We start from the raw sequence: 497,500 nt of genomic DNA on the forward strand, positions 1-497,500 counted from the left end.
CCCCAAAAAATAAAATAAATAAAATAACAACACTGGCATAGCACACCTGTTTTCACTTAAGAAATAAAAATGTAGTACATAATTGCCATTTCCAGTAAAACTTAAATGGAGAATGAGAATTCACTAGAAGGGGCCATTAGCAGATTGGCTACAGTTACTGAGTCCAAACATTTAACGGCCCTTTAATGGTTTTACTGGAGAAATTCATCTTGTTTTTATGGGAAAAGGACCTCCGGTTGGCTTTGAGAGCAGCTGGAAGACAAAAGGAGACGCAAACAGCATCCGGCTCATGGTGCTTTGCTGTTTGCCATCTGATAATGTGTTTATAATCTTGAAGGTTTGAAATGGCAAAAAAATTAAATTCTCTCATTTACTGTTTTTTAGTGCAGTGTCAAAGAATAAAGTACGTTTGTTTAAAAGATTACAAAAATAAACTTTACTGCAGAGATACTGTGATTTATTAAGTAATAACCGAAGGAATTTTAACAGTAGCAGCTTTGAACACAAGCTGCTATTCAGCCATGTCACTAGTTTCTAAGGGAAGGGAAAAAGATTGCACATCCACAGAATATTTACCCATTCTCTATATCCTCTCATCGTGTCACTAGAATATTAACTGTTTTTTGTGGGTTTAAACTCAACTTTGACAAATTAGAGATGTCAAGGTGAAAGCCGAGCTGGGACTTTAACATGAACAGAAAACAGAGCACCGTGCAGCTGTAACAGCGTGTTTCAGAGAGCAATCTGGAAGCTGTCACGATGAAGTGCCTCTCATATATACAGGAAGATGTACAGACCCATACACAGACTCGCGAACGCACACATGGGGGGAGAATCTCGTCGCATTACGGCCCGACAGGTTATACAACACGCTCGCATAAATGTGCAAAAATAACTTATATAACAGATAAACTGTTCAATACTCTCTGCCGAGGGCCCGAGGAAGCAAAAGCCTCTCCTGAATCATGCTTTGCTAACGTACACTTGCGTCTTGAGTGCTGTGCTCATAACTCTGTGAGGACGAGTTTGGAAGCACTCCAATCAAAATAGCCGGCGAAGATAAATGTCATCGGCTGCAGGAAGTCAGACACAAACATATTACATAATGCAATATGGATCGCAATTGCATCAAATGGCCTTTGCTTTGTGCCTCATCACCTGATTCCCTCCAGTATCAGCAACTCCTGCCAAACTGCTCACAGATTCAATTTCTCAGGTCTATTCTCCATTATGTCTAAAAACCAATAACCTGTCAGTTACAAGGAAGCAGGAAATCCAGTTTGAGTAGCATATTACCATTTGGTGGCTTATTATTTCCATGCTACTTTCCACTTCAGCACACTAAAGATTTTATTTATGATTTCTGATGAAATGAACATAAATAAATCTCAACACTAAAGATTAGTGTTGCCATGAGTAGGAGAAAGGCCAATTGGTATTAAATAAAACAACTTGATATCTAAATAGTGGATGATATTCTAGATGTACAGTTTATTTCGCAACCTAATGATTTCAATTGAAGACAGAGGTTTACATGGCATGTGCTGTGATTGTAAAAAGTGGGGTTTGAAGGGTTTAGATGGGCAAACTAGGAGATCGCACCATGTCAAACAAACCCTTTTCTGCATTATTTTGGGAAGATTTAAAATCGGCACATATTGGAGAACACATATAGTCATACCAGCATATCTATACACTAGGGGTGCAACGATATTCGTATCGATATTGAACCGTTCGATACAGTGCTTTCGGTTCGGTACGCATATGTATCGAACAATACAATTTTTTTCAATTTTTTTTTTTTTTTTTTTTTTGTGTCCCGTTTGGATCTATAGCCATCAGAATTGTTGTCTTGAGGCCAAGAAAGATGCCAAGAGGATTTATTTTAAGTGGATCATCATATTGGTCCATTTGATTGACCTTTATTATAATTATGAATTTATTTTATTTTCAGTTGCAAACGGGACAGACATGACTGTGGGATAGGACAGGGGGAAAGAATGAAAGAAAGAGGGGGAGAGAAAGAAAGAAAACCAAAGGGGAGAAAAAAAAAGAACAATACAAAATTTGTAATTTATTTTATCAACTTTCCTTCTGACGATGCTGTCTGTGTTGAGCGCTCAGTGAATCTGCATTTGACTACTCCGCCTAGGCTTGAGAGTGCAGCCTAGGCGGAGTAGTCGAACGCAGATTCACTGAGCACTCAACACAGACAGCATGGTCAGAAGGAAGAGCGCAGGGCAAGCTAGCAAGACAGAAGTGGACCTCCCCACCCTCATTCAGATCTGGCGTTTGGAATTATTTTGGTTTTCATGTGACGTATGACCCTGAAGGTAAGCGAGTCATGGACTAAAGTAAAACAGTATGTTGGATGTGCCATGCAATGCTCAATTACATGGGTGGGAGCTAGTGTGTTAGCGCAGTTAGCTCGTTAACGTGTTGGCCGTCTAGCCCCTCTGTATAGGGTAGCTCGTTAACGGAGATTTGCCGTGTTGTGGCGTTAAGGTTATTTCAACGAGATTAACCTGAAAGCACTAGTGGGAACACAACGAATATGACTGCACATTTACACCGACATCATCCTAGTGCAAAGACAAAAACAACAAGCATGCTACTAACTTTAGCCGAGTCATTTAGACAGCTGTTAGCACATGATTCTCCTTATGCTGCTGAGAATATAGCCCAGAAGAAGCGGATAGTATAGCTTTTATTTTGGAAAGAGACATTTCTCTGTAATAAACTCTCTTTTCCAAAGATGAGTGATTCCTCAATCAGATACAGGGCTCGCAATATCGCTAGCCCGACGTCCCGGGGCTATCTCTGCCCTGCCTGTCGGGCTATTGTAGGAAGGAAAAATATATGTCAATGCTTTTGCATTCTTTCAGAAATGTAGCTGGGTAATTATGTCATTGGGTGAGCCACTGTCAATATGTGACATATTGAAATCGTGTTTGAATTTGCGCTTGTTTTTTTGCTTTCACTTTGCAATCGCGCGAACTGTGTATAGAGAGCGACAGCACTGATCTGTGAGTGATGATAATTTGTGCACCAATTCCTCTGACATCGTCTTATTAATTGTTAGCTTACTATGCAAACATGACAAGTGAAATCTCCCGCAGCTTAAACATGTGAGAGGTTGATCGCGCAGAGAATCGCTGAGCTTATGTGAGTGCGGCAGGATTTATATTTGACTACGATGACCTGGATGACTGAGAACCTTCACAGACAGATATATATTTTAGTTCTGCTGAGCCAAATAAGACAGGTCAGGGTGAAGAAGTGACAGCCAAAGAAAAGCTTACCACAAAACGGAGAAGTTATGACAAATCAGACTATAAGGCAAAAAGAAAGTGCAGCTTTATGGTTTCATGGACAAAAGAATTTCTGTGGCTGCAATATGACGAGCTAAAAAACAACACGCACAAGGGTTAGGGTTAAATTTAAAAACTGTACTTTTGTGTTAAAATATATATTTATAATTTTAATAAATGACAAATTAAAAAGGCATGAACATTTTTTTTTGTATCGAAAAAATATCGAACCGTGACACCAAAGTATCGAACCGAACCGAACCGTGAATTTTGTGTATCGTTGCACCCCTACTATACACATAGCAGACCAAATATGCTCACTCAAAAGAGCATAAACATGTGGTTATAGCTGTAAGAGTTTTGGAGGTCCATGAGATGTGGTAGACTTGCATATCTAACGCAATAACGACAGAGTTTGTCACACACTGAGAGCGTAACCCCAAGCGTCACACCAGCTTTTATTATCAGTATGTTTTAATTAAATGATTGCTTGGTTCATGAGAATCTGAAAACTCTTTCAGTTCAGAACATGAGTTATAGCAACCCCCCCACACACACACTTCAAATGCAGTAACTACACAGTTTCAGTTCTGATCTAAATTCAGCGTCCAAGACCCGCCCACCTAATTAAAAAAAAAACCCTCCCTTGTGCAGAAGGCCAGCTGAGGCGTTATCTCAAGGTGAGAATCAGAGTTGGAGAGCTGACTGTTGCTAGGTGACTGATTTAAACCATCAGTTTGCTGCGAAGCCACGAGGAGCAGAAAACAACTGTGACAATATGTGGGTAAAATTAGTCAAAGCAAAGTGTGAAACGTAGTGAAAGCTCAACCTCCGTCACGACAGAGCTGGGAAAGAAAGTAATTCAGTGTCTTGATGAAATGCTGACTCACCGGGACCAGCGAGCGTCACAGAGTGAGCAGCACCCACAGCACATTTTCTAAGCCATTAATTCGCTTAGTTGGACACTCCCTGTGGGCTCGAGACCCAGCGCTCCTCACAAAAGACAACACAACATGTTCTTGAGAGATACGAGCCTCGACAGAATGCAAGGCCACCGGCAACAGATTCATGGTTGGTGTGACACGTATGAGTGTCTGAGTGGGGTTGCAGAGAAGAAACATCTTCTGCTTACCAAGTTTATGTAACCACATCAATGCATGTAAGTGTTTATATAACTCTTCGCACTATGCTGCCGAACATACAAACATAAGTGTGCCAAAGAACTCTGTGTGTGTGTGTGTGTGTTTATGTGAAGTAAGTGGCAACTCCTAATGTGTCAATTTCTTAAAGTGAGGAGGCAGAAGAACAGGAAAGGTTAAAACTACAGGGTTAAAAAGAGTAACCAAAGAGAATTACCTACAAATATGTACTAACAGCAGTATAACGCATCAGTCCCCTTATAAAGTCTTGTTTTCTCTAGAGTCATTAGTGGTACAGGCTGTTTTCTTGGCTCTGAAAAAACTGACAAGTTAGCGATGCCAAGGTTTTGCCCATAAGTGAGAAAAACAGATGGCAGACTGCAGATTCTTCTGTAATCTGTCTTTGCTTCTCAAAAAAAAACTTCTCTGGCAAAAAAAAAGATGGATAGAAATCTGGACCTTGAACTAAAACTGGGAGTAAAGATTGGTACTCTCCGAAGTCGTCGAGTACCATTTTCCCGAGCTTCTCTATTAACAATGAACTGACGATGACCCCAATTTAGTTTGAGATCCGACACCTGCATGAGATTCAATTGCATCTATAAATCATGACCTGAGACATCTGAGGGCGAGCTTAGAGAGATGCACACAAACACAGCCTCACACAGGAAATATGAGGTTCTGACCTACATACCAACTTCCATCAAGTCAGACATTCAAGGAATGGTGAGACCTGAGGATGTTTTTAGGGTCTAATGTCCTTTGAAGATTAAAACATTAAAAAAAAGCTTTCAATCTTTTTCTTGCCTCGTAAAAAGAAAGAAAGAAAGAAAGGCTGAAGTGGACAATCTGTCTGTGTCGCGACCCGTCATTGGCCAGCTGCTGTCTGTGTAAGCAGATTACAGATGATGGCACATATTTACTACTACGCGGTGGAGAATCCTCTGCGTCACACGTTTTACGTGCACAGAGACACAAACACACAGAGAGGACAAACTGTATTATTATTCAACCGTGGTATTCCAGGAAGTACATAGAAAATAGAAGAATAGAATATTTATAGTAACAGAGTATCTAAATGATTCATCTAATCGTCTCATTTAACGCTGTCCCAAGAGGCTCAGCTGGACAAGTGCTGGTGGAAAAAAGAATCAATTTTAATCCCCTTTACCGAGAACCACAAATTCTCTTGCAGTTATTCAACATGTTTGGAAAAACTGCAATATAAATTGTGTAACATCACAGACTTTTAAAATGCCTGTAAAACAGGGCAACTTTGTGACGCAACAAGAATTAGAGGCAAGAAGCAAGTAGTAAGCCATGCTTAAATAAAAATGCTTTTTTGTAACTGGCAAGTTTTATTTATTTGAAAAGTGAAAAGCTATTTGAAATTAAGTGGTTTTAAATGCAATTCATGCATTGATATTTTTTAATTATTATGACTATTCCTGACTATTTTTTCATTACTTTTTAAAAAAATTAAACCTTTGTTAGAATGCGTACTAAACACCTGAGTCTACATTTGCTTTACTAGCTCATTATTCTGCAGGTGTGTATTATAAGTCTTTATTCACTTTCTCCACTCCAAATGCAGCTCTGCATGAAATCAGAGATGCACCATCTTCACACTTGTCCTTTCCTGCTTCTCATTTTCTCACCCCTCCCCTTCCCATCTAATCCTGCTTCCACCTCATCGCACTCACCTGTCACTTGTTCTCCTCCTCCTTCGCTGGATTTCTTTCCTCATCAATGAGTCTCACTTGTACACAATTGCCCCCATGCTGAGATCCATTTATAAAACAATTTCTGCTGTCATTAGAAGCTGTAATTCCATCGGTCTGACATGCAAGCTGATTACTGGCACGATGCTTCATATCAAACAATAATGTGCTGTACGTTTTCGCTGATGATGCTGATGAAGGTTTATCCTCTACTAAAGAAATCCTGATCAGGACAAGCATAAGTGGATGGATGCATGGAGGGTATTTAGGTTGTCAAATATAAGAAACTAAAAGCTCGGGTGATATTTTTTTTAATAAGCGCTTATGTGTAAATAGAGATGAATTTGTCAGGGTAGATCCAAATATAATCACAGAAAACTTATAAGGCTTCAGTCACACAGACCTATTGACTGATCCGCTACCCCCGTGGGAACCTCCAGTCTTGAGGGGAAAATGTGCATTCCCCAACTGGTTGCTGAGTGTTGGCGAGGCTGTTGCAGCAAAAACTTGCTGGTGATTGTTTTGGTCACCGGCAGCCTGCAGCAGTCACCTGTAATTTGCATGGAAAACTTGTCTGCAAACACCTGCTAACCCACTAGCAGAGTGGTAGTAAAGCTTGAAAAAGTGTAATACAAACAACATAATGCATAATGCGTTCACCTTCAAAGTAAATGTGTCGCCTTACCTCAGCAGCCAGCTCGTTTCAACTGGTGCCCCTTAAACTTCGAAGAAGAAATGGTCTCTATTCTGTTCTGGTTTCTTAGTTTCCACATTTTCACCAAAGCCCTCTGCTATCAACCAAAGAAATCACGAGGACGTCTTAGGTGCAGCACCATATACCTCTTTGTGGTCACAGTCGCATTCCAGTACCAGCAAAGACGTTGGGGAATACACATCTGCCAAGGGGCCCAATTGAAAGATGGTCAATTATTGATCTCGCATGTAACTGGGGGCTAAGGCAAGAGATAAAATGGTGAGAATTGGTACAAGTTTTTGTTTATTTTCACTTGTTTCTTGGCTGATGGCCTTTTTTGGCCTCCAATTTTCACTCAGGGCTAAGATTTTGCTTCACGCTAACTGAAAGCCGATGCAATTTGTAGAATTTCACTTGAAAATACAGGAGCACCGCAAGTGAAGTGAAGGAAATCTTTCACTGCACATTTTTAAATGACAAAATGCAGAAATCAATCTAAAAAAACCCCCTCTTATTTCCTATGCTAGAGGTTCATATTTTTTTCTTTTAGTAGTAACCTGCCAGAAATCCAAGACCCTCTGAACAAAAGAAATGAAACCATCCTCCTACTTGTTTAACTGCCATTATTCTTTTTCACTTCAAGTTAATCTGAGTTGGTATTGCAAACATAGCTTTAGAATTGAGATTAAAAATCGCAGTTTCAGAGAGGCTTGGAGATAAGATCTACCTTCATATAATGGCTGCTAAATTATACCATCAAGTGTGATTTAGGCTTGTCTTGTGGCCCAACTATTCAGAGATTCCTAGTAAACTAGAACATGATGGAAAATATGTGAAAAACCGACAAACTCAAAACAAAAAGTTTGATTGTTATCAGAAGTAAATAACAGCTTCCAGTTCAACATACTGTTTCGAGTGGAAACGTAAATGACGGATCCAAACTGGAGATGTGTCATTGATGAATATGTTGACAAGGTCAGTCTGCTGTGTAAAGAGTTAAAGTATAGAAAAGACAAAACTTCTATTTGTGTTCAGGTGGAGGTCCAATAAGACGACCTGCTTTATTAAGTGACTTCCTGGCTTTCTCATTTACGCAGTCCGAGTCTCACAAAGGGAAAAAGTTGCTCCCCAACAGACAGCCAGGCCACCGCCGCTAAGGCTGGTCCGACGAGAAGGGACGCTTATGTAACTGCTGCCTCTGGCTGTTACACAACCAGCATGTTCACAAGAATCTCACGTCCTCCACACACACACATTAAAAGATGTAACGCATTGCAAGCACACAGAGCACACTCGCAAGAGCTGATGGTCTCACAGCGACGTTTAAAGAACATCTAGACTTTGAAACACACACACAGAGTGATGAGTGTGTCGGCATGATTTTCCACCTCGCTCCTGCTGTTCAGCAGCGTCCGTGCTGTTCTCTTAAGGCAAGGAGAGTGTCAGAGATTATTTAAGGTGGCTGGATGGAGCACAGACAGTGACGCTGGTGGACAGACTGCTTGGAAGAACATACCAACAGACAAACTATAAACTATAAAAAATGCAAAACTCTTAAACTTGGCCTGACAGTTACAGCTAGGGTATTATTTCTGCTTTTTCCATAGTTGATGACAGATGGAATAATGTCTTCTTCCATCTATTCATCCACCTTATCAGCATCTGCTTATCCAGGTAAGAGCGTACATTAACCAGGAATTCCCAGACCTTCCTCTTCCGATTAACCACCTGCCAGCCATCAAAAACACATCACCTAAGAGAAATCCAGGAGGCATCATGTCTGAACCACCTTAACTGGCTCCTATCAGTGCAGGGGAGGAGTAGCTGCACGCTGTATATGCTTTTGTAGTCGTTCACTCACTAGCAACAGATCATGGCCATGATATCAGGTAGATATATAGACTGTAAATGCTTTCTACTTCTGCAGTTCTAAACCTTTATAAGGTCATGTGACCAAATCAGAGATCTAGGCATCTGTAAATGATCATCAGTGCAAATACATCATGAACTTCCTGCCAAATTAGAGCAATTTATAAGCTCATAGTTCAAATAAAAATATTGTCTCACTCGCTGTCTCTGTAATTTTTTGTTGTGGTTTATTGACCCCACCCAACCAAATTACAGCCAAATGCAGGAAAGTTTCTCAAAGTTTTTAAGTTGTTCTCCCGAAAGACTGACCGAGATTTAACTGGGTTACGTGCTTGCCATGAGGACGAAAATAAAATCTCAATACTAATGCTGAGCAACACACACGCACGCGCACACCTCTCTTATGTAAGACACTGCCCTGAATGAGTTATTAAGGCTGCTTTATTAGAGCGATGCAGGTGAGTTATGAAATGTTCCTGTTGGCAGCGATTCCGACGAGTGTGTCAGAGAAACGATGAGGCGGTGAGACGAGAAGACAGAGAGGAAAAAAAGGAGGTGGAGAGACAACGGCCATGTGATAAAGACGGCACAGCAGAGGGGGTGAGACGAGGTAGAACAGGCTGTTAGTAGGCCAGTGTGTCACTGCTGCTGGGGAGGGAGGCAGAGGAGGGAGGAGGAGCCAGAGGAGAAGGAGAGAACGTCGGGATGGTTCGTGCTGGTCACACTATAGCCTGTTACATAAAACCCTTATTGGCAACAGTTTGCACACAGTGTGTACTTTCAGCCTCTGAACACCCTGTGAGATATCTTCTGAGAAACCCAAAATCTTAACACTTTGGCACACAATGAGAAACATTTCAGCTAATGGACTACCGGTCACAGCTCCTCCGGAGGTGGAAAGAGAGCAAAACTCACGTAACCATTTCCCATTACTCCTCTTTCAGTACCAAGAAACATTTCATATTGTGAAACGCTTCGAGCTACACCGCAAAAGCACTGTTTTCTCTTCAACCCATAACGACTATTTAATTACACATCAATACAAGTAAAATTTATGATTGTGAAGTCGTTATAAAGAGACTGAAACAAATCACATTTTATAATCCATCCGTTATTCTTCCACTAATTCAATCCCACCTATTACGGGACGACAGGCTGGGTACACACTGGAAACATCGCCAATCTATCATAGGGCTGTTTTATAATTATTTGTTTATCATTTCAGGGACTTGTGTCTCTTTACATTTACCAATCAGGTTGTCAAAAAGAAGCTGAATAAATGATCACTGCAGACTGAAAAAGCATCTTTAGATTTCTAAGCTCGTTGTAATCTAGCCAATATTTAGTAGCAATGTGAAATAATGTAACCGGTATTGGCTTAGTGCAGGCACCACACCCATGACGTTCGCTATCTGATCAAAAGACTTTTGTACTGTAACATTATACAGCACTGCGGCCATTTAATGAGACAGAGAGAATAACTGGGGATTAGATGAGGTAAAACAGGACTTGGAAGTGCAGCAGAGGATACACACAAAGTTAAAGAAGATCTCAAGTTTATGGGGTATAAATTTCTTAAAAGGAAATCTGCTACCTGCTTTAATCTGTGGTCAAATTCTTTAAGACTTGAGAGAGAGGAGGAGTGAGGCACTCGGAAAAGTGTGGATGGGAGAAAGATGAAAAAGAGAGGTCACTCGAACCTGGAAGGGGAAATTTTACAATAAAGACAAAGAAATCTGCTGTACCAGGAAGATGAAAGAACATTTAATAAAAACTGCTTTTTGACAAAGAGAGCATTAGCCGTGTGTCCATCCTCAGCACCGGGGCGTTATGAAAGCAATCAGACTGCACGTGCTCCTGGTGCTTGGCCCGGACTCCAGTGCTGGCCTGAACAGGACGGGTTGTTCCTCCCCGGCATGCTGAGGCCAATTACAGCTGAACAGAGCAAGCAGTGCAGAACGATGGAAGAACAATCAGTACAAGCCTGTTCCTGTTTTATTGTACGACAGACTTTTTGCTGCTATTAAAATGTCAAATTTGTTTTCTTTTCACGGAAACCCTCTCTCCACTGACGGACGCACTGTTCTCAAATACACGCACGCACAACAGATTTAGGGAAAAACAGTGTGTCCTATTCTTTTTACCCTTCGTCGCTATTTGACACAGCACAATCAGAGACATGACGAGGTATCTAGTGTCTCTTTTCATAGTGAGCCAAACGCCCAGAGTGATCCCATGAATTACGAGCATGCAGACAGTTATTTCTCCATAAAGGATTTTCTGTGAACGTTTTTCAAAAGGGAACAAGAGGAGAGTCAGTGGGCCGTGGTGCTCGCTAAGCAAAATTAAAGCACTGTTTTTAAAGTCTAAAAAAAACGCTCACGTGATCAGGCAGATCCTGAATTATGAGCTGGTGACCTTTTCTGGAGACCTTAACAGTACCTGTTTTAATCTCAACAACTGCTGTTAAAACGTGTAAAAATCCCTGCAGCTGCACTGTTTTGTCTTTTTACTGCAGAACATTGGGCATAAAATGAAACAATGACTGACGTGACGCATAACTTTACCTTGAATAGTTACATTCCTATTGGGCACACTGCGGGAAGCCATTGTTTGCCTAAAGTGCCCCTGGAGGGCAGTGTCTAATTTATCGGAAGTTTTGGCATACGTGCAAAGACGTCCGGACCAAGATTTCCGTTCACTGTTTGCAAATGTAAATGGATCTTAAAAAACTAATAAAAAGCAGAACAAGGACAATCTGAATATGGTTTTAGGGCCACTCTGGATCCTACTTCATCCACACGATCACATGTTTTTAATATCTGTGAGTCAACTTTAAACTGAGCGCATGTGCAACAAGACTCACAAATCATTGCACTGTACATCTAAATTCAGTGAAGACAGCTTCAAATTAAGACAAATTTAAGACTTAAAATCCTGATCTGACTGAAAACAAACTATTAAAGTTGATCTAACACAAGATTTGAAGTTTCTGATTATCTTGTGTTTGCTGGATAAACAGATGAAGAAATGTGAACGAACTCAGAGCCTTCATTTTCATTCATTCCAGCTACAGCCGTTTACCCCCCTAACCCACTGGTCTGCTGAACCATATGTTTTCCTGCCTCCACATGCTCACACTTCCAGCATGGCCCGATCCTACCCCCGTCCGCCAATCACAGCACTGGCATTGGTTTAGGTAACCGTAGAGACAGCCAATCGGAGGCAGGAACTGAGATGACAACAGAGAGAGAGGCAGTGGACACGAGTGGGAGAAAGACCGGCTGAAAGATGGAAGGAAGATAAGAAAAATGGGACGAATCGAGCAGAGAGAGAGCAGCGATTGTAGACGGTGACTGAGAAGAGAAAAATAGATGAAACCAGAAAGGTAAATAGAAAGCGTGCTCAGATAGACTGCACACGCCTAAGGAGGTATAGATCCAGTGTTACACAACAATATTAAGTAACTTAACGACCCTCAATCAACAACTGCTGCACATTCTAGTCAATTCTTAGCTGGTTTTATAACATCAAAGTTCCCCATTTCTCATCATCTTGCAGCTTCTAACTCATTTCCCCCCTCCGTGCACCTCTTCTCTGGCTTCTCTTCATGCTGCCTCTCCTGAAACAGGATGCAGAAAGGAAGCGCCTCTGCAGCCAAGTAACACTGTTCGTTATCTCATCAGTTAAACTTCAGCGTACGCGTGAAGCTCTCTGTGTGGCGTTTTCTTCCTGTTCTTAAAGCATTCATAGCGCATACAACATTTACGCACCTCCATATTTTCCCCTCATTTCTTTCTAACTTTCTCCCCAAAGATGAATCGCTTCCACAACCTCAACACGGTTCAGGCGAATTATGTCACCCACCTGCAAATGATTCCGATTCATCCAGAAGCAGCATGGTTATCAGAAACAGAGGAAAAGCTGGTGTCCTCTGCCTCCCTGTCACACTCTCAAAATTGCTTCCCCTTTCAAGGAAAAAAAACTTTTAAAAAGAAGTAAGGAGGAGGTGGATCTTCCCTCCTCTTAGCCTGGCTTTACACTTAGGTGGGCTTTAAATTGACTACCTCAGTGACTGACTGACTCTCTGACTACTGGTCCACCACTGTGTGCTCCTTTCTGGTCAATAACAATGTGAATGTGAGGCAGAGGCAGCTAGGAAGGCTGGCAGCTGAAAACTTACATAACCCTTCATGCTGGAGCTGGGGCCCTGCTGAGGGGGGACTCCTACCACCCTTCAATCTCCTCCCCTCGCTCAACTAAAGCTAAAAAAAAACAAAAAAACTGTCATATTAAACCACTCCCCCATAAACAGAGTCAGGAATACAAAGCATGCACAGAAGCAGGAACCATTTAAGTGTTCGTTGATGATTAAAGGCGTTACAACATCTCAGCAAGGCTTGTAAAAGTTGTTGCCTCAAAGATCAAATTATACATGTACACACAACCACACGTCAGAGGATTAACACGCATTACAACAAAGTGACTTTCACAGACTCTCAAACTTTAAACACCTAGTGAGTGATAATGGCCATTATAACTTTTACCGCACTTCAAGGCCCAAGGTGCACTCACATAAAGGAGACGTTCTGATGCATCATTTGGCTTTCCTGCACTAAACAGATCCCTCGAGATCAGTCTAATTTTACTGATCTCTAATTCTATATCAGTTTACTTTGTGGGTCACAAACTCATAGCTTAGTTTGATCCTAAGTGGGGCAGACTGGTGAAAAACCAGTTTCTGTCAGTGAAAAGAAGTTTACACATTTAATCCCCTGAAATATCATAATATAAGAAATAATGCAATTTCAACAATGCGTCTCAGTTTTTCCACACGACAAAAAAAAGCTGTTGTAGTAAATAACAGAAATCTGTCAGCATGACTCTTTGGGCTTAAATTGTAAGAAATAAATGTTTAAATTTACAGAACAATATCCTGTATCCTGGTCACTCACGTGATCCTGTAGTTAGAAAACAGAAAGTTTCCGTTAATTCATAGAAAATGTCAATTTTTTTTGACTCCTTGTTAAAAATAAATAAATTCTAAAGTCAATATAGAAAGCACAGCAACTAACTAACTATTTAATTGTTTATCTATTACTTAATTACTTTTTGTATAGTATGAACAGTCAGTGGGGAGGTCTTTATCCCCCATAAGGTGCAAAACTTATTAAAATACACTAAAAAGTAAAAATATGCCCTCCTTCATTTTCCAAAAGAATCCAATGGGCTGGATTGGATTCTGGCATCCAAGCCTTATGATTGACATCCCCGATCTTGAGGAATACATCATGGAGAGATATGATTGGACATAAAAAATATCGAGGCAATGCACAATAAAGGTGTTTCAAAATAAGGTGAGAGAGCAATGCTGAAGTAAACTGCTGCAAATTTATAAGAGAATATGTTTATTTTCATTGCGCTCTATTTTTAATGTGTACCATCAAAATACACCTATTTATATACTAAGCGCTGACTGATGCTGTAGTACAGCGGTCCCCAACCTTTTTTGCACCACGGACCGGTTTATGCCCAACAATATTTTCACGGACCGGCCTTTAAGGTGTCGCGGATAAATACAATAAAATAAAACTAGTACCGGTACCGAAAAAAAGAAGATTTATTCATAACACACGTGCAAAGACCCAGGAAAACCAAGTAAACGATAAAAACGATAACAAAATAACGCTGAAAACCGATAAAAACCCTGAAAACTATACATTTCAACTCTCGCGGCCCGGTACCAAACGACTCACGGACCGGTACCGGTCCGAGGCCCGGGGGTTGGGGACCGCTGCTGTAGTATATTGAAGGAAACATGGAAATTAGTGAAATTAACTTCACTGACTGAATATTCTAATAGTATTCAGTCAATAAATTCAAATAATCAACAGTTCTTTTTAAATCTGTGCTAAAGTTTTGGAAATCCCACCTGTTTATAACAGATCTGAAGCCACTGAAGACTAAATAAATACTTTAGTGAACCATTAACTTCACACAGTTCCACACAAAAACAACACCCGTTCAAAGGCATCTCCCCGCTCCCACATGAGATTGTTTTAAGTGCTGGACAAGTGACAGAGTCGGGATTCCGTGGTGACCCCACTGTGTGTGTGTGTGACAGAATAGAGAGCGTAGAGGAATGCCTCTGCATGAGTGAGCATCTCTGAAACGCCTTCAAAATAAGATCAAAGCTCACATCATCCATCAGAACCCTTACATGTGTTATAAGATCGTCATTATTACTTTATATGCGGTTTCTGCTAAGAAACTCAAAACTGTTACACATTATATCACACGTATTTTATAAAGACAGTCCAATACTTAAAACCGATTGTTTACTGTTATACTAAGAGTGACCTCAGTAATAGAACGCCTTCGAAATGTGTCGTTTTACCTTCCACACATTTTTAAACGCACACTGAAACATATGAGAAGTTTATTTGTGGATCTGAAACACTGTTGAAATCACTGAGTGGCAAACTCATATCTATTCATATGGAGTAGAGTAAACAAGCAAATGTTTACTCTACTAACCCCTAACCCTAACCCCTAACACCCTAACCCTAACCCTTTCTACAGCTAATGAATCCAATTTGTTACATTTTTTTAACAGACCTGAGGGAACACTGTTATAAAAACTTACAGGAAGCCCTTCATCCTGGATTAGATGGCTTATTACTAGAGCAGGGCGATATGACCAAAAATATTTATCACGATATACATTTGAAAATTTGTGATAACGATATAACTGACGATATAACTGACACTGGACAAAATACTTTACAACTCCACAACTTTATTAGTGCAAAAAAACAAAACAAAACATCAATGTATTTTCACTTAAACAAGCAGCTGTTTTATGTGAATTAAAGTTATATAAAAATTTAACAGTGCAAATGCAAATTCCTTGCTGACAATTGTTGAGACAACGCCGGTCTCTGCGATTCTTTTGGTCCTGGTAGAGATCACGCTGAGATGTTTCCATGTTTTACACAATCCTTTTATTACCCATTATTCTTACAGATGCATCTGGAGATCAGCACACTGCAGTCCTATTCTAAAGGCTGATCTCTAGAACTCCACACAACAGTTACAGTTATAACCTCTGGTCTCCTCCCCCCTACAGTAAACACCCCCACAATGGAAATACACTAGTACAGTGGCCAAGGGTGCTTGACAAAGGATTGATTTTAAGTGTGCCGTATTTTCCAAAAAACACGGTAATAATGACGGCCCGCTAGCATGCTCTACCAAAAATAGTGCTTTGTTGTGTATCTGACGGACGAAAGCTAAACCAGTTCCACACCACTGAAGTTGCGTTTCATTCAACGATTTGCTTTCGCCGCCATGCTTTTTCCGACATGTGCGTATGAAAACAAAGGCGCTGCCATGCGCGTTTTACCCATATTCTATCGCGATATTTCATTTTTCTATCGTTGCCCAAAATTATACCGGTATTACCGTGAACCGTATGATATGGCCCAGCCCTACTTACATATCTATATTATTGCTAATATATATTGTAATATATCTATATCACTAAAGCACTTCTGGATGGATGCAAACTGCATTTCGTTGCCCTGCACCTGTGCATGTGCAATGACAATAAAGTTGAATTCTATTCTATTACCCCAAAGACTGGAAGCTACTTATACTTTACAAAAACTGATTTGGGACGAGACACTTTTACATCAACCTCAAGAAAAAAAAAAGTGAATCAGAAACAAGAAGAAAGTCTTACATAAATAAAATGACACAGAAGTCCTTGAAACTTGAGGCAAAGATACTTTTTTGGGGGGCAGGAACAGGAACAAGGACAACCCCTGTGTCTATTTCATAACATGCCTTATGAAACCTCTGAGCTCTGCTCTGCCTCAACAGCCCAGCTAAAGACTTGGCACGGCACCACATATAGGTCAGTATGATAGAATGTGTCTGCATTCGTACTGATAAAAAGACAGAGCAGGAGATATTACTGGGCTGACTGAGAGATTACAGAACAAAACACACGTGTGGGGACGAGACCAGAGAGAGAAAGCGGTAGAAGGAATCTCACACTGAACCAGTCAGTCAAAAGGTTTCAGCTACTCACCCATGTCATGTGGCTGCAACTTTCTGTATCCTAGTCTGGTGAGAGATTCATGCCTCCTCCTTATCACTCTCAGAAACTTATTCCAATCTGTGTGTGTGCTCCTTCTTCATACAGTTTACACACTTCCTCTGTTCTGTCTGAACCGAGCGTGTCAAAGTGTGTGTAGGTGTCTGTCTATGTGTGCGCGCGCGTGTGTGTGTGAGTCACCCAACACCTAGCCTCGTCGCGCAGCTTTACCGGCGCTCCACTGAGGACAGAAGACCATCGGGACAATTACAAAACAATGAGTCGTTGAAAACTGCCCCTGACCGCCGTACGTAGAAACACCCCCGCAACGCCACTGCACAGCTTTTCCGGTCTACCTCCTCCCGCCTCTCTCTGCTTCTCCCCTCCCCCAGCCAACCGACACAGGAGCCAGTGTGTGATGTCAGCAGGACACACCCACTCAAGGAAAGCTGCCTTAGGTAACAAGGGTAATGGGGTTCAACCAGGAAGAGATGGACAGAGAGGAGAAGATGAGAGGAAAAGAAGAGGATGAGAGATCGGGAAAGGGGGAAGAGGAGGAGTGAACGATCTGATAGTTTATGGCAGTTTTTATTGTGCTGATTCTGTTTTGCCCCAATGAAAATGAAATCCTTCAAAACTGATGTCAGAAACATTAGATTGGAGGATCTCTCTCGGTGTCCAAAAAGCACACATTTTACACGATCGAATATGAATTTGTTTATTGGTTGGGATAGACTGGCGCCTAGTTTAGTAGTAATAAATGTGTAAATACAGATCTGACAAGCTAAAACGGTAACATATAATCACAAATCCACTTCAGCCTGATTTATGATTGTGGACAGAGAGGGGAGGCGATCAATATGAACCGATAGAGAGGGTGATGCTGGAGTCAAACTATGGCTGCAAGATGCAAAGCTGAAACAAGGAGATGAATAAAGTCATGTGGTACAACTTTCTGTTTGGAAAATTCTTTTTTTTTGGCTCCTCGGGGCAGCATCGCACATCATTAACACTAATAAACACATCGTAAACACCGCAACTGCAACAAATGGTAAATTTCAGTGACACATAAATGCAAACACTGTCAGTGCAGATGAGACGAACTGTGGAGAGAAGTAAGAACCATGGAGGTGGGGGAAGAAAAACACAAGCCTGACAGGGTGGAGGACAAGAAAGAAGGGATGGAATAGAAAATGGCTAGATGTGTAATTAAAGGACAAGAAAAGTGGAAGAGCGTGATGAAAAGAAAGGGAAGAGGTCGTGTGGGATTACCCTTCACAGATCACACACACATAAGGTGAAAGGTCATAGCCCAGTCACATGGTTACACATACTAACCCACATTGTAAGGAAGTCTGGGGGGGAGGGGCAGCAGAATTGGAAATAGCGAGGTGGGGGAGGAGAGAAAGAGCAGGTAGTGACAGCTGGAACGTGAAGCCAGGACTGCCTGGGAACAAACGAGTACGCTCGCGCTCGCACACGGTCACCTTTGCCACACTACCACAGTTACGGTATCTACCCGAGCTTGCACTTCCCTGTTTACATAATCCAGATTGACCAACAGAGGGAGGAGAGAGAGAGGCATTTGTGCCTCGCTGTTTTCCATCTTCATATTCTGTTTGGCCAGGAGCTAGATGAAAAACTGAGATCCTTTGTGTGTTTGGAAAATCGAATGATATACGTTGGATTGATGTCATGAACCATTTAAGGCGTTGTATTTATGTCGATCATGAAAGCAGATTGGCAGATAATCTTTTTTTTTTTTTATTCCCGAGTAGTTTGATCAGCAGGAAATTAGACTGGAGGATATATTCTAAACGCTTTTAACAATAAATAAATAAATAAATATATCAACCACCTTGTTATGCCATAATGTTACACTGCATGACCCATTTTACATAACAGAAGAAGAAAAGCAGCCTTTTTAAATCCACCCAATATTATAGTCTCACACTAAATGCATGTGTGTTCAGTGCAAAGTCTGGAGACAGCGTTGTTGCACAGTAAACAGCACCAAGTTTAAGAAAGATTGAGAGAAATCACAAGCTTCTGCTAACAGGGGAAGATTATAGCTGTTAAAAGATTAGAGTCTCAGAGTCAACAAAGAAGATAACTGCATGCATTTGACGTCTATATCCACACCGATTTTTTTTTTTTTTGCATAAACACTGCTCTATCACCATTTTTATACACATGCTGAAAGTCAAAACTCTTGTGTGCGTCAACCAACCGAGGTGGATTCAAGAAAGAAAATGCCCGTTGAAGTCTAATCAGACGTTAGCTAGTCTTTCTTCTTCTTCTGTCGGCTTCATTAGGACATTTGATAGAGACAAATTTTTCAAAAGCTCAGAATGGGTCTTAAAATAATCACAGCATTTTTTAAAGGTAGATCACATAAGCGAGATGATTTTTTACTTCATTTATTTTGCGAGTACACAATATGTTCTGGAGTAGCTATTTTCAAAACTCTATTTTATTTTATTTTATTTTGGTTAATTTAAATGTTTCTTTACCCTAGTTTTAGTTTAGTTTCAGTTGACCTAGTAGCAAATCTGTGTGATGTCATCTGAGAATGGTGCAACAAATAATTTCCTCCATTTACTGCTCGCATATGTGCATCATGTGTAGTTCCTGCATGCTCTATTCTGAAAACTCACCTTTTCTAAGCCACATGGAGTATTTCCAGTAGTGGGAGTGTGCCTGAAGTGAACCGTTTCCTACTCTGAGTTATATTACAGAAAGGAAAATGTGTGAAAAAATGTCCAGCCCTGAGACTGCCAAAAGGTCTTGTGTGAAAATGGCTTATGAGGCAGGTGCATATGCAGGCTCATATGCATATGATTGCTAGCCATGTAGAGATATCCACTTATCTGCTTTACTGATGTAATCAGCACAGCCTGCAGTACCTAAACTTTCAATGTAATCAGTGTCTCCCATTTACCTGTTATTCAGAGTTGGAGCAAAGTCAGTTCTATTTTGGTTCCTTTTAAGAACCAGTCAACATATCTGAGAAGCAGACATCATGTTGCAACAAAAGCTAATTAGGATGAGACGAAGATCACAGCAGACAGAATCTTCTTCAGAAGCCACAGGCCCACCAGAGGTTGCAACAGTGACTTCTTAACAAATCTGACCACAGTCTGCTAGACTGGGGACCCATCACTTCCCTACTCTGAGATATAGCACAGGTGCTCCTCAGGGATGCACCCTAGGCCCACTTCTCTAATCGCAGCCAACCAACCGACAAAATCAACTTAGTCATTGTGTTTTCAGTTGACACCACAAGATTAATACACAAAGGAAATGAGTCTGCCTACAGGGATAAAGACTGTAAACTGTCATAAAGGTGCTCCAACAGGAACCTGGCACTCCACACCTTCACATTACAGAAAAGCTTCTATCACAATGACATCAAAGTACTGAACTCTAGATCTGCACTCTCACCACTCAGGACATTGTAAAATATTGCTAAAGACTATGACATTATTTTTGTTTGTCCACACGTACGTTGACAAAATAAAGGCTTTTTATTCTATTCTAAATGGTGTGGTGTGGTGTCATGCTGCTGCAAAATGGTTGGCTACATTGGTCGTAAAGTAGCCCTGACGTTAACAACCTAGCAAACCGTAAAGGTTTCTGTGACTTGATTGGCAGATTAATATAAACATTTATTTGAACAACAAACTTGGTTTGGGCCATTTCAGAGACCTGATGATGCTATTGGTAGACTATGGTCAACTAACAACAAATAGATTCAAGTCGGAAATGGCTTTTTATTATTGAGCCAAACACTGATAAACTGGCTAAACCTTTCCTTTGTACAAAGTTGCCACAGATACATGACATGAAAAGATATTGCAATGCATATCCTTTCATTATCATCACCCATAAGTGGATGAGATGATCTAAAAAAAAAAAAAGCTAAAATTTGACACAAGAACTGTGCTGTTAGACATGTCACAAAGAATTTAGTTAAAAAAATATGTTGAAACACATGATGTGCCCAAAAGCCTTTGCATATATTTGAAACATCATAGTGCAAAAAAACCCAAAACATAAAAAAGAAAAACTAAACTAAAGATCTCAAGTTTGGCTCAAGAATAACCACACTTCAAATCAGAATCCTGGGGTGAAATCAGAGCAGTTAGACATAGCCATGAAGAGGCTGTGATTGCACTTCTTTTAATTGCGGCAATTTACACTTTTGCCTTTAGACACGGTTATGCAGCATGTCTATGAACTTTAATTTTTGAGCGTAGTGGACTCTTTAAGGTTGGAGAGAGGGACCTGTGACTAGAGGGATCAATCCTGCTGAGGAATATAAAAGAACGATTAATTCGCCATCATTTCTCTCGGGATGAATAAAGTATTCTGATTCTGATTCTGATTACCTCCTCCAAGGGGCTGTTTAGGCTATGTTACACTCAAGGATTAGATCTGGTTTGGTTCAGACTTTAAAATTAAAATATGAAATTTGTTAATTCATTAAAATGATACTTGGTAAAACAAGAATAGTTCAGTAGCCACACGGAAACTACTCAATTTATCTAACGATGAATGAATTCACATCAGCTTAAAAAGATTGGAGGAACTTTGAACAGGGACCAAAGGGACCTGGTGCTTAGACTGTTTTGTCAGCTGTTGTTTCGAAAGGACAAGAAAAAAAACTCTTATCACCATCATCTCCCACCAAACAAGGGAGACATGTAGAATCAATGCAAAAACACACTGGAGTGGTTCTGAAAACACGTGCCGGCCTAAAAAGTTACAAAGACATTTCATTTTGGTCTTTCTTTTAATTTAACCAAGACTTCCTAAATTCCTAAATTGCCCTCTTATGGCACTCTGGTCATTTATAATGTAAAAACACCAGGAAATCCTCATCTTTGATGAAGCCATGACAGCTTATTTCCAATTTTGTAAATAAGTGAGACATTACATGGTTTAGATATGTGTGAAAATTATTAAATCCAAAGATATATCAGGCAAAAAAAAAAGTCACACCTGGATGTAACTAAATTAGGTAAAAGCCTTACACTGAATATGTGATTATTTAAAGTTTCAGCTGGCACCTTGTTATTTAACCCTTACTGATGAAGTTGATACGGAAGACGTTTCCTGTGGTTGCACACGACATGTTACTCTGTTTTAGAAATAATCGGTCTAGATTAAGCAAAGTAAACAACGATTGAGATTACTGTAACTTCGAAAATTGGGACTGTCCAATATATTATTAAAACCTGGAAGGATAGCAGTGAACAACCATCTTTCAGATCATTCGATCTGAATGATCATGATCGGAGATATATAATCGTAAATAATATATCAATACTAATAAGATATAAAATAAATTGTAAATAATCAGCAGTAGAATTTATGCCTATGTTTAATAGTGAAAGTAGAAGCATTTCCACACACAATGTGAAGAGATTGGTACCAAACAGCTGTGTAGCCTTCAGAAAACCGCTTATCAGGGAGGCTAATCCGAAAAACAGCTTCACTTTGATAAGGAGCATAAAGATAGGAGTCAGTGGCAAAGGGAAAACTTAATGTGGCCTGAGGCACCCATCATTCCTACTGCCCAGCCTACAAGCCTGCGAGAGCAGTGTTTTGTTTCTGGGTTAGCTTCAGTTGGTGAGGTCAAGCTTTTGTAATGTTATGTGCCCAAAAAATGAGGTCAGCTGACATCTTGAATATACTGAATGAGCAGGTTTTTCCATCAATGGATTTTTGCTTCCCTGCTTTTTCATTCAGGAAAAAGCTGGTCATTCAATACACCCAGGTTTTTTCCATCAGTGGAAATTTTGGAGGGCTGCTGATCTTCCACATCGAAAAAAGAAAGCTGAGGTGGTTTGGGCATCTGATTAGGATGCCTCCTGGGAGAGGTGTCCGGGGCATGTCATACCAGACATCATGTCCATCAACACATTTAGAATTTAGAGACCTTCTGGAGAAGACTTTACACAGCTGACAAACTCTTCCATCATCAGTACAAGATCTTGATGGAAATCTGATTCCCCTCTTTCTCGCTGTCCAATGCCTTCTCATCTCATTCTTTGATATGCCAGCTCTACTAACGCTGGATGTCGAGCAATAGCTGCAATTACACAACAAAGTCCACATTTTTATTATGTGCTGTAAATGCTATCAAGTCAAATCAGTCTTCTTACTAATGCAAAGACTAACTTTGGCACAGATGGATTTATTCAACATCCTTATAATTTATTAGTCAGACTTGAACCACGACCAGAAAGCCCAATTACAGAAGAGATTTCCAGCATGTGTTTACTGCCTGAAAGCTGTGACCTGCCTGCCATCTCTCCTTGAATAGCCTGAGTTTAAAAAGGTTAGTTTAGTTGAAACCCACATCTCAGCACAACAAAGCTTTGACTTCACAGAGAAACCATTTTGAAATTTAGGGCAAAATTAAGATTTTAGAGCAGCAAAAAGCCATGATGGTTTTTTTTTCTTAAATGTCTAATTTCAGGACCTTGAACATAAATTGTCAGAAATATATGGTTTGTTATTTCTTTGTCACTTTTTCCTTTTTCCTATTTATTTATTACGAGCAGTGTTGGTCAAGTTACTTGAAAGAAGTAATGATAATAATGGATTGGATTTATATAACGCTTTTCAAGGCACCCAAAGCGCTTTACAATGCCACTATTCATTCACTCTCACACACTGGTGGAGGCAGCTACAGTTGTAGCCACAGCTGCCCTGGGGCAGACTGACAGAGGCGAGGCTGCCATATCGCGCCATCGGCCCCTCTGGCCATCACCAGTAGGGTAAAGTGTCTTGCCCAAGGACACAACAACCAGGACAGAGAGCCCAGGGATCGAACCGGCGACCTTCCGGTTACAGATACGCTTCCCAACCCCCTGAGCCACGGTCGCCCCTTAACTAAGTAACTAATTACTGATTACTTCCCCCAAAAAGTAATCCCGTTACTTTACTAATTACTTATTTTCAAAAGTAATTAATTACTTAGTTACTTAGTTACTTTTTAAAAACACGATTTACAACCTGAATAGGTGATAAAGCGATAGATCTTTCAGCCCAATTCTACTTTTTCTACGTAATCCATCATACAAAATGTAATCAAATGGAAAAGTCTCTTTTTAAAACTTGTTTTATTAGTTTTAATCTTTTAACTTTATGCATCAAGCAAAAATTTAATTATATGCAACATTCTCTGACTGGAAGAAATTTGTTTAATATTTAAACCCATTTTCTGCACATTCCAGCACATAAAATAATTGTTTTTTTGTGTGTTTACACTCACTCTTTCAAATAGATGCAAGTAAAACACAGCAGAAAATAAATAAAGTCAAAGACTCAGCGCTCAGACCCTTTTGCTCTATTTTCACCTGTAAAGCAGGAGCAGGGTAGGCGGAGGTTAACCCTGGTGCAGGTGTGCCGCGGCGGTCAGTGGAAGAATTTCTCTGTGAGTTTCCCATTACGTGGTAGCGCACTCGGTGCTTGCTTGGAAGTTTAGGGGGTTTTTTCGCTGGAAAAAGAAGTTTTCTTCCCACGCACAATGGACGCTAATGTTTTTGTCACTTTTTATGGAATCAAACTTAAAGTAAGGTCAGTACTTCCACGCTTTAAACGCTGCACGCTCATACTCTCTCCTGCACTCGATATATTATCCACTGTTGATCTGCAGACAGCTGTTGTCACGAACGTCGCACTCGCTTACGTCACTGTCATGAGACATTCTCGCAAAAAAAATCACGGTTTTAGTAACGCAGTAACGCAGCGTTCCTACGTGAAAGTCACCATAATCTAATTACCGTTTTTGCAATAGTAATCCCTTACTTTACTCGTTACTTGAAAAAAGTAATCGGATTACAGTAACGCGTTACTGCCCATCTCTGATTAGAAGATACATGAACCCCTGATATCAGTCTCCAATCTTTGGATTCTGCACTCTTGACTAAAAAGGGATGAGTTTTTCTGAACATGCGTTCAGATTATAGCAGCTCGGGGACCACAGCTAGCACGTAATTCAAAACAAACATGCAGGTGGTTTTGCTAATGAGCTATTGTAACTTATAATCAGTTTGACATCAAGCCAGTCTGTTATCTGATCTCAAGTCTGCTCACGCACAAAGTCTGTTTCTCTCTTTGACACACACACACACACACACACACACACACACACACACACACACACACACACACACACACACACGGATCTGGCAGTCTGGTGTGTCAGTATGTAGACCAGCTGGTGTTACTGTATCACCTCCTACACTTCATTCTGTACTGTCCTTAATCAGGTCTCACACACACACACACACACACACACACTTGATGTTATGAAATGTAATTTCATCCCCCCCCCCCCCCCCCCCCCCCTCCTGCAGATATTGTGCTCATTCTCTCGCTGACAAATGTTTGTTTCAACTACTTACTTTTAATCCTACAACATAATTTAATCATGGTTTAGTTTCAACAAAATCCAAGCCCTGTATTACAGTTTACTCAACTACAGAGGGAAATGCATGTATTTATATACAAGCAACTTTATGTAACCAGTGATTTATTGTTATTGCTTTGCTAATGCTGCAAAATGAACATCTAACATCTTTAAAAGGGGATGATCCACCAGTTTGAAAGAATAATTGTACTGTAATAGTGTAATGGTGAGTAGCCTCAACACCACTGTATAGGATGCTACCTGAATGTGACAATTAAAAAAATAACTGCAGTTACAAAGAACCAGACATGTTAGTAATGATCTTTTTTGCATGTATCATCAGCTTTGTGACAGCTAGTTTCATTTAAATAGGTGTATAACCTTGAATAGAGTCAACAGATGTGACATATGATAACATCATGCTGACCAGGCAAGCTAGCAAGCTGATATTGGTTTAATAACATAAAATAAAATGAGGCTAAAAATCTTAATTTGAGCTTTGTGATGATTCTCTGATTTCCAGTATAGCATGTTAGACTCATGATTTAGCCAAAGCTGCCCGTATTGTAAGCTGTTTTTTCCCCTCTGTACCATTGTTTTTCTCTCCGGACGTTGGAAATGAAAACCTACAGTCACAGTCCATCTTACAAAAAAAGCTACCTGATGCGTAACTTATCTAGCGTGGGCAAAAAAAAACAGGCAATGTGTTGCATCAGGTAGCCGATTAAACCACCAGGTGTCTGCAACAATCGCCGCAAAGAAACACGTTTACCTCTTTTTCTTCAGTTTGAACTACAGCGACGGGGAGCGTGCTCTGCTTAGCAACGCCTACACACATGCAGGGGAGCAACAGGCTAATTAACAGACTATTACTCCCCTGCTCTCTGGTGTGTGTGTGCAAGTCTTATGAAAGATGTGACTAAACCTCATGACAGCTTCATCAGAACTGCCAACAGAGCTAACAACATGCAGCGCACACACCGCAATCTGTTCACACACAGACTCAAAAAACACATGAGCGGACGTGCGTGCGCGCGCGCACACACACACACACCCTGACCCAGAACAGGTATCCCTGCAGCGCCATGCTGCTGAAGATGGTGATTTTATTTTAGAATAGTGGTCCCACCTCCCCAGGTCCATTTCTCAATGTCACTTTTTGAAGAATGGCCTCTGTAGATACTTTTTTTTAACCTTCTTCTCTTCTCTTTCTTGGGTTTTCATGTGCATATATTCCTAGTTTTCTAGGTCAGCATGCTTCCTTTTTCTTCATTAAGCCCTGTTTTTAACAGCCTAAGCATTTTACCCAAAAGGTAGTAATGAAAGAATTGCACTGATTAAAAGTGCTTTTCAAAACTATATTTATGGATTTTACATAAAAGATTTTATGCTGGTGCTATACAAATCGTGCTTACGCCTATAAACAGGGTTTTATAAGAATATAGATAGATTGATATGATAGTGACATCTTTTGTCACTTCATTTTTTTAAATCATAAAATCCATATCATAGGATCTCTGTGACCAAACTTTTCAGTCTTCCCTTCTTTGTGTGACTACACTGTGAGCTGCGGCTATAGAAATATAGAAATTGGTAGGGCTCAAGTAAATGAGACGAACCTTCGAGTAGGGCTGCTCAATTAATCAAATTTTAATCTAGATTATGATCTGGGCTTTCAACGATCATTAAAAATGACTGAGCCGATTATTAGCACCTCCCTCATGCTTTACTCTCGCGCTGCTCCGTGTGGCAAATCGAGCGCACCTCTCTGCATTTTGAACACGTGTCACAACAATTAAGAGGACCCAAGGGAAGCTCGGAAAGCTAAGCAGAAGTTATTTGGAGAGGAGAGTGACTACCGTTGGTTGAAAAGAGAGGTAAAAAAAACTTCAGTGGTGTGGAAACATTATGGGTTCGCGGAGTCAGACGTGGAACAAGTAGACATAGTGTGTAAACTTTGCTACAGTGTCGTAGCTGCACCACAGAGCAACACTGCAAAGTTCACTAAACATAGATGTTTACATTTTTCATTTATTTTTTATATTGCAACATTTGCACTGTTATCAGTATTTGCACACTATTTTATATTATTTTTTGACAATCTTTAAAGTCATTATTCAACACATTGTTATTGTTAAATAAATATCGTCAAATAATCGAGATCTCAATTTCAGTGAAAATAATCGTGATTATCATTTTTGCCATAATCGAGCAGCCCTACCTTCGAGTGACCTGAAAATGTAACTAGTGAAACTATCACAGTGGCCAGAAGAAAAGGTCTAATTATCACAAATCCAGCACGTAAAAACCTGCAAATACAATACTGCTTTAAACCAGTCTTGTTCATTCATTTGTGTTAATATCCAATCTTGACCCAGAGGCTGTTCTGAAGCTTTAAAAAAGAAAATCTGAAGAGACTTTTGCTTGTTGTCTCTACCAAACATGTTTCCACCGAAACAAATACTGAAATGTCGTTATATACCTGCCTATTAACAACAGCCTCTCTCCCCATCTGCCTCTCTTTGGTATGCTATGAAAACTGACTTTCCATCTCTCTCAAGCAATATTTATTTTTTACAATAAATTACCGTAATTCCCGGACTACAGAGCGCACCTGATTAAAAGCCGCATGCTCTAATTTTAGAAAGAAAATCAATTTTGTACTTGTACAGGCCGCACTGGATTTTAAGCCGTATGCGTTTCACTCGTAATATGAGATATTTACACAGAAATATTACACGTGAGGATTTTTAATGTTTAATTTAATCCGTAAGGTAACATAAACATGGCGACATAAACGTTATGGTAACATACAAAAATACATACTGCAAATGCTTCTTTTCCTCGAACAGTGTAGTATGTATGTATGTATCAGTAACACACAAATTACGTTGCTTATGGTTTTTTTACGGAACAGTGCACAAACAACATTACAACGTCTCTTAACAACTGGTAAAAAATATATACCGTATATATACTACTTACCAATTTTATTGGTCTGCTGTTACCAGGCAAAATGTTTTTGGCCGCATGAAAAAAAAAATGCATTAGCCGCACGTCAGTATAAGCCGCAGTGTTCAGTGTGGGAAAAAAGTAGCGGCTTATGACCCGAAAACTACGGTATATATTTAAATTATTATGTGTGTACTTTTGATTGAGTACTTTTATGTAAAATGATAATCTGTGTTGTTGTTGTTGACCAAAATAAATTTCACTTCACTTTTACATAGGGGAAGCATACTAATAAAAACTGCTAAATTAAAGCACAAATAGTTATTTTCATGGGCATTTAAACTCATGTAATGACTCCAAATGACACTTTTTTAAAAATACCACGCTGAAAGTGTAATATCCCAACTGTATGTGTGTTTTATGTGGTACCAGTGATGTGATCACCATAACAACCCAAACTTCTCCAGAAAGAAGACACATTATTCATCAGTTCATGCAGTCAAAAAAGCAAATTAAAAGTTAAAAAAAAAATTCATGTACATCAGAGATTTTTCACTAAGTTGCACAGAGTAGCTCAACAGTGAATTTCACCTAAAAATATATCAAGAATGAATCATTTCTGTGATCAATAACAACAACGACAAGTTTTGCCGATTAATTCTACACTCCATCTGTACATCGGTATTGACATATTTTCTGTTTAATAGTCCTGTGACGTGTTTATTAAACTCACACCCACTCTGTCATCCCTTTCTTTGTTCAGTGTTTGCTCAGTGTGTGCTGAACCAGTCACATGAATGGAGAAACTTTATAGCAGCTGGTTGAAAGTAGATTTTCTTTTACATGCTTTAGAACTAGTAATTAAATTATTAGTGTATGCAAGGATTAAAAACATAAAGCTATAAGGAGGACAAAGTTACACTAATTAGTTGAAGAGAAGAGACAAAAGCATAAAGATAAGAGTGTGAATAGGAGAAAACAGGGGAGGAAGAAGAAGAACAGGAGGAAAAAAGGGGATGTCAAACCTGGAGGAGTAAACTGTCACAACTATGAGGGGGCCGGCGTCCTGGTGACAGTTGTTATGGTAACTATGGGACAGACGCAGGAAGCAGCAGGGGGGGTGACGATGTCACAGGAGCAAAATAGACTTGCAAAGTGGGGAAGATAAACATGGAAATGTGTCTTCTCCATCAGACAGTTCTCCTGTGGGTCGATAGCCCGAACCAAGAAAGAACTGGATTACATCAGCTGCAAACACGCCACACATCCATTAGAGTCGGGATTGGACCGATCTGAGGTGCCGATCCGATATCGCACGACTAAAAGAAGACACTTTTTTAGGCAGGAGATAGATAATACACTAAAAGGTAACAAAAGATTTTCAGCTACATGAACATTGTCCATCCTAACCTACAACATACATGTACATACAACTCCAACTCGAAAACAAGTCACCTATGTTAAGGAGAGTCATGGTGACCTGTTGAGCACATGCTTTCAAGAGTATAAAAAGAAAGTCTTGTACATTCAGCTACAGCTTACAAACTCCAAACAAACTTGTTTTCACCCATCAGGACCTCCTAAGGTAACCTCACAAAGCCAGTTCTGTCGCCTTCGGCGTCTGCTAATTTTGCTGGTATGCTGGGTCAGTTATACAAAGTGTTGCACAACTGTTGTGGTAAAATGTTTTATAAACCTGACCAAGCAGGGACGCGCAAAGACCTGAACCTCCTTTGGTGGATGATTAAGTGTCCATCATCATTGCCCTCTGCCTCACAAACACAGACACTCTTTCAGAGTCCATATTACTGCGTGTGTGTGTGTGTGTGTGTGTGTGTGTGTGTGTGTGTGTGTGTGTGTGTGTGTGTGTGTGTGTGTGTGTGTGTGTGTGTGTGTGTGTGTGTTTTAGTTCTCTGCTGCTGCTCAGGCCCAAACATAACAAGCAATCTGTCACATTACAGGGTTATCCAACACTGACTCACAGTGATGAGAAGCCCAAAAAGGTCTCCACAGGCTGCAAACTTCGAGCACGATGCGCTTCTACCCACTCCCAGATCTCTGATTCCACAAGACAGATATGGCCATTCAAGGAATTATTAAAAGAGCTGAAGACCTGCAGAGATACAGTACTCACCACTACACGCCAAAAAGGAATTTCCCCACTGACCACCGGAATAAACGTTACATTTGTAAACAGAGCCAACTACATATAACATCTTCCTTACTTACTCACACTTACTTACTCACTCATTTAGACTGAGCAGAGCTGCGGCTGAGACTTAAGTGTAGTTTAACTGACCCAAGCTTGCTGTTGTTAAGCAACAGCAAGAATCTTGTTGAATGGTGCTTCAGGCTTTTGGAGGAAAAGAACAAAAAAAGGAAAAATTAATAGGCTCATTTACTTTCTGCTTGAGTGTAAGATGTGAATACTGATACACTGCTATAAACTGTGTAACTGGTAGCTTCATTTTCACTTAGCATATAAATACACAACAACAAAGCACAACAAATATTTAAATGGCTGTTTTTTAAAAACAAAATTCACAAAATTGGTTGGCGAGAGAAATTGCTTTTTAGTTAACAGCAACAACTAGGTGTAATGTACTAAGCTAAACTAAACTAACCACCTGAATTAACCAGTATGTGGATATGAAGCTCCCATAAAGCTTCTTACACTAAGGAAAAGGGCGATCGTGACTCAAAGAGTTGGGTGTTCGTCTTGTAACCGGAAGGTTGCCGGTTTGAGCCCCTGCTTGGACAGTCTCCGTCGTTGTGTCCGTGGGCAAGACACTTCACCTACCGCCTACTGGTGATGGCCAGAGGGGCCGATGGCGCGATATGGCAGCTTCGCTTCTGTCAGTCTGTCCCAGGGCAGCTGTGGCTACAACTGTAGCTTGCCTCCACCAGTGTGTGAATGTGAGAGTGAATGAATAGTGGAAATGTAAAGTGCTTTGAGGGCCCCGAAAAGCGCTATATAAATGCAATTGATTATTATTATTATTTTTTTTTTTTTTTTTTTTTTTTTTGAACGAATAATTTTAAACACCTATTTTAAGGCATTCCGTGTGCTCACAGCCAACGTAATATCAATCCAAACAGTCTCATGTTAGCAAAGTGGGTGTTCAAGAAAGTCCAGTTTTGTAGGATACAGATATGACAGAGGTCTAATTCTCACTCTGCTTAAATCAAGAAAGATCATTTCTAAACTTTTAAAGATGACAAAAAAGGCATAAAAAATATGACATGATCACTTTGGGGGTTTTTTTGTTTTTGTTTTTTTAAACAGATGCTAGCTTTTGTTCTAAATTGACAAAATGTAAGAATTCAACAAATGTTACGGAAGATTTTGCACAGTACGAGTGAGTCTTGAGACGCCCCTTCATTAATTTATATTTTGCTTCCAAGGAACTCGACTTTGTTATTTTTGAAGTGGTCTTGAGCCACACTTCTCCAGGCTTTCAATGTTTTTCTTTCAACTAGAGATGGCACGATACCACTTTTTTATGTCCGATACCGATACCGATATCATAACTTTGGATATCTGCCGATACCGATATGAATCCGATATAGTGTTTTTTAATCAACAAAACTGTTTTTTAAATATCTTGCTGCATTTTGTATAAGTTCATACTCAAGTTTAAAACAACAACTACACTAAAGCTATTCTGTTATACCTGTATGCAAAAAAAATATTTCATAGTTCAGCAATACTGATCAATCTAATAAACTTAGACCTACACCATCCTCCCTATTCTGGTATTTTAAAGAGTACTTAGCATAAATATTAAGCAACCTAACTAATAGGGTTCCAACTCCCAGCAACAACAAAAATAAATAAATAAAAAATAGGGAACCACCCCTCACACTCCACCTCATGATGCTTAATCGACGTAATCAACCTTAATTTGATGCAGTGTGAAAAAAAATGCACAGAAATCAATTATTTTTCAAGAAATATTAAATAGATTCAACATCTTTCTTCAACAAAATTGCAGACTGCACAGATGGTACCTTCCCAAAGGAAAAAGTACTATAGCTTACTAGGGTATATATATTAGACTTAATAGTTACTATATACAGTAATGGACTTCTATTCATTTTACATCAAATTAAAACTTTGGGTGTCAGATAATTATTTATTAAAAGCTATACATTTTAAATGAGAATAAGAAAGAAAAGTATGTCTTTGTGCCCCCTTTTCCCTGTTAATGCCCTATCGGCCCCCCTGGCTAAACTTTGCTAGATCCGCCCCTGCACAGTTACCAGCATCAGCTACGTAGAAAAAGATCCTGGAGTAGAAAGTAATATTAAATACATTCTAACAATAGCTGATCAAGCTTAAACGTGCTGCTGTTGTTCAGCCGCTGGTTTCCTCTTTCTGGTGCAAAGTGGGCCAAAAACAAACTAGAGACACGGACTCGCGACAGAAAAGCCGATCAGCTGATCGTTAAGCAGTTTCATGATTGAAGTAGCAGCAGGAGAGGCAGTCGCTTGTTAAGCTTAACGCAGGAATGCTTTACAAACATTCAGAGATGGACTTACACACTTGCTTTACTTCTCTCGGGATAACTTTGTCGGAGATGAAATGCCGGGTTGCTAGCGAAGCTCCACATGCTATCCAGACCACCGACAGGTCCGGCATGCCACAGCCGCTCTATCACGTGATGCATACTGCTCCGACGTGCTAACGTTCTGAGGTGAGTTACGGCGTGTTGCAAGTTTTGTGAGGTGCTTTCGTGATATTTAATGGATCGGATTACATTTTTTATTTTTCTCCGATATCCGATCCAGTAATTTAGGTCAGTATCGGACCGATACCGATACGTAATATCGGATCGGTCCATCTCTACTTTCAACACTGGCTGCTTTTTCACTCATTTTAGGTCCAGTCCTTGTACATGACCATTTTCAGAGGAATCTTATTTTTTGTTTGTTTTTTTTAAAGCCACTTAAGACTGACCTATGAATCATTCAAGCATAAAAAAGTCACTGAACTCATCAGATAAACCGGTGTTGTGTCTACACAACAAAAAAATTTGAAAACCAGTTTTAACCTGTACCCCTTAGGGACTTGTTGCTAGCAGCCTGTTACAAAAGTGTACTTTAGTTGAATATAGGTAAAAGGCCAGTATGACAGGCACAAAATAGCATTTTTTAACCAACAAGGTTATTTCTAAAGAGCCAAAAACATGGTATATGATGAAGAGATGAACAGTAACTGACAGCCCTGTCCTTAAAAACAGGTCTAATGGAATGATGAATCCAAATGTGAAAATTTGGATTGGCTCCCCGGAGCCCAGGACTAAACACTACTGAAACAGTGTGTGACAGAGAACAGAACAAAAGGCAGAAACATTCAAAGAAGAGCTTTGAATGTCCTTCAAGAAACCTGGAGACCTATTCCTGAAAGAAATGACAAGAAAGCTGCCTAAGAGAGTTCAGGCTGTGCTGCAGTTAGTCATACAAATATTGATCTTCAAGCTCATTAGAATTGTACAAACTTTGCTTTTGCCGTATATACTGTATTTACATGACACTTGCACGTTTCAAAAAATCGCTGCATCTATTTCACATTCAGTTCTCTTCTGCTTATTCTTGTCAGGGTCGCGGAGGCTATCCCAGCTGTCTTAGTCTACGTCCACACTAGCCCGGATAAATTTGAAAACGGCGTTTTCATCTGAAAACGCTCTGAGTCCACACTATTGTTTTCAGTTGTTTTCACAGAGTTGTGCGTCCACATTGAAATGGCTGAAAATGCTCACGTTCCAGTACTGCACATGCGTAAAATGCAAGAAGATTCGGCCTGCCTCATTTCTGTCAGCCGTTTATTTACTTTCCGACAAAATGTTGAGGAAAAGCACCGAGTTTTTTAAATGGACTAACACTGAGGTGGAGTTGTTGCTCCAAGTAACACAAAAGTACAAAGTTGGATTTGAAGAAAAGCTATCTGGAGCATGTACAGACTGATATTAATCTTTAATAGGGCTGTCAAAATTGAGAGCAAACAAAACAAGTGCTGTATAATGCCCTCCGCTATCTTAGTTTAATTGGTCACATGACTGCATCACATATCTAAAATGTGTCATCGTTTCGAAAAGGCTCCGGGTTCGCTGCAAAAAACAAAACAAAAAAACCTGCCGTCTTTGGTCAGAAACCAAAGAAGGCAAAAAAAAAAACAAAGAGCAAAGGCACTCACAAGACAAGGAAGGAGACCTGTAGTGTAGTGTTTGTGTACACACACAGTGGGTACTTGGTTAGCTTTGAGTATGCTCAACTATACAGTCATTATGGTTGGATGGTAAATAAAAATGAAACTGAGACAAAAGGAGTCAACCACACACATTTACATGATCCCTTCCCTAATCTCATCCTTAACCTAAACCCAAGTCCTAACCATAAACTCAAAGGTAAGTCCCCACAAAAATCAAAGTCAAGCCCAGGCGCATCCTCTAATGACACACACACACACACACACACACACACACACACACACACACACACACACACACACACACACACACACACACACACACACACACACACACACACACAAGCACATTAGAGAAAAAAGGAAAACGAAGAATTAAAATTCAAGGACACTGTGATTCCTTCAGTTAATCTCCCATTCTTTGTCTTTGCTTTTACAACAACAAATTAAGACGTCACATCAGTGAACAATGAGTTTTTAGATTTCGGTAGAAATCCTAAAACATGTAAATACTGCAGGGAAAAAACATTACAGTTTTTTACAGACGCTAGGACACATTTCTCAATACTTAGGTCACTTTTGCAAAACTCTTCACACAATCCTCCTAACTGACCGTCAGCTTGGCAAAGCAGTTCATTTCACATTCAAAATGCACTACAACTACCAAAACACTTCATTCAGGTCTCAAATAAACTCATTCTTCCAGAACACTAGCAAAGGTTGACAGCCGACAAACACACTTTGTCACCCACAAAACAATGACCTGAAAAACACTAACAACATGTAGCATTACACAGTGTTTTCTTGTGTAAAACAAGGACACATCTCTGTTTATAATTTCAATATATGTTACTGGAATGAATCAGACATCATGCAGAATTCGTTAATATTTGTTTATGTATTTTTATTTTTTTGCACTAAGTAATCCCAAAATACAAGAATTTGTATACACACCATCCACTGATACACATACAATAGTAATGCTAATCTACTCGGTCTTCTCCATTTGGCCACAGGTTCTCATCCACATCACATCTTATGTCATCTAGGGCAATACACCTAGGAAAGAATCTGCTGGCATGCCAGAATTGAAGGAGTTGAAAAATTGAAGGAGTAACACCTGTGTAGATGTTCATCTACAATGAGAATAAGCTGTGGCTGGTTAAACTGCATTTTTAGATTTAAAATATGTTTCAATAAAATATTGCTGTTGAATTTTGCTGTCTTTTCAAGTTTTGCATTGTGTTATTGTTTTGGCCATAAGTTTAACAGTTTTGAAAACAGTATGTAAGCACATGCAAAATGTCCTGTACGTACAAAGATTTTTGGCAGTTGTTGTGTCTGAGTGAGAAGATAATTCATGAAATTTGAGAGATGTAGTCATTGAATGCATTTTGTGCCAAAACAATGATAACTGGTCCTCAGTTTAGCCCACATAGACTTCTGTTGTGCTCACTGTGTGAGGAGTTTTGCAAACGTGACCTAAGTATTGAGAAATGTGTCCTAGCGTCTGTAAAAAACTGTAACTTTGCCCTTTGTGATGTCACTGAAGTTATCCAATCAAAGTTTAAATCATGCCTCCTACACACAAAACACACACACACACACCTCTGCATTTAATAGAGCTAATAGATGATTCACCAGGTTATGTAACACATACTGGCAAAAGAAGAAATAAGAGAAGAGGTGGAGATGAGAGTTTGGTTTGTTTCCTGAGGGAGGACAGAACAGCAGAGGCTGCTGAGGAGAGCCGGTCTGGTCACATACAGAGAATAAAGCTGCTGGGTCACTTCAGTTATTTGGTGGCTTCTGCGAAAATGTGTCTGTTTACATGTGAGTTAGATGACAAAGCAGAGAAAGTAGCTGCTGTCATTTGTGTCAGATGTAGACTTGAATAACAAAAGAGAGAATTAAACTTTTCTCTGCCCACCCACAAACTCTGTTTGAGGCGGCATCGTCGTTAGATTCTGTTAAAAACTGCAAGTCATTATATTTATAGGTGACTTTCACAATCATGTAGATTCAGACGGCTCTGAAAGATGAGGCCACTTGAGCCTGGCTCCAAAAGTGAGTCAATCCCACTAGACTCCTCTGTTACAATGCTCCTATGTTACATAATAAATCATGTTTATAGCTACAGATTACTCTTTAAAGCTACTTTAGGGCTTCATAATAACTGCCCTGGGGCTTGTTTTTTGTTGCTTTTTTTGGGTAACTCAACTTTTTAAACTTAAAGGACCTACAATTACAGGCGTGGCCATTCAGACTGAAAACTGTAAAAACTTGAGGTTTATTGCTTTGACAAACAGTCTTTTAGTTTTATTAAATATAAACTGAATTATTTTACCCAGAAAAAAAAAATCTGTGAAATTTACTGAAGAATCTGCAGTCGTTTGTAATGTGCTCTTAATTCTTGATCAGTAAGGAATAAAAGCAAAATGCTTTCTTTTATCAAAGTTCCTCAGTCCACACACATTTCTTTTTTTTCACTTTACTCTTTTTTGGTAAAACGGCTTTTTGTACTTGTCATTTATAAATTCAGAGGATAATTTTGGTTTATTCAAATTGAAATAACCCATTGATCCTGAGCCCGACTCACTTGCATCTTTGTATAAGATGCAACAAAACACAGGCAGGTGAGATGGTCTTCATTCACTAACGTGACTCACCCAGCTGACCCTCATCTTCATCGTCTCGATAATTGTCTTCGTCCGCATCACTGATGTAGCAGATCTCTCTCTCCTTCCCATTGAACCACTCGATTTCATCATCAGACATCCTGACCTAAAAGGCCGCTGCTACCTCAGCATGGCCAGCAAATCTACACCTGAAATATAGAAAACACACAATAAACAACTATAAACACACACACACACAAACTGACAGAACACAGTTTTTAAGGAACAGAAAGTGATGGCTCTTTGCTCCTTGTGCCTCTCAGCACAGTTTGAAAAGGAAGATGTAAGGGATGATTGTTTTTAATCATCGACCTTCCTCGCTGCGTCACAACACAGGTCATTTTATGTTTTCTGAAATGTTCAAATCTACCTACAGCATTTTGTGCCCTAGTGACACACAACGTCATCAATCCTTTATATGTACAGACACACACACATTACACAGTACTAATAAACCATTAGATAAGAGATTATTTAGCTCTGTAATCAGCAGGTAGTTAAATCCTTTAAATGCCCTACCTGACTTTGTATCAGTCCAGTTTTCATCTGGTGCTTAAAAACACATATAAAGGGTAAAATCTGTCACACAATCTCAGAGTTTTCCAAAATATGGGATGTAACTTGGTCATTTTTATTCTCTGGTCAGGCAAAAAACAGCTCCTGGCTACTGATCAGAAGATTTCGAGATATCTTCCATTCTTCTAGAATAATCATGTTGTAATAAATAAAAATGTCTGCAGAAAATACAGCTTATTTCATGTCAGCCCAATAAATAAATAAATATAAAAAACTAGTGCCCCACTGTTTAAACCCTTTTAGCTACGTCCAGGAAAGGCAGGTAAGGGGCTCAAATACTAAAAAAAATGCTGAACGATAAGAGAGTAAGGCTGCTCAATTCATCAAATTTTAATTTATGATCGAGCGATACTGAAAATGCATGCTTCGTTGATAGGATGCAAAACAGACGCAAATCAAGCGCTCCCTAAATCCTCGACTACGTGCCAATCACAGCCGTTACATCCAAGTTTGCAGTCTGGATGAACACTAAGTTAAAAGAAAGACAGACAAAAAAAATGTAAATGTCTGAAACAACTAAATAATCGTGATAATCATTTTGGCCATAATCATGTAGCCTTGAAAGAGAAGGTGTGGAAAAATACAATGTTATCTTAAAATCAGGCAATGAGAACATGGATTTAAATTTTCTAAGAAGACAGGATGTGAGCTTTTTAAGAGAGACATTATAAGGATCTTGACCTGCAAATGAAAGAAAGAACTACAGTGCAGACAGACAAAGCCAGTGAGAAAAAGCCACAAAGAGAGACATAAAGAGCTCTCTTTATCTCTCTGTAGGAGCGGGAGAAAAATTACACCAACGCTGCTCACAGGATCACAGAGCAGATGTGCCTTTCATTACCCGGCGTGGATCAGTAAAAGCAAAGTTTTGCTCTCTTTTTTCCCCTTTTTTTGTTTTACCGGTATATCAATATAATTCTGCTACAAACAAGAATATTTAACCCCTATGTAAAGTTTCACTGCCACAGATATGATCCTTACTGCAGAAATCTTGAGCAATATTATGAAAAAAAAAAAAAAAGGCTTCACAAAAGTGTTTGACCAGCAAAAATAGATCCTAAACCTGCATTTAGCTGCACAAGCTAAAACCATGACCTTTTTTCTCTATTGGATGAAGATGAAGGCTTTAAATAATGCGCGCGCCCACTTAGACGAGTCCAGACGCAGCATTATCACAGCAAGGCTCACTCTTGATCATCTGCCAGCTCACCTTGCATAACTTTACTCAGCACATTGCACAACAGGTAGCTCCAGCCAAGCCGACTTATTGGTCCCACAGGTCGATTTACCAGCTTCATAAAGCAAAGCTAAACATCATGGATTGGTTTGCTGGGCCTAAAAACCAGCAAGCAAAGAATTTGCTGATTTTTTCCCCCTAAATCTCTGATGGGAAAGACTGAAATTGCAGTGCAGTTGATTTGACAGCAGCACGGTGGAAACCACAGTGATCATCATCCTCTCATTGCATCTCATTCACTCGTGATCAGTCAAGAAATAAATGAAATCTACAGCTCATCTTCCCATGAAAGCTCCTCAAATCAGCTCAAGGACTCACACCGGCAGTCACAGCTGCACCACTGATGAAGACAGAAAATGCACTTTCCTGCTGAAACTTACAGACACACTTTATGGTTAACAGAAACCAGCATTAACAGTTGGTAGAGGATAGGATTTGACCTGAGGCCAAACATCCCACACGACCCCCCTCTCACTCGGACTTTCTAGTGACAATGCAACCAATATTCAATCTCTCACTCACACAGACACCATATACTCTTTCTACTTAATATTTCCCCTAAATAAAGGGCGTAAAGGGCATAATGCCTTTTTGTAATTAGCACAGCAAGTGACAATGTACCCATCTTCAATAGAGCAAGAGTTTATTTTCAGGTAATTTCAAAATTTGCTTCCTTTGCATAATTTTCTGTATAGAAGTATGTATGCATCAGAGACGACGACACAGTTGTTCCAAACTAACCACTGCTGGAAGATCACACTGCTGTTAAAATGAGAACAAGCATGCGGTACTTGGAGCAGAACACACCGTTTGTGCATCTACTCTATCAAAAAAAGACAGGATTCTGACGTGGAAAAGCCTGTGTCATGAGACTGCTAAAAGCATTACTTTTACGAAAGCCTCAGTCTGACAGCAATTTTAAGTGATTACGAACACTGAAGATGTTGTCTTCAGTACAGAAAAAAAGATTCTTTGAGTGTTAAAAGGTAAAATCATTAAAAGCAGAGTGTGAAGACCAGAAACAGAAAAAACGAATCACAAGAATCCAGAGCTGGAAAGAACATATAATTCTAATCTCAATCACAATTTTGGCTTCCCGTAATTAAAAGAGCATGATCGTGCAATATAAAAAATAAATTAAAAAAAGCATACTCTGCCAATAGAACAAGTAAAACGCTCCCTGAATAAGCGCCTGCATATGCCAATCACAGCTGTTCCCTGTACCATGCAGCCTGAGGTTTCCAGGAGTAGTCAGAGTGAGTAACTCTAGATTAAGACAGATATACAATTAAATTTAAATGCCTGGCACAGCAGAAGTCAAAGAGCTTGTCACTCCAAGCAGATCACCCTCTGTTGTTTGGAAATACTTTGGATTTAGTGCAACTGATGTTAACCAGGAAGAAATCATATGCAGAGAGTGCTGTGGAGGTGTGTCTGCAAGGCAAAGCAACACAAATAACTTATTCAACCATGTGAAAAAAAAAACACACACACCACAAACTGCGGTATAATTAATGCATGAAGGCCAAGAACACAGGGCAATGCTTGCTAATGTGATTTTATCCAACATCTACTCAGATCTCCATAAAAGTGAGCCTCTGCAGCATGTCAGGGTATACATCCACAGAGACACGGTGAGTAACGAAGGCTTCGGGTAAGTGTTCAACATACTGGGCGAAAGATGTGTCACCACCTCCGGTTTTTCTAAACTGGTAAACAGTCTGTGAGCCTTTTTTTCCAGCTAGTGCTGCCTTGGATTTAGTAGCATTCTGCAATGGCATATTTATTTTTTAGTTATCCTATATTCTGAGCACAATTGTATTCATTTTAAATTCAAAAGATCTATTCACATCAATCCATGCAGGTACAATGAATTGAGTAAGACTTTATACTTTGCTTCTAAGCGATGCCCTAAAGGTCGAGTGAATAAATGCTTCATTTGTTGGCAAAGATGTTTTAATTTACTGTAGCAGAGCGTAAAAGTGAAAGCACTGCCCTGTTGATTTCATTTAGAGTCAAATTTAGCTTTTTTCCCACCATCCCATCTTTCTTCTAAGAGCTGCATTGAATCTGGGTGAACAACGAGGACCAGAATTACTTTGCTCATAGACTCGTAGGTGTTCTGTTCATGTGACAGTGCAATATACCACATTTTTGGCACTAAAACCAATGAGTAGCTGTGATAATAATCCATCTAGCCATCCACTGATCTTCTCCCACATCCACTCCAGGTTTGCAGTGGGACTGGAGCCTATCAGAGCCGTCATAGGGCAAGATGCAGGGTACGCCCTGGGTGCGTTGTCAGTCTGTTGCAGAGCTTACACAGAGAGTCAGACAACCATTCACACCTACACCAAATTCATAATCACAAATTACACTAACATGCATGTCTTCGAAGGTCGAAGTAGCCGTACAGAAACCATACAAACACGGGGACATAGAAATGCCACAAAAATTGGTCCCAGCCGGGCTGTAGATTCAAATTCAGATAAGTTAAAGTACTTTACTTATATTTAAAAGTAGGTCACATGAACTCCAGCAGAAATACTGTACAGCTTGTTTCATTACTCAGAAGTCGAATCCAGCTCCTCCCCCCCCTAAAAAGGGGACACTTGATTCAATGCCATCAAGCTTTATGTAACGTTATATACCAGTGGAAAGGAGGCCAAACTATTCTGTTTATGTCAGGCCTTCAGGCTATAAAATAACTGTTACATAACACACATGCAGTATATGTCTGCTACTCTAAGCAGCCCCAGCTGTACTGGGCAAGAAACTTTCTTACCTAAGATGACCCGTTTTAACATTCTGAAGGTGGACAAGACGGCACCTGTTCAAATATAATGCAATCCTATGCAACAGGCCTGTACTAACGTTGTGAAACTCACATTCAGCCATTTTTTCCTAACCCTGAATATTGATTCAGGACTGTGAAGGATACTTACAAAATTACAGGCTCACATTAAAATGAGATCATTTCCCACAAATTATAGCCTCAAGCCTAGCTGAGGTGAGCACAAAGGGAGGATTCTTTCTTTTTTGCAGCACTCTTGCACTAGATTTTGTTCAGGTGTCCGTGCTGCTGTTTATAACTGTTTGTCAAAGCTAACTTGCATGTCTTACAAAGCTTGGCAGTGATCTGACCCCAACACACCACAGATGAAACACCAATGTGTGAGTCAACTTCCAGCTGTCAGAGAGGGCAATTCACTGCCTTTAGTCTTCTGTTTCTTTTAGCTGCTAAAGGAATGCCTGCTGCCCCCAGTGGATAATGCACGCCAGACTGTGGTCAATTTTGCCCATTCATATGACTCACAATGGACTACACTAATGTTGGAGAAGCAAAATTTTATACAAATCTTATGAAACTGTGCAGCTGGAGCAACACTGCTGCAGACCACAATGTCTAAGTGTCTAACGTGCAACTCAAACATGTGCGTGCATCGTCATTTAAAGCCTGGTGTACCACCTGAAAGAAGAGATGAATGCACAAAAAGATGATAGAACACTCGCAGTTTAAGCAGAGCTTTTTTCTTTGCAAAACTTTCAGTGTTGTTTTTTCCCTTTATGTTTTTTTCTTTTCACCTCCTCGTCAGTATTGCAAAGCAAGAGAAGAATGCAAAAGTCTTTCAAATTCAGTATCTGTGGAAAGAGTTCTTCCTTTGCACCAAAGCTGCTGCTGTGAACCTTTAAAAGCACAGAGACGGTTGAAATTCTCTTGAAAGTACTTGCATACGCAGGGTTGAAAATTTAAAAGAAAAGCCATTTGTTTTCCTCTTTCTGTACAATTCTACCTTACGTAACCTCAAACAGCAGGCCAAGGAGGGATTCCAAGGACGTATGATTCAGCCGATAAGGCTTTGTGGAGGACAGCATTACTTTTGGCCAAACAGAGCGAGCGGTAATCTAAATTCTGTGAATATGGGAAGAGGACGCTCTTAATGGGAAAATATGAAAAGCACAGAAAAAACAAATAAAAGATACAGAGCGACGGTGTAGATGAACAAAGACGGGGTCCTGGCTGGAGAGGCAGGGGGAGGGGAGCAGTCTGTGTAATGTCCTACAAACACCACCCCCATGACCACAGGGGAGGGGATGAAGTAGCCTAAATTTCTCTTGCTAAAAAACAAAACAACCCCCCCGAACAACACTATGGTCTGGACTGACATGAGATTACAAAAAAGACGTGGAACCAATGCAGTTGTTATTAAAAGATATTATCATCTTACACTTTTTTGGGGGGGTGAAGTTATTTTCATACTTATTGTTAAAAGCCTTACAACGCATTTGTTGTTTTAAAACATTTTGATATTTTGGACATTTAGCATAACTTATCTTGAAGGTTGCAAAAATAACAAGAAGCACTCCAACAAAGGAGCTCACTCTCTAGGCCGTGTTTCATTTAAAAAAAAAATTTGTATTATATTTTGCATGTATTCATTTTTTTTTCTTCGTTCTTGTGATAAAGTGCCCACGCACATAGCATTGTAGGTTGACTGCTTTTATTACAGACTGTCTTTGCAACAGCTTTCCAGCTGTCCTCCTGTTTCACGCCACGCACAGTTCTGTCATCTGGTCCCAGTGACATATTCAAATGGGGAGACATGATCAGATCATGGGGGTCAGCTGTATGAGTCAGCCTCCCCTGACAACACACCCTGAACCCACTGCTCCACTCCTCCCCTGCAGCTGAGCCACAAACCACACTCTACCACATACCCCCATCGCCTGACGTAGACCAGGGAGCCATCTGGCCTAGCCTACCCTGCCGGGAGAGAAAATCCACTACAGCCACCTGCACCCCTTGCCTATGGACCACATAGAAATTAAAAGGCTGGAGAGTCTGATATCACCAGGTGATCCGGATGTTGGGATCCTTTGTGCGATGGAGCCACAGCAGCAGGGCATGATCCGAACAGAGGGAGAAAGGGCCGACCAGGAGGTAATAAGGAAGAGTGTCGACCGCCCACCGGATGGCCAGGCGCTCTTTCTCTACTGTGCTGTACCTGGCCTCCTGCTCAAAGAGTTTCCTACTGATATAAATAATTGAACCCCGTCCCCCTTTTCTGGTGGGACAAAACGGACCTCAGCCCTCTGTTCAAGGCGTCAGTCTGCAGAATAAAAGGGAGAGAAAAGTTAGTCGTGTCTTAACCTGGACGAACACCATCTGGCATTGCTCCATCCACTGGACCAAATTGTCAGGGTCCCTGTGCCTACCTGGTCGGCTCAGTATGGCTACATATGTTTGTATTTTCATTTTTGTTCCTGCTCTCTCCCTTCCTCTCTCTCCTTCCTCCCTCTGCCTGGGCGGAGCTCACTTGTGGGCTCCTGCCCTTGGCCCACGCACCTGGTCGCAATCACGCACCTGTGGCTCATCACCTGAGAGTGTTCCAGCTCCTTTTTAAGATGGCAGCTCTGTGTTTCTCGTCGCTGGACCGTTGCCGACCCTCGTCAGTGTAACCCCAGCTCAGTTCACTCTAGAGTGTTTCTCAGCGATCTTCCTTTGTAATCCCTTCGTGTCTCTGCGTACAGATTCCCTGGACCAACCCTTGTGTTTCCCGAGCGATCGAGTGTACGTGGAGTGTGAAGAGGAGCGTGAGGCGTGGATGGAGTGTGTGTGGACTTTCTGCATCTTTCCCATTTGTGTGTGGACCCCCAGAGCCTGGCTTTCCCCTCACCTTTGTAAATAGATCACCTGGTGTTGCTATAATAAAGACTCTTGTGTTTTCAAAACTTAGAGCCTGCGCGTGAGTCCGTGCAGTCCCGTTGTGACACAAATTGGGGCAGCCTTTCAGGTGAGATCAGTCAAGGGGCCAGTCAGATCTGTAAAGCCGGGCACGGACTGGCAGTAATAACTAGCCAGCCCCAAGAACCGCCTCACCTCTGTTTTGGTCTTGGAATGTGGCCAGGATGGGATGGCTTCTGTTTTATCCACCTGTAGACACACCTGTCCACTTCCCAAGTGGTACCCCAGATACTGTACCTCCCTCTGTACAACCGCATAATTCTTCAGGTTTGCCATGAGCCACCGCTGCGTCAGGGACTCCGGGACCATGGCCACCTGCTGCACATGCTTCAGCCAAGTGTTAAGGTGGATGATGATGTGATTCAAGTAGGCGGCAGCATAAGCAGCCTGTAAGATGCAGCACTTGGTCATCGGGTGCTGGAAGGTGGCACGGGCTCTGAGTAAGCCAAATGGAAGTATGACAAATTGGTAAAAACCGTACTCAGTGGAGAAACCCGTTTTTTCCTTAGACTCTGCAGACAAGGGAATCTGCCAGTAGTCCTTGGTTAAATCCAGTGTCGTGAAAAAGTGAGCTGTGTCTAACTGTGCCAGGAGCTCATTGAGCCGGGGTATGGGGAAAGCATCAAACTGCCATACCTCACGCAAATTTTCCCGTCATAACCTCCCAAATGTGTGCAGATTTGCTGTTAGGTCCAAAACATATTGAATTTCATTTTTAGCCGGGCTTGGACCTTTCTCCCAGTTTTCTTTAATCAAGTCCAACACCCCCGGCGGCTTTCTGCCAAATTCAAATCCCAGAGAAATCCCATGGAGGTCTGAGGCACCTCCCACACTGCAAACAGCTGAGGGTCTTACCAGCGACATATTTAATGCCCAGTAATTCATATAGCTCTTTTAGTGTGCGAGATATGAACTTATGTGCCCTGATCAGCCAGTATCTCTTTTGGCTCAGGAGATGACCTGAAACACCACCTGTGCCACACTCTTTGGGGAAATGGTGCGCAGTGGCACTGGTTCAGGATATTGTGTTGCATAAACAGTTAAAACGAATACAAAGCGATATCCCCGTGCACTCCAGTGAAATGGCCTGATGAGGTCCATGCCAATGTGCTCAAATGGGACCTCCATTAATGATAGTGGGCCTAAAGGCACTTTTGGAATGGTCGACTGGTTCACCAGCTGTACACTTGGGGCAGGATGCGCACCATTGGTGCATGTCCGCCTGAGTGCCCTGAAAAAAACAGGAGAACCTGTAGACCTTCACTCAGCGTGTCCTTTTCTACATTAAGTGCTGTGTAGAGAATGTGACAGTGACCAAAACCATCAGGGTTTTTCATAACTGAAAAAAACTGGATGATAAGTGAGGTACAGGCTCTGATCAGGACTCGTAACTCAGCCTTCATATTGAGGGACAGCTCTCTGTACAGCACTGCTACAGTCAACCTGAGGAGGGGCTTTGAACAGGCCAAGGAGGGCTACAGGAGGAGCACAGAGAGCTTCCTCACAGTCAACAACCCCCACCAGCTGTGGAGAGGCATCAAAGCCCTCACCAACTACAAACGCAAGAGCTCCCCAACCCCCAACAGCAGTCTGAAAATTGCAGAGGAGCTCAACCTGGACTAATATGAACTAGAAGCTGCCGCTGGTCTTGGTCCGCAGGGTCCACAACTGAGAACAGGAAGGCTGGTCAAAGGGTAATTAACACTGCCCCCCCCCAAAAAAAATCACTTGCTGCCCTCTGCCACCCCTGGAGGCAATCGCCAGAGCCTCCTGTCTCAGCACCCCGTTCACCACCTGTTTGACCTGCTGCCCTCTGGTTGGCGCCTCAGATCAATCCGGTCCTACACCTTCAGACTCACAAACAGCTTCTTCCCCTGGGCCATGCAGACTGTCCCCTCCCCCCCCACACTCAACCCCTGCCCACTCACCTCACCAATTTGAGCCATGGTCTGAGTAACCTCCGCCACTCAGGCCTCTTGCATACAGACTATTCAGACGAAGTCTTCTGCTTTGCACTACTTCCAAACACATACAGTGGGGCAAAAAAGTATTTAGTCAGCCACCGATTGTGCAAGTTCCCCCACCTAAAATGATGACAGAGGTCAGTAATTTGCACCAGAGGTACACTTCAACTGTGAGAGACAGAATGTGGAAAAAAAAATCCATGAATTCACATGGTAGGATTTGTAAAGAATTTATTCGTAAATCAGGGTGGAAAATAAGTATTTGGTCAATAACAAAAATACAACTCAATACTTTGTAACATAACCTTTGTTGGCAATAACAGAGGTCAAACGTTTACTATAGGTCTTTACCAGGTTTGCACACACAGTAGTTGGTATTTTGGCCCATTCCTCCATGCAGATCTTCTCGAGAGCAGTGATGTTTTGGGGCTGTCGCCGAGCAACACGGACTTTCAACTCCCGCCACAGATTTTCTATGGGGTTGAGGTCTGGAGACTGGCTAGGCCACTCCAGGACTTTCAAATGCTTCTTACGGAGCCACTCCTTTGTTGCCCGGGCGGTGTGTTTTGGATCATTGTCATGTTGGAAGACCCAGCCTCGTTTCATCTTCAAAGTTCTCACTGATGGAAGGAGGTTTTGGCTCAAAATCTCACGATACATGGCCCCATTCAGACGGGCCTTAACACGGATCAGTCGTCCTGTCCCCTTGGCAGAAAAACAGCCCCATAGCATGATGTTTCCACCCCCATGCGTCACAGTAGGTATGGTGTTCTTGGGATGCAACTCAGTATTCTTCTTCCTCCAAACACGACAAGTTGAGTTTATACCAAAAAGTTCTACTTTGGTTTCATCTGACCACATGACATTCTCCCAATCCTCTGCTGTATCATCCATGTGCTCTCTGGCAAACTTCAGACGGGCCTGGACATGCACTGGCTTCAGCAGCGGAACACGTCTGGCACTGCGGGATTTGATTCCCTGCCGTTGTAGTGTGTTACTGATGGTGACCTTTGTTACTTTGGTCCCAGCTCTCTGCAGGTCATTCACCAGGTCCCCCCGTGTGGTTCTGGGATCTTTGCTCACCGTTCTCATGATCATTTTGACCCCACGGGATGAGATCTTGCGTGGAGCCCCAGATCGAGGGAGATTATCAGTGGTCTTGTATGTCTTCCATTTTCTGATGATTGCTCCCACAGTTGATTTTTTCACACCAAGCTGCTTGCCTATTGTAGATTCACTCTTCCCAGTCTGGTGCAGGTCTACAATACTTTTCCTGGTGTCCTTCGAAAGCTCTTTGGTCTTGGCCATGGCGGAGTTTGGAGTCTGACTGTTTGAGGCTGTGGACAGGTGTCTTTTATACAGATGATGAGTTCAAACAGGTGCCGTTCATACAGGTAACGAGTGGGGGAACAGAAAAGCTTCTTGCAGAAGACGTTACAGGTCTGTGAGAGCCGGAGATTTTCCTTGTTTGAGGTGACCAAATACTTATTTTCCACCCTAATTTACGAATAAATTCTTTACAAATCCTACCATGTGAATTCATGGATTTTTTTTTCACATTCTGTCTCTCACAGTTGAAGTGTACCTCTGGTGCAAATTACTGACCTCTGTCATCATTTTAAGTGGGGGAACTTGCACAATCGGTGGCTGACTAAATACTTTTTTGCCCCACTGTACTATACCATTATTATCACTTTGACCTTCAGATCAATCTATTGACCTTCAACGAGAGGTCAGAGGTCAAATCTGACATGATATTTTGAATCTTTATATGGTACTTTTTGAAACATAATAAATGTGTGAATGATGGGCATTTTGAATTCCCCAGTATTATGCAGTTGTGGGTGTGAAAAAAAAAAATCACATGGAAACTCTGTACTTAAATATCTCTAAGTCATGTTCTATCTTCATGTAACAGATATTAGCAAAACTAATTAAAAACACAAGCAAATAAATAAGTACATACATTTTTAAAATATTTGTAGCATGTAGAACTGTGCAAAAATGTTAACGACCGAGTCATTTCTTTATATTTTGCTCCCAAGAAGCCAAAATATTTTGAAGTGGTTTTGATCGGCAGTTCTGAAGAACTTTTAGAGTTTTTCTTTGGACATTGGCTGCTTTTTCACTGATTTACAGTCCAGTCATTGTATCTCATCATTTTCAGAGGAATGGTTTTTTTTGTTTGTTTTTTTTGCGAGAACATGCAAACTCCACACAGAAAGACCCCGGCCTTCTTGCTGTGCGGCAACAGCGCTAACCACCGTGCCACACGGTGCTGGTATGAAGGTGCTCCGGCTTCCTCCCACCGTCCAAAGACATGCAGTTTGTGGGGATAGGTTCATTGATTAATCTAAATTGCCCATAGGTGTGAATGCGGGAGTGAATGTGAGTTCAAATGGTTGTCTGTCTCTGTGTGTTAGCGCTACAACAGACGGGCGACCTGTCCAGGGTGTACCCTGCCTCTCGCCCTATGACAACTGGGATAGGTTCCAGCACCCCCGCGACCCTGGAAAGGATAAGCGGAAGCGAGTGGATGGATGGATGTTTTTTTTTTTTTTTAAGCCAATTGACACTGAGCTATGAATCATTCAAGCATGAAAACCTTCATAATTTTCTATAATTCTTTCCCATTTCTTTGGTTGAATCTGACAAAACCCAAAGATAACATAACTTGACGTCGTGCATTTTTACACCAACAAGGCAATTTCCAAACAGCTTAAAACAAAACATCCTGGTATAGTGTCAAGTATTTATTAAAAAGAAAAGTAAAGACTTTGAATAGACAGAGGACAAAAGAGAACAGTATAGGTATTCAAAATGACTCAAGAACTGGACTGGAACAAAAAAACCTGTAAAGTACAGAATGCTTTCCTACATACCCAGAGACACCGTGTAATTAGCTGTTGAAATCCCCTGAGAGTGTGCGCATGCAAGAGTAAAGTTAAAATGATAAAGGAGGGGGGCAGTGAGAAGACAGCTGCTTGCATAAGCTGGCTTACATAAGATCTGGCTAATAATGCCACTGTTCAGCTTAGAAGAAAAAATAAAGTTATACAAGATGTATGCCAAGATGCAAGACATTGTACACACACACAAACTAATTTCTCCATCCCTTTCTTTCACAGAACTCGTACGCATGAAAAATCACATTTTCTTATTAAACTTTACACACAAACTCTCTCTCTCTCAGACACACACACACTTTTGTACTCTATACCAAGGCCCTTCACTGACACATTTATTTTCCAGAGTAATCGTAGCCCAAATCTAATATTAACCCTCAAAAATGTGCTCTAAATGTGATGAGGACTCTCACACTCAAACTGGTTTCACATGCAAAAAAAGGATGTAACAAGAGCTCACACATACTAACGCAGTGATCTTGCACCCTGGTTTCAGACGTCAGCAGTGCTGAACAGTGTGTACCAGGCGCTCATTATAAACCCTGCAGGAGGCTCGATGCAGATTTTAAAGAGGGAAGGAGGGGGGAATGGTAACATGAACTACATAGAGTCAAGCTTTCCCATAAAAAAAACTTGTATATAAGCTCTTCATTTAAACTTAAATTAGAAAGGGCTGACACTGGCTTTTGTATTTTTGAAAGCTGTTCACTTGTACCTCTCCATCACATGTGTTTCACAGAAAAGGGATACAAAAGACTGAAGCGTTTCTAACAACAGATCAGTTTCCTCCTTTGAAAAACTCAAAACCCGACACACTGATGACGCACTGCCCTGATGTCAGCTGACCGTGCACCGCACATTCCCCAAATGCAGGTCATTTGCAAGAATAATCAGACCACCAACGCTTCGGTTCACGGCTCTGAAAATGGATATTGTATAACACCTTCCTTTTATATTGAAGTGGCTTACAGACTTAGAAGATCTGCATCACAACCCCTTGCTTGTGTAACAGAATTACACAATACTGAAACCTGGTGGTGGTGGTGGGGAGGGAGGCAGGGGGTTTACCAATCTAGTCAAGTTGCTTTCATCCAAAACAAGATGACACATAGTTCAAACACACACACACACACACACACACACACACACACACACACACACACACACACACACACACACACACACACACACACACAAAGTTCTTTCTACCCAATGTATGTCAGTGCAGATGCTTTTATAAATAGAATATGTTATTCTGTAAAGTGATCATTATGGATGCTCTGTTTAGAGGATGTACTTGGGTGTACTTCACAGTTAGGCTGTGATTTACGTCTTCCTTTGGAAATCTGTTTGGTGACCCTTTGACTTTGTACACTAGCGTCATCATCACCAGACACAGCTATGCATTATATGGCTGTGTTGCCAAAACACATGCTAATTACAGGACTGTGCAAAAGTTTTGAGCCATCCCTCATTTAGTGATATTTTGCTTCTAAAGAGCCAGATTTTCTTGGATTGTTTCTGTGGTCTTGGGGAACAGTTCTCCCCGCTTTCTGAAGGACTTTCAAAGTTTTCCAAGCTACTTCAAGCATAAAAAATCCCTCAAGTCAAGGGATGAAACAGTTCTGTGTCTACACATAACAGTCAACCTAACAAAGAACCAAATTTAAATTGTATCTTAAGGGCTTTGTTACTAGCAGCATTTGATAAAAATCAAAGAAAAAACATAATTTGTTGCCATTTCGTTTTGTTCAGTCTGCAAAAAATGCCAAAGATAAAACAGTTTGACTGACATAAAAATAGTACCAACACGATAATACCCAAAGAGCTAATTGCTGAAAATGTGGCATAGTATGCAGTGTGTCCTTAAAGAACCTGTTGAAACTAAACAAATGGAAGACAAAAGAACAAGTGGCAGGCCTGACAGCAGATGAAGAATATGTCATGCCCTCAAAAGCAATGGAGAAAAATTCAGCAGACATTGCACAGGACCCAAGAGATGCGTCTGGATCTTCAATGTTCACTGAAGCCTCATCAGAAATGTTCTCAGTGTACAGTTGGGCATCAAGAAGCCATTCCTAATTAAGAGAAACTGGGAGAAAATGCTGAGGTATGCCAAATTACACAAGAACTGGACTGAAAAAAAAAATCAGTGATCACAGGTTTTATGGAGAGATGAATCCAAACATAAAGAAGCTGGTTAAGAGAAGGGTGCAAGAAAGTGTGTCTACAACCATCAGCTGAGGCTCTGTCATGGTTTGGGGCTGCATTGACCTCAGTGACAAGAAATCTTGCCAAAACTGACTAAATTATGAACACGGGAAAGTACCATCAGATTTTGATCCACCATGCAATACCATCTGGAACGTAAGAGCAGTAAAAGCATATCTCGATAGAAAAACTCACAGTAGAAAACCATCGGTCATGGATTGACCTCCACAGAATCCAGACCTCAGCATTGTTGAAGCAGTGTGGGATCATCTTGCCAGAGAACAGGACTAAAGGAAGTCAACATCCAAAGAAGAGCTTTGAATGTCTTTCAAGAAGCCTGAAAAATTATTCCTGGACATACTTAAATAAAATACAAGAAAGCTTAAGAGTGTTCAGACTATGTTGAAGAACAAAGGTGGTCATATCAAATATCAATTCCAGGCTCATTAAACCTGTAAAAACTCTGCTTTTGCCCTTTGTTTGGACATGGTTCAATTAATCACTTCACCTATTTCTTATTTGCACAATACTGCAAAATTCAATGCAGTACACACTAAATTTCAAATTATAGTGTTAATGCAGGTACTATTAATAAAAGGAAACGTTTTCAGTCAGTAAGAATGAACAGTATTTTTTCATTAACAAGTGGACCCTGCTTGGTTTAATCTGAACCTGCACACACAGCAACCATTTTTCTAATTCTGTCTTTGAGCCTATAAATACCCACAACATGTACAAGTTTGTCCAGGATTAGCCTCATTTTAATTCTTTAGCTTCGAGGTCACACTCACAACTTAGTGACCTGGATCAATGGAACAATGCTGATCCGCACAGGCTTGCTTCACTGACTATTTTTAAACCTTTGGGCCAATCCCAAATGTTACTTACATCTAATGCCTGCCCACCTGATCTCCTCTTGCATTACAGCAAAGAAAACAAGAAAAAAAAACAGCCTACACCCACATATGATCACATTTCATTAAAGAGCTTTTAGAATTGAAACAATGAGCATGGAAAACCTTTTCTTTTATGCTGGAGAGTATTTAAGTACAAATATTGTATTTATTTGCATACTATTGTCACCAGCAAATAATATAAAGATTTTCAAGCTTAATCAATATTCTCATGACCAAGGTCCAGGCACTTAAAATGGTAAAGGGTTGAGGAGCAGCATGGGAGGTATCACATATCAGCAGGCCACAATGGCATCCAATTGGATATAGCTGGCTGTGCTTCAGCCAATAAGGAAGGATTTAGTAGGTTCACCGGGTTTGTTTAAGGTTCATGTGCGGACACTAGCAGGGACGGGTCTCTTCTGTTTAGGTTATCTGTACTACCTATAAGGCACTCAGCACAAGGCAACTAAAAAACTGCTGGAAAAGCCATGATAGCTTCAGCATGAAAAAAACAAGACAAAACTGGAGACCAAAGTCCAGAAAAGGGAAAAGGTGACAACAGGAAGAAGAAAATCACTTTTTTCTTCACTGTGAAAAAAACATCTATGATTGGAAAAGTTTCTGCAATGATATTTAGCTAGGATTCTATCGATGTGTGTGAAACACATTTAAATGTGTTTGTAGCAATCAAGATGTTAAGATGACTCAGAACCTTAACAGCAATCAATTTAAATTTTATCACAAGCAAAATGAAACTCTTTTAAAATAATTCTTCTAGACACTATAAAACATGTACACAGTCTCTGCGTCAAAAAACCAATCCAATGTGGAAGGGCCTGAAGACCTGTATTATATCTAATTCAATTTTATTTATATAGCCCCAAATCACAACAACAGTTGCCACAAGACACGTTATATTGTAAAGTAAAGACCCTACAGCAATACTGAGAAAACCCAGATAAACAAACAGCAAGCACTCTGAGCAAGCACTCTACGACAGTAGAAAGGAAAAACTCCCTTTTAACAGGAAGAAACCTCTTGCTGTTAAAAGGAAGAACTAGGCTGCTAGGTAGAGTCAACCATTTACCACAACATGCTGCGGGGTGAGGGTGGTCACCTATCACTTGCTGGGGGTTGATATCCTGTAGAACTTTACTACAGGAACATCGTCAACCCAGGAGTGACATCACTCCAACGCCAACATCCAAAATTCAAAATGGTGGATTATCTCTGGTAGAAACTGCACACTCATTGGTTAACCACTTGTAATTGACAACAGGGCTGGGCTATATCATACCATTCATGGTAATACCGGTGTAATTTTGGGCAACGATAGGAAAATGACATATCGCGATAGAATATGGGTAAAACGCGCATGCGCAGTGCCTTTGTTTACATACGCACATGGCGGCGATGCAGAATGAGAAGAGCGAAAGTGGATCGTTAAATGAAACAGATGAACCAGAATTGGTTTGTAAAAATGCTGCAGCTTCAGTGGTGTGGAACTGGTTTAGCTTTCGTCCGTCAGATACACAACAAAGCACTATTTTTGGTAGAGCATGCTAGCGGGACGTCGTTATTACCGTGTTGTTTGGAAAATACGGCACACTTAAAATCAATCCTTTGAATTTTCTGAAAATCGACAGTGCCCCTTATAATCCCGTGTGCCTTATGTATGAATTCTGGTTGTGTTTACTGACCTCGAAATGATTTTATGTGGTACAAACTGTCAGCAAGGAATTTGCACTGTCACATTTTTATATAACTTTAATGCACATAAAAAACAGCTGCTTGTTTACATTAATGGGGTTTTTTTGCACTAATAAAGTTGAGGAGTTGTAAAGTATTTTGTCTAGTGTCAATTATATCGTCAGTTATATCGTTATCGCAAATTTTCAAATGTATATCGTGATAAATATTTGTGGTTATATCGCCCTGCTCTAATTGACAACTCTTTAGTCAATGAGTCTACGGTTTCATACCTAAATCCACCCTTCCTTGTCACATGCATTTTTATTTTGCAACCAAGATGACAACAGTGGCAACGCTCAGCAAGACGTTTGAAAATAGGTCTTCAGAAACCAACAGGTTATGCCACAGTCGCTACATCCATCTTTTATATGGTCTGTGACTTTAAGGCGTAATCTTTTAAAGCCATTCTGGCAAGCCAACAAATGTTTATTAAAAGAAATCCAATCATATTTTCTCATCCACCTCTGCCAAGATCCATTTCCTCTCATGTTTATCAGACATGAAACTTGAATGCGATTCTAAAGGGAAACAAACTGCTTATCAGAACAGTATATTTTTTTTTAAAAACTACTTGAATTAAAAAGAGCAAACATTTTTATTATTTGTTTTAATGTAAAATGTGGTTTTATTAAAAGGCATCTAATATTCCCCTTCTTCTTCTACTCATTGGTCAAACAGAGCTGAAAAGCACTCAACACTGAAGTCGTGGAAACTTTCCTCACCTGTGAGAAAAATCAACTTCGGAACAAAACAAAGTCTAAAGAGTTTAAAAAGTAAGAATTAACACTTATCTGAGCTTTTTTAAGTGAAAAAAGCAAAATCCCTGCAATAAGCAGACTCTATTAAAGTCTCTTATGTTATTCAAACAACACACAACCAATGGGGAAAAAAAACAATTAGCAAAGAAAGTGCTAAATCATGAAGCAGACAATAGTTACTATTACTTTCTTTTGTCTTTTATAAGAACTGCTGGTACTAAATTATCAGTCCATTAGTTAATTAAATTTTGGTATAGAGCAAAATTTTATATAATCACAACCCTTGCTAGTACTGGGTTGCACCTCCTTTTGCCTTCAGAACTGCGTTCATGCTTCATGGCTCGTATTCAAGACCCTGGAAACATTTCTCAGAGATGCATGCCAGTCCATGATAGCATCACACAGTTCATTTGTCACTATACATCCATGATGAAACTCTCCACTACATCTCAAAGGTGCTCTATTGGATTGAGATCTTGTCATATGGACACACTTATTCAGTTGCTTCTATTAACAAGCAGCTGAATAAGTGTAAATAATAAAAGGCATGTCAGTGGATGTATGTGTATTCCTTTTGTTCTAGTAGGCCAGTTTCCTAATCTTGGCTACAAAAAGCAACCCTCAAATCACATGTTGACCTACAATCATGTTCAAACAGGAATCCAAGCATCTAGCTATGCACACACACAGTGCTGTAATTTAGATAGAACAAAGAGAAGAAAGTAAACAAGATGATAGACATGCAGCAGGTGTAGCTATGGATACTGGACAACAAATGACTAATGTCAACAATAAATAGGTGCATTTACACAAGCAGGTATCATAACCACTGCACACGCAGAGACATGCGCAAAGAAAAAAACTGAGAGGAGAGAAGAGAGAGCTTGCTTATCAGAGGTCACAGATCAAACATAAAAACAATGCTAACAAACACTGTTCCCTGGACTGCCACACACCCACACACCCAAGAAGTATCGGGTCTCTTGGAATCTTCAACATCCTGCAAACGAATTCAACCTTTACCACTGGGTTAAGTGGAAGATGCACAAGTATAGCTGTACTAATAAACACACTGAAGAGGGTTGGCTGTCATAGACACTGCAATACTGCGGATCCTAAACTGAACCACATCTGACCAAAACTTTTGAAATTCTCATATCTTAAGATTGTTTGCTTTAGTAAGCTGTGTAGTTTATATTTGCATATGTACAAGAATTCATGGATTCGAGAGAGAAGGAGAGACTTAACAGAGCAATGAGTACATTTTTAACCCCTGTGGGTCACCGTAGCATCATAGACCACAGTCACACAGACCGCAGTAACACAGACCCATAGGGACCACTTGTGAGCATCTGGTCATGAGAAATAAAGTGTACAGACTAGTCGGATACTACCACACAAACTACGGGTGACTGCTAGCAAACAAAGCAATTGCAAGGAGGTTTTGGGTCCAGCACCTGTACAGTTTAAGAAATTTGACATTTGAGCAACTGTTGCAGAACAATTTCCTTTCAGGGATTATTACAATAATTTGTAATCTGAAAATGTCACCAAATATTTGTCACGAAATAAATGAATGAACTCTAATAACTGTGACAGAAATCCTGCAGTGGATAGCTTCACCATTATTTAAATGCAGTTTACAAACACTGAGATTCAAACTGAGACCACTTCCAATGAGTTCACAGTGTGTTACTGAAAAGAAAGGAAAAAGTGGCCGATGAAAACTCAGAGATGTGAACAGACTCTATCCTCTCAGATATCTAGCACTGAAAATCTGATACATCACAGCAGCATTCATCAATACAATCCTTGACTCTGGGAGTAAAACTTACAACTGAGCAGGTGCTCAGAAAGAAGATGTTAAATCATTAAAAGTTTAGTAGGATGAGGCCCTGAAGGGATCATCTCAGGGGTGTGTAGGATTTTTCCACAAGACAGGCTCGGTAGTAACTTTCCATTAAAGGAAAAAGCAGTCAGGAGACAACCCCTATGCTCAACTGTTTACCTTGCTACAGCTAACAGCCCAGATGCAGCTGCTACCCCCACCCCATCCCCCTGTTTTAATTATACTGTTAGACAAGACACAGTGTAATAAATCAAAACATGACATCGAATTTTGAAAATGAGAAATATCAGACTCTTAAGGAACATGAAGGCAGGACTTCAAATTAATTCCCCACTGAATGTGTAAAGGCCTGAAGGGTAGGAAAGTCAACACGGCCAGGCTTTCTCTGCATTAGCTGACTCAAGAAAACCCAAAACTCCAGCTGGAAATAACGGGTATCACGATGGTGGTTATCAGCTTTCTCTATTAGGTTGGACTTTCCGCTTCAGGCTCTGTGCGGCCCACATGAAAGCGCCCTTTCAAGCATCATATGACTCTTCTCCTGCACAAAATGATCCCTATGAGTGCCACCGGCTCCAATCGGAGAGATTATCAGCTGATCATAGTAAAACAGTGACACAAATATATAAAGAACATAAAAATTTTAACAGTCAAGGCCAACACCGTTGCAAATACAAGAGATTAATGTTGAGGAAAATCCTTAATCTGGTGATCGACTGCACAGTGCAGTAAAATTGACATTTTAATTTGAGTGAATATATTTATTTTATCACAGTGCCCTCTCAGAGCTATTTATTTCTAATGTGACTGCTGCACATTAGTCTGAAACTTTAAAGTAGAGACATTTAAACATTAAATGTTCCTGTCCCACAGCCTAATAGAAGAGACTTTGAAATTGCTTTAGTTCGTTGGAAGATCAAAGTGAACTTGATTAAACAGGTATTCTTACTGTGTTTTGTGCAGTAGTAGCTGCAATTCCAGCAGTGTCAAACAGGCTTATGAGCAGTAACTAGGCAGTAGTAAGCTACAGCTTAACATGCACCTAAAAACATGTTCTCCCAGCAGAGAATCTCTATCACACTTACAACATGCTGTAAGTAAAATAATTAGTGAAATCGTGGTGCTTCTGGTCATTTTAAACCCAGTAAAAAGAGAATGACGTTTGTGACACTGAAAACTCTGACTACATGTTCGACATAGCTCGATAACCTACTAATCCCTCTTCATAGCATACCCCTATGGCCACACCAAGGTTTGCTGAGTACTGCAGAATTCGGCTACGTTGGATTTTTTTGTGGATTGGCTAGAGATATTTTACATTTATAAATAAAAAACATTTTAAAATTGCTTAACTTATTTAAACCAATCCGATCATAACAACATACATATACAAATACAGACACTCATAACGTGCCCCAATCATCTCCACCACTTTGGTCCTGCCTTCTCACACCAACTCTGGGCGTACTGGCTGGTTTTGACTGGCTGTTAACTGCTATTTCCTGCACATACTGGAGATAATGTTTCAGCAGCCTGAGTTACACAAATAAAGATGGTATAACAAAGTCTCTCAAAGTTTTAAGTGCTTTGGTTTTATGACAAGTCTGGTTTAAGCTTGTCATGGTCACTCTGACGAATGGTGACATCACAACTGCTGCCACTCGCCACGCTTTTGCATCGATATGCTTGTCACACCACAGAGCCCTCAAAACCATTACAACTGGTGTGAAGAACTGAGTATAAAGGAGTACTTAGTACTACTCTTACACTCCACTGATGCTGAGGGTTTTTTATTCTGATGGGCGACATCATTCGGGAGAAGCCACTCTGCTGCTGCCATTAGTTACATCCCTGTCTCCAGATTTCTTTTCACTGGCTGAGGTTTTTACGCTCATACATAAAGAGAACAGTCACAGACTTCAAACCACTCTTCCGCATGCAGTTTTAGACAGAAGTAACACTCAGCATGTTCACTGCTGTAAGCTAGACAGCAGTCGCTCTCTGCATCTGCCCCTCTGTTCTTTACACTCAATTAGCCACAAGAAGAAAAATGAGCCTTTTGCAAAATTTCACACTTCCTCCATCAATCCTGATGTGTCACAGTAAAAAAGAGAAATTGCTGACAATTCCTCTATTAAAGATTTTAAAATGACATTTAGTTAGGTTAACTATTACAGTAGGTCAGAGACACAGTGGCTCATCCACCCCACTCGTGTTGGTATTACGAATTTCCTAAAACATGAGAAGCACCGGAGCTCAGTCCCTCAGCTCCGTCGTTCTTTCACTCGTTCTCTTTCCATTTCTGCTCCACTGATTTACATTTTCTGGCCACAAGGAGAGATAAAGTAAAACCAAATCTCTAGTTAATCCGAACTCCCTGCTGTGATGTTTCACTCAACTCTGAAAATTAGCATCTGACCCAGGTCAGAGCGCCCTGCCCGGCATCCATCACTTTCTATCTCATTGTGGTTTTTGTCCCCCGTCTTTACAAGAAGCGTAGGTCAAAGAGACACTTACAACACTCACCCGCTGTTTAGGACTCAGTATGGGAAGCAGTGAGCATGACACACATGCCCTCTTCTATAACTCAAAGACAGATATTCTTTCCCGATTCCCTTGTTGGCACATTCATCTGCAGAAAGTACATTTAGTAGACAAATATCCTCCATCCTTTATTGTTTATTTTTTAACTACATGAACACATCTCACCCTAACTGCTTTGAAACATTTGATAAGTGAGAACTAAAAGTGCATTTTCGACTTCGCCACCAGCGCTATCATGCTAGTGCGGGCAGTTCTTCCCCTTATATCGTCAAGCAGATGAAATCTCATCTGGTGCTCAACCCCCATCACCATACATAAATGTCAAGCAGGCCAGCGGTAGCCACCTTGCTCCCATCACTCCGGTGCTGTTTCTAGGGATGTGTTCCTGTACTGAGCTGCCTGCTGAGCTCATTAGCAGGAACAGACCGAGTGATGTAAGGGTGACTGGAGGGATGAAAAGAGCACTACAGGAGCGTCCCCAGATCATCCTTTCAAAATTATACTGAGAATCTGGATCTAAACAGAACCCCCGCAAAAATGTAATTAACCAATCTTGACCTGTGTTTGAAGTATGCAAGCCTGCAAACAGTATTTTGTTCAAGAGAGCGCGAGAGAGGAAACAAAGGCCAAAACTGGACAAACACATACACGGCCAGATTTGACAAGTCTGGGAGTTTGCCAACCTGATCATATCAAAGCTTGAGTTTGAATCATTCCAGACAGTCTTAAGTAAGAAAAGACGCAATGTAACCTTCAAAACGGTACTTCAAATTCATCTCTACCAGCAGCACAATAAGTTTCACTAAAAAACCCCAAAAAACCCCCCACAAAAGACCCCCAAAAAAACACAACACTTGACGGCCAGTTAGTGAAGCGTTTAAGATTTATACAGGAGCTTGATAGAATTTTTTTAAAAGTAAAGAGGCTTCCATAAGCTCAGGTTGCAAAACCAGAGTTTGTGCACTTCTAATGAGCTTTAAAGTAGAAATGTGGTATGCTTCAACTCTCTTTCTTCTCGCAGCTTTCTTGTCATTTCTTTAAGTAGTCTGCAGGAATAGTTCTCCAGGCTTCTTGAAGGACATTCAAAGCTCTTTTTAAGTAAACAACCTTTATTTGTCTCATACACAATTATACAGGGTACAACATGTAGTGAAATTCTTGAGCTGCAGACATAGCCACGCCATTCCAGGGCTTTGTTTTAAGAATGGGGGGTCTAGCCAGGACCGTTACTGGATACCGGGTAGGAATCGAACTTGTGACTCCCGCTCCGAATGGGGCGTAGTCTTACCACTACACTATCCAGAGCCAGCATATTTTGGATGTTGTCTCCCTTTTTTTCGGTTCTCTGTCAACTATGTTTCCACACTGCTTCAATAACGTTCAGGTCCAGGCTCTGGGGAGGCCAGTCTATGACTGATTCGTGTTCTCTGGTGTTTTTTTCTGTCCCAATATGCTTTTACTACATTGGCACCATATTTGGGATAATGGTCATGCTGAAAAAATTAAGCTGTGGCACAATCAGGCAATTTTCATATGGTGTTTCACGGTAGATCAAAATCTGATGGTATTTTTCTGTGTTCATAATTCTAACAAGATCTCCAACACCACCGGCTGAAATTCAGTCCTAAACCATGACAGAGCCCTTGAGGATGTTATTTTCTAGTTCAGTTCTTGAGTAATCTGGCATTCCTCAGCCCTTTCTCCCAGTTTCCTTTAAGAATGGCTTCTTGACAGCCAACGTTTCACTGAGACCATTTCTGATGAGGCTTCAGTGAACAGTCGCTGGATGGACAGAGGACCAGATGCATGTCTAAGGTCATGAGCCAGGTCTTGCATTTTTTAAGTGTTTTTCATGACTTGCAGGCACTGTTCATCTGCTGTAAATAGTTTTTTTAGGCCACTTCTTCTTTTGTCCTCCACTTGTGTAGTTTCCACAGATTCTTTAGAGACACTGTACCTCATAGGTGTCAAACTCTGGCCCGCGGGCCAAATTTGGCCCGCAAAGCCATACCAAATTACTATTAGAGCTGGCCTACTGGTATTATACAGCTAATATATATATTGTTTAGTATTAAGCTTTGCTTGTTCCATATTCAGTTTTTCAGCAAAACGTGTTTGAGTCCATAAGAAAAGATTCATTCTTATATCTGGAGGAATAAATATATTTCAATAAATATTAACGTTAGCCCGCGACTTTGTTCCAGTTTTGAATTTTGGCCCACTGTGTATTTGAGTTTGACACCCCTGCTGTACCTCATGCTATGTTACTTTCTTTTTGGGGATAACCTTGTTGCAAAAAAATACTATGTTTATGTCTGTCAAACCATGTTGTTGGCATTTTCCACAGATTGAATCAAAGAAATTGAAGGAACTAGTTTTTGTAGCAGGCTGCTGGTAACCAAGTACCTTAAAATATAAAATAAATTGCTAAGTTGTCCGTTAAGTATAAACACAACACAAGTTCTTCTAGTGATCTAGGTATCCTTTGTTGTGCTTTAATCCTTCATAGCCCGGTGTTAAATGGCAACCCTCTGGTCCGGTACAAGGACCGGACTGAAAATTGAGTGAAAACTTTGAGAGACCTTCAGAAAGCCTGGAGAACTATTTCCTCAAGGAATAATTAGAAAGTGTGGCTCCTTGAAAACAAAAAATATAAAATCCTCTGTACTTTTGCACAGTGGTGTGTGTGGGTACAGTTAAATAAACTGCCATACTTCTGCGCAGATGCACTTTCCTCTGCACTTTTAACTTCCGTGTTAAGACAACTGGTATATTCCAGTGCTTACAGATGCTCACTGCTGTATATTTGTGGAAGCCTTTTGTGTCTCTAGATGGAGCTGTGCAAAGTCCTACAAACTGTCTCGAGTGATGTCATTTGGTTGAAGCTGTGCACAAGTGTGACAAACGAACTGAAAAGCAAGTGGAGAAGTTAAAAAGTGGCTGTGAAAGATCCCGGGAATACTAACGCTTAAGCTGCTGATGGTGCTAATCGGCATCCTAATAAACAGAAAGCCTCAGTTTACATAAGTCTTTACATAAGTCACTTTCCTTATGCTTTCCCTTCATAGCCTAACTGTTAAGTAACACCTATCCGCTTCTTATTTAATGTGTCCCCCTGACTGCATCTCTGTGTCGGCTACTTCTTCCGAAGTCCTGCTATAGAAAAATTAACACGAAAATGAAAGCAGCGTGCTTGCTTGTTTCATAACACAGAAGAGGGGGGGCTGCAACAGCAATGCAGACAGGAGGAGGAAGCGAAGAAGGGGTGGGGGGTGCAAGTGCAGCATGCTCCTCTATTGTCTGGAGCCTAATTGACGCTCCAAAATAGCCCAACAGGAGAGGGGAAAATGCTTTTAGCAGGAAGAAAACATTCGAAAGCGGACATTAAAGCCGGCGTGTGTCTCTCACCTTCCGTCCCCGTCTCTGCGATGAGTCCCTTCAAGTAAAAAAAAAAGGGGAAAAAAAGCTTTTATTTAGGAAGTGGTAATGAGAGGCAGGGCAGGCTTGGCCGCTTTCACCCATTCATCGGTTTCTTACTGAAAGAGGAGGGTCGGTCCTGTTGGTCCCTGCACGCGCTCTGTACAGGGGAAAAAAAGCCATTACGAAAGTTCCGGAAGTGCCCGAGCATCCAAAGTGTTGTGGGCTCCAGTGCTGGTTAGCAGAGGAAAGGACTGCATGAAAGTTAAACTGTCAAATGTTATTTGATGCGTAATACGCGGTTCATTTTGTTCGCCTTTGTTGCATCATCCAAAAATATAATTTAGTAGTTGTTTAAAAAAACAACAACAACATACTTTGTGCAAAAACAAAGAAGAAGAAAGCCTGATATATAGCGAAAAAACAAACAAAAAACCCCCAAAATATAATTTTGAAAATTTAATAATCTATCGGCAAAACGTCTGGATGTGTAAAACCTGCTTATAGCTTACCTAAGATGGCCAAGATCAAGAAATTAATTTAATAAACTGGTATTAACATAATGCAATTTCCTGTTCAGATGTCCGATGATTTCCGAATAAGCGCCCATGCATGCAAGTGTTTCCAATCAGTCTGGCTGGCCTCTGAAGTTCTAAGTGTCTCATATATATATATATATATATATATATATATATATATATATATATATATATATATATATATATATATATATATATATATATATATATATATATATATATATATATAGATATAAACCGAAATTGTATTTGTCTGCTATATTTTTAATGCTCATTTTGAATTGGATACCAGCGAAAATGCTTCTAGCTGGGACAGTGACAACAAAAAGTCTGTAAAAGTTGGCCAATCATATAAAATACTGTTTGATGCTACTACTTAAAGGTGCCTGTATAGCTTAAAGAATGTGCAGCTCTTTGCATTGTGTTTTGTTTTGTTTTTTGTTTTTGTTTTTTGATTTTTTAGATCTGGACAGAATGTACTCTCATGATAGTATCACAACTGTGTAGTGTGATTACTGAATAAAGGTATTCCATATACAACACATGAAACCTGAATATTGGACCAATATTTTAACTTCTAAACATTAATTTTAATGCCCTAAATATTGTTTTTGAGAATGTTTTTAATAGAAAGGATATGCCACAGTAGGTGCATCAGTGCACCAAGCCTAATGTTGCCAAGCTCACGCAGCCATGCCAGCACAAGTCTGGCCCACTTACGTGGAGTTATGTCCTAAATAAACTCTCCAGCTGAATAACTGCATATCTAACAGAGTTTGAATTTTGCGGTATGCACAAAGCCGCTGGTCTCTTTCCCATTGTGCTACTTAACTGTTTTCAGCATTTTAAAAATAAAAAAATTGCATGCACCATAAACAGGAAAAGGTTCTTTCATAATATTTTGCATTCTGGTTTCACCTTATTTACTGACTGCTAAACCAGTTATAACAAGCTATAACAAGTTAACAGCATGTGGATTTTTTCTGTTGTTTTGTTTTTTAGTTCGGTTAAATCAGGAGGATTTTTAGAAAGAACGACATTTCCATTCTAAAACCCAAAGGTCAGCCTTGGTTTGGCTGCTTCATAAGAAGAGCTCATGATTAAAGTGGAGCAGATGATTTCAAGCCAGCACATCAGTATCATCTAGTAAGTCGGGACTCTTCTCTGAAGCAGACCTGTACCCTGACATCTTTCTCCAGCTGTTGACCAGAATACAGATTTCAAAAAAAGAGCAAGTTTTTTTTTTTGCTTTACAGTATCTATTTCTGTAGATTTTAAGTTTTTGTATGTGTGTTTTTAATATTTAACAATTTAAATACAATATGTAAGCTGGCTGAGCATAGATCAGTGACTTCACGATCAGATGATTTTGTTTATTTTGGACTAAAAGACTCTGATTCGTGTTGACAATATGTATCATCATCTCTGCAAAACCAAAACTGAAACTCAAAAATGTGTCAGGTGTCTCATTTGAAAGAGAACAGCTGACTGTAATGTCAACTCGACCATGCATGTGAACAGTCTGCCTCTCCAGCTTCTCCCTAATCCTTCTAAACATGTTATACATTAAACGGGGTTAATATTCTCCGTTATGAAACTGATCAGCAGGTGGTCTGCTTCACACATTCCTGGACTGATGGAAAAACATGGCTCTTTTTCATATTGATATGGCTCCCTCTTTTGGTAGATGGTCCGCATAACACCAGATTATGGAATTTAAGCAAAGGTCTGACACACAAGGGTGTGATGATCTGTAAAGAAATGGTTAGATACTGCACACCAAAAACAAATAAAATAAATAAATTATATTTAATACACATATCATATTTAAAAATTCTCAACATTAAAAACACCAGCCCATCAACACCTTTTTAATTTAAAATGTGTTTAAATTGACTAACAGCTGTATCCTGTCCTAAAAACCAGAGGCAAGAAATCCTAATATTAACTATAGCTATAAAGGACTTTCTGGAACTCTAAACTAAAAATGTTATTAATAATATACATTTATTATTACTAAAGTTATGAAGACTGTGTTTTACCATATATAAATAACAAATTTCATAAGATCAAAGAAGTACAAAAATACGCTAAGAGACCCTCCTTACAAACTGTCCTATTGTTATTATAGACAGTGATATATTTTGAAGCTTTATAATACAGAAATTATTTTCTATTTCCTTAATATACGGTGAAAAGTCTGGTTTCACTTTGTTGAAGCCTTGTTTACTCTTCTAAAAATTTTACAGTTAGGCCCATAAGTCTTTGGACAATGGCACAAGTTTTGCAACGTTCACCACCAGAGTGAATTTGAAATCAAACAGTCAACATGTGATTGAAGTTCAGACTTTCAGCTTAAATTAAAGTGGTTTAATGAAGTATATGAAGTATTGGGTTATCTGTTTGGCGGTTTGATTGTTAGTTGAGACCTGCACTCTATCAATATTCCATGGCAAATCAAGCAGATAAAAGAGTTGATTCCAAAATGTTGAATTTTCATTTGGCAGCTTTTCGCTGAAACTCCCAATATGAGCCCCAAAGAGATGAACATGAAGAAGACTGTCATTAGACTGAAATATACAAAATGAACCCATCTGAGAGATAGCAAACATCAGGAGTGGCCAAATCTACAATCTGCTGCAATCTTAAACTCAGTAACGCCAAAAGGCCGGAAAGGCCACAGCAAACAACTAAAGTGGATGATTGGAAATTATTTCCGTGGTTAAGAAAAGAAACTTCAAGACATTAACCAAATCAAGAAGGAGGCAGGTGTATCATTGTCAAGCTTGACAATCTGGACGCCTTCATGAGTGGAATTAAAGAAGCTTTACAACAAAGCAACATCTAAACATCTAAAAGAGCCTTCAGAGTTCTGGAAAATGTTTTCTTTGGACATATCAAAACAAGATTAACGTGTACAAGACTGAAGGGAAGAGAAAAGTATGGAGTAGAGAAGCAGCGCGTGATCTGAAGCATACCACATCATCTGTCAAACTAGTGGAGCCAATGTTGTGGCAGGGGCATGTATGCCTGCCAGTTAGTGGGTCACTGGTGTTTACTGATGATGTGACTGCTGATAAAAGTTACAGGGTAAATTGTGGAGTGTACAGGGCTATAGTTTCTGCTCAGATTCAGCCAAATGCTGCTGAACTGATCGGACAGTAAACGGACCGTGACCCATAGCTTACTGTGAAAGCAACCCAAGACTTTCTCAATGCAAAGACATGGGATGTCTGTCACCTGATCTCAACCCAACAGAGCATGGTTTTTAATAACTGAAGGCAAAACTAAGTGCAAAGAGACCCACAATCAAGCAGCAACTGATGGTGGCCTAGACCTAGCTGTGTTATCAGTAGTTATAGTTATTAGTCTCTACATGTTACCTCTGCAATAGACAGGAAACCTGTCCAGGGTGTACTGCACTTTTTGCCTATGACAAATGGGACGGGCTCCAATGTTTCAGGTATCCAGTGGCTGTACTGACCCAAATGACTGTAGCCATACAAGTTAAAGGACGTATACAAGCATACAGGCGATCCATTGCTCCATATTTTGTGAAAAGGCATCTCCTCTAGATCTTAGTAGAGAAAAAATTGCAAACAATTTACTACACTGTGTCCATCCATTTTCTAAGACTTGGGGGGTCAGGTTTATACGAGTCTTTCTTTCTTTCTTTCTTTCTTTCTTTCTTTCTTTCTTTCTTTCTTCAGCTGAACCTGTAGGCTTTGACTATTTCATATTGAATCACATTTGAAATTCAAAGGTAGCTATTTGCACCAATTTCCTACATTATGTTCACTTTTTCTTTTCTTAATTTATTTGAAAGAACATTGATATTTTTTCTGTTCAACTGAGTGAAATGAGAATTTTATTTTATTTTGTACAAGCAATATATTTAGTGCAGATTGCTCATGAAGTGTAAAGACGGGAAGAGATTGTATTTTGTGGTTCAGTTCAGTTCGGTTTTACTTATATAGCAAAATCACAGCAGCAGTTGCCTCAAGGCACTTTATATTGCAAGGTAAGGACCCTACAAAAAACAGAGAAAAGCCCTACAATTAAACAACTCCCTTTGAGCAAGTACCTGGTGACGTTAACGGGAAGAAACCTCCGGCAGAACGAGGCTCAGAGAGGGACAGCGAACAGTGATGCTTAGAGGGTATTTGTTTGGTGAGGAGACCACACACATTCAGATAGCCCAAACTGTTTGAAAACCACGGAGAGGGAGAATGTTATGTGAATCAATCAGGCAGTGTGAGGTAGGGGAGATTTTCTGCATGTTTCATTTCTCACTGGAGCACTCATAGAAATGAACCCGTACTATAAATTTTAATGGTGATTCCTTCACCGTGACAAGTCAAAATAGAGTCTGTAGAAAACATCTATAAATCGGAGAAAGACGGAAAGTTCAGGCACAGACGTTTGGAATTTTAACCTTGTGTTTCCCTCATTAACACGCTAGATGGAGCCACTCACCAGGTATTAATACTCAGCCTCTAAACACTATATGTAGTGTGTTCACACTAGAAACATGACAAGCAGGCTCATACTTGGAGCGCAAGGAAAATCTTCCCGATTATACAGTGTTCTGACAATTGACATCACGGCTCCAAAATGCAACTCATGAGAAACAAATACTGCCTAAAGTGCAATGGTCCAGAGATCTTTTTTTTCCCTCTTAGAAAGCTCCTACAGTTCACTACTTTGAAACTATTTTTATGTACATTGCAAGAATAAAGAACCATGAAACACAAACCAGCATATTTTTAATATCATAACAAATTGCATGTTTGATTCTTTGTGAGTAAATCTATATGTCAAACATACTGGGCCCTGAACTCAGAGACTAACCACCACAGGTCGGTGAGGTGAGAAGTAGTCGTGGGCCACTCACTGAATAATGCTGTATATTTTAGTTTTACTTCCTTACCCCAATTTAAAGAAAAGTATAACTCATGTCCAATGTTTGCTTCAAGAATGTATTACAGTCATATTTCAGTTTTGAAGTCAGCTGTAAGGTAATTGCATGGCTGCACAGTAGGACATTACAAACAAAGGCTGCATGCCGTGCAGGTGTTCGGTTTCACGGTCCTGGTTCTGTGCGTGCTGGCTCAGCCCGATGGCCCACTGGGGCACTCATTAACGTTTGCGGGTGCAGCTGTGCTTGTTCTACCATAATAACTCAGAGCGTCTGAGGCAAACAAAATGAAAAGTGAATTGTGTGTGTTGTGTATATGTTATATCAACATGTATGATGTATGCCTGCGCCTCCCTTTCTTCTCTCCTGTTTGTGTTCTGCAGGGTGTGTGTGTGTTGGGGTGGGGCATCACGTGTAACTGTGGCTGCTCATTTATCAGCCCTGCCATATGCTGCTTTATGTAAAAACAGAGTCTTGTTGAGAGGCCTTATGGTGAATCCAATACAAGTCCCGTAACAGCCATTTTTCATTTACTGCAGGCTTAAGTTTATCACAGTGCGTGTACATAAAATGAGAAGCTGTTCCATCTGTTGTCTGTAAAGCATCCTGTCCTTATATAATCTGTACAGAGAGCAACAAGGCAGGTAGGCCCTTCTGCTTTGGATTTTGCTTAGATACATTGAGGTACCTTAAAACATTATGATAGACTTGATAACCCATATAAAGCAATGGCACTTCTGATTTGCGGGTGGGTTTATGCCAAAAATGATTGCAGGAATTCAAACAGTTATAACAGACTAGTTGGCCTATAATCTGTCAGAAGTATGTCAAACATATCTCCCATGAAGGATCTCAAGTCATTTAGAGCCAGAAACAACAATCCTGTCACAAGTTAGAAGCTGGAATTGGTTTTTGGCAAAGTAAAAAAAGGAAAAGTCTAGAGATAGTAGACATGGTAAGTGATCACTTTTTGGAAAAACACCAGTGGTTAACTGTGTTTACATTGCACTGGTTAGTTTGGTGTTTTCAAAAACTCTGGAATAGGATCTCCCAGGATGGCTCAGCAGGCATGCATCCTGGGAGGTCCTATTCCAGAGTTCCTGCTCTTCAACTAGCTCACCTGCCATCTATCAGCTCGTCACTCTCTGCTTAAAAGGACCAATCCTGCTCCCGTTTTCTGCCAAATAGTCAGCCTCCTAAATGTACTAAGCAGGCTCTTTTGTGAAAGAGACCGGCCTATGACACATACATTAGTTCCTAACCAATTATTAATTTTCTGGTTAAAATAAAAGCACAATTTCTAAATCAGCCTCTGAAGAGGATTTGCCTTCCCAATACATGGTGCTAAACCAGGGGTGGGCAATCTCAGTCCACGAGGGCCGGTGTCCTGCAGGTTTTAGATCTCACCTTGGGTCAACACACCTGAATCACATGATTAGTTCATTACCAGGCCTCTGGAGAACTTCAGGACATGTTGAGGAGCTAATTTAGCCATTTAAATCACCTGTGTTGGTTCAGGGACACATCTAAAACCTGCAGGGAAACTGGCCCTCGAGGCCTGGAGTTGCCCACCCCTGTGCTAAACCGAAGTCATATAACTCTAATACTAAGTACCCAAAGACAGTACAATCACAAAACTTGAATAGTCCATGCCACCAACACGGTAACGTTTCAGCCTTGTGATCGCAGTCAGAGCATGAAACAAAATGATAGATAAAAATGCCTCATTTGTAATCACACTACACTACTCTTTTTTAAGATTTGTAATTGTAACATGTTATCTGAGATTACAAAGTGTATTATTATCTGTCTTTTAAACCAATCATCTGACAGATTACTGCATTTTCTTTCATGCTCTAAAGGCTGAAATATTAGCGCGTTTGTTGGCATGCGCTAGTAAATGGACGTAATTAAGATTCGTCAGCTATTCAAGTTTTTGTGCTTGTGCTCCGCGTTCCCTTTGGTTACTCGCACTTGCTCTAACCTTTGTGTCTCTGCTATCAGCACAGAGTTAGCTCTTTCTGCTGTCCTGCAGGATGTGCTGGGACACCACCCAAACAGATTGCTGACGAGGACTGAATCTTTCCCGTCACGCACATTACGGTAATTAACTCTGTGTTCAGAGGATGAAAAAGGTAGTTCAGCCTTTTTGTGAGATTGCTGAGAAATATAAAGGCAAGAGCTGATGATTGGTAAGGCTATAAATTCTAAAGGGATCAGAAGTATAAGCTAAATTCTTTAGCTCTAAGTTAATAATTAATTTCATGTTCAACTTTACACTCAGATAAGTTGAAAGGACTGCTTCATTCCTTCTATCATGACTTCCGCAGGGCAAAAAAAGGGAGAAGAAAGAGAATTACTAATGAAAGGGAAACGAGACGCAAGAACAACGTCTCCATATCATTCCTGTCGTGTGTTATAATAATATATATAATATAGTAGTAAATTACCATCTCATGAAAAATCACATGTGACTTTGAAGAGTTTAAATGGTTGTGAAATAATAGTCATAAAAAAAAGCTTTAATCAAATTGTCTTTTCATGGGGGAAAGAGTAAAGAAAAACAACCAGAAGCGTTTTCTGTTGTTTCCTTGAACTCATTGCGTATTGCTGCAAGGCATTCTGAGGTACAAACAAACCAAAGCCCGGCGTTTCCCTTTTATAGTTTCATTTTGAAACACGGGATGTGTTATGGGAAAGGTAAACTACCACAGAATGCTGGTGAAAATCTCATTTTATCAATTCTCCGAATACCAAATGGAAAGAAATGTGGGGGATGTAATCCCATAAAGGGTGCCTCCAATTTATGAATGCGATATTTAATCATGACTTTATTTTTTACAACTTTCTAGGAGTAGAATAAATTTCTTCTTATAAACCCCACTTCTACAGAATGTATGGAAAGTTTTACACTGCCACACAAAGCTTTGTATAACTTAGGACTTGTGTTATTTTTGAAAGAAATGCAATGTGCACTCACTGGCAACTTTTTTAGGTACCCCTGTTCAACTGCTTGTTATTGCAAATAGCTAATCAGCCAATCGGATGGCAGCAACTCAATCTACTGAGGCCCAACCATCTCTGATGTTTAAAGGGTCCAAAAAAAGAGAAGATAAAATAAAAATGTAAAATAAAGCTGATGCATGGCTGTTGTTTTTAGACTCCGCGTACTTGTGGCTTGCGCTGTTGCCCTCGAATGTTACACCCCTCAGTGAAGTCCATTCATCCAGTCCACAGTATTTAAAACACACTTGCAGCAGCATTATTAAAGTGATATTTTACCCAAAAAAGCTAAATTGATTCTTATGAGTCATTTCCTCAGAAAACCTTTGGCCAGAAAAGGTGGTATAGTCCTTTAATAAGTACAGCAGAAGAATAAATGGTGCTTTTTGTTTTAAGGGTAAAGGTACAGTCAGAGGAAGGGCAGACTCCCAGGAAAGAGATAAATGATATGAGAAGCCTCCTGGGTTGTGTCCTCTGGACTTGGGCTCTGAAAGTGCTGATTGGGGTCTTCTCTTCCCATCAGTCATTCAATCAACTGTTCACATTTGACCAATAGGGGTTCCCTTTCTCGGTCTGTTGCGCAGAGTGGAGTGAAGTGCTGGCACATTGCTCATTTTAATCTCCTTAAGTATTTACTTCAACAGTAGCGTCAATGCGTCAGTCTGTCAAAGGGATCGATTTCAGCGCTGCAGATTGCCTCAGAAGCAATGGTGCTCTGCTGGAGCCGGAAACGCTGGCTGAGAAAGTGCATTTTGGATTCAACAATTCATCAGAAGGTTCATGATGGCAGATTAAAAAGAGACTGCTTGGACTTCTGCCATTACACTATTGTAGAGCTGTAGAAATGACAAATGTTTAAATCCTCCCAGCCTGTTTTTATGTTGCCTGTGGTCAGCCTCCTTTCAGCAGACGTTTGCCTGTTTTAAAGCCTGTGGACCAAAAAGCTGTTGGAGGTTATTAGTCAGTGGCCACTCGCAGACAACCAAGACACCAAATACAGTGTTTCACTAACAGACATGTAATTAGAGCACTATGGTCTTCATTTCCTTCATTATAGACATCGCAGGTCTGATAGACGTCTTTATCCAGCACACATTCTGACACGCCAAAGGAAAGCTCTCTTTAACTGTGTCAATTCATTTCTTTTGTTAGTTACACCTTTTCAGTGCTAGCTTACACCCCCCTTTAAACTTCAGAACTGCCCTTAATTCTTCCTGGCGCAACAAGCCCAACAACGTGCTGGAAACATTCCTCAAAGGTTTTTGTCAATATTAAAATGACAGAATCACACAGTTGCTGCAGATTTGTTGGCTGACACGTCCATGATGTGACTTTCTCACTTTCTCACATCCCAAAGGTGCTCTACTGGAGTGAGATCTGGTGACTGTGGAGGCCACTTGAGTTCACTAAACTCTCTGTCATGTTCAATAAAGACGTTTGAGATGATTTGAGCTTTGTGACACAGTGTTTTATCCTGGGAGAAGCAGCCGTCAGAAGATTGGTTCACTGTGGTGATAAAGAGATGAAAACGGTCAGCAACAATACTGCTGATATAAGGATGGATGGATCCATGTTTTCATTTCATTTACTACATATTCTCACCCAACCATCTGCATGTTGCAGCACAAATTAACACTTTCCAATCTTCTATTGTCCTATTTTCTGGAACCTACAGTGAATTGTAGCCTCAGTTTCCCGTCCTTAGCTGACAGGAATGTCACCCAGTGTGGTCTCCTGCTGCTGTAGTCCGTCTACTGAAAATATTCAAATAACTTAAGGAAAGTCAAATAACCGTGGGGTTTTTGACTTCCTATCTGCTCAAAGCCATGAACAAAGCATATAAATCAGTTCCTAATGGTTCAATAGTCTTGACTCATAATTAAAAGCAATACTAACTTAAACACAATATAGATTTGATCTCTTTTCATTATCATTTCTCATTTGTTCAAAATCTATAAAATCGAGAGTATGGATGTTTTTCTGCACTCACCTTGCTTGTTCCCATAGATTAAATAAAAACAGGTCCAGCGATGTGTGACACGTCTCCTGGTTTTCTCAGGAGCTGATTTAAAGCTTGGTGTTTCAGCCAGTGGGTCAAACTTGTTTTGCCATTTTGAGCCAAAGACGCTTCCTGCTGTAGTAGCACAGGGTGTTTTTGTTCACGCACTTTAAACAAATTCTTCTACCGCACTGAAGTGAGCATTAGCAATTTTAAGGGTAGCACATACCAGTCCACATAGGGTAATGTTAGCACCAAAGTATCCTAAAAAAGCAGTAGCTTAATGAGGTACAAATATTCAAACTTAATAAAATGCTGACTCTGTGTTAGATTAACTCCTCATCCACAAACACAGTAAAACTGCATGACAGAAAAAACCTAAATTTAAACTGAGACTAGTCAACAAGTCAAAGACAGATCAAGTTTACAGTCAATCACAGATCTCGTTCTACTTTCTTTTAAATCATTGCACTCGAGTATCAAACTTTACAGGAAGAATCCTGTAACTGCAACAAATCCATGAAATAAAAAGTAATATTAAAGGTTAGTTCATGTGTTGGGTGCCTGCAGCCATGCAGAAGATTTTTGTTCTTTGCTACAGGACCATTAATGCTTTGCACAGCAAGTCTTGGATGTCCTTGTTGTTTCTTTGTTGTTCTGCTGATTTCAGTGACATGCTTTAATCTTTGGTCTAATATTCAAGTAAAAAGAAACTCTTAGATCACAGTAAGTTTAAAGGTTTCTGCCAGTTAGTCCGGGATGGGCAACTGTTTTTTTGTTTTGTGAGAGCAAATGAAAATGCAAATAGTTTATTCAGGTTGTACTTGCAGACCATGACATTCAAGGCTAGGAAGGTTAAAGTTCACGTCACTGTCTCTGTATTCAAGCGGAAGACTGCTTTGAGTGAAATAACAATGACTAATGTGTTACTGATTGTTCATTCAAGAGTAAAGTTTTGAGAAAAGGGTCTTCTGGGATTGCCTGAGCTTAAGAGCCTTTACCTATCAGCTTGCACTTTCCTGTTTTTTAATGCCTTGACACAAAGATGTCTTACTTCTCCCGATGGAGCTCTGTGAACCATTATAAATCTTTCTATTAAAATAACATCACATGACTGAAATGCAACAAAGCTTTCTTTGCCATGTGAATCGGTTTGACAAAACAAGAAAGTGTGAAGCAGAGAAAAATATCAATAGGCAATAGCATTAATGGTGGAATGTGAATGCTAAAATAAGCTCAGAGGATAATTGTTTTTTCTTTATCTTTTCAGCACCAGCACTACTTTGTCTCTTTCCTTTGTGCTGGAAGATATACTGTGCAGTGTGTAGCGCTGAAGTTTGCTGGCAGGGTTTATTCATCTCTATAAAGTCTGGCCTCAGAGGGAGATACTTGGCACTAGAACAGAAAGTGGTCCTTTTCCCAGTAGCTTTGGGTGTGAGACGCTCTTATCTTAAAGGCTTTGTTGTTATTGTTTTATGGATTTAGTACCTCTTTTTTCCCCCTCAGTCTCTTAAATATGTTTTTGTTTGTTATGCTATGTCCTTGTTTTTTGGACACTAAGTGAGTGACATCACTTAGTGACATTTGAATTTGGAGAATTTGAGATGGATAAAAAAAATCACCTGTAAAGAAACAATCAAGTCCAGACACTCAGCTTTAATTAGAGAGGCTGAACAACGATATTGCTTTGAACATTAAGGAATTACGGCCATTTATTTTTTTCAGGGACTCAAATGTGCATGGACAAATAACCCAAAAGCTGTTTTGTAGAGTATTGTGGGCTGTGTGTTTGCTATTCCCTCGACAGTAGAGTGTGTAGAGGTCTGCAGTTAATTTCCATTTAGAAAACCTTTGACCCAAAATGCAGAAAAAACTGAAGAAATCTATCAAAGTGATGGCGTGATCATTAGAGCAACAGCTTGGTACATTCTGATGAGCTTGCCAACATAAAAATACATCCAGAGGAGGCAACAATCATAGATAAACTCAGGATTATTTCTTCTTCAAAGGGTTTGATTATTTTTTTAAAAAAAGAGGGGCTAATATTCACCTGGATTAAACACCACAAGCGGCAATAAATCATGTGCAACATTGTGCAAAAGTCTTGAGTCACCCCTAATTTCTATTTATTTTTATCCTAAGAAGCCACAGTTTTTTTTGAACATGGGTTGCTTTTTAACTAATTTTTAGTCCAGTCAATGTACTTGATCATTTTCAGAGGTTTTTGGTTTTTGTTTGTTAATTCACTAAACACTGACCTATGAATTATTCAGCACCTACCTGAAGTGATGAACCAGTTTTGTGTCTACACATAACAGATCAATTTTATGTTTGATATTTAATGCTTGATAAAATTGATATTTTATGAAATATTAATTTTAAAATGTATAAAATAGTAGTTTTATGTATGTATATATGTTACTGAAGGGAAACAGGGAAAAGAGGCATGCCAAGGTAGCTAAATTACTCAAGACTGAAAATCAGCAGCGACAGGGTTGATGGAGTGATGAATCCAAATAAGTACGTAGCAAGGACTTAAGGAGAGAGTGTCAGTAAACAGGGAGCATCTAAAGCCATGTGTCATGGCTGTCATGGTTTAATGATGCATTTTAGTCAGTGGTGTTGGAGATCGTCTCAAAATTGCTTGTATTAAAAACACAGAAAAGTACCATCAGAGTTTGATCCACCATGAAATGCCTTCTGGAAAGTGTCTGATTGGCTGCAGTTTCATTTTTCAGCTCAACAATGATCCCAAACATACTGCCAATGCAGTAAAAGAATACCTGAAAAACACACAAGAGCACACTGTCAGTCATGGATCGGCCTCCCCAGAGCCTGGACCTGCACATTATTGAAGCAGTGTGGGATTATACTGATAGAGAACAGAACAAAAGGCAGCCAACATCCAAATGAGAGCTTTCAATGTCCTTCAAGAAGCCTGGAGAACTATTCCTGAAGATACTTAAAGAAATTACAAGAAAGCTGCCTAAGAGAGTTCAAGCTGTGTTGAGGAATAGAAGAGGACATGAAAGCTAAACATTTAAAGCCTGTCCTTTTTAAAGTCATTACAACTGAACAAACTCTGTTGTTGCCTCATATACTGTATTTTAATGTACGTTTGCACATTTTCCTAGCAAATAAAAAGAGGTGAGGCTGTGGCTCAAGACATTTGCCCAGTACTGTAAATCTCTGGTTTAGGCTACTGTTACCAGTTACAGCTAACAAGAGCTTCTACTAGCCTGTTCTAATGTAGCCAAAGTCCAACAAGCCAACGTCATAACGGGCAAATTTTCCAGCGCATTAACCTCATGCCCAGAATTGTTTGGGTGTCAATAAACAGCGCGTGCCCGGCAGGTGTGCAACACTCTGGAGTATTTTTTTTCCTTTTCGGACACGTGATACTCCAGTGCAGTGGCTCCTGGTGCCTCTGCGCGTTCGCGTACCTCCTCGTGCCCTTCTCAGAGTGGGAAAAAGTGTCACGTGAGCGCGCGCTCCCATGTCTTACTGCACTCTCCACTGCCCCTCCCCTCAGCATCAGCATCAGCGTCCACAGCGAGAAAGTGCGACCTCGCGTTTGTGTCTTCGCACCTCACGTGACATAATAAATTCTACGTAATAAACCAGGCATTTTACGTAGTTTTTGGTCACACACAGAGGTAACCAGGCTCCTCTTGCATAGCGTATCTATACATGGCAGAGTGATCCTCATTTCCACATTTAAGTCGCTGTTATTTGCATGCTTGCACGACACTGCAGTGTAAATATTCACATTTGTTAATAAATGTGATGGATTAGGGTATTTTTCTGTCTACAGGCTGATTAAGTCCACAGGTTAGGGGAGATTAACTTTAAACTACACGATGTTACCATCTTTTTCTTTAATTAATGTGAAAAATTCTGCATTACAATTAATAAAGCTCATTCAAGTGGTGTTTATTTAGACCTAGATGAGCTTGGAAAATGTAATTGAAATCTCTTCATATCTGTGCTTGTTTTTCTTATGCTCACCAACAGGAGGTGAAAAGGTACTCCCCTTTTAATTCCTCTCCCCGGTGCTCCTTGTTTCCTAATCTCGCCCGTGCGTCCCTGTTTCCTCCCCACGGGACTCATTTAACTTTGATCTAATCAAATCTAATCTAATCTCGCTTTCTCTCGCCGCTCGCGCTTTCATTTTCTCTCTCTCACAGCCGCCGTGGCCGTGCGGCACGCTCCCGTCATCACGTCAGGAGGAGGCAGCCTGCTGGTGCTGAAACTGACGAGGATGAGGACGATGATGGCGGTGACGGAGGAACAGCGCTGAGTTCGCTCCGCTCAGTTTTCTCTCACTTCTTCTCCCTCCTTCTTAGTTCTTTTTGTTTTGACTGCATAAGTAAAACACAAAACGTAGCGATACAAAAAAGCGACACCGCCGATTTGACCTAATACCTTTCTCCACACCCCTCCCGTCTCCTGAGTCGAGACCGAGATGGGGAACGAAGCGAGCATGGAGGGCGGCGGGCAGCCCGGGGAGCCGGGATCCGCTGGGATGATGGGGTCGATGATGCCTGGAGGACCCTCGCAGGGACCAGGACAGCACATGAAGCCGGTCAACGGAGCAGCTGCCGGTGGAGGAATGGGAATGGGAGGCCCCGGGATGGGAATGACAAGGTAGGAGCAGCAGGAGCAGCAGCACTGGGTGAAGTGCTCAGGGTAGCAGCGCATCTCCGAATTTGCGCCGTAACACGGAAACAGCTGATGGACAGCAGCAGAGCAGATGCCGTCTTGATTGCGATTGTTTTTTGTTTTTTTTTACAGGGATGGGATTACGTGGGTGTTAAAAAGTGTTTCACCACTCTTGTGGATTTGGGATTTTAAAGAGGAAATGCTCAGAGTGTAAGGGGTGAAATAAAATAATAAAATAAATAAAAGAATCACTGAGCTGTCCGCGGTGCTGAACACTACGAGCTGCACTGAATGGCTCTTTTTGTAAGGTAGACTGATTTCCACAAATAGGTTTGACATTGCGTGTTATACCACCTTACGACGGCCGTGCCCCTCTGGTCTGTGTGACCGCTTGTCACCAAGAATGAGATAATTTTATTCCGCGGTGTCATGTGCTGCCCTAATAGTATTTCCTCGTTCTTGGCTCGGGTTGTGCTTTGGCGTAGTGTATTGCACGAGGCATGTTTATTCGCTCTTCCCTCCTAATTATTGTGTAATTCAGAGGCTGCGTGGTTTCATTTACGAGGCGTGCCAGTGTCACGTCTTGGTGTTTTACGTTGGAGACGGGATGCAGCTGGGTGCTCGAAGCGTCTTCATTGCCTCGCTTGTTTCCGCATGGGCGAAGGGAGTATGCCGAATGTGTGTGAGTGTGTGCGGGGCTCGTGCATGTGTGCGTGTACGTTAAGGGGCTTGCCTTTCTATGTAGGCGTGTGTTTGATGATGCGTAGTATAGCCTACTGGTACTATGAGCAGCCCCACCGTTTCTCACAGAGTCGGTGCTTCTTATCTTACCCAACCAAATCAAATCATAAGCACGTCCAGATCATGTCCTGGGCAGATGTGCAGTATTGACTTCACTAGATTTTCTACTCAGGGCTTCAGCTGGTTAATGTAAGGATATTGTGTGTGTGACAAGTTTTTGAAATGCCATGTCTGTGGACAGTGGGAGGAAGCAAAAGGTCCCAGATGACCAGCGGGTTCAAAAGCCAGAACCTTCTTGCTGTTAGGTGATAGCATTAATCACTGCATCACAGTGCATGCCTGAATGAGATATATATCTGAGTGCAGCGGATATATTTAGATTACATTCGACAGAGAGCCTAAGCAAAGTTAAATCTAGCCTCTTGGATGAAAACACATAATCTTGTGTCCTAGTTCAGCATACTGTAGATCTTCTACATAATAATGACGCCATAAAACATCTATAGCATGCGATAGCAGTGCTCAAACACACCCCATATGTTACCTAATCTGTCTGTGCTTTACTTACTACCAGATGAAAAATGATGGACCAGTAATATCTGATTCTGTGACACATTGTTCTCACATAACACGATGCGATTGGCTGAGCAAAAACAGATTTTTTACATTCCTTTGTTTTTGCCACCATCCAGGAATCCCAACTTACTGTATCACCTCATCCATAAAAACCCTTCTGCAGACAAGCGAGTGCACAGAGACCTAATCAGGTTGACACTCTGTGGATATAGTCCCCGACTATAGGGCTGCAGCTGGTCTACACACACACACACGCATACACACACTGGGATCTTTGTGTGCAGGTTCTATTTAGGACACATCCTGGGTTTGATTCATGTCTCTATAGGAGAGGAAAGCAGAGAAGTGCAGGCCTAACTATCCTTATATAACGCAGGGACTCAGAGAGCAGATGACAGCTTCAGCTCGTTTCCGACAAATGACAACAGAGCTGAACGTGCTCTGATGTGTTACTGGTGCATTACACTACTTTAGGGAGTTTGCTGTGATGTCGTGCATCCTCTGCCTCTTTTATGCATTTTCTGCTGATTTTGGATTTCAGGCCTCCTGCCCACATTTTCAAAATCACTCTATATAAAAGGCCTTTTTTCCTTTCCTTTTTTGCATGCTGCGCCTCACATTAAGTATTTATAACAGCGTAATACAAGGCCATGTGAACAGATTGAATCACGTGCAGAGCGTGTTTGCTCACCCCCGCCCTCTCACTCACACACACTCTCTCTCACACTTCCCTCCCTCTCCTGCGCTGCTTTGCCTCACTGCCTGCTCCCATAACTCTCTCTCTCTATCTCTTTCTCTCTCGCTCCATCTCCTCTGCACACTTGCATGCTTTGATCCCTTTCCCCCCTTTTCTCCTCCTCTCCCTCTTTCTTTATATTTGTTGTGCTCTCCACCGTTTGCATACTTGCATCTTTTAAATAGAAAAAAGGGTGCTGTCCTCTCTTATCATCCTTCCTTCTCCTACTGCTTCTGCCCCTCTGTTGCATATGTCTATATTTTTCATTCCGTCTCTGTAATTTCACATGATTACAGATTATTTCTCACTTCCCCTCACTTTTCAAACTGGTATACTCCTCAGTTCTCTTATTTATTTATTTTTTTGTAAAGCAGAAAGGCAAAGGAATATATCTTAATTCTCTTTCCTGCCATGTCTGGCCACTGTAAGATTTAGCAAAAGTTAAGCAAACAGGAGAAAAAAGTACCTTTTTAAAGCTATTTTCAGCTATCTTTTAGTCTATTTAAGGTAGCAGGACTGTGTAAGTAGGACAGACTAAAAATAAACTACATGTGGCTATGTAATTGTGCTGGTCTTTGGATGTTTGGTTGGGTTTTTGTTGTTGTTGTTGTTTGTTTTTGCTAGTTTTGGGACAGAAATTAAGCTTTTTTAAGTCTTGGTCTTTTCACAAAATGCATTACCCTTTCACTTATCATACTCCATCATAAAATAGGAACAAGAGTGTTTTTTTTAATCTTTCAGTGCATTTTTGTTGTTGTGCACACATGCTGCCCTTTTCCTCTTCTGACTAAACACCTTCCCCTCTATCCTCTCTTTTACTTCTCCCTTTTTAAACCACCAGCCTATAAATGACTCTGTCCCTTCTTTCCCGGTCCAGCCAGATAAGGAGAGAAAGATACTGAGACTAAGTGGACAGAACACACACACACACACACACACACACACACACACACACACACACACACACACACACACACACACACACACACACACACACACACACACACACACTATCTATCTATCTATCTATCTATAGATAGATATACAGAGGCTAAAGGAAGCAAAAGACTGTGATAAATTCAAAATGTAATGTCCTCCAATCAGCAATATAAACACAACGTATAATAACATGTTAAGCAGTCGACCATTTGATTAGGAGTAAAACCTGTAAATTACTACTTCAATAGGCTTCACTTCACTTGCTTTAAAATGACAGATTCACATTAGAATAAGTGGGAGGCTAGACTAATTTCTTTATTGATTTCAGATGTCTGGACCTGACTATGAATAACTGGTACATTAGTTGCACTTTTCAATGGCAGTGAGGTTAAAGAACAAAAATCACTTCATAAAGACAAAGAAAGACTTGTGCTCCGCTCTCCAATGCTGCACAATGTTTTTGTCCATTATCATGGTCTCCATGTCAGATTGTAGAGTCATAAAATGTTGCCTTTTTCTTTCTCCCCAATCAATGTTATTTGCTGACTTTTATGGCATGTGTGATGCCACTGGTTAGGAGGTTTAAAATTCCCTGCGTTCATCCCTGAGTAATAGGATACATCCTGCGATCACCAAAATTTACTTACTTTTTCACATTAATAATCACTATTGCCATTGGAGGACTTTGACAGATGGATGTCACTTAAGATAACTTGCTGAAATAAGAGATGGCATCACATGTCTAGAGAGGACACTCTCAAACAGATTTGTGCACACCGTTTTCATGAGAATATAACATATCAGTCACGAAGCCAGTATAAGGAAGGCTTAAATACAAAATTAAAATGATAGTACATAAAAAAAAAATGCAAATCTGTATCCCCGGATAGCTGATAATTCTGCAGTGTTGCATTTTAAATAAAGTAAATTAGAATAGAGTGAAAAAAGGAATGTGTCAAAGATATGAAATGAAAAAGTGGCACAGAGTGAGACAAAAAGGGGGATGGGTTTTGCTGTCCAGATGGCAAAAGGAAGAGGAGTGCGAGAACTCAGTAAAGACACTGAAGAAGAGAGAGAACGTGAGATCTAAAGCACATATGGAACAGACCATTCCCTTGCTGTGGGATCACGTGTTCATATTGCATCTGACTCAACTCACACTCATGTTTTGGCTGCGATGTGTATGCATTTATTTTAAGTGTGTGCTGTGCATGACTACATCAGTGTTTTGTGTATATATGCAGTAACTGTTAAGAGCACTGGCAGTCATCAAAATTGATTCTCTTTCAACACTTATTAAGACCTGTGAAAGTGAGGAAAAAGTGGGAGCAAGACTGTGTGTGTACTTGTTGTGTGTGCGTTTGTGTGTACACTGGAGGGAGAAAGAGTCTGTGAACACTGTTGTATTTTTACTTTCTCTGGAACATGCACACTTGAGGATAATTGTCATTTTTAAGAGAGTCACAAATGTAAGATGTGTTTGCATGTGTATGTGTCTTTTTTTCACCAGAAAAGCAACATTGGCATGTTAAGTGTGAATGTAAAGCATATTTAACTTTAATATTAAAGTTTTTTGCTGCTCAGAGTAACATGATTATATTCACACATAAGCACAGGAACAAGTGCTGATATGATTTTGTTTCTGATCAGTAGACTGATTAAAGACTGACTTTAAGTCTTTTGTTGGTGAGGGTAAAATCGATGTTTGATGATGATTAGAGCCTGGCTATTAGCCTATATATCTGTATCAGTATTTTTTAATTGCCAATAAATGAAAATTAAAAAAATTAATGATGAAATGGGAGAAACACCCTTTGATTATGTTATGGGGTTTGAGGTTGCAGAGTTTGCCCTTCGGAAGTCATTTCGCAGCTTCTCCAAAGGCAACATTTGTTTGTCACAAAACAACAACCAGCTGTTCAGAGCAGTTAGGCACACCATACATGAGTAGTCTATGACCTGCCTACCTCCAAGCCATCATATAGATCCTCTTTCTTTTATGGGCATGTCTGTGTTCCATGAACTAAACCTGATGTTTATCAAGCAGAGAGGCTAGTAGCTTGTTTTTGGTTTGGTTTTGTTTGGTTGTTTGCACATGCGCATTATGGGCAATTCTATCATGTTTTTGGAAGACTGATAGGAAACTAGTGCGCTTAACAAGCTGCTCCTGTTCTGTGATTAGTTTGGCTCTGGCTACTATTATAAACATATGCAGATGCATGTGAACACCGAGACAGCATTAGCAAATAAATGAGGAAATTCTTTCATGATTTATTATCTTAAAATGTGAGTTTTGTCTTCCTAACCTGCTACTAAAACACTGATTTATATAGGGAAAAACATTAGGAAATAAATAAAGGGAAATCATACAGAAATATTGGAAAGACTCATCATTACAAACGATCAGGAACCCCACAAAAACAGCTCTACGACATCTACATAGAATATCACATGACTAAACATGAAACAAAAGACAAAAAATTAATTTTTATTGTTAACACCTAGGGATGGGTATCGTTTAGGTTTTATCCGATACCGGTGCCAAATCGGTACTTTTGAAATGGTGCCGGTGCTCAAACGGTGCTTAAAGAATGGAGAACACAAAATTGGTCCAAAAACCTCTCATGTTCAGCTGGTTTTTGTAAAAAGATAACAATGTTAGCCTTTTCTGCAGCTATGGGGCATATATGGTATCACTCTTGGCTGGAAGCAGTGCTTAAAAACTTTATCCAAAAACCTCTCATGTTTAGCCGTTTCCCTCTTTTTCTTTGGTCATTTTAGCCTTTTTGGCCAGGGTGAAGGGAGTATCTGCCATCAAACAAGAAGACAGCCGCATGTAGCTATGATGATGTTTGCTAGTTCACCTTACATGCATTAATGTAATAACGTGGTTAGCCTACTCAACGTAAATTACACACGAACAACATTAAGCTACTCACGCAGAGAAGAACAGCTGCTGCTGCCATCATCATCCGTCATCATTTCTGCTACACTGGCAGGGCTAGGGGCCAGGACTCTATTCTTCGGGTTTTTGGGGATGTTGCTAACTCCGGGTCTGATAACAGGCAACCCACGCGCAGTAGATGCGCTCGGTGTGAGGTCTCGCAGAAAGCTATCAAATACACCGCATTTCTTGGCTTTTAAAAAAAAACGCTATGCGTCGCCAGGTGTTTCATCGGATTTGAGGTGTTACCTCCTTTGACAGTATCACAGTATCAGCTTAAAGCACTTGTTGCAGGCTGCTGAGTTTGCATATTTTACTGTGAAGTACAGCCAGACTTTTGACCGCTTCGCCTTGGGCATTTTTAATCTGTAGCTCTGCTCTAAAAGAACGTACGTACCTGGACCCGCCTACTATCCTCGGAAACGTAAAATGATTGGCTAGAAGTGTATCACAGCTCAGGAAAAAAAAGCACCGAAATAAAGCACCGAAATGTGCGCTGCTTTTCGGTCTGGTTACTACCGTTTATGTCAGAACCGGTGCCATCATGGCACCGGACACCGGTACCCATCCCTATTAACACCACAAGAAAACTTAAATTGAGGTATGAGTGTAATTTAATATGGATGTCTGAACCTCCTGCTTGCTTTCCAGCAGCTTAGGAAAAAATGGAATATTCTGTCCTCCTCTTGCTGATCTGTGACTTTCAGCCAACACTTAGATTCCACAGCTTCTTATTCACCCTGTAGTTCTCACTTTACCTTCATGGGGTGCTGGCTATGAAAATAATTTTTAACGGTTACGTAAAAAATCTTTTGCCTTGAAACGCACATCATAGAAATCAATTCAGAATTATTGTTTAGTAAAACTTGTGAGGCAAGATCTTTTTTATAAAAAAGACCCCATAATGGCCCATTCAATGGTACCCAAACATGCAGCATTTGACTTTTTTGTCATTATGAATATTTTTGATTACATTTAATCATTCGTTGCTCTGAAGAATTTTTAAAACTAAACTTGAACTCTCAGAAATACTTTTACAATTTATTAGGCATGGATTGCTGGTATTGAGTTAGAACCACTTTTATTCTCAGAGCTGCCTTAATTCTTTGTGGCATAGATTCAACAGGTGCTGGAAACATTCCTCAGAGATTTTGCTCCATGTTGACATAATAGCATCAGAGAATTGCCGCACATTTATGATGCAAATTTCCCATTCTGCCACATCCCAAAGGTGCTATTTGATTGAAATGTGGTGACTGTGGAGGCCACTTGAATGTAGTCACCTCATTATCATCTTCAAGACACGAGTTTCAGATGATCTGAGCCTTGTGACATGGAATAGAAGCAGCCATCAGAAGATATGTTGCATGTTTTTTTTGGTGGTTTTTTTCCAAATCTGCAATCTGCCGTCTAGCTTCACCTTATTTCCCCTGTAATGACCTCCAAATGTTAACGCAAATGTGTCAGTGGCCAAGTGGGAATAAAAATAGAGTTGTGTTTTTGAGTTTTTATGTGTAGGTGTATGATTGTGTGAACTTGAAAAATGATATTTTTACAAACTGTATATGTGTGAATGTGTGAGAGGGTGGATAAGGGACAGACAGATGCTCTCTATATTTACACGACCTGTTATCAGGAGACCACGTTTGCAGGAGCCTCCAAATACTAAATGTGTTTGGGTGGCGGCATCTGGAGATAAGATGGCAATAAGCACAATATCAGAGCCCAAGACAGTATTAGTTTTCAGCAAATAGATGGTGTCTCTGGAGCTTATGAATGAAACCCAGAAATAGATTGAACAGAAATGATACACGTATCTGCAGGACGAGGGGTGAAGGCTTTGAAAGACACTGGTGGATAATGGATTAGCTCTTGGATTTTTTTAACCCTAGAACACTATCGCTGGGTGATTTACACCCGAGCAAATACATTCACATGATTTCTCTCTCCTGCAGCTGTTTGCGTGTCGAGGAGCCTGTGCCTTCACCAGGGAAGTCTCAAATGTCCCAGGAATGGGTGGACCAAAGACCAGCTTTCCAGAGTCCTTATTTTGTTTTAGGAGGGTTTTTTTTTTTTCATTTTGTTAGACATGGCAGTGTTGAAAGTAAAAGAAGACCACTCTAATTTGTCATGTGTTGTCATATTTTGATTTATATTTGATTACTTTTTATTGGCTATATTATATCGGGTAAAAATCACCCGGCATTAGTGATTGTGTTACTACACAGCAAAATCTCCAGTGTTAAATTAACACTGGAGAGTGTCTATATGGGTCCACACCTCTGAGTGTTAAATACAACAGTGTTGAGTGTTAAATTAACACTTTTGACAGTGTTATATGTTTAAAAGTAACCTAGTCAGTTTTGAAGATTAACAATGGCTAACACTGAGCAGTGCTGATTTTCTAACACTGGAATATTTCTAACATTTTGAGTTATTTTCCAGTGTTAGAAAATCAGCACTGCTGATTAGGAAAAAAGTTTGACATCATGCCCTTTAGCCATTCAGATTTGTACAAAACCACTGACAACAGAAACATGAACTGCAAGTATTAGCTGTTACTTTGTTGTTGTTGTTTTTAAATTCTTTGATTAATTTAATTGCATTTTAAGAAAACTGCTGTAGAAAAAAAGTGTCATATTTTTGGGTTTGACCATAAACTGGTACTTAAACTCTACTGTATACACAAGATTGAATTAGGCAACTATGGAGACATCACCAGTTGGTTTGTGGAAGGCATTTTGGTCATGCTAGTTTTTCTTTTAAATCCTGACGTGGCCACCTGGATGAGTGAGAAAACTAAATGCACTTACAGAGAAACTCCAGAGCCAGAGTTAGACTTTCTTTTGGTACAACCAATGGATGAACAGCATAAAATAACATTCAAGTGGTACCTAAAGCATCCATGCCTTATGCTTATATTCAGACTTATTAATGTTTGCTACTTAACTATATGTATCTTTAACATATAACTCTATAAAGTGGGTATTTTCCACTTTTATGCAGCTGTCAGGAAGTTGGAAAATTAGCTGTTTTACGAAAACAAAGTTGGGAATGTTATTATGTGGATTTATGGGTATTGATTCCATTTTAAAGCCAACATCAAGTGAAAATTTGGGAAAAAAACAGTTTTTGGAAACTTGGTGATTGCTGCTTAGTAGATACAGAGTTCACATTGCTTAATCAAACCCAAAGCTACAAAATGTTTTTGGCTCATGCAAGAGATTGTCAGTTTTAATTCTGGTGCCTGAGTACCATTTTTGCTATCTACTGAAAAACAGAGAAATAAGGTGATTGGCTGATTGGAATGCCATGTGAGTCAGATTAAATGAATATATATACATTTTTAAATTAGTGTTTACTTAAAAAGTGAAAATGTTAAAGTGAAACACCTAATGAGGAATGCACTGAATGTACAAACTTAAGAGTACTGAATATTCACCACATAGACACAACTAGAAATGCCTTTTGTTAGTTTTTATACTGTACATGTACCACACAACAACAGTTCTATTCCACAAAGACAAATTCTAAAATATGTGGTAGCTTTAATTTGGTGTAGGATATTTCTATGTAAGAAGGTAAAATCTATTTATAAACCACATCTTTCACTATCCAAAGGGCTGTAAGGAGTATGTACTGTATACCTATATGAACACACACAGTAAAAAGTGAACTTTAGGGTAAAGTTTTACATGTTTTTCGGAACCTAAAGTGTTAGAAAATTTTAAACAGTAAAAAAATGTTTGTTTGTTGGGATAAATCTAATCTATGTAATGTATTATGCTTATGTTTACTTTATGTATAACTACAACTCAACTCTAGTGAAGAAATTTTAGTGACATAGCAAATTTGCACTTAGACTATCTTTAACATAAACATTTAATACAATTTTTGTTTGCAGCCTATGTCTGTTGGAATTTATCACACCCTTTCAGCTTCTGTGAACGGATGATCAAAAGTCCAGATTATAGAGATTTCCTGGTTTTGGCTGTGAGTCCTAGAGTACTGCATCCCCTTCTAGGGCTCAGCAGGGATTTGTAAGAGACACCAGCACGGTTTGCCCTGACCTCATGTAGTGAGCAGAGTGCAGCTTTGGCTCAACCACCTCAGCCAGCACTCCAAGTTTGTACAACAATGTCAGGTTGGGGTATTTAGATCTAAAACAGTGTTCAACTCTACCACAGCAAAGGCTTGCAATGGCTAAGATATCAATTTGATGGATGCTAAAAGAACAAACAGAAATGACAAATCACAGTTTTCCTGAAAAGAAATTACTTACCTGAATTTCTTACTGAAATGTCTTTTTAGTGCAGATAGATGGATTTTAAAAAAATCTGCTAAAGTTACCCCGCACTCATATTCCTTTATAGTTCTTTAAAGTATAAGTCAGAGTGTTTCTAACTATCACAAATAATTTCTTTGCAGCACTATTTCCTAAAACACAATAAAGGAAGCTGTACTTAATGTATTTAAAATATTTACAGTTGGACATGCAATATGATCAGCTCTGATCGTCTATTTCAGTCCATATAAATAAACAAAATAAAACATTATACAGATGATTAAATTCATGCATCAAAACACATTATCTGGATATTTTAGCAGTATGAAGATGGCCCTAACCGTAGGCTAAATTAAAGCCAATACACTGCTCAAGATCGTGATCACATCTTTCTAACTCGTTAACTCAGTGACAAAACTTGGCCTTTGTTCACAGCTGACATCTAAATGTCTTTTGACATACAAGTGACCAAATCATTCCTCAAACAAGGGAACCGTGCGAATAATTCTGATGCTCAAAAATGTCTTTGTTGCAGACTTTGTGAACTGCTCCCGTCATTTCTGGTTAGTTCAGACAGGAAATCATCTGAGGAAATGGATTTCAGCTCAGCTCTCAGCATTTAGAGGAGGCTACAATGAATGAAACAGAACAAGATATTTGAGCGATATCAAAGATCTTTTGCATTGTATATTAATTTGCGTCTGAAGGGAATACATAAAAGAATGCCCAATTTAATATATATTGGCAGGGAGTTACTATAAATACTTGAGTTGACAAAGGCGATGAAACCAAACTCTGCTGAGCCATGTAACAGAAACACAGAGTACATACACTCACTGGACACTTTATTAGCCACACTGTTCTATTAACAGGTTGGAACCTTAACTTATCATGGCATAGATTCAACAAGGTGCTGGAAATATTCCTAAGAGATTTTGAATCATATTAACACGACTGACATGATTTGTCAACTGCACATCCATGATGTGAATCTCCCATTCCAGGTTCTCTATTGGATTCAGATCTGGTGACTGTGGAGGACACTTGAGCACAGTCATGTTCAACAAACCATTTTGAGATGGGCTGATCTTTGTGACATTGTATATTATCCTGCTGGAAACAACCACCAGAAGTTTGGTACATGGTGGTCATGAAGGGATGGACGTGGTCACTAACAATAGCTGGTGGTACAGGGCCCAAAGTGTGCCAAAAAATATCCCCCATACCATTTCATCACCATCACCAGACTGAAGTGTTAATACAAGGGATGTTGGTTCTATGTTGTTTATCCTAAATTCTCCCATGCTGTCACTTAAATCGTCTTTCTTCCCCATTGTGTTTCCCAGTTTGAGCTTCAGCTCATGTCTTGATTATGTCCACATGTCTAAATGCGTTGTCACCATGTGACTGATTGAGCAGATAACTAGATGCTTCTGTTAACAAGTGTTGAACAAGTGTTTGGTGATAGTATGTATTGCCTGCCAGTGTGATAAAGTCTTAAATATAAGCATGATTCTTTTTAAGGGTTTCAAAACGATTAAGTTTAAGTTTTGATTTTTTTTTTTCTCTTATGGAGGAATATTACAGCTACTGGTTTCACAGAGAGGTGGTCAGTGTGATGGGATCTGAGCACAGGTTAGAAGGTCTTGTTAACCTGCCAAGATATCCTTTCTCTTTAATGATCTGATGTTAGCAAAATGATTGGCTCTGAGGTGAACTGTGTTCAGGTACACTGCAAACATCTGCAGGGTCAACGACTGAACTGCACAGCTAATGTGTCTCTGCCAGAAACTGAAACATCAGGAAACAATTAATGAGCCAGCTAATACTGACATCCAGCACCCTGCTCTCATGTTTAAGTGGAAACAGATGGGTTATTGTAACATTTGTCTAATAAAACATTACATATTTGCACCAAACAGAAACAGAATAATCCACACCAGCCTGGCAACAATTAACAGATAACTGTAATAACTGATCAAAGCACTGACTCTCTCCAATGGCCAGAAATAAACTGTACATCTGAAGTTCAGTTACTCTTCAGCTTTTCTTTACTTTTGAGTTTGCATCAATTGAGAATAGACTAGAAGCCTGATTTTAAATAAACGCAGTCAAGGTCCTTTAACTTTTGAATAATTTTGTTCACTAAGATAAAAATCATAGTATTGACTAGTGTGTCAATGATGATGATTAATAATAACAATAACAATAACAACAACAACAACAACAACAATAATAATAATAATAATAATAATAATAATAACAATAATAATAATAATAATAATAATAATAATAATAATAATTATTATTATTATTATTATAATAATAATAATAATAATAATAATAATAATAATAATAATACCCGCTAGCAATTACTAGAATATCCGAATAGCTTCTAGAAACTACTGGACTACTGACCCCCTTACAAAACCAGCACGAGTCCCTTTTAACTGGGACACTGCATCCACTCAGCTGACTGCTTGCTGGAGCGCTAGCTGGAGAAAATGGCCCAAAAATTGTGTTGCGCTGGCGCCTGTGCTTTGCCTGTATGTCATTTGCCTGTAGCTTGATGGGTTTTGCCTGTAGCTTGAAGCTGCTTAAGCATTTGTTACAACCACATAGCTACAGCCTGTCACATAGTAGCAAGATCTGGAAAAAGGAATGTATACAATGAATACAATACAATACAATATAATAAAAAAAGACTCCTAAAATAGTCTTAGTTATGAATGAAGATTAATAATTCTGAAACTGAATTTCTGTCAGTAAAACATGGCCAATATATGCTGTTAATTAAGTTTGAACCCCAAATCACTAATTTCTCCTTGTCAAAATGAGTTGTTTTACATACCTTATGTTGATCCTACGAGGAAGACGAGCAGAGCGACAGCTTCATCTGAATGGCTCAGTTTAATTTTCAGTACGATTCTGCTTCCTGCAGTCATTTGGACTCAGTAGGGGGGGTTGGCAATGCGAACGGCACTCAAAGGGGATGTTATTGTTATCAGCATGAAATTAAGAAAAAATGGGATTTTTGAATTTAGGTCACTTTGGATGATGTGTTCAAAGGTTTGTGAGCAGTTTTCAGCAGCTTCAAAGGAAGCTATAGTCTCTGTTCCTATTGTCATGCTGACTTGTCGGATTTTGTACATGAATCCAGTAATCAGCCAATCCAGTTCCGGTGTTGGGTAAACAAAAACGTCTATACTCTGTTTGATTTTGGAAACACTTTAAGTGTGTCCCTGACAAATATAGCAAACAGTGGTCAGCTGTGGGTTTTGACCATTTAAAATGTGTTTAGCAGTATTGATTTTTAAACACAGCAAAGCATCTAAAAACCCCAAAACAGAGTGTGTATAGAAAGAGCAGAAACAGCACAGGAAAACTGATAAAATGGATTGCAGCACTCTGTCAGACAGACAGACTGTATCAGTCAAGCTGATCTAAAGAGTGTAGTTCATGAAGAGATAAAAAGGTTTCAGTTCAAGAGCAACACAAGTTCATATTTCTCATCCTGAAACCAGCTCGCACCAGTAACAAATATTTTACAACTTCCAGAAGGTGTGAAGTAACTCATGTAATGCTTTTTTGTAAATCTCAGATTTACAGCCACTTCCACTAAAATGTCTTCAAACGTTCCACAGGTGCTGTGTTAAAATCTGTATCAAACTATACTTTAAAACATATTGCTAAATGAAAAAGAAGAAGCAGTACCTGAGAAGTTCTTTGCCATTAATAGCAGAACATTTCTGAAACGACACACCGTAAAAAAAAAAATCCTAAAAAAACAGTGATATTCTGGCAGCTGGGGCACCAAAATAATACCATAAAATAACAGGAAATAACTTTCCCATGAAAATACGGTTATTTTCAGTAATGACAATACAGTTTGTTGCCCTAATTTTACATGGGATTTTGCCTTTTTCAAGTACTTTTAAACATTAAATTAGGAATATTTTAATGTGATTAAACAATGAAATTACCTATAAACAAGGTCAATGAATGTGGCAATATGAATAATAATACTTAAATGTACAGAAATATACAGTTAACAGTTGGTTTAAATGATAATGGATTGCATTCATATAGTGCTTTATGAGACCCTCAAAGCGCTTTATAGTTCCACGTCATAATTCCCCTCTGGCCATCAACAGCAGGTGGTAGGTGAAGTGTCTTGCCCAAGGACACAACAACCAAAAGTGTCCGAGCCGGGGCTTGAACCGGCAACCTTCTGATTACAAGGTGAACTGCCAGCTCTTGAGCCACGATCGCCCTAAATAACATTAATAATAATTATTTGATGTAAAAAAAAGCTTATAAGAATCATTTTATATATTTTTCCATAGCATTACATTTGAATTTAACAGTTCAATCTTTCAAATAACGGACAAATATTTGTGAAATTATGATACATTTGTGAATGTATTTTAACAATATAAATATGCATATGTACAGACAGATACATTTAAAAAACAAGAAAATTATGTTTTATTACATTTACATTGATTTTACATTAATTTACATTTGAAATGTAAAATCACAGTCTATTCATGTAAATTTAATGATATTCTAGAAGAACAGTACAAAACGGTAAAATACACAGTAAAATACTTTTATATTACAATTTTCTTTTACAGTGCACTACAGTATAGAAGTAAAGTCATGCTCATTTCCTGTAGAGACGCTGTTCAGTGACTAACAGTGGTGGGTATACTTACAACACTTGGAAGACATAAAAGTCTCCTGAGTGAGTCATCAGTAGAGGAGATCACAAACTGTGTGAAAAACATCTGTGTTTTTAACAGACAGTCAACATTAGAAGCCATAAAAGACTAAGGGGAACTCCACGGTGCTAACTGTGAGCCACAGAGCGTCTATTATATCTGTTATGTGCGCCTCTAAAAGTGATAAGTTGCTTGCCCTCCCGGTGATTAACCTTCTGTAGGTTTATTTAGTTCACCTAAGGGTTATGGTTCAATAAACCTAGTGACAGTGTTACAGTGTTTTGCTTCCAGTAGCAAAGATAGCATTCACTTTAGCTCTGATTCTGGCAGTCACTATTGCAAGAGTTGTTGTAAAACATTTAGAGGCTTTCTTCTTTACAAACAGTTAAAATGTAAAAGAAAAAAACAACAACAACTGGGCGACTCTATATAACAAGTTATTTAACCAGCAGCGGTCAGCCACATTATTTCTACTATAAAATCTGAGAAAATTTTTTTTTCCTAATTTTCCTGGATTTTGAGCTTTAATCATATACATAACTGTATATACAGTTAAATTATATATTTCATTATATATACAATAAAAAAATGTGATGTTGAATTTAATGATGCCCGACTTGTAACAAAAGAGCAAACTTAACAGTAACTCAGGGATTCCTCTCAGCTCTATTTTCCTTCTTTCTGATAATTGCTCTTCTTCGCTGGTTTACACTTACCGCTCTCATTTGAATTTTTTTGAAGCAAAGCAGGTAATTTAGGAGCCTTTAGCATCTACAGATGCGTGAGCCGAAACAGAACTAAAACAAAGTTTAAATGCTGTAATGCTGGTGCTCTGTTGCTTTATATCCGTAGGAGGTTTCATCTTTTTGGTAAGGAATTTAAGCTTCAAAGGTGTTAACAGGTCTGTTCTGTATTTAAATAATATATTTAGTTAATATCTTTTCCAAATAAATAAATACATGAATAAATACTGGAGTGCAAACTGGTTGCCCCAGTAACCATTTTAAAAAAAAGTATCTAAAGGCAAAGGCATGAGGCAAAGGAATAATTACAAGTGACAAATGCAACGAACGTTGGGGCTGTGAAGTGAGCAGCTGCCTTTGAGCCCTTCAGCTCTACTTCACTTTTGGTACAACACCTCCATGTTTCTGAAGGCCTCTCTGAGCAGTCTCCCTGCTTGTCCCTGATTTTGTTTGACAGTCCTGCATGACAGATAATGAGCAAAATAAAGGGAAGAGTGAGAGGGAGGCAAATCCAGCAGGACATATTGTGGCTCAGCAGTTCTGTTGTGCTGTGGCTCTGCCAAGGACAGGCTGCATATCCTCGCCATCACACAGCAACCTCATAACTCCAGTCTCACCTTTATAGATTTTATGCTGCTTGTATTGAAAGGTGACAGAGCCCTCTGAGTACTCACTGATTTCCCTGCCCTTCAGACCACTTGCAAGACAATTAAAACCCAAGATCTTATTTCAGAACCACTCACCTAAATCTAAAACAGGCTGATTAAATGCAGCACACACTCATAATGTTACACCAAAGCCTTTAGCTAACGCGTGTATTGGTAAGAAGAATTAGCCTATTGCTAATTTGTCCTTGCCCCTGCGAGGCAGTTGGCTAATAATGTGATGAAATCAAGTCAGGTGTACTACTTCAACAATTTGTCTATCTATGTTTAAACATTAAGCAACTTTTTTGAGGGTTGTTTTTTAAATCTACCAGCCTGCTACAACTGTGAGAGGGCAGCAAATCAGGGCAACTAACTCCAGAAGAACAGTCACATAATCATAAAAAATAATAATAGTAAAAATGTAAATATTTGATGCCCAAAAGCCTGAAAAAAACATCAAATTAGCAACAGCATAACTGTGCTTTGCAGTGTGGAGATGCAACAACAACACTTTTGAAGGTTAGAGTATGAAAATAATTGCACAATTCAAGATAACGAAGAGGAAAAGAGTAACTGGCAATGCTGGCAAATTTTAAATGCAAAGTTAACAGATATGCCGGAAACTGAAAGAATGACGGTAAACAGTAAAAGATTAAGGGCCAAATCGTGGCGAAGATGCACAATTAGGAAGGCTACGGTACCGTCAGGTTGATGAGGTTGATGATGGTTTAAAAAAGGTATTTTACCTCTTTTGCAGCAACCTGTGTCAGGCAATACAGATCGCTAGAGTGAGGTACTCTCTATTTATATCACTCTGCCCCATTTACTGGCCCTTCTGAGTCTGAGCAGCACAAATTAATCCGTTTATTACACACACAGCATGAAATAACCTGCTGCTGCTGTGGCATGGTTCACAGAGACGGCTGGTTGGTGCAAATTACGATTGATAGTGAGAAGTGGTCTTTAAAGGAAGTGCACTGATGATCACGTGTAGAAAAAAAACAAAACACAAAGTGTATATGACACCATCAAGAAGCGTTGCCAAAGACACAGTTTTAATCTGAGAACTCTGTTATGTGTGATCGAGGGCCAGGTTGCCATGGAAACAGACAACTTTTTTTTGGCATCACATCACCAACGACTTCCAAATTTAAGTTAAAGTTAAATTATGCTTGTAATTGTTGCTTGCTGATTACAACATGACTGCATTTCTTTTTTTAAATTCTCAAATGAGCCTTGATTGCTTTTTTTTTTTTTTAAAAAGAAGCAAAAACCCCACGATAAGTAATTTTTAATTTGACCATAAAACCTTGCAGGCAAAGTCAGACTGAAATGATTAGACTTCAAATTTTTCACTTTTAGCAATCAAGCTCTTGAAACCATTCAAATAATTTTCCTCCCCATTAATCCATTTTTACTTGGGTTTGGGTTTTCTTCTGGTCTCACTTTCCTTAAAAAAAAAAATTATGTAGCTGTAAAACGTTCAAAGGGAATTTTTATAAATATTTATTTGGCACAATAAAGTTTTATAGCTGCCAGAGATCAGTAATATCTTCCCCACTCGCTGTCTGAGGAGGGTGCACAGTATCCTGCGGGACCAACATCACCCTGCGCGCCACCTTTTCCATCTGCTGCCCTCAGGGAGAAGGTACAGGTCTATACAGGCCAGAACATCCAGACTGGCCAACAGCCTGTATCCACAGGCTGTGAGGCTCCTGAACTCTCTGCCCCCCTCTCACGGACAATAACCATATCCAACTTCTTAATAGCAATGAACTGGTCTGCATTGGTGCATCATATCTTTATTCTCTTCCCCCTCCTGCCCCCCCCTCTTTCTTAAATAGATAACTATCATATCTGATATCATATCTCACAGTACAATAATATTGAATGGGTTGCATTGTTGTATTTTGTCATGTTTCTCAGGTCTTTGTCTGAATTTCTACGAACATTATTGCTAAGGATTGTCTTATTGCATTGGAGTCACACTGGGTTAAATATGTACACTTGGGTTTTAAGGGGTATTTATTATTTTCTTCTTTTTTTTTGGGTTGTATGGAAGCCCCAAACGCAATTTCATTGTTCTTGACAATGACAATAAATAAATAAATACTAAATACTAAATACTTTATCTAGCCGTATCTATTTTTTTCCCACCAAACGTTAAATATTTGTAAACTATCTGCTTCGAACGGTGGATGTAACCTTACCTTTAACCAGCAACACATTGCTGCCTTTGTTTTTGTTAATCCCCTTTTGGGCCTGTTGGTTTGTTTAATGGGGGTAATTATGAAATGAGTCGTATTAAAACGAAATAAGCCTCTTTGTAAATAAAGATCATACGGCGAGAGAGAGACGGGGAGAGTAAGGACAAACACTGTAAAGAGAAGAAGAAAGAGAGGTGTGGCTGCATTTTGTTTTACCATAATGTGATGATGTGGGTGAGGAAGATGTAGGTGGAGCCCCACCATCCTCTTCATACCTTGCATCATCTCTTCTATTCATTTTGGTAACAGTTGAATATTTCTTTGTCATGGGTCCACAAACTTTCTCCATCTTCTTTCTTTTCTTCTTGGTTTTTGGGTGTCTTCTTTTTATGCACTCCTTCACTGCTTCTCCTTAAGGCAACGCACTGCCGACAAGAATTCCAATTACAGTGGAGAGGAAATGGGTAAGGATGTTTTAGAAGTTCACTCTGCCGTGAGTGGGAAAGTACTTTAAACCCCCGCTGGTGCTGTGGAATTTTCTTATTCCAAAATGTAAGAAAAAAAAGGTAGCTTGTGAAAAAAAACCTATAGTTTTTCATTCCTTTTCCATGATTTTTTTTAATAAAAAAAACTGCTTGTGGTCATTTCAGATTACAGATCAATATAGAGTTGAGATTTGAGATTATTCATCCTTCTTTAAAATATTTTAGTCACATTTTAGACTTATTCAGACCCTTGGCAAAATTATAATACTGATGAGATTTGCAATGTTCATACTAAATAAATGTTTTGGTCCCTGATTTCATGGCACAGGTGATATAAATATGTGTCTTTGTTGATACGTTACGTTCTGAGGGAGCATAGAGGGGGAAAGTGAGGCGGGGATACAAGAGGTTTCCAAGTGTGCAGCAGCATGCTAAGTTGATAATTGTTCTCTTTCCCCTCGTCTGTCCCGTGTCTCAGTCCCTTTGATCACTTTAAAACCAGCTTCTGTTTGTCAGAATATGGCTGCTTTCATGTCGGTGCCTAAGCCAACTAAAGCAGAGCTAGTCAGCCGAGCAGGTACGTTGGTAGCCACTCATTCACGCAGACAGGCAGCTTGTCATTAGTGGAGAAATCACATCACAGCTGTACTGTGAATCATCAGTGAGAGACTTGGCGAGTCAAATAGTATCCTACATCATCTAGTCAGAGACTTGAAACAATCAGTTCAATTTAGTGATAGCTCGCTAACAGTTAGCAGAACATTTTGTTGATAATATAACTGAAAAGCTGGAATGTCAGGTAAAGAAGCAGTCAAGCATTTGTTAGTTGTCTTCCTAATACAGTTAATATCTGAGCCTGCATGAAAATACACAATTCAAAATCACTTGTTGCACTTGAAAAGTGCAAAACAACGATAACATAAACTTCCCTGCTGTCTACTTTGAGAGCAGTAGACAACGTGTGTTAGAAATTCAGCAGACTTGAAAAGATGTTACGATTAATGCATTTGATCTTGAAAACGTTGTTTTAGTTTAAGGTAATTTGTAGGCAACATAGCTGAATACTTTCCCTGTGTAGATGTGTGATATATATAAGATTATTATTTTGGGTCTTAATGTGGCAATATTGCCTATATTTGATGGCAGATGGTAAGAGGAGTAGTAAGAAGGCCACAGTGCGACTGTTAATATTACTTCACCTATCACCTGTCTTTGGGATAGTTTACTGGCTTTACAAGGCAGTGTGTCCACAGGAAATCCAGGTTGAAATGCATTCAGTCAAGTTTATCCTGTCATTTAGTCAGTTAATCTTAAGTAAGCTGGTGGGTCATCTTGTCAGTCAAAAAGCTAGCATGCTAATCCTTCACTCATCAGTCATTCTGCTGCCCAATCAATCACTCACTACGCTAAGAGAGCATATAGCAAGGATCCTGCTATATGCTAAGCTTGTTAAACAGCAGGTTGGTAGGTCACATGGCCAGCCAGCTTTTCAAATAGACAGTAAGCTAAATATATAAGATACATATATTATCATTTTGTCCTTTTTAGAAATCAGTTTATTTAACTTTTCTTTCTTTACAACAGTACAGTGTGTGGCTGTGTGTGACAGAGCTATACATTTATGTATATACTCACTGGCCATTTTATTAGGAACCCCTTGTACCTAACAATGACCAGATTTATGATGATAATCTCCCATTCCACCACACCCCAACGATGCTTTACCCAATGTTAGGCTGTGGAATCTGAACAGTGCTTATCTGGAACTAAGGGCTCAAACTGTGCCAAGAAAATATCCCCCATAAGAGCCTAAACCATTATTACAAGGTAGGAAGGATCTGTGCTGTCGTGTTGTTTATGCCAAATTAATCAGACCAGGCAACATGTTTCCACTCCTTCACCAGAGAAGTACCACTCACTGGATATTTTTTTTTTTTTTTTGGACCATTTTCGGGCTGTGCAGGAAAATCATGCTGTCATTTGATTGCTTGGTTAGATATTTGCCTACAATAGAGGCCACAATAAATAAATACAAATGGCCAATGCTGTTGTCAGAAAGTGTTGATGGTGACTTGTAGTTACATTTCTAGGGAGGAGCACATCAGGTTATGGCACAAGCTACAACAGAGGGTTTCAGAAAGGTTTGTGGCTACCTGTGGCGTAGGTACACAGAGGTACAAATCCCCTATGCCTACTGGATTCTTCCTTACTCCAAGCCCTTAGCTTAGATGAAGCCTGCTGTGTCTTTCTGTTTGTGTTTGTAGGGTTATAATGAACAGTCTATTATGCATTGTTATGCTGATGGCATCTCCAACAGCTGAAAATGGTTTGTGTGAGTTTTTTCTCACGCAGAGAGATAAATTCAGACAGGTGTGCAGGGGGTTACTATCATTTTGTCACACTGTTCAGGTGGAGGATTGCTCGAGTAAGATGCAGATTTCGCACGAACATGCGTTCATGATAATAGCTAAGATACACATACAGCAGTGTGAAGAAGTGTTTGCCCCCTCCCTCGTTTCCTGTTTTTTTTTATGTTTGTCACACTTAAATGTTTCAGATCATCAAAGAAATTTAAATATTAGACAAAGATGAATGTATTATTATAAAGGGGGGAAGAACATTTTAAACCTACATGGCTCTGTGTGAAAAATTGATTTCCCCCCAAACCTAATAAATGGTTGGACCACCCTTAGCAGCAGCAACTGCAATCAAGCAATCTTGGTCTATTGTATGCTACATCTGTGTATAAATGCATGAAAACACAGACTAATCCCATCTGTCTTCTTTTGGTTTGGTTCTTTTCATAGACATGTTTAAGTGATGCAGCAGTGGTTATCATTTATAGCATCTTCATTCATGTGTCCGGGGTTAATGCTATCAGATTTGAATGGATGGAGAAATACTGGTTGATGAGAACCACTACAGTAGCTGTGTGTGTGTACATGCATAGACAGGCACCTGGGTATCATAGAATCCATTTAGTGCCCTAAGTGCTGGTCTCGAGCCTTTCCTGCTGTAAATCACAGCAACTATCAGGTTCCTAGTGTGAGATGCCTGCACGGCATCACAGTGAATGTGCTTTAAATGAGAATTTTTATTGTACCTGTGGTGTTCCTGAAGACTTTTTCTTGGCTTGCGTAACGATTATTCTTTTATAACGTGGTGTTTTATATTTAAATACAAAAACTGCAGGAGTAGTTGCTATTGACAATACCTGAAACTGAAAGTAGGTTGGTCAACCCTCCTCATATATGAGTAATTAATTGCACTGCTGCTCTAAAATGGCAACACATCATAATTATACAATAGACTGTAGCCATCCTGACATCGCCTATTGATTGGTGGAGTGGTCTATAGAATCCTAGAGTCTGATCTTTTTTACCGCCACCTTCTTATTTATGTACTTTTTTCTAAAATATTTTTGTTTTAAAATGTTCTTTTTGTGACCAAATTTGGATAAGTTAAAGCTAGACTGTCTGGATTTCTCACACTTACTCAGATATTTGCGACTTAATATTTAATATACAAATTCAAACATCCAAAAAATAAGAGCACATCTTTGTATCAAACATATTGGACATTTATCAGATGATTTAAAAAGAGTTTCAAAATGCTTCAAAGGCACCAACACCACAAACCAGAGGTCCAATTCAAGGACTTGAATAAGCTGAAATGATCCTATGCGCGGCAGGTTTTTTGTACAAGGCTGCAAACTTGTTTCTGCTGTCCTTCAGGTCTGTTTCAGGATAAAACAGTAATATTTCCATAACCATCTACAACTTTCTTTAGCTGAAGCCAGAGTAGGTGTCAGTTTTTTGGGGGAGGAGGCCTTGATATCACTTTATTTAGCCTTGTAGGATGTTTAAATCCAGGCTGCTTTGGCCTTTTCTCAGCACTGTGTGGGATCATTACAACCACATTTGCAGCAAAGCCTCTTACTGTGTACTACCTCAGAGTGACTCCGATTGGTAAAAATGATCTTCGTCTGCTACTGTGTGTTTACTGTAATGTTTTTATGCTTGTAAATTTGCATAAATATGCATCCTGTACATGGTGCACTTGAATATATGCCTCCAAATGTGCATATGTGAAAGTGCCCCACACCCACAGAGAATGGCACAGCTGTTTAAAGTGTTGCCATTCCCTCATTAAGTCAAAGCTTTGTCTTTATCAAGTGAGTACATGCTAAGAGATTAAACTACCCTGTCTGCAGAATTTGAAGCAGTATACATGGTAAACCCTTAAGCTGTCACAGATGCAAAAGTTGGAGAACGTTTTGTTTTATTGGTATGAATAAACAAACCCAAATCAACACCAATCTCAAAGGATATTTTCATGAGATGGGATTAATTTAAAACATGAAACATGAATACTTTTCTTACTTCCTTTTTAAAATTTAAATCGTAAATTCCAACCACAGGACAGCATTTTCACCATGAAAGACAAGATTATCGCCTTGAGACTTAATACGCACAGGTTATAGCATACTGTTAGGTTAAGCAACTGACATATCTTAGATAGTATTATCACTGACTGCAAGATGTATTATTGTATCCGAGGTCTGTGTTGAAAAACGTTCTATTTCGTATAGATTTTGATGTGCTGAATTTAAATATCACAAAAAGCTAACTGGTTAGCGGTGCCAAATATCCTTGGGCAAGATAATAACCCCAAGTTGCTCTCTGATACTTTGTATGAACGCGTGTTAGATAGAAAGCACTTAGAAAGAGCATAGAAAAAAGTGCTTGTGCAAATGGGTGTGAATGGGTGAATGAGGTAAGTAAATCACTTTGATAGCTCAGATAGATTGGAAAAGCACTATATAAGAACCAGTCCATTTACCATTTGCTTTTATACAGCTGCGTACATTGTTTAGATGTGTTTTAATCATAAAGTGGAAGCCAAAGTATTCTCATCTGTTTATGGTGACTTTCCATGATAGCATTGCACACCTTCCCTGCAAACATGGGTCAAAATGTTAAATACTGGTCACGGTAGGACTGCAAAACCTGAGCTCTAGATGAACAGATGTTAATGTTTGCATGTACAATGAAGGAACTGACTGTCTTTTTTTGAACAACTAGTTTGTTGAGTACATTGCTGTGAACAGATGGCCACAAAATATAATCTCCACGTACAAAGACTGGTATTAGCACAACCTGTTTTCTTAAGAAAATAAACTACACTTTCAAGCTATTTACATCTATGTACATCTAGAAACTGTCTCATTAGTTGCACTGTGAATTTACCACACCAGCCTTTTACAAATCTCACTTTCTGGCACAGATGTGAGCATCAAAAATCCAAATCACATGAAGCCCAATCTTATCAAAACTGCATGAATAGTTTAGGCCAGCTGATCATAAGAACCGATTAACTGAACCAATCAGCAATTAAAGGCAAATTTTTAGTTTCAGTGACCTGTTTGTCCTGTGCATCTGCTATAGGTTTCTTCCTCTTAAAAGGAAGTTTTTCCTCCCCACTTTTGCCAAATGCTTTCTTAAAGGCGGTCGTCTGATTGTTGATTATTACAGGGTTTTCTCTGTGTTACTGTAGGGTCTTTACCTTACAATATAAAGCACCTTGAGCCATCTGTTGTTGTAATTTAATGCTATATTATCTATCTGTCTGTCTGTCTGTAAAATTGAATTTAGATGACCTAAAAACAACTTTTTGAGGTTTAATTCAGACTTACTCTGTCTTGTCACACAGATAATAGCGTGCGAAGCTGCCCACTCACTCTTAAAAACAATGATAGGCTCTAATATAAATGTTTGTGCGTGGGTAGTTGTGTGGATATTTGCCAAGTTCTTGTTGTTCACTTCCTACAAAAAGTGCTTTGGTGTGCCAAGGTGTCGTTCTCCCACATGAGAATCAATAGATGCTTGTTTTTCATTCAGTTTATTTTTAAAATATCAGGTAATGTCCAGCATGTGAACCGCCACACTAAAAAAATAACCTGTTGGATTAACATATGATTAAGTTATGTTTTGTCAACCTTAGTTTTTTTTTATGTTGCTGTTATTCTGACATAGTCAGTTTTCCCTGGCAGAACACAGCCTAACATAACTATTGTCTGTAATGTAACTGATTTTAAAAGACTGAACATCCTCGTCGTTTTATTTTCTGGGCTTACAGACAGGAAACACAATATTTAGATAACTGTTTCACTGTATCTTGGGTCTGTGTCGAGTCTCCTAGCTGCTGACTGCAGAAGCATGTTTACAGCGGACATATTTTGAGAAGCCAGTCGTATCCGTCTCCTACATTAGCCTGTTTAATGGTTAAGACACTGCAGGTACCATCACTTACTGCAGACACTGATGGAAGTTTGTAATAGTCTGTTAATTTATCATAATTTATCACCCATCAGCTTCTCATCAAAGACCAGTTTATCCACAATGTGCACAGAATGCACTTAGTAAACAATTATAGAACTTTTGCCAAACTAATATTCATATCTACTGAGAGTTTTTCCAAAGAAGAGAACATAAATGTGAAACAACAAAAGGAAAAAGGAGGAGCAAAGGAAGGTTGTCATATTTGTAAACTACAGTGGGTGGAACTGGACAGACACAGTTTTGAAGTGGCTTCTGTGGGAAACAGCTTTACTCTAAATGGGATAAAACAGAGCCGGAGTCTTCGTGAACGTGGATGAGAACATGTTTGGGGAGATGCAGACAATACAGGTGTCACAGATTATTAGGCAGAGGACTCACTCGCAGGACTCTGAAGTTTTAGAGAGAAGGTGAGGGATTTATTTACAATGTGGCACCAAGTGAGGATATATACATATATACAGTGAGGCTCCAGGGGGTGGAGGGAGGTCCGAATGGGAGGGAAGGTCCAAGGCAGGTGCACACACGCTCCTCTTCAACTCAGTCCACAACTCACATACAACAATAGTATGCTAGCTAAAGTTAGCATTACTCTGTAGAGTTAAGCTCAGCACCTTTACAGCAGCTTTTTGTCTCATGCAGTTTCAGTTTCAGACCTCACTGTCTTTGTGCAGACTGCCTCATTACCTATATAGTGAGATAATCTGGTCTGAGCATCCACACTGACTTAGGTTCTGGATCCAGTTCCCCCTATAAATATCAGAGGGTGTGAATTTGGGATCGAGCAGCCCAAAACTCCTGTAGTCTGAGCCATGCGTCAGGAACTGAGAGGAAATGCTGAAAGGTGAGAAGGGGATGAGAAAGAGGGAACAGAAGAGAAGAGGAAAGAACAAAAAAAAAATAATGGGAGAGAAGAGGATGCAGATGGAAATAAATGGGCCGTACAAAAGCAATTCTCCCATAGCCCTGAGTGGGAAGAAATGGAGGCAGGAGAGGAATGAAGGAGAAGGAGGAAATAGATGTTTAATTTGGGTCCACCAACAATCCAAATAGAGTTGTTTTGCTTCGAGTACTGAGATGGCAAAAGGAATGGATCAATCTAAGGAGAATAAGATCAGGTAAATCCCACCTGAAGCTCTATTTGCTTTGCATATAAAGTGGCAGAGAAGGATGCTAGAACTAAGATCAATAGCAAGTGAAAGCATCTCCTCTGGGGTTTTCTAGGATTGCAAATGAAGTCTGAATTATGAATTGATGTCATCAGTCATATTTTCAATAGTGGTTTAGCTGATAATTCAGTGAACAATGTAAAAGTACAATTTCAAAATGTAATCACTTAGATGACAAGTTGAAGTGTAGTGGAAGCAAAAATCCAATTTTTATGAATAAAACAGTAAATCTACATAAACTACCACTGAACACATAAAGTACTGCTAAAAAAAAACAACAGGTACTCATTTAATAGGTTTAACACCTAAAATGTGGAATTAGCCAGTCTAAAACAGCTGTAGATGTTTGTCTTTAAAAGATTTGATTTTTTTAAAGCCTCAGCTAAGCAGCTGTAGGTCAAAAATAGCAATAAAAAATGACTCAAAATTAATTTAGAATAATGCCTGTCAGCATTTAGTCCAGACTAGTCAAAGTTGATTCTGACAATATAGAGCTGATCTGATTACTAATCAGTCTGAAAAGTGACCACAATAATGATGCATCCTTTAGGCATACTCCAGCTTATGAAGAAGTACCACTCAGATTAACATTTGCTTACTGTGACATTTTCATCTCATTTCTCTGTTTGTGTCTTCCCCTCTGAATTCATCTGTCTCTGTCAATGTCACTTATGTATGATTGGCAGACAAGCTTTAGCCCTCTCATCCACAATCAGAGTAAATTAAGGGTTATAATGGGAGTGGGTGAAATCACTTTGACTGAACAAGCATTTGTACTGGGTCATTAAAGGCTGGCTGCGACAGTGATGAATGTCTCCAGTGTGATGCAAAGCCAAACTGTGTAAACACACAGAGAGAAAGGCTGTTCCTATTATTTGGACTGTCACCTATGTCGACCACACTCACAGCAATTCATGATGCTGTCTTCTTGAAAACAACATTTTCCTTAACCTTTACATTTTTGGGTTTTTTACTATTAGTTCTGAAGTATGCATGAAAAACTGTTTTCAAATAGTGATTTTTAAGGATACGAAAACAATTCATTTTTTTTCTTTTAAAAATGTATTTAAATTAATTGCTCTGCTTATAGAATAGAATAGAATAGAATAGAATGCCTTTATTGTCACTATACAGTTGTACAATGAGATACAGAGCATCTCCTACTCAGTGTAAACATGCTGGGGGGGGTACAGTTCTGCAGCACTATGTACACATGGACAGTATTAACATAGGGAAAAACATATATATATATATAAAATGTACAATATACAAGACGTAAGTAATATGTAATAAATAGTGTTATGTATATACAGTTGAGTTATTGCACATAGAATTGGTATTGCACAGTGGTGGTCCATTTATGGAAGATAAAGTGTGAAAAGGCAGAAAAATATTAAGCATCAAAGATATACAGTCACATGGAAAAGGAAAACTAAGTACACCCTTATTGCTTTCACTGGAATTATCAGCAAAGTGATGCTAATCCAGTGCATCTGACTTAATCATCAGCAAGTGTGATCACCTGTATAAAAGCAGAAGTTTTGATAGGTATTCTGGTGTGTGCTGGCGTTTTGTCACAGTTTACCCAGGATTGGAAATTCATCCCAAGATTAGAACATATAATGCTCAGAGAAAGTGCAAAAACACCTGAAACTTACATCTCTACATGTATCAGTTAGCATGACAAATGTTCATGACTGGGTGATATTTTGGTGTCAAATATGAGGCCATCTAAGCAAAAGCTTGGTTGTAACTGGATTATGCTTCAGGACAATGATCCCAGGCGTAGCAGCGAATCTACAACAGAGTGGCTGAGAAAGAAAAGAATCAAAGAGTTGCTTTGACCCAGTCAAAGACCTCAGTCTGATTGAAATGCAGTGGTGGAACCTCAAGAGAGCTGTGCATCAACAGATAACTGCAAATCTCAATTAACTGAAGCAAGGGCCAAAATCCCTCCACAGACTGATAAAGTTATACAGGAAACAGTTAGTGCTGCTAAAGGTGGTTCTACAAGCTACTCAATCATGGGGTGTACTTAGTTTTTCACAGGAGGACTGTAAATACACTAGAGCAGTCCAGCTTACTGGTGCTAATAGCTAGCTAGAAGAAAAGAGTACAGGAAGATGTGGAAAATGACTACTTTAATGACTTCTCTCGTTTTTTTTTATCCTTTTGGAGCATTACTGATAGCTGCCATGCCACTCAGTGCTAAGTCTCATGTCCCTGAAATGTTTTTTTTTTTATTATGGAAGAAATTTTGAAACAGCTTGTACTGTATACACCATACTATTATTAAATTATGGATTTTTTAGGGGCCAGTGTTGTGGGTATATACCAGGCAATAAATATACTGGCTTTAAGGGACTAGAGAGTGGTTTAAAAAACAGACCATGTAGTGATAGCTCAATACAATCAGAATCAACCCTATGTTTGCTGTCCTATAATCCATTTCTCTGTCAGCTTTAAGTCTTGTGCTGTTCAGTCTCTGCTTGGTGAATGAACTTGTAGGTTTTTGTTGAGTCACCCTTTTCTCTATAAAACACACACACAAATACACACTGACACTCAGTGTCTCTGTTTTTCTGGTAAATATGTTTGTTTTTTCATCTCCACTTCAGAATAGAAAAGGTTGTTTCTTTGACCGACAGACTTTGTGTAGGAAAGACAAACAGGGTCGCTTAAGGGCCACTTCCCTTTCAAGAGCGGAAATGAAAATGTCGCGAGAGAAAAAAGAAGAGAATCGACAAAAGACAAAAAAAGAGAGCGGAAAAACAAAACAACAGAGGAGCGAGGATATGGGTAGAGACAGACAGGCAACAAAATGTTAGACAGTCAGCAAAAAGAGCAGGAGCAAGAGAATTTTTTTTACAAATTGCAAAGGTCAATGATAGAAAATAAGCACAGATAGAAAACTGGAGAAAAAATAGAGGCAGACAGATATTTCTTCACAGACGGAGTATCCACAAGAAGAAAACTTTTCGATGAGAGGAGAAATAGACGGAAACATTTGTCAGTCTCCATTGTGACGCTGAAGCTCAGAGTAAATCAACATTTTTCATTTGAACAAAACCCGTTCAGTTAATAACAGCACATGTAATAAAAAAAGAATAAACAGAATAAAACATAATTCTTTGCACATGCATTGTGTTCGTTGTGGGGTGCGTTGTGTGAACGCTTCATACTGTACACTAGTGTACACACTGGAGGCTAGTTAGAGCAGCAACTCTTTGGGGTTTTGAATTAAGACATGAACACAAAGTTAGTGTTTTAGCAATCCATTACGTGTTGATTCACTTGTCTTAATTTGTTAATGTGCTTAAAATTAGCTGAATTAAAGAAAAAGTATTTATATCTGGAATGGTTAACTCTGTCACCTCATACCAAGAAGGCCCTGGGTTAAAATCCCCTTACCTGTGCACCTTCTCTCCAAGTACTCTGACTTCATCCTACAGTCTGATGCATGTTAGGGTGGTTGGTCATTCAAAATTACCCACAGGTTTTACTGTGAACGTGAACGATTGTTTGAATCTCTGTTGTCTCTGAGATAGACTGGCGACCTGTTTAAGGCGTACTGCGTATTACCTCGGATAGGCTATAGATAGCTGCCTCCGACCCCTCCCACCCCCAAAACCTCGAGAAGATGGATGGATAGATGGATTGAGACTCACATGCAAAAATGTTTTAATGCTTCACCACTAAATATCCAAAAGTCAGAAATATTTTTTTCTTTGAATGCTTAATGCTGTACATGTCAGTAAGACTCACTTCAAATATTCACTACAGAATCATGATGTGTGTGTGTGTGTGTGTGTGTGTGTGTGTGTGTGTGTGTGTGTGTGTGTGTGTGTGTGTGTGTGTGTGTGTGTGTGTGTGTGTTGGCTAGCTACAGCCAGCTCTGTTCTGTTAATTTGTTTATGCCTGTGGATGTTCAGAGTCCAGTGAATGAATATATAATTCTTTTGCTGGTTTTTAAAGTTGCTGCTGCCATTGTTTCTCTGGCAGTGAAGAGATAATTGATTCTGGTAGAATCAGTAAAAATTTATAGGCTTAATTCTCCACTCATCCACTCATTTAATAGTACTTTAAATAAAAAAACAAAACAAAGCTGTGTTTGGTATCCCAGCGCTGCTCATTTCATTTTCTTTTCCACAGCTGCAGAAAATATATTTGAATGAACCATGAGGCTTAAAGTTGTGGTCAGAAATTAACATGTACTCATTGTGGGGAACGTCATACTATCTATATATCTATATATATATATATATATATATATATATATATATATATATATATATATATATATATATATATATATATATATATATATCTATATCTATCTATCTATATATATATATATATATATATATATATATATATATATATATATATATATATTAGGGGTGCAACGATACACAAAATTCACAGTTCGGTTCGGTTCGATACTTTGGTGTCACGGTTCGATATTTTTTCGATACAAAAAAAATGTTCATGCCTTTTTAATTTGTCATTCATTAAAATTATAAATATATATTTTAACTCAAAAGTACAGTTTTTAAATTTAATGTTGCTGAAACAAAAGTAATTAAAAAAATAAATATATCTCAGGGCTCTCAAAATTTCAAAATCCCTGGTAGCCCTTTGGGCAGGGACTCTTCAGTTTTTGGTAGCCCAAAATAAATTTAAGTAGCCTGAATAAAAAAGAGAGCAATTTTTTGATTGATGTTTTGTTTCCTTTACAATATTATACATTAAAGTATAATATTGTAAAGGAAACAAAACATTAATCAAAAAATTGTTGAAAAACAAATTACAACATTGTATAAAAATTACAATCATCAACTCAAATACTTGGTTCTAATTGAACAGAAATTTCTATGAACTTGTAAGAACTGTGTAGGACATGAATCAGTCTGTGTCAGATCCTGAATTTGAAATTTCCACTGAAGTCACGGGTAAGAGACAAGTGGAACCAAGATCTAGGCCATTTGCTTTTTGAAGTTTGCAAAGACTGCTAAATTTTGCCAGTGGTAGTTCACTCTTTGCAACATAGTACGCTGTTCTAAACAGATTTTTCAGGTTTATTTTGAGTATGTTATTTGCAATTGGTGTTTGTTCTGGGAAAGATATTGCAGACTGAGCAATAATGCATTTCTTGGATTTCTCATGGGTTCTAATGGGGGCCTTTCTTAAAATGACTGGTCCCAGTAACAAAGGCGCTTGTCGACTCAGAAATCGAGAGAAAACCAACAACACACCTGGCAGAACATTATGTTATTTACACGGGTGCACATAAGTGGTCCGCATGTGCGCATTCGCTGTCAAAATAAAAGACGCGCACCAGATAAGAAGTTGCAAAGCACTGTTTTTGTCCGCTAGAGTGGGATTTTCACGGCACATTCCGCACCACATCTCTGTGCGTTCATCATTTGTTTGAAGCCAGCTCACCTCCTGCAACCACTTTTCCGAGAATACGTGCTTCTTTTGTGGTTCGGACTCCTGACATCCTGCTGCTTTTACACACACACACCCACACATAACGGTCAGCGATTCTCTGCGCGATCAACCTCTCATATGTTTAAGCTTGCTGCGGGAGATTTCACTTGTCATGTTTGCATAGTAAGCTAACAATTGATAAGACGATGTCAGAGGAATTGGTGCGCAAATTATCATCACTCACCAATTAGTGCTGTCGCTCTCTATACACAGTTCACGCGATTGCAAAGTGAAAGCAAAAAAACAAGCGCAAATTCAAATGCGATTTCAATATGTCACATATTGACAGTGGCTCATCGATGCCAATGACATAATTACCCAGCTACATTTCCGAAAGAATGCAAAAGCATTGACATATATATATATATACATACATACATATATACATATATGTGTATATATATATATATATATATATATATATATATATATATATATATATATATATATATATATATATATATATATATATATATATATATATGTATATATATATATATATATATTTTTTTTATTGTTTACACTATTTAATTTGTAAAATATGTGTACACATAAAATATGTGTACACACACACACACACACACACACACACACACACACACACACACACACACACACACACACACACGTAGAAAAATATTCAGTATACACATCCAGAAATGCATATACTATTATATATTGTACATATATTTATTAGTTTCAGATGTAGCCATTCTTGTATTTTGCTTGTTTACATTATTGTATTTTGCACAACTCTGTTGCTTGTGAAGCTCGCACACAAGAATTTCACTCACATGTGCTGTACAAATGTACCTGCACATGTGATGTGACAATAAAAGTGATTTGATTTGATTTGAGTCCATGATGATGTAAAACTCACTGTGGACAGTCGCGCTGGTGTTACAGCAGATTCTAAATCACGGCAGGCTTGAGGAGTAGTTGTTCCCAGGTTGTTCCTGAACATCCTAACCAATTTCCTCTCATCTGAGGGTGTCAACTGTGATCACTAATGAGAAGTTAATTGGCCTTGGCCTTTCCAAGTTAAAAATAGAGTCTTTAGCCTGACTAATTAAAAGCTTTAAGTGAATGCATCTTTATATTTAAGCCTGCATGTTTACTTTTAACCCTGTTTAGACAAGAGAAAATCAAAGTAAACTCAGACCAAAGCAATAATCATTATTTTTTCTTACTTATTACAACAATACATACAGTGTTGCCTTTGTAGACAAAAAGTTTTTAGTCTTTGTCTGACCTATATGCAAGAAATAGAAACAAATAAATGGCAATGTTTTGGTGTTTCAGTACAGAGTGATTTAGTCCCAGCAATAATCAGCCATGAACTTATTATCCTATATACAGATAATACAAGCATCCTGGAAGGACTGCCATACAGTAGATGTGTTAACTGGGCATATTTTAATGTAATCTCGACTGTTACCCACAAATAAATGTAATTCTGCTTAAGAACCTAGATTAATGTAGACAATGTAAGCTACTTATGAAAACATTTGCAACAATGTTTACTGCTGGAACACTGCCTTCCAGAGAAGCCCACTGTTTATTTGTTTATGACACTTGTGCCTTAGTATAATTTTGGTTATGGTGAGTGTAAGAAACAATATCCTGATCCAAATTCCTTAAATATCAGTTAACCTGCAGTGCCAGTGTGCTGTCACTTTTTGGGAAGGTTGAATGAATTTCTGTTTTAGAGATTTTAACAGAAACGTCTGATTTTGACTTTTTTTCCTTTGCTTTGTCTCTTCTAGGGGTCCAATGGGTTCAGTGGGTAGTCCCAAGCCTGGCATGCAACAAGGAGGCCATGGAGGAGGAGGAATGGGAGGAGGAGGGATGGGTGGAATGGGAGGAGGTGGGATGGGAGGAATGGGAGGAATGGGAGGAGGAGGAATGGGTGGAATGGGAGGAGGTGGGATGGGAGGAATGGGAGGAGGCGGGATGGGGGGAATGGGAGGAGTTATGGGAGGAATAGGTGGAGGCGGGATGGGGGGAATGGGAGGAGGGATGGGAGGAATGGGAGGATTAGGTGGAGGAGGGATGGGGGGAATGGGAGGAGGAATGGGGGGAATAGCAGGAGGAATGGGGGGAATGGGAGGAGGAATGGGCAGTGGAGGAATAGGGCCAAGAGCTGGTGAGCCTTACCGCCTGGCCACTCACGAAGCTCCTACCTCTCCTAGACATATGCAGTCCAGCCAGGCCTCTGGAATGGGGCAGGGCCCAGGGTCTGGTCAAGGGATGGGTCACGGTCCAGCTGGGTCTAGCATGGGGGGTCATGGAGGTCAAAGTCCTGGTCAACATGCCTCTCGCCGAAACCTCCAAGTTGACTTCAGTGGTTCCGGCGGCTCCAGGACAGGTCGGTCTCCTTCTTTGTCTCCTGACCGTGGTGTGACACCCACCTCACCATACTCAGTGCCACAGATAGCACCCATGCCGAGCAGCAAGCTGTGCCCAGTGTGCACCACCACAGAGCTGTCTAACCCACCGGCTGTACCCAACTACAACACCTGCACCCAGTGCAAGGCCACTGTCTGCAACCAGTGTGGATTCAACCCCAACCCCCACCTCACTGAGGTAGGTCAGATTTAACAGTCAAGAGGTGCTTGCATGACCATTTGTTTGCTTTAAGATATCACTATATATGCATCAATAGAATAAATAATATGATCAGGCTCATTACTAATTGTTTAGGTAATTATCAAATTAATACTATTGGTGGACAGAAGGCAATCCTTCAGTTTTAAATGTTTAGAAATAACAGAAAAAAAGGGGGCCACGCAGTTAAACTCTGAATGTTGAAGAATGGATCGAACAGAGAGATGGTTTCAGATGTTTTTTCTGGCCTGTTGAGTCAGTGAATGAAAAGAAGTACAGATATGGAGAGGGAGTGAGAGAAGTTTTTGCTTGAAGAGGCACTTCTTTTTTGACCAATAAAACACATTTGAATTGGATCAGATTGAACTGATGTGAGTGACCGAAAGAAGGGAGTAAATGCAGTGATCAAAGAAATGGGAGAAATGGCTTAAGGTGAGGGCAGTGTTGGGCCCGGAAGTGTGAAAGAATAAAGTTATATTTTCTCAGAAATACATGTCATTTATATAAAAACAGTGAGCAGTTTGAGTAAGCAGTACAAAGGCTGCATGAAGAACTTTATTTGTGATAGACTGTGCATATGTAGATTCATCAAGTGACAGCACTTCCTTGGTGCCAGAATCTCCATTAGTGTGCTAAGACATGACACATGGGTCACAAATGAGACTCAACTTAGGTGTGATGTGAAGACAGAAGGCCAAGGATTCTTGTATTTTGCAGTCAAAAGACAAGTTGAAAGGATGGATTAGTGCGATGTTCAGAGGTGTATGTAGGGATGAGGAAGAGGAAAAAGGTTAAGAGTCTCGTTTTGATTGAGAGGTCGATGCTCGCCTTTGGTGATGGGGTCAAACTATCAGCCTCTTGTCAGCATCTGATGACTAATATCAAATATCAACATCTCTGAGCAGAAAGACTTTAGACAGAGAGCACAACCTCACTAGATTCAAAAGCATAAGGCTCTCTCTGATATATTAGCCATGCCGACACTCATTGATTCCCACTGTTGTCAGATACAGGCGCTTCTCATTCACAGACACCACAACAAACACTCCGCTGAATTAAACAAACAACTGTGTTTGTGTTGTTGTGACTCATTTTTCATTTGCTTTGGCACACTGAAACCAGAAGTATGTACCTAGTACATCATTCACCCCCATTGCTCCATGCTAACAAATTAGCATAGTAAATGGCTAATTATATTCAGGGTTAGAACACTCACAGATTGTGCTGGCAAGTAAAAGTCTTCTTTCTGTTTTTAAAAAAAAGGAAACTAATACAGCTTAGTAAATGTGGAATCCTGTTCATTATCACTAACACTTGCTGTGTCGTCATACTTTTACGTCACAAAACACATCCTTTAAAATGTGTTAGCCTGGAGCTGGTGGTTGCATAATACATAGTCAGAACAAAGATGATTTTAGAGCTTATATGCAGGGTGTCAGCTTCCTGTGAAGGATACAGTGTTAATGTTAAGTAATTATCAGCATAGCCTGTCAAGGTTTTACCGCTGTTGTGTGTTTTTTGAGCTCTCCTACTCTATTTGTAGGATAGCAACTTCTGTCAGGCTCGTATGTGATAATTTTTTGTACGAAACTTAGATCAGATTTGCAGATCCTCTACTTGCGGTCCAGTGTGTGTATGTGAAGGAAAGAGAGAGTGGTCAAAGGAGCTTGCAAAGAAAAGCGTCTGGACTTCTTTAAGTTGCTTGAAGACGTTTCACCTCTCATCCGAGAAGCTTCTTCAGTTCTAAGGTCAATTGGTGGAAAGAGAGAGTGAGTAGTACATGTTGATAACAGTGGATTGTGCTAATGAAGCTAATGAAGTGGGGAAAGGCAGAGATTGATAAGCCACAGACTTGTTATATATTAAAAAAACACAAAATACACATGTATACACTCACATAGCTTCACACATACAACAACACTACATAGACAGACTGTCACACGCATACTGTCTGTGGACACTCACTGATGTTGGCACTCACCCTAACTTTAACCTCAAACAGCCCTTTATGGAAAACGCACACACACGTGCGCGCGCACACGCACACACGCACACACACGCGCACACACACACACACACACACACACACACACACACACACACACACACACACACACGTACATCCTTCATGCATTAAACCTGTGCAATAAATTGTGATGTTAATCAGTTGAAGGAACCAACAGAGATTTGCTGTAGAGAAAATATAACTCAACAGCATAAAACTCAATATACTTAGGTGAAGAAGCCCTTTATTATCTTCTATATATCTGTAGAATGGTAGAGATGGAGGGAAAACATGTTGCATCTGTTTGCTGCATTTGAGTCACAAACCCTCCATCTTGTACCGATTAATTCTCTGGTCCTGCTGTTGTTTGGGTTTGTATGAATTATGGATCAGCTCTCTTCTCCTGTTAACATTCTCACTGTTTTCAATGTCCCTGCAAGTCAATGGTCCCACAGTTCTGTCCTGCAAACCTTATTAATGCAAAGCAAATTACAATATTAATATGACTTATTTACTAACAACAGCATGAGATTAGTAAGCATAAGCATAAAAAAATAAAACATTTAAATGCCATAATTAAACAAATATGCTCCATAACATCCAATAATGCACAAAGCGAACACTGACGACTGTCTGTCACTCCTTAAATATTTTTCGGGTTTATTATATTGAAATCCACACATTTCTTTCCCACCCTTTTAGGAAAAAAAAATACACACTGAAGGTTTTCTGCTTCCACTGAGATATCTAGACTCATACAAAAAAAAAACAACTCTTCCTTTACTTCTGTGTGTGAAGGGATCCAGCCATGTTATGTCTGCAGATATAGATTAATACCTAATCTAAACATTATCCACTAATATCACTTCTAATCAGTGTACCATGTACCCTAGTAATCCGACAAGCAGGGCTATGCTCCATATCTGCTGTGCTATGTTCTGATTTGATTTGCATAATTTAACATTAAACAGATGCAGCCAGGCAAGGAAAGAGATTATTTTAGCTATATTAGGAATCAGCTATGTTTTATTATGGGTATTTACGAACAGAAAATACCACATGAAAGCTAGAATACAATTAATAAAGGCGTGTTTTTTATATTTTATGATTAATTATATTTTAATAGGAAAAGGAGAAGACAGGAAAAATAAATGGCACAAAAAGGCACAAGACATTTTCTCGCTCAAAGTTTTAATTCTTTACACCTGTATGTTGAGGCTTAACCAAATTGTTTTATTCAAAAAAATGCAGAAAAGTACTTTAACTGAGCGAGTCGTCTTATAGAGAACTCCAAGTTGCATATCTGATCTCACACTGAGAACACCAAACCAGGAGAGAGACATCAATTATCCAGCCAAAGAGCAGGATGAGCGAGAGATTATGATCGATGTATCTAATTCAAGAAGGTGGCATTTATGAAACTTGGCTTTCATGCCATTAATTGGCATTTGTGCACAATGATGAGTCATTTGGAATCATGCACTGAATATACAAACTGTGGATTATATTGTCATGTCAGCGGGCTGTATTTCTTTTGCAAATGGTATAGCACTTTTGCATTAGTGTAATAATTACCTACCCATCTGCACACTAGGAAAGCGACTAAATTCTTACTCAACTAAATGAGGGGAAAAAAGTAGACTAATTGACTAGTCTAAAACTAAGAAACACTAAAATATTTAGTTAAATGTCAAAACCGTTTAATGGAAAATGTCAAAAACTGATAAGAAAGGCGTTTTAAGCCATTTATGACATTCTTCGATAACGAATCATGTTGATTAACTGTGCGTCACCTTGCATTGTGCATTATCAACATTACATGTTATGATCCAGACAGCGAAGAAGAAAAATACTTATATATATGATATGAAAAAATATAAATGTAATATATGTTCATGTATTTCTAAAATATGAGAACATCTGGAAGATGAATAAATCGTGACTTGCTGTGCATTATTAATGATGCAGATTGTTGAAAATTCATGACAACCACTTGAACAAGGTAAAATCTAACATAACACATTAGTGTGTGAATGTGTGTGTGAATGGGTGGATGACTGGTTGTGTAAAGCGCTTTGGGGTCCTTAGGGACTAGTAAAGCGCTATACAAATACAGGCCATTTTACCATAACAAATCAAGAAAACATCGAGCTATTTTCTTCCGCTTATCTGTCAGTCAGGTCGTGGTGGCAGCAGGGAAACCCAAACTTTCCTCTTGCCACTTCCCCCAGCTTATCCGGGGAAATGTCGAGTGTTTCCCAGGACAGCTGACAGATGTAATCGCTCCAGCATACCCGGGTCTATGTTGTGGCCTCTGGCTGATAAAACATGCCTGGTCTGAAGACTTTACCCAGGAGATGATGGAGTTAGCCGTATCCTTTCGATGTGGAAGAGTAGCGGCTCTACGCTGAACCCCTCCCAAATGAATAATCTCATCACCCTATCGCTAAGGAACAGCCCATCCACCTTTCAGAGAAAACTCATTTCCGCTGCTTGTATCCGTGACCTTGTACTAATAGTGGTAACAAAAGGATAGGCCAAGATTCACAGATTTATGGGGTTTCTCAACAGTGATTCACCATCTAGTTGCAGATACTGTAGCTGCATGACATTTAGGACACGATAGTTTACCGGCATTGGGCATCAGTTAAAATTAGCTAGATTAAATGACCAGTAAGTCTACATACATATATGTCTTAATTTCTTAATTCGATTAACCTTTCATGTTAATCAAAGTTTCTTTTAGTTGTTCTAACTCTCTTATCAATAGGAGTCCATTCAGTTCTGATAGCTTGATTTAATTTGGTCGGATTCAGTTTACCCAATGCTTTCACTCACTGTACGTGCAAAGTGGCTGATTATGAATACTCAATAACACTTCAATGAGTTACCAAAAAAACTCCAACAGAAAAAATTTGAATGGTGAAAATTAAACTGACTGTTTACTGATTTACAAGAAAATAATTTGAATTCATAATCCAGTGTGTAATCAATTCACGGCTTAAGTCCTCTGCACGCTTCAGTAACAGAAAATATTGTCAAGGCGTGCTGTGTGGTAGGTGGAGAGCATACCCAAAATGTAGGAACCCTCAGACTAAAGTAAACTCAAAGTGCAGCTTTATTAGCTAGCACCAGCAAGTTTAACGAAAACACAAGGTGAGTACACAACATCGAGGAGTACAACAATGACATGATGAAGACCAGAGGGAAACTGAGGACTTTAATACGCACACGAGGTAACTAGGAAGATGCAAAACAGCTGGGCAAAAGAAGGCACAAGTGAACTTAGTCAGACAGGGGAAGCAAAACTGAATACAAGCGGGACAAGAAACTATCAAAATAAAACAGGATGCTACCATTAAGGCTGAGACATACAGACTTGACAAACACAAAGGGAGAATAAACAGAGACATGACTGGGGAAACAGACAAAGAATACACAGAAAAAAGACAATCAAAACTATAAGACTTTAACCACAAACCCTTAAAAATAAACAAAAAAGAAAATACAAAACTAAGAATACTCATCAAATCAAATCACTTTTATTGTCACATCGCATTACTGGTACACTGGTACAGCACATGTGAGGGAAGTTCTTGTGTGCAAGCTTCACAAGCAATAGTGGTGTACAAAATATAAGATATATATATATATATATATATATGTATATATATATATATGTATATATATAAATATGGAATGATAAATAGGGGAATGACCCGCCAATTTCCGGGGGCGAGGTCACTGAGGCAGTTAAACTATTCCTTGGTGGCAGAGCCCCTGGTGTTGATGAGGTCCGTCCCGAGTTCCTGAAGGCTCTGGACGTTGTAGGGCTGTCCTGGTTGACACGCCTCAGCAATGTTGCGTGGAGATCAGGGGCAGTACCTGTGGACTAACAGACCGGGGTGTTGGTCCCCATCTTTAAGAAAGGGGGCCGGAGGGTGTGTTCCAACTACAGGGGGATCACACTCCTCAGCCTCCCTGGGAAAGTCTATGCCAGGGTGCTGGAAAGGAGAGTTCGTCCGCTAGTCGAACCTCGGATACAGGAGGAACAATGCGTTTTTCGTCCTGGTCGCGGAACACTGGACCAGCTCTTTATCCTCTCGAGGATACTTGAGGGTGCATGGGAGTTTGCCCAACCAGTCTACATGTGTTTTGTGGACTTGGAGAAGGCATTCGACCGTGTCCCTCGGGGTGTCCTGTGGGAGGTGTTGCGGGAGTATGGGGTGTCTGGCCCATTGCTTCTAGGCGCAGCCAAGTGGCAGAGGGCTTTCGCTTTGGTGGCCTCAGAATCTCATCTCTGATTTTTGCGGATGATGTGGTTCTGTTGGCTTCATCGGGTGAGGGCCTCCAGCTCGCACTGGAACGGTTCGCAGCCGAGTGTGAAGCAGCGGGAATGAGAATCAGCACCTCCAAATCTGAGGCCATGGTTCTCAGCCGGAAAAGGGTGGAGTGCCCACTCCGGGTCGGGGATGTGTTCCTGCCCCAAGTGGAGGAGTTCAAGTATCTCGGGGTCTTGTTCGCGAGTGATGGGAGAAGGGAGCCGGAGATCGACAGATGGATTGGGGCTGCAGCTGCAGTAATGCGGATGCTGCACCGGTCCGTCGTGGTGAAGAGGAAGCTGAGTGTAAAAGCGAAGCTCTCAATTTACCGGTCGATCTACGTCCCTACCCTCACCTATGGCCACGAGCTGTGGGTAGTGACCGAAAGAACGAGATCGCGGATACAAGCGGCAGAAATGAGCTTCCTCCGAAGGGTGGCTGGCCTCTCCCTTAGAGATAGGGTGAGAAGTTCGGCCATCCGGGAGGGGCTCAGAGTAGAGCAGCTGCTGCTCCACATTGAAAGAAGCCAGCTGAGGTGGTTCGGGCATCTGACAAGGATGCCTCCTGGGCGCCTCCTGGGTGAGGTGTTCCAGGCATGTCCCACCGGGAGGAGGCCCCGGGGCAGACCCAGGACACGCTGGAGAGATTATATCTCTCGGCTGGCCTAGGAACGCCTTGGTGTTCCCCCGGATAAGCTGTAGGAGGTGGCTGGGGAGAGGGAGGTCTGGGCCTCTTTGCTTATTAAGCTGCGGGGCAGCAGCCTAAGATAAAGCGGATGAAGATGGATGGATGGATGGATGGAATGATAAATATGCAAGGAATGGTATGAATACATGTACAATAAAAAGAATGTATGCAGATTACTAAATATGCATACCAGATATATATGTGTATATATAAAAAAAATCAAAAAAACACCCAGCACGCCCCTGCGGGCGGTTTATCCTTCAAGCTCGGGTCCTCTACCAGAGGCCTGGGAGCTTGAGGGTCCTGCGCAGTATCTTAGCTGATCCCGGGACTGCGCTCTTCTGGACAGAGATCTCCAATGTTGTTCCCGGGATCTGCTGGAGCCACTCGCCTAGCTTGGGAGTCACCGCACCTAGTGCTCCGATTACCACGGGGACCACCGTTACCTTCACCCTCCACATCCTCTCGAGCTCTACTCTGAGCCCTTGGTATTTCTCCAGTTTCTCGTGTTCCTTCTTTCTGATGTTGCTGTCATTCGGAACTGCTACATCGATCACTACGGCCGTCTTCTTCTGTTTGTCTACCACCACTATGTCCGGTTGGTTAGCCACCACCATTTTTTTCACCACCAGCTCGGTCATTCTCCACCACCCTTGGGGGCGTATCCCATTTTGACTTCGGAACTTTCAGGCCATATTCGGCACAGATGTTTCTGTATACTATGCCGGCCACTTGGTTATGGCGTTCCATGTATGCCCTGCCTGCTAGCATCTTGCACCCTGCTGTTTTGTGCTGGATTGTCTCAGGGGCATCTTTACACAGCCTGCACCTGGGGTCTTGCCTGGTGTGATAGACCCCAGCCTCTATGGATCTTGTACTCAGAGCTTGTTCTTGTGCTGCCATGATTAGTGCCTCTGTGCTGTCTTTCAGTCCAGCTTTGACCAGCCACTGGTAGGATTTCTGGATATCAGCCACCTCCTCTATCTGCCGGTGGTACATATCGTGCAGGGGCCTGTCCTTCCATGATGTTTCCTCGTCTCCCTCCTCTTTCTTGGGTTTCTGCTGCCTGAGGTATTCACTGAGCACTCGGTCAGTTGGGGCCATCTTCCCAATGTATTCTTGGATGTTCATTGTCTCATCAATGTTGCCTTCTGGTAGCTCGATCCCCTCAGTTCTGACTACCTTCCCTCTCTTTGTTATCATCCGACTACACTTCTCCAATAACATCCCAATGTCATTGCTGTATATCCTGGTAGTGTGGATCAGTGAATCAATGTCTCGTTCACTCTTGGCATACAGCTTGATGTCATCCATGTACAGGAGGTGGCTGACAACTGCTCCGTTCCGTAGTCGGTATCCGTAGCCAGTCTTGTTAATGATCTCACTGAGGGGGTTCAGGCCTATGCAGAACAGCAGTGGGGACAGAGCATCTCCTTGGTAGATCCCGCACTTGATGGTGACTTGTGCTATGGGCTTGGAGTTGGCCTGTAGTGTTTTATGCCACATCCCCATTGAGTTCCTGATGATGGCTCTTAGGGTCCTGTTGGTCTTGTACAATTCTAGGCATTCCAGTATCCAGCTGTGGGGCACTGAGTCATAGGCCTTCTTGTAATCAATCCAGGTAGCGCACAGGTTGGTCAGCCTGGTCTTGCAGTCTCGGCTGACTGTTCTGTCTACCAGTAGCTGGTGTTTTGCGCCTCTGGTATTCTTGCCAATCCCTTTCTGTGCCCCGCTCATGTATTGACCCATGTGCCTGTTTATCTTAGCCGATATGATGCCTGACAGGAGCTTCCATGTAGTACTGAGGCAGGTTATTGTTGGATGGGACCGGTCCCTTCTTGGGGTACTTGGGGATCAGGACCGTCCGACCTTCGGTTAGCCATTCCGGGTGTCTCTCGTCAACTAGCAGCTGGTTCATTTGTGCTGCCAGACGTTCGTGGAGTGCAGTCAGCTTCTTCAGCTGTAGGCGTGAACCATGTCGGGGCCTGGTACTGTCCAACTCTTCATACTAGAGACCCTTGCTTGGATGTCCGCCACCGTGATGGTTACTGGACCCTGTTTGGGGAGGTTGCTATGGTCTGCCCTCAGATCCACTAGCCACTGAGCATTGCCGTTATGGGTTGCGTCCTTCTCCCATATGCTCTTCCAATATTGCTCCATCTCCAGCCTTGGTGGTGCTGTTCTCTTATTGTTCCCTTGCCACTGAGAGTACACCTTTGCTGGTTCTGTGGAGAACAGCTGGTTTATTCTCCTGCCTTCTATCTCTCTGGTGTACCTCCTCAAGCAGCTGGCCAAGGCTGTGAGTCTTTGCTTGGCAGTTTCCAAGGCCTCAGGTATGGACAGCTTGCTGTATTTCTTATGCACCTTCTTTGTTGCACCTTTCTGCAACTCCGTTAGTTGGCTAACCTCCTTCCGTGCTACTTTGATCTTGCCCTCTAGCCTCCTTCTCCATGGAGGGTACTGCTCCTTGTGGCTGTTCAACTTGTAGCCAAGCATCTCACTGATCACTGCTGCCGTATTGTAGATCAGCTTGTTAGTGTCGGTAATCATGGCTGTAGGTATCATTCATAGTGCTGCATTAACATCATCGAGCAGACCTTCTGAGGGTACTTCACGTAATCTTGGTAACCGGCTACGGGGGATCCAGGTTTCAAGCTTGGCCATGATCCTATCTTTCAGGTCAGTTCCTCTCGCACTCAACGATCCTTCTCCTATCGTACTTGGGGCTTTGTACCCAATTTCGGGTGCAAATTCTCCCCCCTGACCTGGCGTCCTGGCTGCCCCTTGCCGTAGCATTTATGTTGTACCTCGTCAATCTCTAGCTGTGAGAGCAGTCCCTTCTTTCGAATGTTGGAACACTGAGCTACTAGTTGTTTCGCCGTCATTGTGGATGTTGGGTATCGAAGAATCCATAGGTCCCTCATCCTATTCATGTAACCCCTTTTGTTTCATATGTTAGGCTATGCCCTCTCTATTTTTGGTAATTCCACACCGGTGGAATCACAAACAAAACACGCAATAAGAGGCTCTAATGCGTGTTTTTCAATCTCGCGGCCCATGTCACCCCTACTTGCGGCCCACATAATGTCGTGAAGTAATACTTTTAAAAATTATTATTCAAAAAATTATTTAACATAAAGGCAATAGGCAGAGTGTTACGGGCATCACCCTAAAGAATGTAGCTTCATGGGCAGTGTAGTCCATGCTGCAGGGAGAATGGACTGCCATACCCGTTATGTGTCTGTGAGCACGAGGGAGAGAGAAAAAGGACAGTCAAAAAGTACAAGCAGAAACGGGAGATGGAAGCATGTAAATATAATAATAACCACTGCAGCTAAAAAGAGTGCCTGACGAGCCCAGTTACTCATTTTATATTAAGATTTAAAAATCTAGTTGGTATTGGTATGGCGAGTAACCCTCAGTAATAGTAATAAATCACACAGCAATAGTACATTCATGTAGATGTAAAAGGCATGATAATATATTAAGTAATCCAAAGTATTCAGAATACGTTACTCTCATTGAGTTTGGGGCATGTATTCTGTAATCTGTAGTGGAATACATTTTAAAAGTAACCTTCCCAACACTAGAAGTGTCTATGAAGTGTAGTCAGTTTTCAGCAGTCTGGTGGCCTGATGGAAAAAGCTGTCCCTCAGTCTGCTGGTTCGGGACTGGATACTGCAGTACCTCCTGCCTGACAGAAGTAGTCTGAACAGTCTCGGGTGACTGGAGTCTTTGATGATCCTCCCCGCTTTCCTCAGGCAAAACTTGCAGTTCTTTCTCTGTGTATGCTTGCTGCTCACTTTCCTTCATTGAAAATGTCTTGAATTGGTTTTTGGTCATTGAAAACTGTGACCTGTTTACCAAAGATGTAATGATGAAACTTGGTGCAAACGTGGACGATATACAGCATTTCCTTTTCTATTTGTGCATAGCTCGTTTCTGCATCTGTTAGAAACCTAGACCAGTTGTGGGGAACTCCAGGCCTCAAGGGCCAGAATCCTGCAGGTTTTGATGTGTGATGTGTTATCTTGACCCAACACAGCTTATTTAAATGGTTAAATTATCTCCTCAACTTATCAGAGTCTTTCTGATGATTTGGCTGCCAAGCAAACTCCATGTTGCTTTTCAGTAAATGTCACAGGGATGCATCTTCCTCACTCCCTTAACCTTGGTGAAATATGTGACAAACCCCAGAAAACACCTTAGACCTTTTTTATCAGAGGGTGAAGCCATGCAAATAATGCCTCAACTTTAGCTGGGTCTGGCTTAAGACCATCTGCAATGAGTCCAACATATGGCACTTGAGTCTTGCGAATGAAACAGCAGTCTGAGCCATCGGTACCTGTCAACAGGAGTGTTGAAGGTTGTGAGGAATGAAGACTCTTCATCCAGTTCTAGCTACAGAAATCCAGAGTTTGCATCCAGGACTGAGAATATTTGTGCACCTGGCACGACAGATACAACCTCCTCAATAGCGTGCATGGGGTAATGCTCTCTTTTGAGGACTTTACTCAGAATACTAGGATCAAAACAAATCCTTACTTTGCCTCCTCAGGTGACTGCTACCATGGAGCTGACCCATTTCATGGATTGTTCAACTTTAGCAATGTGGCGATTTCTTTCCATCTCATGTAGTTTCTGCACAATTTTCTCTTTCAGTGCTGCAGGCTGTCTGATACAGGATGTACAACTCCTTTTGCACTGGCATTTGTCTCTGAGACAATTCATATAGGAAGTGTCAGATCCTCACCTCTATCAAGTAGTCTTTGTTACACTCTTTTTCCACTAAGTCCCACAATTTTGGCGTTGACTACCCTGTCATCTGAGTCAGTATACTCACAGTCCGCTAAAAGCAACCCTAATCCTATTCAAAGTGGTCAAAACTTTCACTTGGCCTTGCCTGTTGAAGCAATGACAAGCAATTAGCTTAGTTTTCCTTGGTTTTATGTAGCTGGCAAACCTATTCAGTATCTTAGTGAGGTCCTCTTTCTTCCTGTCCGCCCAGTTCAGACTCTTGTAGATTTCTCTGCCTTCCTCATCAATCCACATACTTAGCCAACCTGCTCTCTGCTTAGCAGATAGCTGTGACTGCGGCACGTGAAAGACGAATATGGCTGTTGAACTGCACTTGCTAAATCTGTTCTTGAGAGACATCTGTCACCATGTATGGTATCGTAACTGCCAGAAAAAACAAATGGGAGCTCAAGAAATAATGGCTTTTTAAATTTCAAATCACTCCACAATTACAACACATGTCTGCCCTCTGGTGGCAGGAGGAGTACTCAGAACAAGCTGGAAATTAACAGCACTCCCAGCACACCCAATATATTACAGTCATCACCATCTGTGTTTCCGATATGCCTGCAGCAAAATTACAGGTGGCATTTTTTGTTTTAAAATGGATAAATAGCATCTAGGAATGAACCAGATGAACTCCTGCTCATTTGATGTTTTGTGTGTGCTGTGCGGTGTGTACTGGAGTTGTCAGTTTAGCACATTAAAAGGATAAACCCCGAGTGTTGCAGCTCTTATGAATATAGATGGGGGATAGTGAAACACCCACACAACATGTATTTGCAGCTCATTTATGTGAGTTAGTCATTCCTTGAAAAAAAGTACACCTGGGGAAATATGCTAAAAAGCCTTGCTGTGTTGGTTCACATCTGAATCCATAAAGATTATTTGCTAATGTGTTGCGGGTTGTTACCTTTCCAGATGTTCTGACGATTAGACTGAAAAAACAGTCAAATTTGGCTTTTAATGTTGCAGTAAGCAGAAGTCTTAAAAGAAAAGGGATAAAAACAAACACAAAAAATTGACAGCCTTCCTTCAGCAGCTCAGCCCTGTTGGTTTGTCTGTAAACCAACCACTGCAGATGGTCTTAATATGTGGACATCATATTTTGGGTTGTATAGACCAAATATCGTAGAACTTTGTCTGTAATTCTTGATCTATTGCAGTTTAAGTAAACAAAAATCGGAAACCTGCTCTGGAATAAGAAAGAATTCCATTGGTTGATGTACGTTATATAGTCTCTTGTTAAACAGCCGTTTGAAACCTTGGAAAGAAATAGGTTACTTAGGTAACACGGGTAATATTTCCATAGCTTTACTTTAAAAACTGAACATTAGAATTCATGCAATTAGTCTATCTTCTTCCGCACACTGCATCATACAGTTTAACTTAGTTATACTAAATATTATATTATTATTAACTTTACATGGCTCAGGGGGTTGGGAAGCACATCTGTAACCGGAAGGTCGCCAGTTCGATTCTCCTGGTTGTTGTGTCCTTGGGCAAGATACTTTACCATACTGCCTGCTGGTGTTGGCCAGAGGGGCCGATGGCGCGATATGGCAGCCTCGCTTCTGTCAGTCTGCCCCAGGGCAGCTGTGGCTACAACCGTAGCTTGCCTCCACCAGTGTGTGAATGAATAGTGGCATTGTAAAGCGCTTTGGGTGCCTTGAAAAGCGCTATATAAATCCAATTCATTATTATTATTATTATAAAGTGTAGCTCTTTGATTACACCTTCTGAGGTGGTATGGCAGGCTAGTTCCAATAAAGTACTTGAGGCAAAACCTGCAAAGTGTAAACTTTTTTTTCAGAAGACGACAAATATTATACTTTTTAACATGAAAACAAGTTGCCAACTATACCTTTGTTAGTCAGTACAATTATAAAGCTTTTTCAGTCTGCCTAACTACATGATAGCTTTGTCACTTGCCTAACACAGAAAATCTTGCTAGGTATAGTAAACTGAGGGAAGACACACACAAACAACAACTGAAAATTTGCTAATAGGGCAATATCCTAGAACTTCAATACACAGCATCATTAATCTCCTAGGACCTGGTGTCCACATATGTGGACATTACATTTTGGGTTATATAGACCAAAATACTAAATTTTGCTCTACAAGGGCCTGATATCCACTTACGAGGACAATATACTGCCACTGTTCTATCGAAATTTAAAATTTAAAACAAATGTCCTCATATATGGATCTCATTTTTTTCAGAAACAAAAATCAGGTAATTCTTTGTTTTTACATTCATCAGGTCCCAATCAGCCCAAATAGCAAAGAGAAACTAAAAAGGCACGCATGAAAGAGTTCAGGTCTTAGGAGGTTAAACCTCGTCCACCCGTGCATCTATTCTGGGTCTTTGATGGTGGCATGTTTATTGAAGAAACCAGCTGCTAGTATTCTCACGAACATGGTTAGACTCTGACACACTGTTTTATGATTGTTGTTTACTGTCTTATTTAAAATTTCATTATGTAGATGTAATGTTGTTAATATTTGATGAGACTTTTTGATGGACATTTCCAAATCATGTTATGGACTATAACAAGGAAAAGGAGACTTCAAAATTATTCCAAGTGTTTCTCATTCATGGAGCCCAAAGCTGTTAATTTTTTACTTTACCACTTTGTAGATGTTATTGACAGATTTCTTTCTCTTTTTTTCTTTGTTTTTTTCTTTATTTTATTGAAAAATCTGTGGGAAAAGTGAAATGACCAATTTCCTGAAATCTTATAAAATATTTTCACTTTTAATGATCCTTATCTTTTGTATCGTTCTCAGCTAAATTGCATTATTTTATTCCAAATGACATTCATCTGCTGGAAAATACACTGTGCCAGATGTAGTCATGCAAACTGATGCGCTGACTCCATTTTATTATTCTATGTGATATATGACAAGACTCAGAGAATTCCATTATTCAAAATAGAATTAAAAGCATTGAGGCCTTTATCTGAGTGCCTTGAGAAGAAGGAATAGAAAATCTTTTTCATTTTTTTATAATTAGGTGGAGTATTACAGTAATGTGTTTTACATCTTTCTTAAATTGTGTTCACTTGTTACATCTTTCATTGAAAAATACAAACAAAAAATGCTTTGACAGCAAAAACTGTCATTAATTCATTTGTGATACTATGAAATTGTTGTACATTTACAGTATTCATGCAGCTGTTTCATTACAGGAAGTTACCTTTAGGGCTAAAATACTTTGCCAAGATAGCAGTAAACAGAGATTTGCAGCTAATGCCAAAAAAAGCAAAATAACAACAGAAAAAGGTGAAACAAACTATCATGCATTTTTAAACCTTTTCTGCATGAACATTAACATATCAGTAAAAAAAGCATCCGAATTTGATCCATAACAAGAGTTCACACCAGTCTATTTTGTTTAAATGTGCAAATATTATAATTCTTCTTCTTATTTATCAGTATTACATAATGAGTATAACTAAAACATGTGTTAAAGTTTTATGTCTTATAAGCACTGTTGTTAATACTGACTAAGTCTTGTCTACCTGCACCTGTCCCTGTCTTTTCTTTCGGCTAAACCTTTTGGCAGCATGTCTTCCTCCCTGTAGCCTGTTTGTTGTTCAACAGATTGAGTGCTAATTTTAGACTCAGCGTGCATGTAGGGCTGCTAATAGAAATGTGTGTGTGTGTGTGTGTGTGTGTGTGTGTGTGTGTGTGTGTGTGTGTGTGTGTGTTTTGGATTAATTCGCTTCTTTTGGTGAAATCTGTAGACTGTGCTTCTCTCTCCTGTCCTCTCAAATCAAAGCACCTGCCCTTCACACGTTTTTCTATGTGTGTGCTTGTGCCTCCATTGTATTTGGTAATCCATAACATATAATAAAAATGCCAAAAGTATTGACTTGCACATCCAAATCATTGAATTCAGTTGACTCTATCACTTGCATGGTCACAGGTGTATACAATCAAGCACCTAGGCATGCAGACTGCTTCTACGAACATTTGTGAAAGAATGGTTCGCTCTCAGGAGCTCAGTGAATTCCAGTGCAGTACCGTGATAGGATATCACCTGTGCAACAAGTCCAGCTGTGAAATTTCCTCAATGAAATATATTGGGAACCAAAGCAACAAAGAGAAGAGCAGAGCAGAGCAGATGTTGAGGCGCATGGTGCACAGAGGTCACCAACTTTCTGCAGTTTTGATAAAACTTTGACAAACAGAGTACTTCAGTTGAATTTTTGTATCATGTTTTTGGTTAAAACAGACCATTTTGAACATTTACCACGTATTAAAAGTCATTGAAAGGCCTGAAAGAAAACATTTCCTCGACCAAATTATTCCAGTCTCAAGTTCGAGCCCTGGCACCACAGCAGTGTTATGAGTCAGTTTCAGGGGTAATCAGGGGAAATAAGACTAGATATGATTAATTACGGCACTCCATTACATGGGTACCATCCTGTATGCAATAACAAAACATTCCTCGTACAGTATGAGGTAGAGATGGCACGATACCACTTTTTTATGTCCGATACCGATACCGATATCATTAATTTGGATATCTGCCGATACCGATATGAATCCGATATAGTGTTTTTTAATCAACAAAACTGTTTTTTAAAATATCTTGCTGCATTTTGCAAGTCTGCAAGTTCATACTCAAGTTTAAAACAACAACTACACTAAAGCTATTCTGTTATACCTGTATACAAAAAAAATATTTCATAGTTCAGCAATACTGATCAATCTAATAAACTTAGACCTACACCATCCTCCCTATTCTGGTATTTTAAAGAGTACTTAGCGTAAATATTAAGCAACCTAACTAATAGGGTTCCAACTCCCAGCAACAACAAAAATAAATAAATAAAAAATAAGGAACCACCCCTCACGCGCCACCTCATGATGCTTAATCGACGTAATCAACCTTAATTTGATGCAGTGTGAAAAAAAATGCACAGAAATCAATTATTTTTCAAGAAATATTAAATAGATTCAACATCTTTCTTCAACAAAATTGCAGACTGCACAGATGGTACCTTCCCAAAGTAAAAAGTACTATAGCTTACTAGGGTATATATTAGACTTAATAGTCACTATATACAGTAATTGACTTCTATTCATTTTACATCAAATTAAAACTTTGGGTGTCAGATAATTATTTATTAAAAGCTCGACATTTTAAATGAGAATAAGAAAGAAAAGTATGTCTTTGTGCCCCCTTTTCCCTGTTCATGCCCTATCGGCCCCCCTGGCTAAACTTTGCTAGATCCGCCCCTGCACAGTTACCAGCGTCAGCTACGTAGAAAAAGATCCTGGTGTAGAAAGAAATATTAAATAAATTCTAACAACAGCTTATCAAGCTTAAACGTTCTGCTGTTGTTCAGCCGCTGGTTTCCTCTTTCTGGTGCAAAGTGGGCCAAAAACAAACAAGAGAGACGGACTCGCGACAGAAAAGCCGATCAGCTGATCATTTAAGCAGTTTCACGATTGAAGTAGCAGCCGGAGAGCGAGAGGCAGTCGCTTGTTAAGCTTAACGTGGGAATGCTTTACAAACATTCAGAGATGGACTTACACACTTGCTTTACTTCTCTCGGGGATAACTTTGTCGGAGATGAAATGCCGGGTTGCTAGCGAAGCTCCACATGCTATCCAGACCACCGACAGGTCCGGCATGCCACAGCCGCTCTATCACGTGATGCATACTGCTCCGACTGCTAACGTTCTGAGGTGAGTTACGGCGTGTTGCAAGTTTTGCGAGGTGCTTTCGTGATATTTAATGGATCGGATTACATTTTTTATTTTTCTCTGATATCCGATCCAGTAATTTAGGTCAGTATCGGGCCGATACCGATACGTAACAGGGCTCTAGAGTGCGACCAATTTGGTCGCAAATGCGACCAAATTTTTCAGTGGTGCGACTAAAAATAAATATTTGTTCCGGTAACAAAAAAAAAATCTCTAACTCTCCGTGTGGTCAACAACAGACACACATTATGCCCCTATCGTGGACTAAACCAATCAGAGATAGTCAGGGGCGGGACCTCTCTGATTGGCCGTGGTCCAGTTGAAAGTACAGGTGGAAGAGAGAGGTGAGTAGCTTGAATAAAGCGATATCAATTCATTAACGGATTCCACACAAAGACCTAAACACAGAGCGGACCCGACACATCAGAATCAGCTTCGTCTTTCTCGGCTTTCTCACCCGACGGCCTGAACACGGACACGCTGTCGGAGCTTAGCGATTCTTCGGGTCCGCGCTGTGTTTACGTCTTTTTGCGCTGATTCTGAGCTGCAGGTTTTGCCTCTCTCCAACCAAAATTCACCGAGCCTGCAGCAAAAGAAGCAGCAAACTGCGCTTCACATTTGATCAATGTCGTCATGAATTCCCTCTGACTTTTGCTGTTTTGCTTCCACCATGATAAAAATCACACTTCCTGCACAGCTCTCTCTCTCTCTGTACTTCAGGAACAGTTTCCCGTCTCAAATCTGTTTTCTGCATTATTCATTCGCTTATTACCCACCAGTCTAGCGTTGTTTACAGCGCTTTTTCTTTTTTCACTTAAATGACCTCGGACAAGAAAGCCTAATTTCTGCTGTTCAATACTGAAGAAATTTAAATTTCTTAAAATTATGCAAAATTGCAGAATATTTTTAAGGTTATCTGTTATAAAAAGCCAGACCAGGAAAATCTCCTTCATGTTTTCCTGTGTTTTATTCTCAGTTACTTTCACACAAAGGCATCTGCTGTGATTTTCACAATTCTGATGAAGTCTCATGTGTATCAGTACTGATAAATGATCAGAATTATAATATTTCTGACTGTCTGAGGCTAAATTGAATCAAATCAGGACTTTGAGAACCGGAATTGAATGGATTATAGAAATCAGTGATGATACTCAGCCCTAGTGAGCAGCCTAGGCCTGAGAGAAGTGGATGTACTGTAGCTGTGGGTAATAAGAAAAGATGAAAAGAACTATTGATAACTTTTTTGTTAAGTTAAGGCCTGATCTGTCTGAAATTCATAGCCAGTGCTCTGACACGGTGCCATCAATATTTGAATGCTGAAAAAGCACAGTGTATCCAGAAAACACATTATATGCTGCAATAAATGCACTGCCCAAGTGTCCCCTCTCCCCACGGCCTTTCAGCAGCAGACAGCAGCAAACAGGTTGTCAGAGGAGGCCAAGATGATGATTAAGTTTTTAACATTTTCTACAATATTGACAAAGCACTTTAAGCACAAGTTTGTTAGTTAATAATTTAGAAATTAATATTGTCTGTATGGACTTCCCCCCCCAAAGAAAGTGCACATGTAAAACTGCGGTGTTAAGCGATGCGGTTGAAAAATTTGAGTGCGCCTAACTTTTGTGCCGGTACGCCTAAATTTTTAAAGTTAGGCGTACCGGTGCGCCCATGTCAAAAAGTTAGTCTAGAGCCCTGCCGTAATATCGGATCGGTCCATCTCTAGTATGAGGCATATAAAACACTAATTCTACCTTGCTTTAATAAAGCAGTCATGCAAGCTGCTGCTGCCATTTGTCTCAAGAAGTAAATATCTCTGTTTGCACTGCTGCAGATGTAAATTTATATATTTTCAAACTTGCTTGGGGGAGTGAGAAATCATCACTGTTATTATGGTAACATTTAAGCCCATTTCACTGTGAGCTAACTAACTGACAGCAGGGTTGAGATGATACTAGAATTTTAAACATAATACCCGAAAAATACTCGATACCATTTTTGATTCGACAGGGGAAAAAATGACAAAAATTCTAAGGCATTATTTTATATATATATATATATATATATATATATATATATATATATATATATATATATATATATATATATATATAAGATTTTCAGGTTGCCTCAGGTAGTCCTGCACCTATGGTGACTTGGCACCCTAAGTTCATTGCTGACCAAATAGAGTTGGTAAGGCAGCCTGCTCCAATCTGGGACTGTGAGAAGCAGGGTACACCCTGGACAGGTCGCAGTCACAGGGCTAACACAGACAACCATTCACATCTACGGGCACTTTAGAGTTTCCAGTTGACCTGTCCCCACTAACCTCATGTCTTTGGACTGTGGGAGGAAGCTGGATTACCCGGAGAGAACCCACGCAAACACGGGAAGAACATGCAAACTCCATACAGAAAGACCCTGCCCTGATGGTGGAATTCAGGAACTTAGGACCTTCTTGCTGTGAGGCAACAGTGCTAACCACTATTCCACCATGCTGTCCAAATAACTGTGTTTGTATTTAATAACTGTGCTATTTATAACATAGAGCTAATGCTGCTTTTGGGTAATTAGTAGTAGTAGAACTGAGTAACATTATGTGTCAGGTTAAAGAGGCACAGTGCCACTGGTATTGATACTGCTGTAAATGCGTATCTAATCTGATAGTAATTATTAGTAATTTAAAGCCTGAGTCACCCACTCCACATAGGAGCACTTTAAAGTTTAATTTTTGATAAATGGGAAAAACTGCATAAATAGAGGCAAAATTGTGACCGCATATCTTGGAAATTCCTGGCGTCATATAATAAGATCAGTGGCAATGTTTTTCACTGACAGATTCAAAGGCTGTGAGAGGTAATTGGAAGCTCTTAAGATGGTAGTTGGTTGGTAAACCGTGCTGTAAAGGTAATAATATCTTTCTTAAGTTCACGTCACTACAGTAGGTGCATTAGGAAAAGTTTTAGACCTAGAGAATTTCTTCTTTTATTTCTTTGGAACAAGGCTTTCTAATAATGTTTTAGAGTTTGAGTAATTTTCTGCAAGTAAACCAAAATGTAATGTCTAAATCTTATTCAATAGTAGAGTATAAATAGATAAAATGCCAGCCAGGCCGCATGACAAACTCAAACCCACAGTGTGATGAGTACTTGCACCCATCTCAGTAATGTGCATATCTACACTGGTGGCTATTCTAATCCTGGTAACCATCCTGATGATGACATTACTAACACGCAAAAAAAAGGAAAGCTAATGACACAGGTTACAGGAATGACACTTTGGTAATTACCTCTCACATTTTTCGGTAATAACAGAATGCATTTATCACACTAATGGCACTTTCCCCCCAGAGGAATGGAAGGAGTTATTCATAACCACCAAAAAAGGGGGAAAAAGAGGTTGTTTTCCCCGTAATGATGGACACGACCTGAATGACCTAAATGAGAGGATATATTCTCATCAGCACAGAAGGCTGATAATGGCAATAATTTAGACAACATTGAATTAATGTAAATATGATGGCTGGTGCCAGCTGATCACTACACGGTTGGGTCTTTTCTTTCAATGTTTGAAGACTACTTTCCCTATGTAAGTATGCATCTTTATATGTCTATATGTTCGTTGTATTAATATTAGATACCAAAGAAAAAGAGATGTTGTGTTAAAGAGTTAAAGTCTGATTTGGCAGGTCTTTAACCTGTGGATTTATTCAACAGCGTTACCTTTACAGTAACCATAACACAAACAGCCATAAATCGTTCCGTGTCAATGTTTTCCAAAATATTTACAAGTGTGCTGCAACAGAAATGAAAGCTTTATATTGAGTTTATTTTGAGAGTGTTTTCCACACGATGCTGTTGATCATATTACAAGTTGCTAACTAAATTGCTATTAAAAAAATCCACACAATAGCTCCGTTATAGCTCGTCCAGTTTATTGCTGTTGTAAAGGAGCTTGTTGTTTAAGGAAATCATTATCGGCAAGCTCCTTTCCCCAGTTTAAGCTGTCTGAAAGCTTCCTTTCAATAGCAGCAGTCTTAAATGAGCTGCAGACACTGGCTTAAGTGCAATCATATGGTAGAGTGAAAAAGAAGTCACAAATAATTATCACTGCCAGGAAGGATTTTTAAAAATGATTTTATGAATTCAGACATGCAATTAAGTTTCATTTTAAGCACTGAAAGTAATCACCTCTTTTAAAGTCACCTTTCCAAGCACCTGAAATGTGGGTAAAGCATTTTTCAGTAAGTGTTGAAAATATAATTTACGCTCTTTTCTGACTAATCACGTAGCAGATTTTTTTCTTTCTGTCCATCACTTGGCATTGTCCTCCTCCTGCATTCTTGGTGGCTTCGGCCCCCATTTCTTGCTTTCTAATATGCCTTCCACATTTTATCTACTCCTCTAGCTCACTGTCTGGCCTCTCACTGTCTCACGCCACACATCTTTGGTATCCCTCCTCTGTTTGCCGCTCTCCTCCTTTCTCTCTTAAGGAAACAGTCTGTCATGCATGGCTGTCCGTGAGTGAGCACTGAATCAAAAGCCCCAGTGTCTGCATAAACCTCCGCCAAGCAGCAAAAATCCAATTTGAATGCCTCCAGTAACACTGACAGCTCAGTGGAAATGTGCACGCGCATACACACACACACACACACACACACACACATGGAAGTACATAGAGTACACAGCATGCCTACAAACAAATTTACTTGAGTAGAGAAATGTATATGCAATATATCCCTCCAACTTCCCCAAGAAGTTGCTCTGTGACATTTAAATCTAAATTAAAATCGAATGTGGTCATTTAAAGACAGCACAAGCACAACACAAAATATGTGTTAAAGTGTTTTTTGAAAAATATAAACTAATTTTGAATTTGATCCCAGTACCACGTTTCAAAAACTTGGGATAGGGCATGCTTGCGTCACCTCTTTAAACACCACCCATGTGAGAGATCAGTTGTTGTCTTGAAGTGTTTTCCTCTATTGCTTACTTGGAAAGAATTCAAGCTCCTCAACAGTTCGGTCTCCGTTAGTATATTTTTCATGTCACAATATACCAGATTTTTAAAAAAATGTCTGATAAGACTCTTTCATGTCATACCAATGCATGCACAACATTTTTGCAGGACAGCACCAAACAAACAAACATAAGACGAAAAATGTTGTGTGCATGTCAACAAATATTGCTTCATTAATGCTTTCAAAGATGTGACAAGTTGCCCGTGCCACGTGGCATCAATGCCATTATGAATGTTGGCTTTTGAATGGTGAACTGACACAAACCAGATGGGTTCTGGTCTCTTTAGCCTGGAGCACGTTGGTCATGATCTACAAAGAAATATAAAAAACTTCCAACACTTTCTTTTCCTTTACAAATAGAACCAAGTGCTTGTGGGCACTGCCTTTGTTTCCCATTTTGATTGGCAATGATAACTGTCATATCCAAATATACATATACGAGCTCTCAAGCATTTTTTGGAAGTAAGTAGAGGTTACATTACAAACAGACTTGGCAGGTGGGGGAACCCAGAGTGGCAGGCAGTGTTGATGAAAAAAAATTACTCAGAAATAACTGGCATAACCATGAGCTGGAAGCAACTCCAGGCTACGTGTCCTCACTCAACAGTATTCATATTAATCTACCTGTCAAATGTAATTATCTAGTAATTGAAGGTGTTGTTGTCCACTTTAACCCCTGGAAGTAGGAGAGTGGACAGCAAAAACACTGCAGCATGATGCTATTTTGGGACATGATTTCTACTGCTGTCCCTGTTAAACGGTGTATGTGAGGGAAATATGCTAAAATGTCAATTGAAGTGGAAATGGTTTTGGTTTCTAAAGATGCTAAAGGAATGAAATATCTTGTAAAGACTTTTACATACAGAGTACAAAAGACTCTTCTTCTCAACTAAAAAAAGCTTTTTTGGTCTACCTCCAAAATTTGAAACTTTGACTTTGGCAATCTTTAATAGAAGCTTCCACCACTGTAACACCATACGCATGATTATGTGCATAATATTTATAAAATTTAATATGATTTTTCCCTTTTCTTTCTCTTTCTTGAACTCTTTTTGACTATTTGTAACACAGTCCCTCACAGAGTGCCACGCCTCACTTTGTTTATACTGCTAATAATTTCTATTATTCGAAAATTATTCATTAATTTTATTTTCCATTTAGTTTCCACATTTGAGAAGTTACCTCTGCACTATTTTAAATTAAATATGCACTCACTGGCCACTTCATTGGTTACACCTGATCTGTTGGTCGTTAACTCAAACATCTAATCATCCAATCACATGGCATCAACTCAGTGCATTTAGACCAATAGAAATGTTCGGCCTGCTCTTATATAATCATAAGAATTGCCAGAAATCTTTTCCTAAACATAAAAGACATTACTCTGTATCTACCAGAGGGCTCATCTATAAAGTTCACAATTAGACTATTAAAGTACCAGTTATAAATACATGATTTCATGTCCTGCTATTAAGTTTATTTAATATGTTTCAGTATGACAGAATCACAATGGCCTCCTTGAGAGGATGATCTGAGTTCACATATTCTTCACATATTTTGTAGGACATGTTTTATCTTCATCAGGCTCTTTCTGACTGTGAGTGTCCCCAGAGGGGATACCACCTCTAACCCGGCACTGGTTACTGTGCTGCTCTTTCCAATTAGTCAAACAGAAGCACACTGTCCTGCTTTGAATAAAAACCTGCACTTCTTTTTGTAATTTTTCCGTGTATCTTTAATCTTCCTCAGCTGTACTCTGAGGTCTCAGGGTTTTTTTCACACTTTGGCAGGCAACCATGGAAACCAGGTTACCCACAGCAAAGGTCATTGTATCCATGATGCATGTTTGAGGATGTGTATGCTTTGATAGCAGGCAGTGCTTTGTGTTTCCACGTGTGAAGCTCCTTGAACATGTTGAGACACTGAGGCGAAGGAACCTGCTGGGAATGAGTGTGATGGCAACAGCATGAACAGGCACACCAGGGAACGCATGCTGAAACATAAACATACAACTAAGTACAATAACACAAATCCAGACAAACACGATTTATACACATAGGAAAAAAAGCATTTTCAGCAGCTTATTTTTAATGTACTTGATATCTGAATGATCTTTGTTTATGTAGTACAGTCAAAGATGGCACTTGTTTGTTTAGCCACTGAATCTTTTGTGCCAAGCCAGGGTCCTAATGCAAAAATTAAAACAAAACATCAGCAGACACAGCTCTGTTTTTCTTAATCTTATTTAAAGTAAATGTGTATTTTGTATAATTTACATATTTTTTTAATGTTGTATTTTCACTTAAATAATAATAGTCCTCCGTGCATAAATAACAGAGTTTAATTAATGTTAAGAATGTAAATCAATACAGTATCTTCATTCAGGTATTTCTTCAGTTTGAACTTCAAGCAGTGAAAATACTAAACAAACAACTATTTTTTTTTTACAATACACTGACTAATGAACATTATCACATAAATAACCTAAGTGTGAAAACAATCTGAGGAATAGACTAAGAGGTAGCATGACAACAACCCCTTTATTTTTGGTTCACTTGTGATAAAACTCTCAATCAACACATGAAGCTGTAAATGCACTGGGATCTCAGCACCTCTGTCTGAAGATAGAAAGTCGCTATTTCAGCTTCTGATGTCAGCGCTTTTAATAACTTCAGATGATGTTATGGCAACTAATGTTGAAGCTTTTCAGCGTATTGCTAATTTCCTGTGTGTTTTTTTTTTTTTAACCAGAAAAGCTTTGGGCAGGTGTTGACACTGACTCAAAAGCTTACCAGATTTCTGTCCACTGCAAGGCCAATTGCAACCCCCCATAATGGAACAATTAGAAACTCAATAGCAAAGCCAACTCCTGCAGCTGTATCTGGATCAGTGCATTCATAGATTTGGTCGTCTACTGTCAGATTTCAGCCAAAACCCACACAGCACTGGATGTATTCGCTTTTTTATGTCTGGGTGATAGAAAGTAGGACTGCATATCAACTAGTGGTGCAACGGATCAAAAAAATCTCACAGTTCGGATTGGATCACGGTTTTAAGTCATGGATCGGATCAATTTTCGGATCAGCAAAAAAAGAAAAAATTTTAACATTTACTTATTAACTTATTTAAGTATTTTTTGCCTATTAAAAACATTCAACCCAAGACTCATTCCACAGAATTATATAAAAACAAATTAAGGTGCAGTATAGGGCAGTACAGGGGTTTTTATCTACCACTCTGCTGTTTTATAATGAGCGGTCACGGTCACGTAGCTTTCCGTTGACCTCGAGGTCCACCCATTTGTAGTTGGGCAACAGAAGATGCCTGGGACAGTTCAGCCATAACTTTAAACTTTTCCTGCTCATACATGCCTGGATACGATCTTGTCACTGAAGTGGACGCGCAACGGGATATCATAGCGTGGCTCAAGCACATTCATCATAAACCCCTTGTTTTGCACAAGGGAATACGCCCTCCCGTCTGCAGCTAAACACCCCAGTAGCTTTTGTAATAGCTTTAGCCCGGTCGGATTGGGGAACAAAGGGCTGCTTAAATGCTGCAAACTCCTCTGCTCCTCCACCTGGACTGCTAGCGCTGGCCATAACTATCGCTTGACAGACTGACCACGCGCACCATACACATACTTCGAATCTTCGGATCACGTGCGTCCCGAACTGTAGAGTGGGATCGGTTCGGATTACGGATCAACCGTGATCCGTTGCACCACTAATATCAACTATTTATTTTGAGTGACATGTTTAGTACGACTGCATGATTATGGACAAAATGTATATTATAATTATTTGCAACAATATTGAGATCTGAGTGAGACATGCTTTTATTGCACTTTCATGTAAACTAACTTTTCAAAATAAAGTCCGCAATCCTCATTCGCCTCAATTCAGTGCTACACTTAGAAAAAAACCCAAATAAATAAATAATAAATGTGACCAAAGTTAACAAAAAATTAAATCAACAGGGAACTTCTTTCACATTCACACTGTGCTGCATTCCTGTTAATTAAAACATCTTTGCTGACAAATAAGGTGTTTCCTCACCTGATCTGAGTGCATCTCCTAGAAGCAAAAGGCAAAGTCTTTGATTCCATTCATTGTGCCTGCTCGATGGATGTGAATGAAACTTGAAGAGACTCGACAGCTGTGAGATCCCTCTCTATTTGCCCTGCATTAACATATCTTTTGTCAAGTATGTTGACCATTTCCCTGAGTTCTTACGTATTCAACGTGTTTATTGGATTTTGGCCAAACTGAAGGCGACTGATTGGTGATTTCAATGCATCTTTGTGAGCTGGAAGAATACGCTCATGAGTTGTGGCTCTTTGAGTTGATGTTGGATAATTCCTGTTTACAACCGCTGCATTGTTTTTCTTGACCTTCATGCATTAATTATACTGCAGTTTACGCTGTGTTTTCAAACATTTGAATAAGTTAGTCAAGTTGCTTTGTGGTGCAGACCTACAGCACTCTTTGCATATGGTTTCTTGGTTAATGTCAGTTGCACTAAAGCAGAGGTGTTTCCAAACAATGGATGGTGATTCATTTCAAAGGACAGGTTCTTCTTCTCTGCCAGACAATTTAAATTTTCTTGTGTATCTGTCTTTTAAAGTTTTACTCATCCAGACTTGTCCAAGAAACCTAAAACTGCATGGTGCAACATGATTGGCCCATCTGGAGGGAGTCATTTAGGGAGTGCTGGATTTGCTTTTACTTTGAATTGTGTTGGCACAATTAACATTTTCATTATCGCTCTATCATGTTCATTTAATTGTGAGAAGCCAAAAACGTGATCAAGATTAAAATCTGATTAATTGTGCAGCCCCATTGCTTAGTGTATGTAGTGCCAAATGGCATGTTTTTATGTTTGTGGGTGTTTGGTTCCAGTGAGGGGAAATCATTACAGTAAACACCAATCTACCTGCAGCCCTCTTTGATGTAGCTGAATAAATTTCCCTCTAAATAGCAGATAGTAGTTACAGGAAATGGTTTGTGTGTGTGTGTTTGTGTGTGTGTGTGTGTCACTCTTAGGACAGTTCAGATTTATCTCCTATTATAGCCCAGCGGAAGTCTCACAGTGATAGCTTCCCTATGTTTGTGTGTCTGTGTCTGTTGTGCCACTTTAACTTGGCACTGGTTGAAGCCAAGCCTGCTTGGCAGTGGAAACTACCGGAGAAAGAAAAACAGGAAACGAAACCTGGATCATAAAGATGGCTGTTAGTTCAGTATCATTCTTTATTACAGAGATATTGTGCTGGCTGGAGCCTATCCCAACTATCATCAGGCAGTAGGTAGGATACGCCCCAGATAGGTCGCCAGTCTGTGCAGAGCTAACACATAGAGAGGGATCATGGCTTTCTCCGAGGCTATTTTTAAGAATAAATGATAGTCGCAGCACTGCAATAGACTGGCAACCTGTCCAGGGTGTACCCTGCCTCTCGTCCTGTGACAGCTGGGATATGTTCCAGACCACAGATGGATGGGTGGATGATTATTAAATTGCTGTTAAACAATGAGCAAACAATGACAGCATGCTCTAAAAATTAAATGACAGAATATGCTGAAAAGATCTTTAGACTGTCACCCCTCAGTTCGCTCTCTTGCTGTGGCTCTGATTGAAAAGTAGAAGCCATTCATGTAGGGGCATGATCCTTCCCTGGCTTGCCACCACTGTTTATTGTAACACTTAGCACCAACAGAGTCGAACCATGTGTCCCCTGCAGTGTTCTCTCCATTGTTAACTGGTTGCTTCCTGAGACTCGGTACGTGCAGTTTCAGTGTTGCTCATTGCAGTTATTTGATATCCTGTTTTGCCATTATGCACAGTTCCACATGGATAGAAGAAGGGATGAGGGAATCTAAAAGCATTCATGTCTCTGCTCTTGAGACTTATTTTACTCTTTCTTCCCACCTTACCTTTTCATATGTCTCCCTTTCCTCCCTATCTCCCCAGCCTTTTCTCTTTCAGCTTATCGCTCACTCCTTCTCTCTGACTCTGTGCTTTTGTAATTTCTTCTTTGCTGTGTGTGGAATGGGAAAGGAATGGGAGTTATCTTCCTTCATGTATGGTGAGGATCAGTTCTATTCTGGGGAAGTAAAGAGAAGAGGAGAAGCTAGAGGGACAAGAGTTCTCTCTCCACATGCATTAACCATGAGAGCAGAGCAGCAGAGAGGCTCCAGCCAGTCGAGAACTGAAAGAGAGAGAGAGAGGGGCCCTGGGCTAGCATCACACACCTGGACACACTTACACACTTGGTGTACAAAAATGCGTTAGTGCACACATGTGCACGCTTAGGAAAGCAAACATGCAAGCATCAAAAACATGCAAACTTTAGTCTGCTTGCCATAAACACTCAGCTTAACAATAACACACACACACAGGTCTGAGTACAGCTGCAAGGAATTTGTAACGACGTGCTTTAAATGAAAAAAGATGAGAAATGTGGCATTTTTTTTATCATCTCATTTGAGAAATTTTGATGTATTACAAATTTTCCTTTTTTAAAAACAAATTTATATTTTAAATTTTACTCATTGCAGTTGTGATGGTTTTCCTAAAATCATAGTCTATCTACTTTTTCTTTCTGGAGCAAAATACATTTTTCACTGTTATTTTCTGTTGAAGTTGCAGTTGACTGAAATTGCTCTGCATTAGTAATTCAAATTGTTGCTGCTGAAGTGAATGAAAACTGCAAATCAGCCTTTTTGCAGTCTTAAGGAAATGTTGCTGTTTATGTTAAATTTGCTAACTTGTTAAGGTCATAGGACAATGAAGATGGGGGTTAAAGAGACCAACATTGACCTTATGTGTTATACTGTAACTTTGTGATCGTCTTGTGGAGTATTTTTTTTATTTATTTTGTTTCTATATGTTGTTTGATTTGCCAGGACATACTTGTCAGATTAGCCAGTCGGCTATGTAAAAGCAGGACACACTATACAGCACTTGGTGGTCCATTCTATACTAGTGATCTTTTACACACACGTTTGTGTATGTCTGCACACTTTTAATTATCCTCAGAGTCCAAAACAAACTCAAAAATATACAGACGCTACTGATGTCCACTTCTATCACACCTCCACACACCAGAAGGCAGGATGTCGATAAAAGGATGAGAGAGAAGGAGAGAAAGCAGCGGCTGATGGAGAGGGAAAGACTGGCCGTAGGTGGTTTTTAAAAGGACGGCTGGGTGCTGTCACTGCATGATAAGACTGTTTGAGGGGAAGGTGATACAACTCGTTCACACTGTCATACCTCTGCAAACAGGTCTGCACCATCTGGCTGTCTGACTAGCTTCCTGGTTGGAGAGATGTCTTATCGGTCTCTGTGTCTTGAAGACTGCAGACACCCTTTGGCGCGATGTCCTCAATAATTTGTCTCATGAGGCTTTTTAAATCATCAAAGAAATTTAATCAAAGCAGAAACATTAACACGTTAAATCAATTAAAGAAACTTTATTGGCTAGTCATTCTTCCCTTCTAGGAAAAGTATGAAAAATCAGCACTTTCAACACTATATAGCATTTATAATATTCAAGCGATGTCGTCTTTATTATTCTGTAATGTTGCTATAGATAAAGCATTGCTAAAGCTATGTAAAAAGCTTTTATGCCAAACTCATTTTTTGGTGCAACATGATGTAAATTTAGTTTCAAATACAGTTTTTTGTGTGCAGAACATCAGAGGACATGGGTGTGACAGAGAGGTAAACAGATTGTGTTATCATTCATGTTTGTGTAATTCATTTCTAGCAAACAAACAAGAAACACCACTTTCTTTATCATTTGATTAAAAATGCATTGGAAATCCCATCATCCACCCTGTTCCTCTATTCTGTGTTTTTATCTCTTGCGCTCCTATCTCGCCTGATTTTTCTTTCATGCACGCGTTGTTTTTCTTTCCTTTTCCTGTCATTGTCTTTTCATTCTAATCCTCCTGCTCTTATTCAGCTTCTTCCTCTGCTCAGTCTGACCATTTGCATTTTTATTTTCCAAACATTTCCAAATGCTTTATGAGTTCTTTTTTCCCACCCAGCTGTCCATTGAAGAACCCGCGGTATTGTTCTTCAGTCTGACTCAAATCTATTATTGATTTAACAGCAGAGTTTCAACTGCAGGTTTTAATCACAAGTTGTGCATTTATACACACACCGACCCACACAGTACACAGTACTGATGCTCTCTAGCCCCTTATACTGTAGTAACCTTGTCCCTTGTGACTAACATCATAACCCAAACCGTCACACACTCAACCTCACACAACGTTCACATTGAGGTTGTGACCATATTAGATTGGGCCCGAAGTGCTGAGCCAGATTTTAATTAAGAAACATGCATTATATTGTAGTGTGGTAGTGGTCAATACTATCGACCAGTTGGAGTTATTCAGTGAGGAGAGGCTGTGGATGAATCGTCCTCGAGATGTGTGTGTGTGTGTGTGTGTTGGTGTGCAACCTAAGAAGTGAAACGTGTTTTATGACTTTCTCTTGGCCAGAAGCTTTCTGATGGTAATTGTGCTGGTGTGTGTGTGTGTGTGTGTGTGTGTGTGTGTGTGTGTGTGTGTGTGTGTGTGTGTGTGTGTGTGTGTGTGTGTGTGTGTGTGTATAGGACATTCATCTGGACAAAGCAGGGAATGAACTGTCAGCTGTGGTGTTATTAGATCTTGAATGAAGGGGTAGTCTTTCTCTCTGTATTCAAATGGTACAATTTAAGGTTTGTGTCACCGTGTCCAAAGTCTATAAAGACTTTACGATTACAATGACCTCAACAAACAGGAGGACACAATCTACTGACACTAGGTTTTATAGCTAACAAACTATTACAGATTACATTTATTGTATTTATTATTATTATGATTATTAACTTAAGAAATGACAGTTTGACAAAATGAACGAATTATACGTAGTGCGTTGTTGACCTAGGATTATTATTAGTCTGTAATGAAATATGTACTCCCCATGTACCCCAGAGAAGCAAGTGGACAAAGTTGGGACAGAAGCTGGGAGAAGATTTGGTTCAACAAATATTAACGTGACCCACAAAAACTGTGCTGACCTGGCCTCCAAATACTCCAGGTTCTATATAGTCAGCATCTGGGGGCAAACGGAGGCCTGAAATGATAATGCATGTCCACAGCAACTGAGGCTATTAGGGTGAGACCACAAAATACCCCAAGGGAATGCATGCCCATAGCCCAGGGGTGGGCAATTCCAGGCCTCGAGGGCCTGGCAGGTTTTAGATCTCACCGTGGGTCAACACACCTGAATCACATGCTTAGTTCGTTACCAGGCCTCTGGAGAACTTCAGGACATGTTGAGGAGCTAATTTAGCCATTTAAATCAACTGTGTCGGTTCAAGGACACATCTAAAACCTGCAGGGACACCGGCCCTCGATGCCTGGAGTTGCCCACCCCTGCCATAGCCCAACAGCTCTGAGCTTTGTTGAGGGGGCTATGCAATAAATAAATGTTTTAACTACATTTTAGGGTAGAGCATGATGATTGATTCATGATAACAAGAGCTTGGTTTGCACCACACCTACATATAAACTGAATGGTAAAATTTGATGATACACAGAGATTTCAAAATCCACTGTATTAGGTACACAAGGTATTAGTTTTCATTAAGGTACATAAATCAGTATAGTTAAAATTCTAGTATCTAATCTGTCAAAGTGTCCCATTTCTGTCAGAAAAACACGTGACCCGCTCCTTAAACTCCTTAGCTTATTTTAATGTTGATGCCATCAATCTTTTAGTCAGTGCTGTGATGTGTGCTTAATGCTAGAATAAATCTTTGTCATTGATATATAATGTTACTACAAGATGACAAAAGTGTAGTTTTTAAAAAAAAAAAAACAATTGTTGATACAAGGATGAGATTTTTAAAGCATGGTGATCATCTCACTTTAAAAATAACCTCAGGTGTGCAGGTGTACTAAATCATGGATATCAATGTTTCCACTCTAATTAAGTGCAATATAGGCCATGACAGTGAAAGTTTTGGGTCTTTGAAAGTAAAGCAGCTAAATGCTAAAAAGCAAATTCAAACATTAATTCCTATATTACTATTACTTGGTGAGGGAAAAGGTGCAATGTTTTTAGCATTTATTTTTTACATTTTGTTTTAGTTTAAACTTATTAGCAGTAAAAAAAATAGTAATTATTCGCTAAGCCTTGTGTGTTTTAACATGTGATGTGAGAGTTCACCTTGTTATTCTGTTGTTTCTGACATCTAATAAGTCTGTGTAAAATTTTCGGAGGGCTTTTAAGAGTTAAGTATAAACCAGGCAGGTGGTTGTGTTGGTGAAGGTTATTGACAAGGGGTAGGAATTGTAATGTATCAGTGAAATGTGTCATTGTGTTGTACTGGTGTGTTTCCATAATTAGCTGTGGAATCTGTGTGATTCACCACAGGAATACTTGCAGGATTGTCCGCTATCTGCGTGGAATATTGATCGAAACATTAGCCTGTTGCCATGACCGTGAGCAGCCAGACAAAGTGTTCGCTCACTGAAGTCATTGTGCAAAAGAGCCTCCACTCTATGATTAACTGGAGATAAACATGGAACATACAGTGGCAGCATGCCTCTGTGTTTCATTTAATATATTCCCATACCATGTAGTCATTCTTTTAGATGAAGTAGCTACATTAATGTGTTGAGTGTTCTTATTTTCAGGCATCTCTCTTAATCTCCATATGTTGAGAGCAAATGTATCTTAGAAGGTTCTCAGTAAATTCCGTGTATTTATCTACTGTATAAGAAACTGCACCACATGCTGTATATTACAGCATGTGGTGCTGTAATATACAGCACCACATGCTGCTTGCTTTGCACCACACCTACATATAAACTGAATGGTAAAATTTGATGATACACAGAGATTTCAAAATCCACTGTATTAGTTACATAAGGTATTAGTTTTCATTAAGGTACATAAATCAGTATAGTTAAAATTCTAGTATCTAATCTGTCAGTTTATTTATTTAATATAAATTCTTTTATTAAATTCTTACTATTGAAAGGAAAATTGTTTTTTTCATAAGATGAACACTGACAAATTTTCTCTGTAGCTTTTAAGCTATTTACCTGAAGCAATGAGAAACTGACACAGGAGCTTAACTAATATAACATTATGTATTATAAAATAGCCAATTCATGATAACAAAAATTCCAATTAGCAAACACAAACATGTTTTTGAATTTTGGTTTTGAATTATAGGAAATATTACTGTGAAATAAAGTAGAAACATGGTAGTTTTGCATTTTGTAACCCTGCTTGCAGCGTAATAGAAAAACTTAATGTGCCTTATAATCCAGTGTCCCTTATAGTATGAGAAATACAGTACTGTTTGTTGCCTATTATTACCCAAAGATGAACATGTCAACACAATGTTATACAGCAATTAACACGGTTGATACAAGACAATTACTTAGTAACTAAGTGGTAATAACTTGTTATTCCCCTTCTTGTTTCCTCCTTATTAGCCCATTCTTACCACATTGTTACCAAACTATAATTTAAAGGGCTACCACAGTTTTGCACCAGGATGTAAAGTTGATTCAAATATGAATGAAAGTATTAAACATAGATTAAAATATAAATGGAAACATTTGAAAATGTATTTTTTAGATTTTCAAACTCACAATATTAGGTAAAATTGCTCTTAAGTGTTTCCCTGGATTTCCACAAACACTTCTACTATGATAAGCTTACATTGAGAGTATTTTCACTCCGTCTCTGTCTACTTCCCTCCTATTCTTCAGCCTGTAAAGCTCCACACTGTGCAGATTGACAGATCTATTAAAAGCGTTGTATGTAACCCTCAGTAGAGGTGCAAATGAATCCTGCACATGCATGTTAGGCTGTATTTTAATGGACTTTGTGTGTGAATATAGATAGAGGTGCACAATATATACATAAGCTCAAGCTCAACAACCACAAAAAACCAAACAGCTTCAAACAGTGGACATAGCCTTCATTTACTTTACCTCAAATGTGACATTTGTCACCACTCTAGACAATTACAGCTCATCTCAGATTCATTTAGGCAAAACATAACCATGCCATACGTTTAATCCTAAATAGACCCTTGCACTGTTTCTTTGCACAATGAAATATTTTAGCTACTATAATTCTAAAGCGCAGCTATAACAGTTTACTTCTGCTCCTGCTGTGCTCTTTCATCCCCCGCTGTTTACTGGGGATGGTACAGTTTCACAGATACTCCCACAAAGACAACAGCTTCAACTTAGAAGTCAGGTTTAATTCATGTGACGACTCATACCTCAGTGCTGCGGACGAGAACCGTGGCATCAAAGCAAATTGAGCAAATTTTGTGGGATGTTTGAGAAAAAGTGTCATGCCACTGTACTTGAAAAACCATCAGTCTGAAAAACCATCATGTGGGTGAGTAAATCCTCAATGTGAGCTTATCTAAGGCAACATTATGACAAGTACCATGATGAAATAAAATCGACTGAGACTACCAGTGGATTCTGTCCTCTAGGTTTCTCAAATACTGTCGTTTTGCCAAAGATTGTTATAGGAGCACTGAGACACAGGTGTTTCATTTCAGCCCTGCTTCACAGTCCAGCCCTGTATATGTCACAGAGTATACCATACACGTGCAAGTTTCTCTTAAAGTGCTAAAATGCATGCACGTAATCCTCGATTCCTTTAGCATCTCCAAGGTGGTCAAATGAAAGAACACTGTAGGACCTATTACAAGGTGGTGGGGCTTCTGCTCTTGTCAGTCTGCATTAATTCTGGTAAGATGCCCTTGAACAAGGCACTTGTCATCCAAACACTTAAGCTGCTGCCACTAGCATAGGCCTGTGACTGCTGGCACTGGACAGCTTCCAGGTTATGTACTCAGGATTGAGTGTGGTTCAAGACAGTCACGGAGTACTGCATGGGTGTTCACCTAAACTATCTCTTGGATTAAAATACATTTTCATAACAAATACAGATCGATGAGGTACTTTTACTGTGCTGAAAAGAGAAATGTCGAGAAATGTTTGGCAGTGTTGCGGCAGATGATGTGGTGAATCACACGTGGAGTTTTCTCTGTGAAACGGCGGTAACACCTGGTCAGTAGTGTTTGGAGATAGGTAGCATGAATATTTTATGCTGACAGCTGGTCAGTGTGCATGAGAGTGTGTCCCCTATGTGTGCGCGTTTTTCAGTGTGACTAAGTTCATATTCAGTTGCCAGTTTCATGCTTTCACTGAGGTACTCTCGACTGAGTACAGAACATAGGCTCATTTTTAAAGGTTAGTATATGTATGCATGTGTGTATACATATATATTATTTATATTACTATTGCTGTGTTCTACATGTGAAGTACTCTGTGTAATTCAGGCAGTTTGAACCTTGCAAATCAACAGGATAACAACATTAAATGTATTAATGAATTTATTCAGCCTCATCTGTCTAGTTCCTATTAACTGTTTTCATTAATTAGGAGATAGCGGGAGAAAAACAAACAGAGATGTGCGATAGTGAGAAAGGCAGAGCCATGAAGACCTCACAGACTTCCTCCTCTATGCTGTTTTAGCTCACTGATTAGATCTTGACCCTCCCACCTCCTCTTGTCTTCTCTGTCTGTGTCTCCAGGCTAGTTAGTTACAAATTAGAGTCACAGTGAACTTCCACTTGACTCCTGTACTCAAAAGTAGAGCTTCATTGTATGTTCTTCGTGCATCTGTCCCAGCCACATTTTGATGGATTTTGCACTGGCATGCCATTCTAATGACTTCATTGTTTAACCCTCTATGCTCCCTCCCCAGCTGTGAATCTTCTTATTTAGATCTTTAATCTAAATTAATTTTTTAGCCCTGGCTCCTATTCTTTTTATTCCTTTAGGACTAACAGATGCCTCTGCGTTCACCGTGCTGACTTGTAAATGATTAAAGATATTGATTGATGGTTCACCAGAAAGTATGGGGGGGTTACATATTCACCAATTCATTCTCTTAATTGCCAAAATGGTTTTCTTGCTCATATTTAACTGTCTGCTATAGTTTGGTTATTTGAGTAAACACAGTTTATCTATTTCTTACCACCTGCAACATCTGTATTCATTTGGGCAACATCAAATGAGTCTCCCTATCTGCATTACAGCATCTGTTCAGCTGTTTGACACCTCTGGCCCTGTTAAAGATGAATCCAATTGTTTTCACTGCGATCATATTGTGTCGTAGAGACACAATACTGACAGAGATCAGCCTCTTAAATAGACAGACCTGACCTTCAGGCTAATGACTGTTGCAAGAGGAGCTGAGACCTCCATGTGTGTGGGTGGAGGTGTGAAGTGTCTACAGAGAAATAAGAGTGGTAGCAACAGAAAGAGAAAGTGAAATGTGATTGAGGAAATCAGAATCCTTGAGGAGAGCTGTGCTTCTCAAAGTGGAGATAAGAGGTTACAGTTATAGTCTGCAGTGTGCTTGTTTTTCTCGGAAAACATCATTCACAGTCTTGTAAATAAGTCTGTGGCATTTACAGTACTTTTATATGTTTTTAATTCACCAGACCTTAACAACAGGTCACTAGGTTATGTTATTCTTCTTAATAAACATATTATGATTCATTTTTTGCACTGGTAAACAACATATTCTGTTATTAGGCAAAATGTTCTGTATATAAATGTGTGTATTTGTAATATAACGAAGGGCACAGGCCGAAACGTGTTGTTCCAGTAATAAAGCTGTTCTTTATACTATTCTTTAAGTTTTATTGGCGCTTCAGCCTCAGAAGAAACAGTTCTTGCAGACATATTTGCACCAAGAGCTAACAAAGATTAGACTGAAAGCAATTCTTCTATCATATGAAGGTCAAATGTGCTGTGCTATTGAAAATGCTTGAGAACAGGAAAGCTCTCTTGCAATTTATATCATGTAATAAGTATGCTCTTCCATTTAAATCTTGATTCATGTTTCTGTGATGTATGCATAAGAAGCTACAATGCAGAGAAGCCCCCCGCCCCCCTCCCATTTTTCCTCCTGTGTGAGTGTGCAGAGTCAGCATTGTTGGAGATTGTCAGGGCTCATTTTCCTCCTTTCAAAAAAAAAAATACATTTTCAGCTATTTATTCTTTTGATAACTTCTGTGGGTCTGGGAAATGGTCTGAGCTAAGCAGCACACCACATGCAAGCTGACTGGTAGAAATTTGTGAACACAGACATGAGTCTGTTTTTCAAGTCTGCGGGCCTTCACGCCTACAGTAACCTTATAGTTAGTGTATTAATTAAGAAATACAGTAATTACAAGGTTGAATTCCTGCTGTTGATTGGATTTTAGCATTGTAGCATTTACTATATGAAGCACCTTGACACCAGTGTTGTTGTGGTTTGGCGCTATATAAAATGGATAATATCGAGTGCACATCTTTGGATTGTAAGACATTTCCTCCTGTTGCACTTCAAGAGGTTACCTTACTAAAAACCTCTGATAGATCTACGTCTACAACTGTTCATGCTTTACTATGTGAAACTAAAGCTCATGCACAAGTGCTCATGCACTCATGCACAAGGAAAAGCCTAGTTAGGTCGAGTACAAGGAGTAACAAGATGATGTGACACCTGCGAAGAGCTACATAAGAGTCAAATTTGATTACTGTTGACAGATGGAGGACAAAACTAGAGGTTAAAAAACAAACATAAGAAGTAGAATTAAATGAAATAAATATTCATAATAAAACAGGAAATGACTAAACAGAACCTGAAACCAGCGTAGCTCCAAGGTCTCTTAATGAAATGGGGACTTGAAATACAGCAGCATCATTACGATGCCCTTGATTTTCTCTCACTTAAGGATAGTTGGTTTGGAGCGGCACAAATGCAGTGTTAGTGTCCAGGGAGGAAGAGGTAGAGTCTGAATTAGAATGGGGCCAATATCATGCCAACCAACTTGCAGGCGACAAAGTTGTGAGCTCCTTTTGTAAGCCGAGCTTTTTTGTTGTGATTCTCTGTCACTGGTAGAGTTCTGTCTGAATGATTAGATGTGATTGGTTCAGAGCATGCTGATCACACCCTTTGTAATTTTGCATGTACAAAAACCAATGTACCCAGTGAGGTTTGTTTTGTACACCCCAGACTTAGTATCCATTGTAGTTTCCACTTGGTTTTTCTCTTCTGTGTTTAAAAAAAGGGCAGAGTTATCATCACTTTTGTGTAAATTGTTGAACAAAACCTGTAACTCCTGCACAATTAGCAAAGACATTGTTCCTCATCTGTTACGGCACAGATGCACGTGCAAAGGATTCACTGGTTTTAACCACATCGTGGAAGCTCAGATTCTGCTTTGCTGTGCTGTTGATTAAGCTTGACATGATGAGAGCTGAAGAGCTGCTGGGATTAAAAAAACTGCTGACTTCTTTCTCTCCACTGTTTGCTTTTTCCATCTCCTCCCTGTTCTTTCCATCCCTCCATTCTTCACTGCATCCCTCGTTCCTTCCAATGTCTCTTGTGATGTAGTGTTTAAAGCAGAGGGGTAGACAGGGAGACAGGATTAAAATCAGTCCCCCCTTCTCTTCCTCCTTATCCACTTCTCTTCTTCTTTCTCCCCCTCTGCATCTTCATCAGATGTAATTATGACAACACAACATAGGAGGACCGTGCACAGCAAAATTAGACTTTTAAATTTCTTTCCACTTTAGCTATTTGAGGAACGAGACCTACATTTTCAAACTGATCAGAAAGAGAACAGAAAAATGGGATAAAGATGAAAACAAGAGGAGGAAAGAAGAGAGAATTAAAGAAGAAAAACAGAGACAGAAGAAGCAGATGCTAGGTAGGAAAGCTAAAGAGAGAATATGTTAAGGAGGAACAGACGATGTCGGGGTGTAGCGATGTAGCTGTAACGGAACATGGGATCAGTAATGCTGTCAAGCTAGAAAATGCCAGACAGCAAAGCAGCACAGTGGGAGAAATTGCTTAGTTAGGGTATGTGAGTGATGCAGGCTTTTTTCTCTCTCCTGTCCCAATGTTTGCACATCCTACCCTTTAAATTCAAGGAGCCAACTTCCACTGTACCCCTTTGCAAAAAAATTAGAAAAGGGATGGGTGGGTAGGGGGGTGTTATTGAACAGCGGGTGGGGTAACACAGTACATCTGCGCATTGCATTGTGGGAAGAAAAGGGGATGGGAGAAATGCATGAAACGTGCAGAGATTTACTAGCTTTGCTCTGACTGCAGGGGAGCTAAAATAGCACTATTTATGGCAGCAAGGTAGCAGTGGTGAATGCAAAGCTACAGTTGGAAAGACAGGACAAGAGGAGACTGGCACAGCTGAGAGAGGAGCTGGGTTGTTTTCGCAGTCGGGAGAAATTAGAGAAGCAAGCAAGGTCCGGACACAAGGGAGTATCAGCTCTCATCTGGAGGAGGAAGAAAAGGAAGGAGGAGGACAGAAGAAGAGGAGGAGGAGGAGCAGGGTGATGCTTTATTTTTATTTTTAGATGGTGAGGAGTGTTGCATATTTGTTTCATTTGACTGTATCTCTTTGTACATCTGTTTGTATCTCCTTTGTGCTCATGCTGTATCTGTATGGTAGCATGTGCGCATACCTGTGTGTCTGTGTGGATTATGTTTTTTGGCACATGTGAGGGATGCAATTCTTTTCACTTCGGTTGCAGTTTCTACCGTGCTGTCATTAAGCATTGCAGTCAGTTTGTGGTTGATTTCTCTCCCTCTGGTTCTAATTGATAACTGCTATATTGTCTTTACATAAGACATCTATGGAAAGACTAATGAATCATATTTCATGTGCAAGTCGGGTGAATGAACACAGATTATGTGGTTTGGGTGGAAACTAGGAACTAGGAAACTAGGAAACACTAGTGTGTCATGTCTGAGTCATCAATAATATTCAGAGGAATCAATAGTAATCACCTTTGAAAGAAAATATGAATTAATTATAGTGATAGCTCAATGGTAACACTACATCATTAACGTTCTTGAGCCTTACTGACCCTTCCAGTGTTACACAAAGAATTGTTCAAACTGACAGATACCTGATTTACGTTTCAGTGGTAATGCCAAAGATGTGGTCAAGGAAATTACATTGAACCTATTTCCATTTAGTTGACTGACGTATTCACAATACAGTCACCATGCGAATATTTCACTCAGAACTAACTCTATAGTGCCAATGAAAGACTTCGACCAAACTGTTGCCAAAAACTATGTATGCATTATTGTTACAGAGACAAAGTAAAATGGTTTTTCAAATTGAAAAAGTGGATTTTAAGCATACTCATTAGTTTTTTTGTATTTTTTTTTTTTTTTTTTGCCTGCAGGTCCAGGAATGGCTGTGTCTGAACTGTCAGATGCAGAGAGCTCTCGGCATTGATATGACCACGCCTCGTTCTAAGAGCCAACAGCAGATTCACTCTCCGTCCCACCAAGCCAAGCCGATTGTCCAGCCTCAGCAGCCTGCGCCTCAGCCAACACAGCCGACAGCAGCAGCGCAGCCAAAATCTTTGGCACAGAGTCAGCCCACCCAGCGGCAGCAGCAGCAGCAGCAGCAGCAACAGCAACCTCAGTCTCAGCCCTACAGCCAGACTCAGCCCTACTCCCAGTCGCAGCAGTATCCACAGTCTCAGCAGCAGTCATATGCTTCATCACAGCTAGGGTCCCAGACTCAGTCTTATACATCCCCTGGCTTACAGAGACATCCAGGCCCTGGTGGCTCCCAGTCTCATACAGGGCCTTCTCAGCAGGGCATGAGATCTGATCCATACTCCCAGACCGGTCCTGGAGCTCCAGGAACTATTAGAGGTCCCACAGGAGGCTTTAGCCAACCAGGGGGTCCTCGGATTCCTCACCCTGGTGCAGTACCCCTCCCTGGTTTGACCAAGGCACCTTCCCAACCAGATTTGGGTCGTGGTTCCCCAATGCACCAATCTATGGCACGCCACGACCAGACCAGAAGTGCTGGATCCTCCCCAGCCCACAGACCTCAGAGTCAGGCCCCTCCTGCCCAGGATGGCCTGACCAAACTGTTTGGCTTTGGGGCATCACTGCTTAATCAGGCTAGTACCTTGATCAATGTTGACCCGCTACCTACCGCCTCCACCCAGCCAAGCCCTGCACGAGGCAAGGTGGTGTTCAGTAATGCAACACCTGACAACAGGCAGCAACAACAAGGGACCACCAGTACTAAACCATTCACTATGGGGGGTCCTCATGCTCCAAGCCAAATGGGTGGTCCTAATGTTCAAAGTCAAATGGGAGGTCCTTATGCTCCAAGCCAAATGGGGGGTCCTCATGCACCGAGCCAAATGGGAGGTCTTCATGCACCAGGCCAAATGGGTGGTCCTATGGGTGGACCCCATATGCCAACCCAGAAGCAACAGCAGCAGACCGTGCCCCAACAACAAGAAATGCAGAAGCAGTCACCTGCTCATCAACAGAAAGGACAGCAAGGACAAAAAACACAACCACAAGGACAGCAACAGCAGAAAACACCTACTCATCAGCAGAAAGTGCAGCAGAAGCAGGAGCCTGTGGCAGCAGCACCTGTGGTTGCTCCAGAGCCTGTGAAACCCAAAGTGAACTGTCCTCTTTGTAAAACAGAGCTGAACATCAGTAGCTCCGACCCACCTAACTACAATACCTGCACGCAGTGTCACAGCCAAGTGTGTAACTTGTGCGGCTTCAACCCAACACCACATCTGGTGGAGGTAAGAGGAACGGAACACCTACAGACATCACACTGAACACATGTTATTGCAGACATACAAGAACAAAAACTCTACTAGTACAAACGCCGTCAAATTTACTTTTCACCAAACAATCAATAACATTCAACAAGCAGATAATGTTCTTCATTCCACTGTTGAACCTAATCCTCTTCACTGTGTGGATGCCGTTAGATGTGCAGCTCGTGTTTCAGTTTCTCTAAAAAATATATATTTTTCTTAAGCCTTATCCTTTATCATGATCTGTTTTTTCACTCAGGTTTTCATTTTACATTTTCGTTTTCTTTTTATGATATAACAAAGATGTTGTTTTGTTTTATTCCCGTTTCTTCATTTCCATCTTACTACACCTGCTACATTTGTATAAATTTAGATGTCCCTCCTGAATTCATTAATTGTTTTTATTTATGAGTTTTTCGTTACTTCTACTAGAGTTTTCCATATCTCGTTTTAATCCCTAACTTCCCCCTTTCCATTTTTATTTTTTGGATGTTCTGAATGTTTACACATACAGTTACATCCATAAGTATTTGGAGATGGGACTAAAGTGCAAATGCAATGGGTTTAACTACTTAGCAATGATACTGATTTTTATACATAGTCGTCTATTTTCTGACCATCACTAAGCAACATATCAACAACAATGCATTCATGCAAATGAACTGCATGCTCTGTGGTCAAATGTTTGTGCATGCTGGAGGTATTTCCCCTTTTTGTTGTGATCAGTGTTGGGGTTGTAACTCAGAAAAAGTAATGTATTACATATATTGCAAAGAACATTTTCTTAAAAGTAATGTAATAGATTACTTAATTACTCCCAGGAGAACGTTTTCTTTGTAAAATGACCTGAAGCACACTGTCTCATAATTACCATTTAACAATATAAACCAGAGTCTACAGCCCCACACACCAACACAAATCTCTAATGAGGACACATGTGTGATCTTTCTCTCAGTATTTACAGATAAACACAAAGCTGACAGCATAGAGCAAATATGAAAACCAGCACAAAGAGACTTTACAGTAGAATCGTCACAGTGATTCTACTGTAGAAACATGAAGAGGTAGAAACAGAGGCTACAGCCTGACTTCTTATCAGTTTGTTACCTGTTAAGTTCAGGGCTGGGGTCGGCATTTGCGCAGCTTTAACATCACTCTGGGTTCTTGGCTAGGTTAGCATTAGCATGCTGTCTGTGCAGATGTTTGCAAAGAGCTGAAGTTGTGTTAGCAGCACAATGCAGCTGTTTCTGTCCTGGGCACAGTTTAAAATGGCCAAAGGTAGAACATGAGGTCAGGAGTGTGGCCTGGCAACACGATAAAGAAAATTCGATCATGTTAAAACTTGCTGCTTACAAATAAATAAAATCTAACTCGGGTATACTGACCAAAGAAAACCATAAACTGTGTGTGCACAGCTTGTACTGACAGTATGTGCTCCTTTCACCTTTGTATTTGATCTAATTGAACGTGGTTTTGTTTCAGTTCATAAATTTACATTAAACAAAAATTTCGAAAATTATTCAGAAGTTCATTCTTTAGTTAATGTGTTATCTCGTTATCTAAATTAAGTACCACTTCTTTGCCTCTCTCCGCTGTCCCGCTGGGCTACAGTAGCCTGTATTTAACCCACTTTTCTCAATAAAGATTAGTAATCATACTAATTGTAACACAGAAACATCTACATGTACAGTAGTGAGATTCATAACAATATTCTGGAGTTTTTATGTATCATAATCCACTGTGACATCAGCACCCCTTGATCTCTCTTTCTTTTCTTCATGTCACCTTAGATGGACTGCCGTGCACATGTCGATGAATTAAAATGAATGAATGATGAAATAAAATAATATGTAGCAATCCAGTGAGCTACGCGTTGAAGACAAAACACAAGAGGAGAGAAAAGACTGTTCCTAGGAGACCCATAATCACAAAACATAGACATCCTTTTCTGTTTCGCTGTCTTTGTGTCTCCCAAAGTACCTCTGCTCATGGTATAAAGAAACAAGCGTAAAGGCCAACCGCCCTCTCACCTTCCCTTTTATCGATCCAGTGCAGGCTTAGAGTTGAAAAGAGGAGAGAAAGCAAGAGAAAAGAAAAGATGGCAAGTATTTCAGGAAGTTAGAAATAGAGGAAGAAGGAAAAGATAAGGAACAAATGTCGCAGAAGAATAATGTAAGAAATGGAAGGAGAAGGGGGGAGTGTAAGAGTTGAGAAGGTAAGTAATAAAGCAGAGAAGGAAGTCAGACTGAAAGGAAGGAAGGGACTGATGAAGGAAATGCATGAAAGAAAATAAGCAAGGATGCATGGAAGTCAGTGAGTCTGGCAGATTTACAGAGACTCATGGCATATTTACTTTGAGGCAGTTTAATGCCTCCAAGGTCTTTAGTACTTAACAGTACTGTGAAGTGCTTGCCTCATAATAGACCTAGATATAATACACAGGGCTATATATAAGTGCCTTTACTATAGTATGCAGGACGGTGATAAATACACACTAACACAATAACAAGAAGGAATGGGCCATATCATTGAAGATACCACGCTTATTCATAAGTGGACTTACTTGGACTTACTACCTGTAGATAGCAAGTAGATGTGTGTTTCTTTGCAATGTGGGTTAAGGCCTGCAGGTCCTAAAAAGTGCATAAAATGAGAAAAGAGAAGGTGGACACAGAGAGAAGGAGTAGAAAAGTGATATAACAACCATATAAAATCATTTCTTTAAGCCAATTAGAGTCAAAGATGATGGTGACAGCATATTCTACTAACTTCTCTCTACAAAAAGGCAAATTATGAGGAGAAAAGATGGGCATCATCATGAACATTAGTCATTATAAGCATACAGAAAAAAAGTAGAAATAGAAATGGACAAAAAGGTACATTATTAATGGAGAGAAATTCTTAGAAAATGTTTAAAAGGAACTCAAGGTGGAACTGAGATGGATGAAGAGACATTCATAGAAACAAAGGAGGAATAAAAAGGAAAATGAATAAAGTGGGACAAAGAACAGAGCAATGGTGCAAACAGTTAGAAAGAGAGCTTGACAGCAGCTGAGAGGAAACCAGACATGTAGACCTGAATCATGTACAGCTTTTAGTCCAGAGGGAAGACAGGCACTAGTGCACACGCACGCACACACACATGCAAAAACCAGTAATTAGAACAGTAGGACAAAGAAGAAGGTAATAAATCAAGCAAGTGAAGCAAAGAGGGATGAGGAGAGAAGCCAGCAAAGAAGTGATGATATCACAGATGAACTGCATGTACAGTCATTTCTATACCTGATAACGATTCCCATCAGCTCACTCCGGGCTGACTTTGCAGGTTTTTACAGTTTATCTTAACTCTTTGTGATTTACTGGATACATGTCTCTGACAAACAAGTCCTATATGTGTAAAACTTCTAGATTATATTGGAACAGCAAATGGAAATTTTGGGCTGTAACATAATTTTATTACATCACAGGTCATAAAAGTGTTACCACAGTTTAAAGCGATAAATCCGTGCTATAACAGCTTCAACTCTTCTGGAAAGGTTTTCCAAGGTTTAGGAGTATTTATGGGAACTTTTGACCATTCAGAAGCACATTTGTGAGGTCAGACACTGATGTTGGACGAGAGGGCTTGGCTCACAGTCTCCACTCTAGTTCATCCCAAAGGTGTTACGTTGGGTTGAGGTCAGGATCCTGTGCAGACCAGTCAAGTTCTTCCACACCAAACTCGCTCACCATGTCTTTATGAACCTCGCTTTGTGCAGCAGTGTGCAGTCATATTGGAACAGGAAGGGGCCATCCCCAAAGTGTTCACAGAAACTTGGGAGGATGACACTGTCCAAAACATCTTGGTATGCTGAAGCAGTAAGAGTTCCTTTCACTGGAAGTAAGGGGCCGAGCCCAGTTCTTGAAAAACAGTACTACACCATAATCCCCAATCCACCAAATCTGTATTGCGTTTGGTGATATAAGCCTTGGATGGACCTGCTCTGCCACTGAAACCCATTCCATGAAGATCTCTACACACTGTTCTTGAGCTACATGAATGCTACATGACGTTTGGAGGTCTGTAGTGATTGATTCTGCAGAAATTTGGTGACCTTTGTGCACTATGCACCTCAGCATCCACTGATGCCACTCTGTGATTTTACATGGTCTACCACTTCGTGCCTGAGCTGCTGTCGTTCCCAATCACTTCCACTTTCTTATAATACCACTAGAAGCTGACTGTGAAATATTTAGTAGTGAGGAAACCTTCACAACTGGACTTGTTGCACAGGTGGCATCCTATCACGTCACCACACTGGAATTCACTGAGCGCCGCAAAGCGACCCATTCTTTCACAAATGTTTGTTGAAGCAGTCTCCATGACTAGGTGCTTAATTTTATACACCTGTGGCCATGGAAGCAATTGGAACAACTGAATTCAATAATTTGCATTGGTGACAGAATATATATGACAGAATATATATTTTTATATATTTTATTTATTGTTTACTCTATTTAATTTGTAAAATATGTGTACACACACACACACACGTAGAAAATATTTAGTATACACATCCAGAAATGCATATACTATTATATATTGTACATATATTTATTAGTTTCAGATGTAGCCATTCTTGTATTTTGCACAACTCTGTTGCTTGTGAAGCTCGCACACAAGAATTTCACTCACATGTGCTGTACCAATGTACCTGCACATGTGATGTGACAATAAAAGTGATTTGATTTGATTTGATTTGAATACATTTGGCAATATAGTTTATTGGATCACAATGTGGAATGAGATCATAAAAACCTAAACAATGTTACAACCTCTTCAGATCAAAGTCCATAATCTGGAGATGAATGTAAAATGTCCTTTTGTCAAACAATAAATGTGTCTGCTTGAGTCATTTTTTGAACAAGCCACTAACAAAATAAAACTTTTTGCCTTTACTAAAAAAAATGAAAACTACTGACGTCACACTTCAGATGAGTTCAAGAAAGACAGGAACACTGTGGGATAGAGAAACATGGAGGTCGCGCTCGTTTGGCTTATTAATTATTCAAATAGGGTTTTTTTACATATATAAATAGCAAAAGAGATGAAAAATGTAAGGTGGAGGCAGTGTCTACTGAAAAAGAAAAGTAAGAAGTTACACGGCTTTTTCTTTCCTCCTTCTTTTCCTTGCATTTCTGCAAACTTCCTTCCTTCCAGCCCCCTTTTCCAAGATTCTCCGTTCCAAATCACTTGCTTCATCATGAAAAATACTAATCAGTAGCTTTGTCTCTAGTGGTGCAAACATTCTCCTCGTGGTGATACCTACTCACACACCCACACATGCACACACAAACGCACACACTGCTTATAGACCAGGTGTTAGTGAATGAGTGAATGAGGTTATTTCACTGTCCAGTCTGTCATTCAGACTTTTTCGGCTGTCACGACTGCCGTCGGAACAATTACTAGGATAACAACACCCCATCCACCTGACCGTGTGTCTGAATGTGTGTGTATGAGGTCACATTTGTGTTTGTGGGCATCTGCACATCTGAAGAGAACTGATTAGGGATTGTGACATTTAATCTGCTGCGTTGTGTTTGTGCACATGTGTTGTGCACGCAGTAACGCGTTACTGCCCATGTAATCTGATTACTTTTTTCAAGTAACGAGTAATGTAAGGGATTACTATTGCAAAACAGGTAATTAGATTACTGTTACTTTCCCGTAAGCACGCTGCATTACTAAAACCGTGATTTTTTTGCGAGAGTGTCTCATGACAATGACGTAAGCGTTCATGGCAACAGCTGTCTGCAGATCAACAAAGGATAATATATCGAGTGCAGGAGAGAGTATGAGCGTGCAGCGTTTAAAGCGTGGAAGTACTGACCTTACTTTAAGTTTGATTCCGTAAAAAGTGACAAAAACATTAGCGTCCGCTGTTCACTGCGTGGGAAGAAAACTTCTTTTTACAGTGAAAAAAACCCTTAACTTCCGAGCAAGCATCGAGTGCGCTACCACGTAATGGGAAATTCACAGACAAACTCGCAGATTCTTCCACTGACCGCTGCGGCACACCTGCACCAGAGCAAGCCTCCGCCTACCCCACTCCTGCTTTACAGGTGAAAATAGAGCAACAGGACCACTAGTCTTTGATTTTATTTATTTTCTGCTGTGTTTCACTTGCATTTATTTGAAAGACTGAGCGTAAACACAGAAAAAATATTTTATTTTATGTGCTGGAATGTGCAGAAAATAGGTTTAAATGTTAAACAAATTTCTTCCAGTCAGAGAATGTTGCATATAATAAAATTTTTGCTTGATGCATAAAGTTAAAAGATTAAAACTAATAAAACAAGTTTTAAAAAGGGACTTTTCCATTTGATTACATTTTGTATGATGGATTATGCAGAAAAAGTAGAATTGGGCTGAAAGATCTATCGCTTTATTACCTATTCAGGTTGTAAATCGTGTTTTTAAAAAGTAACTAAGTAATTACATTTGAAAATAAATAAGCAGTAAAGTAACAGGATTACTTTTTGGGGGAAGTAATCAGTAATTAGTTACTGATTACTTTTTTCAAGTAACTTGACCAACACTGATTGTGAGTGCAGAGAAAGTATTCAAAATCACACACTTCGTCTGCCTGTGCGTGTCTGTCTGCGGTGACAGACACAGTGTATTGTGTGTTTGTTTGTGTGTACACTGTCATCATCAGAGTGCTTAATCTTGCAGATACTATGGCGATGTACGTTGTAAGCTTAGATGCTTAAGCTTGAGTCTCATGATAAAGTCAGACTGATTACTTCCACACAAAAGCCAACAAGAAAGAAGATGGTACTTTCTTATTCTCAAGTGGTCGCCACAGTGGATGGACAAACATGTTTTCATTTGGCATAGATTTGAACCAGATGCCTCACACAATGCACCTATTAATGCATATTAACAGATAAAAATTTGGTTAATTCTAAAAAAAAGATGTCTTTTTTTCTTTGAATTATGTCCGCATTACTGTTCATGAAAATATGCATGGACCACTGTTAATCATTATGTTTTGGATGCATTGTCATGTATTTAGCAGTTATTAAACCTGTTTTAAACAACACATAAGCCACACATCCTTGTCTTAATGAGAAGAACATATACAATGTCTCTTTTTTAATTTTTAAGCTTATGAGAACCAAGCCGGCCCGAGGAGCACTACAGAATTTGATTGGGCATAAATAAAACTTGAAGCCTCATCTCTGTTGTTTTTACCTCTTGAAATATGAACTTCTCTAACAACCGATGAAGGCAAAATAAGACTCAAACGCACAACTCAGACAAAAAAATCACATTACAGTGTTTACTTAGATGCAGTGAGAGAGTGAACATGAGGATGACTCCAGGAGTGTATGAGACAAATTCACAGACGTAAATGCAGGCAGACTAAATACACTAGGAAAACTTGCTAGGAACCGAGAGATAACAAGACAAGATGATACTAAACAGGACACAATAGACGGTCACAGTAGGTGAAAGCACACAAGTGCAGGAAGCAAACACTCAAAAAATAAAATAAAAACATGAGTATACAAGCAAAAACATGATGTAGAGAGCAGGATGAGTTGTAATGACTTTTGTTGCTTTTTCTTGGTCAGCATACACTTACTTTGAGCACCGGTCTGGGTCTCCTGCTACTATCTTCATAGAACATGTTGCATTTACAGGTGCGTGGAGAAATCAGAGCTCATAGATGTGCCCAGAGAGGCAGTTTGTACTTTACTGTCAGATTTTTTCTATCGGTAAGCGGTCTGTATAGTGCTTTTCTACTCTACTTGAGTATTCAAAGCACTTTATGCAACATGTCTTATTCACCCATTCATACAAGCACATTAGTACTTTCTATTTAACATTCACACTCCAACAGAGAGCAACTTGGTGTAACAATATTTGGCATGCAACCAGGGATTGAACTACCAACCTTCCAATAAGGTGACTACCCACTGAGCAACAGCCACCCCAAACATCTTCACAAACTTGTCATATAATTACAGCACCCAACACTGATCTTGATTCTTGTTGCTGAGCAGAGTTACCACGAGCTTCCAAATAGCAAGTGACCGTCAATGATGACGTGAATAGCAGCCAGACTGAAAAAAATTAGAATTAAACATGAAAAGCAACTGACGTGTGCTTGTTACTTTACTATTGTGTGGAAAATAGGTCGCTTGCACAACATGCAACTAGACACTGACAGCTTAAAGTATGAAGTTGAAAAGCTGATTATTCTCTTGCTATTCTCATTAGGATCACACACTTAGTTTCTATTGAGGACTCATAGACTGCTGCTGCCGTGTAATCCATAATGTGTCGATGGTGTCTTTCTCAGGTTCTCACAGCTGGACAAATCACTGTGCTTAATGCACGCACCTCAATGACCAAAAGGTTAACGTGGATCATTTCTTAGTTGCTCATCTGTAGTTATGTGCATGCCCATGTGTGAGGAGTCCCCCACAGAGCTAAACCGGGCCATTGTTAAGGTTGCTGTCTGTACGGTTGCTCGGGTCATTAAGGTTACCGGAGTAGGATTATTTTTATTTTACATAACAGTGTTTCATTATGCTCATCTTTCTTCTTCTTCTTCTTCTTCTTAGTCTCCCTACCTTTTTTCTTTCCTCAAGCTGCTCCCTGTTATCTCCACTTATTGCCACCCCCACCCCTTCCTCTCTGGTCCACTGGTTAAAATAAATGGAGAATAACAATCTGTAAAATGATGAGCAGAGAGTAGACACCCAGGGAGGGGTGAGGTAATGGAGCGAGGGAACAGCACGACAAAAATTTAACAAAAGACAGAAGCTGCATAATGTCCCATTAATTGTTTGACATTTAGTCAACTCCAAACAAATAAATGCCATAAAGTAATGTGTTCTGCTGCAAGATGATGGCCACGTCCAATTTAGATTTGCACGCTCGGAAAAGGAAACTCGCAGACACAACAACACACAACAGCGCTAAATTGATTCTTGTGATCCTCGTCATCTACATAATCCACTGTGGCTCTGTGGTCAGTCCGTCAACCTGTGTTTGTTTGTGTGTGTGTGTTTTGTGCATTCACACAGACATGCGTGTGTGTTTAATTACAAGTGACAAACATAGTTAAAAAAGCAGTAATGTGTATGGGAGAGCATAAGGTATGTAATCCATTTGGCGTGTGTGTTTGTGTGTTGTCGTGCATGTGTGTTTGGATGTGTCACACCAACTTTTATGGTCTGTTAAGCTGAATTATTGATCAGCATATGAAAATAGCCCAGACAGGAAGAAGCACTGCGCCAGACAACCCACGCCCACACCCGTAGCGCAAGACACACACTTGCCCACACATGTGTGTCTGTCATGTCTGTGAGTTAGTGTATTATTTAAATTGTACTTCACCTGTAAGTAGTATCTTGAGTAAATATCTTAAGGATCAACAGAAACCTTTGCTGTTGGAAATCTAGTCAGGAGATAAAACATCAGTGATAATAAGTACGGGAGTGAGAGGGTGATTACAATCCATGAACAGTTTTAGCCTTCACCCCAAAGGCCACACCGTGCAAGGCTGTAAATGTCTGGACCAGAAACAGCGCCCACAGTTAAAAGTGCTAGTCTTGGATACAATGTGTAGGAAAACACTAACATGTCCTCTGCTGCTGTAGCGAAACACCTCTGTTCTCAGTGTTCTTTTTGGACAGCAGAGACAGGGCACACATGCACTTTGACACCAACAGCTGCAAAAACTGTATAAAAATAAGATAAAAAAAAATCTTTTATTTGCCATATGCATACATACACAAGGTCTGGGCACATAGCAAATCCTGTGCAGAGCTTAGAGTCAGAGTCAAACAAATACAAATATACAGGATGTATCATCAAAAAGGAATCATCGGATTTAAAAGTGCTTTAATTTGGCAGCCAATCAATGATAACGTTCACGTTCACAGCAGTGGATGTTGTAACTCCAGACATACTCGCAAAAGTATGGGACGGGTTTGACTTTCATATGGATGAAAGTGTGCCGTGCATCCAGAAGACACATTGAGCACTTGTGAAGTTTTGTGTATATGTTATATTATATTCAGCCACATGTTTTAACATTTACCACGAGCATCTATGTCAGTTACTTTAAACATATAAGCTTTTGAAATACAATGATTCTTTTTGATACACTCCATACAAATATGAATCAAGTAAGTTGTTTTCTTAGCAGATAAAATGCAACAATTTGTTAAATAATTTCTGGTATAAAACAACAGTTTGGAAAAATATTGAATATGTTTATAATACATAGCTGAAGATCATGTGGTGACGTGTTAAGGTTGAGAGACCTCTGAGGTGTCTCGGGTAGAATTTCCTGGAACTACCAAAAAACTACCAAAAAATATTATTATTATTATTTTTTTTAAATGATTGATGTTTGAGATAATTCTACTGTTCATTTGTTTTGTATAATTTTACTCACATGGTTGAAAAGAGGAAAGATGTCATGCCAGTTATGTTTAGTAGCTGTTGTTTAAATCTGACTCTTTCAAGGATACCTGATTACACCACAGTTGTTATTTTTGCATTTCATCCAAGAATTCAGCTAGAAAAGTGTCAAAATTGGTCTCTGACAATTCATGTCAGTCAGAGGCTCTCCCATGCACTAAAGGATGCAGACATGTAGTTTAAGGCTTGGAATAGAAGAATCAGTGGAAGGAAATAAAGATAGAGTGAGTCATGTTTCTTTATTTAGAATGAAGTCAGAATACAGGATAAGAGCAGCAGCAGGAATGACTGAGCTACAAATGGACAGACGATTCGCTCCTGCACTTCAAGACATCTCCCTTTAATTAATAATACAAGGCTCACCATCCTGTGCTTTCTTCCTTCTTCCCTCTTCTTCCTTTCCCAGCCTCTGTCCAGCCTCCTCCTCTCCATCTGTTCCTTTCATCTCATCCTCCCTGACTTCTTTTTTCATCCTCTTTCGCTCACCCAGATTTTCCCAGGTGGGACTCAAACTGGCAACTTCCTGATCATTGTTCTGCTTTATGTGTAAATTCAGCGTTCACTTGCTCAAACTGTTTTCCTTTTTTTTTTCTTTTTTTTTCTTTCTTTTTTTGTGTCCCGTTTGGATCTTTAGCCATCAGAATTGTTGTCTTAAGACCAAGAAAGATGCCAAGCGGATTTATTTTACCAAGTGGATCATCATGGCCTTGCCATATTGGTCCATTTGATTGACCTTTATTATAATTATGAATTTATTTTATTTTCAGTTGCTACAAACGGGACAGACATGACTGGGGGATAGGACAGGGAGAAAGAATGAAAGAAAGAGAGGGAGAGAAAGAAAACCAAAGGGGAGAAGAGACGGTGAGAAGGGGGGGAAGAAAGAAAAACAAAAAAACAAAAAAAACACCTGGGTCACCTGTATGGAGAAAAAAAACAGAAGAGAAAGCAAACAACAAAGAGCAACATAATAAAATAAAAAAAACCCAGCACCATCACAATAAACTAGCTAGCAGTAGATATCAGTAGATACTAAATAATAAACAATATTGTGCAGCACGCAAGATAGACAGCGCACAATGTGCTTTGAGGCAGCAGCCAAGAAAGCTGTAGTCCGCGTCTGTGAATACCCGTGTGTACACCTGTGTGCATACCTGTGTGGATCAGCATGCTTGTATTCCAAAGGTTTCTCCATGTAACGATCTGCTAGGGAGTGTGGGGAGCCACAGCCCCGTCCTCCAGGGTATGAAGCAGGTATGGAGGAGATCAAAACTCCAGACATCCAGAGGCCCCCAGAACACAAGAGACCAAGGAAGACCAACAGGGGGGCAGCCGCGCCACTGTCCCAGAAAGAGCTGAGGAGAGTCCCAGATGAGGGCTCACTCAGCAGCCACCGAGCAGAAGCCACGGGGAGTTGCAGTGACGCGCCCGTGAGCTCCGCCGGCAGCCAGCTGTGCCTGAGTGACCGAGCCCCAGGCCGAGAGGCCGAGGGCACCCCACCTCCGAAGTGGCCCGAGCGAGCCCCAGGCTCCAGGCCCCGATAGGCGGCCGCCAAGGAGTGAGCCGGTGTGTACCCGGACGCCCATCCCCGGACACAAAGAACCACCAACGCACCGAGACTGCATTTTATTTTGGTTATTTTTCATGGCTACAGATACAAAATAAAAGATTTATTAGATTTACCTTAAAACTGCTTGATTGCCTCATGAGAGCCTCTGCAGCAGCATTGTTCTCGGCAAATCTTTGGAAAATGTTTTCACAACATACCACATAATTACCAGGTGAATCTAAAAAGTGATGATTCAGTTCACTTTTATTCTCCCCCTCATTTTCCTGCTAGATCTACTGCTAACTTAGTCAGAGCTTGCAACTTATTTAGTCCACTCATCATCTTAAAGAAGTCATACAACATGAAATTAGAGAATTGCAAGGCGAGTAACTTTTACTTTTGCTTGTGTTGTTGACTTCTTTTAATTTCTCGGGAAATTAAAGGCTAAATTAGTCACTTAAATCAGGACACAAGCCACCTGCTTCTCTAAACTCTTTCAAATATAAAATCATGTGCAAAATAAAGAAACTACACCCTTACTGCTTCCATAGGAAATAAGAGGGTAAGTAGCAGCCAGGTGATTATAATAAAATGTACTTGATTTATCAGCATATCAACACAAACCCCTCATACCAAGCTCTGTGCTGGATGGGTGATGATTTGGGCTTGTTTTGCAGCCACAGGACCAGGGCACCGTATAGCCATTGAGTCCACCATGAACTCATCTGTATACCAAAGTGATTGTAGAGTCAAATATGAGGCCATCTGTCCAACAGCTGAAGCCTGGTCAAAATTTGGTCATACAACAGGACAATGATTCCAAGCACAGCAGCAAATCTACAACAGAATGACTGAAAAAGAAAAGAAACAAGATGCTGCAAGGGCCCAATAAAGCCCAGACCTTTTCCCGATGCTGGATCTTAAGAGAGCTGTCCATAAACAAAACCTGCAAACCTCAATGAAGAGCAGGAAGAATTCCTCTGCAATAATGTGAGACAATGAAAAAGTGACAGACAAAACTTTAAGCTGTTACTGCCAAAGGTGGTTCTACAAGCTACTGAATCATGAGGTGTACATAGATTTCCCCAGGACTACGTGGAGCTCTGTAAGAACTGACTGTACGCAATTAAATGCAGCGCAGTGGATTATAGTCACTGAATATTTTTGTCAAGGAATTGTTTTGTGTCTTAGCTGTTCTCTCGGTTGGTTATTATTCTGGTTATTGTACGACTGCTGAACACTATTAGAAAAAAGCCCCCATTCAAAAATGCTGTTCTGAATAAAAGAAAATGAAGGCTGATGCAAACTGTAACACAAATAATCACAAATGCAGTAGTATTGAGTAGTTACAGGTATTTGTAACAAACTCAACCAAAGTCTCCCTTTTTGTCGTCATTTCTAACATAAAACTGGGATTAAAAAGCAAATTTTACCACATTGTTTTAATGCCTTAATAAAATAGATGATATGAGGATAAACCTGATTCATAATGAATATGCTGACGATGATGATGATGAGGAATTTGAGATGCCTTTAACATTTGAATATATATTAAAGTTTTCGGTCGACTACTTCATGTTAGTTTAATGACTTAAAACTTCTCTGCTTACGTAGTTCTGTCCTGAATCTGTCAAATCCTGTTAAAATCACAAACTGTTTCAACTGAACTTGACCTGACTCTCAAACCGTGAGCATGTACTTTTTAATGCTATCCAAAATGCATTTTGTTTACCTACAGTATGCATTCAATTCAGATCTCAAGCTTAAAGCTTAGCTTTGTGTATCAGTTTGCGTCTAGAGGCACGTCTGTGGCATTGCGTGCTAACTTGGCTTGTCACAGTTGGTTCTTTAAATACCTGCAGATGACGTAAATTGAAGCCAAGTGCTTGGTTTGCCTCACAAGCTTCAGTGAGGTAGGAGGTAGGAGGGGCAAGTGCCATTTTAAGATCCTTCTGTTAGCGCAATGAGACTGAAGGCTGATAAACCCGTGCTTGGTTTCCAACAGTGGTTTTCATTCCTAAAATACAGCAAGTGTGGAAATGACTTCACAGACTGCAAGTCGAGCACTCGCACTCTGATATCACTTGGGTCTTTTTGTATGTATGCACCTCACTCCATTTCAAACACACACATCACACGCACATCTCCTTTTTCACCCTCTTCATTTGTTTGCTCTCTCTTGAATTAATTGCTACTTCTCTCCACCATTCCTCTCCGGCCAGTTCCTGTGCAGTTTTATGTTGCCTTTACCCTCTCCTCTACTTACTCCATCTCTTCCTCAAATGCTCAACCATCCAAACTATGCACTTTTCTTTTCCTACCCTTGTGCATCCCCTTTTCATCCTTCCATCCACTCTTCTCCCCTTCCTTCTATTTGTTTTACTTTTCCTCAGTACGAACTTTTTGCTTCCAGCAGCTCTTGTTTGTGGGTGAATTACAGCTCCATCTATGCGTTTTTACATCTTTCACATTCCCCCTTTCTCACACATTCATCTCTCTTAGTCTCTCTGGCTGTAACCATTTGGGTGAATATACAGCTCCCTGCTGGAAACAAAGGCCTTGCTGTAAAGCGTACAGCAATGTACAAAAACTCAAAAAGCAACATATACAGTTTTGCCCCATAAACACAGGAGACCTTAAAACATAAGCACTGCTGTGCACCTGTGTAACCAGGATGCCAACACTCAAAATCTCAGACTCATTTATCAAATAATATGTTTGAATTTTGCTATTTCACCTTCAACACTGACCTGGTCTTTAAGGAATTGCTGTATAATTTAGGCATCATAAAGAAAATGTGCTTTTTTAAAAAATTGTAACAAAGGGTAACATTAAAATTATAAAAATAGCTTGAGGTCTCTCTGCTATTAGATTTCTTTAAATTAGAGTAAATATACAGATTAAACACATTAATCTTTACCAATATGTGGGACTGAACTTATTGCACAGTACTAAATTTTTAAGAAGCACCAAAGGGGATGAAAAAGTTCAGCTAATATTCAGTGATACAGATGCATACAGCTGTGTTCAACGCATGTGGTTGCCAAGTAAAAGGTTGCTAGTTGGATTCCAGGCAGAGATACAAATCCCCTTTGGGGCTGTGTTAGGAGGGACAAATCAAACACACACATCTACCTGCTGTGGAGATCAATTGTCACAAGAGAGTAGCTTGTTTTTCTTCTAAGTGTTATAGCAAGATATGTAGATTTATGAGTGGCAAAGGTGCAACAGAGAACTTCAGAAAGACTGTTGTGTAAGGAGAAGAGTCTGAGGAGGGCAGTGAGTTTGCTCCCTCCTTATAAGCACACAGGAGTGGCTGGGGATTTTTGCAAGGAAACACACTGTTCCAAAAGGTGTGTTGCTGAATTTTTCAGGAGTGTGTGAAGACATTCTCTATAAATTGTTCCTGATAGGTATCTGAAAAAGTAGTCCTTCATCAGGAGCAGTAATTTTAATGTCTTTTTTTATTTCCCCCACTGGGACTATAGCAGTTAAAACATGTTTTGTGTGGCCTGAGAGAGAATTTATATCACTCTAATCTAGAAGATTTTCTCTTTATCTTAACAAACGTATTGCCCAGTATGCACGTGCTTATAAAGGACAGAAATTCTATGAAAGTATTTTCTTAACTCATGTCAGTGTATTCCTGCACGATGGAGTTTTATACAGATGGCGCTGCCTGGGTGTAGGCTTTTGTCAAAGTGGAGGCACACCAGCCCTCCTGGGAGCTGTCAAGCGGCGAGTCCCTCAGGGAACCACAGAGAGGGATGTAGAAAGTTATTTTTCTTTACAACAAAAGGGAACTTGATCTCTTGACAGCAGTGCTCTTATATGAAACTATGTTTGCACTTAAGGCACAAAGGCACAGTGAGAAAAATCAATGTGCTCATCTTTGGCACAAGCGGCAGATCAGAAAGAGTTGAGGAGATAAGTGTGCGGTGTCCGTATGTTTGCCTGCATGCAGCATACTTGAAAGTTTTTCCTGTCCTACTTTCACTTCTCCGTCGGCCATGTTGCTTTTAAATGGGTCAGTGAGGAGAGCGGTTCATTCCCCTGGGCTACACAGCTGATCAAGTGAACCCCTCACATACACCAAAAGAGACTCCCAGCACAGAGGCACAATGCGATTCTCCAGTAAAACCCAGAGGTACAGGGACAGTTGAAGAGAGGATGGGTATTCCCTCACTGGGGTGGAAAGAGTGACCGAAAGCTGATTTCTTTTTTAAAAAAAAATCTAGAACCATATTGAGATTTTTTTTGTCAAACAGATTCCACAAAGTGAAAAATACACTGAAATAAAACCTCGGCTTCTGTACATTCAAAATGCAGGCTTCAGTATACTAAAGTCTATCAGGGTCACACCAGCATAAACAGACAAAACAGTCTTCAACTACTATTATTACATTTAAAAATATATAACAAAATATATATACTTAAGGTTTATTTTACACAACTCCTCCCATTTTCTATAGTATAAGTCCTGAACTGTGTACACATCTGTTAGCAGTAACAGTACATCTTGAACTTTCCATCACTGAATTAAGTTTCCAACAAAAGTTATTACTTCAGTTTTGTACATTATAAAACAATATGTTATTTAAATGATTAGGGATCCTTTTAGCTGAATTTTGAATGTACTTTTAGGAACTTTCACTGAATATCAGGTTTATATTTTTCTGCCTTTATTAAACTAGATTAATATTTAGTATGCTGACATGCTGACAATGGGGCCGTAAATAAACTGGGAACTGACTGAGGGAATGGGGAGAAATCACAAAGGAGGAAGTAAAACTGACAAGGCATGAAAGAAAACCAGCCTTCAAAGTAAAACAGTTAATAACTATGAGACAAATGCACGAACAGATCGAGTCGCTAGTGCAGATTCCAGATTAATTAAAGGGAACACAGAATGTATTGGGGCCACATTAAGAAACTATAGTTAAAATTTCGAGATTAAAGTTGTCGTTTCAAATCAAACAACTGGGCTGTCCGCTATACCCTCTACAAAATTCCTAGTGTAGATGAGTTAGTCAATCATCCTTAAGAATCAGTTTTAGTTACAAGGAAATTATTTATCTTTTATCGCACAAAAACAATGTGGTGACGGGTATCGCAACATTGAAAAGATGATGCAAGAAAGCTGCATCTGGTCAGAAGGAAAAACCACACAAACTTGGAAGACTTGGCCGGATTTGAGGAAACTGAAATTGCTGACAAAGGATACCGATGGTTACACACTCGCGCAATAAAGAGAATGTATGATGTATCACAGGACACAAGACAGCTGATCAAGTTGTTTCACTGACTCATCTACACAGGGCATTTTATAGAGGGTATAGCAGCTGTGGCAATTGACGTAAAACACATTTTTAATCTCCACATTTCACTTTATTTCTCAAAATGAACAATAATATTTTTTCCTTAATGCGGCCCTAATATTCTGTCATGCAAGAGGGCAAAGGCACTGACACATAAACACAACACATACAGCAGGAAACAGAAACACTGAGGTAACAAAACACATAATAAATAATAAACTGAAACTAGGAACTGAAGCTTAATTTTAAAAAGGACAACAACAAAAAAAACTTCACTCTGTATTTCAAAAACTTAGCAAAATTTAGGCTGGAGCCTAAATATCACAATGAGAACTAAAGATCAAAATTAACATAATGAATCAAAAACTCAGCCTAACCATAATAATTAACAAAACACAAAGAAAACACTGCGAGCACTAACTGCAGTGAAACCCACATACAAGTCAAAGCTAAATAATGAAAATTCTAATCCCAAAGTCAAAACACTAGAAAAACCATAGAACCATGAGATTCGGGGCGTGCCATTACCACTGACTAGACAAACAAAAGGCCCATGAGGCAAAATGAGGATTGCCATACATAAAAACCATTGAAAGAGAAGCATAATAAAGCACCAAAGTGTTGTTAAGATTCATAACCTCAGTAACAGCTTTGCCAATTGCCAATGATGGAAAAGTAGCTGAGCCCTGTTTTACCAAGTTGAAGCTTAAGGGCACAATGAGACAATGTAAAAAAAAAATGCCATTACTGTAACTGGGTCTGGTGCTAAGCTTTAATGAAGAATTCTCTTTGAGACATTTGCAGAGTTGAGACTTCTTGACTCATTACAGCCGAGTGGAGTGAAAATGTCTTAAAGTGACACGGAGCTTGTTATCCTCAGGTTTGCACACCGTTTGCATAACACAGGATTTTGGTTCAGAAATGTACAGACTTTACAATGAGTCTGCAGTTGCTTTGCAGGTTGATGGCACTGAAAGACAGAAATGAATGCGTGACGGGAGGTCTTTAGACCCTAAACCTTCTTGGTAGCTTCATCAGCATTTTGTTTGTCATGCGCATGGTGCTGAATTCAACACTGTGCGCTCTTACACGTGTGTGGTTTAATCCTCTGGAGTTAGCTGGATTGCTAGAAGTATTAAATATGTATATTACATAAGATTTTCTTTTTTGGGGTGGGCGTTATAGGGAAAAGCCACTATGAAGATCATGCACAGGGATTAAATAGATTAGCTCATGTAGTACTGATCAAAACACAGCATTTGCCATTTCTTGAGCACTTTATTAGCACGATTGTGGGCTTGGCATGTGTTTCCTAAGCAGAGGACTGAGAAAAGTCCTTGCTTAGATACAAAGGGGACTCAAATGACAGCACGTGTGTTACACCAGGGAATTTAGCATTGCTTGGTGCAATTGAATTCAGTTCAGTTCAATTCATCTGCTGTTACTGGTTGGAGTGAGAGAAGGAAGACAGGATGAAAGACATGCTGTGCAAGAGAGCCAGAGAGTAATAATAAGTATGGATTACATTTATATAGCGTTTTTCTAGGCACCCAAAGCGCTTTACAATTCCACTATTCATTCACTTACTGGTGGAGGCAAGCTAGAGTTGTAGCCACAGCTGCCCTGGGGCAGACTGACAGATCGCACCATCGACCCCTCTGGCCAACACCAGTAGGCAGTAGGGTAAAGTGTCTTGCCCAAGGACACAATGACCAGGACAGAGAGAGCAGGGGGATCGAACCAGCAACCTTCCAGTTACAGATGAGCTTCCCAACCCCCTGAGCCACGGTCGCCCGATTAATAATAAGTATGATTCAGTGCAGAGAGGCCTGTTAATATGACTGAAGAAGAAATAGTCAGTGCATCATGGGAATCCCACAGCAGCCTATACCTATCACATCATAACTAAGGGAGGATTCAGGGTCCAGCCCTAACTATATGCTTTAGCAAAAAGGAAAGTTTTAAGCCTAATCTTAATCTTAGAGATAGTGTCTGCCTCCCGAATGCAAACTGGATGCTGGTTCCACAGAAGAGGGGCCTGAATCCTGTTTTATCCTCAAAACTACCATGTTTTAGTGAAGAAACGAATAAGCTCTGAAAGCAGGAAACTTGGCAGCCACTGTAAACTGAAAACACCATACTGTGCCGATACTTAGAGAGATGTAAAAAGCAACATCTCCTCTTACAGTTTTTACAGCTGTTTCTGTTTCTCTCTGATGTGTTCATATCAAAGACAAACATGTTGATCAGCCTTTCTTTTGCATGTTATCTTGCTCTCACACATTTTACGGTCTGCAAAAGAAAATGACTCATGTCTTTAAAAAAAAAGACATACACATACAATAACGCAATCTGATCTTAAAAGAAAACCCAGGAACACAGTACAAAGAGACGCACGCACACACAAACACACAGTCATGACTCACATTAATTATTAAGTGAACAGGGTGAATGACTCATCTGTCTTTTTTTGTATTACTCTCTCTCTTTATGGTACGACCACCCTTATTTGTTCAATTTGTCTTCCTTTTATACTCCTACAGTTAGTGTGTGTGTGTGTGTGTGTGTGTGTGTGTGTGTGTGTGTGTGTGTGTGTGTGTGTGTGTGTGGTGCTAGTATATTTTGGGGTTGTGATAGACAAGGAGAACATTGACTCACACCCTTTTTCATTCTCTTGCTGTATGTCTCTATCTCAGTGCTCCAATGTGCTTCACACACCTGTCTGTGCTGCACCAGAGGGGGTTCACAATATTATGTGTCACTGCTGGATGAAGAACACAGATTTTCTTTATTTAAGGGAACAGCAGCCGATTGATTTGACACAATCCTGAACATGTCAAATCTTATATTAAACCCTTATATTATTTAATGCTTATATTAAATTTTAACGCGAGCATTAAAGTGATAATAATGATGCAAACGTGCAACCAACCACTAAGACCAATAAGCTGAACCTACCCTAATTGTTGATGTTTCAGCTGGTTAAAGTTTCTCTGTTGTAATGACTTAGAAACCAAAAAAGTAACAGTAGAGAAAAATATTAATAAATACATAATCTTTACGCCGCCAACATTTCTGCTTTGCTCTATTCAAATCAGAAGTCAGTTTTCCCTCCTTCCCTTTATTTTTCCTTTCTTCATCAACTGTTTACTGTACAGAACAGTTTTATGTCTGACGGAGAACAGGTATTATCAAACACCATTCATCACTGAACGGGTTAAGATCCAAAAAGCTGGAGGTGCTCAATAGGTCACTGGAAGGAAAACAATTCACCATATGGCTACATATTGCTATATATCCGAGAACAAATTTGTCATAGAGCATGGGGTCACTCGCTTGTAGGGTTTCATTGCTTTTCTCAAGGAGACTGCTGAAAGACAGATGCTTGGCGGCACAGGCTCTCGTGTTTTCAGAAACTACAGCGCTGCATAAAGCTAAGTTAAGTTTCACTTTCAATGAAAAGAAAAAGAAAAACGTACACTTCATGGATTTCTGCAGTTGATACCATATTTTTCAAGATAGTGACACACATTTGACTCAACACCTCTTTGCCTGTCTTTTTTTTAAAATTTAAACTATAAAATAAGCCCCATCCTTGTGATTATTTGACGCTGAGTAACAAAGTCATATTTTTATTAATGATTTATAAGCCAGTCAGTTGTAGGCAACTATGAGCTAAAAAACTAGTTCTAAACCTTAATAACTTCAGTAGTCTGTGTAAACTCCACCTGACAGCATGACAGTGTCCTCTGTGGTTGCCATGACAAATGTTGGTGGCCCATCTGCCAATCAGCTGTCAAATCCTGTATGTGTGGCTGCCCGTTGCTGACACTGACAGCTATAAAGATGTGACACACGCTGACACACAAACACAGATAAAGATATGTGTGGATGCAAATATAAACAGTCCATCACTCAGTCATACTCACGTGCACCCAGAAAGAGATGACTGTTCACACAGCCGACTGCTGAAGCCTGTGTACATGCGCAGGCGCAGTTCGGTACGGAGGCTCCTAGATTTACATCCAGGATGCATGGAGAAAGAAACATGTTCAGATAGACCCTGTACTGGGATCACATTTAGACATGCACAGCTGAAACATGGATCAAACGTTATTTAACTTAAATGACTTCCTGAAAGTGACGGACATGCACGAAGCAAGACAATGTGGAAAAAAAAGAAAATGACAAAAGTGAGAAAGAAGCAATGAGTCACAGGAGGAGATAAAAAGGAGCAAATGAAAGTGAAGGAGAGAAAGACAGGGAATGACTTACACGCTGAGTCAACTTTGAATGAGAAAGAACTAAAATAGAGGGGACGCCCAGCAGGATCAATCTACTTCTTCTCAATCCCCCCTGTGTTTTTTGCTCAGTGGATGAGTCCCAGCCAGACTGTGCCACTATGTTGGTGTTTATAGGGGTGTTTTTTTCTGCTGGCAGTCCTGCCCTGAGACTGAAGCTTTATGCATTTCTGCTCCATTACCTCCTCCGTTTTCCCTCCTTCCTCCCTTGCAGCTGTTCTCTTCTACCCACTCAGACTTTCTCTCCTTCTCTGTCCTCTTTTCCTCCATCTGCCTCTGTGCGCTGTTGGCATTAGAATTCATGGGGTTATAAGTGTTGACACTTTTGGGCTGATAAATTAGACTGTGTCAAGCAAACAGAGAGCACAAAACTGTTAAGTTTAAGTTGCTAGATGTGATAGATTAGAGAATTATAAATCTTTCAACTATCAGGTTACCATAATTAATTATAAAGCCCCATAAATCAGATGACCCCCATGACCAAGCACATTGTGATGGTGGGAAGGAAAAACTCCCCTTAAACAGCAAGAAACAACTGACCAAACCAGGCTCAGGGAGGGCAGCCAGGGCAGAGTGAAAGGAAAAGGAAAATTTAATTTCAGGAAAAAAAAAGTTAATCGGTGGGTTTGAATGAATGCAGTTTTGTGCAGCATGGCTTATTCAGCTGGGCTGTATGCTGGCTAGACTTGAGTTTCCTCTAGCTCTGCAGAACAACATTATGTCACATGAGGGACAGGAGCAAGGTGACTCCAGTTTCCTGAGTCAGTGTGATTCTAAAATCTGCCCTTATTGACTGAAGCCTTACTGACATCCATGACTTGTGGTATGTTTTTATTATAAGAACTTAAAACTGTTACCCCCTTTGGTTTTCTCTGCCAAGAATGAAAGGGAATGAAACTATGCTTATCTCCTGCAACAGCATACATTTGAAATACATTTGAAATACTCCACTGTTTGGCTTCTTGGAAAAAACAAAACAAAACCCTAGCACCATGGTTGGGACTAGCCATGGTACAGTACCCTGAATATATTTTAAACTGCCAGCGGTAGCTTGTTTCAGCACCACTGGGACATTTGTTGGTCTTTAGTGATTGGTTAGTAAAAGCTGAATCTCCTATTCACCAGTGAAAATCAGCTGGTTTGACAGTTTGTAGACTTTGTTCCCATGTCACTGTTTACAAGCTATTACCTTGTGCCTTTTGATATCCTGCCTTTTATTTGCTAGTTGTGGACTTTGCTTTTTAAGACAACCTTTTCTGCAACTAAAGGCATTTGCAACATTTCCCTGCTGTTTCATGGGCCGTATGCCAATGGGTGCTCCGAAATGTTCAAATAATTGAATTTCTGGCCAAGAAGGAAAAAAGCAAGTGTATAATCTGCCAATAAGTCCAGTTGCTTCTGTTTTGCAGTTTGTTTGTTTTTAATCCAATGTGATACTACTGCCAGTAAAACTCAATACTATGTGCATTTGTGGCAGACACTACCAGGAGAAGCAGTCTTTTTAGCCATAGGAAACATTTAAATCTGAACCATCTTTGCTGGAAGTTTATTAGCAGTAAAAAAAAAAAAAAACGCTTTGAAAATAAGAACGCAGAGTCAATGAGTGAATGAAAATCATTTGATAGAAGAGATATTCAGTTTATGAATGAAAAGCAAAGCTTCTAAAATCATTAAATAGTTTGAGGTTAAGAGGTTTGCTCTAAAGCAGTGTGAACCTGAGTTGACTAAAAGCTGCAGTAAACATCGCAAAGGTTAGTCTGGTCATCCATTTGATCCTCACCTGTTTCATGTCTGTGCCAAACCAGTCGGAAGTGAACACAGTCACATTATAAACACAGCTGCTTTTCTTCTAGTTACTAAGTATCAGATCCACTCTAATGCATTCAGATATAACACGAAAGAGTGAACTCAGTACTACTATTAAACTCTTCCATGACATTTACATTTAAGTGCATATAACACTCACTCCCATATGCACATGTACTAGACGCAGTCTGTGATTCACATGTGGGCTGTTGGATTTGATCTGTTAAAAGCATGTTGTTCATCTGCTCAGCTCAGTAGGAGACATGATGATTAAAGACCTGTATGTGTGTGTGTGTCTGTGTGTTTGTGTATGCAGTGTCTCATGATGGCTCATAGCCCCCAGTCAACAGACAAGCTCACACACACCGCCTCTATTTCATTATGACAAATCTCACCAATAATGGTTCCAACAAAAACAGAGCAAGCAGACACAGAAGTCAGTTAGCATACATGCAAAGCACATACACACCCTGACGTGCCTGCGTGCACAAACACACACGTGCTAATGGGTTGTTGCATTTATGGTGACAAATCTAAGCAATATCGGTTTTCACAAACACCACGAGAGAGAGTTAGGTTGAGGGAAATGAGGGACAGAAAGTGATGGATGGCTGAAGGAAAGAGAGCAAAAAGATTCCACTCGGACTGTACCGTGATAAAGAGGGGAGTGAGAAATCAACAGAAAGGGAAGTAAAAGTGGGAGAAAAAGAGGCTTAGAGAGTACAAAGGACAGAGCTGAAGTGCATGTGTGTGTGGGTGTGTGTGTTAGTAAAATCCACTGTGGCCAATATTAAAATGGAGATTTTCACTCATTCGAAGTCTCGTCTTCATTTATATATTTTCAGAATGTCAGATTTCTCTTTTGTGCAATCTGACAAAGTCATTTAAACCCAAGCTCTAGTTACAGGGTTAGCGTCAGTCTTCAGGATATTGATGTAAGTTAGTGTAATGTCCTCTGAGCTGATGGAAAAATGACAGGGTGTGCGAGTGTGTGGAACTAGAAAAATCCAGCTGCAACCAGCAGCTCAGTGGTTTGTATTCTGCTGCTGCTGCGCTCTCCCTCTCCACAGTATCTTTCTCTCTCTGTGTCTCTTCTTATTCCTCCCTCTTCTATTAAAACCCATCACATTTCTCTCTCTCCCATCCCATCCTCTCTCTCCCTCTGGATTATGGTTTGTATCATTTTTAAATGTTGATGTGCACCTTCATTCCCTCTATGGCAGACTAAGTAGCAGCACGTAGCAATGAGCAGTTCCATAATTCCACAGTACAGTAAATCCCACATACATACTTATATGAGCAGCAGCTGTGTGCCTCCCTGCTGGTGAGTTGTGGGAATTGCGCTTAGGATGTTGCCCCTGTCCATGGTGCTGATCTCAGCCAATTTTGTGCTGCTGCCTGGATGAATATCTGGCATCGTGTCCTTAATAGATCAAATTTAATGAGATGCCTTAAAGCATATTACCTAACTAATTTTTATGATGACAGAATGTTAATTTATAACAAGCGAATTGAGCTATCTTGCGGCCGCTTCTCTGCACTGTTGTTTAAATTTACAACTATTACCACAGAAATTCCATATCAAGGCTGACATTATTAACAGATGTATAGCTTTCACACAGTGTGAGGAGCAAGGTGAGAGGATGATACATCTTTAAAATGATCATTTCATGATTCATGTCACTTTTCAGTGTAATTCTGGTCTGCTTGTGCATGTAAGTGCATGCAATATCAGTGATGTTTGTAAAGGAAGCTGGGATTTTGTCGTTAGATGCATCATTGCAGACAAATGATGGAATATATTTCCCTGGCCTTGCTATTTCTTGAGTTTCTTGTGTTCCTTCTTCCTGTTGCTTTCTGTAGCTATGACTTGGTATAGCTACAGCTATCACTACAGCCTTCTTCCTCTGCTTGTCGTGCTTTGCTTTTCACTCTTCGGTATACTTAAACTCTGCAGTGTGCAATTTCATAGAAACTTACTTAAAAATAACCATAAAGATGTTTTTAAAATTCCCAATAGATACATTTAACCCAAGTATAAAACAAACTAAATGACATGACAGAGAATTTTATAGCAAACGACAGTGAGAGAGAAACAGCTTCACTATCTCTGTGACCCACAAGGGACAGGAGGGCAAATTGATTTTGCCTCCCCAGTAAACACACACACAGAACAATTCACACTCTTGTACACACCAGCATAAACCAATTAGAAAACACCCCCTGGAGCACTTTGGCAAATCACATTACAATCCAGGCTTCTCTTGGTCCAATGGGAATGGATTCTGCCCCATAACTGACCAATCAGTTCTCACAGGTAGTAATCCACATAGTTTTTTCCACGTGTGTGTGTGTGTGTGTGTGCGCGCGTGCGCGCATGTGTGTGTGTGCGCGCATGTGTGTGTGTGTTTGCTGGAGTGTGTGTTGATAGGAAGTAAATTTCCCATAGGGCTGAAAGTACCTTTCACATCAAGCTTTCCCAGGGGATACAGAGAAATAACAGTGTAGTGGAATGTGATGTATGTGTGGCTGCATGTCACCGTATGATGTCAATTCTAGTAAATTCTAAGTTTGGTTTGGGGTCTGCAAAAAACTGCTGTCTACTTATTTTTATTTTATCTGCACTATTCCTATGTGTGGACTATGATAACCAGCTAGATGTGAAATAAACCTGCAGGCTGGGGGGAAAAACCCTCTCCCCCCCCTCCCTCACAGATATCCACCTAGCTTTGTTTACTTTCTGTGACCTTTGACTTCTCATCATGTTTTACAGCTGTGCTGTCCCTCTTGAGTTATAATGTCTTTGATGAAAACAGATCGCAGGGACTTCAGGGTGACTTCTCTGTGTACTTGCTGCCTCAGCTAAAACTCCTGACTGGCTATGTTTTAGATATTTAATGATGGCTATCCAATTCTGTATAATTTGACATTAAGCTCTTCAGTTGTTTATCTAAGTCGTAGACCTCTAATCCATTTAAAACAATGAAAAAGAAAAGGTTAGCTCATGCACTGCACATTTTACAGAGATAACTGGCTTCCAGTGTTTGTAATAAGGTTGTTAAATGCATCGTATACCAATTTCTTTGCTGAAGTTAAAGCTAGCAGAGAATGAAAGACTGCAAATTTCAATGTGGTATTTTGCATCTAGCACTGCAAATAGAAAATCGTCATATATGTAACTGGCATTTGTCAGTAAAAGTTATCTTCCTGCACTCTCCAATATAACACTTTCCTTTGGCTTACTGGCTAATAAGCTGCAAGCAGCCACTTCACTGCAGTTCTTTAGATCAAAGGAAAACACAAATATAAGAGACAACCTTTGGACAGTCATAGGAACCAATACAGTAATGGTGTAAGCGTTTTTTGCTGGGTGTAAATAATCTAATCTGATGACTTGTTTACTGTCTATTTGTCTCATCTTCTGTTTGTTTCACCCTGTAAAGCTTCTTACGGCGATATCAGAACATTAGACTGACTGGGTGATCCAGGAAGAATTTCCCTATAAGGTGTATTCAAATTCTTCTCCTTGCCTTTCTGTCTTCCATTCTTTCTCCACACTTGGCTGCCCTCGCAACAGTGGGACACCAGTTTCTAGTTAGGCCTTTCTGCCGGTGTAAAATGAACAAATGGCGGGGGCAGAGAATTGACACTGACACCTAATCGATGCCCATCAGAGCTGCAGCGACAGACAGACCATGTGTCATCACTGCTCAGAGATGACAAATAATCACCATGTAGTGATTTGTGTTTCCCTGCAGCTACAGCAGAGCTTCCAACACTCAGGCAGTGAGTACACATTCACACACAGACCTACAACTGAAAGCACAGTAGTTTTCTCTTTGTGTATTTACTCAAAAAAGGGAAAGCCGCATTATGTGCATGACTTACTGAACACTGAAACACTGGAAGGGAAGAGTTGAGATTTGAGAGAGATCGAAATCTGAACAAATAAATTAGGCTAGTCTGAATATAGAAGGTTTTAAAAAACAAAAAATAAAAAAAACAAAGATGTATAAATAGACAAACAGCAGCTGTAGCATGATTCATCTTAAGTCCCTGCCTCTAAGAGTATACTCTGCACACTGTGAGCACACTCCTACAGAGAGATCTTACAGGATTGGAGGGTAAATTGTGTGACTGTACATATAGGTAGTAAATTTGTTATTGTTATGTATGTGTTGTTTTAACAGGCATGTGTTAGCATGTGCTGCTAATAGGATAGCTTTTGTGTGTTGTGTTATTGGTAATGTTGGTGGAGATAAAATCAGCAATTCCCAACTTTAGCCAGCAGCTACAGTGCGTAAGCTGCATGACAGAGGTGTTATCATCAGACACATATGATATTTTACTAGGATTCCCATGATTGTGACTGAGCCATTACACAAAGACCCTGAAAGCCAAGTTTTAGTTGCACTTGTTGTCTTAGTGACAGTGACACTAAGTGACAGTGATGTGGTATGTAGCAATGGACCCGCAGGGTTGTTACAATTACATGGAACAATACCCAATCTGAAGCATCATAATGGCATCATCGTTACCTGCTAAATCCTTTTTATATGACTGATAAATTTTGAAGGCAGTGAACAAGTTCTGTGTTTTTCCAGGTCTTAACTACTGTCCCCTACATTGCATAGCCTTAACTCAGTTAGAATAAGTCCTGACAATGTGAATAATGCTTTTCCTGTTGAGTTCCCATTGAGCAGGATGCCACATTGTACAAATGACAGGGTGCAGACTGACCCAGATATTGTTTGGGTGCACAGTATGCAAGGAGACCGCGTGCAGTTTTAGAGGCTGACTAAGCACGCTGTAAGTCAGGGTCAAAACAAACACGCACACACATGCAGAAGAGTCAGACGCTGGGGATGGAGGAGGTGAGTCAGCAGTGAAGCAGGGACAACACTGACCTTTACACACTGTTCTTGTCTATTTGTGAGTGAGTGTGTGTTCATGCTGTTTGACTGCTGGGAACCAGGTGGACTTTAAATACAGAGGTATCACTGTTTGGTCATGTGGGGATGCTGTTAACTCAGTAAACACATTCTTTCAGTCGTTATTCTCATTTTAATAATGAGTGAGCAATCAGTGTTTATATGATGAGTTTATATGATCTATTAATACTGCTAAAGCTGAGAATTAAATGTTAAAAATACACGTAATATAAGCAATGCTCTTTTATGTATATTCTTTTAACTCTGACTGTAATCAGTTTTATGTTAGTTTGCGTAAGAGTTCCTGTGTGAACTGGGTAACTTTGGCAACAAATAATACACGACAGTCAAATTCTTTGAACCTTCACATTCCTTATAAGTCTGAAACTGCAAATGCGTTTGAAAAGCCCTCTCAGCAATTTTGGAAGTGGCAAGCTTTTTGAGCGTTAGTTTCAATTGCCCAGATGTCAGGTACTATTGCATCAGAGCACCAATAAGTTATTTTCCCTACTTCTTATAGCAGTGATGGCTCAGTGAATGGAGTACTGACTCACTGCTGATAGGGATTCCTTTTTTTTAAATTTGGTCTTATATTTCAATCCATCACTTGGAGTTAAGCTCCTGAATCATAGTTCAGCCTAATTAGACCAAGTTTCTGATCTAGGCCAGTAATGAGGCTCTGCTCTCACTAAAAAGCTCATTCTGAGCAGGATGTTGTTGGGTACTTGGAGATGAAATGAGGTGTTGTGACGTGAGAGGTACAGTTTATGGGTTTTTTTTTCTTTGTGTTTTGTACTCAGCAGCAGTAGGAGTCATGTCTGACCCTGTCAGCTCTCCGCGAGCTTCACTCTCAGAGATGCTCTTTTAAAAGACGGAGCTTGTGTTTTTGTCTAAATGTCAGCATCACATCAGTTCTGTTCTGGGGGAGTCAGTGATGCTCTTTACACACAAACACAAACAGAAAAGGAGTACACATTCTTTTATCCAAACACACACATGCACACACACACATACAGTATAAATAGACATGCTCACACTTGTATATGCAAACGAAAAAAAGAGGAGAAAAAACACACACAAGCCCATTAACACACTCACACGCACCCTCACAGAAATCCTGGCCCCAAAGCATTTCTAAGCCAGAACTGCCAGTTTGATGAGGCAGAACTAATTCACTGTAGTCTGCCTCTCTTTTCTCTTCTCTTCTCTTCCCCTCTCTTCTTCTAACCCCTCATCCTCCTCTCATCTCTCTTTCTAATTCACTAATATCCTTATCCCCTCCTGCTGCTTCCATCTTTCAGTCTGACATTTTGCCTGCATCTCTGCTCACTCTCTGGTTTCTTTTTTCCATTTCTTTCACTCTTTGTGTCCCTCCTCCTCTCCTTTTTTTTGCGCATTACTCCCTCTGCCCTCCTTGTGCCTCTGTGATTTCCCTTTTTCTTCCTGCAAGAATTTGATGGGCAGTGATGAGCTTGAAGTATTCTTCAAAAGCAGCAAAACTGGCTCAAAACTTTTATTTGAAGAAAAGTACACAGTAAACAAATTACTTTACTAAATTTCAACTACTAAACTATTCAGACAATGGGTCGTTTGTGATTTTTTTTCACATGTTTTTCACAGCTCTTACAAGGATTATAACGGCATATGTGAGAAAAGATGTCTAAAGCCTTTTGTGGCACCCACCAGAGACATCTGTGGAAAGTCCAAAAATGCTTCACGTGATGTCTTCTAGCTTGTGTTGATTCATGCAGAAGACTACTAGGACTAAAAATGAAAAATAAAATAAATACATAAATAAAGTTATTTCCTTTAGGGACAGACATTAGCTTATCAGATCCCTGCAGCCTGGTCCTTCTCCTCTCGTTGAATTACTATGATTCAAACCACATTAGCTACTCCTAAACAGCAAAGCTGGAAAAAAAATAGCCACTATGGAAGTAAAACTGCAGTTTCTTGAACCTACACGTGAGTAACTCCCAGTTAGCTCCCATGATACAAACTTTCCAGGAAATGGTTTACAGCTTTATTTAAAAGACAAGAAAAGGGATTTCTAATAATTTAACCATTTTAATTTTGTTTAGACCTAAAGTTCCAACTTGGGTCATTTTGACTGACAGCTGATTGCCAACAGGCAATTACAGTCCCTGCTAGGTTCACGTACGGTATTTTGAGTAACTGCATTAAACTTCTCAATGGTGTTAGTGGTGTTGTTGGATTGTGGAGCATTTTAAAGGCAGTCATCTCAAAAATAATGTGGCCTACTATGTGCTTAAACGAGCTACATGTAACAACCCATACAGGAAGTCTATATGTTCCCATTTTGGTGCCTGAAAATTTCAATTTGTGTGATCTCTGTGTCTGTGTGATGCAAGTGTGCAGTATATAGATGCACATTACTAAATAAGCTGTTAACAAATGCTGGGTTTATTCCTCAAGCAGTATGAGTATGATGTTAAGTTACAATAAGGCTTTGATCTTATGCTAAAACACCCTGAGTCCTGAATCAGCTGTCTCAAATGAAAATTTGATATTTAAGCGGAAAATTACACATGGCTGTAAATGTTGTGTTTATTGTGTAGTGATTTTATATGCGTTCAAATTAAATTACAATTCCCTCTCTGCACTACAAAATAGTGAAGAGATATCTCACTTTGTTTTATTACCAGCGACATTCAGTTTCATGTTACTGCTGCGTTTGTATTTCCCATCTAGTGAGTCACGGAGCAAACAGGAGGAAACCAGAGCTGAGCGAGGTTCTTATTTTCCTGCCCCTTTCTTTACTCTGAGCACACTCACATTTACTTCTTTTCGATCATTCTCTCTCTCTATTGTCTGCGTGTGTTTTTTTCTTCCTGCAACACTCCATCTCCTCTCATGTCCGCCCCCACCTCCACTTACTTTCCATTTCTAACCCTCCTCCTCCCTCCCCCTCTGCCTCACTCACTGCTTTCACAGTGGAAGACTTTCCTTCTCCTCTCCTCGCTCTAAGCCCTCAGCTAAATTTTCCTCAAGATTTTTTTCCCTCCACCTCCCTTTCTAGCAACTGTCTGATTGTGTCTTTTTCTTTGCCCTGCGGGATGAGCCAGCAATCTCCCCTACCCATAATACTCCTGTCCAAGTGAGGACTGCCTTCTGCACTTCAAAGTACACAATTCAGTACTTCAAAGTCTGCAGTCTTTTTAACACTAAAACCAAGGCTAGATCAATTCCATCCTAATAATACCCAGCAGCCCCCAACACCGATGACAAGGTTCAAATCTCTGTACAAACAGCAAGGCAAAAAACTTTGAAATAGTTCACTTTGTTTTCCCAAGAGGTAATTTGGGTTGTAGTTGTAATGATGAAAACAAGAAAAAATAGGACTTACAGCTTCTAGGTCTCTGTAGTCATGTATGTAATCAGAGTTAATCAGACTCAGCATACTTTATTAATCCCTAGGGAAATTATGTAGGTTACAGTTGCTCCAGTACAGTAACAGTAACAAAAACAGACTAGATTATTTAACAATACAATATGTTAAGATTTAAGAAATAGCACAACATATACAAGCCACTCAATAATAAATATCAAGGACAGACAGATTAGCCACGAGAACTCAGGTCCACAGAAAGCACGTTGCAAAATTTAGCTTCAATGCAATATCAAAAATGTTACTCCAGATAAAAACGACTTCTTGCAAGCAGTCTACCTGTAAGATAATATGTGCATGTCAGTGATCAGATTTTGCGTTGATCGGTTAGCTTTTGCTAAAATTAACAGACTGAAACAGGCTCTTCTCCACACTGTCCTCATTTCTAAAGTGCTATACAAGCCCCAAAATCACAGCTAACAGGTGATACCACAGAGGTATCAGTTCTGTCACTAGTTAGCAAACTCAGAGATGTCACATTCAGTACTGGCTCCAGATGGAACTACACATGCGCTAATAACCTTATCTTTAAACACTTATTTCTCAAATCCAGCTTCATAGACAGCAATAAATCTATGACAGTGTTGTAATGGAAGGCTCCATGGTGTAAATTAGCCTTAATGCATGCAGTGTTTCACGCCCAGTTTAACATTCATTTTTCTTTCTTCTGAATTCATTTTTCTTTTAACTCTATTTTTATTTTCTTTAATTTAAAAGAAATGTATCTTCCAGCCTGTGAAACATAGCTGCCAAAAAATGCCTTAAAACTAAAAAAAATAAACTAAAAAGGCTAAAAACATCTGTGATAGTTTGGTGTAATGGTGATAATCTATTTCATAATGTAGTGATATATCTAATGTTATTTTTTGAAGACAATTTTAAATTGAACTTTTATTCGTTTGGGGAAATACAATATTTATTATATGTTAAAAAAAGTTTTATGGTGGCTTATTTGTTCCCAGAACACAAACTGTTATTGGAGCTAGTTGTCCGTCTTGATTTTCTGTGTTGACCCAGAGCTGAGATAGCCAGAACCAATGTAGCTCTGTGCTGCTCTGCTCCTGGCTACCTGCCAACCTATTACTGCAGGAGTCAAAATCCTCTAGTGCCTCTAGGCTCTATATATGTGCACACGAACACAATCACGCACGCACGCACGCACGCACACACACACACACACACACACACACGCATACAGTGCACAAACTTGTGCAGGGAAACATGCTTACGCTGCACAGACTGTACAGAGTTCCCTTTTGCATTTGGTGTTTATTTGTGTGCCTATCTCTGTGTGTCAGCCGGTCCCAATGAGACAGTGAGTCTGTTTAAAATAGCTCTTGTGACAGATTTGTGGGTTAGACTGTAAACACATCATGTCCATCTGCCAGCCATAAAGTCTTCCACTTCTAAGCTGTTAGTCACAGTCAGGTTACTAGTTCAAATCACCGGCTTGTCTGAGTGAATCTAGACAGGAACTTCACAACCACAAGGTGAAACTGGTGTTGAAAATGGTAAATTGGATAAATGGTACTTAACCTTTATCCAATGTACTGGAGCTGCACAGTGGTTGGGGGCCTAGTGGCCCAAATGGTAAATGGCCTGCATTTGTATAGCGCTTTACTCAGTCCCTAAGAACCCCAAAGCGCTTTACACTACATTCAGTCATTCACCCATTCACACACACATTCACACACTGGCTACATTGTAGCCACAGCTGCCCTGGGGCGCACTGACAGAGGCGAGGCTGCCGGACACTGGCGCCACCGGGCCGGTGGCGCCAGTGTCCGGCAGTATCGGGGTTAGTATCTTGCCCAAGGATATTTGGCATGCAGCCAGGAGGCAGCCTGGGATCGAACCACTGACCTTCTGGTTAGTGGCTGACCTGCTCTGCCACCTGAGCTACAGCCACCCTGCAGGCCCAAGGATGAGTAGTCCTGTTCATTTCTATGGGCGGTAATATTCTTTGCTGTAAAGTCACAAAGCTCTGTAAAAGGAAAGAACTACGAACTATGAGGAGATGCAATATGACCAGAAAGAACTCAGAGGATGGTCAACAGTCATTATGAACCAATTCTCCTCAAACTCAATGCAAAAGTGTGTAAATGGCCATGATTTTATATCAGCAGTAGATCTCATTCACTTCTGAGGCTTGCCTCAGCTGTCTGGTTTGGAGAGATTTTGCCTGCACAGGTAAGACAGAATCTTGGTGTGGTATGATAAAATCCCAAATTTTCCACAAATGCAATGTTTTGCCTGTATTTCAGTCTGAAATCTCCACTTAATAATACATGACTCCTTCAAGGGAACAAAACATTGTATAATACTGGAAAATACTGGATATGGGTTTCGCCTGTAGAAAATAGAAAATGAATGCTCAAGGGAGCATATTTGGGCATAAAGTTTAGCTCAGAGGAAGAAAGCTGACAAATTTACAGTTTATAAGCCTGATACAGTATATGTTTAGCTTCTAGAACTCTTTATAATAGCTGCTTCTCTGTGGAAAGGCTAATTCAGGTAGCCTATATAATAGAAATTTCTCAAAAAAATCCTCACAAATCTGAAAACAGCCAGATGCTGATGAAAACTGCCAATTTGTCTAAAGGCTCTGTATTCTGTTTACAGTGGTTACAGTCCTAGCTTTAGGTAACTTCACAATCATCATCATGGCAGCTATAAATTGGCAACATATGAAAAATGTAGCAGCAGCAGAGGAACGAGGTGGGCACATCAACCTCGTCTCAAGTTTTATTGGCTCTGTTAAGAATAGCTGGCCAGAGACAGAAAACAGGTAGGAGGAGAAAGACAGACGGCGACACAATATGCATGCGCATGGACACAAACACACTCATACACAGCCTTATGCACTCGCTCCGTCACCTCTCAGAATAAGGTTACATAATTAAAGAGGCTCCATTGTGATGATAAAATGAGAAAATGTTTTAAAATGTGTGTGAAGTGAAAGTGAGACCTGCTTCGGTTACATAACCACAAAAGCACCTATAATTCATCCTCCACCTGTTTGTCCTCCCTGTGAGCCTTTCCTCCACCCCCTCCATACCCCCTTCCCTTCTCTAATTTATTTTTGTTTCCTTCTCCTCCTCCTCCTTTTCATCCCCAACCGTTAATTCATTTCCTTCTTTCCCTCCTCCTCAAGCTTAATTTCTCATATTTTATGTTTTTCTATACTTTGTTCTACTTATCCTTCTCCCTCCTCTCCACCTTTTATTGCTTCTACGTCTCCTAATAGGGGTGGGTTTTTATAATCGATTCATCGATTAAAATCGATTCTGGCTTGGATAACGTAAAATCGATTCATTAAAATCCTGAATCGATTTTTTAATATAAATTTATTTTGTCCGAAATGCCAGAATCTCTGGTGACATCTCACAAAATTTCAAGAACCACCAAACAGTAAATGAGAGCAGGTACAGGGATTCTGCACATAGACTTAAACACACAGCGCGACCCGCGGATCAGAATCAGTTAGATGTCGCCTTTCTCACAGTCGGGGCTGAAAGCCGACAGCTCGCTGATCCGGGTCGGCGCTTTGTGTTCACGCCCTTTATGCGCTGATTCTAAAGCTGTTAGTTTGATCTCTCTCCAAACAATATTGACCGAACCAGCAGCAAAAGAAGATCCAAACGCTTCACATAAACATCGTCATGAATTCACTCTTTTACTGTTTTGCTTCCATTGCGATGCGCAGCTCTCTCTCTCTCTCTCTCCCCCTCTCTCCCTCCCCCTCTCTCCCTCCCACCCTCTCTCTCTCTCTCGAACAGTTTCGCTTTCTTCATTATTCGCTTGCTTGTTATGCACAAGTCTACTGTTGCTTACAGCGCTGTCGGCCGCTGTTTTTTTTCCCTTTTACATTCTTCCGAAAAGAAAACCTCATTTCTGCTGTTCAATACTGAACAAATTTAAACTTTTTAATATTATTCAAAATGCAAAATGCTTAGCCGTGTGTCTAATAAAACCGCTGTAACGTCAGAGGTAATGTTCATTAATTAATGGTTTTCTTTCGTTTTTGATGTACTGCAGAATATTTTTATAAAATCCCAGGCCAGGAAAATCACCTTCATGTTTTTCTGTGTTTTATCTTCAGCTACTTTGACACAAAGGCATCTGCTGTGATGCTCACACCTTGGATAAAGTCTTGCGAGTGTCAGCTTCCTTTTTATAGATACAAAAATATGTAAATGTTCTGATCTGAATTATACTTCTGACTGTCAAAATTTCCCAGATTTAAATCGAATCGAATCGAATTAAATCGAATCGTGGATCGAATCGATTTGGGACCTTGTGAATCGGATTTGAATCGATTCTAGAAATCAGTGACGATACCCAGCCCTATCTCCTAATCCAATCCAACACTAACAAAAGATCTACATTTGACTGATTTGTCATACATGTTTCACTTCACAGGAGGCTCCAATGTTTAGTGTACATGTTGTATGAAGCGACCAAAAGGGGATGTAAAAAAATAAAAATAAACACACTGACATTTTTCTTTAATCAAGGATTTTCTTTACTATTAATATTATTTTTAGATTAGTCTCAGCCAAACAATTTTATGATGCAATGCGTCATACTCATTTCATCCTATTTTCTCTTCTGAGCTCGCTTCACTTTAATTCACTTCACTTTGTTGGCTTGACAACAGGAAATCTAAATGAAACCAGAGTCTCTGGGACTTGTAGAATTATCCAAAATAACTTATGTGAGAGTCTTACGAAATCTGAAATTTAACAAGAGGACACAAAAAGAAAAAAGAGGCACCTTCTAAAAAGTACTGACGTAATGGAAAGTTTAAGTTTAATATGTGCACAGTGTTTGTCATTTCCACAAGTGCATGTGTGATCATAATGTTTGCTATCACATAGTTTTTCACTTTCTGGCTATTTGTTTATTTCTCAGTTATTTGCTCGCAGTCATATTCCCCGTGTGTGTGTGTGTGTGTGTGTGTGTGTGTGTGTGTGTGTGTGTGTGTGTGTGTGTGTGTGTGTGTGTGTGTGTGCGCAGTTGTTCACATGAAATATTAACGCTGGACAGCAGACAGGAGAGAAGGATGAGGTGCAGAAAACAGCAAGAAATTCAGAGACGAAGTAGAAACTGAAGAGGAGATGGAGCTCCAGAGGGAGGAATTAGAATGGAGATGGAGGACAATCGAAAGCTATTCTGAAAATTGCAGGAGGAAAAATGTTTATGTGGGAGGGCTCCTGTGAAATCAGCTTTTTGTTGCCATATAAAAGTCAGGCTGCTCAGGCTCAATGAGAGAGGTGATGCAACCTGTTCACCAAGCAGTGAAACCTGCCCAAAAATCATTACAGAGTGTCTTTGGGGTTCAAGACTTGGTGTTAGGACTGGGCGATATGACCCAAAATTCATATTTCGATGTTCTAGCATCTCGATATTTTTTTAAAGCCATAAAGTGAGGACAAAAAGAGAGTTCTTAGTCAAAGCTGTGTCCCAGGTCTCACACAGGCACTTTTATTAACATACAGCGTAGATGCACATGAAAAAGTTACTCCGAAATAAATTATCAGCATTTATTAAATAATAATGCTCCATAAATAAAATAAAACAATGTTGTTTTTGTGCATAACTGAAAGCTCACAATTGTGCAGTCAAAATGTAAACTAAAAGACGCTGAGCATAATAACAAAGACAGACAGATTTCGCAGCTGCCTGGAGTTTGAAATCCTCTTTGTAACCATGTCTCTGAACAGGTGCCATTTGTGGTCCTTATACACACACAATCCAGTAATATTACGTTGAAGCACAGTACGTATTACTCCGCGAGGCTCCTGACTAAGGCCGTAATCCTGAAAATGCTCCGACAACCATCAAGCGGTGCGGTTTCGTAGCTTATCAACGTCGTACTAAAACATTTTTTGACAGATTGCTGCCCGCCGTGGTCAGGTCATGGTCAGTAAGCACAACCAGGATTCAAACATAAGGCGCACTGTCGATTTTTGAGAAAATGAAAGGATTTTAGGCCGTTGTGTCAACGCGTTTACGCTGTCGAGCCCCACGCACGGGGCGATACGCGGTAACTCATTAACAGAGATTTGCCGTATTAATGCAGTTATGGTGTTAATGTCATTTTAACAAGATTACCTCCACCAGCAGTTGAATAGTAATATCCAAATGTTTTCTTTTTACCGACCAGCTCCTCTTTGATAGCTGCCATGTCCATCTTGTCGTTGCCTGCAGGTGAAGCGATGGGGGAGGGGGAGGTGTGTTCAGTGAAGGAGAGAGGCGAGGCAGAGTAACGCAGCGTAGAGACAAAAGTGGACGAAAGAAAGGCAAACTAGCAGCTCCATAAGTATAATTATAACGTAACATAGACTATATCGATATAAACGATATTGTCACGTCTCATATCTCGTATAAAAATATATCGATATATTTAAAAACGCAATATATCGCCCAGTCTTACTTGGTGTGTACAAAAATTAGGTCCAAAAAACAGGTGGGGGGTAGAATTTAAGACGTTTTTATTCTCAAAGAAAATAGAGCGTTGATAGCTGAGTTATGTTGTGTTTGATTTGTAAGGATAAAGTGAGCAAGGAAGTACTTCCATAGCTCAGCAGGTTCTGACGCTACTTTGCAAGTCAACTGAAAGGTCCAGTCAGCTGTCAATCATAACCTGTCTCTGCTGCTCATCGGAGAGTCCGACCTGAGGTTAAGCTGTGTTGCTTCAGCATACTCCCTTATTGAACAGTGAGTACTTCAAGATGATGTTCATGAAGAAGAGGTGGATACATCATGTGGCTCATGTATTTGGATGAAGTACTATGCTCTTCCTATGTCATGATGAGTATGGAATATATAGCATCACTGGTCAGCTGACTGTCCACAAATATGAGACCAAGCCAGACATAGCAGTGGCATCTATGGTGTGATGGGAGTGATCCAACTTTGCAAAAAAGCTCTTTTTAATCTTGTTCTTATTCCAAAATTGGACTTTCATTTCGACCATCTTCATGTAATTGTGATTTTTTTTATTTATTTGATCTCTTTAATCTTTTTATCTCTTTATTTTTGGGGGTGATGAGGGATTTGATGGGGCGGAAACACCCAAACACATTGTTGTACTCCTCTGCCACAAACTGAAGCCAGTTGCATCAGACTCAGCAGGGAACCACATGACTAAAGGCTGAGCTGAATTACAGTATATGTGCACACGTTGTGTCACTCTCCCGTTTTCCTCACCCCTCCAGCCCTATGAGCTTCTCTGCTTCCCTTCTTTTCCTTTTCTTCCTCCTTCTGCTTGTCATCCCTCTCTCTTTCTGGTAAGCCTTCAGCTACAGAGGCCTCCTCCATTTTGCATTGATGTGAGCTGCGTGTCTACATGCGTGCATTTGTGCTTCTGTGAGGATATGAGTGTATGTGTGCCGCAGTAGAGTGCTGCCTAAAGCGGAAGCCTGTGCTAAGGAAGTGTGCGCTCGAGCAGAACAATGGCATTCTGGGTAAAAATAGCCCTTGCTCTGTTGGAGGGAGAGAAGCAGAGACAGAGGGTGACAGGCAGAGAGGAGAGAGGAAGGAGAAGATACAAGTTTAATGACTGTGTGGTGAAAAGAAAAAAATAGAAACTTCAGGTGCAAATGTGGGAGAAGTAAAACAGGAAAAAGAAAATCATGAAACTGACTAAGAAACTGACAGAAGTGCTTCTGAAGGTTGGGATGTCTTTGTAACAATAAACTAATCGCACTCGGTAGATATAGAGATATTTGACATCGATGTCTTCTGTACAAACTGAATTTCGGGACCAGTAAGAGTGTTGCTAGTGTAACCAGTGTATTATATTAAATCACAGCTCATAACAGAATTCATCAAATGCCTTTAGTCATATTTTGTAGCTGTGGAATAAAAGATGTGGCAATTTTTCGTAACTCATCATTTTACAATATATGCAAAGTTTGGTTATGAATAGCAAGACTAGCCTTGAACCAGCCATGTAAATGTAATAGTCCACACAGACATATAGTAGCAGTACTATGTAGTGGAGAAAGGAGCGACAGAAAATCATGCCGATAGATGATGCAGCTTTGGCCAGAGTCAGAGATAAATACAGTCCTGTGCAAAAATCTTGACCCACATCTCATTTTTTAAATTTTTTTCTTCCAAGGAAACAGACATTCTTGTCATTTTTAAAGTGCCTTTGGATAATATTTCTCCAGCTTTTCTTGAATGTCTTTCAAAGTTTTTCTTTGGACATAGGCTGCTCTTTTACTCATTTTCAGTCCAGTCCTTGTACCTGTCCTTTTTTTTCCAATTTTCAAATCAATTTTATATATACAGAGCCAAGTTACAATAGCAGTCACTTTAAGGATTATAAGTTGAAGCCTGTAAAAGATTACAGAGAAAATTCCTGCAGTCGAATTACTCTCTTTGAGCAAGACAGTAGGAAGGAAAAACTCCCTTTTAACAGGAAGAAACCTTCGGAAGAACAAGGATCAGGGAGGGGCGGCCATCTGCCGTGATCGCCTGGGGGTGAGGGGAGGAAGAAAGGACAAAGACACACTGTGGAAGAGAGCCAGAAGAATGGTGCTTTGTTTGTGAAGCCGCTTAACACTGACCTATGACTTGTTCAAGCATAAAAACTAGCACCAAACCCAACAGACTGAATGGAAGGATGGCTGTCAAGATGACATTTTTATAGAAGGGAAACAAGAACTGGACTGAAAATCAGTATCAACAGGTTTCATGGAGATCCAAATTTCAGTGTTATTAAAGCGGTGTGGGAGCATCTTGACAGCGAACAGAATAAAAGGCATCCGAAGAAGAGCTTTGAATGTCCTTCAAGAAGCCTGAGAACTGAAGACTACTTAAAGAAATGACAAAGAAGTTGCCTAAAAGAATTCAGGCTGTGTTGGAAGAATGAAGGCGATCATACCAAATATTGAGTTACAAGCTCGTTTGAATTACGCCAAGTCTTACTTTAAATGTATGTTTCAATAAATAGCTGCACCTATTTAGAAATGAGTGTAAGCCTGAGAGTTTTGGACAGTACTGTTACTCTCCATCATGAAGGTGCAATTGCTAGACCTCTATTTGGATAAGACAAAGTAAAAGCAATAGTAAGTTACTGCTACAGATTTTCTGCGAATAAAATCCAGTGGCAGGGAAATGCTGCTTGTGACAGGTGGGTATGAATAAAAGGCAAATCCATTTCTTTCCCTATTATTAAGTGCGAAATAGATGGAGTAACTGAAAATAGCAGGAAATGGACTGAAAAAGAGCAGAAAGGTAGACAAGAAAAAAAAAGACGAGAGCTGGAAGGTATAGGACAAAAACAAATCCAGCTATGCTCAACATGCTGTAAAAGGACAGACATTCTGAAAGAGAAGATTCAGAATGTGCTGCAGAATGACACATGAAAAGAAAACAGCAGTGCTCTGCGGCATGAATTAGCACTGATGGAGCATTTTAGTGAGTGTTATTGACAGGAGTAGAAAAGGCCAGATTGTTTGTGCTATATAGGCTAAGTGGGCACCACTGGGAAAACACACACACACAAACTTCCCTGTAATGTCATCTTGAATATACTCTCTCTGAGAAAAGGAGGGAATGAGTTCACTTTAGGGTTGAAAAATGATTCAACCATTTCAGAACCTACAGTACAATGTGGTGCTTCAGGGGATGTACACACACAGAGTTGTGTTTCCATCATGTCAGAGGGCATTACATCGGCTTACATTCATTTGGTGTACTGTACTGTATTCAGAATGTATTCTTCAGGAGTTTAAACCTGAACCCCAATTAAGCTTCATTTATGTTGAGCTTAAAGATTTGACAGTGATACATCTCCTGTATAATCACTGGGATATAAACTCATTTTCAGTTACAGTTAGCATCGAGGCAGCCAATCAGAAGATAACTTCCTCATCAGCTACTTTGTTCAGTTATAATTGCTGAAGGCATTTAAGATATGCCAGTGACAGCGTCTCAAAATATTTTCTTTCTGTAATGCTATGAGTCCCTAATGCGCAAAAAGATTTTCCATCTTCTGATAATCTGTTTCTTTTTTTTTATGCAGAAGCCATGTTGGTGGGAATAGGATATTCAAATGAATTTAAATTTTAGGTTTCATTGAGCGCACATACTTTTTTGATCTTTTTTCCCCCTCATTTTTAAATGACTGATCCAAATTTTTTTAATATTAAGATTTCACGTATCCTAAGCTGCATTATTCAGTCATTTCAAATTAAATGTTGAAATGTGAGTTTTTCTGTGAATTTTATATTGTAAAAGAAGTTTTGGTGACAAATGGCAAAAGATAAATGATTAAAAAGAAAAAAGAAAAACAAACACTTGGATGTAACCTGTTGTCTGTTCAGCTTCTAGTTCCTCTACCATTTAATTGTTTTTCTTACTGTAATTAGCTGGTCATGATAACTGGAGGCTAGCATTTTCAAAACTGTCGGATCAGCTTATATTACTATATTTATTAATGTTGTGAATCCTGTGCCAATTATAGTGCTCACTGCTCGGCCCAAAGCAGCACTGTCACTGTGAAATCTAAGGGAGATGGAGTCTTTTGTGTGACATCTAATCGCAGATAAACTCCCAAAAGGATTCAGAAAAAGACAGGGGATGGAGCAAATACAGGAGGCTTGAGAGCGGGAGAGAGCTATTAAAGGCAGAATGAGCCAGAGAATGGAGTTTCAGTAGAAAGAGATTTGGTGAGTTTGGTGTAGAGAAAGAGAAAGGACTCGATGGAGGTGAATAAGAATAGAGATGATAGATAAGTGTTGAAGAGGAACAACTGCTTCTGTCAATTATTCATTACATGAGTAATACAGCTGCTCTTCAGCCCCAAACTCCATTAGCTGTCATGGACAGAAACAGACACACTGGCACAGAATAAACAGAAGGTGCTGGTGGCGTTGGTGGGTGGTGAGCTAGATACTGGAGAGATCATCAAAAATACATAATGCATAAGTATTATATATTATGTTGAAATGCAACTGTAAATTTAAAACTAACCCTCTTCTCAGTTTTATGCCTTAGACCTCACTCCTGTAGTATTGCTGTGCTGCTAACTCTATTAGTCAGTGTTAGCATAGGACAAAACACTTTATAATGTGTTACACCTCATTTATGTGTTGTACAGGTAGATAATTTATTGTTTTTAGTCACTCTCATCATTTCTTGCCACTGATGACTGTTAATTTTATCTTGAACTCTAAGAAAAAACCCTCTGAATGCTCATGGGGTAGAATTCACCATTAGCAACTAGCTAATTGGAGCAGTTAGCAATAGGCCGCACGACACTACAACACCACTTAGTGCTACTTCTTTGTGTTGTATGTTGCATTCTATTGTGTTTCATATTGATCTGATGTTATACGTTTGTTTCTTCTGTTACACTATGAAGCACGCCGGTGTATTTATGGAACAGACACAATAGCAGACACGGGAGAAACAAACTAAGGTTTAAAAAAAAGCTAGTCGTTTATTTGACTGAAAAAACGTGAAGACAAAACAAGGCAAGGCGAATAGGGGCAAGATCTAAACTAAAAACTAAACTGGGAAAACGAAACTATGAAAAAAAAGACATAAGGCATGAACATGGAACTGAAGAGGAACATGCAAACATAAATGTGAAAAAAGTCTGAACATGAACATGAACCTGAACCTGAGTAGTAGCAAAAACTCTGTGGACTGACGAGACATGACATGAAGATAAACAGGCGACCCGACGAAGAACAGAAGGAGACTTAACTAGACTCTAACACTGGACTCTTCACAATAAAACAGGAAACATGGAGAGATGTAGACATGACACACGAGCTTGACAATGTGGACACAACACAGACATGAAACACGTGACACACTGGACAGGAAACATGACACATAAACAAGGAGACAAAGATGAAACAAAAACCAGAATAAAACTTAACTAAATCCTAACTATTAATAACACAAGAACCTATTATCACAAACTTAACATAAGAAAATCTAAAATACAAAATAGCCTCAAAACGTCACAGACCCAGCCCCTGACACTTTGTGATTCTTCTGTCTATAAAAAGTGCTACATGAGTACATTTTATTTATGTAGAAGCTAAAGAGGCAGATAAAATCCTTTGCAGTTGATAGACTCACACAGACACATAACGGGTATGGCAGTCTATTCTCCCTGCAGCACGGACTACACTGCCCATGAGGCTATATTCTTTAGGACTATTTCTGTAACATTCTGCCTATTGCCTTCATATTAAATAATTTAAAAAAAAATATTTCTTCACATCATTATGAGACGTGAGATTGAGACACAGGCATTTCAGCCTCTTAATGCGTGTTTTGTTTGGGTTTTCACCGGCACGGAATTACCAAAAATAGAGAGAGCATAGCCTGACATATGAAACAGGAAAAGACCGCCGTGCAATCCCTTTATTTCAGCAAAGTAACTGTATTCAGAATACCACCTTTTTAAACAGTAACTGTAATGGAATACGGTTACTCATATTTTGTATTTTAAATACGTAACGGTAGTACATGTATTCCGTTACTCCCCAACACTGCATTTAAACAACAGAAGTTGACCTAAAGTGCTTTAGACAGGTACATTTACATTTCGGGTCTCCAAAAACTCCAGTTTTAAAACACAGAATAAGATGAAAGGTGTTTTGTTTTATTAAATAATTAATGTGAAATTAAAAATCATAGTGATTTAGTGGTCATTAAAATGTGTTCAGCATTTACAAATTGTTGATAATTCATCTCATAAATCATGACACACTGCTCTCTCCTATTTAAGCTGCCTTTATAGTATCAGCATCTGTATTGGTATTGACAAAACAGTTTTTGTATTTACTTACAATACCAACATTTGCACTACTGTACTTCACTACTAAGAAGAAGGGAATAACAAACTAATATTCACCAGGTGGATAAATGAAAAACTGTTGCAGCAAGCAAATTTGTAAATACCTCTTTGTCATATTATCTTGAAAGGTGATGAGTTTCTAATAAAATGTTGCGTCTCTGGAGTAATGTTTATGATATTGTGAATTTTCGAAATATATTTGTATGCTACTAGTTTGGCTTTGTCAGAATGAAGAAGACCAAATTACGAGGTAGATTAAGTACACTGTTGTGCACCAAGTCTTTCATTTTTTGCCACTCAGGCTCACAGTGTGTGAAATCGAGTAGAGTTGATCTGATGAAACAGGGAGTAGCTGTTAGAGTGACTTGGCTTTTTAGAAACGTGCATCAGCTCAGTTTAGCCGCTACACCTCTGACAGCTCTGTCTGGAAATAAGATTTTCAGTGTACACAGTACGTGAGTGTATGTGTGTGTGAGGCTGTTGCTGTAGTTTGCTATTTAAGTGAATGCTGAGTTGAAAGTTAAGAATATTAACCAGGTTATGAATGTGAAACAATATTAGTTAATCCACATAAAGCGATCTTTGGTGCAGTAAGGCTAAGGTTGTATCACAATTACACACAAAACAAATTACATGTTTGTCTTTTTGTCTTCTCTCTGTTTCAGAAAAAAGAGTGGTTATGTCTCAACTGCCAGACGCAGCGGCTGATGTCTGGAGAAGGTCTTGATGAGCCTCCACTTCCTGTTCCTCATCCGTCTCCCAAGCACCAACCCACGGGCTCGCCTCGACACCAGACACCAATCAGTCAGCAAAGTCCCCTCCACAAACCTACCACCCAGCAAGGGACCAAGCCAGGCCAGCCCCAAACACAGAGCCAGAAGCCACAGGCGGGAAGTGTCGTTAGCAGCCCGTTTGCACCCGCAGCTGCCAAACAGCCAACTGAGACCAAGACTATAGCACCATCCACGACACCAGTAACAACCACTGAGATCGAGAAACAGCCAAAACCATCAGAGGAAAAGCTCAAGACTGAGCCCGAGAACCAAACTTCCAAAGAGACCAAGCCCTCCCAGAAGAAAGGAGAGCAGATCACACCGATCAAGGACATTAAGAAGTCCAGGCACTATGATGTAAGTCTGATTTTTGCATGTCACCAATTTATGTGTTAAACTAAGGAAAATGACCAAAAAGTGAACACAAATGATTTTTGAGTTTTTTAAATGTGTCCAATATCACATTCAAATGTGAACTATGCAAAAAGACACAAAGAAAATGCAAAAGTCATCGTGCAGTTGTACAGAAATATGTGGATACAGACTTAGAGCCAGGAGGGTTTTGAGGCATGTCTGTCTACACTGAAACTGATTTCCTCCAAAATTTCAGGATGTATCGCCATTAGAGAGACATGCCAGGATAGACTTAGCAAGACACTCAGGCCATGGAAGTGATGAATTTTGATTTGACTGTTCGGACTGAGGTTGCAGTGAATAAAAGCAGACCTGCATTTGAGTTATGACCATTTATTTATTTTACCCCAGGCAAAACTGAGAAATAGCAACTTCCACAGGGCATTAGGCTACTTTTGGCTCTGATTTGACACTATATTTATAAAATTGAACTCAGTTTACATGTAATCAAGAATGTAAAAAAACAGATCTGGGTCGCATATAAGTAAAAACTGACTTTTGAGGTATGGTCCAGCTTCACATTTATGTTTTGTTTTTTTTTTTTGGTTTTTTTAAATCAAACTCGCGCTCTGGTTCAGACCTGCAGAGCTTTAGCAGAGGATTTCTCCATGCTGCTCATTTTTGTGGCACTAAAGCTAGAGTTTAAAAAAGGCCAAAGTTCCTTTGACCTTGTCCTTCGCACAGAAAAACTGCTAGGTATAGTTATCTAAAGGTTTTTCACATTAACTAGAGACTATGTTGGTTTACTGTAGATGGCCTACAGCATCTTGTGCAGCTGTGTCACTCACATCCATGCTTTTATGCTTGTTGCATTGCTATTGTTCATGAATGCAGCTAAACAACTAATAACTTCTATAAGCTGATTCTCCATATTCACATAGTCATGGGAGAAGGGTCAGGGTTGGGATTACTTTTAGCCTTTCTGGATACAAACTCAGTGTGTGTGGGTGTGTGTGTTTGCGTTTTACACCACATGTATGCTTCAGACTGACTTGAGAAGTTTTTAATTGTCTGCCCTTCCAGCCTCCATGCAGCCACGTGATGCTTCTTTTCTTTATGTATTCAATACTTATTCCCTCCGTAATTCCACTTTATTACACATAACTTGATTTAAATACTTATTTGTTTTGATTTCGTTGTATGTGCGGATTACCTGGATTGCTGCCTACATCTGGTGAAAATTTCATGTCAATAGCCCCATTAGAAATGTTTTTCCTGAGAAAAACGTTGACACATTCAATACTTATTTTTTCCAATGTAAACATTATATAATGTTTTTTTCTGAGTTTCAGTTACTTACTTCAGATAAGTAAATCTGAACTTCTTATTTTACCACTATTAATTTGGATCCTTTGCTACATGTTTCTTGTTTTTAAATATTCAAAAGAAATCTTTTTTTTTAATTTGGTCTCTGATCCATAAATACAACTTATGGTTGTTTTGTTCTTTTTTTTTTTAAAGAGGAGTCAAAATGCTAAAGCTTTGTAATGAGCCTTCTGATTTATGATACATATTTTATTTGCAGTCATATTTGATCACTTCTAAAATGGGAATGTTCATTATTATTATTATTATTATTATTATTGTAGTGACAACTAAAATACATCAGTTTTGACTCTGCACTTATTTACAGAGGGATGAGATACTTGCCTTGTCTCATTTTCCCACACTCTATTAAGATGATATTGTCACTAAAAGTGACTAGTGCCCATGATGTGTCATATTTTTTGTACTGTATCTCTTGCTCGGTTAATATGGCTTTTGTGCTGCCCATGCAAAGCTTATTTAATGTTTTCAGTTCTTGTACAAAATGTCCCTATATATTTCTATTCAGACTGGTGCTTATACATATACATTTACTTGCAACACTGACATGATAATCACTTTGTTTGCAGATATGGGTACTTTACATGGCAAAATAACTGTTGCATAGATGTAATAATAGGTAATTCTAAGCTAAATCGGTTCCATTTTCCTCAAGTGTTGGACGTCCATATTGATTTGGAAAGTATGTCATTGATTCCCATTTCACAGTATGCTGAGGCTGCAAGTGGCAGCAAGGCATTGGATTACCTTGGGGAGAGACAGAGATTGAAGAACAAAGACAGCAGGAAGAACCTTTTCTTGCTGTTCCAATTCTTCTAAAAATTGGCATGTCATGAATCTGTAAAATCTCCAAGCCCTTAGTTCATGTAGCACTCTTGTGGTCATTTTTAAGGTAGCGCTGGACTTTATCATCTGAAGAGCTGCTAAGTAATTAAATTATACAGAGCTCAAAGTAAAGATGCATTATAACCACCTTAAGAGCTTTTCATGATTTTTACCAGTTTTCCATCCTTTTCTCCATCTCCCCAATCATTTACCAGGTTGGTTCCTTTGAGATTATAAATGACTGTTATTAAGAGCCATTGATGAATGAGTTTTCATTTGTTCAGATATTAAAGTCAGCTATACAATCTTACTTTGAGCTCATCATCAAAAGGAAAAAACATGAAAAACATAGTTTGACTAACCTCTTTCCATCAATGGCTCAACATACCTAACAATTATAAGTCACATTAAGATTATTGCATAATAATGTTATTTGTCTTGAGACAAATGAATAAATCAGATCAGATTCAAAGATGTAGAGTAAAATTCAAGTGTTTTGACTCAATTCTCAATTTTTATTACATATTTAGCTATTTAAATTAAGTTATATTTAAGTTGTTTTTATTTAGGATTTAGTGTTAGACATGTTAGCTACGTGTTAGCTAATGCTAGTGAACCTGATAGTAATATATTTTTGTTTGTTTGTTTTTTCTTTAGATTCAAAATGAGTATGCGCAAACCTATTTGTGTTATATGAATGTAAAGTTTCTAAATATGTAATGACTGATATTTATTTTACCATTGAGTCTCTTTTTATTTGTTTTTACTTGTTTTCAGTACATGTTCTCTTTTCTATTTATATTTCCAACCTGGGATGAAGAAAGTATTCTGATTCTGAATAATTCTAATAGGCATTGTGTCCCTTAAATTATAAGACATGAGTAGCATGTAATAATAAATAAATCTCTTTTAGACTGATTTAAACTAAAGCATTCCATTTCAGCCCACTGGCTTAAAACTAAGTTTAATGGAAAAACATAAAATGTCTTCATGGTGATTTAGTGATCTCGTGAATGAAATCCAGTTGATATGAAATCAGTTTCATTAATTTTTATTTTTATTTTTTATATTTTTTTCTTTTTTCTTTTATTTACAAGACAATGAAAGTTGAAAACTGCAGTTTTGGCGTACAGGTTCAAGCATCATAATGATATTTTTAATATAAACTGAAACCATACCATATTATGGCTATCATACAAATAGGACTATTATATATTACTGCAAATTTCTAAATAAGAAATACCATTTTTAAAACTCGTATTTATTTGTAATTTAAAAAAGTATGAATTTTGCATCTAAAATCAGAAAGTGATTTTAAGTGGGCTTAATTTTTATGCAGATTGGTATTATTGACCAGTTTCAACACATTGTAAAATTGATATAAATTATCATTAAAACTAAAAACCTTAGCTCCCCCAAGTCTAATCCATTTGTTTTTCTTTTTTCTTTTCTCTGTAGGATACAAAAAACAACAGCACCCACGACTTGTCACGCAGCCCTCAGAGTCTCAGTGACACTGGCTACTCATCTGATGGTATCTCCAGCTCCCACAGTGAAATCACAGGTCTAATCCAGGAAGAAGAGATGAAGCTGAGTGAAAGGGGAATCAGCAGCCGGGGCTCCCCACCAAGTCCCTCTGAAATCACCAAGCTGGAAAGCTCCATGAGGCCATTACTAGAGAAGAGCTTCTCTGAAGAGAAGGCAGACAGAAGGGGGAGGAAGCACAGAGACAGAGATTTGGATGACAGAGGGAAGCAACGCCCACGTTCTCTGTCAATCCCGCCAGATGCATATGACTCTGATGAGGAGCTGGAAGATATACTTGAGGAAGAAGAAGATGGGGGAGACTGGGAGGGTAAGCGAAAGGAAGGGAAAGAGGAGAAGAAGGAGAAGAAAAAGAAAGAAAAGGAAGCTGAGCCCACAGAGATGACCGATGAGGAGTTCATGAGGAGACAAATAATGGAGATGAGTGCTGATGAAGACAATGAGGAGGAGGAGGAAGAGATGGAGGAAGATGAAGATGAGGAAGACGAAGGATATGGCTACCAGAAACCCAAGAAAAGCCACCATAAGCACATAATCTCTGACTCAGGGAAAGAAAAGAGACGCCTTCAGCACCATTCCAGTAGTTTTGAGGAGGAGACTAAGAGCTCTACTGATGTCTATAAAGGCTCACTAGAAGAGGGTGAGGAAGATGTGATGGCATCGCAAGGAGGTCTGAGGCGCTTCAAAACAATTGAACTCAATAACACCAATAGCTACAGTCGAGACATCGAGCTGAGCAATGAAAACGACTTAAGCCTTGATCGGGAACCAGAGCTAGAGATGGAGAGTCTGACAGGATCTCCTGAGGAACGTTCTCGTGGTGACTACTCCTCGACTCTGCCACCCACTTCATCCTCATATGGCTCTGGACAATCTCCTACGTCCATCTCATCAATGGAGGAAGATAGTGACAGTAGCCCCAGTAGGAGGCAAAGACTGGAGGAGGCTAAGCAGCAGAGGAAAGCACGCCACCGCTCTCATGGCCCTCTCCTTCCTACCATTGAAGATTCTTCAGAAGAGGATGAACTCAGAGAGGAAGAGGAACTTCTGAGAGAACAGGAAAAGATGAGAGAAGTGGAACAGCAGAGAATTAGAAGTACAGCAAGAAAGACCAAGAGAGATAAAGAGGAGCTGAGGGCTCAGAGGCGCAGAGAAAGATCTAAGACCCCACCTAGCAATCTGTCACCTATTGAGGATGCGTCTCCAACAGAAGAGCTGAGACAAGCAGCAGAAATGGAAGAGCTTCATCGTTCCTCTGCTTCTGAATATTCGCCTCAAAGTCTTGACTCAGAGGCAGAGGGATATGAGTCCAAACTTTACAAGTCAGGAAGTGAGTATAATCTGCCAACCTTCATGTCACTCTATTCCCCGATAGAGAAAACAACTGCAACCACCACCACAGCACCATCTTCAACTTCCAAACCTCTGAAGAGTGCTGAGGAGGTCTATGAGGAGATGATGAGAAAGGCAGAAATGCTTCAAAAGCAGCAGAAACAACAACAGCAACAACAGCAACATGGAAGACATGGGCAGTACTATGAGGAGGACATTAATGGGCAAAGTTATGATGATGAGTATGAATATGAGCAAGATCAAACAGGATATGACAATGAGGCAGCAGAGACAGAAACTGATATTTATGAGGAGATTAGACAAACATCTCAGAACATTACCAAGATGCAACAGGCCACAGATGAGCAAGTAGAGATTGAAATTGAGAGCTCTTACCCAGATAAACAGCTCTTAGATACAGGCTCAGCCTTTGCTAAGCTACTAGAGCAAAGTAATGCTCTCCTTACACCAGGTACCAGTCCCACCCAGATCTCAGCTCCTGTGTCCTTTGCTGAGACTGCAGGGCGAATCCCTGATGTCAGAGTAACACAGCACTATTCTGCAAAGGATGGACACAAAGATAGACTCAAAACCCAAGCAGGAAAGAATGGAATAACTCCAACAGTGGCAGCAACCACTATTGCAGCATATGGTGTTTATGCTAGAGATGCAGTAACTATTTCTCAGACTGGTTCAAGCCATACTGTTACGTCCACTCAGTCTGAAATAGGTCGCAGGCATATGGGTAGTACATCCGCATCTTCAGCTACAGTCTCAAGCGTATGCAGCAAGATTGCAGAGATTACCCAAGCCTACAGTCAAAGAGAAGTCATTACCAGAAGGGTAGGGGAGACCAGGGGGATCCAAATGCGAGACAGCTCAACATCTTCTATTGAGAGAATTATTGAGCCCCGTTCTCCCAAGTATACTACTTATTACAGAAGCACCAGTCCTCCTCTTTCACCATCACCACCACCACCGCAGAGTCCCACTCGCTCTCCTTCAAGAAGAGCTACAGCTGAGTTCTCTACACAGACTTTCAGTTCAGCATTGAGAATGGAGTCAGCAGGCTCTGGTCCTACTTCACCAGTAATGGCTCAGGGAACCCAAACATCACATCGATCAGTTTCCCCTAGGCTCTATCGACAGCAATCCTCTCAGGATGCCCCATACTCCCCTCCTTCAAGCCCAGCTAGGCCAACGACAGTCAATACTGCAACTTCCCCGCTGTCTTCTCCTACCCGATTTAGCCGCCAATCAACATTTGATACTTACTCTCCATGTGGCAGCCCTCCAGACACACCGCCTTACCACCACTCTCCTACACGGAGCTTTTATCGTACACAAAGAGTGGAGAAAGTAAATGTCGGAACAAGCATGGTCACCACAGCCAGCATATACACCAGAGGGTCTGTTTCAATGGATAATATCTCCCTCTGTAGGATATCTACAGTCCCAGGGACTTCGAGGGTAGAGCAGGGCCATATGATTCATGGTGGAAGTGTTGTGGACCTTAGAACAGCTACTAAACCAGCTCCTATTATTATGACTGACCAAGGAATGGATCTCACCTCCTTAGCCACAGAAAGCAGAAAATACCATGGTGGACCAGAGGGTAGCAGACATTCAACGATTGTACAGCCACTGATTATGAACTTGAACACACAGGAAACCACCACACCAACCACTGTGAGTGTCACCGTAGCTGCTTCAATGTTCATGACCCAGCCAAAACAACCAACAGTTTATGGTGATCCACATCAAAACCGAGTGGATCTGGGACAAGGCATGGGTTCAGCAGTTTGTCTCTCTCAGAATAAACCAGTTTCACCTCCAACTGACCCATCAATACCAAAAATTGATGCCAAACTGGAAGACCTCAGTATACAACAGAGAGAGCTTCAAAAACAACAAGAGAAGCTGCAGAAACAACAAGAGCTCCTGGAACAACAGTTGCAACACCACCATCAGATGCAACAACAGCAGCAACAGGCATCTGTTTTAGCCAGGTACAACCTTACTGGCCCAATCTCACCTTTACTGAAAAAAGATTTGCTCGTCAGTCAGACAACCACTGCTTCAGCTGTGGTCAGTGCTGTATCACCAATCATTAACCCTGAACTGTATGGCGCTGGTCCAGTTGAACTCAAGGGAAAGCCCAGTCCTCCTGGTTTGATATCAGGGGGTAAATCGCCACATAGTATGGTTGTACAAATGGATGGGGGGCCAGACCCAGCCAGGGCTGTGACTCAGCTCGTCAAGGTAGAAGAAGGACAGGATGCTGTAGATCTGACAGGAGGCCAAATTAAGCCTGACAACCAACCAGCTTGCTGTGATATTGTTTATCGACTTCCATTTGGTGGAACCTGTGTTGGTGCTCCTGAGAAAGAAGGCATAAGGCCTCCATCTGCCCCACCTCTCACCTATGAGTCTGACCAAGAAAGACAACCTGGAAGGTACCATGAGTATCCAATGGATGGGCGTAAGGCCTACACGTTACCTTTTCCTGGTAGGCTCCAGCCTTCGATGTCTGATACAAACCTTGCTGAAGCTGGGTTACAGTCTTACCATTCTAAAGTGGAACCACATCTCCAAGCTTCAGGAGAACTTGCCATGGATCTAACTGCTATGAAACAGGGCTATGGAGGATATGTGGGGATGCAGTATGGTTCCTATACAGATTTACGGCATGGAGGAGACATTGCAGCACAAACACTGCCTATCAGAAGATACAATTCCTTGTCCAACATCAGTTCAGATTATGGCTATTCTGCGCGTGACATTGCTAACTTCCAAGAAGCTAACTTGGCTCAGTACAGTGCCACAACTGCAAGGGAGATTAGCCGAATGTGTGCAGCACTCAATTCCATGGATCGCTATGGAAGCAACCCAGACTTGATGCAGTTTGGCAGTTTGAGCAGAGGTACTGGGCCCATGGCCTCCAGACTTGCAGCTGGTCTTGGCATTAGGCAAAACCTTCTCTTTGGATTAGATGGGAAGCCAATCTCTCACAGTCAAGCATTAACTAATCTTATCAATGCCAGGCAGGCGAGTCTAAGAGCCATGTACCCCGCTGCTATTAGATCCTCAGATGGGATGATCTACTCAACTATTCAGACCCCCATTGCTTCTACACTTCCCATCACAACCCAGCCTGCCTCTGTTCTTCGACCACTAATAAGAGGAGTCTACAGGCCATACCTCTCTGCCAACATGACACCAGTGCCCCTATCTAGTCTTAGCAGGCTACCAATGAGCCCCAGAATGCCCTTATCTGGACAAGCTGCAGTCCGTTATCCAGCACCAGGCCTTCTCCAAACAACATCAGCCACTGACATAAGTGCTGCTGCCACAACAACCTCAGCAACTGCAGGGGCCCTAGTGGGTGTTCCCATGACAACTAGCTCAGTGGTCCAGGATGAACCAGTTTACCTTGGCAAAGGTGCGACAGTGTCCTCTTTATCAGCAGAGGTCACCTCAGTGCAAGGAACAGTTGTCATACCAGCTGATCAGCAGCAGCAGCCAATAAACCTGTCCCAGGCACACCTGAGTAGCCAACAACAGAAACAAGTAACAACTGTTCAGCAGCCACAACAGCCTGCCCCTGCTGCACATGCTTACCCACTTTCAGGTCCTGCACAAACACATGGTTACACCCAACCTCCAGCAGTCCTGTCTGCCCCTACTGCTGGCTTACCAATTCCAGGTGGTCTTCCTCCTTTCCCTCCACCAGGTGCCATACACAAAGAGGGTGAAACTGAGGCAGAGAGACTGCACCGCCAGCAGGAGCAGCTTCTGCAGATGGAGAGAGAGCGGGTGGAGCTGGAGAAACTCAGGCAATTGCGCCTGCAAGAAGAGCTGGAAAGGGAAAGGTTAGAGCTGAAGTTGCACAGAGAGAAGGAGCAGATGCTGGTGCAGAGAGAGTTACAGGAGCTGCAGAACATCAAGGAACAGGTAGAGGGAGAAGCAGGAGGTGGAATGCAGAGTTTGATCCTTAATGTCTTGTTTGATGTTGTGTGGTTATTGTGTTTGGATTGGATATTGGGGGTTTTTTGGTTTAGTTTTGTGGTGGTGTTATTTGTGGTGTATTTGGTTGAGTTATCTTTTTTTAATCCCATTTAAAATGCTTTTATTCAGTGTTTCAGTATTGTGCCTACTTAACAAGACACATTAAAAACAGCTAATTTTTTATACAGTATATTGTCTTTCAATGTCTGTCTCTTAGCAGTTCTTCTAAAAAGTATATTAAACAAGCATTTTCAGTTAATCAGATACATTAAGTCCATAAGATATTTCTTTAAAATGTAGTGCTAAAATTCTGTTCAAAAGTGATGACTTTTTTTCTGAATAAATATTTTTATGCAGCCTTGGTTATAAATGATGAGTTTGCATGCTGTGTTTGTTTGGGCTTTTTAAAATTTTGCACATGATGTTTGCGTGTCTGTTTGATGTCTGTTGTATGTGTGTTTCAAAAGGATACCTGTTTATAAAGTCTCATGTTTCATTTATTACTTTGATTTTTAGGCCAAAAAAGTGGTTTAAATGTTCCATTCAGCGGACTAATTTGCATAAAATCATAAAAATCAAGCAAAATAAACCAAAATATATTGCAAAACTATCGAAAATCAGTCACACATGTTGGTTATAATATATTGCTTTCTGAGCTCTTGGCCTTGCAATGATGTTTTCACAGTAAACCTGAGGGCTAATGTGACAATTTTCTTCTTTTTTAATAGAACAAGCAGTTGAAAATCTTTCAACTTAAGTCTGTTAAACAGGTGTGGAAGTCTTCCTTAATGAGAATAAACTAGAACTGGAATGTTTAAAATGCATCTCATAATTTACAGTGCAAGCAAAAACCCCTAACTGCTTATTTGCATCAGCCTGTCATTTTAGCAGTAAAAGAAATGCCTTAAATATTTTCTGCAGAGCATTGTATGACTGGTAAGAGCAATTACCAGTAAATGCTGCACTTCATTCATGTTGCGCCTCCATTCTTGGTTTTTGCAGTATATACAAGTTTGACTAACTTGGAACCATTGTCAAAACTAATCCATCAGCACAAGAATGACTTCATGTCACATTCACATGTGGGAATCTTGTGATTTAGGCTACATTTTAGAAATTTTATCATCCTGAATAAAACCAGATATCATGACTTTGGCTCTTTTTCGCTGTTTTCTCTGTTTTTAAATTTTTTCTTCATCTTGTTCTGGTACTATTCTTCACTTTGCTTATTTCATAATTTCTCCTTCATCAACCCATTCCATCTCTCCACCCTCTTATGCTCCACGCTCTGTTCTGTTATGTTATCTCGCTCTGTCTGTGTTTTTGCCCATATGTCCTTCTTTCTCTTCCCATCTCCACCGACACTTTTTGTTTAGGTTCTGCAGCAGCAACAGCATGAACGTGAGAAACAACTTGTTCTACAGCGGGAGCAGCTGGCTCAGCAGAAGTCCCAGCTAGATCAGATCCAGTCTTTACAGCAGCAGCTCCAGCAGCAGCTTGAAGAGCAGAAGAGACAGAAAACCGCTGCTGTCACCCAGATCATGCAGGTGGGGGTGGGGTGGGGTTAATGAAAAACATTGGTAGCTGGCTCTTAAGCTGTGTATGCATGTGACACTCTGCATTCAGACAGATATGTGTACCTTTTTATCTTGAAGAAATGTGTTTGTGAAGTGCAGCTACACAACCTTGTCGTTCTGATTTGAATCACTGCTTTATAGCAATATTAAAACCCCATGGTTTTTTTGTACAGCTGGATGGACAGCCGCTGCACCCCTACGCAGACTCTCATATGGGCTCCCGTTCTCTGCCCAACTCCTCGTCAGAGATGTGCCTGAGGAGCCAGGAGGAGCAAATGGAGGCCAGGACCAACATGAGAAAACACAGCTCCATGAGCAGACTGACTAGAGATAGCTTGGATGGAGATGGCGTGGTGTTCTACGGCTCCCCCCGCAGGATTGTGGATAGCTGTGTGCAGACTGACGATGAAGATGGAGAGGAGAGGTAAACAGTGTGTGAGTGTATGGAGTGACGGGGAAAGAGGAGGGGTGTAAGAGGTGAAACTGTGTGTATATAGGCAAAGGTTATTTTAATAGCCTTGCAATTTACTTCACGTGTCTGTAATTAAATTTAAGACCCAAGGAGAAACAGGTTTTATTAATATTTTATGAATAATACCATGTAGAATAAATCAATCACTTGAAGGAAAGGTTGGAACAATAGTATATACAGTAGTATACTAACATAAAAAAGTTCACACTCAAAAAGGATGAGGATAAATGTTTGTGTTAACAATTTATATTCATAGCACTTTATTGCATTGTAGTTATCACTTTTTCATACCCTATATTGCCAGTAGATTTACAAAATTACTTGACAGCAACCTAAATATAGTTCTTTATTTTTTGTTTTTCGTGTATTTTCTCCATCGCCAGGTACATGATGCGTCATCGCACCAGGAGGCGTGGTCGCAGCGTTGACTGCTCTGTCCAGACAGATGATGACGAGGACAAGGCTGAGACAGAGCATCCGGTCCGCCGAAGGCGCTCGCGTTTCTCAAGGCACTCTGAGTCCAGTGCAGCTGGCAGCAGCACTGCCACTACAGCCACCTTAGCTACTGATACCAAAACTGACAAAACTAAGATGGTTTCCTCCAATATTGGCGTTCAGACAATCAGGGAAATGTCTTGCCAGACAGAAGTGGAGCACCTAGGAAGAGTCTCCCCAGCAATCCATGTGACAGTACCAGACCCTAACAAAGTAGAGATTGTGCACTATATCTCTGGACCAGAGCGAACTCAAAAAGGACAATCTCTAGCTTGCCAGACTGATCCAGAAGCCCAGTCACAGGGAGTTGTAGCTCCACAGCTAAGTGTACCAACCACAGTCAGTCCATATTCGTCCTCTGCCGGTACTGGCACACAACAGTCAGGTTCTGACCTTCTCACCCAGCAACGCCAGCAGCAGATTGCCGCAAATGCTGCCAAATTTGAGCGCCGACGTCCTGACCCACTCGACATTAATTACCAGCCTCACAACCATCTCCACAATGAATCGATCTCCAGCATCATTCGCCAGCAGCAAACAGCCCCCAAATCTCCACAAGTCCTCTACTCTCCGGTCTCTCCGGTGTCCCCTCACCGCCTCATAGAGACTTCTCTGTCAAGCGAGCGACTGAACAAGGCCCATGTAACACCTCAGCAGAAGTCCTACACAGCCGAATCTCCCCAGCGACACCCCTCTGTGCCCCGACCCATCAAGAGCACTCAGAGGTCAATGTCAGATCCCAAGTCTCTAAGCCCCACCACAGATGAGCACACGAAGGCCAGGTTGTCCCTGTATCAACAACAAGCACTTCAGAACCAGGTAAAGCCATTCAAACCATGGTGATATACACTAAAAGCCATTGAAATTTATAGTTAATGATGTTATTCAGATGGATACAGTCTAGATAACCACTAATATCACTGGATATTGTTAAAAAGTACAAATTTTATAGGAAAAATGACAGCACTGGTTAACTTTCACACAAAATTATCTAAAATTTTGTTGAAAAGAAAGTGGGATGAACATTAAATCCTGTTATTTTAACTTTATAGCTGAAAATAAAGCAATGCACAGATGGTGATTCTGTATGCAAAGGTTACAGTAGTATCCAAAAGATGTAAAGTTTGTCTTACTATTTATTACTTTTCATATGTTACATCCTTCATGCTACATTCATATTTTAATTCAGAGTGAAAAGATTTATAAGCCGCATATAAAACAGTAAAATCAAATGATAGACTAAAACAGTGGAAAAATATTTTTAACAATTAATAAATAAATTGGTACATTTTAAACTCCTGCAGCGGGCCAGTTAGCACATTTAATAACGTTGCTCTCAACAACAGGCTCAGTTTTATATTGTTTATTTGAGTCAAAACCTAGCAAGGGCATTAATACTGAATGGCCTCTGTGTAACTTTGAAACCATTTCTTTCATTCGATGTTGCCCTTGTTTTCATTTTCTGAGTGCTATGAATGTTTCATGTGGATGCTATGATGAGTAATTCCCTTTGTTAGATTATTTTTCAGATTTTGTTATTGTTTTGTAGTTTTACGACCTCATCTTCTGTTTGAAACCAGTAACACCTCAGCAGTAGCTGGCATGCAAAGTCAAAATGTGCTCTATTATTGAGGTCTCTTGAGTTACTCTGGGCCTTGATTTTAAAAACTGATAAAGAGCCTAGCAGCTTGCCCACAAACTAACTAAATTTGATCAAACTACAAAACTTCAGTTTATCTCCGACTAAATTTATAAAGGTCTATGCTGTTTCAACAATTTACATATTATGGTAAATGGACTGGTTTTATATAGCGCTTCTCTACTCTACCTGAACACTGAAAGCACTTTATACAACATGCCTCATTCACCAATTCAGACCCATTCATACAAGCACATTTTTGTTCTATGCCCTAAGTGCTTTCTGCCTAACATTCACACACATTCACACTCCAGTCGATGCCTGACCTGCTCTACCTCCTGAGCTACAGCCACCCCTATTATTTACTGGGGTTTGAAGAGTAAAAAACAAAAACATTAAGCCATAATTGTGACCCATTCTGTGTATTTAAACTGTTTCAATGGTAACAGAAACTCCCTTGCTCGCATAGCAGGAGCAATAACTCTTTTAAATGGACATTACATACTTACCTATATTGTCTCAACAACCATACCTGAAAATCAATTAACAACAATAGCTTAGGGAATTAATTAATGCCACCACAAAACACTGTGCTACAATATGACAGTATAATGGTTGTCTGGAAAAAAAATAGAATTAAAAAAAGGACCAATAAAACATATGTGAACAGTCACATTTGATACAGATGCTACTAGAATGTTCGTGCACAGACTGTAGACTAGTAGATCTCAGGACTGTTTTGTGCTTAAGTGCAATTACTTAAGAATGCTTTAGTGTACATTATGTTCATTTGAAGTTTATGTTACGTTATTAATAGCAGCTCAGACTGAAACAGTATTTTAACTCTTCTGTTTCAGCCAAATTGTCCTAACAATGACAGCTGGTGTCAATGAGTGTAAAATCTACCCTAGTAAAGCCAAAGACACACACCCTAATACCCTAAGAACAACTCTTCACCTCTCAATTTTCAACCAACTTTCAACTCTGTTGAAATGTGGCAAAGATGTTACTTAACTTGTTTTGGGTAACAACAACTACCCATCCGGTTTTCCCTGGGTGAGAGTTATTGTTTTTGTTTTTTTTTTAATGCTGTGATGTATGGTTGAGGTCAGAAGTTTACATATGCTAGTCATGGATTTATGCAAATGTATAAGTTGGGGCTTTTATTGATTTTGTTGAATTCAGTAAAATGATTATACATCATACATCTTTCACGATTTTAGAGAACAAGAATTGGACTGAAAATTGAAAAGTATATATACACCCCCAGTAATATTTGGTTGAATCTTCCTCAGTTGGTTGCATCATGACTGCATGTTTTTTTAACCTTCAACAAGCTTCTGACATAATTCTGGCTGGATATCTGACCACTTTTCTCTTGCAGAATTAGAATAGTTTATTTAATTTGGTTGGTTTCTTGGCATGGACCCAGTTTCGAAGCATAGTCCAAAAATTTTCAGACATAGGACATACCAGAAGCTTAATGTTAATCAACCATTGAACCATTGGTGAAGTTGAAGAGTTTGGAGGTAGTCCTCCTTCTTCATTATTCCATCCACTTTATGCAATGTACCAGCACAACTGGCAGCAAAACAGCCCCAAAACATGATGCTACCACCACCATGCTTTGCAGTCGGCACTGTTTTCCTAGATCGGAACTCCTGAATTTTACTCGCCCAAACAAACCTGTAGCGATTGCGGCCAAACAGCTCAATCTTTGTCTCGACTGACCCTAAAGCTTTTCTCCAGAAAGGATTTGGAAGTTTCAGTCTTGTTTGAAGGCTAAGATTTTGAAGCAGGGATATTTTCTTTCGCAGTAAGCACTCTCTCAGTTCATAGCGATATTTCCTTTCATTTTCAGGGTGAAGTTTGGGTCTTTGTCTAGATCTTTTGTAGAAAGAGAAAATCCAAAATGACATTCATCCTCTAAAATGTCATTCTGACCCCAACTGTACCTATTTACATATATATATATATATATATATATATATATATATATATATATATATATATATATATATATATCATTGTATTCTTCTGACCCTTTGAAAAGTGTTTCATAGTGTATTTTTCACTGCCTCCATGTTAGGATTGTGAAAATAATAGGTCCCAGAGGGGATTTCTCTTTATGCTTCCGCCTACACACAGACTGAAATGAAAAATAACACACAACACACTATGATCTATTTACAATTTCAATATATGTTTGGTAGGAACAAATGGGATGATATATTATTTACACACAGTATAAAGACAAAGATAAACACAGATTATTTTGATGGTCACATCATTGACTGGTTTTGACAGGGAAGCCCACACAAATTCAGCATTTTATTAATTCAATATTAAGCAGTCAAAATTTACAGCTAAATCAAAAATCAATGATAATCCTAATTTTTGTTCTCTATTTTTAGTAGATTTTACAGTGGAAAATTGTAAAAGCCATGGTGGTTCATTTAGCCAGCCTTTAAATCCAGCTATATCTTCCAGTATATTCATTTGCTTCATTATACTGTACTTCATATGCCTATTATGTTGGGGTTTTTTGTTATTCCATGGTGCATTCTAAGTAAGAATATAGATTTTAGCATAACAAAACTACATGCTGTCTCCACAACCTTTAATTAAACTTAGGTTGTTTACTGGTCTCATCATTACTAATTATTTTATAAGAATTAACAAATTATTAAGAAAATATTAAGATAAAGGTATAAATCCCAAATTTCTGAAAATATCAACTCAAAACTGTAAAAACAAAAAAAGAAAAGAAAGAGAAATTCATTGCATTAGTAGCTATTAAATTAATGGAATACTCTATCACAGTTGCCACTCATTTCACTGTTTTTGTATGTCTGCTAACACAAACTCCACTCTTGTTTCCTGTTGTCTTTGTCCTTTTGTCTATGTGTGTTTCCTTTGTCTCCCTTATATGGCCCTGTCGTTGCGTCCTTTCCTTGTTTCTTCTGTTCTTTGACCCCTTTTTTTCTCTTTTTGAGTTTTTCTTCCTCCCTTCCTCCTCTTCTACTCATATTTTGTGCATGTCATCTCTCCCGCCAACTCTCTCCCTTTACCTATAACCCTGTACATTAATTTATTTTTCTTATTTTATTTTATTTTATTTTACCTTATTTGTTTCCTCAACCCTTTTTACATCTCACTCATCTGCTCTGCTTAATTGCTTCACCTGTTTTTTCATCTATCTTTGCTATTGATTTTCCCCATTATCCATACCTCGCCATGTTCATCTCAAATTCTCACTTACCCCCCCAACACACACGCACCTCCCATTTCTCCATCCCCCATTCCTATTCCATTGATCTTCCTAACCACTGTTATCACACTGATCTCCTCATTCCCCACATCTGATGTTTTACATCACCAATCCCCCCCCCCCCCCATATTCTTCTCCTCTTCTACTCCTTCCCCCGTCTCTCTTTCTTTCTTTCTCTCTCTTCTGTCTCTCTCTCTCCAGCTGGCAGCCCTACAGCAGAGCTCACTGCTCCGCAAGGTCAAGCGAACCCTGCCTAGCCCTCCTCCAGACGAGACTGTTACATCAGCTCACCTGCCCATGATGACACCAGCCCTCCAACAGGTCTACCTGCCCTCCGTGCCCAGCCTCAAGCCCAGCTCCAGGTCTGGCCTGGCTGCGAAAGCCAGCCTCCTCAAAGACCTCACCCATGAGCTCAAGGCCGTGGAGCAAGAGTCAACCAAGCTGAGAAAGCAGCAAGCTGAACTAGAGGAAGAAGAGAAAGAAATTGATGCTAAGCTGAGATACCTTGAGCTGGGGATCCACCAAAGGAAGGAGACACTGGTCAAGGAGAGGGAGAGAAGGGATATTGCCTACCTGAGGTGTATGGGGGACACCAGGGACTATATGTCTGATAGTGAGTTGAATAACTTACGTTTAGCAGCTGCAGCTGCGTCACATGAGAGTAATGGGCTACTAACAACCAGACCAAGCACCGCCCCTCTCAGCCAGTTCACCAGTGACCTCAACACCGCAGCCCAATACCCACCCACCTCGTCCTTCCTTTCTTGTCAGTACCCCCAAAGCCAACCAGCAGCTCCATCTCAGCAACCAAGTGTACCATACCAGTCTGCAACATTCAACCAGCCTCCCTACCCAACAGTGTCACAGTCACAGGCACTGCCACAACCCACTCCCCTTCAAACCCATGCTCCCCCTCCTGGACCTACCTATCAACCTCAAACCTCATATCCTTCTCACACCTACCCCCAAACTCAGCCCCCATACCCCCAGACAGACATGGGGTTACCAGCTGCACCTCAGCCTCAGCCTCAGCCAGGGCATACAGGTTTTGGGCCAGCACCACCCGGTCAGCCACCATACCCCACCCACAGCTCACCCTATCCCAGCGCTGTGTCCTCCTACCCCAGCCAGACCACACCATACCCTGGTCAGCCCCAAGTTGATATCCTCACAGTTCATCCAGGAAGACCGAGGCAGACTTCATTGGCCGATCTAGAGCACAAGATGCCCACCAACTATGAGACTATTAGCAACCCTACTGTTGTGGTTACCACTACTGCTCAGGATGCTACCTATTCCAGTGGAGCCCCATCCTATGCTCAGTACACTGCAGCAACAACAATGGCAAGCTCGTATGGGCCCTATGGGTCAGCACCGGTGTCCAGCAGCTACGGTGGGTACTCAACAATGCCCCCCAGTACATATGGCCAATATACTTCCACTACCACAAGTTCATATGGCCAGTATACCACAACTACTGCTAATACTTATGGCTACACCACCACCACAGCCAGCTCATATGGACAGTATACTTCCACTGTGTCCAATGCCTACGGGCACTCTGTAGACAGTCCTTCCACCTACAGCACAGCAGATGGGATGTATGGGGCTCCTGGTTTAGAGCAAAACATTCCGAGGAACTACATGATGATAGATGATGTTAGCGAGCTGACGGCAAAAGATGGGCTGGGCACGATGACAGGGGACATGATGCATCATGGCGGCAGTGGGCGTTACCCGGGCGACATCCACAGCCACAGCAGCACCACTGGCACGACGCGTGGGGGAACTGGCAGCTCCTCTTATGGCAGGGCACCCGAGGAGGAAGCAGCGATGCAGGAAGAGCTGTACGACCACCATGGCAGGGGTAAGAGCAGCTACAGGCACGGACCTCTAGGGGGCAGCAGCAGCGCTAGCATGGGTGGGGGATCCCCCTATTTCTATGACTTCGACTACAAACATGGCAGCATCCGCTCTGGGGTACAGAAACCTTCACCGTCCTCCAGAACCCTTCTGGCTCCTGCTGTCATGTCATCCAAGCGCAGCAAGCACAGGAAGCTGGGGAGTATGGAGCAAAAAATCTCCAAGTTTTCCCCGATTGAGGAGGCACGGGATGTGGAGGCAGACCTGGCCTCCTATTCCTCAGTGACAGGTGCGGCTTACCCCTCCTCTCACATTCGAGGACGCCAGCTGATCGAGGATTACGGTTTTAAGAGGAGTGCTTACGACAGTGGCAGTGGCACCACTCATGGTAGTCGATACTATAGTATGACGGTGGATGAGGACGATCGAATTTACTACACCTCCACTGGCCGTTCCCGCTCCACTGGCTACGGCATGGACAAGATCTCAGCCAGGGACTACTCCGGGTATCGCAGCCGATCCTATGAGAGGGACGACCGCTCCTATCGATCTGGCTACAGGGGGCGCCATCCAACCCGACAATACTCTGAAGAGGAGAGTCCCCTGAGTCCTTTGGGGAGGTTCATGGGTTCTGGGCGATCGTCAAGTTTAGGTCCCGACCCGTATGACAGTCACAGCGGTAGATGTAAATACTATTATGGCCATTATGGTTCCAGTCACTCGCTGCCAGATGTTCAAGACCACATAAGGGACCTTCCCCGGACACACGTCTACAAATCGGATGATACATACTTTATAGACGATTATCATTGCGCTGTGTCAGACAGCGAAGGTAATTGTGGGAGATGAAATCCCACACAGTCTCACTACCTTCTACTGCTCCCAACGTTTATCTAAACGTCCCCCACCCACCCAAAGGCTAGACTTAGCAAAGAAAAAGAAAGTAAAAAAGAGACATATATAGCTGTTGCATGCTAATGTTTTCGTCATCCTGAGAGTCACTCGGAGCTCTCGTATCAGTGGACTGCTATCTGTCTGTCTGCCTGCCTGTCCGTCCTTCCGCCTGTCCGTCCAGTCGTCTGTCTGTTCCAAACTCGCATGGTTCTTCGGCGTGGTCGTTTTCGTCATTCGCTACACTCTGATTCACTTGAAAGGTCTTTGCACGACACAAATGGATTGTTTTTTCTTTACAGGTTTTTATCTTTACTTATGTTTTTACATGTGTTTGGATCTACACTGCAAAACAGTCCCCCCCTATAGGTTTGATATTTATTCCGTCAAAGAGGTGTTATTGTCTCAAATCAGCAATTAAATAGAGGTTGACTGTTTTATATACCTGCTTTGTCTTGCCAGAGCAGTTATACAGTGTCTTAGTGCAGGATATCTGTCCTCCTCTGTCACTGGCTTTTAATTTGAAATGAACACAAAAACAGCAGCCAAAGCAGACAGTTTTGCAGTGTTTGTTTTATTCTGGTAATATTGTCTTGTATTGTGTGAAGTTTACATGTTTTAAGTGTTAAGTGCATGGATGTAAAACTTTTATTTTTATTTTTCTGCCCTTCTTTCTGTGTCTACCCCTACCCACTCTTTTCTTTTGCATGCGGTTGGTCTTCCTCCTGCCTTCTTCCTTCTTTCAGCCTGCATGCCGCTGTCTCCGAACGACATGGAGATTGACTGTGATCTGCTCTCGGTTTCCAAAGCCTACCATCTGGGCCAAGAAGAAACCGACTGGTTTGAGAAGCCACGCTCCAGTTCTCGTCACTACGGTAGCAGCCACTCTGGGAGGAGCCGGCACAGTGTCAAACACACCTACCATGATTATGATGAGCCTCCTGAGGAGGACCTGTGGCCCCAAGATGAGTATGGCCACACAGGGCGACACTCATCATCTCGCGACCACAGACACCATGGCAGTTCTAGCCGCCATTCTTCCTCCTCACGTCATTCAGATGAGCCTAGGTCCTCAAGATCCTCTAAGGGGCACCCCAAAGACCCATCTATGCGCCATGATCCCTCAGGAAGATCTTCATCTACAGGAAGACGTGTTGACTCAAGATCCGGTGGGTACCACTCTTCCGACTACTCCCGCGACTCATCTGGGCATCATCATGGCCAGCGTTCCTCCAGACAGGGCGACCCACACAGGTCTTCACGTAGCAAGTCCCAGGGTCCAGTGGACATGCAGGGGCAGCCACCAGGTACATACGAATGTTGAATCTCTTGTCAGACATGATTAGAGCGCAGTCTTTGTACTTTATACCTCAATGTATAGGTTAATTACAGTGTATTCGAAACCCGTTGACTTAAGTATATTGCAAAATATTGTACAGACTAGAAAGAGTTTATCTAAGTTATTGATTATGTGATTATTGGACTGACTGTTCAATTGATTTATATTTTCTAATTAACTGCACATTTATCTGAGAATTGAAAGCAATTATATATTATTGAATGTTATATTACACACTACGTTATAATGTCATTGTCTTTATAATGAAAGACAATGAAGAAGCAGTAAAAGATGCATCAACTAAAAGTCCTTTTCCTGAGAACAACAGCATTAGATCTCATTCGGATTCTGCTTATGTGGGCGATATAGATTAGACTGAAGTATGTTTCAGTTAGTTTAGTTTAAAATAAAAAAAACACTTATATTGCTTTTCGCCATAAATCTCAAAACTTTTTCATAATAGCACCTGCACTATTATATATCCCTAACTAATGAAGCTCGTTTCTTGTTTTTAGTGTCTGATCTAATAATGCTGATCCATGAGCTTAACCTTAATACTGAACACATGATTGTGTCACTTTTATAAATGTGTCTTAAAAAATGAAACTACAGCAGGCACTGGAGTTAATACCGTGTTCTTTTTTAAATCATTTAAGTCTTAGGTAGAAGTATTTAATAACCCCTGTTGTTCAGATTGTGTTTGATGCTTTTTTTACACTCATATATTCCCTCAGGGATCAACATTTTCTAATTAACTATATAATATCAGGCACATGTTTTCCAAGAAATGTGCTATCTGCAGGCAGCACCATGGCTGTTTTCTTAGCACTGCAGTCATTAAATCACTGCTTTCATCTATGCTCACAACATTGTTGTGTGTCATCATCTCATGCCTGTGTTTCCTGTCAGTTACTATTACACTGTAATAAAATCTGAAAGTACTTTATAAGAGAAAGCCAGAGTAAGCCGCTTCTTTTATCAGTACATTGTAGTTTTGGTTTTATAAAAGCATAACTTTCTCTGTGGAAGATGGTAGCGGAAATCATCTAACTTGCATAACCGACTTGGAAATGTGTGCACAAGACAAGAAACAGATGACGCAAAGGTCAAAGATGTGTTGACTGAATCCTTTCAGCTGCCAATCATTCCTTCAGTTTTGACAACAGTTACAGGCCTTCAGGCAGTAGCTGCAGAAAAAATCAGTGCTGAATTAATGTCCTGTTTTTTTATTGGCAAGAAGAGTCCATTTTCAAGCAATAGCCACAAACTGTTTATAAAAAACACCCTTTTTTTCCACTCAGGCTCCTCAAGGTCTGGCAGTGGCTCTGCTAGGGCTCAGGGATCTGCTGGTGGGCCTACGGGATCAGGACGGCAAGGTGGCCCGGGTTCCCAGACAGATGGGGCTCCGGGACAGAGGGCTCAACTCCAGCAGCAAGCCCAGACTTCAGCAACCAGACCAGGGCAGCCCGGTGCCACAACAACCAACAGCTCCCAGCAGCAGCCCCAAGCCCAAGGACAAGGCATGGGCATGGGAATGGGAATGGGAATGGGACAGGGCCAGGCCAAACCGGGGCAGATGGGACCAGCAGGTGGACCCATGGGCCAAGCCAGGCAGACAGGTCCAACAGGAACTACAACATCCACAATTGTGAGTCCAGAAAGAAAAGATGACTCTTCTAAGTAAGGATTTGAGGCTTGTTTTGTTTTCTATTCTGTATGAGGTAAAAATAAAAAATATGCATCTTTCGGTGCACTCAAATGGTTCAATTCACATTTGTATTTGACATTTTGAAGAAAATGTCATAAAAGGATGTTTTTGGTTTTATGAAGTAACATAAGAAGTATTTCATGACCATTACAAAAATATCTTTCAATATTCACATTACATATGCCATCCTACTGCACAGTAACAATTTATTTTGTTTTAGTCCTCCAGCCCTTTCACTTTCAGCTTGTCTCCACTTGTCTCCTTTGCACTCCTCCATCCTCCACTGTCCCTCCACAGTCCCCGAGATAAGAGCTGGTCCTCCTCCCAGTTCAGATAGTATATTGAAATTCTGCCTCGCCTCTGCTGGCAAGTTTTATCTTACACTGTGATTAACAGAGAGGCAGTTGATAACTCAGCGTAGCTGATTCACTGTCTGCTAGATGCTCAAGAAATTCTCACTCATAAAGTCTCTTTGCAAAAATCTATTCTCACCCTGCATTTCCTCCATAATCAGAAATCTATGTCAATCTATTTTTCTAGCTGAAGCAAAAAAATCTCACTCTGACATTTAACCCAAAACCTGAGGTAGTTCAGAGATTCTCTTCATTCAATCTTTAGTAAATATATGAATGACTTTCAAGCTCACAAAGCCACTATCACCGTGCCGGTTATTACTACCCCAGAATCATTCATAATGTGCTTTCAGAGCTGAAGGGTGTTCATGATTTTCATTTTGGTACATTAGTATAAAGTCAGCAGGAAAAATGAAAAGTGAAATTGTTCATAAAATCTGATGTAAAATTATGCAGGGATGGGTTTTGCAAATGCTTCTGACAGGAAACCATAAACAAAACAAAAAAAATTGCGGTATGATAATTATTCAGCGTGTGAACTCATTCACTTGCACTCTTATGTTGGGTCCATTATGTAATTAAAAAGCATTGATTAAGTGGCTGTAAATAATGAAATTCTGTATGCTGCATTGTGCACCATTATGCATCACCTATGTTCTGCAGCAGCAAAAAGAATGAAATGGAAATGATGCAGCATATTTTGGGATTAAAAATAACAGTTCACTGTCTTTGAAGTCAGGTTTATTTATGGATTGCTTTAAATAGAAGCTTTAAATAAATCGCACACACACAGTTTACAGAAAACAGAGGAGCCAGTCTATCATAAAAGATAAAAATGACAGGGATCCAAACACTGGTTCATATTTCCTGTGTTCAGATAATCCAAGCTGTTACTGTGATGGATATCAGAAATGGTCTGGTGTGTATCTTTCCTGAGGCCATTGTCCATTTAGTTCTCAGATGTTGAATGCAGAGCAGTGGGGTGTCGGGGTGGGGGTTTGAGAGAGAGGGACACAACAGCACAGAAACTTTCAAACTGATCACAATGACACAGCAGATTCAAATAAATCAACTGAACCTATCAGCTCCAGTACTGGCAACTTTGTGTCACATAGATGAGTGCCAAGGGAATAAATGGATTAAATATGGATTTGATTGACAGCAACATCAGAACTCAAGATAAAAAAAATGAAAAGAAAAGAAATGAAATGAAGCATTTTTATATAAAACTTTACTTTGGTAGTTAGTAGTAATTCTTTCCAGGGGTTTTAAAAGTATCAAACACACTGATCAGGCATACATTGTGACCACCTCTGTAATGTTGCGTTGGTTCCCCATTTGCTGCCTAAACAGCCCTGACCCTGTCGAGGGACTCCTGAAGGTGTGTTGCGTGTGTATCTGACACCAAGATGTTAGCAACAGATCCTTTAAGTGCAGTAAGTTGTGAGGTGGGGCCTCCATGGATCGAACTTGTTTTGTCTAGCGCATCCCACAGATGCTTGATTGGATTTAGATTTGGGGAATTTGGAGGTCAAGTCAACACCGCAAACTCGTTGTTGTGGTCTTCAAACTATCCCTGAACCATTTTTACTTTGAGGCACGGTGCAATATCGTGCTGAAAGAGGCCACGGCCATCAGGGAATAACATCCAGGTGAATGGCAGGACCCAGAGTTTCCTAGCAGAACATTGCACAAAGCTTTACACTTACTCCACCAGTTTGCCTTCTTCCCAAAGTCCATCCTGGTGCCACGTGTTCCCTTGCGAAGCGACGAACACGCACTCAGTCATCCATGTGATGTCAAAGAAAACATGATTCATCAGACTGAGCCAACAAACTTCTTCCATTGTTCTGTGGGCCAGTTGTGAGCTCACGTGTCCATTGATGGTTCTTTCAGTGGTGAACAGGGGTCAGTTGACTGGTCTGTGATTGTGCAGCAACATAGACAACAAACTGCGATGCACTGTGTATTCTGACGCCTTTCTATCAGAACCAGCATTAGATTTTTCAGCAATTTGAGCTGGAAAGCTCATCTGTTGGATCGGACCACACGGGCCAGCCTTTGCTCCCCACATTCATCTGTCAGCCTTGGCTGCCCTTGACCATGTCACTGGTTCTCCACTGTCCCTTCCTGTGACCACTTCTGATAGATACTGACCACTGCAGACCGGAACAACCCCACAAGAGCTGCAGCTGTGGAGATGCTTTGACTTGGTCGTCTAGCCATCACATTTTCTCTCTTGTTAAATTCATTCAAATCCTTACTCTTGCCGTTTTTTCCTGCTTCTAACGCGTCAACTTTGAAGACAAAATGCTCACCTGCACCCTAATATTAACAAGCCCCATGATGAAGCGATAGTTATTAGTTATTAGTATTTACCTGTCATTGGTCATAATGTTATGTCTGATCAGTGTGTAAGGGTGAGAAGTTAAAGAAAAAGCTCCAGTGTGTGGTTTTAGTCCATTTGTCCCCTTAAAAAGGGGACAGTTCAAATTAGTACAAAAGAGTGTTCTTTTCCCCCAGGAGGGCTCCAGGGACTTTAACAACCAATGTCAGGGTGCATTGACTCTGTAGATATGTTTTTTCACTTTTTTCTTCTTCTGGGTTTGTGAATCAACCCCACTTAACAGAAGAGATTCCATCTTTTTCAAGAGAAAACCCTCAGACTGACACTTGACAGTGTTGAAAGTCATCATTCAGTCAGTCATCATTCAGTGAGCTGTCACAATACAACACAATAAGGGAGCAGCTTTCTCTCCAGTCTTGCTTCTGTCTCTCCGTCTCTTATCTATCACTTCAGCTGTCTTCTTCTCTTTTTATCTCGTATTGTCTCACTCTTTCATTCAAGTTTTATTCGAGTAAACAGAACTAAATCCCACATTCCTCCAATTCCTGTCTGCCACCAGCGATGTGAATACATGACAGACATTTTTCCCTGACTGTCTTCTACTTCCAACCTTTTTGCAGTGAAAAGAAGGTAAACATGGGATGTCAGTATTTCTAAATGGATGAACTTTGACCCTTTTCTCTCCCCCTCTCTCCATCTCTTTCTGCCTCCAGCCCAAGATCGACACACCTCCAGCAACAGCTATTGGAGCAAAAGCAGCACCTGTCTTGGCCTCAAAGACTGCCCAGCCCCCGCTCACAGGCATAGGTACTGTACACTCATCACACACACAAAACACACAGAATCCCAAAATTCCACAACTTGCCAACTGCTTCCCACTATGTCTGAATTATGTAACCACTGCGCACTCTTTCATCTAATCTGAGATTAATCTGCAGCTAATCCAACAGTGGAAAAACACACAGGAGGGCTTTCACTTCATGGCAGTAATTCCTCATGAATATGCCAAGTCACGACATAATGTGTTAGTTAGGTAATAGTATAGTAGTATTTGTGTTAATCTTCATCTCGCAAAATAATATCTATGCTTTTTTACCCCTTTCTAACATTTTTAGTAACTTTCTATTAAAATGAATCATTAGTTTGAGGTCGCTGCCCTTAAAACTTGGTTACAGACAGTTGTTTTCCTTCTGTCTTTATACTGAAGAGAGGATGACCTTAAAGGGAGAGCAGCTAATCTAACTTGTTTCATACATGGATAAATCGAGGGACATGAAAGATTTTTTAAAAACATTCTTCATTTTTAATCATTAATTTTTAGTCCAATCATGTGAATCTAATTGCTCAACTTTAAATTCAGAAAATTCACATTTTTCTTTTTTAGAAATAACCTTACAAAACATTATAATGAAGTGGTGATGGACAGCTTAACAGATGAGCTGACACTGGAGTCATGTTTGCTGATGACACTGTGATTTGTAGTGAGAGTAGGGAGCAGGAAGAAGAGTGTGGAGAGGTGGAGGCGCACACTGTAGAGGAGACTGGAAGCCAGAAGAAGCAAGACACAATATAGGGTTGTGATGTGAAGATTCCAGGAGTAGAGGTAGTGAAGGTGAAAGAGTTTAAATACCTGGGGTCAACCAGCCAAAGCAATAGAAAGTGGGTGGAGCCACTATGACCTGCTATGATCTGTGGTTTGGAGACAGTAGCTTGGATACAAAGACAGGAGGCCGAGTTGGAGTGGCAGATCTGAATATGCTAAGATTTTCATTGGGACTAATCAGGAGGGACAAGTACATCAGAGGGACAGCTCAGGTTGAGCAAGATGGTTTGGACATGTGCAGAGGAGGGATAGTGGATATACGGGACGATCACGTAGAAGATTCATGGATGCAGGAAGGAAGGACATGTTGATGTGAAAGAACAGTATGATAAGGATAGGGTGAGATGGAGGATAGGCTGATAATCCGCTGTGGTGACCCGTAAAAGGGAAACCGAAAGAAGAAGAATTAAAAATAGCACCTGGATTGGTGCTGTTTTGGGACAGAACATCAAAGGCTAATTAATATTTTAGTGAAATTGCCATTTTGTTGGAAAATCAATTATTTAAACATCTCAACGAATGAGTAGATAGAAGATCCAGCTGAAAATGGGATGAAGCTAATTTTTCTTAAGGAAGGAAATCAGCAAACAGGAAGCCTATGTAGGTCTATCCGAGGGGACCTAATGACCAAAGAACGGCTGCAGGCAAGCAAATAAATCAAATAAATCAGCAAACTTAAAGGGCAGAAAAAACTCAACAGGGCAACTGATGAGCGATGCAGTTCTTCTACTGCCCTAATTTTTAAAGCTCGGTAAATAGACACACAACACCGGACACCAGATCCCATCATAAAATTCATATTTGCTAACAGGTGCCACCGAATATGAAATCTGGACAAATATAGATTCCTCCTCTACTCAGTCTTCTTCCGTATTTTCGTCTCTGGCCATGTTTCCTCTCCCACATCCCATCATCCTCTCCCTTTCTTCCACTCGCTGTATTTCTGTCCAGGCTCCAAAGCTGCTCCTAGACCTGGTGGTATTGGCAGTGCTGCAGCAGGTCAACCGGGCATGGAAGGAGAAGGCATGTTTTCTAAGATCCTGCCTGGAGGAGCCGCGGAGCAGGCTGGCAAACTGGGAGAAGGTAACGCCAATGAATCAGCAGAAAACAGAGAGAGCGCATTAAACATAAAATTGGTTGTAATCTAGTACTGAACTGATTACGATAAAAAGGATAATAAAGTATAAATAACTGTTAGAAAAAAGAAACTTTTACAACTCAATTTTACTTTATTGCTCAATAACCCACAGAGAAATCTGCAACATTCATCTAACTCTCCGTTTTTGTCCACTTTCCTCCAGCGATCTCTGGTTTTGGCAAGAAGTTCACCTCTTTCTTCTGAGGTGCTAAGATTAAGGTATTTTTTCCCTTTTTTTTGCTCCTATTCATTCCTACATGCTCTTTACAAAGACACGCATCCATAAGATACAGCAGATAATGTATAAAATATGTAAATAATAGAATTTCTCTTTCATTTATTGTCCTGTCGCTGCACAGTTTATTTTATAAAAAGCACAGACAGAAAAAAAGAATAACAAAAATAGCACGCTTTTCTTGATTGTCATAGTACAACACAATCAGACAGCAGTTGTATTTTTGGTCAGTGATTCATGTACAAAGACCTGGAAAGATTTCTCCTTGTCTTCAGTGGATGAGTGCATCTCAGACATTAGGTATAAAAATAACTCTGCGAGATGCTGCTAGTTCAAAGTCTGGTGGGATTTTGACAGCTAGCTGGAGCATGTTATGTGTTGACTCTTGCAGGCTGTGGGGAGTGGGCGGCTTAAAATGGTTTTACACAGAACAGCCAGTGTGTTCATGAATCAGTGTGTGAGCAGTGTGTCTGTGTCTCAGTGTCATTGTGTTAGTGCTAATTTATATTTGGTCCTCTTGCTGCTCTGTGAAAGCAGGGTGAGAATTTAACAGTGACAATGACAGCTAATTGCTACTATGACCCACAGTTTGCATCACACAGGCTGTTTGTGTACGCAGCAGGTTATCAGCTGAATGTACATATGCTGCGCTCACTACGACCACCGGAGCTGTAGACTTGAGACAACTGATTTGGAAGAGATAGTATTTGTTTTAAAATGATTTCTTGACTTGAGACATAAAAGCAAATTCAAGTCATTTTGAATTTGCAGAACCATGATAAATAAATAAGACAGTGATGAGCAGGTTTTGTAAATACCTTTAATTGTGCTTACTGGGCCTTTACACAAAAAGGATTTTTTTAAAGGATGAATGTACTGCAGACACCGGTGCATAATTTCTCCCCCTGAATGATTTGTAAGCTAATGTACTGCTTTTTGTAGCACTAGCAATTTGATATGCTGACTTTTCAAAGTGAATATTTGTGTGTTTGCAGGACTATTCAAACAGCCATGAGGCCTCATACCAGAAAAACCTGTTGCGTTCCCCCTGCTTTTATTTTACTAAAAGAGAGAGAGAAAGGAGAGAGAGAGAGCGGGGAATAGAGAGGAGAGCTGAGCAAACTGGTGAGTACTCAACACTCACAAAGCTTAAACTTTTTGCTGGTGTTTTCTGAAATTGCAGTGCATTTGACCTCTCTAACTCATGTTAACATTGTCTGATATTACAATTTATTTCATGATCTAAAACATGTAAGTGTGACAAATGTGCAAAGACTAAAAAAAATCCCTGTACATACAATATAATGTACTTTGTAAGATGCCTAAAATACTCCTGCTTCCTCTTGCAGCCAACAAGGACTGAAATCCTCTGGATGCTTCATGTTACCAGCTTGTGCACGCACTGGAAGAGAGAATACACCGCTCTCTCTGACACGCCAGACAGTGAGTTACTTTTTACTTTACCTAACTGATCCATCAAGATCTTTTCATCCGTGGAAAGCCTCCCTGTAAAATGTTTCTTTTCAGATTCTCAAGTTCCTCAAGTGTTTTGTGGTATGTCAGTCACTGTTGTGATAATAACGATAATTATCACACACACACAAAAAGCAAAAATGTGTACATCTGTAAATTGTCGCGTCCATAATACAGCCTTTGTCATGTGGAGATTATCTGCGCGTTGTCTGTTTCTCAAAAAGCTTAAAACCAGTTGGTTTATTTTGGATTGCACCTTGAAAGCTGCCAGTTCTAAAACTGTTGCACTGATTTATGAAATGGCAACAAAATATCAAACTCCAAATAGGATCCAAATACGGTTGGCAGCTCATTTTGTTGCTCAATGAACCAAAGAGAGCTAAAGCTCCGAAATTTAGCTAAACCGTTATCAGTGTTTGTCTTTGATCAACGCTCAGTGTGAGACAGTGAGACTAATAAAATGAGATGTTTGCCTAAATACTTGATCTTTTTCCTTTGTTTTGATGACATTGCACAATGACTGCATGTCAGAATCTAAAAAAGGCCAAGGTATATTTTGGGAGTTTTTTATATATACTTTGATGACAACATCACAAAAGTCAGAAGGTGCAACAACCTCACTACCTAAATATAAATCAATTATACCAATAGTTGTAAGTGAAAAAGTACTTAAAGTGTTTTAAACAGTAAGTATGTGTTGTGTATAAATTTCAGACATCTGTTTTTAGATCACATATTAATCACATTACTGAATAACTTTATACGACTGCACTATTCCAGCCAGAGTTACTGTCACAGTTCTGTTTGTTAGTCCACTGATGGAAACAATTTAGTTAAAAAAATATTAAAACTATATTAGAGGGATATTGTAGTTTTGGTTAAATAATGGCATCTGCTTTTTATGGCTTTTTTATATTGTAACCACACTTCTCTCTCTAACTTTAACCATGTATTTATATGCATAAACTTACATTACCAAATATAAAATCATAGGGTTAATTTAGGTAGACCACAAAGTCGAGTTACATGCTACAGTTGAAGTGTAAGTAGCTGATGGCTCGTCTGACCCGCTTTCACACATCCAGTGAGAGAATGTCACATAGAAATGCTTTATGAATTGATCTGCTCTGCTCAAAATTGCATGTCTACAAGCCACTTTGCAACCCACCTCCATCCCAGCTCCTCGTACCTTTCATAATCAAATAAGTACCGATCCAATTTTTTAAGTAAATATTTCTCACCAGATGTAGCAACTTGGGGTAATGGGCAGGCATTGATGTTGCTACTGTTGCTCAGGGTATGTGCAGTGTTGCATGTGTGCCATAAAAGATAATAAAATGAGCCTATAGATTGCATATACGTGTGAGACTTTTTGTGCATGCATGTGTTTCTAAGTGCTCTGCAGCCACACACCACATGACTAAATGCTGCAGAGGGAGTTCTATATGTCATTTTACTCCTGCTGTCAGACATTTTTTTGTCCCTTTTTTCTCTGTGCGTGCTCCCATTTTTGCTTTTCTTTTTACCAGATATTTTCTTTTCTCTCCATCAACTGTAGAAGTCTCCTATTTCTTGTTCTGTTACTGCTCTGTCTAATTTCCAACACCCATGGAGAAATAATAATAATTGATTTCTTGTTTTTCTTTTCTCCCAGTTGTTGCTATCTAATCCTTGCATTTTTTTTTCTTTGCTATATGTCAAATGTACTTCCATAGCTGCCATTGACTCAAAAACTACTTAAATCCTATGTTACGATCTCATGACAAAACCATGTGCATTCATGTCTTGGTTAAACAGCTTCCAGTCTTCTGGAAAGAGCCTGGTTGCAGGGGTTTGCTCCCATTGAGCCACAAGAACACTAAATAGGTTGGCCACACTGATACTTGCTTGAGTCCGTGATAATCTTTCATTTCAGCCTAAACGTTCTTGATGATATAAACTATTTGTTTCCTACGAGCATGGAAGCATTTCTTTGTGGCCCTCTGGTTTGCCACGTTGACACAAGAAAGGGCCTTCCACTCACTTTCTCTTAAATATGATTTCTTTTTAACCTGAGTCTTCAAATTTCCCGATCTGAAATAATAAGGACTGAAGCGATCATCAACCAGTCAACAGACCAAAATAGAAATATGTGTGTAGATACCTTTGGCCACATAGTGTCCCCTCATCCCACAATATTTCTCTGTCTCCTCCCTCTGTCCAGTTACTCAGTCAGTGTGTCTTTGTGTGCTCGTACTAATACATCTTTGTGTGAGTCACTGTCCTTGTTTGTGTGTTCAAGTTGTGTACCAGCCCTTTGGGTGCCTGTGCTCACTGGAACAGATTAAGTCTGGCGCTGGGAAACATATAAATATATGGCACGCTGGAGCAGTTAATCTGGGTCAGGCACAGTGGAAAAGAAAACTGGAAGGCAGTAATTGTGCAAATATGCATTTGATACCGTTTCTTTTTAGGGAAATACATTTTTATTGGTACTATCACTTACAAAAAGGAGCTCATGGATTGCATGAGTTCATTTTTTGCATTTTGCAAATAACACGAAACCTTTGTTGTTATGCTAATCTGATTTGCAGATGATGTAGATGCTCCAGTCATTATGTTTTGGTAACATTACTTAAAAACCTGCCATGCTTGACATATCTTCTACAGAGGAAGCTGAATTTGGGGATGAGTGGGATGAGGGCACTGAGATAGTTAAACAGCCTCTTTTGGCCATACCTGTCAGATGGATGACTTTCCACCTGAGTTCCTTAAGGTTCTGGATGTTGTTGATTGACATGCTTCTGGAACACTGAATTGAGGTCTGGGCTGTTGCCTCTCGTTTGGCAGACTGTGGTGGGAATCTAAATAGAGGGATCCCCTTTTCAAGAAGGGGATCCCTCTATTTAGAGAGGGCTCACACTCTTCTGCCTCCTTGGAAAAACCTTCAACAGGGTACTGAAGAGGAGAATCTGTCTGTTAGTCAGACTTGGATTCAGGAGAAAACAATGCAGTTTTCTTTGTGGTCACAGGACACTGGACCAGCTAGTCATCCCCTAAGGATATTTAAGGGTGTGTGGGAGTTCGTCCAACTACCCTGCATGTGTTTTGTAGACCTAGGGAAGGCAATCAATCACATCTCTCGGGGGTTCATGTGGTGAGTGCTTCAGGAGTATGTGGTATCTGGCCTCTTTGGCCAGTAATAAGTCAAACCCATTCCCTTTGGGTTTTGGACTCTACCAGAAGATTTGTCGATGTAACCGAGTGACCTCCAGCTTGTGTTGGAGTGCTTTGCAGCTGAGTGCGAGAGTGAGAATTAGCACCTCGGTGTGGTTCTCAGGCTGAAAAGAGTGTAGTGCCCACCCCAGGTTAGGGGGAGTTGTTGCCCACAGTAGAAGGATCTCAGTGAGAGTGATAGATGGATTGGTGTGGTGTCTGCAGTGATGCAGATCTGTTGTGGGGAAGAGAGAGCTGAATGTGAAAGTGAAGCCGGTCGATCTATGCTAATACCCTCATCTACGGACACGAGCTGTCGGTCACCACCGTGAATACAAAAAGCAGAGATGTGTTTCCGCTAATGGGTGGCTGTGGTCTTTCTTAGCCAAAGGGGGAGAAGGTTGGCCATTCAGTCAAGACTCAGAGTTGAGCCGCTAGTCCTCCACAGTGAAAAGAACCAGCTGAGGTGGCTTGAGCATCTGTGATGCTTATATCTTGTTTCCCTCTACTCCTCTCTCCTCTGAACATGCAAATGAGAAGGGATTGCCTGGAACATGCAGGAGTTTTGCATTTAATTGATTACATTGTGCTGCACATATAAACTGGAGTGTTTTGTTATTTGCTTTGACTTTTAAGGCTGAAGCAGGAAAGAGTTCTGAGTGAATGAAAACAGGATTTCTTGAGCAAGACTCAGCACTACTTCTTTTTTTTCTCAATGAAAGACCTCAATCTCACAGGTGTGACGTAAATTTAATTGCAAAAGTGAAATGCGTAGAAACTGTAAGCACAAATTGGTGAGAATGATGACTTTATTTAGCAAAATCACTGAGTATTAAATTATTGCTACAGTATTATTAGCTTTGTTCCGTGAGAATCCTCTGCTTCACTAATGTGCAGACATACAGTAAGGGAGCGTGCTTACTATCCACTGTTATTATGTGCTTGTGTGTTTGTGTGCATCTGTTCAACAAGCAAGACCGGCAGTCTATTCCTTAGACTAACACTCCCTCTAGTGGACATCAGTACAAATGTGTAGACTAATTCCTTTAATGTCTGTGTGTCTTTAACATTTAAAAATGTATATCCACAGGGAAACACTATTCTGCTTTATCCTTGTCTATAGTTCACACAAAAGATCTGGACTCAATCCATTGTCCCCTCTGTGCCTTCTATGTCAAAAGGACAGCAGCTGTGATGTTGTAAATAGTGGTTATTCTGTACATATGTGAAAGAAATAAGCTTTACAAGGTGAAGCAAAGTTACAGTGGGTTATATTGGTGCGGTAGCAAATGATGCACCACTGCTAATGCATCTAACAGTAGACTTTTATGAACATATACATACAGAGACACCAGACCAAACGGGGTGTGTTCTATATTTTGATAAAATTCCTTTTCTGTTTTTTGTTTTTTTTAGATAAAGTCCAAGCCAGGATCCATCTTCTGAAGGAGTCTCTTCATCCATCCGACAGTCCCAGCCAAAGAAGCAGATGTGAATATTGCAGAGTCCTTGAACCAACCAACCCACAGTTCTTCCAAATCCAAAAGAGCAACTGGGAGCTAAAATTGGTCTTTGCTTTTGGTTTTCCTTGGAGATCTCCACAGCTGAGGGAGACAGGTGGAACCAACTCAGGCCCTCCATGTAGATTTAACATCAGTGGACAGAAATATGGTTGGTGTATATGGGTGATGCAGTTCTGTTGTCATGGGCTGATGTTCATTCCCGCTAACAGCGTATAGGAAATGCTGGCTTTACCAAGCTGGTGGCATGCAGGAATCTTTGCATTCATAGTCCTTTGCTAAAACAAGGAAAAGTATCAACCAAACTCCCCTCTCTCCTCTTTTCCGTCTCTTTTCGAAGTAAAGAAAGCGTGGGGCAAACGGATTAAACCGTTGGAGAACTGCAGGTTTTTCTGGTACTAAAGACTTCTTGTTTGCTGACAAAATGAAGAAACAGAAACGTCTCTCTGAATGAATAAGACTATGACAATGACTTGGCCGACACAGAGGGAGCGTGTTGGCATGCATTTCTTTCCACGGTTTGCTCTGTTTTTATCTACATTCCAGATCGGAACAGTTCCCTCTTCCTCACCTCTCTGCATTTCTTGAATGCCGATTCTTCTTTCTTTCCAGTCCCCGTCAAACGATCCACGCCACGCCATGTCTTTAAAGAAGTGGATTTAAAAAAAAAAAAAGAAAAGAAGAAAGGAAAATGTAGAAATTTGGAATGCATGGAACTTTATATCCAAGACCTTACACTGTTCATCGTTACTTAACAGAGGCCATAAAGACACTGGAAACACATCGACATAAACAGTAACGAAAAAGAGAGATTACTGAAGCAACACACAGGAATCCGGCCACGGGAATAAGAGGAGCATTTACTTTTACTGAGTTTTTGTTGTTGTTTGTTATGTTCGTTATGTAGAATGAAGCTATAAATGGTTGGATTATTTATTTATTTATTTATTTTTTAACCAGCCATTGCAAAGCCATTAAGACAATATTAGCCTGCAGTGCTTGTGGCAATCTCTGCAAAATTTGTTTCTCGGATACTGCTCGTGTTGTCATAGGTGGTTGTCACTTTTGTTGATTTCTTTTGATTTATTTAGTTTTCTAATCTATTTTTTTTAATTTGCCTGGTTTTATGTTGCAGGTTACCAGTATCGCCTTAATCATTTTTACATGTTTTATTTTCAGGTAACAGTGGCATACTTTTTTATGATATCCTGTAAACACATCATCTGTCACATCCTTTGTTTTTTTTTTATGTAGTAACATCAGCTGGAACACTGGCCACAGAGAGATTAATTTCTATTTTTTTAAATTGACATTGTTTTGATAATTTTTTGTGATATTATTTTTCATTTCTATTTTTCATTTTCTATTGTTTTTTTTACCCCCTTCCATTTGATTTTTCCTGACTTTTTATTTATTGTGAATAATTATAAAAGCAATAGGGCAAGAGGCGATGAAGTAAAGAGCACAATCATGTGTCATTTCAAGAGTTGGTGGAATAGAAATGTGTTGCCTCCATCTGTCTAACTTACCACCGATGTCTGACTTAAAAGTACCGCAAAATTCACTCTTTACACTGCTGTGCCAGAGAGCAGGAGTTTGCCTGATCACCACAAGTCCGCCCAGATCTTTCCCTCCGACCGGCAGTAACCTGTTTTGGAGTGTTACACTGCTACATAAGCCAGCTGGAGTCTGATCGAAAAGCACTGCAGGGCAGCACAGAGGCACTCGAAAAGCAGACCAGTCCACACACTGAGGCAGAGCTGAACTTGACGTCATTTCCCGTCGGGAGTCAGGGGAAGGGGGAGTTGTTTGTGCCCGAGGACGATTCTTCCGGCCACTTCAACGCTCCTTTTAGGGAGGCTGGAAAAGGCTCATCCGAGCTCTTCGCACTCGAGTTTTTGTCAGCATGCGCCTTCACTCTGTCAAATGTGCACATGAAAGCACACTCTAAATGGTGTCAAAAAGGGAAAAGAATTGTGACTGAAGAACCAGAAATTAACACACTTGGTTGTGTCACACAAAGTCACTTGCCTCCCCCCCCACCACCTTTAACTTTCTATCGTTGGTGGCATCGACAACTCTACCCCCCTCCCCCCAAAAAAACCCTCTCTCTGAGACTGCCAGCTGTCAAGGAATCTTCTCAGGTCAGTGTTCTCCCTGCTGTTGCTCCTGCAGTGTATTGTGGGGTCTGTGGTAAGGTACTCAAAATGTACTCTGTCAGGCCAATCATCGCGAGGCCCTCAGCAAAACTAAATGGAACCAACCAACTTCTGCTGTATATTGTCTGTGTGAACACTCGCTGGGAACCTTCGCATGCGTCCCGGCGCAGAAAACCTCAGTCACCTCTATATCGTTCTATTCCTAATGTTTGTACGTGTGTGCGGGTTCTGTATGCGTGTATTTAACAACCATCATCTAATGTGGAGGGGAAAGGAACACAAAAAAAACCCCTGGAAAAAAACAAGACAACCACGAGTTTAATCACGACAAATATGGTGGGCAGAAGAGGCGACCTCTCATCTCCAGTCGTTCTATGCAATGAATCATATTTGGAAAATCACGAAGAGGAAAAGGCAAGTGAAACACACAGATTGGGGGGGAAAGTCACATGTGTTTTTTTGCATATCACATTTGTTTTGATATCTGTGGTAGATTAATATAAGAGGATTCTGTGAATTTGTGTATGAAACTGGTTAATTGTAAGGGAAATCTGAAGATGGATCTTTCTTTTTTTTCATGTTAACCTAAATGTTTGGGGTACCTTTCTGCAACCAAAGATGTATTCATGGCAGCTGGGAAATTACACCTATGATTTGAACAAAATATGCTGCTTGATGAGTTAGATGCATCAGGCTGTTCTCTATCAAATGTTAGGCAAAGCTGATGAAGTGTGCAATTTCATATTTTTATACAAAGTGACTTTTCTTTTTTCCAGCCAATCAGTAGCTCACATAGAGAAGAGTCAAAACCTGCTTACCAATGAACACAAACCAAAAAAAAAAAATTGCTGAAATGGAAGGAGCAGCAGGTGCAGATATTTGAAAACTATTTAGCAGGGACTCAAAAATCCCGGTTGTCATGAACGCATCCAAGCAATCCAGTTTCATAAAGGAAAAATAGAGAATCAACAGATTATAAGAGACAGATTATGATATACTTCAATATATTCCCTAAAATGGTAAGTGTCTGCTCAGGGGTAAAGAAGAAAAGGTCTCCCTTTTTTAATTTAATAACCAGACCCATAATTCTTATTAGCTAGCTACCTAATGTGCAATTGTAGTTTTGTTTTTTTCAGATAATGAAGCACCAAAAATTAAAGGATATAGACATAGCAATTTAAAGTTCAGATGTATAATTATTACAAAACCTATAGATTATATTTAACAAAAGAAACTGTTGTAGGCTATGAAGTTAAACACTATTCAAAGCAGAATTTAAGCAGTGAAACAGGGGAGTTTGCGTACGTGTGGGTGCGTGTGTGTGTGCGTGCGTGTGTGTGTGTGTATGTTTGGTTTGCACTGGTAGCAGCTTATTAGAGCAAGTTATGAAAGAATCTATTTATTGAAATCCAGATTTAAAGAGTTGGTTTATGCAGTATCAAAGTATCCCTTAACTATAAATACCTTTGAAGTCTTATTTGAGCAGGGCCTGACAAGAAGCTAGTATATGTATATATTGTTTTTATTTTCTGAAACATTTATCATTTATAGATGATTCGTCTATGTAAGAGTTTATTTTATCATACGGAGCGGGTATAGAAAGCGAGCTGGCATTAGGAAAAAGAGAGATTTAGGTTTAAAATTTATAGATATATCGATGAGAAACTGTGTTTGTACATAAGTCGCCTATATGCTTTTTCACCACGGTTCTTCAGCCTCATTCTAAGTTGCACATTAAGTGTGTGTAACCCAAACAGAGATCACGGATACGCTGCCGTCGGATTGGTGACTTCACCAACAAAAGATAAGGCTTCAACAAACAATATGAGAGAGAGTTTAACGTTACCCAAGTTAATACCAACTTCCACTATTGTACAGTATGTCGTATGTTTTTGGAAGTTTGTTTAAAAAAAAAAAAAAGAAAAGAAAGAAAAAAATCCAATAAAATGTTGAATAAAACAATCCTCAATCACTTTTGCCTCAGGAAAGCACACATTAAAGGCAGCATCGCAACGGAGATGTTCAGAAGACAACAGATAATAATGGGTGTGTTTGTGCAGGCGCAGTGAAAGCAGATCGCTTACGACACCGGTGAAATCGTGGCTGCTGCCAGTCAGAGAGAGTCTGTAATATTTGGAGCACATAAATCCCAGGAACTGTGAAAACGTGTTCGTGGCGGTTTCTTTTTTTCTTTTTCTTTTTCTTTTTTTGCTCCAGCCGCTGAAGGTGACTTAAATATGCATAGCAGCAAGGGCTTTTATACTAATATACTGGTCATTGAAGAAAGCCATCCTGTTACTGCCCTCTAGCCAGTCGTGGTCTCTGTCTATACTCTGCGTGGTGTGCGTCTATAACCAGGAATGCAATGGACTTCTGTTCAGACCACAGCAATCACCAGTGGGCAAAAATAACCAAGCCACAGCTGGGTTTTTCAATGGCGTTTGAAGCACAAATGTAAACAATATTAGAGATACATAGAACTCTGAGGGGTTGTGTTCCAAATCGTGAATGAAATCTGCTGTAGGGACTTCCTCCAAACAGAAAAATCTGGAGTTTTTCCTCAATGCCAGGAGCAGGAATATTATTTCAAATGACCGTTTGGAACAAAACTCTAGTAGTTGGATAGAGAACTCTGGCAGATTTACAGACGTGAAGCTAAACGAGAGGTTTCTTCCACCACATCTGCGACGTGTCTTTGAATCTGAAACGTCTCAGCAATAAAGCTGCATTTATGCACAGTCAGACAATCTGGACCTTTAACCCTTTGTGACATTGATCTGTATCTGAATTGGGCGTGAACGTGCCACAGAGTGCCACATAGAGTTATAAACACAGTGTCTCTGTTTGAGCTGTCTTTAAATGCAGCTTAAAATGCTTTTGGGAAATCCAGACTGTGTGTGTGTGTGCGTGCGTGCGTTCCCGCGGGTGTGTGCTCTCAACCAAAAAAAGGTAGCATGCAGTGCTTGTACAGAGCATAGTGTAGTAACAGTCACCACTGGTCTTGCTGTTGGTCATGAAGACAGTGAGCGTATAGTAGGACCCTAGATCGATTTTAAAACACAAATATATATATAAAATGTATAGTGTGTGTAAATGTCTCATGGGTGAGAGGCTGTAAAAGAAGCTAAATGCCGAAACAAATGAAACCACGAGAGAGTCCATCTTTCACTGTAAAACCATCAGGGATCATTTATTGTCACCTTTTACCTGTATGAATCATTAAAGTTAAAAAAAAAAAAAGGACAAGTGCATGACCTGGACACCCGCCCTAACCCAACCCTACTACTCCCCCCCACCCCCTTTTGACCACACAAACCCCTTCGACCTTTGACCTACCACTTCACGGGTTGCTATGTCGTGTTTTTTTTCCAGTGTAAATATCACACGAGAGCCGGCTAGAGTCCGCTTCGAAACAGACACCAACAACATGTAAATGCCATGTAAATCTCAAACATACACACACACGCGCGCACGAGAGGCACGAGAGAGGCGTTTGCACACCAAAAACGGCAACACAAGCTGGAGCGTATGCAAGCCGGAAACTCCCTGCCCAGACTCGTGCTACTCGTGTATAAAAACAACGAGAGAACATAACGAACAAGATCAGATGTTGATTTGATCAATAAAACGACAAAATGCATCGTTGTGCGTATGTGGCTGGCTCATGCGGACTGTTTAAAACTCATTTTAAAAAAAAGTTGTATTCGGATATGAGAAAAAATAAACATATTGGTCTGTGTAGAGTTTCTATACATGTCGTGTTTGTAAAATGAGAACATCAAAATCAAAAAAGGGAAAAATATCCTGGCTTCCATGTGACTTTTGGGGTGGGTGGGGGGGATTTTATGGAGATGGGGAGAGGGTGAAGCGGACATTGGAAATGTGTGTGTAAAAAAAACTAAAATAATTATAAAATAATGCAATTGAATGAAGTAAAAGGTTGAAAATAAAATACAGAAAAAGGTGGAGAGCCTAAAAATGAGTACAAAGTGTTCCATTCACTGTTGTAAGTGCAATGAGCTAAACTTCCTGTTTCCCCATTGTAAAACCTTGTGTATGTTTCCGTGTATTCCTCCTGTAAATGGGTGTAGTAGACCTGGTGCATCATGCCATGTAATGTGATGAATGACAAATTATGACCTTACATTTCAATCAGGAAATATAAATAAAAAAAACAAAAACAAATACATTAAAAATATGTTTACGCTTTGTGTTTTTTAAAGCTGTTGCTTTTCTGTGTCTTTACTGAGCTGATCCATCGTTCATAACTTGGCACGGCAGTTGATCTCTGCTTTGAAGCATCATCTTCAATATTTGGAATATTTGGAGTATTACCATTTGTTTTTGGAATATGAACATGTGCATCCATGCAACCATGTGGGCACCTGCAGAGATTTTTTTAAGCGCTGACAGCTACATCATTGAAGCAGGCTTCTAACGGCAGCTGTGGCATGCAGCTTGGACCTTGCAGATGCCGCTGATGTTCTCAAGATGCAAAATGATGCAATTCACTTCTGCAGGCCTGTTGATTTTCAGCTTAAACAGGAGACAAGTGAAGCCAGTCCCCAGGCCATTGTTTTCTAATAGCTTCGTAAGAAGCGCTGACTCTGTCTCCCTCTGTGGCATCGTCAGCCTCCCTAAACACGCCGCACACACAAAAACCCTTTAAACCCAGTTTTGTTTAGTTTTTTTTTTATCATTTACTAACAGTGTGTACACACATAATTGATTTATGCATATTCTTATACCTGAATTTGTTTGTATTAAATAAAGTTTAGAGGTATTCCTCACTATGTGCACAATATTAAATACAGCCCCCCCCCCATTTTTGCACATGTCGAGGAGCGTGTCAGGCTACATTTCACTGTGTGTTATACTTGTATAACTATGCATGTGACAAATAAAGAACCTTGAACCCTTGAACCTTGAAATGGAGGCCGTGCTCGGAAAAATTTAAATGCAAGTCATTAAAAAGAAAAATGGAATGCTTCAATTGTCATGTTTGCACATGAGAGAAAATGGGCCTTATTCACTTATATTTGCATATAAATGTTCTCACTCTGCGCACAAAACACATATGCAAAATTCCCACTGGATTCATAAAATCTGCACAGTAGCCTGTTTAGTGCTCAACCACCATCAAATCATTTTCATTTCCTCTGAGATGCTCACTGTGACTCAAATTTATTTAAAAATTTACTTGTGTGGACATCCAGTAATAACGGTCACTTGGATTTTTTTTTTTTTTTAAGCCTTTTAATTTTGTTTCGTTTTCTTTACAGTACGTGCACTTTTTTTCATGATTTGTTTAAATCGTGTATGCTGTCTTTCCCCATTGTAGCCTCTCAACATCTCCTGTGATTGGCTCCACGCACAGCTGAATCACAGTCTTACATGTGTAGGATGTCATGACTGCTGTTAGAAGCCCACTGGAGTTAACGCTGTACTTGTCAGCACTCAAAAAGTAGTGAAAATAATCCCCAGTTAAACACGCCCACTAGGAAGAGTCTTCTTGGTGCTGCGGGGAGCAAGGAAACATGCCTGCGCAAAAATGTCATTTATAAACCAACTTCTTTTTTGTAACCGTCTGACTTTTAAACAAATGTACTTGTTTGCAACCACGCAGGTTCTCCTCGCACAATCATCTTTACTTTTGAGAACGATGTTATATCCATCATTGATAGTAATACAGCTGGATCACACAGTCTTACATGAGTAGGTTGTCACAACTGAGTTAGAAGCCCACTGCAGTTAAATATGCACCCACTAGTAAGCATCATGTGTCCGGGGATGCTACAGGAGTGCAAAGTCAGTACTTACTCATGCATGTTTCCAAAAAAAAAAAAAAAAAAAAAAAAAAAAAAGAAGAAGAAGGGAAGGGTCCCAAAGCTGACATTAGGATTTTATTAGTAGACATTTTCCCCATTCATAGAATCTAACAAGCTGTCCACAGTATGGATACAACCCCTTACAGACCCCTCCCGACTTCAAAATAAAACTTCTGGTTGTCACCAAAAACTGTTTAAATACTATAAAAATAAAATCAATTGCACAAATATGCCATTTTGCTTGCGATTACTTCTGTGCAACACTTTTACACATCGACAACCACATGACACAATCGAAGAGAAACAAAATTCAACAGAAAACATTTTCCTTAACAGAAAGAGCCAACAATCAAAGCAACATAAAATCCTAGAATTAGTTAAATAACGTTTATTAGTTGTATAACTGGTAGAGCTTGATGAGCACTGATGAACGTGACGGTTACATGTGTTTAGTTTTCGCCAGTTAGTAGTTTACAGTAAAAAATTACCAAGATCATTGTGTCTGTTTGGATTCATGTACAGCTGCAGAATTTGGTGAGTGCTTGACTTTAGCCTTCTGTGATGGCGCACTGGGAGTAGTGTTTGTGCAATAAGCTTTTTAATAACACAAAACAAAAAAAAAGTTGTTTTTAGGTTGTTTTTAAATGAATGTAAAGTTCTGGATTGTACTGGTGAATTTAACCCAACATGTCCTGAATAGGTTACAGATACTGTACTGGCAAGTAAATCAGACAGATGTAACAGCCACAGTCAAAGGTTCAGTGTTCAGCTGGTGAATGTTTGCTTCAAGCCCCGATTAGGCGCTCTGCTCTTTCCTAAGCAAAACATTAAGAAACGATTTTGCTACAAGAGAGAGAAAAAAAAAAAACCTCATTCATAAAACACCATAAATAACACACAAGTTCGGGCACTAAGCATGACACGGTAATCCATTTTTGAAAAAAATAAAATAAAATAATACAAATAAAAGTCAAATTGAAGATGTGACAACACGGCTACCTGTAGTGACAAGTAGTACAAATAGGTTTCAAATTATCTGGAATGTATTAAACTAAGGCTGCAAAGTCAATATATAAAAAGGTACATCTCACTACTCAAAAGTGAAGGTGTGTGTGTGCGTGCGTTCAATGTGTCGCTGCGGGTGGAGGGGGGGAATGTTAAGCTGTGGTACAATAACAGACACGTGCAAAAGTTGCATAGGGTCGGTGCTGCAAGCTAAATATTCATGTGAAAATGTGATTTTTAATACAGAAACAAAACTAAATGTGATTAAAAATTAGATGCGTGCCATAACGTACTGAGCAGGGATCGACTTCAGCAGAACGCATCTGTCAAACAAAATTAGGCGCGTGTGTTACGATGTTAAGTTAGTACGCACATGTGAGAGCTGTAACCTGTTTGTTCTACATTTCTCACTCTATCAAAACCGCAGGGTGACTCGAGCTCTGCCTAAGTGCTTTAATCGAAAGCATTACAATGTTTAAAAACTTTAACCTTTTAATAAAACCTCAGCATAGCAACAAAAATTTAAATTAAAAAAAAAAAAAAGAAAAAAGAAAAAGATGGATTTCATCCCAGTATTCATTTACCAACATGTCTGTATCCTAGAATCTGAAGGGAAATGTGAGTCCTGCTCAGTGACGATGCATTAAAATAATAATGAATGGGTTAAATGTAGAGTCACACTGTTGTTGAGCTCAACACAAATCAAAGGGAAACTGCACAACAGTGGACCTCATCTCAAGTTACCAATTTCTGGGACCCTGTTGGGACACTACCAACAATCCAAAACGTCTACAGTCTTTTTTTGTGTGTGCCAACATTCATTAGAGAAGTTCCGGCTTTTTTTTTTTTTTTCCTCCTCCTCTCCTTCTTCACTTTAAGAAATAGTGTTTCTGCTTGGCACATAAGTGTAAGAAGCAGCCTGCACAGACACAAAAGACTACAATCATCACTGTATCGTTTCTGCTTGTTTTGTTGTCCTATTATACGAGTCGACGCCAAGTTAATCTGCGGTCCGTTAACTTTTCTGTAGTCGCCATTTTTCTCCAGTTTTTCCCGTTCATGTCTGCTTATGTCACTTTGTCCATGAATCCATCCACCCAATCCTGCCACAGAACACAGTTATCTAGAGCTGCATTTGATACTCTGATTACACCGACAAGTTTCTTCTATGACGATAGTGAGATTTATAACAATCCAGTTCCTTTAGGCTCATATTTTCTAATTCATATCCGCACAGAAAAAACACCCTCTCCTGTTAATATGGCTTTTAGGTGCTTGTACGCATTTATACACGGGTTCACACAATAGATGAGCATATACCATCACTGTAATATTTACTTCTAGTCTTTTTGGACTCCTCTTAAGTTCACTAGTTAAAAGAATGAAAAAAAACAAAACAAAAAAAAACGACTGAACAACAGTTTCATTCACAAGCAGCTGCAGATCAACACCCTTATCCTCTAAAGTCACATGTTAAACTGGGAAAATGCAACCAATATGTACTGCTAAGCCCTGTCTTGTAACCTGCCAGGGGTAAATGCAAACTTCAAATGTCAGCATCTTAAAAACTTAAAAGCAAGATGCAGAAATCAGACGATGGAATACTTGCACCTGTGTGAAACCAAATCACGCATCAGCCGGGTATTCAGCTATTTCCATGAATATCTAAACTATTTGTTGCTTTTGTTTTCCTGATTCCAATTCTGTTTTTGTTGTCAGGGAAATGTATGCTTTATAGTATTTATCTTTACTCATTTTAATATTTTTAATCAAACTTTACTAAATTATTGGAGACTATCAGCAGATATTAATCATTTTCAGGATAAGACATGGACAGTAATGAAGTCTTAACAGCATTTGATTTGTTTTGATCAACATAATGATCACTCATAACTTATTTGCTGCTCAAAGAGTAGTATATAACTAATGTATTCTGAGTGTTTAAATCTTTAAAATTTTGCAGAATATTAAAAAAAAGAAAAGAAAAGAAAAAGAGAGAAAAAAAAAAAAACAAAAAAAAAAAAACCATCCCCGAAGTCCATCTTCAATTCAAAGAGCATCGGTGTTCGTCTGCATCCATCGTTGTGATTGTAAGGTCCTGGTCATCGTTTTTACTTTACTCATTTGTGACATGTGAATGTTTTTAAAATGCTGCCATCAAGAGTCTTGGCGGGCAGATCCTCGGAGCACAGAGTTCAATAGCAAAGATGTTAAACATTCAGAACGGACCTGTGAGGTTTTTGAGTTGTTACCAACTCTCTGCCAGAGGGATTGACCTGGAATTAAATGGCCATTGTGCTCTAAAGTGTGCTTCAGCAGGGAAACAGGAGATGTTAGTCGATGATGGAGAGTAAGACTTGGAAATAATATAACAACTTCTCTTAAGTGTGTGTGTGTGTGTGTGTGTGTGTGCGCAAAAAACCCCCAAAACAATCACTTTTACTGAAGACTCGGCAGTCAACAACGTTCAGCTTCTTTGTATGCATTTCCAATCTGAGTTGGTGTGCCTTGATGATGATTTGTATCATTTTATCTCCAGTTAATGACCGGGGGTGGGGGGGGTGGGGGGGGGAGGGTGTAACGGGAGGTTATAGATATGGTGGAGGAGGAGGAGAAAGGCAAGTAGGTTTTCAGTAGATATCAGGCAAGTCTTGGTAGTTCCTGTTGAAGTATCCACCAGTGTAGATCCAATCCTGAGAACCTGTGTATGGATTGGTGCCCATCTGGAACCACCTAAAAAAAAAAAAAAATCAACACAGGTTACACTTCCGTAGGGATTTACTATGGCTTTGGTCTTAAGTGTGTTACCAGTTTCTAGATATAACTTTTACAATTAACCTCCAAGAAGTCTGTGTATTATTTTCCACCTGCATTTCCCTGTCAATCTGTAATCTTAACAGCTGTCCTTCCTTTCTGCGTCTTCAGCCTGCAGCTCTTTTAATCCATTATTCAGTTCAAAACTTTCTTCACAAACCTCAGTTTTCATACGGTATAAACAAATAAATCTCATCAATGATTAGTGAGCTTTAAATATACAGACTTCGCTTCACTGAATCCGTTTCCAGCCTTTGTAATAAAGTAAGCGGATGTTGGTAGCTTCAATTTTATTAAACAGAATGAGAGTGGAACACAAAATGTCCATTATGTAAATAATATTTTCTTAACACTTGCAGTAAAAGCTACATTCCATGTTGTGGCCATGGGTGAGGGTAGGAATGTAGATTAACCATTATGGTAACAGATTCTCCTTTAGGGCTCAGCTCTACTCTTAACAACTAACCAGAACAGTTTCTGCACCACTGCAATCCCCCTGCTATTCTCATGTACACTGGACATCTAACAGCATCATGAAAACTTCATTACTTTTGGTATATTTTGAAGCTGTTGTAAAGGTTACCACAGAAAAATTTATTAAAGTGAATGCATGTGTTAGTGTGCGTTTCTCACCTAGTAGACCACTCCTCATCTCTCTTGGCTCTCTCTTTTCTGGCAGCTCTCTGTTTCTCCTCCAGTCTTTCCTTTTCTTTACTGGCCTCATCTTCACAAGAATAAAGAGTTGAAAGGTTTCAGATTGTAATAAAACAAGAAAAAGTCTTGTGCTTATTTACCCCTTTAATTTCATTTGTTTCCATTTTTCTTTAGGCACCTGTGGAACTCACTCACTTTGGATTGCACAATACCATCAACATCCAGCAGGTGGAAGCACTGACTTATTGCCAATCCTTTGCTTTGAGCAGCAGAAGTAAAACATTTGTAGTTTCTTTTCTTTATTGGTTCTGTTTTGTTTTTTGTTGTTGTTGTGTTTTACTTTCACAGAGTGATCATTCTAAAAGTCGTCTTAAACATCCACATAGTCATAGCATACTGGTTTTCTTTTTAAACAACAGTTCTGTCAAACAAGTTATTGAATGTCAGCCAGCGACGCATTCAAATTTGATCAGATAAAAACTAATTACCCATGTTGCTGTTCTCCATTGCTCTGATGTCAGGCCTGAAGCGACAGTCTGTGTGGGGCAGGATGGCCTCCATGCCGGGCTCCAGCTCATTCAGACACATCGCAAAGTTTGTGAAGTTGTACATCTGGGAAACAGAGAAAGAATAAAAGATGTCAAGAATGAGTGTGTTTGCGTGTGTGCGTTCTGGGCCACCAATTTGGATGTGTAACTTTATTTTTGATACCAGAGAAGAGTGTGCTGGTCTAGAGTCTATCCTCCATAACAGAGTGCTTCCTGGTACAACAGACACAGTCTCTTGGACTTCGGGCATGTCATCTGCGTCATCGTTCTCAGCGCCCTCAAGTTCATCCTGTGAATGATACAACTCACTGTAACTACTGGACCAATTGATAGCATCAGCAGAGACTGAACGCTGCAGGCACAAACAGTTACCAGCGAGATCAAAGCTTCTGTCAGTATCTGTTTATTTCCAAACCTGCAGTTTGGAGCATTTGCACACAACTACAAATAAATAAGCAGACTAAAAGGGGAAGAGCTGAAAAACCTCTGCACTGATCTACACAAGCTTGTTAGTTTACCTAGATACGACCACACAGATTGCTGTGGACAATAACAGGGAATCAAGACAGAAGAAGAAAAGGAAATATGACTTAGATGAATTTATTTATTTTTTAAAAGAAAGAAAGAAAGCCCACAGACTGGCACTACACTGTTGTTTTTTTATGATTTCTTATTGCAGATGTAAAATATTAGTTGCACAGGTTCTTACATTTTTCTGCTTTTTGTTGTCTCCTTTCTTCTCAGACTTCTTGTGTACTTCATAGGCCTGAGGGTCGACACTCCACATGCATTCAGTCCATTTCCCATAGATGACAGCAAGCTTCTTTTTACTGGATAGAAACGGAAGATGAAAACGACAGTAAGAAGATGTGGCAGGAAAAGGAGCAAAAGGGCAAGACACAAAAAGTTGGAGATGCAAGTGGAGAGAAGAAATTGTTAGAAAAGACAAAAAAAAAAAAAAAAAAAAAAAAAAAAAAAAAAAGGAATGTAAAAAAGAAAATGGTCAATAATAGGAGAAGAAAAGTACAATGGAAAATGAGATTGAAAATAATGAAAATGCATTAGCATGTCTTTTTAAACGTTTGAAGACAGAAAGATTCACAATGTAGGTGACAAACCAGTTAGAGTAAACACAAACCTCTTGTCTTGGATGTATCCCTCCACTTTGTGTAGCTCTTTGCCAAACATCCCACAGGGCTTGAAATTCAACACACATTTGTCTCCAGTGCTGCAGGAAAAATGAGACAAGAGCCAATTAACATCTTTTCACTGGCAGAGCTCATTATAGTGAATTAAACAGACAAAGCAACATTATTTGACATTATAAAGTGGTGGATTTATCATGCAATTATACGTTCATATAAATCACTTTGCATGGCTATTTGTATAAAAGAGGTTCACGTTCAAACCCTGCTGTTTTGACAACAGTTAGTCAGTGCAAGTAAGGTCTGGCTGATTCACAGTTACTAGCATGAATCTGTGCAACTGTGTGAATAAGACACAGCACGCTTAGCAATAAGGACAATAAAAGCTTTGCACTGCTTTCCTAGAAAAATAAATGTTGAAGGAGACGTTGTTTGCCTGTGAAGCCACACAGACCATAAGCAGGCTGGTGTCTAGTATTAGACGAAACAAGGAAGGTGCACGGCAGGAATGGAGAACTGTGGGTAAACATTTGTTAGCCTTACAGTGTTTCATCTGAACTTGACTGCAGTCATTTCCTCACTCTAGTTATAGGGAAGCATTGTGATCAATACAGGTTAAACACTTCTTAGTATCTAGTTCGGTATTTTTTTTTTGGTATTTATTTATTTATTGTCATTGTCAAGAACAATGAAATTGCGTTTGGGGCTTCCATACAACCCCAAAAAAAAGAAGAAAATAATAAATTCTATCATGCAAGCATCATTTAAATACCTGTGGTTGACTATTTCTACTGTGCCATACTGTTCTATCCACAGTTTTCCCAGTATGACATTGTGTACACAGCAGTTAGGGTTGCTCCATGTGTATGCCTCCCTGTGCCTGGATGAAAATTGCAGGGGGGAGAAAAAAGGAAGAAAGGAAGAAAAAGGGGAAATAAGAATGAAGGAGGAAGTTTTAAGAGGGAAAGGTGAAAAAAAAGTCAACACAATGAGAAATCAGTTTTAGAATACAATTAATGAATAAATAATTTAAACGCAAAGATTTTAAGTGACCAACTTGAGTAGCTCTAGTGTGATAGTCCCTTTAGGCTCTGCCTCAACACTCTTGCCCCAGAATTTAAGTTTAGGGTAGATGGAGCCGTGGAACACGAAATCCCCAGCCAGGCTCTCTGCATGAAATGCACTCACTGGAGGATGATGGGATACCTGCTCAGACACTATTCGGAAATCCTGGTCCTCTCTGCAAGAAGCAGGGGTGAAAAGAGAGACTGAAAGCTAACTGGTAAAACAAAGTGACCTCACAAAAAACGAGAGAGAAAAAAGCAAGTGTACCTGATAAGTTCATAGGTCTCTCCCAGCAAAGGATTAAAGGGCTTTCCAGTTCTGTCCCACTGCGACGCAACTGCTGACACAGCAAAAGCAGCTACTGCCTAAACAGAAACAATTACAGACCAAGTTAGCATGCGCGTATGTGTCCAAGTCATCTCTTGAGTATGTCTGTTAGTGTTTTGTTTTTTCCTTCTCCCCATACTATGTCCAGATTATTTGCATTTCATTTATGATATTCGATTAGATAATTTTTTTGGTGGCTCTACTACAACCATTCAAAGCAATGGACAAGAGAGGTAAAGACAATGTCATTGTGGGGAGCTAGGGTGGAGTGGGTGGAGAAGAGTGTCAGGGGTGACAGCAGAGAAACATGGTAGATGACACAGGACGTGTGTGTCCACGTCTCTCCCTACCCGCATGCGCTCTATGGAGTCGGACATTGAGGAGGTTCTGTTGATGAGGTAAGTGTGTTCCATATATTCCGTGATTCTCTGCAGGAAGCTCAGCGGCTCGTTGAAGGCAATGGGCATCGTGATCTTGGACAGTTCCTGTTTAACATTAAGATAAAAGCTGAATATACTCTATTATATCACAAAAACTGTAATTGTGTCAGCAGCCAAAGCACTAAACACTAGTTAAACCACAGGTTAACTAGAATAACTCCTAAAATACAACATGACTAAACACAGTAGTGCATATAAAGGGGGAAAAAATGGAAAGAAATTACAGTAAATTATAATGGGGAAAAAAGCTACCTAACATATTACCCTTTATACTATTGAACTCTAAAACGTTTTTCAAATTGTGGTTTTAACAAGTAATTTTATGTAATACATTTTTCTTGTTTCAGTTTATCTGTGTGCAAATTAAAAACTGTAAATACTGCCCAATATGACTATGAAAACCTCTCTATGAAAGCCTTTCATGTACAGAAGAGAAGCTCTTAAATCTGATAACCAGCTTTCCCTTACCAGTCCAATACATTTTTTCAGGATACTCCACACACTGATATTGTTTCTGGAAAACATGGGTGCAGGGAGAGATGTCCTGAAATGGAGAAGAAAAGAAATATCCAAGGTTGCAGATAAGAGATAGTGCGTTCAGGTTTGTTATCAGGGCAGAAGATAAAGAAATTCTGCACGAAGATAAGAACAAGTGCAAAGCCAATTCATCTCACCTCTGTTCACAGGAACTAAACCCAGTCACCTAACTATCCTAAAATTCCTACTTGGTAATTTTCCACTGACATCTTAAAATTTATAAAAAGGAAATTAACTCAAGTAAACACACCACACCTTCACATATAGGTCACCCAAGTCAGCCCCCCACTGTGAACAACAACAAATCCCCCCCCCCCCTTCCCCCCCCCTCATTATTTTTAAGTTTAAAAATACGTCACCTTTAAACTGCTGCACCCATTGTGTGCCTTTCTGTGTATGCGTTTTGTATGAAACTGAGCCATTACAAATTGTGACCCTGCCCAAAAATGTTCCACTTAACTCAATTGTTTTTGACCAAGAGAGTACTTATCCACAAACAAGTACACACACAGCAGATGGAATGTGGGTGAGGAATGCAGGAGTACCTGTGTTTCTTGATGCCATTTTCTTGTGGGACTGATCCATTGTTCTTCTGGCTGCTGCTGTCAATCCCTTGTGCATCTTTGAAACTGGCCTCCGACAGCCCCTCGCACGACTCGTCCGATTCCAGGCCTGCGGAAGAAAAAGAAATGTGGCATTCAAAGAAAACCGACGTCATAGATATCCGCACCATGTCATCTTCTTTACACTTGTTGTAAACTAAGAAACCTGGGACAACAACAGTAAACTTGTTTATGAGGTAATAACAATCTACGTCTCAATTCAAACCTTTCACATAAGGAAGCCTGGCCACGACAATATAGGGCCACATTTAACACAAATACCTTTCGGCATCATTGCTCAACATGGAGGAGAGCATATTATAAGGAGTCATATTCGCCATCATAATCTCAAAAAAAGGACAGATTGTGAATATCTTGCATCTCGTCAGTGGATTTAACAAAAAGGCAGATGTTCATGGCGTGGGAATGAGAATGGGCTGGAATAATCTGCAACGTAGTACTGTAGGATGGAGTTGTGGGCAATTAAAGGTGGTGCATTAACAAAAGCTTAAAAACACTAATGACTATCATTACTCAGAAAACACGCCTAATCAGGTGTCAGGTACAAAGGTGCATTGTTCGTATCGTCACATAAGTCACAACAAAATATTTTCTTTTAGTACTGAGACACCCTGCGACAGACTGGCGACCTGTCCAGGGTGTACCCCGCCTCTCGCCCTATGACAGCTGGGATAGGCTCCAGCGCCCCCCGCGACCCTGAAAAGGATAAGTGGAAGCGAATGGATGGATGGATACTGAGACGTCGCAAGTTCCACTTCCTGAGAAACAAAATGTATTGCACAGTATGAAACTGACTCATTAAATGCAGGATGTGCAACACAAAATTATTTGTCACACATTAGTGTTGACCCATAGCCAGGGTTGTGGAACTTTAAATATTTGATAATCTCTTTTCATGTATTATATAAGCTGCACTTCAACAATGTCTTTCAAGCTTCTGTAGGTGTTATGAAGGTGTGCCCCGGGCAAATCATCAAGCACATTAGTAATATTTTTAAAATAAATAGTTACAACAAAATATTTGAGGGTAAATTAAGAAGAGAAAAAGATGCTAAAGCCAAGCCAGATGATACCTGATGCTACCACATAAATAATAGATCACCCCTGTTCTGCATCTGTCTCAAATTACTAAGATGATCATAACAATGGCACAAAGACAGGTGCAGGCACACACACAGCCCTTTTATTTATACCTGAATGGAAATGACTTGCTAAAGTGACGACAGCCATATAGCAATGGCTCTACGTCAACATGGGGTAATCAAACAACAAAACAGTGATTCTAATATTTATTAACAGAGAACACCACCCTGCCTGCCCTCTTATTATCCTTGCACAGAACGAGCTGTTAAATAAGTGGCTGCACTGCTAATTTATCTACAACAATAAAGTGTTTGCATGCCTTTATTTCTCAGAGTTAATATTATAATCATATTTCAGCATTCAATGCTGAACCTACACGCTGACTTCATTAATCCTGAGATTTTATATTGTTTTGATGTCTTCTAAACTTGAGGTAGATCTGCCTAGAGTAAACAGTTCAAAGTTCATCTCTCCTGAGTTTCCAGGTATCTGCTTCCAAGAATGCTTGCTCACAAACCCCAGGCGAGTCACCATGGCTGTACTTTGTAATTGTAAATGGGTACTGCTTGATATCAGACCTTCACCTGGACTGTAACATTAGGCTGCACGAAATCCTGAGAGTGCTGACTTCAAGGACTATTAACTGCTGCTCACCAAAAAAAGAAATGTGAAAATACTTTTAAAAAGAGTGAAGTCTAGCTGGCTTCCTCAAATATGCTGATTTGGGGTAGTCACTACTATCCCACTGACACAAACTTTGGCAGTTTCTACCAGATGAAATTTCTTTGTGAATATAATACAGGCACACAAGTATGAACCACACACCCTCCAGGTTGTTGTTGATATCACTAATCATAGTCGTAAGACAGCCAACCTCTGAATTATTCAACTAATCATCAGACGAAGGCAGGTTAAGTTCCACTGGACAGCATTGTGCTTCGACAACAAAAACAGACCATCTAATTAGGAGTGGCAGCCTCTTGCAGAAAAACCATGTAGCAATTTCCAGAGAAAGACTAAGCCCTAAGAAAAATAACGATTACATATATACACATCAGGTCTAATAAATACCAAAACGCTAAACAAAATATTTCTCTTCCTCTAAAAACCCTTTTTAAGTTTTTAAACTACCAAAGGAGAAGTGAGAACTACAAAATCACAATACAGTCCTGAAATACAGGAAGCATGCATGTTTCCCCTTTCTTAATAAAAGATAAACTAGAGGGAAACACATCAATAAGTATGTACATTAAGCACCCACCTGTGACGGCATCGAAGAACTCATCGTCATTGCTCATCTTCTAGAGTCAAAGCTGACCAGTTGTTTAGGACAGATGTTGAACTTCTAGCACATGTTCCTTTTGGTGGCTGCTCTGAAAAGTTACTCTGGAGGGAGACCTGTCAATCTAGGTCTCGCTTGAGTGTCACCACAACAACAGAGCAATGTTTGTCTGATATCGAGACAATGTCCCAAATACAGCTTCACACAGATTTTCAGCAGATGGTCTGTCCTCAGAGGAATGACACCAGCAGATGTCAATTTGAGCAAATCAGCTGCTTAGTTAGCAGACAAACAACGGATGCACTTCCAGTCTTCAATTTATGTGGCTCTTTTGACCAAGGCAAATGAATAATCTGTAGAAAGAAAAAAAAGAAGAAACAAATATATTACTAACAATCAATATTAAAAGGTTATAACTAGTGTTTACTTGCCATGTTTGTTCCCTCCACTTTTTTTAAGTCAAAAGTGGAAAAATAAAGTCAACACATTAAAGTTCAGACCTCCAAAAATGTGTTATTTTTTGTTTGTTTTTTCTTAAAATGGGTATAATCCTTTATTCTCATTTAATTAATTGTAAATGCCTTTATACAACAACCAACTTGCACAAAACCCCCCAAAACAAAGTCGAAAAATTTTTGAAACCAAATTACTTGCACAAATTTTATACAAATTTTATGTATAAAGGCCTTAAGGGTGTAAACATACTGCTGGGATCATAATGTTCTTAGGTTGCAATAATCCTGCAATTTAAGGTAATTTATAACTGAAATTGCCGTAGCCTCCACTCCCTCCAAGGGATTTCTACTTTCTTTGGAGTTGAAACAATTTGGGAGAATATAAACCATCATATGATTTTTCTTCAAACACATTCACACAAGCCCTAGAGCAACAATTCAATGGCAAATCAGAGACCTTTGTGAGCTACAGAAAGCTGCACACAATGTCATTGCATCCTTCATGCTCTGAGTACTAATGTACTAAGAATAATCAAACTTTTAACACATTTTCTTCCATTTCTGGAATGATAACCTTCAAAAATAAAAACAACATGCAGAGAAGATTGCATTAAGTGGACTATCTTGATGCTCTTTACAGTAGATCTAACCATCTGTTCCATCCGCTCAAAGTCTGCTTGTTCTGTCACAGTCACAATTTTGTCTATCATGGCTTGTTGCGTGAAAACAGAGATGTTTCTAGTTCAGTAGTTACACAATTGGGACACCACTGTCACAGGCATTCTGGGTCTTTGTTACCCTCTGCTTGGTACATTAGCTTCACCCAGTTTAAAAGCAAGACCCAGAATAACTTGTAACTCCCCAGGTCAAAATTACCAGCCCAGAGTTTTGAGAGTTTCAAAACACATTTTAACATGGACTTCAATTTTCAAGGAAGTAAAAGGAGTTGTTTAATTAGTAACTTAACCTTCAAGAAATACAATTCATAATAAACTGAAACTCCAGTTTATTCATCACACAGAACAAAAAAGTAATGCCAACGGGTCAATGAGTGTGTCAATTAGGGCTGCACGATTAATTGTTAGAAAATCGCGATCTCGATTCATACTTATGTGCGATCACATTTCCAAATGACAACGATTAAAAAAAAAAAAAAAAAAAAAAAAGACGACGACGATTGTACCGCATTTTGATCCGGGACGTAATCTGCATGAAAACAAGCGCTCACTCTTCCTGCTCAACAAATGACAAGGGCGGAGCCTTATACCACGTGATACAGAAGCTGTGCCGCGTGATGCTAAAATTAGCAGGGAAAAAAACAACGGCGAACACGTCAGGGATGACGACAAAGTGACAGGAGAAAATCCGTCCCAGTCAACCACCCAAACATCAATAACGGGAACCTTATACAGCCCTTCCCTATACCCGTCGAACTCCCGCAGGCACAAAGAAATTACGGAGGCTATCACTTATCACCTGACCAAAGATATGGCTCGCATCAACACTGTGCAAAACAAGGGATTTAGGAAAATGATCAACACCCTAGACAAACGCTACACAGTGCTGTCCCGCAACTATTTTTCTATTGTTGCACTACCTGCTCTATACACGCAGTGTCGAGCAACGGTGGAGACGGAATTTCAAGCAGTACAACATTTTGCGGCAACAACAAAACGTGAGACATTTGTTGTTTTTATGTTTATTTATTGTTTTTATGTTCAGTTTCAACTGTTAGAAGTTGATGTGCAGTTAATAAGTGCAATAAATATTTATACTGGAAAAGAAAATCGTGAGAGAATCCTGATCTCAATTCTAAGCCAAAAAAAAAAAAAAAAAAAAAAAAAAAAAAAAATCGTGATTCTCATTTTATGCAAAATCGTGCAGCCCTAGTGTCAATTAATTAGCAAAAACCCGAGCTGCACTTAAAAAGGAATTTGTTCACTGTGCCGACCATATTTAAAAACCATTTAACATGTAAAAACCTCACACAATATGTAAAAAGATTTTTGTTACCATTACACAGAATATTTTCATCTGGACACTTTTTTTTTTTTTTTTTTTTTTAAACAATCAGCTTAGTTTTACAACCACTACTACCATGTGCCTGTTCTTACCAGTAATATAAGATAGCATACATCATTTTATTATGACACACCCCACATGTCAAATGTTGAGACACACACACACACACACACACACACACACACACACACTAAGGAATAGGTAAACAAGGGCCCATTTATCCATTTTATCTTATCACCAATGGCTCTAAACATTAGAACTAGAATACCAGACAGATATATGAAAATTAAATTGGCCCCTTTGATTTATAAGGATGATAGAATATGTGAAACGCATGTGTGTTAACAACAATATGACAGATGTAATCTAGATGGCACCCTCCATTGGCAGGGTTACACATATATGCAATATTTACTTACAACTATTACTAAAATTATATGCAATCTTAATATTTACAAGGCAACGAAATGCTCATATAATATTAATATTATATGAGCAAGACACACATCCTGAGGGAAGGGGAACAGGCAAAGGTGAATTTGTGTAAGACATACACATCTCATTCCACTGTATTCTGTGCGTTTTTTGTTTTTATTTTTATTTAATCCATTTTCCAATAAATTACATTGACACTTTTATCTACTACTGCCACAGAAAAAGAACTTTTGTAGATGCCTATTGTAGGACAAACAGTCCCATGCTAGAAGAAATTTTTGACTAATGAAGGCATGGCCCCATCCATCTAATGCAGGGGTCCCCAACTCCAGGCCTCGAGGGCCGGTGTCCTGCAGGTTTTAGATGGGTCCTTGATCCAACACAGCTGATTCAAATGGCTAAATTACCTCCTCAACATATCTTGAAGTTCTCCAGAGGCTTGGTAATGAGCTAATCATTTGATTCAGGTGTGTAGATCTAAAACCTGCAGGACACCGGCCCTCGAGGCCTGGAGTTGGGGACCCCTGATCTAATGGAAAACTCATTCTTATGGTCATAACTCCACTGATCAAGTTTTTAATCAGTGTTCCACCGTTTAACAGCTTTTAAAATTAGCAAAGTTCCATTTGCATTTACAATTTTCTGATTTATTTTAACAGCAGTATTTCCATCAGGAGCCAAACCAAATTACCAAATGTTATCCACTGTGTTTACAGCAGCCTTTGTGAAGCATAATAATAAAATTGTTTCAGATGAACCTATTTTGGGATATGCAAAAAAAAAAGTTGATACCTACAGGTTACACTTAAGAAAAAAAAAAGCATCTCTAAACACAAAAATATGAATATTAATTACATTAATATAATTGTATATTAAACAGTAAACCTAAATTCCCTTCTACCCACTTGCTGCTTATTGGGATCCTCCTGCAAGTAATAGAGAGAGTAATAGCAAGTAATAGAGAGAGCACAGATTAATGTCTAAATAATACAGTAATGCAGTGTGACAGACCTCATCTCCAGAATGATAAAATCTTTACATACCTGAAGCATAAAGAAAATCCTAAAAGAAATATCCAGTCTCATACAGCTGACTGATTTAGAAGATAAAAATACCAAATTCAGTCTTGTTCCCACTCGCCTGGCCTTCTACACACTCGCCTGGCCTATTTCTACACAGTGGATGGGTTTTGCCCTTGCCAGAGAAAGGAAACGCCTTCAGCACACACATGAACTTTGGCCTCTGCGTCCACAATTGATAAGGTGGACAGAATGGATGATAAACTATTATTCAAATATTCTACCAGTTAACTCTGTGTCCAACTCAGCTTTTTTCTAACTTGTGAAAGGCTGGCTTAAATAAGATCTAGATTTTTTTTAAATTAATAAATAGAATCTCTCTCATTTTCCTACATTCAGTATTAGAAAGGATTTATACCAACATTTTTTAAAAGCAACAAACAAAGAAAAAAGAAATTCCACTATAAAAGGGAGTTGACTGTATCAGCTGATCATATCAGTCAGGAGATCTACAGGACAAACGTGATATTTCCTGTGGCCTCACAAATCACATAAACTAGGGAACTCCCAAACCTTTAAATGGTTCTGCAGGACATTTTGGAATCCCAACCGGAGGAAATCTGACTAATGCACTTGTCTACCAGGGTTTGTGTTGAAAATATGATTGAAGAAAACACCACCTTCTCTAACTCACTTCTTAAAGATTGAGTCGTGGTATGATAATCCTTATTCATATTTCAGTGCATTCATAGTCAGTGGTCTGTGGAAGCTATGTGAACATAATGTTACAGCAGATTCTGAACAAAGCTGTCAGTTAAAAGGCATGTCGCACATTGTCTTCACATCACCAAATGAATTCCCCCCAAATACCTGACCACTGAACCTTATATACAGCTATAGTATACAGCAACAGAATGACAGACAAAACACGTTTTCCCAACCTTAACATCCATGCACAAAGCAAATATGACTGAAAATAAAATTTGCGTATGACATTAAATGTTTTGTACAATAGACAGGCCACTTCACAGTTTGTAATTCAACAGTGCTACAATCTCTGTCACCAGAATCAATATCCTTCAGTGAAGCTTTCTAAAATAAGGCAATATCAGAAATGGATATCCATCACATTTTCCTAGCTCCACTAAGGCACACAGAGAAAACAGGAAGATGACGAGTGTGTGCTTTAGTGATGGAAACTATCATCAATAATAGAACTGCATTATTGACTTGATGAAATAAGCTGACCTAGTTCTCACTCAGAAAAGTCAAGACAACACTGACTCGAACTCTAAGCTCATTTCTCAAACTGCTCTTTGTTCACAACCCATTAAAAAGCAGACCCATTTTATAAGGTTGGTTAAACCTATTCAGATCATAAGAAAATTTCTTTTGATAGAGATGCAGCACTTGAGACAAAGTATGACTACTGCACTCAGGCTGTAGCTGGTCTTTGTAAGATGTCCAACTAACACTACTTCTTAAAGCTGTTCTGAAGCACAGTTTCAGAGGCACATGTGTTTAGGTTTGTGTATTTGAAAAGTAGTAAACTGAGTGCAATACTTGGAAATTAAAGACTGTCTAATCTATTAATTCTATGTGCTCTAATGTATTCCATTAACAACACTGTTAATTTAGTATTCTTTTATATTTTGTAGAACAAATATTTCCCCAGGATTCCTTCTCAGCATCAGCAACAATAGATGAAAGTGAAAATAAATTCTTCATAATCACTGACAAGCCACCGTTTTTATCTGCACACACTAAAACTTGAATTTCAGTTTAACCTTCCTGCCTTCTTGGGACCTTTTTGTGCCACTGCTATGTGTTAAATGGCTGCCATTTCCACTGTGTTCAGTGGAATATAACCAAACTTGCCACAGGATAGTTTTTACCTGTCAATGTTAATATTCCAGTGTGAATTCCTTAAATCAGCCTAAAATGGCTGAGCAGCAGAAATCCCCACACCCATCACCCTGGGGACCATTTTCTGCCCATTGACTTCCATTATAAACGCTATTTTTCAACCCCAAATTATCATCATATGATTTTATTTTTTCTTCTTTTCTTGGATGTCAATGAAGACTCAGGGCCTTGAAGTTTTAATTTTTAAATTGCAAAAAAAATGCAAAAAAAATAATGGCAGGTCAAAATGTATGTTGGTGCCAATCTTTGGTCCATCTAAAGGCCTACTTATAATGACAATCACATATTACTTCAACTGGTTTTTTGTGGAAATATTTAGTTTCGTTTTTTGGTTTTTGGGGCTTATAACACAGGGCGCTCATGTAATAACACTGGGATTTGAAGGGTTAAAACAACGAAAATATAATTAAAACTTTACATGAATATTTCAGGGAGAAGTAGTTTTACAAGGTTGGCTAATTTAAAGTGGAATAAAATATGGATATATGGTCTTTTTATGGCGTGGCTGAGAATGGTCCCTAGGGTGATGGGTGTGAGTTTTTTAAAGGATGGCAGGAGGGTTAAATCCATGTTTAGAAGTTTTGTTTTGCTTTTTGATAGTCTTGCATTTTTAAAAGAACTTACTTTTCATTCCAGAATTGTGCAGATAAATTAAACAGATTCTAACACACACCCACAGACAGCGAGAGAAAAAGAGAGGTATCCGATTGGCTGCAGCAAGCTCTCAGATCATATCACTCGCTGTCTCACACGCCTTGTGAGCCATTACGTAACCATGACAGACATGGCACCATATGAGCACCACAACCACTCTCCTCCGTACTTTGATAATAGCTCACCAAATGTAGCCACAAAAAAGGTCAGCAGATGAAAAAAAAAAATATACACAGAACAGAGAGATAAAGCTTTGGAACAGAGATAACTTTACCCCATTCCTCATTCATGTAACTCATTTCAAATACAGACCCACAGACTAAGCTTTCTGATTTAGTTCACTGTCGGTGTCCATTTTTCCAGAAATATCAGGAGAAAGTAAAATAAAACTGTTATGAAACTTTCTAAATCAATAATTAAATAAAGTTAGTTAATTACCTGCAAAATTAGATATAGCAGTACCCATATCAAAGCTTGAGCTAAACCTAAAATAAAACTTTATATCATGAACTAATCCATTTTTTTTGGATAAAATGATTTATAAATACATAGTGACAGGACCAATAATATCTTCTCTTTTGAAGACAAAGACAGACATTTTAAAATATTACACAGGGTACGTGCACAGTTTATCCCTAGATTTTCTAATTTTGATAAAACATGAGACACTACTTAAACTAAAGCAATTGTTACAAGACAAGTGATTGTGTCAAATCGCACTCCGAGTCCTTCATTAATTACAGATTGTAAAAATTGTCACCAAATGTTGTACAATCATTTGAAATGCAAACCTACTGATGCCAAAATTCCATTCATAAGCCAAGTAATGTCTGTCTCTGCTGTCCACCGCAGACAAAAACATCCAAAGCCAAAAGGCGCATAGAGAGAGAGTCAAGAGACTGGCAGAGGTAGAGCCAAGGTGAAAGAAAGTAAAGGACAAGGTTGCCATGCAACATACTGATACAGCATACACACACCTCTATATTTCTCTTTACACACACCTACCTCAACAGGGGACACACCTCTACAGACTGAAACACATACCACATACCAAGTCAGTTTCACATACAAACATGCCACTGATGGCAGAAACCAAAAAAGGCTAACGTTAGAGAAAGGTTGCACCTGAGGTAGTGCTGTACTTCTGGTGATATGGCACTAGAGCAGGGCGATATGGCCAAAAATATTTATCACGATATATATTTGAAAATTTGCGATAACGATATAACTGACGATATAATTGATGCGAGACAAAATACAACTCCACAACATTACTAGCGCAAAAAGACAACCTTCCATTTATTTTCACTTAAACAAGAAGCTGGTTTTTATGTACATTAAAGCTTTATAAAAATGTAACAGTGCAAATGCAAATTCCTTGCTGAAAGTTTAACCAAAAGGCATTTCCAGTAGAAATGGGCTGACATATCCTGAGCATAACCATGTATAATATCCACTGAAGTTAAAAAGAGGTGCTTTGCAACATTAAACTGCAGTGTGCAGTACGTATTTTTCGGACCATAAGGTGCACGGGATTATAAGGCACATTAAGCGAAACAAAGCAGTCAGATAAATCAAACTTTATTAAACTCATTCTTCTTGCTTCCTCCACTTCTGTACCATTGATTCATTAATGTTGAATTCTCTGGCAGCTGCTCTATTCCCATGTTGTTGCAGTATATTAATGACTGACCTCGTATTGTGGATGGATTATCTCAGTTGTTCTCCTGACTGAAGTTTGGTCCGTTTACAGCATCCTGCCATGCGATTGCATTTGTCTCTAACCATGAGGAACCTTCACGTTAACTTTTATAAGTGGAAAAGTGTTAGTGTTCGTCCTCCAGCTTCACTGTTTATGTTATGCTAACATAGCTGTGTCGCTAGCGATCACGTAGCACATCATAATATACCAGCTAGCCCAACTTCAGTAACCCTACAAACGTCACTGCTGTTTAGTTTCCTGTCTTCATTTATGTTGGAAGTGATAGCAGAGCTGTACGTTTGATTTTTTTCAGAAATCTCTCAGTCAGAACATGCAATATCATGCTTAGGTAACTAGCGAAACTAGCGAGCTAACTTCCGCTAGCTTCCTGCTAACTTCTAACTCCGTTAAATGTAATAACTTTTGTTTTCATGGATGCCTGGAAGTTAAACTTCATAGTTACACCTGGTAAAGCAGCAATGCTGATCGTTTTATTAAAGATGAAAGAATTTAGACAGTTTTCAACTCTCAGTGATGCTGCAGTGTTGTTTGACCTGAAGTCAAATATTCGGAGTTTAGGACCCAGATTACTCCCAGATTTAAGAGCATCTTAGTCCAACAAATACGACAATAACAACGGCCGCTTGCATGTTCTGCAAAAAAATGTGCTTTGTTGTGTATCTGACAGACAAACACCAAACCAGTTCCACATCACGGAAGTTGCACCATTTTTACAAACCAATTCTGGTTCCTCAACAATCGGCCATGTGCGTATGAAAACAAAGGCACTGCGCATGCGCATTTTACTCCCATTCTATCGCGATATTTCATTTTCCTATCGTTGCCTAACATTATACCGGTATTACCGTGAACGGTATAATATGGCCCAGCCCTATATGGCACAATACTTTCTTTGCTGATTAAATAGAATTGGTAAGGTAAGCTTCCACCATTTGTCTAGTTGCTGAATCTGGGACTTTAAGAAAAACGAACGGTTTTCAGATACAAATATCTATAAAGGTAGGCCTGAAAATATTTGTTGCCTAGCTCCCACATTAACGTTATCATTTTATTATTTGCAGATAGAGGTACTTTACACTGTTCCCTTACTTCCAAATGGGTTGCCACAGCACATGGAACCGCATGTTTGATTTGGTACAAATTGCCCTTCCTAAGGTTACTCTGCCATTTATCCAGACTTGGGACCAGCACTTTAAGTACAGTAACTTCTGTTTCCCTGGGACTAGATTTCTGTCCATCGGATATCTGCTAATAGTTATATGGTTAACATTCTCACTGGCCAGGTTAAAGTGTAGAATAACTGTTTAATACTTCAATGTGATGAAACAGGAGCCCCCACCCCTCACCCCAATTTTTCCTCATAGTGATTTATGGTGTTAGGATAGCCCACAAGGACAGCAAGTCCACACTGAAACTAAGAAAGCATCTGTGCTTTGGTTCTGTTTGTGCATATATAGAGACAGGACTGGCAACTGTTCTATAACCCAAATGTGGCCCACTGTTAAGAGACCTGTTCTACCACAGCCAGAAGGGCTATCTAATGCAGGACTGTGTGAACTAAATGTTAGCTATTGTTGTTAATATTAGTTCCTCACATATAAGAATGATCAGTCCTGGACTTTTTCTTGTTACTAGTCTCTGTGACACAGAGGCTTATTTCTATGAACCTGCGGTTCAGGACAAAATTATACTCTGTGCTGATGTCATTTCATGTCACTTTGATAGTTCCCGGAATGCATATTATAAGGCCACACAGATAACCACTGCAATTCACTGTCATTCATCTGATACACTTTATATAGACATCTAAATACTCAGATGCCACACTGCTATTTATGTCATGTGATTAAGTTTTCCTAGCAAAGGCTCAAGGTTAAGATGAAGGAAATGGGTCTCATCTACCATTCTGAGAGAAGTAGGAAGGATGTGAATGTGGCCTGAGAGACAACAGTGGGAACAAGAATCACAGACAGGCCACTGTGTTGGAGGGAGTTCAACAGAGAGCAGCATTTTGCTGTGTGTGCTGTCTGTGCACTAATGAGTGCAGAAAGGGAAGGGGGGGGAGGAAAAAAAAAAAAAAAAAAAAAAAAAGAAGGGGGGTGGACAGAATCGCTATGGAGATCTGAGTGTTAATAGGCATTTGTGCTCTGTAGATGTAGCTGCAAGTAAACTAAAGCCAAAGCAGCAACCCAAGGAACTGAACTCAGAAAGCACTCAGAAAGTAGTGCACTACTGAAAAACAGCAAGTTACTCAGGAGGAATGAACCTAGCTTGGTCTTGTTGAACGTGGTGACCCCAACCACTCTGCCTGCTCATTCTTAACTTTCTCTTCATGGTTTTGTGCTGGACGTAGGACACATCAAGTCCTATAGAAATCTACTGGAAAATGTTTCTTTTTTTTTGCATCTAAACATTTTGCCATTAAGCTTATAGTCTCAGTCACTCATTTTGGGTCATATTGAATTTATATTCTGCTAGAAAACGGGTACAATGATTTATTGAAACAGGCGCAAATACACATGAACATACAGTGTAAGGCAACAAAAAAAGTGTTTGCACTATTCTAACAAAATTTATCATTCAACACAGCCTAAACTCTCGCACTGAAGCCTTCTTGTAATTTCTGTCAGTAGTCTCCAGGAACAGTTCTTTAGGCTTCTTGAAAAACATTCAAAGATCTCATTTGGCAAACAATGGGTGGATCAACTCAAAGGCCAGATGCATTTCCCAGGTCCTGTATCAGGTCTCTGCACACCAAGCAGAGATATGCCAAGTTTTCAGCCAATAGCTCTTTGAGAATTAACTTGTAAAATTATATTTTTGCACCGACATCTGTCAAACTGTCATCTTTGAAATTTTTTGCACATTCAACTAAAGAAATGAGAGCAAATTATGTGTTTTTGCAACAAGCTGCTGGTAACAAAGCACTTAAAAGTTACAATTCATAACATATACATTGTGAAGTCTTCTGCTATGTGTAGACATAACACAGAACAGCGAAGTATTTGGTTAATGGTGAGTTTAAGATTTCATTTATCCAAACTCACCATTATGTGCGTGGTCGCTATTTTTTCTAAGGTCCATATTGGTTAACAATGAAAAGCCATCTCATCAGGGATTCAAACCTCTTACACCCCAAGTTTGAATCAGTAGTTTATAATGGTTCATGATGTTTTAGTTTCTTATCTTTTCAGAAACATGTCTGTATACAGGAAAGGCTGTTACGTGATTGTCTTAAGCCCAAGCATCTTACAAAACACAAATGTTTGTACTGTAGAGCAAAAGTTATTTGAGCAAGAGTCTAACTGGGTGAAATGACCAAAATTAGTTTATTTTGTGTTCCGTGCTTCCTGTTTTCATCACAATCAGAATCAGAATACTTTATTAATCCCGAAGGAAATTAGGGTTACAGCAGGCAGCACGCTAATGGCGCATGCTGTACTTACAAAGGAACCTTCTGACCAACTTTAAAAAATAAATAAATAAATAAAAATACATAACATGAGGTAAGAGGAGGAGGGGAAAAAAAAAATACATAACATGAGGTAAGAGGAGGAGGGGGAAAAATATACATAACATGAGGTAAGAGGAGGAGGGGGAAAAAAAATACATAACATGAGGTAAGAGGAGGAGGGGGAAAAAAATACATAACATGAGGTAAGAGGAGGAGGGGGGAAAAAAACAAAACTCTACTCAGACTGAGCTCCTAATGGGAGAACAGTTTGATAATAGAAAAAACACCTCAGCACAAAAAGCACATGACTGTCAATACACCATAGAAACACAAGACAAGCAACAGGGGCAGGTAAAGGGTAAGAGAGAGCCGGTGTAGACAGCGCATCCGGTCCTGCAGCATGTCTGCGCTGGTCCAGTTGACTGCCATCTTCCCCGGTAGGGCACAAGCATCGAAGGCGTTTGGAAAGGGAGGGGGGGAGTCAGTGTATGTGTGTGTCCAGAGTTCAGCTGAGACAGTGTCCTTCGCCCCGCCAGGCTAAGTAAACAGTCTTCCAGCCAACCCAGGTGGCCTTGCATGGAATGGGGGGAACAGTCTAAACACAGTCGTTATGAGGGTGTTTTGTTCAGCTCCAGCCTTGAGGCCGCAGCTGGCGTCGAAGGGGTCTCCGCATGAAGTGATGATAGTTTTTACTTTAGTGCGAACAACTCATAAATTTCAAAGCTGTTCTAACAGTCCAACACTGGTCTCTCAATCTCCCCTTGGAGAGCCGTGAGCTTTCTATGATGTTATCCAAACTTACGTTCCAAGCTCCAAAGAGCTGGCGAATGGAAGTAGAGCACAAGACCAACAGACGGTCTAACTGACAATCATTCACAAATTACTTTTTATTATAGTATACTGAAACTATGAAATCAAATTCAGTCTACTTCAATCACAAGACTAACCTTACGGAGTACATCCACTGACTGGAGCACTTTAGAAAAACTAAGTGCTAACATTAAAACCATTAATCCATTTAAAGAGAGGAAATTGCAATAAACCACACCCAAACAGCCTCAAACCATGAAATTAAAATTTCTGACGACATCCGTCTGATGCAATAATAACTCAAATGTGTGACGAAAAGTAAACTCTCCTATGAGAATCAAGTACAAATCTTTTTTCCATGTTGGTCAGATCTTTTTTGATCCTTTTGCATTTCTTCCTCTTTACTGTAATGTAAAACATGTTTACAGATTATTTAAATGATAGAGTGAAAAATCTTGCCGTATAATAACAAAAGCTCCCAGTGAGACTTCTGAAATACACTGAGGACTCATGTAACCTCTAGATTGCATAAGTCATTCAGCCTTAGAAGTGAGGAAGTAGGGGGTGAAAAAAATGTCTCAAACAAGTACACAAAAACTGTGGAGTACATTTGCAAATGTAAAGAAATTAGCATACATATAACAGAGATACAGAGATGTAATTTGATGCTCTATGTATATGAGTTTATGTGACAACGAATTTAATGTCATGTTACGCTGTTACTTGGAAGTAATGGAACAAATTACTTAATGACCCATCAGAGAAAGTAACACTGCATTATTTTTAAGAAAAGTAATGAATAATATGCAATTTATTATTTTATTTAATTTCTTGCCCCACTCTTTTTTTTTTTTTTTTTTGTAACACCCCTAACACTGATGAGGTAAGTTTCTAAAGACTAAAGGTAGCTCCAAACAAATGTTTCATTGAATTTGTTGCACTTGAGATCTAAGCTCAATCATATGTGTAATCATGTGCGCTAGTCTATCCTGTCTGTTTGTCTTTCAAATATAAGGGAGGAGCTTGTTCTCTTTATTCTACTCCTGCTTGAAGTCAAGTAAACCCCACTGGGCATAAGATACTGTCTCATTCTGGGCAGGATGCTTGAACGTATAGTTTCACACACTCTCTCACACACACACACACACACACACAACACTACTGAACAGTGTGAGTCAGCGCATACCAGTGATACCTGCTAGGAAGAAGAACCTGCTAGGAGGAGTTTTACCTTCACAGTGTATGCAGAAACAAAGCCTGCTCAGCATCTTGCCTGGAAACTCCCTTGAATTGTCCACCCATTAACACAAACAATGGCACTCCTGAGTTTAGATAAAACATGTGCACAAAAGCATGTTTTGTGATCAGCATTGTTTGCACTTGAGTTGTTATTTGACAGGTTCAGGTGACTGGGTTTAAACTTTCTCTGCGTTCTGGCATTTAGGTAAAAAGGTATGTGGAGCCACATTTCCAATGGATTTTAGAGACAACCAGTCAATTTCACATTACCAGAATATACTTTAATTGCATTTTATAGGGCACCTACAGTTATAAATTACCAAAGGAAAAATATACCAGTCTTTTTTTGCTTCAGAGAAACTTCTGAAAGATCTTTAATTTACTTTTGAGGAAATCGTGCAGTTTCGTGTACATGATGCAACTGTACGAACGACAGAATATCACAATATAATGTGATACACAAACAACATCATCTATTTTTAACAATTAATTAGAAATTTAAAGAAAGAGACACAAAGCTGCACTAAAGATTTCATGGGTCTTCACCCATGCTCCACTTAAATAAATTGATTCAAATTTAGCTTAGCAGAAGCAACCTAGTATTTGCTAACAGACAAATCACACTGAAAACATACCTACACCAAGACTCCTCCCTGCTTTCCAAATACAACTACTGATTTTGCATTTGCTGACCGTCCCATTGCTGCAACAGTTAGGTTTCAACACTGCTGAAACCCAACTTTTGGGACATGGCTTGCAACATCTTCTTCCTGTTCACTTAAATTTAGCCACAGAACTCAACTACAAGAGCATTAGGCAGGCTAATCTCCACCAGAGCCATTGCCCTATTTTGCTCATTTAAAAAGATCCACCAAAATTCAATGGGTCTTTCCTCTGCCCACGTACCACCGCTCCATCAAGCTTCATGAAGGTCAGGCTAATAATCGTTTGTGCAATCCTGCTGAAAGACAAATTGTACTCATACAAACTTTTTCTAATGTGAGGCAGAAAAAAAATACAAAAGCAAAACATAAACAAAACACAGATATTCCACAACTGAACGCTCATAAGCATTTATTCCATGAACACTTTAATTAGGCAATTGCTGTTTCAACAAGGACAACTGCTCATCTAGCTCTCAAGTGGAACTACATTACTCTAAGGTAACTACCTTACCTGTGCTAGTAAACTTACTTACTAGCACAGTGTAAAGCTCCCCTTTCAAATGGAATCTATCGCCATAGACACCATGGTGAGGGTAATTAAGGTACCTTAAGGAGGAAAACCCATAACTAAATGACAACAACTGCAATTCCAGAGAGGACAGACTAGTATGTCATGTAAAAATAAAAACAAAATGTGTCTACCTTCATACTCCTGTGGATAAAGCAACAATTTTTTTTAAAAAGGGAAGTTCACTTTAATCCTAACCATACAAAAGATGATTAGCAACAATAAAACAGCTACTACGTGAAGTACATAACACAGAGCATCCTTTCAGTGCAATGTTCTGCTGGGAAAGTTTCCATGCCAGCTTTTATACTTTGACAAATAAAACCCATAATTAAACTGACCCCCATGGAGCAGCACTCACTCTCCAGGCAGGACAATGCATGCTGTAACACCACAAAACCTGTCAAGGAATGGTTCAAGGTACATGAAAAATATTCTAAAGTGTTGGCTGGGCCTCCAAAGCCCCAAGATCAACACATAGCAACTATGGGAGTCCAAAAAGCATAATCCACAGGATCCAAAAGATCCACCCCCACTGTACCATCATGCAAAAAAACAAAACAAAAAAACACCATCACCACCAAAAACAAAACCTCTCATTTTTTTTAACAAACTCTTAAAAAGTTTAAGACATGACATGACATGCTGGTCAGTCACAGGAGCTCGTTCAGTGAGAGACTGAGATTACCGAAAAGCACCACTGAACGACACAGGAAATCTTTCCTGCCTGTGGCCATCTCCCTGTACAACGCATCCACTTAACACACTGTTTACTGCTACAACTACACATGTTTCTTTTCCAGCTATTTATTTATGAGTGATGTATGTATGTATGTATGTATATATTGTACTATTCTTAGTTAGCGTATTGTCTGTCTTGTCTTAATGTTGATTTATAATGGAGCACTGTAACAAAAAATAATTTCCCCCAGGGATCAATAAAGTATTCTGATTCTGAAAAAGGGGAACTTTTTGTTCATCATCTGCTTAGATGATGTTATTTTGGTTCAACGTTTTCAGTTCAACTTTATCAAATTGTGGTAGTCAAAACATTTGTGAATTGCCTCACAGTTATTACTGACATATCTACAAAAGATCGATATCAAAATGAACAAACAATGCTAAGCAGATTGACCGTCAGTAACACAGTATCACTTCCTTACATTAAGTTCCTTAGTGACAGTGGAAACATGCAGTAGTTCAAGTTCAACTTTATTGTCACTTCAACCATATACAGTTTAAAAATACACAGTGAGGCGAAACAACGTTCCTCCAGGAACCAAGGTGCTACAAGACAAGTTAGTGCAAAAAAATAATAATATATAATATATCTAGTAATAATATTGTGCAAAAGAGCATTTACAGGTTGGTGTGTGCGATGGTTTGGTGGTGTAGGTCCGTGTGTTTGCGCTTTGTGTTGGTTAGTCAGTCCAGTCTCAATGTTTTGAGGTATTTGAGTTAAGCTGAGTGATAATGTTAGTGTATGTGTGTGTGTGCGTGTTTATCAGTCAGTCCCTTCAGTACTACTATGAATGCCACTGAGCAATATGTCTGTCAGGGAGAGTAGACAAACAGATGACTGTGTCAGAGCAAACCTTGTGTCAATGACCTAAAGTACACCAGCTTTAAACGACAAACCTTTGTTTAATCTCTTGCGAGTCAGATGCGGATGTAATCGGGAAGAAGTCAGCCTGGCGGGGAGACATTACCAATGTTTGCTGAGGCAGTGAAACGTGATAGGAAATGACTTTAATCTGCACCTTTACATAAACTGCTGCAGGTGAAGAAAATGTGACGGTTTTAATCTGAATAGATGTTTTCCTCTGAAGGACTCCCTCACACTCAACCATCAAGAGCTTTTTACCAGCAGCTTTTTACCAGCACACGGAACTTAATCGTTCTGCTTGCACTGACAATACATTAAAAATACCCAAATAATAATTATATTCTAAATCAATTACCAATTAAACCTTCACTGACAACTTGAAAAACACCCAGCTCTGACAACCCATCTAATAAATGCTACTGTAAACTCTATGCTTGCTAACATAATAGCATACACTTTAACTTGCCAAATTTAACATGTGACGAACTATACAATATTCCTAAATGAGAACAATGTTTTTAAATCATTGTTCCCACACAACAAACTGACAGTGCCGAGGCTGGCCGGAGCTTTTTGACAGCTAGCGCTTTACCATTAGCGGGCGGGCTAAAGAAAAATAAGGTGGCTAACTAGCATGGTTAGCCACCTTTTTGAATAGAGAGGCCAAAGCAAAATTTAGGGCACTGAAAAGAAAACATAAGACCATAGAAAGACCAACGGAATATCTGTCATCGTACCTGAGTGGCGTGAGCAGGCTGAATGTATCTGCAAGTCCAGAAAGATGAACAAGAATTTACTGTGTAGCCTCAGCTTGACACAGCAGCGGAAGTAGCTGGCAAATGGGGGCGTCGTTAGATAGACGACAGACACAGTCTGCAGCCAATGAGATGTAATCCAGGAAACGTTTAACCAATGACAATGCGCACTAAAGAGCAGATTTTTAAAAAACATGCACCCTTTTCCTTTTTAAAAAAAAATAAAGCTGAGCATCTGCAGCTTATTCTCCATTATTATAAATTACAGAACATAAGTCTAAATCGAGAATATGTCTAAATCAACACACACACACAGACACACATATGTTCCGTTCCAAACAGTGTGTGTCTGTGTGTGTGCGTGCGTGTGTGTGTAAAAACCGCACCTCAGAAGTCTGAGATATAAGAAATATATCAGATATATATAAGAAATACTGTCTAACATCTCTAGTATCATTACCATGAATAACACATTGAGAATAGCTGGAATTAAAAGGCCCCTTCATGGTGGTTCGTGGATGTTTTGTGATAAGAGACAGTGTTGACGCTCAAAATGAGGACATATTCAACTTGCATTCTGATACCCTAATCAGCCAGCGATTTTTAATGTTTTGATTATAATTCTATTTCTGAAAACATCTGAGGTTTCTCTACCAAAGGTCAGGTTTGCACAGCTGCTTACTAACACTGTGTTCCACAGCTGCTTTAGCAGTACAGGGTTTTCAATATCTGATGTTCATTTCACGTCTATATGGCTTCAACTTAGTCAGAGATTGTATCAACTGTCATCAGTAATACAGCTTATCTATTTGATATAGCAGGCAGCCTGCTTAGAGGAGAACTGGGGCATGAGCAATAACGAGGCACATGATAAAACATTTACAATTTAGTACCCATGTTGGCTTGTATTTGAATGTCTGATAAAGCTTTTACAATATCCTCTCATAACATTTACTGAAGGCTCACAGGTCATAGGCCCACACTGTTTCACAGATGACACAAAACCAGGCCAGGCACTAATGATGCACTGTTGCATCAAGAGTATTTCTAAAAGAACTCTGTAGTGCCATTATATCTTAATGTTGGATGGAGAAAAGTTTAATTGTCAGTAGTAATTTGTTCTTTCAGAACAAACAATCAGTGTGTTTCTTTTCCCAGAGTTGCATAATGATGGTGTGATGAGAAGAAAAGAGGGGGGAGGGGGGCAGAGAATAGGATGAGAGACTGCAGGAGATGAGGAGGAGGGGAAGAGGCAGAGAGAACAGTGGACTAGAAGGAGAAAATGGTTTCTATTCAGGCACACAGCGGGACAAAGAGTTCAGCTTGTGCACAACCGCATGCAGATACAGCTGCTCACCCCTTTATGTTTAATTCACAAAAAAAAAACCCCATTATCAAAGCATTATGTTGAGCCTAAAGAAGCTACATGACTGTAATTTTAATACTTAAGATATCTGAAAAGAACAAACCAGAAAAAGAATGCTTTAATTTGCATCACACAGAAAAAGCAGCTGGTTTTAACATTTGACTTTATCTGCTTCACAGCATTAATGATTTGAATAGTTTGCTTCCTGTTTGCTGCGATGAATTGCCTCTAAATTCACCTGTGGTCAAGCAAACGCTTTGATCTTTATCATACAATTAGTCAAACAGTTTTGTTTTTCTTCCTGGTGTACTCGCCAAGTTTCCCTACTCACCACTAGATGGAGGTAAAAGATAAAGTTTTTCCCTGAGTTGTTCACTCGTCAGTAGCCAACAGAAACCAAACCTTTGAAACTAATTGTACAGAGTACTGTGAAAAGGTCTTAAGCCCTTACTACATATTTTGCTTTCAAGAAGCCAGACTTTAGATTATTTTTTCAAGTGGCCCTTAGCAGTCGTTCTCCAGGCTTTCTGAAAGTCCTTCAAAGATTTTCTTTGGACATTGGCTGCTTTTTCACACATTTTCAGTTCAGTCCTAGTGCCTGATCCTTTTCAGAGGATTTTTCTTTATTTTCACCCACTTAATACTGACCAATTCAGCAATAAAAAGCGCCTCCAAGGATGGATCAGACCAACAAAGACCTGAGACAAAATTTGTGAGGTGCCTCTGGCCTTTCAGCTGATTTATCTATTATTTACCAAACCCTCATCAGAAACTGTCTCAGTGCGAGAGTAGACATCAACATTGTTGAAGCACTGTGGGACTGACAGAGAATGAAACGACAGGCAGAACTTGGAACGCCCTTCAAGCCTGGAGAACTGTTCCTGAAGGCTGCTTCAGGAAATTATGAGAAAGCTTGTTCGGGAGAGAGAATTAAGGTGGTCATACCAAATATAGACTGGTTAGAAATGCACAAACTCCTTTTGTTCGCATGTATAGTGTTTTTCTGTGTATTGTTATACCTGTTTCAATCCTTTTCCCAATAGAAATAGAAAGAAATAGAAATAAAAAAGACATTTACTCAGTACTGTGTATGTTCTCCTTGTGCTGATTTGCAGAAAAATATCATTCATGAAATAACATCCCTTTATGATTATGGAAACTGAGTGTTTTGGACAAAGTGATTCCAGCAATAAGGGAATTTTGATCCTCTTCTAACTACAAGATAAATGGTCTTTGAATGAGGTCTGGAACCCAAACTATTGAATACTAATTCAAGAAGGAGGCCTTTGGCTGTTGCTCTTCGTATGGTTTTGAACAATGTACAGGACTATTTATGTGGCACACTTATGAGAAGCTCCAGGCAGATCCAACAGTGTCAACAGAAGGTCTGGAAGTTGATATCATCATATATAGGCCACCTACTGTACCCTGCAGGGAGGTAAGTTGAGCACAAACGTGTTATTCCAGCTAAAGCAGGTCACATGAGACTCATTTTACTTGCAGGAGACAAATTTCCACAACAATTCTCAAAGGGGGATTTACCACAATTGGTGAAGGCTGACAACGTCATTGCAGAAGCAGTAGCTTCTGTAAGGAAGGGAAAACCCAGGTTAGTTTGGTCCCCTACGGCAGCACTGTGATAAAGCAAGCGTAACTGATTACAAATACACAGTGATCACTACACAGAGAGTGCACCTACATTTAATGCATGAAATAAAAAAATTCATGATATAAGAAAATCATGGTTGAGAATATCTGTCCTGTACTAATGTCAGCAGGCAGAATGTAGCAGTGACATTGCTGATGCAGCTCTAGTTCACACACACTCACTGCTTTCCAATTACTGAACTGAAGATAACGTGCAAGGACAGCAATTTTCTGCCGATGCCTTTTTTTTTGTCTCAGCAAAGCAGACCGGCACTCAGACTGGACGTCACTGTGAGGCACATCAGGGTGTTTTTCACTCACAATTAGTAAAATATGCTCATTGTTAAGGAGCACTTGCTGGTTGGTCTGCGTGGGTTACCTCCTACCAGAATCACATAACGGATTGGATGGCAGAGGGGTGATGTGAAGTCTTGCGACACAACTGTCAAGCCATTCACCTCATTTATGCTCTCCTTTCTAATGGCTGAAAGCGAATAATGAAGCAAAACTTAGATATCATTCCTAAAAAAAGCACTTCTGGTGCCAACCTACATGCCATACATGAGAAAGAACTGAATATTAGCTCATCAACTAACACCAATGATGCTCTTGGATTCAGACATATTCATGTGACGTTTAATTCTTGGCAATATCCGTGCAAGATTGCAGGGTATTCTTTCATTGTTCCCTTAAAACATAGTAATATATTCCTTTATATTATTGCATTTTGATTTTATTATGCAAACTAAGCAGATTTGTAAAAGAATCTTGTACCCCACTGTGTTCTTCCTGAATGTAAATGTGTTTGGCTAATGATGTAACATAACTGTCACCAATAAAGTTCTGTGTTCCCATAAAATGCTGTGGCCCAAGTAGCCCAGGAGCACAGTGAGTTGCTTTGACCTTGAAACCACACTCCAGGAGCACTGAAGAGTAAAAACTGTCACAAAGCTTGAAAAATCTGCTAGAGAAAAATCGCAATACTTCAACAAACTAAAGGCAGAAAAGACTTTAAACGGTGCAGCTTCAATTATTTGTCTTTATGCTATGTAAAAGACATCTCTGCAACATTCAAAGTGCTAATCACAAAATATTTTACTGGTAAGCAAATGACAGAACAGCTTGTTGAAACTGCCGTATTGAACTGCTGTGAGTAAATGGTGCAGTAAAATGAGGTATCAAAAACATTTGGGAAATAATGTGTCAAGATGTTCTTATAACAAAGAGCCTGCTGAAAACAATAAAAGCCAATTGCATTATTACAGTGGGGTTTTAATACTGCAGAAATCTGCATTTCTCTTCATTATCTGGCTAAACACTGGTTATTAGAAGAACGGGCCGAGGAAGGGGGCGACTTGATGGGCTCTGTGAGGGCCAACATGGGTGCTGTTTGTGGTCTGCTTAATATTCAATGAACGTGGTATACCACCAACAATGGAGGGTCGGTTCATTAATGATTCAAAGAACCATTCAACTGCTCCAAATTGCAATTTTGATGTTAAACCGGATCCTTAATAAGGGTATATAATTGCAATGCACAGAAAATTGCCTGGTATGAAATGGACTTTAATATTACATGTCACATATTTTCATAATAAAATTCATGATGGCTAAATTTGGTTTAGCTGGCTCAGTTTAAGGGCTCTGGTAAAGAACCATTCATAGCAAACCTTCTCACATGCCTGATCTGGAAAAGGATAGGTCTGGTAGTGTGTGTGTGTGTGTGTGTGTGTGTGTGTGTGTGTGTGTGTGTGTGTGTGTGTGTGTGTGTGTGTGTGTGTGTGTAGACAGCAAACTAATTGACAGATGCATTGTGTCAGGCATACAGCGTTGTACTTGTATTGTATATGAGATCATTGTGACACTAAATGAAAGATCGTCATATGTTTGTTGTAAAAAAGAAAGGCATCTAATCGAGAGAATGTTTTAAATAGGTTTCATATTGTTGTTATCTTGTTTCTTTCCTTTCTTTCCTGTAATGCTCTTGACTCCTCTCTTATCTTTTCCGTCAGCTTGACTCAGCAGAACGCGCTGCTAACCATGTTCTTATTCTTGCCTTATTATTGCCAAAACAAACCGGAAATAAAACAACATTGTTTCCACTGTTTTCCAACTGATTATAGGCAAGATTTCTGCAATGAATGAGTGCTCTAAATGGATTAACTGGGAGTGTAAAATATTGTTTAATATTTCTATTTCTGTTCATTATTAGACCTTTAAAGCAGATATTTGGTGTTGTTGTGGTGTGAGAGAAGATAATAGAGTATACTAGGTTGTAATTCTGCGGCTGCCACTGCAGGATCATTAGCAATGAATGATTTAAAGACTGCATGATTTCAGATGCAGTCTGCTAGTGGCAGTATCTTCATACTGATTAAAGACCGCTGCCAGAGAAAGTGATAAACAAGCGAACATAGTAGAATGCTCAAGCAGGATTTAGGATAGAGGTAGTGGATTGATCAGCTGAACCAAAAGTGATTTTTCTAGCACCTTTTACGCTACCCATCATATGTAAATGACAGTGCTTTCATTTAATCGGTTATATTATTTCATTCAGAGAGGTTTGGTGTGGTCTCACTCACTGGATGCTCCTTTAAGGTGTGAGGTTTCATTGGAATGTGTTTCAAATATCCTCTCGGGGGTGCAAAAACAGTAAAAATGTTGCATGCATGTTTGTTTTGCACAGTGAGATTTTTAATTTCTCTGGCTGAATCCAAATGCGTCAAAAATACAAATGTGTGTAGATAACTATGTGATCGTTCACACATGACAGATCACATACAGAGTGAAACGTGGCAGCAGCTGCTTGTGATGGACTGAGAACGTAATTGCTCCATAATGTGTTTAAGTTTAGAAAGTCCTACAATAGTGCTATTTTTGTAGCCGCGTGTTTACATGAATTATACAGATGTAAACACAGTACAGCCCACTGCTTCAGCACATAGCAAATGGCCATTCACCAGCCCTGATCCCTGAGTGGGAAAATCTATTCTCATGGCTTCGATTCTGTGTTTGTTGTCCTCAAGTTTCTACTCATAAGACATTCACAGAGTTTGAGTCTGACAGCATGGACTGAATCAATATAGTTTGTATTGTCTCTGTGATAAGACTTTAGTCAGATGATGGTTACAAGCACCCGCAGGATGGGCAAAAAAGGAGCCTTGGAGAATAAATGTTATTAGAAATGCTGCTAAATGTCATAATGTGCTCTAACTGCTTGGAAGAGTGTTTACACACATTTGTTGAGCCCACTGAGATTGCACCATGCGATGGTTATTACTGGAAATCTCCGACTGTGTGCATACAGGGCAGGAGATCCAGCACTGCTTTGTAGCTTTATTGAAACAAAAATACAGTTTATGGCAGACGATGACACGGCCCTTCAGTCAGTTATCAAAAATAATGCACAAACACATTTTAAAAAATCAACTTTATGGTTCCTACTTATGCTGTATATGCTAATAAACATGCTGCACAAGCAAATACGGCTTATTAAAAAAATACATTTTGGTGTCCAGCTTTAGACCAAGATTTTGGTGGACTAATATCTAACACGTTACTTGAAAAACCTCCTATGGGTATCCAGTTTGGTTAAGATCTGATGATTGTGTGAGCTGTAGCACAGGCTCCACTCATTTCAAACTGTTCGGTGAGCCCCCTGATGACCTCTGAATGAGACCCTACCTATCAGGAAATGTTTCACTATGGGATAAATGTTATCACTTAATTTTCCGCCTATCTGTAAGTAGTTTATCTTGACTGGTGACGGGTCTCATGGGTTTTTCGGCCATGCCTTAAAACCCATACAATCTCTTTAACACAACAAAACAGAGAATTGCCTGACTCAGCGCTCTGTAAAATTTAACTGCACATGCTAATTACAGGATATCAATAGCCGCTTAAGGTTTAATGATTAGTTGTGATAGAATAATGGTGGGACTGTGAAAAGGGATCTCCAAAGGTTACAAATTTAAAGCTGTCGGAGGCAATAAATAATGGGGGAACAGTGGGACAGTATGCAGGATAATAACAGTCTACAGTCTGAGAAGTAAAAGATAAACAGGTGACAGAAAGGAGGGAAACAGAAGGGATACTATAAATTGCATGCTTTATTTAAAACAAAAGAAATATTGTTCTTTGACACTATTTTTCATGCGATGTTTGCGACAAACCTATCTACCTAAACTTTAAGAAGAATAAGAAAGATTTGCTTGAGTGTGATGTCAGAGGAATCTTTTGTTTGTTTGTTTGCTTAGAAGGAGACAGATAATCTGAGCCCTACAGTGTACTCTACATTAATGCACACATTTGGGGTCAGGTGATGCTCTCACCTCCCACAATGCAGCTGTATGCTGTTGTGACCTTTCTTTTATGATTTGCGCGCATGTTAAATATCTGTTACTTTGGAAGGAAAGGTTTCTGGTCTGGCTGCTACACACACACACACACACACACACACACACACACACACACACACACACACACACACACACACACACACACAGCTGTTTTACTGACCTGTATGAAAATATTTTAAGCTGACTTAAGTGTGCATAAATGGGCCCTGTCCTCCGAGCCCTGGAGTCTCTACACAATATTTTATTTATTTATTTATTTATTGCTGTGTCTTACTGTTTTTCTGATATCTTGCATTGGTGGCGGCAGAGAGCTGCAGAAACGAGACTATCTCTCTCCTCCAGAGCTACATCCCGTTATATGAGAGGAGAGAGAGAGAGGTGACCATAGGCACCGCACTGCCGTCTGTTCTCACCCACAATTCCTCTGAGCAGGAACCGGCTAATTTGTGTCATCGAGGCAGAGAGAGGGAGATCCCGAGGACAGGAGTGGAGGATCCAGCAGAACAAAGCGGAATAATTGGTGCATTTGCGGCACACAGAACTGGAAAATTGGATTGTATTTATCTTTTCTCGATCTTTTAGACTCTACTTCCCGCTTCGTCCTGTTGCGTTGCAAGCCCTCATTGTGGCCGGAGTGATCTCCTCCTTTTGTGTGGCTCTGCAGTTGTTTATTCACACTCCTAACTTCTGCCTCCTGTTTCTGCAAATAGGAGGTTTCGTTTCTATTTTTCTCGTATCTGCCTAAACGGAATGAATGACAAAAACAAAGGAGGTTGATGTCCACAACTCTCCGACTCACCTCGTCTTCGCCTCGCCCAAGGAACGAAGACTCCATCTCCGGCAGAAGATGGAAAGCGGAGGCGGGACGGAGTGCTCGGATAGCGGGCAGATGCAGCACGCGGTGCCCGGTCAGCAGCCCGAATCTGCGGACCTTTCTGCCGTGCTGTCCGCTCACACTCCAGGCCAGAAGAAGAAGATCAACCGGGCCCCATCTCCGGCGAGACCGAAGGATGTACCCGGGTGGTCGCTCACGAAGATCCGAGGAGGGATTGGGACCCCGACCCTGAGTGTCAAGCCAGGAGCCATTCATCTGGGTAGCCGCATATCCAGGCGCAGCCCCGTGGGAAGTCTTGCTGGGAAGGACGGCAAAGGGGAGAAGAGTGGTGGCGGAAAACCCGCCGGCAAATCCTCCCTCTCTGGTGGCATGTCCTCCAAGGGCTCGGCGTCCAAGGCCATCAAAAGCACCGTAGCGCGGAGGAAGGTGTCGGACGCCAGCATAGGATCCGATGATTTATCCAAGGATTCTGGATGCGCCCCGGGGAAGCTCTCCCCAACCGACAGCAGCTCCGAGCTGTCGGACTGCGCCTCTGAGGAAAACAAGCTGTCCACGGACGCTGTGAGCAGCGACGCCGAGTCGAGGAGTAGCAGGGGCGGCGGGCCGGAGTTAGAGAAGCCGCTCAGGGATGGCGCGTTGGCGGACAGAACCAGCCAACAAGCTGCTGCTGCTGCTGCTAAGACCACCTGCTCCTCCGGAGAGAAGGACCGGCTCTCCACCGGTATCGAGACGGGAGAAGGGAGCATATCCCCGGGCGAGGAGCGATCGGTCACCTCATTTGATAGCCGGGTGCCCGCCAGCACATCTCTGGCTTTCTCAGACCTCACAGAGGAGTTTATGGACAGCATGCACGAGGAGTTTGTCAGGGAAATAGAAGAGCTGAGATCTGAGAATGATTACCTCAAAGTAAGTTCGGCATATGTCAGCTCGTGTTTTTGAAGTTGCTTAACCTACATAGTGCTTCACAAACAGGGTTTTAGTCTTTTTTTTTCAAGCAGTGACACCAGATTTTGCATGGGTTCCCATGAAAAACACTCCTGACGTTGGTCACATGCATACACCTGGCCTATTTAGCAATTTGACGTCATTGTCATTTTTCATTCCTTATACAAATCATCTTTCTGTCATACTGTTTTATTCCAAAGTCTGCCTCTAAAAGTCACTCTGACCTGCTTCTCACTGTGTAGAGATTCCTTTGGATGCCTCCCAAGAGTACTCACTACAAGGATGTTGATGTTATAGAGAGTCTGTCTGCACCCCTGGCCACGCATGAGCACAACATGCTGCTTCCTGGTGACAGAATAGGTTTCTGATAGAAAATCTGCAGTTGCAGAACGGTGAAATACTGTAAATGGTTAACAATGGTGTGCTTTGGATTGAGATTTTGCACTTGGTGTTCATCACTTGTGCTTCGCATGTTGGCACAGTGGAGGTACGGTTCATTCTGCTGCTGTATTCTGCTTTGCTCCTAAAGGCATTATTAATAGCATTGTATTAACACAGAGGTAGAGCGCTGTGTGATTGCCTAAAGATTCTCAACACCTAAAATGTGGAAGTAAATATGGAAATCCTGCAAGTTGTGAATTTTGAGTGGGGTTTTCCATAAAAGTGCAAAACTCTTATATTAAAAAAGAGAAAAAGATCCTCTACTGGCAGCATCGGTATCAAATTCCTGTTGTCTGTCAAACACTAAAGCATCACTCTTGAAAACAATAACTAAACAATTGTTGCATTATCCCAAAGTACCTCAGCTCACAGGAGGATTTGATTTCATCAGTGTTTTTGATAGAATAGGCATCTCACAGCTCCCACAGTACATCTGCAGGCAGTGAAATGTATTATATACATCGAGCTGCTGGTCAAGCCTCCCTCCAGAGTGATTGATTAAGGCAAGGATCAGCTAGGGAACATATCCCCTAGCACTACCTGGCAGTGACCAGACAAGCCAGTGATTGTCAGACATTGATTGCCTGTGGTAATTGATTAGCAGCGCTTGTCTCTAAGCAAAAAGCACTTTCCCCAGGAGTTTCTTTAACTGTTGGGGGTGTTTTGATCTTTGGTTTAGTTTCTGGTTGCCCACTCCTGGTCCCCAAAATACTCCTTTCTTTTATCATTAACACACGTCATCCTAGTTGGTGCATATTTGGTGCAGTGTGTGGCTGCTGACGGAATATGGGGCATCATATCACATTGGACCACGGCAAAGCCCCATGGGAGGGTTGGCAGTGAAGTAAGTCTGGCTGTGTGTGTTGTTGCAGCTGCGAGGAACACTTGGTTAGTGATCAGACGATCAAAACAACATGCTGCAGAGGCATCAGGCTCTCAGACTTATCATAAATCCTTGCTGTAATGCTCAGTCTCCAGTTCCTTCTCTTTTTTTTGCACCGCTTCAAAATTCATCTTTTTTTTCCTCCTTCATGCTTTACATCTCCAGCCTGCCAGTCTTCCACCGCCATCCTATGAATATGCAGACTCTTTCTGGGTGCCGAGCTGTTTCCCATTCAGCTGGTAATCACCGTAGGAGATCAAAACAGTTGGCAGCTGTTTGAATCTCATTAGTGGCGACTTTATACCTTACTGTTTGTGTTTCTGTTGAAGCTACAAAAGAATATCTGATTAGATGTTTCACGTACCGCGCACGCAGCATTACTGACGCCTGTACTTACATTCCTGCTTTCCTACACCATGAACATACACCGTCAGGTTGTAGGTGCCATGCTGACAAACAGTTTGACAAATTGTTGAACGCACTTTAGTCACCGCACGCCTTGTCAAGGGGGGAACTTACGCTCAGTACAGTTGAATCATCATTCAAGTCCACATGCTGTATTTCGACACAATAAACCAGGAGTAGGGACGTGCTGCTCTTCATGTTATGCCTAACCTGACACAGTTTCACAAAGAAAGACGAGATTTTCTGGATTTAATTTTTAGGAATGTCCGTCCTGTGACTGCAATTTAAACAAACAGATGAGCATCTGTGCAGCTTGTGCAGATGGCTGTTTTCACTTACCAATTAGGAGTAATTTAAATTGTAAAAGACGACCTTGGTGGTAGAGTTAAATAGTTGAAAACATAGTGGTAATAAATGCAATGGTGCCTTCAATGAGTCATTTGATCATTTGTTATGATCCTGAAGGCTTAATCTGAAAATAATAATAACAATAAACATACAGGATCTATGTAAATATAGCAAATGTGATAGAAATGCACAGAATAGCAGCTTGATCTGCTGCCTAATTGCCTAAATGAACATAAAAACCATACAGATCCACTATGTTTATGTTTTGTGTTTATATTTAATTTATGTTTAACTCCTCAGACACAAGGTGTTGTATAATCAGGCCCATCGTATCACCCAAAAGAACACTTTGCTCTGAGACTGGTTCCTCTGGGATTTAAAAGTAGAATGGGAGGCCTTCAGTTTTCAGGCCCCTCTTCTGTGAAACCAGCTTCCAGTTTGGGTTTGGGAGACAGACACTATCTCTACTTTGAAGGTTAATCTCAAAACTTCCCTTTTTGATAAAGCTTATAGTTTTGGCTCTGTCAGGTGACCCTGAATCCTCCCTTTTTAAGGCTGCACTTGTCCTAGACTGCTGGGGACTTCCCGTTATTAACCAAGTGTTTCATCTTCACTCCTCTTTTTTCTTTTCACTCACTCTGTTTTTACACCGCTCCACATTTAATCATTAGTTATCATTTATCTCTGGCTCTCTTCCGCCGTGTTTCGTTTATCCTGTCTTCGCCCTCTTACCCGGGCTGTATGTGACAGATGGCCACCCCTCCCTGATCCTAGTTCTGGGAGGTTTCTTCCTGTTAAAAGGGAGTTTTCCCTCCCCACTGTTGCCAAGTGCTTTCTCATAAGAGGTTGTTTGATTGTTTGGGTTTTCTCTGTATTATTGTAGGCTTCTTTATAGAATAGAATACACATACGAATGTAAGAATATGAGAGTCAGATGAAAACCTGACAATGCCACTCTCATAAAGCTGGGACAAAATACTGAAAGCAATTAGCTAAATCACCTCGTACACAACTGACAACAAAATATGGTGGGTTTCAGATTTGCAGAGCCAGGTAGGGAGGACTGTTATCACAGCAGATGTGTGCACACACTCATTTCTGACATTAACCACTCTGACTCACTAACATGACAGCTGATTGGTTGATTTCTTCTCCTGACTCGCTCACATGACAGAGACCTTCTTCACTGTTCTTCTTTAGTTAGCTGTGAAAAGCAGGTCAGTGGACCATCTCTCTCCCTCAGTCTCAGTCTCTCACCACATTAACTTATGATTCCCTGGTTTCGTGTCCTCACTTCCTCACTCTCTGCTGTCATGTTTTATCTCCCTCTCCATCTAGATAGTTTTCACGCTCTGTTTTTTTCCCTATCTGATTTTTCTTTTCCTGTTTCCCATTTACATTCCCTTTTATTGCTTTGCTGTTCTTTCATTCCTTTTCCTCTCAGTTTCAGAATTTGGGTTTTGTTCTTGTGTCTGCTCTTTCCCTTTGATTCTTTTTCATGCTATTAACTTTCATCCTCCTTTCTTTTTACTTCATTCCATTTCTCTCGTTCACTCTGTTCTCTATCACAGATGTGTAGCAGTGGCCAGCGGTGTGCCACTCACAGAAACATTACTAAATCCATCCATTTTACTTTACCTGCTCACACGGTTATGATTCATCCTTGTACAGTTTAGTGCGTACGTAGTGGAGACGCAGGCACACACTGCTCACCTTGCTTTTCATATTGTGCACATAGTAAACATACAGACACACAAAAATACACATGCACACACACCCGCACAGCTTGTTGTTGCTGCACTTGGAGCTCTGCAGAAGCTGACCCACATTCTTTACTGTAGTAAGTCATGACAGCACTACTATTACTACAGCCGCTCATACTCATTTGGCTCATTATGCTAACACATCACCCACACAAACACGCTCATACTTAGAGGCAGGGATTTTTGCCAGCACACGTTCATTTAACAGTTCTGTAAGCACATTGTCGTGCTTTGCCGTAAAACAGAGTGACCTAGACTTTCCTTTTTTTATGGGGTGTGATACTTGATTTCATTGGAAACACAGACAGAGCTGCGCCTTAAATATGATTCAGAAGTGTGATGCAATTCATGCTGTCAGGCTGAAATGAATAATTCATCTGCATGTGACTAAAACGGGGGTAGATAAAAACACTGGTTTGAATGAAACATTTATACTGGTCTGTAGTATTTGTGAGTTGTATTTTAGTGCAGTCCCACACTATCCAAATGCTCTGCTTAGATTTTGAATTTTCTTAATCCACAGATGCCACATCCTGGAGTTTGCTCCAAGGTGTGCTAATAGCTATACCCTGACCTTTGGTCTCCTTAGCACTACCTTCGGAGTGAGGCAAAAAACAAGAGTACAGTTCACTGTCATATTATCTTACTCGGTCATGCAGTTCTCTATTTTGCATGGCCCCTTTTATCTGATGTAAGAAAATATTGCAGAAGCTCATTTTAAGAGGACACTGATTGTTATGCAATTATGAGGGTGATAAAGAAGAAGATGTAGTCATACATGGCAGCAAGAGGTGATTGATGGACTACATTACGATGTTGGAAAGTTTAATGGAGTGATTTTCTGATGACAGTGATGATTGCCTTGCATTTATGACAAAAATCCTGTGTGTGCATATAATGCTGTCAGCTCTTTACAGCCACTTAGAGCCTGATGTTCAGTCAGAAGTCTTTACACCTTCTCCACAGGTTAACACTGGAGGAGTACTTAGCTATGTGTAAAAATAACAGACGCACTTATATACTCTCTCATTTTCACTGCCCCAAGGATGAGATGGAGGAATTGAGATCTGAGATGCTGGAGATGAGGGACATGTACATGGAGGAAGACGTTTACCAGTTGCAGGAACTGCGGCAACAGCTGGAGCAGGTATGTGGTTACAAAGACAGACTGGTTTAATGAGCCTGACTTATCGCAGATCTTGCAAAAATGACCTCGTGAAGAAAGAATTCCATTTATTTTACATCTGAAAAGCAAATTTGGGCTCCAAAAATAAATGCAACAAATGCTCTTTCCTGCCATTTTATGTTTTCTGCATTTCTTCTACATGCACATGACTGCTGCAAGGAACAGTGCAGTGAAGCAAAGTACTAGAGATGGATTAGACAGCTGATGCATAACATGATCTGCTGACATTGCCCCTGTTCCTCAGGCAAACAAGACCTGCCGCATCCTGCAGTACCGGCTGAGGAAGGCAGAACGACGCTCTATCCGCGTGGCCCAAACAGGACAAGTGGATGGAGAACTGATACGAACACTAGAGCAGGATGTAAAAGTAAGTGTTGGAGATTGAGCTGGAAATTAAAAGATGTGTGGACTCAAATGAAGTTGGTCTCAAAAAGAGTCAAGTGGAACATCGTTAGATGTCTTGTCTTTAATCCCAGCATCTCTAAGGTACTCAATAATAAAAACACAGCTGTCAGGTTTAATTAGCTAACGAGTTAATTAAACTTCTTCTACCATCTTTGATCTTTAGAAGTAAAATATACAGAGGTTCAGGCATTACACGCTCGACCTCTGGGCAACCACTTTCAGTCAATCTTGGAGAATCCAGCTTGCTGCGATTTGCCGTAGACTTGCATTCTTCAAAGCAATTGTTTCAAAGGCGACAAGATCATAAGTTCACTGCACACGGTTGCATAATTTTTGCTATGCAACGGTCTTCAATCACTATTTTTGTGACATAAGAGAAGATATGTTTGGATACAGTAATGCTTTCTGATGATGTGTCTGTATATGGAGATTCCTTTGACCCAGTTTTTGTCACACTCTGAAAGTCACAAAACTGCATCGAGTTCGAGCTTTTGTTTCTGAAGAATTTCCTTCCTTTTCCTATAACATGGGCTATCTGTAATAACCCACTTATACAGGCAATTAATTTGATTAGTCAGGAAACCCCCACCAATGATAAAATTGATACATTTTAGACACTATAAATGTGTCTATGTGCACAGTCTGTTTTGGTAGGGCCTTGCAGTAGCTGTACAGGAACACGGTGAGTTTAGGGCAAAGCCTTTGTGTGTGTGTTTTGTCACACTGACCCTGGACTACCGTTACTCTGTGCGAAATTTATAGCATTCCTCCAACATTTTCCACGTGAAGGACGACACAATGAGGGCTTTTTATCCTCTAAGAGAGAGAGAGCGTGCAAGAGAGTGAGACCGTGGAATCACTCTCGAAGGGCTTCCCGCCCGCTGCTGCTGTCTGTCTCTTAGCTGCTGTATCACCATCTGGTTGTTTTGGAAGGAAGGAGGGAAGTGAGGACGGAAAGAGGGAGGGATGAGTGTACATCCTGTGACTAAAAGGGAAGGGGGTGGTTGGTCAGTGTTTGAAAATTCAAATTGGCCAATGAGAAAACAACTCAAAGGCAGAAGGGAGTCCCTGTTTGAATTCAGTGGCCAGTTGTCATGTTTAGAAAATGAGAGGGGAGTGATGGCAGGGATGATGCATGGAAAGACTAAAGCTTGAGGGGGAAAATGAGCTAAGTCTGCATCTGTTGATTGCATCAGCAAAGGGGTATCGTTAACACAGAAAGCTGAAAAAAATCACACTGCTGGGAGACAAGTCTGCCCTCTCTGTGTCTCTCTCTCACAACACATGGCTGATTGTGCCTTGTTGCCGACAGGGCCAAGGACTCAGATGCCAGGTCAAGTTACAACATACTGTTCTGCATGTGTGTTCGTGTGTGTGTGTGTGTGTGTGTGTGTGTGTGTGTGTGTGTGTGTGTGTGTGTGTGTGTGTGTGTGTGTGTGTGTGTGTGTGTGTGTGTGTGTGTTTGCATGCATTAAGCCGTGGCTAAGCTTCTCTTTCTCTAGTGTGTATCAGCCACTCCTCTGTTTATTCTGGTAGCTTCATTATTCGTATTTTAAAAACACACACTCTACCTACCCCTATGACTCCACTGTGATTAGGCTGTACTGGAAAACTTTAATCTTCACTTTGCTTTAATAGGAGTTAAAAAAAATTGACGTTGTTTAAAGGTTTTCAGTGTTGCAGATTTAAAAGCTCTGAATTTCTGACTCAGAGCATAAAAGTTTAATTATAAAAACAAGCGAAATTGTTTGGAGACTCTTCAACTTTGCCATTAACTAAGTCATAGAAACCAAAATCATCCAACTGTCTGTAATGTGCCATTTGTTGTACAACTAAATATTAGCACTGTTGTATTTTTGTGCACATTTTAGTAACCCTAAAGTTGACATCAGATGTGTGAAAATAATCAAAGGACATTTTTCAATTGGAAAATGTTCATAGGTTTGAGTGGAGTATTGCCTCAAAAATGAATGCACAGTTAATTAAGCAGTAAGATGCACAAACATCCCCCAGTTCATCCCCACAGTAAAAGTAAAAGTATGGCACAATGTACCGTTTTAAAATGAAGCAGTTTTCTGTATTAATTTTTTAAGGATTTTTTCCCATATTTTTAACCACACTGAATTTACAAATACTCTGTTTAAAAATCAATAATTTACTGACATAAAATTACTTGGATATTTTCCTTTTTTAAATGAAATCTCTTTTAGTACCCTTATAATGGTTCATCGTAAGGGGATGCATCATAAAGTTTTACACAAAATCTACCAGTGTAGCAATGGTATGCTGGCGTCAGTGTTCTTATCCTTTAATAGGCATGAAGTCCAGAAGGCCAGATTCAAAAAAGCCCAGTGTTTTCATTTGTACACAGAAGTGCATTAAGTAGTAGCTCTATACTGCCCCTTTCATAGTGCAATGTAACATAAAACTATCAGTTTAGATTGAGTGGCTGCTGCTCCATAAGATCAGCTAGTGATCCAAGTAAAGGGTGGTAAGTCCCTGAGGCTTTGCAAGATGGTCATAAAATAACTAATAAACATTCACTGATTCACCTTTTTAAATTACTCAACTAAAATCAAACAATACAAGAAAAAAGCTCCACTTTGGTTTTCACTCCTTATATGTAAGTTTCGTTTTGACAGCGGGTTGAAAATACATGTTTCTTTGCATTTACAGTAGGCCTCACAAAAGCTTGGTGCAATGCCAAACAGCTATCAAGTATGACAGTCATACTGATTATCTTAAACAAGAGTAAACATGAGTGAAAATCTCAGTGCTTCTTCTTCTTCTTGCTCCAGAGAAATGTGCGAACTTATTGTATAAAACGTTTTATTGAGCTACGGTTCTTGTGGTTGACGCGCCCCAGTGTTTTTGCACTTCATGGTCCAACTTGACCTTGATTTGCCGAGCAGCTCTGCCCTGAGCTGCTTTGCAAAAGTAATTGGCTTAACTACTGTTGATGCATTAGATTCGATGACTCACTCGCATGCAAGTGGAAACAAATCAGCAAAAGTACTCCTCCTTTCCTTACTCTGCCTCTTTCAGTCTATTCTCAAGGCCTTTAGTTGTCCTTTAGGGAGAGCACGTGGGCTGAAAGTCAGATGGAAAAAAGTCAGAATGACAATTGAAAGAAATGGTGAACTAGAAAGAGTGTGTCTTCACTCTAATGTGTTTGTCATGTGAATACTTTCTGACACAAACATGTCATTATGTACATCATGTGCTCTTATTTGTGCCCATTTAGAAATCTTGCGGGTGTCTGCTTGCATGTGACTGCCTGTTTTTATATGTGTGTTTGTAAGGGTTCAGTAGGTCTACAGCCATCAGACTCTCTATGAGAATTCCTGACATCATTTCCTGTCCTACTCACTCACTACTCTCATTCCCACAGGCAACAGGCATCTGGACACACAGAGGAAATAGTTGTTAGGATTCTCATGATGTTAGCTCATTGGTACTTCACATTTCCAGAAAAAAGTCAGTTATTCACTCACTTGTCTTAAGGGTGTGACTGTATCTGACTGTATCTCAAGTAGATTGTTTTAAGATGATTTCCACCTGAGAACAAGTAATATTTTAAAAGGATATAGTTTTAAAAGGCAAAACTTTTAAGGTGAACTTACCTTTTTCAGAAGATGAGTAGATTCCCTTTGTGAGAGAGATTTACAAGGTGTTTAGCATAGCTTAGCATTAGGCCTGGGCCTTGAACACTTCTTTTAAGTTGCCCAAATAAGGAGACACCCCTGCCCTCTGCAGCAGTGAGTGTAAATCGGGACAGCTTTACGGTGCTTTGTACAATATTTATGCTACATATGGTACCTGTGTGCAGTCTGTGCTCCCGGTAATGTCAACACGATATATAAAGTAGACCATAATAATTTGACAAATATTTATGAATTCTTTTTCTCGTTTTTCTCTGTTTTGTCATTTAGCTCAGTTCATTTTTTCCATTATAATACTTCCTATCTTTGTACCACACAGTAGATGTGTGTGTGCGTGCGTGTTAGGGGGAGGGTGCTTCCTGTAGATGTTCTTATAAATGCATTGTCACTTGGTCAAGAGTCATCCTGCCTCTCACTCATTCACGCATGAACATCAGACAGACTTCCAGCTGAGAGGAACCATGTTTTTTAAAAATATACTCAACTAACCACAAGCTATAACCTCAATGCATCTTGAAAAGTTACGGACTAGACAAGATGTCGTCACTCTGAAAGCCTTACACTAGTTCTCACAAAAAGACAGCCATCCAAACGCACACATGCTCACTATCATCAAAAGCAGCAGTGTACATTTATCTTATATCTTATTTGCATTGTGTGTGTGCTTGTGTGTGTGTGTGTGCTTGTGATAAAAATTTCTAAAGTGGGATTTGTTTTTACTGTTTAATAACACTGTGTGAGTTCCAGTAAAAATGTTCCTCTTGTGTTGCTCTCACATACACACGCACACAAACACACACATACTGTAGGAAGTTGCTGTTTCCATGCGTGTGTCACGCTTTACATTTCAGGAAGTTAACAGTAAAATGCTTATGTAGAATTATTTTTGGATGTTACAGAGTCCAGCAGAAGTGCTTATAGCAACAGGACGTGCCCTGTGAAGAACTACAGCAGCTTCAGTCCCACCCCTACTGAGCAGATACCTGTTTGTATGCATGCATTAATGAAAACATGGTTAAAAATGATTGCTGGTGATACTGGAGGCGAGATCACACATTCCCAGCATGCCAGCGACTGTGAGAATTCCTCACTTTTCACTACCTCTCTCCCTCCTTGTGGCTCTCTCTCTCACACCCTCTTTTCTAAGATAGATGGATCACAGCCTGCACAGCTGTCACAACACTGTCTGTTTCTCTTCTTCTTTCACACATAATGGTTTATATATAGACACGAAGCAGACCACTTGTGACGTAACACCCTCTAAGTGGGTACTGAAGGGCCAGAATGTTGGACGACTGTGGAAAAGGTCAGCATCGTGAACAGTAAACATCAAGACCAGGGCTACCTCTGTGTCACCCACCGTCTCCATCAAAATCAGGCAGTTCACTTGAGCAGACTTAAATAAAATGTGTTCTCCTCACCTTTACCTTGAATTATATTTGAAGTTTAATAAAAACAAATGATAGAGTCATATGGGATGTTTTCTTTCCTCCATACTGTGATAAGTTATCATTATCATGGTTGTGTTTTGAGGGCTGTAAATGATGACAGGACTCATGCAAAATGATGCACTGATGCAACATTAGGCTTTTCGAAGCAATAGTGAAGATATCCACTTTGGATCACTGAAGGCCTAGAAATATAAATAACTGTCCTTTTAGATTGAAATAGTTAGAACTGAAATAGTTTTTGTCTTCCAGTCTGTAATTCAATTCAAATTCATATTCAAATTTCAAATTAATGACCTCATATTATCTTTAAACACTGGGACTGACTGAAGACTGGTCATTCTCTAGACAGCATGTCATCGTGTTTACATTTATTAATAGCTGCTGTTTCCTGTTCTCACAGGATCAAATGTATGTTTATCCAGCTACGTCAAAAAAGCCAGCAATTTCCATTGAATATACTGCAGTTATTTGCGTAGCTTTTTATTGTATCATATTATGTGTCAAATAAAAAATCCGACTGTTTAATTACTGCATGCAAACATTCAAAATGGGTTACCTGAAATGAAATTACAAGCAAGCAGCGGTGTTTTAGATAGCTTTTCAAAAACACTCCTTGTTTATATGTGCTGCTACAAGCTTATTCAGCATTACTCTGATCCAAGATAAACTGATGGGTTCAGCTTAACAGTAGGCAGTCAATAATTCTACATAGAGCCACTCTTTGTAAGCATATTTCAGAGCTCATTAAAAAAAACAATGCGCTCAACTCCAAGGCTGAGTGTTACAGTTTCACTAGAGTCATCGCTCCCCGACATGAATCTGCAGCGATTTCTAAATTGGTAAATGGAAGGCTGAACCGCTGCAGAGTGCTGATGTAAATAAAACTACAGACTGAACAATTGTTACTGTCATATTTTTACATTAGCAGAAATGGTTATGTTCCTATTTGATTTGACAGCAGAATGGCTATAGCGCTGGAGTGCAGGCAGACAAAGCAGAGTGAAGTGGCATTCAGAAATGGAACTGTGAATCCCACACATGTTCAGCACTTAAAAATTCAAAGTTGGAAAACAATGGACAAAGCCAAAGTGGTTTAGTAACTGTGAGTGATTTCAAAGACCATCAGGACTGACTGAACCTGTCGGTCGCTATCTGAACCACGATATTAGCATGAGTCTTATTTTAATTTCTGTATGCTGTGAGGTAGAACAGCTGTAGATCCGAGGTCAGTACTCAGTCATGTTTTCTTGGAAATTAGGTGGTGTAACACATGTAAATCCTGTTTCTTAAAGAGCTACGTGTGCGGTGTAGCAGAGTACATTATCATCCATTCAGTTCAGGTGATTTCTTACCAGCTAGCATAAAATCAAGAATGAGCTTGCCTAGGGACCCTTTTCCGTTAAGCTCTGGAATTTTAGTTAGAGTAGGTTTCAAGAAAATGTTTGGTGATAGGCTCATTGTAGCAATGTTGGAAAAGTTTTCTTTCAGCTGTTGAGCAATTCAAATATAGCATGCCAACCTGCTAGCACGTAAACTAAGGATTTTAGTGGAAGAAACAGATGAAGACATTTTGCTTAAGCTGTTATTTCTCATTGTCATTGCCAATAATGGCCTCCTTCACTTACATTAATGTCTTGTTCCAGTTCTGGTTAACAGCTACCAAATGCAAGCGCACCACTTTAAACCAACTCCAGATCTTTTAGTTGTTTAATTGATCAGGTAAAAATTAAAGCACTTGCCAGACAAAGGCTCAGTTAATTTTGTACCTCTAAACCAGGGGACTGGACATAGAAATTGCTGTAATTCCTAAACAGTTAATGCAATGCTTTAGCTAAGTCCCTGAATTAAAGCTAAAAGACTTATTTGTTTGATTTAAACGCAGTGGTGGTGTACAGAGACAAAATTACAAAAAAGAAAACCTCAGACAATAAGAGATATGCGGTAGAGCACAGCAGGAAGCAGGACCCAGGACAGGCATGGGCTGTGATGCATCAGATTATCATAACCTGCACAATTCTCAGATGAGTGAAAAGTGGTGCAACCACACACACACACACAACACACAGACTTTACATTACTGAGCTGGCATGTAAAAGATCATTTTGTTATCTGCACTGGGCATTTGCATTATCACAAGCAGTTCTGGGCTGCAGTGCATGAGTTAAAAAAAGAAACATATTGAATAAAAGAGTTTGTTCATGAGTTGAGGTAAAGACATAAATTATATTTTCTTTATCTGTAAATATATTTTTACAAGATTTCTGTAAATTATTAACTGATATATAATTTGTCATAATACCTTTTTTCACCCTTCACCAACACAGATAAGTACAGTATGCACATGCTCAACTTTTTGCCTTAACATAAACCCACAGATAACCTGCGTATGTCTAAATTAGACTGATCTAATTTTTTTAAACCGCTCTTTCAAGAGGCGAGTGCCAAATATTTTTTTTGTATGCTTTGTACCTCAGGATAAGAACAAGTGCATGCAAATACACACACGGCCACGTAAACACACACAAGCGGCTGCACATAAAACCCCTCTGATAAGATCTACAGGGATAGAGTCGTTGTTAAAGAGAGATGTCCGTTATGGAAAGAAAGCAGCTGTGTGTGTGTTTGTGGAGAAACAAGACTCCAGTTGTTAAGCGCAATCAAACACAAATAACCGCACAGTGTGCATGAAAAAAAGAGTGATTGGGTGACTAACTGCCACTTGTAGAATGATGTGACTGTTTCCCCCCTGCGGCCTGATTTTCACCCTTTTCTGTAGGTTTAATGCTTTTCTTCCACACCTCCCTGTCACACACTCGCTCCTTCATTCTCTAACACATGCACACATGTATACACACACACACACACGCGCGCAGACACACATCTTCTCAGTCAGCTGACACCCTGACTGAATTCTAATTACATCCTATGGCTCTGTTGCTGGGTAAAAACCACAGCTTCAATGGTATTAAATTCCTTCACGTTTCCCTTTAACATAGAAGAACAGTGCAGCATTTACTGGGAGTCAAAAGGCTGACGAAGGAGTGTTAATGAAGGGGACAATATAGAAGTGAGGGTGGGAGGAGGAACAAAGGAAGGGGGAGATGGATAAGCCATAAATCTGTGTGTGTGCATAGTGAAAAACTTTTGGGCTTTGTGTTTTTTATATATTGTTTTTGCTCTAGCTTAGGGATATCAAGTTCTGGTAGCTCATGCCTCAGACTGTCCTTTAAGTATTTTTTTTTTCTTTCTTTTTTTTTTTTTTTTACTGTGGGCTAATTTTACAAAACAGAGATTTCTGTGATAGACAAAACACATTTAATGTTTGTCTATTACTTAATTACATTGACGAAGTATGAAGGGCCATGGGAGAGGTTTGCATGGGTAGGAAAAGTTGTAAAACGTCTGAAAATAAAGTTAAAAGTCCAAGATTTTTGCCCTCCTTCACATTTTCCAAAGAAAGGGCAATTCTGGTCCCAGGCCTTATGTTTGACACCCCTACTCTAACTAATCAACTAATCAACTCTAAGTCTAACGGTCAAAAGTTGCTTACCACGGTATGGGTGTACAAATACAAGGACATGTTATAAAGAAATATAGACGTACGCAATACTTTTGTTAACTCCCTTGAATTAAAGAGTTTGCATTTCAGTCACATCCTGATTGACTGTTGCAGCATTCATAATGATGATGTATAGAAGCAAAACTAGAAAAACTGTGTCAGTGTACAAATATTCCTGGATCCAGCTGTACAGTACATTACAGTTTACTAAATGTTCAATAGCTAACTGGTTAGCTTATATTGGTATATTTTTTTAACCAGCCCAACATGTGAGGTGACTGAAAATGAACAGATAGACAGACAGCAACAAAATAATATTTTCATGTTAATAACTTTTGTCTAAAATAAAGTCTCTTCATATAATAATAAGATGAGAGATGCCTGAATAAAGTTCAGAAAAAAACTTAAAATAAAGACTTAAAATGAGTTGAATACCACTGGAACTATTAGAAACTACACACACACACACATTTGAGCATGAATTGGAGCATGGTGGAGCTGCGAGAGCATTTGGATAGAGTGAGGGTACAGAGGGGCATTGTGCATCCTGGCACCAATTCAAACTCATCCACAAAGACACAGACGTAAAAAAAAACACATTCAGACGTACAATTACAAACTGTGTTCAAGAGAGTCGTTTCAAACAAGCAGCGAGACGCACTGTACCAGTGATGCTCAAACAGACACCTGATACACACACACACACACATTTACAAAGTGCACAAGCAGACAGTCCATTACATGCATTTATAAACTCTAACAGGAGTATTGTTGAAACCACATAAATCCACTCTGACTAATAGTGGTTCCACTGGTGCTGCAGCTTCTATTCAGATATGCACTATTTACACTACAAACAAAAAAACACCTCTATTTTTTAAAACTCACACCTGCCTGTCTCACAGCTAAATATTAAATACAACGAGTTCATTGATAACAAATCATTGAAGCCTGCACCAGTTAACTGCTAAAATGAAAAGTGGTCAGTATAAACTGTTAAACCATTGGAGACAAAAACCCTCATCCCACTAGATTAAATCAGTATGGAGGTTAATGGGGTTTAAGTGCATTTTTGAACTACTGAGTGATGATTGAACAGATTTTCCCCCGAAACACTAGATGAAGTCTTTTACTTAGTTCCCAATGGGAACCATTAAAGTTTAATTTGATCAAATGTAATGCAGCCTCTTAAAATAAAAGCCCTCATATTTAGTTTGAATTGAGCAAAAAGCAATCAGTTTGAAGGTGAAATTGATATTTATTAAAGCAAATGACCCCTTTTCTCTGCACAAGCTCATTTTTTCTGTGTTTGTCTTCTTTAATAACCAGCGATGACTGATTAAATGCGATACAGCGATCTGTCCAGTGGAATAGTTTTTGCTCTTTAGTCGGGGCTTCGGCTCATTAGCCTCTGGTAATTTTCACTGCTAGATAATTGACAAACCTCTATACTGAAAGCCATAATTGGGATTTGACTACCTTTTATTTTTTGCAATTCTTCACAGTGTTTTGTGCGATATCATACTTTGTGCAGACATTTTTTTATGAAAAAAATGCTAAAAAGTCTTGATTCGAGTGTTTGTGTGTTACTGCTGACACTGATAATTTTGGGGTTGTATATTTGATTTTTGCTGTCAGTTTATTCCCCTTTCTATCCTGATACAACAAACAAACCACAACACATGAATGTGAATGAATATGGGACAACAGAAAAACAGCCGTTGACATCAGTATATTTCACACTTTATTTTCAGACCTTTCGATATTTATCAAATACCAATCATCAGCTGATATATCACTGGGCCCCTATGCAAACTCTTAACTGGCTGTGTAAAGACTATGACGTGAATACTGAATACAGTGTTTCGGGATGATGTCGGTGTGTAATTTTGTGTATTGTTTCCCCAAAACACATTGAAGAACCAGTTTTGCATCGGTGTTGCAGATCAGGGCACTCTTTGTTTTTCAGACAGCAAAACGCTGCTTAATTCAGCTTCATGCCATGCAAGTTCGCAAACTAGACAAATTTATTTAACTCGCCTCATTTTAGAAGTTGTTCTGATTTTTAATACTGTAACAGCATGATAGCTTTACTAAAACCGCAATGCAGTTGTCACATGGGATTTTAATTTTTTTTTTTCCCCCAGCTGCTGGTGTCGACTTTGGTGTCACTCTCTGACATTAGAAACTTTTAATGAATAACTGCCCTCAGGGCTTTGGTGGTGGGGGAGGCAGTCCGGGGAGGGGGGCACAATCAGACTTTCATGAGATCATTTTATGTATAAAAGATCAGTCCCTGCTAGGCTGCTATTAATTATCTTTTCTGGTATTATTATTGAAAAAAAAAAAAGTCCCCTCATCATTGTCCCCAAGTAGTGCCTGTATAAACTTCCTCCTGATGTATAATACACTCTTAAGTCTCAGCCCAAATAACAAGTATTTAACTAGTTCTTTTTTTTCTCCAGCACTATTTTAATAACATTTCTGATATTTGCATAGCCCAGATGTTCTATTTTACCTGAACAGAGATTAATAACATAATAAGTAACCTCCCTCAACCTTGGTGAACTTACAATCCGAGATAACAACACTCTGGGGTTCCTTTTGGAGAAAAATATGCATTTACACACACATTGCTTGAAACTACTCTTACCCTAGATGTCTGAATTAAATGGATATGACTTAGGTTTGCTACAGCTGAGAATATTTTAAGTACACACCACAGTATGATTATGTCTGTAACTTTAGTTCCTTGTTAGGTGTTTCCTAGGATCATGGATCATGCCCTAATAACTTGAACAACACATTATTCATGTTATGTGGATATTGTCATTAAACTGAAACGATCCGATGAAGACGATAAGGTCTTGAAGGAGTCTATGAATGGATCATTTTAGCATTTTAGCTAGGCAGCATAATGTTGTTATAATATCTGATAAAGCGAACAACTTGCAGGGTCCTAATATGTGTCTGTGTGCCCAAATACCTGATCATGTAAAAGAAATTCTGAGGCAAACGGACTTTCATGTATGATATTTAGGTATCATTGTGACGACTGACGCACTGAGCTAAACTTCCCAACCTCTACCCCTCCATCTTCCCCTCACAGGTGGCAAAGGACGTGTCCATCCGTCTCCACAGCCAGCTGGACAGTGTGGAGAAGAAGAGGAGTCGTCTTGAGCAGGAGAATGAGGAGCTGAGGGTCCGCCTGCAGGATCTGGAGGTCGCTAAACAGGTCCTGCAGCAGGAAATTGACAAGGTAGGATCAAAACTTTGCATCTGAGTCAGGAGAGGCCAAGCTGCAGAAGCCATGTACTGAGAAACCATTTAAAAAAGGTTTGCCAGTTGAAGTAGATTACAAGACTACAAGTTAAGATGTGTGTTTGTTTAGGTTCAGACTTGACTAGAAATTTCATTTAAACACTGAGGTTCAGGCAGATCCCTATTTAGCCTGTCGTGGATTTGGGACCTTTGAAGAAAACTGTTTACTGTGCTCAGTTTGTCTTGAAGCCTTCAGAGAGTCTGTTCTTTTCTGGTGTTCACTTCCTTTCTGCCACTCGGCTGCAACTCTAGGGACTTTTTTGTTATACTAAGTGTAGCCAATAAAAACTGTAATGAAAAGGAAGAATAGAAACTGATGTCAGGACTCGGTGAAGTGAAAATAAACATAACAGAGTTGATGTTGCTGCCCTTTTTTTTTAATGGGAAAAAATACGAGTAAGTGTATTTGCACATAGATTTGGTCTGAGAGAAGCGTAATGTGAGTGAAAAGCAGAAAATGAGGCTACAGTTCTGCATCCAATTCCTCCCTCTTTCTGCTTATTGTCTCTTTTGCCAATGTCTAATGGTCTGATGGTCACAGCCTTGGCTCAGGACCAGGTCCCTGATGTGGCTCGGGTTGGGATGGATGGCTGGGTTCCTGGCAGGGGATCTGGGTCTGTCTGCTCTGGTCTGGCTGGACTGTGTGTTCCCTTGGTACAATTGGGCGTTTGCTGTTTGTGGATTGAAGGAAGATGGCTGGGTTTCATCACCCTTCACCTGGCTGTCTTTCAGATGAAGTGTAGTGGTGCATCCACTACAGATGATATACACATACGTACATTCTGAATAGCTGCTTCTTGTCTATTATATACATTTCCCCTTGTTTTTTCTCAGCTCCTGGAGGTATCTTGTACTACTACTACAAGTTTGCAATATTGCACTATTTACCAGTTGAACTACCATTAAATACTACTATTAAACTGAAATATGTGTAGCACTGTGAGATTTCATGCCACTGTACAGATGTCAAAAAATCTTAGTTGACCTTCTCTAAAAAAAAAAAAAAAAAAAAAAAGGTTCAGTGCAACTCTGCCAGGTGAGGCTTCCACAAGTGGGGGGTGTTTAAAAATAGATGAACAGTTCTCAGTGAATTTCAAATAGCTTGCTTGCCATCCCCATCCCTAACATCCACAGTGATGGAGATGCAACACCCTAATATCTCAATGATTTGATTTATATTTCCAGCCCTCACCAATGGTTTGATTTAAAGACTGAGCTTCCTTTGCATGAGTCTGTGGAATAGATTTTTATATTGTAGCAGTTTTAATTGGTAAAAGTATTATTGGTTTGTTTAATATCCTGCAAATATGAGATTTTGTTTGAAATCTCATATTGCAGTTCGTGTTTTTCTTTACTGTACATTTTGAATGCTTTTCCTTCAAAACACAGCAGCTCTCGAGTCATCTGAATAATGTAATGAGTCATAATGAAAAAATTCACAACCCTTTGTTTTCAGTTATCAAAATGTCAGTTTTCCACAAAGCTTAATTGTTGGCCATTAGAAATGGATACAACCGGATGCTAATCTTGTTGCTATGAAATTTCTTCCCTTGGAGTTATAATTGTTATTTATACTGTCATTTTTTAAGCACAGGCTTTAATGTTTTACTTTTTACAATTAAAAGATCCTGATAGTTCCTGGTATTTGGAAGAAAGCTTTCATCCATCTAAAGCAAAATAGCCCATTGGCTATTGTATTATGTCACCAATCATACACTAAAGCAGAGCTACAAAGTCTCACCAAGTGGAAAGTACCATGGTTATTTCTCACCTAGCACAGCAGGCTGTTGACTGACTGGATGCCTGATGTGCTATGAACTAACATGGTTTCATAAGCCTTGTTTTGGGACTGCTGTGCAGAGTCATGCTAACCCTTCAGTGAAGGGAGTTCTTCACATAGCTGATGTGATTCAGAGAGCTGTGTTTGTGTGCATGTTCATCCACAAAGGAATGTCTCACTCATCTGTGTTTCACCTTCGACTGCACAGTACAAACACAAGAATTCAAGTACATCACAGAAAAGACAGTGATAAGAGCGGCCGCCTTTCAGAGAGTGATAAAATATACACAGATATGCACAAAAAAATTATACGGTGAAGATAAACACACTGGACAGAAAGGGATTTAAGCACACAGACAGGAGTGCATGCAGTCAGTAAAGGCCTTGGTATTTCACAGCTGTAAATTAAGTTTGTGAATTATTGATTGTGTGGTGACTGCAGCCCACGGTCTGCACTGATATCGATATTCTTTAAAAAGAAGAGCTGTGCGGTGCACTGGCTAGACCTTTACTGTGCTGCTGCTGCTGCTGCTGCTGCAGGCCATCAATACCAAACTGGAAACAGGAGGATTAGTTTCTGTAGAGTAACAGTTTTAATGATTTAGCTACATAAACAGAAATAATGTCAATTAGAAGCAGACAAACATGTAATTTGATTGTTACATCTCGTTTGAATTGTCAATATTCTTTTTTAGTTTTTGCTTTATATGTATCATGTGTTGCTATAAATGGTAAAAACTATACATTAGAGGTTGGACTTATAGGTAGGTTTCTGTATGCGCATGTTTTTGTATTATATTAATATAATAAAAACACATTTTTAGCAATCGTTGTCAATATGCTTATAGGCTGCTATCATTTTTTAGTTTGCCAGTTGCAGAGCGAAAAACAATGATAGAAACAAGCACCGCTGTTGCATGTGTGCTTTATATTATCATTGCCAAATCTTCTCTTATATGCTAGTCTTTGGCAGTTGTGTGTTAGCCTTAGGTACATTCACATTATTAGTTGCAGTATTTTACTTATATGTTTGTAACATATTAGTTTCACTGACCGCAAATGATGCCTCTTTTATGACATACTTAATACTTAATCACAGCAGGTTTGGATGGTGCACTAGTGTTATTATGTTAGCCTTCTCCATTTGGTAACTTGAAGGTCAAGATCTGCCATATTTTAGAAAACTATGTCAATTTTGATATAGGAAGCAATGTCATTTATGCATAGATATAGACTTCATTAATCCCACACTGAAGAATTCCAGATTATAATTTATTTTATTTATAAAGAGTGACAAATTTCTCAAACCCTTTGGTCCAAACCTCCAAATGTCAATTTGGGTTGAAAAGGCCACATCATAATATTTCCATCACTTTCATAATTACATACCGAAAAGCCTTGTCTTGATTCAAACTGTGCATTTTTGTGGAGAAATTAAATCGTTCAGTTGATTTTTCGTGAATTTGTCTCCTATCTTATGTATTTTTAGAAAATGGTTCATGTAAAAGTTAAGTAAGAATTTTAATAGTTGCTAGAGTCTGACCGATGTAGGAGTTTGAAGACTGATACTGATACCAATAGTTTCTGATTTAAAACTCTGATATTACATGAGCCGATTTTTTTTTAATCCAGATAAAACAAAAACATAAACAGATTTCCCCCAAATCTGTTACGCATAGTTTATTATTATTATTATTTATTTATTATGTTGTGCCCAAATCTACTCAGCTCAGATGATTGTTGTGTTTGCGGCGTTCCCAATAGGGAAGTTTGCAGAGTGCTCTCTGGTGTAAAAATCAAGACTGAAATGAAAACTCACAGTATAAAGTGCCTTGAGACAACTGTTGTTATGATTTGGTTGCATATAAATAAACATGAAGTAAACCGAATTAAAAAAATCCTTTGAAGGGTCGGGTCCAGAAGGGCGCCCAGTGTAAAAACTGGAGCTAAAGCTAATATGCGGATGCATCCATTGTAAATGTAGGAATGGCTGATAGTTAATTATCAGCTGTTATAAATATCAATACTAATAGATCGGAAAATAGATAATATTGGTTGATATTATATTAAATCAGTTGCCTCTCTTCTACAGATGTATACGCACTGTTAGACAAACACGCGTAAAACACAATTAATTTAGTCAAACAAGCAGAAGGGCAATGTTTTCTCTCATTCATTTTCTCCACCCTTGTTTTCCTTTACCCTCATCCCTCTCTCACAGCCCGGCTCTCCCTTCCCCTCCTCCATTGCACCTCTGCTCTCCTCCTGCATCTCCCCATTTGTTATCACCTTCTATTCTTCCTGCCTCCCTCCCTTCCTCCTCTCCTGCTGCTCCCATAGAGACGCAGAGGAATGCTGATGCAGGGATTTCTTTTTCCATCTCTCTCCTCTCTCCCTTAAAATTTCTCCTCTGTCCAGCTCCTCCTGCTCCTCCTACTCAAGCCAGTCTGCCCCCTCTCCCTCCTTCATACCAAAGCCCTCATTCCCTCGCTCACTCATACCTCGCCTTTTTTGTCTTGTTTCCTCCCCTCCTCTGCTGCTGCAATCTTCCCTTCCCTCTCCAAAACCCATCGATCCATTCCAGCTGCTTGACCTTTGACAGAGGCAAGGTCAGATGTGATGAAGGGAGGAGTGGGTTAGAGTTATCGGATGTTAGGGAAGGATTGATTGAAGGAATGTAAGAAAGAAAAAAAATCATGGTTAGAAAGACAATAAAGCTGAGGTTGCAAGAGACTCTGTCTTTTGAATACAAGCCAGCCTGTCATTCAACCAGAGACCTTCTTTCATTTTACTTTCCTTCACACTTTATTTACGTCTTCTTTGTAACAATCAACAGAACAAGCAGCTCTTGTTTCTGGTTAATACCATTTATGCTGTCTGGATGTTGTCGTTCAGTGAGCCACTGTATTCACTGTAAATAGGTACTATCATTATAATAACACCAATTTACTGAATTTTAGTGAGTTTCTGTTTCGCTTAGTGAAGGGCAAAGGTGAGACGGATGAGAAGAAATAAAAGGACACTGACCTTGTAATGCAGATATCAGCAGATCAACTTCTGATACTGCCTGGAAGTATTTTGCATTAACAGCATATCTGTCTGTTGGTTTAGGCGAAGGCATAAATCTAAAGTTTTGCCACCCTGGATAATACTCAGTTCTTTATTGGCTCTTTTTTTGATAAGGAATGTATCCATGTTGCAGTGCTGCTGTGCTCCTAGCACCAATCCAGAGCTGTCTTTGTTTACAGAGTGCAATACAAGCTGACCAAAAGAACACAGAAGCTCCCTTTCCAGCCATGGCCACTCTGCCCCAAGCTGCTTAAACACAAAGGAGCAACATAGAGCTGAAGGTGAAAGATGAAGAGGTAGACAGGCGGAAGGGAGGTGAAACTGGGGGATACAAACAGCATAGTTCGTTTGTTGGTTGGTTGGCTGAACCTGTATATTGGAAGAAAAGAAGAAGACATAAAACAAAGAAATTATGGAAAGGAGGATAAAGAAGAAGAAATTAGGGCAAAAAATACTGACAGAAAGAGGAAAAGGGAGATGATGAGGAGGGGGAATATACCGTGTGGGTGGGGTCTTGTAAGGAGGGCTGGCAGTGGAGGAGATAACAGCCTTAATTGGAAAAAAAATCCTCAGTGACTGGAGGGTGAAGAGAGAAATGTGGCATGTCATTTCTCTTTCTGGTGCTTGTTTTTATTCATTGTGCATTTCTCTCTCTCTTTCTTTCTGTAATTGTTTCTTCCTCAGATTTACCCACACACACCATTACCTCTCTGCATGGGTTTAAATCCCATGTTTCCCTTGAAGGTCATTCAGCAGGGATCATACTCCCTTTCTGTGAGAGTGTGTGTGTGTGTGTCTGCATATGTGCATATGAGGGTTCAGAACCTAGTTGATGATGGTAAGGGGACTTCTGTGTATATGGGGACCTACACATTTATATAGTTGATATGTTTTCTGTCTGGCTTAATGAAGGAGAAGCAGAGTGGTAAGTACTTCTAATCACAGCCTGTATGTTTCAGTCCTGCAGGGCTGTTTCCTTTTTGTTACTTTTAAATGCCCCTCTCCACTCACTCTCTCTAATTCCCCACTTACTGCTGAAGGAAACTGTTCCCTGTTATTCCTGTCTTTCAGGAAGTGCTGCCTATTGTTTGCAGCAAGTTGAGGGATGTGGGGCAGGGGTAGCCAGAGACTTTGGAGTGAGCTTTTGTGCCTGTATGTGAGTCGACGTGTTACTGGGGATGTATTTGTGTCAACACGGGCTTAATATCTTAAATTTTAGTGTTTTGTCTGAAGATAACCTGAAACACTTGTGGAAACAGTGAAGCACCCAGCAGCACTATATTAATAACACATGTTAGTCATTTTTTAAAATGTATTTATTTACTTTTCCATACCAAACAAGTCACGACACTCCATGTCAGGCCAACAGTGAAAGCTGTGTGTTGTCTTCAGGGACACAAGTGTTGTTAAATGGGTCAGAGCATCAAAGTGGTCCACATTTGAACTTATCTGGGTCAGAGTGATTGATTAAGGTGAAGATAGGCTTAGAGAAAAATCAGTCACATAACCCCACTTCACACCTGAAACAGGGTAGTGTGTGTATATGTGTGTGTGTACATGTTTAGACATCTTCGTGAGGACAGAAAATTGGCATACTGCTATATTTATGGGGACCAACAGTCACTTATGGAGACAAAGTTCCTGTCCCCATTAGCTTGAAGGGATTTTTGAGGCTCAAAATGTGGTTTTAGTGTCAGGTTTACAATTAGGTTATGGTTATGGTTAGGCTAAGGGTCAGGGTTAGGCATTCATTTTTGATGGTCAGGGTTAGGGTAAGATAAGATAAGATAAGATAAGATAACCTTTATTAGTCCCACACGGCTAAGCGGCTAGGGAAAGCATTATGTCAATGAGATGTCCTCACTAAGATATGAAAACGAGTATGTGTATGTGACTTAAGGAAGACAATGAGATGAAGAAAAGTTTTGGTGAACACTTTCAAAAAAAGAGTAAAATGATAGGCGATGACAGTCTTTCTGTGAGTGAGGAAACCTGTTTACAGTGTGTCAGGATGCTGCACGGCGTAACTGAGTTAGAGCATAACACAAGACTAGAGCGACATAAAGAGAAGCGGAGAGACTGAAAGTAAAAGGGAAGAGAGAGGAAGAGAATCAAAGTTCAGAGGAGTGACAGGTGAGAGAATGAGGCATGGAAAGAGATAAAGGGAACAAAAGAGGGAATGGATTTAGATTGTGAATGGCAGATAAGACTGCTGTTTAAAAATGCGAACAAAAGTGAGTGATATCGTGAGAGAAGAAGAGAGGAAAAGTGGGACAGGGGAGACAAAATAAAACATATTTAAAAAAACATATAAAAAACAAAATCACTGCAGTCCAGGCACATGGGTTCAGGTGGCGTCAAACCCGTATATGAAATAATCTTCCACCATTCCGACTTCGCCTTGCACTTTCCATTATGGCAGGTGGTGCTTATGTACGGCAGTATTGCATAATTTTTATAACGGTAACTATACTGTACTGGACAAAAATGTGCTCTGTGAGGGTGTAAAGACCTTTTGTGCTACATGTTAAGAAATATCATCAAGGTGTTGATGTGTATAAGAATCGGGTTGGATGAAATTAACATCGGGCTGGTGGATACTCAGAAAACACAACGCCTCTGGCCGTCACAGCTATTGGTGGGAAGAAGGCATAAAAAATGGATAAAAAGAGAAAGGAAGAGGAGACGAGGAAAGATAGGAGGGGGAATTTTGCCAGAAGGGTTTCTAGGTCGATGGGAACTTCAGCGGTACCAGTGGGACAGACAGAAGTCACATGCACAAATACACATAAACACACATACACAGAGAAAGAGAGTGATACATTTGTACTCAGTCACATACACACACACATATACGTGTACTAGAATATAGAAAAATAGGAGAGCTGAATGTTCTCTGGGAACTCAAAGCCCTTATAGGCGCACACACACACACACACACACACACACACACACACACACACACACACACACAGAAAGAACGAGAGAGCAGTACAAGGGCGAACAAAGAGTAATGGCCTGAATCACCGCTTCTCCCTGTATATCACACAGACATCCACAGCTGGGCGCTCCATACTGACTGAGGGATGAACACTTACACTGTTTTGTTTAAAGTTACTGACAGAATTATAGTAGTGCTAAAGGACTTCGCTAATTACATAATGCAGATAGGGTTTTTGCTCAACTATCAAGAATCATTATTATTATTATTATTATTATTATTATTATTATTATTATTAAAGCAACTTCTGTGTAAAACAGTGTGTTTCAGCATGCAGATTACACTGGATTACAAGGTGTTACTCATGGTGGAGAATAATGTGACTGTAGGTCTCTTAAAAGCATTAGTTATCATAACCAGGAACAAGCACGTGCTTTGAAATGTTTGAAAAATCTCCCATTGTTTAACAGCCAAACGCTTTATAACTGCACGGCCTGTCATCATCCCCCACCATCATCCAATCAATTTCAGATTAACTTTTTTGACAGTATCTCACTCGCTCGGGGGGAGATCAGAGCTAACATGACTTCTCCTCGCTTTGACGCTTTTATAAACCGATGATTAGCATTGTGTTCATCTCCGCCTGCGTGCTCCACCCCTTCTTTAGTGCCAATATTTGTGTTGCATTTTTCAACAGTGGAGCATCTTTTAGGGGCCCGTAGGGGGTGCAGAGGTAATTTCATGCCTCAGTAGATGTAACATGAGTCTGTCTGAAGATACCCCTGCGCACTGAAGGGCAGAGAGCTGGTCGAGTCACGGATTGAGATGCTGGGAGATGACTGGGGAACAATAACAGTGTAAACACTCAAGAGGGAAGGGGAAGAACAGAGGACTGGAGGGCAGAATGAAGGAGGGAGAGAGGGTGGATAAATGTCAGGACAAAAGAGGGAGGGGATGAATTTGTAGCTCCCGTTCACTGAGAGCAACCCCACAGGGGGCTCAAGCTGGAGGAGAACACCACAAACAGGCCAGTAATGCTTAAAGCACATTTACATAGTTTTAGAATCCTAGATGATGTCTTCATAGTTCTCGTTTTGTTCAAAAAATTTCACTTTGAGTCAGTTATTTAACTTAAATTAATAGATTGACAGAATAGTGATAGCCTGGCAGCTGTTCTCCGCTCAGCAGTGAGAGAAGAAACAAAGAACGGGAAAAAGAAGTCAGGAAAAGGCTGTTTTCTGACCTGCATTTCAGATCGGCTGAGTGCCTTTAAAAGCTGTTGTAAAATATCAGATAAGTGCTCACCTTTGACTTCAGGACACCTTTTTTCCTGTGCTAATGCATCACCAGAAAATGATGGTAATATTTGACTCAGGCTGCTGGTTTATAGTCAGTAAGGACATGAGCAACTACAGCTCAAATATTAGAAAATGTCAAATATAATTATTATTATATTTTTCAGCAGAAGGTAAGTAGTTGAATGTTTCCCTGAGAGCAGCAGATGGTCACACTATTAAGAACAACAACTCTGTAAATATCAGAAGGTTAAATATCACTGTCACTCGCATAGAACAGCACTATTCATCTACTCAAACACTGTCACAGTAGAACCTATTTTATTACATATGCACATATTGATACTGGGCCTATGCTAACTGTGCTTTGGAAGTTCAAACAAATGCAGAAAACCCCAAAGTATCAAATGAAACACCTTTAAAGCCAATGTAGCTGTGCTGTCTCTCATGCTTTGATATCATTTATGTTCTATTTCATTTAAATCTAGTTTTCCTTGCTTTTTCCTAACCCTCTAAAGTCTAAGCCATGTGTGCTAACCCTAAGCCTAATCCCACACACACTTTCGGATAGCAGCACCAAATTGTGCTTTGCAATGTCAAACTAAAACAAATACCCGAATCCCAAATATCAACTGAGAGGATCTAAAATATAACACTAAATGTGATCCTTGTCATAAAACACCTAAACAGCTTATGTGTTATTCGGAGTAAGATATATACACAAGACAGACAACATAAGCACGGGTATTTTGCTGGATTTAGTCTGTTTTTGTCGTGTAGGACTGTCAATAAATCCATATAACTGCACTGTTAGGATTACAAACCGGAACATAGTTTGGAGTCTGCACTTTCGACACACAGTGAAGCCGAGACTCAGCGAGGCTGCGTCTTGCTGCTTTGTCGTCTTAAATTGGTCACGTAATTTGGACTCCAAAGGGTTAGATTATGTCCAAAATTTGAATATTTTCAGAAAGAATGAATGTTTTTTTTACATATAAACGTGGCCAAATTCCTGCTTAAATACTAAGAAACAGTTCAGGAATTCACCTTACATTTGTCTGTATGACATGTGGTTTATTATTTGGCCCCTATAACTGAAGAACAGTATGTAATAGTTAATGCGCTCATCTGTATGTATACAAAGGAAAAGCCAAATGAAATGAGGTGGGAGGTGAGACTGGAAGAATGAATAGGAAATAGCCTGCAGACAGCACACTGTACACAGACAGGACAAAGAATAGAGCAGGTGGATGATGGAGGGGAGGAGGGATGCTGCCTGTCTCGAACCCATTAAAAGGTTTCAAGCTGCTAAAGGCTGACTGGAGTGCAGATTATCTCACCTGTAGGGACGAACTGGGGTTGGCTGAAGAGGCTTCGCTCTGGTCTCTGGGGAGGACCATTGTATCTGGAAATGCAACACATTCACACCAACAGACGCACACAAAGCAGGGTTTACTTGCTGTGTGTGCATTCTGTTGCGGTCGTATTTGTGTAGTGTTAGTGTGATGATTTATTGATTGTCTCATATAGGGGCTATATAGATCCAACGTTTCCCCCTGTGATTTCATTGTGCACTCTACTTTCCCATAAGTGCGAGTGTTTCCAACCACCTTTTTTAAATTTATGTAGAAGTCTACTTTTGGGAGTGTTAGCCGTCTAAATGTGCGTCACATTAGACTGATGCCGAGCAGCTCTCAGTTCATGAATTACACATAAATTATGTGTCCTGATGTCAGTGGTAATTTGCTCAGCAGTGCGTTATGCTGCTACCGAACACCGACTCTGCCGTCTGAGTACAGTTATAGGATGACTAAAGAAGCTGAAGGCGTGTGTATGCATGAATCTATATCTGGTAGAGTTGTGAGTTTGGGATTTTGCTTCTAATTAAATGCCAAGTGTTGATTATTTTCACCTAACGGGACCGTTTTCACACATTTGGTGTGTAAGATGTGTTGACACGTTGCATGCGGAAAAGTACAGGTTGCTGAAGGCTCTTTAGCTTCCTATTGTGCATAATGATCGCTATCACACCATCATAGTTACTGGGAAACACATGAAGGGACAAACAGTGTAATATAAAATGAGTGAAAGTGCACAGACAAGCTGTTCGAGGCCAACGGGATGCCACTCTCACAACCACTGTCTAAACTGTCTTAGTTTAGCATATTGACAACCGGTGTACCACATCCTCACCTCAGTGTGTAGATCTAATCTTTCACTGGAACAAAAGCAAAAATAGATAGTGGGATGTTTGCATGATTTACACCAATCCAGAATTTCTTTCCAAGGTTTTTCAGTCAGGAGTAAATCGGTTCACTTGGCAGGAAGTCAAAAGGTCTGGAGCTGTAAGAGCAGTATAAACTTTACCTGGAAATGTTACAAAGTTGCCACATCCTAAAAGGCTGGATTATTTTTCACATTGCGTGTTTGTTCAATTTTTTTCTGTCAGGAAATGGATTAGACACAAAACCCGATTTCTCTGTGACATTTCAGAATTTTTTCAGCGTCGCAGGAATAAAAACCTCTTTGAATGGCTGTCAATCTGCTCCACAGACCGTGCTGCAGCTTCAGCCTGTCTGTGGTTTTGCTGCTGGGATCTCAGTGTTCAGTAGATAAACTGGCTGGAGGTAGGCTAACTTGAGCAGAGCCAAATCGCTAAAGGCATTTAAATTTTTAAAAGGGTAGAGTACCTTAAAATTTAATGGCATCACCCTTTGCTAAGTGAAAGACTGTGGTTTCTGATGAGGTCCTCTGTGGAAGAAGAACCAAAACACCCGATACGCTAGATTTCTTGTTCGGTAGTGCTGCAGCATGATCGTAGCTGAAGTCCAGTCGATATCCAGTCATAGTGAGGTTATTAATAATTACACTGTGTGGCTCACAGAATGATTTTTAAAGCCCCTGTTTAAAAATAAATAAAAACAGATTGTGGTGATTTTCAAATAACTCAAATACTTCATGTAATTCATAATATTACAGACAACAGAATCTTAATATTAAAACTGAGGAGTGTGTAATACTGTAATAGATTACTTCATCACTTTGTAAGGATTTGATGACTGAGCAGACCAGTCGCTGTAGCTTGAAACCCAAAAAAGTTATCGTGTTCTTCGAGTTTAGTCACTCAATAGTGAAATCCAGTATTTAAGGCTGACACAGATTTGAAAAAAAAAGATGAATGCTGTTTATTGAATAATGTCAGTACAGCTAGACTGATATTAAGAAACTACAATAAGTTCGTATTGACCAAGATATTGGCCTGGTTTATTTATTTGTCTCGTTCCAAATAGTAGCAATGGAAAATTTTCCTAAATGCAACTGAGATCAAGAACAAGAAGTCAAGAAAATGTATATTTGTATTTACTCTTGGGGGGCATTTTTCACCTTTATCAGAGTGGGAGTAATTAAAAGTAGGAATGAAAAGAAGGGGGCTGCTGCTGTGTGCCATACGATCGTCTGCTTGATCAGTGAACTAAACTGCCCATATATTTCATTTTTGTATCTTTATTTGGTGTGGTCATCCATCTCTGCTGGTCTTTTAATGCACGGGTGATCTGTCCAGGGTATACCTCAGCGTTCACCCATTGACAACTGCAGACTGCAGCCACTCTAAGCTAGACAAGCGGCTCGGAAAATGGAGAAATTGAATGTTTTGTATTAGCAGATGGCCCTCCAAGGGCCATGAATGAACAAAGACGGAACAAAAGCTCCAGTTTAAACCTTTTCGGCAGAAATCCACAGGCTTCTCAGTCCTACCCCCAGCGTCTGATTGACAGCTGGGGAATGCGGCGCAGAAACAAATGACAGACACGCAATAACCAAAACAAACATGGATTATGTAAAAATGTAGTAAAATGAGTCTGAGGTTTTCTTAGCTGCAAGGACTTGGCTCAAGATACAGTGTTTAAAGTGTTTATTGCCTGGGGCTGAGAGGTCCGTATAGTATCTATTGTATGATGAATGTCGAGGCTTGGTGCTGATGCATATAAATGGGAGGTCTGCTGGGTATTGACGTTGTTCAGCCATGGCTGCGCGAAACCACAGCAAGGAGATTAACATGGCTGCACACATGCAGGTAGGGTTACAAGGGTGTGCGTCTCTTTTGTTCCTAAGATCCATCCATTCCCCCCCAAAACCTCCTCTCTATGCCCTTTCTTTCTCCCTCTTCTTCTCTTGCTGTTGTTTCCCTCCCTCTTTCTCCTCCCTTTCTTTCCACGTCTCCCCCCTTCTCTACATCGCCCTCTTCCTGCTTCCCGAGTGACATCATCACGGTGCTGCCAGGCCTTGTTGTGATGTGGAAGTGGAGACGTGGAAAATGAATAGCTGGCACCTCCCGCTGATGATAGTCTGGCTGCACCGCGGTTACTATGGCGACATAGCCTGTGTCATGTGTGTTGCTATGGTTACCCTGCTACCGTGATGTCCCACAGCAGCTGTAAGCCTGGCAGGGATAGCTCTGTACTTGGATTTGTGATTGTTTGCCATCAGAAATGCAGGACGATTATAAGACCAGAATTTTCTTTAATATAAAATGATTAATTAGAGAGAATAAAAGGTTTTTCCATTTAAATTGATGAACACATGGTCTTCCCACAGTCAATAGACTTATGTATTACTACTCAACTGCACAGTTCCGCAGAGCGAAGCATCCATCTACTCATGACGCGAGGGCCTTGAAAGTGACATCCAGCAAGATGTAAACAGTTTTAGCATCTCCAAGTTAGTTAGCTTCATTTGACTGGTGGATGTAGATGGGAGAAAAAACATGTTTGTGAAATTTTCACATGAAGGTCACACGTTGTGCATTTTATCTATTTATTTATTTAATTTGTTTATTTATTTTGAGTCACCTGGTCATGATTTCTAGACTGAGGAATTGCTGAATTTTCCTAAATATATTTCTGCCATGGAAAGTGAAGTTTGAAGTTCCCTGATTATATTCAGAGAAGGCAGACAATCAGTATCTCCAGTACTGCTTAATGCACACCAAAATCGTCTTTGATCCGACTTTGATCTTAGGTGATCTAGACCAGTGAAAGAAGTTTAACTACACCATTAAAATCCATGAGATATCTCAATATAAGAAAAATAAGTGCAATTTCAACCATACACATCAGTTCTTTTTCTTTAAATTTCGCTCAGTGTTTGACTCCCATAGTGAAACACCTCACTCTGTTATCAAAGAGCCAGGGATTATGTTAAGTAACCCAAAGTTTTTCTACAAGATAAAGAAGTAAAAGAAATATGTAAGCACGACTCTTTGGGCTTAAAATTACAGAAAGAGTTGTAATAGCTCATTCCATAGGCTGTCCTGTCAATAAAAAAATGTTAATTCACTGAAAATGTTTTTGTTTGTTTTGTTTTTTCCCATAGACCCATTGTAAAAAAAAAAAAAAAGAAAGAAAGAAATGTGAAAATACAGTAAAAAGTCCAAAGCTGTCCATGGGCCAGGTTTTAGCCTTTTGCTGAGCCAATCCTGGAACCCGGGCCTTATGTTTGACACTCCTGATCTAGATGAATTGACTTTGATTTTTTTTTAAACAAGCAGACTTTTTAATATTTTCCATAAGAGCTGTTTTTCGTTAAATATTTGTGATCCATCAAAACTGTGGGATCACAGCTGTGGAGGAATATTCATGGGCTGTTTGACTTTTCCTTGAACTCTCTGATTGGTGATAACAGCTGTGGGATACAGTTAAAAACAACTCAAAGAAATTTGTTTTCAGTAGTAGTTAAAGAATCAAATAGTAATTTTTCATTTTTTTGTTAACTTTGTGGTTAAAATGTTTTCTGTATATCTGTATTTCCAACATGTGTCATCAGGTTGTTGGAACATCACAGCATTTCTTCCCCAGTTCTCTGCTCATTATTGGCCGCTCCCTGCAGTGACATCTTGATAAAGAAACTTGAGCTGCCGCCTCGGGGCTGTTATAAAGCGATGAGTTACATGATCTAAAAAGGATCTTCTAACATGTCTCTTCGTAGTATCTCAGTGTGAGGATTTCATAGTAAGGCTGTGTTGCATAATTCACAGTCACACACACTTGCTCATTTAGATCAGTGCTGATGTCTCGTGTTTTGACGGTTGGTACGCTCCTCACTGACTCTCCTCTTTACTACTTTGTTTTTTAAACCTTCATTTCTACTCTTCTGCTTTTCCTCCTTCCTGACATTTCCACCTTTAAATTAAGAACATAAATAATTGGGGTTAAAGTGCAAAGTACTTGAGATCCATGGCATTCATGGACTCAGTCTCACTTTGACCATAAGTAGAAAGCTCATGTAGTTTTTCTGCTGTCTGCATTGATTTGAGACGTCTTTACTACTTAGTTTTTCCAGCCACAAATTATGCAGTCTGTTCATATCATGAAGGTCCTCATGAGCAGAAACATTTTTATCCGTCAGCTTGCCAAGTTTGGTTTAAAAAGTGAGAATAAATCTGAACCTGCTGTGTTTGTTGGTGTGAGTGTGTCTTACCTGGGAGTGGATCGATGCTGATTATATTCAAAGACATTTATCACCATCTAAAACCTCCTTGAGTGCCTCACTGACTGTGGCAGGAGTAATTTGAATATTATAACCTCTTTCTCCAAACAGGCTGCAGCATAATATTGTTTCTTTGTGATAATTAAATCGTCTCCCAAGCAATTCCTCAAACCGCATACGAATTCTGAAATGAATGTTTGTAATATTTGCCTTCCTTAAAGCAGAAGCACACAGCTTTGTTTAATGCTGTTTTTGTCTCAAGTGCATTTTGTTCTTGTGTGCTGTGTAAAGCCAGTAAAAGTCAAATAATAAAGCATCCAAACAGAAAACTCGAGAAACTATGGGCATATTCATAGTTTTCACTTGACAGCTCCTTGGGGCAAAACAAGTCTTTCTTGGCTGCCTGCGAATGATTTTTATCAGGTTTGTGTAGCTCAATAATAAAACCAATGTTTCATATCAAAGAGACTTTATCAACAGATAGTTTGCTCACTTGTAACAGATATGGATCTGCTAATGCACAAGTCCATTAGCTGTTCAACTCAATCAGTTCCTGTTTGCTCCTATGTTAACCCATCTCCATAACGATTAATAAAAGTTTTCGTCTAATTGAAGGCGCTTAAAAAAACCTAATATGTGAACAATGAGTTGAGACTAACAGTTTGCATTCTACCCTGTGCTTTTGTCATGCATAAAAAATAAGTAATGGCTTAATGTAAGAAAAAGACGAGGCAGTATTATTGTTCTGCAATACTATCTTTCTCAGGTTTATTTCACTGTGAAAGGTTTGACTAATTCACTTGTAGCATGGCGGAAAGCCTTACCCAATCACCCAAGTGCACAGACAATGTCTAATAAGGCAGAATGGAGCGGTGGGTATCTGGAGCTCGCCTGAGCAGAGAAGAGGAACTCTAATGTAATCACAGACTCACTGACTGCCCGAAAGAGAAAAAGAAATAGAGGGATTATTATGTGATGACCCAACTGGTGGTATAGGGGCTGATTGTGCAACAGCAAGAAGGGAAAAGTGGCTCCAAGGGTTGCTGTGTTAAGAACTATGACAGAGATGGGAGGGGAGGGGAGAAAGAGGTGAGGAAAAAGAGGTCAATAAAAGGAAAAGATGAAAAGAAGAAAGAAATGACTGTAGCTGCATGACCTGACTTAACAGAGCAGGCAGACGGGGCTGTGTAAGCATGTATAAGCATCCAATATGTGCTGTGTGAGTAGTGTGCGTCAGATTAAATTTCCAGCAGCGATATTTGTTCCTGCATTCTCACTGATTCTGTACAACAGACTTCACGTTACGTCTGCTAGCAAAGTGAAATAGCTGGGCTAAAGTATTAGATGTACAAGCTTATCACCCTGATATCAAATACATATCAGGAAATCGATTTTACCTTCTTTTCTTCTGTGCTTTCTTTCTTTCTTTTTTAGAAAAAGGGCAGTCTGAAGCTTGTGTCTGCTATGGCATTCAGCAAACGTTTGTGGGTTTCTTAAATGTTATTGTGAAAGTGTGGGTGGGGGGGAGAAAGAGTTCTTTGTGTGCTCCGCCATGTGACATCAATGCTAGAAGCAGAACTATTAGAAGTGTTTGTTTTAGCGAGCGCAGATTTTGATCTAAACAAAGCGTTTTACCAAAAGACGCTCCTGGTGTCTTCAACCGTGAAAAAAATGACAGAGGCAAAGGTGATCCAGAGAACTGGTATTTGTAAGCAGCCATTGGACAGTTTTATTGCATTTTAGTTTCCAGGTGACCAGGTGGGAATGGAAAGTTTGATGCGGTTATTGTAAAAGGACTGAGCAGTTCTCAAAAAGAAACCTGAACCGAATAAGTTATTTGTGAAATGTTGCACAACACCAGCTGATATGTGACAGAGGCTACGATCTGTCCTCAGAGTTTTAAAATAACAGTATATTAATGAAGCTATTAGCACCTTCTTAATACCTTGCCAAAAATACTCAGTGATGATCTGTTGCTTTTTTCAGAGTTAAGTTACTTTTGGCGGAGGGTGGGAGGGTTTCTCCAGGTTCAAATCCACCATCTGGCTGGGGGCCTTTCTGTGAGGAGTTTGCATGTTCTATCCAGGTACCGCAGCTTCCTCATACATTTGTGGGGTTGGGTTAATTGGAGATTCTAAGTTGGCGTCCATCTCTATGTGTTGGCCCTGTGATGGACAGGCTACCTGGTTAACCCTGCCTTTCGCTCTTTGCTAGCTGTGATAGGCTGATGACTGGGAGTTACTTTTGTCATTTTTTGAGCTGATTGGAAGCAAAATGAATGAGGATGTGGAAAGCACATAAAGTACTGCTAAAAAGACTTTGACATGAATCTGGATGTCAACAGAGAAAATAAAGGAAAAGTTAAAAATATGAATACAAGGTAGGGATGAAATGAAGCCAGGATGAGTGTGGGAACACAAATAGGTGGAGTTTGGAGAAGAAAGTCAAGAAAACAGAAATGTGGTGATGGAAATGTAAATAAGGTGGTGTATAGGAAATAATAGAGAGGTGTTTGAGGAGTGGAGGAGAGACATGTTCAGTGGAGTAGGTGACTGTGTAATCCCACAGTAAAGGAGATTTATCTTCGTGCCTTTGCATGATGGCAGAGGACACCAGTGGACCATTAAAGAGTGCATGGTTTCATCAGCTGATCATGATCACGTGACCACACTGTGGGTTTTAGCCTTCAGAGCACTTTAATAAAAAGTAAGGAGGCTCTGATTTTTTATGTTAGAGCAGTTAATTACATGATTGCTGTTTTTTATCATCACATGTCCATTAAAAAACAAAATGTACTTGCACAGAGCTTTGTGTTTAGGAAACTGTAGGTTATAAAATTGACACTTTCAAAGGCTGGCATGAATTTGGTCATTTATTTTGCAGCAAGAAAGCAGGGGAGCTTAATGTTTAGACTGTTATTAGATCAATAACCAGTACAGTATGCAATTAAAGGTTATCAAATGCAGAAAATGTAAACAGAAAGGCATAAACTGAGTATACTGACTGAGATAGTTACCGGTATGTTAGGAGAAAAATACAGAATTTCTTTGAAACATGAGCGAAAAACCTGGACCAACATATCTAAATCCTTTCAACAAGGAATAAAGAAAGAGTGCGACTCAGGTTTGCTCCCTGGCACTTTTCTCTAAGATTTGTCGGATGGACTTCAAAAACATTTTAGACGATCCCTCCTTGAAGCTGTGCAGGTTTGCCAGGAAGTGAAATTGTCTGACGTAGCTTTAAATATGAAAGGGATCCTTTGAAAGTGTCCTCTTGCCAAGGTCAGTTTACTGCAGGTTTGTCCTCTCCTACAGAACAGAGCATATGCCGTCCAGAATGGCTGGATTCAGCTGCGTTTCCCTGATTGTCTCATGTCATCGGGGTTAGCTATTAGCCCACATATTGCAGGGAATTATGAGATTGCTGCAGTCCACAAGGCCAGACCATCACTGTTTAAATGGCTAATATTCACTCTGTTATGGCTCATTAACCTGAACCCTAAAGCTTGCTGCAGAGAATCACTTTCTGTCTCAAAGGCAGTCTTGTTATATGAGCGTCCAGGCTGAGGAGGCAGTTATTGTTAATATGTGCAAAACTAACTAAAACCTGTTGATGAGTCATCCGCTTATTTATTATTTCAGACTTATTATAAATGGTCTAATGGTCTCCTTCCAAATTAGGCTCTGGGTGCTCTCATAAATAGATTTCTTCATAATTAGTGGGGGGGAAATTGCCCACAGCAAAACTACAAGCCCGGACTTAAACCCTTTGTGATTATAATTAGACAGAAAGTGGATTATTAAACTCCCACTGCTGAAGGTTTCTGACAGTGTAATGTTCATGTGAGGATGCTGCTGGGCACAACAGAGAGGAGACAAATCCGTGTTGCCACTATGAGACACTTCCTGTGAAAGACCTGAAATCTGTGGGAGAATGAGGCAACACCAGAGATGGGAGCTGACCTGCTCCTGACCCCGAAAGCCAATTTAAGCCGACCCAGGAAACAAGTCAGTCATGTAGCTGCTTTGATACAAGCACACCGTTTAAATTCAGTTGTGTAGGGGTGGGCATATCTAAGGGCTGTAGTTAAGACAATACATAGGTGAGTGTACCAATTGTTTTTCTCGGCTTACTGTATATAATGTAACATGTGGGTCGAAGACTTTGGTATTAGGAACCATCGATTTATATGAGATTGGATGGATTTTTGTGGGTTAGCAAAAGATTGAAAGATCCTTTCACTGTTAAACTTTGGGATCAGAAATAGAAACATTGTTATCTGCCATCATTGCTAGAGATTTGTACTTTTGTGTACTAATTCTTTTTTGTTTTTTAATTTACATTTGCTTGTTTTAACTAACTTAATTTTTCTTTTTGAATTTGTTCCAGGGGTGCAAGATGCAAAATGCCATAAACACTCAGCAGCTTTGTTTTTGCAGGAATATAACCAGAATACAACCAGTTGGCAATCAGCTTTCAACAATCGACATTTAACCCCTGTGTGAAATAAAGAAGCATTCTGAAAGATATTTTTAAATGATTGTGATTGTAAATTATAATGACGATCTGATAAGCTCTCTGAACTAATTTGATGATATTTTGTTTTCTCCAAGTCTGCCCTTTTTGTTCTGTCTGTCCTTCTCGTCGCCTTTCCCTGCCTTCATTTTCCTTTCTTCTCTACCTCTCCTTGTAATTTATGACGCACTAAAGTTTATTGTCCCGTGGGCAAAATCTGCTTTGGAGACAGTAACAGCCACGCGATAAAAACAGCTCCACATTGATGCCCTCCGTGTTCATTAGCGTTGCTCATCTCCTGTCGAGGGTGACAGTCACATCCCAAGTCCTTGTAGCAGGTCATCAGGGTCGATAAACTGTGCTAAAAACGCGTTCTCTAACTCACAGCTAACGACTGAATGTTTGTTTGGGTGTGGTTGCGTGCATCTGTGCGAGTTACATTAGCCACAATAATCAGGTCACAGGAGCCGGTAACTGGGTTGAATAAGCTCACACTGTGCCATGTGGAGAAGACTTGTTTTTCCTATTAGCTGCTAATGTTTGTGATGTAATTATAAATGCCACATCAGTCATTGTTAATAACGCACACAGGAATAATTCAGGCTTTATTTCTGCGATTTGTATTACTCCTGAAAGACGGAAGAAGCTGAGTAAAGTGAGTGGGAAGAGTGAGAAGAGCCAGTCCTGCACCCAGCATGTGAGTCTACATCCACTCCAGAACACTGGAAGGCTGGAAGATGTATGCAGTGGTAATAATGAGGAATTACATTTTTCCCCTAATGCACGAAAGCATGAAAGAAGAAGAAGATCTAACTTTAAAAGTAGCTTCCTGGATACTAAATATGCACAGTATGAACACATGCAGTTTTTTTTCCTCGCATAAGCAGTTATTACTGGTGGACAAGACAAGGTCACAACATTTCTTTCTCCTCAGAAAGTGAGGCTAAGGCTCCAATCAGCCTGTCATATCCTGTTTGATTTCCTGTCACAGCAACTGATTGCCTGGATTTGCGGGACCCTGATGGAAGGAGACGGAGATAAGAAAAAAAGATGAGGGGAGCGAACGGCAAGGCTAGGAGACGAGTGGTGTGTTTAATGTCTGTCGACAAACACAGGAAATCTCTGACAGTTAAGGGAAGATACGTTTCAGCTGGTATGAGAGCACGCCTCAAGTGTTTTGCAGCTTCATTATGCGTGAGCTCAGTTATCAAGATGTTAATTAAATCTAATGAAATCAACAGTTCAACCCAGACAAACACCGGGGACAGGTTATTTAAGGCTTATGGTGCAGATATCTTCTTGAATGTCAAATGAAATTATAACCCCAGTAGGAGTGGTCAACGTTAGAAGGCATTAAATCCTAATTTGCTCTGCTCTGATCTGGTTTTGCGCTTGTTTCTCACTGGCATTGAAATTAAAACAGAAGGTATTGCTCTATTTATTATTTATGAATAAAAGTCTTTGAATTTTGAATAGTCTTGATGAAATTAAACCAGGTATCTCGAAATCTGGACAGATTGAGTTTTTCCCTGTTTTACAATAACTCAGAAAGCCTGTGTATAATCTCAGCACTGTCCTCTTTTGGTAATCGCGCTGATACCACTTTTGTGCCTGCGGATGGTGCCTGTGTTTGGTCTTTGTCGTTGTGTTTGAACTGTCAGACACACCTAAAAGGTCACCAGAACCCCGACATGTCCATCAGAGTCAGGCTTTGTTCTGCTGTCAGTGAGATCAAACAGCCCGTTATTATTCAAAGCACAAAGGGCTTCACTTAGTCTGCTTTTATGAACCTCACAATGGCTTCCTGTGGCCTTCTCCTGTGGGACGGACACACTGTTAAATAGAATTATTTTTAATTTTTCTTTCATATGCATAATGCGTACACTTTGCGTGTTTAAAAATTCGCATGACAGTTAAAATAGAAAAAATTAACAAAGAGATGTGACGTTATTACTGCAATTTTCATTTGATACTTGCGCTCTCTGTTATCTTTACATCGAACATAAAGGGAGTATCGCTCCCACAGACTGATGGAGTTCATGCTGCCAATTACTGGACACACAGTCAGCCTGTCAGACACACTTCACTTCACTCTGCACTCTTGCACATACACATGCAGTACACTCAGACCGTTAGCTAGCGCACCCCGTGTGTCTGTGTGTGTGTGTCAGGTGTGAAACTGCAAATGACAAGATATACTGATTAATTAAACATGTGAAACCCACTTATCAGGAAGCTACTGACCATATGCATGAGTGCAAACCACTCATGAATGTGTGTCATATACATTAGTTAATTTATAGTTAATTCACCTCCTTATTTGCTTAAAATGTTTGTGGAGATGCCCAAACCTTGTAGAATAACAGTGTATATGTCTATGAAGAAATAGAAATGTCACCAATACTGATGAATCTTATCTTATTTGCAGATGGGCTAATATAATTTGACATGTCTATAGGGGCCGTTATAACAGAGCATCCATACTAGTAACACTGTGCTTGCTACTAATGATATCCCACTCAGCTTCCCAGGATCATATTGTATGTGCCCAAAATACAAGTTGTGCAACATTTGTACTTCTAAACCAGAGCTCACAAATTGCAAGATAATCATCCCGCAGTAATGATCCTTTAAAGATTCAGGACATTTACCCTTGAAAAACACACACAGTAATGTTTATCCCTGAGTTTCTTTCTTTGTTGCTTCCTTCCCACCGCAATCTGACTTTCTGTCTGATGCTAATCTCGGTGATAAGGTGCACGTGGTTAACTTTGGGCTTTTCCTCCATTCCCTGTCGAAAACATAAACTGTGAGGCAGAGGGCCTGGCTGCAGGAGAGCAGAGAGGTGTTAACTGTAGATGATGCTCTCTATTTATAGGATCTAACTGGGTGCTGTTTTATGCTTTGCTGGGACATCCTCTGTCACGCACACCAGATGGAGACCCGGTATGTTGGTGAAAGAGCTTGAGTGTGTATGTGTGTGTGTGTGTGTGTGTGTGTGTGTGTGTGTGTGTGTGTGTGTGTGTGTGTGTGTTTGTTTTCTCATTCACATATGGTTTCTCTCTGTGACTCTGAGGTAACACTTGCTGTCAGATCAGGTGCCTGCCACAGAGAAAAAGGGAAAAAGGGGGAGGAAAGATGATGTTTAATGCTTGTTTAACCAGACCAGATGGCAAACGAACACACGAGGACTGAAACCAACTGAAAGCCTGCGTTTACAACAACTTCCTCTTAGCTTAACACCTCCCAGGACAGCAACCTCCTTGCGACTTGCAACCACTGTTTTCCCTAGTGTGACTGTACCATAAAAGACAGGTGTTCAAGTTCAAGTAGCAAATAACAATTAAAACAGTTCCATCAGGACACGTCTTATACGTTTTACACAAAGTATTGTTTTTTATAAAGCGTCGGGTATGATCAATAGCAGCCAAAGATGACTTCTTAAAGAAAGAAAATGTTCCTGTGTAAATAAAGCTGCAAAGACAACTTAAGAGCCGCCTGCAGTCCAAGAGCGACTGCACAGCATGACTCTTAAAACATAAAAAAGCATCAAACTTGATGACTCATTTGCTTGCAATCATCTACTAAACATAAGAGTTACTAGGCAAGTCATCATTAAGAGTCACAAAACCCAGAATCATGTTTGCAGGCTGGATAATATGTTGCACCGAGTAGGCTGGAAAAAGGTTTTTCCATGCTGCTCCCTGTGCTAAACAATAAATCAGGTTTATGACAGTTTCACATTGGCCTGCATTTGGACAGCCATTTTTAAAAATTATGTCCAAATATATGCAGAGAAATATTGTCGGTGGAGCTTTTTTCTCTGCAATGAGAACGCAAGGACGAATTGGAAGAGAAAAAATGATTGCGAGGAAAAAGAAGTGTGGCAGGGAAACACTTTACAGCCTGCAACGAGACACTTGTAATTTTGTCTTATTTCCTTTAATGCAATTATTATGACTGCAGAATTATAGTGTCATATTATTCTTATTATACCAGTAAATCTTTTCGTCGTTGCCTCTCCTTCTCTCTGTGCCACTGCTGACAGTCCGTCATCATGTCACATGTTTTATATTCTTACATGACGCACATAGGGAATGTGCTGTTAATGGTGTTTATGTAGATATATATGGTTTCTTTGTCTGCCCTTATTAGCGAAGAGCTTACTAAATGACAACAAATAAACAGGAGAATAAGAGGGGCAGTTGTATTTGGTCATCGGTCATGGTTTGGGTTTGAAGAGGTGAAGCTGTCAAAAGCCTTTTAAGTGTCTGGGCTTCCTGTACTTTATTGTTTCTGATTTGTTTTGAAACACCTTCTTTCCTTTCCTTCTTTCCTTCTTCTCTTCTTCGACCCGCTTATCATTCATCCTGCCCTCCGTCCCCTTCACCCCTCCCACATTTCCTTCTCCCGCTTCCGTCCTCCTCTTCGTCTCTCTGTCTTTTCACTAATGTGTTGCCAACAGGGTGCCTTAGCGACAGGCTGCAAAAGCCATCGCCAAGGCAACATATTATGGTCTGCGGTTGCAGAGGCGTTTGTCGGGAGGCGGGGGGATGTAAATGGATGCTGCATCCTTAGCTCCCTGGATTTGCTTCTCAGAGGAGAAGAGGTCAGACGATCAAATATTAAGAGTCTGATATCTGTGATGCACCTGTCTGGATGTCTTACTTAATTCTGACATCACCATGGAGGGTTTCTAGTAAAAGCACAAAATAAGCAGACACAAATACAATTCAGTATCACTGGTATCAGTGCACTGGGGCAAACTGCTTATAGTGGGCACACACAAAACCTTATATTGTGTACAGGACTGTAGTGATGTTATATTATATAGTTATAAACTATCATTCTAGATTGCAGTGGCACATCAGCTGCCAGTTTTTACTACAATATATCAGGATAATCTGGACGTTTACACCGTGGCTGCTTTGTGTTCTTGTAGATGTAGCAGTGTCTTAATATTTTGATCAAATATCATCCAGAAAATGCCAAAAATGTGCCCGTCTACTCCAAAGGCAAAATAAGAGCACAATAGGAAATAGAAAACAAGTCCCTGAGGGGCATATTTGGCGCTTGTGATTAGCACACAGTTTAACTGAATAATATTGGTTGTAACAATTGATAATCAATGGAATAAGGAAACTTTTAAGGCGTTAGGACCCTGTGGACACATGAAGAGAAGGAAGGAAGGAGGTGAGAGAGGTATTTGGCATTAAGGGTTGATGTCTACTACACGCACGCACACGCACGCAAACACACTAGTCCTCCTCTTAGGCTGTGCTTGCTTTGTTCAGCTTCCAGCTCTACCAGGCACACTCATAAAAACACACAGATCCCTTCACTCGCACCCGTAGTGGGCTGGACTTTATATTATGCACGCCCATGTTGCAGCTTAACACGCACACACGCACTGTCAAGGCACAATGTGCACACTGTACACATATGAATAATTCAGATCAATACCACTTGAAGGCTGTTCATTTGCGCAAGGTCACCTACTAACACACTGCCTTAATAAGCAGAGCGTCTGGAGACACACTCGTGCACGCACATCGGCAGATATAGACTGTCAGCTTTTCTGTAATGGAAGTGGCTGAAAGTCAGCAGTGGTTTTAGTAACAAAGACCTACAAAGCCTCCTTGCTCTGCCCCTCCTTCTCCATCCTCATCTTCCTTAATTCTTGATCCTTTGTTTGCCTGTTTCAGAGTGTGTGTCTGTCTGTCTGTGAAGAGCCAACGTAAACTGAAGAGAAGGAGGCTGGTTTTCTCTTCTGTACAGTCTGGTGTTGCAGAGTATCATATCCAAGCTCTATCTGTCTTGCAGCTTTTTGTTGCTCTGCTAATGCTATGCTAATGCAATGCTAATAGACCATTCACTCTATTGGCTTAAGCTTCAATGATACGCACAGGCGGATGTGAGCTGAATCACTCTTGCGTTACATCATGTCAGCCTTAATTTGCACAGCGAAACGCCACAACAGACACTGTGGGAACATTTTAAGACGCAACATAACTGTTTCTTTTAAGTAATAGTATTCAAAAGCAACAGCACATGAATGAATGACGCTCTCAGCTCTTGCAGCTGGGCAGCCTTTGCATGGTGCTCCAGCAGCTGGAGGAGAGTGTTTGAGCTCAACTTCCAGTGATTTCCCAGAAGACACTGACTAATTCGCAGCAGGGTTTGGATCAATTTAATTGCACAGAGGAAAATTGCATAGAGGAGATTTCCATCAGACCTGCTGTAATTAATGAATGCTAATGTTTGACAAAACAATTCATCAGCAGAGGCAATGGAAAGGTGTGTGCATCCAGTTGTGGTTAAGCTATATTGTGACATACTGAAAGATTAGGTCTTTTTTTCTGTTTGTGTGTGTGTGTGTGTGTGTGTGTGTGTGTGTGTGTGTGTGTGTGTGTGTGTGTGTGTGTGTGTGTGTGTGTGTGTGTGTGTGTGTGTGAGGAGTAGATGTTAGGAATAAACTGTTTTCTACCAACACTCACTAGTCTCGGTGCCAGTTCTGATGCCAAATCAGCTTCAATCCCTTTTGAGAGCCAACCCACATTTCTTATTAGCAGGATTTGGGGTCATTTCTGTGGGAAGAAAAATTGTGGCTAGCAGAATGTGTTGGCTGAATCCACCAAGAATTGGAATTCTTTTCAGAAGCCACTCCCACACCCGCTGATGGCCAGTTTCAGGTTTGTCATGCTGGTTCCAAATTTATTTATTTTTTTGGGTGGAAATACATGGAACAGGTTCTTGATGGGGTAAACACATCTGTAAATACAGGTGCTCATATGTTTAGGCATTAAAAAACCAAACATGAGTGAGGATTTACAAGCAACCATGGATTCCCATTGTTTAACAGTACCCTGGAAATTTAAATTATATTCTGCCTTTGATCCTAGTATTTAGCAAAATTCCCTAATAAGAGGTTTAATGTGCTCATATAGATTAACATACACTGACCAGATACTTTATTAGCTACATAACACGGCGGTCAGAAGGAGCTTTGCCGTGATATCTAGCTTTTATTTTTCCACTGCATGTTTAGCAGACAACACACAGGGAGAAATACAAAAAAAAATGTTATTTGTACCATTTTGTCTCACTCAGTCTGCCCGGGTCGCGACCCTATCGCCCAGACATCCCGAAGCACCAGACGGAAACGGTTAGATTAATAGTTTTCAGTCAGCGTGTCTGTTCCTCCTCCACATCTCCCTGTATCTCTATGAAGATGATACAGTCGTCTGCTTTGCCTTCTTCACCGTGATGGCACCAGGCTGTTCATTCACATACAACTCTCATTCATCAGCTTCTCTTCTGTTCAGTTTTTTTCTTCCTCTTGCTTTCCCTGCTGTATTTTGAAAGCAGGACATAACTGGGTGCAAGCAGAGATAGCATGCAGTGAGTATGTGTGCGTGTGTGCTAGAGAAAGGCACCTTTGTTTTACACTCCACCATAAAGTCCACACTGACGTCAACTAATTGCCGGATTTCTGAACTGGAGCCGTTTGGTGCTTCAGACGTTCCTTGAGTGAGTTTTTCCCAGGAATCCTTTTCTGATTAAAGCAGACGTCACACAACAAATATACATTTCAAAAATGAACGACTTCGTTGTTTGCGTTAATTGAATCCTTGCGTTTCTGCTGTTAATGTGCCAGTCTGATAGTTTTGGAAAGCTCAGTCATCCCTAACCACACTGGCTTTCCACTTTTTCATTCCTCCTCTTCACTGTTGGTGTGTTTTTTTCCTGTGTGCTTGTGTGAAATTTACCTCCCAGTTTAAGGCAGGGGAGGCTACATCATGTTTATATGAAAAATGGATGTTTTTTTATTTAACAGTTGCATTCGTAAGAACTCAAACCAGTCATTTTTGGTGTTATAGTACAGTCAGGAATGTGTCACCATTAGCTTTCAGCTGTCAAAAATGAATATTTCATTATAGCAAACATTACTAACAGAGTTTGTGCACTGCGCAGGGCTTTGCTGCGTTTCATTTTACCATTCAAAGAGTAGAAGAGCAAGAAATGAAGCAAGAAATGAGCAAGTGTGACGAAATGAACGAACAAATGTGTTTGTTTTTCTTCACGCGCTCCCATCGCTCTCTGATGTGTTGCCTAACCATGATGTTTCCAGCATCAAATTTAATGTGCCCAGATCTTGAAATTTCTACTCGAGGCCAGAGTCGCTCTGACAGGTTTTATCACTTCACTTACAAATCATCTTTACTTTGAAGCCAGATGCGGCAGTTTTTGCCGCCCCCCAATTGCTCACTGGAGCTGTAAAATTGGTGTGCAGGATTTTTATGGTAGATCTTCCTATTTTAGAGAGGTGTGGAAAGGTCCCGCTCAATCGAGCCTTTACTGAACCCCACAGATTTGAAGCTGCCACTGACCTCAAGGTTTCTCAAGGCATCTTTTCTTTGCATCTGCTGAGGCCTCAAGGCCAGCCAGGCTTCTTTTATTTACGGTAATATTGGCGATGATACGGGACCTCACTGTGTTCACTTATCTAAAAGAAGAGTAAAGATGTAGAGGTGTGTTCAGCAAACAAATCTCTGTTGGAGGATACATTTAGAGCTGCCCGTCGATACTTCTAGTCAACAAGTCTGTTCATCTTCATTCTTTTCAGTACCAAGATATGTGACAGCAAATGTTCCTGAATTCTTTCTCTGGATCTTATTAAAATATTATCCCTATACTAGTGAAAACCACAAGAAAATTCATACCACTGTGTGTGGCATTTGTGTATGGACAGCAAAGGAAGAATTTCATTGCGCAGAGAAATGCTATTTCTTCTGTACACATGACAATAAACACTTTGAATCTTTGAATCTTGATTCTAAAAATATTGTCTGCACCGTTTACATCTTATTGAAAAAGTGAGAAAAATGGAAACTCAAACTAAAACCATCGAATTGCAGAAATAATTTGTTTATAATATCATAACCTGTAAAACCACCGGTGTGATTGAAAGTTATAAGCAAATTTAGAAAATGGAAATTTAGAAAAGTTGGAGTTCATGGTCATAACCACAGCAGCCAAAGTGGCTTTATGCTTGAAGCGCTCACAGCAAATGGGCTTATTATTTCCTAATTCAGGACTAGCCGGGTGTTGGAACGTTTTCATGAAATGTGTGTTAAGAGGGTGTGAGAGATACTGCAAAGTATGGAGAAACAGTGTGAGCGTGTAGTAATGAGCTGAGCGGGCTGGGGATTGGGAAAACGTTGGTGTTGCTTTCGTATTATCTGTTCTGCTCCGCTGTGCTCGGAGCGGCTTTGCTCTGTGTGCACGCAGTCGGGAAGAGCTGCTTAACGCTGCTTGTGCATCCTAGGAATTAAGCAAAGGGATTTTTCAACTATAAATATGATGTTGAGATGTGTTCACAACATCACAAGCACACAGTTGTGTTTTGGTGTTGACATTGTTGGATTGTTTCAGTGGGTAAATAGCGAGATTTGAGCAAGATGTGTTAATTTAGCCTGTTTTAGAATGCAAGGCAGTTTATGTCCCCAAAACAGATAAAAAAACAAGATTAATTGCATTTCAAACCTCATTAATGAGCCAATTTAATGATTTGTAGCAGCAAGCGCTGATGATTTGTTGTGTTTTGTTAGCACTAGGAGGGATAGTACTTTCTAATTATCTCCTCCTCTCCCACTTGTCACTCTTCCATTTCTCTGCACCACCATCCATTCTTATCTTGCACACACACACAGACACACACCCGGGTTATGCAACTCGTTATGTGCTGTGCTGTGGCCAGTCTTTGTTCCCGGGTGTGCGGTAGTGATGTCCTGTTCTTTCATGCAGAGACGGCTCCTCTGCCTGAAACAAAGAGAGAGAGAGAGAGTCTGGAGCTTCATCCACTTCAAATAAATCAATTTTCTTTCCAGAAACCTGCGCAATCCCCTTGGCAACCACAAACACACACTTTCACTCAATATTCGAGCAATCTGATCTAAGTTCTACCTTCAGAGTAAATTATTTGCAGCAGTGCATCAGTGACTGAAAGACTCTTGTTTTTCTTCAGACAACAATATTTTTATAAGTGACATAAAAGTTTTGTGATTTAAAATCTGACTTTGCAGCGTTTTGGTGCAGACCTTCTTCAGAATTATGCATAATTATTTATATGTATGCTGTCCATGTCCATGAAATCATTGCTTTGTTTGTGTATCCTGTATCATTATAATAATAACTAACATTGCAACTGACCACGGATGTTATCTGAGCATTCAGTTAGCATTAAATGCTAACCATTTGTTCCAGGAGAGAGTTTTATATAAGCAGAGGATTTATTTTTTTATTTTTTCTCCCCACATTGCAAAGCTATCACATCACAGCCACGTGACTGGTCGGTGCAATGTTGATCCTGGACCAACATTATTACGATAATGCAGACACAACACAACACAGGGATATTAGGCATACCTTTGCTTTGCCGTGTCTACTCGAAAAACAAAATAAAAGGATACCCCTGCATCAAAACTGTTGTGAACTAATCTATGAAATCAGCAAATAGCTTGAAAATGTCACCGTTGGAAAATGTTGGACAGTTGAACAGTGAGTTTGGTAGCCCAGGTTAAGTGTTTGATCCCCACGGATGCCGTGTGTGCAGCCAGCGTACACCTTTAAATCTGTCCATCCGTGTATAGAGGCAGAGAGTGGGACCAGAAAAAAGGCCCTCAGTTTGTGGATGTAAAGACAAAGCTAGACTCCCGTCCTTACAGTCCATTTCTTTCTAGAAGTCCTTTCCTCTCTGCTGTGTCACGCCCAGGGTTTCATGCCCGGTTGGTTTAAGTGAGTCTGTACACTGAAAGCAAATCTGATTTCTTTGCAGTCTCCTCTCTCTCCCCCTCGTTCTCCAGGAGCAGTGTCATGTATTGTCAGTTAACCTGTGTGACGGGCCGTAACCTGACTCGCTGTTAAAACCATTTCCACTCAGAAAGCATGTCAGTTTCTTTCTCTCCAGTCTCTCAAGCTCTCAGCAACAGTAACATCACAATAAAGTCGGTTTTATTTCATTCTTATTCGCTCACATTTTTACATTTTTTGCCCTTTACAGGTGTTGTAATTGCCACATCATGAATTGCAGCGTTGCTTTGTTTAGGTTTTGCCGTTCCTCATTAGCTGCCAAACATTTTAAACATTTTTCATGGCCCTCTTCCAGACTTTCCCAACTTTCCTTCGAGTGTTTGTCTCACTGCGTTTGATCCCACCCTGCTCTGCAGTACCATACGCCATGGCTGGATGAGCTGTGGATCGGATTGGATTGGAAGGAGAAAAGTTTACACTGCTGTGACTCTTCATCCATGACAGAGGAATGACAACATTTCTCTCTTTCACGTTCCCTTTTTCTTCCTCTGCCATTGTTGTTGCTTTCTGTCTCTTTGTCACTGGCCATCTCTTCCTCTTTCCCTCTCTGTCCTGATCTGTTCCCTTTTATCCTGAGGTTCACTCAGGCAATAGTGTTTGACTTTGAAAATCCATCTGTTTGCTCCTCTTTCTGACACTCTCTGGATATGTCATCATTTCCCCCTCACATTTTTTTATCTGTCTCCATCGCCCCTTTCATCAGCATTTCTGCTGCAGAGGATCAACAGTGGGGTTACTGTAAAATAAATCCTGACACAACCTTTGCTGCTGCTGAAAAAGCAGAGGCAGCGGTCAGACGCTATTAAATATGTTATCAGATAACATGGAAGTTGACTTGTTACCGTATCTGCAGCGTAACCGTAGACCTACAGGCTGAGAAACATGAGAAGCAGGCTCAGGCACAGTGTGTGTGCGTTTACATAAAATAATAATGAACATTTCAAAGCATGCTTATGTGAAAATGAGGGTTTGCACATCAAATACACCTGGGTGCCAGGAACAGGAATAGAAATTTGTTAGGTTGTTTTTTATATAGAAGGGTAATGACTGAGGTATAAAAATCCTGCACACAGGTATTTGAGGTATTTCCATCTGTCATAGTTAATGTTAATGTCATTGCATCAATGATCAGCAGAAACATATATATTTACTATATTTAAAAGAACAGCTGCCATCACCATCCTTTTATTCCAGATTCAGACAGTGAAGTTCTCATTTTAGCTGTTAAACTGATAGTTTGGTCAGATTGATGCAGATTGCAGCGAGAAGAACCTCTGACATATCGGTTTATCAGTTTCTGCAATCCAGCCTGTACTGTTTGCTGGTTTTTTTGTTTTCCGTTGTGTAGAGAGTCAGAGGATCACACAGATGACTGACAGTCTGTTGGATTATTGCAAATGTGCAACAGTTTCCTAACATATCAGTTCGTATTCTTTAGAGCTTGTCGTGCTCCTGCCCAGCTCGCTAAAGAATCAGCAGGTAAAGCAGGTTTAAACAAGTCAGGCACACTGGAAAATAACAGATATGCAGACAGGAAATGGACTCAAGTAAATAATAAAATATGCCAGAATTCTCTCTCCTCTTATTGTACACACTGGCTGGCCTGCAGTTACTCTGTGACACTGTATCATATATATTAGGTTGTTCCACAAGATCACTACCTAATGGGACAACTGAATGGACCAGATGTATTGCAAAGAAAGCTATACTTTCCCTGCTGCTGTAATCAATGATGTGTCTCTAAAAGTCTCTAACATCAAAATGTCATTTTGCCTCCCATGTGGGAACAGCAGCCCCTTTTATTTGTCTGGTATAAGAGAAATCCATATCAGAACTCAGCTAGAAGCCAGCTTTAAGTGGCCGTTTACAGAACTGCACTTTTTGGCCCTTTTCCTCATTGGTCTCACTTTTTAACTCGGGAGATTGCTGCTCACCTTTCCTCAGAAAAGGTTTGAGGAACTATTCATTTGCTGCATTTTCAACTCCAATGACAATTTGTCAGACAGAGCAGCGTTTGCTGTTGCTGGAAATTCGTGGATCGCAGTGATTGCTGCCCAGCTGAAAACCTGATCCAACAGTTCTGACATCTGTTCAACCTCCAGCCATAATCAATGGTTCCATTATCAGGCAGGCCTATCGATCAGTGAGTTCAGAGCTTTTAACCACTGTTTGCACTCGATAATAAAATGGTTATAAAATGGGTTGGGAGAGTAAAATAGGACATGGAAAGATGAAAAATTAAAAATCAGGAAATAGCCCAACGAATGATGAGTCGATCATTTGGAAGAAATAAAAGAGCAGAATGCATAAAAAAAACAGAAAGAAGTGAGACAGATTGATAAATGTCCTTCAGTCTGATGCTTCGCTGCAGTACACCTGGTTATAAGATAACATATTTTGAAATTTCCTCCACTTGATAGTGTCCGCGGAGCATTTTAATAATTCACTTAAAGCCTGGTCATTTGGGGGAAAATTAAAAACACACTGTAGATCTAAAAAATGACCCAAGCAGTAGCATTTGTTTATATATTTATGTCGTCCTTTATCACCTTTTTGTTCTATTCATCCCTCCGTTTCTTTCTTTTGTTGTTGGCAGTTCTCATTGCAGAGTAGCTTGTTTCCATGGAAACGGAGTGAGCCAGATGAGCTTGGCTGCTTGCACTGCAGCGTCTGTCCTGTGTGTACATGTGTATGTGTGATGATTGGCTGTAAAGAGAGGGAAGGATGATGATTTATGATAGTCTGATGCACTGGGAAGATAGTTGGACAAACAGTGGATGATGTGTCTGTGTGTCTCTTTATTCTAGCACTTGTACCTCCACCTCACAGCTGTAATTCCACGCTCTTATCAGTGTTGATTCAAGTCTCCACAGAAATGATACACATCACCACTGCAGTGACATCCAAAGCTTAGCCCAAGAGGGAGAGGAAGTGTGTCATATGAAAGAGTGTGTTTGGAATTTCATATTTCTGTGTGTGTGTGTGTGTGTGTGTGTGTGTGTGTGTGTGTGTGTGTGTGTGTGTGTGTGTGTGTGTGTGTGTGTGTGTGTGTGTGTGTGTGGCTTATAAGGTTCTAGAATGATGTTCAGTGGCAGATTAAGGCTCAGATTTGCTGCTGTACATACAATATTGTATTGTTTGTAAGATAATAAGATGACAAGAAAAGAGCTGCTCAAACAAAGATGGTCTGGATATTTTACCACTTACAGGTACACATCAAGCACAGACAGATAAGAAAAGCATTTAATGACTCTGGTGTGCCCATTCATGGCAGTCACGATGAAATTTAAAAAAATAGGTTTTGAGTATTTTAAATATATTTTTCTAATTCTAATGCAGGCCTAAATCTGCCAAAAAGCAGATTTGTATCCAATGTAGCCAATGTCTCATCATCCATTACCTTTTGTACTTTTGAAGATACAACGTCAATGTTTGTGCTGACACCGTTTTTTAAAAAACCAGGAATGACTAATGTCCTTATCCGGTCCACAAGTCTGATTTTGCTCTTTATGTGTGTAAAAAGGGCTTTTTCTCTGTTGTTGCCTTTCACACTTTAAGTCCTTGACATTTATACATTGTGACTGCTCTTGTAGTAGTAGAGAAAACCCAATTTGTTCTACCCATGCATCTTTTTGTGGCAGCAATCTCAGTCCTACCTTTAAGCCTCAATAAACTCTGAATTGGTTTTAAAAGAAAGGAAAAAAATCATTTGAAAGGAAAACTACACTGCACTATGCTGTAAATGGAATTTTTAATGTCTCTAACTTGGATGTTTTGACATAGGAATCTGAAGAGATTGATTTTGTACAGCTTAAACAAACACAACAGGACATGGTAATTAGTGGACCTAAAAGATGCTCGCAGTCCAATGTGGTCACGTTTGGTCGAAGCCAGGGTAGCTGTTTTTCTGGTATTTATGTTTAATTTAAGGATTTAAGTCTCCAGACTGCGGCTTCATGCAGTTACACTGACTTAAATCTGTTATTTAGTGATATTAAAGTGCAAAAGAACCCAAAAATGACGTCCCATTTGCTGCACAAAACAATCCTAATCTGTTTTTGTCTTGATGCTGACAGTTGAGATTACCACTTTTTGATGGCCCTAAGTCCCTGCTCTCTCCTCTTCATTTCAGCCTGAGTCCGTTCTTCATTTTATTGAAACAGTTCACAGTCGATATGGTGTCAAGACTTACTAATGAGGCTCTGTGTGTGTCTTTGTTTCAGAACTCCCAGAAGAAACGAGGAGCACGACCCAACAACAAACCTGACAAAAAGCTCGCCGCACAGGTAAGAACCAAGCACGCACACGTCTGTGTTTTCCTCCAGAAGGTTTAACAAATCAATACGAGACACAATGTGTTGCAGCTTGGGACACTTATAGCAGGAGAGCAAGTGGCATGAGAAGTTACGTCTGTAGGTTTCAGGGACGGAGGGAAACCTTTACAGAACTATACCACTCTTTGCGAACACAGAGTATAACTCCTCCAAAAGCATCTGCAAGGCTGTGATATAATACAACTTTCTTTAATAGATAAACACTCATTCAGGATATTTCTATTTCTTACAGCGAAGCTCCATTCCTGCCTGTCCAGACATCCACAGCTAACGATAACAGCTAAAGATATGAAATATAGATATTAAACTGTATCATATTGTGGTGTAGCTTTTAGTGTCAGCATCGCCGCAGGCAACTGTCACCTCTCTGGGAATGTAATCACATGTGCTGCAGGTGGGCTATGACCGTTATTAGCCCTGATCAAGCAGGAAAAACAGAACAGCGCTGAAATAATTATGAAAAGCTGCCCTCCATGAACGTTCCCAGACATAAATCATACCCTGCACTAGAGTATGATATTGTAAAGCGTAACATGCATATGGAACATGCCATGAGGAGTTGTTATGGTCTCATTTTTATGATGACTAATTTTTATGTGGTTAATAATTGAAAACAGGCAAACAAATAAATTTGAATGCGGATATTTTAGTCACCACTAGAAAAACCCTAACATCTCCTCCGTACGTCTTATTATTTGTTTCAGTCCAAACCTTCACTTGTGTTTTAAGCTTCAGAATAGACGCTGAATGTGTCAAGTTAGGAAACTTCTCATCCTTTCTGTGTTTTGGCCTTACAACTCATGACTTTGTTGTTTGCGCGTCTCTGCTTATTTTGAGCGATTTCCTCTGGGGATCACACTCTTAGCTATCCAAACGGTCTGCTTGCAGTTTGAAGCAGACAGATCAGCAGTTCCCTTCTTCCTTCTCATCTTTACTCTTCTCCATCTTGTCCTGCAGGTGTTTGTACTTCCTGTAATCCTTATCTACTCAGTTCTTGTTTGCTTGGGGAATACAGCTCAAGTCTCAAGATTACACTTTCAGTCTCTCCTTCCTTTTGATTCTGTAGCTTTTTCCTCCACTGTTTTTGAGTCGATCCCCCCTCATTAATCTTCTGAGTCATTAGAAGAGTTTAAACACCGCCCAAAGAATGTGAAAACAGGGACTAAAGAAGTAAGTGGTGTAGGAGCTCAGGTTTTACACAAGAACAAACTACACAGATGCAGAATAAAAACTCAGCAGGCTAACAAATCACCACAGAAGGTGTTTGCAGTGAAGGTAATTATCTACACCGCCATCTCTCTGGCTGCTAACACAAGCCGGGCCCGGGCTCCCATTCCAAGCCACATACCATAAATGGCTGTAAATTCGCTGGCCCTCGTCGAGCTTAATGTGGTTGGAATCGCTCCACAGGCCGTAAAACAAATACAACCACGGAGCTGCATCTGAGGAATGGCTGCACGGGGTCACCTCAGGTCGACAAGGCTTAGTACTGAGTTTAGGATAACAGCACAGGAAAATTGAATCAGGTTATTATACAGCACTTGTGGTTTTATATAGTTATTTTGAGAGACTATAAAGACCTTGAAAAAGGGACCATAATGTTTCACCATTAGCCAGCATGGCCTTAATGTTGCACTGTCTTGTTTAGTTTTTTTCTTTTTTACCAGCAAGCTGACAGAAATACAGAGCCCAAGATATTAAACTTATCAACATCAGAATATAAACCAGTCCTCAGATGATTCACCTTAACCTCTAATGTCATCCACGTCTCAGTCTGGATGGATCTAAAGGTTGCATTCTGTTCATGAAGTGATCTGACCGGTTCTCTTGTTGTGTGTCTGAGTGTGTCTGCAGCTTTGACTTTGTGTGTGTCACTTCGTTCAGCTCTGTATAACCTCTGTCAAAGCTCGACTGTCTGTCGTCGTTACTCACTGAACCTTATCTACTCTTTTTTTCTCTCATTTACTTGTCTTCATTCACTTTTCCATTAAAGTTTTTGCATAAATTATACTAATGGAGCATTATTTAATTATCTTTTCGTTATCATGTATTTATTGTAACACATATAACACAGCTTAATAACAGCTAATTATATTTTTATGACTTTCTAATCATATGATGGACTGCCGTTGCATTTTTACAATTACACTGAAAGGTCTGAGGGTGACTCTCAATTATATCTTAGACCCAAACAACCGGTGCCTTTATTAAATGTATGTGATTTAATTATTTTCATCATTTGGTCATATGCACTTTTGAATCTGAATTAATTTTTATTTTTAATGCAGATGATTCGATACTCAAATGACGACACAGCCCTCTGACATTTCCATAATGCGCTTGTATGCATTTTGGTGTCTTTGTGATGCAGCACTTTTTATAGCATCGTCACCTTTGTGCTCTCTTTTCGTCTTGTCCCGTCGCTGCAGGAGGACAGTTCAGACCTGAAATGTCAACTCCACTTTGCCAAAGAGGAATCAGCCCTGATGTGCAAGAAGCTGACCAAACTGGTGAAGGACAGCGAGGCCATGAAGGAGGAGCTGGCCAAGTACAGGTCGCTCTACGGAGACATCAATGCCTCCCTCACTGTGGAGGAGGTGAGGAAACGATGGGGCTCCTTGACAATTTGCTACAGAGACATTTGAGCCAGTTTGCATTATCTAAAATTAAAGCATGAAGAATTAGGAGGTGAATTACTTTTCTCTGCTCATCTCATCTGTAAGGTTGCTGACTCCCCCCACACCCGTGAGGCAGAAATCAGAGTCCACCTAAAGCTGGTCGAGGAGGAGGCTAACCTACTGAGTCGACGCATTGTGGAGCTGGAGGTGGAGAACAGGGGGCTACGGGCTGAGATGGACGACATGAAGGGCCCGCAAGGTGGTTTGTCTCATCGTTTAATTATTCTGTGGTCCATTTTTCATCTGATCTTCCACCTGCTTGGAGGTGGAGATTATCTTAAATCAGCAGGAAACATTTTGTATTTAGAAATCTTACATAGGAAGTGGCTAGATTAGGAAAAAGACATATGCTGGTATGCTGGCTCCTTTCAGTAAATAATGACCTTATATATACTTGTGTCTGTCACATATTGCATAACATTAGCTGAGGCATGCCAAGCCAGATACATGAGCTGATGTTAGCTGATCTCAGTGCTGGCCCACTTCAGTTGTAAACTTTGTAGATATCCAAGCCTCTTTGCAACCCACCTGCACTTTAGCTGCTCCTTGTGAAGGTGTATCTGACTTAAACAACATCATGGGTTTGGGGTTTTTTTGCCTTTTACCTGGTCTGTTTTGTACTCTGGGCTCTCCGTGCTGCTCTCCCTGCCTCAGGCTTTAAATGTATGTGCACAGAAGGGCAGGAAGGTATGCTTTCCCTTAGGCTTTCAAGGGCAGACAGAGCCATACTGCTCATATAAAATACTGCAGATGGATATAACGTTTTCTTTACTGAAGTTGAAAAACTGGATACTAAAGTGATTAAATTCCTGACTAAAGTAAGGCAGATTTTTGTAAAAGCCAACCCAGTGACCTAAAAGCTCAGGCTTATATGTATATTAGGTCCTTAGCTTCTTTATTTTAATTTTTTTCTTTTCATTTTATATTGTTAAATTGCTTTTGAGACTGTTTTGTAAATTCAGTGATTTTGCTGCTGGGATGATAAGATTGATATGTCCTTGTTAGCTGTGTAGTAAAGATGAGGCTAGAGTCAGTAGCCAGTTAGTATACAGTGCAAAGACTCAAGGAAGATACCAAAAGTATGTTTTTTTTTTTTTTAATTTTTGCCCTTGTTTGTTTTAGCATCTAACTTTTATTGCTTTTCCCCTTAGATGGTCCTCAAGAGCTCAGTGGTGTTGGCGGCGGTCTTGGGGCAGCGCTTGGCCTCACAGCAGGGGCCATGGTGCTTGGCGGCGGGGCTTCATCTGAAAACGTCATGGAGCTCCAGAGACACCTGCAGTTTGTGGAGGAAGAGGCAGAGCTGCTGAGGAGGTCTCTCATTGAGATGGAGGAACAAAATAAACTTCTGATGAACGAGATAAACCGCTATAAATCTGAGCTCCCGCCTCCTGCATCCGCGCTGTCGTCCAACTCATTAATGTCGCTGACAGACGGGATGCTCAACGACAGTCCGGTGCACACGTTACAGGAAGGGTCGGTGCTTATCAGCACTGACACCCCGACTCAGGAGGAGGAGCTCCGACTGGCGACGCTTCAGATTGGAGAACTAAGCGGGAAGGTGAAGAAGCTTCAGTATGAGAATCGCGTGCTTCTGTCCAACCTACAGCGCTGTGATCTGGCTTCCTATCACTCTCCCACCTCTTCATCCTCCTCCTCTTCATTAAGACTGGCTCTGGAGACGGATGCAGAGGCTGGAGACTCAGCTGAGTGCCTCCCCAGCAGGTAATTTCATATTTTCTCTTTTCCTGTTCGGTTTTCAACATTTTTGGGTGGAACTGAGTGGAACTCAAAAATGATCAAGAGAAAGTCACCATCAAAAACCAGATTTGTCATAATACAGCCATCAAACTGGGCCTCAGTCTGATAACAAGACTTAGGCCCCATCCCAGCCTCCACACTTACAGTGGGGCAAAAAAGTATTTAGTCAGCCACCGATTGTGCAAGTTCCCCCACTTAAAATGATGACAGAGGTCAGTAATTTGCACCAGAGGTACACTTCAACTGTGAGATACAGAATGTGAAAAAAAAATCCATGAATTCACATGGTAGGATTTGTAAAGAATTTATTCGTAAATTAGGGTGGAAAATAAGTATTTGGTCACCTCAAACAAGGAAAATCTCTGGCTCTCACAGACCTGTAACGTCTTCTGTAAGAAGCTTTTCTGTCCCCCACTCGTTACCTGTATGAATGGCACCTGTTTGAACTCATCATCTGTATAAAAGACACCTGTCCACAGCCTCAAACAGTCAGACTCCAAACTCCGCCATGGCCAAGACCAAAGAGCTTTCGAAGGACACCAGGAAAAGTATTGTAGACCTGCACCAGACTGGGAAGAGTGAATCTACAATAGGCAAGCAGCTTGGTGTGAAAAAATCAACTGTGGGAGCAATCATCAGAAAATGGAAGACATACAAGACCACTGATAATCTCCCTCGATCTGGGGCTCCACGCAAGATCTCATCCCGTGGGGTCAAAATGATCATGAGAACGGTGAGCAAAGATCCCAGAACCACACGGGGGGACCTGGTGAATGACCTGCAGAGAGCTGGGACCAAAGTAACAAAGGTCACCATCAGTAACACACTACAACGGCAGGGAATCAAATCCCGCAGTGCCAGACGTGTTCCGCTGCTGAAGCCAGTGCATGTCCAGGCCCGTCTGAAGTTTGCCAGAGAGCACATGGATGATACAGCAGAGGATTGGGAGAATGTCGTGTGGTCAGATGAAACCAAAGTAGAACTTTTTGGTATAAACTCAACTCGTCGTGTTTGGAGGAAGAAGAATACTGAGTTGCATCCCAAGAACACCATACCTACTGTGAAGCATGGGGGTGGAAACATCATGCTATGGGGCTGTTTTTCTGCCAAGGGGACAGGACGACTGATCCGTGTTAAGGACAGAATGAATGGGGCCATGTATCGTGAGATTTTGAGCCAAAACCTCCTTCCATCAGTGAGAACTTTGAAGATGAAACGAGGCTGGGTCTTCCAACATGACAATGATCCAAAACACACCGCCCGGGCAACAAAGGAGTGGCTCCGTAAGAAGCATTTGAAAGTCCTGGAGTGGCCTAGCCAGTCTCCAGACCTCAACCCCATAGAAAATCTGTGGCGGGAGTTGAAAGTCCGTGTTGCTCGGCGACAGCCCCAAAACATCACTGCTCTCGAGAAGATCTGCATGGAGGAATGGGCCAAAATACCAGCTACTGTGTGTGCAAACCTGGTAAAGACCTATAGTAAACGTTTGACCTCTGTTATTGCCAACAAAGGTTATGTTACAAAGTATTGAGTTGTATTTTTGTTATTGGCCAAATACTTATTTTCCACCCTGATTTACGAATAAATTCTTTACAAATCCTACCATGTGGATTCATGGATTTTTTTTTCACATTCTGTCTCTCACAGTTGAAGTGTACCTCTGGTGCAAATTACTGACCTCTGTCATCATTTTAGGTGGGGGAACTTGCACAACCGGTGGCTGACTAAATACTTTTTTGCCCCACTGTACAGATTCACAGATTTTGAGTCACGTTTTCTTTCAATTGTGAGGTCTCCCTCCCTCTTCCCGCTCCACCACAACCACCCACACATGCAGGGCCTTGGAGTAGGGGTATGTCACCAGGGTGCAGAGGAGGCTACCCCCCCCCCCTGTCCCCTTCTGGCTGCCTCTGCCTCAATTTTATCCCACAACTTAGACATTCACATTACTCACACTCTCATTACACATACATATAGGATCTTGGGGGTGGGCACGATACACGGAGTCCAAAGTACCATCAGGGTGTACACCCCACCCCTGGCATCGTTGCCCACCTCTCAATTTTAAATACACGTAGACATTGAGGGCTAGCAGGAGGGACCATGCGCTTACCTGCTGCTCTCTGGCAGGTAGCTCCATGCCCTCCTGGGTTTTAAATGCACCTTAGAACACACATGCATCAACATTACAATGAGCAGGTGGAGGGAGGTTCGGAGTCTTCTCTCACCCCCGTTCTCTGCGACCTGCTGGAGCAGGGGGGCTAGGAGGAGGAGTTGGCCGTCCGACTGCGGTCTGGAGTGTGGAGCCTTCCTGCTGCTGCGGAGTCGGGGCGGTCTGCCTCCCCCCACCGCAGGGAAAAGGGAAACACCACCTGGGTCTGGGTGCAGTTCCCCCCTCCAGGGGCGGGGGCACCTAGACCCGGTTTGTAGAGTACGCTTGGGGAGTGTGATCGTGTGTACAACGTCTCTTTATGTCTGTCTCCACGTTGGTTGAGTGTGGAGTAAGTGCATATGAGAGCATGAGGGTGGGAATGGATGTTTGTATCTGTGTGTGGCTGTATGTCTGTGTCTATATGTCAGGTTGGGTGTCAGACGCCACCTCTCTGGGGACATCTCAGGCCCTCCAAGGTTTGGAGGCCTATCTCCCCCTACCACCACTTCCCCTGCCAGTGGCGGACCCCCTCAGACATCGGTGCGTTGGTGGTTCTTTGTGTCCGGGGATGGGCGTCCAGGTACACACCGGCTCACTCCTTGGCGGCCGCTTATCGGGGCCTGGAGCCTGGGGCTCGCTCGGGCCACTTCGGAGGTGGGGTGCCCCCGGCCTCTCGGCCTGGGGCTCGGTCACTCAGGCGCAGCTGGCTGCCGGCGGAGCTCACGGGCGCGTCACTGCAACTCCCCCTGGCTTCTGCTCCGCGGCTGCTGAGTGAGCCCTCATCTGGGACTCTCCTCAGCTCTTTCTGGGACAGTGGCGCGGCTGCCCCTCTGTTGGTCTTCCTTGGTCTGTTGTGTTCTGGGGGCCTCTGGATGTCTGGAGTTTTGATCTCCTCCACACCTGCTTCATGCCCTGGAGGACGGGGCTGTGGCCCCCCCACACCCTCTAGCAGATTATTACATGAAGGAACCTTTAAAAAAAAAAAAAAAAACAAGCGCGTCCATGCTCACAGGTGTACACACGGGTGATCACACCCACAAACTACACCCTTTTTGGCTCCTACCTCAAAGCACACTGTGTTCTGTTGATCTTATGTGCTGCACAATAATGTTTAACATTTAGTATTTACTGTCATATTCCCATATATCATTGTGATGTTGTTTATTCTATTACTCTTGTTCTCTTCTGCTTGCTTTCTTTTTTCTTTCTCAGCAGGTGATCCAGGTGATTGATATATGCATTTTTTTTTCTCTGCCCGTTCTGTTGGTTTTTGTCTTTTGCCCTTCTCCCCTGTACCTCTTCTCAGCTGTTTCTCTTTCCCTCTTTCTTTCTCCCCTTCTTTCCCCCAGTCAAGTCTGTCCCGTATTCAGTAAGTGAAAATAAAATAAACAATAAAAGGTGAATCAAATGGACCATTACGGCAAGGCTGGGATGGTCAGTTTGGTAAAGTAAATCCGTTGGGCATCTTTCTTTGCCTTTAGACAACAATTCTGATGGCAAAAGAGCCAAACGGGACAGGCCAAAAAAAAAAAAAAAAAAAAAAAAAAATTGTGAGGTCTTAAGGGTGTCCCACTGTGAAAATAACATGCAAAAAAACTCTAAAGTTGACTTTTTGAGTCTTTTATTTAATTTCAGTAAATCTGCATTTCTGCAAATTTTACCTAAATGGAATTACACAAATTTCATAACATTGTGGCGAAACACGGGGTTCCTGATCGTAATTATAGACGAGCAGACATAATGATAAGGAAACGATCACAGGAGCAGCCATGTTGTTCAAGTAGAACTGGTGCATTAACTAAAAAATGTAAACGAAGAAAGTCTCACGCCTTCAATTATAAGAAACATGTTGTGACGTTGTTAAGGTAACATCATTGCAATATGTCTCAAAATGCTCTATTAATACTATTTGCAGGCTCATGAACTCACACACTGCGGCACTGCTGCTGCACACACAGGCGACGTCATTCAAACCTGTGAGGGTTTCGTGTTTTGGGCGTTGGGTGAACATTAGAACTGGACTTAAGAGACTTTATGAGCCGGTGCTGCACAATGTTTTGAGTTAAATGGTAGCTCATCTGAGCATGTGAAAAAGAATGTTTTTCATATGAGTACATAGAGTCCAGTGAAAAACTGTATAAGCTGCTATCATTCAGCAGCTTATACAACAGCTTTAATAGGAGTAACTTGAAGTCATCATTTTCTGTATGACTTCCTCAGTCTCTCATATCATTGTGGAGAAATTTTGACCCACTCTTCTTTATGATGTTGCTTCGGTTCATTGGGGTTTGCAGGCTTATTGCGCAGCTCTCCTAAGCTTTTTAATCAGGTTCACGTCCGTCTCTACTTTGATTGGACCATTGCAACACTTTAATTTGCTGCTGTTTTGGGGATTCCTGTCTGGTTGCATGAGTCGGTTTGGGCTGGGCTTTAGCTGACAGACAGACGGCTTCACATTAAGGCCCAACAGCCAAATCAAAACAGTGTTAATAAAGGAATCAGAACAATATTACAGGGATTGAAAGGGAAGCATTTATCCTGTAGGGAACATCAATATGTGTTGAAATATTTTGCAAAAAGTGCAAAATATATACACCACATATCAGCTATTAATACTAAAATCTTTTTGTTTTTCCATCAGTCCACCGCAGCGCAAGGAGCCGGTAGGGGGTGAGAATGACGCCCTAGAGATTAAGGAACAGAAAAAGAAGATTGAGGACAATGCTGACGCCACAACATCGCTGCCTGTGTGCCTGGGGCAGAAGGACCATGATGCCTTGCTAGCCATGAGGGACCAGGCTCGCTTGGTTTCTACAGCTATACAGCTCCTGACCTCCCCCGAGTCTAACTGCCTCTCTTCATCCCCATCCATCTTTCACAAGGTCTGCAACAGTGAGGCAGCAGAGCCGTGTGATCTGGAGAAACCGCAGCCTCACAGCCAGGTACGTGTCCTCTGTTTTGTCTCTTGTTGTTCTTCAGATTAAAAGACACAGCTTCTCAGTAAGTTCATGAGCATTTTAAATAGTGGCAAAGTGGAGCTTTTTGCATTTCTTTGATTCAGGGTTACTGCAAGAGTGTGAAACACTAGCCTAGGAGACAAATGTCTGCTTCATTCTCTCTGGAATTTTTTTGCTACTGGTCGTGCAGCCACCTGCAGATTAAGCCCTGCAGCTCATCGTTTATCAACTCTAGCCTGTCCCTCACACAGCCAGTAATGACTGTAGGATAAGTTCAGTTATTTCTGCGTCCTCAGATCTCAGGGCTGTCTGATCTGGCCGACCATCCTCTCGTTGGTGCTCTGACCAGCAGGCTTCAGGCCCTGCACAGCCAGCTTCAGTCCTTTGTGGAGAAAGTAGACAGCCTGGGTAGGACCCCAGCGGGTGGCAGGGACCTTGAGTTGGAAGGGGAGTCGCCTTGCACCTCCACCTCCTGCTCTGGAGACGGCCAGGATCCACAGAACAGGGTGGAGGAGAAGGTAAAAGAAAAGGAACACTCCCCTTTTCTCACTAATCATCACGCTTTTCTTTTATTCCGTATGTTTTTGTTTTTTCAAGCTTTTCTGTCATTTTTCTGTTCTAGTTTATTTCTCTGTTCTTTCAGTGCCTACTGTTAGTTTGGCTGACCAGCACTCCCAGTTCCATTTCAACATGCTGCTTTAGTTTCTCCTCACGGTGAAGAATGAGCTTTACACGGCACGCTCAAATCATCCCAAACGTTAAAATAAAATTTCATGTCTTTCTCTCTTATCATTTTAAATTAACTTCAGTAATTCAAGCCCTACAGATAAGGGGAAAAACAAAGATGTCTTGACTTTGATGCAATCAGATTTGAGCTGCCAGTGTAAGCCTCTCCACGTGATGTTATCCGTGTCCTCTGCATGCCGTTGAGTTGTCTCCTAACCTGTATTTAGCTGCTGCTTTAGGCCTCAAATGGAGCCTGTTTGATGCATGCATATAGTGACATTATTAAGCTTATATAAAGTTCTGTTTAATCAATATATACCAAATACACAGAGAGAAGCCAGAAGCTGACTATAGAATAATCATCTCTTAACAGAAAATTAAAAAAAAAACCAAAAATAGAATAATTGTGTGTGTTCTGTGTGTTTTAGTTGCTCTTCAGTTTATGACTTTATTTATATTAGTTTCTATTTACTGCACAGCGATCCATTTTTGTCACAAACACAAAATGCGGAGAACGAAAAACTCTGTGCTATTGAAATGATTAGGGACGATGTGAGAATCCAGGTTGTCCAAACTGATTTGTCGAAAGCAGCAGAAAGCCAAAGTGAAGCCGCTCTAAGAAGATTTCCAATCATGCTTCATTTGAAACGCTCCACTCGGAAGTTCTTGGCGCACAGTCAATTGTCACACACTGAGGATTTACTCTCAGCACCAAATGTATTTTCAACTATCAGATGGCCCATAAAAAGTCCAATATGGGATCCACGATTCTTTTAAAAAGTGCACTGGAATCAGTCGAGGCTATGGCTTTACTCGGCTGACTTGTCCTAATGTGATGACTCGTTTTTATTTTCCCGCCATCAACTGTTGGGAATACATTTTAAAATTACATAAAATCTGATGAGACTCAAACAGTAATGTTGGGGTGGGAGGGTGGGTCAGGGGTAAATTCTACCACTGCATTACCATTTTTTCCCCCATTTGTTTAAAATTCAAGTCTTTCGTAACTTATTAGCAGACAAAATATGGAGACCTCTGGAATGTTTTGTTGTGCCTTCATGGAGAGAAATTTGTATCGACTCTGATCTGATCGAGGTGTTGCTTGGAAGCCACTGTGATGAAATTCTACGTAGTTTTAAGTGAAACTAGTAAAATGCAATGTTTAGACTCCATTAGAGGCCAATTCTGAGTTCCAACCCCCCTCCGATCTCCCTTTTCCTCCCTCTCTCCCCTCTTTCTCTCTGCACGGGCACCATATCCGATCGATTTCTGCACTTGACCTCACCCTTCCCCACCTTTCCTCAAACCTTCTTTTTGCCACTGCTCCACACATCCTCACATAACTTCCTCACCCGTCCTCTTCCTCGCACCCCTCACATCCCTTTCTTCCAACTCCTTTCACATCTTGCATCAAAACCCGTTTTTCCTCCTCCTCACCTTGTTGCCCCTCCGCTCTGACCTTTCATCCTAACTGCCTTACTCCTTCTCTTCTCCTCCCATTCGTCTTTTTCTCCCCTCTCTCCTTCTCCGTTTCCTCCTCTCCCTCCCATTGCTGTTTTTACCCCCGTCTCTCCATCCTTCATGCTCTTCTGCGTCCCGTTACCTTCCCTCTGTCGTGCCCCCTCAGCCGTTCATTCTACCCTCCATCCTCCTCTTCTTTCTCTTCTCCACTCTTTCCTTCTCTTCTCTGACCAAGCTCTTTTTCCTCTACATCCTCTTCTTTGTCTTGTGAGGCCCATAAGTCATTATTTGTTCTGTTTTTTTGTTTAGTTTTTATGTAATATTGTCACATTGATAGGAGCCATTTTGGTTGTATTGTTTTTTCTTATTGTTGTATTTGTTTGTCCTGCTTTCTGTCATTTCCTCTGTTTTGCTTGTTTTTGTTTGTTTGTTTGTTTGGGTTTTTTTACTCCACAATTCCTCCTCCCCCATCTCTCCCTCTCTCTCTCTCCCTCTCTCTCTCCTCTATGATTCTTTTCTGTTTGTTTTCTTTTTCTTCATTAACTTGCCCATGCATGCATGCAGCAGCCTGATTTTAGGGACCAGTTGGAGCCAGAAGCAAATGATGAAACCGAGGAGAACAGCCAATCAGACAGCAACGAGTTGCAAAATCAGGAAACCATCCAGCTGCAACATGAGGAGAAGGAGACAGATGGTGCAAAGGTGAGAGGCTCAAAAGCACAATCCGTGACATTGTGACATGCACAAAGATGCGCAGGAGGCCTGAAATTTCAGAGCTGGTCCATCTCGCGGCTGACAGCTAACACAGTTACTTAGAGCCTGGAACCAGTGCTTTAATATCAGATTTCTTACTCTCTTTTAACACTGAGTATTAATATTTATTTATCACTGAATATGTTTGTTATGTGATTGGATTTTCCACATGCGTGGGTGTACGAGGACATACTGTAGCCTGAGGTTACTGGTGCCTTACATTTGTAGCAACCTCACGCTAACAACACAGTGTTGTAAACAAACAGTGACTTCACTGTCAGCCGGGGTACTGACAGGAAGACCTTTGTCTGGTTGACTTTTTGGTGGTGTGTTTCCGTGATAAGCAAGCCTGTGTGTGTTTGCCTCTTTATCTAAGGGGGGGACTAAAATAGAATGACGGAAAAATATTGAATGCCAAATAGTAAAAATAGAGTAGAGCAGTGACAAAGCATGGGGAGAAGCCAGCATTCAGCAGAAACATGCAGTACAGTGCAAAAGTCTCGAGCCACCCCCTCGTTTCTTGAGGTCTTTTTTTGCTGCTTTCACAATAATAGTGTCTTATGGAGCGATTCATCCAAATGTAAACATTTTAGTTCAAACTGACATCAGTATCTATAAATGAGACAGAGAGATATTACAGTGACTGTCTACAGCCATCTGTAAAACACAGTAGGGGTGCTGTCATGGTTTGGTGCAGCATTTTAATCAGTGGTGTTGTCATAAGATTGTCAACACAGAAAAGTACCACCAGATTTAATCCGCCACGCAATATCATCTGGAAAGTGGCTGATTAGCAAAAGCTTCATTTTTCCACATGACAATGACTCCAAACACACTGAGAATGAAGTAAAAGTATATCAACAGGATACCTGATCATACAATAGACCTCAGTGTTATTGAAGCATGCAAGATCATTTTGACAGAGAACAAAAAGCAGCCAACATCCAAAGAAGAGCTTTAAGAACTTTACTTTCAGTAAATCGCTGCTCCCATTTCCAAATATAAAATATAAAACATGACCGATGGGTCAGGACTTTTGTACTGTACTGCATGCTGTACAATAATAAATGGCACTGTTTATATTGTACAGGCAGTGGAGCTGGGTTTGTTGTCTTTATACTAAGCTAAGCTAGCCAAAAATAGTTTCACTGTTTGTGCATAGCATAAAGATTAGACAGCTGGATGAAGCAGTAAGAATGGCTCTGACCAAAAAATATATTAAAAAAAATCACCTATTAGCATTCAGGAATTAGCCTTTTTTTCACCTGAATACTCTGACTTTTAACTCAGTTACATTTATATAGCGCCAGTTCGCAACAAAAGTCACCTCAAGGCTGTTAATACTATGGGGGAAATACCCTACTGTATTAGAGAAAAAACCCCATCAATTAGATGATCTCCTATGAGCAAGCACTTGGCAACAGTGGGAAGATAGATTTACCGGTACCTGGTTTATTGCCATCACACATGAGGTCACACCATCAGGGGACTTAAGTCAGTGACTTAAGGCACAGCTGCTGGTGATCAAGAATTGTAAAACCCTAATAACATGCTGCTTTTATATTATGGTTTTCAGCCGATTAAACAAGGCACATCATCCAGTTATTATGAGAGTGGAACTGATCCCACAAATAAAGAGAGGCTCGTAAAAGGCTAATAAATACTTGGAAAACTCTTTTTAGCATTGTATTCCAATTCAAATCACCATATTTAAAAGCATAAAAGTGTGATGAGTTATTGAAATTATTCCCAAACCTCGATACAAGATTTGCTCTGCTATTATCAGCCTCTGATGCTGTAGCGCATTTTCCGTGGGTAGCTGCCACCTTTTCAGAGTGAGTGAGTGAGTCACTGTTGGAACAGAGTTTCTGAGTAGTTTTTCTAGCTGAAGGTGAAGGCCGGGTGGTGCCCCTGATGGAGGGTGATGGAGGGCGGAAGCTGAGCCCAGTGGAGGGTGAAACAGGACATTAAGGGTACAGAAGCAGGTCGATGGATCGCACTCACTCAGCAGCCAAATGAGGCATGGGGAAAGCATGAGATCAAGCCAGTGTGTGTGTGTGTGTGTAGGCTTACAGCAGCTCGCCACAGTTGATGTGTGATTTAAAGGCTGTTGTATCACAAACCTACCGTAATATGGATTAGGATACTCACTCTTGGCTGTTTCTTACTTTTTTCCATTTGCTTTCTTGACCACTTACCTCCCATTACGGTGTCCGTTTATCTTATTCATCATCCTTCTCTTTGATTGCTTACTTTCATCTGTTATCCTACCAACATGTTTCCCTTTCAACTGCGATTGCCATTCCTTTGTTTGTTTTCCCCTGCCTCCTTTAACGCCTCCTCACTCTTCTGTCCCGTCTTCCATGCAGCTCAGCGATCTTCAGGTTCGGCTCTCAGAAGCGGAGGAGTCGGTTCGAGGAACTCAGGAGGATCTGAAAAAAGAGAGGCAGGGTCATAAAGAAATTGCTGTTAAACTCACACAGGTCAGTTTGCACCCTTGAATACAATTGATTGTCTCAGTGATCTGTTCTGACTGGATCTAAAGATTTAACAAATTATTTAGGTGTTTTAAGAGAATGAATAGGCATTTGGTGACTGCTTGGGCTACTGTGTGTTTACTGTTGTTTCTCTTAGCTCCAGGAGGAGCATCAGAAAGCCATGCTCCGACGAGACTTCCAGCTACAGAGTCTGGGTCTCCAGGCGCGGCTTCAGAAGAAGTTGTGGTGCCAGGAGAGGACTCTGCTGGTCCAGGAGTCGCAGCACCTCAAACAGGCCCTTTTACTGCTCAGCCTCAAACTACGCTGCTTCCTCAAACAGTGGAGGCTTGGCTGCAAGAAAGACACAGAGTGGAAGGACGTCCTGGAGGTACGAGGGAGTGGAAACTGCAATCTGTGGAAGCCGGTCCATAGTTCAGTTTGCCGTTGTTTTGAGCAGAAACATTTATTTATATGAAGCTTGTCTGTGTGTAATTCTACTTTTTCTTTAAAATGTCCAAGCTTCAAGATTTAGCTTCAGGTTCCCTCTAAAATACTGGAATATGTGATCTCAGATGCTGCTGTTCTGTGATTGGTTCTTTAGATAAACAGCCTGAAAGATCTCTACCTGCTACTGGAAGAGGAGAACCTGCCGAGCCCTACCCACCAGACTGACAAGAGAGCTCCTGCAGACGAACAGCCACTCAGCCCGACTATAAAGGTCGGACAAGTGAAGCTCGTGCACACGCGCACACGCATGCTCGCACACGCTTACGTGGATTACTTGTGTTTCCCTTGCAGTCGAGCGCTGTGAGCAGCACTTTGGCAGACCTAAAGGTCGCGCTGCAGGACCTAAGCGGAGAGTTGCGACAAGAGAGACAAGGCTCACAGGAACTCACTCAACAGTTCGCAAAGGCCAAGGCATCATGGGAAGTGGAGAGGACCGAACTAAAGAGCCTCATAACACAGGTAAGGAGGAAGAAGTGCTGCTGCTGTAAAGAAGTTTCCAAACTGATCATTAGGACGCTAAACAAAAACGTGTTAATGAGGTCCAGTAATACAGAAAATGCATCGTAACGGTTCAATTTTCCTGTCCTGTAAACAGCTGGTTTAATTTCTACTGCTTGGAGTGCAAATTAGACAGATGTTGGCGTTTAACAGTCATGAGCTATTCATGCTCAGACTGTTGAGTAGAGCGAAAAGAATACTGAGCAAGGAAAAAAGTAGTGCAAGTATTAGGTGTAGGTGAAATGCCCCCAGGTCAAAATGAACTACTTCTAAATCTGAGTGATTTCTGTCACAAGCATTTTGTATAACCATACTGTACACCAGCTGGGCCACGTGTTGCTTTGAAGTGTCCGATAGTCTTTTTGACAAGTGGTTTTTAAAATTAATGGCATCCTAAGGGTTCAATTTCATCTTCTCCATCTGTCGCATGTTTTGTGTTTGTCCATTTGAGCTTTTTATCCCCCACCTCCCCCCTCCTGTGCCTTTCTGTCTTGTCTACAGGCAGTAAGTAATGGTTTTAATGTCTCCTCCCCCTTCTCCTCTCTCATTGTCTCTCCGTCTATCTCATAACAGCAGTCGAGGCGGTAATATTGTTAATTAACAGCCTCTGAGATAGAACGTTGGCTGTGTGTTACCGCCCAGTAATTGAGACGGAAAGAGAAGGAAGAGAGATAAATGAGAGGAGACGGAGAGGCCTCTTAATGTTAAGCAATTAAATGGTGAATGGTCCGTGCTTATATAGCGACTTTTAACCTTAGCTAGGTTCTACAAAGCACTTTACACACGGACACATCTGTCATGCTCTGGCCCACAGAGGACGATTACTATTATTTTGGTCCTGATCTAAGTTTGCAAAAACATATTTTCTATGTCCCGATGCATGTGGTAATTGCTACCCGGTTATAAGTTAAATTGTAAACGGTCATTAAATTACAAATACAGTTTGGAAATAAAGTCCATCACACGTGCAGTTTTCTGTTAGAACCTATAAAAGCACACGGTGATTTCAAAGGCATCTACAGAAAAGCACCAAACTCCACATTTGACCTGAAATGAGATTAAAATAATGCTTGATTTGGTCCCCGTTTGTAAAGAAACAAAAGAATCCAAACAAAGACCGATGGAGGCATCAATCATTGTCATGATGAGAGAGATTCAGGTCTTGCGCTGGTGTCCAAGTCCTCTGATTGGCAGCTGGAGATGAGAGCACTGTGACGTAGATGCAGGTTGCTTCCCAAGAACAAATTTACTGACACACGATTGCTGCCTTAATCAAAGATTGACTCCACCTGGCTGTGATTCATTACGGGTGAGGCAATTTATTGCATTGCCAAAGCATGCGCACACTTAAGAAACATTTATTGCATCTGAACATTTTCCACCTTATCACAAATGTTCTCAGAATGACAAACGAACATCTGTGCTACACATTTACACCCTTATTCCCCTTCCTGCCCTTTACAAACAAAGTATGTGTTACCCTGGCTGAGATGCCACAGCTGGAACCAATCTCTCCTCAGCCAGCAACACACACTGTAAAGTATGCCATCAATTTGGCTTGCATGTGTGTGAGTGTGAGTGTGTGTGCGCACATTCAGCACCTAGTCGACCACATCATTGCCAAGGCTTCCTGGCAACACGTAGTGAATCCTCCAGCTGTTGCTTCATTGGACGAGTCAAGTCAATTTCAAACTCCGTCCTATCTGTCAAACAGCTTTACTGCAAATTAGCTTCGCCATTCAGCGTCAATACACAAACACTGTCAGCGAGGTAGAAAGCATATGCAGAACCCCGAAAGCATGCAGGACAACGCCGTCTCGTTTAGTTTTTTTCTTAATCACTCATCCGTAATGACTGACTGTAGGGCACGTTATGAACACCTGCGATCTCCGTGATGACAGAGTGCACAGCGGGAAGCACTGATCGCTCGTTCATCAAATCTGTTGAGTTCCCTTCGCTCTTGCCACTCAAAAGCAGGTGCAACTCATAAGTAAAAGACAAACTGTTTTTTGTTTTTTTTAAATAAGACATCCCCTTAGCTGATCTGTCTAAAACAAGTCAGTGTAGCTCCTCCTACTTTAAAGCCCCACCCCCAAGGCAGATTTATTTTTGCAGTCAGAGGGTTTGAATAGCACATGCTCACAGACATCACGTAGAGCCAAGAAAAGAAAAGAACTGTCTGAAATATAACTGAGAGCAGTCTGAAGCCTGAGCTTTTGGCTTTTAGGCATTACTTATTCTTATTACAGAATCTGACATCAGTATATGTAATTACGGCCATATTTATATGAGCTTAGAATTCAGTAGAAAAGCATAATAGGTACAAAGGTCTGGTTTGATTCACGCAACAAGAGCTGTTTGGTGGAGAGGCTTCTTTGCTTTGTTTCCATGAGTGATGTCAAACAGTCCACAGAGACATCAGTTAGTTTAACAGCTGGTGGCTGGTATAGGATAAAGGTAATTATTAACAGATAACTTTGCTGTTTAGTAAATATGGAAATAGCACATATATACACAGTGAGGCCATTGTTGTATTTCTGAAAATATTTGCTTCTATGAGCAGTTACACATGTTCAGACTGAATATTAAGTGGGAAAAAAAAATTGAATAAAACTGCTCAAAAGCCGCATGATGAATGTGTGAAATGTGAAGGTAAACAATCTTATACCCAAAACGATTCTTTACACATGATCTGAAGTATTTTGGGGGATTCTGGTTAATAAACCACGATGTAGTGATTTACACATTTGCCTACCAAGCAGAACATATGTGGTTTGATCCTGGGAGGAGGCACTGATCCCTCTGGGGCTGCATCTGGTCTAAAAAATAAATAAATGAAATCTTCTAAATCAAACATGCAGAGCTACCGGCTGTGCGGATCCCTTGTGAATAAAGGAGTGGCCGAGAGCAGCTCTCTCATTCTCTGATTATTAAACCAACTCTGCTGTTTCATTATTAAAGTTTTAGCTGAATAAATTGAATTTGCTAACTTGTGGGTAACGAGTCATGAACCAGATGGCTCTGATGCACCAGTAAATGCCAGTCATCCTGTGAAATAGCCTCCCCCTCACCGCCTCAGTAGTAAACCTCGTTAAGACGTGGGGCTCGTTAGGCCGTCTTCATCATTAACAAGAAATACTACTTTGCGTTGGAGACATGGAGTTGGGCTTAGCATGTGCGATGGCCTGACAGTTCCATTAGCACCATAAACGGATGAATCGAAGGAGGATTGATAGGTCCGGAGATGTGTGGGTGGGTGCGTTTTGTGTGTGCGCCTGTATGTCAAACTGATGGGACCGGCAGTGTGGTGAGCTATGAGGCTCAGACAGAGAAAAAGAAGAAGCAGGACTGCTCATAAAAATTTCAAGCTATCCCACCTACAGGCTCCGTGACAGAAGGCCAGATTTATGGAGAGTGAAAAAAGGGGTGGTAGAGCTCAAAATAGAGGGTGAGAAAGCTGTGGAGAGAGGGAGAAGAGGTGAGGCAGACGGGGAGTGGGGTGAGAAAGCTTTAGAGAGGAGGAGAGAATGAATAGCAGGGAGGAATTCTGACAGAAGCGATGGCAACGGGGAAATAGAGGTGGATGAAACATGGAGACACGCTGGAACTTCCCAATTGCAAATCTCAGTGTGGTCAAAATGAGTCACAGTTTGAATCTTGACAAAGACCATTAACTGTGTGTGTTACAAAGTTTGAACTCGGGGAAGCGGCAGACTATCGTCATTTTCAGTGTTTCCAGCTTACTAGAAACAGCTTCTTCTTGGTGAATCACTGACAGGATCATGGGTGCCCAGAGCTCACAGATGCATGTGGGGAGCAAAGGCTGGCCCATGTGGTCCCATCCAACAGATGAGCCACTGTAGCTCAAATCACCAAAAAAGAGGTTTTGATAGAAAGCTGTCAAAATACACAGTGCATCACAGTTAGTTGTTTATGGGTCTGCATGACCACAGGCCAGTCAAGGTGCCCATACTGACCTCTTTTTACTGCCGAAAGCACCAACAATGGGCGGAACCGGACCACGGCACAATGGAATAAGGTGATCTGGTCTGATCAAGCAAATTTTCTTTTACATCAGATAGCTGCTTTGCCATGCTTGCCTGGTGAACATCTGGCACCATGATGCACTATGGGAAGAAGGCAAGCTATCAGAAAATCCCAGCGTAGTCGGGATGGAGTGTTGAACGGATCTGGAGTGTATTGTTACTGAGAAAAGGAGTAGTCACCATTGCCATTTTATTATTTCCCTGAACTTTGAGGAAAATCAGTATATTTTGGTGCTTACTATGTCTCCCTCTGACTTTCCAGCTCGAGACCAAAGCCAGCAAATCAGCAACAGCCATGTCCTCCACTGACGCACTGGACCCTCCAGACCTAAAGGTGGCACTGAAGAGGGAACGCGAAGAACATCAGCATCTGCTGGCTGAATCCTACGCAGCAGTGATGGACCTAACTAAACAGGTAATGCCTGAGAAAATTGTTGAGTGATGGTTAATTTTAAATAAAGGACTACAAGAAAAATATTGGATGTAACCTCAGCTATATGACTATGATTAGCCTCCTGACAGACTTCATCATTGGCTCTGATTCAGTCCCTGATTGCTTTGGCTCAACCACTCCTTTCACTTGTATCTCTTCCTTGCAGGGAGATTGAGAGATGCAGCCCTACGAAATGCAAACGTTCTTATTTAGATGAATAAATATGGATAATTATTAGTAGTGTTATTACATCATTTAATTTTCCATTTAATATTCCTTTTGTTTTCTTTCTAACTGGTGTACGGATCAGTGTTATTTGTTATTTCCTCTGAAATTTACTTAGTTGCTTTATTGCTTTATCTGCACAGTAATACACAAATGCACAGCACAGCTGCTGTGAGTGTGTGCATGTTAAATATAATCTATACAGCTACTTTCGTATGCAAAGTCGGTGACCAAGTTAGGTTGCAAAGTAAAAGGCAAATGGTAATGGTAAATGGACTGGTTCTTATATAGCACTTTTCTTCTCTGTCCGAGCACTCAAAGTGCTTTAAAGGCAAGATAATAATAATAGAAGGAGACTTTCACATAATTTCAACATCACATCCAGTTTGTTTCCTCATCCACCTCCTCTCGCCTTTCTCTTTTAACCTACCTGCGGACCAATCAGCTCCAGATCGGTGAGAGGAACTGGGGCAGAGAGAAGCTGGAGCTGCTGGAGAGATTCAGCCAGGAGAGAGCTCAGTGGGAGCAGCGACTGAGAGAGGCAACTGCGCAGCAGGGGAAGGTATGATGGGTGGGCTTGTGTTAGGGAGAAAAATGTCAAAGCTTATCTTGTGATGATAAAATCTAAAAGGACGAAGGTGCGTGTCAGAGATAAGGAGTACACTGATGAAGTATTGATTATTGGTTATTTGTTATTCCGACTTCTCAAAGAACTTCAGTTTTTCTTGCAAGCTTTGCAGCAGCTTAAATGTCTTGTCAGTTCTATTTTTGGTCTCAATGTTTTAAAAAGATGCCTTTCGGAAACTAAGTCGGCTCATTTATGCTGAGCAGGTCACGTTTACCACCGAGGCTTAAAGTTTAGATGACTACATTTGCCATCTTTGGGGTTGTTATTTTTATCTCAGACAAGTTTGGTTGATTCCAACTTTAACCACACAGCTGGTAATGTCATGATGTGAGTAAGGAGAACCCTCACTTGTGTGACTGCCTTGCTGTGGTTGAGCTGAGCTCACCGGGAAAACATAGTCAGTCATATCTGCTGATTATACACCAGCGCAGTGACTGCCAAGCTCCTGCAGCATGTCTGGGAAAGGATGATGAGGGATTGCATCAGTGGTCATTAAAGGTCTTTTCTTCAAACACACAGGCAGAAATTAAAATCCAGACACACAGACAGGAGCCTGTCATCTGTGTTTAGTTTTTTTTGTTTTGCTTTTTTGTTTTTTAGATGTTTAAACTGGTGTGTGCACTCTTTCTTGCTCTCTTTGCTTTCTAACATCCTGGTATTAATTCCTCCTCTACAGCGAGTGATCCTATTTTATTTGAAACATGGCGTTTTGGAAAGGACACAACTTGTCTTTTTGTTTTATTCACTCTGCTCCCTGCCTTTGTCTAAATCTCCTCAGTGTGTGTGCACATTTGTGTGTCTGTGTCGCACTCTGTCAAACGCAGACCTCACATGCTTGTGTTACAGTGTCAGAGCTTTCACAGATTTCTGACATTTGGTTTCAGTGCCCCCTTTAGGCCAGTTTCTGTAACGATTACTAGGATTCTTTTTAACATTACATGATAATTAAGTCCTCTTAGAATCACATATTCTATATATTTAGAAATATATTTTGTTTTCCCTGCCTTGCAGCTGAAAGTGAAAATCCACCGGTACATCTGTACAACACATCACCTGCAGAAGTCCTTTTTTCCTTCCTCCCACTGTCTCTCATTTTTATCTTACCCATGGTGTATTAGCTCCTGAGTGTGAGATCACTCCTCAAGTGTAAAACACACTGACTCAGCATTACCTTCTGTGTGTGTGTATGTGTGTTTGGATACACTTTGCCACAGACATATTATACCAGACAAGGTCTCCGCTTTCTCCTGTCAGAATAACCTATTGATGTCTTTTGGGGTGTGAAAAAAAACTATAAATAAAGAATGTTACAGGAATAATTTGTGTAGATGATGCAGGTTATTTAAATGCTAATAAGCTCTTAAAAAAGCAGATCCAGCGAGTTCCTTTTCACTGACAGCCTGGATCTCTTTTCTTCTTAAAGTCAAAGCCACCGAGCGGTGAATCGTCTCCGGACTCAGTCGTTGCTAACGGAACAGGGTCACCAAGGTAACAATAATAGATCAATTTCAGCTAGATCATCAATTTTAGCCCGTTACTCTAGTAATTTTAAAAAAATTATATCAGTGTGTTGTCTTGATAGCTAAACATAAGTTCTCTTTTCTCATCAGCTCATTGGTGAAAAGGATCAAGTCCACGTTAGAGCTGGAGTGCTCGGAGGTCAACGGAACAGCCAATCAGGGGGAGAAAATACAGCTTGCTGCCCCGCCTCTTTTCATTCCCTCTGATCTGGGCGACAACACCAGAAAAAATTGGACCTGCCTAACCAATGAGGTTAACAGCTTACTTATACAGAGCTACGGATCCATGCAGTTTATAGTATATTATTTACTATATTTACCTAATAATTAGCTGTATATATTGTAATGTTTTAGCCAAGTAAGTAGAAAGTTGTCTTATTATTCTCTTGTCTCTTGTTTCAGACCCCTAAGATCATTGACACCTGTAAAACATGGGATGGTCCCAGCGGCTCCTGCAGTCGAGTAGGATCACAGCTGGACTTGGAGCCTGTGCAGAGGAGCTACACTGCTCCAGACCGCACTGGCATCCGGATCTACTACAGCCCTCCCACCGTGAGACGCACTGATCACTGGAGAAGGAACCAGGAGGCCGAAGAGCCAGAGCACACTCAGAACGGGAGCTTCTTGCTGGAGGTGAATGGCTCAGATGCCGGCGTAGCTGCAGTGGAAACCCTGGACATTCAGCGTCAACCTGCATCCTCCTTTTCGTCCTCCTATGAGCAGTGGCTGAGCTCCCTGTCCAACCAGCACAGGGAGCTGTTGGAGAGCAGAAGCAGCTGTATTGCCAGATCGATGCCCAGCGTCATCAGTAACACTGTTAGCGGCTCGGCTAACAATGTGGTTGATGGGATGTCGCCCTCTTCTCCTTATCACACCCTGGAGATCGGAGAGATTTCAGCCAATTTAAGTGACGACATGAAGGAAATGACCAACTGTGTTCGACAGGCCATTCGCTCTTCATCTTTGGAGAGAAAATCTGGCAAGGAACCTGGGAGTCAGGTAATGCTTTTTATTAAGGTTCTCAGTTAGTTATTAAAAGGAAAACAAGTTTGTTTTTTGATTCCAATAGGGGTTCACTTTTTTGCTTGTTATCAATAAATATTTATTTTCTCCACACAGGCAGTCGCTGTGTCCACCAGGTCCACACAGACTGCAACCCAATACGTCAGCATTGGTCTTCAAACTGAGAACCTTCCCAGCAGCAGAGGCACCGGGTTACATTCCAAAGTCTGGTCTCCTCGTTCCTCTTCAGGAGCCACTTCCTCTTTGGCATCCGCAAGAACTCGGCAGATATCCACATCACTCGATAAAGTTCACAGCCGCATCGAGAGGCCGTGCTGCTCGCCCAAATACGGATCACCAAAACTACAACGCAGAGTGTCTTCTGGTAAATTTGTTTTATGATTATTAATGTCCATCCATCCATCTTCTTATCCGGGTCGCAGGGGCAGCAGCCCAGACCTCCCTCTACCTAGCCACCTCCTCCAGCTTGTCCAGGGGAACACCAAGGCGTTCCCAGGCCTGCCGAGAGATATAATCTCTACAGCGTGTCTTGGGTCTGCACTGGGTCCTCCTCCCAGTGGGACATGCCCGGAACACCTCACCCAAGAGGCGCCCAGGAGGCCCGAACCACCTCAACTGGCTCCTTTGGATGTGAAGGAGCAGCGGCTCTACTCTGAGCCCCTCCCGAATGGCCGAACTTCTCACCCTATCTCTAAGGGAGACGCCAGCCACCCTTCGGAGGAAGCCCATTTCCGCCGCTTGTATCCAGGATCTGATGATGATGATTATTTATGTATACTTTTCAAGTTTTGAGATGACTAACATTGTTGCCTTGTTTTTAGGCTCTACCTCCAGACTGAATGAGGCTTCCTCCTCCAGAGACCGCAGCCTATGGAGCCTCCAGCAGAGACCCATTGGTGGTGGTGGAGGCTCAGCCTGGGCTCGCTCCACCACCACCCGAGACAGCCCCGTCTTGAGCGGCCTCACTGATGGCCTCTCCAGCCTATTCAGTGTTGTGGAACACACTGGGAGCACAGAGTCCCTGTGGAGGGGTGACGTAGGTAAGCGCTTAACAAACCTACACATACTGTACATCAACTCTGTGATGGTCAGAAGTATTAAGTGCCAATAAAAACAGTCACTTTTAAAAAAATGACACAGGGTTATGTAGTCTTGTTAACTTTTAGTTTTACTGTAAAACCAAATTAATACAGTTTTGTGAACAGATTGAGATGTCAGAGAACCAGCTGGTTGCTAAGCTGCATCAAAAGATATTTTAATTCTTTCACAGTAGAAAAAGCACAAATGAGAAATAGTAAGAGTAAACTCTGCTAACATGAGTGCAGTTTTAAATTTTTTTTACCTTTTTTTTATTTTTTGCCTTTTTTTTCCTCGTCACTTGTTACATCATACATTATCTCAGGGAAATTTACACAGAAACACTTTACAATATAACAATAGAGAGAAATGCTCCAGTTGCCATTAAGCAAATACTTGGCAACAGTGGCAAAGAAAAACTCCCTTTTAACAGGAAGAAGCTTCTCGCTCAAGGAGGGGAGCCATATATTTTGAAAGACTGATATTTTGAATCATAAGTACGTAACACTCAGTCCATAAAAACATCTGTTAAGTTAGAACTTAACTCCCTCAAAGCCTAGTTATTCAGAGAAGGCGTGTATTTGCTAACAGCAAACGTTTTAAAGAGCAGCTTCTTCTCAGAACTTTCCCAGCTAACATTTCCGCTGTACGGAAAGTCCCAAACCGAGCTGCTTCCCTTGTAGGTCTCCTTCTTATCTAAAGTGAGCACATGAGCATACTGTAGCTTGTTAAAAAGTAACTCAGCAAACATCCACTGCAGGAAAGAGGCAAGATAGACAATAGTCACCTGTACCAGTAACAATATGCAAGGAAGGAAAACCTCAAGTGTGAAACATGAACCTTCTATGTCTAGGAAGAGATGTTAACGTTTGTATAAATGTATTACTAGAAAGGAAAAGGAGTGCACAAACTTTTGTTGTGAGTAGTAATTCCTGCTCATCACATCTTGAAAATGTTTTTAATATCAAGCACGCTTCTAGCTATCAGCTGATCCTGTTTAGTGCCATACCCATTGTTGATCTCACTTTGCGTCAGGACCAAGCCAGACTGCTAGCCCAGCTCGGCACCTTCCTGCCGCAGGAAAACCCTCGGGGGTGGCGGTGTGTGGATCAGACCCCAGTTCTCAGCGGTACGGTGGCGTGGTCCAGGAATTCTTCAGGAATGTCTGCAGCAGCCGTAGCCCTGGAGGAGCCCCCCTGTCTGGGGAAAGCGCCCAAAGAGAATCTCTCGGCAACCTTGGAAGTTTGGGTGTCTTCAGCAGCGTTGATGAGCCCAAGCCAGAGTGCGTGTCAATGGCTGTTGGGGGACTTGGCACGCTGGCTGGGTTGGGTGGAGGCAACGACAGCGTGACCAGAATCGTTAATAAGAGGTTTATGAGACAGACAGCTGGGGAGGAGATGATCAGCATCATGGGAGGAGGCAAGGAAACCGTGAGCAACGCCGTTGCTACTGGATCAGGGACAGAGGTGAGGTTCATGTAGGATACCTTGGTGTTGCTTGTTTTAGACCAATAATAAAAGCTCAAAGTTTCAATGCTGTTTTTTTCTTCTTCGTTTAATTTCCAAACCCCAATATTTTTTTCGGAAACATGCAATCGACACAAGGCTAAATTGGCCTCGGTACAGTTTTAACACTTTAGCTTAATTAAAAACTGTACACAGCATGCAACAGGAAAAACATTCATACCGCCATGTTTGGAGAAATAACACTTCCATTTCCAATCTTTCCATTTCCCAGGATGCACCCTGCGACTGCGCTGCCCAGTCTGCCTGCTTTGCCAGACCATCAAGAGCATCCACTCGTCACTGCAAGCACCGTCCACAAGAGTCTTTGCCTACAACAGAGGAGAAGGCAGACACCAACAACGAGTGACAACACTACTGCCGCACGCATACGTACAGAAAGCAAACAACGATTCTTCACAGACGCTACTGCCATGAAAACACTCACTGTTGTCACATCACACACCCCTAAAACCTGCCATGTAGGCACACTGCCAAACGTAACACACACACTGATAGCACACTGCATAGACTGCTGAAAAAAACCTACTGCCACATGCGCATAAAAGAAATCACACAAACACACCGAGCAATGCATCAGTTGTCTTGGACTGTACCATTCTAATGCCAAGGACAGGGGGACTAAAACTCCTAATCAGATCTAAACAATACAAGCTACCAGCAGAGCAGAAAAGACACATGCTTTCATACATAACAGAACTAACAATGACCTAAAGAGACGCTACAAAATAAAACAAAGATGTCAGGACTGGAGCTACTAAACACCCCATCAGATTTGCACAATGACAGGTACTACAACAGAATGGAAGATCCAACTTGATGACATCAACCTGCCACCTTGCTGTTGAGCAAGCAGCCATTAAGATATAAAAACAATCAAGGTTAAGAAAATATGGAATGAAAGTGCGGATGTTTCTGTAGGAGACATACAACCATAGACAAGATATTCTTCACAGAGATATTCTGCATAACTCTGAAACCATCAGTCTCCGAGATGCAATCTGGTTAAGAGCTGTGATTTCTCCAGAGATGGTACCTGCAGAGACAGTTACTCACCGAACCTTGTCATAAACACATGAAATTATCCCGCTTAGATTGATTAGCACGGTAACATTCCACCAAGTGTCTCCAACATGGATCTAAAAAAATTCTGCATCTGTTTTAAGTCGAGGACTCGTTTACAGCGTTTCCTTCCTAAAGGAAGAACTTAAAGACTGTTAGGCTGCATATCTCAGCATGACTGCACTTATTGCTAGAAACTTCTTGCTATAAGTGATCTCAGAGACGACCTCCTACTATTTTTTTGTTTCTTAGCAAACCTAAGCAACAAAAATACTCTTAGGCTTGGTTTCCAAAAGAACTTTGGCCACAAATACGAAGAGATTTTCTGGCATTGTAGCCATAATTTAAACCTCATAGATTAGCGTAGGTTATTCTCCACAGTCCAGTTGGGAAATTATCATTTGGTTTGACTCTTTTTCCGCAGGCAAAAAAAGTGCCTGTTTGTTATTATCGAGATCTACCTTCGCTGATGTCAAGATTCCTCCTTTAACCTTTCAGTGATGGTGTGATGAAGACATGGTGTCCAGTCCCACAGCACACTTTCCCAACACATTTCAGTTGGTTACACTAACTGGGGACCATTCCAAAGTCTAAGAGCATGGCATCAGATAGAAATGCACCAATTACAATTGACCTTTTTACACCTATATTCAGAGCTAATAGGCCACAGACGGAGGCAAAACCATCACATTAAATGCATTCCATTTTCCTAGCAAAGCAAATCCAATCCATCCATATACTAACTGCTGGGTTTTGGAAGGAACCTTTCGATAAATCTTTAAAAACGTGATATTGAAGCAGCTTCAACAACAGACTAAAGAATCAGTGAAACAGTGTAGCTGAGCTCAAACTGCTCACTGTCTTTTCTGCATTCCGTTTTTTTATTTGAGGTCATGCTAGATGTGTGTGGCTGTCATGTTTTCTGGTTTATTAGTTCATAAATCCCTTTCTGGTGAAGGGCAGATGTTTTAAAGCACCCTTAACCTCCTTTGCTCTCTGACACACGCCTGCATTGCATTGTAAGGCTGCACTGGTGACGCAGTGTAGAAACCCATACACGTTTTTTAAAAATGTAGCATAAATGCAGTTTTGTAAACAACAAACTCTCAGCAGCACTGACATTTTTTACTCATCATGAAATAATTTCAAAGATTTGTTTTATTTATTTAGTATTAGATTTTTTAAATTTAAAGATATATTATTAATTTATACATATATCACCTTTTCCCCCCTAACTGACAGTTACAACAATATAAAATATATTTCTGAAGGATATATTCGCATCCTTCATTCGCAACAGAAATATTAAGGAGTGATACTTTTTAGTGGATTGAACATTAGAAAATAATGTAATTTAATCATAAACATATTTGGCAGGGTTTTGAATAACATTTTGTTTTTTTGGCTTTTATCTCTGTTTTTATTTTTTGCCATGTCTTTCTTTTTTCAATCAATAAACAGATATTCAAAGTGCCTGTCAGATCACTTATTAATAGTCAGCTCACACCAAAACTGGACTCTGTTAAAGAAAACTGCAAACCCAGCAGGCCTTTTTTAAATGAATAGGGTTGTTTTTATGCATGTAATTACAATGCATAAAGTACTTAAACAGATGTAAGAGCAGAACTTTTATATCAAGGGTTATCTGCACTGTATGGAGAGTAAATTATTTTTGTTTAGTTATGTTTATTTTTATGGACGTTTTACTGAAATTTTGCCGGTTTCTAGTCTTTCTGTCATGGTGCTACTCAGTTTAAAGTCTGCTCTGGACTTGCTGCCCTTTGACAAGGCAGTCCACTCAGTTTTCTATCCATCTATTCTAACGCGTCTCTTTCACTTCGTGTTTGAGCAGTAGACCAGCGTTTCTCGGCTTCTAATGACTCAGCAGTTTAAAATAGGGCATTACACAAACAGTGCGTGTATTTAAATAACACACCGAAGAAAACCCACAGTCTAAATGTTGCTGTCTCCTCTCCAACCCTCACAACTGGTACAAACCCAACTGCATGAAAGCAGGCGCTGCTTCAAAAGCTACGGACCCAATTACCACAAGGCTAGACTGATTTTTTTTTTCCTTTTTAACCACAGCATTACACAACATGCAGTCCTACCCAAGCAGTCTGATTGGATAAACCACTGAAAATGAATAACCCCGTGCATCCAAGTGGACTGAAAAGTCAAGCCTTTTCGACATTCCGTGACATTTCCGTAATTTAAGGCTTTGCAAGAAGGATGCACTGATAGTGGAAATGTGTGCCAACAGCAATTTTTAGCATAAACGTCTGGCCAACTGCCGATGCTGACTCTTCATTATAAAAGAATAACTGAACTGCTGTAGACCTACTCTCCCTCACGCTGTCATTTTACGTCTATGAAGCACATACAGGAAATGAACTGAATCCTAAAACATATTCTTAATAAGAGAAAAGCAAAAGAAAGGGAGCAAGACCTAAAAAGGAAAGATACTGGTGCTGTTGATCAGAAACATGACCAAGAATGATAAATAAATACTGGAAAGACTTGTGACATATTAAATAGATACCACAGGCTCCGAATGGCAAGAAAGTGAGGTTCGTGCAACTATCTATAGAAGTCCTGTATTACATTTTTTTCCAGTCATGAGGTTAAATATGCTTAAAACTGGCTTTGACACATTTGTGACTAAGTTAGCAGTCAAGTGACTAGCTATTGTACCCGCTAACTACACTGATGACTGTGTAGACATATTAGTAATGATGAGCATTGATAAAACTGCTGCGCTTCTTTTCCATTCAGTGAGCTCCTCATACGAGAGGTCTGTGTATCCATTAAAAAGGCAGAAGCTCTTACACTGTGGAGAATCTAACAGGAGCAGACTATGTCGGAAATTAATCTCCGTGGCATGTCTGAAACGGCCACAAACCAGTGCTTAAGTCATCCCACAGTCTGCCCCACTAAACACTAGAATGAATAGGCTCAAACCACAAAGGAACTATTATCCTGCACTAATATGAGACTTTGCCACTATATCTTTTTTTTTTAGACATACTCCACAACTATAAAATCAATCACGGTCTTGGATCGGTTCTCGAAACCTTTTCCACTGAGTTTCAGATTCAAGCACGTAAAAAGGTGAAAGTGCCATGGATGCCATAAGCAGGCCGGAAGACTTTGTTCTTTACTGAAATAACGCTAAAGCTTTTATTTTGAAACTCCTGATGACACACATGAAACAAAATTTCTAGATGGAAAGTTTACCGGGATCTGTTCTACCTCTGACACGTGTCATTAAACACTTTGATTCGGGTTTCTTCAACATATTGATCATCATTGGACATTTTAGCCTTATAGTCTCATTGTCTTATATGCTCACTGTCCACAAGAAGGTAACTTTAGTGCCTTTCCTCTACAAAGATGTCTCGGTTCAATTAAGGCTTATTTTTCTGCAAATGTCTGGCTCCACCTAAGTACGTTCTGTATGATGACGCCACACATAGTTACACCTGGACTTAATCGTCTTAATTTATCATCTTGTGCATTCATGTCCGGCAGTTTCTAAATGACACGCAGCCTTAGGAGGGGTTTTTGTGTGCAGACCTACAGCTGAATGACAATGTGGACCAATTTACATTTTAGTTCAATGTTTTTTTTGACGGACAGCATGACGTCCTGGCACATCTTCAAAGCACGTGCATATAACTGCCACGTTGCTGCATTCACCAAACAACAGGGACTACTGGAGTTTTATGTTTTTCACAAAAATGCAAACAAATTAATTGGTTTGTGTTCATTTAAACCATGATAATAACTTATTGTATTTTCATATTTTTGCTATTGTATTTGATTTTTATTAGAACAAATACAAGATGCAGGATGTCAGAGCTGGACATGAATATTAGATGACATTTACTACCAACTGGTTTTCTATGAGCAGAACTGTTCACCGCAAAATGAAATGAATATATTTTACCTCTGGCCTGCCTAGATTATTTCATTGTAACTTATTGTAAGATTTGGAGAAATGTCTTCTGCCTTATGTTAAATATGATAAAAATAAATTTTCTTCTCTTGTGGTGCTTAAAGAGACAAATTATGATTGGAAAAACTTGTCATAAATGCATAAATGTCTCTTTTCATTAATCATTTGTGGGATACTCAAATAAATAAATAACTTCCTGCAGGGACTACTTGGAACTATTTCCTCTGGTTCCACTGGCCAGATGTGAATTTCATTTTGAGGTCAACCGTCCCATGATAAAATGAAACGTCTCCAGTTTCTCTGACTCTGACCTCCTCAGTCAGTTGTTTCTGCCTCTCCAGCCTTCTCACCTGCCAATCAGGTGTTCCTTATGCTCCACCCCCTCAGGTTATAAGCATGAGGCATTTCAGCCACTACAGAACAGATTTGCAGGTCACACATCACCAGCCATTGACAGATGACTTCTTACAGGTTGCATGATGCAAACTGCAAGTCTTATTGTTTCCTGTGTGTCTGTAAGCCTGTCGAAGCAACGTTTTTGTTTTTTCCCCAGCTTTTTTAATCTGTTTCCATTTAATCTGTACCATCTGTTCTTATGATCATTACATGCTGGGAATCTATACGTGAATATTAAGCTGTTCATAATGTTGGCTAAACTATTACCTAGAAACTGCCTGTATATTCGCTTTATATAGCCTATACTCTTGTCTTTTTTTAATACTGCTTGATTCTTAAATAAAAGGGGAATGCTATGAAAGCAAAATAAAATGAGTACACAGTAAGAAAACATGTCCCTTGTATTGCAACTTGAAAAGAAAGGTCTGTACTCTGTCCTTGTCCTTACTTCTTTTTCTTTCCTTTTTTTTGAGAAAAGCTGAATATCAACAGCTGATCTGAGCCAGGTCACTGTGGACGTATGTAGCTCTCTCCCTTTATAGGCCACACTTGAGCATTTCTTCTGTACATAGAAGCGTTTTCAAGCTGATGGAGAATAAAATGTGGCAGCCAACATTAATAGGAAGATGAGAAAATTTGATCCAAGTTGATTTTTAAAGGGGTTGGTGATTTTGTTTTGTTTTATCCAACCAGTGTAGCTTGTAAAACATGACATTAAAACTGCCTCCTGTTTGTCACAGACTTCACAAATAAATGTTTGTTGAATTTTAAAGGAGCTGTTCTCTTGTCGTGTGTACATTTTTTTTTCTTTTTTTCTATACACATTTTGACTTCTGCAGTGTTTCACTGACACAAACTCAGTTGCCGGTAGTCAAGTGAGACAGAAGTAGTTTCATATCAAGTGGATCTTTCCATCTCAGTTTGTTTAAGTTTAGGCAAATTAAACCAAGTTAAGGTCAGATCATGCAATGCAGGCACCAGTGTCAAAGACATCACGATGCCTGCATTGCATCTTGCCTGCATCAAGATTTATAAGATGTCTTATAAATGCTCACTGCTGCAGCTTTTGTCAATTCTACACCAGAAAACTAATGTCTATAGGTAATGTCCATTTAATTTTAGTGGTTTGTTTTTAATGAACTGCACTCCTGGTTTACTTGAATGACTGGACCTGATATAAGAATTGTACTTGTTTATTGCAATTCTAGGAGTAAGAATTCAAATTGAAAAATTTTAAAAATCTAATTAAAAGATTTTCAAAACAAATATTTTAAGAATTTACAGAAGCAGAAAGGGTAACGTGAAACTTTGAACCCCTCACAGTATCTTGAGTTTAGCACATAAATGACACTATATTGTTGTTATTGTGTATTTTTCTAAATGGTAAATGGCCTGTATTTATATAGCGCTTCCCATATGGAAAAGATATATATAAATCTTATAAAGTTTGTATCTGTCTTGTGTGAAACTTGTATGAAAAGCATATAAGAGTGAAAACAGATATAAGATCCCTTGAAAAATTATATAATGAAACTTGTATGTTTTGGATACTTCCTAAAACAATATATGAAAGTGATGCGAAAGTGGCCACTTTCATGAGTAAATCATGTAAGCCTTATAAGATTTACTCATGAAAGTGGCCACTTTCATGAGTAATCACATATAAGTTTTTACTATTTCTTTTCCGTATGGGTTTACTAGTCCCTAAGGACCCCAAAGCGCTTTACATATCCAGTCATCCACCCATTCACACACACATTCACACACTGGTGATGGCAAGCTACATTGTAGCCACAGCCACCCTGGGGCGCACTGACAGAGGCGAGGCTGCCGGACACTGGCGCCACCGGGCCCTCTGACCACCACCAGTAGGCAACGGGTGAAGTGTCTTGCCCAAGGACACAACGACCGAGACTGTCCAAGCCGGGGCTCGAACCGGCAACCTTCCGATTACAAGGTGAACTCCCAACTCTTGAGCCACGATCGCCCCATATGGCACAACACCGGCTTTGCCTCAAAGTTATCAAGCGCTATCTCATCTGACCACACTGGCCATAAATGTCCAGAAGCATGCATACATATACATACACTCACTGGCCACTTCATTAGTTACATCTTGCTGGTATTGATTTGAACCCCTTCTGAGTACTAAGGGGGAAAATCCTCCATACCATTACACCACCACTAACAAGCCAAATCATTGATACAAGGGTCATTGATACATTTTAATCCATTTTATTTTGTTAATGCCAAATTGTGATCCTACTTATCCAAATGTTGCAGCAGAACTGGAGATCATGTTTTTCCTATTTTCCATTGTCCACTTTTTGGGGGATCCCATGCACACTGTAGCCTCAGTTTCTTGTTCTTAGCTGTCAGACGTGAGGTCATTTGCTGCTGCAGCCCATCTGCTTTAATGTTCTCATTATGCCTTCAGAGCTTTTCTACATCCCTTGGTTGTAAGTGCTTGTTTGAGTTACTGTTGCATTCCTCTCAACACTATCAGGAAGTCTGATCATTGTATGACATAAACTGGGCTCTTTTTTTATAAACAAAACTGAATTGAAGAGGTGTACCTAATGAAGTGGCTTGTGAGTGTAGAAAAATTGTTGAAAAAAAAAACAGATCTTACTGACATGCTTAAATTCATAAGTATTTATCATCTCTGGTAGGGGATGCAGAAGAGCTTTAGCAGTGCTCCATCTGATTAGGTGGACTGGACAGATGGTGTTTTATTGAGACTCAGCTTTTGGAAAATGCACACAATATAAAAGCTCGAATTATACAGGAAAATAATTAGGCAGCAGTTGACTTCCTGCTCCCTTTAAAAACAGCCAAAATTGCTTGCTAAACAACATAGCATTTGATCTAGTTTTGTGTGAAGCTATAAGAGTTCTATTCCTTTGTCTTTAAACCCCCATGTGGCTCTGAGTGACAATAACACTGTGTAGGTTGGAAGGAAATAAGATCGAATGAAATGTGAATGTGATCAGAAGGATAGGAAGAAGAAAATATCTCCAAGGAATGGAAGAGGAACAACAAAGAGTAAAAAGCTCCTCAACAATGTGTGAAACAATCTAATCCATCAGTCTTGTTTGTACGACTAAAGCAGAGGAAAGTGAAGATGGACTCTCGGGCTGCCGAAAAGCGTTGCAAAAGAAGATCGTGAGTGGGAGTAAGGAAGAAAGAGTGTTTCCTGTAGGATCCCTGTGAGGCTCTATATAGGAACAATTATGCTTTGAGTGCACTAATAACATCAGCACACTTTCATGCTCACAAGAATAATGTTAACGTGCACATTTAGCAGGCAGGTGTTCCATGTAAATGGTAAATGGCCTGTATTTGTATAGCGCTTTTCTAGTCCCTAAGGACCCCAAAGCGCTTTACACAACCTGTCATCCACACATTCACACACTGGTGATGGCAAGCTACAATGTAGCCACAGCCACCCTGGGGCGCACTGACAGAGGCGAGGCTGCCGGACACTGGCGCCACCGGGCCCTCTGACCACCACCAGTAGGCAACGGGTGAAGTGTCTTGCCCAAGGACACAACGACCAAGACTGTCCAAGCCGGGGCTCGAACCGGCAACCTTCCGATTACAAGGAGAACTCCCAACTCTTGAGCCACGATCGCCCCATGTATTACAGTTTAGCGTGGTGACACATCAAATCCCCTTTAGTTTGGTCACTACTAGATTGCATTAACTGGAGAGAGACTCACCCTCTCCTCTTGCTTCATTTTTGGATTTGCACAGACTTTGTGCAATTTTGTATTTAGGGCCAAATTTCCACTTGGAGGAAATGTTTGATTGTCTCTTACCGTGCAAGAAGGATCACATTAGTGAAATGTGCACAAATACATGAAATAACATATAATTACATACGAACACACTGTTATCAAAGTCTCTTTAAAAAGTACCCCTTATCGCACTATGAAAAGAGAAACTGGATTTCTGAGAAGGTAAAATTTAAAACACTTAATAAAACCTAACATAATAAAACCTAAAGCATCTTCTTACACTCACACGTAGTTTTTAACTTCCAGTTTATGTAATTTTAAACATGATAGGGCAAACGTTCTTACCTTCTTCTGACACCATGCAGTCCTAGGACCATGTGTCAGAAAAGGATGCCCCACCTTCAAATCATGCTTGAGTTGATAGTGACTCAAACACAGCATTGGACTGAAGTTTTTCACTTTTCCAAACACCCTGATTGGTTGGCAGCATTTCAGTTTACGTGTACTGGGCATGAGGGTTAAAAAAAACTTTCTGTTGCCTTGGAGCAACGCTGTGCTGTAGAGGGTTAATGCATCCATCCATATTGCACTTTATTACTTCTGTTCCTGTGTACCATCATTTAAGATCCTTGATCTGCCTTGGTGTACCTTTCAGTCTGATTTACTACCTCTTCCTCCATCTACACATCCTCTAAGAGCAAAAACAAAGTAGAGAACAAGCACCAGCAGTCCTGGAGAAACAGGAAGTGACCTCTTTATAGCAACATTCGAGAACAAAGGAACCACTTCCTGTTTTGACCAAACATATGGTAGTGTGGGGTAGTGAGTTTTTTTAGTGGATAATTTATTTAGATACTCCAATATCTAGATTACAATTTGTTTTCTTTCATTCAAACAAATGATTTAATTCTGTTAATGATTTAAACTGTAATGTTATGGTCTCTTTTTACTTTCTTTCCTTAACACAGACACTCTTATACACAGGATGTGCATGATATTATTAAAGGGAAATTCTTCTTAGGTTTGCATACCAAATAATCAATATTAAGTTTTCTTCTGGTATAAAACATTACATAATGTTAGCAGGGTTTTTTGCCCTGGTTTGCAGGGTGACTGATGTATGCGGATAGTTCCAGCTTTCATTTGATGAGAATAATTCCAAACTGTCTATTATATGTTTGTATGAACACCAAGTACTCACAGACAGGTCTATTAAGATTTTTAATGTTTACTCCATACTGCCACAATTTAAAGGGAAGTAATATACAAGACTAAAGTTCAGACGTCCAAGTGTTGTCTGCAAGTGTTGAATTCAGTTTTATAGCTGCCCAAAAAGGTGTAAGCAACACAAAACCCAAACTTATTAAGTTATAAAAAGGGCAACTGAGCATAATTTATGAAGGTAAAAACACCCACAAACAAGCAGAAACTGAAATCCTGGTAGAGCATTAAACTAATCATTCAATGTTATGGGTCCCATATTTCCGCCAGGCACAGAGTGCAAGAAATTTGCATCTGAGTATTAGAGACGTTTCCTCGATCTCTCCAAACCTGAGTAAAAGGAGTAGTTGTGCAAAAGTTGCTGTAATTCTTAAACTGTTGATGCTTTATTTCGTTAATTACAGTTTCAACTGCTTTAAAATCTGCTGTGGTGTTGTTCAAAGACCAAATTCTAATACTGTTGTTATGCAATAACATGAGGGATCACTCTAAGAATACATTTCAAATTCTAAACCACAGCTACAATTTGTGAAAGTGCAAAAATAATAGTAGATAAACCAATTAAGTATAGATTTACCCATTTCACAACTTAGTACACCAGTTGATTCTGTGGATTATCCTTAAAACACAGTTGACCTGAGCTCAAAATCCCCATGCAAGAGTCAAAATAAGGTTTAGCTTTAACTTCAGGGCTGTTTGATTCCTTGTTAATCATACCAGCTCAGGCTGTGGGATTACAATAGGCCAAAACATCTAAGTTTGCCACATGTTTTTCTCTGACTTTGAAAAGTTAAACCTAGCAGTAGAGGGTTGGCTCAAACTAATGAACGGATTTAACAAACATTTGGGAGCACTGCAGAATCTGGATGTGCTGAGATTAATGATGTAGATTCCTGTGTCTGTGTGTGTAAAACAAAATAGAAAAACAGAAAATAGGTCAGCGTTAGAGGAAGCCTATGAGTTATTGTCTATATATCTTATACAAGAGCAGTCACAGAGGGGATGCAATAATGCCAGTGTAATATAATAATTTTTTTAATCCAAAACTGTAAGCTGTAAGTGCCTGTACTGTAAGTACAAGCACAAAATAAAGTTATTGTCACGATCCTGGGTCTTATGACCCAGTGTTTTGAGTTTTAGTTCATTTTGATGTTTTAGTTTATGTAAGCCCTTCAGGTTCCTAAGTTCATTTGTTATCATGCTTAAGTGTTTCTAGTTCTTATTATTTCCCCCTCGTGTTTCCAACTATGGTAAATCTCCCCTGCTTTTCATGTGTTTCATGTCTGTGTCTTACATTGTGAAGTTTGGGTTGTCATGTCTACGTCTCATTATGTTTCCTGTTTTATTGTGAAGAGGTCTGGTGTTTCTGTGTTCATCGTGTTCAGTTTTACTCTTCCCCTGTGGCGTTGTTATGTTCATGTTGATCTACTGTGCCTTTCTGTTCCATGTTTCAGATCCCTATGTTCTGTCTCCCCCAGTCTGTTAAGTCCACATGTCTTGAGTTCCGTCAGTGTGTTTCCTGTTTTACTTTCACAGTCTGTTCTATGTTAATGTTTCTAGTTTTGCTTCCCTTGCCTCGTCCTGCTCAATTACTCTCAGCTGTGCTCTCCTCCTGTGGCTCATTCCCCCTCGTTATCCCTCAGTGTATTTAAGCCCCATGTTTCTCTTTGTCAGTGTTGCGTCCTCCCTCATAGCTGTGTGATTTCTCCCCGTGCTTTAGTCTCCCCAGTTTAAGTTCAGTACTGTTTTTTGTGTTTCACTTTATGCCAGCATTAAAGCTGTGTTTTTGAGTTTACGTTTCGTCTCCGTGAGTTTGCGTTTGGGTCCTACTTTTGCCTGCACACAGCCGTACTGTGACAGTTATACGAACATCCTAACTCCTCTTATAAAGGAACCTACCAATGGTAGACCCAAACCCAGGACCATCATGCTGTGAGGCAACAGCGCTGACCACTGGACTGGACCACTGGACTGGACCACTATACTGGACCACTATACTGTTTAATTTTACATTCACTTTCAGTTCAGTCCAAGACGGTGGCTGTTTACACTTCTACATAATCTGCATTCACAAAAAGCTCAACGGAAGGTCAAACACAATGAGATCCATGTCACCCGTACCACACAGCTCACTTATTATGAATTAAACTTACATTAATTGTCTCTCACGCTGCAAGACCAAAGCATGTGGAGGATGCAGGCATCAATTCCACTACTACTCGCGTGCTAAGCAAGAGGTAGAGGGATTGAGTTAATCCCCCCACATGTTGTGACATTATAACACAATCATGATCTGAAGACAAGCAAACCCTAAATAATTTCAGTTCAAGTGTTAGCTCATCGGTCATAGCTCACTTATGATAAAATAAAGTTAAATTATTTATACAAGTTTCATCTACTATAACATAATGATAGAGGACTGTAATAGTGGAATGTTTTTGTTTTGCAAAGAATGAAGCGTGTGGAGGATGCGGGCATCGATGCCGCTACCTCTCGCGTTCTAAGCAAGCGTTCTACCATTTAAGCTAATCCCCTGTCTTGTCAATGACACAGGTTACATTCAACTGTATGTATGCACATAAGTAAAACCATTACTTCAATCACAGGGGATCTGTTTGTAAAATTGCATATGTAGCCGAATGGTAAATTAATAATAATATTTGCTTAAGGGTTAACTGCAGTTTTCCAAAAAAACTTAACAAGAAATGCATCTTTTCTTTTTGTTGTGGATGTGGAACGGGAATGTTGTGAATGAGTTAAATTGTTGGTAAGGAATTGTTAAATATGCACATAGCTCATTGAAACATATTGGTATAATTGTAGTGCAGTGGCAAAACGTCAGTATTTTAACAAGATGATGTATTTCTTAAATGTATGATGCAAAGGACCTGTATGTGCAGCGTGGAGCGGCCATTTTCTCCATGTAAGGGATAAGTTGCGAGATCGTCTGTGTGCTCCAGTATTGCAAGTGAGCTTAGATTTCTGTGGAATGTAAGTGTTTATAAAAATGTATGTAACACTTCCACATTTTTTTAAAGGAGCCTTGTGTGATTTAGCTCTTTGTATTTTGTTCTGCACAGACAGAGGCCACTGCCGTATTTTTGTGTTTTGTATTTCATTTCATTTCTTTTATTCCTCGTATTGTATTGGCACATCTTTGTTTAATCGGTTATTCTGTTACTTTGCCACGTTACCTCTTGTGCTGTCGATGTTCAGTACAAGTCCATATGGCCGCTGTTTGACAAAAGTAAAGGTCAAAGGACATTTTTTTGGTTTATTCAGTCGTCATTGACAATAAAACTGCACATTAAGAACCCCAGTAATTGTGTCCTGTGTGGCTACCCAGGCTACACATATTTGAAAGTTAAAGAGTAGGCTGTAGCTCTGGTCCTCCGGGATTCATACCCTTTGATTATGGACAGTCCATCTGTCCCCACTTCTCCTTCTGGGATGGACGTACTGATGTGTGCTCTCGGTCTTCAGTATTCTTGGGGACTGCCTAATCTTCTTGGTCACAGTTAAGATACCACGGTTTATACAAGTTTCATTTACTATAACATCATGATAGAGGACTATAACAGCAGACCATTTTTGTTTGTGCTTTGGAAAGAACAAAGCGTGTGGAGGATGCAGGCATCGATCCCGCTACCTCTCGCATGCTAAGCGAGCGCTCTGCCATTTGAGCTAATCCCCCTCCTGGTCTGTGTCACAGGTTACGTTCAAGGGCATGTATGCACATAAGTAAAACCATTACTTCAATCACAGGGGATCTTTCCATAAAAATGCATCTTTGAAACTTACAGAGTAGGCCGTAGCTCTGCTTCTCTGGGATTGATACCCTTTGATTATGGACAGTCCATCTGTTGCCTCCCCACTTCGCCTTCTGGGATGGATGTACTGATGTGTGGCCTCAGGTCAGAATCAGAATCAGAATCAGGTTTATTGGCCAAGTATATGTGCAGACACATACAAGGAATTTGGTTCCGGTAGATGGAGGCTCTCAAGCACAGCAATGTAAATCACACACACACACACACACACACACACACACACACACACACACACACGTGTCTATATATACATTGCACATGCATACACATACATACACAAAGCTGTGTAAACTAAGTATAAATAACCAATCTAAACTTATATATATAGAATACAGAAATGAAGTGGAATGAATACTACAGAATGTACATAAGGTGCAGTTGCAGTCTGGCAGTGGGAGCAGTGTGACAGGCCAACTGTTTAGAAGGGAGATGGCGAGGGGAAAGAAACTGTTCCTGTGTCGGGTGGTCCTGGTCTGCAGGCTTCTGTACCGTCTGCCAGAGGGCAGCAGATAAAAAAGTCTGTGTGCAGGGTGTGATGGGTCTGTGATGATTTTCCCTGCCCATTTCCTGGTTCTTGAGAGGTACAGATCCTGGATGGAGGGCAGGGGGGCATCCTTTCTGCTGCCCCTACAGTCCGTTGCAGTCTGCTCCTGTCCTGTTTAGTGGCTGCTCCATACCAGACTGTGATGGAGGAGCACAGGACAGACTCAATGACCGCAGTGTAGAACTGGATCAGAAGCTCCTGTAGAAGACTGTACTTCCCCAGTTGTCTCAGGAAGTACATCCTCTGCTGGGTCTTTTTGAGGATGGAGTTGATGTTGGTCTCCCACTTCAGGTCCTGGGAGATGGTGGTACCCAGGAACTTGAAGATGTTCACAGTCGACACAGGGCTATCTGATATGGTGAGGGGGGGCAGAGTTGAGGGATGTCTCCTGACGTCCACTGTCATCTCTACAGTCTTAAGAGTGTTCAGCTCCAGCCGCTCAACTTCCTGCCGGTATGCAGACGCATCACCATCCTGAATGAGGCCAATGACGGTGGTGTCATCTGCAAACTTTAGGAGTTTAAAAGCCGAGTTCTTGGAGGTGCAGTCGTTAGTGTAGAGGGAGAACAGTAGTGGTGAGAGGACACATCCTTGAGGGGCACCAATACTGAGGGACCAAGTTTCAGAGGTGATCTCCCCCAGCCTCACTTGTTGCTTTCTATCTGTCAGGAAGCTGGTGATCCACTGACAGGTAGCTGGTGACACGCTGAGCTAGGAGAGTTTGGAGGAGAGAAGTTCAGGCACGATGATGTTAAAAGCCGAACTAAAGTCCACAAACAGGACCCTGGGATAAGTTCCCGGGCAGTCGAGGTGTTGCAGGATGTAATGCAGCCCCATGTTTACTGCATCATTCACCGACCTGTTTCCCCGGTAGGCAAACTGCGGAGGGTCCAGCTGGTGGCCTGTAATGACCTTCAGATGGGCTAACACCAGTCATTCGAAGGATTTGATGACCACAGACATCAAGGCGACAGGTCTGTAGTCATTCAGTCCTGTGATGGTGAGTTTCTTGGGAATAGGGATGATGGTGGAGCGTTTGAAGCAGGAGGGAACTTCACACAGCTCTTCGGTACTCTTGGGGACTGCCTAATCTTCTTGGTCACAGTTAAGATACCACGGTTTATACAAGTTTCATTTACTATAAAATAACGATAGAGAACTATAATAGCTGAATGTATTGGGGCCTCCCCACTTCACCTTCTGGGATGGATGTACTGATGTGTGGCCTCAGGTCTTTGGTACTCTTGGGGAGCGCCTAATCTTCCTGATCAGAGTTAAGATACTACAGTTTATACAAGTTTCATTTTCCATAGACATAAAGATTATGTCTATGTTACCATAACATATAACAGTGGAATGTTTTCATTTTAGAAAGATCAAAGCGTGTGGAGGATGCGGGCATCGAGCCCGCTACCTCTCGCATGCTAAGCAAGCGCTCTACCACTTGAGCTAATCCCCCTTCTTTGCAATGCCACAGGTTACGTTCATGTATGTATGCACATAAGTAAAACCATTACTTCAATCACAGGGGATCTGTTTCTACCATTTGAGCTAACCCCCCCCCCCCTTTTGTCGTGACACAGGTAATGTTCAAGTGTATGTATGCACATAAGTTAAAAACAATAAAAACAGGACCATGTGATGACGTTACAAGACGATGATGACCTGAACACAAACTGATTTATTTCAGTAATTTACTTGTGCACATAAATAAATACATTACTTGAATAAATCACGGCGGATCTGATTGTCACAAATGCATATTGCAGTGTGTGATGTTTAGTCATTTGTGACGAGGCATATTTAGATTCCAACCAAACTAAAACACAATGAGATATATATATTTTATTTACTAATAACTCACATATTTTGTAGCAAAGTGGGGAGTGCTGGCACAGCTGTTACAGAGGACTCAAAGATACTGCTGAATAACTTTTAAATGTCGCTCGGTATGATTACAAATTTATTTAATTATTTAACCAGACCACCATGCTGCACCATTATACCATTCACTTCCAACAGAGTGGGCATACATGCTTACACTTCGATATAATGTGCATTTACAACAAGTTCATCAGATCATCGAATTTCCTGACATAGCCACTCCTAAAAAAATTGGCAGCTGTCTTGAATGTTTTCTGATGGATTGTTTGTAAATGAACTTATGACACTCCTAGACTGATGGGCAGCAACAGTTTCTTTTCTTTATTGCTGGCCGTTGCTGTTGTCTCTCCTTCGCAATTTGTTAACACACACCTGAATGCTGCAGACTAGCAAAGTACCAAAACTTCTGTGTTTGCAAAGGTGCTCACACTTGCTGGTGATCAGGTAGTCGAGTGTATTTTATTAACAGCACGTTGCTCCTACTTATCCTCTTAATTCCTACGGTAGCATTGAGAGTGAACTTAATTTTCCACTCAGTCCTTCTGCATTTTGTTAAATAAATAATGGCACAGGGTACTATGTCATGTGATTCTGTTCATCTGAGGTCATATTTACCTGATTTTAAGACCTGCTGAAGACCAGATAGCATACTAGTAATTGTTTTATGTCCTGATATGTAAAACCATAGGATTGAAACGGGGTGCACCTTCTTTTTCACATGACTACATTTACAGTAAAAGAGCTACCTGTATTCCAAGCAGTGACTGTAGAAAACATTTTTATACAATCAGTGATTTCATTCAGTTAGCAAACTGTGCAGTCAAAGCCTAAATGTCAAGCCAACAAATCTAGCAGTACAATCAGTCGGAGCTGGTATCTCTGAGTGTCGAGAATAAGAATAAATTCATCCTTCAAAGCATAACTCATAACTTGATTTTTACCATTCATGTAACACGTTTGGTTTAGGGATGAGCTTTCACTTTCTGGTCCTATTGATGCCATATAACTGAAAACACATTAACACACACAAACAGGAACAGATGCACAAACACAGGATACAGTCAACGAGTCTCCACTAATTAAAACTGAACATAGGCTCGTCACTTGCCCAAATGTACACACACACACACACACAAACACACACACACACACACACACACACACACACACACACACACACACACACACACACACACACACACGCCTACTCTAAGAGGAAGGGAGTGACTTCCCTTTGAGTCATTATTACTTTAAATAAAAATATAAACACATGACCTCATAAGAAATCCAGCTCAAGTGATCACCAACTTCTGCATTAAAGAAAAGATAAGATAAAAAAGCGTACTAATAAGAGCAACGAGACACACAGTGTGATTCCACTTCCACTTACTTTTTTTTGTACCAGATAATCAAACCAGCATACAGGAAAATGTTGACGGATGACCTTAAAGCCTGTATTGATAGCATTAGCTCAATACAGAGGGCCAGAGAGCACAAGTAAGCAAGAGAGAGGAAGATCACAAGAGACATGCATGATCAGATGATAAACCTCGCCCTTAGTTACTGTTGCTATGCCTGCCAAGACTGTATTGTAGCACACAAACAGCACAGTGTTATGCACCTGTCTGGTTCAAAAAACACCAATGGATCAAAAAAAAAAAAGACAAGAGACCATGTAGCACATGAAACTTCTTTATATTAGATAAATATAAGATAACATAACCATAAGCAAACTGCAATTAATAAAACTCTATCAAGACAAAAACAAAAACAAAACAATAAATACATAGTATGGGCTTTTCCTTCCTGTACCAGTAAAATATTCTGCCCCACACACACACACACACTTTGCAATTAATTTTTTTAAATATAATCTTCACATCATTTACGTTTAATTTTATGTATCTTAGAGAATAGTTCTTCCAGTCTCTTGGAAACTGCGTACTGACAGGAAGTTGATTTGACTCGGTGTGTGGTGCCATCTTGTGACGGAAAATATGACAGGCCGTCTGTGGATTTGTGCTAATTATATTCATGTAGGAAATGAGAGAAAATTATATAAAGAATTTAATCACTGACTGTAAAAACAAAATAAACTGACAGAAGGAATTTCCACAAAACATGTACGACTGAATACAACCAAATGTTGCGAAGCCAAACATGAACACAACACCAGACAGATGTGAGTGAGATGAAACAGCATTCATTTTTATGTTATTTGGACTTACCTTGCACTAGCACAGAAAAAAAAATGTAATTTATATGCTGGAATATGCAGAAAATAGGTTTAAATGTTAAACAAATTTCTTCCAGTCAGAGAATGTTGCATATAATTTAATGTTTGCTTCATGGGTAAAGTTAAAAGATTAAAACTAATAAAACTAGTTTCAAAAAGAGACTTTTTCATTTGATTACATTTTATATGATGGATTATGCAGAAAAAATAGAATTGGGCTGAAAGATCTATTGCTTTATTACCTATTCAGGTTGTGAATCATTTTTTAAAAAGTAACTAATTGTTTTTAACTTTGCAACCACATTTGTAATTTCCTTGTTTAAGCAATTTATCACGTTAGACAACTTTTATTAGTAAGGGATCGCGTGATCTGTGAGCTGAATATGTGCGCAGCTGATTAAGGAGCGAGTGTCTGCGTGTGTGGCATTCTTCTAAACTTCTAAAAACAACAACAACAACAACAACAAACCTAAAAACTAAATTACCGGCATTTAACCACTGAAATGGTTTCCTTCTGAAGTCCTTTTTTACACAAACGACATTTTCCTATTCATAATATGGCCCTGGTGATTTCTTTGTTCTTCTTCTTTTTTTGGTCCTTTTATTATTTCTGTAAAACATAAACAAAACATGTCTGTCTTCAGCGGTAAATAGTAAACTGCTAATGGTAATGATAAACTATCATGCGCTCATATAATTGTAAAAAAAGAAACATGTTTTCATAGGATATTTTTTCCAAGTACTGCCTTTCATTTGTAAGACTTTGTCTCTCAGCTGTCTGATAAGTCAGTCATTTTAACTGCCATCATTTTAGCATGATAGCATCAAAACTGTTAACATGCCAGGGGCCCTTCTCCTTCTGGGATGTACGCGCAGATGTGTGGCCTGAGGTCTTCGGTCTTCTTAGGGACTGGGTGACCTACCTGGTCAAAGTTAAGATACCACCGTTTATACAAGTTTTAATTACCATAACATAATGATAGCGGAGTAAGACGACCGTGTCAGCGGAAAATCTTTGCTTTTATTTGTAAAGAATAATGCGTATGGAGGATGCGGGCATCGATCCCGCTACCTCTCGCATGCTAAGCGAGCGCTCTACCATTTGAGCTAATCCCCCCTACTTGATACTGCGGGTTGTGACCCGATGATGAACTGAACACTACAAAACCCTGATACATTTTAATTCCATTGTACGTATGCATATTATAAATAAAGCACAGCGGATCTGTCTGTAAAATGCGCATTTGAAACTGTTCAAATATGAGACGCGCCAAAAAGGCAGAACTGGCATTTTTGCTCTACACATGCACATTAACTTAACAAGCGTTCCACTTCTAATCAGTAGTTCCTGTGCTTGTGTCATATTCTTCATAATGACTGACATTGTCATGACACAGCGTCATCGATTCACTGTTCGAAAGAAATGTGCACACAGTGTCCCTAATATACCCTACTGCAGTGTGTGATGTTATTTAAAGGTTTAACACTGATGGTTACGAGGCTCATTTAGACAACAAAGCAAACTAAAACACAATTAGATGTTAAGTTTTTCCCATTTACTAATAACTCACATATTTTGTAGCATAAAGAGTTCTTATGGCACACTGTGAAATATGCGAAGTGGCAATTATACGGACTCGGGGAGTGCTGGCACAGCTGTTAGAGGGGACCTGAAAGCTATTGCTGAATAACTTTCAAATGCTGCTCGGTATGATTACAAAAGTGTATAATTAAAAGTTTAAAAGTGCATTAAGCTGGTTAGGCATTCTGAATGCTTCAACCGCACCATGCAACAGAAATGCACTGTTTTTGTAACTTACTGAGGATATTATTTAAGGATTCGAGGATTCAGGGATTATTGATTACTACTTGATGTAGTGCCCAGGGGAAAAAAAAGATGGGAAATGTGACTTTCCATGACCACACAAAAGCTGTAAGAGTAACTAGCTTTACTCGAATATTTTTGAAAAGTTAAAATTGCTTTAAAACGGGTTGTCGGGTCACCCTTCATGTAAGATCCACCTCCAGTTCAAAGTCTTGCAAGACCTTCGGTCAGAAGTGATCATTTGATGGAGCTGGGACTGCACAGTTTATCAAATTTTAATCTGGATACGCTCAATTAAATAGCCACAATTTTGACTATAGTCAAAAACATTTTGGAGGATGCGGGCATCGATCCCGCTACCTCTCGCATGCTAAGCGAGCGCTCTACCATTTGAGCTAATCCCCCTGGTGCTCTCAACAACGCAGCTCAGGGGAAACAAGGTTAAATGTCAGATAAGCTTTTAGAAAGTTAAAATAATGTATCTGGAAGTGTGTATTTTTGTATGAAATCGCATTAAAGCATGTTTGAGAACTCTCCCATATCCTGTAAGGAAAGGATAGAAGTCTTAAGCCTGTATTCATTCTAATGGCAAGCAGAGTGAGACTTGTTAATGTGCAAAAAGAAGGTATGTTACATAGAATTCATATCTACTAACTTTATTTCCTGGCATGCTCCCTGTTGAAATGAAGGCCAATGTTAGATATCCATATTCAGAACCACACCTGCTGACATGCAAAAACATCTGCTGGAAAGGGATTAGATGACCTCAACAGATCTGACAGATGGTTATTTTCATATTCCAATACTACCTTGCCACATGAGATACCGCTGGCTCCTCCCTCTTGGCTGACTACTAGAGTGAGGAGTGTGTTTCTCTGTTTCTATGCATAGATTTACCTGAATGTAACAGGAGTGCTATGAGAGAGAGCAGAAACACTTCAACATGCCACGATCCACTGTGAAACAGTGCATACGCTGTTAATATTTTCCAGTTTCTTACACATATGCCTGTTGCTGTGTGCATGCATGTTTGTTGCTTATCTCAACCACTGTTCATTCATGAAAGGCTGTGTTATGTGGGAAATCTGGTTGTTAATACAGTAGCCCACATTAAGCCCAAGCTCCCTGTTGAAATGAAACAAATAATAATTTATAACCAAGTGATGCAACATGGAAACTATTATTATATTAATATTAGATTTACCTGATTTAAAAGCATTATGAAATTTTCCAGTTCAAACATGCACTTGAAAGTATGCCTTCAAAACCTTCTGCCAAACACACCCTCTAAGGTGTGTTTAAAATTGTAGAAACCCTGTTTTTTAACAAGACCATTATCTTTCATTTAGCCTAACCAAGCCTAAACACAGTCAATGAATACAAAACAGAAGAGAGCCTTTCTTCAGAATTTTATCTACTTTTCCCTCGCAGCAAGGTCCAGGTTCAAATCCACCAAGCGCCCAGGGCCTTTCTGTGTGCAGCTTGCACACAGATACCTCAGCTTCCTGCCATAGTCCAAAGACATTCAGTTAGTGGGGTCAGGTTACTTTGTGATTATAAATTGCCCATAAGTATGAATGTCAGACCTGTCCAAGGCGTACATCGCTTCCTGCCTGTGATAGGCTAGAAACAAATTTCACCAGTTTATGCGCACTATTAGCAAACAACTTGGGGTTTTTTGGGGGGGGTTTTGGTAGCTATTTAAATAATTCATAAATTTCATTGATTCTTGCATTTGATAAGCTAATCTATCTACTTCCCCCCAGCTACAGCAGAAGAAGCCCCTGGGGCAACTGTACTCCCAGATCATTAAACTGGAATATAAACTAATCTCTCAACACATTACAATGACTTTTAATCCATAAACATAATGCATTTAATTACTACTAACAAGAGGATAAATACAGTATTAAAGACCACCTGAAACATCTTATGACAGCTGACACTTTTTTACTTAATCAAAAACAAGTAACTGTAGTCTCAGTAGTGTAAAACATTCACTGTATCTTTCAAACAAAGTCATTTTTAAAATACACGTCGTATAGATAACATGGTTATGTGCAATATTCACATCACTATGTACCAACAAAAGTATTGTAACCGTTTTTTTTTTACATTGAATGTGAACAAAACAAAATGTATAAACTAGGCAAGCATAACCTAAGTTCCACTTTCAGTTGGGTATGTAATTTAAGATGGCATGTTAGTCAGCCTCAGCCAGTTGGAAAACATTCAGAAGATGAAATGGAGAGCCTGTTTATTATGTTTGCTACATAAAGCTACTGGCTAAGATTTCTAAGTAGGCCAAGGTTGTTGAATAAATCTTGTGTGTATCAACAACCCCATAACAAAAAAGCGACAAGAAAAAAAAGGAGCATGCCTCGAGGTCCAGGGTAAAAGGCATTGTCATGACATGTATATTGCACAGGAATAGTCAGCACGATGGAGATAATGTATAAACTTATGAGTGAGATGCATACAAATGCAAAGATGTTTAATGTTGGGTTGACGCATCTCTTTTCACAGTATTCATCAGTGAAAGTTTCAAACTCCTTCCCCTGTTTGTCTAACTTTGCAGAAGTGAAATGTGACGCTGCAGTTGGGCAGCTGACATTGAGCTTCTCTCTACAGCTTTCCTAATTTAATCTGTTACACTACTATTTGTGCCACATTTTAGGTGTATAACTGAGTCCAAGCCTGTAGAAGTCCTGGAGCGTCTTGCGAACTAGCTCTGACAGACTATAACCTGACTCTAAGGCTTCTATCGGCCTCTTTCATAGTGTGAGTAAATATGATTTATGGCCATGAAATCCAGATTGTAGACGTTACCACAGTGATTCTGTTTCCTCTTCACAAGGCTGAAGCAGCATTTGCCTGAATAAAAATATGACTAACAGCAGTTTAAAAAAAAATACAGCATGCAACGAGTACTGGAGGTACGCTAAAAGGCCTCCTCCACAGTAGTTAGACTAAAGCCAAGTTTATAATTTTGGCCCAACTTAGGAAAAATCTGTACTTAATATATATCTCAAGTGCAAAAAGAAAAAAATCTTCAGTAATGAATGAAACCATTTCAGTGTTACAGTAGATAAATACTAAGTCTTTCACCTGCCATCTATTTATTGGGGGTGATTTTGTCAAGTCCTGGCCAGGCTGGGATGTAGTAACGAGGCAAAGTGCCTTCCATCAGCCTTTCCATCCACAACCCCAGGCGGTCCAGTTTGTGGTGGATCTGTAGGGTGGATATGCTGCGAGCTCGGTTGGATTTACGTGGTGGGTGGTCATCGCGGGACCTGGACCTGGACCTCCCCCCAGAGGCGGCTCCTTCATCCTCGGACGACTTGCTGTCAAGGTCTTCCCCGGTGTAGATGGGTTTAAACAGACACAGGTACTTTTTATGACCGTTAAGTGCCAGCACGTAGCCGGTGTAGTCCATCTTGCGGTTTGCCCCTTCGTCGTCATCGGCATCAATCTGCATTGTATCTTGGGTGTACTCCAGCAGTGTGTTCATCCACTCGCTGTGCTTGTCAAGATTCAGGAAGGAGAAATGTAGTGTCAGGCTCCTAGGAGGGTGCAAACAAGATTTAGAAATATGATAAACACACAAAAGAAACTCACACATACACTGGATTTAAGTTACTCCAGAGTGAATGTTTGTTTTACCCAGTGAAAGAATAGACCTCCTTGGCAAACTTGCTAAGGAGGATGTTCTTGGAGGCATCAGTGAGCACTAGCACTATGTTCATGTGTCCTGGCCTCAGCTTCACCAGGTTGCTCATGTAGGTGATATCTGTCAACTCAGTCACCTCCACAAAATTCTTCTTGGGAGGCCGACTAAAATCCACAGAAAAAAAACGCAGAGCTGAAAAACATTTTTCGTGCATTTCGCTCCCACAAGCAACAGAGGAAAAATTATAGTCTTGCCTTGATGTACTACTGCTCCCTGATGACCCATTTTCTGCTTTTGTTCCATCTTTTGCCTTTGGTTTTGTCTGCTTATCATCACTCGAGTCACTGAAAAAACACGGAGAGAAATTCCAAAAGTCATGAACAGGAATAGCAGAGATTAACAGCATTGCTGCTTTACCCCCACCCCCCCCACCCCCCACCCCTTCCTCCTGGTTTTCTTTGTACTGTTGAAATTACAGAAACAAAAAATGTGTACATTAAATCAGCCAACCTGAAGGCCTGAATGACCACGGTCCCAAACAAGATGAACAAGGCAGAGAAGATGAGGGACAGAAGGGGCATCATCTCACGCCTGCAAGTCATCAATGAGACACAGTGTATTTAAATCGCTAATGTGTACTCCTCCGTATCAGAAAGAGAACGTACGGGGTGCACTGTTTGCAAATTAAACACTGCCGTAGTAGCAGTTCAAAACTTCAACAACTTCTGTTCATAAAAAATAAAAGTTTGTTCTACTTACCAGTTGTTATGCAGAATATCATCAATGACTTCAGAGAGGTAATCATAAGATGCATAGATCCATCGGATTATAAACATCTACAGAACAAAAGCATTAACAGGGCTTGGTAGAACTGATGGTTGGTAAACAGGAATCTTTGCAGATTGCAGGGTTCAGACTTTAAATTGTAAGTGAAAGATGAACGTAGTTAAGGTAATATCATCCATTAAATTAGAAATCTCTTTGTTACCTTCTGAAAACCTAGGAAATTACACTCTCCTATCATAGCCACGTGTGAAAATACATCCTGTTTCAACTTGTGTTTTTCACAGAATGTTATTTACAAGACAAACATCACGCTTTTTTAAAAAAATGCTTGAAACTGAAAATCGAGACCACAAACTCATGAGGGAAGTATTTACTGATGTCATAAATTAAGTTAGAAGTAATGTTGTTTTCTCAAAGGCTTCCATATAATTAGACTTCCAATCAGTCGCCCCCTGCTGGTTATTAAAAAAGCTGCAGTTTTCAGGCATTTCTGCACTGGTTTCACTTTTCAAGCATAGAGGCTACATCCATCTTTAGATACAATCTATGATTGATACCCATGATTTCCACTCAAAGAGAACATACAGAGGCAAACTCATTGTTGAGTTCAGGCAGCATGGCGTCATGGATGAGAATGGATGGGTCCTTCTGTAGTCGCTCCAGCTCCTCTTGAAGACACTGCTTGTCTTCCTCACTGCCGTTCCAGGCGGTAACTGGCTTGAAAAATGCTTTTCCTGCAGCATTACGTCGCTCAAGGATAACCACCTGAACACACACCCCAACACATCCAAAAGAAGATGGGGGATGGGAACCCAAGAAAAGAATTTATAAAAAGGTATAGCTTACAACAGGACACTACACTCTCAATACAATATATGACACTCTACCTGTGGTTGCGACTGCACACTGTCCTTGTTTTGTGTGAGGATGTCACAAAGCGGTTGCTGTAGCCGTTGGTAGACATAGGCAAACCTCACAACTTCCCTGGTATTGGTAGAAGCAAATGAGAGAAACGCCTGATTCCCAAAGGAAAAGATCTCTTCATCACCCGTGATCAGCAGGACACAATATCTGAAAGGAGGAGAGACGTTACTGTGAATGACAAAAATATGATTTTGCAACAAAACCGGTGAACTTGCTTAGAGTCATCAGGAGTAAACAGATGTTTTCCTACTTCCTGCGTCTATGAAACTGTTTGACAGGACAAAGCTCATCAAAGAGCTTCTGATTGACCAGCCGTGGTGCGAGGAGAAACTTGTTGTTTGACATGAACTCGTCAATAATTTGCTTTTTCATTCCTTTTGCCTGTCAAGAAGAAAAAAAAACAGAGTGAAGAGACATTTTAATCAAGTTTTTTGCATGAAGTTCACAGTGGTTTAAGAAACTAAATAAAGGAATTACTTTATTTTAGAGATGATCGGATTGATCCTAAATGTTAATAGTATCAATACCAATAGTGACATTGGATGGATGCTAGCACAATATCCTCTAAATTCACTATATAGTGCACTGAATTGTGTTTTTTAGGTTAAAAGTACTGATATTGGTATTGGCGCCATAGCAAAAATCGCAGTATCACACAGCACTACTTTATTTCAAGTATTGTTTTAATTTACCTGTATAATGTCAGCCGGCTTGTCAATGTTCTCTTTGAAGACGAGCATTGTTGGAGCATAAGTGTTAATATTAAACTGTTTTTGCAGATTAGCAGTCTCTGAAAGGCCCTGGTCCACATAGCCAAACTGCAAGTAGTCCTTATAAGCAAAAGCTGCCAACTGTGTAGATGCAAAGATAAGTGATTGGTATGTTGATGCACTTCAGTTACATGTAGCATAAAAATGAGCAAACACTTACTTTATATAGCAGAGGAACAGCAGGCACTTGGTCGAACAGAAGCACATGAGGCTTATTGAGCTCGTGCCAGCTGTTCAAGAACTGCAGGTCATTCTTGTCAGTTACCTGTAGTTTAGAAAACAAATCCTTTTTAATAAATGTAGTCACGATGCAATGTCGTTTTTTTGTTTGTTTGTTTTTTCATTTTTGCAAGACCTGCAGACATTTACCCGCTCCACAAGTCTCTGAGGAAGCAGATCTTCTACAAATTGCCTCAGGTGCTCCTTCGCAACAGCATAATGGAAAAATGTCACTTTGCCATTGATGACTCCGAGTATCGATGGAGTGCGGTGAGCACCGAGGTGATTGGCTAACCGTCTCTCATAGCCTACATCCACCACACCTACTCCAACACCTGCATAAACAGGATACCAAGAAAACACACATCATTACTCACTCTATACATTTACACATCAGGAAGGGGATGCATGATAATTCTGGATGATTTATAGGTTCACTCCAAACCTAGGCTCTCCATCTCTTGCACCACTTCCTTCCAGACGGGCTCAATATGGATGCAGCTGAAGCACCAGTCGGAGGTGATCTTTATCAGGTACGGTCTCTTGTAGCTGTCAGGCACAACGTCATTAACGTACTGGTTAAAGTGTAATGTGTACTTGCTGTCAGCAAAGTCTCTGTGATTCTTGCTGTTAAAGGGAAAGTTGAAGAAGGACTCGTCGAAGTAAAAGCTATCGTGGCGATGGCCATAGTGAGTGTTGCCATATGGCTGAGTATCATCCATCTGCCCGTAACGGTCGTAATTGGTACGTTTTTCCTCATTGGACAGGATCTGGATTTGCGGTAGAACAAATATAAATATATTATTAGCTTTTACTGACTCACACCACCTAATTCAAGTTTTACTTCAATGCAGATGAGGACAAAAATATTAGCACTCTGGATGAGAATTTTTCCAAACATTTCAGTTTGTATTTTGGTTGCTTACAATATTTTACTTCACACACAGAAAGAGTAAATTGGATGATAAGCCTCAGTATTAACTTGATTTTACAAGCTTTGAGCATCACAAAGTTAAAGCATATCATTGCACAGCAGTGGTTTGTGCTATGACTCAATAAAAAGGTTAGTTCTTCAGAAGGTTAATAATGTTGACCCTGGTAATCTTTGTTTGTTTGTTTTATGAAGTCATACGAATCTTATGTGCATTAGGAAATAATTTATGTTTTCTTAAGAAAACTAGTATTTTTAGAAATGCCATGCTGATAATCTCTTGCTTGGGAAAATGTTGACAAAACCTGGGAATCATTTTGTCCTCATCTGTATATGCAACACACCATTAATATTATTTATAAAACCAACTAACCTCATAAGATTTAGTAATCTTTATAAACATGTCCTCAGCACCCGGATCTTTGTTTTTGTCAGGATGCCTAGAGAAGATCAGTTCTATTAGCTCAGAGTACAATGAGGTTTAAAACCTGAAGCCCGAAGTGTCGTGAGGAAATACTTACCATTCTTTAGCAAGACGCTTGTAGAACTTCTTGATCTCTGCCTGACTTGCCCCCTTCGTTACTCCCAATATTTTGTATGGGTCCATCTCGGGCTCAGCATAGACAAGTCCCGCCAGCAGCACATGGAGGACCACCACAATGGCCAGTGGCAGAGACAGTTTTGACCGTGCCATCACAGTTACCTTCAACACATCAGAGGAGCGATCGCCATTCATTTAAAGTGGGCAAAAAATGTTTAGGACCTATATTTTAGATGGCTTGCATATCTGAGAAACCTTTCCCTCCATTAGCTTTCTGATGATGGGAAAACGGTGAAGGCAGGCACGATATGCTAAAAACAGTATTACAGCATGCTACATACAGCACCCAAGCAAGCTAGGCGATATACGGCAGCTGAAAATCAAATATAATTATGGTGTCATGTTACAGGGCCGTGACAGTAACGTTGTTCCTCGAGGATAAACCCTTAGTGTTAGTGGCGTTGCTACAGCGGTTGTCTCAACGCGACATCTCCACGTTTCTAGTCACCTGAAGCAGATGCAGTCAGCCGGTACAACGCCACATAGTGGGGGAAGGTTTTGCCCCCTTATTTGCCCCGACTCAACGCTGAGTCGAAGCGACAGCGAAATGTAAAGGGTGTGTTCAGCAGCATCCCACAAATCTTCCAGGGCAAGCCGATAACCTGCTGCTGCTGCTGTGAAGCTGGAGCGAGAGTAAAAAAGGGGGTGGAGTCCGGTGTCGAAAGTCATTTCGGGAAATTGAGTGTTTTGTCGACAGGTTACGTTTCTCTTCGTTGTGCGTTTGGTTTAATGCTCGTCGTAACGCGATTTAAGCTTCAGCTGGCCATCGGTCGCTACCCGCGCGGAAGCGAACGCGGGGTAAATAAATCTAATACACCCTCGCTTTTTTCTTCATCCGCTGTAAGTGGACCAATCACAGGCAACGCTGATGTAAACAAGGAAATAGCTTGTGAAACCGACAAAAAAAATACGAACTGTAAACGACACTCCTACAACAAAGTACCCGTTTCACTTTTACGAAGAAGTAGGATCATTTTCCTCCTTTGACGACACAGAATTAACCCGTGATCGAAAACGAAAATAACAATTTTTTAGTTACGGATTTTTTCTTCCCTGTGTCTCCAGCGTTAGCATTAAATGGACAATGGATGAAATACACAAGAATATTCTTCAGCGGAACAGGAGTAACCTGGTGAAAGACTTGGATCCATCAAAACTCTATGATGGCCTTCTGGAAAAAGGAATTTTCACCCAGGACATGATCGATGAGATACAGGTAGGTCGTGGGACTGTGGTTTTCTTTTCCTTTTTTTAGAGGGGGAGTAAAAATATCATAATTGTACTCAATTAAGACTATGTCTCCTATTATCAGAGCGCTGGGACCAGACGAAACCAGGCCAGGCAGTTAGTCCAGGACTTGGAAACCCGTGGGAGTCGGGCTTTCCCCTTATTTCTGCAGTGCCTTCAGGAGACAGGTCAGGAGAGTTTGGCAGAGCTCCTACAAAATGGAGCTCCAGCTGTTACCCTGCAGCCCGCAACACCCACTCAAGTTGTCCGCCCTGTAATCCAGCCTCTTCCAATTAGTAAGTGTATTTCATTATGGAATATTTAATGTGAGAGTCTTTAGAGCCAAACACTTTCAGATGATAAGAATTTGACTCATCTGTGTGTCCTTTGTTTCTTTGACAGCCTCTCCAGTGGATGGTAACAAACCAGGAAAAGATGTTAAAAAGCCAGAAATCCCTTCTAGTTCTCGTAAGCTATGTTATCCATTTAAATAACAGTCTTGTAAGTTTATTTGTGCTTAATGTGTATTAATGTGTGTGCCACAGCGCCTGGGGGGGGAAAGCCAAGACCAGGACCGGGCAGAGTAAGACGTGACAGCCTTCAAGTAAGCACCATTTCCGTGCTGCACACTTACATGTTTACGTGACAGCCCTTTCTGTTTTCTTTTTATTCTGCGCCTCTCTGTGCCTTAGGGCTATAAAATGGACGCGAGCCCGTGTGGTTACTGCCTCATCATAAACAACATGGAGTTTGAACCTCACAGCATGCTGAAAAATCGCAAGGGCTCCAACATAGACTGTGAAAAGCTGGAGAGACGATTCAAGACACTCAACTTTGTCGTGGAAGTGAGGACGAACCTGAGACAAAAAGTAAGAATCGGGTCTTCTGCCTCTGTGTGTGTTGAGGGGTATTAAAGATTGCGGACCTAACGGTTAATTCCACATTCCAGCAAATCAAACATGAGCTGTTGACTTTGTCGAAGAAGGATCATTCCCAGTATGACTGCTGCGTGGTCATCATGTTGTCCCATGGCACTGAGGTAAGACATGCTGAGCTGATTCTGATGTTCATTAAAAAAAACATTGCATCCCTTCAGAATAATCAGCTGGAATACTCTGGAAATACACAGGATTTAATATTTTTTACAGTTAATATTTTAATATTTAACTGGCAAATGCCATTATGTGATCTACATCTGACTGGACTGACATGTAAGACGATTTTTGCTAATATTTCTTTCCTTAGGTGAATCACAACCGCTTTCCTGGTGCCGTGTACGGTGTGGACGGACAGTACGTACCAGTGCAGCACATCACAAACTACCTCAATGGCCAGCATTGCCCGTCTTTGCAAGGCAAACCTAAACTGTTCTTCATCCAGGCCTGTGGAGGAGGTAGCTGTCAGAAAACGCACAGTTTAAAAATTAATAGGAACAAGTGAGGTGTAAAAATGAGCTTGTGTTTGTCCCCAAGATGAGAGAGACATGGGCTTCGAGGTGTCCCCCGATGAGGTCGAACCATCCTCTGGTGGAATGGATGACCAGACGGATGCTATTCCAATGTCATCCAGCAGCGACTCTCTGAGCATGTCCGATGAACCAGACGCCAGACCCACCCTGCCCACGCCGAGTGACATCCTGGTGTCCTACTCTACTTTTCCAGGTGCGTGTTTTTTCTTTCAAACAAAAACAGCCTTTCAGATCTATGTGTCCTTAATACCTTTTTGGCCATGTGACCAATACAGGTTATGTTTCTTGGCGAGAGACCCAGTCGGGCTCGTGGTACGTCCAGACACTGGACTGTATACTTGAGGAAAACGCTGCCACTGTTGACTTAGTCACAATGTTGATGATGGTGAGCTTCTCTTAATATATCAGAAAAAATAACTGAGGACTTTAAGAGATTTTGGCTTTAGACACAGTGATGTCTGATTATTGACTCTTCTTGTTTTAGGTTAACAACGAAGTCTCCCAAAACTCTGCAAAAGGCCTATACAAACAAATGCCCGGTTCCTTTAACTTCCTCCGCAAACTCCTCTACTTTCGAACCCAAACGTAATGGAATAAGTGCAGTAGTCTCTTTCAGTTTCACAGCACTGTAACTTCTTTTTCGGCACAGTTACAGTGTGTGTGATTTCTGACTCTGCTGTGAATCTGCTATAACTGAATGGATGACATCTTGTAATTGTAATACCTTTCTGTGTTTTCTGAGGGTTAATGGATTCTAAATGAGCTTTTTAAAATACTGAACTATTACTATGAAAATGTTGTTCAGGTTATTTTTGTTTTAATTCACACATGCAGTAGCAGCTGACAGAGGAAAGATGCACTCCATGCACTCTGCGAACCTTCAATCTACTTATGTGTGTCAGCTTTTTCACAGAGCCAATAATGTGTAACTTATACTCTCCATTGTTTTTGCTCTTTCTCCTGTTCTGGCTGTTTGTGCACTGATCATGTATAAAATGCTGTTTTGTTCATGCTGGGATAACTTTCCGTGAACTAGATATGAGTCACACATCAGACTCAAATAAAAGGAGGAGTGAGATTCTTGTGTGTTCTTTTTTTCTGTCTGTAGTAAAAGTTTAAATTATTAATTATTGTAATAATTATAAAAGAATACAATTATTAAATGAAATCTCCACTGAGAGTGGAAGCATTCACTGCTCTTTGTTTGGTCTGTTGTGCTTATGTAGGAATGAGAAAGTGTTGACTTCAACAAATTTGAAGTACTGAATCCTCTTTTAAACGTTAAATAATAATTAAACACAATTTTGCTTTTCTTTGCCTTTTTAAGTTTTTTATTGACAGATACAGTCAAGAAATGGCAGGAAAGCTGAGCGAGAGAGAGGGAGACATGTGGCAAAGGGCCGTGGGTCGGACTCGAACCCAGGCTGGCCACACTCAGCCATAGAAATGTCTAAAGTTGTAATGCCTGTTAGGAAAAAAAAGGATTTTGTTAAGTGGTATAAATCAACTATACATTTGTAAGTATTTGAACTGATTGGAAGTCTCATGATCCCACCTACTTTCATCACAAGTTCTACAGGTAGCTCTTACAGCAGACTCAACATTTTTGACCAGATTTTGAGTGTGACAGTGTGTTGAGAGTGTATTAAAGAATAAACCCCCCCCCCCCCCCCCCCCCCCAGATTTAATAGAGAATGTGGCCACAGTAACTGCTGTGTTTGGGATAGAACAAATCCAACTTCTTCAAGATGGGAAATTAATAGCAACAGTAAAGCGTAAGACGTCCACCAAAAACATCTCAAAAAGAAAAAATCATTACATCTCAGTTTTGAATATCATTAAACTTTTTGCAGGGATTTGAAACAGACAATACATACAAGAAAGTCACACAAGACTCATCAAAACTCTCAGGAAGCCAGCATCAGACACTCGAGGGCAATTTGGCTGTGTGAAACTGCAACCCAAGATTTTAAGTTCTGCAAAATAGGGTAGCTTCGAAGGCTGAGGGTTTTCCTACAAAATGAAAGTGTAATAGTCGCAGTAGTGCGGTAACAATAAAAATAGTTACGATTTGAAAGTGTACTGCTCAGAAAGGATGATCAGATGCATTGCATGTCCAAATTGTTCCCATGGGAAGTACCTTTCATGGTTTCACACAGCTGAAAAAGTATTTAAAGAACTCAAGACACCTTTCTCTTTTTTTCCCCCTATTTTGGTAACATACTTTTGCTTTTGCGTGTGCAACATAAATTACAGTATGTAGGTCTGGTACTATAAGAATCAAATGTTTACTTATTAGTTTTTACAACAATATCCAGGACTTGGCGTTTGCATCTCAGTTTACCATCTAAGAAATTTATTCCCTCCAAAGCCACCAGGGGTCTCTATACAATTAGAAAAGGAAAACGTTTCAAACCAGGGGCGATTTTAGCCCATTTCTGGGGGTGCTTCAGCACCCCCAAAATGAATCAAAGCACCCCAAAAGATTTCTTACTTTTTTGACAATATTTGCTGTGTGAAACACTACTAAAAATATAAAAAGCATACAGTACTTGGTTGAGACGTAACATTTTAACAACAAAAGTATAGATAACCCCCCCCCCTCCCATAATGGTTTGTTCCAGCTCGCCTCCTCCCTACTCTGGCTCTAGCGCCGTTGCTGCTAGAGCGATGGTGGCACAGTGGAGCGGAGGTGTAAGTGCCTGGCTTAAAACAGGACATACTAGCTACATTTAACCTCCAGTTACTCTTCATATAGTTAGGTAGGAGTTAGACCATGAAAACATTACACCCAGGTAACCTGCAGTGTTGAAAACGTGTTTTCCGACAATGTTTGCTACCCTACAATCCGTCCTGCTCTGTAGTAAAATCAGCAACATTTGACCGTCCTGTTGCTCCCATTGAAATGTATACAGCCTATATAAAATCTAAAACTTAAAATTGTCCGTAGCCTACTGTTTTTACCACTGTCCTGTTTTAAATGGATACTAACTAGCTAACTGACTGGATGCCCATTAACCTTATAACGTCTGTTGTGTGTGTGTTTGTGTTTGTGTACAAAGAGATAGCCAGGTTAATAATGGATATAAGGAAGTTTTTTCTAAAAAAGGAGCCACATCCAGGTAAAAGTGGAAAATCAAATGATCCGTCAATCAAGAATAATGTTGGATGAGTGTTTCAATATTTATCTTTTATTAGATGTTCATGTGGTTTGGTTATTTGCCTTTTGGTTGAAAGTACACTGAGAGATGACTTTTTGTTAGTGATCTTAATACTATTTTTTCCTATTAATGTAATTTTTCATCTAATTGAATACAATCTATTTGTGTATGATTGTCAGTCCAAAGAAGGAGAGAGGAAAGAGGGGAACGTGAGGAGAAAGTACAAGGTCAGGAAGAACCAGGTAAGAAAACAGACAGGGAACAGTGACAGGCAAAAACAGAAAGTGTTAAACTGACAAAGAGAAAAAACCTGATTTTACTCACACAATCAGGAAGTTGTGTTCTCCCTATATTAAAGCTGCTATACAGAATCTGCTAAACAAACTGGGTTGAAACATTTTTGACCCTCTTTAACAACATTCCAACATAACATTATAATTGATCGGGGAGATTAAAATTAATTATATATTTTTATGTGGTTCAGCCACAACTCTACTAAAACCTCAGCCAGTAATAGGTCGGCTAACTTTTGGACCATCCAGTTGTCTGTATGACTGCCGCAGTACATACATCACATTTGCACACTATCAGAAAGTGCCAAACGGTGCCCTGGTGGAGTGAGGAGCTGTAAAGAGAAGCAGGGTGCTCTGTTTATATTCTAAAAATGTTTTAAGCTAGCTTGTTTCAAAGATTCTGTACAGCAGCTTTAAATGTTTTCCAAAAGCACACTCTCTGGGTGCTCAGCACGCCCAAAGCTCTGATCCTAGAATCGCCCCTGGTAAAACCATTGTGTTGTTTATTTTCCACATAAACCTTTCACAATAAAGCTCAAGTTTCTGTTGAGACTATTCAAAATAAACTGAAATGATATACATTATTCTCAAACATAAAATTTCAGAATATGCATCAAACAAATGACCTCAAATAAAAACATCAAGTAACTATAAATGGCGCTTACAGTCACCACGCAGATGAAGGCACAGAGAATACCAGCATGGCCAGCAAGGATGAGGCAGAACCAGCTAGCTCCAAACAGAAGGAGCAGTCAAAAGAAATCGAGGACCTTATTGTTAAACGAGGGGCTCCCCCTGTTGCATGGACATGGTTTGGTTATGAAAAGTCTGACACGCCCCAGAAAACTGTACTATCCAAATTATGCCACAAACTGGTCCCCACCACCACTCAAACAGGACAAACCTCTTTAACCACCAACACAAGAATCACATGAAAGAGTTTCAAGAGAAAATAAGAGCTGTTAGGTGCTCACAATAATCCTTAGACTCAAACGTTAGAACAGGCTTTTCCTCGCAGCACGCCGTGTAATAAATACTCAGAAAGAAAATGGCAGCCGTTTAAACTCATGTCTAAAAATGTATAAAAAATTTGAGCATTTTTATTTCCTTGAAATCAGGTTGCCCTCATGTAAATGTGTTTATTTACATTCATTCAAGTGGCTACCAAGTGTTTTCTTCAAACAGGACACCTGACAAACAAAAAATGTCATATTTAACAATATGTTCACATTTAATAATATCCAGAGTACCTTTTAGTTAGAATCACTGCCTTGTGGTAGTTTTGCCTCAGCCAAATGGTTAAGGTGTGGTTTACATCCATGTCTGTCCACTTATGATACAGTATACACATGTAGTCAGTTATAGCCAAACACCTTTGATTACTGAACTGCATTCACTTCATTAATGAAGTGAATGTAATTCACATTTGTGTGAACATTTGTCTGAGATTAACTCTTTGGGGTCTTTACCTTACAATATAACATATTTGAGTCAAAATTTGTTGACTGTTTAAGTGGTGCCACATGAATAAAACTGAACAGATCTAAAGAAGATGTTCCTGAACTTTGGGTTTATTCGAACAGGACAGATGGATAACCACAGGACTTTTCCCCATATGCTAACTAAACAACAAAATAAATTAAGACAGATTACTGTCCTAAACTTAAAGATAAAAGTGAATTTACTGGACTTGTTTTGTCAGTGAGGAGCAAAGTACAATTAGAAGTGCTTGTTCTGATGAAAAGTTAAACTGTAAACAGCAGCGTAGTAAATAAGGATCTGTGTCCACGAATCCTCAGCAGTGACAACACTTAAACATCATAGTTCAAAATCCTTAATGTACGCTTCCTGGTACAGTTTCGCTGCAGTAATTCAAGATGTGCGGTAATTCTGGGTCTTTAAGAAGGCGGAGACAGGAATACAGTAACAGGTGTTACTGCAGGAAGTTCACTAAAAAAATAAACTGTAACCACTCAAAGAGCTATCTGAAGTTATTGTGACTACTTAATGTCAAAGATGCTTCATAAGCAAATGCTGTTTCAAGTTGCAAACAAAAACAGGCAAATTTGTCCTGACATATCCATCTGAGCCTGTGTGAGAAAATCAGAAAGTGTTCAAAGGCATAAATTAAAATGTTTAAATAGGAGTACTGGGACTAAAAACATGCTGTATATTTTGTTTGATTTAAAATCCACTTTAGTAGTGTAGAGAGGTAAAATGTGTCAGACAAATTATGGACCTAATTACAAAGCGCTTTTCTACTCTGAGCACTCAAATTGCTTTTTACAACCCTCATTCGCCTATTTACACATTTTATCCTATGCTTTTAAACACCTGAAGTTCTGACTCATTTACCTTTTACAAATTTACACAGCCACCTCTTAAAAACCTAAACTCTCGTGTAAACATAGTAAAGTGTGTCACCAAGCCATAAGCCTGAAATCTAACCACACCTGAAGGGAAATGGATACTCCTTCCAGGAATCAGCTGTAATAAATATGTTCGGAACAGATTCATTTTCAAGAATAATGAATGAGCCCATTGTTGGGCTTGAAAACAAAAACCACTTTGATTATGTGAAGTTCTTACCATCATCATCATTACAGCCCAAAGACAACAAGTCATTGTCCATTGCCTTTGTTGCACTTGAACAACAATGCGAGTTGGTCTCATGTTCACATTTTTTCACCAGGAAGTAAGAGCCAGTAGTTGTGCAAGATCGAGATCTTGTTCAATTCTTGAGCCAGCAGGATAAATACCAGCATAACTGTCTCAGCCACTATCAGTTCTGCAAGCCTCTCGAGACTGGAGCTTCTACAGCCATGCTCTCCTTCAGACTCTGCACCACACTGCGTGAGTATACAAATGATTCACTGCCAGTGTGACAATTATGTGGGTTCATATTCAAATTAGGATGCATTGGAGGTAAATTTTTTTATTTTATGATTTCAGTCATTACAGAATAAACTACAGTGTTTGCTACCTATGGAGTAAAGAATGAGGGAAGAATTGATTGATTTGAAACTGTTGTTACCAATTTACAAACTTTACTTAATAAAATCTGCAGAAACTAATATTGTTGTTAATATGTTCTATGTATTATAAAAAATTAATAAATAATGTATGCTTCTCTGCAATAATAGAGAAATTTTTCAAACTTTAAAAAGTGTAATTTTTTCTTTTATAATAAAAATAGACACTGATGTTTGTTTTCAGTGCTTGCAACAGCTTGTTTGCTCACATCATCAGGTAAATATCTGATAGTGCAGCATTTATTCTCTATATACTTAATCTATATACTTAATCTTTCATATTTATTGCTTTAGTTGTTTCCACGGAGACAGCAGTGACCTGTGATGATGGAACCAATGTCCAGCACTTAAGCTGTGGTATGTGTAAAATATCCAAGACTGTGTGTCAGCATCCACAACAAACAGCACATCTTGATTTTTAAAGCATAAATATTTTTCATCAACCAGCATTGTAGTTTTGTACATTAAACATCAGCTTAAATAACCCTGAAAATGTTAATGTTATAACATGATAAAGATGTCAGGTTAAAAATACTGCCTTAGTAACATTTTTTCCAGAAATGTGTTGAAAGCTCATAAAGCTGTGAAAAGTGCTTTACAGTTTTGGCTGAGCATATAATCTTGGCTTAAGGACAAAGTATACAGTATAGTTGTACTCGGGTGCAAAAAGACATTCCTTGGTGTTTAACAGATAATGGAGCGATCATAGTGCAGGCTGCACTGTACGGACGTAAAGACCGTGAGACCTGCAGTGAGGGCAGGCCTCAGAATCAGCTTCAAAATACACAGTGCTCTCAAATTGGCACCGTGGATATCCTTAAGAGAAGGTATTATATTTTAGTGCTCAACTGCCAGTGAGTCTTCAGGTATTTTTCTATATATTTTATGTTATATACACTACGTACATAACACTCACTGTTATTCCTAAAGGTGTGATGGCAGGAAGGTGTGCGAGATAAACACAAATGTCGTTCGTACCTCGGATCCCTGCGTCGGCATCTTCAAATACCTGGAGACCAACTACACCTGCTTCCCAGCAAGTCAGTCACATGTCTGCATGAGTCTGCTAACCAGTCTGTGTGATGTGATTGATGTTTATTTTTGTTGGGTTTTTTCTAACAGTTCAAACAGTGACCTGTGAGGGTTCTTTGGCACATTTGTACTGTGGTAAGATTATGTTTTTTTGTATTTGTGTTGGAACAATGTGACGAACCTACAAATGAGCTACTTTTCATTCCGTGCCTCTTTCCTCTTCTTTGGCATAGATGTTGGGCAGGTAATATTGGTCTACGGAGCTTACTACGGACGCCTTGACAAGACCACCTGCTCTTTCAGGCGGCCTGACTCTCAGATTCAAAATGTGTACTGCTCAAACCCCACTCCCAAAGTCGCTGAGAGGTCAGTGAGTGAAGCATAAACAAGTTCCCTTGTTCACTTCGGAAGGAAATAAGGCAAAGAATGAACCACGATGGTGGAGGTTTTATATACGAGGATTAAAAAAAAGAAAATAATTCTAGATGTTGCCCATATTTAGTAATGTATTCCATGGGATCAGTGACTCAATGGCCCTTTTCAGTCATGCCATTCTACGTTTACAGGTGTAACGGGAAAAATAGCTGTACTATCAGCGCCAGCAACTCAGTGTTTGGAGACCGCTGCTTTGGCACGTACAAGTACCTGGAGGTGTCTTACGTTTGTGATTGTAAGTACCTGTTTAGCTCTGTCAGTGCAAACAGCCAATCTAGCCATAAAGAGTTTTTGTGTCGGGGTGTGGAGAAATGCAAGATACACACTGAATATGGCAACAATCTTACCATACCTTTGTTTTCCACTCTTTTGCAGATCCTGTCACCATCACTCCATAAACGTCTCTGATATTAGTTTCATGTCACAAGCATTTACTTTACTTTCACAAATATAAGATTAAAATTTCTGTCTCATTCAAATTTTGAATAGGACACTTTGTTATTCTTGTGGTTTCTCACTGGGAAATATATAATATTTGTCAACTCTGTACAATCTGCATAACACAATAAACATAGCAAATTTGCATACTATAAAAGCTTTGAGTCTTGTTTTATGTTGTGCTGCTGCACAGGAAATGATGCGGTTTATTTTTCCTGTTTGGGTTGTATTCTGCATGAGCAGCTGTAATCAAGAATGTCAATATCTACAATCAGAAATAAAGTTTATTAAAACCTACTTAGGAATGACTTACTTGAAAAGTTGTTTTTTTTAAAGGAATTCTGAAAAAAGCCAATAAAATCTGCCACTAATAAAAAGTGACTACCCCGAGTTAAAATCAACCACCATTTCCACATGAATGGCTATCTCCGTTTTAAAAATGATGCCTCAGATGCACAGCATGATCGCTGAATTTGGAAATGGATTTATTAAAGTAATTATGGTTCAAAAAGCTTTACATGAATCAGCAACATGTATTAACAATGTCAGAGTTTTTCAAAATAAACCATTGTTCGACATTGTTATTGTATGTTTGAAGCACGTTTAAGTCAAAGTCATAAAAATGAGCCTCAATGCTCACACAGCCCCATCCTTTAAACTGTTAAAATAACTTCACGTAGCATGTGAATGAGTACAAACATGAGGTTTAATCCAATGCACTGTTACCAAATAATAGTCAAGTTGTTCATGTCGTTGGAGAGATCTGTCTTTGACGGGTACACCACCTTCAGGTTCCCGTCCTGGTCGACCGTTCGCACCTGCTGGATGATCAGCTGGCTGGATGCCTCGCTGCTGTCAGCAGGCACTGGTGGGCCACCCCCTTCTCCATCTGACCCCGCCTCTTCCTGATGCTCTGCTGTGAACTTGTTCAACTCTGCCATTTTCTGCAGAGAAACATGAACTGCCTGTTAAATGTGTGTATGCAATTTTTTTCGATTGTTATTTTACCAAGAAGTCCCTCAGAGAGAGATCAGATCACCTCAAAAGTCTATACAAAATACCCCATAATGTAAAATTGAAAAAGGTTGGATTTAAATTCTTTATAAAAACTAAAAACACATTGGTATTCACAGCCTTTGCCATGACGCTCAACATCTCATTGAACCCTGATGGAGCTTGAGAGGTTTCCCCAAAGAATAATGAGAAAAACTACAGGTATGCTAAACTTGTAGCATCATACTCAGAAAGACTTGAGGCTGTAATTTCTGCCAAAGGTGCTTCAACAAAGTATTGAGAAGAGGCTGTGAATTCTTTTATACACGTTAGATTTTTGTTTGGTTTTTTTACTTTCAAAAGATTTGCAAGGACTTCAACCATTTTTTTTTTCAGTTTGCCATTTTTATATAAAGAAAATTAATTTGTCCATTTTGGAAAAAGGCTGGAACTTGATGCGCTGCATAACACTCACCGAAAATTTCTCCTTTAATAATTTTTTTATAATGCCTTTACAATAAATAATCAGCCTAAGGATGGAAAATTTCAATTCTTCTGCGAGGTGTGTAGTAAGAAAACGCCAATTATAAGGTGCAAATACTGTGTAACACTACAAAACTGCTCCACAGACACACACACACACACACACACACACACACACACACACACACACACACACACACACACACACACACACACACACACACACACACACACACACACACACACACACACACAGAAGTAGAGGTACTTCTTAATGTCACTGATCGTCTCTGTTTTCTTTGATTCATTCTACTCAAAAACCTCTGCTAGGAATTTAAAGCACTTCAAGTCACAGCACTGACTCCTTTTTGTATTTAAGCAGTTCTACAATTAAGAAAGTCTGGCTTTGTAAATGGTCTGTATTTATATAGCGCTTTACTAGTCCCTAAGGACCCCAAAGCGCTTTACATATCCAGTCATCCACCCATTCACACACACACATTCACACACTGGTGATGGCAGCTACATTGTAGCCACAGCCACCCTGGGGCGCACTGACAGAGGCGAGGCTGCCGGACACTGGCGCCACCGGGCCCTCTGACCACCACCAGTACACTGCTCACAGGTTGCAACACCTTTCTGAGCTCTCTTCTTCAACTTTCTTCATTTCCTCCAAACAGTACTGCTCATGACAAGGTGTTAACGGCCTAGAAATACCACTCAGGAGAAAAAATTAGTGGACTTTGCAAACTGCAAAAAAACTGATTCTGTTAAACAGATTTCCTAAACCAGACGTGTGTACCATCATCAATCCCCATTCCGGCCTTACCGGAGGCATTACCCTCACAGTGTCAGTCTACTAAAAGGTTTTCCATTAACTACCAAGCACATTACCATGACTGAGGCGTTCACTTGCTCAAAAACATTCCCCTTAAATTTACTTAGAACTGAACCTTGAATGAGTTTCCTCTTGCTACCCTCAGGACACTGTTTTTCCTTCAGGGTCTCTCTAACAAGTATTACAGTCAGAACTGTGCATCCCTGTCTCGTGTTGTGATACAGAGATAAATTATCATTCACTAAAGAAAAGGCAGTGCACTTACTACAATCAGAGCATCCATAACATCTTTACAGGTCTGCAGGCTGGTCGCACTCGTGACCTCCACGAACAACTCTTTGGTCGTCTTCTTGATCTGTACAGTAAAGCTCATGTAATTATTTCCGTCAGATCACGAAAAGACATAAAAACAGCACAATGATGCACAGAACATCAGCTGATAAGCACCTCTGATGAGCTTTAATTCTGTCTCGTTAAATCAGGACAGAATGCAAGCTGACTTGTTATTTCTCTAAAAATCAAATCCATTGTATTCTGTAAAAGTAATGTAAATATTAATGTAAATGACTAATATAAGATAGGGAGAATATCCACATGTACACACCTTGGTTTTCTCACTGTTGGTGATTGGTGGGAATGAAATCACGTCACCTTCTGCATCTACTAGACATGGATAGAGTGGCTTTCCTTGCAGAAGCTGGAGGTATCTTTAAAAACAACACAAAAAGAACAAAAAACTGTTTGGCTGGTGACAGAGACAACAGAATAGGCGAGAGGTTTGTCTGCAATTAAAACCATTAACCTTGCAGAACTTAAAACTCATTTTTAGGTGTTCTGGTATTTATTTCTGAAACCTCAGCCGAAGTCTTGGCACTGCCCCTGACTTTTTTTTAAACAGAACAATACTTAGTGCTCAAGGCCAAAATACTCAAACCAATTCTGTGGTCTGACACACCTCTGCTGCCCTCATGTGTTTAAACATCTCGCACACCTCTAATCTAAACAGTCCCTTGGATTTTTTTACATAAATTGTTTTTTGTCCTTAAAATTGGTTCGAGCCTTGAACACAAAGGTTTTATGAGGCTGACTAATGGAGATCTTTGACCCAGTGTTAACAAAGCTTGTGCTGTGTGGAAAGGTCACATGCAGTACTGACTTGTGGAGGCCTGTAACATTCTGCCTCTTCTTCTGCTTCCTCAGCTCTTCAGCCTCTAGATGAAGATGCCTTATAAGCTCGACGGCGGTCATCTCCTTCCGACCCAGCGCAACAATCTAATGGTGAATAAACATGTGAAATTAGGAGTCTTTTTTTTTAAAGAGTGTTTAACAAACAAGACTTCTCTGTCATTTGTACCTTGAGCTGGGTAGGTTGTTTGACATCATACATAAGGGGACTTTTGAGCTGCTGCACATCATGAGTTGCAATGGTTGCTATGGTCCTCTTACCACACAAGTCATCGTGAAGTTTTGTCTGGAAAAACAAAAAGCTATTCTTTATGGACTCTATAACACATATTTGGGTATGTCAGATGTGATGCCGAATTAATATCATAGTGAGGTTTTGGATCTTACCTGAGCCATCAGAAACCGTTTGAGAGCATTCCCAGACTTTAGGTTCATACCTCTGACTATGCAGCACACCAGGTAGGGTCTCACATCTTTCACCTCTGCACTCACTTTGACTGTAAGTGCCGTAGGAGCATCTGAAACATGGAGAACCCTCACCACCATCTTGTTCAGCTCTTCCACCTCATCCTGCTCATCTGATGCCTTCTCCTTCTTCTTCCTCTGCTGCTGCCTTTTTTTCTTGTCTGTGCTGCGTCCTCCGTCAGCATCACCTTTATCTTCCCCTTGTTTGCCTCTTCCTTTTCCTCTCAGGTAATCGAGGATCGACTTGGTTTGGCACCCGTTGACCATCTTCTCCAGACGCTTGTCATTCAGCTTGTTGCCTTTGAAGCTGATTTCCTTCAGCTTGGGGCAGTCACTCAGATCGGAGGGAATCTCTCTCAGCTTATTATTGGAGAGATCCAGGACCTGCAAAGATGGGCCAGAGGAAGACAAAAACAAGGGCAGAGTGTCACAGGAGTCTCACACTCTAAAAAAGTACCCCGAAGTTTAAGTGTACATAATTTAAGCTTTTACAGCAACCAAGCGGGCACACATATAGGACCTTCTATTTACAAAGCATGTTTAAAAATGTGACAGTTTATCCAGCATATAATATTAGCAAAAAGTGAAAGCCATCTTAAATCATATGTTAAGAGCTTTCCTGCCCTGGTGAACATGGCTCATATTGTGGTGAGCCATGTGTCGAGCAAAATAAAATTAAGGCAGGTTTACACTTGTTGATTGGTGGAAAACAACATTTTTGTGAATGGAGTTCACCTTCAGAGCAGCTAGTTTGTGAATCTCTCCACTCAGCTCTTCAATTAAGTTGTCAGAGGCCACCACGGTGCTGAGCAGGTCCAGTTTCTCAGAGTAAAAGTCAGCAGGAAACCCGATGACGCGATTCTTGGAGATGTTGATGGAGGAGAGCTTGGTGCACTGAGAGAGTCCCTCAGGCAGGACCTCCAGGTTGTTACAGCTCACATTGAGCGTGTTCAGCTCCCTTAACTGGGTGACCCCCTCTGGTAAGACTGTAAGGTTGTTGACTGACAGGTCTAGGACCTTTAGAGACTTGAGGTTGCCGATGACATTAGGGATGGATGCGAGCTTGTTTCTGCACAGGATGAGACTCTGGAGGTTTGTCAGATGCCGGATATCCTCGTGGATCTCTGTCAGACTGGGGCACTGGCTAACTTCCAGATAATTCAGTAGTGTCAGAGAGTAGATGGAGGAGTCGAGTCCCCCGTTTGAGGAAATTCTCTTATCAACAGCGGGCCCCTGTAAAACCAACTCACGCCTCTTCTCTGTCGCTGCTTTTTCTACTTCTGGCCATTTCTTCGTGTCATCCATGCTGCTAGATTGATGCAAGTGTGCTAAAGCTCACAACTTCCGTTTAAAATTTTCAAACTAAGTGAATATCATTTAAAAGAAATACACGTATGGGCGTGTGTACGAAACTCTAGTAAATGTATCAAAATGTAGCTTTAAGAAATTAAGCAAAGAGTTAGTGTTTTAGTCTCTTTTGCATTTTATTGCCTTTGCTGTCGTCATGTTATTGCTAAGATAATTGAAAAACAAATCTTGAAGCTACTGCTACTTTATGCCTTTATTCTGAAGGTGAGATCAAACTTCCTTTATTATTGTTGCCGTATTATTGCTGTTCTGAAGCACAATACAAAACGTTTATGAATTTATTGAAATTCCTACCGTATCCAAATACGCACAAAAAACATACAAAAGAACGTGCAAAAGACGAATTAAAATGATAAACGTCGCTAGCCAATGCTGCTGATAAAACTACACTGACCACAATACATTTAGACTGCGACGTTCACGACTGCGCATGTCTGCAGTGGTTGTTGTCAGCGGTGGTTATGGAGACATGGGGCTTCGAGCTGTCAACATTGCGGTGATGTTTGTGGTAAGATACCTTTAAGGTAAACGCAGGAAAACGCTGTTTACACCAGAAATGTAGAAAAATGTTGTGGGACGCAAAGAAACATAGTCACCAGGAAATGTATCAGATTTCAAAACCCCTAGACATTAGACTACCTTAGTTAGCTACGGTATGTGGGCTGATAGTTAACGGTTAGCTTGTACCCATAAAGGGTTGTACTACGAGGTGAGATTAATCAGGCAGCGAACTACGTAGCGCTCAAAGTAAGAACATGGCGTTCTACCTATCTGTCTAAATCACCGTGGTAACTTATGCTGAAAACACAACCTCGTTAGGTCACTCACACACACTCTCTCTCTTTCTCTCTCTCTCTCTATTTCGCACACACACACACACACACACACACACACACACACACACACACGCAACATGTTTAACTGCGATATAGATTATTATTATTATTATTATTATTATTATTATTGTTGTTGTTGTTGTTGTTGTTGTGATTTTAGGAGAAGTTTTGTATGTCGTGCCTTACTACTATGAATCAATCCCAGCTGTAAAGTTAACAGCAGTACAAACTTCGCGTCACATTGTTGCATTTATTCATTTGGTGATGCAGAAAATGTACCGGTGTATTTATGCCCGATTCTAGTTTGCTGCTAACCCCTCTGCCAACAAAATAAAGCATGTTTCAGAGCTTTATTGTGCAGCCGTCATGTAAGAAATAAACTCGGCATTAAATAATAAGTGTGAATTTAAAAAAACAATATTTTGCAGAAACTACTGCCTGACCTCATCTGTCAATCCAGCTGACACCATGTCATAACTAACATCCAACCTGTGGGGCAAATACACTGACAACATTCAACACAACCCCTTTGATTTTCAGTTTCAAACTCAGGATCCTAGCAGTTAACACAGGAATGTTTCGTAAATCGTCACAATCTCAACAGCCCATATAGGAAGGAAGACACTAATTTATTAACAAAGGTGCCTTTCTGGGAATTATAAAATGGAAGTACCCAGGTACGAATTTTAATTGCCTATGAAGATCATCAGTTAACATTAACAGGTGTTAAACAGCTGACACGATGCATGCATATAATACGTACATGTTTTGATCAAGGTGATCGGTGGTGTCAAGGGAAAAGTGTTCCCTTGTGATTTAAGTCACAAAAACAAATATATATGAGCCCAATCAATGGGCTTTTTAAATTTTAAATGTATTCAAATATATTTTTAAATTTGTATAATTTGTATTGTTTTCTGAAATTTGTGGTTGCAGCATCTGTAAAACGGACAGTGGAAAGTGTAAACAAGCTCCACCAGCTAACATGAAAACCAGTTAACCCCTACCCTACCCAACCTAAACTTATTCCAGGCAGCATGAAGTGGTTTTCTGCGCCACTCACAAAGTATGTCCATGCTGCTTGCAGGATACTTTGGAGAGCTTGGAACCTATCCCAGTTGCACGGGCAAAAGGCAGGGTAGGCACACCCAGGTGTAGGACATATATGTATAAATAATAACACTTCATTTTTTTGTTTGTTTTATCAGTGTCCAACAGAGGGATGCCAAGGAAGATAGGATTCACTGTGGTCAGCTCTTCCAGTCATGAGGACAACTTTAGTGCTAAGGAGCTCATGGTGCATGCACCTACAGTCAACGGCTGGAGATCCAGCAGGTACCATAAAAAATACCATAAAGGTTAAACTTTTTTCTGGCAAGTTTTTTAATCTGAATAAAGGCATAAGACAAGTTTACTTCATCTGTAAGATGGAAAATTTCAACACTGGTTGTTATCAGAATGTAGTCAAGAGGAAATTTCCTGTAAAACTGAAGGCCAGCATCTAGTACTCAAAGGCTGTACCCTTTGTCATTTTTCTTGTGACTTCTAAGTTTTTTTACTTTTCAACTTAAAGAAACATGTGTTGATCACTTTTACTGCAGGCTGTGCTCCTACCCTCAGCACATCACGCTCCAGCTGGTTGAAAGAAGTAGGGTAAGGAAGCTGCAGCTATTGGCTCATCAGTACATGATCTCAACCAAGGTTGAGTTCTATATTGGTGACACTCTTCCTGAAACGAGCTCTCCAGGGTTCCCCAGGCAGCTTCACAGACTTGGGTGAGACTGAAGACTTGGCCAGGCTTAATTTCCACATCCTTTTGTTGGACGTTAGGTTGATATGAATCATTTCATTTGGGATCCATTTTGTTTATTAACCTAACATACCAGAAACAGGATAGATGCAGGCTTGCTCTGTGGTTCGGTCTTATTCTGCAGACTAGCTGTCCATTCCTGTTGAATATATAGAATTACCACACTGAGACGTGCACTATCTTGATAGCATATAATCACCAAACTGAAATTTAGCAATCATTTCTACTCTTGTAAATGTCATTTACATCAATATCTTAGAAGGAATTTTGACCCAGACTAACAAAACTTTACTTTCACATAGGTATGTGTCTTTGTCGGACAATGAGAAGACAGGCTTCAAAGCTCGGGAACTGAAGTCAGTCCATGTAGATGCCGTTGGAACATATCTGAGAATAACCTTCCACAGAAACTATGGCAACCGTTACAATCACCATAATCAGGTACTCTGTTACATGGTAACAATGCACTGTGGCCACTGAGTTATTTAAGGGTAGTCTGGTCTGAGAAGGTTAAGGCTTGCATTTTTTATGAATTCTGCTTATTTATGCAGACAATTAATTTGCTGTAATCACGTTGTCAGTTATATTCTATACTTCACAAGCTTTATGTGCATTTACATTAGTGGAGAAGAGCCCGATTGAATCCTTTTGCTTTCTTCTTATGCTATCCCCGAAGAAGCCTGTTTTCTAAAAAATCTATAGAATTTACATTATTATAATGATTTTATTTACCTTGAACTCCTACAGCTCTCTTTCGTTATTTATTGAACTTTGAACTGCTTGTGTCATTAAAAACAGGAAATATGGGGTGTTATATGTCGGGTTAATTTTTCTTATGAGTGAAGACGAATAAAGGTTGTGAAAATTTTTTATTAATCGTTCAAAGGTTCAAGTAATTTTACATGGCGCCATGGATGTGTCATTCAGCCATTGGACAAAGAAAAGGGTACCACTCCCACACACCAGAAATTATGGGCATGTTTTCCTCTAGGTGTGGGTCAGCCTTAACTCGACACCGTAAAGTTTCTGTGCCTTGCTGTGTCATCGCAGGACACATCCTATCAGAACCCCCACACATTCCTAACGGAGGGCGGGTCTTGTCTGTGCTTGGGTCTGTTGGTGTCTGTGTACCAGGCTAAATTCAATACCATAGATAATCTGTCAGAGAGCATTTTCTTTAACTGTAATTAGATGGGTCCTCTATTTGCTTCACACTTACCTATCATTCATTATATTTATTTATTGATTTTTGTTTTGAATGATTTCCTTTACTTTTTGATTTACTTACTTTAGTTCGCTCACCATCGTCATCTTCTTTTAATGATTTCAGGTTGGTTTGGTTGCCATTAATGTTCTGGGAGATGCTTTGGATGGCAATGCTTTTAACACAATAGTAAGTGAGCACTCACCTCACATATCACCCTTCACTTATGTTTATCCCCTCAGCAGTAGGTGGCGATGTTGTGCTGTGATTCAGTCACATTCAGTCACAGTCGCTCAGAGAAGGATTCGTTTCTTATCATGCGTCTGCTTACGCTGAACCAACCACAGCTATGAACATGTCTGTCAAACAGAACTTGTCAAGTATTCCTCACATGTTGTCTGCGTTTATTTATCATTCACAGAACATCATTAAACAATAAACTGGGTTTCAAAGCTTCAGTTTTCCCCTCTTTTTATTGTTTTAATCTGTGCAGACTTACTTATATTTACTTATTAATTTTATAAACATCAACTCAATATAATTGGATTGGAGTTGTTGAGTCACTTTATCTTCAAATGAAGTATTTTGTGTTGTTACTGTGCTATGTGATTATATGTGGTGGATGCACCCGTGTTTACCTAAGTGGTGTGTGTGTGTGTGTGTGTTTGTGCGTAGGTTTGTATATATGTGTCAGGCATCTAGTAATGAGAAACAAAGGGAGGGCAGTATGCAACAGTATGTATCAAACAGGAGGCCTTTAGTTAGTCAGTGTAATCAGATAGTCCTGCAGATGGACAGCTCCTGGAGGAGTGAGAGCACCTTAAAATACACACACACACACACACACACACACACACACACACACACACACACACACACACACACACACACACACACACACACACACACACACACACAAACACAGACATGGAAAAACATGGACACACTGTCGCACAGATTCCAGTGAACAAGCTTTGCATTGTTGGTCTACTAATCCGACTCTGAGCACTTCCATCACAGCAGTGAGCCCAGAGGGTCGGCTAGATCTTGTTCTCCTATATCTGCCTTATGGGTGGAAGTTATGGAAGAGACACTGTGGTGTGAATACAAAGAAAAAGCTTAACTTTTGGCTGCTTTAAATTGTTAGCAATCCAAATTGTGAAAAGGAAAAAAAAAATCACAGCAGCTCGTCAACTACAATGATCAGTTTAATAACAACTTCTTTAACTTTAACCTTTGAAACTTACGGTTGCCATTTTTCTGTTACCGTAGTTTTTTTTTTTTAGAATGTGCATTTTAAAAGACATTTACCACATATTACTAATAATATTAACAATGACTATGCTTTATGCAGTGGTCCCACTGCGCTATACAAGTGTACCAATGAGCGAACATATACAATACCAAACCATATTTGTCTTTATGTTTCTTTTTTTTTTTACCTGTGCTTTTGGTTGTGCAAAGTGTCATAAAAATATCAAAATTAATTTTGTTTAACTTGTTTTTTCACAGTAGAAAATAAATATTAGTAACTGATGTATGTGAGATGTAAATAAAAACTGAATGCAATGGTTGGCAAATCTCATAAAGCCATGTTTTATTCACAACGGTATATATAAAAGATTTAGTTTTTTATTTTTTTTTATTTTAAACCCTACATCTTCAGTTTGATGGCTGCAACACATCTCAAAGTTGGAACGGGAGAAACAAAAGGTTTCTTTTAAGTGATACTTACAAGTTAAAGCTGTAAAAACATTTTGCAGCTAATTATGTTAACTGGTCATTAACATGGTTGGGTAAAAAAAGAACATCAGAGAGCCACATTTTCACAAATCTGTAGAAAACTGTGTTTAGAAATTGTGGAATAACATTCCTCAGTGTTAAATTATGAAGACTTAATATCATCAGAAATTTTCAAGAATGCTGTGTAGAAGGGACGCGGCTTAAAAGCCGATGTGATGCTGTCGTGGAAATTGTTGCATGGGCTTAAATACACTTCCAGAAATCCTTGTCTGTGGACACAGCTCGTGGAGAAATCCACAAGTGCAGGTTAAAGCTTTGTTATGCAAAGAAGGAGCCATACATGAACATGATCTAGAAACGCTGCCATCGTCTCAGGTTATAGAGCAGCGTATGCTCTGATCAAGATGGCATCTTTTTCTGTGAAGGCCTTGCATATTTCAGCAAGACAATGATACAGAGACATACTGTTACAAGAGCATGTCTCTGCACTAAAAGAGTCTGGACCGGCGTACAATCCAAACAAAACATTTGGTGCCCCACGAAACTAAAAAATATGACCAAAAAGAATCTCTATTCTAAACATAAATCATGCAAAGACTATGAAAAATGACATATAAAAACACAAACGTGTCTTTTTCTCTTGCAGTATTTTTTCTTATTGAGAGCATAAGAGCAACATGGTATGACTGTTCTTACACATTACTGTGAAGGAACAATATTCTGTGAAAAAGTCTGTCTTCTTTACTATTAAGTTTAATTCTGCTGATAATGAGCAAGAATGTCATCAGTGGCAATGTTTTGTGTAATGCCTTGCTTAGTATTCAAGGTAAAAGCAGTGTTTGCTCTTAGTCTCCATATGGCCATAGCCTTGAGGGTGATGATAACGTTTGCATGTGTTTGTGTATTTGAGTGAGTTAGTGTTCTTATCTTAATACCATTGTAAGATCCAGGTGGTTGCTGGTGCAGTACTTTTGTTTGATCAACACATTTTAAAGATGCAGAGGGATCATTAGTTTTAGGATAAGCCAGTGGGATTAAAAGTCATGTCTTCCTCAACACAGTACGCACGTGTGTGTAATTTGTCCATCTGTTTACCCCCAGCCAAGCAGAGAGCAGCTGATCGAACACTACCTCAACAGTACCCAGCTGGAGGCTGCCTTGGAGTCGACCTTCATGGGGTGAGGCTAAGTCATTGAACCCTGGTTTCTTTTTCTTGTGACAATAACATTGTGTAACAAAGCCATTTAGTCTGGAAGACAACCAATCAGGAACTGAAGGTCACGTGCATTGGTAGATGATGCAGGTGGTGGCCAGTACAGGGAAAAAACACTTTTTGAAATATATGTTTTTTTAATATGTACCCCCAAGGGATGTTTCACCTAGAGGTGAAGCATCCCTTGGGGGCTGGTGAAGAATTGCACAATTAAGAGATAATACACTGAAATGATCTCGGCTTCAACAAGACAGGTGTGTCAAGCCATATAATTAATTTCTCCAATGTTTGTTATCCGTCTGTCCTGTTTTCAACTCAGCAAATGTGAATCCATTTCCCCCTTGGACGATCTGGCCTTTGATATGTACCAGGACCCCGAAGTTGCCCACATCATTCGTCTCCTGGACCAAAAGAAACAAGAGATGGTCCGGCAAGAGAAATATGAGGAAGCCAAGAATTTAAAGCAGGCTATTGCTGACCTTCAAAAGGTACTGTAGCTGCTAGGAATTAGATCATGGTACTAATAAATAGGTACTGTACAGTGAGCTATGGCATTCGGATAGTAGTGTAAATTTGGGCAATAAGTCTTTGTTGTAGCACACACATAGTATATGAAGAGACAGATGTAAAGATGGACAAGCAAATATATGCTAAATGCCCCGCCTTACTTCATGCATCTATTTCCAACAACAGGCTTTCCCAGAAAATTCCAACAACTGTATTGCTGGAATTTAGTTTAATTGTGGACTCACTTGCACCACTTTTTTCACAGATATCTAGATTTATTTCACTACTGTTTGTAACAGGAGTTGTTAAACATTGTTCAGATTCCTGTTGCAGACCTCCTTTGTCTAAAACGTTACCATGCAGACCATGAATTCTTAATAAGCTCGACAGCTGCAGCAAGGGAGAACTTGGATATTTTCTCTCCCATCTCCAACTGCAAGCCATTCTGTAACTGGATAACATACACACCCACTCAGACACCTTGTTAGCATGGCATAAAAGCGGTGGTTGCCAAGGTAGTCATCCTGTAAATCCCTTGTCATCACACCCTCAGGATGTCATAGAATGGTTTATGATGTCACATGATATCTGACAAACGCAGGGACATACAAGACGAAGACAAGAGAAGGTTTTGGCTTGCTGTATTTCTTTCACGTTGGACAGTCAAATTATACACTACTCAAAAAAATTTAAGAAATGCTGAGAAAACACATCAGATCTCTATGGGAAAACTCATGTGAGATGTCTAAACTGACATGGAGAAGGTAACGAGCTGGGGATGAATGGAGGCCACATTTTTTGATGGGAATGAAAATTATCAACCTACAGATGACTGAATTCAAAGACACCCCTAAAATCAAAGTGAAAAAACATGTGGCGGGCTAGTCCAAATTTCATTGCAGCAGCTAAAAATAGTACTAAATAGGTTGTGTGGTCCCCAACTGCTTGCATGTAAACCTGACAACATCAGGGCATCCTCCTAATGAGACAGCACTTGCTGTCCTTGGAGAACCAGGGCATCACTGAGCTTCTGGACAGCCTTCAGTGCAACTTGGTGGCAGCAGAGGGACCAAAATATAATGTTCCAGTGGTGTTCTATTGAATTTAGGTCAGACAAGTCAATGCTATCAATTCTTTCATGACACTAGGCATTGTTGTACTGCCATCTGTCAACAGACATCTTGGTACTTAATGGCAGTCAGGGTGCCGCTGTCTAGCCTGTAGAAGGCTGTGCGTCCCTTCATGGATATGCCTCCACAGATGGTCACTGATCTACTACCAGACCACTCATGTTGAACGAATGCACACATATATTTATATATCTTAGTTGAATTGAATCGAAACAGTTCAGAGGTCATGAGACTGTTTCAGTTGGCAACAAATTAGCTAATAAATTTGGTTCACTGGAATTTTCTCGTTCACATGTTATGTCTGAGTTTCTGAAGTTGATGTCAATTTTACATCCTGTAAAACCTGTCAGGTGACACTAATAGTTTTGTTTTATCAGTTCCATATTCCATGTTCACTGTCACATGTTCTCTCATATACACAAGAGAACAACACTGGTCATTTTTTAGTGATTTCATTGGGCATCATGTCTGCTGACTCTTCCCTGCTGTGTCCAGGCAGGTCCCTTATCTAATCAAAATGGGGTCATTCTGATAGTGAGACGGTCTTCCACTGTGTGGTACATGTCAGAAAGGTCAGCTTTGTATAAACTGCCCGTCCTGAGCTGCACAAGTTTTTCAGGAGTTCTCGTATGAAAACCATCAAACTGAAGATGCAGATTTTCTGTTTACACTTAGATTTGTAAGTAGATGCAAGTTCAGAGTTCATGAAACTCTTTCAGTTGGCAACAAATTAGCTACTGAATTTAGTTCACTAGAATTTCCTCATTCACATGTTATGTCTGAGTTTCTGAAGTTGATGTCAATTTTACATCCTGTAAAACCTGTCAGGTGACACTCATAGTTTGTTCCAATAAAGAACATGTCAATTAAATAAACAAATAAATAAAGACCCATAGCCTCCTCAACACTAAATGCAAATTCTTTTTAATAATGGCTCATGATTTGAAGTGTAGTAAATCTCTCACCAATAGCGCAGCTTTACAAGATGGAAAATTATAATTTGAGCTATCTCTCCTGACAGCTCAAATTATAATTTAGGAGAAGAAGAAAAAAACAGCACGCAGCAAACAGTACATAGACTTGCAGTCACTAAAGGTACAAATTGACATAAATCTTATCTCGTAAATTGTTCTCATCTGTTCAAGCTTGTAGTGTAGAGTCACAGTGTAGCTGCAGGGCTGCTTTTACCTCCATATTCTTTGCACTTCCAGGTCGGGGAGCGTTTGGCTAGATACGATGTGGAGAAGCGATGTGCGATTGAAAAGGAAGACTATGATCTGGCCAAAAAGAAGAAGGAGCTGATGGAGGAGTACAGGAAGAGTGTGTACCAGCAGCTGGAAGTACACAACCTGCTGGATATGACAATGGTATGTCAACAGCTACTGGTTTGGTAACAGCGAGGTGGGCTGTTATTGTTTTGTAAAAGATGGAGAAAATATGCGGGGGAAATCTTGCATTATTCATGGCTCTTTTTGATCTAAAATGATCTCTGTTATTCTATCTTTCCATGTCACCAGGTCACGAGGGCAGCAGAATCAACCCTGGCCCAGTACTCTCCTCCTGTTCTGTCTTCTTCAGGTCGTTCTTCAGTCTATACCAAGCCTCTTGTATCCACAGACACAATCAGCAAAGGGAAAAATCCAGACATTCATAAAAACCAACAATTAGCTGAAGAATCTATCACATCCAACCTGAGCAGCCAACCTGACACACCTTGTACGCCTGCTGCTGTACTCAAAATCGATGTAAGCATCTTCCTGTATCAAATGTGTTTAGATGTTATAGAAATAATGCATGAAACGTGTCCATCTCAAACATACTTTATAATCAAAACAACAGTTTTTCTAAATAAGCAGTGCTTATTTAGACATGACAATCTTCACTGATTATAAACACAAAGATTTTTTTATTGGTCCAGTTGTGCACATTGTTCTGAATTCCATGAACTCCTGTGTTATTATAAAAAAATATTAATAGGAAAGCACCTTAAGAAAAAGTCTCCTGTGTAGTGTTGAAACCCAGGGCACACAAGGAGATTATGACCAGTGGGGTTCTTTGTGCTTTACTCACCACCTACTAAGACTACCCCTAGTGCAGGTTTAGGTTTCACTATTTAATTAAAAGCGTGCAACAGTTGGCTGACTGCAGCGGCTCCCAACCTGGCCTCAAGGCAGGGCTTTGAGCCTTGCACTAGGCAGCAGTGTGCCAGTTGGCCCAGGGGCACCGGAGACAGTACTCTGCTCGGCTGGCTGGAAGTTTGGCTTGAACAGAGAGGGTTCAATATTCATTGTCATCCTTATGTTGAATGATTGACCTTTTCACTAGATGAATGTTAGTGAGAGTTAGTGAAAGAGCAGAGGTAATCAATTTTTCAAAAGTATTTCTCAGGAGGGAAAATGCAGATCAGCTTTCTCTAAACTTTCCATCTCTAAACTTTCCATCTCTAATTTTGGATGCTGAGACATTAAACAGTATAGCAAAATCAAACCGCCGTAGTAAGAAAATATAATATACATTATATTTTCTTCAGCATGTGGTGTCAATATTTTTTCAGTTTCTGCTTTCTTCTGGTGACAGGTTACCAGTGTGCCTTACGACGAAAGGCCGCTGCCAGCCCTTCAGAGGAAAGATCAGCCACTGGAGGCCACTCAGAGCCCTGCGGAGGAGCACTCCCCGATATCAGAAGTGCAAAGGACTCCACAGAGCACTGAAATGAGTGGAGAACCAGAACCCCTGACAGAGAAGGTGCTGAGAGAGGCTGGTCTTTCAATAGAGGTCTTTGGAGAAAGCCTGGTAAGAAAAGATAAACATATGTGAAACAAACAGCTAGCTAAGCCAACGATAGCTGTTAACTTTGCGCTGTGTTTATATTCCTACATGTCAGGATCTCAGTGGGCCTCTGGGAGTGACTACACTCATAAGCACAATTTCTCTTTGTGTAGCAAAGGCATTGACCTTTTTTTGGCACAAATCAGTTGCTTCTGTTTTCAACAATTTTGGCAAAAAATCATGGGTATTGTCCTTGGGTACATACCGAAATGAACAGAAGTAGTTTAAAAAAAGTAATTATTATTGTTATTGTGCTTTTTCTGGTTGTTGTTAAGCCAGTTCCAAGGTCATAGTGGGTGTATGAAGTCAGTTAAAGTCATAGTGTATTTCAAAAACTGAGAAGAAAAACAAACCTAGAGCATTGTGTTATTTTATGTCACTGGAGTACTTTACTTTCTTACTGTCAGTGCAAAAATAAAACCTGTCAGCTTTTAGTATTTAGTCAGTTTTATAAGTAGCCCAGTCAGAGAGATTTCAATGTATATTTGAGAGAAAACTCAACTAACTGTTGGCTTATTTTTAACACTGGATAATGTAAGTACTCTTCGAGTTAAAAAAAATAAGTATAATAGGAAAAACAAATTTTGAACTCTTTTGAAAACACTTAAATAGCCTATTTTATACAGATGCTATTAGCACGCTAACTATAATTATAGTTCATCACTGTTCGAATGACCATGCAACAAATAGCTGCCATTTCCTTTTAAAAAGTTGTTTTAAATTAATAAGTGAATGCCTTTGGAGTATTTGCTGCATTTAAATCTCACAGCATATACCACACACTTTTATTTCCACATGCTACAATACCAATGTAACTAATATGTATATTCTCATCCTCTTGGTAAATCTGCTGCCATTCACTCCCAGGTGGCGGGGGTATATTCTAAAACCTGGTGTTACAGAGTGGACGCCCTGCTTTCTGTGTATAAGAAGCTTTTGGAGGTCTCTCCCACCACCCCCAAGGAAGAGCTGAGGAACATGATAAGAGCTGCTGTGTTCCTCGTCAAAAAAGCCCTCTTGGATAAAGTCACATCTGTGAGTCATTTCCTCAAAAGAAATTAATCTTAACATAAAAATAAGCCCAATTAACACATACTACATAGGTTTCAAGCAGTGCTAACCTACATTTTAACATTGTTAAAAATCAGCACCCGCTTATACAGCCACCCCCTGAACAATGTTCCCCCTGTACCACGTGCAGCCTCCCAGAGCTAGCTTCTTTAAACAAATAGTGTTGACAAGGATGGCTTTGTAATCCTTCTGCGTGGAATGGTAAAAATGGATGAAAAAGGCTTGGCTGCAATAATTCCTAGTCACTTTGATGCACAGAATACTCCATTAAGATGTTAACTGGTTAATATACTGCATAGAAATGGGCTTGTTTAATTCACGCTTAACAACCTTGGTTTGTATTAAATATTATTATATCCTGGTTCTGAATCTAACCTTGGGTAGTTGTTGCAGAAATCTTGTAAGAGCAGGTTTATTGATGTAGGGAGAACCTTTCGTTTAAGCTAAAAGATGATACTCCAGTGCCATGTAAGCAATGCCATGAATTTTGCTGTCATTTATAGTGGCTTTACTTCCAATCTTGTCCTGGGCTTTCAGTTTTGTGTGTATCTGTGGGTGTGTATGAGTCCTTCAGCCCAGCCAAACAGAGCAGTGATGCAAGAAAAACACTAGCCAAAATTTGAGGACCCCCCCTCTGATTGACATTTTTTGAGAAAAGTAAAGAACAGAAACACTTTCATAAATTTAAATTCACAAGTTTAATATAGACATACCATCACAATCTAAATTATTTGAGAGACGCAGTAAGGCCAAGGAAATGTCTGTTTCAACAGAAAGGTAAGTGTTCTTTTTTTTTTTTTTTTAATTAATTGCTAATAGTGATATTTAATAAAAGCAAAATGTGGCACTGTTTCAGGGAAATGCCACAATTTTGTTGTACATGTACAATCACAGTAAAGGACTATTCTATTTTTTTCTATTTTAAACAGGCTTATAAATAAATGGTATAAGATTTATTGCCAAGAAGGATTGTTACAACAAAGACAATTAACCAAACACACATTTGCATACTTTTTGTCCTAAATTTATACACAATTGTGGAATTGAATAAAATGTATATGCTAAATAGACGTTGGCACTCACAGTGCCCAGGCAATATTTATGCAAATTCTAAAAGATCTAATACAATGTTCTAATGTATTTAAAACCAGTTTGTTCAGCTGTGAACAAGGCGAATGGCTAATTTTAGAAACCTGACATCCAAATTAGGCAGATGTAAGCAAATCTTTGCAGAGCTTTTGGTAAATAAACATGCAATACTGCTCTTTTCTCTTAGATATGGAGTACCATCACACTTTTTTATTACAATGCAGTGTCACTATAAACAAGTACAGACAAAACCTTTTACTGTATAGTGATTTTATAGAGAAGAGAAAGAGCATTAAAAAAGTCCAAAGTATTTCTGACGATGAAGGGTTGGAATATAAACCAAAGGCTCTTTACTTTTACCTAATCTTGTGAATAGATCACACCCAGTTTTAGCAGAGTTTAGATCCAGTTCAGCTCTCCCAGCTTATGATTGACTAGTTGTTTTTGGAAATGTATCAAAAGCAGACTGTAGTTTTGCAATAGTCAGTGGCATAATAATTTTTTTAAAAACTCTATAAGCATGGTAGTTTATGCATACTAGCTCTGCTGCTATAGGTAGCAGAGATAGTATATGGCATAAACAGAAGAGGTATATAAGACTGGATCCCTGTGGAACACCTATAGTAAGAAAAAATGGACTAACCTGAAAAATCTGAAGACTCCTTTCAGAGTTCTATGAGAAAGACTGCCATAAAAACGACTTTTCATGTAAACTGACTGAGCATAACTTTTCAATCAGAATGCCATGATCTACTGAATGAAATGTTAACTGTACGAAAAGTGTAGCACAATACTGATGGTTATTAAGGTTCGTTGTACTGTGGCATGATTTAAATTCTGACTGTTCTGATGTTAAAATTCAGGTACAGTCACAGTTCAGCACTTATAAAGGAATCTAAGGGCTTTTGATAAGCAGGGCATTTTTGAGATGGGATGCCGATTATTTAGGCCATTAGGGTCGACTTTTTTGTGTAATGGTAGGACCTGTGTTGCGCATCAGATTTTTTTTTATTTTAGCTGTTGCAAGGGATAAATTACAAATGTATGAGCAGCGATTAGGTCTTCAAGTACATACACTAGTGCAAAATGCATAACTTTTATTACTTTTAAAATGTCAATCATACTGACTATTTATTAATTTAACATATAAATCTGATCAAAATTTACTTTAAATTTAATTTAATCTTCCACTACCTTTACTCTGCTTAATTTGGAATATTTTTTCTTTTACAGCCTTAATTTGCGGCTTTTCTTCTTCTTTATGAGGATTTTAGCATCAGTGTCTCTCTCAGACCTCTTTAACATATTTTTAAAAAACAAAAAGAGAAAAGATATCAAACATAGATGTTAATAACTGTGTCTGCTCATTAATTGGTGGGAGGCGGTAGGTCCATACAGAGATATATGAGTACATATGGTGCTACCATTGTAGTAAGATTTTAGAAAGAGCACCAAGTTTTAAGTTTCATTACAAAAGGATCTTGCTTTAGGTTCTACATGCCTCGCTGAAGCTGCTGCGGCTAATGCTAAGCCAGCTGATCCCAGGTGTAGGGCTGGGCCGAGCTGAGGTGACCCACTGCTTGGAGCAGACCTTTCCTAATCTGCTTGCCAGGACCGGAGACTCCACTACTCGCGTTCGGGCCACAGTTTCTGCCTTCATACAGGTATTGTACAGTTAGACCCAACACTATTCATCAACCTTTCGGTCTTTTGTGTCACCCTGCTCTCTCCCATCTTCTTTTTATTGTGTGTTTGCTAAGTGAAAACCTTTATTTATGATATGTTAGAAAAACCAACTGACCTATGATTCATTCAAACAAAAAAGTCACCTAACTCACAGGATGAACTGGTGAACTTGGAGAAAAAAGAATGCCAGCAGTAACAACCTTTGGCATGCATAGTTTTACACAGTTTTTACACCAGAGGAATGCCCTATTCTTGTCTGGTATGACATTGTAGCTGCTCAACAGTGAAGCTAGAAGTTACACAGAGATTTCTACAGATTCTCAGAATCTTTTGATGAGTCATCTCACATTATTCCCATGCTTGTGTTGTTGGTAGGTTACTGGTAAATTCCAAGTTTTGCTTTGATATCCAACCAAACAACAATGGTAGAGTGAGCCAGCACTAAAATATACTGCAGTAGGATTAGCATGTGGGTGTGTTGAAACGTCACATCTTGAGTTAGGTCATGCTTTTTCCATTTATAATTACGGTACATAAAGAAAATATGGCAGTCTAATGTTATAGCTGGGATTTGTTAAAGCTAAACAGCTTTCCCTGTTGAGTACTAAATTTCCCACACAATGACACAATGGTAAAAATCTTTGCTTATTTCTCATTTAGGCAGCCACCATGAGTCTGCATTCAAAGTTATTTTCAAATTAGTATTAATAAATACTACACTATAATCAAAGACACCGAAGAGTTCCAACATGTGCAAAATTCAATCCAACTTTCCTCCCAGTGCTCCTCCAAAAAGTATTACTTTTGTGTGATGCCTCTGTATATCTGGATTGAGGCACCATTTTTAGCACAATATGCTGTTTCATCTCCCTAAAACTGGATTGGTTGTTGCAAAGTATAATATTTTCTGTTCTTTGTGCATAAACATCCAAGGTCCTTATTCCAGTGTAAAAATGAACAAATGATGTTTTCTTAGAATGTCACTTTAAAGTTGGGGCTAAATACTGGTAAATATATCAAAATGCTTCTTAAAATAATTATTAGTTATCCCCTTAAGTAGAAATACTATTAGGAGTGTGGAAGATGACTTCTATGAAACTTAAACTGAGGAGAAAAAAAGGAAGGGCAAAGTGGTAAAACATCATAGCAACACTTAGAATCAGAATCAGAATCAGAATGGGTTTATTGCCAGATGTTGAGGTTTACAACATTAGGAAATTGCTGCGGTGCTTCAGTGCAGACAATAAGAATTAAAGTGCTATGTAGAAAGAAAGATATGTGCATGAGATATACATGAGATATATACATGAGAATAAGAATTATGAGTGCTACGTAGAAAGATATATACATGAGTGCAGGTGGTGATCAGTGCCAAACATGAAATGATGCAGTGACACAGCGTAGGGTCATGTGTTAGTGGCGGGGACAATCATGTGGTTATTGTTCATGTGTCCAACAGCAGAGGGGAAGAAACTGTTCTTGTGGCGAGAGGTTCTGGTGCGAATGGACCGGAGCCTCCTGCCTGAGGGGAGCAGGTCAAACAGACTGTGTCCAGGGTGAGAAGGGTCAGCTGAGATCCGGGCTGCACGCCGCAGTGTCCTGGAGGTGTACAGGTCCTGCAGAGATGGGAGTCTGCAGCCAATCACCTTCTCAGCAGAGCGCACAACACGCTGCAGTCTCTGTTTGTCCCTGATAGTGGCTCCAGCGTACCACACGGTGATGGAGGAGGTGAGGATGGACTCGATGATTGCAGTGTAGAATTGCATCATCGTCCGTGTTGGCAGGTTGAATTTCTTCAGCTGCCTCAGGAAGTACATCCTCTGCTGGGCTTTCTTGATGACGGAGGTGATGGTGGGCTCCCACTTCAGGTCCTGGGTGATGGTGGTACCCAGGAAGCGGAATGAGTCCACAGAGGTGATGGGGGTGTCAGTCAGGATGATGGGGGGGAGTGGGGCTGTGTGCTTCCTGAAGTCCACAATAATCTCCACTGTCTTCTGGGCATTCAGCACCAGGTTGTTGTGGCTGCACCAAGACACCAGACGTTCAACCTCCCTCCTGTAGGCAGACTCGTCCCCGTCCGAGATGAGCCCAATGACGGTGGTGTCATCTGCGAACTTGATTAGCTTGACAGACTGGTGGGTGGAGGTGCAGCAGTTGGTGTACAGGGAGAAGAGCAGAGGAGAAAGAACACAGCCCTGAGGGGAGCCGGTGCTGATGGTCCGGGAGTCCGAGACATTCTTTCCCAGCCTCACGTGCTGCTTCCTGTCCGTCAGGAAGTCAGTGATCCACCGGCAGATGGGATCAGGCACATTCATCTGGGAAAGCTTGCCTCGGAGATGGTCTGGAAGGATGGTGTTGAAGGCAGAGCTGAAGTCCACAAACAGGATCCTGGCGTAGGTTCCTGGGGAGTCCAGATGCTGCAGGATGAAGTGTAGGGCCATGTTGATGGCGTCGTCTACAGACCTGTTGGCTCTATATGCAAACTGCAGGGGGTCCAGGAGGGGGGCCGTGAGGGTCTTGAGATGGGAGAGAACTAGGCGCTCAAATGACTTCATGACCACAGATGTCAGAGCCACGGATCTGTAGTCATTTAGTCCAGTGATCCTAGGTTTCTTGGGGACAGGGATTATGGTAGAGGACTTGAAGCAGGCAGGCACGTGACATGCCTGCAGTGAGGAGTTGAAGATGCCAGAAAACACTGGGGCCAGCTCGTTTGCACAGTGTCTGAGGGTGGCAGGAGACACACCGTCTGGGCCGGGAGCTTTCCGAGCATTCAGACTCCTAAACTGCTTCCTCACATCTGCTTCATGAATATGAAGAGTTGTGGTCGGAGGAGGTGGTGTGAAATCCTCTTTTGTGTGGGGTGAGGGGGCGGGTGTTGCAGGTGAACAGTTTGAAGGTGGTGATGGCTCTATGGAGGGGGGAGAGGTGGGGGAATGAGTGTCCAAAGTGCCTCTATTGTTGGGGTCGTTGGAGGTGTGAAGGCTGCCTGATGGCTCGTCAAAACGGCAGTAGAAGTTGTTAAGGGTGTTGGCTAAGAGCAAGTCATCAGTGGAGTGGGGGGTTTTAGGCTTGTAGTTTGTAATATTCCTAAAACCTTTCCACACAGAGGCCGAGTCATTCTCTGAGATCTGCTGCTGCATCTTCTCAGAGTGCTGATGTTTGGCAATGTCCACTTCTTTAGTGAACCTGTACTTGGCCTCTTTGTAGCAGTCCCTGTCTCCGCTTCTGAACGCCTTACTCTTTTCCAGCCACAGCTTTTTGAGTTTAGGAGTAAACCAGGGTTTGTCATTGTTATAACTCACCCTGGTGCGTGATGGCACAATGCTGTCCTCACAGAAGTGGATATAGGAGGTGACAGTGTCCGTAAACTCGTCCAAGCTGTTAGAAGCAGCCTTCATTGTGTCCCAGTCTGTAGACTCCAAACACGTGCGAAGCTCCTCCACAGCCTCGTTGCTCCACAGTTTTTTAGTCCTCACGACAGGTTTGGAGAGCTTCAGCCTCTGTCTGTACGCGGGGATTAGGTGGATCATGACGTGGTCAGAAAGTCCGAGTGAAGCGCGGGGCACCGCGCGATAGGCCCCGCTGATCGTACTGTAACAGTGGTCCAATGTCCTCTCCTCTCTGGTCGGGCATTTAATATGCTGCTTATATTTTGGAAGCTCATGGCTCAGATTGGCTTTGTTAAAGTCCCCAAGAGCAATGATGAGAGAGTCCGGGAATGTCCGCTCCGTGTGGAGAATCTGCTCCGCGAGTGCGCACTGAGCTGCCTGCGCATCTGCGTCTGGCGGGATGTAAACAGCGGCCAGGATGAATGAAGCAAACTCCCGCGGAGAATAAAACGGTTTGCAGTGAATAAAAAGATATTCCAGAGAGGGAGAGCAGTGCTGAGCAATCACTGTTACATCTGTGCACCAGCCACTATTGATGTAGAAGCAGACACCTCCACCTTTGGTTTTACCGGAGAGAGCGGCCTGCCGGTCCGCGCGCAGCAGATGAAAGCCCTAGTTAGTCCAGTTAATTTTTCTAAGCATTGAAAACTCCAGCCATGACTAATCTGTCCAATATTTCTAAAGGCATTCATAAAAAGAAGACAATGGACAAAGCAGTTTCATGCATAATTAATGTAAGGTGTGGTGACTGATTGTGGACTTGAAGCATGCACTACGTAGCACGCAGGACAACATTCCTTCTTACAGGTTCTTTGTAGCTCCTGGCTTGGCTTTGAGATGCAAGCTGTGCATTTAGTTTTTGCTTTGTTTGTTTATAAACCCGGTTGATGTAGACATGGATGGAGAGACCTGAACTATTCATGTAGTGATGATTTGACATTAACGTATAAACTTGCATCACGTAATATTAGTGGTCAGGAAATGAGTAGAAACTACTAAGCTCCGTGTGTACACGTCAGCAGTGCTTAAACACTACAAAAAGAAAGAAGACATACTCTTAAAATGCTGAATGGCATTGAGTTAGTGAAACGCTTCGGCTCTTACATGCTGTAACTTTAAGTGTTAAAGTGATTATTGCAAGACTAAGGAATGGAAACAGTGATGCAGTGATAAATCAGGTGTGTCTGATGGCAGCACTGTTCAGGGAAAGTATTGCAGTGTTTTCACAGGTTCATTATTAAACTGATTAATTGCTAAATATACTTAGTGCACATGCACTGACATGTAAATCGACAACCGTTAAGATAGGTCTGTGTGCTCAAATGGAGGCTAAACGATCGCTTACAAGTTATATTTAAAAGAGATCTCCATGACATTAAATCACTCTTATAACTAGACCACATCTGAAGCGAATAAATTCTCTGGTTAGCTCACGGTTAGCTTTTTCTAATTGTACTGTCATGAACATTTAAATTAGGCCTGTAAAGTCTGAATAATCTATCTCTTGTTTATTTATTTATTTATTGCTTTTTTGTTCATTTTTTCTGAGCAGTGCATGGTCTGAGCTTTTGGTAACTTTGCTGGGAATATTGTGGCATTGTATTAACACACCCGAATGCTCCAGATCAACAAACCACAAAAATATCTGGCTTTATCGAGGTGCTCACACTTTCTGATGATGATGTTAATCAATTAGTCATTAAATGCCTTTGATTAGCAGCACCGGACACTTAGCTTCTTGCTATGGAAGCAGCAAGAGTGTATTTTTCGCAAGAGTGCATAGAGTCTTGTAAATCACCCACTGAATGAAAGCAAGTATTACTGGTTGAAGAAAACTTGCTTTCTTTTAGGTGCTAGAAAGAGTTACTTGCAAATGCAAAGCAATCTTTGGCAAATTTGAATCTGTGCAAAGCAGTCAATTATAAATAAATTTAATTATGGGGAGTTTTGCATTTTAGATAGCTAGAAACAGAAGGCGAGTAAGGAAGTGTCTTGAGGTGTTGCAACAAACTGCACAACCTTCAGACAGGCCCCAGACGCTGAAGTCACCACTTGTGTGATTTCATTACCAAAGTGGAGTGGTATAGGTAGGTATAATTTGTGCTCTGTACTGGTGCAAGATAACAAACAAGATAACAAAACATAATGCAGCACAATAATCATTTGATGTCAGTTATTCTGTTTTAACTGTAATTCAACTATGAAATTCTCTTTATTGCACAAGCACGCTTTCATTTGGACTTTTGGGTTGAAAGAAGAAAATGTTTCTTGGCTGCTGGATGGACAGATGACGTACACTGTATATTTGTGTATTTGGTTAGTCAAATTCGTTCCTGTGTGCTCATGGATGGGCGTGTGTTGAGTAAGAAAGGGTGGGTGCCCTTTCGCTCAGTAGCTCGCAGACTTAAGCTCGCAGCCCCTCTTCTGCTGGATTGTGTTCAGAGCTTGACTCAGGGACTGATTGAATCGTTCTTTGTGTGTCGAGGGCCAGTTGCACACTTCTTTTCTGCGTGTCTTCCTATATTTCCGACATACATTCCACTCACCTGATGTGGTTAAAACAATGACAGGGTTTTCTAAGACCCTTCTTCAGTTTTACTCCGATTGTCAGCTTGTATTTTCTGTCACGACTTGTGCCTATGCCAGAGGCCAATGTTGAATGACAAATTACCGTGTGCAGCATCACAAGCATACACTGTAATTTGTTTGAGGTACATAGCACTTGCATTACTTCTGTACTACAAGTCTACAAGACTTGCAGGTGCAAGTCTACAAATACATTGCGTGATTTACGCCCCCTTAAAACTTGCTGTCTATTTCTCTTGTCCCTCATGTAGGAAATTGCTGTTCTGAAGGATGTCAGGGCCCTGCAGATGATCCCTGGTGAGCTGGTGAAACCCTTCAAATCCAACTTTCCCTCTCGCCTGGCTGAGAGTCGGGCTGAGCTACTCGAGAAACTGCTCATTGAACTTGGTACAGAAAACTCTGGCTTCACCCTGGAAAATGTTATGACGGTAAACAACCTGAACCATAATAAATATGTTTGGTGTGATAATTATGTCACTTATAAATATGAATGTACTAATGTGTTTTCTTTGGGTGTGCAATTAAATAAAGCCTACTAGGTCAAGTAGGACAAACTTTGTTTAAATAATTAAACATTTCAAAAGCTCAAATAAAAAGATACACATTCACAGATAAATAATTAAACAATTGACTGCCGTTTTTCTTTAAGGCAGTGTTTCAATTCATAGTTAATTCCTTTCTGGAAAGAGCAATTACAGCATGATATGTACTATATAAACTATATAAAATATGGAAATCTGTGTCATTCCACTTCAAAGTAGAAAAGGATAAGGAAAGATCCTATAAGCTGACTTTCTGTTAAATTTGGGTCAGTAGTTATGGTGCGACTTTACAGAAAAGCAGCAGTCCCTCCCAGGCCTTCTGTGGCCATTCATTTACGTAAACAGGCCCTCAGTAATGTCCAGTCAGCTGAGTCAATGTTGTCACTGCTGGCACCCTCTTTAACGTCTCCTGCACTCCTTTGGTTTCCAGCAGTGACCTAATATCTATGTGCAAACTATCCAACTGTTAAACTGAAGCAGGCCAACAAACTGTCTCGTACTCCTCTCCGAAACCTTTTTGAGAACCAGTACATGTAATGCTGCTGGCTTTAGTCATTTGTTCAGACATGCGTCACTTTCAAATTAATGTTACTCTCAATTTTATTAACTTATTCTGGCAACAGTAAAAGAAAAAGCCACAGTCTTGCAGTATTACAGTATGTGCTGTTCGGTAGATTGACAGTATGTCTAGGGACACATATGACATGAGGTCAGTTTTATTAATTTAGCTAAAGGATTTCTGTTGAGGAAAACTCCGAATATGAACAAGGTATTTAGTGATTTCGTTTTTCTGTGTGCACCTCGTGGTAAAGGCTCACAAACTGTGCAAAAACTGCAGAATTTGTGATGTACGCATACCACCGCCGGTGCTGAAATGTGAAAATTTCTTAATGTTCAGATGTATGTCCACTGTGCAGTTTAACATAGTGTTTTATCATATTGGACCAGCTTTGAGGCTGAGATTAGAGATTACATCAAGACACTTATGGCAGGTGTCTCATTCCAAAAGTTTTTTTCTTCCCTCGTGTCATTATTATCATGTTTCTCCAAGACATCCTGGTCTTTTAAATTAGCTGAGCGAGTCAAAATACGAGAGAGAAAAGCATGCCTGTAATCTGGTGCTTTTCCAACCAGTGTGTGAACTCAGATATGAAGTAAACCTCTTGGATTCATGGAAAGGATTTCATGAATCTGTTAAAAATGTGCGTAATTTTTAACCACTCCTACTTTACCCCCCCCCCCCCGCGCACCGCCCCGTCCCACTCCCAATTCAACTCTAGTCTTGAGCAAATTGTTAGGTTTGTCCTCTGAGTTTCTCCGCCTATTGAAGCCAAAGCCACATAGGTGGAACTGCACGGACTGTGTTTGCATGCTTGGGCATGCTTGCATAGCTCCTAACCCTTTTTTGTATTGACTGCCACATGTGTTTGCTTGGAAAATATTTTCTGCCTGAATTGAGATGTAACAGGACCGCTGCGCTTCTTTCCTGACTGTCACACTTTCTGCTTTCATGTAAAACACGAGCAGACAGCATGTTTAAACTGAAAGTCAATGAGAAATTTATGAATTGCCAGTTATTTTTATTACTTAGTTGCCTTGTCCCTGATGTTTCCCTTCAATATCCCTTAATCCACCTTGCTAATCAGATTTGGAGCTATTTTACCCGCAGACTTCTTCTTGTTAACATCGGGCACTTTTAACAAACCATCATCAGAGAAATTGCAACAGAGGTGTTAATATTTCTCACGGTGAAGACAGAAAAATAGAAATGGTTTGGTTTAGTTTCAGTCTGATACATAACAATAAGTAATGCAACTTTCTTTTTGAAAGAATAGAGTGTTCAGGCTGGCTGCTTGAATTATCCCTGTTGCGCAAACACAGAACTGCTACACTCTTCCTGAGGGTACAAAAGCAATCATGACAAACCACAAAGCTGAGCCCGTATCATCATTGTGGTGACTGCGCATGTGAGCGTTCCTTGCAGTACTGTACTTTCCCATGTTATCGTATTTCTGTCACACTTAGGGAGAAAGATCTGAATGATACTGCAAAACATACATAGCTTATCTATGTTCATTTGATTTGCTCTAGCAGCTAGGTAAGTTACTGAATTGACTGAATCTGGCAGATGAAGCACCTAAAATGTTTTTTCCCTTTTAAAAGACACGAGCACAAGTGCTCAATTCACATGAAGGATGAACTGATGACAGTTGAATATCAAGGTCATTTTCAGTTGGAAAAAGCCCAGATACTGATTATGACAGACTTTGAAGTGATAAGGTTTTACATGCAAAAGGTCAACTTCACTGTTGTAGTAGTTCAGAATACTTTTTAAGGCCACAGCTCAGGAGCAAAGAAAACTCCATCCTCATTCATGGAAGTTTTTCAATTCTGTTACATCAGTACAGCGTAAAATGTGAGATTTAATGAAATCTGGTCAAATGAAATTTACTTGATTGGTATACATTCAGTTCATACTAAGCACATTTTCCATAATGAGTAATTATTTGAAAAAATACATATTTGACTATGTATATTTCAGTAGCATTTTACTCAGAATTTCATTTCAAGTTTATTGAGCGTGAAGAGTCATTTTTTGGAATGTGAGCATATTTCACAAAACTTACAAACATGTTTAATCCCCACATATTATTTCCATTCAAAGCCTTCCATACATGTTACTGTTAACCACACCTTCACGTGTTCACGGCCCTTAGATAGTAATTCTAGTTTATCGTGTCTTTGGGCTCCTGTGACTGTCCCCCTCGACAGCTCAGCTACGGTTTAGCTAACATATTTCCGTTTTTTTCCACTGTTACTAGGGTGATCTACTCTGAGGTGGAAGCCAGAGTGAAAAAGGGGTTGGAAGATACAACAGAGAATAATGGCATGCTGTCCCTGAGCCAGTTGAGCGAGGGATGGGTGGCCTTTGTACACACTTTACTTCTCAATGTTAATGTCCTCCACTGGCAGGATGGCCTTTCTATCATCCCTCTCTTCACAGCAATTATGCTGGATAATAAGTTCATTTTATATTATGAGTGTCACTCCTCTGAAAGGACTCTCAACAACGTTGTACATGAAGCTAAACTGGGCATAAATCGGATACTGTAGAGTGTAAGTAAATATGGATGTAGCTTAACACATCCGTGGCCTTTCTAAGAAAGACAAATGGTGTGTATCTCCTGAGGTGGCTTTCAAATGCAAAAAATGACGGAATCTGTTGCAGATATCGATCGAACAAGTTCTCTTTAGTTTGTTAAATGGGGTGGTTTTCCAAATCAGATGAGTTTTTCATTTATTAATTTTTTTGTGAATACATTTAGATATCATTTAGAAGTATGTGTTCCAGTATAAAGGTTTAATGGTAGAAGGAAAGGGGTAATGCACAGTCTTTTTTGGTTCTTAGATGTAATATCTTCCCAAAGAAATCAGGTTTGAAACAGTTAACAAGGTAAGCTTGTAGAAGGTCAGTAATCAGATTTTAAATGATTTTCTCTTAGCCCAGGTCTGTCTGTTCATCCATCCATCCACTGTCTTCCGCACTTCCAAATATGCAAACACTGTCCTGTAGTGTTTTGCATGTAGACTGTATACAAAAGATGGATGTAGCCACAGTGACAACACACTGTTTTATGGACATTTTGATACCTCATTTTCATATTTTTCTTTCTTTTTTAACCAAAAATGATCATATTCAGGTTACAGTATTAATTTAACAACTAATGATAGCAGGCTTGGTTTATTAAACTGCACCAACTGACTGTATGTTCTAAGTAACAAGCAAATAAAATACTAGGATTTCACTCGTCTAAATGATAGCTCATTGGACTGGACGTACTAAACTGGACATTGGTGTTGCTGTGTGGTACTTTTAGTATTTCTGGAAATCTGGTATGTCTTAAAACAAAAACATTGACCACCCAAATGGATATTATATATGGTTCATTGTGCCAGTCTGTAAGCATGTTGATAGCTGACGTTAGCTATTTTAAATGGTATAGCCTGGACTGTTTTGAGCACTTTGCTGTTGGCTTTTTGTTTTTAGCTTGGAAAAATGCAGCTTAAAGATTTTTCACATAGTTTTTCAAATCTGAATTGTAACTGTGACGTCAGCACATAAATGGACTGCCGTTTGTCGCTCAAGTGATGATCCCTAATTATCCCTAAATATTTCAACCTCAGTGTATTATATAATTTTTTTTGGCATATTTTGGATTAGAAATGGAATAATAATATAGACCTTTTCATGTTTGTGGAAACCCTGTTGTTCCCTGTTAGTTCTGTACAGCGGCATTGGCGCACAGCGCATCAACAGTTCGAGAGCTAGCAGTGCGAATCATCTTATCTGTGTACCAAAAGGAGAGAAGTGCCGTCCTAATCTACCTTCCACCCAACGATGCTGCAGTCCGAAAGAACTTCCTCTACAAAAACCTCTTTGATGGCTTTGCCAAGATTGACGGAAAGCTGGTAGAGACTCAGGCAAGTGTTTCTTTTCCCCATTGCTGGTATTAAATTTTTATCTTATACTTGGTATCTTCTCTTCTTAAAAAAAGAGAAGAGGGCCTCTGGCGCATCGGCCTAACTAGGGGGCTCTTCAACTGACAGGGAGTTTGTTCCATCATTGCAGGAGTCCACTCTGCAGGTGGGGGAGAGTATAGGAGAGGTGGAGAATAAACTTAACCTGGGTGTCTACTGTCTTGTGCAGTCTGGGAGATGATTGAATGTTAGGGTGGGTACAGTTTCCTCTGCGGTGGGGTCGGGTGGGCTGCCCCGGGTCCTGTGGGGCTGCTGCCGTAGGATGGGCCCGGGCTCCCTTGCCTTGGTGGGTGCCGAAGGACGGGGGTGCCTACTGGGGTCAGCGGGGGAGCTGGCCCCAGGGAGGGGCATCTTGCTCCTCCCTTCTTTTCCTCCCCATCCCCGGCTGCCTCCCTCTTCCCGCTCCAACACACCCACCCACACAATTAAGGCCTTGGGGTGCGGGTGTGTCACCAGGGTGCAGGGGAGGCATCCACCCCCGTCCCCTTCTGGCCACCTGTGCCTCAATTTTATTCCACGACTTAGACATCCACATTACTCACACTCTCGTAAGACATACATATAGGGCCTTGAGGGTGGGCACGTTAACGGCGTCCAGTGGACGGTCTGTATTCAACCCCACCTCTGGTGCCGGTGCCCACCTCTCAATTTTAAATCCATGTAGTTCTCGGGAGGGGCCGTGCTAACACCTGCTGCTCTCTGGCAGCAGCACCATGCTCTCCCGTGTTTTAAATGCACCTTAGAACAACACGCAGCAACACTACACATGAGCAAGAGGAGGGAGGTTTGGGGTCTTCACACACCGCTGTTCTCTGCTGGACATCGGGGCGGGGGGGCTGGGAGGAGGTGTTGGCCGTCCGATTGGGATCTGGGATGCGGGGCCTCCCTGCAGCTGCGGAGCCTGGGGCAATATGCTTGCCTCCACCCCTGGGGGAAAGGGTAACATCTCCTGGGTCTAGGTGCCGTTTCCCCCTCCAGAAGTGAGGGTACCTGGACCTGGGGTATAGAGTTTGTTTGGGGAGTGTGATTGTGTGTACAGTGTCCATGTATGTCTATCCCTATGTTGGGTGAGTGCTGAGTATTTGTATATGTGTGCATGAGGGTGGGAATGCATGTTTGTGTCTGACCCCTGATGCCCTCAGGGGTCGGTGCGTTGGTGGTTCTTGGTGTCCGGGGCTGGGCGCTCAGGTAAGCACTAGCTCACTCCCGGTGACTACTTGGCGGGGCCTGGTGCCTGTTGCTCGGTCAGGCCTCTTCCGGGGCAAAGGGGGCCCTCGGGCCTCCAGCTTCTGGGCCTGCGGCTCGGTTCACTCTGGCACAGCTGGCTGCCAGCAGAGCCGGCGGGCACGCCACTGCAGCCTCCTCTGGCTTCTGCTCCGTGGCTACTGGGTGACCCCTCATCTGGGGCTCTCTTCAGCTCTTCCCAGGAAGGTGGCACGGATGCCCCTCCGGTGGTCCTCCTTGGGCTCTCGCACTCTGGGGCCTCTGGATGTCTGGAGCCTGGATCTCCTCCATGCCTGCTTCATGCCCTAGGGGACGGGGCTATGGCTCTCTACACCCTCTTGCAGACCATTACATGGGGAAACCTTTTGAGTACAAGCACGCTGAGCCACACAGGTGTGCACACAGGTGTTCACTGTTCATAGACATAAACTACACCTTTATTTGCTGCTATTTCCAAGCACATTATGCGCTGTCGGTCCTGCTTGTTACATAACAACATTCAATATTTAGTATTTACTGCTGTTTACACTTAGCTAGATTAACGTGATGGTGTTGTGTTTAGTATGTTGCTCTGGTTTTTTTGCTTGTTTTCTCTTCTTTTTCTCTCAACAGGTGATCCAGGAGATTTTTTTTCTTCTTTCTCTTTTTAAGTGCCCTTTCTCACTGTCCTTCTTCCCTTCTGTTTTTCTTTTCCTTCATCGTTCTTTCTCCCTTTCCTATCCCTCAGTCATGTCTGTCCCATCTGTAACAACTGAAAATAAAATAAAATAAATAATAACAACAAAGGTTGATCAAATGGACCAATACGGCAAGGCCGTGATGATCCATTTGGCAAAGTAAATCCATTGGGTATCCTTGTTGGTCTTCAGACAACAATTCTGACGGCTAAAGAACCAAATGGGACAGGCACAAAAAAAAAAGAATATTAAAACTACCCCAGAATTTGAATGGCTATGTAAAATAGCACCTAAAGCCTCAATCTGAAGAGCTTTAGGTTTGTGTAACCTTAATTCTAGACCTTAATAACAAGAGATGCCATAACTTAAGAAATGAAGGGTAATAATGTGTAAAAAGCTAACAATTACAGAATGAAAATGAATTGATAGAAGGTAAGCATGGTAGAGAACTGAATATGAAATGGACTAATGGCATGCCACCTTCTCCTAGACTTTAAAGAAAGGTGGGGGTCAGCCGGACGGACAGAAGGAGAAGGAGGAGATCCACTCTCTTCAGGAGCAGCTGGCTGCCTTAAAAGAGATCACAGTATGTTGCGCTGTCATCATTCTGCAATGATATCACATCTCATAACAACTGTTAATTTCTATTTATGACTCCAGACTGTATTTTTACCTCGTAGGTGGTCACACACCAAGTAATTCACATGCATATAACACTTACACATTATAGCCTCACTTTATGCCCTGTCTCAATTAAAGGCGAATGATTGCATGTCTTGTTTTTTGGAACTTTGCTTTTTGACGTTGACTGTTCTTACACATATATATATATATAAATATATATATTTTGTCTGCTTGTAAAGGAGAGAGGCAATGAAAGCACCAAAGGACAAATAGCCAAACGAGAAGTTCACAAAGCTGAGAAAGATTCCCAGAAAGCTGGCAAGGGAAGTATGTACCTACATAAATCACACTTCAGTTCCTACTCACATCTGCAGGTCTGAGGCAATGCACAAAAGGGAAATTTGTTTCTATGTGCTGACAAGGATGTGCCGATAAGCTCAGTGTTTTGAAATAGGCTCTGCTCATATGCAAACAGTAGGTGGAAAGGTGTTTTCAAGTCACCTTTATGTTGAGCTGTAATTTACCTGACCCTCCAGCAATTTTGACAAAAGAACAATTTTGAGGCCTTTGAGGGGATTGAAATTTGTAACACAGATTTCCATTTATGTGTTTTACTGTGTATCATAAGACTACGATAATCAGATCAATGGTCTTATAGATATGAGAGCTTAAAAATGAAAAGAAAAAGTGTTTATATTCAAGTTTATTGTTATATGTGAAAAAAAAGACATCATATAACAACAGTATGCAGACGGCATCTACGACCTCAGAATTTATAATCTAATTGTTATACCACTGACAGATTTTGAGATAGAGACCTAAAGTGTGTCCCTCACGCACTTGACTAAATTATGTATGACCTATTACCCCAGTACTTCAGCTGTGCCTTTAGATACAGAAATAATGGTGTAAAAAATTGATATCAGCATGTGTGAGCATTACCTTTGCTTGAATAGCTTTAAAATTTGACAGGTAGGGTTTGTTAAAGTGTGTAGAAACACAAAGGTCTGTTAACCCTGTAAGACCCACCCCATCAAAAAATAGCCAGAAAATTAGGATTTTTTTGCAACTGAGATGTTTATTAACCCTTATAACAAAATCCACTTTTTTTTTTGCATATCATGTTGTGTATGACATATTTTTATTATATATTTATTATATATTTTTTGCATCGCATTTAATAGATTGGGCATTTTTGTTAACTTTTTGTTAACAACAATGTTAATTTTAGACAAAAAAAATAGTTTTGTCCATAACATTTTGAAATTATGGCAAGTATTGATCATGTTGATGAGATAGAGGTCTCAGAAACTCATGTATCAAATACGTTACAAAGGGCATTGTAGGGTTAATAGAATAACACATCAGTCATGCAAATTCTGAATTACAATATGGGTTTTGATTCAGTAGTGCTGGCTGTTACAGATAACTGTCTTATTAATTTCCAGCTGTCACAAAAGGGTCCCAGAACAAGAGGATGGAAAGTTGTAATGTCCAACAATCAATCAACTGTCTGGACAAGTATGTTCCTTAAAATCTTGTAAGCTATATATATATGACTCAAATGGCCTTTATTTTTGAGAGATTTCGTTTTTAGTGTGTATTCACTGCTTTTTCCAGTCGAGGTATTCATTTATCTTTCATGTTGTGTTCAGTAATTGTCCTATGGTAAACTTTGGTACCATTTGATCCTCTAACTTTACACTCTGTTGTAGCTTGTGTATATTCTGCGGTAAAAAAGACGAGTCTTTCACAGAAGACGGATTGGACCTTCACTACTGGAAACATTGTCCGATGTTGCAGCGCTGCGACGAATGTCGACAGGTAGACTGCTAATTTTTTTATTTATTTTTCTCACTAGGTTTTCACTTCTGTTATAGAGCTGAAGTCAAAGAGTTAGATCCAGCTGCTGAAAGTATCTGTTCTGCATTACCAAGTTGATTGAGTATAGCTTTGCATTGTGTTCACAGGTAGTTGAAATAGCCAGCCTTACGGAGCACCTACTGGGTGAATGTGAAAACAGGTCCAAATTCAGCCAGTGCCCACTCTGCTCAGAGGCTGTGGCCAGCGAGGACCTGGTTCACCACGCTCAGGGTCCTGGCTGCAATCGTGAGTTCTCTCTGATTTTCCATGCAGCAGGAAACTGACTCGGTTTTTTTAATATTTCTCTGTTATCACTTTCATTATTAGGTGGCAAAATGGTAGGCAGGAATGATTGTGAGAGCTTGGTCTGTGCATGGTAGGCCTCACTAATATGAGTGTAACTGAGAAAAAAAACTGTACATGACAGCGAATGGCAATTTCATAAAATCAAAACTGAACCAGTGAATATCCAATAATAGTAATAAGGCAGCAGTTCCACAATATATAATGCAGCTATTTTTTAATCTTTGGTAATTCAAGGTTGGATCTATTTTGGTTTAACTACATGAAATAATAAACTGGGAAGAAAAAAAACAGTTCAAAGATTTGACCTGATAAAAACAAAAGCAAAACATTTACATTCTAAAAACATGTCATTTTCCTAACCTTGTATATTACCCTGGATTTGTTAGTCAGGTGTTAGCCAGGTGACAGGAGGTGAGGTCCAATAATAATAATAACTAATACACACTAAAAGAAGATTTCTACTGAGCTGCATGCTCTCTGTAAATGTACTATTTATTTATTCATTTACATCATTATTTACATTTTTAACTCTGTAATCCTGGAGCACTGTCACGGTCCTGGGTCGGTGACCCAGTGTTTTGAGTTTCTTGTGTCTGAGTTTTTGTATTATGATCTTAGTTCTCTTTGTTGCCCCAGTTTATTCTTTAGTCTAGTGTCTTAGTTTGGCTTTCTTGTATTCTCTTTAGTTTTCTGAGTATTTAGTTAGCCGCCCTCTGTGTCTCCCTGTTATTGTTCTCTGTGTTTCTTAGTTGCTCTGTCTCCCCTAGTCAAGTCTGCGTCTATGTTACATTTCCTGTTTTACTTTGAAGGTCTGTGTCCTATGTGAATGTATTGAGTTTCGCTTCCCTTGGGTCTAGGGCTGGGCCATATCATAACGTTCACGGTAATAAAAAGCTGCCATTTTGAGTTCAATCCCGTTTCTCGTGAGTTTGCGTTTGGGTCCAATTCCTGCCTGCACACAGCCGAAACATGACAAGCAAACTAGCATGCAAATAAAGTCTTGACTATTTGGCTGCATATCATTTGGAGTGAATGATCAGTCTCTCGTAGGCCTGCAAACATCAGGTTTGCAAAGCAGCCAGCTCCACAGCTTCCTTGTTTTTTGTTTTTGTTTTTGTTTTTTGCAGTTTTACAGTAACTTAGCTATTTAGTTATCCTTTAGTTACGTTTCTCTTAATCCATGTCTGTGTTGGGATTTTCCCTTCCTTATTTTACTGCAAAAATGTCCTCTGTCAGATTTCAGCATTTTATTAGTTTCAGAAGGCATACTTCCTGAAATAGTGATTAATTATTCCCCTATAGATAAACCTGCTTCCCCTCGTGTACTTTTCCTCCTGGTTTTAACTCGATTTTCTCTGGGTTTCTTCCACTGACTTTGGGTTTAGCACCCTGTGGTTGTACATTTCTTTGATTGCGTTTGACTCAAATTATTGAACCGTTCCGTCTGAGAGTTTGTAACCTCTCTTTTCATAGTTGGGTACCGTTGCTCCATCGCATTTACACATGTTCACAAAGCCAGCATCTTCAATATTCTGCAATAAAACACTGCAAGGCTTACACCACTTCTCCAAATGTTCCATGAGTAATTGACACGGCAAGCCTTTTGTTTACAGTAGTTCCTGTTGGTTAGGCAGATAAACAAAACTTTCACTTGTGCGTAAGCATACGTTTCCCAAAATAGACCCAGTGCTCAAAGCTGTGTTTTGTTTGAAGCAGATTTCTTTCAGTACTGTAAATTCATTCATGGGAACTTTTCTGTAATTCTGTAAGAGCTGACTTGAAGGTGTCATCTTTGTGTTTCAGCCCCCGTTTTGGGTAAAGGCTCCAACCACTGTCCTCTGTGTCACAACAACTTCACGCCCGGAGAGGAGGTGAGACTGTGTACTTGCACAAGTCAGTTAGTTAATTATGAAATAATGGCAACAAGTTTCAACATTGATTTATTGGCATATGCAGAAATCTTCTTTGTCAGAAGCAGAAGTAGAAATGCTTCACATATAATAAAACAGAGAAGCCTTTCACAAACGAGGCTTTAGCAGCAAACAGGTGTTGAAGTAAAGCACAGCTAATGTTGACCTTTAAGGACTTCAAAGAAAGCAAAGCCTTTGTTCTTAATGGGCTGTTTCACTGAGAAGATGAAGTAAGTACAATCACATTCCTCACATTCCTGCTAGTCTCAGAAGAACAAAAGACAAAAGATTCTGATTAGCTGCTCATAGATAAAACTTAACCGGATACAGATTATTCAGTTTAATTAATTTTATTTGTATACGACCAAATCACAACAGCAGTCACTGCAAAGCTGCAAGTTATATTGTAAGGTAAACAATAATACAGAGAAACCCCAACACTCAGATGACTTCCTTTGAGCAAGTACTTGGCAACAGTGGGAAGAAAAAAACTCCCTTTTCCCAGGAAGTAACCTCTGGCAGAACCAGGCTTAGGGAAGGGCGAGAGGAGGGATACAAAACAAAGATGCCCTGTGGACGAGAACCAGAGATTAATAATACCTACAGCGTGGATTAGAAACACATTCACACATAGACAATGAACACATCTCATCTTCCTACAATTGCAAAATAGACCACATTTTATTTGAAACAGCGGCAGTTTGGCTGCTGACACAGTTCACAGCTCGGTATTATGCAGGTAAAGTTTCATCCCGTTTGTTTCTATTCAAGATTTGACAGTCACTGCGTCAAATGGGAAATATAAATAAACCTTGGATACACATTTGAATAGAAGTTGTTGAATGTAATATAAACACAGGGATAATAGTTTTGTGTCATCTTTAAAAAGCAGTGCTCGTATTTCAGTGCTTTTGGAGTCGCACAGCCATCCATGCTTCTCTTTGGTGTGTCTGGGAAGGTGAAAGTGGATACGGAGCGAACAAGATTCTCTGTCTCACAAGGAGACGCAACGCTTGGTTCTCCGTTTCATTCATCTTTCGTTCTGGTTTGTGTCTTTGTGGGGCCTAATGAATCATGCAACTCATGTTTCAAAGACACAGTCTTCCTGCAAGTGTGCTCGCCCCGCCTGCCTCAGTTAGCAGCAACATTGTTGAGACACTTAATAGACCAGGGCATAAAGACCTAAAGGTGTGACTGTTGGGAAAGTTTGTGGATGTCATATATTACTTAATTTCCCTTGGCAGAATCTGTAGAGCAGATGTTTAATTTTTTCCAAGGAAAAAAAAGGGACAAAGAAGGTCTCTAAATGAAACGGAATTACTAGAATGAGGAAAGAGGTTTCAGAGTTTTCACTAAATATTTTTAACTGTAATAATATTAATGACATAAGTACAGCTTGCTTGTCAGGTGTATTTAATAATATCCATTTAGTCCTGTTGGTATGACAAAATATGAGTTAAGAACGATTCAAAAAAGACAAAGAATCACAAGAATAATTATTGATTAAACTTCTTAAACCTTAAAAATCACTTGCAGCCTAAACAAAACACGAGATATAGATTATACACATCATTTTTTCCAACTTTATGGTGACACGTGCAAAGTATTATTGAGCCTTTCCTGCGATGCGTTTGTGCTCTCATTAAAAGTTTGACTCACTGCATGCAGTTTCTCACTTCACGCCCTCACATAAGGGAGAAAAAACTCACAGAAAGTTGCACTCTCTTTGCTGGAGGAGAGGCTGTAAGCCCAATGAAAGACTGCAGTGTTAGTAGGTAGGGAGGGCAGCCATTCAGGCCTTGACTGGGCCTACAGTAACCCCATGGTTGTCGCAGTCGTGAAAGTGCCTGGGAGAGGAGCAAACTCACTGAGCTACTTTGTCCCTGTTCCAGGCCTGGAAGGCTCACCTCATGGGCAGAGAGGGCTGTAAACAAAACTCACGCAGGACTGCGGCATCCCAAAGAACCCAGCCAGCACAAGGTAAAGCATTCATACACATCCCGTTTTTTTTTCTTCTTTTTTAGCCACTTTCCCAACGCTTACTGTGACAGGTACAGAAAGCACCCACGTTCAGCAGTTTTCCACTGTGGTTTTGTCCCCTAGTTGATAAAAGGATGTATGTAAATTATAGTGAGAGATTAATTTGGAGTCTAGTGTAATGGGCTTTAGTGTATCATTTAGATTGATGTATGCTAGAACTCTCCTTTTTGGATGTGTGATTGATTGTTTTGTTTTTTTGTATCATACCTGATTGTGTGGTGATGCTAAAATAGCCCGTATTACTGTTTACATTATTTGATGCCAGAGAACCTTTAGTTCACTGTACACTTTAGGGCCATGGATCATTTGAAGCTGTCCTGTGGAGCTTTTTTTGTTGACAGTGTACACCTACATTTTATTAATCTTTTGGCATGCTACTACCACCAAATGACCATCGTGAGAATAACTTGAAACATATGAAACCAGGGACCTGCTCTGAAAAATGTTGCTTCATAAGTTGACTGTTTTTGCAGTTGATCTTCATGTTTTCATTCTCACTGGCCGTCTTTGAAATTCTTTCCAGCTCACATTTGGAAAAGTGGCGTATAGGTGCATCACTGGTTTATAGCACAAACAATAAGCGTTTGATTTAATCAGAATGACATCACCATGTTATGCTGACATCGCAAAACCTTTTTGTTTATACTGGCCTTTCTAGTATTACAGGTTTCTTTGTTAAGTCTCCTGACAGTGGCGTGTCCAACGGGGTGGCCTGGGAACCAGACTGGCCACCCCGGAGCTAAAACAATAAAATTCAATGAAATATCAAATGTATGATTATGTTTTCACAGTGAAACTCAGATATCCAAGTGTGAGTGAATGTAGCATCGGCTTCTGCACTATGAGCATCATGTTAGCAAAGGTAGGAGAGCCAAGCACAAAAGACGGCACCGCAGAAAACAATTTTTTGGCGAAAGATTAACAGGTTAACATAGCTGGACTGGTCTTCGGGCATACCGGGCATTTGCCCGGTGGGCTGATGACTTTTTTTTTTTTTTTTTTGTAACGGCATGAACAATGACAGGTGGTGGATTGGCCAGATGCTGGCCGATGTGTAAAAATAACTTCTTCTCTCATTCTCTCCCCTGCCTCTCCTGTTCCTACTTCAATCATGAAACTGATCAATGATCAGCTGATTGGCTTTTCTCTCTTGTTTGTTTATCGCCCACTTTGTGCCAGAAAGAGGAAACCAGCGGATGTCATGCTAAACAACAGCAGCACGTTTAAGTTTGATCAGCTGTTGTTAGAATTTATTTAATATTAATTTCTAGTATCAGCTGATGTTTGCTGGAGCCACAGCTGTAAAAGCTGCTGGTCATGATGTCGGTTTGGTTATCTGGTGAGAGGGAAACATGAAGATGAAACCAGGAGATGTCCTTACTGAATCATCAGAGCTGTGATGGAGAAACAGGTTTACCTTTTAGGTGACATGAATGAGTTGAAGGGAAGTTATGAACTGTTTCTGAGAGATAAATAACACCAGGATCCTTTTCTAAGTAGCTGACAGCTGGTAACTGTGCAGGGGCGGGTCTAGCAAAGTTTTGCCAGGGGGGCCAGGTAGGGCATTAACAGGGAGAGGGGGGCACAAAGAAATACTTTTCTTTCTTATTCTCATTTAAAATATCTCGCTTTTATTAAATAATTATCTGAATCTTGCGAACAAAGTTTTTATCTATCTTAAAATGTATAGAAATCATAGATATACCAAAAAGACAGTGTACATCACTGTCACAACAGCGTTTGTTTTCATTCAAAGGCTTTATGGCTTTAATACCTGGGGGGCCGGTCTGTAGTCAAAATGCCCAATTTTTTGTCCCAGTCCAGCCCTGCAGGTTAATACTGGCAGTGTCACCATGCCAGCTGACTGTATTTCATCATCAGCCAGTGTTGTTCTTTATACATCAATATTACTAAAGTTTACCATAAGGCAGCATAGAAAGTATTTACTTGCTTTCAGGTTTTATTCAAATGTTAGTCTTTTCAGTTGTTTCCCCACTTTTTTCCTGTTTCAAAATCAAACAACAGTTTCTTTTTTTAACAGGCAGATAAAGTTTTGCATTGGCATTGGCTAATTTGCCAATTGTTTGTTACAAATGTTCGTATTTTAATATTCAAAAATGTTTTTGCCCAAAACATATGTGCACTATATGTCAGTAAAAATACTATGCAAATATTGAAGTCCTTGAATGCTGAATAAACACTGACAAAGCACTGATTGTATCTCTTGTACTTTATCAACACAGTATCTAAAAACTTTGCACCGTAGTGGTTAAAATCTCATTCTAATAAGAGTTAAAAGTGCATTCGGTTATTAGGTTTATAGGGTTATTGAATTATGGAAAACGGTTGGTAGAATTTTTTTTTTAAACATTATCTGCCAATTACATCTGCCACCCTTCTCCAAATCTGTGCCCCTACCTGGCCCCCCCAACAAAAATTTTCTAGACACGCCACTGTCTCCTGAACAATTTATTCTTGTCCTCTGTGGAGGGCACGACTGAGAACTTTTATGTAATCTACAGCGTCTTCTGCCAAGAGGAAATCCTGTGCTATCTGCTGACAACTCATTTGTTGGGGCTGGGCTAACAGGTTTTTACAGATGTTATGATTCTGTTACTAAAAATCACATAGTTACTTTCATTCGGTGTCCTTTGTGGTGGAGGACAAGGTGAGACGGAAAGGATTTTACTCAAAATTGTGCAACGTAGCGCTGTCATGAGAGGAAGTGGAGGAGGGCCAGACATTAGAGTGTGAAGGTGAAAGCTCAAAGGAGGATACACCAGCTTTTGAAGAGCCTGGGCAATGATAAAATGATCACATTCACCTTACATTTACATAATACATATTATTTAATGTAGGGCTTTGAAGTTTTGTGGTATAATAATTCCTAGAATGTGTAATAAGAACACACACACACACACACACACACACACAGATCAGATAAAAGTTTGATTTCTTCTTTGACCCTGTTGATCAGTATGATTAATAATATTTATCCTACAAGCGCATTAAACTGTAGCTCCCCTGTCGTTATCAATTCAATATTTAGACAGTACCTACATTTTGCAGTATGTAGCATTAAACAGGAAAACAGGATGATGCTAACCATTATCACCAAGATAGCTGGTCCTCTGAATACATCAAACAGACAATAGTGAACCAGGTTTTCGAAAAAAAATTTATATCAGATCACACGACTCAAAGGGAGTTGCTAATTTTTATTGGTAGCATTATAACGTAAAACATTATTCAGCATATTTGTGTTAATGACTCAGATAAGCTAGGATACAGGTTTACTGGTTCTTTCAAAGCCCTTTCTTACATAATACTTTTACATAATATTTTTAGGCCAGGTCTTGGGAGGTTAATGACAAAGTGCATGCAAGAATATAAAGGCTCCCTGCTTTATTATTCCTCTATCAGTTTACTGTAAAGTACCATTTTGTTTGTGCATATGTGTTTTGGTGTTTCCAGGCAGAGCTTTCGGTGGAACCAAGCTAAAGCAGGTCAGGTCATATGGAGCCCGAGCCAGAGCCAGGCCCATGGGCAGGGGCAGCCGAATCCCATCACTGGCTCCTTTAGCCAGAGGGTATCCACCAGGGAAGCACTAAAGCTGGTCTGAAGAAGCCCAGAGACGTCCCCTCACACTTCAACAGGAGAAAGCCAACAGTACCAGACGACCCCACCCACTCCATTATTTCCACATTCGGGCACTTTTGAGACGCTTCAGATGTATTCACTGACATATGCAATATATTTAAAGCCATTATTACTTTATGATTGAAGCCATTAATATATTTAAAGTCTTATAAGATCACAGAATTACAACACGGTGTTTTACCCATTGTTGAGACGATGACGTAAATTCTAATCCTGTTATGTGCGACAAAGTTCACACAGAACAGAAAATGCTTTTCACTACACGTCAAGCCTCTAGCCTCTCACACACCTGTCAAGTAAACATAGGCACACAGAGTGCTGTTTGCTGAAATCCCCTTATAGGATTTGTTGGTTTTGAGGCTCTTTTTTTCACTGCCATTTAGAGGAATTGTACAGCTTTAACGGGTAGTCCCTCACTGTTGGACCGCACTTCCCAACTGTGACTTTGTGTGACTCACAAGATGGATTTTAAACAGAGTTTGTGTAAAGGTAAAGCAGCAGTGTACAGGGTGATAGAACTTTAGGCTTGTGTTTTAGAAGTTGACCCCTCATAATGCAACCAGTGTAGTGAGGTTTTATGATTAGTTTCTGAGTGGTTATCTGCAATTTATAATTTATACATCCTTAAACTGCAGTACAAGCTCTCGCGTATAAACGTGCTATCGCAACGATTTTCTCACACCTAAAAAACAAACAAACAAGTGTAGCATGTAAACATTTATTTTATCCTAACCTTCAAATTGTAGAGTTTGAAGAGGCTTATTGCCTTCATCTATGTAAATGTGCTAGTGCAAGTTTGGACCTTTTAAGATTTCATCCTCTGATCCATGCACCTTGCAGATAGCTAGCTGTCCCATGGAACTAAAATCAACAGTTTCTTGTGTAGAATCGGACTACACCAGATGAATGGGTTGAGAAACTTCTATGGGTAACCGTCGCAGTTTCAGTAAAAATATGTCTAATTGCTACATCCCTTCAGAAGACGATGACTCATACCTTCTTGCACACCCAGTAACAGGAGGCGGAACGAGATCACAGTTTAGTTACAAGCAGAAGATGTTCTTTGCTTTGAGGGAAGCTTTGCTGTCGACTTCACACTTAGCCAACTGTTTACATATTTGCTTTCCTTTTATAAGAATTCTATATAGAAATAGCACTTTGCCAAAGGATGATGTTTTACTGCTGAATTTCTAGCACACTGCAGTGACTTACTTCCCTCCACAATGCCTACTGATAGTATGAAGTAGAAGTAAAATGAGACAAAGTAGGTCTCTGAGTGAAACAGCACTGCTAGAATGAGGAAAGAAGTGGACATGAATATGCTACATACTGTATGTACACCACATGGTTTTCCCTCCAGTGTTCAGAATCACATCACTGGCTTCAAACTGATAGAATCACAAGCTAAAAAGTTAAATCCTACATATAACATTAAGCCTGGTTTATAATTATCTCTTCAGTTGTGCTCCTGTTGTGCTGCACAGTGTTATGATGACGACAAAGTGATTGTGATGTATCTGGAAACGGTAATAACGTTAATGTGAGCGTATGTTTTATTAGTGGGGAAACAACTTGCTTTAGTATGCTTCTGTACTGAGAGCTGCAGCAAAAGTAGATGTAAAAGTTGTGTTCATGCATTTGTAGTCAACAGCATTTTGACTTCTTTTTTTCTGCAGATGTATTTGTTAAATAAATCATTATTCAGGGATTATTGCACATGTGCTTCCATGTAATCAAAATGCCCCATAAAAGTTACATGTAATACACGGCTCTGTTTAGGAGCCCCCTGTGTATTAAAAAAATGGGCAGTGTCCAACTTCCAGGATTATTGTTGAGCAATATAAAACGCATATCAATCAAGTTTTGCAACGTTATTCAGTGTTTACAAGAGAGCTCTGGTTTTATTGACACTAACACACATGAATTTACAGTGTTACACATGTGGTTTCTTTGGTTTCAAGGCTGCCTCTGTAAATCTTACAAAACAAGGTAAAACAGAACCAATATATTATCTTTAAAATACCCATAATTAGATTTTTACAATTTACAATTTCTATTCAATAAAATAATCATTCAAATATGAATGCAGCTGTGTGTTCTATGCTGTAAATCATGTAGTCGCATGTTGCACTTGAACGTTGCAATGAAATCCTGAAGTCGGAAAAGAAAGCTTAAGGGAAACACTTAGATGTAACAAGTCAGTCTTTTTCTCACCTGCACGAACACCCGTGGGTTTATTACATCTACGTCTCTAAATACGTTTTTAAATTCAGATTAAGGCAATACAGTCTGGAATGGCACAGAAACACGGATGCTTTCACAATGCAAAAGCTGTGCTCTAGTGGTTTTTACAAAACGGAAAATCAACCCATACAGAAGTGGAGAGGAGAGCGCTAACCTGCCGAGTCAGCTGAAAACAAATCAACCGTTTTAATGTGACACACAGTATTAAATTCAGTTCATCTTCCATGTCTAACGGTAAAGGAAAAATTAACGTGACTCCGCAGATTGCGTAAAGATCATCAAGTGTGATCGGCCAAAGAAGACTTTCCGTGAGCTCAGATTTAGTGAATGCATTTACTTTATACTTTATACTTTCTGTCAATCATATCGAAGTTTTTTGTGCGCAGATCAGGTCTTGGCTGTGCACCACGCTCCACATCCTGAGCAGCTCCTGCGCGCTCAGTTTGTGGACCACGATTAGGTTTTTATAAAAGCAGGGCTCTGTGTTCATTGTGCTCGCCCTGCGTCTGGTAATGCCGAATGTCCTGAAGCCCGGATGCATCTCTGGGGATAAGTGGAGCCTCTGCAGGCACATCCCCAAAAACACATCGTCAATGGGGTACAACTCCACGCCCTCCGAGGCCACGAAGAGCCTTCGGGCTAAATAGGCGGACATCAGAAACCCCCCACCTCCCACGTAGGGTGGATACGGCTTGTCGTACAACTCCTTGGGGATGTAATATTTGCTCTGTCGGTTTCGGATGGGGATCGCCTTGGAGATTGTGTCCCCCATAAATAAGTTGGCCGCTTTGCGCTGCTCCACTTTGAAGTCGATGAGCTCCAGGAGGTTGTGCGTGTTCACAAACACATCATCGTCCCCCTTAAATATAAACTGCACTTTGGGGCAGTAGATATAGAACCACTTGAGAAAATTTACCTCTTTCAGAGTCAGGTTGAAGAAAGTGTCCATGAAGTCCCACTGCAGGATGTCCCCAAAGATTTGGTCCTCATACTCGATCAGTTTCTGTAGGTTCTTGGCGTCTTTGCCAGTGTTTGGGCTTCCGAGTAAAAACAAAGTTTTAATTTTCTTCCCATTCACGGTTTGCTCCTTCCCCCAGGTTTTACGCACGGCCTCCCTCCGGTCGTGCTGCTCGATAACGGACTTGACCACCACAAGGAGGTGAACGTTTCTATCGGCGCACTTCTCCGGGTGATTGATGAGCAAGGGGAAATACCTGCAGTGTCTGTGAAGCACAAACTGGTGAAATCTCTGGTCCAAGCGCCGGAACCAGTCCTGGGTCCTCACCGATGCGTCCGCGCTACAGTTGAGAACCTGCGCGTCCCAAGAAGACCGAGTTACATTCGGGACCCGCTGTATCTCCAAATCCTTGACGGACACGGGAGAATCTGAGGTCCCCGAACTGGTCAGAACTGTCTTCTTGAATGAAAAACACTCAGAGCCGCACCAGGCCGGATCCCTCACATGTTTAACCCCCACTGCGTCTTTCTCCGACAGTTTCAGCTTTTGGATCATGAGAAAAGACGCAAAGATCAGAGACAGACTCAACAGAGGTTTCAGAAAAGCGGGGATCCGCTTTCTACGAAAAAAGTGATCCATTGCTGTCACCGTGACACGCTGGGACCCTCAGATGCCTTCATAATGTTTCACAACTGAGCGCACCTCAGGAAGACACCGGGTAAGAGCGCTCAGTCAAGTGTCTCCTTGGCCACTTCTTGACCATGACAGCGCAGAGTGAAGTCACACATTCGTCCCTTTTGCTGTCTAGTTCGTCCCGAAGCTTCTTCTCAGGGTTTGGCTCCACACAGACTATCTGGAGACCTGATGGAGGATACCACTATCTCACCCCACCCCCCAAATATCTCCTCCCCTTAATGAACTAAACTGATCTGGGACCGGCAGATATCCCATTTCTCTCTCTCTCTGTCTAACACACACACACACACACACACACACACACACACACACACACACACACACACACACACACACACACACACACACACACACACACACACACACTGTTCACCAGGTTTTGCGATCCACTAGCCACCACAACCTTATCTTATTCTTAATATTAAATATCAGTAGCTCCTTTAATCCGCGTTAATTTTCATGATTACAAGTGATAGAAAACAGTACTAAAATACAACGCAATGATTCAGAAATAATTCAACAACCATCTACGTGTGAGGAATAAAACAAACACCACAGCGTTTATAAAGGAACAGCGATGATGATTTTCTAAAGAAGTTTGACAGTCCAATTTTAATTCCAGTGCTAGGTGAGAAATACTGGACTACAGCCCTCCTCGAGCTGTCTCGGTGTTTTCTGTCTCCTAACGTACAACAATCCCACTGAGTCCGTGACGCCGAGATCCGTGGGGCCCCACCATCTGTTGCCGCGTGTTGTTGTCGGTTGCTCTGGAGGAGAGGGAGGCAATCAATAGCCTCCTGACTGGAACTGTTCGATGAATTCAATTCAATTCAATCTTTATTGGCAGACTACATGTCCATAAAAACAAGACAAGAAACACACACACACAACTCCCCCCCACACACACACAACACAAGGTATACCATTAAATATATATATGTATATAAATAAGTATATAAAGCATTTGTAAAAATATAAAACCATAATATACATAAAACACAATTACTTAAAATAAATCAATAAATACACAAACACTTTAACCAGTGCTTTCTGAGACTGGATGAGTAACGGGAACCACTCACTGTCGGATCTGTAAGTGCTAAAATTATACTGTTACTCGAACCATCCAGTCGTTCTCTAAAACTGAACATTAACTTTCTTAAAAGTGCTTTAAAAGTCCAGACACCCACAGCTACAAACATCTGGCTGGCACTACCACTTCTAGGTATCCTGCAAAGGATTCTCATCGCATATGCAACATGCAGCTTCTGCATGCTACATTGTTTGTAGGATGACCACAAGGGGGCAGTATATAGCGGTGTGCAATACGCTTTAAACAAAGCCACTTTAACTGGAAGTGAACAAAAGCTGAATTTGCGTGCAATAGTATTTGCCTGCACATAGAGCTTACATCGTTGTCTGTATATGTCATCATCATCATTCATTTGCTCAGTAATAAAGTGACCGAGGTATTTCACCTTTTTATGAACTTCAAGAGTTTTTTGTGCCAGTCTAAACAAAGGGAAATTTAGCTGTTTATCCTGCTTGGTTCTACATATCAAAACAGCACTTTTAGCAGCATTGTACTCAATGTCATATTGCACACCATATTCAGTACAGACATTAAGAAGATCCTGTAACCCAGCACTGCTTGGACTAAAAACAACCAGGTCATCTGCATACATAAGATGATTTATCAGTGCTTCACCTAATATACACCCAGTGTTACAGGCTCTCAGCTGTATGGACAAATCATCGACATATAAATTAAATAAAATTGGAGACAAAATCCCACCCTGTCTGACACCATTGCTGACACCAAAGGGGGCAGAAATACTGCTTCCCCATTTAACCTGCATGTTCTGATGAGCGTACCAGTAAGAGAGAATCCTCACGATGTATTGAGGAACTCCCCGTGTCTTCAATTTATCAAAAAGTTTTCTGTGGTTCACTCGATCAAAAGCCTTAGAGGCATCAATGAAACACATGAGGACAGATGAATTTTTAGCCCTATACAACCTGACTATTTCCTTGAGTGCATATATGCACATGTCAGTGACAGAACATGAAATGATTTCTAAATTATGTTTATTTATTGTTTTGTTACCGGACAGAGTCAACTGTATGTTCTAAATTATTACATAGCTGTTAAAACCGAAGCCAGTGTGATCTGTTGGCTGACTAAAAGAATTAGACGCTTCTTTAAAAACCTTATTGCGCCATCTTGTGGACATCGATTGGAACTGCATTCGACTTCCGGAATCTCCTCCTTCATACGTCACTGCTAAACAAAAGCCAAACTTTGAAACATGGCGTGAACTGGCATTTTACGTATGATTGTCCAATCTCTCAAAATAACACGGAGAAATACGAGCTTACTGTGAACCAGCGTGTCACGAGAACCCCTTTCATTAGCACAAGTCACGAGATGGGTGGAAACAACTCCCGCAGAATCACTGAGATGGCGTAAAAGTGGAGAAAGCCAAGTTTGTCAAAAAATAAAATATTAAAATAGTGGGGGGAAAAAAAACCTAAACGAAAATAACATACATAGAAAAATAGATCTAGTAAAAAGCATTTACAAACCCCTCGAACTAAACTACTTTTAATTACATATATATTTTGTAATAGAAATCTAATATTATATATATAAATATAAAATAACACGTGCATTTTAAGATATACTTATTTTTTTCTCTATTTTCTCTAATGCTCTTTAGTACGGGGTGGCGTCGATGGCGGTGTAGTGTGGCGCAGAGGACGTCCTGATATTGAAACTGCAGACCTCTGAGTGAACCTCACCAGCAGGAAATACACCGGGTAGGCGGCGGGGAGCGCTTACGTCGTAAAATTATCGCCGTTGTTTAGTCGCTAGTTGAAGCCAGCCGATTGGAAAGCCAGAAAACCCCAAGGTGGTGTAAACTTTCAATATCGTAGCTGAAAAACCTAACTATCCACGCCGGCAAATGATACATAAGGTAAGTACATGTTTAATTAAATGAGAAAACCGGCAGGCAGGTCAAATTAGTTATTTTTTTTCTCTCCTACTGTTAGCTCGTAGCTGGCCGCATTAGCTTGTTGCCGAGATGTCGAAATTAAGCGTTTTTGTTGTGTTTAGTGACGCCTAGCTTCGTCGTGACCTTCGTGTTGGTGTTATTGTACCGATACAGACGGCTGGAGTCATTGTTCTAGCAACATAACTAGCATGGTTCACATTATGATACCCGGGGCATTTTTGACTGGGGGTGGGTGGGTTATTTTCCGACGATATTGCTTTGATTTTTCTAGGCGAAAGCTAGCTGCTGTGCTGAGCAGGTGTTGTTGTCTTAGCAGTTCAACTATCAGCTGCCTTTTATGGACTTACATTCGGCGTAGCTCGGGCACGTCTACATGTGAAAAAGCAACGCTGGAGGGATTAGGGATGTACTGGAAGAACTGGGTCATAGTTGACGAGTAACGTGACTTTAATTTGCCAGTAAATTAGCAGGAGTTTAGCCGGCGGAGGATAGAGGGGTGCTGTTGGAGGGTTTAAGCAGCTCAGCGGGACTGCAGAGCCAGCTTTATAGCTATCCATTGACGTTGTCCACTATTTAATTTTTTTTGTTAAGACAGTGTTTAAAATGGAAAATGACAAATCTGTATGCAAGCGAAAATTCTAAAACTGTCCCCGTTAAACAGCTGTCCGATAAATTTAGTTTCTTTTACTGAGTGGAGTGAAAACATTTGCTAATGTTCTGCTTAGCAGGAGCAAACGCTGGCATTATGACGGCTTCCTCTCAGCTGACTAAAACCATAGTTTGTTTTTTTCCCCACGATGTCATTGCATTAATAAAGTACTTGATATAAACAAACATCATGATACTTTGCAGATGCCTGGTGAAGTTGATCATTTGAAGCCAAGAAAGAGGAAGAGCAGCTCTGAGACCAGAAACTCCAGAAAGGTTTGTTTTGTCTGTGTACATAATGCTGCAGATGTGTGATGAGTCAAAAAGAAAGGCAGGAGTTATAGTTATCTACACCCCTACAGCTGTAACCCCTACACCGGACAGCTGTGAGTTGCTCCAAATTAACTGGATCTGATTACTGCAGTGGAGTCCCGCTGTGGTTACCCCAACATCATCCTAACTTTGTTCCTTAACTTTTGTATCATAGACATCTGCTGCAAGGAGGAGATGTGTGAAAAGTCCAATGGCGAACTCGTCATCTGAGAGCAGCTCAGCAGTTGGGAACACTAAAGCAGCTGGTCCTCTGGAGAGAGACTCCTGCATCAGCTGTGAATGCCACCAGTCTTCTGGCAGGAGGAGGTGCTCAGCATCACCACAGCATGAAGGACAGGAAGGTAAAGAGAACACGCTGATGGTGGGACAGGATTCAGACAGCTGCGTAATGAATAGCATCTGGGACAAATATGAGCCTGAGCATATGGATTATGAAGAAACGAGCAGAATTATGTTCCCAGATGATGACAGTAATCAGATCCTTCCTGTGGAGCAGTTCTTTGGAAACTTGGATGCTGTACAGGTGAGGCACGTTTGTTTTAATTCCTGGGGGAAACAGGGTTGTTTGTTGTTGTTTTTTTTGTTTGGTAAAGAAAACGTCTGCTTACTGATGATCAGTTCAGAAGAATCATCATCCATATCTATTCATTTAAAGCTGCACTTCTAGGATGTTTTGCAATAGACATGGGAGTTGAAAGATATGTTAGACTTGTTATACATTTGGACCTTGACATTGGTGCATTATTGGATGTACCAAAAGGCTCTTCCTGCTAATAAAACCACAAAAGATGGGCAATAATGTGCAGAGTAGAAGACCACGAGTTGTTACATAAAAGCCTCACTGTGCCAGGAGTCCCTAACGTATACATTATAAGTTCGCCTTGAGGTTTGGATTCTTTCTCAAATAAATGTGATTGCTGATTTTTTTTTTTCCTTCTCTTTTTCTGGTCTCACTCACAGTTAACATTAAATAAACTGACATTTCACCCTCTTATAAGCAGGGCTGGAGTAATATGAGAGCAGTAACAACCCCTAGTTAGATTTGTTACTCACTGATAACTTTAATTTTATCAATACACATAGATTTTTATCCCCCCACTCCCACCACATCTCTAGGCCCATCATTCCTGCAGTTATATCTTCAGCACAATTGGTGAAAATAATGTTGCATTAAATGAATTCTAAATACAGATTCATCCCACAGGATTTTCCTGAAAGATCATCCTCGTCTTCTAGCCGCGCCCAAAGGAAGAACAGGAGGCGACATTACTACGCTAGAGAGGACAGCGATGAAGACGAGGTGGATTTTAGCGGTGTGCAGCGAGACAACGGGGTGGGCACTTAGTGAAGAGTTGCCGCTCTTATAACTGAGAAAGTTCTGCTCGTGAAAAGACATTAAACCTCTCAGCACTTAGAAAACTACCTGCTCAAACATTGCATTCAATCAGTAATTAGATTTTTAAAAAGTCATAACTGCAATAGTAAAATGAAAATGGCCAATGTGAGTAAATGCAGTAATGTTTGTGAAATTATTGCTGAATGTATGCTCACATAAGTGTTTATAGCACTTTGTGTAGAAAATTGAAATCCTGAGCGCAGCTTCAGATTAGCCTCTGAGATACTAAAGAAAATGCTGGATTTAAGTTTTTGTTTTCCCATACAAATACCGTATTTCCCGGACTACAAAGCGCACCTGAATATTAGCCGCACAAGCTAAAATCAGGGGAAAATCCTGTTTTGTACATACATTAGCCGCACCTGACTAAAAGCCGCAGGTGTTTCAATGTTGACTTATCATATGTAAGAGAATATGCACAAAGGGAATTGTCAGGAAAGAGATGGCTGTTTGGAGACACACCCCTTTTATTAATATTTTGAAAAACAAGTTATGGGTACATATTTGCACATGTAGTACATAACAGTAACCTACAGCACACCAGAAAAATAGATTCGGACTACCTTTTAGGCTCAGGTGAAGTGACACGGAGAAGAAAAGTCAGTCATTCACCATCTTTCTCTTCTTCCTGCACTCTAAAACCACCAAAGTCCTCTCCTCCAATGTCGGAAACGAACAGGCTCAGGATGGCTTCGTCATCCACTCTCCGCTTCTCTCCTTCGTTGTCACTTTCAAAACCAAAGAAATCCTCGTTGTCAGTGTCAGAGTCGAACACCCTCAGAAGGGCCGTGGCGGTGTCCTCCTCTCCATCATGCAGCAGTCCAGCCCTTCAAAATCCGTTGGTGATCGTGGATGTTTTCGCACTTTTCCACGATGTCAGAATCCACCGGTGGAGTTGGGCATAACTTGCTTTTCGCAAGTTTATCGCCGCTCGTCATCCACGCCTCCCGCTGAATGCGTAGCGCTACTTTGAAGTTTGTTTTTCGCGCTACTTCGTACGGCACTACGTTGCCTGGCGGACGGACATGTGACTAACATACCACTCTTGAACCTCGATCCTTCCGCCAGGCAACGTAGTGCCGTACAACAGCGGAACAAACAAAACAAATCGTCTTACGATATCACAAAAATCATGGAAAATCCATAGAAAAGCCGCACCTGACTAAAAGCCGCAGGGTTCAAAGCTTGTGCAAAAAGTAGTGGCTTATAGCCCGACAATTACGGTAAACTGATTAATTGCCAATGTTACATGCTGACAAGAGCAACAGAGTGACAATTTCAGTCTAAGTTTAGATTACACGTCTGTAATGAGGAGGGATGGAGCATGAACATCTGTACTGAGAGCTTCAATAGCACAAATTCATTGCTTAAGCTGAACATCTTCAACAGTTTTCTGCATAAAAGTCATTCACCAAGTGTCTCTTCATCCTCAACTCGTGTGTGTGCTCACGTTTCTGGCAGCTTTGAAATATATAACATCTGTATCAATACATAATCAATGTAATGAATTAATTTTCCCTGAGAGGGTTCTTCTAAAATTTGTAAGAGTGTTGTTTAAAAAAACAAAACAAAGGTTCCTCATACAAGACTGCAGTCTGAAAGACTGGATAATTTAAACCTGAGTGAAAATGTAATCTAATCAAGAGTTTAACAGTAATTGCACTAGATGTTGTCGCCTGTATTTTTTACATGACTGTTCTAAACCGTCCAAATATTTTATATATTTACTGCCTTATTTATGTCAATTTGCTTTTCACATTTATGCAGCATTCTCAGTAAATGCATGATTCGTTATCATCTTTGTACTTAATTTGTGTACTTTACATCACAGTGCCAATACAGTGAACAAATAAATGAATTTCATGGTTTCTTAAGTGTGGTCGATCACTTCCAATATGAAATTAAAGCTCAGCATGGTGGGTTTGGAGCTCAGAAGCTGATGTCACGACTACGTCGAGGAGATTGCAAAGGCAAATTTACCTTTCCAGCTGATGTGATGGGTTCTTTTCAGAGTTAATTATTTATCAAGTCCATCAAACAAATCACAGTCCACTCATTTGTCACAGGACTTCAAGTCATGCGCCGTTTCTTTACTTTGGGCTTCTGTTTTGCTTTTAGATCCTTGGTGGCATTATTATAGATCTTCTTGGTGTCACACTGCAGGTTGTGAGCTCCTTTTTTGTGGCAGACGATGTGGACCAGCTTCAGGTTTTCCCTCGTGAACAGGAGTTGGTAGAAGTAGTTCAGGTTGATGTCAGTGCTCCTGTGATTCTGCAGAGCTTCCAGCAGAGCGGGAATAACTGTCCTCTTCTTTTCAATCCTGGAAACAAATTGAAGAATTGTATGAAGGATGTAAAGCAAAAAAAAACCCTCAAAAAAATCTTGTAAATAAACTAAAGGTGGCGTGAACCTGTGGTCCAAATTCCAAGTGCTGAAGACAATCCTGCCCTCGCGGCTTCCATAGGGGTTGATAGAGTGAAGAGATTTGCACACGTTCTCATCAAATGATCCCTGAGGATGCAATTTAGAGGAAGAGGAACTTAGTCTGAAGCACATCTGGACTTAATATTTTTGAGACATTTTAAATGTAATGACTGTTAAGCCGAGTTAAACACTACTTTTTATCTTTGCCCTGATTCTCACACCACAGTGCACTTTTGTCTCCGACTCTTCTGTTCACATACAACTAACCTCGGACAAGTCATTTGGAGCAGATCCCAGCTACTCTGTACAGATTCAAGAGTCTTTCCCTCAGAGCTCAAAAGCCTGTCTGTGACAGTGTAAAACTCATGTTGCCTGCATTTGTTTCTCATGCCCATTCAACTCTGTTAGGCCTCTTAATACCTCACAGCTTGTATTCTTGTAGTACCTGGCAGGTGAACCATCCCTCCTGAGTACAAAGGCGATCTGGTTGCTTTTCAGTCCTGTCAAAGTAGCAGCCATTATACTTGGCTGTTTTCAGCATTTCTGTGAGGCTCTGGGAGGTTTTCAAAAACTCTGCCCTCACTTTTGCTTTCTGTATGGATTTGGTGGCATCATCCAGCTGACAAAAACAAAAAACACAACTGTTAGAACAACTGACTGTGGAGCAATCCTGTAGAGACCTCAGGTACAGAGTGTTACCTGGCTCCCAAGTTTACCTCTTTCAAGTAGCCGCGTATCCTGCTTTCACAGTTGTACTTCATGTAGGCAGACTTTGTTTTAAATCGAGAATCAACACCTGAAGAGAAACACAAATAACAAGATGCTCAACAGATTCATTTAGACTCACATCAAGAGAAAAATCTGTGAAAAAGTGATCAATTATACAGACGTAGTCACACTGCTCAAACATTTTTTTCCAAATATAATGGTGTTGAGTCTTCACAATGCTTTTATACTGGAAAAAGACACATGACTGACTTAATCTATTCATGGTTTCCCAGTTCTCTAGTAACAGTAGCACATGTCTTATAGTGCTTTTCTTTAAAGGGATTTCTTTACATTGACACAATATTTGTAATATTGCCTATGTACAGCACCATAATGGATTTTAAAATCAATCAAAATGTGATTAAAGTGCAAATTTTCAGCTTTATCTCAAGGGGTTTGATCAGTGTTGCATTAACTGTTTGGGAATTCGAGTCGTTTTTATACATAAGCCCCATTTTCAGAGGCTCAAAAGTTAGTTTTTTTATTTAAATCTATTTATTTATTAATTATTATAATTTATATTATTATTCACAGTACATGTGAAGAAGTAGCAAAGTCCAGCAGAAAGCAGTAGGGCAGGGCAGCCTCCACCCTTTATGACCCTCATAGGTCAAGGCTCAGCAAGCCTGTTAAATCCCTTGAATTAAAGCTGAAAGTCTGCACTCCAATCACATCTTGATTGTTTGCTTTAAAATCCACTGTGGTGGAACATAGAGACAAATTCACAAAACACTGTCAAAATTCCTACAGGCCTAACTGTAATCTTTGAGTCTTGTGCAGACAGGCTGGGAGTTTGACCTCAAAAGAAGCCACGACAGGAAAAGTCTGAGGAACTCTAAAACAAAACAAAGAGTGCTTCTCCAAGAGGATGAAGGCTGCTACCTTGGAACCAGTCTTCGTCCTCCTCTCTGCTCTCCAGCTCCGACCTATCCTCCAGGTTCTGTAGCAGGTCTGTCAGGATTTTACGCCTCTTTGAAGACTTCTCATCAGAGAGGAGCCCCTTCGCTGCTTCAATGAGGCTGTCGGCATGCCGGTCTGTGTTGAGTAGCTGACTGATGTCACACACAACTAAAAATCAGATAAAGATTAGGCAACATCACAATCATCCAGCAGTTTAGCTGACTGGGAGAATAAAAACACAGGTTTACAGTAGAAACTTGTCTGGTGTTGATCCTCCTACCTCCACTCCAGGTCTGCCCTTTAGACATAAGAACCAATTCGGTGTTATCCGCCAAAGTTGGGAAGAACTCCTCCGTCACTATTGTCCCGTCCTCATACAAGCAAACACGTGCACCAGAGAGTGGCACCTGGACTCGTGGAGAACATAACAGGTAAAAATACCAATGACAAATGTGTTGTGTGGACTAGAAGTAGAAGCTTTTTAGACCAGATAACTAATCTGTAAACTTGACATATTTTATAAGAGAGCCATCTGTGAGAGTCTGCTCAGATTAAATGGATTTATTTATCCGATGTAAACTCCAATTAAACCAAATCCCTGCAGTACAGATTTCCACCAACAGATCATTTTCTCTTTGTTTCAGCGAGTTTATACAAAATGTGCCCGAGGCCATACTTAATAATGAACGAATTCTGCTCCCAGCCCATCATAAACAGAATTTAATATAAACGGAATAAAAAAAAGCATCTTGAAATATGAACGTAGACGCTACATGTCACTTTGACCTGAACGTGACATAACTGTTGCTTTTTCACTTACATCCTGTTTACAGAGTTCTCTAAAAATGATGCGAAAATTATTTTATGTCGTATCTTCTTCACAGTGGAGATGATCTGGGACCAAACCAATCACGTATCGAGCTACTACTAATTAGGAAAAATAAAAGCCTAATTTCTTTTGTTTACTAGCAGCGATGACGTTTATGTCACATCCTCTCAGATAAAAAAGCGGAACAGCCGTATAAGTTGTTAAAAACTAACTAATTCCCACAAGACTCACCAGTAGCAAATTGCAGGCCTTCTTCAGTAGTTCCTTCACATCTTTTGCGGCAATTCCGTATTTCCTGTTTTCACTGTAACTCCTAATTTTCACAGGTTTAATTTTCCCGAACATTTCGCTGTTTTGTTTTCGGTTTGTACCTACCGCTTCCTTCTTCTTCCTCCTCTTGTCCTCTTGAGGCTCGGAGCAGCAGCGGAAGTGTGTGATTGCCCCCTACTGGTGCTTTTCCTTACTTTCTTTGCTATTGTGGCGTGATTGGTGGTGAAAGTAACTTATATTTATTTACATTACAGTAATATCTTCATGGGGAAAACATTCCGCGTGTTGTAGACACACTGGATATGAAGTACACGTTGTTAATATTAATGATTAAAATAATAATGCAATTCAAATGGCTTTATTAGCGTTACAGTTTATATAGGTTATGCAACACATGATAACAAGTCACACATCTGTCTTAATCCCTTTTGAAATTTTCATTGGATTCTCACAGTTCTGTTTTTGTCTTCCTCTTTCAAACACTGGGCCAGTACTTGGTTAGGATTTTCTCTGCTATATATCTCTGAAAGTGGAGCTATTTTTGCCAGATCATAATACATAGATTATTCTGACATTCTCTTTTCTTTTCAGTGCATAATTTGTTTTTCTGTCTATTGGTTTTAGACAGCAGTGTTTTGTGAGAATGGGCAGCGTGTGTCCTTCTGGGGGAACTGAGTCTAAGCACCCCCCTGAATTAGCTGCTCATGTGTTCGCCATATCAGCTTAAGACTACAGCTCCTCCTACAAATTATACTCTACTAATATATTAAAGATAATTATTACATGTGTATATTTAAAAAGAAAATAACATTTATATTGCGAGTGTGGCAATAAACTAACTTTAAATTGGAGATGCTGACGTTCATACAAGATCTAAATGGAAAGATGAGTATTACCATAGCAACTGACGCAGCACGACGGGAAATACCAACTGAAAGGTATGAACGATTATAGGCGGCCAATACGAATTTTTCTGTATATTTTAAATTTTGGGAATAAAATGTAGACTTGCATTAGAAAATACAGTTCGTATATTAAGTATATTTTCAAATAATGTTTCTCCCTCGTGAACGCTCCTGATGAAATAATTTATTACATATCCCCCCTTTGTTCTAAATGATAGAATCTGATTTCAATATGGCGGCCACGGCTTAAACATCTGAACGGATGGAGAAGACTAAATTCAGAGTAAAACATTGGTTGCGTTCAACATTTCTGAGTTTTTTTGTTCAATGTCAGGCTAATGTTTATTTTAACTAAAGGACATGGTAAAAATAGAAGACATACCCAGCATGGCGGACGACTGGAAGCAAGTGTTTGAGAGGAACCGGATGGTTCCCCCGCACAGCCAAACCGTAAGGCTGGCTGTGGAAAGCCGCTTCACCCAGTCCCACGGCTTCCAGCTCACCCTCAACCGTGTCACTGCAACTCACCTCCCATCCCAGGTGACTGTTTACAGTTAGCTTTCAGTGCTAATTAAAAACATAGAAAAAACTCTGCTATAGCAATTCACTAGAGGTTTAGCAAACCTAAATTCAATGTATTTTAATCTGTGAGCTTGACTTTGTATTGACTGTCAAAATAAAAGTCACGATAAGGCCTATTCAGTATCCATCTCTGTGACACTGCGCCTGAAGAAATCTCGCGAACCTTTGAAAAATGTTATATTTGAAGGCAACCATACATTTTTTTTAATCAGACACACAATCAATGTCATGGGATTATTAGTAAATTCAGTCTATATGTAGAGCATCAAACAGTACCAAAGTGAATCTGACATCCACTACTTGCTGGCATTATCAGTTACAGCGATGCAAAACTGAGCATTCAGATATTGGGAACCTCATTCTGGGGTGTTTTTCATGAAGTTGGATAATAGTCATAAAGGAGGATTTAAGTTTAACTCTTCACTTGTTAACAGTGACTTTTCTAAGATGCATATGCTTCCTTTTTGCTCATAGGAGAAGGCAGTGGGAGAACAAAGTGTGACTTACCAACTACGGGCAACGCTGTTTGACAGAAATCATCAGCACTTTTTTGGGAAAACATGGAAGAGCTCACCTCAGACAATAAAAAACAACAAGATCACTTTTAATGAGGTAACTCTTCTCTAACAGGCATCCCACTGAAACAAGTTTACTCCAAACAGCACACAGCTGTTGCATATATATATAGGCTCTTTTAAAAACCCCTCTCATGTTATTTTGGCAAACAGCGAGTCGATGATTATGTAGTAAAATCAATGTGTATTCATCCATAAATTCCATTCATTTAGGGCAGCCGTTATTTAATTAAAAGCAACTCAAAAGCTTTACCAATTAGCCGTCTTTAAATTAGCAGCATTGATTTCCCTAAGTTCTGCTATGCTCTTGAGGATCCTGTCAGCTAAAGCACAGCAAATTACAAACTGAAGTGATTGCCAATAAGTGATTCCAGTTGCATTTGATGATTTCGATTCTTTTTTCTCATCCTGCAAGTTGAAGAAGAGCTAATTTCCTTGTGAGGTAAAAATTTAGTATTAGAGAGAACTTTGAGACAAAGTTTCATAGAAAATATCATGATTGTATTACAGATGTGTGCCACTTTATGGCAGTGATCAGTTAGTCCTGGAAACTCTAATAACTGAAAAAGCACGTCATTCATTACATTGATAGAAAAATCACATTATGTCCAGTATTGCTAGAAAGACCTTTTACTCGTTCATTAACTAGTCTTTACTTGTCTGACAGTGGTAATTGTATATAATGTGGTGTAATAAATAGCTTAGTCCCCCCCCAAAAAACCCCCCCAAAAAACAACATTATACAAATTGAAAAATGAGAGTTTTTCAATTTTGTAATTTTTATTTCGAAAATACCCCCCACTAGCCCGTTTTGATTTTGTTCACTTTGGATAGTGTGCCCAGGTTAAAGTTGTGTGGAGTAATATACAGTGTGTAGTTGTTCAGCTTAATGAACTAGACAAACTGTACAGCTCATCCTGTAACAGCAGTGCCAAAACCAATAGGAGGATCAGACAGATTCATATCTCAGAAGTATGTGATCGCATCTCCCCATATCAGTGAGACTGAAGTTTGCCTGCTGAAATTCACGTGTTATGGTGCCAAAAGTAGTAGTGCAACATCATCATGTTTCTCAATACTTTGTATTACTCTTAGTGTCAGGTTCAGACAGAATGACCTCTGTGCAAAGTGAGGGAATTTTCAGCCGCCAGCAAATGTGTTTGAGCTAGTTTCATCTAGAAACGAATGACATGAGAGCTTTGCCCTTTCTGGGCCATTAGGTGAAGTCCAAACAGGCTGAAATAAGTGTGAGTGACCACATGAGACCGACAGCGGCAGGGCAAAAAAGAAAGTTGTCCATTTGTAACTGTTCAGCAGTTCTGCTAAGCACCAGCTGGGGGTTTTTGAGTAAGCCATTGCCCTTGGAGATGCTGTGATTTGCTTTCTATGATTGTGTGACAACCAATCATAAAAAAAAAAAAAGCTGCCAGTGTAACATTGTGGAGACTTTGGTTTGTTGTGCTACTTTGGCTCAGCCTTCTCTGCTTCACACTCTCTCTGAACAGATGTGGTTGAAAAATCAATCAACTCTTTTCACTCAAGACTGTGTACTAGCTACAGAAAACTTAACATCTAATAGTGTACATAGCAGGGTGCCTCATTTAATGTGCAACTCAGTTGCGCATTAAATCGCGCAGTTGCAACTCATTAGTTATCTGCCCATGCACACAAGTGAACAAGAACAAACATGTCTGCTACCTTGCTATAACTGTCATCATGGATTTTACTTGTGCAATCAACAAGATCAGCAGTCCTGCTAAGAAATCAGCATGAGGTTGTTTGCAATTGATACACAAAACCTGCAAAAGACCCAGTGAACTATAAAATGGGCCAAGTAACTTGTGAGGAGTCTTTGGCCATGGTAGCATTTCTGCCTGGACTGAATTACAGTACAGCACCCTGGAAGCCGGCTTCCCAACCAAAACACTCTTTTTTTGTTTACTCAAAAAAAAAAAAAAGATACAGTGGGCGTTTAGTGTTATCCTACTGTGTTGTGCTAGTGAGATATTGAGTCTCAGAAGATACCAGAGGCTTGTAGTACAAAGCAGGATTTTGTCTTATCCAGATAACTTCTTAATTAACCCTGAGTTTGCCCCCTGACCCTTCAATTCTCTGGAAAATAGCGACACCATTGTTGGACGAGCCATTGCCCACTGTACCCACGTAGTAGGATGGGATAAAGTTTTTTTTTTAAAATAAAATCTCATATCTAGGAATTTTCCCCCAGTAAGAATTCCCCCAGTAACTTCCAATTCTAGACTTTCACATTTATTCAGTCTCACATTTATTCAGAGCGTCTTTGTATTTGTGGTTTTTGTATCAAATGTCCTACATTAGAAATCTGTTTTTTTATTTTTATTCTTTAGTTGGTCTCAAACTCTTAAAAACACCACTGAGACTGCAGCTGAAAGAATAAAAGCTAAAACCTGTCTTTTAAAAATTAATTGAATTAAATACTCAATTATATTCCATCAGATTCTCCTGTGGCCTAATGATAGAGCTGTGATACGGATAAATCTGTTAAATTATACAATCAGTATTTTTGCCAGCTCTCTTCCCAGGCTTCAAATATGGTATATTACTATAATAGATCTTGTCCAGTCTTATTGACTGCAAAGCACTTAAAGCGCTCACGTGTTTATATAGGACTTTTAGTATTAAACTGTTGTATAGTGCTTTCCCTCTCTCTCTCTCTCGCTGTCAGACACACACACTCTGCTGCTTTTTCTGTAGCAGATGTGTTGCTTTCTGTCTGCATTGTGTGTTTAACAATCAGCTGATCTGCTACCAGTACACTTATCCATGCTTGTAATTGGTTAGCCAGTTGGTCTCCTGCATGGGAAACCCTGGGTTAACTTAGTGAGCTGATAACCAGGCTCATGTGAGGGCTTATTCTGATTGGCGAAGTTAAAATCAGTCAATCCAGAAAACAGAGTTGCAGAGGGGTGCAACATAACTAAGATTGCCCTTTGGGACAGCTACAAGTACTTATGTAATGCTTGGTGTGATTTAGCACATGTATTAATATTTTTATGTTTATTGACTTGGGATTGTAGTTGTATGCAGTTTCAGTCAAAGGTCAGATTTGTTGCACTTTAGTCTTTACGATTCATTTTCTTTTTTTCCAAACATGGTCTCAGTCTGTTCAGAGTCTTTGAGTCTTTTCTTCTCTGTAATCAAGGGGAACAAAAACGGGGAACAAAAAAGTATTTTTGATGTCAAGCTGCTTGGTGTACTCTGTGAAAGATCTGCTTTGATGATGAAATTTTCAATTTCTTATTGAAAATACCGAAGGGAATGTTGTGACAGCCAAAGACTTGAGATACAAAAGATAAAATATACCGCACTGATATTGAAGTGCACCGCAACTTGGATGATCTTCATCCGTTGGGTGGGTTTCCTACAAGAGAAATATACCAGGTCAAATCTTGATTGAGTGGATGATGTCTGGAGTTAGTCCCCTAGGCGCTTCATGGTGTCTGCACGCTGCTCCAAATACTTAAGACAGGGACAAATTTTCGTATGTGGATCAATGAAAGAATCCATATATTCAAATGGAAAGATCCTCTTTTCAGCCAGGAACCCACCAGGGACTTTCCTGTACTGTGAGTAAACTCATGATAGCAACAAGTAGCTTTTTGTGCATCACCAGAGCTTTATTGGTTAGGTGTGAGGATAGTTTGCCAAAGAAGCTCCCACTGATGCACTAACATCTAATGCCCCTACCATGCAGTTTACTAAGGGTTCACTTTATATCAATGCTGGCAGCATTGGAATTTTCCTTGTAATGTCAAGCCTCCTTTCTACTTTCAAACCACAAGTAAGATCAGAGCTGAATCTGATAAATCCCCTCGATTTAAAAACAGTATTTTATTTCAAATGTAACTGTGCCGTCAATCCACACATCTACCCACCCACCTGCTTAAATCACTTTTTTAATGTAAGTGTGCATGCGGTGAAAAAGTTCAAGCTTTTATATTTCAGCCATTACTGAGATTTAAAAAGAGAGGTCTTGTTAAATCACGACGTGCTGTTAGATTTGCTTGTAGATTAGTCCGCCAGTCAGCCATCTCATCTTAACAGCTACTTTAACACTGGATGTTAAATGATTTACAACTGAAGTGGCTGTAATGTGTCTTTTATGTATTACATGAATACATTATTTTAGTTTGCAAAGACTGCTACATGTGGTGATTGTGACTGGATGCCATATTGAAGTTCCACATTGCATGTTGCATTTTAATTTTAATTTATGCAAGTTTGCATTGTACCCCAAAATGGTGAGCTTCTGGTCCTGGCAAGCAGTGAGTTTGTTCTAAGAAGGTCCTTCAAAAGGACTGACAGCAGAGTCAACGTGTAAGTCTCAAAAGATTAGACATAGAATTTTTGAGGTAAAAGTACTGCCAGAGCCATTCAGCAGATGGTATGACCCCTACAGAGCCCTAATGTCGTTACAAGAAAGTGCCATCTAAATCCAGAGATCTCTGGCAGCTGCTAAACTGCTAAATTTTGGAAACAGGAATTATGTACCTCCCTCTAAATTACAGAAAAGTCAGGTTTTTAGTTTTGCATATAAGACATCTTCTATAAGAGAATCTTGGGGATGCCACCTTCAGTTTGTGCAGTAACTAAAACCACTCTGATGCAGAATAGTCACCCTGCTGATGGTGGGGCTGTATTATCTTCTTGTCTGACGAGTGACTGCATTTACCTGCCAGAAGCTTTCTTTTGAAAAGCCCTTAAGTTGTGAACTACATAAGGTGCCCCTGTGTAGTCGCATTCCTTGAAAATGTTGTCTCCCTGCATCATATTTACGATAATTTACTGGGCATTTTGCTATGTTTGAGCAGATTTCTGGAGAACAGCTGGATGTGTGTGTTCTCTCACTCAATCAAACATCTGAAGGTCTCTGCCTCCTGGTCGGAAGCCAGCGACCCACTGTTTTTATGATTGCATCAGAGCAATGCAAGCTCCTCTGTAGCTTCCAAATTTGGAGGTGCCTCATGAGTTTAGACTGTTGTACATGGTGTTTTGAGAAACCCTTTTAATGGAAGGAGTATTGTGAACTGTGGCTGGCTGGTAAATGCAGAGTGTTGCATAAGTCTTTGTGCAGAGACACCAATGAGTCACAGCTATGGCACATTCATGATTTCCAGTTTTGTCACCATCTGTTTTCTCCCCTTTCCTCTGCGTGATGTTCTTTTGATCGAACAATATCTCACAGTGAATGGCCTTACTTTGATCTGCCGTAATAGTCATAGCCTGTACAAAAAAAAACTCAGCTTGGTGTCCCAATAAGCATCCAAATCCAATTATCCATCCAGGGTAATAATATAAACCACATCATATCCTATCATGATGATAAAGTGGGCCTGGCCCTCTCTGTGTCATGCCGCAAGAGCTCCGCTAGCTTTTTTTTTATTTTTATTGGATTTGGCCCAATGCACTTGCATTCATGCTGGTGTTTATGAGTGGCAAATTGCTGTTTGATATCCAAATAACGTCGGGGGGGGGGGGGGTTCTCTCCTATGTTACGGGAGCACAGGGAAAATTGCAAGGCACCCCCCCTCCCCCCAGTCAGCCATGATGGATTGGTTTTAATATCTGGTGAAAAGCTAAGATGCACGGTGATTAAAAAGAGAGTGCTTACTAATTTTTTTCCCTCTCTTTGCATCTCTTTCTTTCCCGATAGAGGAATGACATCTTGTCAACTGTGCCAGCTCCTTCGTGGGTTGTTTTTAATTGTTAGGTCAGACTTATTAGGCTTTTATTTTGAAAGTAGTGCCATTTTAATTGCCATGCCAAGCCTTCAGTGGGTCTGAAAAAGATTTATGCATGCAAAACAGAAACTACTGTGAAGTCCAGTCGTAGTTTCAGACCTTCTGAATCAAAATGAACCTTGTTTTGTGATGTGTTTGACTTGTGTGTCAAATATGTCCCTTTTGAGAATTTTTTTATTTTTTTGTAATCTTTTTGTTGTTGTACAACTCAATATGTCCTGAATTATCAAACTTACACTTACTTCCCCGGTTGTTGGTTTTCTCAAATCATGACTCAGATTGTTTGTGAGGTATAGGGATATTTTAACTCTCCTTTGAACACATTGAGGCAAAGGGAGCGCTGTGATCAGTAGAGGGCAATGTTGTGCTACAGATGCACAGATTTAGGAGTCGAGAGAATGGTAGAGAGAGAAATGTGCATCTTTCTGCATTGTCTCTCACTGTGATCACTCCATTTGAACTCCCTGCCTTCACGGGGAGCCAGTGGTTTCTTCTCATATGTGCAACATTATCAGGCCGACAGATGGGCTTGAGAGAAAAGGCCAAGCTTTGTTCGTGTCCGTGCAACCTCTGTTTCTCTAGGTCTGCAAATGCTATTTGGCATTGCATGCTATAAACTAAGAGTAACATACACACACGCGTGTGTACACACACATGTTTATTCCTCACAATGTTACTAAAAACAGTACCCTTTATACCAGCATACGCATCATCACACACGCATTATTACATGACTTCAAAGAAGTAAAAAGCAGACAGTGCTTCACCGATGGGAAAATATTTAAACATCAGATGTGCAATTCCGCCACTTTTGTTTCTTGAAAAGTTTTTCTCTTAAGAACAAACTACTTTCAAAGTGAAGAATCCCTTATGGTTCAAACTTGAGCTCTGAGTAATGAGTACAAGGCAGCAGACACACTCATCTGCAAAGTGTAAGTTTCTAAAACATACAATAGATTGCCAAATTTAAGCTGTCAGAGCTGTAACAAAGCCACAGTTAAAGCCTCAACCCTTTCTACTTTTCCTTGCTTTCTTAAAGCAGAGACATACTCCAGCAAGGCTTGCTCAGATGAGGGGGGGAAAAAACTTCTCTTTGAAGTCTGGTGTATTTGTTGTGTGCCATGCACAGTGTTTTGCAGTCTGCCACGTATGACTCCACACATGATTCCCAGCCACTCAACCGTGGACATCGAGCTGTCACATACGTCTTTTCGGAAAAATGTGACATGATCTAACTCTCATGTCCACTTTTCATGTCACTCCGTGAGAAGAGAAGAGCTTAACATAAATTATGTTCATCCCTGGTAATTTTAGCTGTTTTAGGTTGAATACAAGGAAACATCTGTAATGGTATTATTCCACTGATTCATTTCAGTTTACCAGACTTTTTCTCTGATGATGGATTGCATGGCCTGTATGTTGGTAACCATACCAGTTTATGTATATTTTATTCATATAGCAAGAAATATATGCACTTAGCTGCCACTTAATTAGGTACACCTTGATAGTGCTGGGTTGTACCTCCTTTTGCCTTCATAACTGTCCAAATTCTTAGTGTCATGGACTTAACTAGGTGCTGGAAATATTTATTTGTGATATTGATCCATATTGACGTGACCTGTTCCACCACATCCCAGTGGTGCTCTGTTGGATTGGGAGCTGATGACTGTGGAGGCCATTTGACTACCAGCGAACTCACTGTAATGTTAAAGTAGCCGGTTTTAAATGATTTAAGCTATGTGACATGGTGTGTTAGCTGACAGTAGTTGCACCTGGTGTGGCCTTCTGCTGCTCTAGACTCTCTGTTTCAAGGTTCAGTGTGTTTAGAGAAGCTCTTCTGCAAGCCTTGGTTGTAACAAGTGATTATTTCCTAACCTCCAGGTGAAAATCACATCAACAAGAGAGCTGCTGGTCACTTAATCCCTTTAAGTCTCTCTCTTCTCCATTCTGATGCTTGGTTTGAACTTCAGAAAGCCATTTCGACCATTTCTGCATGCCTAACAGCACAGAGTTGCTGCCATGTGATTCGCCGATTAGATAATTGTTTGTTGCAGTTGAACGGGTTTACCTGATAAAGAGGCCAGTGAGTGTATATTTTTCAAATGCAATTCCATTAAAAAATATATATCCTGACTGACTAAAAAAGAAAAACCCAAAACCGTCACACGGTGATAGGTATAATTGATGTTAGTATCTGTACTGGCTTTTATATTGAATTGATATTCATCCATAATTCTGTAAATAGAAGCCTTTCTAAAAGGAGGCTATATCTATGCCACAGCAACTATTGCATTTACTGTGTTTTTCATTTACTTTGTTAAAGTTAGCCCACATGTTTTACCCTCTTTGCTCTAACTATAGTCCACAGATTGTAAACAAAGTTAGAGTGACTGGGAGAAAACATTAATTACACAGTAGGCAGTCTGAAAATGCCTAAAGTTAAAAGACTTAAATGACTCAGTGGTGTCCATATACTGATGAGAGGATGACAGCTCTGGAGCAGTATTTTAGCGCTAATATAATCATCAGTTGATAAGTCTATAAGTAAGTAAGTACATTTTATTTATATAGTGAATTTGAAATTGAAGTACAGTAAAAAATAAAAGGGTTCCTAAAAATTCATGGTACACACTATTTACATAAAGTACCACAACAACAACAATAACTTGTGCTTCAGCCACAGTTCCAAAGATTAGCATTTTCTAAAAGGTTGACAAAAAAGGTATATATTTAGTTTAGATCTGAAGGTTGGAGGTCACATGGGAGGAGTACCAACTCCTTTTAAAATGAATTTCAGCAGCACTCAAGAGTGGTTGGTAAGCAGTCCTTAATGATTTTGAGGGAGAATGTGGACATAGCTGTTTTAATAAAAAAAAAAAAAGAGTTAAAAGTGCCCAAGTTATTCATCAAGCTCTCAGTTAATAGTGGAGGAACAAACAATATGTCCTCTGTTTTGAACTTAGTTAACTGTATGAAACTGTAAGCCATCTATTTTTTAATATCCAAAATGTACTCATTGAGCTGCATTATGGAACAGTGATTTTCAATATTTAAAGGTAAAAACAGATAAATGATATTACAAGATTTTATGTTGGTGGGAGGAACAAGAAAAAAGAAACAGACCCCAAGATTGATCCTTGCAGAACTTCAGATGTCATAACTCGTGATACAGAGGAATATTTTCTAGCGTTAACTGAGAGAGGGTTTTTTTTGTTTTTTTTTTAGAGTGTTCGTGAGTTTTAGAACTTTAGACAAAAATGGTAGATTTGAGAAAGGTGGACAATTACTCAGGACATCCACTTCCAAATGTAATTTCTGTAAGAAAGGTTGGACTACTGTGTGCTTAATACATACCATTTCAGTATATAGGACCATAAAAATATGATATTATATAGCATAATAAAATTTTATCTGGTGTTAACAAACAGCAGATACAATTTTTAACTCACAGCATGAATCTTTTTAACAGATTTTATGCTTTTCACGTTTAATTTCATGGTGTTTTGTCCCTACTGTGTGGAGATGCCCTTAAATTGCCAGCACTTAATTGAGAAAGCACTTGCCTCATAAATGCAGAGTGAGCATTTTAATTTTAGGCCTGTCTTGATGGCAAATTGGTATTGATTGGTTTTTGTCCACTCAATTCATACATGAATCTGGCTACAAATTCATTTAATGTAAATTTGCAAAACAAAAACAGAACAAATAATGAATTGCTAAATTCATTTTTGCAGCAATAACACTTAAAGTAAAAATAAACACCAATATATGCAATGAAAAGTAAGCCCATAAACCAAACAGAATCAAACATGCCACTGTTTCTGCCCCTACAAATGTCCACAGATTGGTAAAACTTCTCACTAGATCACTCTATAATGAGTTATGGCAACATACTATTGACTACTACTGTCCTATGTTTAGAATAAAGCATTTTTTAGAAATAACACAATTATGGCTCCTAAGATGCATCTGGTGTATATCTAAAAATAGACCATAACTTGCACTAGTTTTAGATTTTATTAAACCAAAACAAGCTCTGCTGGGCCAAAGAAAAAATATCCATCTAGTATTGGTATTGCAGACAGGAAGCTGAAGCAGACATGTTAATTACAAGACAGCAGAGTGTAATTTACTCTTACTAATGGGCAGTAAAATGCATTGCTGGGAAAAAACTCACACTGGAAGAAGACTTTAAAATTCATATATTTAATAAATAACTTGCAAAATAACCTTGAAAAATCACTGAAATAAACATGCAGCATACTCTGTTATGACAATTAGCAGTCAGTTATGTTTCATTCGCAGCTCAGTGGGCAAATGATAGAAGTTTAGCACAGTATAGTAGGAACCTAAATGCTTTCCTTGTTATTGTTTTTTCTTTCTTTTTTTTCAAACCCAAATTGTTTTGATCCTGAATTAAATTGTGGCACCAATAATTAAATTGGGAGGTTGCAAAATACTTTACGCTAGTGCTGTTGAAGGAGGTTCATAAGTTAAGAGGATCACTAAAGCATTGGCAAATTATCTTGAGGGGCATTTGAGTGTCTTTATAGAATTTTATGTTGAGGTGTTTGATACCTATTAAGTATTTTCCACTTAAAACCAAAAATGTGAATCTCATAGTGGTTTTCAATGGGATCACTAAAGCCACCCTTGATATTTTTCTGTGTGGGCCAAATAGTCTAACCTGAAGTTCAGACGGACAATGCCATTGCTCTTATGCTAAAGGCACATAGCTGAAAATTTACCCAAAGTCATTATCACATGCATTTAGAAAAAAAAAAGTGGACACACTACTTGGTTTTTTGTTGTTGTTTGGTTTTTTTTTTTTAAACAATTTGGCAAGGCTATACTTTATTTAATGAACCTTTTCAATTAATAAATGAGAAAGTAAATGTGTGGGTGGTGTCTGCTTTAATGGTGCAATTATCACCTTTATTTTCTATGCTTGGCATTCACTTAAAGCCCATGAGCTCGTCATCTTGTATTTTTATGCAACTGCCCTAACCAGAGAGGTTTTATTGAGTTTAGAGGTCTGCTGCTGGCATGTAGATGGCCTAAAGAAGTAATGAAAAACTTTTTCCTTGATAGATATTTTGCTATTGCTTCAGTGGTTTTGAATATTCAGTCGACTACACATAGGTATTAAACTGAGAAGTTGGTTGCAAGACATTTATACATCACCTTTTGACTGCACCATTAAAGGCACTTCAATCAGTTTATATTATAAACAGCTTTATTACTGTGTTATTGTGTTTTTAACTTCTTTAATAATTTCTTTAGGACAGATACTGCCATTTTTCAAAGACAAGAAGCTGGCTGTTCTAGGAGTTCAGTGTTTCTAATTTCTGTCTTTTGATATTTAAAAAAAAGAATATCAGTAGATGCTTACAATGGTTAACACATTCACTTGGTAAGTGAAAGGTTGCTGGTTCCATTCCAGCTGGAGACATGTATCCCATGTTGGGTTGCTTGAAGAAGGATGTCCGGAGCTACCTCCTGTGGTGACCCCTTGTGGCAAGAGAGTAGCTTAAAATAGCTCTACTATGCGCTATCTACAGTGCACAGGAATGTTTGGGGAAAATAGTATCACTTTGAATTGATTTTTAAAGCCAATTCTGCTTTTTTGGGTTGGTTTTTTTTTTTGTTTTGTTAAGGATGTGCTTGAGAGCGACTATATTAAGTCAAAGTGTTGATGAGTTGAGTTGCATTCTTGGTTCTTTCTCTTTGTTGCTGGAAATATAACTACATCTGCTATATATTGAAATGAATTCCTTTTAAGAATGTTTGCTTCCCCAGAATGACTCAAAAGAGAGCTCAGATAATGACTAGCTGTACAACACATATGTGGGTCTTGCTATGTCCTGTCTTCCCTTCTTTGTTTGCTTTTTATAGGGTATGGCACCTTCTCAAGTCAAAGTAGAAGGCTAATGAAAACCCTCTGTCTGAAAAGCTATATGATTGATGGATAAAGAAGCTGCCATGGCAGCATAGACAGTCCTTCAGCTTACCTCTGTGCTTAATTCCTTCTCCCGACTGGCATTCCACACTAAAAGATATACACTTCAATTATACATGGGGACGGTGGGGGCACAGGCTGCTCTGCCTTGCCTGAGAACTGATCAATATTTCAGCTCCAAGGGGACCAAACATCTAGCGGAGCAGCTGCTGCTTAACAGCTTTACACAGTAGAGTGGCACACCCAGTAATATGCAGCTATATACTGTGGGTGTGTGTATGTGTGATCGTGGGATTTCAAGGGCCGCAAGAACTACTGCCGAGGTGACAGTAGGGAGAGATGAGAGCCTTGAGGAGGTTTTAGGTGTGTGTGTGTGTGTGGCTGCTTTCTACTGTGTGTGCTGTGTATTGACTTGATTCTTACTTGACTGTTCTTTCTCCATCCCTATCTCATTTCTCTTTCTGTCACTCCCTCTTTTCCCTCCACAGACAAACACACATACACACAGAGCTCGTCCCTATAATTCGGCTATCAGCGCTCCCCGGGGTCTGCACTGCCTCTGTGTGTGTGTTCAGACAGAAGAAAAGAAAGAGAATCTGTCTGTCTCATACTTTGTTGTTTCAGGCTTAGACATGTCAATTCAATCTTTACCTATTTGTATCTGAAGTCTGGCAGACTTCCTCTATTTTCTTTCATTGTTTTATATTTCCTGCATTCCTTCTGTATTGTGATGCATTTCCAGGATTCAGACAGTGCCCACAGTTTGTTTGCGAGGCATTTCAGACAGGATTTACAAAATGTCAGGAGACCAAAACATGGGTGACAAGCTAAGACTTAGAGCGAGTGCTGAGATCTGTTGCTGGCGAAGCTGGGATGTTGTAGAATTTTGTCGGAGTTTGAGACAAAGCTGCAAACAGAGGCAGACAAACCGAAGTAGCTGAAGTCAGAAAATGATTGTGAATGTTGTGCTGATCATGAGGAATCATGAGAAAACTGGCCTAGGAGAGTTCAGGCTGTGTTCGAGAATAAAGGTGGTCATACCAAATATTGCCATTCAAGCTCCACCATTTATGGTTGCACATTTCAATGAATTGCTGCAACTATTTCCCACTTTCTTAACAACAGAACTGAGGGGTGGTTTAAGACTTTTTCACAGTAGTGTAAGAAACATATCCAGAAATCCAGGCCAAAACTTCAACATTTCTTGATATTTCATTCACCATTTGAATAATGTGATTGGTTACAGTTATGTGTATGTGATTTAGTGCTGCAAGATGGTAGACATAGACAACATAGCACAATAGACATTCTATTACCAGAAGACTTCACATACAATATATTTTACTTTCACATTTTGTTCTCGTTGGATGTCATTTTGAAAGGATTTCATCACTTTAAATTTTACTAAATAAAACTAAAAATAAGAAACCTATCACCAGACACTTTTCTCAAACGTGAATGGTTTATTATTCTAGCATTCCTTATTGACAATTCCTGATAGTGAATTTATAATGAATAAATTCTGATTTAAATCAGAAGCTGTTTGAAGAAAACAATTAAATTCTACATTTTGATCATCCCCACACATTCATATCAACAAAAGTATTTACATTTACTTTCAGTGGACAGAAAGTAAATGTAGTTCTTATTTAGTCTACTTATATTTTAAGTGATTTCACTAGCTGTTAAAGTTTTCTGTAGTAAAATAGCCTAAGATTTTTGAACACTGAGAATTACTGCCCTGTGAAAGTTCTTGCTGGATAGAAATCGCATCACTGTCACCTCATTCCTCAGAGGGATTCCACATAATTGGGCTATTTCTCCAGTAATTGCTGCAGTCCTCTTTGCCTGATAGCTCGGCTTTTGCCTGTCCTTCACTTGTTTTTTTTCCCTCTCTTTTTTGTCCTTATAACATATCAAACCTCTTTTTTTAAACAACTTCAGCCACATTACACATCTCCTGGGATGCAGCATTTATTACCACTGTGAATGCAATCCAAGCCGGCCCCCCCTTCACTTAAACCCATCGCCGAAGTGATAGAAAAAAAAACACATTTTCTCATCAGCTCCAGCTTTAGGCTCTCGCTTGCTGCATCCTCTGTCTTCAGTGTTCCAAAAAGAACTTTTCTTTATAAAGAATAGAACATAACAAATTTATTAGGCCGCCTGTCATGAAAACAGTAAGGCACAAATATTTAACAAAATCTATCAAAACCTTGTTTAAAACTAAAAATTCATGGATAAAAATGTCATTTTGATTAAAGAGCTCGCACCTACTGTTGGATTAAACATTACAGACATAACAGACTCCATCCATTCTCTTCCGCTTATCCTTGTCAGGGTTGTGGGGTGCCTGGAGCCTATCCTAGTTTCTTAGGGCGAGAGGCAGGGTATGCCCTGGACAGGTTGCCAGTCTGTCGCAGGGCTAACACATAGAGAAAGCAACCATTGGCACCCACATTCAAACCTATGGGTAATTTAGAGTTACCAATTAACCTATCCCTACTAACTGCATGCCTTTGGAATGTGGGAGGAAGCATGTGTGCCTGAAAAAACCCCACGCAAACACAGGGAGAACATGCAAACTCCACAGATGATTTAGTTAATTACCAATATTGATATAAACCTTACATTGGGTGATGATTTAATAAACTCTTTAAGAACTATGTAAATTTTCAAAAGCTTATTTTGGCAAAGGTAAGAGTATAAGTGCTAGTCATTTATTCAATTCCACATTTATCCAGGAACAAAAACCACTGCAGCTGGATTCGGTGATCGTTTTTCATAACATGATTAAGATCATTTCTGTGCTGGAGCCCAGTGTGCTTCACATAGATGATCGTTTTCTGACAAGGAAGAATGATGGCTGACATATCTGTCCTGTTGATACTCAACAGACTTTGGACCTGTGAGGACCTCTTGTTGAAAGTGTTTTTTGTCTGTCACACATATACATACCAGTCTTACCAGCCCAGAAACGATCAGTGACATTTATTACTGGCCATAAGGAAACCCGAAGCTTCTAACACTGTCATTTTCTCTGCCTCTCTATCATCCGCACCACCATCTCTCATCTCTCCTATGCTAGCGACAGTTATAGAATTTCATACCAAGAGGATTTGTGATGCTCACACCCGCTGGTTCTGTGCCTGTAAAATGATGTGCTGCGTTTCTCTTGCTTTTGCGCTCTCTTTCTCCTGCTCCCTCTCTTCCCTCTACCTCAAGGCGTTGGCTATGCTGCCAAAACTTGTATCAAAGCACTACAGCTAAGAATCTCCCTGAGCACATGTGCTTGCTTAACTTCATAAATCTTCATGAGCTGAGTTGTATGACTTTGAGTTCAACAGGGAAAGTCCAAGGGTAATAGCACATGGTATACAGCACATCTACTTGTACATCTAGAGTTTAGGGTTAAATGTATATGTGTGCTAGCTTACTGCATTGCCTAGTTGTGATTCATTGTACTTTGCTTTTATTGTGTTTTAGCTATAACAATGACTTTTAGTCAGCTTAGCTACCTACAGGTACATGCATTACATGTAAATAACACAGGCATGCAGACATAGGGAACTGGCTGGTTAGCTAAATCCCAGGTAGCTTACACTTTTGTTCCCAGGCTCCTAGCCAATGTGTGGGCTAAATGGAAATGCCCTGTTTGCTTTTCTTTTGGGAAGCCTCCAATGGTTGAACAACAGGTCGATGTCAATTATACTCCAGTTGCTCTGGACCTCTGTTTGCAAAACCAATGCTCATTTGTAGCCTTTTTCTTTTGTGCATTGCCCATGGAATTCCTCTTAGTGCTTGCCTCAGTAGAACAGTTGAATGACCACCTCAGGGGGGCAAGAAGAATTAGCTTTAGCTTTTATACTCTGACAATGCAAAGACAGGATCATAAATGTGTCACTAGTGCCTATTCAGCTTCTTTAAATATAAACATATCCCATAATATAGCAATTCATGTTGCTTGTTCTGTGTTTTCTTCTATAGCCTTAAATCTCACATCATCAGTCTTTCATGGTTTCATTTGCCTCTTCTCTTTCACCCACAAAGAGGTCCCAGAAAACCTCCCCAGAAGCTGCAGACAAGCTTGTTGTTAGCAGTGACAGTGACTTCCAGCCACATGCCTCTGCGCTGATGATGTTTTAATGTCATCCCGTTTCTGTTCTTCCCTCTTTACTCAAGTTATGGGCATTGAATATTTACCCCTGTGAGAATCGATTACTGCTCTGTTGACGGTTGCCGCAGAGTATAACCTCTCATTAGAGCCGACATATGCTGCGCCTGGCGTTGCTGCCGATGCAAGCTGTTTTTTCAATGACATCTCCCAGTGTTCCCATGGCGTTGTGAGCAAGATCTTACAACACTGCCTTGAAGTGAAAGTTGTGGGGAAAGAACTGCTATTATGTTGGATGGTAGATAGTACAAACTTAGAGATGTGGCAGTGTAATTGCTGGTTGGAACATAATACACATATATATCCATATATGGGGCTGAACATACAGAGTTCAAATTTGTCCTTTTTAAGTTTTGATAAAGTAAAGGCCATAGCCTCCAGTACAACTGGCCGATTGGTTGCTCGGTATACTTGTCCAAGTTCTATTGGTATTTGCCACTGCTACCTTTGTAAGGAGTAAAGGAGCAAGTGAGCTTCTGTGGAAAAACAAGTCACTATTTGGCCCACCCTGACAGAGATGGCTGTGTTTTTATTCAAAGTGATGGACAGAAGGTTGAGTGTAAACGCTTTGTCGTATGTTTTGTTTCATATTGTGACACATTTTTTTCTGCTGGCAGTGTCAAGACTGCACGAAGACCGGTTCAACCCCCAGACTGCTACGATAGCAGCGTGCTCATATAATACATGCAGTGGTTATGTGGTTTAGTATTCTCTTGCTGAAATATACAACACTTTACCTGAAAAATATTTTGTCTGGATGGGAGCACATGCTGTATAAATCCCTCAGCATTGATGATGCCTTTCCAGATATGCCCAAATGTGCTACTGATCTTGCCTGAGCTTGCCATTCAAAACAAGCTAATATTTTTCTTAAAATCATACATTTTCTCAGTTCAAACACTTGATATGTTTTCTATGTTCTACTGTAAATAAAATTTGGGTTTATAAGATTTTCAAGTCTTTGTCTTTTGTTTTTATATACATTTTATACAGTGTTTGGACTTTGGCTCTGTTCAGAAACAGTCCATCCAGCCATCACTATTATTATGCAATACATGGTTGCGGAGCTGTCTTGGGGCAGGAGGCAGGGTAAATTGTGGACAGTTTGCCAATCTGTTGCTCGGCTAATGTACAGAGACCGATAACCATACAGTCTCAAGGGCCATTTAAAATTACCAGTTAACCTAACATGGATGTCTTTGAGCTGTGTGAGGAAGGCAGAGTATCTGGGGAGAACTTATTAGGAACTATTAGAACTATTAGGAGACAGTACTAACTATCACACCGTTATTGTATGAAGAGTAATTGTTATATTATTATTGATTATTGATGGTAAACGTATCTCCTGTAAGCAAGTGATAATAGAGGCAGGATCTTAACAACACAGACGAGCGAAGAACGCTCCACCTGTGAATTTGTACTAGAAAATGACCTAAATAAGACTCAGTATAGCTACAGCAGTATCAGTCAGAACACTTGTTATTATTTTATCTTTAGTTGAGCTTGTCTGTTTCAAAATGTTCAGTCACGGCTGTTCTTTTTAGCTCTGACTACATTTCGTCTGTAAATCTGAATAATTGCAAATTGAATATGGGAGCTATTTGCTCTATGGGGACATGAAGTGGGATTTTTTTTGTTCCAGAGACTGGACTGAAATCAATTTGGAGTTGTATCAAAGCATTGGAGCGTATGAAAAAGGAATTCAAGCTTGAACTGGAAATTCATCATGAACAATGTCCATATTTGGATTGCTTTTAGACTGGGGACTGCGTCTTTAACCGCAATGCAGATTCTACAGTATCACGGTGGGAGGGAACTTGGGTGAACATGATAGAATATGCCCCCCCCCCAAAAAAAAACCCCAAAATGTCTTGTTATACAACTTGGGGATAGGTTCAAAAGAAGTTCGTTCAAAAATGAGGCTTTGATTTGGGAGTTAAGGTTGGAAATAAATAAACTGAGTGAAAGTAAAGTTTTCAGTCCATGAATACTGAATGACATGCATCTAGGGATGTGGGATATTTTTACTTTCTCAGCTCAGCCAGTGTTTGTTGTTGCTAAAATATCTGTCTGAATTCCAGCTCAGCAAACAGAGTAAATGCTCAGTGAGGAAATGTACACCATCATTTCTGAGAATAAGGGAGGATTTGGATTAAAACAGATTGAGTATTTTAAAATTTAATACAAGTTTCTCTAAAATTCTTCATTGGAAGCTTGTTGATCAAAATGATTTCCTCAACAGTTCTCAGCTTCTATGTTTAGGCTTTGAACAAAGGGAAATATGTCATTGTTGAATTTCTTCCAACAGGGAGTTTCTTTTTTAGCAGAGACACCAGTTTGTGAACCACACTATTCTGTAAGTGTCAGCTTCCTTGTTGATGAGGCAAAGACTAGTGGGTGTAGATACAAGCAGACAAATAACTAAACCAAACCATACGAGTACCTTTACTTCCCATGTTTTACATTTGTATTCACCATTCACCAGTGTTTGTATTTTGAAAAGAAGTCATTTAAACTCACCGTGCATAGAGATAAAAGCGATGTGGCCGAAATAGGAATGCCTCAGAGGCTTTGAATTTGAATAAATGGCTCAATAAATGGCTCAGTGGTGGCTGATAGCTGGGTCTAAAGATGAACAGGGTCTGCCTCAGTAGGCTGGGAGAAATTGGTTCTATATTTCAAGATAGCTCATGTCTACTTATACCGTTTTGTTTTTTTTTCCTTTTGATGCCGTCATGTTCTTCTCTATGGTTTTGAAAAACAACAGGCTTTATTGTGCTCAGGGACGAATGGATCAGAGAGAATTTGTGGGCCTCTTTATCTTATTCAGGCCTTTGTGCATGTAAATCAGTGTGGCTCTGCTGTAGGTAGGCTGTTATTTCGAATTTGAATGACTGTCCCTTCTGAACTAGTTAAATAAAAAAAAAAACCAAGGTCATCCTCACCTGCATAATCCTATGGTTTCTTTATCAGTGGACATTCCCTCCTCTTGAATGTTAGATTTGCCAATCAGGTATTCTGGTCAGGATGTTTGGCTCATTCTTTTTAGAGACCTGCAATATGGAGACTGACACAGATGTGCTTGGAGTGACCACAGAGAATCCGAAGATGGTAAATGGTAGAAATTTTGAAGTCTTTTTAAAATAAAGAAAAACATCTAACAAGATGTATGCTATCGTGATTGGAACGAAGACAAGCAATCTGTTACAATTACAAAGCAATTAAATAAATCAAAGAAATATGCTTGTGAGCAACCTGTACAGCTGTTGCTGTTTTCCTGTCAATATTATTCAAGAATGAAGCTTGATTGCATGTTGACGTATTTATTCTGTGTACCATGTTTCGGGCTTGCTGGCTTGTTTGTTTGTTTCTTTCTCTTTGTACTTATGTACCTTTTATTTCCTACCATATGAAGTGGCTATTAATAGCCACATTGATTTCATTCACAGTGATCTGAAGTGAATGCATACCAGGTGCACACTAAATATCTCTGCACTGTGTGTTTTATGTGGTATGGTATTTTTTTCACTGTTTTTTAAATGAATTAATGACCTGGGGAGAGGGAAGCCATGTGCCTTTAAAAAATCCTAGTCAGAACAACTATGTGTAGAATTTCTGTGTAGTCATGGCAACTTTCAATTTGTTTTAATGGTGTACTTTTGTAAGGTGGTAAATCAGTTTCTTGTTTTTAGCTGTTTATTCTCAGTGTCCCCGGGATCCTGGTTTCGTAGTCCAAATAGTAAATGTGTATTTTGTTCCTAGTTTGATTATCCTTGTACTGCAGTAACTCAAATGACAGCAACATTTGATGCTTCAAGCTGAAGTAGGTACCAGGGGATTGTACACCATCTGTACTTGTTTATAGGTCATTTCCCTGAAATGATTTTCAACATACGCACACAGTTTAATGGCTATATGTCATATAAACCTTCTTGAGCTTAGTACTGTCTGCATTATGCTTTCAATTTGTGCTAAATATGGAACATACATCTAAAAACATGTATTAAAATTGCTTGCTTGCCTAGTTATTGTTCTCATTGTTCTGTTACTTGTTACACTTATTACATTAATATTCGTAACCTGTTATTTTGTAAAATACATTTTTAAAGCAAATGTTTATTAATATAGTGTTAATGTAAACACTAATTTGCATACAGTGTTTAGTGTAATTTACTTTAAAACCATGTGCTGAGTCATGAAGTATAAGGAGGACGAAAGATGTTGGGGTACCTTTCACCTGTAGATGCAACTCTTCATCAGCTAAGTGATTTGAAAGTTTTGTTGTCTTCTTTAAGCAGTACAGTTTAGATCCCAGATGTCTGTGATTGACAGGTTGCTGCCTTTGTACCGTGTTATATAGAAATTTACACCTTGGATGCCACACATAGGTTAAAAAAACTATTAAACAAAGCAAGATGATGATGGCCAACACGTAAGAGGAGGCAAAACCAGGTTTCCACAAATCATTGGTCCTGTTATTTTCATTTTGGCTTAATTTCGGATCTTGTTTTACTCCTTGTGTTTCTTTTTCTAGGTACTGTATGTCCATACCTCTTTGACTTTACCCAGCACACTGTTGGTTCTGGAGTTGGTGTCATTATCACCCAGACCAGACTGCTCTCACCAGGCTCTGGGACGAGGCTTTACTGTCCTGGAGCTTTTCACCAACAGGCCAGACACCCCAGCTGCTGATGGGGAGAGAAGGTGATTAGTCCATTCTTAATTCCTCTGCCGAAGGATTAATGAACTTTCTCATGAAGAGATTATTAAAGAGCAGGTGTATTTAGAGTGAAAGAGTTTCTGCCAGAATATTATCCAGGGACTTAGAGTTCACCTAGTTTGCTTGGTCTTTCAAATTTTTAGATCAGTATTCATGTGTAACATATAGATATGGCTTTTTACTCCATGTAGACCTACTATTGTGTGTAAGGTGTTTAAATCAACTAGGGTTTGCTATGTTGGTAAGTACAGTGGAACCCTGACTTACGAAATTAATTCGTTCCTGAGGGTCTTTCGTAAGTCGAAAATTTTCGTAAGTCAAAGCACCCATCGCGCCTTTTGAGTGAACGATAGGCTATAGGCTAATTGCTAACTGCAACAACAATGCATCGTTCAAGTGGAACAGCGAAGCGCAATTACGAAAGCCAAGGGGGTTGTCACATGATTCGGAAGGCATTGTGGGCATTGTAGGCATTGTAGGCATTCTGGGCTCAGCCAATCAGAGCCAGCGGATTTCATTACGCTGGCATTTTGCCGTAACACAGGCAGAAATATTGCCGTTAAGTGCCTTCATAACTTGAATTTTTCATTAAATGGGGTATTCGTAAGTCTGGGTTCCACTGTAGTAGAATTATATGTAGCCTGTGTGTTTTTGTTATGTGGGGATCTATAGGAGTTTTCTTTATGTGTGAAGTCATGGGTGTTGGTGTTATTTTACGTCCTAGGCTGAATCTACATCACGGATCACCAAGAGCCTTGCTTCACCCTCTAATAAAGGACGCTGTTGACTGTAAGAATACTTTATTCATACTATCTATTTATCAGGTGTATTCACTTTAGGTATTTTTCACTAGAGTACTCTGGCATGAAAGCTGCTAGGACCACAGTGCATGTGGTCTTTAGCAGTATTTACTTCCAGGCCAGCGAATCTACCTGTATTTGACATAAAACTTTGACGCCCGCTTAATTTTTAGCTGGGGTTTGGGTTAGAGAAACGGCTGTCAACCAAATGTTTTGAGCTGAACAGTTTTGAACTTTGCTACATTACAAAAATGTGAGCTGTTCAAAAAGTGCGTTATACCTGTGATTCATTTGCTGCTCATACTATCTGAAGGGATTATGTCATCAGGTGTAACCTTTGGAAAGGTTACCGTTATTGTAGTGGTGACCTGTTCTGTCAGTTTTTTCTTTGTACAGAGTCAATCTGCATAAATCTAACTCACAAAACTAAATGCTCTGTACTATGAGCTACAAAATTCAGGGAAGCAAAATAAAATAGTTGCAGCAGTTATTTTAGGTCAGCTAAACTGACACAGAGATACTAAAACTTGAATGATGACTAAAGAAGTCTTTGGTGGGGAAAATCAAACAGTTGTTTGCAGTTGGTGCTAGAATAAAAAGTTACAGCTGATAAACAGTATAATAGAGAATGACAGCCAAATGCGAAATAGAGATCAGAGATATAGTAATTATAGTGAGATGATGGGACATCAGGAAGCATTGCGTGGGCCCTCTGCCATGTAAAGTGACGCAAAGATGTGTCATTTGTCAACTAGTATTTTAACTTTTTTTTTTTTAACCAGGTACCATCGCATAAAGATAGCACTTTGGTCAGCTTACATGAAAGAGGGTGTTCAAGAGAGAAAAGGCAGTGACAGATAGCCAGACGTCACACTGTAATGATGATAAAGATTTTTTTATGGCCTCTCAGCGCTTGAATCTTGTTTAAAAATAGTGATCATGACGCAAACTTTCAGAAATATTTTCCATTTGGTCGATCACATCTAAGTGCCACAAAGGTGTGTGTGTAACAAACTAAGAACAAGGGCTAGAAAGAGAGGAACACTTTACAGCAGAGGCAGTAGAGTTATAATAATTAAAAAAATATATACAGTTTTTTTAAGCATGTCATTTTTGACAGATTACAACTCCGAGGTCCATCTACAGTAACATCGAGTAATTGACCTGAATCATTTTCAAGGACAGTGCTCAAGCTGACAGTTGTTTTATTAACATAACATCAAGCGTTACATGGTAGAATCCTCACTCAAAGACTTTAAGTGAGTCTGGGACCATGGGTCACAGAAGGCTGCAGCTGCACCTTTGTGCAAAAGAAGGGCAGCCTCCAGGATTTCCTTCTGGTGAAGCCACTCCTGGCAGGCTTGGAAAGTCCTGTTTTAAGATGCTTTTGCCAACTTTTGATCTTTTCCCCTGGGAGAAATGTTTCCACTTCAAAACTGTTTTAGTGCTAATGGAAAAAGAGACAGATTAAATAAATTGTAGGTACATTATGACATAATTTTTTATAACCCTAACCTTTTTAAAATCGACAAAAAGTCTAACATAACCTGATTCCCGGAGTGGGCATTTCTTAGCGTAGATGATCTAGTCATCAATTTTGCAAATTTATATAGGCTGACAGAGGCATCCCCTACCTGATGTTAGAGAGGAGAGAGGTGTGATGTAACGGGGTTTCTGACACCAGCAGTTGTACCGACCCTAAAGCCTGCTTAAGCCACACATTTGAAGCAGACACCTTCTTCACCTTGAAAATATTTTCCTAGGTAGCACTTGGTCAGTGGATTATTGACTATATGACCTCAATGGCTTTTTTTAAAAGGCCATTTTCCCCCTTTGAGACAAAATGCAGGTTTTCGCTCCCTGGTAAAAGCTGACAGTTTTGGTTATCTGGTTTACCTTAGATTTAGAGTTGTTTTGGATAATTCTTGGGTTTTCTGCTAAAGCACTGGGTTGATCTAGAATTGTCTTTGACTTAAAACCAAGGCTATGAATTACAAAACAGACGTGCCTCACAGTATGAATAACACGGTGCCCAGTGAGAGCCAGAGTTCCTGTCTTGGCTATCATGTCACATGAATATTAGAAAACCTCCTCTCAAACGGACTGTTATGCTCTCTGAATTATTAAACATAAGCCTGTTATTTAGTCGAAAGTTGCTTCTTTCTTTTAAGAGCCATGTTGCTGCTGCTTTTGCTGTAGCTCTTTTGTGTCCAAAGCCTTTTTTCTTAACTTTTAATAACTTTTAGTTTCATCCACTGTGACAGAGACCCGCAGTCCCTATCTGCTGGGTGACATGGAATACTTAGGAGTGGTTTTATTATTTTATTTTATTTTTTAAATAAGTGTCTAAAAAAATTTTGTGCAGAAGTGAATTAAGCACGTTCTTATAGTGGCCATTCATGTCTTATGGTGTGGAAGAATTATAATGAGAAATCATTCCCTAGAGGATGTTTCTTTTTACCCTTCATTCATTAGCAATTCCACATTATGTAATTTCCCTGACTTTGTTTTTGAAAATACTGTGGCTCTAGAGAAGGATAATATCTTTTTTTATGTCTTGATGTGTTGCAAATGAGTCTGGGGTTAAAAGTTGAATTGAATAAAAGTGAATGAATTTAAATAAAAAATGGCTGAATTTCCACACGTCTGCTATATTACAGAGATAGCAAGCATTATAAACCCTCTAATGCTTGCTTGATAGCAACCATTAGAGGGTGTTTCCTTATAGTAATTATAAAAGCTGCTAGCTTAAGGGCTCACACATTTTAGTCCAGAAATGACCACACACAGCAAACATATCACTTTTCCATCTCTATGCACTCTATGCAGTCTTGTGAAAAAATAATAGCACACTTACTGGTTCCATTAGGAATAAAAGGGTAAGTAGCAGGCAGGTGTTGCTATATAGATACACTTGATTAACTGATCTTCAGTAAGTGTGACCATCTGAATAAAATAATAAGTTTTGACAGCCTGCTGGTCTGGAGCACAATGCTACAGTTTTCTCAGAAGTGGACATCCCAGCAAATTCACCCCAAGGTCAGTTTGTGCAATGCTCAGAAATTGCAAGAAAACCCAAGAGCTACCCCAGTTAGGATGTTAAATGTTAAAGTTCATGACAGTGCAGTTAGGAAAAGACTGAACTGTAATAGCATGTTTGGAAGGGTTGTCAGGAGAAATCCTGTTCTTTCTAAAAAAGAATCTGGCAGCAAAGTTGTATCTCAACAAAAGACTTTTACAACAGTGCCACTTGGACTGATGAGACCAAAGTGGAGATGTTTGGCCATAATACACAGTACCATGTTTGGTGAAAGTGAAACACAGCATATCAGCACAAACACCTCATACCAGCTCTCAAGCATGGTGCTGAAGGGTGATGGTTTTAGGCAGTGTGTGATTATCAAATACTTTTATCAAAATAAAAAGTATGTCGTACAGCTCTCTCCATGGCCTTTCATCATATATCTTATAGTTAATTTGGTGTCTTTAATTTTTTTCCAAGGTCAACTTTGACCTTGGGAGCTAATGGTCAAGGTTACCCACTTAAGCCACCTGAGGTACTCATGCCCTCAAGGCCTGGTAGATTGGTTTGAAGTTTGAAGATGATCCATGAAAAACCTGTGGATAATATAAAGCTTTTTACATTTGGTGTGTGACCTTGACCTGATTTTCACCAAAATGTAATCAGCTTTAGCTGTTATGGGTTTATACCATCACACAAAATTTGAGCATCAAATCTTTCCTATCTGTCAGACAGATAGGCGGAAAGACAAATGAACAAATGGAATTACATAGTCTCTCCCTTTGGGGGAGAAAAAAAGATGAAAGTGCTAAAAGCTTAAAAAAAATTACAATAAACAAAAAAATCTGTAGTATTTTTTCTCTTGTTTATTGATGTATTAAACCTTATACTGCTTCTATTTATGTCTTTGTGATTGTGTGTACTGTGTAAATACTGTGTGAACCTGCCTTATTCAAAAACATCAAGAAAACTTTGAGCCATCTATATACAATGGCAGGGCTCTAGACTAACTTTTTGACATGGGCGCACCAGTACGCCTAACTTTAAAAAATTTAGGCGTACCGGCACAAAAGTTAGGCGCACTCAAATTTTTCAACCGCATCGCTTAACACCGCAGTTTTACATGTGCACTTTCTTTGGGGGGGGGGAGTCCATACAGACAATATTAATTTCTAAATTATTAACTAACAAAGTTGTGCTTCAAGTGCTTTGTCAATATTGTAAAAAATGTTAAACTTAATCATCATCTTGGCCTCCTCCGACGACCTGTTTGCTGCTGTCTGCTGCTGAAAGGCCGTGGGGAGAGGGGACACTTGGGCAGTGCATTTATTGCAGCATATAATGTGTTTTCTGGATACATTGTGCTTTTTCAGCATTCAAATATTGATGGCACCGTGTCAGAGCACTGGCTATGAATTTCAGACAGATCAGGCCTTAACTTAACAAAAAAGTTATCAATAGTTCTTTTCATCTTTTCTTATTACCCACAGCTACAGTACATCCACTTCTCTCAGGCCTAGGCTGCTCACTAGGGCTGAGTATCATCACTGATTTCTATAATCCATTCGATTACGGTTCTCAAAGTCCTGATTTGATTCAATTTAGCCTCAGACAGTCAGAAATATTATAATTCTGATCATTTATCAGTACTGATACACATGAGACTTCATCAGAATTGTGAAAATCACAGCAGATGCCTTTGTGTGAAAGTAACTGAGAATAAAACACAGGAAAACATGAAGGAGATTTTCCTGGTCTGGCTTTTTATAGCAGATAACCTTAAAAATATTCTGCAATATTCTACAATTTTGCATAATTTTAAGAAATTTATATTTCTTCAGTATTGAACAGCAGAAATTAGGCTTTCTTGTCCGAGGTCATTTAAGTGGAAAAAGAAAAAGCGCTGTAAACAACGGTAGACTGGTGGGTAATAAGCGAATGAATAATGCAGAAAACAGATTTGAGACGGGAAACTGTTCCTGAAGTACAGAGAGAGAGAGAGAGAGAGAGCTGTGCAGGAAGTGGGATTTTTATCGTGGTGGAAGCAAAACAGCAAAAGTCAGAGGGAATTCATGATGACATTGATCAAATGTGAAGCGCAGTTTGCTGCTTCTTTTGCTGCTGGCTCGGCGAATTTTGGTTGGAGAGAGACAAAACCTGCAGCTCAGAATCAGCGCAAAAAGACCTAAACACAGCGCGGACCCGAAGAATCGCTAAGCTCCGACAGCGTGTCCGTGTTCGGGCCGTCGGGTGAGAAAGCCGAGAAAGACGAAGCTGATTCTGATGTGTCGGGTCCGCTCTGTGTTTAGGTCTTTGTGTGGAATCCGTTAATGAATTGATATCGCTTTATTCAAGCTATAAGCTCTCTCTTCCACCTGCACTTTCAACTGGACCACGGCCAATCAGAGAGGTCCCGCCCCTGACTATCTCTGATTGGTTGTGTGTCTGTTGTTGACCACAAGGAGAGTTGCAGAGATTTTTTTTTTTTTACCGGAACAGTGTGCGACCAAATATTTATTTTTAGTCGCACCACTGAAAAATTTGGTCGCATTTGCGACCAAATTGGTCGCACTCTACGGCCCTGAATAGACCTAATTTTCTTTTTTGAGGCCACCACTTGTGCTTTATTTGTAGGCACACTCAGCCGGACAAGCATTCTTTCCACTGTTTGCGGGGCAAAATGCAGCCTTTATCAAAACAATCTACTGAGAATTGTCTGCTAAATCACAATATAAAGCCTTAAAATGAATCAGTAGCAACTTTTGTTTCCTTTTTGCAATTTTTCATGGGAAAATGCATTCATGGGGTTCTTCTCTACATAAAAATAAAGATAGATCAATGGAAAGAGTGAGTGAAGCGTACGTTTGAAAATGGACCGAATCAATCCAAATGTCAGCAAATTCAAGTTCATGTGCTTTTGGACAGGAGAAAAAGAAATGGGATTTAAGGTTGTGACAGATTTCTACAGCCACATTCAAATGACATTATGGTCACGCTATGCTTTTACTTGACCAACACACTATTACTTTGAGTTAATTAAAGAGGATTCATTTCTTTAATATAACTTATTACGAGATTATGGCATACAAAGCAAGGCGGGAAATGCATTTAAAACTGACAGGCCTCGCTGACTGATGCTCTGAAAGTTTCTAAACCCATTCAACATGTAATTTTTTTTTGATTCTAGAAAACTAAGTTGAAGTGAAGAATATCAGTTATTTGAAAACTGTCACCTAAAACCACTGAAACGTAAATGTGAGCTTTTACCCCCCACACATACAGTAAATTGTGTTCTGTGTATGTTTATATAGAAAGTAAAGGTTAATGGATGTATTTAAAAGTTTCACAGTCTGTTATAACAACATAATTTTATAAAGATAATGAATGCCTAGTATGGCAGGTCGTAGTGCCAATATAACCACTGACTGTCTGCCTCTGGTTGAGTAAAATGGATGGCAACACAGGCAGCTGTAGCGATAGTGTTCTGCTGGGCTTCAGCTGAGCTAATTCTGGTCAGTGAACTTGTGCTTTCAACTATGTCTGTTGTGTCTGTCTTTTTATTATAACTGTCAAATAATGTAAATTGGTGTGTGGTTACTTTTGTATACCTTATAAAAAGTCTGTACTCCACTTTTGGTGAGTGAAATTCTTGTTTTTTAACTATATGTCTATTAACAATTACAAGATATGTCTGGCGATGCACTTATACAGTCTATAGATGCATCTTACTAACCAGGATTTCTAGCAAAACTCTAGCGTAACTATGTCCTCTACCGTATGATCTAAGTATTGTGATAGTGATAAGCTAAAATACAGGCTTCAAAACTGAGATCACAAACCAATATGAGATGCCACATGGGGCTTTGTCCATCTTCTGTATTCAGTCTATGGGGATTGCAAAACTGGGTTATTTAAATGTGAAGCACCTACAGTGTTCAGTGATAAAATGAGGGGAGAATTATTATTCTGAAATGCTGTAGACTTATTTGAAACCCGTGATACTGGGTAAGCAAGCATCTTTTTTATTCTTTAAGTGTATGTGAATTGTCTTGACATTTAGATTTTTCTTTTACTAGACCACATACACTTAAATTGTTACTAATTTTAGGCATAGGCTTGGTGACCTTTATATCAGAAAACCAGTGGAGCAAAGATGTAGACAGAGCAAAAGATTAATATGACAAAAGTATTTTCACACCAGCCCAAGCTACTTTGGCTTTAACTTCACTCTTTCAGCGCCACCTGTGGGTGAAGAACCTCAGTCATAATGTGATGAAATGTAATTCTTTTTTAAGAATTGTTTTATTCATTTTCTTCTGTTTTTTGCTGAACAAACACTGGCAAAGTAAATAAAAGACACCTAATTCTTGTCATATAATTGAAATGAACATCAGGGTAAATTATCTGATAAATAAGGTCAGATGTTGGGAAAAAAAGACTAGTGCAGCCTGGCCTTATTAAAAGAAGACAAACAAAAGTGTTTCATGACTCTAAAAACATGACACCTTAGATAAACATATTTCATCTTCCAGCAGAAGATAAAGTTTGCTTCAATGGTTAAACACTGCTCTAGTCTATAAAACACAGTTCATATAAAAGGCATACAATTGTCCTTCCGTATTGAGTTTCATTATACAATTTGAATTGGAGAGAGCTTAAGACAGGAGAAAATGGTGGCAGCAAAGAAGTCAAAAACCCCCCATTTTCCAGTGCTGGAGTCAGGGTCAAGAGGCAGGAAATGGGAAAAGGAGGAAAAATGAAAGGAAGGAAGTTGCCGTGGGGCTTTTGAAAGTCTTAAAGGATAAAAGCATGAAGGGAGGCAGTATGCTCATTGGCCTGATCTAAGCTTCTCCTCTCAACCAACTGGGAGAAAAGGGGAAGACGCAGAGAGAAGAAAAACTGAAATGAGGATCGAGAGCTGCTCTGGGGACCTGTTAATGTGATGAGAGGACACACAGATGGTACATTGTGTTCACATTAGCATAGCCTTATTTGAAGCCATGATGCATTAATTTATTGTGTATGTCTGAGCATAAGAGGATAGAAAGGTTGTGTCATGACAGATTTTGTCAATTACACACTTAAAAATCCTATCTGTGGCCAAAAAGGAGGTTTTTCAGTGCTTTCAGCAGAGTTATTGCTGTAAATGCTACAAAAGTGTTTGCTTTTGTCACTGCTATGTTTAGTTTGCACTTAAACAATGCTTTTTATCGGATGCAACTCCTTGAGGCTCAAATTGAGCTAGGTTGAAGTCATCATCATGGTGAGGTTTTTCTTGCTGTATATCTCTTGGTAACTGATTAAACACAGCACTGGTCGCAGCTAGATCAACTTCCTCTAGATAGGCTGGTGCCTATTTGCACCAGCACGGTAGGAGCCCATCTAAGCTATTATAGGGCCATAGGCAGGGTACACCCTGGACAGGCTGCCAGTCTGTTGCAGGCCCACAGAGAGACAGACAACCATTCACACTTACATTCACATCTATGAACAATTTAGAATCACCAATAAATTAAACCCCTTTGGACTGTGGGAGTACCCAGATGCAGACACAGGGAGAGCATGCAAGCTCCACACAGAAACGCCCCGGGCAGATGTGGAGTTGCTGCGAGGCAACAGTGCTAACCACAGCGCCACCATGCTGCCACCTGACAGTTAAAAAATATGTTATTATGACGTTTTATTTTTTTTTAATAAAACGACAGTGCACATAATACAGTAAAGGTAATACAGACATTTTTTTCTCATGCGTAGAACCAACTGGGTTTCTGGATCGGGTCGTGAGAGTGACCACTGAGCCGTACATTCTTGTGTGGATTGAAACGAGCCAGCAAAGCAAAGAATTTGCATCAGTTTTTTGTAATCTGACTTACTTGATGAATCACCACAGGCCTATTAGAATTCATTTTAAGATAAAATAAATGTTTTAAATTTTTAAGTAATGTGAGTGGACAAGTAGCTAATAGAACCTTTGATGTGAGGCTTGAGAGAGAAATTTGGACTTGCCAGATGACTTGGATTTGAATCTATTTACTTAGTTAATAGTCTGGGAGCTCAAATTACCCCCCAAAATACTGAAAAATTTCCTGCTGAACAGCTCTGCCAAATAGTCCTGAGTAATTAGCTATATCACCAATGTCATTATGATTTAATGCACACACATTAGGAAACTGTTAGATCTTGATTTAGAGTATACTCTAAATTCTGATCAAAGAAAACAAATTAAAAAAGTCAAAATAAAAGGAATTGGTTTCGACAGATAAACCAGTAGTTCTGTAGATTTTTATCCAGTGTATCGCCTCCCTGCAGGAGTCCATATGATTCAGATGTGCTAATTATAGTAAATCCTAATAATCATATTGGTAATGATTTAGTACCTTGTCTTGTAAATACAGCCAGAACATTGCACTTATTAAAGAGAATTAACAAGGTCCCAAAAGCGATTGATCCTCTTCTCACTCATCCCTTTGTATCTCACAGGTGGTCTCTACACCCTTGTGTACAATATTTCCCTCTTCATCATGTCTCAGACGACAGTATCTTTCCCTCCCGCTGGTAGTTACCTTAATAGCTCACCTCACAGTTGAGTGATGTCATTCATTACACGCCTGCTTCACACTGCTGAGTATTATATGGCTGTCGCTGTCACACCGTGATCTCTGATTCACCCTGAACCTGAATGCAGTACAGTTAAGCCTGATTTGTAGACACAAGCTGCTGCGGTACCTATTTATCATTCAGTTGAAGCAAATGAGCATCTTAAAAAACAAAACGACTAAAGTTGATCTGATGTTTCTTACACTCTTCCAATCAAAATGACATAGTTTAACTTGTACTGAAAAACTCTGTAACCTAACATAATGAATTATGTATTTAATGTAGTAAGTTTGATTCACTGCAAAAAATGAATATAAAGCCAGCAAATGTTAAACTAACAAGTGCCCCTGTATGTGCTTGACTTTCAGTAATGCCTAAGCTCTCATCTTTATTACTTCTTCTACACAACCTTCTCCCAAAACCACTACCTCTGTTTGATGCCGAGCCATTTTTTTGTTCTCCCCCCCCCCCTCCCCCCGCTCTCCAGTTTCTCGGTTTCACATCTCTTGCCAAGTTGCTGCTCAACTGACTCTGCGGTACCACACTCTGCTGTAAGGAAATTTTGGGGTAGTTTTCTAATCTATGCACAGCATCTGACTGAAACCCAAGCTTGATGCATAATGAATAACACGAAATAAAAGATGAAAAAGTTGCAGACACCTGGGCACCATCTGTGTCAGGAAAGTTCTGTGTTTCTTTTCCCTTTTCCTTTCTCTGCCCATCCTACTTTTCCCTCCCTCCTGTGTGTTCATGGTAAGAAACACCCTTTTAGCGAGAGCTGCTGTTGCCACTAAAAACGTCTGTAGAACAGGTGACACAGTACGACAATCTTAGAATTTTCCCCAAACCCCTTTTCTTCTTCTTCTACTTCATCTTTTTTTGTTGGATTTTGACATAAGCACTTTTTTTGTACTGGTAGAGAGAGTTAAAGGGTTTGTGTGGGATGAGTCATAGACAGGGAGGGGAACACAGTGATATACTCCATCATCTTCTTTCCTTCTCAATCCCCTTTCAATGACTTTAGCGATAAAGGTACTAGCGCTGCCCTGAAAATGAATGAAAAGCAGTCTACATCCGAAATGGACGTTCTGTCCATCCTTTTTGGGACTTCAACAGCTTTTCATAAAAATATTATTCTGTGCAGTTGGACGAGAAAAACTAACATTGTTTGTTTTGCTGATTTTTATTTTTTTATTTTTAATTTAATTTTTTTTAGCTTAAATATACATGTTTGTGATAGATTTTTATACCAGTGAACTTTGTTCTTTTTATTTTCCAAACTCTGATGCATACAGGGGAAAAAACTGCTTCTGTGTGGCTGAGATTCAGCAATTTTTCCAGACTACTGGATTTTGAGTAGTTTTTCTTATAACTGCAGTGCTGCCTCATCATATTTTGATGCCTGGTGCTTTGGTCTAAAGAAGAGAGTAGACTGAGTTTTTGCGGGCACATTCACAGACATTGTATTTGTATTAACATATACCATTAACAGTCTTTAATCGTTTGCACAACTCCTTTGCAAGGCGAAAAAGGAAATGTACAAATCTGATGAGAGTTTCAAGCACAACATTGTGCCTTCCACAGAGCAGACAAAAGGGTATCCATAAATAGGATAGGAGGAGTTGCAGAGAATATTTTGGCAGGGCTCATACTGTGGAAGATCCGAAATGACACAAAGGTAATCCTATAAAACCCCAAACTGCAGGGGGGTTACTTGTCGGAGTGAGTACTCGCAAGCATTAAAGATCTTTAACCATACTGCAGTGCTGTTAGGGCTGAGCTCATTTTTAACCTTGTATGTAGGAAACATACACTGTAGTGTAGTTTGGCCTTTTCTAACTGTTGTGATGAATTTACAAAATCAAAAAAAAGAAAAGAAAAAAAACGTAGAAGGTAATTTTTTTTAATTATTATTTTTCAAAGCAAAGTGGTAGAATTTAACATCAATAGCAAACCAAAGTCAAACAGTCTATTTGTGTTAGAGGTTAAAGTTAAACTGCCTTCAGTTGGATCTGCCCATTAAATTTTAATCACATCTTGAACCCTGGATTCCCTGAGAGTTTGTAAAACACTGTAGCACTCTGTTATGGATCCAACTTGTGATGTAAAAATATATTTTTCAATTTTATATTTTTCCTGAATAGTTTGAGGCTGAAGACATGGTGGGTGAAGAGTTAGCAACAAGGTTATGATAATTAATTAAAACGAAATGAAAATAATAGCCAGGAACAAAACATTTTGGTCGCCTAAGATGAAAACTAAAATTAAGATTATATAATTTTGGAAAAGTAAATAACTAAATAAAAAAATATATCTATAAGGGTAATTTTTAGTATTTGTTAATTTGGTAAAATATGATTAAGTGTTTATTGACACTTTACGGTTCTACAAGACTGTAAATCATCTGCTTTTCAAAACTTTTTGTGTTTGTATTCTAATACCCAGATCTTGCCCCTTTAAATATACTATATATTATATTTATATATCAGTCATATCCAGTCATGACCACTATCATTAAAACAACCAAACAAACAAAAAACATTATTTCCATTTGTAGACATATATATATTTGCTGGTATATGTCACCACTCGTACATGAAAGGTTAGATATGGGCATTAAAAACAGGACAAGGATCAGATGGGGTGGAACTGGGTTGATCAGTTATTACTGCAGGTCACTGACCAGCCTCTAGGTCAGTGTGCCTGGAGCTTTAGCAATCGATTTCACAGCGATTTCCAGCAACCACTTTCAAAAATATGCATATTCTACTGCTTATGTGTTACCTTTAGGTTCCTCAATGCCATTGTCTTGAAACAAGCTACTGAAGTGAATGGAGCATCATGTATTGATTGTTACTGATGCTGTTGAAGGTGCAGTCATTAACCCTGTCAGAGAGAAAGATTGCAATGCTTTGCCAGGCTTGAAGGAAACCAACATACGCAGCGCATCAAACTCCACTTGACTCACCTTCCAAATGATCTGTGCTTTGTGTTGATGGCAGGAGTTGTGGGTTGTTGCTTGTCATTGGACGACCTCCTTGAATGATGACAATGTCTGCTTTATTGCTCATACCTTGTGTCTCATCTACGCTGCAGTGCCCCTCTGGACGAGCGTGTTTTCCAAGTTGAATTGTTGTCATTTCAGTTTCAGCCCTGGAAAATGATGCTTGGAGTGTAATGGAACATTGCACATAAGTCACGAACAGCAAAAATGGAATATTGAAAAATGAAAGCGTCTATGTGTGTTGGGTGTCAGGTGAATCCCTGCTTCTGGAGAAATATTAGATTGCATCGTGCCAAGGAGATGGATAACATTTTTCTGGGGAACTTGAGGATAATGACAGGGTAAAACAGCATATCTTTCTCATTTGGATTCAGATAAGATAAGATAAGATAAGATAAGATAGAACTTTATTAATCCCTCGGGTGGGTTCCTCTGGGAAATTCGACTTCCAAAAAAAGCACAGCAACGACCAAAGTTACAGTTACAGAACTGTTATATATATATATATACACACACACACACACACACACACACACACACACACACACACACACACACACACACACACACACACATATAAATACAGAGACAAATATAAATAAAATATACAAAGGGGATAAATAGAATAAATAGGAATAAAAAATAAAAATACAAGTGAATTGCACATTTCAAGTATTGAGTCTATTGCACTGTTGACTATTTACAAAAAGTATTGCACAAGGTATTGTACAGTGAGGTGCAGAGGCACTACAGCTTAGTTGTTCCCCCCTCCTTTGTCCTCCTGTTTCCCCTCCCTCTCCCCTCCAGAGAGGAGTTAAACAGTCTGATGGCGTGTGGGACAAAGGAGTTTTTAAGTCTGTTAGTTCTTGTCTTGGGGAGAAGCAACCTGTCACTGAACAGACTCTTCTGGTTGTTTATGGCCGTGTGCAGAGGATGCCCAGCATTGTCCATAATGTCCATCAGTTTCTTTAATGTCCTTTTCTCTGCCACTGTCACCAGAGTGTCCAGCTTCATGCCGAAGAAGAGTTTGCCTATTTGTCATGAAATGCGTGCAGAACATTCAACGTAAATTTGCTGTATGTCTCCTTTTGCAGATCATAATATGTTGAAGATTATTGAAGGAGCACATTTGGCCTGTGTCCTGAAAAAACATCCTGCACTGGATTCTGTCCTGCACCTCTTTCCAGAGAATGTCCTTGTATCCGGGGAAGAGAACATTCCTGGACTAGTAGCTTCCCCGACAGGTAAACTTTACATCACTGAGAAATTTTAGGATCTTAAGGGCCTTTTAAATAGGACATGCTGCGCCCTGAAACCCATTCTTTTCCTTTGCTTGCACCACCAAACAATAATTGTCACTCACCCAACTTTGACTGCTACATGCTGTGACATACCTTCATGCAACCAAAAGAAATGAAGCCTAGAGCTGTTCTAAATTCAACCACACAATGTACCAAAACTGAAGAAAGAAAAGTTGATTCTGTGCCTATTTGAGTTCAATAAACTTTATGACATAAGTTTATGTGCATGTAAGGACCTCGGGAGGAAAGCAGTGTGTTGTGGAAACGACAGTTTTCACAAGTAGGGACAGCATCTAAGCTTTCTTTTTTATCGATGTGAGATACTGTACATGTTTTGAATGACTGGGAGCAGGCGCATCTAGTACATAGCGAGGAGTACTCATGTGTACTTAGTTATGCACTCCTCGTCAGAGTTTGTGTTAATATGTCAGCCTGCAAGAGTACAAAGCAGCATGTCAGTTAAAATACGTATGAATATTCATTGTGTGAACTACTTTAGAAAAATATTGATATGTTTTGAGATCAGCGTAAGACGAAAGCTCCCTAATGAATTGAATATCTGTAAGTCTGAGTTTTGGTTTTTACAGCTGGGTGAATTCAAATTGTTTGCCTTCAGCTTATGTGGCTGGATTGTTACTCTCATTAAGATTATTTTAAACACATTAAATCCTAATGACTGTCATGAGGCCTGTGAGCAGGAGAAGTTACTTGTTAGTCATTGTCTTGACTAATCAGCCTACTTTTGCCTTTTACTCATTTATTCAATATATGCTTCTACAGACACCCCCCCCCCCAATAAGGTTGGCTGTTAATGTGGTGTGCCTTTGCCCATCTTAAAGCGTCAGTTCACTTATGAAGTACAAGACCTTATAAAATTTCAGAGAGAAGGATAAAGCCCCAAACACACCACAAGCCTAGAGAGTGTTTAGGACCATCTGGTAACTGGTCACAAGAGAAAAATGCGTAATCCTCATTTGGCTGGCGAGTGGTTGCTGCAGGTTGCTTGGTGTTGCTAGGTGAAGTTGGTTGCACAGAAGAATATGATGCTTCATGGAAAACTCCTTGCAATTGCTTTGCTCACTAGCAAATTGCTGTGGTCACTCACATTCTTCAAGAAGGATTCCAGCTTGTCTGCAAACACTTGCTAAATAGTTGCAGAACAGTAGTGAAAGTGAAAAGTGTTACACAAACAAAAAACAGAGACCGTTAACCTTCAAAAAAAATGTTGCACCTTTTGAAACATGTTAGCTTTAGTGGGAAGTTACAGCAAACATTCTTTTTTTTCAGTCAACCTTTTCAACTTTTGCAGTAGTTTACAAACAAGTTGGCCTCTTCCATGTAAATGAGTGGCTGCTGCAATTTTCTAGTATCCAAAGCAATCATGAGGTTTTTGTTGTAGCACCCTCTTTGTGACCGATTTCACCTAGCAACTGCAGCAAGATCGGGGGGTTAGGCCTGGGGGACTGAGGCCTCAACACCTTAGTTCAGTGGAAAGTAAAAGGGGCAAAAGTGAGCCTAAAGAGCATAATTGTGCAGCTACTTACCAGTTAGTAAAGTATTGTGACAGATTGAGAATTTTATTGGGTGTACCTGCACTCATGTGTACTACAGATTGTGTGTACTTGTTGCACATTTTGTCCCCTTTCAACACCCCAGTGAGTTTAGAGTTGGAGTGATGTCACCTGAGTAATATGACACTGCTCAGTCAAAATCATTTAACATGTCATGTCTGATCTTATATTATATAGATCAACCGCTTCTCACTTTTCTCCTTCAAGCTGTCACAATAACATACGGGACATTCATCATAGTTATTCCCTTTTTTACAAACTTAGTTCCATCAGAAGTTGAAATGTCTGCAGTACTTAGAAAGTGAGTTTCTAAGGGGGAATGTAATGAAGTCTGACAGTGCAGAGCTATAATCATTGGGAGTCAGTGGGAGGTATGGTAGCAGGCTAATCCTCTTCATGTTCTGGGGCTGTGAGCAGCAGAG

General features: G+C 40.1%; 13 protein-coding genes across 25 annotated transcripts in view; 7 read left to right on the forward strand and 6 right to left on the reverse strand.

Moving 5' to 3' along the window:
- Nucleotides 1-63,098, reverse strand: part of LOC308406733 (helicase ARIP4-like) — an 84,747-nt gene extending 21,649 nt beyond the window's left edge. The window contains exons 1-2 of one of the 3 annotated variants that reach the window (XM_080897919.1): nucleotides 62,946-63,098; nucleotides 37,090-37,247 (exon numbers count right to left, since the gene is read on the reverse strand). In XM_080897919.1, the coding sequence (XP_080754045.1) occupies nucleotides 37,090-37,198 (109 nt within the window). In that variant the 5' untranslated portion in view covers nucleotides 37,199-37,247; nucleotides 62,946-63,098. Of the gene's footprint in view, nucleotides 1-12,601; nucleotides 12,875-16,829; nucleotides 17,075-37,089; nucleotides 37,248-62,945 lie in introns of those variants that run through there. The other 2 variants (XM_080897921.1, XM_080897920.1) reach the window with 2 other exon arrangements.
- A 14,589-nt stretch (nucleotides 63,099-77,687) lies between these two features.
- On the forward strand, nucleotides 77,688-240,921 carry bsna (bassoon presynaptic cytomatrix protein a). Its single transcript, XM_080899736.1, has 17 exons — nucleotides 77,688-78,060; nucleotides 111,869-112,688; nucleotides 153,573-154,958; nucleotides 200,283-200,747; nucleotides 204,414-209,786; nucleotides 211,217-211,387; nucleotides 211,591-211,841; nucleotides 212,273-213,203; nucleotides 217,496-219,989; nucleotides 220,858-221,355; nucleotides 222,689-223,035; nucleotides 226,509-226,602; nucleotides 228,350-228,481; nucleotides 228,700-228,755; nucleotides 229,767-229,896; nucleotides 230,121-230,214; nucleotides 234,856-240,921. The coding sequence occupies exons 1-14, from the start codon at nucleotides 77,879-77,881 to the stop codon at nucleotides 228,738-228,740; spliced, it is 13,185 nt and encodes a 4,394-aa protein (XP_080755862.1). The 5' UTR covers nucleotides 77,688-77,878; the 3' UTR covers nucleotides 228,741-228,755; nucleotides 229,767-229,896; nucleotides 230,121-230,214; nucleotides 234,856-240,921.
- Nucleotides 240,922-243,844: 2,923 nt separating this feature from the next.
- Nucleotides 243,845-271,887, reverse strand: LOC308407934 (oxysterol-binding protein-related protein 2-like). 2 transcript variants are annotated; one of them, XM_080899914.1, is made up of 14 exons: nucleotides 271,783-271,887; nucleotides 254,449-254,822; nucleotides 252,027-252,153; nucleotides 251,413-251,488; nucleotides 250,855-250,989; nucleotides 250,445-250,542; nucleotides 250,170-250,352; nucleotides 249,885-249,992; nucleotides 249,106-249,195; nucleotides 248,677-248,797; nucleotides 248,131-248,256; nucleotides 247,908-248,031; nucleotides 247,399-247,489; nucleotides 243,845-246,684 (listed from the first exon to the last, which is right to left on the reverse strand). In XM_080899914.1, exons 2-14 carry the CDS (start codon nucleotides 254,483-254,485, stop codon nucleotides 246,582-246,584), a joined length of 1,419 nt encoding a protein of 472 aa, XP_080756040.1. In that variant the 5' UTR covers nucleotides 254,486-254,822; nucleotides 271,783-271,887; the 3' UTR covers nucleotides 243,845-246,581. The 2 variants fall into 2 exon arrangements, with proteins under 2 accessions (XP_080756040.1, XP_080756041.1); XM_080899915.1 differs by lacking the exon at nucleotides 271,783-271,887 and adding an exon at nucleotides 258,425-258,526.
- Nucleotides 271,888-279,552: 7,665 nt separating this feature from the next.
- Nucleotides 279,553-366,286, forward strand: mtcl2 (microtubule crosslinking factor 2). Its single transcript, XM_080899928.1, has 24 exons — nucleotides 279,553-280,912; nucleotides 285,837-285,938; nucleotides 286,222-286,344; nucleotides 298,164-298,313; nucleotides 333,557-333,619; nucleotides 336,097-336,264; nucleotides 336,391-336,544; nucleotides 337,497-338,067; nucleotides 342,897-343,197; nucleotides 343,509-343,730; nucleotides 345,964-346,101; nucleotides 348,522-348,635; nucleotides 348,787-349,017; nucleotides 349,231-349,347; nucleotides 349,428-349,595; nucleotides 353,943-354,095; nucleotides 354,784-354,900; nucleotides 356,390-356,454; nucleotides 356,577-356,739; nucleotides 356,889-357,485; nucleotides 357,606-357,873; nucleotides 358,331-358,549; nucleotides 359,622-360,052; nucleotides 360,324-366,286. Exons 1-24 carry the CDS (start codon nucleotides 279,926-279,928, stop codon nucleotides 360,456-360,458), a joined length of 5,757 nt encoding a protein of 1,918 aa, XP_080756054.1. The 5' UTR covers nucleotides 279,553-279,925; the 3' UTR covers nucleotides 360,459-366,286.
- Nucleotides 366,287-382,735: 16,449 nt separating this feature from the next.
- LOC308407826 (dnaJ homolog subfamily C member 16-like) lies at nucleotides 382,736-389,330 on the reverse strand. Of its 2 annotated transcripts, XM_080899724.1 has the most exons (15): nucleotides 389,155-389,330; nucleotides 388,627-388,808; nucleotides 388,479-388,545; nucleotides 387,620-387,944; nucleotides 387,325-387,509; nucleotides 387,116-387,220; nucleotides 386,878-387,036; nucleotides 386,436-386,566; nucleotides 386,149-386,332; nucleotides 385,847-386,026; nucleotides 385,235-385,311; nucleotides 384,986-385,066; nucleotides 384,730-384,819; nucleotides 384,469-384,639; nucleotides 382,736-384,368 (listed from the first exon to the last, which is right to left on the reverse strand). In XM_080899724.1, the coding sequence occupies exons 2-15, from the start codon at nucleotides 388,797-388,799 to the stop codon at nucleotides 383,921-383,923; spliced, it is 2,376 nt and encodes a 791-aa protein (XP_080755850.1). In that variant the 5' UTR covers nucleotides 388,800-388,808; nucleotides 389,155-389,330; the 3' UTR covers nucleotides 382,736-383,920. The 2 variants fall into 2 exon arrangements, with proteins under 2 accessions (XP_080755850.1, XP_080755849.1); XM_080899723.1 differs by having other exon boundaries at nucleotides 388,627-389,330.
- A 153-nt stretch (nucleotides 389,331-389,483) lies between these two features.
- casp9 (caspase 9, apoptosis-related cysteine peptidase) lies at nucleotides 389,484-392,479 on the forward strand. 3 transcript variants are annotated; one of them, XM_080899726.1, is made up of 11 exons: nucleotides 389,484-389,670; nucleotides 389,772-389,922; nucleotides 390,019-390,229; nucleotides 390,336-390,401; nucleotides 390,479-390,537; nucleotides 390,626-390,802; nucleotides 390,883-390,972; nucleotides 391,179-391,326; nucleotides 391,406-391,594; nucleotides 391,677-391,786; nucleotides 391,886-392,479. In XM_080899726.1, the coding sequence occupies exons 2-11, from the start codon at nucleotides 389,791-389,793 to the stop codon at nucleotides 391,988-391,990; spliced, it is 1,287 nt and encodes a 428-aa protein (XP_080755852.1). In that variant the 5' UTR covers nucleotides 389,484-389,670; nucleotides 389,772-389,790; the 3' UTR covers nucleotides 391,991-392,479. The 3 variants fall into 3 exon arrangements, with proteins under 3 accessions (XP_080755852.1, XP_080755851.1, XP_080755853.1); XM_080899725.1 differs by having other exon boundaries at nucleotides 389,484-389,922; XM_080899727.1 differs by having other exon boundaries at nucleotides 389,484-389,922; nucleotides 390,479-390,516.
- A 1,579-nt stretch (nucleotides 392,480-394,058) lies between these two features.
- On the forward strand, nucleotides 394,059-399,949 carry LOC308407577 (L-rhamnose-binding lectin SML-like). 3 transcript variants are annotated; one of them, XM_080899337.1, is made up of 11 exons: nucleotides 394,059-394,196; nucleotides 394,742-394,804; nucleotides 397,548-397,708; nucleotides 398,072-398,104; nucleotides 398,182-398,244; nucleotides 398,579-398,714; nucleotides 398,818-398,927; nucleotides 399,010-399,054; nucleotides 399,153-399,285; nucleotides 399,486-399,589; nucleotides 399,730-399,949. In XM_080899337.1, the coding sequence occupies exons 3-11, from the start codon at nucleotides 397,678-397,680 to the stop codon at nucleotides 399,750-399,752; spliced, it is 678 nt and encodes a 225-aa protein (XP_080755463.1). In that variant the 5' UTR covers nucleotides 394,059-394,196; nucleotides 394,742-394,804; nucleotides 397,548-397,677; the 3' UTR covers nucleotides 399,753-399,949. The 3 variants fall into 3 exon arrangements, with proteins under 3 accessions (XP_080755463.1, XP_080755465.1, XP_080755464.1); XM_080899338.1 differs by having other exon boundaries at nucleotides 394,090-394,163; XM_080899339.1 differs by lacking the exon at nucleotides 398,072-398,104.
- Nucleotides 399,950-400,260: 311 nt separating this feature from the next.
- On the reverse strand, nucleotides 400,261-405,104 carry lrrc47 (leucine rich repeat containing 47). The gene is made up of 7 exons (XM_080899336.1): nucleotides 404,492-405,104; nucleotides 403,679-404,140; nucleotides 403,461-403,577; nucleotides 403,263-403,378; nucleotides 402,711-402,813; nucleotides 402,372-402,461; nucleotides 400,261-400,736 (listed from the first exon to the last, which is right to left on the reverse strand). The coding sequence occupies exons 1-7, from the start codon at nucleotides 405,059-405,061 to the stop codon at nucleotides 400,515-400,517; spliced, it is 1,680 nt and encodes a 559-aa protein (XP_080755462.1). The 5' UTR covers nucleotides 405,062-405,104; the 3' UTR covers nucleotides 400,261-400,514.
- Nucleotides 405,105-405,573: 469 nt separating this feature from the next.
- On the forward strand, nucleotides 405,574-443,562 carry cep104 (centrosomal protein 104). 3 transcript variants are annotated; one of them, XM_080897911.1, is made up of 22 exons: nucleotides 405,574-405,632; nucleotides 407,169-407,295; nucleotides 407,562-407,735; nucleotides 408,073-408,211; nucleotides 409,101-409,163; nucleotides 411,819-411,895; nucleotides 412,250-412,418; nucleotides 414,779-414,934; nucleotides 415,085-415,312; nucleotides 416,145-416,360; nucleotides 417,264-417,431; nucleotides 420,047-420,220; nucleotides 426,472-426,648; nucleotides 431,044-431,244; nucleotides 433,693-433,788; nucleotides 434,066-434,153; nucleotides 435,275-435,347; nucleotides 435,542-435,650; nucleotides 435,797-435,935; nucleotides 437,799-437,866; nucleotides 439,798-439,885; nucleotides 443,420-443,562. In XM_080897911.1, exons 2-22 carry the CDS (start codon nucleotides 407,183-407,185, stop codon nucleotides 443,554-443,556), a joined length of 2,853 nt encoding a protein of 950 aa, XP_080754037.1. In that variant the 5' UTR covers nucleotides 405,574-405,632; nucleotides 407,169-407,182; the 3' UTR covers nucleotides 443,557-443,562. The 3 variants fall into 3 exon arrangements, with proteins under 3 accessions (XP_080754037.1, XP_080754038.1, XP_080754039.1); XM_080897912.1 differs by having other exon boundaries at nucleotides 431,125-431,244; XM_080897913.1 differs by lacking the exon at nucleotides 420,047-420,220.
- Nucleotides 443,563-446,196: 2,634 nt separating this feature from the next.
- b3gnt7l (UDP-GlcNAc:betaGal beta-1,3-N-acetylglucosaminyltransferase 7, like) lies at nucleotides 446,197-447,674 on the reverse strand. The gene has a single exon (XM_080897914.1). It carries the CDS (start codon nucleotides 447,444-447,446, stop codon nucleotides 446,211-446,213), a length of 1,236 nt encoding a protein of 411 aa, XP_080754040.1. The 5' UTR covers nucleotides 447,447-447,674; the 3' UTR covers nucleotides 446,197-446,210.
- Nucleotides 447,675-447,950: 276 nt separating this feature from the next.
- On the forward strand, nucleotides 447,951-454,771 carry cUnh1orf174 (chromosome Un C1orf174 homolog). The gene is made up of 4 exons (XM_080899960.1): nucleotides 447,951-450,481; nucleotides 451,373-451,444; nucleotides 451,656-452,024; nucleotides 452,706-454,771. The coding sequence occupies exons 1-4, from the start codon at nucleotides 450,470-450,472 to the stop codon at nucleotides 452,844-452,846; spliced, it is 594 nt and encodes a 197-aa protein (XP_080756086.1). The 5' UTR covers nucleotides 447,951-450,469; the 3' UTR covers nucleotides 452,847-454,771.
- dffb (DNA fragmentation factor, beta polypeptide (caspase-activated DNase)) lies at nucleotides 453,873-458,308 on the reverse strand. Its single transcript, XM_080899959.1, has 7 exons — nucleotides 458,050-458,308; nucleotides 457,270-457,396; nucleotides 456,972-457,157; nucleotides 456,038-456,117; nucleotides 455,767-455,940; nucleotides 455,308-455,408; nucleotides 453,873-455,217 (listed from the first exon to the last, which is right to left on the reverse strand). The coding sequence occupies exons 1-7, from the start codon at nucleotides 458,161-458,163 to the stop codon at nucleotides 454,968-454,970; spliced, it is 1,032 nt and encodes a 343-aa protein (XP_080756085.1). The 5' UTR covers nucleotides 458,164-458,308; the 3' UTR covers nucleotides 453,873-454,967.
- Nucleotides 458,309-459,220: 912 nt separating this feature from the next.
- nphp4 (nephronophthisis 4) overlaps nucleotides 459,221-497,500 on the forward strand; it is a 184,706-nt gene continuing 146,426 nt past the window's right edge. For all 3 annotated transcript variants that reach the window (XM_080899956.1, XM_080899957.1, XM_080899958.1), the window contains exons 1-5: nucleotides 459,221-459,533; nucleotides 460,050-460,187; nucleotides 480,598-480,767; nucleotides 481,508-481,572; nucleotides 495,301-495,450. In XM_080899956.1, the coding sequence (XP_080756082.1) occupies nucleotides 459,354-459,533; nucleotides 460,050-460,187; nucleotides 480,598-480,767; nucleotides 481,508-481,572; nucleotides 495,301-495,450 (703 nt within the window). In that variant the 5' untranslated portion in view covers nucleotides 459,221-459,353. The remainder of the gene's footprint in view (nucleotides 459,534-460,049; nucleotides 460,188-480,597; nucleotides 480,768-481,507; nucleotides 481,573-495,300; nucleotides 495,451-497,500) is intronic.

This window comes from Rhamphochromis sp. 'chilingali' (genome assembly GCF_963969265.1).
Source record: "Rhamphochromis sp. 'chilingali' genome assembly, chromosome: 12".
Taxonomy (NCBI): Eukaryota; Metazoa; Chordata; class Actinopteri; order Cichliformes; family Cichlidae; genus Rhamphochromis; species Rhamphochromis sp. 'chilingali'.

Excerpts from the sequence above, each read along its gene's own strand:
- cUnh1orf174 (XM_080899960.1), top strand. Across the intron at positions 451,445-451,655 it reads AGACCAGAAACTCCAGAAAG|ACATCTGCTGCAAGGAGGAG; the intron begins GTTTGTTTTGTC and ends TTTGTATCATAG. Across the intron at positions 452,025-452,705 it reads GAAACTTGGATGCTGTACAG|GATTTTCCTGAAAGATCATC; the intron begins GTGAGGCACGTT and ends TTCATCCCACAG.
- bsna (XM_080899736.1), top strand. The coding sequence starts at position 77,879 with ATGGGGAACGAAGCGAGCATGGAGGGCGGCGGGCAGCCCGGGGAGCCG. Across the intron at positions 154,959-200,282 it reads CAACACCACATCTGGTGGAG|AAAAAAGAGTGGTTATGTCT; the intron begins GTAAGAGGAACG and ends TCTCTGTTTCAG. Across the intron at positions 209,787-211,216 it reads TGCAGAACATCAAGGAACAG|GTTCTGCAGCAGCAACAGCA; the intron begins GTAGAGGGAGAA and ends CTTTTTGTTTAG.
- casp9 (XM_080899725.1), top strand. The coding sequence starts at position 389,791 with ATGGATGAAATACACAAGAATATTCTTCAGCGGAACAGGAGTAACCTG. Across the intron at positions 390,973-391,178 it reads TGTTGTCCCATGGCACTGAG|GTGAATCACAACCGCTTTCC; the intron begins GTAAGACATGCT and ends TTCTTTCCTTAG. Across the intron at positions 391,327-391,405 it reads CATCCAGGCCTGTGGAGGAG|ATGAGAGAGACATGGGCTTC; the intron begins GTAGCTGTCAGA and ends TTTGTCCCCAAG.
- lrrc47 (XM_080899336.1), bottom strand. The coding sequence starts at position 405,061 with ATGGATGACACGAAGAAATGGCCAGAAGTAGAAAAAGCAGCGACAGAG. Across the intron at positions 403,578-403,678 it reads AACGGTTTCTGATGGCTCAG|ACAAAACTTCACGATGACTT; the intron begins GTAAGATCCAAA and ends TTGTTTTTCCAG. Across the intron at positions 402,814-403,262 it reads AATGTTACAGGCCTCCACAA|ATACCTCCAGCTTCTGCAAG; the intron begins GTCAGTACTGCA and ends TTGTTTTTAAAG.
- b3gnt7l (XM_080897914.1), bottom strand. The coding sequence starts at position 447,446 with ATGGATCACTTTTTTCGTAGAAAGCGGATCCCCGCTTTTCTGAAACCT.
- LOC308407826 (XM_080899723.1), bottom strand. The coding sequence starts at position 388,841 with ATGAATGGCGATCGCTCCTCTGATGTGTTGAAGGTAACTGTGATGGCA. Across the intron at positions 387,510-387,619 it reads GCAAGAGATGGAGAGCCTAG|GTGTTGGAGTAGGTGTGGTG; the intron begins GTTTGGAGTGAA and ends CTGTTTATGCAG. Across the intron at positions 387,037-387,115 it reads CTGTTCCTCTGCTATATAAA|TTGGCAGCTTTTGCTTATAA; the intron begins GTAAGTGTTTGC and ends GCATCTACACAG.
- cep104 (XM_080897911.1), top strand. The coding sequence starts at position 407,183 with ATGCCAAGGAAGATAGGATTCACTGTGGTCAGCTCTTCCAGTCATGAG. Across the intron at positions 409,164-411,818 it reads GCAATGCTTTTAACACAATA|CCAAGCAGAGAGCAGCTGAT; the intron begins GTAAGTGAGCAC and ends GTTTACCCCCAG. Across the intron at positions 433,789-434,065 it reads CTGCCTTAAAAGAGATCACA|GAGAGAGGCAATGAAAGCAC; the intron begins GTATGTTGCGCT and ends CTGCTTGTAAAG.
- dffb (XM_080899959.1), bottom strand. The coding sequence starts at position 458,163 with ATGTTCGGGAAAATTAAACCTGTGAAAATTAGGAGTTACAGTGAAAAC. Across the intron at positions 457,397-458,049 it reads AGGCCTGCAATTTGCTACTG|GTGCCACTCTCTGGTGCACG; the intron begins GTGAGTCTTGTG and ends CCACGAGTCCAG. Across the intron at positions 455,409-455,766 it reads AGGGATGGTTCACCTGCCAG|GGATCATTTGATGAGAACGT; the intron begins GTACTACAAGAA and ends TTGCATCCTCAG.
- LOC308407934 (XM_080899914.1), bottom strand. The coding sequence starts at position 254,485 with ATGAGCAATGACGATGAGTTCTTCGATGCCGTCACAG. Across the intron at positions 248,798-249,105 it reads GGATACATCCAAGACAAGAG|TAAAAAGAAGCTTGCTGTCA; the intron begins GTTTGTGTTTAC and ends GTTTCTATCCAG. Across the intron at positions 247,490-247,907 it reads AATGGAGAACAGCAACATGG|ATGAGGCCAGTAAAGAAAAG; the intron begins GTAATTAGTTTT and ends ATTCTTGTGAAG.
- LOC308407577 (XM_080899337.1), top strand. The coding sequence starts at position 397,678 with ATGCTCTCCTTCAGACTCTGCACCACACTGC. Across the intron at positions 398,715-398,817 it reads GTGGATATCCTTAAGAGAAG|GTGTGATGGCAGGAAGGTGT; the intron begins GTATTATATTTT and ends TTATTCCTAAAG. Across the intron at positions 398,928-399,009 it reads CTACACCTGCTTCCCAGCAA|TTCAAACAGTGACCTGTGAG; the intron begins GTCAGTCACATG and ends TTTTTCTAACAG.
- mtcl2 (XM_080899928.1), top strand. The coding sequence starts at position 279,926 with ATGACAAAAACAAAGGAGGTTGATGTCCACAACTCTCCGACTCACCTC. Across the intron at positions 354,901-356,389 it reads CAACTGCGCAGCAGGGGAAG|TCAAAGCCACCGAGCGGTGA; the intron begins GTATGATGGGTG and ends TTCTTCTTAAAG. Across the intron at positions 357,486-357,605 it reads GCAAGGAACCTGGGAGTCAG|GCAGTCGCTGTGTCCACCAG; the intron begins GTAATGCTTTTT and ends TTCTCCACACAG.